Source organism: Panthera pardus, unplaced genomic scaffold, assembly GCF_024362965.1.
Source record: "Panthera pardus isolate Hobbes unplaced genomic scaffold, ASM2436296v1 HiC_scaffold_17, whole genome shotgun sequence".
Taxonomy (NCBI): domain Eukaryota; kingdom Metazoa; phylum Chordata; class Mammalia; order Carnivora; family Felidae; genus Panthera; species Panthera pardus.
In genome coordinates, this window is record NW_026526732.1 from 40522628 (window position 1) to 41099343 (window position 576716).

General features: G+C 35.1%; 1 protein-coding gene and 2 long non-coding RNA genes across 9 annotated transcripts; 1 reads left to right on the top strand and 2 right to left on the bottom strand.

The window, feature by feature from the left end:
* The first annotated feature begins 66028 nt into the window (after window positions 1-66028).
* On the top strand, window positions 66029-454824 carry TRDN (triadin). The gene is made up of 41 exons (XM_053904527.1): window positions 66029-66335; window positions 114911-115120; window positions 135953-136114; window positions 137179-137211; window positions 156932-156991; window positions 171598-171645; window positions 175282-175341; window positions 183459-183629; window positions 189475-189534; window positions 215406-215487; window positions 231947-231951; window positions 234275-234328; window positions 235584-235643; window positions 293697-293750; window positions 301058-301087; window positions 311460-311489; window positions 312204-312221; window positions 315377-315409; window positions 315530-315556; window positions 317541-317567; window positions 325841-325888; window positions 335844-335891; window positions 354411-354461; window positions 360539-360589; window positions 377884-377922; window positions 404900-404926; window positions 405419-405448; window positions 410784-410813; window positions 412423-412470; window positions 414251-414298; window positions 415639-415656; window positions 417665-417709; window positions 419745-419765; window positions 421485-421511; window positions 422280-422318; window positions 422691-422726; window positions 423495-423539; window positions 426413-426436; window positions 446876-446917; window positions 448982-449017; window positions 452426-454824. The coding sequence occupies exons 1-41, from the start codon at window positions 66314-66316 to the stop codon at window positions 452563-452565; spliced, it is 2139 nt and encodes a 712-aa protein (XP_053760502.1). The 5' UTR covers window positions 66029-66313; the 3' UTR covers window positions 452566-454824.
* LOC109248495 (uncharacterized) lies at window positions 185285-233702 on the bottom strand. Of its 5 annotated transcripts, XR_002072084.2 has the most exons (6): window positions 233488-233702; window positions 224132-224237; window positions 214400-214524; window positions 200340-200379; window positions 194682-196900; window positions 185285-186774 (listed from the first exon to the last, which is right to left on the bottom strand). It is a non-coding gene; the product is annotated as an uncharacterized LOC109248495 (long non-coding RNA). The 5 variants fall into 5 exon arrangements; XR_002072083.2 differs by lacking the exon at window positions 200340-200379; XR_002072086.2 differs by lacking the exons at window positions 200340-200379; window positions 224132-224237.
* Window positions 349599-417481, bottom strand: LOC109248496 (uncharacterized). 3 transcript variants are annotated; one of them, XR_008422902.1, is made up of 3 exons: window positions 417361-417481; window positions 375716-375787; window positions 349599-349723 (listed from the first exon to the last, which is right to left on the bottom strand). It is a non-coding gene; the product is annotated as an uncharacterized LOC109248496 (long non-coding RNA). The 3 variants fall into 3 exon arrangements; XR_008422901.1 differs by lacking the exon at window positions 349599-349723 and adding an exon at window positions 359300-359379; XR_002072087.2 differs by lacking the exons at window positions 349599-349723; window positions 417361-417481 and adding exons at window positions 359300-359379; window positions 400316-400447.
* Window positions 454825-576716: the final 121892 nt, after the last annotated feature.

Below are 576716 nucleotides of genomic sequence, written 5' to 3' on the forward strand. Positions count from 1 at the left end.
AAGGCAAGAAAGAAGGTTTTAAGTATGGAGTAGTCATTGATGTCCAATAGTTACTGAATGAAGTAAGAGGTAAACTTAAAATTAACCAATGGATTTTCCAAATCCAGACAACAGAGGAATTGAAAACAAAACCCCAGAAGGTGTATTATACAGATTGGAGAATTCAAAACAGGCACTCTTGCACATGAACCCACCTTTTTCCTGCCATATTATGATGTCTCAAGCATAAACATTATATTTGGAAGACTAAAATGTATACAGCAAAGTACTCTTTTATTTCTTTTTTTCTTACATTTATAGCTTGATAAAAAGTTTTTGCAAAGTCACAGAAAAAATAGAACTGTAATTTATGTGTCACAATTTATTTAGCTGATTTGACATATTATCAAATTTTATGTTTAATTACATTTCATGTTGTTACAAATACTCTTTCTCTAGCAGTATAGACTGCAGTATAGGGGAGGGGGATGGTGAAAACCAGAAAAAAAGGAGGCTTTAACCTGGGACAAAAAGTGTGTATCCGTGTGTGTGTGTGTGTGTGTGTGTGTGTGTGTGTGTATGTGTGTCTGTCTCATTAAACATTGCATTAAAGAATGTATTTTATTATTTTATTTTATTTTATTTTATTTTATTTTATTTTATTTTATTTTAATGTTTATTAATTTACTTTGAGAGAGCGAGTGAGTGAGCAAGCATGAACTGGGAGGGGCAGGAAGAAAGAAGGAAAGAGGGTCCTAAGCAGGCTCTGATGCTGGGGCTCTAACTCACTCATTGAACCATGAGATCATGACCTGATCCAAAATCAAGAGTCTGGCACTTAACTGACTGAGTCACCCAGGCACCTCAAATGTGATTGCTTCTAGAATTAAAAATTCTATTCTAGCACAATCATCTCAAATTGACCTGTTCATAAGAGTTGATTTTTCAGTATTGAAGAGTCAGTATTTGTCTTCAGATCTCTCTTGTGAGTGAATTGAAAATTAGTCATCTTGTGTTCCTGCATAAGGCAAAATAATTTGATTTATCTGGATTTATGGCTCTTCCTAACTGCATTTTTCTCAGGAATAAGTTTTTCTTTTCTTTAAGATTTTATTGCAGATTTTAAGCAACACTTATTCTTTCTCCATCTTTTTATATTTAATAACTTTAATCAATTTAGACATATCTCTATTGTTGAAATGGGGTATTTGTGAAACATCCTATTTACGTGTCCTTCAAAAACAATAGTCTGTAATCCCCCATTTTTCTGGCAATGCAAACCTTTCTATTCATTTTTTCCTTTTGTTTTGTGTCTGATTATGTTTAATGTAAACCTTCTATGACCTGTCTAAAGGCCCCTCAGGCTTAACACCATTGCCAGTGAGTTTTCTTACCCTTAATTGTGCTCCTGACTTTGGTTTAGTTTGTCCCTATCTCCTCTGAGCTTCAGGTTTATTTTTTCAAAGTATTCGTCTATGTGCCAGTCACTTTTCCTTCCCTCATTGAATAAGCATTCATAAAAATATCTCTTGTTATGCTTTGCCTTTTGCTCTTTCTATCTCTGGGATTTAACCTGGAAAGAGGAATGAGCTCTAATCCCTTCATTATCTTTGGAGTGGGGAGCATTGACCATTCCTTTTACCTCATCAGTTCATAATCCATCTAAAACACTTTACCCTCGATTCCATTTAAACTCTCTTTTTTTAGCAGATGTTGAAGAAGTACTGTTCATTTTCATTGATTTCTCTCTCTTTGCCCTGACAATGTTTCTTTCTATTTTCTCCACCATCAGTTGCACAGAATTATCTTTTTCTCCCTTCCTTTTGTTACAGTCCCTTTCTCCTACCATTGTTTTCAGGTCTCAGAAGCATATTTTTCCCTATCATTACCTTTGCATAGGTTTCCACTGAATCTAATCTGGGGGTCCTCAACTCTTCCTGCACTTTAGAATTACCCAGGAACTTAAAAGAACCTACCAATTTCTGGTACCAAAACCAGCCAAATAAATCTGAATTTATGGGGGTGAATTTAAAATCTTCTCAAGTGATTTTAATGTGCAACCAGGAATGAGAACCATTGATCTACTTATTTTTGGCCAGTTTGTGATCTCCTACCTTCCCATTTCAAATAAATGAACTCATTGAGGATATCTTTGCAGTGATTTTTATTTTACTGGTAGTAAAATCATACAGCACTTGCAAATAGTGCTGATAATCTCTCCCCAAATTGCCATGACACTTATGAATTAGATCATAATCCCTGTCACTTGATAAGAGCTACATAAGGCAGGGAAAGCAGAGGAGAAAACTAGGGGAAAAAAGAAATAAGTGGCAGGCAGAGTAGATGGAGAGACACAGAGAGAAATTAAGGAGAGAGGACGAAAGAGATAAAATCATGCAGGATTGCTTGTTACAAATGCAGATTGACCAGAGACTCTAGGGATGGAGGAGGCTAAAATCTTTGCTTGAATGATTTTCAAGATGATCCAGGACCTCTTGAAGTTTGAGAACACTAATACTGGTCAACAAAGGAATTGACAAATCCCACTGGAAGTTATCACTCTTTTAAAAACATTTTATACCCTCATAAACACTGAACATGAAAAAATCACTGAAGGGTGGTCTATTAAAGCAGAAATGCTGTGTGTGTGTGTGTGTGTGTGTGTGTGTGTGTGTGTGTAGATGTGTACGGGTGCAGGTGAATGGGTGTGTTTGTGGTTATGCATAGTACTATATTTTACACTATTCCCCAAATTTGTGAGATCATAGGATTACCTGGACAACTCATTTAAAAGTCAGATTTCTGAACCCCTTAATGAGCTCAAAATGAAGATTTGATTCAGTAGATCTGGAGTGGGCTCTATGAATATGAGTGTGCGTTCCCACAAATTTCATAGGTGATTATTATGATAAAGGAAATCTAGAAAACACTGGTCTTGGGCAATTTCAGTGGAATTGGGAAGATCTCTTAATGTTAAATAGCTTTAAACCTATTTTCTGATGTCAGAAATTCTTTAATAAAGACATACTCATTATAGATCTAAAGTATAGATATATGATATCAGATCCATTTCTAAATGATTTTGTTTAGAGCAAATGATAGAATAAGGACATGTGAACAATACAAAGACATCACTTACTTTTTTGGGACTTTAGCTTCTGGTGAGTGGATTAGCTGAAGTAGCCAGATTAACGTTCTGAGTGAAGTGAAGAAGTGATTCTCTGCTCTGAATAATTGGATGGGGAATTGCTGGCACTCCATCTCCACTTTCAAAGGGCTGTGTGAAGAAATCAGGAAAGCTGACTCCCTCCCATGTCTTCACCTTGTGTGTTTAATGCATTCTCTCTCCCTGGAGTTCCAACATTCTGCCAGCTGCCCCAGGCTCTTATCTCAACCCCCTACGTTGTCTAAGAAGCTCTCTCTAGACAGAGAGTTTACTTTCTTTGGGGCTTGATTGTCTAGCCCTGGGATGAATGCATCTTCTAATGGCTAGTGCTCCATACATGAAAAAGGAGAGAGAATCCTGTTTGGCCTGTGTGGGAAATGCAGTTTATTAATTGCTCAGATGATTGTATTTGGAAGCCAGTTCTCTTTCCATTTGTACACTTAGTTATGAATAACTTTGGATCTACTCTTTCTATGAATCTTTCTAATGGCTCCCTCCTGAGCATGTTTCAAATTTATGGGTTCTTTTACTCCTGCCAATCCAATGTTATTTATTTTCCATCTTCTAAGGGTTTTTTCCCAATTGCTTTATTGTTGGCCATGTCCCTTATTGGTTTTAAATATTTTCTATAATTTTTAGGGTTTAGGACAAGAGGGAGGTCAGAAAAATGAAACCAAAATTGAACAAATATTGTGTTCATCAAGAAAACAGAAAGAAAAGTGCAAATATCTGATTAATTTAAGCAGAAATGGAATCTACTGAGAGGCTATTAGGAAGTTTGCAGAATTGCCCTAAATCTTACAGAACCAGTTTCAGAAATATCCAATGCACCTGTGCTCTAGAATCAAAAGAAGCTGAGAAAATGAAAATCTGATATTTTGAGCATCAGTAGTAGGAGGGGAGCACTCAGAACTTTTCAAACTCTTGGTTTATGAATCACCCCTGGCTTCACTTTCTTTTCTGCAAATATGACCCAACTTTCCAGTGATACACTCATTAATAACCACTTTTAAAAAGTCTCATATTTAACCTTGCATTGTGTCAACTTGCCAATCTTCAACAGTGAATCATTCTACCATCTGGTTTTCAGATTTTATTCCCAGGTTGCTGGACTTTGCTGGATAAACTCTCAAAATTATATTGACTGAAAATTCATGCTAACCCAATTCTGAGTCATAAAGTCATCTGTGTGTTTTCCTTGACCTTCCTTTCTTCTTGTAGGAGCAGGAAACTGGAATGAGAAGACCTGCTTTTAACTCCAGGTTCTGTTACTTGCTAGTTTGTGATTTAGGGAGGGATTCTTCATTTTACTCTGTCCCAGTTTTGTCCATGACATGGAAATAATATTTAAATTATAGGATGCTTGTGATGATTAAAAGGGGGATGCAAAATTAGCTTCCCAACCACAATGTGCCCACATATGGTAGTTTTGTTATGCTTTGTATGACAAGGAATCCAAAATCTTTATTAAAATTATTTATTTGCTGATTTTTTTCAATGGATATTCATTTCCAAATTTCCAGCTTTTTTCTGGACAGTTTGAAATCTCCCCTGACACCTCACGCTAAAAAATATCTATAATAAGCCATCTCTTTTTCTTCCAAAACTTCTCTTTTTTCTGGCTTAGGACAATTCTGGTTAGTTAAGAAAGATGCTTCACTGTTGCCTCCCACCTTGTTTCATCCCCATTAGTCTTGTGTTATCACATTTTTAGATCTCTTCTCTTCTATTTCACTTTGATTAAGAGCATAATATTCTGTCCTTTCGGTTTGGTGCTACCAATCAAAAGCTAGAAACCTTATTTCATGTACTAAGTCACCACCTGAGATACGATAAAATCCCTGGGACAAGAAGAAATATCTAAGGAATCCAGGCTACTTACTTTATTTATTCACTCTTCATTCCAATAAATTCTTCAATTCAATCCACAAACCCATTAGATTATATTTACATAAAAATATTATATTTGTATCTGAAAATAGATTATATACCGTTTTATTTGTCTTTTCTTCATATGGTGGAATATCCATCTTCTATTGCTTCGTTCTAATAAACGTATCTAGAATTCCAGGATGATTATTATGGAAGTCCCCTCTGCTCTCCAGTGCAGATGTCTATGTGTACTTGCAGAAGACCCCTCTGCTTCTTGGGATCCTTGCTTCAGTGTGCTAAATTGTGTTAAATGTCTGATCCTTCCTACCTAAACTTCCCTAATTAAAATCAGAAAGGACGATTGTTATAAACCAACTACAGAAGTGAAATTTGCTTTTCTTGTGTTCACAATTGATGTAAAAAAATATGCTGCGATGTAATGTTTAGAGTTTTCTCTGGAGAGAATGCAGATGGAAGGTGCAACTGTTTCCCTCCACATCAATTTCTCCCATCGGTCCTTTGTTCTCCATTTTCCCAAAGAAATGTCTTGTTTTCTAGCAGTGTATTTTCCAACACAATCTAAATTATTTTTATACAGTCTATTCTTGAGTTTTAATTTTATTTTTAACACTTAGATGACTTTCAAACTAGTCTAACTTTCACTGGAAATAATTAGGTGTATTCTTGAATCTCTAAACCGTGAGTCTGGGATTTCCTGACTGTATGCTGAGGTGACTTTGTAGACATGAGAATTTGAGGTGTAATTAGTAATTTATACAACTAATGGTCTATTTGTCAGAGATTCAGATCCATGGGTTCTAAGTAAGGGAAACAAATAACTAGTGCAACTTAATGGGTTAGAAAGACTGGTTCAAAAAGCCAAGTAATTATAAATATTTTTATGAAACAGGACTGACATTGCTTTATCTTTGAATAGGGTCTGCTTAAGAGGAGTAGCTCACAGGATGCCAGGGTGACTCGATTGGATGGCTGACTTCAGCTCAGGTAGTGATCTGTGGTTTATCAGTTCAAGCCCCATGCCAGCTCTGTGCTGACACCTCAGAGCCTGGAGCCTGCTTCAGATTCTGTGTCTCCCTTTCTCTCTCTGTGCCCCTCCCCAGCTCGTGCTCTGTCTCTCAAAAATGAATAAACATTTAAAAAATTAAAAAAAAAAGAGTATCTCAGTAATATATTCACTAGTTTTGTGCCAGTGCATGATATGTTTAAGTAAAAATTAATGTGATCAATTTGAATAATATGAATATACAGATATATCTTTCTCTTAAAATTGCCACACCACTGGTTGGTGATTTTATGAGATTTTAAGACAAAGAGTAAATGTGTATCTGTCTATTTCCATTTTCTAAAATTTTTTTTTTCAATGTTTTTTATTTATTTTTGGGACAGAGAGAGACAGAGCATGAACGGGGGAGGGGCAGAGAGAGAGGGAGACACAGAATCGGAAACAGGCTCCAGGCTCCGAGCCATCAGCCCAGAGCCTGATGCGGGGCTCGAACTCACGGACCGCGAGATCGTGACCTGGCTGAAGTCGGACGCTTAACCGACTGTGCCACCCAGGCGCCCCTCTATTTCCATTTTCTACTTTGCTTTGCCTGGCTAGATGTAACAAATATGGTGTATTGATAAAGAGACTATAAAAATATTTTTGGAAAAATGTGGTACCATCTAATATTCTAATATTTTTAAGTATTTATTTATTTTTGAGAGAGACAGAGCATGAGCAGGGGAGGGGCAGAGAGAGAAGGAGACACAGAATCTGAAGCAGGCTCCAGGCTCTGAGCTGTCAGCACAGAACCTGACGTGGGGCTTGAACTCACAAGCCACGATATCATGACCTGAGCCAGAGTTGGATGCTTAACCAACTGAGCCACCCGGGCTCCCCTGATATTTTCTCTTGTAATTTCTGAAAATTGGTTTAATTTATATGTATTTTTCTATGGGAAGTTTCATACCTCTGATATAAGCCTTTAGTCAAGAATGGAGGTAACTAGTTAGGTCAGGTATATGGAATTATTGAAATCCATCTGGGTTGTGTTACAGACTTTGTATAACTTTAGGGTAACGTACTTCATTTTTCATATTACAAGTCACACAGCATGAATCTTTAAAGTAATTATTTGCTTTAAAAAAGTGTGTATGAGGGCAGAAGAAGTGGTAAAGCCTGGAAGGATGTGGGTTTTGATGATATATTGTACCTACAGTGAGCTCCCACTACTAGTCCCAGCCTTTTGGTACCTGGGGATGGGCCAGTCAGGCTCCAAATATGTATTGTTAATAGGTGTTGAAGATACAGAAGAAGAAAAAAAACAGACTGAGGACTTTTTCTCAAGCTGCTTAACTAAGTGAAGGGAGTAGATAGGGAACCTGAAAATAATCAATATGATTTCAGGTACCGAAAAGTGTTATGAAGTGGATAAATAATAGAGAATGATGCTTATCTAGGATGATCAGGAAAAGCCTTTTTGACAAGGTATACATCAGGAAAGAGGTGAATAATAAGAAAGGGGTAGCTTTGTAAAGATCTGGGGGAGAGAATTCCAAGTAGGAGGAATAGCAAATGCAAGAGCCTTGCTCCAGGAAACAGCCTGGTGTGTCCCAAAGCTGAGGGAAAAAGCCAGTGCCGGGACATGGATGAGGGAGAGGGTAGAAGAATCTGAGGCCAGGAATATGGCAAGGGGAAGACCACAGAGAACCTTTTAGGGCATGACACAGAGTTCAAATTCTTATTTAAGAGTAACTAGTAGCCACCACAGTTTTATTTATTTTATTTATTTTTTAATTTTCATCCAAATTAGTTAGCATTTTGTCCCTCCCCACCCTTCACTTCCCTCTGGTAACCATCAGTTTGTATATATAGGTCTGATTTCTGCTTTATGTTTGTTTCTTTATTCATTTGGTTTGGTTTTTAGATTCCACATATAAGTGAAATCATATGGTATTTATTTTTCCCAGTCTGACTTATTTCACTTGGCATAATACCCTCTAGGTCCATCCAAATTGTTGCAAATGGCAACCATGTTTATGGCTGTGTAATATTTCTGTGTGTGTGTGTGTGTGTGTGTGTGTGTGTGTGCACCATTCTATCTTCCTTATCCATTCATTTATTGATGGACACTTAGGTTGCCTCTGTATCTTGGATATTGTAAATAAAGCTATAATAAACATAGGGTGCATATATCTTTTCAAATTAGTGTTTTCATTTTCTTTGAGTAAATATTTGGTAGTGGAATTATTGGATCATATGGTATTTCTTTTTAATTGTTTGAGTAACCTCCACAATGTTTCCACAGTGGCTGTATCAATTTACATCCTCACCACCAGTGCACAAGTGTTCTTTTTCTCCACACCCTTGTCAACACTTATTTCTTGTCTTTCTGATTTTAGCCACTCTGACAGGTATAAGGTGATATCTCATTGTGATTTTGATTTGCATTTCCCTGATGATTAGTCATGTTAAGCATCTTTTCATGTTTCATAGCTTGCTTTCTTAACTTCGCTTTGTGGATATCACAGTGTCAAATACAAAACTAAAAAAAATAAGTTAAAAAAAGGACATTTTCATATCGTTATGACAAAGACAACCATTTGTGTTTGTCAACATGTTTTCCTTTTGAAAGCCTATTTTGCCTCTCCTCTTTCACAATAAATGAAGGATGAAGTTTGAGGACAGCACAGGTGCACACTTAGCATGTCCTATCTACATCTACATTTCTTTTTTTTTACACTATATATATATATATATATATATATATATATTTGTACAACCTTATACAGAAATACAATGTTTCAGCATTTCTAATTTTATTTATCATTAATTTATTTTTTTAATTTAATTTTTTATTTTTTTAAATTTACATCCAAATTAGTTAGCATATAGTGCAACAATGATTTCAAGAGTAGATTCCTTAGTGCCCCTTACACATTTAGCCCATCCCCCCTCCCCCAACCCCTCCAGCAACCCTCAGTTTGTTCTTCATATTTATGAGTCTCTTCTGTTTTGTCCCCCTCCCTGTTTTTATATTATTTTTGTTTCCCTTCCCTTATGTTCGTCTGTTTTGTCTCTTAAAGTCCTCATATGAGTGAAATCATATGACTTTTGTCTTTGTCTGATCGACTAATTTCACTTAGCATAATGCCCTCCAGTTCTATCCACGTAGTTGCAAATGGCAAGATTTCATTCTTTATGATTGCCAAGTAATACTCTAATATATATATATATATATATATATATATATATATATATATATCTCCCATATCTTCTTTATCCATTCATCCATTCATACATCGAGGGACATTTGGGCTCTTTCCAAACTTTGGCTATTGTTGATAGCGCTGCTATTAACATGGGGGGGTGCATGTGTCCCTTTGAAACAGCACTCTTGTATCCCATGGATAAATGCCTAGTAGTGTAATTGCTGGGTGGTAGGTTGGTTCCATTTTTAGTTTTTTGAGGAACCTCCATACTGTTTTCCAGAGTGGCTGAACCAGCTTTCATTGCCACCAGCAATGCAAAAGAGATCCTGTTTCTCTGCATCCTTGCCAACATCTGTTGTTGCCTGAGTTGTTACTGTTAGCCATTCTGACAGGTGTAAGGTGGTATCTCATTGTGGTTTTGATTTGTATTTCTCTGATGATGAGTGATGTTGAGCATTTTTTCATGTGTCAGTGATCATCTGGATGTCTTCTTTGGAGAAGTGTCTATTTCATGTCTTTTGCTGATTTCTTCACTGGATTATTTGTTTTTTGGGTGTTGAGTTTGATAAATTCTTTATAGATTTTGGATACTAACCAAATATCTTGCAAATATCTTCTCCCATTCTATTAGTTGCTTTTTAGTTTTGCTTGTTTCTTTCTCTGTGCAGAAGATTTTATTTTGATGAGGTCCCAGTAGATCATTTTTGCTTTTGTTTCCCTTGCCTCCAGAGATGTGTTGAGTAAGAAATTGCTGCGGGCAAGATCAAAGAGGTTTTTGCTTGCTTTCTCCTCGAGGATTTTGATGGCTTCCTGTCTTACATTGAGGTCTTTCATCCACTTTGAGTTTATTTCTGTGTATGGTGTAAGAAAGTGGTCCAGGTTCATTCTTCTGCATGTCGCTGTCCAGTTTTCCCAGCACCACTTGCTGAAGAGACTGTGTTTATTCCATTGGAAATTATTTCTTCCTTTGTGAAAGATTAGTTGGCCATACATTTGTGGGTCCATTTCTGGGTTCTCTATTCTGTTCCATTGATCTGAGTGTCTGTTCTTGTGCCAGTACCATACTGTCTTGATGATTACAGCTTTGTAATAAAGCTTGAAGTCTGGGATTGTGATACCTCCTGCTTTGGTTTTCTTTTTCAAGATTGCTTTGGCTATTTGGGGTCTTTTCTGGTTCCATACAAATTTTAGGATTATTTGTTCTAGTTCTGAGAGGAATGCTGGTATTACTTTGATAGAGATCGCGTTGAATATGTAGATTGCTTTGGGTAGTACCGACATTTTAACAATATTTGTTATTCCTATGCAGGAGCATGGAATCATTTTCCATTTTTTTGTGTCCTCTTCAATTACTTTCATAAGCTTTCTATAGTTTTCAGTGTATAGATTTTCCACCTCTTTGGTTATATTAATTCCTAGGTATTTTATGGTTTTTTGTGCAACTGTAAATGGGATAGATTCCTTGATTTCTCTGTCACTTCATTGTTGGTGTATAGGAATGCAACTGATTTCTGTGTGTTGATTTTATATCCTTCAACTTTGCTGAATTCATGAATCAGTTCTAGCAGTTTTTTGGTGGAATCTTTTGGGTTTTCCATCTAGAGTATCATGCCATCTGCAAAGGATGAAAGTTTGACCTCCTCTTGGCCAGTTTGGATGCCTTTTATTTCTTTGTGTTGTCTGATTGTAGAGGCTAAGACTTCCAATACTATGTTGAATAACAGTGGCAAGAGTGGACATCCCTGTCTTGTTCCTGACCTTACAGGGAAAACTCTCAGTTTTTCCCACTGAGGATGATATTAGTGTTGGGTCGTTCATATGTGGCTTTTATGATCTCGAGATATGCTCCTTCTATCCCTACTTTCCTGAGGGTTTTTATCAAAAAAGGATGCTGTATTTTGTCAAATGCTTTCTCTGCATCTATTGAGAGGATCATATGGTTCTTGTCCTTTTTTTTTTTTTTTTTTGATGTGATGAATCACGTTAATTGTTTTGCAGATATTGAACGAGCCCTGCATCCCAGGTATAAATCCCACTTGCTCATGGTGAATAATGTTTTTAATGTATTGTTGGATCTGGTTGGCTAATATCTTGTTGAGGATTTTTGCATCCATGTTCATCAGGGAAATTGGTCTATAGTTTTCCCTTTTAGTGGGGTCTCTGTCTGGTTTTAGAATCAAGGTAATGCTGGCTTCATAGGAAGAGTTTGGAAATTTTCCTTCCATTTCTATTTTTTGGAACAGTTTCAAGAGAATAGGTGTTAACTCTTCCTTAAATGTTTGGTAGAATTCACCTGGAAAGCCATCTGGCCCTGGACTCTTGTGTTTTGGCAGATTTTTGATTACTAATGTGATTTCCTTACTGGTTATGTGTCTGTTCAGTTTTTCTGTTTCTTCCTGTTTCAGTTTTGGTAGTGTATATGTTTCTAGGAATTTGTCCATTTCTTCCAGATTGCCCATTTTATTGGCATATAATTGCTCATAATATTCTCTTATTATTGTTTTTATTTCTGTTGTGTTGGTTGTGATCTCTCCTCTTTCATTCTTGATTTTATTTATTTGGGTCATTTCCTGTTTTCACTTTGATCAAACTGGCTAGTGGTTTATCAATATTGTTAATTCTTTCAAAGAACCAGCTTCTGGTTTTATTGATCTGTTCTACTGTTTTTTTGGTTTCAATAGCATTAATGTCTGCTCTAATCTTTATTATTTCCTGTCTTCTGCTGGTTTTGGGTTTTATTTGCTGTTCTTTTTCCAGATCCTTAAGGCGTAAGGTTAGGTTGTGTCTCTGAGATCTTTCTTCCTTCTTTAGGAAGGCCTGGATTACTATATACTTTCCTCTTATGACCGCCTATGCTGCGTCCCAGAGGTATTGGATTGTGGTGTTATCATTTTCATTGTCTTCCATGTAGTACTTTTTAATTTCCTCTTTAACTTCTTGGTTAGCCCATTCATTCTTTAGTAGGATGTTCTTCAGTCTCAAGTATTTGTTACCTTTCCAAATTTTTTCTTGTGGTTGATTTTGAGTTTCATAGCCTTGTGGTCTGAAAATATGCATGGTATGATCTTGATCTTTTTGTACTTACTTAGGTCTGATTTGTGTCCGACTATATGGTCTATTCTGGAGAATGTTCCATCTGCCCTGGTGAAGAATGTATATTCTGCTGCTTTAGGATGAAATGTTCTGAATATATCTGTTAAGTGCATCTGGGCCAATGTGTCATTCAAAGCCATTGTTTCCTTGTTGAGTTTTTGATTAGATGATCTGTCCATTGCTGTGAGTGGGTGTTGAAGTCTCCTACTATTATGGTATTACTATTGATGAGTTTCTTTATGTTTGTGATTAATTGATTAATATATTTGGGTGCTTACACATTTGGTACATAAATGTTTACAATTGTTAGGTCTTCTTGGTGGATAGACCCCTTGATTATGATATAATTCCCTTCTGCATCTCTTGATACAGTCTTTATTTTAACGTCTAGATTGTCTGATATAAGTATGGCTACTCTGGCTTTCTTTTGTTGACCATTAGCATGATAGATGGTTCTCCATCCCCTTATTTTCAATTTGAAGATGTCTTTAGGTCTAAAGTGGGTCTCTTGTAAACAACATATAGATGGATCTTGTTTTCTTATCCATTCTGTTACCCTATGTCTTTTGATTGGAGCATTGAGTCCATTGATGTTTAAAGTGAGTACTGAAAGATATGAATTTATTGCCATTATGATGCTTGTAGAGTTGGAGTTTCTGGTCATGTTCTCTGGTTCTTTCTAATCTTTTGTTGCTTTTGGTATATATATATATATATATGTATATATATACATATATATATATATATATATATATATGTATATATTTTTTTTTTCATCTTTTCTCTCCTCAGAAAGTCCTCCTTAATATTTCTTGCAGGGCTGGTTTAGTGGTCACAAACTCCTTTAATTTTTATTTGTCTGGGAAACTTTTTATCTCTCCTTCTATTTTGAATGACAGCCTTGCTGGATAAAGAATTCTTGGCTGCATACTTTTCTGATTCAGTACACTGAATATATTCTGCCACTCCTTTCTTTCCTGCCAAGTTTCTGTGGATAGGTCTGCTGCAAACCTGATCTGTGTTTCTTTGTAGGTTAGGAACTTTTTTTTTTTTCCCTTTCTGCTTTCATGATTCTCTCCTTGCCTGAATATTTTGTGAATTTGACTATGATATGCCTTGTTGATGGTCGGTTTTTGTTGAATCTAATGGGGGTCCTCTGTGCTTCCTGGATTTTGATGCCTGTGTCTTTCCCCAGGTTAGGAAAGTTTTCCACTATGATTTGCTCACATAACCCTTCTACCCCTATTTCTTTTCTTCCTCTGGGACCCTTATGATTCTGATGTTCCTTTTTAATGAGTCATTGATTTCTCTAATTCCTAAATCGTGCTCTTTTGCCTTAATCTCCCTCTTTTTTCCTGCTTCATTATTCTCTGTAAGTTTGTCCTCTATATCACTGATTCTCTGTTCTGCCTCATCCATCCTTGCCACTGCTGCATCCATCCGTGATTGCAGCTCAGTTATAGCATTTTTAATTTCATTCTGGCTATTTTTTACTTCTTTTATCTCTGAAGAAAGGGATTGTAACCTATTTTCGACTCCAGCTAGTATTCTTATTATCGTGATTCTATATTCTGGTTCATACATCTTGCTTGTGTCTGTGTTGGTTAAATCTCTGGCTGTCGTTTCTTCATGCTCTTTCTTTTGGGGTGAATTCCTTCGTTTTGTCATTTTGAAAGGAGAAAAGGAATTAATGAGGTAGAAAAATTGAAATAAAAAAATTAATATTAAAATTAAAAATTAAACACACACACACACAAATCAAATGGATGATCCTAGATCATAGGTGTGTTTTAGTCTGGGTGTTGAGAGTGGTTTGACAGATTACAGAAAAAAAAAAAGTGGGGGGGGGAAAGGAAATCGTTTGAGAATTTGAAAAAGTGAATACACTGAAGTAGACTAAAATGAGATGATGGTGATAAAATAGAATTTGAAAAAATATACGCAAAAGTAAATAATATAGTAGGAAAAAAATTAAAGAAAATATTTTAATAAAAATTAAAAATAAATATGAATTTTGTCATTTTTTGTATTTAAGAAAAAAGAAAAGAAATGAAAAAGAGAAAAAAGGTAAAAAAAGGAAAAAGGAAAAGAAAAAAGAAATTGTTTAAAAATTTGAAAAAGTGAATACACTGTAGTAGACTGAAGTATAATGATGGGAGTAAGATAGAATTTGAAAAAAATACATAAAAGCAAAAAATATAGTAATAAAAATTAAATAAAAATATTTTCAAAGAAATTGAAAGTAAAAATGAAGTTTTTCTCTTTCTGCATTCAAGAAAAGAAATAAAAAAAGAAAAAAGAGAAAAAAAGGAAATTGTTTGAAAACTTGAAAAGGTGAGTACACTGAAGTAGACTAAAATAAAATGATGGAAGTAAAGTAGAATTTGAAAAAAAATTACATAAAAGTAAAAATATAGCAATAAAAATTAAAGACAGATATTTTTAAATAAAAATTGAAAATAAAAATGAATTTTTCTCTTTCTGTGTTCAAGAAAAAGAAAAGAATTGTAAAAGAGAAAAAGGAAAAAAAAAAGAAAATTGAATAGATGAACCTGCTAACACATTGAAGACTGAAATCGCTTTGTTTTCCCCTAGATGTCAGTCTATGTAGCTCTTTATAGTCCGTAAATTAAGCCGGCGGTGAGACTTGTGTTCTTGAAGAGTGAAGTTGGCCCAGTTGGGCGGGGCTCGGTGTAATAGCTCCGCTCTCCACTAGATGGCGCTGCTAGCCTACTGGGGTGGATTGTTTCGGTGCTGGTAGGTGTGTATGCACATGCGCAGAGCAGTGAAAAATGGCGCCACCCAGGCACCCAGTCTGTTCTCCTGGATCAGCAATCGCGTACTGGTCTTCTGTCTTCAGCTCTCGTCCACTCCCTGTGTTTTCACTCTCCGTGACCAGGCCCCAGGCAATACCTCTCTCCCAAGTTTTGCCTCAGATGTGGCTGTTTTCCCCGGCCCTTACTTCTGAAGAACTGCGGCTTTGACCCGTTCCGCCCCTCTGCGGGAGGGTCTCACTGAGCAATGGCTGAATATCGGCTGCACCCAGGAATGCTTGCCAGACCCTGCTCCTGCCGGTGCCCCAAGACTGTGGCCAGGTGCCAGCCCATCTCAGAAAATGTTCGCGAGATAGTGTAGCCTCAGTGTTTCAGGGATCATGGAAAATCACAACATACATCTGGCACCAGGCTTCACTCTTAATGACCTTGCCCCAGCACCAGCGAATGTGGCTGCCTTCCGGGGTCTGCTGGGACCAGGTGGCTTCAATAGTCTCTACCAAATGTCCTTCCAGCAGTGGAACCGCTTTTCCTCGTGTGGCCTGAGAACCTGCCGGACCCCACTCTGTTCTTGGGGACTCGCCCTTCCCACCAGAGCACCGCCAGGTATCGAGCTGTGGAGTTGCAGCCTTTGCGCTCCCCTTGTTTACAGTCTTAATGGAATTTAAACCCTCTCCTTTCTCCTTTTTCCTTTCTCCCTTTTTAGTTTAGTCCCTGTGGCTGTTTCCAATTTTCCACTTTCTCTCCAGCTGCTTTTGGGGAGGGGTGCTTTTCCCATAGTCTCCACTCCCCCCCACCCCCGTCTCTGTCCTCTCTCCACTTGCAAAAGTGGCTCCCTGCCCACCGCTGGCTTCTCTCTCCCCAAGTTCACCTCTCCGCAGCTTGTACCTGCTGAGTTCTGTGGTTCAGGTTGTGCAGATTGTTGTGTTAATCCTCTAATCAGTTTTCTAGGTTGTAAGATGGTTTAGTGTTGGTCTAGCTGTATTTCATGAACTCAAGAAACACAAAAAGCTTCCATGCTGTTCTGCCATCTTGGCTCCTCTACATCTACATTTCTATAATCAGGAATGGAAATAGGATATTACATTCTTTTTCAAGTTAAAGCTAATTGTTGGCTTGAGGCTAAGAAAACTACAAGAGAAATCATAACAGCAATTATATTTTGCATGCTGACTTTTTACCTGGCATGGTTCTTCACACGTTGTGTATGTTAATTTAATCCCAAACAATCCTATGGTGTATTTTAAAAGGAGAAACTGAGGCACTGAGGTGGAGAAATATGCCCAAGGTGGCAGAGCTAATACATGATAGAGAAGGTATTCGGCTTCAGGCAGCCAACTTTAGAGGCTACACACTTTACCACTCTGTACTAATATTCCTTCTCATTTTGGTGCAGTTTCAGAAATAGTGGAAGAATGATTGCTATTTCTAGCACTCTCTCTAATGATAAGGATAGAAGCAACACAGGCTCTTAATCTCTGAGACAAGAGAAAATAACTCAAATGCTCATTGACTTCTGATAATGGATAATACAGATAACTATACATGCTGGCTTTCCTAGTGTCTCTAAAAATAAATTTATTCTAATTTTCCAGCATGAAAACTCAACAAATATTTTGAAAACATAAATCTGAATTCTGGGTGTAAGAGAAGGTGACACTCTCATACTTTTTGTATGTTATTACCTTGAAATCTCATAACAAATCTCATAATGTGAGTATTATTATCCTGATATTATGAATGGGATTCAAAAAATCATGAACTTGCCCGGGGTCATACAAACAATCAACTACACAGTTAAAATGACCACTTTTTTATACATCCAATCCCCATGTACTTTCCAAAATAATGTTCTATATTATTAGTGAATTATAAGAGCCCAAAGCACTTTGCCCAGTTTCAAATATTATACTTAAAGGACACTGTATTTAACTGATGTAAAGTGATACCTTCAGTAATGCTTTGAAGCCAACAGAACTTTGATATAAAAACATCTATGAGAAGAGCATTATTCCTTTGTTTTGTTTTCACATTTATATTAACCCTTGTGATAAGAAGTTTGAATGGTTCTTTCCAAAGAAAACCACAGTAGCATAAAATGATATAAAAGTACGAAATTGTCGTTCTGAAGAGGGAAAAGTCTTAGAAACAATACATGTTCTACCTTTCCTCATGATTCATTAATCAAAATATCTTTTTTCTTTATTGTTACCTTTTCATCCACTCTGATGTATCTGTTTTCTTTACACATGACTGATTTTTTCCTACATTCCATCCCATCATTTTGTTTCATGGAATTTTGTTTGAGTGGCTTAAGTTTTGGGCATGTGTGTTTTCACTGCAAAGATAGAACTCTGCAGGAATAATAAACTGATAAACGTAGTCTAATCCTACTGAAAATTAAATCTTTCAAAGACTTAGAAAATAACTTTAACTCAAAAGAATGAGTGCTCTATACTGAAAAGGTAGAAAAACTGTTCAGTGGTGAAATGGCAAGCTGAGCTAGAACTAGCCAGGAGTATAGCCACTTCAGATAGGAATCTGCAAGGTGAGCTGCGTATCTGGTCTAACCATTCTGAGCACCAGATCCTTAATTTCAGTCTGGCCAGTTGGCTTAACTCCAGCTGATCCTGACATCTACCTAAATCATTATTTTATAAAATAAAAAAAATAGCAATTAGAAATAGTCAAGGTAACACTATAGATTGAAAAATTATGCATAGTTTATATATAATTTGTATACAATATTAATTCTGTATATGATGTCTCTGTTTCAAGTTTAGAATGCTCTACCTGTCCCAGTTTGGGTCTAACATACAGGTATTTAAACTTTCTGGGCCACCACGCTGATATGTGCCTGGGAATTCCTAAAGCATTTTTAAGCATCCTGGGATGCGATTGGAAAATATTTTCTGGAGACAGATAAGCAATTTGATGTCTTGGACCCAGAGAATCACTTAGGAGGTGATTTACTCACACTACAGCCGAGTGAAGCTGCCTGGCTAAAATAGTATCGTGGTTTGAGCCACTATCATGGTTCTACCTACTTGAACATTGACTCTTCACAGTTTTCTCCTGATCTATGAGCTCTGATACTTTTTGAACCACGGACTAAATTTAGGATGACTTTTAGATATGAGGCCAAACTATCAAAATCCTACAAATTTTCCTGTCCTCTTAACCCAAATCTCTTGTGGATTACTGCTCACTACTCTTCCAGGTCTTCTTCCGATGACAAATTTGTGTCAGCCTTCTCTGCAGAGGCAGAGTTTTAATGCCTTCTCAAAGAGCTAACTTCAGTCATATTATTCTCTCAATTCTACTCCAACTTTGTAGCCTTAACCAGCCATTCAAAAGCCTTTTTTGTACCCTGGAGAAGAAAGGGATAACCCTCTGACAGGCTTTCTGCTTTGTAATACATGATTTATAAGTTTTAGTAGTTTTAGTCTTAATTTCTTAAAAAAAATTTTTTTAATGTTTTTATTTATTTTTGAGAAGAGAGACAGAGCATGAGTGGGGGAGGGGTAGAGAGAGAGGGAGACACAGAATCAGAAGCAGGCTCCAGGCTCTGAGCTGTCAGCACAGTGCCTGACACGGGGCTTGAACTCACAAGCCATGAGATCATGACCTGAGCTGAAGTCGGACGTTTAACCAACTGAGCCCCCAGGTGCCCCTAGTCTTAATTTCTAATTCGTCATCTGAAGGACATTATAAAACATAGGTCAACTTTTCCTGAAGATATTTTTATTTTTTATAAATTTATCTGGTAAATATTTTGAATTGTCAAATAATTGTCATATAATATGAATTATTTGGTAGAATTGTCATATAATAAACTGAACATATTAAAAGTCATCATACAATTTGGTAAGTTTTGAAAATATATGCACCCATAAATTCATTACTACAATCAGTAAAAGAACATTTTTGTCACTACCCCAAACTTTTTTCTACTCCCAATTTGCAGACAACCACTGATCTGATTTCTGCTACTGTAGCAAGTTTATGTTTACAAATATCTTATGTAAATTTAATCATGAAGTATATAACCTTTTTCTAGCTTTTTTTACTCAGCATGATTTTGAGTTCATCCACATTGTTGCATGGGTCAGTACTTAGTTCTTTTTATTTGTGAGTAGTATTCCATTGAATGGATACACCACAATTTGTTTATCTATTTACCTGTTGTTGATAGGCATTTGGGTCATTTCCAGTTTTGAACTACTTCAAGTAAAGGTTCTATGGATATGGATGCACAAGTCTTTGTATAGACTTACATGTATAGCAGGTTTATTTTTAACTTTTCAAGAAGCTGACAAATTACTTTCTAAAGTGCCCGGGACATTTTGCATTCTGACCAGAAGTGCATGACAGTTCCAGTTGCTTCATGTTCTTGCCAAAATTTGGTATGTCAATTCTTTCACTTTTGGCCCCTGTGTAGTGGTATTGCATTGTTGTTTCAATTAGAATTTCTGTGACTAATAATGTCAAAAATGTTTTTATACCCTTACTGCATATCTTCTGTTAATTCCATTCCTAAATGTTCAGCTATTAGTTAATTTGGTGATTTTTGTTATTATTGAATTATAAAAGCTCTTTATAGATTGTGCACACAAATAGTTTGTATAACATATGTATTATGAATATTTTCTTGCATTGTGCCTTACTGTTGTTTTCTAAATGGTAGCTTTTAAAGAGCTAAAGTTTTAAATTTTGATAAAATCCAGTGTACTATTTTTTTTTTCTTTCATGGCTCAAGCCTCTTTGGTTCTATTAGAGAAAACTCATCCTATCCCAAGGTCACAATGATTTTTTTCTTCTATTTTTTCTTTGAGTAATATTTTTAGTTCTAAATATTATTTGAAATTGGATTGATGTTCTTTTATTTTGTTCTGTATAGACATTCAATTGATGAAACATCATTTATTGAAAAGGCATTTCTTTTTCCCCATTGAATTATCTTGACACTTTTGCCATAATCTAAATTCCCACATCTGTGTAAGTCTATTTCCAAACTCTCTATTTTTTTCAATTGGTCAATATATCTTTCTTTTAGTCAATAGAAAATTGTCTTGACTATGGTGGCTTTATATTTAGTCTTAAAGTTTTATATTAAAGTCCTTCAAACTTTTTCTTCTTTGGACATATTTTTTATACTAGTCTTTCATGTGCTTTAGTTTTGTATTCCATGTTCTCCTTGTTAGAAGGTAATAAGCAGTAGAGTATCCATTATTCATAATTGCAGAGTTCAAATTAATTTTTTGAACTGTATATCTAAGATTTTCCTCTTTTCTAATGTGATCTGCATTTGGGGAAGGAACATTTTTTTTCTCTTCCTCACATACCCTTTAATTGAGCTTTTGTAATAAGAAGTTTTTATAGTCCTTGGATTTTTTTTTTTCAATAAAAATCATGCTAAAGTTCTTCTCCTGGTAAGGAATGGAAAGTACAATTGATGGGCAGAGATTTGTTAAGAGTTAGAACACCTTAGACATCACCTTGTGGTCTATGCTACCAGAATTCCTTAAGAAGCTTTGAAGAAAAACATGATTGGACAAAAGTATACGGCTAGAATTACTGGAAGCTAAGATCAAGAGCTAAATGTGCTGTCAAAGAAGATGGTAGTGAGAAAGAGGTTCTGAGAACAAAAAAGCAAGATTAGTAAGGAACCACTGAGAGGATGAGCAGAGAACCAAATACCTGGAATATTGATCATATAACTTTTCTGTTTGTTTACTTTGGGGTACTAAATGGAAGGAATAATGCATTTAAAGTAGTAAAATATTGGGGCACCTGGGTGGCTCAGTCACTTGTGTCCAACTCAGGTCATGATCTCATGGTTCTTGAGTTCAAGCCCCATGTCAGGCTCTGTGCTGACAGTGCAGACCCTGCTTGGGATTCTCTCTCTCCCCCTATCTGTGGCTTTCTCCTACTCATGTTCTCTCTCTCTCTCAAAATAAATAAACACTTTTTAAAAAATGTTAAAAAAAATACGGGCACCTGGGTGGCTCAGTCAGTTAAGTGTCTGACTTCAGCTCAGGTCATGATTTTGCAGTTCATGAGTTTGAGCCCCACCGTAGGCTCTGTGCTGTCAGCTCAGAGCCTGGAGTCTGCTTTGGATTCTGTGTCTCCCTTTCTCTGCCTCCCCATCCCCCCATGCTTTCTCACGCTCTCTCTCTCTCTCTCTCCAAAAATAAACATTAAAAAAACTTTAAAAAATATTAAAAAAATAAAGTAGCAAGATATTGGGGTGCTTGGGTGATTCAGTTGGTTAAGTGTCTAACTCTTGATTTCGGCTCAGGTCACGAGCAGGTTCACGAGTTTGAGCCCCAGGTAGTGCTCTATGCTGACAGTGTGGAGCCTGCTTGGGATTCTCTCTCTCCCTCTCTCTCTGCGCCTTCCCTGCTCATGTTCTCTCTCTCTCTCTCTCTCTCTCTCTCTCTCTCTCTCTCCCTCTCTCTCTCTCCCTCTCTCTCTCAAAATAAATAAATAAACTTTAAAAAAATAAAGTGGCAAGAAACATACTATAACTTATAATTATTAAGTGCTCATTCCACATGCCAGATATTGCTCTAAGCATTTGCATGAAGTAACCGATTCAATCCTCAGAACAACCCAATGAGTTTGATTTGTTAAGAAGTTAATTTTGGAAAACCAAAGTACAGACAGGCATCACATAACTCCATGTATCTCTGTAACTAGTAAGGGGGAAAGAGTGTTGAGGAGTGTGAGGCCTAGATTTGAACCCAAATATTTACAAAGTCTCATGCTATTACCTGCCTTGCTAGGTAATCTTTTCTGATTAGATAGAAACAGGCCTCATGCTGGGTTTTTCTTTAGATATACCAGTAGTTCTTTTATTGATTCATATTCCAGTAATTTTTTGTTGGTGGTCTATGTATTAAACAATTTTGTCTGATTCCAAAATCAGACTAATTTGTATAGAGTAATAAATCAGGCAAAATTTATGATTCTGAATAGCTTTAACCTATTGATTCAAGGTCAGATTTAGGCTGTCTCTTTTAAGTATCAAAAGCTTTGTGAAACCTCCATCTTTATGAATCTCACTCTTTATTTTCTTGTAATGTTTATTTATTGTTTTGAGAGAGCTAGCGAGCAGGGGAGGGGCACAGAGATTGGGTGAGTGAATCTCAAGCAGGCTCTGTGCTGTCAGCTTGGAACCGGATGTGACACTAGATATCACAAACCCTGAGGTCAGAATCTAAACCCAAATCAAGAGTCTGATGCTTAACCAACTGAGCCACCCAGGAGATGCTGAATCTGACTCTCTCTAATAGGTCTCATACATTTTATAAGCATATATATACCCTTGGCCCTTTGACAATAATGAACCCTGAGAATGCAAAATTCTATATTGGATTTGACTTGGGAAATATGTCTTTTGTTATACTATAGCTATATTCATTCTTACTTTCTCTAAATTGTTCCTAAACTGGAGACATCTTTAAAATTTTATTATTTTTGTAATATAAAATATACCTTTATGTCAGTTTTCTAAGAAAGCTTATTGAGGACTGAAGTGATCTTCCTTAATGGAAAATTCTGAAAAAGAAGTACCCTGGACCTCACTGACATTTGTGAATACATAGAGATTCAAGAAAAGCTCCTCAATAGCAGTGCAGTGCATGTCTGAGCTTTCACTAAGCATGTCTATAGCCACATTTTCTTGTTGTTTGGAACTGGCTTTGGGTCATGAATTTGGAATGCAAAGTGGTAGCATCTTCTCTAGGGTTTAGTTCTTTGAAAGTATTTGCACATCAACAAAGGAGAGTGTTAAAATAACTATGTGCTTTTTATCCTCCTCAAATTTTTACATATTTTCAGAAGATCCACTTCCACTCTGAGTTCTAAAAGGAGTATTGTCTTGTGGTTAGGAGCATGGACTTTGCAGGCAAACTTGAAACTGCGTCTGCTTTTACGTGGATAGTGGTCATATTCAGAATTTCTCTGCTTGTAAGCAAAATGATAAGAACCATGAATAATAATAGTCGTGATGATGTTTACTTATCACTTACCATATATATTATTTTCAACCTCACAACAGCATAGTTACCTGTGAAATAAAAAAATGAATAAATAAACTTGAAAAGAAAAAAAAAAAACTCAGAAACTTGGCTAGATTGCTAACGAGCTTGGAGCAGAGCCCGGATATTGGACTGAGGCTGTCCAATTCAGTATATTTGATATAGCATCTTTTTTGTTGACTTAATGTAGGGCTGGACATAATAGGCACCAGAAATGGATTTACCAAGAAGCTAATAAAGCTAACTTTAGGACCCCTCAGTTGCATGGATACCTTTCAAAGCTCTGTACCTAAACTTGTATTTAAACTTTTGTTTCCCTTTTCTTATAAATGGCCCTACAAATCTTATAAGTTTTAGGCTGGGTTGACCTCAGCTAGTCATCCCAAAAATGTTAGCTCTGATTATTGTTAGCATCCATTTACTATTGTTATTTATTAGAATATTCATGGGGTTTGTGCTGAAGTTGCAATTTCTCATCTACTCTTTTCTCTACTTCTTGTTTGCCAAAAACATGTACCTTCTCTCCATTCTTTGTTTACCTGGCATTCTCTGTAAGGCTTCTTACCTATAGGCTAACTTAAACAGAGATATGTATGTAGAAGGATTTTGAAGTGCAGATGTGAAGTGCAAAATACAGATGGGTTTTTATCCCTGCTATCATTCAACACATGCCTTTGAGAAGTGAGAAGATATTCTACAGAGATGTATCCTCTAGTTGCCTCTCCCATTTCACTCCTCACTGCCTATCATTTGTCACACTGAATAAAATATGAAGTGTTCTGTAAACTTAGCATGGCCTTGAAATCTATTTAAGAGTAATAATAAATACATTGAAAGTCTTTATTGTTATCATCATAACAATAACTATACCAGAAACTGATTACTGATATAGTCATAGGCCAAATGCATGACCTATATTATTTGATTATTATAAAACCTTCTGAGATTGCAATTTGATTCCCAATTTATAGATAATGAAACAAAGTCTTGGAGGGATTAAGTGACTTACCCAAGGTGACATAATAGGTGGTAGAGTCAAGATTGGAACTCAGATCTATAACCCCAAAGTCCTTGATCTAACCTCCACACTGAGTTCCTTCTGCCCAACATTACTCAGACCACTAGTATCTTGACTCTGCTACCTAAAGTATGGGTATAAATAGTAAATTGATGCAGGGGGGAAAACCTCGAAAAACTACTCTTTATGTCTGAAGTATTCAGACAAATCATGGAGTTAATTATATATTCTAAAATTATGCAAATGATCTTTTTAGTTGTGAATTAATCAATGTTAATCACTTGAAAAATAGCTTGTAAGTTCTTTTTTTTTTTCCTAGAGATATGTCAAAGTAGTTGAAATTCTCTTAGTAAGCTTCCTTTTTAAAAATTCCAATTTTTTTCCTGGCAGATGAAGACTACTTGAGTTATTTTGGTGTTGAGCAACAGTCACAGTAGGTGATTAAATTAGAGGCAGGTGTAAAACCCCTAAGAGTTAGCAGGACTCTGTTTTCTGATCACTGGGGTTATGGATCAGCAGTAAATTTCTGACACTTGAATGCTTTCCTTTTGTGTAAGAGGAAAAGGAATTAATGTGACTTCCTATTTAGAAAGAAGAGCTAATAAAGGAATAGAATGAACACTGGATGAGGAAGATATGGTTCATCTGCTTATTTGAATGCAAACACAACACATTCTCAGCTGTGGGTGTTTCAAGTTTGCACTAAGAAAAATGCCAGTACAGCAAAGGAAAAGGCAGCCAGCCCTCTTACCAGCAATCAGTAGGCCTAGTAGTAACTCCTCATTCATTTTCAAAAGACCCTACTCAAGTGACTTTCAGTAAAGTTTCTGAAGGTCCTCTGGTTAGAATGGAAGCTCATTCTAGCTTGCTACTGACTCTCACAATTTTGTAAAAACAACAGAGCTGCACGGATGTATAACATGAGAAATACTTCAAGTCCATCATGAAAAGGAGATCTGACTCCTGAACGTCTGGGCATGTCAGGTGGCTATTATTTATCTTTCAGATATGTTTAGAGATGTATTTTTAATCTGCATTTTGCACCACAGATGTATATTTTTTTTCTCTTCAGTAGTATATCAAAATACCTGAGAGATTTGAGTATCACAAACTATTGGTAACTTGTAAATTCCTAAAATTGATTGCTGTTAGACATCTGATGGTTTTGGCATGTCTATGATTTTTCCTCTTCACTTCCAAGAAGTGGATTAATTTTTTTCTGCATTAATTTTTTTCTTTTTGAAAAAAATGTTCTGAAATATAAATCTTTGTTTGATTTCATGGTTTTTTAAAATTTTTTTTTAACATTTATTTATTTTTGAGACAGAGAGAGGCAGAGCATGAATGGGGGAGGGTCAGAGAGAGGGAGACACAGAATCCGAAACAGGCTCCAGGCTCTGAGCTGTCAGCACAGAGCCTGACGCGGGGCTCGAACTCACGGACCGCGAGATCATGACCTGAGCCAAAGTCGGCCGCTTAACCGACTGAACCACCCAGGCGCCCCTGATTTCATGGTTTTTATGTTCTATGGTTCTTAAGCTCAACACCTTTATATGATTTGAAAGGCAAGATTAATTGTTAATCTCACATATGGTTGGGTTTCTCCACTGGTTACTACTAAACTGGATGTACCTAGGGTCTGATTCTTCCTGGATCAGAGTGAATCATGATGATGGACGTGTAAATTAAGTTTAATAAGAAAAAGCTAATAAACTTACAATATATTGGAATCCTCTTTTCCCAGAGTGGCTAAACGTGGGAAGACTTTAGCTGTCAGAACGTACCAGCTCTAGGAAGGACCCTGAAAGTACATTTGTTTTCAAGTAAAATCTTACATGAATCTTTTAAATAATTTAATGGTATATTAATACTCCAGGAGGTCTTTTACCTTGCAATCACAGGTGTGTCTAAAAAATCCAGTGCATTCAGGTCATAGTTATATACACAGTTATACATGATAAATAAAATTCAGGTTTTTCAAGGTAAAAGCTAATGAAAAGATTTAGATTTAGGAGAATTACATTTCAGTTAAAACAATACTATCAAAATGAACTGTAAAATGATATTAAAAATATCTAGCTGTGTTTTTATTTTAAAAAGGTGCACATTACACAAGCCACATATATTTATTTTTGAGACAGAGACAGAGCATGAGCAGGGGAGGGGCAGAGAGAGAAAGACACAGGACCCAAAGCAGGCTCCAGGCTCTGAGCTGTCAGCACAGAGCGTGACATGGGACTCGAACTCACAGACTGTGAGATCATGACCTGAGCTGATGTCGGATGCTTAACCGACTGAGCCACCAAGGCATCCCATACACAAGCCACATATAGATGCACAATAAATCCTTACTGATTGAGCCTTGATGACAAGAGGTTTATTTAGTAACCTAGGAAATAAAAATTCATCATTTTGAGGGCACACAGAAGACACATTTCAATGAATAGGGAAGTGAGTGCTTTATTTTCCCAAAGCTAGTTAGACTAATTGATTTTGTAATCCTAAACGTTTACCAATTATTTCAACTTTGTTTCAGATGACTAAAAACAAGTTATCCTAAAATGAAGAGGCAGGACATAGGATGTTTGAAATTTTCACTTCTCATTTATTAGAGTAATTTCATTTTCATTTATATATGTATACAGATTTACTTCTTGTTTTGTTGACACCTTATTATGAAGATAAATGAAATATAAGAAACTTGCAGTGAGAGTATTTATGGAGATTGTTATGGAGGTTGAGGTTTGTCAGTTTCACAACTAGTTCCATTGCCAAACCTTCTGACTCTTATTTCTATGCCTACACAAGACACCTAGATCTACTATCCAAAAAACAAAACTTAGCCTTGTCTTTTACTTCCACCGGGAATCTAATCACATCAAGGGGGGGGCACAAGGTGAAGTATATACTAACCTTGACCTTACTTTTATTTTCTTGGAAATGATACAAGATGACCAGCTCATTCTGATTTACCCAGAACTATCCCAGGTTTAAAACTGAAAATTCCATTCCGGAGGGCAAACCAGAATGTTGGTTACCCCAGATTCCCTCATTCTAGGGGTATTCCAAATTCTAATACTCCTGTTTAATAAACACTTTTGATACACACAGTGTAGTTCACATATTCTACCTTTTCCAGACACTCAAGAATTCAGGGGAATATATATTTTTTAATTTCTCTCTGAGTGAAAAATAAACACCATTTCCTTAGCAAGTTTTTTTGGACACATTTTTATCTGAGTCCATTAGAAAGCATGGTATTTACTTGAGTCTTCTATGACTCATGCTCCTCCCTAGTGGTTGGGCAAGGATTTTCCCCAAGTTGCTTTCTGGGAGAAAATGCCTTCTAGTAGTTTATGTAGGATGGACAGTCATGCCTACCCTATAGGAGGGTGATCCCCACTCTGGGTGGGTCAGTGAGAGGTCATTCTGTCAATAAAATTTACCAAGGATTCAGGGGGACTAGAGAATATGCATTTGTTGTTATATCAAACTCATCAGTGGACTTTAAAAGTGTTCTAGAGGGCAGGCAGAATTCTTAGTTTGGGTCTTTGGCCACCCTTTTGTCATGTTACTCAGAGCCTCAGTCCCTATATCTGAGTCTTACACTGAGAAGAAACAGTATTAGATGGATATCTTATCCATTTTCTCTGTCTCCTGCTAAGTGAATGTGATGCTGTGCCCATCCAGCTTCTTTTGAGTCCAGAAAACTTATAACTATGGCCTCTGCCACATTGTCTGACCTTAATTTTGGAACAAAGGAAGAAGATTGCCTCAGAGAAAAAGCATATTTCAAGATATAGGTCTTTAGTCCCAAGGGAAAGTTTAGCATAGTGACAGAGACTGCACAATGATTTTTTGACCTTTGCTTGTTCCTATGAGCACACAGCTAGGTCATACTTTCCAGTCTCCATTGCAATTCAATGTGTGACTGATTTCCAACCAACAGAATGTGAGTGGAAGTGATGCCACTTCCAGGACTAGTCCATGAAAACCTGCCAGTTAGTATTCTCTATGTTATTTCTCTTCTCTGGCTTGATGCAGATGATTACAGCCACCTTGAAATTGACATGTTGAAGATTAGAGAGCCACAGGATAGGCATGGGTCCCTAAACAATTGTTTGAAGGAAAGATGCCTTGAAACAGGAATACCCACAGTGAATTTGCTGAGTGAGAAATATAATTCTATTTCATCAATTTACTAAACTTTTGAGTTTCATCTATACAGCACCTAGTGTTACTTTAAATAATACACATAGCAATTAAAGAAAGATTCTAGAACCAGACTGCTAGAAGTCAAGTCTTGGCTAGTTCTATATGCTGTCTTTATGTTCTTGATCAAATATCTTAATCTTTTTGTGCCTTAGCTCTCTTATCGTTAAAGTGGAAATGATGACAGGTACCTACTTCATAGCATTGCTATGAGGATTAAATTGTTTATTACATATAAAGCACTTAGAACAGAGTCTGACATTTAAGAAGTACTATATAAGTGTTATTATTTCATGAGACTGAGTTTCAACAATAATTTTTATGTATGTTTCTCCAAAGCAACCTTTTAATTTTTTTTCTGACTGTCCTTAATTTTTCAACATGGCTACATTGGATCTTATTTGAGTCACTTGTGTCCATGTTTCAAGTCTTTAAAACTACGTATTATTGCCAGATTCTGCCACTCTCATAATTGTCATTGTTTCTCCGTTTCTCAAAACAACTTTACTGAGATATAATTCACATACCACACAATTCAACTATTTAAACTGTACTATTCACTGGCTTTGTATATCCACAAAGCTGTCTGTTGGTCACCACTATTAGTGTTTTTTATCCCTCTATTTCTGAGGGCTCCTATACCCATAATATTTTAGGAGCTTGTTACAACAATGACCCCAAATGCTAAATCTTCAAGTGCATTCACTGGATTCCCTGCTGAGATCTAGGACCTCTATGAGTTTTTGGCTCTGAGAATGGTTCTGGCAGCCAGTTGTTAGCTGTTCAGTCTCAAGGGACTACTGTTTTGTTAAGGGAAGTGGGTCAAGGTTTGTTGTTTTTGCCTCTTGCTTGTCATTTATATTTTGTTGATACTCTTTTTTTACTCCTATCCCCCAACATTACTGCAATATTATTGACATAACATATGGAAGTTTAAGGTATGCAATGTGATGATTTGATACACACATACATTGCAAAACTATTACCACAATAAGTTTAGGTAACACCTCCATGTTTATCACTATGCACCAAAAAAATGGTGCGTAGTGATAAACATTTAAAATCTATCTTAATTTTCAAATATATAATTCAGTATCATTAATTGAAGCCACAATGCTGCACATTAGATTCCTGGGACTCCTTCTTATAGGTGGGAATTTGTACACTTAGGCTAACATCTCCCATTTCTTCCTCCCCCAGCTTCTGATAACCACCATTCTATTCTCTGTGAGTTTGACTGTTTTAGATTCCACATGTAAGTGAGAACATATGGCATTTGTATTTCTTTCTGACTTATTTCACTGCACAAAATGCACTCAAAGTCATTGCATGGTGTTGCAAAAGGCAGAATTTCCTTCTTTTTTTTTTTGTGGCTGAAGGGCATTCCATTGTATGTATACACCACATTTTCTTTACCCATTCATCTACTGATGGATGCATAGGTTGTTTCTATGTTTTAGCTTTTGTGAATAATGCTGCAAGAATCATAGGATACAGATATCTTTTGGAAATACAGTTTATATTTCCTTTGGATATATACCCAGAAGTAGGATGGCTGGATCATATGGTAGTTCTATTTTTAATTTTTTGAGGAAACTTCATACTATTTTTCATAGTGTTTAAACTAATTTACATTCAGGATAAGACTCTTTATCAGTTAAAACTTTCTGCCATGACGTAATAACTTTTCCCTTTCAAGACAGTCTCCAATTTTTTAAGTAAGTTTGTGTTAATCAAGGATAGATTAATACCCAACTTTTGGCTTGAAATTTTCCAATTGATTTATTCATTCCAGTAAGTCATATAATAAACTTCCTTATTTCTCTGAACCACTTAATATCAAATAGTTCATTCCCTGCCAAGGCTGTAATTCTACTTTCAGAGTAGTTTCAATAACTTTTCTGACTACTAGGTAGTATTCCAAGGATTATGCATGCAATAAAAAGGAAGGTGAGCTCTTGATATAGCACCTGGGTTGTTCCTAATTCTTGTTAGTTCAAAAATTCTAGATGAGCCACCAAATGTAAGCCAAAAGTCCAAAGGGTCTTTCTTGCACTGAAGGACACAGCCTTGACTCAAGACCTATGGCTCAAGGCCTATGGCTTTTCCCTGAATTCAGCCCTTGCTGACCCTGAGGCTAAGTGCATTCTGCAAGAAACCATTTACTTGAAGATATGTGGTGGCTTACTTCAATCACTCACTTTCATTTTATTTCCTTAGCTTCCCAGGTGTCTCCATCCTTGAATTCAAATAGACTGAACTGTCCCTTTTTAACCTTGCTAGAAACTCTTTCTCAAGCACACTGTGGTTTTTATGGTTTCACTAAATATTTGCAAGAAGTAGTAACAGGTAGAGCATCTTGCAAAGTGTGTGGATTCCTTCCTCTAGTTGACTCTGAATTTCCTGGCAGGTGTCCTCTTCATGGTTTAGAGTTCCATAACCATCTAAAATCCCCATTCCTTATATGGAGTCCTCTTTGCTTTACACAATACTAGGATTTGTAGTGAAGGTTGTGCACTGCAATTGTCTACCCCTAGAGATGAACTTGCAGCCAGAAAGATTTTTCAAATGTCCACATTCCCCATCCATCTCCAGGAAATTCTAGTGAATAAACTTTTCTCAATCTCTTTATAAAATCAATAACCATCATAGAAAGGCCAGAGAGTTTGCAAATATTTTGAATAGATCTTATGTAGTGTAGATATCGAATAATAAAGAAACAATGAAATAGAGACCCACAATGTGGTGTGACTTAAAAATTTAATGGAATTTTTGATTTATGTCAAAATACATTGCGCGTCAAAAGACCAGTTTCTGGATTGTGTTACTTTTATCATGATGAAAAATACCACTAAATGTGTCACTGAAAATTAAGTAACGAAACGATTTGACATATGAAAGAAAATTTTAAAACAGTAGTTTTTCTTCCAGCTGTCACAACTCATTTAGATACCAATTGTCTTCAGTTGCAAATCTCTGAATCCAAATGTCAGCAAATGGCTGCCTATGGTGGGGAAGATGTCTCTAAGGTGAATATGAATATTAATTGCCAGAGCTGTATCAAGAAAGAGACCTATGATTGGCTTATTCTTTTATTAGATCAAAAATATGCACAAACATTGGAAAATCTGGCAGAAATAAAGACCCAAATCTGAAGCACCCTCAAGAACGTTTTAAGTGTGATACTCTCCTGAAAACATTTTTCCCTTGTCCACGTATTGCATCCCATATGCTCCATCACTTCTAGAGACACTGCCAATATATCTGGAAGAAGGAGGAAAAGATAGGAGAGGAATACGTACTTTTTCAGATTGCCCTGCCTGTCAGTATGTCATGGTCATCTTATCTTACACACAAGCTATTATATGTTTAGAAAATGTCACTTTTTTGGACATAGTTTTATAGAAGAAAACTACTGAAGTGTTTGAGAATGGTCCTGACAAATCTTAACAACATCTTTTGTAACTGTTATGGACTACAGAGATACCCAAAGGATAGATCTTTGAGACAGAGGTACTTGGCTTTCTTGTGATAAAAAATACTGCAGAATGATATGTTAAATAAAGATAGAGAGAATATTATATATTTAAAAATAAATATTACCTTATATGCTTTCTAAAAATAATAAGGAAAATATGATATTGTAGAAACAGGTTAAACTAGTTTTAGAAGATTTTATATTTTATGATATAAAGTAATTGAATACTTAGACAAAAAGTTTTTTCTTATTTTCAAGTATAGAAAAGCATTTTTGAGATAATCAGATTCATTTTTTTTATTGTAAAATGAATGATTAAAGCAAACTACAACAAGGTTGGATGTTCCTAGTATTTGTTTAAGTCTATGATCAGAAGATTACAATTCCCATTATTTCAGATTGGAATATTCCTTTTTCAGAAACAAACATTTCACAAATCCATGCTATATATAATATTCTTAAATACTAACATTTCCTCCAAACCTTCTCTGATTAACACTGGAAAGCAGTACATTTTATTAGTTGCTAATAGTTACCCTCCCCCCCCCCCCCGCAAAAACAAAAACAAAAAAAAACAAAAAAACCCCAAAAAACTGTCTCCATAGAGAGCTCTATTGTTCTGTTTCTTCCTCCTTTTTTCTGTGTAGCACCCACGGGGTTTACACCAGAACTACTCTCCAAAACTCTCTAATTTTTGTCCGATTCTTTCTTCCTTGAAACAAAGGGTAATTGGAGATTTGCATCTATTGAAAGGACTTTTGGGATACTGTTGTAGTGGGCTGAAAGATGACCCCCACAGTTACCAAATTCTAGTCCCTGGATTTTATATGGTAACATATGCTTCTGCAGATGTGATTAAATGAAGAATTTTGAGATGAGATAATCATGGATTATCTGGGTAGCACATCAGAATATTTACTGCGTCCATAAATACAGAAGCTTTTAAGTAAAGTACTAGTAAATAGAATTAATTGGTTTACAACAAAAATAATTATACATGAGCAAAATATTTTGCTGGAATTCACAAATTATTTTATTTCAAATGAGAAAAAAGTTAAGAAATCAACAACAATTTAAAAAAACATAAATAGATAACTCAGGGGAAAAAAGCAGTTAAAAAAGGAAAGAAATAATCACTATAATTACACTTCAAGGAAATACAGACTAAAACAACATCTCAGTTTTTCAAGAAGGTTTGCTACAATTTTTGTTTTTTAGTAGCAAAAACTCAGCAACAGCAAGTATGTCATGAGATAGACCCTCTCATACTCTACTTAGGGGAATATCATTTAGAGCAACATATTTAGAAAGTTATTTGGCAATAATTCTTAAGAGAAATAAAATATTTATACCCTTTGACCTAATAATTCTACTTCTGAGAATCTTTCCTAAGAGAATAATTTAAAATGCAGATGGTTTTTGCTCAAAGATATTCATCACAACATTTTTTGAATATTAGAACTTTGGAAATAACTTTATGTGTTTCAAAACAGGAAAATAAGTATGGTATGTTACACTTATCTGCAGACTGATTGATTAATTAGTTGTTGGGTTTGGTATATGAATTAAAACATGCATTTGTTAGAACAAAAAGAATAGCAGAGTTAATGATATGGACATTAGCAAAAGAGGAATTAATATATCAGAAAGGGAACACAAATATAGCGTAGGGCTTAACAATGAGCATAAATCACTAAATATACTTTGCAGGTTCAATAAAGGCCCCCAAATATATCTACGGCCTAATCCTTAGAACCTATGGCAAAAGGGATTTTGCAGATGTGATTAAATTAAGGATCTTGAGATGGAGAGATTATCTTGGATTATGCAGTTTGACCAATCTATTCACAAAGTCACTATAGCAGGGGTGAGAAAGTCCAAAAGAATGGGTGATGATAGAAACAATGATTAGAAAGATGTGCTTTGAAGATGGAGGAAGGGTCAGGCACAAATCAAGGAAAACAGACAGCCGCCAGAAGCTGAAAAAGACAAGGGAACAGATTCACCTCTCAGAACTTCCAGAAAGAACCATCCTTGCTGACATCCTGACTTTAGCCTGATCTTTTTACCTCTGTACCCCAGAAATGTAAGATAATCAATCTTTGTTGTTTTAACCCACCAAGTGTATAGTAATCTGTCATAGCAACAGTGCAAAACTAACACCACATAGATACAGGCATGTCAGTAACATCTTTAGTATGAAGATGTCTACTCATTAGAAATTTTTTTTTTGTACTTGAGTATGGTTGACACACATTAGTTTCAGATATATAGCTTAGTGATTCAACTTCTTACACTGTGAGGTGCTCACCACAGTGCAGCTACCATCTGTCACCATACAGCACTGTTACAATTGGCTGTATTCCCTATGCTGTGCCTGGTATTCCCGTGACTTCCTCATTCTACCACTGGAAGCCTGTATCTCCCACTCCCCTGCCTATCCTCCACCTCCTCCCCACTGACAACCATCAGTTTGTCCTCTGTATGTATAGGTCTGATTCTTTTGGTTTGCTTGTTTATTCATTCATTTTGTTTTATAGATTCCACATATAAGTGAAATCATATCACATAGGAATGCCATAGGATCATTAATGTGTGTAAAATTACATTGTGGAAGATTTCACTGGAGAAGAAAATCAATGTTCTGATTACAAAATATGTGTGATAATGACATGGAAGGTCAGGGAGCAGGCAGGAAAGGTGACAGATACTGTGTATAGAAGCCCCCCAGGGAATCTGAGAATGTAACAAGCTAAATCGGGTAGCATGAAGTGCTCCTTTGAGGCTGTCCAGATTAGGATTGAATAAATAGCTGCTTAAAGTGTATAAATATTTTCATTATTTTGGTGACCTCGTAGTAGCCATGGCAGTCCAAAAAGCCTAAATAGTAAAACACTTCATAAATTGGATTGTTTATAAGCCCATGAAAGATAGGTTTATAAAATGATTATATCAATCATTGTTTTATTTTATTAAATAATTATTTAACATCAAATGAAAAAGCAAGAGACAAAATCGTTATGTGCAAATGATCTCAACTAAATTACTGAAGTATAGATAAAAGGCTAATAATGGAAAGTGTGACAGTATTCTGAGTTATTAGATTTATCAGTGATCTGCTTCACTACTTAATTATACATTAATTTGTTTCCCAAATTATCTAAAATGCATATGTGTTTTATAGTTAGAAATTATGAATCAGTAAAACATTTAATTAATAATTTAGTTATATTTGTGCTACAGATTTCTACAAATGTGCTTGCTTTAAAATTAACATCCATATTGAGATAGAAGATTATTGTAGATTTATTTTATTAAGCAGCTTTTATGAAATCAACTTTATAGCCACAAACAATGGATATTTTAGTGGTCCTTGTCTAAAGAAAGTTGGGGCCTCAGCCATCTGAAAACAAAATATACATCAACATTTTAATAATTAAAATGTAGTAAATTACTATGTGCCACATGCCAGCATCTTCCTATTTCATATGGTAACTTGTTTAACCCTCAGGCCAATCCTATAATTGTTGTAACCTTCATGTAGCAGATGAGAAAATTGAGGGGCAGAGAGATTAAGTAATTTGTTAAAAGTGTATATAGCTAATTAATGGTAGAGCCAGCATTCAAAAACTGGCATCAGAACCCCAGAGTCATACTTTTGATGCAGGATTCTCACACAGAGAGTTGTGACACGGAAGCTTTTTCCGGGAAGCAACTTTATTTGTGCCAGCAAGGCGCGGTCTGGTTCCTACCCAAAGAACTGAGCCCCCAACGCCACGTGGCATAGTTTTTAAAATATGTTTCTATTTCTTTGTTTCCCATATATGGTAACACACAAACATGCAGTCTGGTTAATTAGTCTCATGTTATAAGTCGTGAGGGCTGTTGTCACTTATGCCTATAGCCAGGTTGCCTTGAATTTTTTTTTTCTTCTTTCCTCAGGGAGGGGAATACTTTACTTTAGTAAAGTACCTACCATACTTTAAATGTGCATATTTCTTAACTTTAAAATCATTGCAAGTACAATTTTAGAGTGAAAATTTAGGAGAATGAATTTTATTTTCTTCAATTATGAAATTTTGTGGTATATATTAATTTTTGGTGCTTTGTTTCCATATAAAACGCATAACAAACAAAAGGCCTTGTTTTTGTCAATAATAAATTACATAAATATATATTTTATATTATCGCAATATAAACATACACATTATACATTTCTTGTATCTGCTTTTCCCCACTGATCCTCATTTCACAGCAATGTCATAAAATATTCTGCATGCATACCTCTAAACTCCATCTGTTTTGTTGGAGAACTATATTTGCATAGGAGTGTGGCTCTGGGTAGAATGTACCCATGCTGGGCAAATCAGTTTCTCAGCCCAAGAAATAGGGAATTGGATTCAGTATATATGAGAATTTAAAGTCTAAGAACACATTGGGCCCTTTGGGGCTATCGTATCATACTTGGGAAAACAGATACCATCAATCTGCTGACAGAGAAAAAATCAGGTGAAAAGAACTGGCACGCAAAGGCTTTTGGGAAGCAAATGGGATACACATTTCATACTCTCAGCAACCCCCTCCCTCTTCTAAGCCGGCCTCTGCTTTGTGCTCCAGACTCTCAGGAAAGTGGCTTGGAATCCTTAGGAGAAATACTGCTCTTTCAAACTGTGTGGGGTTTCTGTTGCTTGCATCTAAATGATCCCAGAATGAAACCATTATATTTTGAAGAGGAAATGTTTATTTTCAAGAACTATGAAAAGAATCTTAAAATAATTCACTCTTGCCAGCAATCTCAAGAAATTCAGCATTTTGTTTTAAATTGCTTTAACAAAAAATTAAGTAATATACCTAAAGATAACTTGGGGGGTTGTCCATTGGTTAGTTCTCATTAAGGGAAGTCACAGGCATAAGTTTTGTTTTTAATGCATTTTGATATGTATAAAGCAGATAAAGAATGGTATTCACACCCAGTTTTTTTTGGGGGGGGTTGGATTTAGAAGTGCTAGACTGATACTATTTTTGAGTGTAATAGGTGGTTTAATGTCATAAGGGAAATTCAATCTGATACAAAAATAGAATATTTTTAGACTAAGTTTATTTTTAAAAGTAATTCTAATACATTTTTATTGCACTCTGTGTAAACCTCATTATACAGGTATAACATTTAGGAATTAAAAGGATTTATTTGCTTTATAATGCCCTCTAGGTTTTTTTTTTTTCATATCAGAAAATTACATTCATATAGAAAATTAGGGAAATATTAGAAATGAAATGAAAGTCATATATATCCCTTTCACATAAAGATAAACATTTTAAATTATTTAATGTATTTTCAATCAGCCTTTGTTTCTATATGAATCTGTAATCTCTTTAGTAAATATTGGTGGTATAGAGATAGTTTTAATCATGCTTTTTTCACTTAATATACTTATGAATGTTTCTTGTATTATTATTATTTTTCCAAACCACATATATTATTAAAAGTTCTTAAGATTCAACTCTACAAACACTTCTAGTCTGGGACTTTTATCTGTCTAAAGCTGCAAGAAACATCATTATACATGAAAAACCATCAACATATGATACTTTGCTTTTAATGGCTTCCACAGTGGTGTTTGTTGTTGTTGTTGTTGTTTGTTTTGTTTTTGTAAGATTTGTTTTGCCAAAAATTGGGAATGTGTGTATCAGAATCCTTTGTCTTATATCATCTAACCCTAGGAATAATTTATGTCTATTTTACACCACCGTTATGTTTAATATTTTCTTGAAAATCATGCCATATTGCACATTTGCAGGATTTGGCAATGGTTTCTACTTATTTTTATAATTTAAAATATGTTTATGCCCTTACCAATAAGTGTCAAATGCTGTCATGTGCTACAGTTTTGAGGTATGCTTCAAGATCATACCGAATAGATGCTCCAATGTTTGCGAAGTAAAAAGGTTAACCATGACCCTTTTGTTGGGGCACCTGGGTGGCTCAGTCAGTTGAGTGTCTGACTTCAGCACAGGTCATGATCTCATGGTTTGTGAGTTCGAACCACGCGTTGGGCTCTGTGCTGACAGCTCAGAGCCTGGAGCCTGCTTTGGATTCTGTGTCTCCCTTTCTCTCTGCCCCTCCCCTACTTATGCTCTGTCTCTCTCTGTCTCTCTTCTCAAAATAAATAGACATTAAAAAATTTTTAAAAATGAATCTTTCATTAATATGAGCTTACTTAAAAATAGGTTAAAGCATATGGCAAAGCACTATACATCTAATCCAGCCAGTTATATTTTATACATGAAACACTGAGGCTATATACAAAACAACATATTACACATGGAAAATTAAATTGATATTAGATTCCTAGTGCCTGAATATGCCTTATTGTTTCTTGGAAAAAATGATTCAATTAAATTTATTCTACTGTGTACTTACAAATTGAGTATCCTGAATTTAATTGTCATTTAGGTTAGCTTTAACAGCCTTATTAGATTGGTCAAAGGAAAGTTACATGAGCAAAACTGGATAGGGTCTGAGAAATTCCTTATGTATCTTTATATTTTAAATAATTTAAGTAGTATTTGATGATGATAGACAATGTATAGGACATTTAATGTTGTGAGTGGATTAATTAAGCAATATCACTGCTGAGTACTATGATCAGGAAAGTACTTTTTAATTTTTTTTGTTTGTTTACTTATTTTGAAAGAGAAAGCACAAGTCGGGGAGGGGCGGTGAGAGACAGAGAATATCAAGCAGGCTCTGAGCATGAATCCCTCTGTGGGACTCAAAATCACAAACCGTGAGCTCAAGATCTTAGCTGAAGTCAGACGCTTAACCAACTGAGTCTCCCAGACGCCCCGATTAGAAAAGCATTTGATGGCATTATTTGTTGAAAGGAATAAGGTATTCCCAAGTACTAAGGTGCATTTGCTTTTCAGCCTGGAACTCAAAGTGAAAGTGAATATTCTACCAAAAGAAGATTTTAAAATGATTTACCATAATATCAGGCATGCTAAATTATTGGCCACCCGGTGCTCAGTGTAGAGAAAGACTGAGCTCTAGCATCACAGATTCTTTCCTAATAAGAAATCAAGCAAGTACCTAGCAGTTATTGGGAGACTGGAAAGAAGTAAAGCTTCCTATGAACTTCAATTCATAAAGATACACCATTTAAAATAAATTGTGGAGGGGCACCCAGCTCATCTCATGGCTCGTGAGTTCAAGCCCCACGTCAGGCTCTGTGCTGACAGCTCAGAGACTGGAGTCTGCTTCAGAATCTGTGTCTTCCCCTCTCTCTGCCCCTTCCCTGCTCATGCTCTGCCTCTCCCTCTCTCAAAAAGAAATAAACATTAAAGAATTTTAACATAAGTTGTAGGCGACAGACTACAAGGTTAGCATCTGGGCTCAGAAAAGAATGATATCTAATTGCAAAACAGAAGGTGCCCAATATTGGCGATACACTGAAAATGACCACCAAACTAAGGAAAAGAAAAGAGACTGATTCCAAATGGAACCAGCGTAGAGAACTCTGATAGGCTCTAATTAAGAACTATCATCCAGTTATCAGTGAAGAAGAATAGACATTTATATCAGAATGCCATTAAAGAATATTTAGACTGATTTATAGATGCAGAGCTTTGTAAATATTTGTATACAGAATTATGTGTGTATATTACACACACACACACACACACACACACACACACATCTCCATAATTCCCTTCGTTAAAAAAAAAAAAAAAAGAAAAAAAGAAAAGTGAGAGGTGCCTGGGTGGCTCAGCAGTTAAGCATCTGACAGCATCTGACTTGATTTTGGCTCAGGTCATGATCTTACAGTTGGTTGGATGGATCCCCTTGTTGGGATCACTGTTTTTGGTCGTGTATCTCCCTTCTCTCAGGAGTAGCACTCCCCTTCATTTTCAGGGCTTTTCTCTATTTCATTGCATGCCATCAGTGCCCTGTTATCTTCTAGCATGGGAAATGACTGACCAAAGCTTTGGCAATAGGTACCTCTGTTGTGGGATGTCAACTCTTGATTGGAGAGACAGAAGCATTTTCAAAGAGTTGGGGCACCTTCTTTCTAACCAAATCAGTTCAAGATCTGACTTTCAATAGAATCAGCATAAAAATGTTAAGGATTTACTGTCAGAATTAATAGACTTTGTATCACTCTAATGCTAAGCATGTACTCAATGCTTGACCATTAATTAGATAGCCTTCAGGAAAATGAACTGTTCACAGAAAGAAATAGTAACAACACAGAAAAATGGAGAAATAATTAACAAGTCCCAAGTTTCAGGGCATTTAAAATGTTAAATGTTACCTGCCAATTGACATTTTAGTTCAAGAACACTGGAAAAACCATTATACAAACAGATGTTCTGAGGTGGTAACTTTGAAAAAAGATATTAGGTAAGAAGAGGAAGTTTTTCTCAGGCTCAAGTTACTTGTTAATATTAATGGAAAATTTCAAATAATCTTAGGACTACTCTTACAGTTTCAAGCACTCCCATTCTCTTATAAGGATAATTTTCCATGTATGTATTATGTTAGTTTATTTGTGGTGCTTTTAATATTTTGAAAAAAAAATTCTGCCTATTCATGTTCAGAAATTGTTATGTCCAATTCTCCACAAAAGGGTACCTAAAAGAGTACTTATAGAGTACTATTGTTTGGATTTTTGGTGGATATCAGAGGTATGTGGAACGAGGGGGATTCCTCTGTCTAGGCAGGAGTTTTACTCACACTGCTTCTCTGTCATGTGATCTAGAAATCCAAAAGTGTTTGACCTCTGAAATATCAAATTCAAAATTAGTCTTGCAGACTCCAGCCTTGTAACATGACAACTCACTCATTTGGTTAATTCCAGCCATACTTTTTCAACCTCATCATAACCTTCAACATCTGAATTTTCCTACATCAGCATTCATTAAGTAATAAATATCTATCAAATGCCTACTACTCTGTACTATACCTGCTTCCAGACACTAGGAATAAGTGCTAAACAAAACATGCAGACTATTTCCTCAAGGACATATTTTAGAGAGGGAAGCAAATAAAAAATAAATATGTATTATAATTTTGGGTAGAAATGAGAAATATAGAACTTCTAGCAGAATAATGGTATATAGAAAGTGATGGGGTATGTTTGGCTCTTTTAAATAGAGTGTAATAATTAGCTCTTGCCACCATATTGTTGCAAAACAAAATAACTTCAAAAATTCAGTGGCTTATAACACAAGTATCTGCCTGCTGGATGGAGTTAGGTGGTCTAGGTTGGGCCTGGCTAGACTTGGTTCCATGCTTCAGTTGGGGTCCAGTTTTTCAATCTCCTTAAATCGGCAGCTACCTATGCATGTACTTTTCACTGCAGAAGGTAGGAATGCAAGAGAAAGACTAATTGGACAATCACATTCTGAGCCTTTGTTTTTGCCAAGTCTGCTACTATCCTCTTGGCCAAAGTTGGCTGCACGGCCAGACCCAAAATCAAGGGGCAGAAAAATACTGTCTGCTCAGCATAAGGCCATGCCTTGTAGCTGTATGAAAGTGAAGACTGTGGCAAAGTGTAGCAAAGTGAAAAGTTGAAACCAAATATTCTCCACTTTATATGAATGGGAAAATTACTTTGAAAATCCATTTAAGGCCTGAATTAGGTGAATAAACAAGTAATGTGAATAACTGAGAGTAGAACATGCCAGGCAGTAGGAACAGCAAATATAAAAGTTTAGAAGTAAGGACAAGTTAAAGAGACAGCAGTTTGGTGTGGTAGAAGTGGAGTAAGTGATTGACATGGAAGAGTAGTAGGAGATAAAGTTAATGGGAACCCAATGTTAAAATCATTGCAAACCTTGAAGACCATGGAAATAAATTTGTTGTTTTTAAAGGAAATTCTTTTTTTTATCACTTTTTTAAAAAAGTTTATTTATTTATTTTGAGAGAGACAGGGAGAGCAAAAGTGGGGGAGAAGCAGAAAGGGAGGAGGGCAGAGGATCTGAAACCAGCTTTCTGCTGACGGAAGAGAGCTGGACATAGGGCTGGAACTCACAAACCATGAGATAATGACCTGAGCTGAAGTCAGCTGTTTAACTGACTGAGACACCCCAAATGAGGGTTTTATTCTATGTTCATTGGAATTCCTTCTGGGAAATTCTGAGCAGGAAATGGTTGTGATCGAATTTCTGTTACTAAAAGACCACATATAGCTGGGTAGAAATTGACTCTATGAGGGCAAAAATGGAAAGAGAAAAATTAGTAAGGGATTTTTGTAGAAATACGAGCGTGAACAGGTAATGACTCATATTAGGGTGTTAACAATAGGGATGATAGGAAGTAGAATTCTTGATACATATTTCTGGAAAGACCAATATTATATGACAATGGTTTGGGTATGAGATGTGAAAGAAAGAGAAGATTCAAAAACGACTGCTGAGTATTTAGTTTGAACAACGTGGTAATTGATGTGCCATTTATTAAGTGAGAAAAACCCAAGGAAGAATGGGTTTGGTGAAAGAATTGAGAATTTGCTTTACATAGCTTAAGTTTGAGGTGCTTTTTGGGCATCTAAAATTTTCAATGTAAGGACAGTAAGGACAAAAGAAATTGGTGTTAAAGACACAAATCTGGGCACTGTCAGAAAATAGGTGGTATTTAAAGCCTTAAGACTTGGTGAGATCACTTAGGGAATAAGAAAGAAGTTCAATGATTCAGCTCTGGGTGCTTCTAATATTTTCATTCAGAAAGAAGTGATGGAACAGGAAAGTGATACTAACAAGTGTCTGGTAAGGCAGAAGCAAATGCAAAGGTGTGTGGCATTCTGGAACCCAAGGGGAAAAAAGGAATTTCAAGAAGGAGAGAGTGATGAACATGTGTCAGATGTTGCTTGAGGGATCTAGGAAGACGAGGACTAAGAATTATTCACTGATACTGAGCAAGATGGAAATCATGAATCCTTTTCACAGGAGAAATTTCTATGGAATTGTGGGGATGAAACCTTATTTGAATGTATTAAAAAGAAGGAATCAGAAGTAAGCTAAATCAGAATATCCAGTTCCTTGGAATTCTGCCAGCCTGTTAACTCCCAGCTACTTTAACATTTACTTTATTCCTTACTTTATTTCCTGTCTATTCTAGATCATATGATCAGAGTTTTCAATCAATTGTAATTGCCTTGCTATCTTGCTATTTCACTTGAATACCCAACAAAACCCCAAATCTTGACCAATACAACCACCCCCTCTTTATTTTTATATTCAGGCAATTGAGCTCTGCTGAAGGAAATCACAAACTCACATAGACTGATGCCTTGAAAAATTCATATCATCAATACCATCTGTCATTTTCCCTATGTTCTCCTAGTTATTTGTCTCTCTTCTATTCTGCACATCTATAATTTACTTGGTCTACATATATTCTTTCCATTTATAATCTCCCATGAGAAAGAAGTGTCCCTTCTTATAATTTATCTATCCCATTCTTATGTAGCCTCCCACCTCCTCAGTCATCTTGATCCATCAATTATCTCTTTTCCTGTGTCTTCAAAATTACTCCCCTCACTGGCTCTGCTCCATCAGCATTTAAATATTCTCAATTACTTTCCATCATAAATACAATGTTTTCCCATCTCTCTTTCTGCTCCCATATTTCACTCACCTTGCAACAGTGGCCAAATTTCTTAAAAGGATTGTCTCCCCTTATTATGGTCATATTCCCTCCCCCTTTCCTATCATATTCCTATCATCTGGAATCCTCTCTCATCTCCCCACTACGTTAAAACTTTCTTGTGATCATCACCAGTAACTTTACTTAAATATCACGTCCTTTGGAAATCTAATTTTATTTTTTTCCCTAGCACATGACAATGTTTAATAGCCTTCTTGAAATATTCTTCTTAGTTGACTTCTGTGATGTCACACTTATTTGTTTTCTTCTTTTCTTTCTGGGTGCTCTAAGTAAACATCATAGCTGACTCTCTTCCCTTTTTTTATGTTACATATTGGCAACACATAGTTAACTCACAGGGTTCCAATGACGTTATATTCTTTTCTCCCTTTGTGTTCTATTCCTATATGACCTCATTCACTCCTGACACTAATTATCATCTATATTCTGATAATTCGCAAATGTATCTTCCCAAACATGTATATCCAACAATCTCCTGGATATCTCCACTGGTCTGTTCCTCTGACAATTTAAGCTCAACAAGAACATCATCTTCACTCTCCTCTAAGAAATCTGACTCTCCTCTAAGATCCTCTAAGTCAATGATTGGAGCCATCATGCATCTAAATGCCTAATAAAGAAAATTGGATAAAATTACTCCCTTTCTTCACTCTCTCACCTAATCAACCAAGTCCTATTGATTCTATAGAACCTTTACATTTTTGATTCATTCAATACCATCCATCCTGTGTGGATTTACCCAGTTCAAGAAAGCTATCACCTCTCTTCTGGATTTCTTCAACAGCTCTCTAAACTCAGTTCCCTCCTACAGCCTCAGCCTTCCCATTTATCTATCATGCAAATATAATGCTCTCATTAGCTGTTTTACACTTTTCAATGTCTTTGACTTTTTTTGTCTTGGTAGATTTCAAATCTCTTTGGAATTGCTACATACTATGTAGTTTTTGGAGCACTCTTCCCCATTCATCTTTTATTCTTACAGCATCTAACTATATCTTACTTATCTTAAGGTTTTAGCTAAGATGTCATTAGTTCCTGGGTATTTCTCATCTTTCAAATTCTGACTTACTCTCTTTATAGCACTTATCATATTGAACTATATAATGCATACATGACCAGTTTCTTTAGTATGTATGTAGACATAAAGTTATATTCACATTGATACATGTTTCTTGTTTTTGCCCAACACTTGTACCTTTCTGACCCATCCTCCTGTCAAAATTTCAGAAAACCCTTGAAATGAGTTAAAGCATCAGTCAGTACATATTTTTCTAAAGGCCACTGTGAGGCCAGGCAATCCTTGAGGCTCCAGGAATGGAGAAGTCAAGAAAATGGAATGCCCAGAGAATTATGAGATAGTCAATAAACATGCAAACATACACATAATTTCAGGTATAGGTAAATGCTCAAAGCGGTCAAACAAGAAAATCTGGCAGACTAACTAGAGTCCAGAGAGAGAAGAGAAAGAGGGTGTCATTTTACTTTAGAGAATAGTGAATTCATGCCTGAATGGTGAGGAGGAGGCAGCAATACAATGATTTGGAGAAAGAGAACTCCAAGCCAAAAGAACATACTGGTATCTTGGCATAAAAATAAGTTTGGCATATTTGAAGACAGAAATGAGGCTCTCATAAGAGCAGCATTAGTCAGAGGGATGAAAAAGAGCAGTTCAGAGAGTTATTCAGGGCTATGTCATGCAGGGCCTCATAGGCATGGAAGGAGTTTGGATTTTATTCTGGTTGCAGTGGGAAATCATTAAGGGTTTGAGCTGAACAGTGATATAGCTTTATCATTTGTTCATGAGTTTTTGTGAAGTGAAAGGACTCGCATGTTCTCACAAACTAACCTCTTCCATTTAATCAACAGGTAGATAAGGCTCTAGGTCTTTTAGAGCCTTCAGTGAAATGGCTAAAGGACAAACTTGCAAATTAAATTAAATTAAATTAAAGCTTGCAAATTTTTTATTGCTTCTCAAAAATGGGCTCTGTTGTATCATTATGTTAATAGATTTTCTCTTCTTTTTTATTTAAATGTTTTATTTATTTATTTTTTGAGAGGGAGGGAGGGAGAGAGGAGAGAGAGAGAGAGAGAGAGAGAGAGAGAGAGAAAACGAACAAGTGGGGGAGGGGCTGAGAGAAAGGGAGACACAGAATCTGAAGCAGGCTCCAGGCTCTGAGCTGTCAGAACAGAACTTAATGTGGGGCTTGAACCCCCAAACCAGGGGATCATGACCTGAGCCAAAGTTGGAAGCTTAACTGACTGAGCCACCCAGATGCCCCTCATTATGTTAATAGACTTTCTGCCTTCTGGGAGTGAACAAGGACTGATGGCACAAAGAAGCTCACTCTCTTTCTCCACTGTTCATCCGGTGCTGCTTCACATGCCATAATGTCTTTGAAGCTGGAACTGTGACTTGTTTACCATTGTATCCACAGACCTGGTACAGCACCTGGATAAGACTCAATTACTGTTTGTAATTGTTATTGATGTATGGAGGCAGAAGGGAGAATTTTTAATTCTCTCCTTGATGGTTGTTCCTCGTGGAGTCTTCATGTATGCTTCAGTGGCCATCACCCATTTCCCTGAAAGAATGGTCCATAGCTCACTGCAATCTCCTAACAGTGAATATACATTAGCATGTCTCCTTGGAAGATTTGAGCTTTCATTCCTTGAAGCACAACTAGGTGAGGACTCCCCGTTGCTTGCATTTACTTAGATCCCAATGCAGGGTTAAAAAAAAAAAAAAAAAAAAAAAAAAACTAATTAAAGTGAACTTGAAGATTGGATTGAAAAGGCATATGTTTTTTTCATTTGCATTTGGAAGTGTGAATGACAAGATCTAGAGTTCTAGGGTAGGATAGTGATTGACAGTAATGAGTAACAATTCAGAAAAGAGAAACATATTGCTAGAGTCACAAAACCTGTAATGCCCCAAACATTTTCCATCTTTGAAAAATTGGCCCTTTTTGTATTATCTTTTTTTGTCAGATGAGTTGTAGCTGCCACTCTCAGCTCAGTTTCTTTTGCATTTGTGCTCATGAAAAAACAAAACTGCAAAGCACAAAAGCTCTACATTTATATGTTCAGATGAAAAGCTGAAATCCCAAACACAGGAAGATATTGACAGCCCTGACAGATCCATCCCTGGCTTTAACAGTCAAAGATGGTTGCATGGAAACACTAACAGTCAAAAATAACTTCTTTTGTTACAAAAAATAATGAGGAGGAGATGAATTGAAAGGCTTTGGGACCCAACCGAGTATCACAAAGATTATTCTCAAGTTTTGGACCTGACATTTTGTCTACTAATTTTCATTCTAAAATTCTCAAAATGAGCCTCAGAGAACTTTGCTTCCCAGGTTGCTAATTTAAGTAGAGAATTGAAAACTGTGACTTTCCCACAATGGCTCTTTAAAACACTTAATTCTAATTTTTTCCTACTGTGATTGATACCCCGGAGTCTTACCTTAACTCCCTCCCCACCTTCCTAGATCAGTGCTGAGAGTTCCAGCTCTGCTTTTCGTGTACTTGCTGGGCTGTGCTTCCATCATCATCATGGGAGGACACTCCAGCAGCCGAATTCTCATTTGTCTCCAGTGATACTGTGTGTCATAGTTTCATAAAAACACGGTGGGATAGCTAAATACTTAAAGGCATTTTTTAAGATTCAGGAAATAGACTCAGAGTTATGGTTCTGTGAAACCATCAAACTGGCTATTTAGGAAAGACTTTTAAAAAGTGGTTGTTTAATGGAATTTTTCATGTTCTAGTGAGATATATTGGCAGCCTATAGCAAGCCTTATTCCTCAAAAAGTTTGACTTGTTTAAAAAAAATGGACATTGTCACTGTTTAAGAAGGATTGAAATTCAGCAGAACTCATTTCCCCATATCTATAAATAACTGTTTATTGAAATTTACCCTCTCACAAATTCTATTTCCTTCCTACCTACAAAGCTCTGCCTGAAAAGTGCCCATTTCTCATTAATATTCATTGGAATTATTTTGTTCCCTAATTTTTTTTTTCTGTTTCTTTCTCTATTTCCAAGCGTACTGTTGCACCTTGGGTGAACTAAGAGTCATTAATTTTTGAGCCACCTTTGAAATTTCAGCTGTCTTATGTACTTTCACCAGACTGATTCTCTGGCTTTTTTTTTTTTTTTTTTTTTTTTGGCTCAGACTGAGCTTACTTTAACAGAAGACAAGAGTCTAATTGATTATGTTTGGTTAATGAGTTAGTATTTCAGAAGGTAAATAAAACCTGAGGCCATGTAATCCCTACCCAGGCCCTCATCCTTACAAAAAATAACATCAAATTGTTCATGATTTTCTAAGCTCTTTTAACATGCAACATTGTACTGTGGTATAATTTTTCAATTAATCAATATAAATCTGTATTTTTTTCGATATATTTATCAAATATTAAGTTTACTGGGCCCAATCTCACAGGAACCCTACAATAGCATGAATTATGGGAAATGAGACAGAATCATTTGACTGGGAGAACTCTGGAAGGTTTTTCTTGGCTGCTTGGCATATCTCATACCATGGGGATCACACTTAATCAAGAAATGACAGGCTTCATGAAGATTTTATAAGATCCCAAATTATATTTATTTTCCTGATATTCTTCCTTCAGTTTTATCCTCCCTCCAAACATAATAATCACTTACAAACATATGATGTGATGGGCATAAGCTCAATGGAAAGAATCAGCGTGTCATCAAGGAACATAACTAGCTGTCACAACCTGACTGCATTTCTGACTATTGTAAATGGGCACGTGGAGCATAGTTCTGTCCTGAGGAGTAGGGCTTCTGGAGCTTGAACTAAGTTTGAACTTGGGCATTGCCATGGGCCAGCTGGATGACTTTGGGAAAATAACCACTTTCCTCTGTGCCAAAGGTTCCTTACTAGTAAAATAAGGGATAATTATAGCACCTATCTCATAGGCTTCCATGTGGATCAAAACAGTGAATACCCATAGAAGCACTTAGAACAGTGCCGGGTACATATAGATATTATCTTAATATTTGTTATTTGTTATTGATCACTTTGATATGTTGTTCATCATAATTTTTTGCATTAATTTTGATTCTTTAAAATATTGTTACAATATTATTTACTTCTGATTAGTGAGTTCTTTGGCCTTGCCTTACATTTTTTATCCAAGGTGAATGTCTCATTCATTTTATCCTGGTCCTGGCCTTGTCCATAAATTATTACCATTACTAGCTTTCTTGACGCCCCTGATCAAATTTGAAAAATTGTTACCTTTCTTTCTTCATTTGTTTGTTTGTTTGTTTGTTTGTTTCTTTCTTTCTTTCTTTCTTTCTTTCTTTCTTTCTTTCAAGAGAGCATGTGAGCAAGACAGGGGTAGAGGGAGAGGGGAAGAGAGAATCTTAAGTAGGTTCCATGCCCAGCTCAGAGCCCAATGCAGGGCTCCATCTCATGACCACAAGATCATGACCTGAGCAGAAATCAAAGTCAGATATCTAACTGAATGAACTACCCATGCACCCCTTTCTTTTGTTTTAACCATTGCAATTGTGAAGTCTATAATATATGTAGAAAACATATTCTAAAAATATATATGTTGGTGATTTAACACAAAGCAAATAAATGTTCACACCACCACAACTCAGATCAAAAAATAGAACATCACCAGCATCTCATACACCATCAGCAATAATTATCCTTTTCTTCTTTCAAAAGGTTGAGTTCTTTCCTAATGTTTGTGGCAATTGTTTCCTTGATTTATTTTTGATTATTGTCCATCTAAGCATGTGTTCTCAAATATTATAATTTCCATGTTCCTGCCTGTAAAATTTATACAAATAGAACGATGCCCATACATTATGTATTCTTTTATGTCTGGCTTTGTTGACTCAACATTAGGCTTGTGAGATTTATCCATGTTGTTTGTTGCACAGAGTTTGTAGTTTGTTAAATTTCATTCCTGGATAGTGACCCATTGTAGAAATATACTAAAATTTATCCATTCTACTATTCATGAGTGTTGGGTTTGTTTTCAAATTTTTGCTATTACTAACAATACTACTAGGACTACTCTTGAATAAATCTCTTTGGACACTTATGGTACACGTGCTTGTATTTTTTAAGTATGTCCTTGAGACTAGAATTAGTATTAGTGCTGGTTTTACCAAAAATAAAAGTGGTTTTAGTAGTTTTTACCTGTAAACTAACTTGTTAAATCTAATAGTTTATCTGGAGATTATTTTGTATTTTCTATGTACACAGTCATGTCAACTGTGATTGTATGGTTAATGTGATTAATGATGGTTGTATTTCTCTCCTTCAAATTTTCAAATCTTTCAACATTTTATTAACGCCTTACTGCAATAAGACCACCACCTCCAGTACTTTGTTGAATGAAAATGTCTGTGCTTTATTCCCAGTATCACAAGAGAAACTTCCAGCATTTCATGATAAGATGAGTGTTTACTCTAGATTTTGTGTAATGGTCATTTGTCAGATTAAAGAAGATCCTTGATATTATCAACACCCACACAAACATCAAAGAATGAAGGTATTATGCTAAGGGAAATAAGTCAGATTGAGAAAGACAAATACTATATGATCCCACTCATAAGTGGAACCTAAAAAACACAAACACACAAAAGAATTAAAAAAGGAAGAATCAGACCTATAAATACAGAGAACAAACTGATGGTTGCTAGAGGGTAGAAGAGTAGGATGTTGGGCAAGATGGGTGAAGGGGAGAGGAAGATACAGGCTTCCAGTTATGGAATAAATAAATCACAGGAATAAGAGGTGTAGCATAAAGAATGCAGTCAATGATTTTGTAGTAAGGATATAACAGGACAGATGGTAGCTACGCTTGTGGTGAACACAGCATAATGTATAAACTTGTCAAATAACTACATTGTACATCTGAAACTAAAGTGTGTTAAATGTACTCAAAGAGAAAATGTATTATTATATCAAATAATTTTTCTACATATATTGAGATGGTCACAGAGTTTTTGTCCCTTATTTGGTTAATGTGATGAATTATATTAATGATTTGCTAATGTAAAACCAAATTTATATTTCTGGATCAATCCAAATAGGACAGGATGTTCCATTCTTTTGTATTTCACTGGGATGGTTTGCTATTTTTGCTTTAGGGATTTTTGCATCTATATTTGTGAAGAAAATGGTAGCTTGTAATTTTTCCTTCATGAGATGTTCATATTTGATTTGGTATCAAGATTGTCATGAATATAAAAAACATGTGTTTGAGTGATAATTCTTCACTTATTCTCTGGAAGATTTTGTGTTAACACTGACATTCATTTATCCTTAAGCAGTTGATAGAATTCAGCAGAGAAGATACCTAAGCTTAGAGTTTTCTCTTTGAGAAAATTTAAATTCTGGATTCATTTATTTTCTAGACTATTCATATTTTCTATATTTTCTTTGATAGTGTTGATCATTTGTATTTTTCAAAAGATTTATCCATTCACAAAATTTTTCGAACTTATTGTGTAATAGGTGGAATTGTTCTCAAAAATATATGTTCAAATTCTAACCCCTAGTACCTATGAATATGACCTTATTTGGAAAGAGGGTCTTTGCAGATGAAATCAGGTGAGGGATTTTGAGATGAGGCCATCCTGGATTAACTCAGTGGGCTCTAAATTGAATGACAAATGCCCTTTTAAGGAAAGGAAAAAAAAAACCAGTCAGACCAAAGAGAACCAAAGAGGGGCCAGTCGCATGAAGATGAAGGCATAGGTTGAAGTCATGATACTATAAACCAGGGAACACCAAAGATTGCCAGCAGTTACCAGAAACTAGGAGAGATTTGTGGAACAAACTCTTGCTCAGAGCCTTCAGGAAAACCAACCCTGCTTGATTTGGAATTTTGGGCCACCAGACTGGAAACTAATACATTTCTGTTCTTTCGAATCACCTAGTTAGTGCTAATTTGTTATAGCAGCTCTGGGAAACTAATGTAGCCATGAACTCATTCTTAATATTCTCTTGTGTTTTTAATAATGTCTACAGGATATGCAATTACAGCATTATTTTCTTTCCTGATACTATTTCTCTTTCTTCTTCCCTGCCACCTTTTTTTCTTTTCCTTTTCCTTTTAGTATTTTATAGGTGTTATTAAGGGTGTATTAATTTTATTATCTTTTTAAAGAACAAACTTTTGGCTCTGCTGCTCTTCTCTACATTTGTTTTCTAGTTTTTTTGTTTGTTTTTGAAGTTTATTTATTTTTGAGAGAGAGAGCACAAGGGGGGAGAGGGGCAGACAGAGAGGGGGACAGAGGATCTAAAGCGGGCTTTGCACTGACAGCAGAGAGCTCAGTGTGGGGCTCAAACTCATGAACTGTGAGATCATGTCCTGCTCCGAAGTTGGATGCTTAACCGACTGAGTCACCCAGGCACCCCTCATTTTCTACTTTCTTAATTTTCTGAATGCTTTCTACTCTTTCTTTACTTCTATGTTTTCTGTTTCATCCCTTATTCTCTTTCTGACTTGCTTAAAATGGCTATCGAGCTCTCCTTCCTTTTATGTATGCATTTATAGCTGTAAATTTCCTTTTACGCATATTTTTCTTCAGTATCATCAGCTTGAGAAATTTTAATTTTTCCATTGAAATTTCTTCTTTGATCCATGTGTTATTTTTATTTCCTAAATTCTGAAAATATAAAGATTTTCTAGAGATAAACCACGAAAATAAAATATACTAGTGGGGTGCCTGGGTAGTTCAGTTGGTTGAGTGTCTGACTTTTGATTTTGGCTCAGGTCATGATTTCACAGTTCATGGGATCAAGCCCTGCATCAGGCTCCCTGTTCTAAGCACAGGATTCTCTACTACTCTCTCTGTCCCTCCTCTGTTCAGTTTCTCTCTCTCAAAATGAATAAACTTAAAAAATAAAATGAAGTATACTCGCATAAATATGCACTAATAAAATAAAACACATATATTTTTGTTCTCTTAAATATTTTGATTTACTTTATAGGTCATTATGTGAACAATTTAAAAATGTTATATATTTTATTTTGAAAAGAATGCTTATTCTGCAGTTTTAACTGTACTGTATTATACATGTCTTATTATGGTGGTTGTAGTGTTCAAATCTATCTTTCCAATATTCTTTTGTCCTCTTTTTTAATCAGCTGGTGAGAGGTGTGTGGATTTGTCTATTTTCCTCAAGACTTTGTGTACATTTTTGCTTATATAATTCAAATATATATTAGTAAGTAGATTCAGATTTGATGTTGTTATCTATTCCTAGTCCTTTAAAACTTTTTTTTTCACTATGTAGCGCCCTTCTTTATACAGCAATGCTTTTTACTTTAGCGTTAGTTTTGTCTGGTATTTAATATTGTCATTCCTGCATTATTTGGTTGATACTACAAAGAATATCTTTTTTTAATCTCTTTTTTATTTTTCAGTATTGTTATTTTTCCAATGAGTGTTTTATGAACAACACATAGTTGAGTTTGGTATCATTAACCCAGTCTGACTGTATCTTTTAAATGGATCATTAGTTCTTTTACATTTATTGTAATTACCAATATTTTTTAGCTTTACCATCGTAGTCATTTCTATTTGTCCTTCCTCCTTTGGGTTCTTTTTCTCTTTTTTGACTTCTTTTAGATTGAGTTTTTTTAAAATTCCCTTTCTTTTTCTATTAGCTTGAATAATATACATCGTTAAGATTCTTTTAGTGGTCTTTAGAAAAAACAAAAGCAATATTCTTCACTTACCAAAGCCTTATCCTAATTGTTATTTTCCCTCTGCTTCTGCATGACTCAAGGATTTTAGAATACTCTACACCATTAAAAAATGTAGTTAATTTTTTCTATATTTTAAAGACTTTAAAGCATCATTGTTAATGTTTTATATGACCAGTATCCACTCAAATATTCTCACATGCTTACCTTTTCTCTTGCTCCTTAATTTTTTTCTGAAGTTTTTTTTTCATTCTGGTTAAACAGTGACTTCTAGATTTTTTTAAAGAAAAAGTTTATTTATTTATTTTGAAAGAGAGAAAGAGAGAGAGAGAGAGAGAGAGAGAGAGAGAGAGAGAGAGAGAAGAACATGAGATTGAGAAGGGCAGAGAGAGAGGGAGAGAGAGAAAATCCCAAGCAGGCTCCATGCTCCATGTTGAGCTTGCTGCTGGGATACATCTCAGCACTGTGAGATCATGACCTGAGCCAAAATCAAGAGTCAGAAGCTTAACCCACTGAGCCACGCAGGCACTCCTAGATTTTTTTTTTTTTAATCACAGGTATTATGCCTCCATATTTTGTACTTCTAAAAATGTCCTTATTTTACATCCATTTTTGAAAGATATCTGTAGGTAGGAATAGAATTCTCAATTGTCTTATTTTCTCTAAACATTTTAAAGATGTCTTCTGGCTTAAATTTTCCTGTATAAAAGTCAGCTCTAAGTCTCAGCTGATGCTTCTTTTTTAGGTAACCTCTTTTGTTTTCTCCTGCTGTATTTAGATTGTTTTTTCTTTTGTCTTTGGTTTTCAGTGGCTTTACTGATGTGCCGGAGGGTGTGGTTTCTTTATATTAATTCTTCATGAAGTTCTTCATGCCTCTCGAAATATGGCTTGACATTCTTTAAATTTGGAAAGTTGTTAATGATCATATCTTAAAATATGACCTACCTTTAGAAGAATCTGACTGTATACCTAATAACATCTTTTCAACTATCTTTGTCTTGTACCCTATCATTTGCATTTTCCAGCCCTTTCTCAGGGCTTTAGTCTGGGTATATTTATTTAACTTACCTTTGGCTATGACTAATCCTCTATAAACCTATTAAATGAGTTCTTAATTTCAGTTGTTTTGTTTTTCAGTTCTAGGATTCCCATTTTTGGAAGTTTTTATTCTCCTTCCAAACTCTCACACTTGCCTTTTATTTCCTTGAACAAGTAGAATACTTATCTTAAAATTAGTATCTGATATCCCTAATATCAGAGGCTTTTGGAGTCTGTCTATTGCTGTTTCATGTTATCTTCTTTCTTTACTGCCTGAGTATTTTTAAGTATATCTTCTAGCTATATTTGTAAAAACCTGGTAGAAATAATCTGTGACCCGGGAAATTATGTATCCTCCAAAGAGGATCATCATCATCATTATCATCATTATCATCACCATCGTCATTTTGGCTAGGTATCACAGGGAAATAGTTTTTCAGAATTATCTTAATACAATTTCTGGATTTAATATTATATGAGACTAAGCTTCAGTCCCTGTGCGGAGTCTCATTTTGGATTCACCCTTTACTCCCAGGTACAGCCTTTCAGGGTCGAGCAAGTGTGTGTGTGTGTGTGTGTGTGTGGGGGGTGTGTGTGTGTGTGTGTGTGTGTGTGGGTGTGTGTGTGTGAGGGACTGTACTCCAAATGTATTCCAAATCTCTATTCTCCTCATGCATGAAGACTATCCAAAATCCAACTAAGTCTAAACTGCAGTTAACCCTTCTGAAATTGCAAATAACCTCAAAAACAGAGAACCTTAACCTCAGGTTAAGAGAATCTTAACCATAACCTGAGCCTATGTCCACACTGGATCACTGCTTACTAATCTTCATTGTTTTATTATTTCTAAAATATAGGCTTTTAAAAACATTTTGTCCAGCTTTTCTTGTTGTCTTTGGTGGGGGAATTGGTACTAATTACCTCATCTGACTTTACCACAAGTGGATTTACTTTTCATGTATAAACCCATTATACCAGATAAAGAAAAATTTCTATGTCATTTAATGCCACTGAAACTGAATCCAATTTCTTGAGGCATGTTTGTTCAACAGAAATATTCTAATTCAATTAGGAAATCCTTTTTACAAATATAAAACCATTCAAAATTACCTAGTCTTAAAGGGTTCAAGCAAATATTGGGAAAGAGGTAAAGTCATTTGAAATTTTTTTATCCACATTTTCAGTTCTAGTTCAATATTTATACTGTTACTATTATAACTATATCAAGGGCCTGGCACTATACTAAATACTAGAGATACAACATGACTATGTGAGCGGGATAGGAGGAGCCCCTGCTCTGATGATGCTTGGAGAGAAGTGGGGAAGGCACCTAGGATTAAGTGAGGTAATCTTTGAACTGTGCTTAGCACAGTTCCTGGCATATAACACATGTTTAAACACTGTTTCTGTTAAAACACACAATCATTTCCAAACTGCCCTGGGTTCCTAGGCCCCCATAGACCCACATCTCACACTGAGTGCATTTATGGGAGTAGGCATTGATGTGCAAATAGATTAGGCATTGAGAGCTCTTTATGTAGCCTTGTTTTTGATTGTAGAATTTTATTAATTTTACTGCTTGATTCAAAATGTAGGAAGATATTTTGATAAGTGTGTTGAGGGACACACATTTCTCTTCTGCCTCAGTCTCCACTATGGTTTTGTGGAACACTTACGTGGATGTATGACAGAAATAGAAATGAAGAAAACATTGATGTAGGTGCTAAAATTGCCAATAAATGAGGAGGCTTGCTGGCACATAAAAAGATGGCAATGAATAAAAGTATCATAAATGCATGCATTTTGGAAAACGGAGATTTATCCTGTTGGAAAGATAATGAGAAATAAGAAGGATGCCCCAAGATTTCTTCAGGCCCCGAGGTACAAGGGGAACTACTGTCCCTGCTTGACAGACTGTGTGAGGAATGGGGTCCTCAAGGTATGGCCAATCCTCAGGAAACCACAAAGGTGAAGAAAATACAGAATAAAGGTTGAGGATTTTGCTAAGGAGAAACTATAATTTCAAGATGGTGCTGTGGCATAATTCATGTGTACTTTTCAAGGGAAACAGAAACAACAAATTAGTCCTTGTTCTTTTCCAAACTGTGTATGATATCCTGGACCAGAGGTAACCACATTACTTCTTTTTCTTCATGTTTAAAGAGATTATTCTCTCATCACCATTATGTAAATGAGTATAGATTATTTAAGTATATTATTTAGCTCTAGGTTCAGGATTATAAATAAACAAACAAACAAATATATATATCAGATTAAGAGTAAGAGTATTGTTCATCATCCAGAGATAAACGAAATGACAAGTTTTTTCTTTATATCCTTTGGGGAAGAGGTAAGCATGTTTTTAATTATATGTGAGATAGGTAGGACAGGACATTGCCTATCTATCTATCTATGAATCATCTATTTATCTATCATCTATATCTATCATCCACCTATTATCTATCATCTATCTATATCTATCTATGTATCTATCTATTACTATCTATGTATCATCCATGTATCATCTATCTATCTATCTATCTATCTATCTATCTATCTATCTATGTCTGAGATGAAGTATATGTGATTTGTGTGTGTGGGTGTGTGTTTCTACTCATATACACAATCAAAAGGAGATTTTGGTCAGCTTAGTACTCCTTTTCATCATCTTCTGACAATAGCATCTTCCTGCATGGGCAATTGCTCCTCCTTTCCCCTTATCCTGGAGACTCCTGGTAAGGCTGCCAATCATTACATGGGTACTGAGCCACTCAGGCCATATGAGATTGGCTCGGGCCAAAGTGACCTATTCTCCTGGTCACAGAGATTGGCTGGGAGATGTGCATATGATGTAAGTAATAAGGGTTACCATTTAGGGTCTATCTCTACAATTTTTATAGACAAACATTGATTTAAAAAAACAGCTCTTTCTCTCTTCTGAGGTCATAATCTTGATTAATCTGAGTGAACGTGGGAATATCTATAACCGGGCTCATAACTTGCCCTTCCAGATGGAAAATATCCTCATAAAGTGGGAAACACTAAAGCAAATATATAGATTTAAATGGAGCTGAAAAATGGAGAAAGTACTGGTGATATTATTCACACCCCACATATTTAAAGGTGTGTATAACCATCCACCTTTTTTGGAGATTCAGAATAATAGAAGGGAATTGTAATTTATGATAAGTGGGATTTTTGTTTAGACAACAACAACCATCAAGGAACGATGTAAAGAACAGTGGGCTAAGGGTCAGAGTGGCTGGATTCCAGTTCAGCCTCTTCAATTAACAAGAATTGATGTAAATGTGAGCAAGTCAGTCAGCCTTTCTGGCTTCCCAGTTCTCTCCTAACATGACAAAATGAGTCTTTCACTACTTTAAGATCTTTAAAGCCATAATGCACGTGTCCTAGACACTTCTAAAGTAAGTACACTTTGAATTAAGTGTCCCGCCTACGAATACGTACTTAATAATCTTTTTCTTATAACATTTTATGCTTTTTCTTCTCCTTTCCTTTTCCTTTAAGCTCTCTGTTAAAAACAAAAAGTACGATGCTGCTAGATTAATCCATTACAGTGGAATGTAAATGTAATCAGTGACTAAATCAAACATGTCTCTGGTCCACAACATTTCCAAAGCAAAAACAAAATTATATATCCTTCTAATTTGAACCAGCTGAAGTAACTGCTGATTTTTACAGTTCCAATGAAATGGTGAATTGTCAGAATTGATTGTCTCTGCAGATTATAATGCTGAGCACTTAGATACAAAGAGGAACAACAGTCCCTAAACCAAATTTAGAGGTTCTTGAAATTTGGCATTGGAAACACCCTTAATGTGTCCTTTTAGTGATGTCACGACCCTTTCAATTTGTCCTTCTGACTCTTCCTAAGCTCATGGCAATTAAGTTCATCATCAAGAGCCAACTAGGATAAACTGTAGTGGCTGCATAGAATGTTGTGTTGAATTTTCCAGACTGTATCCAGGCTCTTGGAAGAGAAGGCTATGATAAATAAGAGGTTTCTGCAAAGGCACAATCTTCAAAAATGAGACTTTTGTGACTGTGATGGGTATGTGCCACCCAAACGCTAACCTAATCTTGTATTCCAAATGCTATTTGCCTTTTAATAGAAAAATTTCAAGTTCAATTTCTAAATGATAGGACTAAGCCTTTGATTTGTATACAACAGGCTTCCCCACTGGGTTGTACATTTTGGGATGAGGGCACTTTCTACATTATTCTTCATATGCAGCCAACCATCTATTCTGCTTATTGGCCATGCCAAGACAGCATGAATTTAAATCTCCAGTGTCTTTCACAACTCCAATTTGTTCCCAGCATGAAGTGCCACTTATATTGGTTTGAAATTCTATTCTAAACTTAGAACCCACGATTTCTGTGTGGGATGTAAAGTTGACAAAACACATACTTTTTCCCTAATGCAAATCCTACACGCATTGGCTTTCAGGTAGTCAGGCTGACACTGTTGGGGGCGTGTAAGACAGAAAATAACTCCTGTTAAATAAAAGGGTAAGGAGTGAGGAAAGAGGAACAGATCTATTTTGTTAAACGGAATTTTTAGAGACCTAGAGCAAATGGTTCTGTTTTGCTTTGAAGGAGATTAAGAAAAAAAAAAAGTATTTAAAATGAGAGCGGATACATGTTAGGAGGTCAAGGAAAGTGACAATCTGCCAGTTGTGACAACATTTAATAATATTCAAATTAATTATAATATTGAAAATGGAAAACTCTGACTTCAAATGAATAATGAATAGCAAAACCAGACACAGCTCTGAGGTGAAATGTGATTTTCATGAGGATGGGAACATTTAACATTTATACAGCAGTTCATATTCTCAAAGTCATATATCAGTGACAACTGTAAAATACATCTTTAATTTGAATTGATGAAATACTCTGCAGGGGTACATTCAGATGGTTGTACCCTCCCTTCCCCAAATAAAAGGAGACAGACAGAGAGAAGGTATTTGGATAAACAGATGCTTAAAACTGCTTATAAAAATGTAAGTCAAATGCCCTCATATCCAATCTCTTGAAATGCTTTAATTCTTGGTAGGTATGTCTTTGTTATTCATTCACATAAATATTCATAGCATGTTGCACTATTCACGTGTTTAGAAGTTAAGGGTAATCCACATTCTGAATGCAAAAAGATTGATTTATAAATATGACTGTAATCCTTAGACAGTACTTAAAATAAAAGCCATTTAGATCATGCATTTTCTCTAAAGCAGTCATCTCTGCACTGTTCTTCCCATATCCTTGCATTAGTTGCAGTTTAGCTAAAACTTTTCTTGAAGACCACTCTTGCCCAGAGATTTTAGCCCAACCACCTACTTTTCTGCTCCAATATTCGTTCAGTCTATTAACATGGCTATGGAGAACTCAAGAATAGTACTATGGAGAGATTTTATTCCTAGTAGCAAGGTTTTCATAGGGTGTCACTGCCAGCCCCATGTCACTTCCAGGTTTGACCCATACAGCCTTGCAAGCCTTTCCCCAATTTGTTGGCTGGAGTGGTAATGACCAGAACAATTTTGGAAGCCATGTAAAGGTGGTAGAGGTGCCATTTTCCTGGATTTCTAAATGGCCCATGAAGAATACCTGCTCATTACCTTGGAACACCTCCCTGAACTGTGAGCCTGATCAGAATGTAAGTTCTTATTTTGTTTAAGAGGTGTATTTCAGATGCCTGGGTGGCTCAGTCGGTTAAGCGTCCGACTTCGGCTCAGGTCATGATCTCGCGGTCCATGAGTTTGAGCCCCGTGTTGGGCTCTGTGCTGACAGCTCAGAGCCTGGAGTCGGCTTCAGATTCTGTGTCTCCCTCTCTCTCTGACCCTCCCCTGTTCATGCCCTGTCTCTCTCTGTCTCAAAAATAAATAAACGTTAAAAAAATAATAAAAAGAGGTGTATTTGGACTTCATTTCGCTTTTACTTCTTTTATGACTCTAATATATGTCTGGATTTGTTCCTATAAACTATGATCTAATTTAGAAATCTAAGCCCAGCAGGCTTCTAAGAAGAACTTTGCAATTCTCAAGAAGCTGACTTTCTTTTTGCCTCTTCAGCGTTTTGAAACCTTTAGAACTCTCCTGGAGATGTCATTTTAACCTCTAGCCCTTTGTTTCTCAGCAGATGACATTGACTCCTAGAGAAAATAATGCCATTGGCACAAATTCCTCTAAATCTTGCCTTTGACAACTCAAAAATTGTCCATATTTGTCCCAAACTTAATTCTTTTGATTAACTAAAAAGTTTGTTTTCTCTGTAAAAGTACTCTCCACATGAATTCTAATTTTACCCTTCCATCCGTTTAAAGCTTTCTCTATATTCCTTGTCTTTTCTCTCTCCTATGTCATTAATGTTTCTTCCCTTGTTCCTATATCCCTTCCCTTAAAGAATAAACATGATCAAGTCTTTTGAGCTTTAAAAAATATCTCCTGCTTTACCCTGTTTCCCCCTCTAATTGTGAATCATCTCACTCCTTTGCTTTTCATGTAAGCTTCCTTGAAGCATGATTTGGGTTCTCATTTCATTTTATGATCTCCCATTTGCCACACATTCTGTAATCTGGCTTCTATTTCTAAGGTTCCCTGAAATTATCTCAAGGAAACTGTGATGATCACTTTGTTGTGGAATCCAGTATTTCCAAATGGTAAATTCGATCATTTCATATTTTTGCCTAAAACACTTCAATGTCATTCTAAATTAGAGTTAAATCCAAATACTTTAGGATGGCTTGTAGGACACATAAGTATCTGGCTCTGATTTATTCTCTTATTTCTTCTGTAGCTTCCTTCCAAGTACCCTGTAACCAAATCTTACTAAAGTTTTTCTTTTTATTTTTGAGAGAGAGAGAGCGCACATGAGTGGGGGAGAGGCAGAGAGAGAGGGAGACACAGAATCCGAAGCAGGCCCCAGGCTCTGAGCTGTCAGCACAGAGCCCAACACAGGGCTCAAACTCACAAACTGAGAGATCATGACCTGAGATGAAGTCACTTAACCGACGAGCCACCCAGGTGCCCCCTTACTGAAGTATTTAAAATTAATTATGTTTAAACCCTTGTAGTTTTTTCTGAGCTGTTTTTCTGGGTTGTCCCTCTACTTGAGATGTATGTCCTCAATCTATTTATTTAAATAATTTCTTATACTTCAAGACCCAATGCCAGCATTTCCTTACTCTTAAAGCCTTTCCTATTGTATCAAAGCTCCTTCTCCACAGCAATGCATAGTGTTTATTCTACTAGAGAACGTTTTACATTGCTTTATAATGTTTGATGTATCTTTTTCATTCTCTTATAAGATTCTGAGCTCCTTGAGGACAAAATCCATCACTAGAACGGGGTTTAGTGCTGAGAGCAGAGTAAAGAGATAATTAATATATGTATTTATTGAGCAAAGGAATAACGAGTTTAAGCTATTTATAAGTAAGTTCAGAAAGTTAGTGACTCTAGTTGGTATGCAGTAATGATAAACCAGATATAACAGATTACATTGTGGGTAATGCAAAAACATCAAAATTTAAAACAAAACAAAAACAAAATAAAAACAATAAACAAAAAAAACCCAAGATGATGATGTTGTTAATTTTATCCAAATTAGCAAGCAGAAATGTTCATTTAAATTATTTTTAGAGAATTAGAAATTTGTATCTAAGAACTAGTCAGCAGATACTTTTATAAAAAAGTTATTTATGCTTTTATAAGCAAATAAAACGCATAAATGAAAAATCACTTTTGAATAGCGACTAAGACTACAGACTGAAGGTCATATGTAATAGAGTGCACAGCAGAAGGCAATAATCCGAATTGTGGATTCCACAGGACCACCTACTACGGGATATGGCAGATCCTTATAAAGAGGACACTGGTAGTAGACAGAAGCCAGCAATTCAGAGAATAGAATCCCCAAGAAGGAAGGGGCATCCATGGCCTTTGTTAATTGAAGACCGAATTGACGTAGGCAAATTTCTGAGAGAATGTTTGACAATGTCAAATGTGTGTGAGGGAAGAAGCCTGATATTGGAGACTCAGCTATTCATGAGTCAGAGTTAAAGAGAGGAAAGTTTTTAATTGCACTGGAATGCCTTCCGTCATTTGAAACGAGCTGGATCACACAGTTTCTAAATAATCAGATGGTAAGCCAAACCTATGGAAAGACTTTCAACCTTTGGTTAAAGAAACGAGCACAGGCCATTTAGAGAAAATAAAGAGGACAGAACGAGATTTTCCATGACACAAATAGAAAACAAAATAATTTAAAATGAAGTGAACAGCAGTGCTGAGATGAAGTTAATGAACTAATAGTTCAATTGAGACTTTTCTTGTGATTCTGAAGATTAAGTTTATCGTGTGAGAGCTTCAGCGGAATTTCTAGGTCATGTGATGAGATTTCAAGGTCAGATGAAAGCAAATACCCTCAAATGGCTCCTAAGTTCATATTCAGTGTTCCTAGTTTCTTCTATATTTCTTCCTTCTAAAGTTTAAAAGCCAATAGTTATTCTTTCCGTATTTAAGTTGTTTTTGCCAAGTTTTTCTTCACTTCCAAAGCTAAAAGTAGAGTTTCTTTTTTGTATATTCATCCTGGTAAGCTATTTGAACCGAGGCAGTCAAACAGTAGCTTGCATTTTGTTAGCTCAAATATAAAACTTTCTTACATTATGACACTCAGTCCCCTACCTCTCTCTCCCCTTTTTTTCAAAACCATTTGGTGGGTTATCTTTGTCTCTTATTAAAATGAACTTGAAAATTTAAGCTTACATAAAAGTGATACCTCTTATTTTGTCAGGATCCAAGTAAAAAGTACTTTTAACCCAATTAGGTATCCCACAGATTTACCTACACTCTGTTTAAGAGTACAATATTGCACAAAGTTCTTTATTATTTTATTTTTATTTGTCATGAATTCATGTATATGTTATTCACATATAAGCTGTTTGTATCCATAAATTAAGAAATAGATCTTGAGAAATAATCCTAAACTCTGCTTTCTAATATCTCCAACCCTTGAGAAATGGGTGACTGATAGTAAATAACTATTTACTCCTAATCTTCTCACTACTTTATAAAACACACACAAATACATTGGCACAGAACAAGATAACATAGTGCAGACTTAAAATGGTTTTTAAAAAACTTCACTTTGCTTTATTTTATGTTTTTTTGGTGGGAACCAAAAATCATCAAAACTTCCCTGGTTGCCTCCTGAATCTTTTTGCATCTGAAATTCAGTAAGAATATCTTATTCATAGCCAAATATAATGTATGTATTACTGATTGTTAGTTCATGATAAGAGCTGACAGAGCAGCCAGATTTTTTTAAAACATTGCTCTAAGGAAAAATATTTTTGTCTAATAATTTGAATATTTAGCACACCTAGTGGAAATCACAACAGGCAATGCCCAGTATAATCAAATTGGAGGGGCAGCTTGGACTAAACGGAACATTTAATAGAAGAACGAACTTTCATGGTTTACCATTGACTTGTAGAGACCAGGTCAGTGAATGATGTATCGCGAACAGTTACTCCTGTTTGCAAAACTAGGATAAGTCTACCTGTGTTGACCCAGGAAGCTATTAATGAGAGGAGAGAGCCCAACTTTCAGGTCATCTTAAAAGAGCCCAATGAACTGGTAAGGTCTCTTTTAAAATGAACACCTCTTTCAAATGAAGAAAGGCAAAAAAGATGATGAAAGTCAAATACATTGTAATGTTTTATTCTTTGGATAGGTATCCTGAAGAATGCGGTCTTTGCCTTTAGAAAAATGTCAGTTGCTTGGTTTTGGAAAGCTTCAGAGAGTTCCACTTGAAACTCAAAGATAGATCTTATTAATTTCAAATAACTTGAAAGTTGTAAAATTTTTAAAATGAGAAATATACTGGTTTCTTAATGTCTAATAAGATTCATCAGCTCATCCAACAGATAGATTTAAAAAACTTATTATCTTGCAAACATGTATATTTGCTAGAATATGTTTTATTCCTCTTTCTCCTAGTATGTATTGCACAAAATTAGTGATTGGGAATTTAAGAGTAACATCAATCACTAGGAATTTAGTATTCTTGCTCTATATTCTTATTTCAACTTCTTATTAAGTAGGAGTTTGTAATTGTGATTTATTCCTGCTTCAAGCTAGCTACTTTTATTTAGGCCCTGACTCATGTAAATTCTTAATGAATTGCACACAGGATTATTATTTTTTCAGTTAGGCACAATGGAAGACTGTGAAAGTGACTGACAAATGGAGATGGGAAGTGCTAAGTTTTCTTAAATTTGGAAGCACTGTGATGTTATTGAATGGAGATGCCTTTGGAGGTCAAGTGAGGACAAGTCTGCTTTTAGGCTACCTCCTCCCCATTTTAGAAAGCAGGCACCAACCCTGTGCTCCAGAAGGGGGCGAAAGAAGTTTGTGTCCTTCCACCTGCAGGTGACCTAATCTGCAAACCGTAGAGTCTGCAACAAAGACTCACCTCTGGGGGGAAAGGTACAAACTTGTAGTCAAAAGCCTCCAGGCCCCATCCTAGGTATAGAATCGTTTAGAAAATTGTGAGTGTGACCTGGAATTATTTACACTTTTGTGAATTAAGATTGCTTCCTTACTTATTCTGCAATTATATGAACACTTCCTGCGTGCAAAGAATTGAGGCAGCAGATACAAAAATGTTGACATGGGGGGTGGAGGATGTAATTTTCTATGGAAATAACTATTGTAGCTTTCTTCTGAGTCTCAAAAATTAAAACAGCATATTTGACTTTGTTTTATGATCTCTGAAGTCCCATACAAATCAAAGAGATTTTGACAACCATAGGCAGTAAGTTAAGGCTAAAAGTTGAAACTACAAACATTTATTAGGTTGAATATGAGAATAAAATAAAAGATAAGTATAGTCACCCCTTGATTATTCAAATTGGCTACAGTTTGTGATTATCAATGCCCTTTGATTCTCCTTCCCCTTTCTACCACCAACTATTGAATATTTCTCCGCTCATTAACACCTGTCTAGGAATGGGAAGGTGAAATGCTAATCAGCCCATTTGGTTAATTGTTAGCTGCTATGATCTTTTTTCTTCTATTTTCTTGGTAGGGAAAGGTTGAAATCTTTTACTAAAATGTTGGCTGTGGATTTCTAAACTTTATGTCACTTTTCCTTTTTTTTTTTTTTTTTTTTTTACTCCATAGATAAAAATTCAGATATTTTGTTTTCAGTATGAAATTAAAGAGAATATAAAAATCAAGTAATTCATCAGGTCTCACATGTTTGGAAAATCTTAATCCCCTACAAGGAAGCTTCAGGATTTAATAGCTGCAAGTTTAAGTGTGGCCCTATATAAATAACTGCACTTGCTAAGTGGATTTAGACCAATAGGGAATCACCTTGGGGAAAATGACAGAAGACTACCCTCCCCTTTGCTTCTGGTAGATGTTACAGGACCCTCCCCACACCAAATAAGGGAAGAGGAATGTTCTGAGCATGAAGGGCGCTAAGAATAAATCTGAGCTATCACAGATAAGATTACTTTCAACTCTTTATTTCATGTTTTCTGACATAGACCCCAAGATCTGTAATTATCTTAGGGAAACTGTGGGGGTTTAGACAGTACTTTCTAGTTTTGTTTTGTTTTGTTTGGCCTATCTTTCTTTGGGGCTGGAGAGCTGGTGTGTGTGTGTGTGTGTGTGTGTGTGTGTGTGTGTGTGTTCCACTAGAGTGCCAAAAAAAAAAAAAAAGTGCTGAAGAGTCCTAGGGAAATGAGGCTATTTTTGTTCGAAGCTGATACTTCTGCTTGAGCCACAAGTGCAGCTTGGAAAGGGCTCAGGTTGTTTCCAGGGGGAGAACTCTGCAGAGAAGAGACAAAGTTCAACAGGACAACAAAGGAGCAGCAGAAACAGCCAGGAAAAGGAAGAGCCCTCACATTTTCACACAGAACCCCCTATCAGAGTTCTCAAATCCTAAAGTATTCTGCAAAGTGCCACTTGACGGGAACTTTTCACCTGCCTTTTCCTTTCTCCAAACACCATGACGGAGATCACTGCTGAAGGTATTGCTACCATTTTCCAATATACCGACTAGGAAAACAAGGTGGAAGTTGATAGTGACATTGACCGTCCATTTGTCGACTTAAATGTTGCTTTTAGATACTTTCTTAATCAATGATTCTATACAGGATTGGAGAAGTGGGTTTCAGTGCTGAGATGCTGATAGATCTGTGTGTTGGGGGAGAGAAGGGGTTTCTCTGAAATTTTGCATGTGGAAACTGTTGTGTGCTATGCCAAAGGCCTCAGGTACCAATTGTAACCGGCCCCTCTATAAATAGCTATGGTCATGTAACATCATGGCTAATATCTAACCTTGCAAAACTTACAAGGCTCAAAAGGATAGAAGCCACGATGAACTTGAAATGTTGCATCTAATATTTAACCATGGAAGAATGATTTTGAGTACTTTTGCTTTATGATATTTTAAAATGCGGATCTTAAATTTGTTTTCCCTTTCTAATTTCAATGTATAAATATGCACACACACGTATATAAGATTTATATACAACTTAAGATGTAAGTGCCCCCACAAAATTTGTATACATTTTACTATTGGTAGATAGTCAGAGACAAGGTTTGGAAATACACAAAATATAGATAAATATGATTTTAAAATAAAGCAATTCAAATTCTGATTCTTTTCACACACTCATGTCTCTTTTGCATTTACACAAGGAACTCTATCTTTCTATAAAAGTAAATATTTTGTTTCAGTGCTTATTCTGAAAAGGTTTATGCCCTAACTAAAACGCAATTTTTAATTATTCGACCATGGTAGCAATCGTTTCACCTATATGCAAATATATAAATATATAAAAATATTTACATTTCTTAGAGTAAAAGGACCCTTTAAAACAACTAAAGCATTTTATATACAGACACAATCCAGTTCTAGTTGGGGTAAAAATCTAAGAGGTGGATCTAAAATTTGCTTCTGACAGCTGTAAGAAAATCAGACAGGTGGTGCTCTCATCAGCTTCCAAGTTGAATGCTGTTCTGGTTTGTTTTTAATTAGACAACTGAAAAATAGAACGTGTGGTTTTGGCTCTTCGCGTAGACGTTAGTATGGACACACAGTGATTTCAGAGTTGGAGATTTTCAGTCAATATTTATAAGAAGAAATGTCTTACTTGTATATTCCACTGAGAAGTTTAGCCTGGCACCCCAAATTAATAAAAACAATTACTGAGAGATTTCTGTTTATCAGGTATTTTTCTCAGGACTTTGTATTTACTTATTTAAACCTCATGCAATTCAATTAAGTCGGCATTATTATCTCCATTTTGCAGAAATAGAAACTAAAACTCAGATGTTCAGTGACTTGCTCAAGACTATGGCATTGCCAAGATTAGAAGCCAGCTCCCTTAGATCTAGTTTGTGTTTCTTCTTTTTTATAAAAGGATATCAGGTTTACTCTTTACCAATTTTAGTTCAGAATTTGCTAACTAAATATAAATAGCAATTTTTCCTATTCTTTAGATATTCTGTATCATGTGGCCTTTAGTTTGTCTTAAAGAGAACTATCTATAACAACTTCTTGCTTCACCCTGCACAAGCTATTAAGATACCTATGGGGCGCCTGGGTGGCTCAGTCGGTTAAGCATCCAACTTCAGCTCAGGTCATGATCTCGCGGTCTGTGAGTTTGAGCCCCATGTCAGGGTCTGTGCTGACAGCTCAGAGCATGGAACCTGCTTTGGATTCTGTGTCTCCCTCTCTCTCTGCCCCTCCCCCGCTCATGCTCTCTCTCTGTCTCTCTCAAAAATAAACATTAAAAAACGTAAGAGACTCTTAAAACTGAAAACAAACTGAGGGTTGATGTGGGGTGGGAGGGAGGGTAGGGTGGGTGATGGGTATTGAGGAGGGCACCTGTGGGGATGAATACTGGGTGTTGTATGGAAACCATTTTTGGCAATAAATTTCATATTAAAAAAAAATTAAAAAGATACCTGTGAATGTGTTTCCCTCCCTATATATGGGATGTGCACATCCAGCTGATTCAGGAGGTCACTTGACCAAAACATTTTTGGTTTGCCTGTGGATGATCTTTGTAGACCTTTGCACTTGATTCATAACTTTTTTTTTATGGGAGAATTCTTAATTATTGAATAGAACTTTGGTTTCTGTCTTCTCCATGTGGAGCATCTAAAGGATTTTCAAAAGACTGCCTGGAGTCTCCCATAAAAGTAATTGAATTAGTAATAAATTAAAGTGTAAAAACACCATCTAGTGATGGTCATTTTCCTCTCCTTACCCCCTGCAGTTCATAGGATCTATGTCATTTGAACACCATTGACGTACTTTTTTTTCATTTCTGGAATGATTTATTAATCATATTTCTCAAATAAAAATTAGACTGTCAACTCAAATAGCTGAATTTTTAAGTTTGACACTTCAGTCCTTCTCTGTGGTTATCCAGAGTTTCCTGCACACTTCTCTCCTACACGCTTTTCATTTTGTCCTCATGAGTCACACTTTTTTGGGCCCTGGCCACAATAGCCTTCTTTTAGTCTTTCATAGGAGGTGTGCTTTTGTGCAGAACTTTGGTACACATTCTTCCCTTAGTCTGGAATAGTCTTTCGACTCATCTGCTGTATTACTTTTGTCCCCACTTTTGGGCACATTTCTAAAATGTAAGTACTGTACCAGTAGTCGAGGGCATCTACTGATTACTCTTCCCATCCATTTATCACAAAGCAAGCAAACATCACATAGCACTTATGAAGGCTAGAGCTAGCGTAGCCCCTTGGAGAGCTCTAGTCCACTGGCTTGACCTCAATTTTTGGAAAACTGAGGCTCATACAGATTATACCACTCTTCTATGGTCATTGATAATTAGAGGAAGTCTGAAGATAAAATTCATGTCTCCTATGGCTTATATCAATGCTTATTCAACTATAATGCAGGTCATGTGGATAAACCTTAAGTTTTACTAAGAACCTTAGTAAGAACCTTCATTAACCTTTTATTAAGAACGTTATTAACTGAAGAGTGTTATGCTAAGTGAAATAAGTCATACAGAGAAAGAGAGATACCATATGTTTTCACTCTTATGTGGATCCTGAGAAACTTAACAGAAGACCATGGGGGAGGGGAAGGGAAAAAAAGTTAGAGAGGGAGGGAGCCAAACCATAAAAGACTCTTAAAAACTGAGAACAATCTGAGGGTTGATGGGGGGTGGGAGGGAGGGAGGGTGGGGTATGGGCATTGAGGAGGGCACCTGTTGGGATGAGCACTGGGTGTTATATGGAAACCAATCTGACAATACATTTCATATTAAAAAAAAGGAACCTTATTAAGAACCTTTATTAAGAACTTTTGTTAAGAACCTTAAGTTCTTTACATAGATTTTCACTGCATGGTCCAAGTTGGATTGCTTCATCTGACGGAACGAAGTAATGCTTTTGTGTTTCAGGTACAGAGCAATAGACGAAGTAGAACTAGACCAAAGTTGAAAGCCAAAGGATTTTAGGGAAACAGCATCTTTGATTCTGGCCATGATAAATTAATAAATATAATTATAATAATATTTCACATTTATTTAGAAGACCTTATATGTCAAGCAATGTATGAAGTTTGTTATGTGATCACTGAATCCTCAATTTAACTGAGATAGATATTTTTACTATTGCTATTTATAGAATAAGAACCTGAAGTTTAGAGAGGTTAGGAATTCACCTGAATTTATACAGCTGTATATAGTGTAGCTAGGATTCACATCCAGATCTCTAACCTGAGACATGCTGAATACTTCTCCTTGGTGTGTGAGACTGTTAGCCTAGTGTGGTTTCAGAGGCTGATGGGGGCCTACGCTAGGCCCTTATTCTACTATGGCCCATGCTAGGTTGATCAGGTATAATCAGGCCACAGACTGGATCAAACTCAAAGAGTGCCAGGGCTTAGGACTATAAATGGCCTCTACCTTCTTTCCAGAGGCCTAGTTATTCCTAGACAAGTGCCAGAGTTAGCGCCCCTATGAGTCTCATTGTGAATTTTCAACCACCAATTTCAGCATTTGACAGCATATAGCATTATGTAAAACTACCTTTTGAGTACTTTTAATAATGAAGTATAGTTAATTCCTCATAGCTTTTTTGAAAACATAGAAACCTTTTTAAAAGTTGATGAAATATGTAATGTTTTAAAATTGCCAGGTAACTAATATACAAATTATGCATTACTATAATATTTATATAACCGTGTTCTCTGGGTCCAAGGACCTTTAAAACATAGGAAAGTACAAATTTTTATGTAATAGACTCAAGTTGGTAGAGATCCTATTTATAATTAACTTATAATTTACTAGAATGCTTAGTTAAGGGAAATTCTGTAAAAAAGTTAGAAGTTATGTCAAAATCTCAACTTCAATTATATAATTTCAGGATTCAGGAGACGGTTTGTTGTACTAAGTAGGGGATTGTTTCCTCTCTTTTAGCTCAACCATGTTTTACTGCTTCTGTAACAAACCTGTGAGAGGATTTGATGTTCAAAATTTAGAGCGAAAATAGTAATTTATTTTGCACAATGCACTGCTTCAACAGATTCTATAGCACCTCAGTGGCAATTGTCATTCTCAAGAAAAGAGGTCAAGAATTCACAACCAGACTAATTAACTATGCACACCAGTTATGTCACCTAGAGCAATAGACGGTGAAATTACAAGTGCTTTTGTGTTTCAGGTACAGAGCAAGTAGGAGGAGATCCAGATTATATATTTGTGTTTATCTTGCCAAATCAAGAGTGGCTATTTTGGCCCAAGTAGAGATGACTTGGGTTGGGAGGTGGAGGAAGAGGATGAAGCACTAGGTTCAACACCTAATGACTTCCAAATTATGTTCTCCTGTTCAAAAAAAGTGATATACCACATATAGAATGTGTACACCACATATAGAATTTTTAGTTCTAGGAACACATTTAAATTTTTTTTTTTGATGTTTATTTTTGAAGGAGAGAGAGAGACAGAGCATGAGGGGGGAGGGGCAGAGAGAGGGAGACACAGAATCCGAAACAGGCTCCAGGCTCTGAGCTGTCAGCACAGAGCCCGATGAGGGGCTCGAACCCATAAACCACTAGATGATGACCTGAGCCGAAGTTGGAGGCCCAACCGACTGAGCCACCCAGGCGCCCCCAGGAACACATTTTAAAATTGACATTGACAAGAGAATATATTTGGAGGAGGATCATGATCATAACAGGCACAGTTACATGAAAAGACTTTTGCACAGGTTGTTTAAAGTGTAGATTGGCGGGGAAGAGACAATGCAAAAATCAATAGATAAAAAGTCTGGAAGCCACAGAAAGGCAAACTCTTGGGAAAATATAAGGCAAAACCTAACCAACCATTAAAATGAGAGCTAGAACTAACTCTTCAGATTGAAAACCAATAACAATAACAAAAACAAAAACAAAACCCAGAATAAAGAGAAACAAAAGAAAAGCAGTGAATGGAACACCGTCTCTAATTATCAAGTAATAGACGGATGAGGAGTATGCTAAAAACTACACCATAGCAGGCAGTCAGCAAAATCCAGGCTATGGGAACCTCTGCAGTACAAACAACAAAATTCCTTCGCATAAGTTACTACAAACAAAAAGAGATGTCAAGGAAACCTATAAAACCAAATGTGAAAATAAAGCAACCTATCATAATGTGTATAATTAATGGATCATGATTCAAACAACCTTAAAAAATTTCAATTAAATAATTGGAAACTCCCCACACTTTGAATATTTGATGGTAGTGATGATGACCTTGTCTTTAGGGATGACCATATTGTGGTATGTTTTAAAACTTCTTATATTATTTGGAGATACATACTCAAATATATATGAATGAGATGATGCAATGTTTGAAACTTCCTTTTAAATAATATTCCACAGAGGAATGTCAATGGGCTGTGTGTGGCATAAGATTGACCATGACTTGATTATATCGAGGCTGATGATGGGTTCATTATAACATCCTGTTTTGTGAATATTCAAGTTTTTCCTTAATAAAGAGCTAGGGGGAATAAAACAACAGAGCTGGTGTATTTAGTAAATACTTTTAGTAACAATTTACTTTTTGTTATATACATGGGTCAATGAATCCATTGACCACCAAATTTATTTGTAAGTGCAAATTACTGTCTAAATTAACAGTCTGCTGTCATTGAAATGGAAACCAAATATGCTTGTATTAGACAGAGGGGTCCAGACATGTGTATTACATTTGTAATAGCAGAAAAAGAAACAATGCTTTTTAAATATATCTGTTATGATGTGGGAATTTGGAGGTTCGTTTCATATCATTTCTCAAAATTATTAGTGACATTACTTAGACATCTTAATTAGTAACAGGTCATTTTCAAGATGGTCCATGTGAAAACCTGAGACGAAATTAAAAACCCAAGAGGTCAATATGAGGCAAAGAAAAATAGTTCCAGAAAATGCTGTAGTCAGGAACATGGTATTTACTGACAGGGTATTAAGGACCAAGTCTTGCATGAATATCTTTTAAAAATATCACAGAAACAGTGAAAGCCTAAAAGGCCTTTCACATAAACCTGATTAGTCTGATTCTAAAACTTCTCAATCTTCTTTCCTGCTCAAGTTGAATTTAGAAAAAGAGAAGAAAAGCAAATTGTGAAAACCAGTGGGTGACATAATTCAATGAAAGTCAGAGAGGACAAGGAGTGCAGAGCTGAGAGAGAACAGCATTAAAATAATTAAAGGCAGTGTGATAGAGTACAACGTGCATGGAGTTTATTTTATTTATTTATTTATTTTTTTTAGCGTTTATTTATTTTTGAGACAGAGAGACAAAGCATGAACGGGGGAGGGTCAGAGAGAGGGAGACACAGAATCTGAAACAGGCTCCAGGCTCTGAGCTGTCAGCACAGAGCCTGACGCGGGGCTCGAACTCACGGAGCGCGAGATCATGACCTGGGCGAAGCCGGCCGCTTAACCGACTGAGCCACCCAGGCGCCCCTGCATGGAGTTTAAGTCAGAAATCTGGGTTCCAGCAGTAGTCCCACTTCTTAGCCATACACTGGGGGAGGATGAGGAGCCTCATGGGAGGGGCCGAATAATAAGGCCAGAAGAATGTTTTCAGATACAGAAAATGTACCTTTTTAGTGTCAACCTTTGCTGGGTTCCATTAAGAAGCTTTTTGTTGTAGCTTTTGTTATTATTTCTAAGAGTGATTCTTTTTTTTCTATCACATTTTAAGCACACAGCACCCATTGAAGATGTTCTGTTTGGCAGTTTAAATGCTACTTAATTTTTTTCCTGTTTGTTTTTGGTCATCATTGTGACTCTGATTTATAAAACCATGCTACTTTTACAATGCAAAAATGAATTGAGCCTATTCAGCTATTATTCTAAAGGCTTAGGAATCCTTAGAGACTTAAAGCCTTCAATGCTGTTTGCATTAATTTTTAATCAGTTAACAATATTTAATATAAGGGAAATATAAAATGGTGCAACTAAGCAATTTTAAGGCGGTCTGTGCTGACCTTTGGTTGAATATATCAATTTGAAAAGAGAATGCATACATAGATTTTCCAGTTAAGCTTCTGGTTTTACAGTTATGGAGTTTAAATCATTACTCTTTTCTTCCTTCAAATAAAAAGAAATACTTTAGCAAAATGTTTAATATTTAAAAAAAATAAGTATTATTTAAAGCAACATATTTAAAATGAGAAATTTAGGGGAAAACCTTTATCTGGAAACCATGCATTAGCATAATACAATAATTCCAAGTTTATGGAGTTTAGATTCTGTTCAACTTAAAGTTCTAGGAAGATCTAGCAAAGTTAAGTTTTGCATCCCAAATTCCCACTTTCTCTGAATTACATGAGTGCCATGAATAATTTCTCATAGGAAGTGCTATTTGAGTGTCACATGAACATGTATTGCCCCAAGTAAGGATTAAGCAGAGATCGATGAACTTTCTGGTCCAAGAAAAGATAGTATTTTCCATCTTCAAAGGAAGTTAAAAAGAATATCCTTGGCAAATGTGTAATGAATAAAGTCCTGCTTCTCTCTGTACTAGTTATGCTCTCTAAACATCAAACATCTCCACATCTCTGTGCCTGAAGTCAAGCTGTCAAAAGCACATGGAATTTACGATTTTGAAAGATCCTTTGGTATGTAAATGAGCTGTTTCCTCATAAACCATTGAGTCCATCTCACTTATGATGTACTTCGTATTACATTTAAATATGTATGGTTCATATAGTTTCTAATTCGGTATCTGTGGCAAGGGCTGGGGTATGTGGTCTTCACTTAAAGCTACAATCTTTTAATCTAGAAGAACAAAGATAATTTATGTTCTGCAACCTGCTTTTTAGCAGGGCACGTGAGGCTAGAACTTGCTGTTAGAGACTGGTTTTATCATTGCTACTCATTTGCTCTTTCCTCCTCCTCTCCCCTACACAGGTTAATGAAATGCTGAGAAAGAAACAAAGGAAAGAGCTCTTAATATAATATACACATCATATATACAACTTAGGGCATTGGTGAGCTTATGGATGTAAGAGAATCATTTTCTACTTCTTTATACTTTGAAAACATTTTTAGCAAGATTTCCCTGGAAAATTTATTGTTGCTTGCTAAAATAAATCATCATGACTCAGAGAATTTTCTGTTTGTGGTAGACAGTTGATATGACATCAAAACAAAAATGGTAATTATAAAGTGACATTTCTTTGACCTCTAGTGCCAGAGCTATTATTTTTATCCATCGTTATTCTTATTTTACTTATGTATAATTGCCTGAGGGAAAAGAATGTGGTATAAAATCTAGAAGTTACCACAGTATGGTGAAATGCCAAGTTTGTGAATTTAAATATGCAGAAGCATTAGGCATTGCATTTAGAGAAAAGCAAACAAAGAAAATACATCCATTTGAAATATAACAAAATTATAGACTCTGTGGTATTAATTACCAACCTATAATTAGGTTTATAAGGCAGGAGGTCATGTCGGAGTTTCAGTTGTAGTCAATATTTTAGAACCTATTGTGTCCCAAGCTGAATACCAGACAATGGGGAAATGAAGAGATATAATACGAAGTCCCTGATTCTGATACAGTAGATTGAAAAACAAACAGAAAAGGGCAAAAGATAATCATTAGATTGAAGACTGAACAGATTTAAAAACATAAACTCCAGTTTGGATTTATGAATGATGAGTTATTTGATCTAGTTGACAAAATCATGTTATTGTTCATAAATCTTATGATCAGTGAGGACACACTGAAACTTGCTTTAAAAAGTAACTTTAGAATGATTGAGTGTCCTATTCTTCACTCTGGTAATTTGCAGTGCACATGCCATTATTGGACCAATAATGAAATCGCTGGCCAAAGTACAGAGATCATGAATAGGTTTGATCAATGAAGAGATGAAAGAAAAAGAGATAAGGGGTAGGTAAGAATTAGTGGTCTGTGGGATGAGGCCCTAGGACGGTCAAGGTACAGAGTTACCTGGCTAAGAAACTGGATAAAAATCCTGGTTTAAACACTCTAGTTTTGTTAAGGCCCCCTATTGCTGTATCATGGAAAAGGATGGATGTCTTACATTCATGACTTATTTTGAACCAGTAGTTTGATATAATCCCTAGTTTTTGGCCCTCTGATGTGAGTGTGCTCCCAGTATTTGTATGTCCATTGCTGTTTTTGATCCTCAAAAACCCTACTTGAGCTCAGTTTGTATTTTGGGAACACTATTTTCAATTCGTGAAAAAAAAAAATGAAATAACACTGTCATAAAAATGACCACTAAATGACTTTCTTCAGGTTAATGATGAGAAATCAGTTGTTACAAACTAATTTTGTGGTCACTGTTGTTCTAAGTGCTATGGGAACTGGTGTTATAGGCCAGTGGTCTTGTTATGGTGTCCTATAAAGGCACTGCATTGAGCATTGAGGGAAGGCAAGAGGGTTTTTGAGATACTAGGGAAAGGCCTTTATCAAAGAAAGGATGAAGAGACATGATCCTTAGTCCAAAGTTCAGAAGACATGACGAGGAAGTACCTAAGGTAGCAGAAATGGCTAGATTTAAGTAGTAACTCAGCAGAAACCTCTAAAGACTTTGCTTACAGTGACTGAAAGGGTTATATTAGAAATAATAGCTTTGGCAGGTCTCAGGAAGTTTTGCTTATCTCTTGAATCAAGTAGACCAGGTTTACTATTCAGTTTCTGCCCAGTCTTTGGATCTAAAAACCTTGCAGGTCCTGACTAGAATTGTCTTGTCATAACTGTAATACAGCCTGGGTCCCTGTCTTTGAGTGCCATAGGATCTCAATAACCAGGTTTGGAACATGGTGTCCTTATCTTTGTCCCTTTCCTCTGTCATTCATTTATGGATGGAAAGGGACAAACCTGCTGGCACACTCAAAGATATTTAATAAGTATGTGCACTTCAAGAAGTTGCTTTGGCCGGTAACTGTGTTAAGTCTGTGGATGAAATGTGAAATATATGTAAACCAGCCCTCAAGGGAAGATGAGATAATTGTAGAAATAACTATATGAGAGAAGGCTGTCAGTTGCCTAAAAGAAGTACAGATAAAATTATATATAAAAACTGTGAGATAGTTTCCTGGGTTTCTCATCACTCAAGTTTAAAGTAGACACCATTTACACATATGAAATAACTAGAGTATAAATTAATGTGTAACAAAGAAATCAAATGTTTTGAGATATGAGTGTCAGGAAAACCCGAGAAGCGGAGAATAAACGGACATGGTTGATCAGAGACTATTATTAAGTTAAAACTTGAAAGGTACTAAAGGAGGTGCCTGGATGGCTCAGTTGGTTAAATGTCTGACTCTTGATTTCAGCTGAGGTCATGATCTCATGGTTTGTGAGTGTGAGCCCCAGTTGGGCTCTGGGCTGACAGTGTGAAGCCTGCTTGGGATTCTCTCTCTCTCTCCCTCTCTCTCTGCCCCTCCCCCACTCACACTTTCTCTCTCAGAATAAATAAGAAATGTTTAAAAACAAATAACTTGAAGGATATTTCTAAATGAAAGAACAGGAGCATAAAGGAAAATCAAAGAATTAAGTTTTCACCAACATCCCTAGATCCTAAAAGTTTCAGGTTAATATATCTAGCAAACAATTATTTAATATATTTTTACTAATACCTTGGTTTCATGCTCTATGTGAGAGCATCAAAGCTGGAGGAGTCATCCTCTATTAGCATTTGAGGCAGGAGAATTAGTCAAAGATCTTTCCAAGACATTGCAGGATAGTTAGCATAGAGTAGCACCCGTCACTATCATTTTAACTCCACAAACAATTACAGACATCTTCCAATGGAGATGCTAACTACACCCCAGTGAGCAACCAACAAGAACCCAAGGCAAAGATGAGCATAAATTCTAATGGTTGTGAAGGAGGTGGGATTAAAGTACTCAACTATGAGAAACTGCTGACTTAGTTATCTTCCAGTTCTACATAGAAGATTCTTTTAGGCCAATATAAGAGATTTGGATTAGTGAGAAGATCTTTTTAATATTTTCCAGTCAGTTACCAACTAAGAGTTTGTATAACATCTATGGTATATACCATCTATTTCAATGACTAGAAAATTATTTGGGATAGAATGAAATCCTTACTGAAATATAATTATATTTGGCTGTCTTGATTTGCACTTATAATTCTGTAGTAGAAAGGGAAAAAAAAGATGATAATTTTAAAGAAGTGTGGGGCAAAGGGATTCACAAACCAAATGGAATGACCCAATTTCCTCTGGAGAAAAATTAGTGAAAGGTGATGGCTTATTTTCTGTGTCCTTGAGCTAATGAGTTAAGAAGTGACAGCATAATTTGAAGAGAGGCACAGGTGGAAACATCTCTGATAGGTAAACTGAAAGATAGTACTTTGCAAAATTGCCTCTCATACAGTATTACAGAAGCTAAATAATAAACTTGAGAGTGGATTATATGTCCTTACTTCATAGTCAACTGATATTGTGACATACTGAACTCTGCATGTCTGCTTAAAGTATTTCCAATGTTTCTTTAATTCCTTGCAACACTACCAAGATGACAAATATGTTTTCCAATATTGCAGGAACTCACTTAAAATTAAGCTGTTAGGTAACACTGACCTAGAAGCCAGAATGCACAAGAACTCTAAATGAAAAAAAATTCGATAACTGTGGCAATGTTTTAATAACAGTGTCCCACTTGGTTTTCAAGAGACCAGCCACCTCATCAGTTCAGTGTTAAAAAATATTATGAGTCATCACAGTTTTTAAAATACTAAAAAAGAAACTTTTTGTAAAATACAGGCACTGAAGCTGCATAAATCATATATATTTATATATCATTTACTAAACAATAAGGAAATGATATCCGCATAACCAATATCCAGGTCAGGAAACAATGTTTCCATTACCTCTGAAGAATATTCCCATCTGTTACCCACCCACTCACTCTAATTTTGGTTTTGCTTTCCAATCAAGATTTCTCTTTGTCCATCCCTTTCTCCACAGGGAACAACTATTCTGATTTTTTTGATAACAATTTTTTTACTTTGCTTTATAGTTTTATGACCTCCACATCCATAAACGATATAGTTTAGTTTGGCCAAGTTTGTTCTTTCTATAAATGGAACCACACAGCATGCATTATTCTGTGCATAATTCTTGCTGCATTAATTCAACAGTATGTTTGTAAGATTCATCTATTTTGTTGTATGTAGTTGTAGTTCATGTTATTCTTGCTGCACAGTATTCCACTGTATGATTGTCATAATTTATTTATCCACTTGAATGTTTTAAAGTTGAGAGGCTGTTATGAATGATACTGTTATGATCATTTTTTTTTTCTTTCTAGCTTTAATATTCTCTGGTTCTATCATCAATGTGTATTTATTTCATGGCACTATGCTCTGTGTTAAAAAGGTGAATTCAGCATAAAGAAGATACCTTGTTTACTCAGATTGGGTCGTATATATTATCATTTAAATCTAGTTGAAAAACATAGAGAAAGTGTGACCTCAGTGGCCATCTACTAGACATGCCTTAACTTGTTTTTCAGAAGAAATTGATGTATCCCTATAAGATATATAAAATAAAATGGGTATTTGGGAGAGCAGGGAGAGAATGAATAGAATAGTAAGAACTTCTCGAAGATAAAGAAGTAATCCTCAATGTATAATGACCCCTATTTGAGACTGTACAGGAAGCAACCCAAAAGTTGACATTTTTTTAAAAGTTTGTTTACTTATTTTGAGAGAGAGAGAGAGAAAGTGCAAGAGGGGAAGGGACAAAGAGAGAGGGAGAGAGAGAATCCTAAGCAGGCCTGCACTGTCAGCGCAGAGCCAGATGTGGGGCTCGAACTCATGAACCATCAGATCAAGACCTGAGCTGAGATCAAGAGTCATATGCTTAACCAACTGTGCCACCCAGGCACCCCTCAAATTTGACATTTAGACCCAGCATAATCTGGCATAAAAAAGAGATTGTTCAACAAATATTATTGAATGAAGGTGTATGGAGGTCAGGAGCTCAACATATGCATACAGAAACTCATTAACTTCTTCCCAGTTATTCCTCTGACCCTGCAGAATTTTGTCTTTTTCCTCTTTGCTCAGTCTCTAACTTTTAGATTCCTCATTTCTTGATTTCATATTTTCTTCCTTATTCCCACTGTTCCTGCTTTAATTTAAACTCCTATCATTTCAGATTTGGATCCCTGTATGTGACACATTGTATTTTTCACAAGCAGCAGTGGCAATATTTCCCACCCCACTTTCTCTTCTCATAATGTGATCTTGACTTTTTTTTCACTGAGAAGTGAGGTCTATTTTTCCTCCTCTTGAATCCAGAGAGACTCATCTGATCACCTCAACAGATAAAATACAATAAAAATGATACTGTATGGCTTTCAAAGATAGATCATAAAAATGCCAGTTGGTCTGTCTTGCTCTCTTGGGATATTTACTTTTGAAACATGCTATAAGAAGCTTAAGCACCCTGTTGGGAGAACCATAATGAGAGAAACAAATCCTTGGCTGATAAACCCAGCTAAGCTCCCTGTTAACCAGCACCAACTTTTCAGCCATATGAGTGAGCCATCTTGAAAATGGATCCTGTAGTCCCCAGGCGAGACCCCAGGTGATACTTGTGGAGCAAAGACAAATCATACCTGCTGAACTCTAACTAAATTGCATATCTCTGAGAAAAATGAGTGATTATATAAGTTTGAGGCCACTAAGTTTCGGAATGTTTTATTATGCACCAATACATAACTGCTACACTATTACCGTGACATAAGCATCCATCTAATCTCCTGACCCCTAACCCATCTTCCACATGACTACCAAATTAAATCTATAATTCTATACCACCCATTGTCTAGTGGTAACTTACAGCTGCTTCAGCCAGATTCAACATGATGTTAGTCAATTGAAAAATTGTTATATTTCTACAACTTTATCATTCATTTGTCCACACATTCATTACTTTAGCCAAAAATATTTAAGGAATGTTAGCTATTATAAAAGTATTCTAGTCCCTGGAGGTATGTTCATTGAAAAAAGAAAAGAAGAAGAAAAAGAGGAAGAAGAGGAAGAGGTAGGAGAAGAAGAAGGAAAAGAAAGAGAGGAAGAAGTAGGAGGAAGAGGAAGAGAAGAAGGAAGGGAAAGAAAGGAGGAGGAGAAGAAAGAAGGAGGAGAAGGAAAAGAAGAGACAGAGAGAGAGGAAAAAAATCCCTGCTGTCGAAAGACTCACTGAACCAAATTCTCAGTTACACCCCACGTGGAGATTCTGCAAATGTGAATGGGCATTTTTTTTTTGGCGGGGGTTGGTGGGGATTTAGTGTGCTTAAAATATATCTTGATTGTGGACCAAGGAATTTAAATTTGTAAGATCTCCACACAATAATTTACAGAACAGGCCTAAGCAACACCTTGCATAGAGTAGTGCTCACATAATGTGTATGGATTGATAAAGAATAGAGAGAAGGGCACATGGCTGGATCAGTTGGTTGAGCACTCAGCTCTTGATTTCAGCTCAGGTCATGATCTCATGGTTTGTGGGATAGAGCCCTGTGTCAGGCTCCGAGCTGACATCACAGAGCCTGCTTGGGATTCTCTCTCTGCCCTTCTATTTCCCTCCCCCACACTCTCTCTCTCTTTCAAAAAAAAAAAAAAAAAACTTTAAAAAAGAATAGAGGGAATATTAGTTATGGCATATAGAATAATGACCATCTAGGATATCCATGCCTCAATCCCCAGAATCTGTGAATATGTTATCTTACATGGCAAAAGGGAATTTGCAGGTGTGATTATATTAAGTACCTAGAGATGGAGAGATTATCCTGGGTTACCTGGATGGCTTAAACTAACCACATGAGTTTAAAAGTGGAGAATGTTCTTGGTTGTGGTTAGAGGCAGATGCGATGTCAAGATCTGACCAGCCACCAGTAGCTTTAAAGATGGGAGAAGAGGCCATAAGCCAAGGAGCACAGTAGTCTGCAGAACCTGGAAAGGGCAAGGAGACTGATTCTCCCCTGGTCCCCCAGGAAGGAACGTAGCCTTGCAGACACCTTGATTTTAGCCCCTTGAGACCTATGATGGACTTCTGAGTCCCAGAACTGCACGATATAAATTCATGTTATTTCAAGCCATCAAGTTTGTGGCCATTTGTTATGTTAGCAGTAGAAAACTAATATGCTGCTGCCTATCTGATTACTGTAAGTCAGTCTTATATGCTGAGACAAATTTTCAGAGGGCACATATAAAGTTGACATAGAAGAAAGGCAAATTTATTTTCCACAATGTATTTTTACATAAGTCACTTTTTAAGTAAATAAGTCTCCCCTTTATATAAGAAACCTGAGACTAAAAAGAAGCCTCATTTTCAAGGTCACAGAACTCATTATTGGGACAATTAACAATAATTAATAACTATTCTTTCTGCAGAAATGCATACTGAATTTCCTTCCAATAAACTTGTAAGTAACATTTCCCCCCCTAATAATAAGCAAAGTTAGACAGACACCTCATTTGATTTGTCTCTGTCATCAATGGATAATTGCAAATCTTTGGAAAGAGGATTGTAGTTCGTGCAATATTTATTCCTTCTTAATATCTCTACAGTTAATCTGCTTACATTCAATACTATGAATATTTCTGAAACACAAATTGTTATTTAATCAATAACACTTGTATATTTATCTAGTCACCTACACACAATATATAATACATGTTGTCCACACCGTCTTTGGATGATTGTAGAGTGAACTTCTTCAAAAGGCTCTCTTAGTTCTTAAATGAGGACATCTTGCCCTTCTTTGGAATGGGTATCCTTCACCTGCATAGGTTTGTACACACCAGGAAGGTATGTACATTTTCCGCTGGATAAGGGCCTATTAATAGAAAACTGACACTACAGCAGTTAAAAAAAATCAGGTCAGAGATTAATTTCATGAAACCCACAGTCATGTCAGCTAAACATGATCTGTTTGAGGTAGGCGAAAAATGTGTGATCACTTTGCTTGCTGTTCAAACTAAAATAAATATGTCTCCCTTTTATATTCGGATTCTGAGACATTCTGTCATTTAGAGTTTCTAAAGTATTCTTGCATAAAATTTCTGCAGATTTTCAACTACTAACACAATCTTTGTGCTTAAACATCTTCCCAATAAGGTCAATTAAAGAAAAAAAGTGATCAGAGTGTGGAATACAGGAAGATATGAGAAATTAGCTTAATTAAAATTGTTGAAGTAATAAAAGTTAGAAAAGAAAAACTTGGAATTAAGTAAACATGAAATTAGATTTATAGGAAAACAAACTTGCCTTAGTTTGACCTGAAAACAATAGTTTCCACTACAGGGCAGAATGCAGGTAGACAGACATACCTTTGTTGATAAATATGAAAGGAAAATTTTCAGAAGCAACAGAGCAAAATTGTAAGTGGTAAGAAACCATAAATACATAGTGTTTGTGTAGTATTTACATAATATAAATGCATACAAACATTTATATAGTATAAATGCACGTAAACATTTATATAGTATATATGCATACAAATATAGAGTATACATAAATTTCACTTGTGATGCATAGAATAAGATATGCATGTAAAGTTTTTATTTTAATAAATATTGAGTTCCTACAACATAGAGACACTGTCATGAAGCACTAAAATAAATTATTTGATCAACATATTACAAAAGATATAATATTGTGGTAGAAAGATTTTTAATAAATATAATTAAAATAATTTTAAAAACCTTTATTTTAAGTATAATAGCTTAAGGTTAGTAGCTAGTAATGGCATTTTTACTCTAGAACAATTTTGCAGGCGTGTCTTGTTTTTCTAAATTTATACTCTATATATCTTTGAATTAATATTAAAAGAATTAACCTGAAGTTATTAAAAAATATAACTAAGTATTGCCCCATAGTAATACTTATGTTCTATGAATGGTGGTGTGTTCGAAGTAGGAAGTGATATAAACATACTTAGACCCATGCCTTCCAAACTTTGATGTGCATATGAATCAGCTGGGAATTTTTCTAAAAAGCAGGTTCTTATTCAGTAGGTTTGGGATGGGGCCCGAGAGTCTGCCTTTCTAACAAGCTCTCAGGTGCTGAGAATGCTACTTGTCCATGGACCACACTTTAAGAATATACTATGGTATTTTAAGAAGTGCATAGAGAAAAATTCTGCTTTTGGTTTTAGTCTCTAATTTTTCAACTGAAATGAATAAATCATGGATATCCTGGTTTATCCAAGGACCAAAAAGGAGGAATAATTTATTATTTATTCTTTATTTGACTCTTTGAAGAGTGTGTATGAACCCTTTTAAGAAAAAGGTTCAAGGCCTCCAGGTGGCTCAGTCAGTTAAGTGACTCTTGATTCAGACTCTGATCATGATCTCATGGTTCATGAGTTGAAGCTCCATGTCAGGCTCTGTGCTGACAGTGTGGAGCCTGCTTGGAATTCTCTCTCTCCCTCTGTATATGTCCCTCCCTCACTCATGCTGTCTGCCTCTCTCCAAATAAATAAACTTAAAAAACAGAAGAAGAGAAAAGGTTCATGATGTTGGGTTAATTGTTTGCCATCCAACTTGTATATAGTGGCAAATACTCTAAATTCTGTAAACTAAAAAGAATTTTTTACCTGTTAATGATATTTCTGTGATTGTTTATAAAAACTTAGATTTTGAGGGTATCTGGGTGGTGAAGAATTTATTATTTATTTTTTATTTGACCCTCTGAAGAGTGTGTATGAACCCTTTTAAGAAAAACGTTCAAGGCCTCCAGGTGGCTCAGTAGGTTAAGCCTCCAACTCTTGATTTTGACTCAGGTCATGATCTCACCATTCATGAGATTGAGACCTGTGTCTGCCTCTGTGCTGATGGTATGGAGTCGGCTTGGATTCTCTCTCTCCCTCTCTGCCCCTCCCCTGTTCATGCTCTCTTTCCTTCTCTCTCAAAATAAGTAAATGAACATTAAAAACTACCTTAGGTGTTTAAAAGGATATAAATTGCATGATGTTTTATTACATGCTTGTCAACACTCAAAAATGATCAGTTATCATCAATTTATATTTATTGAACATCACTGGGTATCTGGTATTAGATTTGACACTTTCAAAATGGTTGGACACATATCTCTCTGTAATGGACTTAAAACTGTCTCAGCACTTGACTTAAAAGCATTTCAACTGAACTGAAAAAAATGAGGTTATTAAGCAGAATAACATCGTTGATTAATAATATTGATGTCATTAATTGATTAGTGCTGAAAGAGATTATGTTCTTCTCTCCTTAAGATGATAAATTTTGAATTTCTTACAGTAATTAGGAAACATAAAAGCTTGCAAATATATTTTTAAATACGTTTATCCAAGAAACTGCTAGCAAATCTCTAAGTTTATTTTAACTGGAACTAGATATGTCTGCTAATTTAAATATAGGTTGGGAGTTAACTCATGAAAATTCTGGGATCAACTGACCATTTCCAAATCATGAGTCTCTGTTTCCTAGTTCTATACTGGCCCTCCCACGTGAGCCTTTGATTTGGTCAGTGTATGAAATTTTCCAATACCTTTGTAAGTGAAGGATGATGCAGTTGCCTTTCACACTTATTTGTGGTCATTATTCACTAAATGTACCACTTTCCCTTGATATTCATTGCATCTAATTTTACCTTTGAGCTGTATTCAGTTATTGATTTTATTTTTATGATGAGAAAGAAATATCATGATGATAAAAGAAGTAGAATTGGAAGAAAATAGAGTTGGAACAGGTTTCAAGGTCATTTCAAGCAATTTCATGTTAAAATACAAGAGTTATTCATGTTATAAAATTATGTGCCTGGAAACTACTTCTAGTCTTTCTCCTGTCCCTAAGCAGAAATATAGTTTTACTGTAAAAAATGTCAAAAAAATGAATATCTTTCTTATGGTTAAATATTTCCATGCAAGGGTACTCAACATTTTCCTTAGAAACCTATTTGTGTCTAAAAATACTTATGTCAAGATGTCCTCACCTAAATCTCTATGTTAAGATTTAACCAATTTCCTCTTCTATTTTCAAGCTTGAAAATAGCAGGTCACATTTTCTTTATAGTGACCCTTTGTCTTCTAGAACATTGATCTTATGTTTTTCTCAGCTTTTGACTTAACAAGTTAAAAGAGCCAGGGATATAAAGAAAATGCTTTTCCATATGCTGTACACCATTTTTCAGCCTTTTAATCATATTACTTTCTAACCTGCTAATTGAAAATGGTAGTATATTTTAAGAATACATAGATGTGATATTTCAAACATTTATTAATACATAGAGCAAAGAAAGGCACTGACTGATCAAAATTCCACCAAACCAATGAGAAGGAACAGTGGCTTTGAATCTGTGCTTATGCTTATTGTGTAGTTCTTGCCTTTGTGTATTGAGAATGGTGGGAAAAACTACATAAGGTCAGACAGTCATGGTTTTAAACTCTGGGCCTCCCCTATACTCACAATGTAAACATATTACCTTACTGAAAAGCAGCTTCATTATCTACAATAGAAAGGGTATAATGACAGTTCATGGAGTGTGTATATGAAAGTGCCCAACACTACCTGAAACATACCAGGACAACATAAATATGAACCTATTCCCTGTCTCTTATATTGATCAAAACAAGATCTGAAGAATCATATGTCTGTGTGGGTGTATGTATGAATCATACATACCTATATAATCAATAGTATGTAAGGTTATTTTATTCTTTCTCTTATAGAAAAGATTATAATGTTCTAACTTACACAGAGTACAGTGGGGTCCTTGTTTCACTGCTTTCCACCTCCCTCCCCCACCCCCATCCTCATATCTTATGAATAAAGTGTAACTTTTTGTCTTACCCAGCCTGGTTCTCTTCTACCCAGCCTGATATTCTCAAATCACTGGTATCTGCATTTGTCAGATTTAGAATTTACAGTAAAACCGTATTATTAAAAGCATTGAGTTTTTACTTTTCAATTTTCTTTCACATACTAATATCATTTTAGCTCTTTACAAGAATTATGAAAGTCCTAAATAATTTAATTTTTTCTTCCAGCTCTAAGAACTTGTACAAATTACTAGGGCAAATAGGGTCTTTTCAGGGTTAGCTCAGCTTAGAAATCCCCCTTGTATTACTCTTCTGTTACTGTATAACAATATTACCTCAAAATAAGTAGCTTGAGATAGCGTGTATTATCTCACTGTTTCTGTGTGTCAGGAGTCTGGGCATGACTTCATTGGATTTTCCACTTCAGGGTCTCTCAAACGTGCAATAATAAAGATGTCAGTTGGGGCAAGGTCTCATTTCAGGGTTAAATGGGGAACAAATCTGCATTCAAGCTCCTGTGGTTGTTGGAAGAATCCAATTCCTTGTGGCGGTAGAACTGGCCTCAGTTTCTGAAGACCCTGTTGGAAGGAGGTTGCTGTCAATTCCTTAAGGTTGTCTCTGAGTCCTTGCTGTGGTGCTTCCCAACATGACCACCAGCAAGAGAGAGGGTCTTGGAGGCAAGTCAGATGTTACGATCTTATGTAAGGTAATTACATACACATCCTTTGGTTGTATCTTGTTGGTTAGAAGCTAGTCTCAGGGCATGGTCACACTCAAGCGGTGGAGGTTATAAAAGGGCATAAATACCAGGTGGTGGATATTACAGAGGCCATCTTAGAATCCGTCTGCCACAACCTTCGATAGTTCAGGATCTGATCTTCAGCTGAATAGGTCAGGAAACTGTCTACTAATCAGGTTTAGTCTAAAGGCTTACATCTTCCGAGGCTGGGTTAAAACATGAAATATCTGTTTATTTATTTATAAAGGGTTTTGTTCTTCCAGGGACCAAAATATTTGGACTCAATTCATTTCAGTCTCTTCCAGCATTTAAATACTTGAATAATTTAATCAAAGGAAATTTTAGCTAGAAATAGAGCAAAGGAATTTTCAGGGTCCCGAGGGGTGGTTCATTCTGGAAATGGGAGATAATCGTAGATCAGGGCTCATGCCACTAAAAATCAGCTTCTGTAGTGACCCAATTGTGAGGGTGGGACATTTCTGTATCCTTGGACAGGGCTGAATTAACCAGCAAAAATGTTCTCCTGCTCTACTTTTTCTGGATACCGTAGAAAATCTTTCATGCTTCATTTCATCACATTTTTATTTCAACACATTTTCAAGGTCAGACCTGATTTCCTACATGTATTCAGACTCCAGGGGTCCCACTTAGGTGCTCAGGGGCACTTAATACAGTTTTTCCTTTTGTCATGTGCTATGAAAAGCCTTAGGGACCAGAATCATTTAAACTTGTTCCCAGAAAGTCCCAGTACTTGGGTAAAAGGAAAAGAAGAACTTGGTGTCCTTGTGATGATTAAATTCTACACCCCTCAGATTTCAGCTCAATTGTCACAGTCTATGATTAAGGCCCCATTATAGGCTTTCATAGGGCATATACATCTCTTTTGTAACATTTATCACAATTGTAATTGTCCATTTGTATAATTATTTAATAGATATCTCTGCCACTAATTAGTCTTGGCGCAACAAAGGCAGAGACTATAAAGAAATTTGTTCACCTTTTGATCCCCAAAATTTAGCAAAGTGTTTTGCACATAGTAGGCATTCAATAAATCACTGGGAATGAATGCATATATGAGTGTATGGAAGGGGAGTTACCAGGAGTTCAGAGCTCCTCCTAGAGGCAACCTGGTTTCAAGCTGGGAGCTGTGTTAAGGGAAAAAATAATTCATAATGAGAATGGCACATGACTATGACTGAGCTGGGGGTTGCTCTTAGGTGTGCTGATTTTCAGCTCTTTGTTTTCTGCCAAACAATTGAATGCTGACATTTACGATTTGTTAAACTTGAGTATATTTTTGAACACCCGTAATAACTATGACATGTAAGGAACCATTCTGTTCGTTGACAAAATCAACTGGACAAATAAAAAGGCTGTTTGTAAAATCATTTGTACTTCTTGTTTACACTTTATTCTTCAGTTTGCATTGTTAATTAATTAATTTTGCAACTTTAACTTATGGAAGAAGTTACTTTCAGAATTTCTAGTATGAATTTTGTTCTAATCATTTGGAAAGTTTCTTATAATGCATCCAGGCATTGAACAATTGTGAGCTGAGTGACTCTTTTTTAACCTACATATAGTAGAAGGTATAGTGATAGGGACTAGTGGGGAGAATAGACAGGAATTTCAAGGTAGTATAATAAGAAACACAAATTTTAGAGATGCCGGGTAGCTCAGTTGGTTAAGCATCAGACTCTTGATTTTGGCTCAGATCATGAGCTCATGGTTCATGGGATCAAGCCCCATCAGTGCAGGTCCTGCTTGAGATTGTCTCTCTCTTCTCTCTCTTTCCCTCCACCCTACCCCAATCACACTCTCTGTCTCAAGATAAATAAGTAAACATTTAAAAAATAAATGTGAAATTTATACAAGAATAATTATGATTTGTATACATAATACCATGAGAGTATATCAGTAATATACCGGTCTATATCCTGCTGAGGGACCAAAATGGGAACATTCTCAGGAAAAGATTCTGTTTAAAGGAGATAAGTGAATTCTTAAAGAACCACTTACAAGTCAGCTGGGAGAGAACAAAAAGAAAAGTGATTGATTTCCTAATTTTGCCTCATCTGTGTCTTATCAACTTTTTAAAATCCTCTAAGTAATTAATAATTCAAAGTATTCATCAACCAGTTACTTTGAAATTGGCAGGATAGAGTTCTTTTTTAAATATACAAGTATGTTCTAGGGATAAAAGTAATATGAATAAGTATAAAGAAGAAAAAGACACAATACCATACCATCACTTTTATCATAACTATGTTATGATTTTCTTTGTTTCATATATTTGGCATAATAGTATAATACAATTTTACATGAGGTTATACCTTGAGAAATGCCTTATAATTTGATCCCTTTTGTAAAACCTTCTTGAACATCTTTTTCTTTCAGTAAAGATAAATTTTCATCAGCATTTGCCTTACTGTATTATATTTCACTGTATTATTTAGCCAATTGTTTTATGTTGTGTGTTTATATTGCTTCCAGTTTTTTTTCATTATTATAAACAATATGGAAATGGTTATATCTTTGCTCAGCATTATTGACTCTTTTGTAAAAAATTTTTAAAACGGTTTAAATATATTTTTTTCAAAAATTATGTTACATAAATAAAATACTTATAAATAATAACATAGCTTAGTATATAATAAATATAATATTTCAATTAATATGAAATAGATTCTTTAATAAATAATACCTGGACATGGTCATATCCAGAAGAATATCAATGGACTCTCTGTTTAAATTATATATAAGGTTAATTCCAGATGAATTAAAAACTTAAATATGAAAAATAAAACAAAAACGTCTTTATTGAAAACCTAGAAAACTATATGAAAAGGCTAGTGATGAAGAGCTTCCTAACTGAGGCTGAAATCCTAGAATCTATATTTTTGTTAAAGGGAGACATATATTTATATAAACATGTAAATATATGAGAATAAATAATACCATAAACTAAGTAAAGAAGAAAGCAAAAACAAAGAGAAAAAAATGTAAATTTCATAGAAGTCTATATTTGATCAAATGTATATGCATTTATGTAAAATTCATATTTATGTGTGAATGGATTATAAATTTAAATTAAAATATTTTCAGATGTGTAATAAAAATAATGTAAGTGATATTTGATTCTGTTTAAAATGATAAAGTTTATACTTACATTATTATTTTTGATTTTTTTAACATTTATTTTATTTTTGAGAGACAGAGCATGAGCAAGAGAGGGGCAGAAAGAGAGGGAGACACAGAATCCGAAGCAGGCTCCAGCCTCTGAGCCTTGAGCATAGAGCCTGATACGGGGCTCAAACCCATGAACTGTGAGATCATGACCTGAGCTGAAATTTGATGCTTAACCGACTGAGCCACCCAGGCGGCCTTTAAATTATTATTAAAAAAAAAAAACTTTTTTTAAGTTCATTTACTTTTGAGAGACAAAGAGAGACAGAGCACGAGCAGGAGAGAGGCAGAGAGAGGGGGAGACACAGAATCCAAAGCAGGGTCCAGGCTCTGAGCTGTCAGGACAGAGCCTGATGTAGGGCTCAAGCTCAGGACTCATATGATCATGATCTGAGCTGAAGTCCGTTGCTTAACCTACTGAGCCATCCAGGTGCACCTATACTTAAGTTTTTAAAACATTTCTTTTTCTACTCCACTAAATTATTTTTATCATTATAATTTCATTAAATGTCCTCCTTTTTAACTTGCTTGCATATCTTTAGCAAATTGTTTATTCATGGAAAACTTGTAGATAAATTCTAGTTTGGTCACATTGACTAATGATGATGGCTTTAAAAAGATCTATTTTCAATAGTGAACTTTGGCTGGACTTTGCCTTTGATAATAAGCCCATTCTACCTATGACATTATAAGTGATAATTGAAAGTTATACTCAGTGACATTAACCATCAAAAATAAAATAAGAGGCTTCAAGCATATTGTGGCATAAAAGTTGATTTAAACTATGGTTAAAATTTGCAAATACCCATTTCTTTTGAATGGAATCCTTTTGTTTTTCTTTATTATTAAATAGGTTTTTAAAAAAATAGTTTGGAATCATAGTAGTAGTGTTATATGTCTAATGCATTATGTCAATCATCACATGCCCTTTTCTAAAATGTCAGCTTATTCCTTTCCAACATGTTCAGAGGAGTTTTGTCCAGCCTTGCAAACTGTGTATATATATTAAACTCTTACAATATTCTCTCTATATATCTGGCTATTTTGCAAGAATCATGATGGCATCTTACTGCTCAAATTAATAACTTATTTTAGGGCACCTGTATGGTTCAGTTGGCTAAGTGTCCAGCTTCAGTTTAGGTCATGACCTCATGGTTTGTGGCCCACTTTGGGCTCTGCGCTGTCAGCACAGTGCCTGCTTCAGATCCTCTGTCTCCTCTCTCTTCCCCTCCCCAGTGCTCTCTCTCTTTTCTCTCTCTCAAAAATAAGTAAATATTAAAAAACACTTACTTTGTGAACAACTAAATCCTCCTGAATATAGTCAACAGTAATGCATAAATCATATCCTCTTGTACATGAGGTGAAATATGCATATGTGTGTGTACGTGTGTATGCACGCACATGTGTGAACATTTGGCATATGCATTAATAAGTATAAAATGCTAAAAACTAGGATGTGATCAGTTTGTTCAAGTACATATCAAGCTACTTTAGTGACTAAATGCATCATTTTCCCCAGTACCTGCTTCTTTCCCTTAGTATTCTGTCTTGGTGAATGACACCATCTACCTACTTTCCAGAGCTAGAACTTTAATAATCAAATCATTGACCTTCCCTACCCTCCAATCATGACATCATTAAATCTCTGCATCCCACAACTTAATCATCAAACATTCAAATCTTGCAGATACTATTTCCTGAATATTTCTGAATCCCGTACTTTTTTCTCCATTCCTCATGCCATCTCGAGTTCAGCTTCTTATCACAGAAACTTGGATTTCCGCACAATTTTCTAATTTCGTTTCTGGGTCTGCCTCAACAACTGTGCCCTGCTATTTAAATGAACTTTCCAAAATAAAAATATGATCGAGATCCTTCTGTGTAAAATTCAGCTGTGGCTTGCCATGGTATTTGTTATAAAGCCCAGCTTCCTCATTTTAGCAGTCACAGACATTGGAGATGTATTTTCTTCGTACATATCTCCTGCCTCTTCTATTTCCATTTTGCCACAAGTGTCTTTGTCTCCAGCAACATGCATAGACTTGCAATTTCTTAAATGCAGCCTTCTTTAATGTTCTAAGCTTTTACTCATGTGGTCCCACTATGTGGTTTAACGTGTCTTCCTCACACTGGCATCTGGGTGGCTAAGTCAGTTAAGCCACCAACTCTTGATTTTAGCTCAGGTCATCATCTGAAGGTTTGTGAGATCGAGCTCCAAGTAGGGCTCTGCACTGACAATGCGGAGCCTGCTTGGCATTCTTTTTCTCTCTCTCTGCCCCTCCCCAGTTCTCATGCCCTCCCCCGCCCCCTCAAAATAAATAAACTTAAAAAAAATAAAGTATCCTCCGTATGCTAAATTCTCACAGTGGCCTGCACATGACATCTTCACATAATTAGCAAACAATACTGTGGTTATGGTTCCCTTGGTATCAATACTTGCTAAACCACTCTACTGTCATGGAAAAGGCTTAATATGCCTTTTATTTTATTTTATTTTATTTTATTTTATTTTATTTTATTTTAATCATATTTTATTTTATTATTTTATTTTGGAGAGAGAGAGTGTGTGTGAGTGGGGGAGAGGGGCAAAGGGAGAGAGCAAGAGAATCTCAAGCAGGCTACATGCTCAGCGCAGAGCCCAGTGTGGGGCTTGATTCCATGGCCCTGAGATCATGACCCAAGCTGAAATCAAGAGTTGGTTGCCCAACAGACTGAGCCACCCAGGTGCCCCAATATACATTTATTGATGAATGAAAAGAGGCCAAACTATGACAAGTACTCAAGGAGCAACTTTATTTCAGCAATCTTCTGAGAACTCATCAATTTACTTCAGATAGATGTTTCTTCTTTTGGTAACAATATTAACTCTAGTCTCATTTTCTTTAACAAAATATAAGAGAATATCAGTGGGGGTGGGTGCATTATTGCAACTGATACAACTAAGAAAAGTAGTATTAGTGGCGTTTGAATTGATAACTTTTAGAAATGAGTGCTTTAAGGTTGAGATTTCTGCAAAGATCCAAATTTAAAAAAAAAAGTGTTGCAAAGTAGATATACATGGGAGCTGCCAGTTATTATCTCAGCAAAAGTTTCAAGGTCTGTGGAAGATAGATAGTGGCAGTAAGAAAAGTGTAAAGAATCTCAATTCTTTAAAAATTAGAGAGAGCAGATCTAGGTCCATATTTTTCATTCCTATAACATAGAAAATGACTGGAATGAGTAAGTGCTTAAACTTTTGATGACTAAATATATGAATGAAGAAGAATGTGAATGTTGGGGGGATAGATGAATGAATAAGTGGATAAGGAAATCGAGCTCATATTATATTTTAAGCAATGGGGTAAAATCAATCAAATATAGTATCCAAGTAAGATGGCTTGACAAATCATAACATATCTCTATATAGACAGAAAACAGGTATGAGGAAAAAAAAACTTTAGAAGGAAGATAAATAACTCTGAACATAATGTATTATACTAAAATTCTAGGAAGATAAGATGTGGATTGGTTGTGGTTGAAAAGACAAAAACAAGTGTTTACATTTTTCCTAATGGCATCTCAGATAAAACTAAATCAGGCTGTTCATTTCTAGATTCCAATTGCGTGTTTGTGATCTTAGTTTAGATTATGTTTACAATTCATGAAAAACCAAACTTGGACAGAAACACAAGCATACTTTTTTTTTTCTATAATGGCTTTGTAATTTCTTTTGTGCCAATTATATTTAAAAACTACCATACAGGGGGAAAAAAAGGAAAAATGAATAGCATTATGGTTGTGATTGGATTTCAATAGCCCTATGATTTATCCATTATGTTTTAGTAGTCTCTGGAGTAACAAAAATTTGAATTCTAAATATCTAAAATTTAAATAAGAACTGATGCCAGATTGAACAATAAATCCCAATGCCAAAATTTAATTTTGTATTGCTGCATAATTTTTATAAATCTAAATTGCATACTTATTTTAAATATGATCATTGTCCTTTGGCTAAAGAAATAGTATGAAGTCATTGTGGTGGGGGAATAGCATAGTGATTAAGTTTTGTCTTTGGTGCTGTTTTGAGCTTTTATCCTGGGCTGCAATTGCCAGTCTATAGGGGATATGGAAATAATGCGAGTCTTCAAAGATGCCCTTTCTAAAGTCTGCTTCTGAAGGGTAGGGAGGGAAAAATTTATGGTAAGTATCATGATTTTCAGAGTCCAGTTTCTCTATGTTATCAGCTTTGTTCATTCCCTTTCCTTCTCTCAGCAGTAGATTGAGCTAGGGTAACACTGGTGGCACTGGGGAAGGTAATAGGCTCACTTAAATTTGTATCTCCTATTATTCAAACTCATCTTCTAAAAAAAATTCTTTTTCATGTTTATTTTTGAGAGAGAGAGAAAGAGACCAAGCATGAGTTGGGGAGGGGCATAGAGAGAGGGAAACAGAGTCCAAAGCAGACTCCAGGCTCTGAGCTGTCAGCACAGAGCCCAACGTGAGGCTGTGACTCACGAACCGCAAGATCATGACCTGAGCAGAAGTCAGACGCTTAACCGACTAAGCCACCCAGGCACTCCATTATTCAAACTCATCTTGAAAACAGATTGAGATATCATTTCTCCTCCCTGGAATATAGACATCATAAGAGTATGGACTATATGGACTATTTTCCCAGCCCTCTGAGAATAGTGCTTAGCATATAGTTACCTTAGTGGATATGTGCCGCTTTTCCTGATGCTCTAGTTCAAGCTGACAGAGTTGACCAAACCTAAAAATCTGGATCTAGTCTTGGCACCACTATTTTCAAGTACTTATCACATAATCTTTTTGAGGATCGGTTTTCTCTTCTCTAAAGTGAGGATTAGCTGCCCAGCCTACTTCAGGAAGATCAGTTGATATGGTTTACATAATTTGGCATCACAAATTCTGAATACACAGATGTATGATACTGTTAGTCCATCAAAGAAACAAACAAATAAAAACTTTTGAACTGGTTAGTTGTTACCGGTCAGCTTACAGTTCCCCAGTCCAGATAGATTAAGACTGGAAATGTTATAGGTTGTACTCTGCAAAAATGTGCCTGATTGAAGAAGCAAGAAAGGCTACAAATCTAGGTGTTCTCTACTCACCAAGTCTTGATCTCTGGTATGCAGTTGTTATTGTTCAGAAGAAGGAATATCATCTACTAATAAGCACAAATGAGGCATTTGGAGTAACTGGGACTTTGACCAAGACCATCATTCTTTGATTCTCTGTTATAGTTAACTTTGTATTGAAGAAATGTAATCCTTGCCATGATAAAATCTGTTTTTCAATATATAGAAGGGGCTGCAACTTTATTCTTAAAACCTTGTGGCTACACATGTAGCAAGGATGAATAAAAGGTGTCAATGATGGCTAGGTTTCTTTACCCCATTTCAAGGTAAAGCATTATGTTGTCCATAAAGAGTTGATCAATTTTCGCCCTTAGATGTCAGAATTGTCAATGGCAACACATTTTGTGGTCTACAAATTCTGTCTCTGTTGTACATCCAGGAGATAAAAAAAATTTAGTGCTAAGATCTTTATTAAAAATCTATATGCAAATGTTTAATATTTATCATCACACATTTGACTCTGCTATATTTCAAATAGCCATCCTTGGCCAGCCTTCATACTAACACAAATAAACTGTCAAGTATGGTTGACTGAGAGTGGGCGAAAGGTGAGAAATCAGATGGGTGCAGCATACATTATTTTTTTTCATATTTGTAACTTTTAACTTGTGTTCAGTTATTTAATTGATAAATGCAATATAAATAATAAGTTGTTTTAGTCTTTTAAATATTTATAATGGGTTATAAAGAGCCACAACTGCATACAGTGCTATTCAGTTGATACACTTGTGCTAAACTAATGCAGAATCCTGCTCTTCAGAGCTCAAATTTAGGAAGAAAAAAGGGATATTAGTTAGTCCTGTACTTATGAATACCTCCCAAAGATACTTATAATTACCTGTGAATATGATGGCTGTTGCTCTCCTTCCTCAGCCCTCTTCCTTCATCACTTATAGCCAGAGCTGTTGGATGCTTCTTTACACAAAACTCTGAATTCATTTTCCATCCCTTTGTGGCTATACTTGAACAAGACATAGGACCTAGAAGAGCTGAAAATGGCTACTACCACTCTTGTCCTCCCAGACTTTGTTCCCAACCCTCTCTTCATTTTCCCATAGAAAAGTTTTTTTCCTTAGCCCTCACTCTAAGGATTCTTCACCCGGTTCACTCCATTGTCGACTCACTCTGCTCATTGTCTGTTTTTGTCTGATCCTAACTCCCTTCCCTTTGCACACCCAGCCCAGGTGTCATTCCCAGAAGAGCACACCACTGTTTTTGGCTCCTTTCTTCTAGAGAGCTAAAGACAGTGGCTGAGATCCAGTGGTGGTCCACTGTAGACCCTCTGGGGGCTTAGGGGAAAGAGGTGCACCATTTCTTCACATTTCCTTCATACTCTGTGATAATCTAGTGATAAAGGGGCACATGCAAAATGTGCCGTTGGAACACCTGCCTGGGACTGATAACGCAAAACACATGGGTGGGGGTGGGTTCATTCTCTAATGTAGCACCCAACTTTGGATCATCTGCTACATAAAAAACACCAGGAGGAATTTCAATATTCAGGTCAGCATGCCAATTCAGTAACATTTACCTTCAGCTGATCATTGCACCGGGCACCAGAAGTACACAACTGAATATAAGCATTCCAGTGGGAGATCCAAAAAATAAACAGGTAATTGCAATATAATATGTTAGGTCTAAGGTAAATGTGCAAAGAAGGTGGTTTGGAAGCCCCCAGGAGGGACAATTAACTCACCCCAGAGGTTTGCATCTAAGGATGCTTGAAGTAGCTGGGGATTGGACTGGCTGGAACTTGCTCCCATCCCTTAGGTAGATAATATGCAAACACATAAAAAAGCATGAGCATGTCTACAGTTTTATTTGTATAACAATTCAGCTGCATAATATTAAAAAGGTTTTGATGGGCATATTGAGACCATAACCAACCTTCATAACATTCTTTAATTAAAATGGGGAAATACATTTGTGTTCCAAATAACTATCTTATGAGAAAATCCTTTGAGACCTAATGCCTCTTTAGAATAAAGAATAGCACCAAACTGTGGAAGAGATTAACAAAAATGGCAATGCTGTGCTTTTTGTAATTGGCAGTTAATGCATTAAAAACACTGTGAGTTTTCCATGTGAATGAAAATGCATGATTTTACCCAGTAAGGGTTCTAAACATTTTTTTGGAGAAATACATTTCTGAATTTACGTCTCTTGGCTTTATTATAATGGTGGTTATGAGTGAGTTGAACATCAGTTGTATACTTTGCAATGTAAAGTCTCTTCAAAGAAATGAACCTCTAAGCCTCCGGGGCTTACATTCTCAGTTATATAACCTTAATTATCACACACATGAAAAAAAGTTTAATCTCAGTACTTCCGAAATTCATATACAGGCCTAAAGAATGAATAAATGAAGCTGAAGTAACTTCCTCCGCCCTAAGAGAGACATTTAAAAAGGCCATATTTATATGGAAAATTACTTATCACTATTATCAATAATAAATTGAACTAGGGAAGGTTAACAAGAAAGGGAAAGGAGTTAATAGTTACTGTGCCTAACACTGTGCTAAATACTTTGTTTCTCATGATAGCCCGATGAAGTGATTTTAATGATCTTGATTTTACAGCTGACTGATAAGTACAGTAGCTAGAAAGGAGCAAAGCCAGGATTGCAACCCAGCACTGTCCCATTTCAACCCTACTTTTACATCACCTTGTCATATACCTCCCCTATGCCTGATTAACATTTAATAAATGTTAGCTTAAATTATTATTTCCCAATTTTTAAACCATTAAATATCTATTTTTAAGTTTCTACTTTGTTAGTTACACCCCTAAACTCAAAGAACAACAATTGGCAAGCTTTTTCAGTAAAGGGCCAGACAGTACATAATTTGGATTTGGTGGGCCATATGATCGAGGTTGCAACTGCTCAACTCTGCCACTGTAATGGGAAAACATAGAAAACAAACAAAAGACAATCCATAAATGAATGGGTGTGGTTGTGTTTTAATCATATTGGGTCCTGAAAAGGGAGTAAGGAACAAGGTGAACAATCAGGTGAAGTCATTTCAGACTTAGGCTGCAGAACACTCACATTCACAGAGGAGTGTGCCCAGGAATCACAGACGTTTTGGGTTTGTCGAAGTGTATAATCGAAGGAGATGAGTGATGGGAGATAACAGGGCCTCAGAGGTGGAGACGGCAGGTACGCAGTCTGTTGGTTTTGTGTCACTTGCATGTAAGTACATCTAATGCACCTAGGTCTTTGTTATAGGTCACATTCCCTTAATGGCACTTACTGAGCACTATGGTTTTCCAAGAAGAATTTATATGCCTTCACTTTCAACTGGTTCTGGTCACTGTAGGAAAGGAGGGGTCATTCCATGATTTACATTTGCAGATACTGCCTGGCTTACAGCCAGATAAAGCAATACCCAGATACCTGAGAACTCGCCCAGTCAACCCTACCCCAGCTCCCAGTTTACTTCTCCATCCCCAACCTTTTGCTATTAACCTGTGTCATATTCTTAATGTCTTTTTAAGATAAACTGGCAAGGCTTTTTCTGATTCCTCATTCCTTTCAGAAGAACTAAAGCCATCTTTAAAAGCAGATAAAAAGAATACTTGAATGCTTTTTAATTTCTCATTTAGATTTGCAAATCTATTTATGGCAAAGTCCACTTAGCAGCTATTCAGTCTTTCATCAGGATCCATTGCAGGGCAAATTGATTTTGTCCCGTTCACTAATAGCTTGCTTGCTTTAGGTCACAGAATCTGAGGGGGATGGGACTATAGAAAGTGCCCCATGAAAAATAGTAAAATATTGTGTCAAAGAAAGTATTACTAGAATAATGAGTTTTAAAAAAGACTTTTATTCATAAGATCTATGAAAAGGACAAATGAACAATGGAATAAATTAATAAGTGATTTCATTAAAATGTTCTGCTTTACATAATTAAGACTTAGATTTTATAGATTATACTTGGTTTCAATTTCATTAGAAACCATTTGCAGAAGACGGGGAAATGTTGCTATATTGCTACAAATGCATTTCAGTCATATTATGGAAACTCTGGGTTCAAAAACTATTGTTATTTTATGAATCAAGAAATGTGATTCTCACAGACAGAGTAACTTAACACTGTTTCTATATTATACAGGCATATTCTGGGCTGAAACCATATTCTAGACTTATTTTTCTTATTTGTATTTGTGTTTTGTTTCCGTTATTAGGTCTTTTTGGGAGAGAATGAGATCTGATCATTTGGCTACTGAGAATTCTTCAGGATTGAGTGATAAATTGGAAGACTTGCTTTTTAAATATTAAGATATATCTAAACAATACTAAAAATATGTCCAAATCTATTTTTAAAATTTTTTTAATGTTTATTTATTTTTGAGAGAGGAAGAGAGAGCATGAGCAGGGAAGAGGTAGAGAGAGAGGGAGTCACAGAATCTGAAACAGGCTCCAGGCTCTAAGCTGTCAGCACAGAGCATGATGCTGGGCTCGAACCCATGAACCATGAGATCATGACCTGAGCTGAAAGCAGTCACTTAACCGACTGAGCCACCCAGATTTCCCTGTCCAAATCTATTTTTGACACTTCACATTATGGTTCTTAAGTTGCTTATTAACCCTACAAAGTTCCTAGTCTTATAAATGTGTGAGGGCAGTAGATTTTGTTAAGTACATTTTCTCAGGATCAGTCAACAAATACTATAGCTAAGATTTCATTCTGTTCAATTACATTCATGCATTAGACATTTCTTTTTTTTTCTTTTTTTTTTTAATTTTTTTTAACATTTATTTATTTTTGAGACAGAGACAGAGCATGAATGGGGGAGGGGCAGAGAGAGAGGGAGACACAGAATCAGAAGCAGGCTACAGGCTCTGAGCCATCAGCCCAGAGCCCGACGCGGGGCTCGAACCCACGGACCGCGAGATCGTGACCTGGGCTGAAGTTGGACATCTAACCGACTGAGCCACCCAGGCACCCCAACATTTCTTAATTCTAATTAATTAAGAATCAATAATTATTAATTATTAGAGCAAATGTTTCTTTTTCTAGGATAAATGAAGGAAGCGAGTTGTCTTTGGAGAAACATTTTTATTGTAAATATTTTGATTTAGCAATCATTAGTTTTTGTATGTATGTATTAGTGTTTTTACAGTTAAATCACATAAAGTCTGCAACCTATAATAAAACTTTTTCTGGAAGCATAACATCCATAAATGTTGATGCCTTTGGCAAAAAACAAAAATGTGGTCTTTATTTACACTATGGTTTATAGGTTAAGGCATAAAGGGCAGGTTTATTTAAATGTTAAATATCTGGCTAAAAGAATCTAATATTTCAATATAGTGAAAAAAGGAATAATTTGGACAAATAGTTATGTTAAATATCTGACCTAACTGCAGTTACTTTGGGTTTAGATAATCTATCATTTTGTTAAAATATGTTGATGGCATATGCCTAACTTGTAGTGTGTGTGTGTGTGAGTGCGCGCGCGTGTGTGTGTACGCACGCGCATGCGCACATATATATTTTAAAATACATTCATACGTGTATTTTTAAAATTTAACATTTCTATAACAGAAGGAAATAACGGATCATCACTACTGAGGCCATCATTTGAATAATTTCACCATTTCAGGTTACCTTTGGAATCTGAGAAAGAATTACAAATTTTCTTGACAATTTGATTAATTCAAGGCTTCATTTTACATGTCCTTAATGGTAATGCCTTAGAATAGACTTCACTTAATCTTTCACAAGATAATTTTGGTGATAACATGGTGAAGAGACCGTGTAGTACTTGTTCATAGGTCAAATTGTGCACCCCTCCCCATCATTCATAAAGTGAAGTCCTATTTCCCCAGTACCTCAGAAGGTGACCTCATTTGGAGGTAGAGTCTTCACAGAGGCAATCAAGCTAATATTGAGTCGACAGCATGGGCTCCAAGCCAATCTGATTGGTGTCCATACAGAAAGGGGAAAATTTTGAGATAGACGTCCATACAGCAATAATGCCATGGGAACAGGAAGCCAGCCATTTACAAGCCCAGGGGAAGGTTCCGGAAGATTCTTCCTTCAGGGTTCTCAAAAGAAACACTTTGATTCTAGACTTCTGGCTTCTGGAATTGTGAGGCAAAAATTTGTTGCCTCAGTCACCTAATTTGTGTGTGTGTGTGTGTGTGTGTTTGTTGTTGTTGTTATGGCAGCCCTAAAAAACTGATACAATGTTTAACTTCTTGGCAAATGACAAATCATCCTTTTACTACGTGAAGTTTTGACAAACCTCACTCATATGATCTCCTTCATTATTAACCAAATTTTCTTTTTTTAAAAAAAAGTTTATTTATTTTGAGAGAGAGAGAAAGAGAGAGGGAGAGCAGGGGAGGGGCAGAGAGAGAGGAGAGAGAGAATCCCAAGCAAGCTCTATGCTTGAGCGGAGCTCCATCTTATGAACCCTGAGATCATGACCCGAGTCAAAATGAAGAGTTGGAAGCTAAACTGACTGAGTCACTCAGGTGCCCCTAACCAAATGTTCTTTATGAGTCACTGTGGTCTCTGCACTGTTTTTGCCAGGAAATCATATATGTATATATGACATATATCCCCAGAAAGTCTGGTTTGTGTGGTGACATTTATTTTCTCTGGAGCAGAGATACTATAGAAGCCCAAGGCAATGTAATTATGATCGGTTTTGGGACTAGAATATCAGCCATTATAATTTTTTATCTAAAAACTGTCTTAGCAAAACTTTTTTATAATTTGATTCTTTTTACGATCTTTAATAGGAGCCTTTAATAGGAGGCACAGTTAACCAGAAGTAAGATGTGGAAAAGAATCAATGCTGTTTTTGAAGAACTTCCTCTAATGCTGAACCAAAGGGTTTAATATTTAAATTTGAATATTTAATGTGTCTCCCTTTTGTTATAAAATTAAAAAGGAAAATAATTTTAATGTAAAAAAATGATTCCCATACTGTTTTCCATTTCTTTTCTCCCCTTCCAAGATGGCAAGAGACATTGCATTTCAGACATCTTGTAAAGCATAACTCTAGAGCTATGTTGCTCAGGGGAAGACTGCTTAGTAGTTTCCAAAAAAGCATGCTATAGGGCAACCACAATTTTATAAAGCTTATTTTATGGAATCTGCTATGGCTTGGTGATACTAATGCAGTTGTAATGCTTGAATAAGCTTAGTCAAATAAAGCTCATAGAAATGCTCACTCCATAGAAATAGCTGCTCTGAGTGATCTAAATGTCAGAAGTACTCTTCTGTCAATAGTAAAATCCTGTTCAGATAAGCCATTTGAAATGAGGGGATAGGGGATTTCACTGTTCTACATAACACTGATGGTCCCAATACCTGCAATCAATCCTGGACTGACTGAGGAAAGTGGCTCCTTTTTCCCAGTCCCTAGCACTAATACCAAAGCTGAGTCCGCCTGACAGTAAATACCACCAAGTAGGTTCTTAGAAGACAGGGTCCTAATTTTCCATTTATTTCTTATTCCTTCACGTGTTGAGGAGATATAATTTTATGTCCAGAATAGTCAGTAAAATGACTGTTCTCCTGCCTAGTAAAACTGAAAATGAAATGTTGAAGAGTGTGAAGGAGTTAGAAAAAGTTCAATTATTAATCACTTTGTTTATATCTTTGCTTTTTAAAATTGTTTCGTCTCGGAACTATAATTGCCCAGGGACAAAGCCTTTTATTTGTTGCCAATGAGTGGCATCATCCAGCCATAAAATTTAAGATCAATATTAGATCTATTTGGACAAACACTTCAGAAGATTAAATATTAGGAACTAAGCTTGGAAACTTTGATAATGAGTAGACTTCAGAAAACTGGTTCTCTTCAACAACTCCCCTGTTTCAGTTTTCTTTCATATCAGAGAGGACTAAGATATTCGCTCCACTTTATAGAAGTGTGCAGCCTTCTCAGCTGTTTCTAAAACTCTATGGCTCCTTAAAAGAAAGATTTGTATAAAGTATTATTTGTGTTTACCTAATTGCTTGCATTTTTAAAATATGAGCATGGATACCTTAATGTTCTTTTCAGAAATGCATAAAGGAGCTTCAAGCTCATTTAGAAGTCCTTTGAAAGGCACGGAAAGCTGCTTTTTCCCCCATAGATTAAATGATTTTAAACAACACAGCAAATATTCTCTTGCTCTCAGTTTTTAGGCTGCATTTTCTTCATGCAATATGGGTATTTTCTTCATGGGATATGTGGACCCAATTCAGAAAGATGAAGGTTCTGGCTATACTGTTCTGATCTGTTCCAAACCTTTCAAATAGCTTAGTGATGATGTGGGTGCAAGTTAAACAAAATATAATAATATCCTGTTACAGAGGTGCCCAATTGTAAGTATATATCTTCCCTCACCAAAATTATTAAATATCTTATTTCTTTTTTTTTTTAATTTATTTATTTTATTTATTTATTTATTTATTTATTTATTTATTTTTTTTTTAATATATGAAATTTACTGTCAAATTGGTTTCCATACAACACCCATTAAATATCTTATTTCATGGAGAATTTTAACAGTTCTATGGAAAACAATTGTTTTCAGTCAAATTATGGCCATAGCATTATTTCTGGAGCAACTATAGAAAGTGTCAATTTATTTTACTCATAATTAAAGTTGCACAAAAGTAAGGATACTTCACTGTAATTTTTATTCCAGAAGTCTCTTGGGTGTTCAATAAAATTAGTGATTTTATACTCTATTATTAGTTATATTACCATTAAATTGGTTACATTAATGGTTATATGTTCTAAATAACCTTATTCATTTATGTGTATGTATGAAAAAGATGCAATTATTAAATTATCACTGCTTTTCCAAGAAATGGATGGGAATGTCCCTATAAATAGAAAATATAGGTTCAGTTTTATTTATATTTAAATATATCAAAAAACAAGTCAGGTTGATTCATGAAATAATTACCTGAAAACTCACCCAGAGAAGTAAACTTGAAAGAAATGTAGATCTTAATTCTTAAATTTCTTCACTTCCTGAATGTAGCTGATGGGAATGTGAGAAACCCATTATTTTATATGAGCATAGTTTTAAACAGAAGCTTTACATGAAGTCCTTATTATTATTACTGAATGAATTTACATGCAAAGAGTATGAATACGTTGTGTGCTTTTTTTTGGGGGGGGAGTGTCACACTTTCTTAATGAAAATAAAGTAGAAGCTATGTGACACTGTAATGGTAGGATTATGACTCCATGTTGGGTAAAAACAGCGGGAGATGATTAATTCTTAAGGAATAGTTGATTTCCATGAAAATGTCTTTAAGAAAAAGAAAGTAAAAAACACACATTAGAATCAACAAATCATGGAAAGCTAATGATTTCGAAGCATTGAGTTTAGTATTTTTTTTTTTCTAAATTGAACTAGCATGTCATTACTCAACCCTTTTCAATTTCAGTGAGTTTGTGATTCAGTGACAATGGGGCAATTTATTAGGAGGACTGCTGGGGCTAGGTAAAGCATTTCAATTATGCATATTTGGCCCAGGAAGAAAATGAGTCAACCCAAACATAAAATTCTAGAAAATTAATTTTTCAAAGGAACTTGAATACAGTATATGGATCTTATGTCTATCCTATTCAAATCATATTTGCTAGGAACCAGAGTCTAACTTCTGTTTGCCTGAAACCAAATCCTCAAAATTTGGGAAATTTTCTGTATATCCTATCCCCAAACTTCAAACTTATAAAATCAGACAGATCCTAAGATGGCTTAGCTCTTGCACGAGACTTCCTGCATTCATGAGGTGAAGATGGATTATTTTCCTAAAATAAAGCTGATTGAATCTGTCAAAATCATTGTTATAAAAAGGTGATCTCATGGGTCTTATTGATTAATTTCCATCCCTAAACTACCTCATAATATGTAGTAACCGCTGACATTTTGATTTGGGCTGCTTAGGCGTGTACTGGTAGTAAGGAACTATGGCCACAATTTCCATTATCTTAACATGAAATATATAGCTCTATTAAAATATTTATGCTTATTAAGCTTAAGATATATTAATATTCTTTTGAGCAATTTTAAAATAATCAAATAGAAATATGCATGCTATGGACTGAATTGCATCATTCCCAAATTGACATGTTGAAGCTCTGTCCTCCAAGATGATGTTATTTGGAGACAGGGCCTTTGGGAAGTAATTAGGTTTAGGTGGTCATGAGGTTGGAACCCTCATGGCAGGATTAGTTCCCTTGTAACAGGAGATGCTAGAGAGCTTGCTTGTTTGCCTTCTGCCATGAGGATACAGTGAGAAGGCAGCTATCTGCAAGCCAGGAGGAGAGTTCTTACCAGAATCCCACTCCACTGGCACCCTTATGTGGAATCTCTAGCCTCCAAAACTGTGAGAAAAAAACAATTCTGTTAAGACATATAGTCTGTGGTATTTTGTTATGGCAGCCCCAGCTGACTAAGATGGTGCATTATCATGCATTCGTAAGTTGACTATCAGCACTTAGGTTCATCTGTACATTTACTGTGCCTGATGTGGTTGTAGAAACCTGTCCTAGAGTTTGAAACTTTCAGAGATTTAAACCCTAATACCATTGCAGATGCTAGTTCTAATTGCCTCATTAGAAAAAAGTGTGTCTGCTTAATTATTAACATTATTTAATAAATGGATGTTTTTCTTCAAAGAAATGTACATCTTTTAGGGGCGCCTGGGTGGCTCAGTCGGTTAAGCGTCCAACTTTGGCTCTGGTCATGATCTCGCGGTCCGTGAGTTCCAGCCCCGTGTCAAGCTCTGTGTTGACAGCTCAGAGCCTGAGCCTGCTTCAGATTCTGTCTCCCTGTCTCTCTGACCCTCTCCCGGTCATGCTCTGTCTCTCTCTGTCTCAAAAATAAATAAACGTTAAAAAAAAATTTAAAAAAAAAGAAATGCACATCTTTTTCTGTACCCCACTAGTCTTCTCTGTTGGAGGTTGAATTATTGTGACCAGCTAAATTTCCCACTTATGAGATGCTCCTGAACAGATATTCTTTTACTTCTTTCAGTAATATGTCTCTTATCTGAACATTTTCATCTGTCATAAAAATAAATTTTGTTTTTCACTTAATTTATTTCTCTGGTTAGAAGTCACTATGTACTACGCATCTTTCTATATGCAGAAATACTGAGATTATTTGGCATGGTAGTTGTTTAAAGCCTATTCCTTTTAGCAAAACTTAAGAAGTTTTTCATATTTATTGTTTATTAGGGCTTCACTGTGTAAAAATGGCTGAAGTACTCCATACTTGATAAGATACATGATTACTCTCAATCAAGAGCCTTGCTGAACAACAAAAAAAGAACTATATGAAAGTCAGGATAATTTTATATCACTGCATTTATCAAAAACTTATATAATCACAGGTAAAACCAATAGCACTTATTTAAAAAGATCAAAGAAATATCATTAAGAAGTGGACAGTTGAGGTCATTCTTTAAGAGTGGACTTTTTTTTAGTAGAAAAAAAAGGAATTGATCAGAAATCCTTGCCCACTTTAGACTGGTAAACACCATGCATTTTACCTGTAATGTGTTAGGAGTTCAACACATTCTGTTTCACAAAATTAATTTTAGTTATGCACTCATCATGGCTCTTCGTCTCTAAATTCAGTTTACAATTTGTAGAAAAAGTAGTAACTGCTAAATTGACAATGAAAAGTTCAAAAGGTAGGGGAAGACTGAGCCTTACTGGAGCTACTACAGGAAAAGACTTCTATTTTAATTTGCAGTAAGGACTAGAGAACTGGAGAATGGGCTAGCGGGTCACCATGGGGGACCACAATTTAGGAAGGGAGATCCTGCCTTTCACACCCAGAACACAAGTGAGCTCTTCTTAGAAAGAGCACCTCAATATATGAATTTGACCTTGAAAGCACCAAAAGATCTCTTTATTTACGACCATGGCAATGAAGCCACTTGAGAATTAAGAGGGTTTTTTTTTTAATGAAAATAATTAAAAAAGAACCTGTATATTTAGATTGTTCTGACTGATCACTCCTCGTAACACAAACACTGAAGGAAAAGAATTAATTTACATCCCTAGCAAGAACCAGAACATCAATCAGAACTCATGATATCTAGTAATACAAACATAAACAAATTAGGTTATATATTCTCATATAACTGGAAAGTCCAGAGATATGTCTGACTCTAAACACAGCTGGCTTTCCTATGCAGTGGAATCTGAATCCTGCCTCTTTCCATCTTGCAACAGACTCTCCAACTGGTGAGCTAGAAGGCTACTGGTAGACCCTACCCACTTGCCAACCCCAGGAGAAATAGAGTGTCATTCAATAGTTCCACAAAATATGTGCAGGATTCTGACTGTCCATCCCTTTCCATTCATGGGCAAAAGGGTGTTTGTAACGGTCAGGCTTATTTTAAAGAACTGGTCCTATGGCTGGGGGTTAGGTAAGGGTTCACTTTCTAGTTTCACCACTAGAAAAAGAAATTCATCTCCTAGAAGAGTATAGGGAGTGGGTGGGTAGGAAGGATTGTTAGTTAATGTAAAAAGTAAATATATATTTGCCACGTCTGTAGGTAGATTAGATCGCCAAATCATCCTCTGAAATATTACAATGATCATATCCCAAAAATCTGAATTCTTTTAAAAATTACTCTAAGTTATTTATTATGTATTATCAACACTTTGTATCTATCTATCTATCTAATCTCAATCAGAGTATGTAGGATTATTTTGATAAAGACTGTTTCTGTGAATTGTCATCATTTATCTTGCCTCACAAAATCTATTTTTATTCCATTTATATATACTTGTAGAAAAACATAATTTAATTGTCACAGATGTCTCTGTTTATGATACATAGACATTCTGCAGACACCAGGATTGAGAAAAGATGGATTTTTCATTTTTCAACTTTATTTGCCAAGAAGTGTTTTTGGCAAAGTTTCTCCAAAATTCTTACTTACGTGTGTTTTCTGGAACACTTAAAAATATGGTTAAGGTCATTCTTACTTGTAATGGGGAATTACATTCTTAATATAAATTCAGAGTAATACATATAATTTGATAGTATATACTCCTTTGTCCTTTATTCTCTAATTTTTGAAGGGAAAATATAACATTGGAGTACGCCACAAACCACATCCCAGAGCATTCTGGAAGGGATTGTGTCATCAGTTTCCCATAGGAATAATAATGGGCAAGTGTACTTGGCAGTTTCATCTGATTAATAAAGTGTGATGAGGTTAAAAGTGACTTATTTTAAAAGGCTTATGATTTAGTCTTCAATACATAACCTGTGATGCTGGTCTTTGGAATCACTTCATAAGCAGCCCCTAGTTTTACTTTATGGGGCAGTCACATGGCCTTTCAGCCAGATCCCCACTTCTTTTGAAGCTGATTCTAGCTTTCTGACAATCAAAATAATTTGTATGAAATCAGAAGGAATGGAAACGAAAAGTAGGCATGAAAAGTACTGTTACATACCCTAGCTGCTCTGAGATGCCAACTTTCCAGGAGCAATGCCCATGTCAAATTTCTCAGTAATATTTACCTCTCATTTCTTCCACCATATCAATAACTAGCTCTTGTCATCTTCAAAGTACTTCTCAAACATTAAATAATCTCAGATTACACACTCTGTTCTTCGCATTTATCTTGACCAGCTGTCAGAGAAGGCAATTTATTTCCCCTCAATTTTATTCCTCTTGGCTCTGGGTGGCTTCTGCAGTAAATTTGAATGCAAAATGAAAGGTACAATTTAGTGTGTTTCCATAACAAAGGAAACACATAATTTTCCGTAAGCAGTATAACCTTCAGATTTCTTTCAAATTGCTTATAGTTTGCCTTCTGAGCTGGATACTCGGAATGTATTTTCATCATCTTTGAGTCTTGATTAATTTTTAAGTGGAAATTTTGAGAATGTGAAGGCAAAAACAAATAGAAAAAATGTAAAAAGTCATTTAGTGTTAGCTTTATCATTTTCATCCATTTAAAATGTTGTATTTTAATGGTTTGGCAGGATTATAAGGTGAAATAAAATTTGAGATTCATTATAATATCAGTTATTTTAAATATTAAAAGTCACATTTGAACACTGAACTTGCATTGCTTTCTGAATTTATAGTTTCTCATTTTTCTGATAAAAAAAGAAAAAATGTATAGAAATTTTTGTCCCTTTAAAAACTTTTTGTCTTTTAAAAATATGATCATGATTCGACTAATTTGTATTAAATCCTGGTAAATTTGTTCTTTCAGCTTCAAGATACCAGGCAGGTGTGTATGATATTGTCTACAGAAATACTCTCTAATCCACAGTTCACTGAAGTGAATCTGAAGTGCAAAAGCAATTCTTCCGGTTTGCTCTGTATAGTGGTAGTAGGACGTCTTCCAAAGGTTAAAAAACTGGAGATTAGCAACATATCAACTTTCAGGTGGCCTCTCCTAAGCACTTGTAATTCACTTACTCTCCTGCAAATCATTATTCCAAAGGTTTGACTCACTTGTAGCCCCACTTGGATCTTAAACTGCATTTCGAAGCACTCCTATCATTCATCCATTTTCAGAACTGCCATTAGAAGTGATGGGAATTTGGCACAAAAATCAATGAAAGGATATGATATGAGTTCGTTCTAATTTTTCCTTCTTTGAGATCCATCTCAAGTACAGTCTGTGAAATCTGTTTTTTAAAGATATGTTTCCATCTTGCTATTATTTCAACTAAATTGAGTTCATGACCTTGGGATATGTATTCACGCAGTTTTTCAGGAAAGAAAGGAGATTCATTGTCACTGTTGTTAATTGCTACTTAAAATCATTTCAAAATCTTAATTAAATCATTTACCGCTGATCTCCTCAACAGCTTTTTAATCTCTTAAAAATAAGGGGTTAGATTTACTATTGTCACCTAAAAATTATTGTATTAGTTATGTTCGGTTATTATTAATACCTACTAATATATACACTTGGAGGTATTTGATTTTCTTTTCCCTAGTCAGTGATAGAATGTTATGGCACTTATTTTTTATCAAGAGAAGGATACTGCCATTTATTGGTAAAGAAAAATTTTACACTTTATTAACTAGAGTAATTTTAATGCACTATTTTCATTTCTTCCCCAATAACTAAAAATTGTCATATGAACTGGATTCAAACTCTAAGCACCCCATGTACATAGCTGTTAGAAGTTTCAAAATTTGTCTTTCTGGTTAATGAGTTCCATTAGGCTGCAAACATTTGTATTGTAACAAAACAACTTTAAAATCTTTTTTTTTTTTTTTTTAACGTTTATTTATTTTTGAGACAGAGAGAGATAGAGCATGAACAGGGGAGGGGCAGAGAGAGAGGGAGACACAGAATCGGAAGCAGGCTCCAGGCTCTGAGCCATCAGCCCAGAGCCCGACGCGGGGCTCGAACTCACGGACTCACAGACCGTGAGATCGTGACCTGAGCCGAAGTCGGACGCTTAACCGACTGAGCCACCCAGGCGCCCCAAAACAACTTTATTTCTTATATATAATTCTCTCTTAATTTGTTAATGGGGCAAAACACTCTCTGTTAATATGAATGAATTACAGTTTGTGTCCCACTTCTGTATCACAAGAAGTAAATTAGCTGATTCAAGAAAGTTGTGGAAGGAGTCATGGGGCTCCTGGCTGACTCAGTAGAGTGTGCAAGTCTTGTTCTCGGTGCTGTGAGTTGAAGCCTCACATTGGGTGGAAATGTTACTTAAAAATAAAACCTTTAAGGGGTAGCTTGGTGGCTCAGTAAGTTAAGCATCCAACTCTTGATTCTGGCTCAAGTCATGATCTCAAGGTGTGTTAGAATCTGCACTAACAGTGTGGAGCCTGCTTGGTATTCTCTCTCCCTCCCTCTCTGCCCTTCCCTCGCTTGTGCTCTCTCTCTCAAAATAAATAAATACTTTTTAAAAACCTTAAAAAAAAGGAAAGAATGTCATTGAAGCAATTATAGCATTCCATTTTGGTTTGGTCTAGCCTAACGTATATGCTTATTAAAGAAAACAAATGCCTGCATTTATTGAAAACTTAGTTTTTCAGCCTCAACTGTAGTTTCTAAGGTTGCTCTTGCCCTTCTGGTTTCTCCTTACCATGATGGTAATGGTTGTACCAGCAGTGGAGGTGGCAGTAGAAGTAACAGCGATGGTGATGTTGATAATAATGAAGATATAGTTTAGTAGTTATTGTACTGCCATTTATTGAATAATTCGATGTAGCAGGAAATTTGCCAAGCAATTTATATGAGTTATTTTTCCACCATCATAAACCTGTAAATCGGGCCTTACTAACCTCATTCCTTAGATATAGATATTTCTAACTCAGAGGTAAGGCAGCACAGTAGGGACATTCTAGCCAGGAAGTTAATCCTAATCTCTATTGTCTATGAAACCTGTGGCAGAGCTGTTTTTCTTTACCATTTCCATGAAAAATCTGGACCTAACTGAAAGGAAGGATTGTGAAAGGTAGAGAAAGAGGTTGGAAGATTGAAGGAAGCACTTTAATTCTACTTGGAGACCTAGGAGTACTAAGAATTCCCTTCAGTTTTAAAATTTGAAAACTTTCCAGCTATTATTTAGCACATTCTAGAAGTAACACCAGTTACATGAAATTTATTTTGTGAAAAGTGGCAAGGAAGTATCCAAATTTGGAGTTTGCTTTTTTAGTTTGAGAATGCAATTTTGAGGTAAAAACTAAAATTGGTAATAGTTAATTGTATATATTAGGAGATGATTAATAACATTTCCTTTTTTATATTTAATTGTTAAATTATGATAGATATTATGGCCCATATTTAAAATATATGAAATACGGTGATGAGCTGTGATTTTGGCAAAAACATTGGAATTGTTAGAGATTTTTTTTTCTCTTTTGTATTCAATTATTTACTACATATCTGTATGATTTGGAATTGAAAATGCTATTTGAGAGTCATTTGAATTTTCTGGTTGATTTTGAATTGTTATTAAATGTAATATGATATAGTTGCTTCAGATTTCAAGATACCCCTAGAGTTAACTTTCTATGAGTCCAGGTTGTCAATGTAAACAGATACGCTTACTCTCCATTGAGGGGGGCTTTCTAGCCATACAAAGGCAGCAACTTTGCAGGAGTAAAATGAAACAGTTACAAAATTTTCCAGTGTTTACTCTGTACATTAAAATACCACAGGGGCACCTGAGTGGCTCAGTGGGTCAAGCATCCAACTCTTGATTTTTGGCTTCAGGTGATGATCTTGCGGTTCCTGAAATCCAGCCCTGAGTCAGGCTCTGCTCTGACAGCATGGAACCTGCTTGGGATTCTCTCTCTCCCCCTCTCCAACCCCTCTCCTATTTACACTATCTCTCTTAAAAATAATAAATAAACATTTAAAAATATTGTACCACAAAAAGAAAGAGGTGGACAGTTGAGGGTAACAAACTGCAACCTAAGATCAGATAAAGTATTATTATCATATGTATGTGTTTGTATATATGCATACATGTATACCCTCTTGCAAGGAGTATAAATGTATAAATATGTATAGATACATACACATGCACACATATGGATATCTGTATGTGCACATATACATATATATAATATGTATAAATACATATACATGCGTACACAAAGATATCTGTATATACATGTATACTTGTATAAAAATATATGCATACATATGACTGTGTACATGTAATGTGTATACAGTTCTTTAAAACACTCAATGGAGGTTTATGGATAAGTGAGCAAAAAATTTCAAAAGATAAAAATATAAAGGGAAAATAAACATACAAAAAGCTTATTGCTAGTAATCGAAGAACTACAAATGAAGCAGAACTTTCCTCCTACGTGATTGAAAATAGTTTTAACACTGGTAATACCCAGTATTGTCAAAGATAAGAAAACAGAGACTGCTGGCATGTACATTTTCAAAAATATATTAATTTTCTGGGGTGCCTGGGTAGCTTAGTCGGTTAAGCATTTGACTCTTGGTTTCAGTTCAGGTCATGATCCCATGGCTTCATGGGTTTGAGCCACTCATCGGGCTCTGTGCTGTCAGTGTGGAGCCTGCTTGGGATTCTCTCTCTTTCCCTCTGCCTCTACACCTCCCTGACTCATGCTGTCTCTCTCAAAATTAATAAATAAACTTCAAAAACAAACATACAAATTTTCAAATACATATGTATATTCTCAAAAGATATAAAAGTGAGAATACTGTTTGTACCAGAAATTCTAAGTTTAGGAAATTTTCTGAACATAAAAATTATGAATGTGTGCTAAGAAAACTTTTGCCATGTCCCAAGGTAGAAAACTTTTTGACTTAATTATGCATATCCACAAAATGACATGCCATGCAGCCACTTAAGTGATATTTTATGGAATACATACGGCAGGAGAACATGCCTATTATATATTGCCTAGTGGAAAACAGAATGTGATGATGACTTTTCAAATCAAATACAGCATATTTATATATTTACATGTGTGTATAGAAAAGTAGGTGTAAACAGCGCGATATGTTAACAGTTGCCTCTGAGTGGTGAGATCACAAATAATTATTTATCTATTTATTTTCCTATTTTTAAAATATTTTTTGAATTTTCTCCCATAAACATGTAGATTTTGAAAGCAGAAATAAAAAAGTTAATGCATATAACAAGATTTTCTCTTAAATCTTCTGTGACCCTTCACAAATAAAAATGAATGGCCTCAATAGAACAGCCAGTTATACAATTAAGCCAGGATATCCAAAAAGGATTTTATCCATTTGTGCTACTTTATCATTGACTTTGCTCCCCCCCGCTACCACCCAGAGGAGATATTTTTGCTTACATTCAGAACTGACATATGAACTTGAATAAAGGAAAAAGGTATTAAAAAACAACTTGACAAACAAACGGATTGCCTTTGATGGTAGTGGATATAGGAGGTGGTAAGGGAGAAATAAACATGATTAAAGGTGATGACAAAGTTTGTGGCTCCGATGGTATTATTTGCAGCGCTTAGGAAGTGGAAGAGTGCTAATCACAAGGGCATGTGGATTTCAGAGTGGAGGGTAAATACTGGGGTAGTGGGCAGGAGATGTGTCCCTGCCACTAAAGAGGTATGCTTTGCTATATAGAAAATGGTACAGACAACTTAAATATACTTCTATAATCTGTGGGGGTTTTTGGTTATTAACATTTGACATGAAGTTCTAAATTGTAATTCTCCTTTCTGAATGTTTGATTAGGAAATGCGTCTACTACCACCACAGTGATAGACAGCAAAAATGGATCTGTGCCCAAATCCCCTGGGAAAGTTCTGAAGAGGACAGTCACAGAAGACATAGTGACAACATTCAGCTCCCCAGCAGCCTGGCTTCTGGTCATTGCTCTGATAATCACATGGTCAGCTGTTGCTGTCGTTATGTTTGACCTAGTGGATTACAAAAACTTTTCAGGTAAGAGTCATGAAATGTGGGTTTCAGATGAATAGAAACTATGTTCTCCCCCACTGTCTTTGTTTCTCTTCATCATGTCGTAGTGTGAGAAATAAAGCATCTCTCAAATGTGCTTGAATGCCAACTACTTCTAGTTTCTTTGTCACCATTTCCTTTGATCCTTCTTTGTCTATTGTTCAGTGATTTCGAATGAAATATATTTCCATATTTGTAATGCTGACCGAAAGCCAAACATTACAGTTCTATGAAGATAACTGATTAAAAAGTTTGGTGGAGATTTGGTTTGGGAAATGAGACTTTATCAATTTAAAACCGTACCAAACCAAGGAAAAAACTTTTGGACAAGTGGAAAATTGTGTGAAGCATTTTTAAGTCCCTCTACCATCTGGCTCCAAGCTTTCTTCCCAGACATTTTCTTTGCTCCTCCCATCAAAACATCCTATTTTGAGTTCCTGAAAATAAAGAGTGTTAAAAGGATTTTCTCATAATTACTTGTAATGAGATACTACATCTTGAGTGCCCATGTGTTCTTACGGATTTGGAGTAAAACAGGAATAACACATGTGAGGAAAGACAGATTTTCATTATGGTCTATTCAGTCTTTGAGAATACATTCTGTCTCTTTGTTCAAGGTATTTTGACACTTAAAAATTATATTTGTCTATTTCCACATCTGACATGCTCTATTGACTGTGAGTTCCTTGAGGGAGGGACTCAGTCGGGTATACAATAAATTTTAAATAAATAGATGAATGAATTTATGCATATCACTTTTGACCACAAGCAAAAACATTTCATTAAGCTCTTAATGTGCTCTTTCATATTTGCACCATTCACCCCCCAACCCCCACTTTCCATTTTCTTTCTCCAGCGGGAATAGAAATCAGTAGGAACCAGAAATTATAAATACTGTAAATTGCATTCTGTATAGTCAGGGATTCCCCTACTTCTTACTATGGCATTTTACTCATTCAGCAATTATTTATCAAGAACCTACTATATGTGCCAGGCAATGGCTATGTTAAAAGAAATGTAAGTATAAATATTGCAAAGTCATAAAACTATCATTTGGGTTTATTTACATGGCAGTGTGCTTGAAATGATTTTTCCTGCAGTACCATTGATAGCTGCCCTAAAATGAGCATTATCTAATAGGTAGAGATAAGTCCTATGATGTCAATCAAAGAAAAACACTATTAATTCAGAACTGTGAACCTTTGCTTTAAATAAGCTATAATTTTGGTATATTGTATAATGTAGGCTCTTAAAAGAATATACAATTGAAATGCCTATAATATAAAATTATGACCTAGAATTTTAAGTGAAAATCTTGGTTATACCACTCTAGGTAATTTCATTTCCCTTGAGCCTCTATCAACTGTGATATTTCATCTATTCTTTCCTTTTCTAGAATATCATTCACTTACATTTTAGAAACAAATATGGTCATAAAATATAGTTCCAATAGATATATCTTAAGAATTACATGTAAATCTCATATTTGTTAAGTTAATAATTTAATAAATACACTACAGAAATAACTGTTGCAAGGAATTTGTTTTAAATTATTTTATAAAATGAGCAGCTACCTATAATTAGACTTTCAGATTAGATTACTTAAGTGTAAGACACACAATCTATGGTAGAGTTTCCTTGGATTACTCTAATTAGGTGTTATGGATAATGCCTATGTTACTGGCATTTCATCTCACAGGGAAAAAAAAATAGCCTCTGTATTACTGCTACTTCATTTCTTCTTTCAAGGAGTGTTTATTAGGCACATCTTCTATGTGAGGCCTCCTCTCCCCCATTTCCTGTATTTATTAGTGACCTAACCATCTATCCATTCCCCACAAAAAGAAGTCTGAAGTCATCTTTTAAATCTGCTGGATACCCGATCAATCACTATGCTGGATGCTGACTACTAACTCTCCTGTCTCATGAACTCCCTCCCTTCTCTTGGTTACTACTGTCTCCATTATCGCATTTCCGACCTTGATTCTCTGTTGAGGAGACAAACGCAATTTCTCCTTGTCTTCCTCACCCAGTATCTTCCCTTTGACATTGCACCAAAGGTATCTTCATAAAACATAACTTTGGCGAAGTATTTCCTATTGCCCAAGTATAAACTCTTTGCCGTGAAATTCAAGTCCTTGGCCTACCTCTTTATTTTCATCTTGTAATTCAGGTCATGCAATCTATTTTCCAGCCATAGTTACTATTGTTCTTCCCTGCATTCTTTTCCTAGGACACATATATTCTCACTCTTCCCTGCTTCCGTTCATTCCATTCTCCTGCCTCCCAACCCCCAGTAGTGCAGAAATTGTAGTAAAGTGGTTAAAGATGTGAATTCTGGTGCTGGATTTCCCTAGGTCTTATAACTTCCTAGCTGTGTAATATTGGAAAAATCATTCAGCCTCTCTTTGCCTCAGTTTCCTCATCTATAAAGTGGGGTCTATAATAGTACCTGTGTAATTAAGTTGTTAAGAGAATTATATAAGTGAATATGTTTGAAGTGCTTAAAACAAAACCTGCTTTATCACAAGCACTGTATTGATTAATTTAACTAGTTGGTACCCATTCCTCCATTTTCTTGAAGGATGAATTCATGCTTAAGAGCTACTCCCTTTTTTGGTGAAACACTCTCAGATTTCCTAAGAAAAAATCACTGTACTGTGCTTTCATTCCCTTACTACCTTATGGGCAACTGTATTAACAGCAGTTAGCACACTGTATTATAAATATATTTTTGCTTGTCTATCTAACTCAGAAACATAAACGTATCCAATGAAGGGACTGTCATATTCATCCCTGTATGTGAGTGCCTGTCATATAGTAGATTTTCTGGTATCCATTTCCTAAAGGATACATAGTGTTGACATTTTGATTTTGAAACAATTTCTTACATTATGAAGAAAAAAAATACATCATCCTTTTTTTATTTCATCCAGTTTTTGAGCAACTCTAAAAATTAGTGAATACATTTAATAAAATCAGAATGAAAAAATAATAAAATATGTTTATAAGATGCAATGTTACTTGTCATATTTTATAATGGTCATCTATGCTATATAATAAATTACCTCAAAAATAAGTGGTTTAGAGATGCCTGGGTGGCTCATTTGGTTAAGCATCTGAGTTGGTTAATATCTGACTCTTGATTTCGTCTCAGGTGATGATCTCCTGGTTTGTGAGTTCAAGCCCTGAGTTGGGCTCTGGGCTGACAGTGTGCAGCCTGCTTGGGATTCTCTCTCTCTCTCTCTCTCTCTCTCTCTCTCTCTCTCTCTCTCTCACTGCACCTCCTCTGCTCTCTCTCTCTCTTTCTCAAAAATAAATAAATAAACTTAAAAACAATAAGTGGTTCAAAACAATAATAAACATTTATTATCTCAATCAGTTTCTGCAGGCCAGGAGTTTGGGAATGGCTTAGCTGGGTGGTTGTTGGCTTAGGGTATATTTTGAGTTTGCAATAAAGACATTGACTGGGGCTGCAGACATCTAAAGATTTTCTTGGATAGTGGAACCACTGGCAAGTTGTCGCACTCATTTTGCTGTCAGGTTAATGCTGATGTGTCTTCACGTCGTGGCAACTGACTTCCCTCAGATCCAAGAGAGAGCATGGCAGAATCCACAAAGCCTCTTATGACCTAGACTTGAAAATCACATACCATCATTTCTGCAAAGTCCTTTTGGTTTCACACGTCAGCCCTATGTATTGTCCTAAGAGACTAACTACAAAATGGCATGAATACCAGCAGGCAATGATCGTTGGGGGCCAATTTGAAGGCTGGTTACCCCATATTCCACTCTCAGAAAATTATATTGCCAGGCTATACATCTTTAGACAAATGCTTAGATATAAGGAAATGCCATCCAATACTCTAGCTGACAAAATGTTATTCTAATTACCACAGGTGCAAAGAGAAAGATGATGTATTGGGGTGACTGTCATCACAAGACCACATCTAGGAAGATAAATAGTCTCTAATGAATTTGAAATGAAAAATAAATAATCACAGAGTTAAGATTCTAAAGAAAAAATATATACATTCTTCAAATAAAAAGTTCAAATACTTTTTGCTAATTAAAATTTGAATGTGCATTTTCTGAAACCAAAATAATATAAGTTCAAAGTCTGTATAATTATAGCATAAAACTTGTAACTCATAGTGACCATTAGTTGCATGAGATATATGCACTCATATTAAAATTTTTATTTCTTTTCTCCATTTAGTGAATTCTAGCCTGTCTTTTTAATGTAGATTATTCACAGAAAAAAATTGTTTTCTTTAATAAGAGTGTCAAATGTAAATGGTATTCCTATGTTGCAATGCTATTTTTAATTGATACATTTCAAACATTTACTAAGGATTAATATTACGATGATGAGTCTTTTGTAATAGATAATGTTTTTGAAATTTGTATCATTAATGTTTAAAAAACAAGGCTGGTGATAAAAGAAAGCATATTGGAAATAACTGAAGGGCAGACAGGATAACTGTCTCTGGGCTCTGAATTACTCTCTGGCATTTTAGAAAAGTAAGTAAATGCTTTTAAGGCATTAAAAATTGTTCTTAGAGAAATGAAAATCTATTTTCATAAGCAAATACTATACTGGATTGAGAAGAATGATTCTCCTTTAGGCCAATCTTCGAAATTCCTTATTTTCTGAATTTGGTTTGATTTACCCAAATAACGTACTGGTGAGGGATATGTGGAACTGACTTTTATGTGCCTCTTTCGGAAGACTTGAGTTCACTCTACAACTCTGTGACCTATAAGCTAACATGACTAGGAACTTATGTTTCCTTGTCTGTCAGATGGAAATAGCACTTTTCTTTCTGGTCTGCAAAATGTGTGACTTTGCTTGCTCTTATCAAATGAGATAAATTTTAGGACATCAAAAAAGCAAACAAAAAACCAGATACTAGAAAGGATATTTCACCTACCTTTCATTTCTTCCTAAATATAAAGTCCTAATACTATCCAAAAATAATATGATGTATCTGTCACAGGTTTTGATCAGAGTAGAATCACTATGAGTGACACAGAACAGAAGATTTAGTGTAAAGCTCATGCATTCATGGGAGCTGATCAGCAGTCTAGGTAAGGCTATTGCAATGTATCGGGCACTAGGTCATGAGTCAGTAGAGTGGAAGTTGGTATAGCAAAGGAAAAATATCTTGTTTAATGTAAGTTTTATGAGACACAAGAGCCTTCATAAAGAAAGGAAGACCTTAAGAAGTAGTTAAGCCTGAGCATTTTTATGCTAGGTTTGATGAAAAGTGGAAAGTGGTGGAAAAATGTGACAGAATAAAAAGAGTAGGAGCTAAGTGTCGTAAATTGAGGGAAACAGCAAGGGCTGTTCATTCACATCGCTCTGAGCATCTTGGAAATAAGGATATTCCCTTCCTCTGGGTTTAGGGAGGACACCTTTGTCATGAGAGTTTTATGGCCTGCTTCAGAGGAATATCAGCAAGTCCTTTTTGCACAATGTCATTTCTCAAATTCTTTCAGCTGAAAATATTTAATATGCCAAGGTGCCATATTTGGGGTAGCATGTCCTGAACCCTGTCATTGGAAAGGGCAGATGGAAATAGCATAGGGGAGACTGAGGACAAACTGGAACTGACAAGGACAAACTAGAGCCCTCATTTGACTTTGACCACCTCAAATTACGATGATGTGGGTGAGCTGCAAGATAAATTGGTGCCTTCCACTACGGAACTGCACAAGCGCCTGGCCAAGATTTGGAGATGCTGGAGGAGGCGGTCCAGGGGGAACTGAGAGCATGCTGCCGGCTGCTGCCACATGTCAAGGTCAGCCAGCATATCAGTGATAATGTGCTTGAGCTGCAACAGCACCTGCCCTACACCAACCTTCAGAAAATAAGCAATGGTTATTACTTCTTTTTTGCCTTCTAAAGCTCATGCAAATTTCTCTTGTGCCCAACTGTTACCTGGACCTTACACGTAAGGGAATGCTGGGAAATGTCATTCCAATTTAGTGATTTAAGAGCATACAAAGCCACCACATAGGATGACTGTATAATTTATCATCCAAAACAGGACACTTGTGAGAGTGAAATGGAGAGCTGTTAATATTTGTCTCAGGGCAACAGACACAAACCAAGATGTCTGATCAGCCAGATACTATTCATCTTGCCTCTACTTTTCTTCCGGAAGATGAAAGTCTTCAGAAAAACAAAGATGGGGGTCTGGGAAGGGTTGGTTAGTGCAGGGCAACATTGCTTTCTTATTAATTGAGTCTAGAGGGTCACAAAGGCTGCTGGATGCCTTGCCCCCAAGCTTCTGCAGACACAGCCAGCAAGTTCTTCCAGAAAACAGAGGAGTGCCCTGATGACTTAGTAACTCTTTCAGGATCAAAATTTGTGGGCTTTGATTGAAATTCCTTACAAACTTGTTTGCGTTATTTATAAAGGGAACACTTTTCTCTCTAAACAATAAATGCAAAAACTAGGATTTCTAAAGAGATTATTGCAAACTTAGGCACTCTTGGATAATAATGATTTCCCTCTAGGTCAGAAGGTACAGGAATAAATTGTAGTAACTTGTGGCTTTTCTTGCCTAAGAACAAGGGTTATAATTTATTAGCATCCTCCTCCATAAGAGGGAAAAATCATTCTATGGCTATACCCAGAGGTCTCAAAGAAGCACATTTGGTAATTTTTGCATGCATTCCACATACTTATTTCAAAACAATTTTGTAAAAATTAGATAAAATAATCCATGTAAAACATACGTGCTTGGCACATACAAGGCACTCATTAAGCATAACTTGAATTTGAATCTTATTACTGGGAAGTAAGATCAGTAATCTGAGAAGAAAGCCAGCAAGGACATGATGGTAGGAAGCATCAATTTCTTATGAAAGTCTTGCAGACATCTCCTGATGTGCCTTTTAAATAGATTTTCTAATGAGGTGTGCCATTTATCTACTGCTCTTGGAAATTAATTTCCCTGTTTTTTTTTTCCTGGCACTTAGCCCAGTTAAGCAGGTGCACTGTTTGTCAGGCTGTGAGTTTAGAGGAGTAAAATGATTCAGGGAAGACCCATAGCCAATCAGAATGTATAAATTTAACATTTAATAGTTATGTATATATGTATATTTATGTGTGTGTGTATAGAGATGTCTGTGTGACTGTCTGTATATGAATATGTTCTCACATTTTAGGAGACTTGAAAAACTGAGACAATTAAATGCAACATTTTAGACTTATCAGTTCTCATGTGCACTGACTTTTCAAGTATAGTTGGCATTTTGTGAGCTTCTGATTCTGATTCAAGTCTTATTTTGATTATCACTTTTCTGTTCAATGTCCCAGGCCCGTTTGGTCTTCTTGGTCACTACATCTAAATGGACACATCTCATTACCCACATCCAGTCTGCTTATAAATACCTCAAGGAAGCATAAATTTCCATAGTCCAATGTTTTCCAGATCCTAATCAAAGTGTGTCGATTTTTCATGAAATGAGGGAAAAGATAAAGCAAAATTTATTTGTTTTAAAGAAGGGTCCTTAATTTCATTGTTCCTACATTTTTGGACTTAAAATTCTCTTTCGAAATGATGATAATGACAGACATTATTTCTGTCACTGTTTTTAAATGGCATTCTTCTATAAAATAAAAGGTTGGCAATTTAATGTTGGGTTCCAGGTTTTCGCTGGTGGTGTATTTCAAGGTAAAAAAAAAAATCTAAAAGTTTGATACCAGTGTTCTATACCACTCATTTGAACCTTACCAAATGAGGCTTTATGTTAGATTTATTATAAATTTACCCATATAGATGGATAAATTATGAATCATATCTGTTAATATTCACCTTTTTGATGAATTCACTATTATGCATCTTTCAGTGCTCTGATTAAATTCACTTTCTTAGAAAAACCTTTCCTGAACTTTCAATGTAAATCAAGTGACTTTATCATAATTCCTCATTATATTATTTACTCTTCACTCATAGTGTATATTTGCAATTTACATATTATATATTTAATTGGGTGTGATTATTTACTTAAAATCTCTCTTCTCCATTGAGCTGTTAGGTTTGTAAAGAAATGGCTTTATTTCATTTAATTTTTCAAGTGCTTAGAAGTGCACAAAGTATGAATGCAATAAATATTTGAATGAATGTTGAGGTGAAAGAATGAATGAATAAATAAGTAAATAAATAACGGAAAAGGTAGTAGCATTTTTTATACTCTGAATGCTGAGTAATGAGCATAGTATTTCTTCATGAAATATTAGTTTATGATGATTCTGATAATATTAGTATTAACAATTAAAATATTTTGTAAACCTCTATTTCCTTGATTGGACTTTAAGCATCTAAAAGGTAAGGATTGTCTTATTCATCTTAATAATACTGTTGCCCTGTCTACTGACTGACACATATTGTTCAATAAAATTTGTGTGATCTAAACAGAAGTTATTTGCTAAGCATATCTGCCAAGCAAACAAAGAAACTTAAAAACAGAAAAAAATAAACAAAGGAACAAAACAATAATAACAAAAGAACACATGGACTTCAAGACCAGAACCACAGTAGCTGAATGCAGGCTCTGGGGGCTAGAATTTTGGATTAGAATCCTGACTCTACCAATCAGTAGCTGTGCAATCTTGGGAAATTTACTTCTCTGTGCCTCAGTTTCATTCTCCATAGGTAATAATAGTACCGATTCATATGGTTCTGTGAACACTGAATAAGTTAATACATACAAAACACTTGGAATTTTGAATGGCACACATAGTTAGATAAATTGTAGTTAGTATCATTTTAATTTATTCTTCATGACCTTAAGCATATTTCAATGTTTCAAAAAGATGAATAGGCGTATTTCAAAAAGACGAATTGACTACTTGATTTCCAATTTTTAAATATCATGTGAATATACATAGATTCCAGCAATTACACTAAAGAAATCCGATGATTTAAGCACTCTATTTTATTTTAACATTGAGTAAATGTTCTAGTCATTCTGAAATGGTTTGTTACTCTTATATGACATAGTAAGCGCATAATTCATGGCACTACATACTACATTTTAATGTGGTAAAAAGAACTTCAAAATTATTTACTCAGCTAACACTGAGCAATAGAATAGCTAAAGAGACTACATAATACAGTTGAGAGTTTCCAAAACTAAACCTTGACTGACCAAACACATGTTTATGAGGTAATTATTCCAGATATGCTAATTGCTGTATTAATCCCAAATCTAATAACTCTTTTCTCCACTGGTCTGTTAAGTTTGTAATATAATGATCCAAGTAAGTCATCCAACTGGAGTACTGTGACATTTCAACTATTCTTATGCTACCAGCAAATTAATGCCACTGAATGTTAGCTTGGAAACAAATCTTTGGAAATCTGTAAATCTGCAGAAAACTTGCTTTTCCATTATTTATTAATATTGTAGCATTAGAACTGTGTTGATATTTAAGATATGATTTTTTAAATGAAGAAAGCAAATTGGGATTTCAATTAATATAATAATATCCACACCATGCTCATTAATAAAAGTATAATAAGATTCTTTTATTTTATTTAGATACTTGACATGGGCAAATGAAGCCAGATGTTGCTTGCAATTTTGTTTCAGAATATAAAATGTCCTTTATTTGACATGGGTCTATCTCTAGTAGGCTGGAAATATTCCAGGCTTCAACATTTGCAACACAATTTTGCCAGCAAAAAATTGGTTGATTGGGGTCATATTGGAAAAGAGAGGTGAAATGTACATCTATTTGCATTCACTAATTTTCCTTATTGCATCAAAAAGTTACAGGTGAAGAATAGCAGAAAATAACTTGGAAAAATTTCTATGAAACTATTAAATATTGAAATAGCCATGTAATTTCAACTAAAGTTGCTTGTCTTTAATTTCATTAGGGTTGCATACAAGTGCAGGTTTCTAAAATACTGAAGTCAGTTAATAGTAAAGATGAGTATGGGAAATTTTGAATTGAGAAAATGTTAAAAAGCAGAAGGAAAATGCCCATGCCTCAGATGTTGAATGGCAAGGATTGGAGCTACACTATGACTATTCAAATGTAGATTAGAAAAGTGACAGTCATTTCCTTGTGCAGTCAATAAAACAATTAGCTCACCAAAAGTGCTTTTAAATCAGGATCCTAGTTTTTCTTTGGTTTAAAAGCATCTAACTATCCAACATCTGCAAGTATTTTATTTTTTCAAAATTGTGAATCACATGAGGTTTATCTTTTAGAATCTTATGTACTTCAAAAGCTTTGTGTCTGCCCTTTATTATTTTATTTTATTTTTTACATGATTCCCACTAAACAAGAGAAGTCCTGATCATTGTAATCTATGGGTAGTATCCAGAGATCCTAGGGAGAGGAGAGAGGAAGAAAGGGAAACTATTATGAGACAGAGAGGAAGAGAAAAGAAGAATGGAGAGAGAAAATGACAATGGTTTGGGAAAATATATTTATCTGGGATCTTGAAAGATAAACTGAGGTACATTCAAAATTTTAAGAATGAGAAAAAATCAGTTTGAATGAGGCAGCACCACACAAAAAGTGGTTATAAGAGCTGCACATACAGGAGTTAGGGGAAAGACTTTTCTAGAGAGGAGATGGAAGCAAAACAAGGAAATTATTTGATTGGCTACAGCTAAGCATTTGCCTTATTTGGGAAAGGCTAGTTGGCTGTTATTGGTTGTTCGTTTTTGTTTCTTAACTTTGGGGCATTTATAGGCTTAGGTTTTGGTTTGCTTATATTGGCTGCTAAAACATTAGAACCACTTCAGTCTAATGGTCTCCTTGTTTAATTAATTCAATAGGGAAGTACAAGGTATTGCTGCAAAAAGTTTTGGCTTTTAAAAAGGGCTCATTACTTTTAAGGGAATGTGTGTGCTTGGGTGTGTAGGAGAGGGAAGAGCTTCATGAAGATGTGTTTTCAATGTTGGTACATCTAAGTGTTGCTAGATGCAAATGCCATCTCCTTCCTGTATCTTCAAAACTTCCCCCTCTATTCCCTCCTTTTCCATGGGTGTTTATGGGTTTTCTAACTTGGGAAAACAAATTTCCCTCACTTTCAATATGCCTATTTAGATACAACCCTTTTTGTTTCTGTCTCTTTAGCCAAACCCCTCTATTAAGAAATGTTCTGACACTATTCTAACACTGTGCTGAAATGTCTTAAATACATACTTGACTTCTTAATGAATACATTAGTTTATTAAAATAAACAAACTGATCTTAAGCATGAACAAATTGCACACTAAACATCTTCATCTTAGTTAAACTTTCAGCCTTAGAACTGTTGGCAGCCATTTTCTTGTTAAAACCTTATCTTACGACATTTGTAACTGTCTTCTTCATCATCATTGGCTTCTTGTCCCCGTTGGACAATATCACCTTGTTCCATTGCTTTGGTTTTAATGACTTTGCATTACCCAAAAAGTGATAAGCAAACTGTCATCATGTTTAGCCTACTGATCTTTAATATGTGGTTCTCAAGCTAATAATAGGATCAATCTTCTAAAATGACTAAATAGTAAGATTTAGAGGAAAAAAAGCAGTGACACAATTCTAAATAATCGAAGCATGTAAGATGAGTTTTAAGACAATGACTTAAAGGACTCCACCATGGGAGTCAGTAAAACTATTTTTATTTTGAAGGAAAAATTAATCTCATAAGCATTTTCATTTTCCCCGTTCTTAACCTCATTCTCTCTCCAATTTTTCTAATGCATAAGGATATTCAGTTGGAACAGCAAACCCAAGATTCCTAACTGAGCTAGTTTATATATCTTTCCAGGCTTGCCTCTTAGATTCTAAATCCAGTTCATTTTCCAAATTTTTAAGTCAGAAACATGGTACTCCTTGTGAGCTTTCCCCTTTCCCCACCATCCATAAACACTCAATTATCAAAAATAACTCATGTAATTTTTAAAAATCTCTTGGTTCTGTTCTCTACTCTGTGCCTTATCTCAAGAACCCCTGTCTTAGTTTCCCCAAGATCATTGCACTAGCCATGTATTTTCGTTTTGCCTATAATCTTGTCTTTTTTCCCCTTTTCATTCTGAGGCCAGAATGAAAATTGCAAATCTCTTAAATTATTCTTCCCTATTTAAAATTTTAGATGTCTTTCTTTAAAATATAAGTATGCATGTTGTTCTGATACCTTGGCGCTCACCTTGTTGGCATGGGACAACAGCTGCTCCTATAACAACTCCAGCTCCTGACAGATCCTTCTTCAGCTTCGTCCACTCCTCGCCTAGGTGCATATTTAGCATGATGAGGGCAACCGCTTCTTCTCTTTGGAGAGGGAGTTTTGGAGGTCATAGGACTGATGCAATTTCCACTTTGTTCTCATGAATTTTATCCCATCCTTTGTAGGCTGCGAATTTCCTTACTCCCTCTACTTTATGTCCATATTTTCATCCCAAGTGACTCTTCTGACTTCAGATCCCAACTCCATCTGCATAAGTAGAGACCTCTCCTAGCGAGGTTAGTATTAGAAGTACCAAGGGAATTTCATGATTCCAATTTTTCATTTCATCATTTTTGGGAAGTGTTCATCGATGATAAGGATAACAAGTTCAAAGGAATTTCAACCTCTGTATATTGTCTCTACATTAAAAATCTAGTTTGAAGAAAATTACTCAGAGAAACTTAGTTCTGAAGTTGCATCATTTATGTAATTCAAGGAAGGTGATTATACAACTTTTTAAACATCCTAATTTTAAAATCTATATTATTGAGTCTGGCATTATCAAGGTTATCACCCATTTGTGAAAACACACGTTTAACTAGAGCAAAATGAACTTTCATCATGTTCTTTTTAAAAAAACCTTTTTTAATGTTTATTTATTTTTTGAGAGAGAGAGTGCACAAGCAGGGAAGGGACAGAGAGGGAGACACATAATCTGAAGCAGGCTCCAGGCTCTGAGCTGTGGACACAGAAACTGATGCGAGACTCGAACCCACGAACTGTAAGATCATGACCTGTGCTGCAGTTGGGCGCTCAACCGACTGGGCCACCCAGGATCCCCTTCATATTCTTTTCTTTATAGACACATCTGAGAGATGCTCTATAGAAATATCTTGTACTTGATAACTTAATTATCCAGTCCTAATGGGCTGTCCTAATATTTGTATTTCTTGCTAAATCACAAAGTGTTAATTAAATAAATACAAAAATTATTGTAATCTCCATATTCGATTTCAAAGAAATTTTGCGATATAGCTTGAATTCCACATTTTTGTCCATACAAGGATCCTTGAAATGATATTATATACTATAACTAAAGCTATCCAATGCAGAGTTTATTCTATTGCAGCTGAATTTAATTTTCATTGGCCTCCACATCTCCATTTTATTATTATTTTTGCCTTTGCTTCTCCCAAACCTCTATTATTTAGCCGGGTTCACTCCAATTAGCCCTTTAGGGGAAATCCACTACTATATGTGTGGATTTAAAAAGAAGATATTAAGAAATGAGCCTCTCTCAAAATATTTCTTGTTTGAAAAAAGCTATTTTAAAAAAACTATTTTAGGACTACAAATTATCACTATTCCGTTTACAATAAATTTGCTTCTCGGATACCAAAATAACAAGTGTTGTTTCTGGAACTGAAGCAATCTTACAAAAATATAGCTGTCCTCCAGGAATTTTTCAAGAGAAAATAATGGGAAGATTTGGAATTCCAGTTAGTGTGCCTTTTGCAAACTTCCATTGGCAGGATATAAATACACCTCAGAGATTCACTATGGAGGAATAAAGGCACTGTGTCAAACACTTCTTGAATTCTTGACTTCCTTGGATGTCCTTCCTTTCTTATTTTCCTCATATTGGCTTTACTTTCAATTGGAAATGAAATACAGAATAAGAAAACAATAAACTTATGGGATAAAAAAAGGCATATAAATAAGTATAGGAGATTGAAATCCCCTCCATTGAGATGATAAAAATTAAAGGTGGGAATCCTGACATCATTGAGTTCAACCACGTTTGTTCAAGGTAAATGGTCCAACCCATGAGAAATTGTGTGAAAGTTACTTCAGACTGATCCTAAAATGCTTTAAAGTATGATATCTTGAGTAAACATCGCTTTGATGAAGACACCGACCTTAATAGTGGATATAAAAGCATATATTGTTTGTTACTTCTTAAGTATCTGTACTTAGTGTTGTCCATGCTGGAAACTCCAGGGCCTGAAGACTCAGAGGGCTCTTAAGTTCACTGTGAGTACTTTTCAAATGTGCTCTGGTTAAAAATAAACTAAATTAAATCAGTATTTCAACCTTATATCCTTAGGAAATTGTTGACTAGTATAAATGATGCCAAACCTCAAATCCAAAATGTTTTATAAGAATTTGCATTCTCTCTTGGGGCGCCTGGGTGGCTCAGTCGGTTAAGCGGCCGACTTCGGCCCAGGTCATGATCTCGCGGTCCGTGAGTTCAAGCCCCGCGTCGGGCTCTGTGCTGACAGCTCAGAGCCTGGAGCCTGTTTCGGATTCTGTGTCTCCTTCTCTCTGACCCTCCCCCATTCATGCTTTGTCTCTCTCTGTCTCAAAAATAAATAAACGCTAAAAAAAAAAAAAAAAAAAAAAAGAATTTGCATTCTCTCAGTTTTCATTTCTGTGTATAAGAAACTTATGAACACAGTGGTGACAACCATCGCTTTTTGCTCACACTGACACAGCAGGAATATATTTATTTTTTTATCTTTTTGCTTGTTTTTCCTACTTATTTTTCCCTTCTTCCTATCCTTGGGGGTGGCATGGGAATGGGAAAATACATTTGAAGCTCTGTTTGGCACTGCTTAAGTTCTAGGGAATTCTGTTTACCTTGAACAAAGGCTAAGTAATTTCACCGTACTTTAAGCAAGAATTGTCATGTAACTCAGAGCATATTAAATGATCCATAATTTGCTAATATTTTTCTTCATCAAATTTTCACCAACAGAAACAAAAGTATCCTAGGACTTATCTGCAACAAGAATGGAAAAACCAGTCACTTAAAATTATAAATTTTTTAGGTCTGAATAATTACCACTATATATTTCCAGACAGAATTCCTCACATGTCAAAATTAGAAACACCTGTGTAGCAAACCCATAAATGACAGCACTATGTCGATTATATTACACATAAGATAAGATACTGTATACAGTAAGTCCTACATGATTGTCTTGAAAGAAGTCTCTCTATTTCCTAGTCAATTTCATTTGGGTGCTAGTACGTGCAAGGTACACTCATCAACATACATACAATTTGATTTTTTCCTAATTGGGGTAGCATTTGTGACACTTTTAAAAGACCTTACCTCAGTTTGGATCCAAATATTTAGATGTGAATATTTTCTTGGAGGTAAGGGGCAATCACTAGTTCTTTCACAAGTCCTGATAAAAGCAGTGTTTGGTTTTCAAAGACCATGCCAAGGTTGCCTGTGAGGATGTAGTGACTAAATGATCACAAAACAAAATTTATAACAGCCTGCATTCATGGAGCACCACCATATGTTTGAGTTAAATGGCTCTGAAAATTGAATTAATAATTACCTAACATTCACTATATCCTTTACTCTGCTTTAGGCACTCGATACTAAGGAGTTTATGTACAATGAGTTTGAGCAAAGTTCAGTAAGCACCATCTGGTGTGGGCAGAGACTCAAGGCAAAAGGGTCAGAAGATGCCTGGGATTTCATTTCAATCACCATCCTGTGGAATGGTTCAGACAGATGCAGATGGGCAAAACTATCCCGCCTCTGAGTTGTTCTTGCTTTTGATAAGATATGCATGAGGGCAGCCTTAGCGTTGGTGGAGGGGGAGGGTAATTCATCTGGGAATGAATTCCATGCAGTCAGAATTTAGGACCCAGACATCCAAGGGGATACTGGAAATGACTGTGGTGCAGCATTTGGAGACCTAGATGGAAGCTGAGATCACACACAGAGCTTCCTGGTAAGGGGAAGAGAAGCTGCTGCCCTAGCTAGCAAACTGGAAAGAACCTCTGGTTCATTCAAGATAAAAGGCAATCTTGCTTTTTTTCTCCGCATTGGCATCTATTAATTCACAGGCACCGTACTGTGTGCTTCGAATGTATTATCCCATGTGATAATTGTAACAACCTTGTGAGGCAAGTATTATTACTCTTATTGTCATTTTATAGTTCAGCATGCTGAAGCACAGAAAAAAAATTGTGTCCCCAATATAGAATACTGTTTGCCAGAACCAGGTATACTATAGAAAACAGGCATGAAGGGGTGACTTTAGAAATGTGACTTTGGAAAAGCATAGGCTTCGATGAATTTTGTAGACATAGCAAAAGTTAATCTTCTCACCATCATATAGCTATCTAGGGGGCGAGCATCAGGACTAGCATGGGGTCAGTGAAACACTCACCTTGGCTGTAAAGTGGAAGGGCTCCAAAAAAAACCTCAGTAACTAAGATGCATGATATTTTAATGTAATACTTAAAATTTTTAAATTAATGCAAAAATCTATGATGAACAAAATATCAAAAATTTACATAAGGACAGGATTATTCTGACTGATTTTCTCTTCTGTCTCTGACTTTAATATGGCCTGGTATGGCAACAGGTGGGAGGCCTGAACTTGAATGCTGTCAGTCTGAGCTCAGAACACAAGCTTGTAATCGTTATTGGCTAATGTTTGTCAGGATTTGGAAGACAAAGAAGAGTAAAATATAACTTAAAGAATGTAAGACTGATGATCAAGGATAATGGCAAAATTATGGAGCTGGTTCTTCAGGAGGAAAACAGAAAATGAGTAATTTAATTTCCCATGTAGGTTCCCACTTAGAAACTTAAGTAGCTGGATAGTTTGGCTTCAAAGACAGAGGACCAACAAAAATCTTATTTAACTTTAAACTTTTCTTTGCCTCTCTTGCCTCTCTTGGTACTGTTTTATCAGTGCCAAGAATCCAATTACTGATCATAAGGAGCCTAAAGCAGTTTCCCTGCACCTGGTGGTATATTTTTTAAAAAAAAATATAAGATACAATTAAGAGTGACTTGAACACTGAGAAACATTTCTTATCTCACATAACAGAAGCTCTGGAAGTAGGGCGATTATTCCAAGATTGGATAATTCAATGCCTCACCAATGTCATATGGACACAAGTTTTTTCATTTTTAACCTTTGCCTTCCTCAGTGAATCAGCTACTGTCTTCATGGTTATAAGGTGGTTACAGCAGCCCTGGGCTTTATGTTCCCATGCACCAAAGTCCTTGTTTCTCCTTTTAACAGCAAGAAAACCTCCTCCCAGAATATCTCATCTAATATCTGACTCCAGAACCAATGGTGAATTCATATTTTTGTTTGTTTATAACAGTATAGCATAGGTAAGAGTCATACTCTGGAGGGTGCAAAATCAGCCTCCATCACAATAACTATGTAACCTTAGGCATCTCATTTACATTCTCTGTACCTCAGTTTTCTTATTTAAAATATATAATATAGCTACATCATTGGGTTATTGAAAAAAATGTGGGTTAATATACATTTAGTTCTTAGAGTGGTATCTTGTGGGTAAAATACACTCTATTTAAACTGTTAGCTACTATTATTTTTATGATGACCCTCAATGTAATATATTTAATTTAACTCATGGAAACATGAGAGGTAAGAAAATGTAATAAAAAAATCAATAAAAGTTTCAGTTGCATTGTATAATATTATTCCCATGATATAATTTGGATGTGATGTCTGAAAAAGGGAATAAGAATCACCTTGAGGACTACTATCTTATTTAAGATATACCTATAATCTGTATCTGTATGCATATCTATATCTATGTTTTTAAAGTTGTTGTTCACATATCTAAAATCAGAGGCTGATCTTAAGTCAGCAACATTGACTTCATGAAAACATCATGATTTGACTATTTTAGAAGCAGGCAATATACATGTCTGCAGAGTATATATAGTGCATTTAGGCATAAGGATAATTAAACTGATATCTATTTTGTTGGATTTTATTGTTAAGTTCCTCAGTGAACATTTAGAAAGAAGGGAAATGGGGAAATGGTCTCAATCTATTCAGATAATAAAAATCCCATTTGCAGTATTCTTCCATTAGATATAAAATATACTAGTGCTAAAATATACATTTAATGGTGCCATTACAATCCAGTTCCTTACATATAATTCTTTAAAATTTTTCAATTGCAATTATAAAATTCCATTTCATTTCCTTTCTCTAAGGTTTAATCTTACCATTCAGACTACCATATCTTGCTCACACGAAACTCTCCAGAATGCAGTAAAATAAGGTCCAAAGAGTAAAGTTACACTGTCACTGAATCATGGAGATAAGTTTTTCTGAAACCAACATTTTGTAACTTGGCCTCCTTGAATGAGCTGTGAATCCCCTGAAATAGAACATATAAAAGTTTCCCAGAATTCCCTTCTATTGTATAACTTTCCCCCTTTCTAGTATATGTACTGCCTGAGCGAGCACATTTTCCCCTTTCTGTGGGATCTTCCCCATCAGCATAAAATGGAATATTCTTCCCATTTTAAACAATGTTAACAACAGAAAACCCACTATGATACTAGTTCTCTTTAAACATTGCCCAAACTCTTGTCATTTACTTTGAATAAAATGTACTTACCACCTTTACATTATTCCCATTTGGTCGCGAATGCATTCCACTAAACCAGCCCTTTGAAGGTCACCAATGACATCCTCCTCATTAAATCTAAAGGTCTATTCTCATTAAATTTCAAGGTCTATTCTCAGTCTTCATTTTACATGACCTATCAGCAACTTTTGCCTGTTGATCACTGTATCCTCCACAAGACAATTTCCTCACTTGACATCTAGGACGTTATGCTCTCTTTTTTCTGCTTCTTTCTTTCTCTCTCTGGATGTATGTGTTAATATCTCTGTCTCTGTCTTTCTCATCTCTCCTTGTCATAATCAATTGCTGTTGTTTTTCTGACTGATCTCTCTGTCTTCTAAATGTGGGAATGCTCCTGGGTCCACTCCCTTGGTGATTTCGTTCAGTATCATGATTTTGAATACCTCTGCTGAACTCCCAAATTTCTATCTTCAGCTAGGACTTCTCTTTTGTAGGTCATATTGAGTTGTAAAAATGTCTACATCTGCACATAGATATTTAATAGGCAACTAGAGTGTGATGAATCTAAAACTCAGGTACTTGTATACCACCCCTACAAAGCCCTGTTTCTCTCCAGACCTCCTCATTCCAACAAATGACATTTCCATCCTTCCAGTTTTTCATGCCACAAACCTTGAAGTTATCCTGTACCTGTATCTTTCTTTCATACCTAAGAGCCAAACTGTAAGCCTGTATTATTACTTCTATCTTTTAAATACATTCAGCTGACCACATTTCATGACCACACAATCATCCTGATAGAAATCACCATAATCATCGTTCTCCTTGATTATTCCATTTGGCTCCTTACTGATCTCCCTGTTTCCAGCCTGGCATTCTTTGAATCCTCAACACAGCGAGTGAAGTTACACAAGTCAAATCATATCATTCCTTTGTTCAAACCTTCCAGCGACTTCTCTCTATCAGAATAAAAGCTTAATTTTAGAATACTTAACCTTTAGATAATATAGTATGTTGGTATAATTGTAGTCTTCTAAGATATCAAATGGAGAAGAATCTCTGAGAAGCTAAAATAGTTTTTAAAATTAAGGAAAACAGAGGGAGATGGGTGGGGGACGGGCTAGATGGGTGATGGGTATTAAAAATCATCACTTGTGATGAATGCTAGGTGTTGTATGTAAGTGATGAATCACTGAATTCTACTCCTGAAGCCAATATTGCACTGTATGTTGGCTAAATAAAATTTAAATTAAAAAAATTAAAAATAAATAAAAATAAATAAAATTAAAGAAAACAAATCTAAAATTTAATTATAGATTGACGGAAAGTCAGTTGCAACTTATACCATATTTCTAGATAGATCTCCTCTTCAGTCGGATAATAGAGGTTACTCTTACCCCCTCAGAGTAGTTTTCATAAAATTAAAATGAGAAGAACAACATTCTAGAAATATCTGTTATGTCTATTTGCTTGCATTTTTAGTTTTTGATCTCCCATTTCACAAATAGTTTATATCTCCTAGGACATAAAAAATGGAAGATTTATAGACTTCAGGTTTTCCTAACTCTATCTACTAAAATTACTAGAAATTTAAATGTTTTTTATTTTTAGGTACCAGGATGCCTAATAAGGATAAACAAATTGGATCTAGCTGGAACCTGATATAAATACTACCTTGACAATTCCAGACTTTTTCTGATATATCACAAATTATAATAAATGGACCTATCACTCTTACTTGAGTCACAGCTACTTAAGTCAACTTGGAACTTATTGTTTGCTAAAAATTTACAGAGCCATCTTCTCCATGATGCTTTCCAGTATAATATGGGCCAACAGTGATTTCTTCTGTGCCTGAACATCCATAACTTACAGTGGATATAGCAATTTGAATAACATAGATACACATTATTTCAATCCATTTCTAATTTTGCCCTGTGTTAAACTCCTATTTAGATTATAAGCTTTTCAAGGACAATTTCTTTCTTGGTAACTAAATAGTGTTTGGTACCATAGATATTCAAAAACTTTTTTTTAACTGAATACCTATGCATACTATGACAAAATGTACTTTCTATTTCTGAGCCCCCCAAAAAGTTGTAGCTAAGAGATATTTACATTTATAAAATTGACATATTTTGTGTCAAAAGCACAAATCGGTAAAAACAGCTTTCCTTAGCTTCTTTGGGGATGATTGTAAAATTTTTCTCTTATTTTTAATTACTTTTAGCAAGCTCTATTTCCAAGATTGGCTCAGATCCTCTAAAACTTATACATGATGCTGTGGAAGAAACCACCGACTGGGTCTATGGCTTCTTTTCCTTGTTGTCTGACATCATCTCGTCTGAGGGTGATGAAGAAGATGATGATGGGGATGAGGACACTGATAAAGGTACAAAGCATAGAGACACATCTAACTTCTTGGACCAATTTTAGTTATGTATTACAATGGTTTTCTTAAGTTTAAACACAAATGAGCACTTGGGTCAGGCTAACCCAAAATGAATACACTTCTGAGTTCTAATACCTTATCAACAGGCTGCCAAACTCAGTAAATTGGTCTCTATTTGGCTTTCATCTTACGGCTTATCTGCCTTTATGACAAAGATGTCAACATTAAATGCTACCATGAGGGTAGCATTATAGTAGAGAGGGTCTTATTATGCAATACTACAAACTCACAATAGGAACTCACATTTATATGCTTCCTTGGGAAAAAAATTGTAGCTATTTCTCAAGTTTATCCTTAGGAAGATTGAAATAACAACAGTAAAACTTGATAGACATATGTTTTATACATGTAAGTCATATTCATAGTCAAATAGCAGAAAGCAATTCTCCTAAAATCATAATAAAAAGTAAATTGATTGAACCAAATGGAGGTGTAATGGAGGGAAATGTTCTAAATGTCACAATTATGCAGCTAACCTATGTACTTTCTCATATATATATTAATAAACAAAAGAAAATAAACTCCACCCATACATAAACTGCTATTGAATGGATGTGAAAAGAACAAAGCATAATGATCTTGTCTTCTACATGACATTTTTTAGGGTCAGTCTCAGTCATCAGACTACCTTGACTACCAGGAAAGCTCTTATTATTTTAGACCTCTCTATGACTTTGTCTGAATTTGTATTTGTTTGGTCCCAGTGAGAGGTTGAGATGAACAATAGAGAATAGAAATGAACATGATATATGAACTATAATGTATAACTTGGATTGCTGCCACACTTTTATTGAACTCATAAAAGTGAAACTATCTCACATAAATGTACATAAACAAAGTTTATACTTAAAAACTGGAATTTGGGAGGCAAAGTAATATAAAGACTACTAATGTCAAAACTAATGGATGGCTTTTTTAATGAACAAAAGAAAATGGGAAAATGGAGAAACAATATTATGCTAAGCTAAAGGTTTTTCTAATTCACTGTTTTTGTCTTGGTCTAGGAGAAATAGAGGAGCCTCCCTTGAAACAAAAAGGTTGGTTGTTTTTACCTTTAATAATGCATTTTTCCCCTTTTATGGTAATGCTCATTTTTTAGCATGACTCAAAATATATTTTACATGATTTGGAACCTTAATTTACTTTCAATGTACAGTTTTTGTTTGATGATTAGATCAAATTTTATAGGTAGGTAGAGAAATACTCCATTCTCTCCAATAAAGCTGACCCTATTATTTTTCAGCTGATTACTTGGTGCCTTCTTCAGGATATGTGTGAATTCATCTACATATAGATCTGTGTGAGTTGGAATTACAGGAATGAGGAGTGAATTCAGTAGACACAGAAATGGCCCAGAAAATGATGATGCCCATTTTCTTTATTCTCACTATGGCCAGATTTTAAATTTTTATTCATTTTCTTCTTATTTTACTGTCACTATTAATATTCTTCATTTTTAGGTAATAAGTAGGGGACAGGGTATATGAGATAGTGTGCAAAATAATAATCTTGGAGGCAAAGACATATCAGTCAGTATGTGCCATGCATCATCCCAAAGGAATAGAGTCACCTGGGTATACTTGGATTTGGTATGGAGGGATTCTTTGCAGAAATAGATTTTGCCAGGCTTTTCAATAACTGTCCATGATTGTCATGAATCCAAGAGATGGAAGCAGTATGGCTAGGACAAAGAGGTATGGCTATGGGGCAAAAACCTCAGAGGGGCAAGTATTTTTATAGGAAGAAGGGAGAATTATTTCTAGAAGGGACAAAAGGAGAAAGGATACCTTCCTGAGGTATATTTGGAATGAGAAACAGCCAACACATAGCCAGACTTGATACAATTGTGATGTTTTAGTCATCGCTGCACATATTCAGCAGAGGCTTTAGGGAGTGTTTACTCCAGGGGAGAACTTGCTGGCTTCTGTTGCTATCTGCCTAGACCTCCTATAGATACAAACAGTGGGATCCAAATTTAGAGCTTTAGCCTTGCCTGAGGAGATGATGTTTATCTCACTCTCTGGGGTAAAATCCATTTAGTTTATGTTAATTTGGAAAATTTGAATTTGTAACTTATCCAACAAAAGAGAGCTGAGCTAGTGATACTCAAATGTGAGAAAGCCAGAAATGAAAGTGTTTGTGAAGTTATCAAGAGGAGAAAGGTTTCATGATCACAAATCCAGGATGAGAATGTAAGAACTCAAGCCATAGTTCAACCATCAAATCCAGGTTTAGAGATTCTAGATTAGTTTTAAACTTCTTGAGGTTAGAAACAGCTTTTTTTTTTTTTTTTTTTTTTTAATAGCTGGTCTCCAATGGATAGTGCCTAGAACACAGTAAAAGTTTAAGCTAATGAGTTACTAGCCATTGTCTGGAAACAAAAGGTTATGTATATTGTGTATTCCAATCAGAAAAGGAAGGGAGAAAAACAAGTATTTTCTTACTTATAAATTGAATTCTACAAGAAAATCATAAGATCATATTCTTCATAAATCAATATCTAGAATTTAATAGTCTGTTCTTTCCTTTTGATTTGAATTTCCCTATGGGATTATTTTTAAATTGTTTCATGTAATGATTAGCATAAATTGCAAATCTGCATAAAGCTGTTTAATTATTATTCTTTAAATTATTGCCGTATTTTATAAAATCAACAGCAAGACTATTAAATAGCTGTTAAGGATACTTTTTTTAAAAAAAACATGTCAACAATGCTCATTAGTTAAAACAGTCTAAGTGATATATGTGTTTAAAACCATGTACACCGGGGCGCCTGGGTGGCTCAGTCGGTTGAGCGCCGACTTCAGCTCAGGTCACGATCTCGCGGTCCGTGAGTACGAGCCCGGCATCGGGCCCCTGTGCTGACAGCTCAGAGCCCGGAGCCTGTTTCAGACTCTGTGTCTCCCTCTCTTTCTGACCCTCCCCCATTCATGCTCTGTCTCTCTCTGTCTCAAAAATGAATAAAAACGTTAAAAAAAAAAAATTAAAAAACAAAACAAAAAAAAACCATGTACACTAATGTCTTGAAAGATTACCAAAAGAAGAGTAGACTTAAAATCATCTGAATGTATATATATTAAATAGATATATATATTTAATTTTTAACATTTATTTATTTTTGAGAGACAGAGACAGAACACAAGCAAGGGAGGGGCAGAGAGAGAGAGGGAGACACAGAATCTGAAGCAGGCTCAGGCTTCAAGCGGTCAGCACAGAGCCCACAAACCATGAGATCGTGACCTGAGCCAAAGTCAGACACTTAAACAACTAAGCCACCCAGGTGCTTATTATTATTTTCTTAATAATATAATTCACAGGGTTGCATGAATGGACATTTGAGGAAACAGATACACTACCTTGGGTATAAAAGCTATGTAATAATGAACATTAGTTAAAGTAGACTGAAGCAAATATATTTCATTACAATTACTATTTTTTATTTATAGTCTTTTCCTTTGTAGAGTCATAGAGGCGATGAGAGTTTTAAGGCAATACATAATATTTTACAAACATTTCTAAAAACAAAACATTTCCAATACATATTCTGTTTTTATTTTTATTTATTTACTTTTTATGTATTCTGTTTTTAAAAGCAAATTTCAAATATTATTATTAGAGAAGAGATGCTATAAACTTATCTCTATTTTATGATGGATTATTTTATACATTTGCATATTTAAAAATTGTGGTTTAAGAAGTATGTTTTTGGTAATCTAGAATGACAGTCTCTTAAAACATTTGATTTTCATCCATAAGTAAATGATTGTTGGTCTCCTCGTGAATGCTCTTTCCCATTCAGATATATTCAATACTATTTAGCCATTTTATGTTACCTAAGTTATCAGGCCATGGGATTGTTTATTTAACTGTCCTGTGTCTGTATGAAGCATTTTATTTAAATGCACTTAAAATGTTAGTTTCATTTGTCCAGTTGCTATTTTCATCAAACTAAAAACTCAGCCATCCTGTTATTTATGGGTGGAGTTCACAGGTCGAATTTGATGTAGAATAATGGTTGAGTCAAACAATCTCAGAGTTGAGGGTTGATTATTAAATAAATTATTAATATGGATGACATTTTTGAATCTGCAATTCTGTGGTTTATGTTGTTATAAATAAATATAGCTTCAGGGCATTAGATGTAGTACCTGGTGTCTTTATATTCCTTATGCATATTTACTTTTCAGCTTGTCAAAATTTTAAAATAGTAAATTCTATTACCAAACACTATATGATGAGTCCAAGGCACTGAATCATTATAAAATTTTATATTTTATTATATAATTATTTGAAACTTATAACTATGAGAAACAAATACCGTTGTAAATCATAATTCCTGAAACAGTTTTTGGCTGTGTGTGGTAGGTGTGCTTTGTTTATCTGGATCTCCTGTTATGTAACTTCTTCCCAGTACAGTATACGTTATGGGTGTTGACTCCTTACTTTCCCAGGGTACACAAGTGCAGATAGCTATAAAGGAATGAAATTACATCTGTATGCTTTCTTAAAAGTAATTTGCCTGAAAACACACCTAAGTTCATAATAGTATTCTACTTTACAGCATAAAGAAATAGATTTCGCCCATCCTAAAATTGCTAGAATGCTGACCAGCAAGACCAAGAGGAAAGGTCTTGACCTCTTGGTCTTTCTGGTCCATCCTCATACGTCTGCTAAAGGAGAAGCATGATGTTGATACACAAGTGCTCTTTTTCATGACGGGATGTTCTAACACCAGAGATATGATGGTGTGGAGGAGATTGGAGATTAGAGCAACGATAAGTTTCACTTAATGACTTTACCTTTTATTTAGCTGAATAATGTAAAAGATTGGATTGCTCTTGAGGGAGATTCAAGAGCAAAGCAAAAAGAGTATAGGTAGGAAATACTAAAAGCTATCAAGGGCTTTTAAAAATTTAAAAATAAATAATCCTTTTCAGTTATTCTCAATATATGATCTTGCGAACTGTCATTGGCTTGAAAGAGCACTTTGAAACAACCAAAGCAGTGTAGTTTAGTGACATTGATTCTTTTAAATATAGCTGGGATATTTTCTGAGACAACCAAACTTTTAAGATGCACTGAATTAACAACATTTTATGTAATTATATTATAAAATATCTAATCTAATTATAGCCAAATCTCATTTCATCTAATGTAAAATGCTTAGTATTTTATATCTCCTACTGACAAAAACTTAAGTCATATACTAGGTGAGGAAACAATTTACTCTATGTATATACACATATATGAACATGTGTGTATATATGTATAATACATTATGCAACATTTATTCATTATATGCTATTTATGTTACATGTATTTTCTACCTCCTATTAATAAAAAGTATAAAACTATATGCTAGCTACTGGTTTTAAATATATGTAATGCTTAATACATTATACAACTTTATGGCAGTTAACAAAATTATGAGTCATTTCTTTTATATTTGAAACATATTTATTAAGTCCCAAAAGTAAAACCTTAGAATTTGATATCCCTTCACATATATATTGCTGAAGTTTCAAACTCTTTATCATGCTCTTAGCTTCATAAACAATTGAAAATTTTATGTATATATTACATGACATTAGTCCAAATAAAATAAGGTAAAATAGAATATTGGTTTGTCTGATTTTTATAACTTATTAGTAATGTAAATTTATTAGGGGTGGCTCAGTCTGTTGAGAGTCTGACTTGATTTCAGCTCAGTTCATGATTCCTGGGTCATGGGATCAAGCCCCCTGTTGGGCTTCATGCTGAGCGTGGAGCCTGCTTAAGATTCTCTCCCTCTCTCTCTCTCTTTCTCTCTCTCTTTCCTCTGTCCCTCTCCCCACTTGTGTACATGTGCTCTCTCTCTCTAAAAATGAATAAATAAAAATGTTTAAAAAGTTTAAATAAAATAAATTTATTATGTTAACTCCACCTCATTTTAGCCTTTTCATCTACTTTTAATAACATATCTTCCAGTTGTGTTGCAAAATTTATTCTTTCTTAATAATTTCCTCAAGATGCAAACTAAAATTATTCTTTTTTTTTAATTTTTTTTAACGTGTATTTATTTTTGAGACAAAGAGAGACAGAGCATGAATGGGGGAGGGTCAGAGAGAGGGAGACACAGAATCCGAAACAGGCTCCAGGCTCTGAGCTGTCAGCACAGAGCCCGACGCGGGGCTCGAACTCACGGACCGTGAGATCATGACATGAGCCGAAGTCGGCCGCTTAACCAACTGAGCCACCCAGGTGCCCCCAAACTAAAATTATTCTTGAACTGCAAAACAAAATTATATTTTTTGAGATAGGTAAATTTGATTTGAGTAAGAGGTTTGAAAATAAAAGCTGGTTTGTCTATTAGCTAACATGGAAAACATTATAAATAACAATGGCAAACATAAATAAAGTGAGCAGTACCCAGGGTTTAGATGAATATACTAAAGCAAGACATAATTTTATCCAAAATCGTTACAATTTACAATATTTTGGGTTTTTTTATCCTTTCTGGAAAATTGTTTGGTTGCACAAAGTACTCCTATTTGAGAATAGTAGAAATATCTAGCAGTCATTTGGAGAGCCTAATAAAATCATTTTACTTCCAGGGAATTCAGAAAGTAAATGACTTTCAGAATAGAGTAGCAAATCTTTTGCAAATCATGTGTTTTTCAGACCTTTGTTTCCAATATAACTGAAGAAAGCATTAATCAATTACTCAGCTGAGAGATCATTGAAAATAAATTTCTTATTAATTCCCTATGTCATTTTAACATTACTTGGAAGAACACTTAAAAAAGTAAACATTACTGTAATAAAATTGTCATCTCTGTGTATGTGTGTGTGCATGTATGTGTAGCTCTTATATACATGTTCATGCATAAGGCATATGTATGCATGTATGCATACATTTTCATAAGGCTTCTCAACATTTGTATCGTTAAAAGTAAACAAGAGGGTTAGATTTGTTGTTGAATCTTATCTGATCCCATCTGTATATCATATCCACAAACCCATAAACTTATTGAAGTTTTATGCATCTCATAAAGAGATAGATGTCTTTCTAATATAATTTTGCTTTTCAGGTTTAATTATATTTTATAAAAATTCTTAGAGTAACCTTTAGATTCTTATAACCATAGGATATGAAATAAATTCAAGATTTCAATTTATAAACTTTTTTCTAGAGAAAAAAGTATATAAATTACACTATACCATAGTTTAATCAAGAAAAAAATTCCCAGTGATAAAAATATATTGTTCTTGAATGAAATTTTGTGAAAGAAATGTAGTGAAAATATGAATTTAAAAAGAATAAAGATATACAATTTCCAAATGTTAAAAAAGAGCTTGTTGTGATATTTTAAATCCATAATGAAGAGTCTCAAAACATTGTAGTATTTAGAGTCCATTCACCTGATTTTTTCAGAGACATGAAGAAATTTTATTTTCAAAAGTCAAAATTTATAATAACCTGTAAATTATTTGCAACTTTTTAACTATGATAAAAAATTTAGAAGTTATCTTCAAAATATGGAAGGAGATGCAGTTTTCCAAGGTTTGCCAAGGTAATGTCAAAGGGAAAAAAATTAATGTCACTGTAATGAAAACGAACATTTTCTTTTCTGGATAACCTGAGGATTCGCAGTGAGAATATTCAGAGCATGAGGGTTCATTTCCACCATAGTCTACAATGTTGACTCATGTAGAGGTAATCACTAGTTCAGGACACTGACATGTTTTATCCCTTCAGTAAATTTATTTTTCAGTAAATCTTTTTCAAGTGTTTTTTTATGGTTCAAGCAATATGCTAGGTGGAGGAGAACATGTAAGTCTTTGGGTACAACATTCCCAAATGTTGATGATGAAAATTTGTGAAATAAGATAATAAATAAATGACTGTAATGGAGCTTTTATATGATATGGCTAATAAAGTTAATTATTCCCTACCAAAATCAGGATCAATGTAACATTGTATTCTACAGCCAAGTAATTGTATATGAGTAAAAAGATCACCTTATTTAGTATAATGTACTGAAAAATTTAATGAATAGATGATCAATTGAGATAGTAAATGAGATCAAATAATTGGGGCATTGCATATTTGATAATGATGATGTGATCATATGCAAACTGAACTTAAAGTGGATGAAAATATGAATAACTAATTATACAGCAAATGGATAAACTCTGTTTTGGGCAAAAATAGAAATATAATAAAAATACATAAATAGTTTTAATTCTCTTAATTATTCATAAATTCTCCAAGCCAAAGTTAATAGCATAGCAGGCTTACTAACACAAACAGATAGAGAGGGAGAGCTTAAGAGATAGAGGAAGAAAGTGAGAGAGAGAGTGAAAATCTAGTATTCTTAAAGGAAAGTTAAGAATATAGATCCATTCATCATAGGTGTAGGTATTTTTCTGTTTCTTTTTCAAAAATAAATTACCAGTTTGTCAGAAACCTAGCATGATTTTTCTCTCACATTTCTGTATTGGTCTTAATGTGAAGCTGACTTTTCAGATTGGGTAAACATTGACAGAGAGTATAATTCTTTAAGGGATATATAGCTTTTTAATTTTTTGTACTCACATTTCTCAGTGCAACATAATGAATATACTTATCTCCCTTTTACAGTTTTTTCTTAGTTAAACCTCAGTCTGTAGTAACTCTGTACATAAGAATAATCATTATAACAGTTATGTCCTTTGGAATATGTAATTTTAGAAGACAACAATAGTCTCCTAACAAGAAATCACATTTTATAATGTCATTTCCTGATGTCTAGATTTAAAGTTAATAAAAAATAGTTTTAGTCATTTGGATCTATGCACATTCAGTTTTTTGGGAAGGAAGAACTGTTTTTCAATATTAGGGGCATTGGTGGCCTTATGTGTTAAATCATTGTTTGCCTTAGAGGACAGAACTAGAGACCCCACTACATTACATTGAATTTCCTTGTTGCCTAATTACTTGCTCTTTGAAATAAGGACCTGTCCTTATATTTGAACTGGACTCAAATATGAAAGCTGATTCTGTAAGATTGTACCTGACGCGTGTCAACAGCGGAGGGAGAGGCTCTTCTCTACTTAGAGCACAACAAATTACATCCTCCTTATAGTCATGTTTTTAAATTTCCCTAAAACTCCTCGGGTTGAAAAGAACCCAGTAAATTTAAACTCAGTTCTCTTATTGTGTATTTTTCTCACTTGATTGAAACCCACAATAGCTCTTTGCAGTCAGGGTGAATGAGGAAGAACCAGGAAATGTGTGCATCATAAATATTCAAGACTTTAGGATTAGGCCATTGAGAAGGTTGTATCACGTCATCGGGAGTAAGATAGATGGACAAGTTTCTGTGCCAAAGATTTCATTGCATTCATCTTTGCTGGCAGCTTCAGTGGCTTACACCAGGCTGAACATTAAGTGTCTGAAAAATATGGTGAGTGAAAAAAGGAGAGGAAATGGAAAGGCGACTAAACTTGTTAAAATTCATAGGCTCAGAATATTGGTTACTAGGTAGGCCCTAGTAACCTTGTTAAATAGATACATTTATCTTTGGACGTCTTCACACAGTAAGTCTGGATCAAAACTCACTTCCATAACTGCAGAGCTGCATATTACCCTGGGGCTACACAAGGAACTCACTGCTTTATCTTCTGCCCGTTTTTCTTATTATTGATCAGACCTACAATGACAGGGTGACAAAGCACAGAGAGAACAGACAGCAGGCTTGGAGGTGGACTCAGACTAAAAAAGTCTGAGAAGGTTGAGGTAAAGGAAGATCTGGTGAGTGATCCAGAGATTCACTTCTCAATGGGGTTGCAGCTATAGTGAACTCTGGATCTAACGGGTCAGTCAACTTTTGTATCTTGTGCAACTAGAAAGAGCTCATTTCCATCGAGGCAAGCAAACTAGAACCAGGATGATTAGTAAGTAAATAACAGTAGGGAGACACTACCACAAATAATAGTATGTGGAACCAGAGCCTGTAGGGACATGCCAAAGAAAGCACTGAGATTATTCCTGCTCCAACAAGAAATACTAAAATGGTCGGGTCTGAGTTATCTCAGAAACCCTTCTTTCCCACGATGCTGACACCAAATCTGATCTCAGTGTTGCTTTGATCTTACCTATAAATCAGATAGGATAAGTATCGAAGAAGTGTATGAATGGGAAGCTGTTAGGTGTCATTCATTTATTCTAGACTCTATTCTCTCCAGATATGTAGGTTTCCTGTCTTAAAACCATAAGAAATGAGGTGTTGGTTGAATACAGATGGCTTAAAGTGCTACATATTCCAGATTATGTGTTTTTAGAATGGTTTATTGAAAAATAAAATGAATTCAGAATAAAGCAAAACAGAAAACATCCCAGTGGTTCTCAACTCTGTGTATCAGATTCAAATGACAAGAGACTAAAATTCATTTCAAACTGACTTAATGGAAAGAATACTTTAATGGTTTGAGTGACTGAAAGATACAAGAGCAAAACTGGCTTTAGGGATGGTTAGATATAGGTTTTTTAATAATGTGATTAGTAAATCCTCTCTCTTTGCTCCTGACCCTGCTTTCCTTCATCTGCTTAATTCTCAGACAGGCTTTCCTCTCCTTAGTGGCAATTACAATGACCAGAAGCATGAGGCCAAAAGTATCTTACTTTAGCAACTCAGGAAAGGAGCCTATGCTTTTCCCCAAGTATTTCAGCAAAAACAATGTCGTTGACTCTCATTGATCTCTATTGAGTAGCATGCCTTTCTTAGAATCAATCAGTTTGCCAGGGACCTGCACTTTGTCAAGACCTAGAGAATAGACTCACCATTGGGAGTAAAGAGTGGGGTTAGCATCAACCGGACTATTTATACTGAGATTAAAAAAGGATTGGTTCCTGAAACTAGAGGAGGGATGCTGTTAACAATAATGAATTCTAGCAGGAAAGCCACAGATGTCTTTTTAATTTGGAATCCCAGATCCCTTCCCACTTCAGATTTACCCAGCCAGAATCTCCAGGGGTCAAGCCTTAAGCAGCTGTATTTTCAACCCCCCTCCCCAAATGTGTTTCTAACTCACAACATGGGTGAGAATAATTGCAACCCAAATGATTAATTCTAAAAATGAGTGATTTTATGCATTGTGACACCAGGAAGGGAGAGAGTTGAAGATAAGTGGATAATAACATGTTTTGTTTATACATAGTGACTGTTCTTCTATATAAATTTCCATTAAAAATACCAACATGAATGATAAAATGCAAACTAAGTTAATATCACTGTCACATTAACCTAAACTATTGGAATCACTATTGACAATTGATGCTCATCAGCTGAACACATCAACATTTTAAACATGATTGAGATAGATTTGAAGGAATATGATGAGGAGATATTTGCATTGGTTCCCCTTCTGCTGTTCACCTACTATGGTTAAGCCACTTAATCCCTGTGGCTCTCAGCTCTCACATCTATAAAACAAAGATGCTGGATTTTACTGATATTACATTCTTTCTAGCTATAATATTTTATGATTTTATTATTAAATTGTGATGTCACATGTTAATAGTTTCACCAAGAGTTTCATCTGATCATGGGACAGTGGCATTAGCATCATCTGGGAGTAATTTAGAAATGCAGAACCAGGCTTCATCTAGACCAAATGAAATGAATCAAAATCTGCATTTTTAAGAAGATCCCCAGGCGACTCATATGCACATTAAAATTTGAGAAACTTTGGTCTAGACAACAATTCCTACTACTGGCTGTGCTTCTGAAACCACCTGAGAGCTTATTTAAATTGGAGATCCCTAAAAGGTTCCTCACCATGAGAGACTAATTGATTAAGTTTTGGGCTGTAGCTCAGGAATACATTTTAATATCTCTCCAGATGATTCTGGTGTACAGCCACATTGATCTTGTCTAGTTTATCATCAAATATGAAACACAGTCAAAACATCATCTAAATCCATAAAGTCCACCAGCAATTATCTTACAAAAGGTATTGTTTGTAGTCATTTACACCTCTGTCTGGCTTATGAACACATGGGAAATAGTATCTCATTTTATAGATGGAAAAATACAATTCAAAGAGGAAAAATGGATTAACCTAAGATTATTGAGCTAATGGCAAAAATGAGATTGGACAGATACTGTCATACTTATTTTGAAGTTTTTTGTAGGGGTCAAGATTATGCAGTATTGAGACTAATATTTTTCTTGAAAAAGTTGAGCTTATTTTACAAAACTTTACCAAGTAATCAAATCTAACAAAATTAAGGTCCCAAACATTTTTATGTTTATGGGATTCGACATCCCTGAAGGAAACTATTCTCAATATTGTCTAACACTATATCTGAGTGTATACCAACTTAATCATAAATATTAGGTAGCTTTGAGGGAAAGAATATATTCCTTTTTATACTCTTCATTAATGGTCAGTAGTGTGATTTCCTCAAACTTGTTTATCAATACAATAGAAATATTATCAGAAAAATCATAGAAAATATAAATACCTACACATGATTTAGAATGCTTATCTAAATTACTCAGTATTCAATATAATATTTTCCCTTAATAATCCTTAATTAGCCACTAAATAGATAACTAGTCTTGCTTGGTTATTTATCATAATGAAACTTTTGTGTCCTAATCACAATTGGTAAAATCATACAAAAGAGATTCTATGTTTAAATGAATAAATAATTTGAATTTTCAATATTAAAATAAGACAAATTGTAAGAAGACATTTTATATTGTCTAGCGCTTGTGAGATATATAGAGAAAACATAATGATAAAAAGCATTCATTGAAACCCACCAGCCTCATAATAATTTAATGAACTTGATTGCCATCTAAAAGAATCAGTACAGTTGCCTTGGTGACAGAGATTATGTTTTTAACTTCTTGAGTCTGTCATTTTAAAATCTTGAATTGATAATATTTTTAATTTGTTAACAATGTGTTATATTAATAGATATAAATTGTATGCTTTAAATTGACCATGTGAATCTTTTTTTTTTTTTAATGTAATTTACTGTCAAGTTGGCTAACATACAGTGTATAAAGGGTGCTCTTGGTTTTGGGGGTAGATTCCCATGATTCATTGCTTACATACAACACCCAGTGCTCATCCCAAGTGTCTTCCTTCCTCAATGCATATCACTCATTGAATCTTAAACAAAATTATAAACTACTCAAAAATAAGCTCTTCTATAATTACAACTAAACTATCATAAGCAAAATGCACGTAATATACAAAATAACTCAGGAAGACTTCATTACAAAATAAGGTTATCCTTAGGACTCATTTAACACAATCTATTTTCACTAATTTGGTCCCATTGATTGCTACTGCTAGTGACTCTCCCATTTTAAGTACCATGGCCTCTCCTCCCAAATTATATTTGGGAGATGAGCTCAGAGTCTTGGGAAAATCTGTTGGTTATGATTACCACTGGCCCTGTGGGAGACATAGAGGTTAGATGATTACATATTGATATAATTAAACTGTCTAAAGATAAAGAAGGAGAATCAAGCCAATGAAATGAATCTTCACTTCTAATTTAGAGAAGTTTTAAAGACTTTGTCTATTGAATAATTATGTGTTCCCATGGGCCATGCAGCACACACTGTGAGAACCAGAAATTTCCCTGTTACACCTAAAAGTTCCATTTGGACTACCAAAAGGATCATTGAAATCTATATTTATCTTCTCAGATGTCCAGTATAAATATGTGTAACAAGTGTCAAAATTTCATTATTTCTGTGTATAAAATATATGTATATAAGCAAGTGCCATCAAATAAAAGAGAATGCAGATTATCATTGAAATACCATAAGTGTCAATAGGGAATGCTGGAGAACTGCAATAACATCTAACATGTAGAACAAAAGGGATAGAAATTATGGACCCTTCCTTTAAGTTATGTTGAATTGCATGTCCTATTTTTAAATCCTGTCCCCAATTATTTCAAATGAAAGAGACATGATATTTGTCAACATTTTATTACAGGTATAATATATTCAATTCATAGTTGACTGACTTTTTATATAAATATCTGTGAATAAGTTTTGAAATAAAGCAAAGCACGAAAAAACTATTTTAGTATTAAAAACTAGTATTACTACTAGTATTAATTATTACTAGTATTTAAAAAATTTTTAAATACTCAGTATCCTTACTTTGACTTTTTGAAAAGATGTGTATTTATTTATTTTTGAGTGTGAGAGGACATACATAAGCAGGGAAGGGGAAGAGAGAGAGGGAGACATAGAATCCAAAGCAGACTCCAGGCTCTGAGTTGTCAGCACAGAGCCTGACGTGGGGCTTGAACTCATGAACCGTGAGATCATGACCTGAACCGAAATCAGATGCTCAACTAACTGAGCCACCCAGGCTCCCCTATTATATATTTATCAAGTCGTTGGTATGTGACAGCCACTATTGTTACACATTGAAAATTTAACGTGGAACAATATAAATATAATTCTTGCCCTCATCAATTTAGAATTTAATGAGAGAAACAAATAATTATGATAAAAATAGCCAATATTTACAGTATGCTTACTTGATAACCAGATGTTGTTGTAAATTCTTTACATTTTAGATTATTTTTTAATGTTTATTAATTCATTTTTGAGAAAGACAATGTGAGTGGGAGAGGAGCAGCGAGAGAGGGAGCCAGAGAATCTGAGGCAGGCTCCTCACTGTTAGCATAGTGCAAGAACCCACCATGGGTATTGAACCCACGAAGCTTGAGATCATGCCCTGAGCTTAAGTCAGATGCTTAACCAAGTGATCCACCCAGGTGCCCCACATTTTGACTTATTTTAATTCTTCTGTAAATCTGTGTGGAAGGTACTATTAATAACCTCATTTTACAGATGAAGAAATAAGGTTTGCACAGCTGGTAAGAAAAGGAATCAGATTCCAACTGGGCAGATTGACTCTAGCATCGATTATCTTAACCACTAAGCTGTATTTTTTTTTTTTATTTTTTTTTTCAACGTGTTTTATTTATTTTTGGGACAGAGAGAGACAGAGCATGAACGGGGGAGGGGCAGAGAGAGAGGGAGACACAGAATCAGAAACAGGCTCCAGGCTCTGAGCCATCAGCCCAGAGCCTGACGCGGGGCTCGAACTCACGGACCGCGAGATCGTGACCTGGCTGAAGTCGGACGCTTAACCGACTGCGCCACCCAGGCGCCCCTAAGCTGTATTTTAATACATGTCAGATATATTTTTGTATAGATCTGTGAATAACTTATCTGTGTCTAATTTTTCTAAAAAATGCATATTTTAATTATATTAGAATACCATAGATTTATACCAGCTTTCATATGACAATTATTAAAATAATCATTTAATGATTATTGCAACCCAGAAATAATGAAAAATCTCAATATTACTAATTTTTACTTTCCCAACACTTCACAAGTCTGGTGCTGAGACTAACACCTCCTCAGAGACGTTGGACTCTGACCTAATTGGTTGTTTGGCTTTGAACTTCAGAGAAACAGCCTGACTGAGGAGGGTATATTTCCTTATTATCTTCATTGAATTATAAAGCATAAAAGCCAGGGTTTAAATCTTCTGAGTTCCTTAAATGAAGGAAATTTGTAAATGCATTTAGAGCCTAGCTTGATAAAGTTTTCCGATGACTTCAAATGTTTTTAGTTTTAGAGTGGGAGATGAATAAAAATAAGGATTTAAAGGGAGACCTTATTATTTTTCTCCCTGTCTTATATTTATTCATACTTCCCTGTAGATGTGGAGGAAAACTATAGAGGAAAATCAGGAGTAGTGAAAAAAGTTGGACTATGCTCCCCACATTCTGTGGTGATAACTTGCCCTTTTCATAAATCTTTTAGTACAATTGTACCGTTACCAACACTGTAAACATCAGTGGAGTACTGCTCCACTCTTCTAAGGTACGGTTACTGATGACTCCTTTTTCCCTCCTGACACATTGAGATAATTATTGCTCTTCTTCCATATTATTTTTCCCTTCTCCAATTCTCAAAATTCAAATACAGATTTGTATCCTTAAGGGCCTGTGGACAGTCTCACACCTGGATTGAGACACTTTGACTTCTGTGCCTTCTCAGCCACAAAACAATCTTTAAGGTTTACTGGTTACCAGAACGGCTTATGATTCCAACTGGCATCTGGTGCTGTGACTTATTATAATGTCTTAATAGACATTGGGCATTAATCTAATTGGAAAACACATATATTTGGAGGTAAATAACAACTGCTTTGATCTTCTTCTTTGGCCCTTGTACCCAGGATTTGTGCAGGTCTAAGTGAACTGTATCTAAACAGTGTCATGATGTTAAATGCAATTTTATGCGATTATACATTATTGTCATATTACACAAAATGGAGTTATTCACCAGTCCATGGAAATTAGCAAATAACTGGAAGCCAGTTGTAATATAATACAGGGAATTTTATTTTTCTTGGAAATTTGTTGAAAACCATAGGGCGATAAAGTTCTACCTTTAGTGACTTGAATCTTTAAAATTTAATTTTATGTTCTTATATAAATGGTTCTTAGCTGGAAAGAGCAGTTGAGAATAACAAATCAAACATCATTTGCTTGTGAGAAAAAGATCCTTCTGAAGTCTAAATTGGAAGGACATTGTTACTCAATTGGACAAGAGCCTGGATGGTTATTATTTCCTGGCTCAAGTGTAAGGAGATAGAACTGACACATGTGCAGAGGCTTCATTGGTTTCTCCAGGCATCTGATAGCCACAGGCATTGACACTTGCCATAGAATGCAGTCACCAAAGAAAATTCAGTGTTGCAGTAAAACATGCAGAGAGAGATGTAATTTATCCTTAAGTCTCAACCATAAGAAATAAATTTCTTTTGTCTTCTATAAGCAGAGAAATGTAGGCCTATGTATGCCTTTATAAGGTTAGCTGTGTGAGTCTTCACTTGCCTCTACAGAAATACTAAGGGTCTTCGAGTGAGTTAAAAATTTAGTTGATGACAGTCCTGCACACTAGAAAATGCCTGTGTAAGTCATCATATTTCATTGTGACCTGTAAAGATCTTATTGTGTATGTGTGTGTATTTTAATCCATGATCCCTGCCTCCACGTATGAGAAATCTAAGTAGAGCTGTCCAGAGCCATGAGACTGTCCTCATAAAAGACTGAAGTATGGAGTCAGGAAAATAAAAAAAAATAGGGCTTTATCCTTGAGATTGGTCTGAGTTATAGAACTGGGTTGTGTCTGCTCCATTTACTGTTGAGTAAAAAACAAGTACTCAGAAATATATTGCCATTTTTTCAGTCTAATTCTCTTTTAGTTTCATTTTATTTATATTTTCGCTTAAGGAAAATGTGTAGTGAAATATATCCAACATGCCAGCATTTACCTTCCTTCTTGGAGTTAAATCTCTCCGTGTATTTGGAAATCAGTGGATTTCCCCCTGCCTTTTCATGAATGGTGCTCTTGATCCCAACCTTGTTGAGATTTGTCTTCTCTCACTTTATTTTTTTCCCTCTAGAATGGACTTCTGCTCATTTCAATGCTGATCACAATCTACAGTTCATTCCCTTTTGATGGGATGCTGCTGTGTACAAAGGAGCTAGAGCTAAGGGGTGACGAGCTGGCTCCTGCTACTGCTTCTTATTTCTGTTCTCTTATGTGCAAACATCCACCTGCCTTGCAGGAAACCCAGCCATGGATGAACATGGGTTGTCTAGTCCCACAAAACACCACCCTGTCTGGCGTATTTCCCCAAATGAAATTAGGGTAGGAGGCTCTGACAGGTTTGCCCAAGCAGCATGCACAGGCACACACACATGCACACACACACGCACACGCACTTACCTCTAAAGGAAGAATATTATTCTAAATGACAACTTTAAGACCTTCTTCTCTCACAATGAAGGTAGCATTTCAAGTAAGCTTTTAATTTAGAAGATTTCATCCCATTTCTGTATTCAAATCAATCCCAACTAGGAGTAAGAAATTATCTCTTAAAGGTGACTCCCTTAGCATGTCCAGACTACTCTAAATCTTTGGCGTTTTACTTGCTTTACTGGCCTGATTTATACAAGGCACCGATCTTTGCGGCCTCTGTTGATCTGAATAGGAAGGAGGAAGCAAGATAGTACTGGCAAGGGAGAATTTCAAGTTTTCTTTTTCATTTGTAAAAGATTGAACTCTGTGGATGACCTAAGGTTTTTCAAAGGTCGTTTGCCCACTCCTAGGACTAAACCAGCACTGGCTGATAGTAATACAGTGTGAGCCACATACGCAGTTTAAAATTTTCAAGTAGCCACATATTTAAAATGTAAAAAGAATAATATGAAATTAATTTTAATGACATGTCTTATTTAACCTAATCAGGGTCTCAGTGAGGGCTCAACCAGAAAAGCAGAACCAGTAGGAGATTATGCAGATATATTTATATATTAAGAAATTTATCACAAGGAATTGGCATATGTGATTGTGGGGACTGGCTAAGCATAGGACAGCAGTCAGGAAAGGAAAAATCACAGGCAAAATTGAACCCACAGGCAGGGACCAAAGCTGTCATCCCTAGACAGAATTTCTTTCTCCTCCTTGGGAAACTTCATGATCCAGAATCATCTTCTTATTTAAAGTCTATGGATTAGGGATTTTAATTACATCTGTAAAATACCTTCACAGCAAATCCTAGATTAGTGTTCATTTGAATGACTTGGAATAGTAGTCTGCCCAAGTTGCCACACAAATAAAATGATCACACTAAATATGCCCCAAATCATATCATCCCAATATGTTATTAATATAAAATCATTAATGAGATATTGTACATCTTTTTTTATACTAAATCTTCATAATCCAGTATGTACTTACACTTACATCACATCTCAATGTTAGACTAATCTCATACCCTGTCTTTAACATCCACATGAGTCCTGTGGCTATTGCCAGGCAGTGCAGGTCCAAAGTAACAGTGATTAAGTAGGTTATCTCATATGTTTAGACAGTTCTAAAAATGTAAATTCTTTGTGTGTGTTAAATAAGGTTTATGGTAGTTTTATTGCCTATAGCCGATAAGACGCAACTTTATTTTGCTTTTGCAAACTGAACACAGATGAAAATTTTCTACACATATACCTCTATATGATAATTTAGTATAGTGCAACACTATTCTTCTTTCATAATTAGAGAAATACTAAGAAACCAAAAGCACAAGGTAATCAAAATAAATACTGTCCTGAGTCATCTGAACACATTCTTTAGGGCTCCTTTTGCCCTACAGAATGCATTTGGCAATGTCTAAAGACATTTTTTATAGACATTTTTCAATGTCTAAAGACATTTTCATTTTTCATGACAGGGGATGGAACTACCACATACATTTAGCAGGAGAAGCCAGGGTTGCTGCTAAATATCATAGATTGCACAGAATAACCTATTCCACCCCCAAATAATGATTCACCCACCTTAAAAAGGACTGATGATAACTGGCCAACAGATATCTGAACACACACACACACACACGCGCACACACACACACACACACACACACACACACACACACTTGGAGTAAGATTTGGAGACCTATGGAGAACAGATTTTTTTAAAAAATGGTGAGACAGACAAGCAAATGTAAGTTTCCTGTGGTCTTTGAAGATCTTTCTTTGAAACTTGGAGAAATTTTACCAGGGATGAGATAAAGTATCTTAACTCTTTTGTATCTCCATTGCCATATCAAAGCCAGGGATGGGATAAGGGTAAAGGGGTGGCCCCGAATATAGTGTGATGATGGATTCATGGAATAAACAAAGAGAGGACATTTTCACAGTGATAATTACCTCCTTAACAGGTGAAAATCACTAATTGTTTTTCCCGAAGATACTTAGGATTTTCCTATGGTTGGTCTTGATTTTAGACTTCTGGAAAAATTACAAAAATGAAAATTCACATTTACAAACAGAGAATTTAAAATGTGTACAGTAATTAGCACCATCTCAGATCATCTGTGAAATAAAGTTGTGATAAATAAATAAGTAAATCTCATTAGCATTTTTCAAAGAGAAACCATGGTATTAAGACTAAGTCACTTTTCAGAGGTAGTAATCATATTTGTAAACTCTAATATCTAATTTAGTTCCATCCAAATTAACTGCAAATTCAGAATTAACTTTATCTTCTAAGCCTTGGCAATGTATGTATACTGAAGCTAGCAGCAAATTAAATATATTTGTTAAAATCTGATATTTAGAAAAAAATGTAACGACCGACTTATTCCATGAAATGTGTCATATCTGCATGCAGTAATTATGGGTTAAATGCAATGCCAAATTCTGATTATAAACATAACTTAGACTCAATACTTCTGAGATATATTTCCTATTAGGTAGTTACAGTTCATTTCACAAATTCTTAATTTAATATGTAAAAATGAAATCTTCCTCAATCTAAATGGCATTCTTACTAAGGATTCTTAATTGTATTGAGAGTAATTGAAATAAAACATAATTATAGTTTGTGATCAATTTTAGCACTGAAAACAGTGACAACATATCCTCATTGATGCAAGCTTTTAAGCTTTTTCAAATAGCACTAATTTTGAGGTAAATTCATTTTTTCCCTTATTTCAATAAGTGAGTGATTTATGTAGCAACATTTTACAGTGACTTTTTCCATTTAGATGCCTATACCTTAGACTTCATGGTGGAATTTTAAAGTTTAGATCACAGTTATAGTTTATATATTGTATATTTTCAAAAATAGTCTTTAAAATATAAATTCTATGTTTTTCTAGAAATACACAAAGACAAGACTGAAAAGCAGGAGAAACCTGAAAGGAAAATAGTACCTAAAGGTAAATGTTTAATATTGTGTTTCTTCTTCTTTTTTTGTTTAGGATACATATTTTGTGTATTCAAACAGGAGGAACAAAAATTTTCATGTTGAGTGTTCTCTTGTTGTAACATTTTTGGTAGTGTTTAGATGAACACCTTTATTTCTCAGTTAACTTCAGGTATAAATATATATGTAATATTTAATAATTGGAATCAAACATGTGACAATCTTTAAATGACTTACAACCAGTTTTTACTTACTGAGATAGTACTGTGAATATAATTTTTGACTTACTAGCAAACATTTTTTCTTCTGTGAATAAGTTACTGTAATTAGTCAGAGTTCAAATTTTTTTTAACCTTGAATTTTTTATGCCACTTAGAACCTTTAAAATCTTTGGCACAGAAATGCAGTCATTTTATTGGCTCACTGCTGACTGCTACGGCCCCACAACTTTCTTACCAGCCTCAAGGGGTGCATGGACAGTGACAACATGTTGATTAATATCCCTTTCAACTTAAATGAATCCAGTAACTGCAATCTTGCATTAGAGGCATATTAATAATGGCGAACATTGTCTTGCTCATTTTATCAAGCATCACTTTTCCAGGAGTGGCCTTGTAGCCATAAAACTTTAAAGAAACTTCTAGGAAGCTTTCAAAGGGATATATTTCTAAATATGCCCAGGTTTCCCCAATGATCAATCTCGTGTGTTTTTTAGGTGAGTTAGGGCAAAAATTAAAACCTTATAATTACTGTATTTGTGTGATAAGGGAAGAAAATGAAATAATTTTTCTGGGATAGAAATTGAATCTTGTCTAGTATTTATTATGTCAAAGCTGTCTAAGGTAAAACTATCTGCAGTAAATGGCAAAGTTGCAAATAGTGAAGTTTCATGTAATAGAAGTTCTACTTAACCTTAAAGGATACCAATATGTCAATCTATGTTAAAATGCCGGTTTTAGTATACTTCCTGTACTTCCTTTTTGTGAAGAGCTTAAATCATTCAGCAGATATTATGTCTTCAATCCTAATGTTTGAATTCATTCCAGACTGGTCAGCCAATCCTTATACAATCAGGGACATGGAAGCTTACTCAATTGAAACCTATTTATATTTGTACTTAGGAAACTAATGTCTTCTTACCGTTCCCTTTCCTTTTTTGGTTCTTCATTCCTTTGGTCAGGGAAATTGGACACAGCTCTTGGGCATGGATTAACTAAGCTAGCCATGACTGAACTGGCTATGTGTTTCAATCTGCTGGAGGTTAAACAGAAACTCAACTGGTTCCACATGATGGGAATCTCTGCTGTTTTATCTTGCAGACTGTACTATTAATTTAATAGCTGTGCTGCTGGAGTGGATGTGGTGATACAGATGGCACCATTTGCATGTTGGACCTGGCTCTATTAGAATCCTGCTGTTAAAGACTTTGAGCAGTGGGCTGTAGAGTGGGCTTATTAAACTAGTGAGTCTTGCATAATTAAAACAGTGAATTTGGCAGAAGTTTAAAATAAATTTCTCAAAGACTGGGTTAGAGATTAGTACCTGAATATATTCCCCAAATAGACCAAATATATTTTGGAAAGTGAATATTTCTCAAGAAAGAGAAAATGGAGCTTCAACTGTTTGAGACTTCCAAGGGTTTTAGAGGTAGTTTCTTTTTTCCACATTTTTTTCCTGCATGAATATGAACAAAAGATTCTGTTTCACTGCTTGGTTTCCTCATCCAGGTAGAATAATGCCTGTTTTTTTTATTTCCAGGTAGTTCAGTGAAAATAAGTGTGTTTTTATAACTTCACAGATGTAGATAAATATGTTTTCTGCATGCCACATTTCGTATCAGTTATGGTTATATGTGATGGAGAGTTAGGAATTTCAATTCTTATGAAAATATTTGAAGTCTTATAAGAAAAGATACAATATGTTCAAGGTAATAGTAGCCTGTGATGGTTATAGACAAGCCAGGAAATGTCTGAGTCTAAAAAGCTGGCAACAAATAAATAAATACATAAATAAGAAGCTGGTGAAAGCTGGTGAGGCTAGGGGAAATAAAAGTGTTAGTGGTGATAGAAGCTAAATCACATCTTTTTGTCTCTCTCTTTGTTTTTTCCTTTAAGGGATTCATATGGTATTTGAAAAGGTTTAAGGAGTGTGAAGTCTTTTGGAAAGCCCTGGAAATCTACATGTAGATGATTTACTCATCAAATAGAATACAGAAAACCATAGAATATTTAATCCTAGATAATATACATTTCCAAAATACTTCTATATAAATATGCTAATTCATTTTTAAATTGTTAACGGATCAGTTTCAATTCCCACTTCTTTTCATAGAAAATTATTAATTTTATAGCCTTCCACATTATCTAAATGATTTTAATTCATGGGGCTACAGTAACTTTTATTCCTAGTTTGTCCCTGTGTTTATTTTGTCGGATGTTTTTCTTAGGGAAAATGCAACAGTTTCAAGGAACTGAGAAGCAAGCCCTTTAATTCTTAATCTGGCAATAAGTACTCATTTTGATTTTAATGTATAAACTCTGACATGTTAGTGAATGTCTACATTTAAATTAATCTTGGTTTTTTCTATATACAAGAAGTTGCAATTTATTTTATAAATATGATCACAGTAATGTCTATACTTGTGACCTTATATTGAATTAATATAGTAATAGCGGAACAATACATTTGCTTAGAAGAAACTTTAAATCCTAATTTAACTTTCCTGGATTACTAAAATGCCATTCACCAAGTTGTTGCTGATATAAATGTACCTGGTGAGCAAGCAGAATACCATCATGCCAGAGTTGTTGTGGGCACTGAATATTTTGCTGTGGCAGAAGTTAGCTTGAAGAACATTGATTCCATTCCAGGGTGATAGTTTCTAATGAAAGATTTTATAGGTCAAAAGGGTCTTATGGTACATTCATATTTGTTTATTTTTGTTGTTAAAATTTTTTAACGTTTATTTATTTTTGAGAGACAGAGAGAAACAGAACGCAAATGGAGGAGGGGCAGCAAGAGAGGGAGGGAGACACAGGGTCCGAAGCAGGTTCCAGACTCTGAGCTGTCAGCACAGAGCCCGAATCAGAGCTCCAACCTACAAAGCGTGAGATCGTGACCTGAGCTGAAGTCGAACACTCAACTGACAGCCACCCAAGTGCCCCCAGAATACATTCATATTTAAAGCCAAATATTTTGGAATATATTTTCGTCTAACCTATATGAACTAATTTCCAGATAGAGGTGAGTAAGGCAGTCTAGGAACCATAGTCTATGAGTATTTCAAATGACTGGATGACCATTATGGAATGCAGAGCCACATGTCAAATGATAAGAAATAGTGATCAGTCACATCTAGCAGTCCACAGTTTGGGTATCCTTTGAGGGTATAAATAACTATGTGCACATATGTCTTAAAAGAAAGTATATACATTCACTACAGGGAATTACAGAAACTAGTGCTATTTGTTCTAAATAAAAGGTCCTGGTCATGATTGTTAAAGACCATTTCCCTGGCTCATGATAAACACTCACAAATGTGTTTTCAATAAATAAGCTAGGAGCACAGTATATGATTTTGACAAAGAAGGATGCCATCATTATTTTCTTCTACTTTTAGAAATGTGTTGAATTAACCAATCTGAGTCAGAATCCAAATCTAGAGGCATCTGGGTAGCTCAGTCAGTTAAGCGTCCAACTCCTAATGGACGCTTGATCTCATGGCTCATGTCTCAGGTCTTGATCTCATGGCTCATGAGTTTGAGCCCCACATCAGGCTCTAGGATGACAGCACAGAGCCTGCTTGGGATTCTCTCTCTCCCTCTCTCTCAAAATAAATAAATAAACATTTAAAAAATTAAAAAAAATAATCCAAATCTAGTAACTACTGCCTATGTAACCTTGCTAATTAATGTATGTAACCAGGTTAATTAATTTTTCATTGCCTCTATTTTATCATATATAAAATGAGTATAATATAGTTGTAAAGATTAAATGATTAGGAAATGTATATATGAAATTATTCAAATAATTCTTGGCAAATTTTAAACAGTAACTATCAGTCAATTCACTATTCTTCTTGATCACTACCGATTAGGTCAGTGACAATCTCTTGCAGGTTTCTTATGTACATTACTTCTCATCCTATATCTGGGACCACCTGATATCCATCTGATTATAGACTGAAGGATCTTAATATCTGTCATCTCACAATTCTGTAACACAACATTCAACCACCTTTATTGCCATTTCACCCCTGTATTTGTGATTCCCTTTTTAAAAATCTCATATAAGCATTTATCTACTATGAAACAAATACTATACTTAACCTATGGTTTCTAATGTTTCACTATGGAACAATATAACATGATAGATATAATCCCATTTAAAACTGAGAATACTGTGGTTTATCTGAACCCAATGATTTTCTCAATGATTCATGTTTATTAATTTATAGACCCAAGTTGTCACCTCAGATTTTTCTAATTTAAGAAGATGTGGCTTTCCCAGTATACCCTCCATTGCATTTTCCTTCTTTTTTTGTTCCACTATGTCTAAATGTCTGTAGTAGAATTTCTCACAGCTGAAGGATCTTGACTTTTTCTCTGAATCCCCATGTTTAGGACCTTGTAATCTGCTGATCAACTTGACTGAAATGCTTGTACTTCCAAATATCTACCAGTTATGACTCATTTCTGTTCCCTCCCCATCTGTCTGTGCATCATATAACCTGGAGTTGTCCTGCTTGATGGCTTACCTGCAAAGCAGGCACCATATACTTAATAAACAATATCCACCTCTAAATTTCCCCACCATTATTTCTACACTTAGCAAAATGAGAAATGAGACCTGACAGTCCTTATTTCCTTGTAGAAATGCCAAATGGCACATCATGAGTGTATTAGTTTCCTGTGGCTGCTGTAACAGATTATCAAAAGTGTCTGTCTTAAAAACAATAGAAATTTATTATCTTCTAGAGGCCAAAAATCTAAAATTAGTTTCACTGGGACCAAATCAAGTTGTCAGCAGGGCCAAACTAGCTCAGGGGGGCTCTAGAGGAGAATCTGTTCCTTGCCTCTTCCAGCTTCTAGGCCTGCTGTACTTCTCTGGTTTGCAGATTCATCAATCTCTGCCTCTGTGATCACAGTGCCTTCTCCTCTGTCTTCAAATCTTCCTCTGCCTCCCTATTATAGGGATACATGGGGTTACATGCAAGGCTCACCTAGATAATTCATGATAATTTCCCTATTTGAAGATCTTTGACTTAATTACATTGCTAAATCCCTTTTAGCCGTATATGGTAACATTCACAGATTCCAGGGATTAAGACATGGCTATATTTTAGGGGGCTATTATTTAAATCACCCCACTCAGCTACTCTTTAACAAGAGTACAAACAGGTCAGATTTCAGAGAAGACTGATAGCTAAATACAAAATATATGTGTTTAAAGATAGGAATCACAGAATGGCAGAGTTTACCAAATTTATGGTAGCAACATTGTCATTAGAGTTTTTATAAATCTTTAGCTATCAGCATACTGAAAGTAAGTTGTATAATTATTATTGTTAGAGAATTTGGATTTGGGGGAAATATTCATGTTTCATTATTTAGGATACCAGAACTAGTTAGAATAATTCTATTATTTTGGTTTATTTTAGGAAGCCAGATGTTTTTTCGTTCGCTTGTTTTTAATTTTTTCCTGATGAGGCTATGTGAAGAGTTTAGTCACTTTAGCAGTAGGATAAAGTTTATGTGTGGCCAAGACAGTGCCATAATTTCCTTAGATTGTATAAGTTCCTTATTAAAAATTCATACTCAGTTGCATGTACTTTAAATCAGAAATCTGAGAATGACCTGAATACCCTAAGTATTTTTATATTGAATAATCTCTTCACATTTCATTTAAAACATTGATTAATTTAAGAGCCCAAGTGGTTAATTAATTTTGATACTCAAAATGACTGAAGAAGTAAAATATGAAAAGCCCCTGGATTCTCCTCCACAACTCTCATCTGACTTAACACAGGTAACTAACACACTTCTTTCACTTAGTGTGTTTGAAGTTAGTATTAAGTTCCTTTGCACAAAATGTCTTCATGCCTCTGTGTTATTGGTCACCATAATAGGTATCACTATCCACTCAGGCTATTCAAGCTGCAGAACTAGGGGTTATTGTTGCCAGTGGTGGCGTGGACTTGATGGATTTTAGAATCATCTGAATAATTTTTAAAATATATATCCATTGCATACTCCATTTTGGGATCATTAATGTTTGGAAGGTAAGACAAGGGTTTGAGTCAAGCTCTTCTAAAGACTTGAATGACTCACCAAGGTTAGAATCACTGTCAATTAAACTCATGGCCTAGAGTTCAAGTACAGTCCACAGAGCTTTCCACTGACCAGGCTGTATTTTAAAACAATGTATAACTGGCTGTCTTGGGGTGAGGCCTGCATCTATGGTTTACCAAAGTCTTTACCATTCTCTGTCATCACTCCTGGAGTAGACATGGTCTGTCTCATTGCAGAAGGCATTTGAGTTATAGTCCTTCCATAGACATCTTGGTCTTTTTCAATATGAAGAGCAGTCCTGCTCAGCCCCTTGTCCTACTCCTTCTTTATTATAATGTATCCTACTCTCACTTCTTCTCTCCCACTGTTATCTCCTCCACAATCATTTCTCAGTTAGATTAGGACAGTGAATTTCACTGAATTACCCCTCACATTCATGTTAATCATGCTACTAACAGGCTTAAATCCATCCTTTGCCATTACAGTCTCTTAGAGATAAAAGCCACATTTTCTACCGTGGCATAGAAGACTCTTTTCATAAAATCAGTGATGACCCTACAAATGTCCAGTTTTGTGTACTTTCCCACATACTTTCCCGGTTCGCAACCTCCTCCTCAACACTTTAAACTCTCAACTCTGCCCCTGTTGCCCTCCCATGACACCCAGACCCACCAACATCATCTTTGCGGTAGGCAGCCTGCACTGTTGGGCACTCCCTAAGCAGGCCCTCTGCCATCTCTCAGCTCTGTGCTTCTGTGTGCACTGTTCTCTCTGGCCTGCCGTCCCATCTTGTGCAGTGACTTGACAAGTCTTCCATTCATTTCTTTGATTCTCGGAAGGACTGTCAGTTCCTTTAATAGGCCTTCTCTGCTGTCCCTCACTCTGGGACCATTTTGGCATTTTCTCCATGCTACTTTTATACCCCTGACTTCACACTATGAAACATTTTGACACCAATTTTTTATTTGGGTTACATTGATCTAACTCATTGAGATCAAGAACTATGTTCGTCTTCATATATGTTCTAAGTCATTTTTGACATTTACTCTTATGATTCAAGCTCAATGGTCTGTTAGATTTCTACCAGCTCTGAATTTGTGTGCTTATATCATATTAAAAATGACTTGAACATTTAGCAAAGTGACCAACACAAGAAACAAACTCAACAAACATGGAAATAATGAATGAGTTAATTAATGAAGTATTCATTTTATCTATTTTGTTGATCTCTACTTGACTCCTATTTTTTCCTTGAACATTTTTTATGTTTAATTTCAAATATATATCATTATTCAGCTTTAATTGGGCTATTGTCAATTTTATTTGGTCAGAAGCAATTGAAGAATTTGATAGTAAGTTCCATATTAAAACAAAGACAGTCTATAACATGTAATTAGGAAACACAATAAAATTTATAATATAATAAAATAGATTAAATTATACAGATTAGGGGCACCTTGGTGGCTCAGTTGGTTAAGCGTCCAAATTTGGCTTGGGTCATGATCTCACTGTTTATGAGTTCAAGTCCCGCATCGGGCTCTGTGCTGACAGCTGGGAGCCTGGAGCCTGCTTCGGATTCTGTGTCTCCCTCTCTCTGTTCCTCCCCCACTTGCACTCTGCCTCTCTCTCTCTCAAAAATAAATAAAGATTAAAAAAAATTGTTTTTAAATTATACAGATTGGGGCACCTGGGTGGCTCAGTCGGTTGAGCATCCGACTTCAGCTCAGGTCATGATCTCATGGTTTGTGAGTTTGAGCCCTGCGTCGGGCTTTGTGCTGACAGCTTGGAGCCTGGAGCCTGCTTTGGATTCTGTGTCTACCTCTCTCTCTCTGCCCCTTCCCTGCTCAAACTCTGTCTCTCTCTCTCTCAAAAATGAATAAGTGTAAAAAAAAATAAAAAAAGTTATACAGATTAATTTTGACAATTTGAAAAATGCAAAAAAAAGAAAGAAAGAAAGAAAGAAAGACAACCACAAACCACTTATCCGAAGATAAACACTAATATATTTTTTATTTTCCTCACATTTTTTTCTTTCATTTAGTTGTGTTTTTTTATTGCATATTGCCTTGGGATTTTTGGGGGATGGAAAATTTTATTGTTATTTTCAGATAACATTTAGGCTTTTATTTAACTATTAAACATGTCAATTTACTCAGAGAATAAACCATAAGAGACTGGAATCCAGTTGGTAAACCTACAACCAGATCAGAGAACTTTATCCAAGATGGCTCCCAGACAAAAGAAGGTTTTTAGGCATTCAGAACAATAGGTATTTGCTACATCAACCCGAGTTGTTTAGTGTTTGGGTAAAGAACTGACCTCAGGAATGGGGAAGAAGTTCACATGGCAGAAGTGTGTGCCGATGAATGGTCAACATCAAGGTGGGCCAACCAGTGGAAACAGGTATATCCTGGCAGGCAGATACTATAAATGGAAAAACTGACCATAGCCATTAGGCAATAATGCACATTAATTTATTCACAGCACTTACTTTGTGCCAAACACCATACTGAGCACTAAAAATTTAGCGATGAATAAGGCCTAGTCCAATGAGAGATCTAAAACACACTTATACCACCATTTAGTGAGTATTCTACAAAGAGACATCCTGGAGGAGATAACCGCCTTTCTCGATTGCTGAGTAAGTCTGAATGCAGTTTTTTGGTAAAGCCTTAGAGGAGTGGATGACTTAGGATTTAGATGTGCACTCTGGAACCTAAAATGGAATATATAAGAGCTAGGCCAAGGGCCATTCAAGGAACCAGGTGAGAACTTACTTAAAAGACACCAGAGAACCCCAATGATTAGTATTAGTATTAGTTTCCTAGGGCTCCGTTAACAAAGTATCAAAAACTGGGTGGCTTAAAATAACAGAAATTTATACTCTCACAGTTACACATGTTAATTAAATTTATTTGTTAATGATCAGTTGAAAAATATAGTACCTATATATTGTCTCTAAAGTCACATGACTTTTCAGAAGGATTGATTATCTCAGAGAGCTGCAAAGAAGCTATTCCATGCTTCTCCTAGCTCCTGGTGATTGGCTGGCAATCTTTGGCTTTTAGATGGACCACTCCAATCTCTCCAATCTCTGCCTTCATCTTCAAGTGGTGTTCTCCCTACATCTCTGCTTTTTCCTTCTGTGCATATCTGTCTCTGTGTCCAAATTTTCCCTTTTCATAAGGACACCCATAATATTGAATTAAAGACCACCGTAATGACTTCATTTTAACTTCATTACCTCTATAAAGACTCTATTTCCAACTCTAAGGTCACATTCTCAGGTACCGGATTAGGACTCCAATACATCTTTTGAGACTATGCAAACCAATGCGGTCAGTATCACATGCGGTCAGAAGAACATTTTTTTGAAAGGGTAATTTAGAATAATAATCCTGATTGACTGGTTTAGGGTTGTTTCTGGGAAATAATTATAGGACTGGAACCAGAGGCTGGCAAAGGATTTTGCTGAAGATGAGGCTCAAAAGCCAAAGAGGACAGGACATTAAAATGTATCTAAATATCCTGGAGCCCTTTATAAAAATGCTCTCAAAGACCACAAACTAATTTAGTCAGCCTATATTGTATAAACTTTTATTTTTGCCTTCTCTCAGTCATACTTAATTGACTCTTTAAAGTACAAAATATATTTTCTTTTTTCTCTCTGACAGCTGTGAAAGATAAACCTGGAAATGAGATTTCTACAAATATCTATGCATCACCTCCTCCATAGTGATTGCTCACTTTTGAGGAAGTGATTACAGTTCTGGAGCCCCAGGTGAAGGGGAAATTACCCATACAATTAAATCAGAATTCACAGTAAAACCAATATTTTGGAATTTAAATATATACTTTGTGATTTAGAGCATTTATCAGATGATATTTGTAATTTGGGGCAATTTGCCTAATCTGCACTTTAATGCATAAATAAATGTAATTTTATTATGAAAAAGAAGCATGTACATTATTGCAGGACTGGTTGTAGGTAACAAGCTCGGAGAGTCCAACCAGCACACTTTGGGTCATAAGAACAAGTTTCTAGTCTGCACAGGACCTGCATGGACAAGGTAGCATAGTTGGGGGAAGAGTACTAGTTTGGCAATTTGATCACACTGTATTCTTATTCTTCTCTGCCATAGCCTCTTTTGAGGCAGTGTTTTCTTATCCAGGGACAAAGAAGTTCAGGCTAACTGCTCCTATCAGCTCTAAAATTGTGTGCTTATTTTAAATAAAAAATGATAAATTTGTCCTTTAGGAAAAATGAGTAATATAATCTTTGACAAGTTTCTCTACTCAGGAGTGCTTTTCTATTGAGTCCATCATTACAACTTAGAATGTGTAGATCATCTTGCCTTAACACAGAATGGAAATTCTACAGATTAGTTACAAAATAAATAGATAAATACATACATACAGAGACATACATACTAACCAAGAGTATATCTGACACTATTTAGTGTTGACTAAAGCCTAGGCACATCAGTACTGAAAAAAATTTTGCACCAAACTTTTGATTTTTTCCAACTGAGAACAGAGAGATCAGCAAAAGGACTCGGGCAGCCTGGCACTGAATCCTTACAGATTTGGCCCCTGGGGAGGGTTTGCCTGATAAGAACCTCAGAGTCAGGTGCACTGTGAGCTCTGGTACATTCAGAAAAGGACACAGGGCTTGTCCGGCAGGTTGCCAGGGCCACACTCTGTAAAAGCACAGAGCACAGCTTGCAGAATGCTGGAGAGGGACCACATGGGGTGGGCGAGAGGCTGCTGCAGAGTTAAGTTGAGCTGAATGTTCTGGTCAGGGAAAGGTCAGAGTCTGGGCAAGTGCAGGAACAGCAGGGCCATGCCAGCTCTGATGCCAAACATCAGGGCCATTCCAACTGGTGGATTCCATTTGTTTTTAATTATCAGTATACCGAAGAGACTTTTGTTTCTTGTAAATAAGGATGACAAGCAAATTAAGCTCCAGCAGGTGCAACAAGCTTATTTTGTCCTGAGCTAAAACTGTCCTAGCTAAGATGTAACTTGCCAAACAGAGCTGGTGAAAGGAAGATACTTTTTTCTTCCATTTGAAAACTGTCAGTTTGTAGTGTCTAAGCAAAGAGGTACACAAGTAAACACAGTTTTTGTAGAAAATTATTTTTTTAATCTTAGAGTGATTATTAAGTCAGTTACTGATGGTTGCATTGTTTTGATAAAAGAAACTTTAAACTTGGTATTTGAGCTCAGTCTTGCCAAAGTTTGAAGTTTTCATCCAAGAAGCTTTACTGGCTGTCTGCCATTTTGAACAGCTCCCCAGAGCACAGGGGTCCAGCTGTTTCACTGAGCAATGTTATGGTACCATTTCTGAGGGGGATAATGAAATTTCAGCATACAGGACTGTGTCTGTAAATCAAAACTTAGACTGTGAGGAACCAGATTTTCCCCCAGGGTAACAGGAACGAGGCATTACTATGCTAATTTGAGTCTGAATTCAGCCCCCTTGCTCTTTTGATTTTGTATTAATTCTTCCATTTATGCCTGTGCACACATCAGCCAGAAAATCCTTTAGTGGAATGGACAACCAGCTGTCCAAGGTGGGTGAGGTCTGGTCCTTCACAGGAGCAGAGACACAGATTAGGTGTTCTCTTGAGAATCTTGCCAATCAGGTTCCAAAAGCACAGCTTATCTCATGCAAACTTGGTTCCCTCTAGAGAACTTTTAAAAGAGGCTTTGTTTTTGCCAAGATTCTCTTTTAGTTTTTAGCTTAATTAATAGTGGTCCAAAAGAACCAATATAAGCTATTTGTGGTCATGTGTGAATGCTGATGTCCTCTCTTTCTTTTGTGAGATATTTATATTGAACTTAGTAACTCAGAAACACCTAAAAGGACTATTAAATGTAAGGAAAAATAATGTCTAGATGTTCTAAGGTGTATTTTTTCCCGTTTCTCACTGGGGTTTAATTATTTAAGAAATTTTGATAAATTAGAAAATTTTTAAATGGCCAAACACAAGCAGTGCTTATAATATCTATACCATATCATTAATAAATAGAATTGTACTAGAAGATGAAAGCAGTTTTTCTTATAATGTTTTAGAATTTGGCTTACTCCAAAAAAGTCTATTAAAACTCCACTATGGGGCAGACAAGTGATCAGCCAAGGGTACAAAAATAAAATAACATGCTATAGTCTTTAAAGAGATTTCACTTACTAGGAAGTCAGATATATGGACGATGGCAATATTTTTTAAAGTTTGTTTGTTTATTTATTTATTTATTTATTTATTTATTTATTTATTTATTTTGAGAGAGAGGGAGAGAGCGTGAGTGGGGAAGAAGGAGAGAAAGAGAGGGGGAAAGAGAGAGAGAGAGAGAGAGAGAGAGAGAATCCCAAGCAGGCTCCACGCTGTCAGCTCAGAGCCCAATGTGGGGCTTGATCTCATGAACAGTGAGATCATGACTTGAGCGGAAATCAAGAGTCAGAAGCTCAACCAACTGAACCACTCAGTTGTCCTGACATTGGCAGTATTATTATTTGATTGCTAAAATGGAATTATGCACATGGTTCAGTTGGTGTATAAAATAAGTAGAGATCAAAGAACACTTTACAAGGAGGAACAACTGTGTCAGGACTGAAAAGGTGCATTGACAAGAGGAAGTGTGAGAGTGGGGATTCGAGTACAAGGCACAGGCAGGTAGAGGGGAGGGCATGCTTGCAGCTGCACTTGTTTTGATATGAGTGGAATGTAAAGTTCAAGGGGAAATTCAAGTAGATAGGATGAGATTGACATGTAAATGTCAAATCATTAGAGCAATAACATTTTTATATTTCATATAGCACCTACTATGTAATAGATACCATGTTAAGCCATGAGGGAGATACTAATATTTGTAACAGGTCAAAAGTATAATCAGAATTTCCTGTTAGAAAGGTTACTCTGAGGGGCGCCTGGGTGGCTCAGTTGGTTAAGCATCCGACTTCAGCTCAGGTCACGATCTTGCGGTCGGCGAGTTCGAGCCCCGCTTCGGGCTCTGGGCTGATGGCTCAGAGCCTGGAGCTTGCTTCCGATTCTGTGTCTCCCTCTCTCTCTGCCCCTCCCCCGTTCATGCTGTGTCTCTCTCTGTCTCAAAAATAAATAAACTTTAAAAAAAATTAAAAAAAAAAAAAAAAAGAAAGGTTACTCTGAGAGAAAAAGATCTAAATCTAAAGGTTCAAGAGAATAGTTAATGTTATTATAATAATATTTGTAATACTGATATACCAAGAAGGGCATTCTGCTCCAAATTTTGAAATGGTCTCTCTCCTCCCAACTCCCTTACTAGGTTAATTTCTTCTCATCTTCACATTCTTAAATGTCACTTCTACTAAGGGATACTCCTGTAATACACAGGCTACTGTAGGTCTCTGAATGCCACCCTACATTTTTTCTGCATTTATACCAACTGCAATTAACTACCTTTGCAGTTATTTGTTTAGCCTCCATTATTCATCCACTTGTTGACATCACAATGACAGGGATAGAGTCTATCTTGCCAGTCTTTAGCACATAGCATGTGCTTCTATATTTTTGTGTAAATAAAGGACAAGTAGAGAATGCAATATTGGATAAAAAAAAAAGTTGGGCAAGAGGTATATTGAAAGGTAGATTGAAAGAGTTTGGCAAATGAACAGAAGTGGAAAATAAAAGATGAATCCTAGATGACTCCCACGTTTCTAGACTGACAATTGGATGTGCCATTAATGAGTTACGACTAAATTATGGGGAAAATTTTTGACTTAAATTTGAGCTCTCCTGTATTAATTAATTGGATCTCAGCTCAGAGTAAATTAAATGTAGTTTTCTGTAAGGGGATTGGGTGTCATTCTAATCTCATACCAGAATATTTTCAAAAATTTTGGGTGGGGAACGTTTCTGTAGAAGAGTAACATATGCAATTTAGTTTGATTATACTTTGCATCAGATTCAGAAAATTATCTCTCTGCATTTCTGTCCTTATATTTTAGTGTTTCTCTCGTATTGAGCTAGGATCCTCTGGCATATAGCATAAGTTTTTAAAGTTTTCTACTTAAATTGAAGTTAAAGATTTGAAAAAGCTGAGGTGTATTCTTACTTTTGCAATCACACCTGGTTTTTGTACAAGTTTGTGCTTGGGTATGAAATAAAAATAGAAATAAAAAATTTATAATTATCTTAATATTTAAACATCTAACTATGTAAAACTTCGTTCCAGTTAAAAAAGATTTTCAAAAGCAGCAGACAAGTTTTTGACATCAAAAATTGCCATGCAAACATCTTGTTATTTATTCTCTTTATTTAAGTGAAAAATATTGTCTATTTCTTTCCAGTTACACACAAAGAAAAACCAAAAGAAAAAGAAAAAGCTGAAAAGAAAGGTATGGAATTGTTCTTACTGCTGTCCTTACACACTGGTTCCTCCCTCTTTGACCTCTTCTTCTTTATGTAAGATTTTATTTTTAAAATTATATTTTGATATTGTCCTTAGAATTGAATCTATAAAGAGTAATTCATAGGCTGAAGTAAATAAAATATTTGAGACTCCAACTTGGCTACCAATTTACTTTCTAGAAATGTATTCATTTTTCCCCTGGCAGTTGTGAGACTGCTTTAGCTAACAGTGAAGATATTATTTCACAAAATATTTTTTCAATTTGGTAGGCGAGATAGTATACTCATTATTTTAACTTGCATTCTTTAATTACTTATAAGACTGGAATTTAAAAAAATTAATTTTTATGTATTTGTTTAGAATCTGCAATATAGACTCATTGTTCAGTAGGTAAAGATACATTATGAAAAGCTTCCTCCCGCCTGGTTCCCAGCCCTCCAGTAGCATTCTATCCTACCCACACGTACACACAGAAAACCCCTTTTATGGGTTTTATGTGCATCTTTCAGAACTTCAATATGCATTTATAAGAGAATATAGCTTACTGTTTCTCCACTTTTTACACAAAATATAATGTGTCCTATATTCTGGCTTTTATAATTTAATAATATATCTTAAAGACCTTTCTGTATCAGTAAATAGGTATTTTCCTCATTTTTTTTTAATGTTTATTTATTTTTGAGAGGGGAGAGACAAGCAGAGAGAGAGGGAGACACAAAATCAGAAGCAGGCTCCAGGCTCTGAGCTGTCAGCACAGAGCCTGATACAGGGCTTGAACCCACAAAACTGAGAGATCATGACCTAAGCTGAAGTCGGATGCTTAACTGACTGAGCCACCCAGGCACCCTGGTATTTTCCTCATTTTAAAATAAAAGCTTCATGGTATTGAAATGGAGGTACTTTCTTGGGGTGCTTGGATGGTTGAGTCAGTTAAGTGTCCGATTTCATGTCAGGTCATGATCTCACGGTTCGTGGATTCGAGCCCCATGTCATGCTCTGTGCTGACAGCTCAGAGCTTGGATCCTGCTTCCGATTCTGTGTCTCTGTCTCTCTCTGCCCCTCCCATGCTCGCTCTGTCTGTCTGTCTCTCTCTCAAAAATAAACATTAAAAAACATAATTTAAAAAATGAGTAAATGGAGATATTTTCTTCCACTATATCTTTTAGCTACTTATTATTTGTAGATTTCAGGATTTAAGAATGATTTTAATAATATATTTTTCTTATGTAAATATTCACACTTATTACTCATTTCTCCTGATGATATGTGTGCATGTCATTTGGGTATATTTTCCTGGTCTGTCACTTTTTCAAATATTTTCCTCAGGTTTCATAGTTAATTTCAGGATTTCTGTGTGAGTGGATATGTGTGAATGCATATATGTGTATATACGTGTGTGTGTGTGTGTGTGTGTGTGTGTGTGTGTGTTTATATTCTTGACTTTTTATATGGCTAAATATGTTTTATTTTATTTTGGTGTTTCTGTTTTTGGATCTTCATTCAAAAATTAATTCAACAGTTGCTAATATTTCCTCAAGTTTTTAAATTTAGTTTCATATTTCACATGTAACCTTAAATCATCAAAAAATCCATTTCAATGTATGATGTGAAATAAATCTCTAATTTCATTTTTTTGTTGCTCTTGTGTTAGAGTGGATCATGTCTAGGATCTTTGTGCTAGATTTCAGCTGATTCATATGTCCACAATATTCATAGACTGCTGTGCTATTTCCTGTGCAACATTCCAGTCAGATAGAATGTTTTATAATATTTTAGGAATCAGATCCATGGGAACATGTTTCAATCTTCTTTATTCTATACTCATATTTAAAATTTTGAATTAAATAGTTATTAGTTTATTAGTGTTTACTTAGTGATGATATACACGAATTGCAATACAGCCACCTTCTTTGTTCTAGAAACAGGTGTCTATTTCCCTTCTGCTGTTAAGTTATGCGGAATTATTGGCATTAGGTTCTATATACTCTGACTAAATGAAATAATCTGATATTTCATATGAGTTTTTTCAACTTTCACAGTAGCTAAATATTTGTATTACAAAATAATCAAGAATTTGTCACTCTTGAATTAGAAACATTACAGGAAATTTTCATATTGGAAAGGAGAATAAAATACTTTATTGTAAGTGTCCTTTACTTCATTATATACCAATTAAAGGAGTTTGCTTTTTATGAAGTAAGTCATTACACTGCAGCCCCATGTCCTTCTGTGAATTGGGCCTTTCTTGGCTTGGCATCATGCTCCTTCAGCTAACACTGTCCAGGCTCTTCCCCACAATCCCAAATCGTAGTGGGAATGGCTGTGGAGCAGGCTGAGAGGCAGAAAGGCTGAAACCCTGGAAGGGGAGTCATCTGCTCTCTCTCGGTGAACTTGCAACGGCAGGGGTCACTTGGTCTTCAACTGAGCATCGTGCGTGAAGCTTTCTGTGAGATTTGTCTTATCTCTCCAAGATTCTGGAGAAACTGTTTATCAACTGTGTTTTAAAACAATAGTTTGTAAAATACATATTGAAGCACATTTTGTCTTTTATACTACAAGTAAAGCTGATGGACATTAATGTTCTTATTATATAGTTGGAGAAATGGAAATAATTGGGACTCTCATTTTTAATGTGAATAATTTGGTTCTTTAACCCACCTGTTTAATTAAATCTCTTATTTTTTTCATTTAATTTTCTATAATTTCTTTAATTCCCATTATTCTCCAATAAATAATACATAAATGCTGTAAATTGTGTGGTGATTTGGGAAAATACCAAATTACACAGATTAATGAATTATGACTAACCTGCACAAACTCCTGTATGTCTCAGAGCACCTTTACTTCATAGAAGCTAGGAAAATAAATTTATATTGATTTACTAATTTGTTACATAAACAGTGAGAAGGTATAATGTTTCAAGTATGTCAAATACTATTCGTTTAAGAAGCTGCACTCGATCAGTAATCATTTATGATTATATAATTTATGATTTTTTTTTGGTCGTTCTCTACCAAAGATGCCATTTCTTAGGGCTTACTTGGGTAAAAAAACAAAAACAAAAACAAAAACAACTTTTTGGCTGTCAAAATGTCATTGGAGTGGAGGACATTTGGTTAGCAGGGACCAGAGATGCTAAGCATTTTTCAACGCATAAGACAGTCCCTTATAGTAAGAAATGATTTTTTCCCCAAATGTCAATTATGTCCTTGTTGAGAAACACTGCTTTTAATCCAAGCTCTAATTCTGATTGAAATATTTATTTTAATTAATCATAAAGAAAGTGTTTCATCACAATAATATAATATCTTTTGACAAATTATTATAAAACTGCTCTCTGTTTATCTTTCTTGAAAACTTAATCTACTTAGAATAATAACTTTAAAAAGGAGAGTGAGGTTAGCTTTCAAAATGCTTTCTAAATCTTTATGCCAAGTCTTTTAAATTGGATTTTATATAGTTGTTATTATATTGGTAATTTTTTATTTCTAAATCAGGCTCATTAATATCATCAATCTTCAAAATCGTACATAATTTGGTGGCTATAAAGCTGAGATAAAGAGAAAGCTTGGTCTTGAAATCTATTTAAGGTGTGTACTAATATAAATTTTTTCTGTTTAAGCAACTCACAAGGAAAAAATTGAGAAAAAAGAAAAACCAGAAACAAAGACAGTGGCAAAAGGTAACTTTTCCTTTTATAGTTTATATAATCATTCTTTTTACTTTAAAAGATTACACTTTGTGGGGTACCTGGGTGGCTCAGTCAGTAAAGAGTCCAACTCTTGGTTTTGGCTTAGGTCATGATCTCACAGTTCATGAGTTTAGGCCCCATGTCCAGCTCTGTACTGACAGCGCAGAGCCTGCTTGGGATTCTCTCTCTCTCTTTCCCTCTCTAACCACCCCTCTCCTGCTTGTGTTCTCTCTCTCTCAAAATAAGTAAATAAACTTTAAAAGATTATATTTTGGGTGTCAGGTAGCTGGCTGATTATATGCATTCAACATTTCCTGTACATAAAAATTAATTTGGCCTTACATTTAAATTGAATAATAAAGAATAATAAAAAAGAATAATAAAACTAAATACTTAAAATAATAGAGCATCTGGAAATGTTAGAAAATGATGAAGAGTATTCCCATATGTGGTAGGAAGAATTTGGAACCCCAAGAACTTTACCACTTGCGGTCATCCTCATGGATATGTTACATTACATGGCAAGAGACTTTTGGAAGTAGTTTTCTCTAAAATAGGGAGATTATCCTGGATTATCCAGGTAGGCTAAATGTAATCTCACAAATCTTTAAAGCATAGACATGTGACAGAAGAGAAAGAGTGATTTGAAGTGTGAGAAGGACTTGCCACCCATTGCTAGCTTGAAACTTGAGGGGAGCACGTGGACAGTGGGAGAAGAATTTTGCCAACATGTTGAATTCCAGTAAATAATGCAACCCTGCTGGCAATTTGATTTTAGCCTTGTGCACCCTAAGCAGAAAACCTACTTGAGCCACATTGTGCCAAGACTTTTGAACTTTGGAAATTGGGAGATATTAAATGGATATTATGTTAAGCAGCTAAGTTTGTGGTTATTTGTTACTATAGCAATGGGAAGCTGGCACAATATATTTGGCTTATAGCTTTTGACCAGTAGTACACTTTGGATTCATTTTAGAAATTTCAAATTCAGGATTTGTTTTTTTCAAGAATAAAGGTAATGCATATATCTTGATTGATATTTTAAGCCATCGAAGCCATCGAAGTATCTTAATAATATACTCCCCCCCAAATCAATTAGAATATCAATGTAATGTTATGTATTTTGGAGGATTACATAAATATTAAATTATAAATATATTATGCTAAATTTATTTGCCAATTGTTTGATGTTAAACAAATATGGATTCTAAGTGATAGTTCAATCTTATCTCCTAAATTTAAATTCCTTTTTCTTGTTTTAAAATGCACGCATTTTGTGAACAATAATTTTTAGAAATCTCAATTCAGTATTTTCAAGGGACTAATCATTTAAATAAACATTGGAATCTACTTTCAAAATTCAAGGTGTTTATCTACACAATGCAAAATATTTAAATATTTGAGGCAGATATATTTTTTACTAAATATTTTTCATGAGATAACCAAATATCAGTGTATTAAAGATAGATGGATTATAAACCAAGACTTTGTTTCCTAGAAGGTAGCATGAATTTAGTCTCGGGATGAAATTTATAACTAAATTTGTATTATTTTATTCTATTTGGTTCTCTTCTGTTTGACAGATTTGAATGAAAATAAATTCAAATGTATATGAAATCTTGAAGCTGGTAGGGATGTTAGATATCGTCTCACTTAATTACCTAACTTAACAGATGAAGAAACTGACCTCCAGGGAGGAAAAAACAATTTGGCCAATTCGCATAACTAGTATGTAATTGAACTAAGGCAAAATCCCAGGTGAACTGAGTGTAAATCTAGTATTCTTTCCAAAGTTAATAAAGGTCTTCAAGCATCAATTATTCCTTCAACAAATATCTATTTAATCCTGTACTAATTATTTATTGGTGTGAAAAAATTACCACAAATTTAGAAACTTAAGTCAACACACATTTATTATCTCAGCTTTTGTGTCTCAAAAATCTGGGCATGGCTTAGCTCAGTTCTCTGCTTCACAGTCTCTCACAAGACTGTAATTAATTTGTTAGACAAAGCTGCAGTCCCATCTGAAGGCTCAACTGGGGAAGGATAATTTTCAAATTCATTTACATGATTGTTGACAAGATTCAGCCCTTCATGGCCTGTTGAGTCAGGGCCCCAAATCTTTCTTTGTTGGCTGGAAACCATTCTCAATTCCTTTTCACACGAGTGCCACTAATATGACAGCTGGCTTTGTCAAATTTAGCTGGCTTTAGCAAATTTAGCAAATTTAGCTGGGGGCCATCCTGAGTCACCCTGGGCTGCCACATATCACAAATATTTTGCTTACATACTTATATTCTTATGGGGGAGATAGATGTAATCAACCTATATATGTATAAATTGTGGGTGTGCATACACACACACACATAAATATAATTTCCCTTTTTATTTTATGTATGTATTTATACATTATGTTAGGAATATAGTAAATACATAGGAAATGCTCTTTGTATAATTTGGGAGAAAACAGAGTAAGATTAAAAAGGCATACATTATAGCATGTGATAATTAAGTGAGAAACAAAGATAACCTATTCTATTTGAAAGGTATGACCAGAGTTAAAATAAAACTCTCCGTCAGAAGACTTTGATTTCCAAAGGCACTGCCATGGAACATAGCATGTTTCTTGCTCTGTTTCAAGTCCAGCCTGTCAAAGAGCTGCAATTTGCTGAATCATGTCAGGACATCCTCTTGGGGAAAAATAGGCCTTTCCATCTACCCTGGTACATGTGTAGAACCTCATATCTATTGTGAAAAGTAGCCTATTCCTATAGTTCATTAAAAATAACAAAGACTGGGAAGAAGTAGAATAAAATGATGGCAAGAGAAGTGAGTGGGGTAAGCCAAGTTCAGGGCAGGCTGTCGCACTGGCCTATAAATAGCCATCTTTAGACATATGTGTATTTGGTGAAGTAGGGGAGGTTACTATTTTGATCACTCTCTGAAGACTTTCCATTGTTTTCACTGGTTTGTGTATATTTATGTCTCCCCTCATATGTCTTACAGTATGTTTTTTGTATCATCCTCATGGATTAATATGAATAACATTATGCAATTGATTATAGTGGGGAAATGGGTTAGGCATTTTGGTTCTACTACTTCTATTCTTGCCTCATTGGTTGCACCATGTTTGACAAATGGCTTCTTCATTCCTACATTTCTCATCTGTAAAGGGAGTATAATATAGTAATTCCTGTTATACATCAAAATCTAAGTTCTAGGAAAACTCCAAAGAGCTCTAGGAATGCAGGGTATGAGGATTTAATATTAGAAATGCCTATGTACTTATTTTGCAGTTTCCAAATTCTTTTGCTCATGTGTTTTACTTATCTCCACAGCTTCCTTAAAGGAAGAAATAGCTACAGTGTTATTTTTTTTTAAATGGGAGAAACTTGAGGAACAGAGAAGTTAAGCAGTTAGCAGTTCCTTAATGAATGAGAGTTGAAATTTTGTTATTTAACTCCAAAAATGAATAGTATGTCAATATGTTTACTGGATAATGTGGTTTTCCTACTTTGGCATAAGACATTTTGATTCGAGTACAGTCACTAATGGGTAATGCTAATTCCAAAATGAATCAAATATGCTAATGTCTTTCATTTGATTAGACCATTTAATTTTTTATTTGACAAAAATCATGAATTAAATTTCTTCCTACATAGAACTGGGTGATGTGAAGGGCTCCTGGGTGGCTCAGTCAGTTAAGTGTCTGACTCTTGATTTCGACTCAGGTCATAATTTCACGGTTTGTGATATTGAGCCCTGCTGTTGGGTTCTGTGCTGAGGGAGCTAAGCCTGCCTGGGATTCTCTCCCTCTCCATCTGCTCCTCCCCTGCTGCTCTCTCCTCTCTCTCTCTCTCTCTCAAAATAAATAAATAAACATTAACAAAAAAAGACTGGGTGATTTGAATATACCATGACAATACTTTTTTGTTTTTCCATTCCTTAGTGAGCTCCTAAGTGCTCCTAAGAGCTCTTAAGTTCTTTTTGAGAAATAAAAAGCAAACAACAGGGTTTCATGGTATTTTCCCCATTATATTCTCATCATTTTTGAGTTTGTACCCATTTTAATGCCAGGCAAATTTACTTGTTTCCAATATGAAGATCACTGACAAATATCTAAAATAAGTAAGGATAATAACAAAATTTTATACTTAAAATCATTTGATGAAAATAAGTTTGTTTTAGAGGTGGTCATGACTTGAAGAAAATTATCTTTGCTCATTTATAAATTATAATGACATTAAAGGTAGATCTGAATTTCATATATTGCTAATTCCATAGTATGATGTTAAGATTAAATCAGGTGCTACCTACAAGTGGGTAGGTGTCATTTAACACAAGGAAAATAACAGTTTCACACACAAAAAGTATAAACAAAAAAACCACTTGGCAAATTTTTCAAGTTTTGTCAAGTTCATTTTAAACACATATTTACATATACAATGTTTATCACTATATGTACACTTGATCTGAATATAGTAAAATGCGTACTGTTTTCTTGATCAAAATTACTAATTCAGTAAACGTTTGTGTTTTCTCTGAAAAAAGCACTGTGCTAGACATTACAATGCTACAAAAATGAATAATATAGTCCTTATCCTCAAGTTGCTCTGTCTGGTAGGGAAGAGAGATGTGTGAATAATCATTTGTAATACAAGGTATATAGTAGGGAAAAACAAGTGTGTTTTAGCAAAAGTTGAGGCAAGTCAAAACTCAGGAGAAGGAATGATTAATTCCAATGGCATTGCCCTTTGTTGCCTATGCATTGTGTGCAAAGGAATGTGTATATGTGGAAAACAAAGAAAACATAAAGAATGAAGCCTGGCAGCATTACTCATCTAGAAAATACAATGAGATATTCAAGAAAAAGAAAGTAGTCTAGTGGAGGAAGAAACTTTTGGAAGGGTGCTATGAGAGGAGAGATAGGACAGGGTCAGACCTTGTGGGATTTTCTTTTAAACATTTATTCATTTTTGAAAGACAGAGCATAAGCAGGAGTGGGGCAGAGAGAGAGGGAGACATAGAATCCGAGGCAGGCTCCAACGTCGGAGCTGTCAGCACAGAGCCCGATGCGGGGCTGGGAACCATGAACCGCAGGATCATGACCCAAGCCAAAACCAGATGCTTACTTGAATGAACCACCCAGATGCCCCCAGATCTAGCAGGGTTTTAAATGTTATACTAAGCTTTTTTTCCAGATAGGAATATTATCCTGTTAATCCTTGGAGCGCCAGCAGCTCACTCTGAGCCCACGCCATGGTAAGCTCTCTGGAAGGGTTCCTTAGGTGAGCAAAGGTAAATTGTATGAGCCTGTGGTGGTGTTGGCATCACAGGGGAACTTTCTTTGCAGCTAGAAACTAACAAATATTTGGTGTGAGGTTCTGGAATTATGCTGATTTATAGTATTTGCAGAGAGCTGATGGTTTCAGACACGGAAATCTATTAATCTGCTGTAGGAAAGAGCAGTAACCAGCAGAAGAGATTTAAAAATGGTTTAAAAGAAGTAGAAGAAAATCCTCAACTGAGTATAGTTACAGAAGCCACAAAGACATTGGAAATTTGTGGAGTAATAGGGTCATTTTTGTGTAAGAGTTTTATGACCAAGTAACTTTGGAAAACAATGCACATAATAATCCCCCTCTTTGAAGATTCTCAATATACTTTAGCTTTGAGAAATTTCGTAGTTAAAAAAAACTCTTTTGGGGCTCCTGGGTATCTCAGTTGGTTAAGCATCTGACTCTTGATTTCAGCTCAGGTCATGATCTCCTAATTCCTGGGCTCTGGACCCACGTTGGGCTATACACTGATATGAGGAGCCTGCTTAGGATTCTCTCTCTCCCTCTCTCTCTCTGCCCCTCCCCTGTGTGCTCTTTCTTTCTCAAAATAAATAAATAAAAACTTTAAAAAATGGTTTAGCTTAGTGTTTCCATATTTATTGGATCATAGGGATATCCCTGTACTTCTAACACAGTAGCATCATCTTCCTGCAAAGTTTGTGAGGAACAGTGCTTTGGGAAGTTTGGCCCGTTCAATTAAATGCAGTACCACAGATGATTTTGGTTTTGCAAGCATCAGGCATTATCATTTTCATTCTTCTTCTCATGGGACCTCACAATATTATCTTGCATTAGTCTCAAATTATTGCTTAGGGTACTAAAACCAGGAAGCTTGATTATAATATTTTCATCAAATTTTTCAACATGAGTGACAATAAAGTCTATTACATTGACAAATGACACGAGAGAGTCCACATTGCAGTAGTCTTACTATGGGGTCCAGTGATTACGTGTGGCCCCTTGAATAAGTAATGTCCAATATGTAGCATCTTTATAAACAATTTCCCACTAGTGTGTGCTATATTATTGTTGTCTTTTATAAAGTAATTGAAAGATTCACAAACTGATCAGTTCATATTCCCAGTTCCTTCCCCCCAAATGCATAGAATATCAAATTAAGTATATGTGTGTATAGAATATATATGAATATATGTTATAATTCACATAATAGTTTCTAAGTTATAGCCCTTTCTGTTCACTAGGATATATTTAAGGGTTTTGAAAGTCATTAAAATTAGCATTTCTGATTTAAGATAAGCAGGAGCTAGTATCTCAATTTCTGCTCTTTTTCCATCTCTTTAAAGTCAAGTCATTATACACTGAATGCCCCTGAGTTATCCTTTAATGGATTTTATTGTTTCGTTTCTATTAGTCACTACCACTACAGCAATTTCACATTTGTACTCTTAATAGTTATTTTAAAAAAATATGTTCAGTTTCTTGAATGGCTTTTTTAAAGTTTGTTTATTTATTTTGAGAGAGAGAGAGAGAGAAAGAGAGCATGCATGTGTGAGCACACAAGTGGGGGAGGGGCAAATAGCAAGAGAGAGAGAGAGAGAGAGAGAGAGAGAGAGAGAGAGAGAGAGAATCCAGACAAGCTCTACAATGTTGGTGCAGAGCCCAAGGTGGGGCTGGAACTCACAAACCATGAGATCATGACCTGAGCGGAAGTCAGAAGTTTGAGTCACCCAAGTGCCCTTCTTGAATGACTTCTAAGATATTTGAGTTATGGATTGGAGTGGCTGGGTGGCTCAGTTGGTTGAGCGTCCGACTTCAGCTCAAGTCATGATCTCACACTCCATAGAGTTCAAGCCCTGCGTTGGGCTCTGTGCTAACAGCTCAGAGCCTGGATCCTGCTTCAGATTCTGTGTTTCCCTCTCTCTCTACTCCTTCCCAACTTGTGTTCTCTCTCACGTGCTCTCAAAAACAGATAAACATTCATTAAAAAAATTTTTTAAACATATTTCAGTTGTGGAACAAAATGATTATATCCTTGTTCATATATATATGTATATATATGTATATATATATATATAGTATATGTATGTATATGTATATATGTATATATACTATATATATACTATATATAGTATATATATGTATATATAGTATACTATAGTATAGTGTGTATATATATATATATGTATATATATATATATACATATATATATATATACACACTATATATACTATATACTTGGCTCTTTGGTATGGGCATTGCCTTTTGCTGAACATGCCTGTCTGCACAAATTCTGTGTATTTCAAATGCCTCTTTGTTGATATGCTAAGCTCATGGCTACCTAAAAGATAATGTTTTCATGTACAAATTAAGAATGTGCCCAGCTTGCAAGTGAGCTACATTTCTTTTTTAAGTACTCTAACATGTCACTTCATAGACGATATAAAACTTAGATATAGTCACAAGTACATATGTGAGGAATGCTATTTTTTCTTTTTTTTAACGTTTTATTTTATTTTATCTTATTTATTTTTGAGAGAGCACAAGAAGGGAAGGGGCAAGGAAAGAGGGACAGAGGATCTGAAACGGACTTTTTGCTGACAACAGCCAGCCTGATGTGGGACTTGAACTCATGAACCTCAAGATCATGACCTGAGCCAAAGTCAGATGCTCAACCGACTGAGCAAACCAGGGACACTATTTTTCTATTGTTTTTCCTGTCTCTCTCTTTCTAAATTGTTCTTAACAATCAATAAAAGATGATTGGTAAACAAACAAAAATAATCCAATTTGTCTTTAACTTTGTACAGAAGAGAGGAAAACAAAGACCGAAGAGAAGATTAAAAAGGAAGTGAAAGGTGGGAAACAAGAGAAAGTGAAGCAAACAGCTGCAAAAGTCAAAGAAGTACAGAGACCATCACCTAAGCCCAAGGAGAAGGAGGGAAAAGAGAATGCAGCTGTGTCCAAGCATGAACAGAAAGGTAAACATTCAGAGGAGGTGGCCAAAGGTTCTAAGAGAATTTTGGGCAAGAAGCAGATACAATGAAATTAAAAACTCAAAAAGACTAAGATCAGACTTCAAATAGGAGTAAAAAGATGTCTATCAGTTAATATTACCTGAAAGGCGACGCAATAATTGGGAATTAAAATGTATTTATAGGAAGACTAAAATATGTTCCATATCTAAAGATGCAATGTGAGGTATTTGTAAAGGAGGATTTGAGTTAGTATCTCAAGTTATTCAAAGCGTGAGGAAATTTTTTAAATTCTTGAGACACGAGGTTTCTATTAAGAGGTGGAAAAACAATTTTGTGTGTCCTACTCTTTGGAGACAGCAGTCCAAGAAAAATGACAATTTTACAGGAGTTTTTTTAACAATATATGTCAGATCTTGGAGAATAAGTATAAAATCTCTCCATACATTCCTGTTGCCTCTGCAAGAGCATATAATTTGGAATATACATTGAATTATTAAATTCAGTTAATTTAATAGGCAGAAAGTTATGGGAAAGAGAACTCTCAAGCTTCTTTGCCAGCTTCCACTGACTAAATTTAGGACTGTAGAAATCTCTGTATCTGACACTGTGCTGCTCTTCATAAGAGTGATGTCAAACTTACAGCCCTACTTCACGGAAATAGAGCATTTAAATGGAGATGGAATATAAGCCTGAAATTTTTTGTGGACACATGCTATGAAAATAAAAGGGTGGAGTTTTAAGAGGGCAGCTGAGGGCTCGTCCCTCATCTCTGCCCTTTGTTGAATCTCTTCTACCCGAGTCCATTCCTGGCGCTATGCTGCTATAGAGTCCTAAGACTGCCCATACAGAATGTGGGATTACTCAGTTGGGACTATTCCTATAAATGTTTTTTAGGGGTGTTGCAAAATAATACTTTCCTTTACCCTGGTAGTTTTGAATGATTGTATTTGAGTACTAAAATTAAGGAATGTTTTCTATGAGATTTTCATTTAAAAATTTGAAAACTTTATTACTGAGTAAGCTAGTTGGACACTGAAACTGAAAAATTTTCACCATTATAAAACATAAGATGAAATTTGCAATCCACACTTTTCTTTTTGATTCCACATATAAGTGAGATCATGTGGTATTTGTCTTTGTAATCTGCCCTTGAATTTTGTCTTTGAATCCCTTTTTTCCTTGAATTCACAATATAAATTTATCTGGCAAAAGATACATGTTTTTTGAAAATATATTTTAAAAAAGAAAGAATAAAAAACCTCTGTCTCTTTGTTTTTGTGTGTGTGATCTGCAAATTTTGAAATAAATGAAAATTACCTAAATTTAAAATTTTTGTAGATCACTAACAAAAAGAGTGGGATTAAAACTTTGGATCCCTAAGATCTTTCTTCAATTAAAAAAAATGATTATATTGTCTTGAAAAAATTTTAAAAAATTGGTTATTACCTCTCTTAAAACTTTATATTTTTTCTGAAATCTTTGGGGCAGAAAAAAATTATAGTAAGTAACGATAAAATATTTTGAATGCAACATTTTGCTGTATAGAAAATAAGAAAATTAATCTTCTGACTCACTGATCTATTTTAAAGTGATCATCAAGGTCCTAAAATACTTTACATTTTAGATTGCCCCTTAAAAATGAAAATAATCACATGAAATCAGCTGAAACATACCAAGTATATTTTTATTTTTGTCCATAAACACAGTATGTAAAAATTCATGCCAGTTATATATAGGAGTATTAAAATATTTACCTAGCAACTTGGAACATGAATAAACTTTTTGATGTCCATTTTTAGTATCCTTGGTTTTTCTTGGGGGGGTGGCATATTTTATTGACGCTCTAGACACATCACTAGGCATTTTAAAATAAGGTTTATTTTCCAGGTCACATATATTGTATTTTATTCTTATCAGTAATCAGAATTACTAAAGATAACATTCTAATACCATTTTCATTTTCAATCTACTGTTTTTATTTCCACGTAAAGAGCTATTTATCTATTAAAAGGACATTCGAATATCACTTAGAGTCAGAAACAAAAGCACAAATGTGATTTTATCAGCTAAGTAAATGCATTTGCTAAAGTAAGACTCCCCATTAAGACAGCTAGCATCAATTAAATAATTGTATCATTAAGTAAATAATCAAAACTATACTTCTGATAGCTGGCCAGACACATAAATACATTATTTGTTTTAATTAAGCAAAGATTTAAGAACATTTATTCATAAAAAACTTATCACATTATGGTTTCAACTGAACACGATACACAAAGATGCAGTGTTTTTTAAATAATCTATTTGTGAGGTGGCTTTCATTTTGAGACTCTTGTATTGATGATTTAGTGGGGATCCCTTCTGTGGGGAAGGGATTATTTATTTGCTTAGTGTAAGTTAGTCTTAATGAATTTGAGTTCTTTTCAAATAGATTTCTAAATAGTTTGTTGTTTTTTTGTTTTTTTTTTGTTTTGTTTTGTTTTGTTTTTGTAAATCAAAGGCCTACAAGTCTTTCACTGGAAACAGATTTTTACATGGAGCAGACACATTTATTGGCAGTTTTTAAATTATATAGTAAACATGCAAATACATTCACATGAAGTTACTTTTAGTTTTATATATTTCCACTTAAAGCACTGGGAATAAGATGCATAGGTATGTACCAGCCTACCATACACTTCTACACACCCTTATGTACCACATAATCTAGTTTCTATGGACCAATCTTAATCTGTTTAAAAAGGGTAAGAAGGGCTGGCATGATCAGTCTTTGCTTTTCTGTCTGTGGCAGAAGTGTGGAGAGGGAAAAAAAAATCAAACTACCTGACTGCTATTCTCATTCTTCCTTTTCATTCTCCTTTTCATCCTTCTCCTTCATTTTCTTCTTTTTAACAACTATCTACATATTTGTGGTAGCCAGAGAGAGTATAGCTAATGGGAATCAACCATAGAGTACCAGACCACACATGCCCCATGCTCATAAGAGATTTTTTAAAATTTCCTTTCTGTTGACATTCTGCACCCAGAATGCATTTTCTCTCTGCTGCCACTCCACAGGCAACATGACAAGGTAGCAGCTGAATAACATCCATCACTGCTCCTTGAGGGGAGAAATGGCCAGCATGTGTGATTCTTAGAAGGTGTTCATCTGGGAGAAAAAAATATTAAGAAATGGTCACCACATATGAAATTCCATGAATTATTATCACAAAACTGTGAAAGTTATAATAATAGAACTGTTCATATTTTCTTTAGGAAAATTTTCCTAGTCTAATATTTCAGTTGCATTTAAGGAAGCATTTCTATAAAATGAAGCTTCCATATTAGGAAGGCTTAGTTTTGCTTTATCCTTAGACAGGTGAAACAGACACCCTGGAGACTGCCCAACATATACGTGCCTAGAATTCTGGCACATTGTTAAGGTCAACACTCAGGACAGACAGAAATGGGCATCCTAATTTAAAATATTTGAAAATTCTTGATTTAAAATATTGTAAAAATACCCTCTCATCTTCCTACTTGTGCCATTAGACTCCAACATCACAACATCACTCAAGTTAAATAGAAACCTGTTAAGTATTATAGCTCAAACAATTTTCTAGATTAAAAAAATAGACATGTTTTGAATTAGTAAAGGATTTTCTTTCTTAAATTGGAAACACATAGGATGATTGGTGCATTAATTAAATGAAAGACTCTTAGAGCCAGAAAATACTGGTATAATACATGTAAGCATTTTACTTTGGTAATAATTTAACATATAGGTTAAATAGTTTCGTGTCACTGTCAGCATTCAGTTAAAACAAAAAACAAACTCTGAAGCATGAAGATTTTAGTTAATTCAATATACTATTTCACATGTTATGTGTGTAAATATGCCATCACCACTTGCGGCAGAGAGCATTATTTCATTTTGGGGGATTGTCCAAGCCCTTCAAATTTTAAGTAGTCCCTGAATTCTAAACTTTTCACATGAATATACTCTCTGTTGCTGTTGCTGAAGACTATAGTGCCAGTAGGATTCAATGTAAATGAAAAATAAAAAATGGGGAGATTTTATATCAATGATTCTGGAAAATGATCTAATTAAATCTTCTGAGGAGTTTGTTAAAAATGCATATTCTAGGGTTTAGACCCATGGAATTATAACACATTCCCCATATTTTTGATCTTTAAATTGCCCTTTGAGAACAACTTCTGATTATAGGAAGGAGAAATCTAAAAAGAATATAGTCACTTAAGGTACTGAAACAAAAGAGAAAGCTTGAAAATTTCAGGAAGTCCACCCTTCCCCACCTCAAATTTGCCATTTAAGGGAAGTGGTTTTTTTTTTCGTTTTGCTATATCTGAGAGCCCAATTGCCCATTCTAGAATTTGCTCAGGAAAATAGTTATGTCCAGAAAAGAGAAAATACTTTCTACATTAATCTTAATTCTCTCCTGTACCATAGGATTCCCATGTCCTGTTATTAATATATACAGGAACAAACAGATTCCTGGACTTGACCTGGGAACTAGCCTCCTTCCAACATCTACCTTACCTATGGGAAATGTGCTGTAATTCAAGAGTCAACATACAGGCAAATTTTTGAAACTTTATGAGTTTTGGCTTACTCATAATTAGGTACTAATGAAAAGGATTATATTTTACATTTACTGCAATAACCACATTTCTTTTTTCAAAGACCCGGCAGAGTTTCATAATAAAATGGATTAGTCTAAAAATACTGTTAATACTTTTAAAGGAATAAGGTTTACAAAAATCATTATATGCGTATTTATTATAAAGTAACAAGTTTTATTATTTCACATGTTTAATGTACATAATTTCAAGGACTTAAGGGTGTGTCATGTTGTGTAAATTGAATAAATTCTCTTGGTCCTGAAGCTGCCTTTGGATTTGTTAGATCAATAAAATGCCTGTTTAGAAACATTAAAATGTAAATCAATCATCTTGAACAAGGTTAATTTCATAATATGTAGTTTTAAAGAAGATATGGTAAAACTTCTGGAATAATTCACCAACTAAAATTTGGGTTGGAATGACCTCAGCAGAATCTAAAGTTATGTGGGAATTTAAAGTTCATTGTAATGTCTTTAATTTAGAGGGAACAGAAAAAAAAAATTCCTGAAATCATTTTTGATTGTTTGCCCCAAATGCTCAAATTCTCTGTTTTTGTTTTGTTTTTGTTTTTAGACCATAGACCATAGACTAGTCAGGATCATAAGATATCTTCAGTGAAGATTACTGATTAATTAGCTTAACAATGGTATCATTTAATGCTGAAAGTCTGTTCTTCTGCATGTACTCTTATAATTAGGAGTATTTCCATGCAGAACCTCTAATACAATGCAAAGGAGTTAGTCTTCCTGCTTGCCTTTTCTGGAAAACATTCTACAGCTCCATTTAGACAATTAGCAGAAGGGCTGAGAATGAATAATTGGTAAAATGTTCCAAGTTGGAAATAATTTCCTCTTGTAAAACTTCTGTTTCATTAATGGAAGTATATACATGAACAATGAGAAAAATTGCTTTAATATGATTTTTGTAATGAATTTGATGAAAAATGTTTTGACTTAAAAAAGACAACTATATGATATTACCCTGAACTATTCTGTTTCAATTTTTTAAAGCTATTTTTTTTGTATGGAATAAATGGACCTTATATTTATTATGTCTTTTTTCCCTGTGTGTTCATATGAGTGCAAATTATTCCTTCACAGAAGACATTGTAGTAACTAAAATAGAATTGTGCTATTTTGTTTGTTTTGTTAAACCATTTCTTCCTAGAAAGAAGAAAGGTGTTGATGACATTCTTCCGTTGTTCTTTTTCTTTCTACTCTGTCAGATCAGTATGCATTCTGTCGATATATGATTGACATGTTTGTCCGTGGGGATTTAAAACCAGGTATTCCAAACAATTTTTGCACTTGTCTGTTTTAATAGTCTTTGTTTCTAAGATTGCTGGCTTTTTTATGCACTAAACTGAATTTCCATTTTAAAAAATTGCATAATGCATGTGTAGTTCTAGAATAAAACCAATGAAAAGCAGAAGTAATAACTGGCATTAGGGCCTTTAATTTTACTTTCTATTACTGCATGGCCTATTGTAAATGAAGTCAGTTAGAAGCTAAAAAAATTCTAATATCTTTATATACAAAAAAGTGCTAATATCTTTAATAATATCTTGGAGTGAAGAGGTGAAACATTTTATTTCTGGTAAACTTAGAAGACTTATGACGATAAAAGTATCCTTTTTTTTAATATTGAAAAAAATTTATATTAAATCTGTCACAATTCAGATATTTAATTTACTTCAACATTTTGTATTTTCTCACATATGGAAGGGTTAGCTACTCTGGAGAACTACTATTGATGGAGCTAGTCAACCTTAGAGCTAATAGTCAACACAATGGGAAGTCTTTTTATTGAAAGGAGTTTATCTATTATCTCTCCTATCTTTAATTGTTGCCCAGAGTGTAACAAGGGATTCTTTACTAATATCTTAATTAAGAATGAATAACTTGTTTGCTTGTACTAGGCCTTTTGCAGATTTAAAGACTGATAGTACTATGTTATGTTTGGGGAAACAATTCTAAGAAGATGGTATTGTCAAGGATAGAACTAATTTACAATAGAACAATTGAAGCTAATTGTTTAAAGCAAACTATATTTTGGTTCTAAGCTATTTTATATGGAAATCTCTCTAAAATGTATAATTACATTCATATGTATATCGGCAAATGGGCATATCATATTTAAAACAAATATATAATACATCTAGGTCCTAGAAAATTAGAAGATCATGAGAACTTTGAGTTTCAGGAAAATTTAGTTAATTCTAATAACTTATGCAAGCTAATTTCCTCCCTTCTTTTCTTCATTTTCTTAATCTTCTTTCTCTTTTTTGTTTACTTCCTTACTGAGTTAGAAACTGAAATAAGGGGGAAAACACTGAAAAATATGGTGATTCACTTGGATGATGACTCACTTTGTAAAAATGATTAATGCTAACATATGTATATAGCGTCATAGTAACCTTAGAAAGAAACATCAGGAAAGTGGTTTAGTATAGTTAAAAAAGAGGGCTTAGGACATAAATACAGATGTGATTCTTGACCCCATCCTTTTCTAGCCTTGGACCTTGAGAAAATCATTAAACTCCACTTGATCTTCAGTGTCTTTACATTTAAAATTGGGGTCACAGTCAGCAATAGCACTACTAGAAATTTATCCAAAGGATACAGGAGAGCTGATTCTTGGGGCACATGTACCCAATGTTTATAGCAGTGCTTTCAAAAACAGCCAAATTATGGAAAAACCTAAATGTTCATCAACTGATGAATGGATAAAGAAGATGTGGTTTATATATGCAATGGAATACTACTTGGCAATGAGAAAGAAGGAAATCCTGCCATTTGCAGCAACATGGATGGAACTGGAGAGTATTATGCTAAGTGCAATAAGTCAGTCAGAGAAAGACAGATATCATATGTTTTCACTCATATGTGGAACTTGAGAAACTTAACAGAAGACAATGGATGAAGGGAAGGGGAAAAATAGTTACAAACAGAGAGGGAGGGAGGCAAACCATAAGAGACTCTGAAATACAAAGAACAAACTGAGGGTTGATGGGGGGATGTGGAGAGGGGAGAGTGGGTGATGGGCATTGAGGAGGGCATTTGTTGGGATGAGCACTGGGTGTTATATGTAGGTGAATCACTGGAATCTACCCGCAAAACCAAGAGCACATGAATACACTGTATGTTAGCCACCTTGACAATAAATTATATTTTAAAAAATAATATATAAAAATAAAAGTCAAAATAAAATAAAATAAAATAAAATAAAAATAAAATAAAATTGGGGTCACAGTAAAAACCTTGCAAAATTAGAGGCACCTGGGTGGCTCAGTTGGTTAAGCATCGGACTTTGGTTCAGGTCATGATCTCATGGTTTGTGAGTTCAAGCCCCACATTGGGCTCTGTGCTGACAGCTCAGGACCTGGAACCTGTTTCCAGTTTTGTGTCTCCCCCTCTATCTGCTCCTCCCCTGCTCACAGTCTGTCTGTCTCTCTCTCTCAAAAATAAATAAACATTAAAAACATTTTTAAAAGTCTTGCAAATTTGCTGACAAAGCATCTAAGGAGAGGCACAAATACTATTATAACTTTATTTCTTAAATCATTCAATTTAGCACAGCCTGTCTGAAAGAAACTTAACATTGACAATGCTCAGTCTATACACACCATTAAGTCCATTTTAGGTAAGAGATTTGTTGCCCATTTTATTTATCTGTGGTGGTTTAAGAGAGTTACATTCTATGCATATTTTGGTTTGTAAAGATCAACTATTTACTTATATGCAACATGAATCAATATTGTTAATGAGCATGTGTTTTTAAATTTTATTATTTGAGGAAAATAATGTGTTCTTTGTGTCACCCAAGTTATTGATAGAACTAATTGATCATAAAATACAATTACTAAGAAAATCACAGGACAGAGAGAACTGTCCTGTCAATGTCCTGTCACTGTCAAAGTCAATGAGGGATGCTAAGCGTTTAACAGTCACAAAGCTAATCAGATCTTTTCCAAAATTTAACAGCAAATCAAGATCAGAAGGAACAGTGAAACCATGTCTACATGAGTTGAGAATTCCTCTATTAACCATACAGGGGGAGGTCTTTTAAAGTCATATGTGAACATTTTCTAAATAGCCATGAGTTCAGATCTGTAGCACTATCTAGTATCCTAACCCATGAAAATAATTCCCAAGTGCTATACAATTAGATTTTTATTAAAGCTTATGTATTTATTTTGAGAAAGAGTGGGGGGGTGTTGCAGAAAGAAGGAGAGAGAATCCCCAGCAGGCCCCATGATGTCAGTGCAGAGCCCAATGCAGGGATCAAACTCACAAACTGTGATATCATGACCTGAGCAGATATCAAGAGTCAGACATTCAACAGACTGAGCCTGATGCCCAGATTAGATTTCTTAATATCACTTATTACCTTTCTAACTGCTTTCCTAGTTTATTTCATCTACCTACATTCATGATTTTGAAGATTTATTTCTATAATGTATAAGAAATTAAAGAATATGTAGATGAGTATTTCTGGAGAATTAGTGTTTTTCAGCATTTCAAGGGGTGAGACAGAAGAATCTGGAGAAGGGAAACCTGTATGGTATGGCTATTGTTTCATGTAACAAGTCATGTAAAAGTTCGTAAGTGTACAGAAGGAAAATTTCTGATATTTCCTTTGTTGGTGAGACAATACATATGATGGAGTTAGAAAGCACTAAATATGGTGTGTGTTTTGAAAAATGAGGAATGAGAAATAAGATTTAATCTGGGCATATTAATTTAGAGAAAAGGCAAGTGATAAGACTTTGACTCTGACTGACAATTAGAGAATAAAACAATTCCTGCCAAGCTTATTGCTCTGCATGTATCCAGTATTTATAAAACATTTGTGCTTCCATCTGTTTCTGTTTGGGATTAGTAGAACACCTGTTATTGTTTAGCTAGAGTTCATTATTAATTATTGGTAATGAGTTTTTTTAAACATAATTTGATTTTTTCCTTTTGGGATAAAATATTTCCCTTGTGCAATGTTGCCACACCCTCAAAAGTAGCCCAAATCACAGTTGAGATTTGAAAAAACCTCATTAATGAAATGTACTGACACAATGACATATGTCCCAAGTTTTTCTTTTCTATCCCATTAAATAAAATACTTCTGACAAAGATACCATTAGCATTTTTTTAGCTAAGATATACCTGAAAAAGAACTGAATTGCTCTTTCTGAATCTCTGTAGTGAATATACACTATCTTATGGTCAGTAAAAATCCTTACCTCAATTATAGGGACTATCTTAAGAAGCCAGCATAAACTATAACCGCATATACAACAGTCATTTGTTGTATATAACAATTAAAATTCTCGGGTACTGACTCACTCTATCTTCAATTGAAAATTAAGAAATTCTATTTAAACCTAGAAAATGAGTATATGCTACTAAGGTTGGTCCTGTGGGCAATCGGAGTAGACGTATATGTATAATGCATAATTTTAGGGATATTATGGATACCGAAGTGCCCCCTTCTCTAGAAATATTTTTTTTCTGCTGCTCTTAAATGATCTAACAACCCTGACATTAGATCTCTTGATTGTGTACTTGGTCAGTTCATAGAACATGTTTTGGGTAATCCCTAAACTGTCTTAAGGAAGAGAGGTGAGAAAAGGAAAGGGAGAGGAAGGGAGGGAGGGAAATGGATCCTGTTCTAAGGAGGCTGTCTTGAAGCTGATGATTCACACTTTTTAGGGTTAAAATAGTCTAGCTGTCATTTTCTTTTAAGACAACTATGAAAACTGGTCAAGGCAGACATTAATAGCTACATTGAGATTCACTTTATGGTGGTGGTGGTGGTGGTGGTGGTGTGTGTGTGTGTGTGTGAGTTTTGGTTTTGCTTTTAGAAATTGATAGTAGTGATGATCAAGGTAAATGACTTTAGTTTTGCTTATCTTTATCATCCTTCCAGTAATTCCAATCTCCTTTTCAATACTTTGCTGCTAAGCACATTTTTCTTAAGTGATAGCCATACTGATAATTTCATTCATTTAGGTAGACTCTAAAAGAACCATTATGGGGCACCTGGTGACTTAGTTGGTTAAGTTCCTGACTTTTGATTTCAGCTCAGGTCATGACCTCATGGTTTGTGAGTTTAAGACCCCCATCAGACTCTGTGCTGAAAACCCAGAGCCCTGTTTAGGATTCTCTCTCTCTGCCCCTCCCACTGCCTATGTGAGCACATACACATGTGTGCTCTCTCAAAAATAAATAAACTAAAAACAAAAATTGTGAGCAAATAAAATTGAAAAAAATAAATAAAAAATAAAATAACCATCATGATCTTACTACGCATTTTCACATTTCCTCTTCATCAACTTCCATCTGGGCCAAATAGATTGCATGTACTCCTGGGTGAAGTCAACTGAGTTAAGCAAGAGACAAATTTCAATAAGGAAAAAAAATCACATGGCTTACAGACCTCTTTATATTTATTGTAGATAAGGAAATCAATTTAAATGTCCAGTACAAGAACTAGGCCTTGTATGCTTTTGCTTCATCATTTTAACACTTTTTTTCCAGCTTTTCATCTCTGTATGAAAAAAATCATAATCAAAAAGCCATTATGATTAAAGTTCAATACAAGTTAATGTTTATCCCTTAGAAGTTATCCCACCATTAAAATCCAACTACTACCTGACTTACTTGAACCAAGAATTTATGTTAAGGTAATTTATTCCCCTTTCTGTGCCATTTACTCTCTTAAAATTGAAGGTAGTCACCTATCAAAATCTTCTCTGAGTATAATAAGGTATTCTTTGGCAGTCTGTATTCCAATTCTATAGGTTTTTAGGTCCACAGCTAGAAATAGAGCCTCAAGGAATGAGAGTACTCTCATTTTATTAAGATCCTTTTCTTGAACTTCAGTTGTGCCTAACTGCATTTTTGGTTTGATCCTGCTGAGAAGAAGTCAAATGTAATTGCATTATAGTCACTGTTATTTAATGGTTTAATCTAATGTATTTCAGAGCTCAATTGGCTATAATGTAGAAGACTAGGTAAGATTCAGCCTTACTTTACTTTCCTCCAAAAAATACTGCTCCATGAAAACATACTCACTTTAATTCCAAACATCTCATTATTTTCACAAAATAAAAGTTCTGGGAGTTTTGGTGTTAATGCAATAAACATCTGTTGAATCCCCTCTGCAAGCTGCTGGTCCAGAAAAGAGATAAGACATGGCATATATAACTTTATAACTAAGGATAAATTGATAAGTATGCAATAGAGGTTTAGAAAATGTAAATGCTAATCTCAGTATACTAGGAACAATAGTTATCTTTACTTACCATTTGGACCTCTTTGTGTTTTTTAATATTTTAAATCATTTAAAAAATGGTTTACAGAAGTAAGAGTAAAGGGGTGAAAATTGTGATAAGAACTTAAACATAGCAAAACCAAAAGTTTATTTCATCAATTTTCTGATTTTGAAGATGTATATACTCCAGATTGGAAACATGTTCAGAAAGGAACTAACTGCCCATCAATATCATGAATAAACCTGCAATATATACATCTAATTGATACTAATTCTAGATTTCAAACACATCTTTAATAGGTTCTAGCATAGTATCACTTCTGGTTCATTTAGAATTTGCGTTATCAAAATGCAACAGTCAACTTTTTCAAATCTTTGAGGCACGTAATTTCGTTAAAAAACAATGTCATCTCCATTCCATAACTACAAGACATTTTTATTTTTAGATTCTTAAACATTATTTAGAATGATGAATCCAATGAGTTTTTTTTTTTATTTATACATAATTGATTTCATTCTGATACTGGCCTTAACCTTTCTTTAACATTTGTGTACTTAAAAACTATAAATTTTGGCACACAGACTTTATAAAAAATGAAAAAGTATTATAATATACCCTTAAAACAAAATGAGATAGGTTCTTGCCACAAAATATTGCATGGTGAAGTCCTTCTGGTTGAAGGACTAACTGCATGAGAATATCCTATTTCATTTTTGTCCTTGGAAATGAATTGTTCCCTCATGGATTCTTGAGTTTGAGAAAATTCATTGTCATCTGAAAATCCATGGTCTGAGATTTCATTTGAACAATTAATTTCAATTTCACCCTAATCATTTAAGTTTAGCATACTTAGCTCTCTTTTTTACATTTGTCTTCTGATTCATCTAATAACCTAAACATCTTCCTTTGTCCATTTTCTTCTTTTTGCAGTTATGGACGAAACATAGAACTTCTAAATTCTAAACTGTGCTCAATGAAACTAGAAGTAGATCATAAGAATGTTTCCAGACTTCTTTTATGCGTTCTTGAATGACGATGCAACATTTTAGTCAAAAAATAAGAAAACTGAATGATGATGAGAATGGAGGTTTATTTTGCAATTGCATCATCCTTCCAGGCAACTCCATCATTATTCTATTTTCTTATCATTTTACTCATTTTTAGCATTGTTGGGAATAATTGATGAGTCATAATGAAGTAATTCCTGAATTCATGAAATAGAAATGTTCAAGAGAGAGGAAAAATAAGATCATAGAGATTCCATCATGTATCCTGGATTTTTTTAAATTGCCCAACGGTGCCATGTAGCAAATTACAAGTTATAATGAGTTTTATTCTGTTTAGAAAATAAGTATTTTTTTTCCTTTGTTCCTTGGACAACCTGTAAGGAAAAGTAAGGCAAGATAAATCAGTCTCTACAAGTAGTTACAATTGCTCAAAACAAAACAAAGCAAAACAAAACAAAATAAAGTCTCAAAAACTCAGATTGACTTCCATAGACTCTGCTAGCACACTGAGAATCAATGGACAGAACATAAATTGAAGGTCACACAAGCCAGGATTTAAATACTTTGCTTAATAACTTTTTCTGAGTCTCAGTTTTTAAATCAAATATATTTCTTAAGGTTGTTAGATGGTGAAATAAGATAGTGTATGCACATATCCTCTCCCCACACTTTTTCACTTTCTCTTTTACCATGTAAATTTACTGCAAAAATGATAATGCTTCTAGTGTGAAGATCAGAGAAGATCTTATGGAAGAAGTAAAAGTTGAAAGGGGTCTTGAGACATTGGTGGACTGTGTCTATATAAGTTTAAGGATAAAGACATAAGACTGAATAGCTAACATTTAAGTCACATAGTCACACTAATTTGAAATGTTCTTTTATAACTACCTGCTGTTGAGTATTCTCTGCTAGATTCTTAAAATAATCTTATTTAATCCATATAAAACCTTGGGAGGAATGTATTATCATCCTTGTTTTATAGAACAGAGAATGGAGGTAGAGAATTTAAATGTTTTGTCTGGCTCAAACACAGTGCAGACAGGGGATTCAAACACAAGCCTGACTAATTCTAAAGCCCAAAGCTCCCTGCTTGTTTAGGCATAGGTGGGGAAATGCAAGTGGTTCACAGTGGTTGACATTCAGGAAGCCTAGAAAGAAAAACAAAATTGGAAACATTTGTGTAAGAAGGTTTTGAGGGGATGGCCTTCTTGCACAGTTAGGATATGTCCAAGGAGGTTCACAGAGGTAGAACCATGGGTTTTATCATCACAAATACCAAAAGAGAGGAAAATAAAAGATTATTCAGAGGTTGTTGGCTTGAAAAAACAATAATAATAGTGCTCTAAATAGGGAGTAAAGGAAAAGACTGGTCAAAACTCATGAGAGTGAGAAGAGCTAGTGATGTAGGAGATTTCAAATCCATTACCTATTCTTAAGGCCGCAGATGATGGTGTTCAGTTACAAAAGGGGAATATATGAAGATTCCAATCGAAACATCATTTAAGCACCTGCTAAATACCAAGGTTCATACCAACTATTTTCACACACTTTACTCATTTAATTTTCACAGCAAACTCTGAAGTAAATGTAAGCAGTTAGATAATCAAGTGTGGAGTTTTGGTGAGAGGTCAATGGTGGAAATGAGGTTACCAAGAGAGTGAGTGAAATAAGTGATCATACAAATATTGAATACATGAATACTGCATGCACTGTAGTCTCAGAATGAACACAGTAGGGGATATAAGAATACTAAAAGATGATCCCTAACTTTAACAAGTAGAATTATTTGAAACAGAAAATGGTAAAAGGTTAAAATTGGGAGTGAGATTGCATAATACTGACACCACATGTTACATGTTTCAGAGAGACATCTGTGATTCTTGATGTCAGGGAAGACAAAAGACACCTAGAATTTGAAAGATGGGGAGTATTTGACTAAGTGCTAAGGAATACACAGGCCTTGGCTCGTGTATGAATGAAAGAGAAAATGAACATGGACATGACATGGCAGAGCATGTGAAATTGATGTGTTTGTATGACAATGAGGATATTGGACTGACAAAAAGATAAATTAAGATTAGAAAACATCGGGAAATAAGGAGTGATAAGTTTGTGGTGACATTATACTCGGTCAATCAGCAAAGCTGTATGTAACTTGGCATGGAAGAGAGTCTGAAAAATTTGAAGTACAACAATGACATGAAATCAGCATTACAGAGAGTGTGATCAAGCAGCATCTGCTAAAGGGATTAGAAATAGGGTAAAGTTTATGAAATATTGCTAGCACTGATGAATCTAAAACATGGTTTTGAAGGAAGAAAGGACAAATTTACTAAGTCATCGTTCATATAGGTGGTGATGGGAACTGTGTACAAGTGACTTAAGAAATTAATGTTGTAACTCAAAATGTTATAAACTATTTCGACGATTTAAGTTCACACATGAGGTGGAAACTTAAATGAGGTTTAGATGTAAATGAGAAGAGTGAGTATATGTGATTATTTACTAAAAACATAGTGCAGTGAGAAAAGTGCTAGAACTGACATGTTCATAACCTAAAATGGAGTAATAATTTGCTTTCCTTCTTTGGCTGCTTTCTGTTGTTTTCCATGGTTTTATTTGGATTCTTTGGAGGTAGCCACCAATGCATGGACATTTCAGGCAGAGAAAGCAGGTGGGTAGGCAAGTAGACTCTAGCGCCGGACTGCATGGCTTTAATTCTAGGCCCTGCCACATGCTTGAAATATGACTTAGTCACATTAATCAATCTCTTTAGGCCTTCATTTCCTCCTCTGTCAAATGAGGCTGATAAGACTGTCACAGAATACATTAGCAGATGGTCAAAGCACACTTAAGGGTCCATGGCTCTCTGAGTGTCAGCGTTTCTTTCGTAACTGGGCACATATCTATGAGTTGTTACAAGCAGAACCACATCAACAAATACACAACACCAATTTTATCCATCGTAGCCATCTGATGTCTTCTAGCCTTGGATCTACTACCTATGTAATGTGGCCAATAATACATAATTGACAGTATTATATTGGGGATTGTAGGAAAAATCTTACATTAAATGCTTATAATGAGTTTGGTTTAAGCATATCTTAGATGAGTTTTCGGAACTATGCTAGATTCTACAGATACAGCACTGAATAAATAGGCATGGTGTTTATTTCTCCTATAAGGAGAATAATAGGCATTATTTTTTAGGGTTAACATTTAGACCAATCCAAGAACACCCATTAACATTTAATAAGCACTATTTACACATATAGTGGTGGTGGGGGTGACGATTGTGCCCAATAACAAAATTGTGATTTTCTACCCACCACTCCTGATTCCTTTCTGATTTAATTATTGTTTATCATTAGCATTCTCTCCCTAACAAGTCTTTCTTTTCTGCCTTGTATACAACTTTAAGAAACATTTGCTTTTAAATCCCTACTGTCTCATACTTTGCCAGATCCACGATATGTTTATTGAATTGAATTCATGGTGCATAATATTTTTCTCAATGAAAAAAATTATTGATGATCATCCCAGGACAGCCCTCTTTATTCATTCCTGGAAGTAATCTTGTTATTTAAAAAGATGACAGGTTTCTAAGCATTGCAAATAGGCCCTATGTAAAGATTCTTAAAGGAGTTATTGGTAGTATCTCTAGAGACAGAGGCTCAGAATTAACAAAGACTGGTTTGCTGCATGCATCTGTAAACTGCAGGCAGCATAAAGAATCAGAAAAAAGTGGTAGAAAGAAAGAGGAGAAATCCTACACTTAATTACTGGCATGCATGGTTCCTGGACATAGCATACCCTGTGAGAGTTGCCTCTGATTATCTGAAGTCCGTGGAAGCTGTTCAAGATAAATATATTAGATTTCCATATTTGTCACAATCAATCCACAGAACATTCTAGTCACTATAAATAGCTGGTATGTAGAAATAGATCTGAGAACCTTTGCGTGGCTGTGATTCCTCTAAGGCTGCTGTACTCTCTCTAGCAGGTAAAGGGACCATAGATTTTGGGAGAGGGCTAGTAAATAGAAAGACCGCTGTCCTTGTAATACCAAGTTGTATGACTTCACTTCTCTGTGTCCAATTAAAGGAAACAAAATGAAGGCCTGTTTTATTTTCCTTACATTCTCATTCTTCACATTTGTCTCCTAACCCTTTTGAAAGAAGTGGTGGATTTTAGAGGAGTATCTTTGCTGTGAGGGAACTTTGAATAAAGCATCGTTTTGGTCTAGCCTTGTCACTCTTAATGGCATGGACTTGCTGTCAGACAAAAATAAATTCCTCCTCAGGTAACCTACTGAGACTATTCAAAGCATGTTCTAAAATAGTCTGAAAAAGGAACAAATAATACAGAGTAATTTGAATTGCTGCATGAAAAGCAAGGAAAATTAAGGCTTAATCAAAGAATTATCAAACTAATTAGGTGTTATTTATTAATGTGTCATGTCTTATAATAATCTTATCTGTCAATTCATATGAAAGAGTGCAGATTAAAAAAGCATTCTAGTAATTATGTGAATATATTCCCCTTGTCCTGCTCTAAGGTTCATTTGGGTGGCCCCGTAGATAAAGAATGGAGAATCTGTGGCTTTCAAATAAATATATATATAGTTCTTATCACTTTTCTAAAGCAGGCCTTAATTTGAATATGAGAATAACAAATATGCCCCATACTTATTTTGGTACAACTAATTGTGAACCAAGCAGTTTGATATAACTGCTTTCGGAGAGACCTAGATGATGAACAAATAGTCCTCACCCCTAGCTTTTTTTCCTGTACAGGATGTTTGTGCAAGATGGAGACAATAATGAATTTTGCAATATTAACATTACTGCTACCAAATTCAACATTTTGATGTCTAATAGTTGCTCAGCATTTTTTGATCCGGTATATATTTTGGTTCTCTAAAAATATTTTCTAAAATACTCTGTTAAGAATACTAATGGTCATAACATGAGTTTCAAAGCAGAAGGAGAAAACAATCTAGTCAGATTATTACAGGTAGAACAATGAACAGTATAAAGCAGCTGGGGAAGAAAAATGGGAGAAGGTAGTAATTAAGTACTAAATCATGTTTGCAGATTATACTCACTATTAATGTCTAAAGAGGAGAGGCCCACAGAGGTTAGGATAGGCTTTATAAAGCTATAGTATATTTCCAATGCTTACCTTCAACATCATTGTGATTGTTCTTATTAATTGCTTACAATGAGCTTGTTACTTATTTTTTTTAGGTAGTCAAGTTTTTCACTCGAAGGGGGATAAAATAGTCATATAATTATATGTACTTTTCATTAACAACACCAAGTGAGAAATCAACACAGGGTAAAAACTGAACAAAGCAATATCTCACCATATGGATGTCATCTACATCACTGTGCATCCCATTATACTTTAGCGTCTCTCCTTTGTCATTCACACTTAATTATTTATATTACATCTCTTAAATCCCCACTATTCTATTTTATTCCATATTTCTGCTTCGTGGTTGACATGAAGCTTTCCTGAAAGAAAAACTGCCACCTACAAATTACTTTCTATTGTATCCATCCACAGTGTTTAGGTAATAAGCGTGTGTTTAGTGGATGAGACTTGTTTGTAATAATTAGAATCTCTTATAGAAAGGGCAAATAGATATAGAGAAAGAACCAATACTGTCATATTGAAACATCCTGTAAAAAACAACCTGATGAATTAATATTCTCTTATAAAATAGTTGCATAAGATGTAAACCGTTTCCACTTTCTATTATTCATGATGGGATTATATTAATGATGATTTTTCTCCCAGAGGAATATTATTTTTTTGTATAATTATAAGTAGCCTCCTGGCAGACACTGGATAAGCAGTGAGTATTGTTTCAAATGACAAAATGGTGTCAATTATACACAATTTAAAACAGGAAGAGAAGTTGGATGATTTCCAAATGTGTCATTCAAGTGAGAATGTATTTGTGAATTTAATTGTGTTGGTAAGCCTATTAAACAGTAATTATTAACATGTTACCATTTATCCTTTATCTATCAAGTGCAAGTATTAAAATATTTAAGTTTATGTTATATGCCTGTAGTTGAAAAGGTGTGGAGTTTTATCATCTTTATTAAAGCACCCAGTAGAGAATTCTCAGCTAAAACAAAACATCAAATCCTTTGTCTCCTCGTGAGATAAATCCTAAAACCTGAAGTTCCCTTTTTCATTGGCTCTATGATTCTTCCTTCAGCTTTCCATATCTCTTTGAATTGCTTGTGAACATGGGATATATGCATGTGTCAGAGACAATTAACAAACAAACCAAAAAAAAAAAAAAAAAGGAAAGAAATTTTCTCACAGGTGGAGACAAAGGATAGGATAGTTGCAACATCCCTTTGCCAAGTACTGTGTGGTATGGAAATCGCTAAACAGGGTGGTTGAAAAGTGCCAAATTGATTTTATTTTATATGAATGAGATCCCTGTATAAAAGAGAAGCAACACCGTTTTTTCAAATCCCATGCAATAGCTTAAAAAAGTCTGTCTCTGCTTTTGAGGATAAGGAGAAAAAGTCCCAAAGCACCTTGATTTATATGGCTTACCTAGGGTGAAGGAAAACTCAGTCATACACACATTATTCAGCAGCTACCTCCCTTTTAAAGATGTTTGAGGGCGATCAGAGATGATGATCATGATGGCTTTGATGAAGACAATGGAAAGATATATCACTTACTAAATCCTAATGGTATGCCAGGCCAGGTGCTATGCTAAACTCTGGACGTGGATCATCTCACTGAGTTCTTACCAAAACCTAGGAGCTGGGTTATAATTTTCCCACCTCATAGATTAGGGAATTGAACGAAGAGGAAGTTTCGGAATTTGCTCAGATGGCTGGATATTATCTCCAGCATTGTAGGGAGAATTATAAATATATTTTAAAAAGGGGGTCACTGCCTCCTAGGTTTTCTTTTCTTTTTTCCTTCACTTTATTTTCTAAGCGGTATAATTTAAGAAAAACTCACCATCCCTGTATATAATGCAAATTTGACATGCACTCCTAAATCTTGTCATTACAACTGCCAAAGAAAGAAGGCAGTCTGTTGGTAACTTTCAGTTGTGTTTGTTGGTTGGTCAGTGAAAGTAATATGGTATAGAAACCCCAGGCAAAGGGGACTGTGACTTCATACTCAAGAGCACAATGTTTTTCACTGAAATTACTGAAGGAGTCTTGGATATGGTTTGCTTTTGAATTTCCTGGGATTCTATTAAGTTGGCCAAAAGCCTGATAAAATATCACACAGTTCCATGATTAGATTTTTAAGTGTATTTTATTTTTAATGGTTAAAGTGACAGCAAATTGAGATAGAAGAGAACCTAGGGTAAATTTATCTCGAAGGTTGTTGGTGGGTCCTGAAGTTACTGAGAATGAAAACAACAGATTCTAGCAGTTTAGGAATTGATTTAGCAATCAACTCTGCCAGCTGCTCTCTGTCAATAACCTCTTTGGTAGAATCCTAAAGTCAAACAGCTAGAAAAGACATGAGACAGAAGGAGACATTATTTATTCGTCATGTTTAGATAGTTTACAAAAATGTCAAGCTTCCTAGCTCTTAAGAAGTGAATTTGTTATGCTACTTGTAAGTTATTTTAATATGTTCTGTAAATGTAATGATTTTGTCTTAGGGGCCATATTTTCTCTTATTTCCTCATCTTTCTGATTACATACTTTCCCAATGATCAACAATTTGGTGTGACTTGATTTTCCATCTTTGAGGAAGTCTTTAAAGTGTCTCTGAAAAGTAATACTGAATATAAAGCCTGAACTATTACATTTTGACTTGAGAGTTATGACACATTAAATGTACTCATATTTAGGTGTATGCCATGTTATAATTACCTGGTTGATAAACAACAAACTTATCAGGACTGGTTCTTTTGTATTAACAGCAATGATCAATTAAATGAAGTGAATTATAGACTATTATTAGTCAGTATGTCAATGTGTGAGGGAGGAAGGGCTTGCCTAGGGATATAAAAGAAACCTGAGATTTTAACTCAAAATTTTATTGAGGTTTAGTGATTTTCCTCAAAAACTATACATTTATTTTTATTTTATTTGTTTTTTTTTGTTTGTTTTTCTTTTTTTTGAGATAGAAAGACAGAGAGAGAGAAAGAGGAGGGGTAGGGGGAAAAGAGGGAGAGACAGAGAGAATCACAAGCAGGCTCCATGGCCCAGAATGGAGTCCAATACAGGATTTGATCTCAGGACCCTGAGATCATGACCTAAGCAATATCAAGACTCAGATGCTTAACTGACTGAGCCACCTAGGTACCCCCAAAACTATGCATTTTTAATTCTACTCAATTATGTGTTTAAAATTTACAAATAAGTATAATATTTTAAATATTTGCCATGCAGAAAAAGTTGATTTCTTTTTATAAATTGACTAAAGTTAGATCTCTTTATTTTTTTTCAGTTTTATTGAGATAATTGACACAATATTATATTAGTTTTAGGTGTACAACATGATGATTTTCTATGTGTGTATATTGTGAAATGGTCACCATAATAAGTTATAATTTTTATAATGCACATAGTTATAATTTTAATGATGAAAACATTTAATATCTCATCTCTCATCAATTTATAAACAATACTATAGTCACCATGCTGTACATTATAGCCCCAGGATTTATTTATCTTATAGTTAATTGGAAGTTTGTACCTTTAGGCTATCTTCACTCATTTCACCCACCCTTCATCCCACTCCACCTCTGGCAACCACCAATTTGTTCTCTGTGGGAATATGAGTTCTATTATTTTAGATTCCACATGTGAGATCTTATGGTATTCACCTTTCTCTGTCTGGCTTCTTGCACTTAGCATAGTATCTTTAAGATTGATTCATATTGCCACAAATGGCAGAATTTCCTTCTTTTTATGGATGAATAATATTCCATTTTCTCTTGATAAATAGATACAGTTAGATAGAGTCCAATTCCAGCATATACATATATCACATTTTTTTAAATCCATTCATCTGCTGATGGACAGCTGGGTTGTTTTCATAAGTAGGCCATTATAAATAATGCTGCAGAAAGTTGATTTCTAGTAAGATGAGCTATTTTTATCCTACAGCTTCTCCAACCACTCAACACCTTAGGAAGTAGTCATCCCCATTTGGTAAAGAATGTCATATATTTTTGACATTGGAAAATGGCATCTAAGAGACCTAATTTTAATTCATTATAACTTTGAATACTAACAACCGATGGTCAAAAACATGCATTATTTGTATTTTAAATTGTCTTCAAGTGGAACAAGAGGTAAAATGTCCATTAATAACATCACTTTATTATAATACAGAGAACTTCATTTAAGATCTGCTTTTTAATTATTATAAGATTATATCATTGAGTATAGAATTCTAAAACACAATATAACAACGCAATAATTGCAATTAATTAAAATTGTTCAGCACTATTCCAAATGTTGTTATATATTTTGTTCATTCCTTTTCTCTTTATGCTATTTATAAAATAGACGCAAAATACAAAGACAACATGCTACTGTGCAAAGAAAACAGCACCTGCCATCTTCATATACGGGTCCTGCTTATAAGCACTTAGGTGAATTTAGCAAGTTGTTTAATTTCTTTGGGTTTCAATGTTTGGCACTAAAACACTATTCAAGTTACATTTAGTTGCAGAATTATTTAGGCTGAAAAATACCTGAGTGGATAATTTACATAGTCTTCTTTCCACTTGAGGGGACCTATAGATATTCAGAATATATTACAAGGGTTACATCTTGATTGAATTATTTAATGATGCTAACCTTTCTTCATTTTGGACTTTAGCTCACTCTTTCCCACTAGCCATGAGTAAACACATTAATTTTTCACTTTCATAGCAAGACTGTTGTTCCATTCATAAATAGGTAAAGATACTCAAAGAAAGAAAGTAAATGCTTTGGTCTGGAACCGTTAATGATTAAAAATGAATAAATGAATGAATGAATGAATGAATGAGTGAATGAATAAACAAGTAAATAAAATTTCACTTTTTTGTTGGAAGTATTCTATACTCTATAAAGAACTTAAAAAATAGCTATAATTTGGTCTGTTCTAGAAAATGTGACAGAGTAGCATCTAACATGCACTGATTCACTCATTCAGTTAGTCATTCATTTTCTCCTTTAATGATTCCTTTCCTTTCACAAGTATATAGTGCTGTTGCAGATTCTGTCCTCAAGTTGCTCATAGTCTACTGAAGATTTAAAAACGTGGGGGGGTGTAAAGCCCAAACTTGTATATAAACATCAGTGCATTGATGCTCAGAAGATAAAGTGCATCCTGGGTGCTCTGGGAGCATGTGAGGAGAGTGTGTGGAAGAGAATCAAGGGAGGAGATAAAATGGCCACGTTTTGAGGAATAACTGGAATAAGCCATGTTCTAGGCCATGTCATCACTCAGAATTTGCAATCCCAGAAATATTTGATTAGGGGCATGTGGTGGCTCAGTTGGTTGAGTGTCTGACTTGGGCTCAGGTCATGATCTCACGGCTTGTGAGTTTGAGCCCCACATCAGGCTCTGTGCTGACAGCTCAGAGCCTGGAGCCTGCTTCAGATTCTGTGTCTCCCTCTCTCTCTCTGCCTTTCCCTACTTGTCCTCTGTCTCTGTCTCTCTCTCTCAAAAAAATAAATAAACATTAAAAAATTTAAAAAAAATTTGATTAGATGTCAAGTGGGAGATTTGCACTGTATGTGTGTGAGTGCATTCTAAGTTTTTATTTTTATTTCTTTTAATTGTGACTGCAGTTCATCTAATTTGCCTCATTTATCTCTTTTCCTCCTGGCTTTGGCTTTTGCATTAAAAGAAAAACATATGATTCATTTTACCTATCTGTCTCTTTCTTCCATCTTTACTGTCTGTCCCTTGGTTTACCTTGTGTGCAAATATGATTTGCTGTGGGTTTGGAAGACATATGGTTCAGAGAGCTAGAAGAAACTAAGAAAAGTAAAGAAACAGGAATTGTGAAAAACTTAAAAGTCTCCCAGTGAAAGTCTATCTAGAATTGTGGAAATGAGGTCAGGTAACAAAAAGATTGATCTTTAAGTAGGGAGTCTTTTTGATGGGCCACTTGGGGTCAATTCAGCATCTAATTAAGGTGAAACAAAACATGAACACCAAAGAAAACTGTAAAACTCTTCATAGAATGAACTAAATACTTACAGATCTTTCAAGGGTTAGGAATCATTGATAATAATAGATAACTGGCATTTATCTCGATCTTCCAAATAGACGTTAAATAAATAGAAAAATAAAATAGAGTGGAAAAGGTCTTAATCTTATATTGGACTTGCTCTCAGTGTATGATTTTGTTAGGCCATTTATCCTTCCAGGGGCTTTTTTTTTCCATTTGAAAACTCAGGGTGTTGGAATAGCTGATTTCAAAGGTCTCTCCTATACCCCAAAACTCTAGGATCATGATTCTGTGCCTCTATTTTCATTAGATCCCAAACATCAGGTATTTTGTCATAATTGAGGTATAAGGCTAAATAGAACAATGATATAATCTCAAATCAATCTTGTTTCCTTTCTTTTCGTTGACTGTTCCATGGAAAATTATTTCTACTTCATAAATTGGAGATGAAGAGGAAAAAACACTAATATTACCTTTATCATTTTTAATCAAAAGAATGTATGAAATATGCATTTGGCTGCTATTCCATGCTTTCCATCAAAGTGAATATGCAAATATATAACACATGGAAATATTAGGGAAGCTTTTTATCAGGATGCAAAGAAACCTTTCCAGTAGAAACATTTTGGCCTGGAGGAGTTTCTTTGATCTAAGAAGTTAAAGAATTTGGTGTTTTAAAACACTTATAATAGGGTTGTGTAACCAATTTATACTAAATAATCCATTTGCCTAAAACTTTTCTAAAATCATAGCAAAAAACTTGTAAATTAATTACCAATATAATATATTATTGGAATAATCTAATATAAAGTAACTATGGCTTCTACTTCAGTGTCCTCTATATAAGACCTCTGGCAAAATTAAAAACTACATAATCCAAGTGACAACAATGACTAAGCAGTTAGTTCATAAACAGCACCTGGCTGGGTAAATGGAAAATTCCTTGCCCTTATCTGAGTGTTCTCAGTTGTTCCCAGAAGCTCAAGTCAAATGATTTCTTTCCCTCACTTCTTACATTAAATTCATTTAATAGTCCTATTGGGTTTATGTCAAAATGTACTCTGAATCCATCCACTTACCTCCAATTCCTATGTTTTTCATTTATCGTATATTTAAAAATGCCACCCATTATTCTGAATAGCATTTCTTATTACTTTTTCTTGATACATTTTTAATAAGATACTTATTTCCATTTTACTTGTTTAGTTACTGTTTTTTGTCTCCACCCACTGGAATCTCAGCTCCACGAAATAGGTGATTTTGTCTGTATTGTTCACTACTATAACTCCATATCCTACGGAAGTGCCTGGTACTCAGTAGGCATTCAATAAATACTTGTTGCATTAATGATTGAATCTCTACCTCAAACCACCTAGTCCAAGCCCATGTCACTTTCTTACTTTCTATCATTTCAATAGTCTCCACCTGATATCTTGCTGTCCCTCATATCCTTTTCTCTACAAACATTGTTTTGGTTCACACACCAGCCAGTGATCTTCAAAAAACCTACATGCTGTACTAAAACCCTACAAAATCTTACCTTTGTCCTTAGGATAAATCCATACTCACCGGAATAGGCTAGAATGGTCTGCTATGAGCTTGTCTCTGTTTTCCATCACCGATGACCGTTAAACAAGCCAGTCTGGTCACTAGCTTAGGCTTTTTGTACTGCTATTCTCTGTCAAGAATCCTTTTATCAGACATCTTCCTAAGGTTTGCTCCTTTGTATTCAAGTCAGAGCTCAGATGTGTTCTCCTTGGAGAAAGGGCCACTTCCTATGTTATGCATTCGTGCAGTTGTGTAACAAAGGCCTCCAACTCTGATTCCCCCACCCCAAGACAGCATGCCCTGGACTGGAGCTGAAACTGGCCAGGAGAGAGCTGTCTCTTAATTTTGCACTAAGCAGGTTTTCCTGACCAAATCTTACCACCGTGGCCTGCATATACTCAGAAGACACATTTTTCGAATTTGCACAAAGCTTCATAGGCTAGTGGAATCGTGCTTAACGGTGGCCCTCCTCTTCCCTTTCTGTCCATTTTAGCATAGTCTCTTCCCTCTAAAATTTATCTGCCTCATCACTCTATTTTAATGTCCCTACATTTCTGAGATCTGAAATTATATGTCTTGCCTGTCTTAAATTATTAAATTATTGCCTGTCTCCCTCCATCTCTAACATAAACTCTGTAACAACAGCGTATTTCTCTATCTTCACTGTGGTCCCTCAGTGATTTCATTTGCCCATGAACACTCACAACAACCAGCTGGAGCAGAGATTATGGTTCCCATTTTATCTTGAAACCATTGAGACCTAAGTTAAGTGATAATTGTCTGTTTACTGAGTGCCCCATCCACTCGACTGAGTACAAGGGATGCAAAGTAGCTGTGTAGAATTTAGCAATTCATGAGTGGGAGGTATAAAGGTGTATTGGAGTAAACACCTCCTTGATTCACCCATTTCATATGAACTCCAGAACTTCTTCAAGTAGTTCTTTTATTGGTGAGGTCCTCATTTCTTGGGCAAATTCACAAATCTGGGATTATTATATGAGTGGTCTAAAATTTTTGATCTCTATTTTAACAGATGGGGTGGGAAAGGGAGGGATGGTTGACACCCCAAATCCTTCTGGTCCCCTGTCCAAACTACATGGCAAGAGAAAGACACTCAGTAAGGAAACTTGAAGACCAAGATGTCCCCATTTTAAAATAAAAGACACTAGCAAAATCACGTCTCAGCCTAAAATATAAAACCATATTTTTGTTTAATGTTACTATTTGTTCAATTCCAAATTTTAAAAATGTTATTCTGCACATATAAAAATAGTGCAGCATACACAATTAATGTTATCGCTTTCACAAACTTGACCACGATTTTCTTACTAAATTCAGATCTCCCCACTTCACCATTAGTCATAGATTCACAAATGATTTTTATGAAATTGAAAGAACAAATTGGGATAGGAATTTGTAATTATTTTATACATTGTATTTTTTAAATGTAAATGAACTTGAACTCAACGGTCATTTACTGGAATGACACCTTCTCCATCCCAGAATCTATTACCATTTGCTGTTGGCAGTACAGAGGCCTTTCAAAGATCTTCTGGATGCACTTAGTACCTTCAGGAGAATGCAGTAGAGGCCTGGAGAATTAACTATCTGTCAGGCATTAGAGGAAAACATCTCCTCAACATTTGTTTCAAGATTTAGGGGATAGCCTTTAGTTGTATAGAAATGTTGTAGAAATAGGGAATCTCCTTTGATAAAGAAACCAGACAAATTAAATGTTAGTATAGTGAACTGTTTTTTACTTCATGTGATCTGAATTCAGCTCATAGCCTCCTACTTGACTTGAGATTCTGAGTAATTCCATTCATCATTCCTAGCAGTGTAAAGAAAACATTGGTAACTTAGATCATTAGAAGGAGTACACACTGTCTACTATCCCCAGTGGAATTTGACTAAACCAGAAACAATCAAATTGACTTGTGTGAGAAAAAACTCAGAACAATAAAATATTGGCAGCTTACAAACATGCCATTCAGGTATTATGGAAATAAGCCAGCCCAAATCACTCAAGGAACAAAAATAAAGCCAATTCACTATGTTTGAATGTCAAAGGGATTTTCAGGTAATAGCTTGCAAAATGAAGGGCACCTTTCGAGTTCCAACATAAATTTCAACAACCTAAATTGTTCCTTCAGAGAGTAACAATCCTCCGGAATTCTGAAGGAATATATTCCTAATAAAATTGTAAAAACTTCTTTCTTGTAAATGAGTTCTGTTATTTATGTCATGTTTAATTTTATCTGTTGTTATGTCTTTGTTTACTTGTCTCCAAGTCTGTTTCAAGTTCTCTTGTGTAATTAGATGGGACATAAATTGTAAATTAATTATTGGAAAAATTGGTATTTTGAGTATTTACTATGTGTTAGATGCTTTAACACTTAATCCTCATAACATTCCTAAAAACTAGCCTCATTCTATAAAGGCCCTAAACTGAGGCTTGGATACTTCATGAGATTTTCAAGTTTACCCAGTTTGTAAATGATGAAGCTGAAACTCTCACATATATATATAAACGCTCACCATTTGCCTCTAAGCATATAGTCTTTACACTAAGCAACAGTTTTTACTATAAAATTCTACTATTAATTTGACATTATATTGGCAGCATTTATTATATGATATTAAATTTATTCATATTTTTTAAAGTTTATGTATTTATTTTGAGAGAGGGAGCAGGAGTGGGGGAGGGGAAGGAAGAGAGAGAGAGAGAAAGAGAGAGAGAGAGAGACTGAGAGAATCTTAAGCAGGCTTCACACTGTCAGCACAGAGTCCAATGCAGGGAACCATCTCACCAGCTGTGAGATCATGACCTGAGCTGAAATTAAGAGTAGATAGCTTAACTGAGTGAGCCACCCAGGCACTCCTGTATTTGTTCATCTTTAAAATTGGGGGGCTCTTGGGTGGCTCAGTCAGTTAAGCGTCTGACTCTTCACTTTGGCTCAGGTCATGATCTCATGGCTGGTGAGATGGAGGCCCCCCCACCCAGTCGGGCTCCACTGATAAGGTGGATCCTGCTTGGGATTCTCCATTTCCTCTCTCTCTGGTCCTCCTCCACCCTTTCTCCTGCACCCCCCACCCCGACACACACACTCTCACTTTCTCTTTCTCAAAATAAATAAACATTAAAAAAAAAAACTAATAAAATAAAATGGTCTCAGATTTCAACAGTATTCTCTGACATTATTTGAACATGAAAGAAGACTTTTCTTTATGTCAGTACTAAAGTCATGCGTCATGCTCTACTATGACGTATCTGATTTGTTTTAGTGCTCCCTAGCACAACAAAAACTTGTTCTGAGCTGATAATTCCCCTGTCAGGGTGACTTATAACTGTCACTCTGAAGGTAGGAAGACATCTGGCTTTTTCTTTCTCTGTTTTTTTTTGTTTGTTTGTTTTGTTTTTTGTGTTGTTGTTGTTGTTGTTGTTTGTGTGGTCCTACTTCCCCACTGTGTCCACTGCCTCACAATCTAGCAGTTAGACATTTTAGGGAGCGTGATATAGTTGATTACAGTTGTAGAGAATTTCTGACATAAACTGGATATTGCACTTTCTGCTGCAGAAGGCACCAGTTTGTTTGTTTTAGGAGTCCTACGTATGTTGGCATCCAGTAACTGTTTTTTCACCAGATTCTCTCTGTGTAGAATCTCTTCTCTTAATTTCTTTACCTGGCAAACTAATTTTAGGTCTTCCAATGCAGTTTACAGTTAATCTACTCCAGGGATCTTTCTACAACACCCCCTCTGTATATATTATTTACCATCATCACACTGTATTATAGTAATCTATTATAGTGATCTAAGTCTGTTTTAGTCAGTATATTGGGAACTTCTTTAAGGCAGGGCTGGGGTTTAATGTTTTTGGTATTACTATTATTATTTTTTAATGTTTATTTATTTTTGAGAGAGAGAGAGAGAGAGAGAGCACAAGCAGAGGAGGGGCAGAGAGAGAGGGTGAAACACAAAATCTGAAGCAGGCTCCAGACTCTGAGTTGTCAGCCCAGAGCCCGACATGGGGCTCAAACTCACAAGCCATGAGACCATGACAGGAGCCAAAGTTGGATGCCTAACCACTTATTATTGATGCATAATAAGTGCTCACTGAAATGTTTTTAAAATAAAATAATGACTTTATAGTTCTTCCAGGAAAATCTAAAAAGATTTTAGGGTATAAAATATGAATAATTCCTTTCGAAAGAATTTCATATATTTTTGAAATAAATTTCTAAAAAGCTTATCAAGACTATAAAAGATTGAGATTTTACATCACCACTGTTCATGAAAGTATGACCTGGAAAGAAGTGACTTAGATTGAATAGGCACCATTCTATGAAGATATTTCTGAAAGCCTTAGTATTTAGAAACAATTGATTTATATTCATGGCCACTTGTACTTTAAGTTTTAATCATTTAATTGACTTCTTCCTAAATCTAGATTCTTCCTAGATTTAAAAGCTACAAAATATCAGCCTACTTTAGAAATATTTTCTTCAAGAACAGCTCTCTAGAAAGATTTGAGAATGGATATTTACAAGTATACATCCTTTTGACTTATGAAGTAAGTAGAGACTGAGTCTCCCACCTGCAGTCATGGACTCCCTTATAGAAGACGACCCTTTTCTGGCAGTGGGAAAGGGGCTTTGAGCACCTCAAATCTGGAGCCTACATGGAAATTCAGCTCACTTCTTAGGAGCTGAATGGCCTGAAAACCTGTTCACTTTAGTTTTCAAACCATAAAGTGAGAATACACCTACTCCTAAGGATCTTGTGAAAATTAAATGACTTAATGTATCAAAACTGATTGGGATTGTTCTAGGCATAGAGTAAGCAGTATGTAAATGTTAGGTAGGGAAAAATAATGGAGATCAAACTTTCTGTAGAGTGCCCAGCCTCATCTTCTCTTTGTACACTGAAAGAGGAACTTTCATGTTGCCATCTGTTTCTATCAGATCTTTGCTCTCATTAGGAAAAAAAATTAATAATAATACGGATCGATACTTTTCTAGGTATATGACTGGCGTGTCATGAAACAATGTGCTTTTATGCATGCTTGAATATGCTCAAGAATCAACCTAGATGGTCTAACCACTATAAGGGAATCCTATAATGAATGGAGACTAACCGCTATTTGGCAAGAGGGTCCAGGATTCCTCCCTTCTCACCACCACAGAAGGTGGTGTGTGTGCCTCTCCAGTTGCTCTGCTTGCTAATCCACAATTCACCAGACCAAACTAATTTTGACAAATTCTAAAAAAAAAGGAAAACTTCCAGTAAGCAGGCAGGTCTGCTGACATTTGATAATATCTAGTTGTCAGTGAGATTTCAGAAGGTGCCTATGCCCACACCAATTCCTGGATTTAAAAGAAACACACAGCAGAAATTTGTGGAATGAAAATTAATGATAAAACATTTTGCAGGCATTTCATACGGGATCATATGTTAGTTAATGTTTACAGTTCATGGCCTGGATGGTTTTGGTTAATTAAAGAAATCACTTGGGATAAGGAAGCACTCAGAAACGATTGTGGGTTTTTATACAGTTCATAATAAGCCCAGAGACTTGAGGGAGCCTTTCAAGGCTCTATAAAACTGAATATATTTTCCCTTTGGCCCATTATTTACTCAACTGCAGGTCATTTACTTCAGCAGGAGAAAATGTACCTGTTCAATATCAAAAGGCCCATGAATTTTAACCTTCTTTTATTGCCCTATTATATCATTTGAGAATTTTAAGTTAAATGAAAAAAATGGTGATTTTTCTCTATATTAGGACTCCTCTCAGCTTCTGTGATTTTAGTTTCCATAATTTAAAGTGCATATTGAAAATAAATTGCTTTATTTGATTGCATGTAGATTTTCCATTAATGAAGTCCAGTAGATATATTTAACATTGTATATACATCTATGAAAAGTAATATATTCAGAAATAGCTCTGAAGATAACGGAACCTGTGTATGTATCCACTTAAAGATCTCACCTAATAACAATTTTCTTATTGCATAATAATATGAATTTATACTTCAGATTATGAATTATGCATGTTGGGGAAGGATCTAGCTATTTTAGTTGAGGATATTAAATTTGTTAATACTTTTTTTTCAATACCCACTCCTGCATTGTGTGCACAGGACAAAGCCCAGCCGTACCACCTCCATTACCAACAGAACGAGCTTCCAGACCCACTCCGGCATCACCTACTCCTGAAGGCAAGTATTTTGTGTTTCCAAAGTTCTCCTCTATTATAGATAAAGTAGAATGCAGAGAAACAAAAAACAATAGTAACAGCAGAAACAAAAAATCCATATTTTCTTAAATAGTGTTGGTACATCTAAGCTACAGTTTCCTTTCCCTGAAATTACAACTTGCTGTCTTTTGGAAAACCAAAATTTTTCCTCTTAAGATTTTATACTGGTGATCATCAGCTTCCAGAAGAATGACCAGCTTCATGCTCTGGAAATCAAGCTAGAAAGTACAGAGACAAATAGTCAAGGATATGTCATGCAACTCATGCAGTTTTACCACAACTTGACCAATTTAGTGTCTTTATGACTCTAGGACAGAGTTTCTGGGTTTAAATCTGAGTTTCACCTCTTACTAGTTTTGTACATTTTCATTTACTTAAACTCACTCTTCATGAGTTTTATCACCCATGAGATGAGTTGAAAATAGTACTGAGCTCATAGAATTAGTGTGAGGATACAATGGTGTGTATGTGTGTGTGTGCCAGTTTATAAGCACTTTATAAAATTAATGACTAAGACTGCTGCTATTAATTAGTTCTTCAAAATATGGTGTTTGGGGATTGGCAAAATTAGGGGAGGCAAGTGTCATCACAATCAATTTTTCAAAAGCATTTGTCTTCATTTATTCATTCAACTATCATTTATTAAATTCCAACCATGGGATCACATCAGGTATTGCCCAAAGTACTGGAGATTCAAAGATTAATAGAAAATAGTTCCTGTCCTACCAAGACTCAGTTTACAGGTGTAAAATTAAAAGTAATTAAAGAGGAGCCAGATATAAAACACAAAGAATTAAAGCCAAGTGCACCACTACTTTTTTGCAAAGGTACAGATGGAGGTCTCCTTCAGACCATCATAGCACCCCTTCCACTCCTAGCTCTGTCAAACACTGAAAAGGACCTTCTGTGTGTGTGTGTGTGTGTGTGTGTGTGTGTGTGTGTGTGTGTATGGACACAGACTGCTTACCCAGGTTCCACACCCATCTGTCCAGCAGCTACCTGTCAACTTTGCTCACCCCATGAGTTCAGCATCCCCAGAGAAAGAACTGTCTCGCAGAAAAAAGTCAGAGTCCTAGGACCTGAAGTGTAAGAGAGGAAAAAATTTCAGGTGGACACACCCTGTCATCCCCACAGACCCTTAGACCTAGGGCAGGATGTAGCCAGAGGAGGGCCCATAGAGCCCTGTAAAGCACAGAACCTACGGGAGGCACCTTGGTTGCTGGGTTCTAAGAGTTGTGGTGATTACCACCATAAGATAAGAACCAAAATAGAAATCAGTGCTGAGTACCGTGGAAGCTTAAAGAAGGGAGAGCATAGCTCTGCTTGGAAGAGGTGAGGAGAATTCCAGGAAAGGCTTCTCTGCAGAAGTGACTGTGGAGCTTAAATCCCAAGAATATGGAAGAATACGCAAGGAAGGCAAGAACATTACCAACAAAAGAATTGGCATATGCAAAAACATGGAGATGAGAAAGAAAGAGGTTTTGTTCAGATACTCCTAAGTACTTCATCCTGGAGAGAAAGAAGGCAGCATGAAGAGGGTCTGGGACAGATGAAAGGGCATGCAAAGGACAGATCACGAAGTGCCTTATAGGCTAAGCTTGGGATTTATATTTATCTTTAAATTTTTGTTATAAAGCATTGAATAGTAAAATAAATCAGCAATATACGCAGCCTGCAGATACATTTATCAACATTTTCTATTCTTACTTATCCAAACTTTCTTTTGTTTCCTTTTTTTCTTCCTTTTTTTTACTGCTTATATTTTTATTACTTTTGCAGATCTCTGATATCATGCTATTTCATCCAGCTAAGGAATTTTTATTTCCTTTTAAAATTTTTGACATGTTTACATGGTTCAAATTTTAAAAATTACAAAAATGATGTAAGCTAGTGGAAAGTTACCTTTCTGGCCCTATGCACTAACTACACAGTTCTCCTTGTAGGCAACCAATGTTAGCTCCTTCCAGAGATATTCTGTGCATATACAAGCAAAATATTTTCACCTCAGCTAAGTAATTTTTTTTTCTATAGACGATAAGGAATTTCCCATAGATGAGATAGATATGTTCATTTTAAAAGGACAATTTGACTGCCATCTTGCTGGTCTAGACAGGTGGTATGAGAGTGACTGCAGACACTTGAGAAGAGAATAGTCCAACTAAGTTGTAATGCAAGCACTTAACAGTGATGTAACGGTTGGAGAGAGCAGGTAGATCGGAAAAGTACCTGGAAAGGGAATCAATCGGTTAAAGTATCTGATTACTATACATGCAGAGATGCAACAAGTAATTAAAATGACTCCGGCTTTCTGAATTAGATATCGAGGTGGACAGAGGTGCAGTTAACTAAGATGGGAAACCACTGAAATAAAACAGGCCTGGTGAGGAGAAGCAGGATGGTCATGGGTTTAGGACAGACTGGTACACGACAGTTTCACATGGGCTTCCAGGTAGAATTACTGAGCAGACCATGCTAAATTGGCACATGGAACTCCAGAAAATATTATATGGCTGTTATCTGGAATTATATACTCATGTAAGCTGTCCTTTCCTCTATGCCTTACTTATCTTCTATCCCCCAAACCCCATCCCCAGATGAAGCTCCATAATGAGAAGGAAATGTCTGAGAAGTTCAGTTCATTTCATGTATCCAAACCCCTCTTTCAAAGGGGACCAGGTCTTATTGAACATTTCTTGTTACCTAGAGGGATTGTGGGAATTCTGTGTCTCTGAAAATAGTGATTTACAGCCTGTGATCTAGAATCACACAGATCTGTATCCAAATTCTGATTTTGCCATTTTCTACCTGGAGGAACAAATGCAATAACTAAACTTTTAGCCTGTTTATTAGTAAAATACTGATACTCATATTACCTGTCACAGAGAGGTCTTGTAAAGACAGAATAGAGCTACAAATATTTCAATTATTATTACTGTGTTTGATATTCATAAACTTAGGAATTCTCCTTCAACTGCATTTTATTGATTTAAGACAACTTTTCACAAAGAATAGTTTGCAGATAGTCAGCACCAAAATCAACTGTGAAGCTTCTTAAAAATTCATATTCCCACCATATCTTAGACCTAACATATCAGATTCTCTGGCAATTCAGAGAGGAAAGAAATCTCTATTTTTATCAAGCTCCTCAGTTGAATCTTATACACACTAAATTTTGAGAACCTTTGGTTTACGTCCATGTGTAAAAAAACCTTACAGATGCAACAAACTGTTTTACACCAAACACCTAAACTTGGTAGCCTGTTTCAAATAGTCTTTTCTATTTTGTTTTAATTAAATGAAATTAATTAATTTAATTTAATCTGAATGCCTTGGTGAGAGATGCATTATCCAATTGACTACAGACCAAACGATCCTTTTGGCTATACATTTATATTTCACACAGCTAATAGCCAGGGAAGGATTTGGGTAGCTGTGCAGGTGATGTTTTCCTTTGGTTGTGTTCTGATATCAGCATGTTCTATGCACCTTCTGTCCAGATCCTGACCAAGTCACACCTGCAGTTATGCTCTCTGCAACTCATATTTATTTAGAATATTATGTTTTCTGTACTTACATGAATTTTACATTTGATATTTCAAAACCTTGTAAAGTACACATTATTAAGGATTAACAAATGTAGGTTTGAAATTTATTTATTTATGCTAAGTTAGTAAATAGCAGATCTGGGTTTCCAGCCCAGAATTTCTAGTTCTATGCCCAAGGATCTTTCTCATATACTGCTATGAAGACATCAGCATTTGAGGCTCCTACCTTCATGTCTTCTGAGGCCTCAACAAGTTTTGGAAGATGAAGATATAAAGTGTTGTGCTTTAGATTTCATGAAGTTCTGTGATAGAAACATCATGTTCTGATCTTAGTATAGAGAAACCTAGCAATGCTTCTTAAAATTTAGTGTGCGCACAAATCTCCTAGGGCTCTTGTGAAACTGTGGATTCAAATTTGGTAAGTCTAGTGTGGGGCCTGAGATTCTGCATTTTTACCAAGCTCCCAATGTTTGCTGATGCTTCTGGTCTAGGACTCCATCTCAGTAGCAAATCCCTAGGTGATTTAGAGGGAAGTGGAAAGCAATTAAATATTTCTAAAAATGCTTTTAATTTAGTGCTAGTCACCTAAATGACCTGTAATTGGCCAAATGTCCTTCAGAATGACTAAAATGTCACCCATGGAGAAATTTTGACTGCTACTTGTCTGGGAAAGAACAATAGTTTTCAAGTCAAGTACCTAAGCATTCTAGAAAGGCTTGCAAGAGAGCAAGAGAAATGCCAGTGGGAATGGGGGGAAAGGTTACATTATACTTGCAAATTATAATAACCTAGTGTACAGTATGTAAAATATTTTGATTTGGCCAGCTACACAAATGGAATGAACTAGTAGCTTTAAGCTTTAAATAAAATCCTGTATCATCTGTTAATCAGTGGTATATCAATACCCATCTAAAAAAAAAAAGAATTTTTTTGGTCATTAGAGATCACAATTTAATGTAAAGTACATGTAAAATCTTACTCCAAGACTCCAAATCAACAATGCTTCCTGAATTTTTAGAGAACAGTCCAGGACTAGTCCCAGGTTTGAAACCTTTGTCTCCCATCCAAAACTGCCGCACACACATTTTATTGGGTCCACACAAGTTTTCTACGTACTGATTTTTAAGTGTGGTCATCTTGAATATGGGGAGTTTCCCATTGTTTCCATCAACTGCCACACCTCTGTTTCACCCTTTCACTCATTTGGCTCTTGATGTCATTTCTGTGTGTGACCATTATGTGAAGACAATTCCTCTCGATATTATAATTTCTTAAATTCCTGATCAGCACTGGATGTCTTGGTTTGCAAGAGCTGCCAGACAAAACACAACAGATCAGGTAGCTTACGCAACGGAAACTTCTCATAGTTCTTTAGGATGGAAGTCTCAGATCAGAGTGCCATGATGGTCAGGTTTCTGGAAAAAGCCCATGTCCTGGCTTGTAGACATCTACTCCTTGCTATCTTCACATGGTGAAGAGAGAGCTCAAGTGGCTCTTCCTGTCCTTGGGACACAGTTCTATGGGATCACGGCTCCTCTCTTACGACCTCATTTAAGCTTAATTACCTCCTAAAGGCCCCATCTCCATCCAGTACAGTCATATGGGGGTTAGGGCTTCATGTGTGTATTTGGAGGAGACACAATTCAGTCCTTAGCACTTGGTAACCTCTGAGCCTCATTATTAGTAAATTAGCCGCTTAAATGTTTACCTTATACAATTAGAATTGTTTAAATATTTCTTTTTGCGTAGTTGATGATTTGCCTTTGCATTTCTATTATATGTGGTTTCTCACCAGTATAAATTCCCAACTTGTATCATCTTTTGCATATGCTTGATATTGATAGGAGTTAAATATTTTTAAAAATGTCTTAATTGGACTCAAATGTAACTGAGTTATACTGAAAATAATAAAACCAAAACTGAGTAAACTCATCACTAGCAATTATTGTATATCATTTACCTAGCTAGTAAGCAGATTATTTAGAAAAAAATGCTCAGAACTCGAGAGAGAGAGAGAGAGACAGAGACAGAGAGAGGTCAGAGTCACATTTTGTTTGGCATTTGGACTATAAGAGCTTGTGTTACTGGAGATAATTTGACAAAAAACTGACAAGTGACTCTGTCACTGCCCCAATGTTCACAGGACAAGGGATAGCCTATAAATAATAGTGTCACCTTAAGTTTCATTGGATTCTAATTCTGTTGTTGTTGTTGTTGTTGGGATATGGACATAAATCAAGGAACTCCAATTCCCCAATTTGAGACAGATTTTGATAGATTATTCAAGTGTTTGGCTCCAGTTTATCTCCTACAAGAGGTTCATAAAACACCAAGTAGAAAATGTTTTGCCTATCAGTCTGTCACTTGGAAAAGGATGTGTCATTTGTAAAGTGGGACACTTAGGCTTCTATTGTTCTATTAAAGAGCTATTTAATTTGACATTTTATCCTGGAACCCAATATGGTGTTTAAGTGAATAACATAATGATGCAGGATTACAGGGCTTTTGCTAGTATCTCCTTTTACTCCCAGAGAAGGAGTCTTTATGCTGAGAACACTGGCCCTGAACAGGTTCCCAAGGAGTCCATGCTATCAGGCGATGCTGAGATCATGGGCTTTGTCAAGGCTTGCAGATGTGCCTGCAACTTCATTAACATAATTGATTAGGAACTAGGACATATTTAGTATTAATCAAGCTGTTTTTAGTGAGGTTGATTATGCACAGTCCTTGATGCACTATTTTAGTCTGAAACTTCCTTAGGACCAAGTTGCAAGAAAATGGCATTACGTAAAAAGGAAACTGCATGTGACACTAACGTATGCTATTTGATTTGAGGAATACAGATAGAACAGGTAAAATGTGGGAGCTTAAACATATTTTGCATTTTTTTTGTTTTAAGAAAGTAGAGCTTATCTATACACTGGATTATTAAATTTGTTCACAGGACATTGGCAACAGTTTAGAATTTTAACAGATTTTAAAAAATCATGGACCTTGCTGTGAATGAAACTGCTCTCATGTCTGTGAGGCCCTTAAAAGCTTCTGTTGTGTTTTCATGGCACTGAAAACAAGGAAAATCAGTTTCTCACAGCACACACTTCCTTCTTGGAAATCTTGGTGTGCTTCTCAAGCTATTTGTCTCATGCCTTGAAAATGTATCTTGCCGTCCTTTAACTTCGCTCCTCTCCCCACATCACATGTTTGCACATCATAATGAAGTTTTTATTGCTTTAAATATTTGGATGTGAGGACTGATTGTATATTAAATCAGTTGTTTCCTTTGACTCCTCCTATATTTTTTAGGATATGTCTGGCCATGGAAAGTTGGCTACAATAGCATTAAACAAATCTCATATAACAATCACATCATGTAATCATTTCTGACATTGTCAATTGGCATTTAATTATGGATATAACTTAAAAGGGACTAACTTAAATATAATATTAATTCTCACATTCTTTCTAAAACAGTATTACATTTTGTGACAGAATTCCCATATCCACTGGGAGCTCTCCTGGGGCTCAAAAGACTGCAGGTTCAAAGAGCCACTAAAGCTACCACTTACCTCATTAAGAGAGCTTATCTACTGAGTTCCTCCCCCAAAGAAATGGCAACTGTTATATTAACATTAGGTTATTCTTATGTTTAGCCACTTTATCATCAAATGTTCATCAGAACTGTATTTCTCAGGAGGAATTAGCCCCTGACTCCTCTCAGACAGAATCCTCAGTGATTAAACAAATAGCTTCAGGCAACATTTTCCCAACCTCACCCCATCACCAAAAAAAAAAAAAAAAAAAAAAAAGTTGCTTCATAAAATCGTAGTAGAAGCACAGTTACCAGATATGATCCCATTATTTTTTAATCAACAATGCGAAAAGATTTTTTTCTTTCCCCCTACTCAACATGGACATCTCCCACAACATCATGTTTTTTGTTGTCATTGTTCTCTAAAGAATAGAAGATTTCTACTCACATGTAATTATTCAACATTTAGTGTAAAATTGTCACAACTTGTCTATTGTGGCAAATATGTGGAAAGAAGTTATGTGATCCTTTATTAACTATATATCTTATGCTTAAGTTACTTTTAATATTCCATTATAAACATATAATTTACATAAATAAAGGCAAATATAATAAGGTAAATAAATACTGTATACCCTATCATCTTCTTGAATAAATACACAATTGGTACTTAGTACGGCAATTGTAAATAATATAATAAATGCCATCATCCATATGTGGGCAAAAGAACTCTAGAGAGAAGGCCAAGGACTCAGCTTCTAATCCCAGCTTTGACACTAATCAGTTATATGACCTTTGACAAATCAACTGACTTTAGGATCTCCATTTCTTCACCTGTAACGTGTGGGGACAGAACTTAAATGGTCTCTTTCTTTAAAATGTTTGTTTGATGTTTATTTTTGAGAGAGAGAGAGAGAGAGAGAGAGAGAGAGAGAGAGAGAGACAGAGTGTGAGCAGGGGAGGGGCAGAGAGAGAGAGAGAGGGAGACACAGGCTCCAGGGTCTGAGCTGTCAGCACAGAGCATGATATGGGGCTTGAACCCATGAATCATGAGATCATGACCTGAGCTGAAATCACATACTTAACTGACTGAGTCACCCAGGTGCCCCTAAATGGTCTCTTTAAGTCCCTTTTTACTTCCACCCAAGGATTTTAAGCTTATTGTTTTCAGGCTGATGGGTTGGTAATTAACTGCCTTAAGAGCAGAGGGAGGACTTAATGGCTTTGTACAGAGGTTAAATAGCTACCAGAGATGTTTACAGTATGCTTGTGGTCTGGATAGAGATATCTACTTGGGACAACCAGGCATGCCCCTATGCAATGAATAGTACCACGATGCATTATTTACTGATGTACAGAAGTAAGTTGTACAGACCATAAAAGCTGTAAAAGTTAGGATGAAGATGAGATATGAGTGAGGCAAGGCTATACAATGAAATCACAAGACTTGCATTGGGCCATAAAGAGTGGTTTGGTAGGATTTGTGTAGAGGAGAATGAAGCATTATAGGAAACTTATTATAAAATTATTTCTTACCATAAGATGAATCCGAGGACAATGTTCTACAGGAGCTAGTAATGTTTTATTTACAATTATATTAAACCAAGAACTTTATCACCTTAGCTCTTCAGTGAGATATATCCTAAGAAGCAAAGAGCATAAAATAATAAAATAGAAATTTGGCCCCAGTTCTTATTCCATTAACTCTATGACACAATGAATTTTATTGAACTTTAGGCCAATATAATATTTTTCTTTGTTTTGTGGTGAAATAAACTTATCTCTTTCAGCAATTTTTGGTGGAATTGACCTTTAGGTATTAATTTTGATAAAATATATAAACCAAACTACTTTCACTAGTTATTTAACTTAGAAACTTAACACAACTAAATGAAATAATGTGTATAACAACTTAGCACATTTTTTAGCACAGTTAGGTACTCAACCATTAATTGCTCTTATTGTTATTATTTTTATCAGGAAATTTCTCTTATATGTATAATAAATCATTAAATATTATGGTAGTTTTAATTGGTATCTCTAGAAGATAATAATGTGTTAGTGGCATTAGTCAGTATATGTGAAACTCTATATAATTTCTTAGTATAGAATTTGGTTCATATCCTGAAGGGTTTTATACACACAGCTAAAGATTTTATGCCACCTCACAGACTACATGATCCTGCTAAAGCAATTGAGCAAAGGAGTATGATCAGATTCACATTTTAGATTTATTGCGTCAGCCATAGAAAGAATGGATAGCTGAGCGGTGGAGATGGGGGTCTGGAGATGAGACAATTATAGGAGGCTACTGCTCATGAGGAAAAATTATGCTACTTTTCTTTTGAACAATTCCATTTAACCCTCAAAACAACTCCAAGCAGTACATATGATTTCACATCATTTTAGAATTTAGAGCTGATCAGAGAAATCTAGTAAATTGCCTAGGAGAACACAGCTATAACAGTGATATACAATTGACCTTCAAATAATGTGGAGACCTAAGGCACTGCTCGCCTCCTCCTAGCAGTCACAAATCCATGTATAACTTTTGACTACTAGAAAACTTAAGTATTAATAACCTACTGTTGACTGGAATCCTTATTGATACATAAATAGCTGATAATACATATTTTATATGTATTATATACTGTATTCTTAAAGGAAACTAGAAAAAAGGTTATTAAGAAAATCATAAGAGAAAATATATTTATACTACTGCATTTATACTACTGTATATTTATACTCTATTTATTAAAAAAATCCATTTGTAAGTGAACCAGTGTGATTCAAATGTTGTTCAAGGGTCAACTGTAATTGGAATTAGAAGCCAGGTGTCTCATATCCAGGTTTAGACTGCATTATTTTAAGACTAGCAATTAAGTGTTAGGGTTGAGCATGATTGCTAAAGTCTGTGTGACCTGAGTAAATGAATGGCATTAAGAAGAAGAACAGGTTTGGAGAGATGATAATGAGCTCAGTTTGGGGCTTGTTGAGTATGTAAGGGTCCCTGGCATATCAAGATGCAGAGGTATGGTGAGACATCCCAGGGCTAGCAAAAACAGGAAGGCTCTATCAGTCCTAAGCCTGAAGAGGTAGAGGAATGGAGTGGTTTACAAAGCCAAAAGCCCTGTAACTCTAAGAGAGATGCTCAGTCAGAGCTATGTCCTGCATTAAGACAACACATCATCAAAATTCTGTAAAATGATGTGTGTAATATCCTCGATAAGCCTGGGAGGGAATTGGATGATAACTCTTTTTTGTTTATTTTTAATTTTGAGAGAGAGAGCGCGCGCGCGCACACACACACACACACACACACACACACACACACACACACGAGTGGGGGAGGGGCAGAGGGAGACAGAGACAGAGAGGGACTATCTTAAGCAAGTGGAAGAATGTCAAGAAAAAGGGAAAGAAGAAGGGAAAGAAATGGGAGTTTTTCGTGGATTATGAAATATAAATACATTTTAATAGGAATTAAATATATTTCATAAGAAACTTGTGTCTCTAGAATTTTTCTCTCTTGTCATTTGGTTCTGACTTCCCACCACTGATTATTGGAAAGACTTTTTTTCTGAGACATTTACTTTTTCCTATTGACCTATGTGTAAGGGAAGTTTTTTCTACCCCTACACATCTAACAGTATAGTTAGGGTTGATCTGATTTGACCCTCCAGCAGGAGTGTTTATGGTGGGGATCAAGGGGTGGCATCCACAAAGCAGGAAAGAGTAAAGGAGCCATTTGTTGATTAGAATCTGTTATTTGTTCTCTCATAACTTTTATCATCGTATCAAGAAAGTAGTTTTTACCCAGTATTTTGATCTATAAAGGAACAGAGAGGAAGTTAAGGATGACGTGGGCTGTGAATATGTGTGAACATGATCTATTAGTAGCTTTCTTATTATGGCATTCTGATTAAAACCTCTCATGCCAGCAAATTTTTCTCATAAAACATTTTATAAAAAATAACTGGATCCCTCCAAAGCTCTACTTTGTAAGTACCAGTATTTCTTTATAAAACATTTATTTGTTATTTGTGTCAGCTTAACCTAAATGTTTCCTCCTCTTAGACGAATTTGTTACAATTCCAAAAGATACTTTTCTTCTTCTCTAGAACAAAATGCATCTTTAAAGCCAGGTCAGTTTTAGCCAAATGGAGTAGAGTCTTGGCAACTGGTAACATAATAAAGGATTTATTGTTTTAATGTTTTTGTTTGATGTAATGTTTTGATGTTTAATGTTATGTTTAATGTTTTAAACATTAAACATGTAAAAATTTTTGATCTACTAGAATAGACCTTATATGTGGAAAGAGAAAACAAAAAGTTTTGTTACTACTTTGGTATAGTTCATGAGAGAGGATGGAATTTATGTAGCCCATGAGTTAAAATAAACCCAAATTCAACATATTAAAATGATTACAACTTTAAAGTTGTACTCTTTGAAAGGATACTTGTTTCCTTTTTAATATTGATGTCCATTAGACATATTATTAAAAATGGAAAGGTTTCCATTGAAAATCAGACTTACACACATGTCCAATAACTCTTAGTAATTTTAAAGTCAAATTGTTTTTGAAAATAACTATTCAGTCTTTTTAATTTATTTAGTAAATCAAGTCCTAACTTCTCAAGGATCTGTTATAAAAATAGCAGTATCTTTGAAATGGTGCTATAAGGGGATATATATTTCAATTTTGAAGGATAACCAGCTTTTTCTCTAAATACTGATGAATTTGTCACAAAAAGAAAAGTTTAATTTTCTGATGTTTCTAGGCATTCTTTAAAAAAATAATGTTTATTTATTTTTGAAGGAGAGAGAGACAGAGCATGAGCAGGGAAGGGGCAGAGAGAGGGGGAGACACAGAATCAGAAGCAGGGTCCAGGCTCTGAGAGGTGAGCACAGAGCCCACAGGAGACTTGAACTCACAAACCAAGAGGTCATAACCTAAGCTTAAGTGGGATGTTTAATGGACTGAGACACCCTGGGGGAGGCCCTCTAGGCATTCTTAACATTCCATATGTAATGAAATACTTTTGCAATCCATTTCCAGATACAGATAAATATATATAAAAAAAATTAAGATGAAAATATGGCAAAAGTAATCTCTTGTAAATAATATGATACTGAAAATGAAAAGGTGTTAGAAAACAATCTTATCTTTATGTTTTTCTTACCTTTACTGAAAGACACATTGGAAACATTTACAATAAAAGATCTTAAAGAAGCAATAATTTTGCATAAAAATAAACTTTAAAGGGGTTAAAATAGCTCTTCCAAAGTCCTTAAATGTGGGGAGCACTAAAAAAATCAAAACAAAACAAAACACAAAACAAAAGAACAAAAAAAATGGAATTGTACTATAGAAAGCTATCCAGAGATGTGTATGAAGAGGGAGAGCTTCTCACTTAGTGAAAGTCAATAAGCTTTGAGCATTTACTTTCTGAAATGTAAAAGCATTGAGGGAAAAAGAAAAACCAGAGTCTGTCTCTCATCTCTCTCTCTCTCTCTCTCTCTCTCTCTCTCTCTCTCTCTCTCTCACACACACACACACACACACACACACACACACACTCACACAGACACTCTGAGGTTGTCTTTGCTCTTGGACTTCTAGGTAGAAAAGTGAAAAAAAAAAAAACAGATGTGGCAACCTTCATCTATATAAATATAACCCATTCAAAAGTAATGAAATCACTTATCTAAAAAGCTTTTATCATTTTTGAAAGGTTTGAGGGAAATCTATCTTATCCATTTTAAATATCAAGTTTAATTAACATAAGAAACTTTTTTGCAATTTGAAAGCTATCAAAGAATCTTTCTCTTTGCATTCGTTTTTGCATACTAAATTCAGAAGTAGAAAAAAATTTGTCATTATGTCAGAGAACGTCAACCATAAGGGAGCTGAAAGATAAGTTTGACAACACAAAGCAAAAGCTAGAACTTCTTTTCTGTCTAAGGGTCTGTTCACGTGCAAGTTTTTAATAGAATAAGTCCACCTCAAGCTTTATTTTCCATTTGCAGCGAGAGCAGGATGTGTTTATCCTTTAGTTTGGACTCCTTGTTATGTCAATTATAGGATTTGGGAAACTGGGCAAGTGTCTTTTTCCTGAGCAGATTTCCACACAGGTTACAGGAGGTATACAGTTTTTACCTGAGGACCAAGTTAATGCTGACATCTGTAAGGTCAAGTGCTTTATGACCTTAATGAGTGACGTTCCATCCAAACTTAAACACGTATGTTTGCCTTGCTCAGACCATACAAAATAATTATGGAGATCCCTTCTCCACAATCCTTTTGAGACTTAATGAACTGTATTATGGTATCTTGAAAAAGTTTGGACTTACATTGATCAGATCTAGAGTCCTTTGGGACATTTCCTTTGTGAATGGTACTATATCGCTAGGAATTCTCAGCAGCGCCTGGGTGGCTCCACCAGTTAAGCATCCAACTCTTGATTACAGCTCAGGTCATGATCTCACAGTTCTCTGGGCTGACAGTGTGGAACCTGTTTGGGATTCTCTCTTTCCCTCTCTGTGCCCCTTCCCTGCTCCAGCTCTCTCTCTCAAAATAAACTTAAAAAAAAAAAAAAAAAAAGGAGTTTGTAAGAGGTGCCTGCAGGACAGGAGCAGTCACTCTGCACCTCAGTTCCCTCAGCTGGCCGTGGCAATAACACTGGCCACCCTCTGTCCAAACCAGGCTCTACGGGCTATTTCCAACTCTGTGCTTACTTCCCCCAGAAGTAGCTTTTGCAAGTTTCACATGGCCTTCTTGGTTTTGGGCCCCTGCGATGGTTCCCTTAGATTCTACCTTGAATATCCTTCAAAGTCTTTATTATAATTGTAAACTTCCCCACTTATTCCCATACCTAGTGTTCCCGGAGGGAATCTTTTAACACTATAGACCCTGGCAAGGGGTCTGACATAAGGGAAAATAAACGTCTGTTGATTGAGAAAATTGTAATTTTAAAAGTCTCCGGGCAGTCACTGAAAGGTGCGATGGAATTGCTGATTGTGAATTGTTTGTTGTTAATAGCTGATAATGAGAGGAGCTGGCTTCCAAGAATAATTCAGCTATCACTAACAGAAAAGCTAAGGCAAAGACATCGGATTCAGGTTCGGACAGGCCAGTTTAGTTATGCCAGATAATTCAAGTGAAGTCCTTAATTTAGAGAGCTTTGCTGCCATAGCAACCTAATTACAATGTAAAGTGAGGTACTCCTACCAAGATTCTGTAATGTTACATTCCTTCAAGAGTCCCAAATATAATTCAGAGGAAGAAAACAAGGAAAAAAGAAAAATATACATATATTTGTGTTTTATTATTTTACTTTCTTATTCTTCGATACAAGATCGCAGTCCAATGGGTCACTTAACACCACTCAGTGACAGCCAAAGTTCCTCTTAAAATGTAACTCAGCATCATATAATTTCTCTGCTCGAAACCTCTCAGTGGCTTCTTATCTTACAGTAAAATGGGACAGTCATACCATGAACAACAAATTCTATGTTCAAGGTCTTGGCAGATATTTTTCCTTCGTCTCAAAAGTTCTCCCTGATAGCCCAAAGCTCTCTTGCTGTTTTTCAAGACACTTTTCAAATCTTACCCATTCTAAAAGATTTACACTTCTTCCTTAAAAAAAAAAAAATGCAATGCTTCCTTCCACCCTCTTATTCTTTAATCTTCCAAAACAAGCTCTCTTTTCCTGACCCTTATTACCACCTGACATTATATATTCATGTAAATGTATTCATATATATAAATATACATATATATATGAATATATATATAACACACATATTTATTTAAAGCCTTAAAAACTGACTTTTTCCCACATTTAACATTTTTGAAGCCACAGCAAGGCCAGAGACCATACAGTAGCTATTTACAAAGCTAAAACTTTTTTAAGTTGCCTACTCCCAGCAAAATTAAGAAATAATGCAAGAAGCATGCTTCATTTGGAGAATAAAGGGATACATGGGTGAAGAGGGCCCTAAATATGCTCTACTCATTCCCCTGCCTTTTATGGTTGACAATGGAAGAGTTACTCATAGTTACATAAGGCAGCGGCTACTAATTATAGCGAAACCAAGACTGGAATCCACTTCATTCCAGCACAGCACCGCTTCATAACATGTTAAACCTACTGATGTACTTTTTTTCCTGAAGTTTCTTAATATACAGTATTCCAGACACAGCCTCTCTTCATACAGAAAAATAAGAATTCATGTGCATTTTCTTAAATAGATCAATAAATATCGTATCTAGAAAAATTACTGAAGATTCTATGTGGTCAGATTTTTATTGTTTCTAAAATAGCGTAATAGCTACCCGCTGCCAACATTTTATGAACATTCCCTCTGGTCTAGGCACTTCAGCTCAGCGTCTCCATTCTTCACAACAAACCAGCAAAGTAGATTTTATTAGTCCCATTTTTCAAATGAGGACAATGAAATTCAGTGTGTCACAGCACATTGCCCAATTTCCCATAACCAGAAAGGGTCAGAGACAGAATTTAGACCAAGGTCATCCACGCTAGCACCCATGCTTTCTCTCTTGCCTCATGCTTCTGTATGATAACAATGGAGAACTGTAATAATCACTGCTGTCATTGAACTTATCTGCTTGTGTGAAGCTTCCCATGCTCATGGAATGAGTGGGGTTCCAGGCCAACCTTTGCCACTCTAAAGAAATAAAGTGAAAGGGGCAAGATGTGTTGGAATGCATTGTTATAGAACAAACACACCCTTGTTTACATGACTCGGACCAAGAATACATCCATCCTGGCCATAGAAGGTTAGAAGAGAAGCAGCCATCTGGAGTGTAAAATTTGGATACTCCCTACAGTAGAAAAGAAAAGAGGGGACGAACAAAACATAAGTTGAAAATCCAACATTTGCATTTGTTTTCCCATTTTGCTGTGAACAGGCATCTTAGAAAGCTTTAGGATTATAATTAACTATTGTTCATTCTCTGGGTTTGAGATGGCATAAAAACATTTAAAAGCAAGAGAAAAGCCCATTGTAAGGGCTTAGAAAGTAAAAAGTAAGTCATTTAATTTTTCTTTCATCTAATGTTAATTTATGCAGAAGCTAATAACATATTTGTGGCTCAGAGCTGCTCCTTGTGGAGAGGATTTCTCTCTCAACCTGCGTTCCTGTGATCCCTGCCATATAGAGCCATCATTTCAGGGCGTATGACACTTTTGCCAGAGAGAGGCAATACACTGATAAGTTCACATTCTACAGACACGTTTAATTGCTACCCCCTCTGAAAACCAATGGTATTAAATGTTCTAACTCTTCTCTAGCTGCCACAAACAAAATAGCCAACAACTTGGAAGAGAGGGTGAGGATGAAATTAAATATTTGGGTGCATAGTCAGGCGGAAAGGGAAGAGTGTTGTTGAATGTTGAGGGAGATAAAAGTCAGGGGAAGGAGTATTTTCATAAAAGAAATTGGCAGGATATTCTGAGCAGGGTATAATTAAATTGTTGTGTCTTTTATAATTCCATTAATTCCACTGCTGCCAAATCACCTATAGAATAGAGACAATAGTGCTTGAAGAAATGCAGAATCTTCAATTTGATGTTTTAAGTGAATTCACCATGAATAAAGTAAGCCCCATAATGACAGCTTAAAGGTCTAATTCATAAAAATGTTATTAAAGTACATTATTTATACCTGCTTTTTTGTGGACTTCTGCTTTTATTCATGACTCTCTCAGTGTATGGCCATAATCACAGGCAGAGTGTAAATGGAAGTATTAATTCAATCTGAACTAAGGCAAGAATACTGTATCACCACAATAAAATTCCAGTTATATTAATTTAAAGGGCAGAATTTATTGCACAAGAGTATTCTCTTTAAAAGAAATGAAAAGAGTGTCTTCCATCTTATGACCTCAAATATCTACTTTAATTCTGAAGTTCAATGTAAGATTGACTAATTGGCAAGAACTTTTAAATGAAATATTTATTCATCTATATTATGAAACGGAGAGATTTGGATACTGAGTTGTGATCTTATTGTGACTACAGTCTTGCTATTTGATATGGGCTAAGAAATATTTACAAGTAATCTGTATTTTAATTAATCCATATTCTGGCACAAATGTTTAGCAAATGCCAATTCAATTGTCTGGCATATGCATTTATTTAGATAACATGGAAAATACCCTGCTATGTAAAATTTCTCCCAGACAAGCTGAAAGTAATAATACTTAAGTCAAAAGTATCTTTATTCAGAATTTTAAACATGATTTGCATATTTAATATGTATAAACCTTTAGGAAAAGGCAAAGTGGAATTCAAGTGGTTTATTTCTAACTCTGGAACTATCAGAATTGGACTTGTTGACTCTCTACTTCTGACTGGATGGGCTGTAATGGCACACTGCAGACACATTTAGACAGAGTGTGAATATCTTTCTCCCTATGACACCAGCTTATCTCTAGGAGTCATGAAAAGGGGTTCTTTATAAATTATACTTCTAACACTGAAAGTGTTGTCTTTGATCTTGTAGGTAAAAAATCTCTATACCTAAGGGAATGAATTAATTCCTATATTTAATGAGAGGCAGTCATTAGTAGACAATTTCAACATTCATACTAGAACTATGCATTGGATTTCTTCAGCACAGTAACAATCTCATAATATTTCTGGATGATAAAAATCTTTGAATGCTTGGCATCTATATGTGTGAGGAGAGACAAAGGACAGAAACAAAGGTGTTTCAAATATAGGTAAATAGCACCACTAATTGAGGATAAGAATTAGTCATCTTCCAACATTAACTGAACTTAGAGCTGCCTCAAACCTAAAAACACTGAATATTCCATTTCAACAACTTCTACATGACTTTGTTATGAAATGAGTACACTCACCAGAACAATGTCCAGAGATGACCAGTTGTTAACAAGGCTGTGGCTAGGCATTTGAGGTTCCCTCTGCCCCTCAGATTAAGATTTCTCAGATCTCTGAAAAATAACTCTTCCACGAGGAAGTCCAGAGCCACCACATGCTGCTCTGTGTGGGACCCAGACTTACTGCAAACCTCTGGGTGCAGAGTGTGAGCACCCTCGTTGATACAACCACTCAGAAAGGGCAGTGGAACTTATGTCCCCAACACACTGCCAGACAGATGTCACCAGGCTCCAAATGCCTGTTGACAAGAAGCAGATTTGACAAACGGTTAAATCAAAATAGATCACATTAATGGCCTCCTGTACTACTTCTAATGAAACTAAACATCTGAAAGGAAAACAAAAAAAAGTATTTCTTTTAGTTTACCTGCAGTATCTTTCCCAGATATGATGTTTTAATTTCATATATTACCATCTTACTTTAGGCACCAAACAATTGCTTGGTTCAGAAAGCTCAAAGGATCTTGTTCATTATTTATAAACAATATTAACAACCTGCAATTTTATGCATTTACTGTGAGCCAGGCACTATGCGGAGTGCTTTGTAAACATGATCTAACTGAGAGAAGTACTATTATTTTACAAATGAGGAAAATAAGGTTTAGTGAGATTAAATCACTTGCTCAAAGTCACAAAGCTATCTGGAGGCAGAAGTGATTTCACAGTAATCCTTCATTCAAATCTTAGTTTTTCCTTTGTATTACATTTTCCTGAAAGAAATATTTTCAATTTTCTTCTCCAGAAAAAGAAGAGGAAAAGAAGAAAGCTGAGAAGAAAGTGACTTCTGAAACAAAAAAGAAAGGTGAACAATTTAAAAACTAACACAGAAACCAATTAATATCCTTTTACAATACTACTCATAAAGCTCTTGTTTTCTAGGAAAGATATTCCCTTAATAATTTTATTGTTATTGTTGTTAGCAGTCTTGAAATTTATAAATATTCTAAATAAGGTTGAATTGATAAATTTTTAAAAAGAAAATTTATGTCTAAACACTTTTCTAAATTGTTACTGATGGAATTTTTTTCTTACTGAGGAGTGGTACTCAGTTCTCTCTCTGCAAATACAAATATGAAGTTCTTATTCAATTCATTCAGTTTAATAAAAAGTGTCTATCAAAAGGGCAACTATTGAATGTATAAGGAAAAAAAAAACCTAGTTGATTGATATACCGTATTTTGTTATTTAAAAAAAATTGTTTTAATGTTTATTTATCCTTAGAGAGAGAGCAAGCATGAACATGAGCAGGGGAGAGGCAGAGAGAAAGGGGGACACAGAATCTGAAGCAGGCTCCAGGCTCTGAGCTCTGAGCTGTCAGAACAGAGCCTGATGGGGACTGGAACTCTTGAACTGCGAGATCATGACCTGAGCCTAGGCTTAACTGACTGAGCCACCCAGGCACCCTTATTACTTTTAGATGGTTGTTTTCAAATAGTGCATCTGAAGTTTCAAGTGAGCTCCAGAGATTTCTGCTTCTGACATGCTTCCAGTGGCTTGATAGCCCAGAGAACTTTCAATATATTCATTTTAATGTCCTTTAGAAAAACTATTGAGGGGCGCCTGGGTGGCTCAGTCGGTTGAGCATTCTACTTCGGCTCGGGTCATGATCTCACAGTCGGTGAGTTCGAGCCCCGCATCGGGCTTTGTGCTGACAGCTCAGAGCCTGGAGCCTGCTTCAGATTCTGTGTCTCCCTCTCTCTCTGACCCTCCCCGTTCATGCTCTGCCGCTCTCTGTCTCAAAAATAAAAAATAAACATTAAAAAAAACTATTGAATAATAGCAAAATTGATAATGGCATATAATATTTCCATTGTCATGAGAATTTTGTTTTTGAGCTTAGCACAAATTTGCTCCCTTCCTGAGGAGGAAACACAACAGAGGTCCATTTGTGTTAGGAAGGTGCTGGTTTGCTCATATTTGACACTACTGTGGCACGGATTTAGGATTACTCTATAGAAGATGAGTTGGATGCCATAAAGGCAGTCACGTGTGCCCCAAAATACATAAGAATTAAACAGACGCCTAAAATGAGTAAAATTTTCTCATTTTACTACCAGAAAAAGAAGCTGTCAAAAAGAAAACCGACAAGGAAACTGCCGTTGATGTGAAAAAAAAAGGTATTGTACTTTGTTTCCTTAGTCAAGTTATGTTCACAATGTTTGTTCATGAAAGAAGTTTGGGGCGATGTAAACAAACTGGATATAGGTACTTAAATCTGTGCATGTTCAGGCTGTCAAAGCAAACATTGCACTGGACGAAATTAAACATGCAAGGAAGGCTTTATTCAAGGCTGTTGCAAAAGAGGATAGAGGCCACAACTCATTCTGAACTCAATTATACTGAAACAAAGAGGAGGAGGGTTTTTAAGAGCTGCAATGGGGTGGAGGGTTTAGGCCATGTGTGTGCTAATGGGCCTGACTCAGAGCAAAAGTAGACTGGTTTCTTAATTTCATGACTGGAGTGCAGTTTTACAGCTTGGAGCAAGGCACTCCAAGGAGTTAGATTCTTACTATCCCACAGAAATGGGGAGACTGGGGTACTATTGTTCTTGATGATTACATTTCAAAGGGATGGCTTCCTGCTCCCTGAGAAAGGTATTCTTGAGTTAGAAAACCAGGAAAGAGCGTTTTAAAAAGATTTCTATTTGAAAGGAGCAGAGAAAGAATTTACAATTACAAGTCTTCTGAAGTAATTGCTCTAAGTAAAAGGAGGGTAAGAGCCTAAGGTCAGAAAGAAGCCTGTCTAAAGTTTAGGGAGGCTGAATTCAGAGAACTTTAAGGCCATCCTGGTGAAGACATAATGAAATTGAGAAGAGCTACATAGTATAATAACACCGCTTTGCAAAGCTAAGAAGCTCGGAGAGAGTAATGCAGACCATTAAGAAAGAGCGTTGTTCAACAGCTTAGATTTTTGCTTTATACTTAGTCGTGCTTTAATTCTTGCTCAAACATGAATACCAGCTTCTATTCAGGTTAAGCTTAAGTCTAGGTGAAAAAGATAGTTGTCTCACATTATGAGATATTATGGTTTGGTGTTAAGTGTTCTCACCCCCAAATATTTCCTCCACTAGTGTCAGTGATGCTTGAAATTCCACTATTAGAGATATTCCATTCCTTTGAGTTATGAAGGAATTGTCCTCTATTAAGATGCAAATCTCCTAGGCCTGTGTGTATGGGCTAACAAACTAATTCTTCTCAGTTATTAACACTTAAAGTGAATGAGATTTCCAGACCCTTTCTGTGTAATAATAAGCTGGAAACAACGCCCTAGAAAATGGGGTGGTAGGTAAGCTTAAATGAAGGAGAGGTTGAAGAGAGAGCTTCAAGGCAGGCTATTGTGTGGAGAGAGAAGGACTGGATAGCATCAGTGAAAACGGTTTTCTTCTAGGAAGTAGATAGCTTATCTAGAGGGGAAAAGGTGATGGTGAAGGATCCTGAAAAAGAAGGCTACCGAATGCCAAACTAGATACTAGTTAGTAACAATTAGGGGTTGCAGGAAGTCCCCAACATCATGCTGTAAGCAGGGTAAAAAAAAAGTGTAAAGTATTAACAGTTGCATGATTGTATGACTCATGAAATGCTCAAGAAGAGACCTCCAGGTGTTCTGTGGGTCTGAGAACTGATAGCCAAATATTTTACTTTGCATTCAAATTTCCGTTATTAAGGGCATATTATTGTAGAATCTGTTGTATTGTTGAACATTCATTGAGTTTGACTTAAAACTTTCCTTATGCCCCTGGTGAAATACGTACCTTATCATAAAAGAAGGAAAAATGCAATTTTGGCTATTTGATGGCTGCTTGGGTCCATATATCTGTGACATGATTGGGTGCTAAAGGGAAACAAGGTTCTCCTTTCTGGACCATCAGTTTTACCAGGTATTTGAAGAAGAAGTTTTGAATTGAATTGTAATCTCCAAAATATTTGTCATATGTTTGCAAATGCAAAATCAGAAAATACTTTTGGCAAAACTCAGTGATGTGCATGGTTGTCGTTTTAGTTTGGTTTTAGTTTTTTAGGAGAAAGGCAACATGCCTTATGGACAGTGAGTGATGGGAAAATTTGATATTTCTCTGCTACTGGGAGACCTGTGTTATTAGCCCAGCAGTCATGTCAGAGTGAGGTTATGTACCACTGGCAACAGAACTGATTATGCCAATATCACTCCCCACAAGGTCAGGCTCATCCATTCACTGCCTACAAGGCCAGTGCTCATGTGCTCATCCACTGAAACAGAACTAACTGGGTGGTTGCTCAGCATACCTGGGGAAGGCTGCTCAGCTAGCGTTGAAAAGCAAGTTTGTCCTTCTTGGAACCAGTTTCCCGTGTGTTTGTTTGTTCGTATGTTCACTGTTGATGACACAAAATACTGTTGGATCTTAAAAATTAGTTCAACTTCCTAATGAAAATATGTGCAAATTGTTTGTTTATAAGCTCTTAACCCTCCAATACACTCAAAATTGTGTGTGTGTGTGTGTGTGTGTGTGTGTGTGTGTGTATGTGAGAGAGAGAGAGAGAGAGAGAGAGAGAGAGAGAGAGAGGTAGAGAGAGAGAAAGAGAAAGAGAGAGAGACAGAGACACAGAGATTTAATTAATGTTAGTTTATAACTCTTGTTTCTTTTTAGAGTTTAATAATTCTCCAATTGTATTTTCATGTGAGAGGCAATATGGTTTAAAAGCAGCCAGTTTGAAATGTGACAATAGTAATTTCTAGAGATAACGAAAGAAATTGAAAATAATCTGAAATCTTGAAGAGCTGGGGCACATATGTCATTTCTTCCTAAAATAGTCAGAGGAATATAGCAGAGTGTCCGATGTCACTACTCTAGCCCCAAAGAGTAGAAAATTTACAAAGCATAAGATATGCCTAGATACTTATGGGATTTACCACGATATTTTATTATATTTATATTGACTTTTGTATTATTTACATTTATATAACATATAAAGTTACTTACATATTATATTGTTATTTTATTTTATTACATGTATATTTTATAATTATGTAGATGCAAATGAACCTGAGACATAAATTCTATGATAAATGAGCCTCTACTGCCTGAAACTAGTAAATCACACTTTGCAAATGATCTATGCTATGGAAAATGACGGTGGGATTTTACATGATATAAAATTGCCAGTTCACAAGTTAATAATGGTTGAAACAGGGTAATTGGTGCATCCAGGTTCATGATAATAATCTCTTATTTTGTATATGTTTCAAATTGTCCTGGTACAAACAAATATGTGCCACTTATAAAACACTGTATGAAATGGCAAAAAATAGTCACCAGGATATTTTTACAATGTTATGAGGTAAGTTTCAGTCTGAACACCATGGAAAACGCAATCAAGAAAGGAAATAAAAACCTTTAGAAAATATCTCCCTGTGTTTATATGACACTTCAGTGTTAGACATACAAACCACTCAAGGTAGACAAGCAGAAGGACTTCCATCCAGGAAAGTGGACACAGCACAGTTGTTGGAAGCACCGGAAGAACACTGAAATCAAGGAGCTGTTACTAGATTACTGAGCATCAAGGCCTGTGAGTTGGTCAGGAAGTGGCTTCACTCATCAAAGCTGCCTCTTAACACCCACAGACTAGATCCTGGAAATGTTGAGGCCAGCCTAAGCAACCGGCTCACATCAAAGTGACCTGTGCCAAAATTTTCTGCTTCTCAGTCTCCTATAGGTGCATCTAACTGGTAGAATTAAATATACTGCAAGTGAGTCTGGAAGATGCAGGTTTTTGGCATTCCATGTTTTCCATCTGGAAGGAGGATTAAATGGAAGTTAAAAGAGGCCATCTAAGGTATCTATAATAAAGATACAGAAATGTTTCATAAGATAAAACTCACATAATAAAAGAAGGTTTTTGAAGGCCTGAATTACACAAAGATGGGTCAATCAAGCAACATGATAAAAATGTGGCAGTTTAAATGCTCATAAGACATAGTCAAATATAGTTTGTGTTATTCTTTACCTAAACTGTAGATAAAAGACATTCTTCATCACTTTATTTCACAAAATGGTATTTTTGAAGAAATAATGTTCTTAGTGCTTGATGAAGTTATAATGGTTAAAAAATTAACAAGTTGCTTTCCTTATAATGAAACAATTATAACCTGGAGAAAAAACATAAACCAGGATAGAATAAGATCAAAACTATGATTCATTTCTTTCAGATTGGCATTTCTGGAGTTATAAGTTATCATAAATTTTTTGGACTTAGATTCATTACCACCCTATAATGTTTACAAGCCTATTAATTATGAAGATAATTTTGACTTGATAACTGATAGATAATGGTGTAAAATGATGTTTCATTATCACACTTTGCAACATGACTTTTTTCCCAAGAATTATCTGAATAGGAGTATAAACTATAAGAAAGATCCTGAAAAAACATACTAGTTTCTCTGGAATAGCTGCTAGAAAAGGACAAATTCACTCATCCATGTATTCTTGCATGCATTCTTATAAAAAATATTCACTTAATGTCTACCATATACCAGCCATTGTGCCAGGTGCTGAGTACACAGAGGTAGACAACTGAACATAAACCCTAACAGAGTTTACATTTTGATAAAGGAGGCACACAGTGAACATGATGTCCATAAGTCCACCTTGGGATAAGGGCCATAGGAGAAACAAATTTGAGGCAGTTAGGAGAAAGCAATGAGTGGGGATAGGGAGCTATTTAAATAGATAAGCTTGTTAGAGCAGGCTTTTCTAAGAGACAGCATGTAACCTGTCAGGGGGCTCGATCCCATGAACCATGAGATCATGACCTGAACCAAAATCAGGAGTTGGATGCTTAACCAATGAGCCACCCAGGCACCCCTTTAAGAGACAGTATTTAAACTGGAATCTGATATATTGTCAGGATCCAGCCATTGATGTGTGCATCTTTATGTGATGTGTGAATGTGGTATGTATGTGTGTGTGTGTGTGTGTGTGTGTGTGTGATAGATGTATATGTGCAATATGTATGAGAGGAAGTACAAGGGGTCAGAATATATAGGGACATATGTAAGTGTTTATTAAAAGTATAATAGGAAACACGAAGGATATTAGCAGTGTAGAAAAACATTTTCATTTATACTTTACACAAGTATATACTCATTTTGAAAATGGGTTAGAGGGAGAAAAAGAAGAGGTAAGCCAATTAAAAGACGGGATCATTTACTGAGATGAGGAAGCTTATCTGGGGAACAACTGTGATAGAAACAATCTAGTTTCCTCTTGAGTATGTTAAGTTTCAAGTGTATGTGACATATTATTCACATTTTATATCAGGAACTATTTTAGCTGTTTTTTGATACTAACTCATTCAATCCTTATAATAAGTGAATAAATAAACTGTTCTAATCCTCATTATAAATTGAGTAACCTAAGACACAGAAAGGTTAAGTAACTTGCCCAGGGTCACACAGTTAGTAAATGTCAGGGCCAGGATATTAATCCATCTACTCTACTCTAAAAAGGCAGTTAAATACATAGGTCTGGATTTCAGAGGGGATTCTGAAGTAAAGCGACATATACAGAAATCCATATAGATCGTATTTGTTTCTCTGGGAATAGATGAGATTACCCAGAGAGATTGTGTCAAAAGAAATAGAGAATAGAATACAGAATGAAGACCTGTGGAATTCCAACATGTAGAGACTAGATAATGGAAAATAAAGCAAAAGAGGCTGAAAGAACTGCTAGAGAGATTAAAGGAAAAGGAAAAGAGTTTGGTATTAGAGACATTTCAGAAATGGATGTTTCAAGAATCATGAAGTTATCAGCCTTGTGAATGTTACTTAAAAGCTGTGATACAAGGGCAGGAAAGACAAAAGCACTTCCTATAGAGTGAAGGAATAAAACCAGATTGCAGTGGAGGCACAAAAATGAAGAGGAAAGCAGTGATTTTTTTTTTTAATTGTGTCTGCATAAAGGAGGAAAGAGTCTTTTTTGTATTGTTTAGTTTTGTTTTGGGAGGTGAATTTGGAAGCTGTGGACATCAACACAATTTGAGAGACTGATGCTCAAAAGGACAAGGTATGAGTGGAAATCTAAGAATTAATCGAGAATTCATTGTTTGATGAGCACATGGGTGAAAAAATAATCTGCTTTTTTTGAGATAATACCACGATGCTCCAGTAGTCAAAACCTGGTGTTTTCAAGTTATGAAGAAGAATCTATCTAGATTGTCGTATAAAAAGAAGCATGCATTTGAAGATATACATGAAGATTAGGCAGCTCTGGTGATAAAACTAAAACTGCAATAATAAATACATTCTGAGTTGAAAGCCTTGGTTTTAGAGATAGACATATCAAAATGTCCTTGATGTTCACTGAATAGGAAAGGGTAAGTTTGTGAAATGTACTTTAATGTTTTTTAAAGAATTATTCATTCATAAAAAACAACTCATAAGGCTTGTGCTGTGTTAAAGTATGCAACCATATATATTTCCATAGAATATTTTCAATGATTGTTTGAGGCGAATACAATTAAATTCTGCACAAACTAAAATCTTTGACTATTTTATTTCTCTACATAAGATCTACTTTTGTCATTGAGAAATTGTAAATGATACTTTATAGAAGCTTATAGCTTGGAATATGTCATTAAGTTTTATGCCTACCAGACATAGAATAGCATCTATTTTACTTCATGAATCTTTTGTAATGGATTGTTCGAGCTACTAGAGCTCAAAATAATTTACATGGCAGATTGCAGACCACTAAAATAAATTTATGTGTAATTAAAAGTAACTTCCTATATATATATACAGATAAAGATAATACATAGCATCTTTCCAATGTTTTCACTTTTAAGTTTTAGTTTAAAAGAGCAAACTTCTATTTTCCATACTTGTATTTTGAGATGATTAATTATAGGTGTTTATGCTCACCCCATCTCTTCCTCTACTTGAAAAACACTTGGTTTTAGAAAGTTATGTTGTATTTGAATTTTGTATTTTATGCATATGTATTTGGGTAGAATTTAACAAACACATCAGCTAAACATTATTTGTTACTCTTTGAAACCTAGATTAATTTTTCCCAGAATTCTATAAATCTTGCAGTAATCTACCAGCTAATATCAAGTTAAAAAAATAGGTACTTCACACATTTTTGAGTGATATTCAGACAGTTATATTAATGCATGCCCTAAATGAAATTATTAAAGAATTTGTTCAGGCAGGTAAATAATGAGTTATCTGGCACAAATAGACTTGATCAAATTAGTAATTCCCAGCCTTGACGTAGGGGTGCTCTGTAATTACAAGGCAACCGTATATTCCTTTAAAATTAGCTTTTTGTTCCCAAATAGATCAGGCCGCAAGTCCAAGTTCAGGTGATGGCAGCTTGACTATATTAAAAACATTTACAATGCTTGAATTGCCTTGAAGGCAAAAGAATATATTTTCAAAGTGTTTTGTAATCACAGAAATGTAAGACAATAGTTGCTTATTCTCTACAGGGCAAGGGATTTTGTGATGGAATAATACAAGAACGTCTGCTGACTTTTTACTTAATAATGATATCTTTGATTACCTCTTATATCACATCTCAATTAGCAGGATAGAAGCTAAACTGCTTCAGAAAAGGTGAGAGAGAATTAATATCATGCCATGCTGTGGGATCTCTGGGATAATGCTCCACGTTCTAGCTTTTGGTTTCAACAGTACAAAAGTGTGTCTGGGTCGAATGCAAACAAGAAGTAAATGCATTTTGATATTTATTTTATTGTATTTTATTGTATTTTATTTTATTTTATTTTATTTTATTTTATTTTATTTTGAGAGAGAGAATGAGTGCAAGTCGGGGAGAGGGGAAGAGGGAGAGAGAGAGGGAATCTTAAGCAGGCTCCATGCTCAGTGCGGAACCTGACTCAGGATTCAATCCCATGACTGGGTGATCATGAGCTGAATCAAAATCAAGAGTCAGATGTTCAACTGACTGAGCCACTCAGGCACTCCAAGGCATTTTGGTTTAAAAAAGAATTTAGAGACAGTAGTGAACGTGGTGGAGAAGTAGAGGAACCTGAAGTTCCTTCATCCCTCAAACTCAGCAGTATTGAGTCCAGAAGACTTGTAATTCCAGGAAACCAGACTACAGAGTGACAGAAACATCTCCAGGGGCCCACCAGGACAACTTGGCAGACGATAGGTGTATGATAGTGAAATGGGACAGATAAAACGGGTGGCGTAGGCATGGAGGGGAGGGATCCCCTTCTGTGGAGAGACAAAATGAAGAGAATGAGAGGCTATGGAAGTGTAGGATTGTACTTGGACATGGGAAAAACCACAGACCAGGGAATGGAAAAAGTGGAGAAAGAACCAATTTCTAACATGATCCAGGTTTGTGGGTCTTTCTCCAGACTGGGGCTGGCCACCCTGTATGCATGCCCAGGGAGGAGGGGAACCAGCCCCGGGCTTGGTAGTGAGCTCAGAGGTGCAGTCTGAGAGACTAGTCCCCTCCCTCCCCTGAGTACTGTGGGAAGAAAGTGTATAGCCTCTTCAAGGACAAAAGACCCTGCAGGTGCCCGACAGCCAGAGGCGCTTTGTTGGTTGCTGGGCAGAGTGGCATTACCCCAGAACCAAGGCCAGTGGAGTGGGATTCTTTAAGACATCAGGGTTTGAATCACAGCCAAGCACCTGGAGGTGAGGGAGACAGTGGAGTGGGACAAACCGGCTTCACAGGCCCATGCGGCACTGTGAAGAAGGCCTGAATGGAGTGATCTGGAACACCCAGTCTGGGGAGGAGAGACTGGAGTGTTGCCATTTTTCTCCCCATCACCTACAAGGAGGGGCTTCAGGGAACAAGACAGGGGGCCCACAGTGGAGGCAGGACCACCTATACCAAACCATGCCCCTCTGTGCCTGGTAACTGCACATCTAACAGAGCAAGATTCACACTGACTGAGCCAGACAGTCCCTCCTCCAGACTAGCACAGCCACAGGTTCCAAGGCACCGTCAGATATTGGTCCAGTGGTTTTGCATTTTCTGATTTGATTCTTGGTCAATTCTTATTTTATATCCATATATATATATATATTTTTCTTCCTTTTCTTCTTATTTCTTCCCTTCTCTATTCTGGTTGTTGGTTTATTTAAGCAGACATTTTTAATCTAATTCTTTTCACACCTCTTCTGTATCTCCTTCTTCTTTATTTTCCTCTCTGTCTCTCTGTCTCTCTCTCTCTCTGTGTCACTGTCTTTCTCTCTGGAATAAGCTGTATAGCTTCTCCGATTCTCTGCCTTGTAAATTTTTTTTCTTTCTTCTTTTCTTTTTCCCCAGCCCTGTCTTTTTGTATGGGATAAGGCATCTTCCACTACCACCCTCCCCTTTTAAATTTTTTTTTTCCAGGGTTACTTCAATGAAAAAATCAAAGCACACCTGGTGGAAGGTCCAAACCACCACTACAAGTAGGGAGATAAAGCAACCAGAGTCACAATAACATAAAGCATGCAACACATTCCAAAAACACCTCCTGAAGGGCCAGGCCCTGGACGGTGTATGACTTTTAATATAGTAGTTTTTGCAGGTGCAGGGCACATAAGCTATTTACACACACAAAGGACAGAAAACTATCCAAAATGATGAAATAGAAGAATTCTCCTCAAAAGAAATTCCAGGAAGAAATGACAGAAAATTCTTCAAACAGATATAAAAAATATATCTGAACGAGAATTTAGAAAAATAGTCATAAGATTAATAGCTGGGCTTGAAAAACAGCATAGAAGACAGAAGAGAATCTATTACTGCAGAGATCAAGAAACTAAGAAATAGTCATGATTAATTAAGAAATGTTGTAAATGAGGTGCAAAATAAACTAGATGCAGTGACAGCAAGGTTGGAGGAAGCAAAGGGGAGACTAAGTGAAATATAAGATAAAATTATGGAAAAAGATGAAGCCGAGAAAAAGAGATAAGAAAATACTAGACCATGAAGAAAAAATTAGAGAACTAAGTGATTCAATAAAACATAATAATATCCATGTCACAGGAGTTCCAGAGGAAGAAAAGAGAGAGAAAGGGGCATAAGGTTTGCTTGAACAAATTATAGCTGAGAACTTCCCTAATCTGGGAAAGGAAGCAGACATCCAAATTCAGGAAGCATAGAGAACTCCCTTCAGATTCAACAAGAATAGGTCTTCACTGCTGGCTATCATAGAGAAACGGCAAGATACAAAGACAGAGAATTCTGAAAGCAGCTAGGGACAAATTGGCTTTAATCTACAAGGGTAGACATGTAAGGGTAGTAGCAGACCTGTTCACTTAAACTTGGCAGGCCAGAGAGAGGGGCAGGAAATATTCAGTGTGCTGAACAGGAAAAATATGCAGCCAAGAATCCTTTATCCAGCAAGGCCGTCATTCAGAATTGAAAGAGAGATAAAGGCTTTCCCAGACAAACAAAAACTGAAGGAGTTCATGACCACTAAACCGGCCGGGCAAGAGATCCTAAGGGGGACTCTGTGGGTGGAATGCTGCAAAGATGACAAATGACCAGACACATCACCACAAGCATGAAACCTACAGATAACACAATGACACTAAATCCATATCTTTCAATAATAACTCTGGATGTAAATGGACTAAATGCCTCAATCAAGGACATAAGGTATCAGAATGGATAAAACAAGAACAAAAACAAAAACAAAACAAAACAAAACAAAAACAAACAAAACCAAGATCCATCTATATCTGTGAGGACACCTTTGGACTGAAAATGAGAGGATGGAGAACCCTCTGTCATGCTACTGGAAGTTACAAGAAAGCTGGAGTAGCCATACTTATATCAGACAAACTAGATTTTAAACTAGACTGTAACAAGAGATGAAGAAGGGCATTATATCATAATTACAGGGTCTATCCATCAAGAAGAGTTAACAATTATAAATGTTTATGCTCCCAACTTGATACACCCAAATATATAAATCAATCACACACAAGCAATCTTATTGATAAGAATGTGGTAATTTCAGGGGACTTTAGTATTCCACTCAGAGCAGTGAACAGATTAAGCAGAAATCAATAAAGAAACAATGGCCTTGGGCACCTAGGTGGCTCAGTTGGTTAAGTGTCCGACTTTGGCTTAGGTCATGATCTCACAGTTCGTGAGTTTGGCCTCACATCAGACTTTATGCTGATGGCTCAGAGCCTGGAGCCTGCTTCAGATTCTGTGTCTCCTCTCTCTGCCCCTTTCCTACTTGTGCTGTGTGTCTCTCTCTCTCTCTCTCTAAAAAAATAAATACACATTAAAATAATTTTTAAAAAAAGAAATAAACAATGGCCTTGAATTGATATACTGAACTAGATGGACTTGACAGATATATTCAGAACTTTTCATTCAAAAGCAGCAGAATACACATTCTTCTCAAGTGCACATGGAACATTCTCCAAGATAGATCACATACTGGATCACAAAACAGCTCTCAGTAAATATAAATATAAAATAATTGAGATAATACCATGCATATGTTCAGATCACAACACTATGAAACTTGAAATCAACCACAAGAAAAAATTTGGAAAGCCTCCAAATGCCTGGAGGTTAAAGGACATCCTACTAAAGAATGAATGGGTCAACCAGGCAATTAAAGAAGAAATTAAAAAATATATGGAAGCAAGTGAAAATTAAATAATAATCCAAACCCTTGGTATGTAGCAAAGACAGTCCTAAAAGGAATTTACATTGATATCCAGGCCTATTTCAAGAAACAGGAAAAATCCCAAATACAAATCTAACCACACACCTACAGAAACTAGAAGCAGAACAGCAAAGAAACCCCAAAGCCAGCAGAAGAAGAGAAATAATAAAGATTAGAGCAGAAATAAACAATATAGAATAAAAAAAAAACAGTAGAACAGATCAATGAATCTAAGAGCTGTTTTTTTGAAAAAAATAAGCAAAAAGAAAAGAGAGACCCAAATAGATAAAATCACAATTGAAAGAAGAGAGATCACAACGAACACCACAGAAATAAAACAATGGTTAGAGAATATTATGAAAAATTATATGCCAACAAACTAGACAATCTGGAAGAAATAGACGAATTCCTAGACCCCCATGCACTACCAAAACTCAAATGGGAAGAAATAGAAAATTTGAACAGACCCATAACCAGTGAAGAAATTGAATCAGTTATCAAAAATCTCCTAACTAAGAAGAGTCCTGGGCAAGATGGCTTCCTAGGGGAATTCTACCAGATATTTAAAGCAGAATTAATACCTATCCCTCTAAAGCTATTCCAAAAATTAGAAAATGGAAGGAAAGCATCTGGACTCATTCTACGAAGCCAGAAATACTTTGATTCCCAAACCAGAGACCCCAATGAAAAGGAGAATTACAGGCCAATATTCCTGTTGAAAATAGATGCAAAAAATCTCAACAAGATATAAGGAAATCAAATTCAACAATGTATTAAAAGAATTATTCACCATGTCCAAGTGGGATTCATTATTGCACTGCATGGCTGGTTCAATATTCACAAATCAATCAATGTGATATGTCACATTAATAGAAGAAAGGATAAGAACCATATGATCCTGTTAATAGAAAAAAACATTTGACAGAAAAAAAAAACATTTGACAGAAAAAAACATTTGACAAAATACAGCATCCTTTATTAATAAAACTCTCAAGAAAGCTGGGATAGAAAGAACATACCTTAACATCATAAGAGCCATATATGAAAAGCCCACAGCTAATATCATCCTCAATGAAAAACTGAGAACTTTCTCCCTGAGATCAGGAAGGTGACAGAAATGTCTACTCTCACCACTGTTGTTTAACATAGCATTGGAAGTCCTAGCCTCAGCAATCAGACAACACAATGAAATAAAAGGCATACAAATTGGCAAAAAAAAAAAAAAAAAAAAAGAGGTCAAACGTTCACTCTTCGCAGATGACGTGATACTCTGCATGGAAAACCTGAAAGACTCCACAAGAAACCTTCTAGAACTGATTCGGCAAAATTGCAGCAAAATCAATGAATCTGTGAGATTCAAAATCAATGAAACTGTGAGATCATGACCTAAGCCAAAGTCGGACACTTAACCAACTGAGCCACCTAGGTGCCCCAAGGCCATTGTTTTTTAATTGATTTCTGCCTAGATAATCTGTTTACTGCTATGAGTCGGCAAAATCAATGTACAGAAATTGGTTGCATTTCTCTACACCAATAATGAAGCAATAGAAAGAGAAATCAAGAAACTGACCCCATTTAAAATTGCACCAAGAACCATAAACTACCTAGGAATAAACCTAACCAAGATGTAAAAGATCTGTTTGCTGAAAACTATAGAAATCTTATGAAAGAAATGGAAGACACAAAGAAATGGAAAAACATTCTATGTTCCTGGATTGGAAGAAAAATATTGTTAAAATGTCAATACTGCCCAAAGCAGTCTACATATTCAATGCAATGCCAATCAAAATTGCACCAGCATTCTTCTCAGAGCTAGAACAATCATAAAATTTGTATGGAACTACAAAAAATCACAAATAACCAAAGTAATGTTGAAAAAGAAAACCAAAGCAGGAGGCATCAACAATCCCAGACTTTAGCCTCTACTACAAACCTGTAATCAAGACAGTATATTGTATGACACAAAAACAGACACATAGACCAATGGAATAGAATAGAGAACCCAGAATTGGACCCACAAATGTATGGCCAACTAATCTTTGACACAGTAGGAAATAGTATCCAGTGGAAAAAAGACAGTCTCTTCAACAAATGGTGCTGGGAGAACTGGACAGCAACATGCAGAAGAATGAAACTGGACTGCTTTCTTGCACCATACAGAAAAATAAACTCAAAATGGATGAAAGATCTATGTGAGACAGGAAACCATCAAAACCCAAGAGGAGAAAACAGGCAACAACCTCTTTGACCTTAGCCGCAGCAACTTTTTACTTGACACATCTCTGAAGGCAAGGGAAATAAAAGCAAAAATGAACTATTGGGACCTTATCAATATAAAAAGCTTCTGCACTGCAAAGGAAACAATAAACAAAACTAAAAAGCAACTGACAGAATGGAGGAAGATATTTGCAAATGACGTATTGGATAAAGAATTAGTATCCAAAATCTATAAAGAATTTATCAATCTCACTCCAGAAAAACAAACAATCCAGTGAAGAAATGGGCAGAAGAAGTGAATAGACACTTTTCCAAAGAAGATATCCAGATGGCGATTAATAGGCACATGAAAAGATGCTCAACATCACTTATCATGAGGTAAATACAACTCAAAACCACATTGAGATACCATCACATCGGTCAGAGTGGCTAAAATTAACAACTCAGGAAACAACAGATGTTGGTGGGGATGTGGAGAAATGGGAGCCCTCTTGCACTGCTGGTGGGAATGCAATCTGGTGCAGCCACTCTGGAAAACAGTGTGGAGATTCCTCAAAAAATTAAAAATAGAATTACCTTACAACCCAGCAATAGCACTATTAGGAATTTATCCAAAGGATACAGGAGTGCTAATTCATAGGGGCACATGTACCCCAATGTGTATAGCAGCGCTTTCAACAATAGCTAAATTATGGGAAGATCCCGATGTCCATCATCTGATGAATGGATAAAGATGTGGTTTATATATATACAGTGGAATACTACCTGGCAATGAGAAAGAATGAAATCCTGACATTTGTAGCAACGTGTATAGAATTGGAGAGTATTATGCTAAGTGAAATAAGTCAGTCAGAGAAAAACAGGTATCCTATGTTTTCACTCATATGTGGAATTTGAGAAACAACAGAAGACCATGGGGGAAGAGAAGGGGAAATAATCGTTTCAGAGAGGGAGGCAAACCATAGTAGAGTCTTAAATATAGAGAACAAACTGAGAGTTGAAGGGGCATGTGGGGGAGAGGGGGAAATGGATGATGGACATTGAGGAGGGCACTTATTGGATGAGCACTGGGCATTGTATATAAACAATTAATCAAACAAAGCCAAGAGCACATTGTATACACTATATGTTAGCTAACTTGACAATAAATTGTATTTAAAAAATGATAATAATTAAAAATAATAAAAAATGAAAAAGAATTTAAAATACATCTTAAAACTCAGAATGGAAAAGGTTTATATTAAAACTTATTTAAGCCTGGAAAAAAGGGACTGGTATACAAGTGACTAATTTCAATCTTCTTAACACCTACTATGGAGAATCAGAACTACCCTCCCAGTGAAGACAGAAATAAAATAAGCCCTAAATTTGAGTATGAGGGAGTTGTGTTACATTTTGTGAAATACTTTCAAGAGGGAGGATTAAAATACATTTGAGAAAGAACCAGTAAATAGACTATGAATATTTCTTCTTTGTTTGCATGGACATATTGACATTTTAAGTATTTCCTGTACCCATCTTAGATACATTCTTTTTAACTGCAGTTTATATTCAGAATGAATTGTTTTCTGAAAAAAATATAAGAAATAAAATAATTTAATTTAACATTAAAATAAGTGGTCTCTTGCAAACATCATAGATTAAATTTTAATGAGAAGATTATGCAGAGTGGTACAGGAAGTGAGATATCAATTAGAAACAAGTTTTTTTTAATTAGAAAATTTGGGGGTATTTGGACCAATTTTGGGGGGAATTACACAGCCTGAGTTTTCCTTGTGATCTGAGATAAACATTTAAGCATATAGATGTAGATTCCCACTAATTTTTTTAATTATATGTCCTAACTCTCTATAAGATTTTTCTCTCTGTGAAAGCAAAGCTTAAAAAACATTAAAATGATATTTTCTTCAATTTCAGCTTCTCCTGGGTTACCAAAGCAAAATTTCAAAATAGCTTAGTAGATTGTGTCAATATGTATTCTTTTCATCAAGAGCATTTTTAAACTAGTAACAGTTAAATGTATTCACTATTTTCTCATTTAATCCTTACAACAACTTTTGAGGTAGGGAATATAACGCCTGTTTTATAGAACCCAGAATTGGAACAGTTAAGTAACTTGGCCATGGTCACCAGTGACTAACAGCAGTAGAGACTTCTCCAAAGAAATCCCACTGTCTTTTGCAACCCTTAATTTTTTTTTTGTTTTTACCAACAGTAGAAAATGATGATTGTAGATTGCTTTAATGTCTTTTTCCTTTCTTTTTTTTTTCCTTTTTTCCTTACATAATTTGAGACTATACTGCAGACAATGTAAGCATTAAGAAAAGAAATAAAAAGGATATGAGTCTAATTCTTTTTCTTACAGAAATTATTCTTTTCTTCCTTCATTCACTCAACAAACATTTACTAAAGGCATAATATTGGCAAGGAAATCTGCTAAATATTGGAGATAGATCAGTATAACTGACATGGCACTTGTTCTTAAAGACATTAGAAAAGAGGAAAATAAATAGACATTTATAATATACTGTGAGTACTGCCCCAACAGGGCAGATACAAGATATCACACTAAGATCAAGGCATGAGAAACTGTCTCTTTCCTGGTAGGCTGCCCATTAGACATTTAGAACAGGAATGCCACAGACATATGTCAGAAGGCATTTGACCTAGATGCATTTAACATATTTTTAAACAGGATGGAGATTGGAATACATAAAATTTTAACAGTGGTTTATCACTGAGGGTATTTGCTCTCACAAGTGGCAGACCATTTAAAATAAGGAATTTATTGGTGTATCCAACTACAGTTCTAGAGTAAACTCTCTTCAGGTTCAGCTTGGCACAAGTGTAGAATGATATCCAAATGAAGTATATCTCTGCATTTTTTTTAGATTCTGATTCCTTAGTATTGGCTCAAGTAATTGCAAAATTGGCCATTTGAAGTGTGGCCTGCCCTACATCCTCTCTTGTTAATGTCCCATGGGAAAAAGAACAGGTTGGCTTCCCAAGAGCTCAAACAGAAAACCTGAATTGAGTTAAACTGGTCCTTATGGGCCCATTTCTGAACTAATCTTTATAGTGAGAACAGAGTAATAATCTGTCTTAGGTTAGGCCATAGTTCCTATCTCTTGAGCAGAACAATTAAATATTTGGACAAGATATTTGGACTGAAATTGCCAGGAAGGGGGGCTGATTCCCTGATTCCCTTAAAGCTAAATTAGGGTAAACACACACACACACACACACACACACACACACACACACACACAAGCAAATGGAGTATTCACTACATGGGGAAAAACAAAACAAAGAGCGCCTGGGTGGCTAGGTTGGTAAGGCGTCCGACTTCAGCTCAGGTCATGATCTTACGGTTCATGGTTCAAGCCCCATGATGGTCTCTGTGCTGACAGCTTGGAGCCTGGAACTTGCTTCGGATTCTGTGTCTCACTCTCTCTCTACCCCTCCCCTGCTCATGCTCTGTCTCTCTCTTTCTCTCTCTCAAAAATGAATAAACATTTAAAAATTTTTTTTAGAAAAAGAAAAACAACTCAACATAGGGTGTATAGTGTGGCAAACAAGAGCAAATAAAGTTGTGGATTTCATTAATTAAAATATTACATCTAGAGAAAAGAGTGAAATCCTGCTGTACTTTGTGATATTGGAATCTTACTTGGAGAAGAATCTTTGATTTTAGAAACGATCTTTTGAAACAAATCAGATTATATTCAGAGAGAGTACTTTGTGGATATGAAATGGAAATAAGAAACCAGGGAGAAATCAAAGCCATATTAAAAACTGATGTACTCTCTTATTGGGGTGTAGGCTTACTCTTTATCACCTCTAGAATTCGGACTCAATGGTCGAATATAGGAGAAGACAATGTGGGATATTCAAGATTATAGAAAGAATCTCTTGTGTGGTGCCTGGCTGGCTCAGTTGGAAGAACATGTGACTCTTGGTCTTGGGGCCCTGAATTTGAGCCCCCCCCCCAACTGGGTGTAGAGATAACTAAAAAAAACCTAAAACTAAAAAAAAAAGAATCTTTTCAGCCAGTGAAGTCTACCATTTCAAGTTCAAGCAGAAGAGAAATAGGTATCTCCCTGGTATTTGTGAAGGTAAATCCTATAAGAATAATGATTATATTAAATTTAAGGAAACTGATCAGACTCAATTTTTCTACAATTAAACATCAGGCTAAATGAAACTGATGTCTAGATTATTTAACCTTTTAAATGAAGGTTTGTATTATTATGATTTAAAGTTTGGCCATCTGTCAAACTCTCCTAATTGGTTAGTTATGAAAAAATAACTACTGTCTGTCTACTACAGCATACAGAATTATTCCAAATGTAATCAGAGAGTATGTTATTATGTCTGCCTAAACCTAGGACACTGAAAAAGGGAAATAAAATATATTATATATATGAAATGATGGTTAATTGTCCTCAGGGCAAAAATATCTCGAGAGCCCAGTGGAAAAATTACAATGACAATAAACTTAAGGTAGGACAGATAATATAATAATTACATATGCTTCAAAAGACAGGGAATAAAGCTCTCAGACAACAAAAGTATTCAGGCCTGAAAATAAGAATTCTGGTTATGTTTTAGGAAATTTTCCTCTTTAAATGAAGGGGGCATGGGAGTATATATAACACTTCTCTAACTAAAAGCAGTCTTTTGTTTTCCATAAAATAATTTCAGTTTCAGGAAAAAGTGTAGTAATAAATTAGTCACCGCCCATATCTTGTTAGCTATATTGATCTTAGGATATAAGGTCAAAAAGATGAACAAATGAAAAAGCAAATGCTAAAGCACATCAAGAGCAGAAGCAGATAAAAATTGCTGTTTTCCTGAAAGACACTATGCTGCTGTAGAGATGGACACATACTTAAGTTATACAATCAGAGAACAAAGGGTAAAGCAAAGCAAAACAAAACAAGGCACTGAACATGTAAAACAAATCTACCAAGAGAATATGATGAAATACTTGGGCCCTCTATTCCGTAAAATCCTGTATAAGCACCAAAGGTTTTAGGAATTTATATTACTTCCTACTGTGGCATTCAGTGGGCATTTATTGAGTAAATGCTAAGTGCTTTGAAATGGTGGGGCCCTGCCAATTCTATTTCCTTTTAGGAGTGGAATTCTACTACCAGTTCACTCTCCTCTTTCTGAGACTACTGTTTCCAAACATTTCCCCTTTTTTCTGTCTACCTATTTACCATTCTTCTCTATCAGTTGAATACCTTGCTTCCTAGTTGCCTAAGAAAAGAACAATTGGAAGAGAGCTCTCATGAGCTCTGACCATTGAATCTACTAAAACACTCCATCTGTTTCTTTGTATCCTTAGCCTTTTTGGCTGAATGCAATACAGTACTTAACATGTTCATACTTATAGGAACGGCTTTTGCACTTGTGCATAATACGCTATCCTCATCTGCTAGCTTGGGAATGTTGCTCCAGCAATTCTCTCCTCTGCAAATTTTTTTGACTTCTGCTGGTCACTTCCAGCAGCATACAGTATGCTACCCCTTCCCTTGTATATTATAAAAAAAATGTCCTCCTGCTGATGATCTATACCCCTTAGTGAAGCCCACTTCTCAGATCCCCTTTAGAACAGAACTCTTCATGAGCTATTTACACTCTCCTTCCAGTATCTCATGTACCTACTGTCCTCAGGCTTTTTCTCCCCACACAATTCCTGTTGGAGTCACTACTGACCTCCACATATCAAATGTAAATGTGAGTCCTCAGTTTTCAAGAGCATCTGACAGTTGATCTCTCTTTACTCATTCTTGTACCATAGTTTTTCCTTCCTTTTAACCTTTTGTTTGGTTCCTCCTTTTCTTTCTGGTATCTAAAAGTGGAAGCACCCCAGGGCTCAATTCTAAGTGTCTTTCTCTATGCTTACTACCTAGGCGACCTCATACAGTTCCATGGTTTTAATACCACCTTTGTGATAATGAGTCTCAAATGTTTGTCTCTGGCTCTGATGTCTGTCTAAACTCCACACCTACCTATTTATTTGCCTATTTCACATTTCCATTTAAATACCTATTGAACAGGGGCGCCTGGGTGGCCCAGTTGCTTAAGCGTCCAACTTTGGCTCAGGTAATGATCTCATGGTTCATGGGTTTGAGCCCCACATCAGACTCTGTGCTGACAGCTCAGAGCCTGGAGTCTGCTTAGGATTCTGTCTCCCTCTTTCTCTGCCCCTCTGCCACTCACGCTCTGTCTGTCTCTCTCTCTCTCTCTCTCAAAAATAAACATTAATTTTTTAAAAAATAAATAAGTACCTATTGGATACCCCAGATTAATATAGTTTACAAAAAAACCCCACAAACTCAATCTGCACATACACACACACACACACATACAGGAATATGCTTCTTAAACTTAGCTTTTTCTTTTTATCAGTAAGTTATCACATCATTCTTTTTTTTTTTTTTTTTTTTTTTTTTTTTTGCTTAGACCCAAATCTCCAGAGTCATATTTGATTCATTTATTTCTCCTCCTCAATCTATTGTTAAATCTTGTCACTTTCACTTTTGAAATATGTTTAGTAGTTATCTTTTCTCACTATCTTTAAGAACCATGCCAGTTTGGGCACCATCATCTCTGGCCTCTATATGTAAGGTTACACTACAACAACTACCTTGACAACAAAAAGCCAAAAAGTTCCAGCAACACTGACAAAGTTTATTTCCTGTTTATGCTACATGTTGAGAAAGGGGCTCTACTCATCATAGCTACTCAAATATCTGGGCTATAGAGACTTTAACCTCTACCTGCATCTACCTTAACCTCTACCTGCATCCACCTTTATGGAGGTTTCCATCTCATTCAGAGTAAAATCTAAGTTCTCCACCATGCTGTAAAAGGTCGTCCATGAACCACTAGCTGAAGATAACTCCAGGGCAGCATTTCTCATGTAGCAAGTTCATTAACTGAGATTCTAACCACATGCCCTTGCCATTTTGAATAATTTGTTATTTGAACAAATTTCTTCCATTTCCAATAGAACTCATAGTTTCAGCACTTGGGTTTCACAAATATGTGAAAATTTTAATTTGCTGTTCCGACTGAATTTTAGTCTTACTCAAATTTTATCACAATGGCAGCTATAATCAATGTGTGAGGTCTTGAGCTAGCAAGTGGTTTTAATAAAACCACAGGCAGAAAGCTAATTAATGTATGAGTTATTCTTCCTTGTGTGTAGAGAGCTTGTAAAAATATAACACACATCAAAAGCAGGATTTCAACTTTGTTATAAAATGGTTGCAGGAAAGAATTTAGCCTTCATAAGAAGGATTGGATGTGTGAAAGTCAGCACAAAGGAAGTAGATCGGAATAATCAATTAGGAATGGGAAGGGGAGGTCAGTCAGGAAGGAGTTAAACAATGCAGCTTGAGAGACAGTTTTCATTCAGTTTGATGTATCAGTGATACTAGACTAAAGTATCCTTGGGTGCTACTGAATTCAGTTAGAGTTAGAATATACACATAAGATAAATTAAAAACTCTTACATTCTTGCCTCATGAAAAACTGTATTGCCAAACACTGGCAGTAGACAGTTAAAATCTTTCCCTCTGGTACTTCTCTGCTCTTCTCATCCTGCTCCTTTAACTCCAACCACATTGCTCTAGTTAGAGTTCAAATCTTCATCACTGATCCATCTGCCACATGACCCAAGTTGGCTAGAGTCTTGTCCGCATGCTTTTTAAAAAAGACAAAAAAAGAAGATGGTCTCTTCTTCTTAGGTGGTTAGATTAAGTAATGAGAGCCCAGGAAATGCTATTGGTCACGTTTATACCCTTGTTGTAACAGCCAGTCTTGAAAATAATGCTGACAAGTAGAGGCAGAGGAAAGGATGAGGATAGAATTTTAATGGCATTTCAAGCCTAGAATGCAAGTATCCCTGGAAACCACCATTCCCTTGACCTCCTGCAATTAGGTTACATCACTTAATTAATTGTCTGTTTTTTCAAGTTAGTTTATGCTGGGATTCTATCATTTCCAACCTAAATGCTCATTACCAAATGAAACCTCCATACAGGTTTAGAATAGTTGTAGCAATTTAAAAAGTATTGAATCATGGGGGTAGATAACAAATCATATCAAGCATTTTGACAGATTTCACCTTGCTGCACAAATTCTTATGAGAAAAATAATTCTTCTCTGATATTTATTCATAGATGCTTGTTATATGGTATCTTGTTTTAGAGAAAGTGAATGAGTGAATATATATATATATATATATATATATATATATATATATATATTTAATCAGACTTAGAAATAAAACTGTATGTGTCAATTCAGCACTTGGTTTCCAGAAAACATTATGGTACAATAATTTAAAAATTTTATGACTAAGAGAAGGGTGACTCTCATTTACTTTATTTTATAAATAAAGGAGAAAACAAAACCCAAATGATTCTGTTAATTTTAGTCTGAGTTTAAACTTGCCTTTCTTTTTGACTTTTACTTTGGAAAGATGGCATTTTATAGCTGGAGTATAAAATTAACTACATCTTTATCTCCCCAAACTATTAATAAACACAGTGAGTCAGCCCAAGACAAATTGGAGATAACACAATATCCCATAACACTGCCACATCTACTAGCTTCTCTGGTTATTGTAGTTAGAAAGAACCCACTCTCCTTTCTGTTACATGGTAATTCATAATTAATTCCTGTTACACGTTTTTGCTATTTTTTCCTAACAGCCCCATGAAAATACATATTCTGTCTATTATAATTTACAGTATCTATTAGAAAGCCAGAAGGTTTTAAAACCTATGATAATTGTCATTATTGAGATAAACAGAGAGGATAATTAGAGGAGTTTGTAAATTTAGAACTTATCTTTAGGTGGTAAGTCCTGAAGATATCAAATGCTTCTTTTGTTACCACTGTCTTATTACATAACTTTGCACAATTTTGTTCAACTATTTTATCTTAAAAGACTCCTTGTATAAATTGTGAGCAATAATGATTTGCCATTTGAATCATCATGTGAAGATCATGAACACTTCATCAATTATTTTAAAAATATTTGGAGTACTGACTACTTTGTGGGAAACATTAGGTCTTTGATTCATTGTGATGATTTCAATTCAAACTAGTTATTAAAAAAAAGATTTATTACATTTCCTTTGCTTGGGAGTCCAAGGGGAGGAATAAAGGTTATTACCATTACTTTCTCTCTTGATCTCTCTTTTCCCACCTCTCATCAACTTACTTCTTACCTACAGTCTCATGTAATCTCTCTATACCCTGTAGCAAGATTACTTTTGTTGGTCCTTAGAGAGGCTACGTAGATTAGGTGGGAAGAGGTAGGAGAAAAGTCCAGGTAAAGCACAGAGAGAAAACAGCATGGGAAAGAGGGGGAAATGAAATTTGAAGCCAGGTCCTGATGAAAAGGTCATGATTACCTTTGAGGGCACACCTAGGTAATTTACACTTCATTTGGATGATAGTCGGGAGCAATTAAAGGTGTAAATGCAAGAGATTGACATGATCAATCAAGAGATTGTTAAACATCAAGAGATGTTTAAAAGTATTAACCTACCAATATTTTGTCAGGGAAGAAAGAACAAGAGAAATACAAAATAGAAAGCTATTTTAATAAATATTATAAAGTTCAAATCTATTAAAATAGTGCTGGTGAGAGGTAAGGAGGACCTGATCCAACATGGTATATTTGGAAGAGATAACCACTGAAAACTTTATAGAGGAAATTGACACAGTTTATAAAGGTTGAAGTTCAGAACAAGGGAAGGAAAACATTCGTATATATTTACATGGGTTTTAGCAGATAAAGTTCCCCAAAGAATTTTGAATTCTCTGCTGGTACCTCATTTTTTAACTAGAAGAATGTTGTTCATAAATAAATGCAAAAGAATCAGAAGAAAATGGATTTCTTCCTGTCATGATGACTTTTAACAACAAATTTGTTTTCATTTAAGATGGCTGGTTAAGTTGATGCTAAATAATGTGTTGGGGAACCCAAAGAATATTTCCCTTCCCTATTTTTTTTTACCAAAAAGTAAAATTTTGTTTCATTAATTTTTAATGTGTTTGCTTCATTAGTTAGGTTGTCTCTAGGTTAAAAAAGGCCAAAAAGTATGAGAGGCTGTTCTGCTTTGTTCAACACTGAATATCTAGCATCTAGAATAATGTCAGTATAAAGCAGACGCTGAATATGTTTAGTGAATAAATAAAGGAAGCATCTTCCATCAAAGGAGAAATATTTTCAGTTTTATTCCCTTTAAAGAGGATTTGCCTCCTGTCAGTGAAGTTTCCAAACTCACTTTGTCTTTCTTTATTCACTTCTGCTCACTGTGGTCATGTGGAGAAAAACTAAATATTGTATTCCCAGTCTCCTCTGCTGTATGTGGAGTCTTAATTAGCTTTTCAAACACATTGCAGATAAAACCTATTAATCCTCTGACCTTCACTGAATTCAAAAGTTTTTTGTGTTAATTGTTTTGAGATAATAATAGACAGTTTTGCTGTTAAAAAAAAAAAATCGTGGCATCTCTTCCAGGAAAACAGTAGAACCAGGAAGCCGATTTGAAAGGATGCTTGTGTCTGTGCTGCCATGCTTGGCTATTATTACAAATACAGAAGAGGGTCACTTCTAAATTTCATGGAGACTATTTGTTTTCTTATAACTATGATATCATCTTTTAAAAAACAGTTTCTCTCCAAAAGCAACAAAGGTAGAAATTAGATCACTTGAGATAGTTGCGGTTTTATATATTAAAGCTGTAACGGAAAGAACTAATGTTAATTGTCCTCTTATTATATTCCCAGCACTTTGCTTGCTTTATCTCCTTAAAATTCCAGGATTCCCCCTTGAATGAGATTTGGTTATTCCTGTCAACATTTATTTCTGCTTACAATGTTTCCATCACTCAGGTACTGAGGATAAACTGATGAAATCACCACCCACATTTCACAGATGAGCAAACAGGATCACATATTCATTTGTTTTCAAGAATAGAAGTTCCTATGGCTTATATGAGGATGAATCATTATTTGAGCTCTGTTCTCTTTGATTCCAGACCCAGGGTCAAATCTTTAGTGATCATCAGCAGCTGGGAGGCAGGGGGAGCTTCAGATCACCAAGGTCAAGGTGACACATATCAGTTTGCATCTGTTGTACTAGTATAATTATTAATCACACTCCCTTTCAATTTTACAAATGTCCAGTAGAGACAATTGCATCCTAGCTTTTGAAATTATTGTTTCCCAGAGATGTAGACATGATGTGGCACATCAGACTCTATCACCCCCTCAGAGATTATGATTCCGGTGGCTTGGTGTGAGGCCTACAGATCTGCATTTTGAAATGGTCCTATGCTGCCAGATTTTTAGTTGGCTTGGGCTGCCATAACAGAATACCATAGAATGGATGGCTTTAACAACAGAAATTTATTTCTCACAGTTTCAAGATCAAAGTGCCCAGCAAGGTAGTTTTCATTCTGAAGCTTCTCCTCTTGGCTTTAGGTAGCCACAGTCTCACTCAAGGTGCTTACACATCCTTTTCTTGGTGTGTGCCCATGGAGAGTAAAGCTCTCTGGTGTCTCTTCTTATAAGAATACTAATCCTGTCGGACCAGGGCCCCACTTTCATGACCTCATCTAATGCTCACAGACCCTATCTCTGCTTTAGCTTTTCCCTTATACACTGAGAAGTTGGGATAACATCAGAGGCTATCTATTGAGATTGGGAACCAGACTGGAGGAAGAAGTACCTTGTCAAACTACCTGAGATTCCAGTAGACTCTTCCATGGGAGTTGAACATGTGTGAAGAGGTGATGATCACTGCCCTCAGAGAGCCAGTGTTGGTGATGGAGGAATGCTGTCTTCATCACTTATGCTGGGGCAGGGGAAAAAAAGGTTGAAAACTTGGGTAAATGATCTTTACTTTCTCTTTCTGAATTTAAACACTTTTTAAAAAACTTTATGATTGGATTTAGCAACTTCTTGATGAAATAAATTGTCTGTCAGCTGCTTAGTTTAACTACCCACATACAAACACACGCACACACAATCTGTGAAACAACAGCTGAGGACGTATTTGATGATGTGAGCACAAACTGGTTTTTTCAGTCTCTTTCCTACTGAGTTGTTGGAGGACAATAGTGTGAACATCCACCCTTCCTTGCCAGCTGGCTTGTATTCCTACACCAGGGAAATAATGGTCACACTTACCCTACCCATTATGACAAGCTGCCTCTGGTCAAAATTATTACAGCATGTCCTTATTAGTGTCTGAATCCTGCTTCCATTTGCACATTACACCTACCCAGTCCTGGATGAGTAATTTTACTTGTGAGAGCCAAATAAGCAAAATGTAGAATTAGCCTTGGACAAAAATAGCTGCTGTTACAAACGTGATTTAAGGGATGAAATGGTTCGGATCATCATCTCTGGTGTCTTTGCTTAACAAAGGCAGCTAAGAGGGGTTATCGGTCTCGGAGGTGAAATATCGCTATTGCTCCGTCTGAAGGAAAGTGTTCCTTTGGTTACTTCTTCTTTGTCCACAGGGCAAATGCTGTAATATGAGAAACCAGAGAGGTGGTCTGTGCAATAGCAGTTTGCCTTTGAGGGTATTAGGGCAGTATTTTTCTTTTTGCCCCCTTGCCAGCTGTCTTATAGCATAGGTTGAATGCAAGTGCTTTGCCTTTGACACTGTGCATTTAAAATGCCAGCCCCTGCAATTTACAGTACAAAAGGGCAAAGATACATAGGGGAATGAGAAAAAAACTCTCTAATCTCTTCTCATTGGTTGACCTTTTTGGTTCTGCTTTATATAGACATTAAAGGAGCCTCTATGGCCATATTTCCAATTGTAAAACAATACAAAAATAACTCCTCATCCAGTGTTATTTATATACATTCCTCCTAGCCTTCATGCATTAGAATATAAAGAATATTTGCATCCGTGAGCCTGAACATCAAAAGCCATTGTTATCTCCATTAGCTGAAAGTAAAATCAAATTGCATTCTGTGATTTTCATGATAAGGGACAGGAAAAATTAATATCTGAAGAAATATGTAGAAATAAAATGATAGTTTTGTATATAGGATTTTAGGCCAACAATACTTGAATCTAAAAGGTGTGCTTAACATGCTTACTTCAAATTAATTTAGAAAATGTTAAATTTTAATAGATCGTAATATAATAATCTGAAGAAATGGGTATAAAAGGAAATGTAAAACTGAGAATGATGTTAGTACTATGCAAATATGCATTCTTGACAAATGGTTTATGGATTCGCTACTTCTCCCTAGATATTCATTCATTCATTCATTCATTTGTTTTCTTATCACTTATTGAGTCTTACAATGAGAGGCACTCTTCTTGGTGCTAATAAGGAATAATGGTAAAAACACCAAATCCTTGCCCTTAAAGAACTTCACCATCTAGTAAAGGAACAGACAATAAAAGGAATGTCATGTAATATCTGGGAGTGGTAAGTGCTATGAGGAATTATGAGGGTAAGGGAATAGAAACTAAGGAAGCTGCTGTTTTCCACAGGTTGGTCTGGAAAGGCCTCTCTGAGGAGTTGCTATCAGAGCAGAGCTTTGAATGAAGTGAGGGAGTGAACTGTGCATACATCAGTGGAAAGAGTTCCATGTAAAGGAAAGAGAAAATGTGAATGCCCGAAAAGGTCATGGGGCAGTGAAAGAAGCCATGTGGCTGAAACAGCAAGAGCCAGGTGGGAGTGGTAGGATGTGAGCTCACTCAGAGTTGTGGAGGTTTTATCCCAAGTCAGATGTGGACCTTTCAAAGGGTCTGAGTACAGATGAGTTTAACAAATTATGAAAGTGAAAAAAAAATAGAAGGAAGGATAACAGATATTCCTCATGACCTATGTTGGTTAGAAAGCTGTTTAGACTGCCTCTTGCTCTGTCCCCTTACCTCTAGTGACATTGCAGTCACTGAATTTTGCATATAAAAGTCTTCTCTTCAGAAAAGGAAAAGGCTAGTGCCATCTGATGGCCATACTTGTGAACATCATTCTCTATCTGGGAGTATTTGCAAAAATGAAAGCATTTAGGCCTAAGGGTAATAAAGCTTTCAGGGTTACTCATTGCCTAGGTAAATTTATCTATTAAGTACGTATAAAATAAGAATTAATTTTAAAACTTTGTTAAAATACTGGCTGAAGCTATTCTGTGCTTTGAACAATCTTTTAGTTTAGTCCAACAAATAGTTATTTTTGTCTGTATATGTAATTCTATTCATATAGAGGCTATTCAATACAGTTCTGCTCAGTTAAAATGAATCTACTGTCTCTTCATCAGTGAGGTACCATCTACCTTTCTTAATTGTCACAATAATCCCCTTGAATCCAGAGAGAGACCACACCATACTCTGCTTATTGTGGTAGTTATTGTTGTAGTCTAATTATTTGGCTAGCCCACTGACTTCTTTTACATAGTGTTCACCTAATAAATATAAGTGAATCAATAGGAAAGAAATAACTCTGCTTTAATGTTACATAACACTATCTCAAGGGCTGCCTGACTTTGAGTTTTGGCTTAGTTGCCTACAAGCTGCAGATGCACATGAGTTTCTTCATGTGGGGGGGCACTAACAGTTCTCTGCTCATGGGGGTGCTGTGAAGATTGAGTGAGAAAATGTAGGTAGGACGCCTAACACAGTACCTGGCATGTCATAAGCAGTCTATACATGATCACTATTTTTATCATTATTGTGGGTTGTTTATACTGCTGTGTACGTTGGAGGTCAAATTATGTCTCATGGAAAAGTTACATATGAAAAAAAACGAGTAGCTCGTAAGGATGGTTTGGTCTGATTATTCGATAGGCATTTGATTGTATATCTCCTTTGTAGTAAACGCTGCTCTGGCATATCCCACAAACATGTGCACTACTGAGGAGATTGAAAACTCCATGAGGGTAGGCTTCTGGATGCTTAATTATTGTGTCTACAGAGTCTAGAGAGGCGTCTGGCACAGAGTAGACAATTAATACTTGATGAATGAATGAATTAATGAAACAGTATTGAAATTATCTGGATTTACCTCTTAGTCATGTAACTATGTTTTAAAAAAATTGATTTAAATTAAAGTTTCTGAGGGTGTCTGGGTGGCTCAGTCAGTTGAGCCTCTGACTTCAGCTCAGGTCATGATTTCACAGTTCATGAGTTCGAGTCCCGTATTGGGCTCCGCGCTGGCAGCAGGGAGCCTGGAGCTTGCTTCGAGTTCTCTTCTCTCTCTCTCTCTGTCCCTCCCCTGCTCATGCTCAGTCTCTCTCTCTCTCAAAAACAAATCAACATTAAAAAAAATTAAAAGTTTCTGTATGTAGATACATGCAAAATGGAATGATATTCTAAAGTGCATTATCATCATTGTATTTTTACCTCGGAGAATTATGTCAGAAGTAATACTATCCTAGGCTAGTCCTTTCTAAGCAATAATGAAAAGATTCTTCCTATTAATAATAGTGAGAAGGATCCCTATTTGGGCACAACTATTACATAACTCACTAAATTTGTATATGTTGGCTTTTTCCTTATTATGTACTGTATATTATTTTAATTTTTTTAATCTTTATTTATTTTTGAGAAAGAGAGAGAGAGATGGTGTGTGAGCAGGGGAGGAGCAGAGAGAGAGGGAGACACAGAATCTGAAGCAGGCTCCAGGCCCTGAGCTGTCACCCCCACGCAGGGCTCCAACTCATGAACCCATGAAACGTGAGATCATGACCTGAGCTGAAGTCGGACTCTGAACCGACTGAGCCATCCAGGCATCCCTATGTACTGTATACTATTTTAAATGATTATGTACTGTATATTTATTTTCAGTTAGTAACCTTATTTCCTGCTCAACCAACTAACTCTAACTCACATATATTAAGTCTCTAACTCACAAATTTTTCCACGTATTCCTATAGACCTTATAAAGCGATTTTTTATAAACTTATTTTGTGTTTTAGTCAGGTTTCAGTGTTCTCTAGAATTTTTAAAAACTCTGTTTAAAAAGGATCTTGTAACCTTAATGCTAAACTTGATCCATATTTCAAAAAGTATTAACACCAGATTATTTTTTGGGATTTAGAGAAGTGCTAATCACACAGACTTAGCATAGGTTCACCAAAATCAAGACATGGGAAATTACCCTTAATTCTTTATCAGGTAGTGAAGTGGAAGATCAGAAAAATCATGTACGTAGTGCATGTGTTGTGAAACTTGTGGAAAGGTACCTTCTGTTCTGTGAGTAAAAGACAGAAAATGGACTGAATACAAGGACTAGCAATCCCAAGGACTTCTACATACCCGTGCTTAACAGTGTTGAGTTAACTCATTCAACCTGGCAGAGGGTCTAATGGTGTATAGAGGGCCTCACCATTTCCTGACAGTCTGGATTAGTCATCCTTGAAAAAAAGATGAACTTGGGGTACTACTGAATATTTCTTTATTTGTAGGAAGTCCATTCATGATTCATCAATGGTTTGTGACACATTTGCTATCATAATAAGCCAGCACATCTTCAAAGTCAATAAGATTTATAACAATTTTATGTGGAAAAACACATTTAAGAATACTTGCTGGGACCTATATCCACTTGCCAGCTGGCTATATCAAACATCACTCTGTTGTTGAGTGCGTTCCTTACAATGCCCTACTTATTCTTACAGAATTTACTTTTTTTTCAGGCTGTGAAGTCATCAATTTACTCTCACCAGAAAGAACTAATGCTTCTCCCTGAGTGCTTTAGCTACTCCTAAGCAATTCTGAGCCAGAGAACTATACTGTTAAAAAAAAAATCTCATTTTTAAATAATCATTATTGTCTGGTACTTCACCAAGTTACTATTTCAGATACACTTCCAATTAGAGTGGTGCCCATAATTCAATGGTTTGATGGTAGAAAGTATGGGCATCTACAGGTTTCTGCACCTGAAGCATTTTTGAGAATCTCTTTAGGAGCAAATACAGGATAATGTGTCCAAGCTTCAACTCAGCAAGCTATTCCCTCCTTCAGCCAACAGTTTTACTCCCAACACCCACTAGTTAGGAGCCTGGGATGCTTATGTGGTTGCCATTACTTCCCCCATTTCCCTCAGCACTGAGAATTTGTCGAGCACTATGTGATAAAACCATTTATGTTTACATAGAATTGCATTGCACAGGTTCTAAGCTTTCTAAAGGATTTTTAAAAAATTTTTTTTAATGTTTATTTATTTTTGAGACAGAGAGAGACAGAGCATGAACGGGGGAGGGTCAGAGAGAGAGGGAGACACAGAATCGGAAGCAGGCTCCAGGCTCTGAGCACAGGCTCTGAGCCTTAGCACAGAGCCTGACGTGGGGCTCAAACTCTCAGACTGTGAGATCATGACCTGAGCTGAAGTCGGACGGACGCTTAACTGACTGAGCCACCCGGGTGCCCCAAGGCTTTATTTTTTAAATCAAGTTTAGCCATTAAAAACTCCTTATTATCTTTTGATTCCTTATATTGCTTTTTTTCAAAATCCTGTTTTCTATGTAATGTGATTTTTCATTCCCAACCCCCACCTCTCCATAAAGTAAATATATATAGTGCAATGCTTAAAAAAAGGGAATTATTGACTATTTTAGATAATTTTTTGCATTCCAACCTACTGGAAGCTGTCAAATTTTAAATCAGGTAATTACCAATGCCCCAATTATTTTATCTATTTATTTCTTCTTATGAGTTTCTTAAATTATGTGAATTCTTTTCTTATTTTTCTGATTTAATTTGAAAACTATGTTATTTAACTTAAACTTCTAACATTTTTGTTACAAAATATCCATTCATGAAAATTGTTAAAATCTACATATTAGAGTTTTGTAAGTTTCTGGCTGAACCCTTCTAACAACTGTGCATAACCTTTGCTAAAGACATATAATCGTTAACGATCAGGTGTCTTGTTTAGAGACTATTGAGACCAAAAAGGATGTTTGCAGCTTTACCAGGAAACTATACCAAAATGACTCGAAGATTCTGAAACCTTAAAAAAAAGTGGCAATTCTTAAACTAGATAGTTTAAGTGCCTGTTGGCACTATTCAATTAAAGTTCGTATGTTGACAGATATGTTCCATATCTGTACCATTGAAAATGGTAGCTACTAGTTACATATGCCTTACGACTCTTGCAATATGACAAGTGCTATTGAGAAGCGGAATTTCTAGTTTCATTTATTTTTATATTTGAAAAGCCAGATGTGGCTAGTGGTGCCATATTGATGAGCACAGCCTACTCTTTGTATTCACCATGCCCTTCCTTTGCCTCCCACCCAACTTCCTTGTCTATGTGACAGAAATAGAATATAAATTGTAGTTTATGTTAACACAGAAGTCATTCAAGGTTCCTGTACTTCCTAAGAATTGTGTAAGTTTCCATAGTGTGAAGCTAATTTGGCTCTTTGGGAGAAAACTATAGCACAGAGTTAACATTTGCTCATTTCCATGGTGTAAATAATCCCACCATGGCTAATATGAAGCTATCAATGTGAAATCTATCAGCTAGAGAAACATCTGAAAATAGCCAGGCTCTCATAAGCTGGTATGAACTTGATCTAATGTACCTATGCCCCGTGACAATCCAAAGCCCTTCTTCATTTTCTTCAAAGTTCCAGAGCTTCATGTGCTTGAGATCACCTCTGGCTATAAGCCCTTCTCATACTTTGTTCATTTAGTAGGCTAGCTTGTTAATCCTCCTCATGCTATCCAGCATTTTTCTTTCATTTCAACAAAATACATTTACACACACTATTTATATGAAGAGTCAAATTTTAAAAAGGAGTTTATGGATGGTAGGGTGTGTGTATGTGTGATGGAACGGAGATCACTGCATAACATTACTAACAAATACAGATTAAATGTTAACTGTCTGCTATTTAATGTCCTTTGGATAGTATTCAGTGCTCTTTCTCAGGTAGCCTCCAGACACATGTCACCTCTTTGACTCTCATCCTCCTTTCTTCTCCCCTCAGTTGTCCTCACCTCCTCACTTTTGATAACCCCTAAGAATTCCAAAAATTTTTACTAAGTCATTAAAAGTAATTCGATTCTCCCTAGTCTCTACTCCCAGATGTTCCTCTTAATATCCCAACTCGTTAATTTGCATGAAGGGCCCTTTATTTACTAGGGTCAACCTATGTTATAAAGCATTTATTCATAAATTCAACAATATTCATTGAACATCACCTATATGACAGACACTGTCCTGGTTGTAAATATCAAATTTGACCCTCTGTTACATTAGTATTGAGTGAAATAATTCTCCAAATGCCTAGCACTGTGCTGAAATATGTTAGCAGCCAATAGATGCCATTTTATTACATTGTTAAAGCAAAATTTAGAAATAAGAGAAAGAAATAAAGGATGTGAACTTTAGAAAGATTAAGCCTTTTCATTTCTTTATTTCATCTATTCCTCTTACTGACACATCTTATTCCACCCCAAAACTACCTTTTATACTATGATATTTATGAACCTCAGCTATGTATAAACAATGATGTAACCTACTCTCACTTTAGCAAAATTTTGCATAAATACTGTAGTTTTAATTAATACAACCATATCCTTCCATTGACCTGTATTTAATTGTCACTGTTATCAATTCCCTAGCTGTGTATTGTGGGCACACAGTAAATATGTATAACATGTTTTTAGTTTCAATGAATGAGAAACTACAGTAAGTGACAAATACAGTTAAGTATTGCAGCTATGCTTAATAATACGTTTTGGCTTATTTTCTTTCCTTGATCATTCTTTTAGTTTTCTGTGTAAAATTATTTGGTAATTTTTACAAGTGCATAAGCAATATTTGTATTGCCCTGACACTAGGTGCTGTGACAGAGGAAGGAATGCATTAGCACTGTGTGTTCCTGCATACACTAGGGTAGAGACATGTCTTATCAAGTCTCTCTTTCACACCTGCCTTCTGCTCTTGGTCTCCACAGCTCCTGTTCTAGTGCAAGCTACTGTTACCTCGAGTCTGAAACACCACGTTATTATTCTTAGCTGGTCCTCCACAATCTGTAATTCACACTAACCACGTATTCTGCACTCCATGGTTTCAGAGACTGCATATGTGATTATTTCACTATCTACCTAAACCTGTTGAAGCTTTGTCTAAATACTGTCTTTAGGATGAAGTCCAAATGTAAGGGTTTCAGTGCCTTTCATGATCCGTGTCTAGCTTCATCTCTTGATCACCACTTTCCCACCCAAAATTCTATGCAATCTGTTAAGTCATCGCATTTTCTCATACTGTAGGTTCTTTCAGAGTCTTCTTTCTTTGTTTGAGCCCTTTCTTTGTTCTTCACCTCTCCGAGGTCTGTTCTTTTCTGAATACTTGTATTCATATAAAAGTATCTAGTTCTTATTTTCACAAATTCTCACCCCTTCCTGCACCTCTGGGTAAGTAGATGTAAACATCAGTTTCCATAATAAAGTATCCATCCCCTATAATGGAATGTAGCACACGTACTGGGTATTTAATTGTCTCTCACTAGATCTGAGCTCTATTTTTTTTTTGTTTTGGTTTAAATCACTTTTCTGTCTTAACTGACAGAGCTAGGCACAATACAAAGTGAATTTTATGCCTCTGTTCAAGATTAAGGTGAATTAAATAATGTCCATACCCAGAAGAATTTGTTTCTCTGCTGGCATTCAAAAGTGACTGTGAAGAAAGCATACATTTGCAAGTGCCTATTATGTTCAAAGTATTGTGCTTGGTACGTTACATATGTCACCTCATTTAATCCCTACTGCAATTTGAGGCTTTGAAAACCTAAGCATGCTCAAGGGTATAAAATAGTAAGTGGCAAAGCTGGGATTCAAAGCTTGACCTTTTTGAGTACAATATTTATGTTCTTTTCACCAATCCACGTTGCTTTTGAGGGTCTATGAAAGCTGAATTGCTGGCTACTATCCATCTTGTTGACTGAATTGAAGAATATTTATTAGAGATCCTTGTAAATATTCAACACAGGTACAGTTGACTATACGTACTCATATGTATCTATTGACTGAATAACTAAGTGACTAGATAGTATTATTATTGTAATTAGGGTCAGAGAAAAGCACAGAATATATATTCTTAGGAGTAACATCACTTAATGGAAATTCCTCATTAATGGGTATTATAGCAATTAAGAGTTCTATCATCAAATATGTTTAGTAGAGGCTCCTGGGTGGCTCAGTCAGTTAAAATGTCTGCCTCTTGATCTCAGCTCAGGTCTTGATCTCAGGGTAGTGAGTTCAAGCCCCACGTTGGACTTAGCACTGGGCAAGGAGCCTACTTAAAAAAAAGTTAAGGAAACAATGAGTCAAGTTAGATTGGGTTCACTACTAAAGAGTTTCTGTCTGGAATATGTTGAGTCATGGTATAATCCTAGAAAGATAACATTTTGTATACAGTGTTTCTCAGAGTTCTTCGAACCTTGAAATCTTTTTGTGGAAAAGAGCATCTGTTGATCTAATATGGCACAGATCCTACTTTAAAGTATTGTAAATCACTTGTAAAATCATTTTACTCATGAGAGAATATTACTCTTAAAAATGCATTCTGCCATGGGGCCCCTTGGGTGGCTCAGTCGGTTGAGCTTCCAACTTCAGCTCAGGTCATGATCTCCTGGTTCACGGGTTCGAGCCCCACATAGGGCTCTGTGCAGACAGCTCAGAGCCTGGAGCCTGCTTCTGATTCTGTGTCTCCCTCTCTCTCTACACCTCTGCCGCTCATGATCAGTGTCTCTATCTCTCCCAAAAATAAATAAACATTTAAAAAATACATTCTGACATGTAAATTCAAACAAGGATTGTGGATGGCTACTTCTGAGATTGTAAAATATAGAAGTTAATTTACATGTATGGGTTGCAAAATAACTTATTAATATTGTTAGTCCTCTAAGACACAGATATCAGAGTTTTCCACTTTATACTAGAGGATATAAAATATGGCTGCTTATTCAAGTGCTTAATAAGTTATGCATATGGAGATGCTTCAATTATATTCAGAGACTTTGGTGATTGAATATTGTATGTATGATGTTGTGATGAACAAGATGAATAGCACTGAGCAAATGGTATTAAATGTTACCTACAAGGTCCTGTTCTAAGCATTTTTGATGTATTACCTTATGCATTAACAACGTGAAACCAAGTATCATTGTTAAATCTATTATTTCTTTTCTTATTGAGATATAATGTGTAATGACATATAACATTATATTAGTTTCAGGTGCACAATATAATGATTTGATATTTGTAGATATTGTGAAATGATCACCACAATAAGTCTACCGTCTGTTACCACACAAAGTGACGAAAAATAGTTTTTTTTCTTGTCATGAGAATTTTAGGTTTTACTCTCTTTGACTCTTTCAAGTATGTCATGTGATATTATTGCAATATATAATTACCATGCCATACATTACATCCCCATGAATTATTTTATAGTTTGAAGTTTGTACTTCTTGACCCCCTCACCCACTGTCAACTTTCTTCCCCTTTGACAACCACAGTTCTATTCTCTGTAACTATAATTTTGCTTTTGTTTGCTTCTTCATTTGTTTTGTGTTTTAGATTCGAATATAGTAAAATCATATTTTTGTCTTTTTCTACATGACTTATTTCACTTAGCAAAATATCCTCAAAGATCCATTCATGATGCCATAAATGGCAAGATTCAAGTCTTCTTTATGGTAAGTGCTATTCCACTGTACATATACATGTACATGTATATGCAAATTGTACATGTACATGTATATGTATATGTACAATGCAATAGTAATGCAATGAACACAGGGACACGTATGTCTTTTAAAATTAGTGTTATGTTTTGTTTTGTTTTCTTCAGGGACTCAGAAATGGAATTGCTGGATCATATGGTAGCTCTATTTTTAATTTTTTAAGAACCTCTGTACTGTTTTTCATAGTGCTGCACCAATTTACATCCCCACTAACACTGTACGAGAGTAGACTTTTCTCTATATCCTTGCCAATGCTTGTTGTTTCTACTCTTTTTGATAATAGCCATTCAGACAGGTATGAGGTAATATCTCATTGTGGTTTGATTTGTATTTCTCTCAGGATTAGTGATACTGAACATCTTCTCATGTGCCTTCTGGTCATCTGAATGTCTTCTTTGGAAAAATGTCTTTTCAGATCATCTGCCCATATTTTAAGTAGAATTTTTTTTTTTTTTTTTTTTTTTTTTTTTGCTATTGAGTTGTATGTGTCCTTCATATATTTTGGATATTAACTGCTTATTGGATAAGTGAATTGTAAAATTTTCTCCCACTTAAGAGGTTGCTTTTTCATTTTGTTGATAGATTCTTTTGCTATGGCAGAAGTTTTTACTTTGATGTCGTCCCACTGAATTTATTAGTTGTAACAGTTTTGAAGTGGAGCCTGTAGAGTTTTCTACATATAAAATCATGTTGTCCACAGATAGTAACAGATTTATTTCTTCTTTTTCAATTTGGGTGCCTCTTATTTCTTTTTGTTGCCTAACTGTTCTGGTTAGGACTTCCAATACTGAGCAGAATACAAGTAGTGAGGGTGGGCATCTTTCTCTTGTTCCTGATTTTAGAGTAATAGCTTTCAGCTTTTCACCAGTGAATATTATATTAGTTGTGAACTTGACATATATGGCATTTATTTAGTTGAAATACATTACCTCTATACTCACTTTGTTGATTTTTTAAAACCATAAATGTATGTTGAACTCTATCAAATACTTTTTCTGAATCTATTGAGACGACCATATGATTTTTATCCCTCTTTTTAACGTGGTGTATCATGTTGATTGATTTGCAAATGTTGAACAATACTTGCATCCCTGAAATAAATTCCACTTGATCATGATTTTTGATTCTTTTAATATATTGTTGAATTAGGTTTGCAAATATGTTGTTGAGGATTTTTACATCTATCTTCACCAGAGACATTGATATTTATTTATTTATTTGTTTATTTATTATTTATATATATATTTTTTCCCTTTGGAGTCCTTGTCTGGTCTTGGTATCAGGGCAGTGCTCCTCACAGAAGGAGTTTGGAAACATTCTCTCCTCTTCAATTTTTTGGAAGAGTTTGAAAAGGTAGGTATTAAATATTTGAGTGTTTGGTAGAATTTACCAGTGAAGCTCTCTGGTCCTGAGCTCTTATTTGCTGGGAGTGTTTTGATTATTGATTCAATCTCATTACTAGTAATCTGTCTATTCTTATTTTCCATTCCTTCATGATTCAATCTTTGATTATTATATTTCTAGGAATTTACTCACTTATTCTAGGTTATCCAACTTGGTGCTGTATAATTGTTCATAATACTCTCTTACGATCCTTTGCATTACTGTGGTATCAGTTGTAGCTTGCCCTCTTCCATTTCTGGTTCTATTCATTTGAGCCCTCTCTTCTTTTCTTGGTGAATCTAGCTAAAGGTTTGTCAATTTTGTTTATCTCTTCAAGGGCATACTCTTTATTTCATTAACCTTTTCTATTGTCTTTTTAGTCACTATTTTATTTATTTCTGCTGTGATTTTTGTTATTTCCTTCCTTTTACTAACTTTGGGTTTTATTTGTTCTTTTTTCTAGTTCCTTTAGGTGAAAACTTAAATTGTTTATTGGAGAATTTTGTTTGTTTCTTGAGGTAGGCTTATATTACTATAAATTTGCCTTTTAGGACTGCTTTCTTGCACCCCATAGATTTTTCTATGTTGTGTTTCTGTTTATACTTGTCTCAAGGGATATTTAATTTCTCTGCTTTTTTTTCCTTTGACCCATTAGTTGTTCTGTAGCATGTTGTTTAATCTTCACATTTTTGTTATTTTTCCAGTTTTCTTCTTGTAATTGATTTCTGGTTTGTTTTTGTTTTTGTTTTGTTTTGTTTAGAGAGAAAGAGAGCACAAACTGGGGAGATGGGCAGAGGGAGGGAGGGAGGGAGAGAGAGAGAGAGAGAGAGAGAGAGAGAGGGAGAGAGAGAGAGAGAGAGAGAGAGAGAATCTTAAGCAGGCTCCACACTCAGTGCAGGGCTCAATCCCATGACCCAAAGATCATGACCTGAGCTGAAATCGAGAGTTGGATGCCTAAACAACTGAACTCCCAGATGCCCGTGATTTCTGGTTTCATACTGTTGTGGTTGGAGAATATGCTTGATAGGATTTCAATGTTCATGAATTTATTAAGACTTGTTTTGTGGGGCACCTGGGTGGCTCAGTTGGTTAACTGTTTGATTTTGACTCAGGTAATGATCTCATGGCTCGTGGGTTTGAGCCCTGCATCAGGCTCTGTGCTGACATCTCAGAGCCTGGACACTGCTTCAGATTATGTATCTCCATCTTTTTCTCTTGTTCTCTCTCTCAAAAATAAATAAACATTAGAAAATTAAAAAGAAAAGACTTGTTTTGTGGTATAACGTGATCTATTCTGAAGAATATTCCATGTGCACTTGAGAAGAATGTGTACTCTACTGCTTTGGGATGGAATGTTCTCTATATACCTATTAAGTCCATCTGTTCTAATGTGTCATTTATGACTGATATTTCCTTATTAATTTTCTATCTTGATGTAAGTAGGGTAGTAAAGTCTCCTACTATTACTGCAGTGCTGTCTGTTTCTCCTTTTAGGTCTGTTAATACTTGCTTTATATATTTAGGTGCTCTATGTTGGGTTCATAAATATTTACAAATGTTATATCTTCTTGGATTGACCCCTTTATCATTATATAAAGTCCTTCTTTATCTTTTATTACAGTCTTTGTTTTAAAGTCTATTTTGTCTCATATACATACTCCAGCTTTCTTTTGGTTTCCATTTACATAGAATTTTTTTCCATCCCTTCACTTTTAGTCTGTGTGTGCCCTTAGGTATGAAGTAATTCTCTTGCAGGCTACATATAAACGAGTCTTTTAAAAAAATATACATTCAGCTATTGTATGTCTTTCAAGTGGAGAATTCAGTCTACTTACATTTAAAGTAGTTATTGATAGACCTGTACTTATTCTCATTTTGTTAATTGTTTCTGGTTGTTTCATAGTTCCTTTCTGTTCCTTTCTTTTCTTATGGTTTGATGACTTTGTTAATGTTCATTATGATCAGATTTCTTTCTCATCTTTTGTGTATAGACTATATGTTTTCACTTTGAGGCTACCATGAGGCTCACACATAACATATATACAATAGTTTGTAAGGCAACAGCAGTTTAAAGTTTTTTTTTAATGTATTAAAAAATTGTTTTACGTTTATTTGTTATTGAGAGACAGAGAGAGACAGAGCATAAGCATGGGAGGAGCAAAGAAAGGGGGAGACACAGAATCCAGAGCAGGCTCCAGGCTCTGAGCTGTCAGCACAGAACCCGTCCCAAGGCTCAAACTCACAAACTGCGAGATGGAGAACTGAACCGAAGTCGGACGCTTGATCAACTAAGCTACCCAGGTGCCCCAACAGCAGTTTAAAATTGAGTGCATTCTAAAACTCAACATTTTTTATCCCCTCACCATATTTGTTGTTGTTGTCACATTCTACACCTTTTCATTTTGTGTATATCTTAACTAATTGCTGTTGTTATAGTTATTTTTACTACTGTTGTCTTTTAATCTTCAGCCAGCTGTGTAAGTGACTAATCCACTACCTTTACTATGCATTTACCTTTATCAGTGAGATTTATATTTTGTATGTTTTCTTGTTACTAGTTAGTTCCCTTTCTTCAAGCTTAATTAAGTCCCTTGAACATTTTTTTGTAAAGCAGTTTTAATGGGGGTAAAATCTTTAGGGAGAAGCTCTGGATTTGAGAGATCCCTCCCAATTGTGTGTTCCTGCAATCGTTGGCATTTCTGGTGAAACTGCATCTCTGCATCTCTTACCTGTCTTATCCTTTGTGACCGTTTTATTCTTTGTTGTAGAAGAGCTGCCCAGACTTTTCTGGCTTTTCTCAGAGGAAATTGTTCCATATGGGATTGTTCCAAATCCATAAATAGATTTGTACTGTAGATTTGTTGTGTCTGTGGGACAAGATGAGTTCAGGATCTTCCCACCATCTTGGACTGCCCTTACCGGCTCACTCTTTACTGGTGAATTTAAAACATAAAAGTGGGACTTTAAAGCACAAGAAAAGAATAAACAAGTGGTCAATTATTGAAATCAATTTAGACCTCTAAAATAAAGGAAACTCAGGGCACAGGAGGAGTGGCAATGTGTTTATTTCAGATATTCATCTTTTGAATTCAATGCCTTTTGAAGTGGATACGTAAATTATTTCACCTGATCTGTGTCATAACCCTATTAGATAGGCAGCTAGGCCTGGACTAAATCACAGATATTCCGATCCCTGGTCCAGCATCTTTCCAACATAGCAAGTGTTATCACCTCTTTTAAAAAATAATGTCACTTTGGGGCACCTGGGGGGCTCAGTTGGTTGGGCGTCTAACTTCAGCTCAGGTCATGATCTCACAGTCCATGAGTTTGAGCCCCACATCGGGCTCTGTGCTGACAGCTCAGAGCCTGGAGCCTGCTTCAGATTCTGTGTCTCCCTCTCTCTCTGCCCCTCCCCTGCTCATGCTCTGTCTCTCTCTGTCTCAAAAATAAATACAAACATTTAAAAACATTTAAAAAAATAATGTCACTTTTTCTTACAATTTTAAACTATAAATTTTAACATAAAGTTTGAAACTTTATATTATATATTATTATATATTTTATTTTATTTTATATGCATACATAATGAGAAAATATAATTTCTAAAGAGCTTGCAATGAATCATTTTGTAAGCCATATATAAACATGGGCAAATATTTTAACACAAATGATTGTTTTTTTAAAAACCAACATTAAAGACAACAACAATATTAACAGCTAATTTCTAGAGCAAATTTATAGAAAATCCCACATTGTTTGACTTAAACAAGAAGGAAATGCTTTATTTCATATAACAAGAAGTCCAAAATAGAAGTGTTCCAAGGCTTCCCTTATTTAATTACTTATCTCATTAAGCATAAAAATAGTATTAATAAAATAATATTAATTATAAATAAAAATGATGATATTGATACAAGAGAAACACATTTACCCTCAGGAACTTTAAATATTTAAAATATCAACCTCTATTTAAATATTCAAATAATGGCAACAAGTATATTAGCCCAAACTAGAAAATAATATCTAGTTCTGCTCTGTATTTAGTTAAGTAAGGATTTATAATTCATTTACTTTTAGTAAATTTGATTGTCTTTATATGAATTTGACCTTTGAGTTGTTTCTAAAATTTTTATGTTTTTAAATTTTATTTTTTTAAGTTTATTTATTTTTGAGAGACAAAGCAAGAGCGTGAGTGAGGGAGAGGCAGAGAGAAGGAGAAACAGAATCCCAAGTAGGCTCTGTGCCATCAGAACAGAGCCCGATGAAGGGATCAAACTCAGGAACTGTCAGATGATGACCTGAGCGAAGATCAAGTCAGACGCTTAACCAACTGAGCCACCCAGGCATCTCTGTTTCTAATTTTTTTTTTAATATTCAAAGTCTGTAATACATTTTAATAACTTTGGAATTGAATTGTTTACAGAAAAAAATTTTAATCTAGATTTTGCTGGATGTTCGAATATTGCCAGAATAATCAAATTAATTTGGTCTAAGAAAATTAATCATGTGATTTACATTCAATGTTATAAGCTGCTTTCCCAGTTAAAAGAAACTTGCCAGGGTCAAGCAAGAAAAAAAAAAACAACAACAATCTTTCGGTCTCTCTTGAGATCTAATATTGAAGAAATATCTGAAAACAGAGCATAAGTTTCTCTTGTTCATTGATAAGGACAATGGTGTTTTTGAATTCAATAAATGGCAAATATCAAAGAAATACATGAAGACCATAGCTTGCTATTCACACAAATTGGGACCTACAGTTGGGGCCACACAGCTGGTTTTTAAATAAAGATCTTAAAGAAACATGCAATTTAGCTGTGAAACAAATCTGAAGACAGCAATGTTATAGCAATACTTGGTGCCCAGGAAGAGACAAGCGATATGCACAGGGAGAATCAGAAAAAACTGTTTATCTTGCACTGGTCCCAGCCCAGCAGAGTCACCTCCAAAGGCTGAGCCCCCAGCCCTGGCGCTGGCCTACTTTTTTGCCTGGCCAGCTTCTGGGTACTTGGAAACTTTGTATCAGCTGCACAGGTGGGCAGGATTGCAGGGGCTCAAGAAAAAAAAAGGTGGGTGGCCCTTACTGGTTGTGCTACGTGGACAGTCTGCCGATCAAGAGGCAAACAGGGTTATAGAAGCCAAAAGCATGCAAGGGGAGTATCCAGCCTCGGACATCCAGCTGGTTCTTTTTATCTGCTTTTTTTAGCTTTCCTTCTCAGTAATACATACATTTGATGTTCGTATTGATGTTCGTAAAACTTAAACTGTGGTGCGTCCAATCTCATTCAAGCAGTAATAGGCATTTTTTTTTCTAAAAATAAAATTACATAGTGTTTTGGGATGGTAGTTAACCCCTATATCTGTGATTACTCCTAAAGTTAAAAGTCTGTGTATTACTTTACATGCAAAATATGAAATGAAAAAGACACAACCCCCAAAATAATGTGCGTATGTTTCATCAACGTGAAAATTTTATGCTAAAATTTTTAATTTTAGAGTTATAAAACTTTATAACTCATCTTTGGTGTGCAAATTTAATACTTAAATATTCTACATATGCATATGTAATATAAATGACAGTAATTTGAAAAAATACAAAATGGTCCATAGAAAAGTATTTGATACTAATGATCGAAAACAATAAATATGCCTCAATTCCGCATCAAAGAAATTGGAGCCTGGGGTCAAAATCTATTAATACTACTATAAATATTACTACTACTACTACCATTATAATACTACATGTTCTACTGCCCTGGGTGAACACATTTATGTTGTTTTACTTCAACACACAAAAAAATGGACAGTGGTACCTCATTGTTAATCCTAAGGTACATTTTTTTTCAGTGACCCTTGGGAGAAACATACCAAGTTTTAGTTACTGAGAAAAACCTCAGATATACTTCTATAAAATAACTAGTACTTTTCAGTTTCCTTTTCTAGTTTCTTTATCTCAATGAAAATTGAGAAGACCTTTTCTTAAAAAAAAAGCAAAATTTGGAATTGTAAGGTTAGTAATCTAATGAGTTTTGGGAAATACTTTAAAAAATTAAATTGTGTAATAATGCATATAATTTAAATAAAGAAGACTAAAAATGAAAGATCTATTTTTATAATCCAAATGAGGAGTTTCTAAATTTTCTAAACTTATAGATAACAGTACATTTTCAAATTTATTGATATGTTTGAAGTGTAATATGCATCATACTTAGAGAGAAGTATAGTGTTCTTTCACTACAGAAATAAGTTTTAAATTAATGGCATACAATTTTTCATTTGTAACTAAATAATCAAGGTAAATCACAGAAAAAATATTTTAATTAACTAAAATATGTTAATAATATCAAAACTGATTTATTTTAAGATGTACAATAAGTAGACTTTCACACTTTTATCATTTCAAGTGGACAAGAAGTGATTTATAGATGTATCAATTTATAGATTTTGGCTAACAATTAAGATGGCAATAATTATTCTAGTCCACATTTAGACATTATTCTTTTCCTTGATGAATTTACATTATTACGTGTTCCATAAAGGGGATCAAACTTCTGTATAAATAATATATAATTTATATTTGTACATCTTAATGAATGAGATACCAGAGATATATATCTTCAAATACTGATTTACATAAGAAACTAAATATAGACATTAGGCAGTCACAGCAGACAGGCTAATCTTCAAAAATCGTTTACTCAATCAAAGAAAACACTATATTTAATAGTATGAAAGGGCTTTTACGACACATGCCAAATTATATATGGACTTAAGAAACTCCTGGGCATTGTATTCAAGGCTCTGAAAAATCATATTTTCTGCTACATAAGCATAAAAAAAGTTGAATATTGTGAACGAATCCTTCACCGGGAAGATGAAAACATTTGTTCAGCGTTTTTGCTGGGATGCATTTTTTGCATACTCAGAGAGAAAGAAAATGATGACATTTCTCTTTTAAATTAAATTGGAGAGCTTCAGAAAAGTTGATATGTCCCTTAAAATGGGGACTGGGGAGAGGCAGTTTCATGCATCGGTGCTGTCTTACACCTGGAAAAGTCTAGGGTTAGAAATTGTCCATTGAGTGATTCAGAGCAGCAAAGTAAAGATGATATTGATGGGAGCAGGTTGAGGAAAACAAAGGGTTTTGTAGCAGCAGTTAAAAGAGACCTCCCACAACCATGGAGCAACAGTCAGTTTGCTTCAGGGGAGGGATATCAAAGAATCTAAAATAGTGCCGCAGGAGAGAAGGAATCAATCATTTGGGGACATCTGACACGGACAAGTGGCACCAAACTCAAGTTACACTTGAGCCAGGAAAGTAAGTTTGTGTTCTTTATCCTTGCTTCCTCCTCTTTGTTCCTATCCTGGAAGGGAGGAGGGGTGGGTAGAAGGCAGAGTGAGGGAAAAGGACAGGAATCCCACAACACCCTTCCCACTTTTAGGCTTCCAAGCCCAAAGCAGGCCCAGCCTGAGCTATGGCACAATTTTAAATTGGGATGAAAGTTGGGAGCTTTGATATTACACCAGATTTGGATGTTTTAAGTGCTTGGAAAAGGAGACATTGTTTCATTATCTGGGCATAACCAAGAAAGCTGTAGGGTCTTTCCCTAATTTTGTCTAAGGGATGGAGAAAAGTAAGTCTAGAGAATGAGTTTGCAGTGATAGTTATTGAAAGAGCAAAGTTTCTTTCTACCTACACCCATCTGAATACAGCATGTTTTAGTAACTCCTAACCTACAAAACAGAGCTGGCCCTTGTTTGTGTTCATCTACTTTTCTGTTTATCTTCACATGCAAATACTCTTACCCATCTAATCTCAAATACTATCATTTCCTGGGAACTTCCCTGATCCTCAAAGCACTTCTCTCTCTCCTTTGAGCCTGCATAGCCTTTCACCAGGACTTTGCTTAAGGCATTTAATCCTTCTATGCTTGCCTTTGTTCACATATGTTTCTATCTCTCCCCTAATCTGCACATGCCATGAGGATAGAATGTGTGTATGTATCATTGTTCTTCCCTCATGCAACTCCCTCGATATGGATATGCACAAAACATTCTCTCTCTTTCTTGGTGATAAACTAAAACAATAAAACTTTCAAATAAAAAATGTGTGCTATCTTAAAGGATTAAAGAAGAGAGAGAAGCGTGGCAAAATATTAAATGTTTGGCAAAATGAATCTTAAGGAAGGTAAAAGTAGGACTGTTTCCTTTTGTAATTGTTTCATTCAAAATTCTTTTAAAACTTGAAAATTATAGCAACATAAGAAACACTAGTGTAATAAGAAATGTTTCACAAAGACCTCACCACCAGAAATCTGATAGGAAGTGGCAATATCATATCATATCAGGGTTCAGAACATCAGCCCTAGAGACACAGGATTCAAATCCCATCCCAAACAATTTGGAATTGTGTGCCACCGGCAAATAATTTGATGGCTCTTTTCCTCTGTTCTTTCATCTTTAAAATGTATTAACAAGGTGATCCACATGGGGCATACAGGAAGATTCTGAACTCCCCTCTACCACACACACATATGCTGGATCTACAGTTACATATGGAACAGTTCCCTCTGAAAAATACCTGAAAACTGACATAACAGCTCCTTCACCACAGCCTATGAAAGGGCCACATCAAGATCCTAAGAGAGGCACCACCCCACTTTTGAAGCAGCAGCCCACAGAGGGATCTTACAAACCTGGATCTTCTCCTTGAAGAGTGAGGGGTTTGTGCCCACATGAGCCACCCAAACCCTTGATATCTGCATCAGAGAGAAAAAACCCCAAAATATCTAGCTTTTAAAACCAATAGGACTTGCATGCAGGAGACCAAAAGGCTGTAGAGAACTGAGATAATACTCTTAAAAGGCTTGCATGCAGCCACATTTAGTACAAAAGCAGCACTTTGAAAACCGTTTGACTACATATAAAGGAGATTCACATTCGAAAGGAAGCAAACATCCAGATCCAGGAAACCTAGAGAGTTCCAAATAACATGAACACAAAGAGATCCACACCAAGACACTATAATTAAAATGTCAATAGTTAAAGAGAGTGTATTAAAGCAGCCAGACAAAAACAACTCGCTATGTACAAGAGAATTTCCATAAGAGTCTATCAGCAAATTATCAGCAGAAACTTTGCAGACCAGAGAAGTGGCACAATATATTCAAAGGAAACATATGCTGAAAGGAAAACAAATTCTAATAAAGAATATTCTACCAGCACAGTTGTCATTCAAATCTGAAGGAGAGATAAGAGTTTTCCAGATCAGCAAAAACTAAAGGAGTTCAACATCACAAAACTGGCCTTACAAGAAATGTTCAAGGGAATTCTTTAAGCTGGAAACAAAGGGCACTAATTACTAACAAGAAAACATATGGAATTATAAATCTTACTAGTAAAGGTAAGTATATAGTAAAGGTAGTAGATTGCTTGTAAAGAAAGTGTAAACGTTAAAAGACAAAAATAGTACAAGTAAGAAACACAACATAAAAGCATAAAATGTGAAAACAAAAATATAAAATGTGAAAAAAAAGAAAAAAAACAAAACATAAAATGTAAGGGGAATAAAAAGTTAGTTTTGGAACAAGTTCAAATTCAAAACACACAAACGAAAAGATGTTAAACATCACCAATCATTAGGGAAACAAAAATCAAAACCACAATGAGATGTAACCTCACACTTTCTAGAATAGCTATTATCAAAAAGACACGAGTTAACAAGTATTTTTATTTTATTTCTTTATCTTTCTATTTTAGAGAGAGAAAGAGAGAGAGAACATGAGTGGGGAGAGCAGCAGAGGGAGAGAGAGAGAGAGAGAGAGAGAGAGAGAGAGAGAGAGAATTTTGAGCAGAGCTCGATCCCATGGCCCTGGATCATGACCTGAACTGAAATCAAGGGTTGGTCGCTCAACCGACTGAGCCCCCCAGGTGCCCTAAGAATTAGCAAGTATTAACTAGGATGTGGAGAAAAAGGAATCCTTATCTACTGTTTAAAACAAGAGTATGCTTGCAAAAGATTAACTCTATGATTAATGAATTTTTTATTGAGATATAATTGACATACATTATGTTTCAGGTATACAACATAATGATTTGGTATTTATATACAGTGCAAAATGATCATCACAGTAAGTCTAGTTACCAGCCATCACCATACCAAATTACAGGGTTTTTTTTTCCTTGTGATGGGTACTTTTGGGATTTACTTTCCTTGCAACCTTCAAGTGTGTAATGCAATATTATTGACTATAATCACCCTGCTGTTCATTACATCCCCATAACTTATTTTGTAGTTCAATGTTTATACCTCTTGAGCCCCTTCACCTGTTGCCCCATCCTTTAATTGCCCTTCGCATCTAGCAACCACCATTCCATTCTCAGTATCTATGAATTTTTTTCATTTATTTTGTTTTATTGATTCCACATATAAATGATATCATGCCGTATTTGTCTTTCTCTGTCTGACTTCTTTAACCTAGTATAATTTCCTCCAGGTCCATCCATGTTGACACAATAAAAGCAAAAACCCCAGGCCTGCTCGCTCTCTCCCTCCCTCTCTCTCTCTCATTCTCTCCTCTCCCCTGTGACCTCACTGTGTGGCCCCAGATATGGTGTGTGATTTCCAGAACTTTTGTTTTCAAAGTTCCCTGATGGTTCTTGCTAAAGGCAACTTGCAATCATAATAAGAACCACAAAGGTCAGTCTAGCCACACATTGGTTGTTGATTGGCTGAGACCAGCCCCCAAAATAAGGCTTTCTTTTATCTGCATCCAGATTCATATTCACAAATGTTGCCAGGGACTATCTATCTAGATAACAAAACAAATTCTCTCTCTCTTTTTTCTTAATTCTAAGGTTTATTTCCTCCTTTTTCCAACATCCTCTTTCTTTGACCTTTTTGAAACCTTGTTGATACCTTACTGGCCAATATTGTTCTCAATGGAAAGGCAACTTGAGGCTTTGTGTTTAACCCTTGGAAAAAACTGTAAATTTCATTCTTGTAATTTTAATTCACAACTCCATATTCCATATGACTTTAGAATTTCTTATCTCTTCAGGGGCCATATTTTCCTCCCAATGACCACTCAGGATTTTCACTTGAAGTTCCAAAATTGTCTCAAATTCAACATGCATTGTAAACTTTAATTAAATTATGTTAAAAACAATTCTGTGTATCAGGCCCCAAACTTGTCATACTTGAGTAAACAGCCTTCATTTTCCTCTTCTGTACGTGTCAAACAAATATAAAAATACTTAATATCTTCTTTTAAATGTCTAACTAACGGTTTTCTTTCTGTTTCCACAATCACTTGCACAGTCTAGACATCGTCATCTTAAAAATAGAGTATTCAGTTTACCTGGCTTCTACCAGGTTATACCCTTTCTCCTAACAATCATCTCTTTAAAACATTGCTGTGCAATTCCCTTTATCAAAAATGCAATGGCTCTTAATGTTCTAAGAAAAAAAGCACATTTTGATTACTGAGATTTCAAGTGAATTATTTTGACCATAATTTAGTTTCAAACAATTTAAAAATTTTTATTTTCACTTCTCACTAACACCAACAATATTCTTCTGCCCCAGCCAGATTGATCAATAATCTCACTTTGCACCTTTCCTTCCCTCACCCCGCCTGTGGCTCTACATTCTCCTTCAAGACTTATCTATCTTCTGCCTCCTTAAAAATTGCCAATACTAAGACTCAGAATACTATACTATTTACTTAGCATTTTTCATATAGTGCTCCTAATGGGTGAAACTAGTTCTTATATTTAGATGCTATGGTGCCTTGTTCATAGTAAACACACAAACAACAAATATTGAATAAAGAATGAGTGATGGACCTCAGTGATTATTTGGAGAAATTTTTTCACATTTAATATCATTGGGTGTAGTTCATTCCCTAAACTCTGTTCAACCCAGGAACAAAATTTAGCAGAAAGTGTTTGCTTAAAAATATACCTCTGAATTCTTCCTCAGATTGCTTTATTTAGGACACTTTATTAAGGACTCCTTCTTTTGGGAAATCTTTCTAACTTATCAGGGTAATAAATCTACATTTTCTAAACCTTGCTATTTTTACAAGAAACTTAGATTTTCTTTGAATAACATCTTCAGATTTTGACATCTACAGTGCTGTACAGAAAAAAAAGACTCAATGAGTCTGAGCAATTTTATGAAGATAATTGCTATCCATTTGGTTTACAATTTTCAGGTATATAACAATGATTTTTCAAACACCTTGTCTCCTTATCATTATTCATTTATTCATGCAAAAACATTTACTGAATGCCTTCTCAGTGCCAAGGACTCTGTTAGAGTTTGATGACACAAATAAGAATAAAGCAGTCTTCACTCTCCGTTTTTCCTTCACTATGCTTATTATTTTATTTTTTTGTACAGTTACATTTGCACTTACAATTGTTTGTTTACATAACATTTCCAAATTGGGTAATTAGACAAAAAGGGTGTGTGTTTCTTGTTTTCTAGAAAAGTGAAAAACAGAATGGTAATATTCACAGACACTGTTTACTAATGTTAGAACAATAGGGACTGGTACTATTTTAGGGGCTGAATTAGATGGTTCTGGTATATGGTATCATTTAATGAGGAAACCACTCCCCCATTCTATGTGTATGTTATGAGCTAGAGGATTTACCAGTACCTCACTTAATTTTTAAGATTGAAATTTTAACTGGAAAATGTGGCTGAACAGTTAGAAATTGTTTTCATTGTGTTTGTGTGTGTGTGTGTGTGTGTGTGTGTGTATTGAAGTACCTTATATTCTCAAATAAACTGACTTCTTAAAAAATATTTTGTAATATTTTTCATGAAGAATCTAAAGTAATCCTTACTAAACAAATAAATAATTTCTATCGGGAGGGACGCCTGGGTGGCTCAGTCGGTTAAGCGTCGGACTTCAGCTTATGATCTCGTGGTTTGTGGGTTGGAGCCCTGCGTCCGGCTCTGTGCTGACAGCTCAGAGCCTGGAGCCTGCTTGGATTCTGTGTCTCGCTCTTTCTCTGCCCCTCCCCTGCTCATGCTCTGTCTCTCTCTGCCTCAAAAATACATAAACATTTTTATAAAAATTTAAATAATGTCTATCGGGAAAGCAATAATTTTCTAAAACTATAACATTTATTTCAATGAAAACATTAAATATCTACTTGAGTCCTAAGTGTGTTAGGAAGGGTAGGCTTCTCCTAAGAGAATCAATCCAGTTTGGTGGTCAGAATGCTTGCTTTTAAAATTTTACCAAAGGGAATAATTATTTTATGATAAGGGAGGACTACCAATGTAAACCTCAATAATAAAAAGAAATAAATAATAAAAAAATTGCTATCAAAACATAATATCATGTTATAAGCATAATTAAATGCCTATATAAAACATAATATGGGAAAAATTTTCAAATACTCTTATCTGTGTTCACAGTTATTGAAATTAGAAAGGTGGTGTAGAAGGTAGAAACGGACCAGGAGTGATCAGCTGGGGCTATCTTTGCTTTTGGCAGATCTATTTAGGACTCCTCTAAGACAGGTATCTCTCTATTTGGCATTTCCAAGAATGTAACTTCATATATATTTGTGTATATATATATATATGATTCTACATATATAGAATATATTCTATTATATATACAAATATATATGTATATATATTTGTATATATAATAGAACAGAAGGCTAAATGATCTGTGTCTCATTAATAACTTTTATTTTCATTCTAAAAATTTTCCTTCTTTTAGTCATTTAAATAAATTAATACCTTGGGCTTCAACTTGAAATTCTGAATTGTTAATGCTTAAGAATTCTTTCATCTTTACCACATTCTATCCAGACAGCCAGATGATGCCATGAGAGGGGAATGTACATTACTCCAATGGTAAATACTCTGACTGAATTTCAAGATTTTTTCCTGTACTTAATTCTGTCCAAATAATATAAGGAAAAGCTGATTCCATGTGTAGAAACTATAGGTAGAAGCTGACTTAAATTTAATTAAAACATCAAAGCTCTTTCTTTTCAAGTTAAGAAATACTTAGAATGGTTTTGATGGAAAAGATATGTTTTCTTAAAGATTAAGAAAAAATCAAGGGAATATTTTATCAGACATTGAATAATCTTTTTTTTTTTCTGAATTAAACTCTATAATGCTAAGGTATTAAGTTAAAGGCCACTTTGAGTCTAAAACAAAATACATTGCTTGATGAAATAAAAATTTCCTGGGGGAAAAAGAAAAGCTAAATTATGCTACCTATTGTAAATGATGCTGCCAGTTTATTTAGATTTTTAACCTCTAGCAGTAACAGATTATTTTGATAAATTATTCATGTTTCTGCATTGTGCACCTTTTGCAATTTGCATATCTGGCAGCAAATAGGCCCTCCTTTCAGGCTTCTGTCCCCTTGGTCAGACAGGATGGCCGAAGGCTGCTTCATGATTAATCTCATCTCAATAGGGTAATTGTCATACTCAGATGAAGCAATGCCTCTGAAATATGCTTCCCTAGAGCTATGAAGTACAAGAGGCTCATTTTAAGAGCTTTTAAACATAGAGTAACTTTTAGTTTAAATGTTAACCTTTCTCTATTTCAGGAATATCTACATCTAAAAATATTATATTTATAAGAATAGAAAACAAAATTTAGGGCTTAATTTAGCAGTTCATTAGATTGAAGGATGATTTCTCATCAGTGTCTAGAATCTTTTTCAAAAGAGGATGCAAACTTTTTGAGGAATCAAAGAGGGCTCATATTGCTGGCTCAAAGTCTGGCTGCTGAACCAGTAAATATTTCTTTCTTTCCTGGTTTATAGAAAACTTATTCAACTTTTCTGTTTAGTTTTCTCACCTAATAGCAATCTAAATATCCTGCAGTACTAAAATTAGCAAGACATGGCCTTGAAAATATGTTTCTGTATCTTTTTTTGAAAATTAATGAAAGAAAATTGATTCATAATTTAAGGCTTAAAGAAATGTTTGGTTCATGTCATGCCTTTAAACAGAATTCCTAAGTTTCCAACCCATGCAAATTGTTGTTGATTTGTTTCAAATAGTGAAATTCTAAAAAATTCCAAATTGCTGCCAGGATTGTAGCAGGACTCACTCAGTGGGTTCCTACCTGAAAAACTGAGCCCCCAGCACAGCGGTGTGTGGCCTTTGTACAATTTTTGCTCCTTTGTCGCCCATATATGGTAACACACAGCCTGAATGGGCCATCTATGTTACAGAGTCTTGAGGACTGTTACCCACGGGCACATAACCAGGTTCCCTTCCCTTGCCTTAAGGTTTTCACCACATTACTTACGGAGGAGCGCTACCACAGGATCATATTATTATATAGTGAAAATTAAGTTCTGAAATTTAGAATTAAAACATTTTCTGCATATAGCATGATAAATGATCAAAGAGCAAAAAAGGTTGAAATAGTTTTTATCATCTTAAAACTGAAACAGATTCCTGTTTTGTTTTGGTTTTATTTTGAGAGAGAGAGAATGAGAGAGAGAGAAGAGAGAGAGAGAGAGAGAGAGAGAGAGCACACAGGGCCAGAGAGAGAGAGAGAGAGAGAGAGAGAGAGAGAGAGAATCCCAAGCAGGCTCTGCATGGGGCTTGATCCCAGGAACAGTGAGATCATGACCTGAGCTGAAATCAAAAGCCAGATGGACACTTAAGCGACTGAGCCACCCAGGCACCCCCAGATTCCTAAGTTAAATGTCTCATTTAAAACTAGTCAATTAGATTTTTTATGCAATCAATTCTTTACATATTTATGAAGGACAGTTTTTCCCAGTATTTTGCTAGATGCTAGAGTTATGAAGTTGGTTAAATAACTAGTCAATAATCAGAGGGAGTCTATAGATTAGTAGGAAGCTACAGTTTTGTAAGTAAATAATTAAAATATTATCACACACTGAAATAGAGATCTGTACTGCAGAATCCAGTGGGCTGGTTATTTAGAAATGACCAAGATGAAGACTAAATCATCAGAAGCCATTAACTACTCTACCACCTGTTGCTACTTATTCTCCTGCCTTTGCCAGATTACTCCTCCCTCTTTCCTCCCACTCCTTTTGTATTTTGCTGTTATTTGTTGAAGTGAAGGTATTTAAATGTTATATAGGGATTACTGATTGTTATTTTTGAAAAAGAAAGTGATCACTCCCAAGTTACTTAAAAGAATAAAAACATTATAAAGTTAATGATTTATTTTGGAGGGGGACTGGGGGATTGCTTAGAAAATATTTAAAATGTAAGTATGATCACTACAATACTATTATTCTTCGTCTATGTCCATTAGTCAAAGACCAGTACTAAACTCAGTATAGCAGTCCATTTGCCGTTAAAGTTATGCAAAGGGACATCTGGCTGGCTCAGCTGGTAGAGCATGTAGCTCTTGATCTCAGGGTTGTGAGTTCGAGATCATTACATTGAGTGTAGAGATTATTTAAAAATAAAGTTATGTGAAACCTACATTTCAAAACTCAATGAATTTATACTTCATATTAAAAGAAATCAATATAGGGGTGCCTGGGTGGCTCCGTTGGTTAAGAGTCTGACTTTGACTCAGGTTGTGATCTCGCGTTTCACTTGTTTCAACCCCGTGTCTGGCTCTGTGCTGACAACTCAGAGCCTGGAACCTGCTTCAGATTCTTTGTCTCCCTCTCTCTCTACCCCTCCCCGCCTTGTGCTCTGTCTCTCTCTCCCTCTCTCTCTCAAAAAAAAGTAAACATTTAAAAAAGAAAGAAAACAATAAGTCAGTATAAACAGAGTCCTATAGACGAAGAGTTCGATGAAGAGTTCATGATATTAAAGTAATATTTAAACTTGTGTGTGAAAATTGATTCCTTAACAAAATATTTGCAGAATCATAATATTTTTTTCAATTTTGTAAATTGGACTGTTCCATGTGTCTTATCTGATTCATGACAATTTGTTTATATAAACACATGTTTCAGGAACCTAAAAATACTAACTCACTAACTTCTCTGATGATTTTCTGCTAAAACATTCCAAGTAAATTATACTGGCACATTAATCTGGGTCTATCCTGTCTCCTTATCAATTTCAGAATTATTATAAGTTTTCATTAATTTTCCTATCATCTGATGTTTTAATTTAAATCATCGTATTTTATTTAAAACACATAACTATAAAAATTATCAAATAAAAGCTATAGAATGATGAAATCATTTGCTATAATAAAATTTTCATTTGGGACCCATGTAGAGGAGATAGTGAGTGATACAGAGAAAATAAGACTGGCCATCACTTGATAATTATTAAATGGGTGCTAAGAACATGGAGCTCATTATACTTTCTTCTTTAGTTTTATATATATTTGAAGTTTTTCCAAATAAAAAGTTCCTTTTGCAGATGGCAGTGATAAAATCCAGAAATATTATTTATAATAAAGATTTTATGGATTTGATGTGTTTTCAGTCTTATGCGATTTTTGGTGTGGGTTTAATGCTGTGCATTTATTGTCTCAGAGTTGACTGCTTCCTTAAAGACTTGTGGTTTTGAAACTGAAATGCTGTACACAAGCAGATATCAAATCCGATCACCTGTGCATATGTCCTCAATAGATTTGAGGCTGATGTCGGGTAGATGCAAGTTGGCAGACTTGTTGGAAAGCATTTAGTTTTAAACTTTTAATTTCTACTAGGATGTAGTTAATATAATAGTTGCAAATCAATATAAACTGATGTAAAAGCTTGAGATCAGAGAAAGAGTAAATGGAATTAGGAGTGATAAATAATATTTTACTGCCACAGACTTGAGAATCAGCTCCATTAAAGTTATTCCTTTGTGGGTGGACATTGTCTGTAGAATGACCCCTTTAAAATAACACCTTTTATCTGTGAACAGTATCATTTTTTAATTTTTTTAAATTGTATTTTAGAAAGAGAGAGTGTGTGTGTGAGGGGTGGGAAGAAGTAGGGAGGATTTTGGGGGAATCGGACTGAATCTCAAGCAGGCTCCACCTTTAGCTTGATCTCATGCCCCTGGGATCATGACCTGAGCCAAAATCAAGAGTTAGATGTTCAACCTACTGAGCCACCTAAGCATCCCTGGGAACAGAATCTTTAATGCATCACTGTGCATTAGCAGAGTGGTAGATTTTTAGGGAGTGGGGAAGAGGGAACAGAAAGAAGAGCCCATAGGATATGAGCCCTTAAAACATGCTCACTCAATGTGCACACAGTCAGATACCTGGTAAGGTTAGTGAAGATGTGACTCTTGAGAGTCTGTCACCTGTCAGGATACTCAAAGGGAAAATGCTGAATGGTCAGGGGCATGATCTGATCCCTGCCCACTGAGGGAGAAAGCAGATGACAGAGTAACGAATGATCAACAGGAGAAGTAATAGAACCCTAAGAAAAGTTCCCCATAATTCACAGTTGGGTGTATGGAGTATTCCAATAGAATCTTAGGTGTGGAGGGATCTTTTAGGAGCAGTGATCTGAGAGAACATAAAGGAAAAAGAGAAGATAGGAAAATCAGCTGTTAAAATTCTAAGGTACTATACTGACCACAATTTTTAAATCTTCTTTTTAAAAATTAGGAACTACCTTACAATTCTCTGCTATGTTAAGATCTTTAAAGAAGGAAACACCATAGCAGGCTAGGGTACTTCTGATGATCTTTTGGACCTATTCTTTCATCCTTTCATCTATTTTTTCATTTACCAATATTTATTAAGTGGCTACTAAAAGCTAGTCACTTAGGTTAGAGGAAGGTTAGGTAAAGTTAGAGGAATACTTAAAAATTTAATATCTGTATATAAATCTTGGCTAAGTATTGAGGTGATTTATCCTAGGTGTGACAAAAATAGCACTAGCATGAAGCTGGCATGGATTTTTCCTTAAGAAAAAAAAAATGACAATTAATAATAATGAGATTATAGGTAAAATCAAATCAATTTAATTTGGCAAAAGATATTTTCTCAGAATGATAAATAGGGTAATAATAAAAATTATATGTGAGTCAAATAAGATTTCTTTTATAAAATGCAGAATAAAAATTGGCATTTTCATAATCCTGAAAGTTATGATATAAATGAATAATTAACCCACCAACAAGAGGTGAAGCATAAGTTAGAAATTAAACCTCTTTTGTTTGCCCAGAAAAACATGGAAACTTTGATTCTTTGCAAGTTATTCTGACACAATCTTATAACTCTAACAGTGTAATATTAAATAAGCTGTAATCAACAGTTGATGATTCAATGAAAGATGGAATATATATGTATATATATGTATATATATATATATATGTATTAGCTACCACATCTACACATTGCTTAATGTATACACATAATAGGTCCTAAATAAACACATGATGAATGAATGAATAAAGGTCAACATCTATAACAAATGACCAAATCTTCATTCCCATATTATTAAAAGATAATTTAATTATCAAAAACTTACAGAAGATAATTATGAAATCATTATTGACTAAAATGGGAAATAAGCATTTCTATTTATAATCTTTATTTCCCCTTTACTTTTCATGCTAATTAAATAATTAAGTAGTTATTACATGTGTTTTTGTATCCTGTTTCTTTAAAGAGAAAATTCTGAAAAAATCAGAAACCTAAGACAAGAAAGAAGAAAGATTCAGAATGAAGTTTTCTTATTCCGTCACAATGCATACTGTCACCCGGGACCTCATGAATAGTGGAGTCGTGACGGGCATGCCAGCGGTACAGGGAATGGCATCTTGAGTCAGACTGGTAGTGCATATTGGGAGTTCTGGACTTTATCCACATATTAGTCACTCAGTGAACTTCTATGAAACACTTTATGTCTACCTGTTCCGCCCATTTCAAAGCACTGATAATACAGGAATAGTTTACAAAGAATTCTGAGATTTTCAGATTCAGGTGGCAAACAAATGCAAAGTGTGCCATGACCAGACAACAATAAGGCAGTTTTGGGAAACTTTTTTTTTTTTTTGGTCTCAATAAGCTTAATTCTTAATGATCCCTCTAACAATTGTATTCATTTCATAACAAAAATTCCGAGTGCCAAGGGCAATGTTTTTTATGTCTGTTTTTGATTTTCTACTCTCCCCCTTTTGGGGGGTTAAATATCTTTCGGAAATAGATCGCCATGGTAATTTATTTATCTTTTTCTTTATAAGAGCCAGGGAAAGCTCCTGAAACCAAACAAGGGACTACAAAAGTTGCAGCACAAGGTAAGCAATAAAACACTTCAAACATTCTATTTCTTTCTTTTTATAAAGTACATAGCACTTTAAACAAAGCAAAAGCTGTTTATTGCAGAATAGCACCATCTGCTGGGTTATTACAGAAAATATTGTTGCATTAAAATACACATTTCAAGTATTTTATTTTTAGTACTTGGAGGAACCATAAAGGACCCAAGAGTTAGTATGTTGACTCCAAGTTTCAGTCATGGAGCTTTTAGTTATGTTTCTAAAAATAAGCCATATATTGATAGATGATAGAAAGATTGGTAGAGATTTACAAATAAATATAATTATTCCAATGTTTCCTTTGTGTAACTTGTGTCAAATTAGAAAACTTAGTCAGAATGTTATTAAGTTAATATTATTTCATCTATATCAAGATTGCAGAAATTGGGTTCTGGATATGACTGCAAAGTAATCTCCCTAGTTTTTAGGAGCCATGTGAGAAAATCAGTTCCATCACTTACAAATATTTTGGAGTCATCAGAAGTGGTTTCCTTTAAGAGATCTTTAAAAACATACTGATTCTTTAAAGCATCAGTTTGGGAAAGATACTTCTTTTAAACAATTTTTCTATAAAGTTATTTTTTAACCATCATCCAAAATCACATCCTTTGAGAAAGCTATTCTAAATCTTGTAACTCCAAGTCAACAGACTGGAATATGAATTATGTGACCATTATTCTTAAACCATGAGGAGTAATCTGATATAAGGGAAGGACACAAGTATTCTGCCTTTTGTCATCTACGAAAACTTTGCAGAATTTAGGGGGGAAAAAGGGTAAAATGTTTAATAGAGAATATTTTTTTACTTTTTAAGTTTTTATTTTAATTTGTTAGTTGACATCCAGTGTTATATTAGTTTCTGGTGTACAATACAGTGATTCAACAGTTCCATACATCACCCAGAGCTCATCATGACAAGTGTACTCCTTAATCCCCATCACCTTGTTAACCCATCCCACCACTCCACTCCAATAGAGAAAATCTTTACTTTCTTGCCCACTACATTATACAATATCAAGCAATAAAGGATATGCATTTAGGTGGTATTACATTTGTTTCTGGGAAGAAGGCCTTTGTAGCAGACTCCTCAGCATATGACATATAACATGGTTGCATTTAATCCTGGACCCAACTATGTGCAGAATCATCCTGGTAAATAGTGGTTACATGGGTTGACTGCATTCCATTCCACTGACCCAATGATGTTATTTATAAGTAATGTATACTAAGAGGGCTGGGAGCTATAATACTAATTTTTAATTTTCATTTGATCATCATTTGATCATTTTTTTGTTTAAGAAAACAGAATCTTCTTTAGGAGAATTTTAATAGAGAGTATAACAAATATTACGGGAGGCAGAAAAGCAGGACAAATATTATCACTTTTGGTTTTTATTCATGAAAATGCAACTCGGAGTCAGGTCCTCAAGTATCATGGTTAATATATAGATGTTATCATTAAAAACAAAACAACAACAGCAACAAAACAAAAAAAAAAGCAAAACCAACCAAACAAACAAAAAAACACTTGCCCTGGGACACTTCTGCTTTGATTGAAGCTTCTGAGGACTTCGTGGTGTGGAACTGCCACTTGAGGCAAGAGTTTAATGCTGCTTTAGTCTCATATTAGAGGAATTCAAGGGGAGGAAATTGCAGAGATATCTGGAAACTTGCTTCAAATTTGAGCTTCAGACCTTGGGCTCTTCATTTTTGCATTCCAACTATGCTGGACAAGGAAGCCTCAGAAATTATTCTTTTGGAATAAAAGACTTACTGTTGAGTCTTTAATACCGTGGAGTTTCAAAGTCTCGTTAGAGCCGTTCTTTTAAGAAATTAGATAAGTGTGTTGATTAAACATAGTGCACAAAGCACTGTTCACTAGAATGGCAATGACACATCAAAAGAGGGACACTTCAAGCAGGAATAAATGTCACTTGTGTTGTGCACATCTTCCATAGATCTTTCTTAGGTTTTATAATACCATAGTCATATTATTAATCATGCATAGAAATAATTAATAGTTGCATATACTTTATTAGAAGACAGAGCTTAAGCACAATTGGCAGTATTGCTGTAGCAGAGGCTGATATTTTTGAAGTAAACAATATCTTTTTTTTAATGTTTATTTATTTTTGAGAGACAGAGAGCGAAAACGAGAGAGTGAGTGGGGAAGGACAGAGAGAGGGGGAGATACAGAATCTGAAGCAGGCTCCAGGCTCCGAGCTGTCAGCACAGGGCCTGATGCAGGGCTCAGACCCACAAACCGTGAGATCATGACCTGAGCCAAAGTCGGACGCTTAACTGACTGAGCCACCCAGGCGCCCTGATATTTTTGAAGTATAAAGTGACAAAATTGATAATGATGCTTATATTGTGGTAAAAGACTAGAATATCTCTCTTCATTTATTTACTTTTTAAACTTTTTTAACAAAGGGAATATTTAATATCTAGTTTTATATAAGCTGTGCGTAAATATGTAAATATTTTGCTCTATTATTAATATTTATCACACATTTTTTGGAAGTATATTTAAAGAATTTAAGAAAGTTTTGAGACACTGAGAAGAATATGAAAAAAATGACTCTATACTACAGATTATAAGTTGGAGATACAAGAAATTGAAATAATAACATAAATAGAATATCATGTAATGCTGAATTGACTTGTAGAGATAATAAATGTCATATTAGTTAAGACAAAGTGATTTTTAGTAAGTTGGGTTGAGGGATTCTTAATGGATGAGGAGAGGATGACTTCATGTGGGCTTGGAGCATGACTAAAGAATAAACTGGCAGTAGAAAAGCATTGCTAGTGTAGATGGCTTTAAATAAAGAGTTAGTGATAATTGTGAAAGGTTATTGTCATTATCAAGTTATGAGACAACCTCAACTATGATGGTGTCAGTGACCTCGGAAAGCTGCAACTAAGTTGGATATTTAAAAAAACGCTAATTGATAGAAGATACACAATGAAACAAGAGAAGATTAAAACAGTACTGAGCTTTTAAGGCTGGGTGAATAGGATGATTTAATTGTCAAAAATAAGTCCCAGGGAGGGCACCTGGGTGGCTCAGTTGGTTAGGAGTCTGACTTCTGCTCAAGTCATGATCTCACAGTTGGTGTGTCCAAGCCCCAGGTTGGGCTCTGTGCTGACATCTTAGGGCATGGAGCCTGCTTGAAATTTTGTGTCTCCTTGTCTCTGGGCCCCTCACCCACTCGTGTTCTCTCTCTCTCTCTCTCTCTCTCTCTCTTTCTCTCTCTCAAAAATGAATGATCATTAAAAAAATTTTAAAAATAAATCCCGGGGAAAGGAACTAACTTAAGGGAGAAGATGAGGATTCATTTTTCGGTGGATTTATGCTGAGCAGATGGAGGGTCATCCACGCAGTGAATTTTCTGTATAGCCCGTAAGAACTAGGTGGGAGATCAATCTGATTCATAGACATTACATAATAAATTGTGTTGAAAAAATGGAATTAGACTAAAATGGAAAAGTGAGAAGAAAAATAAGGAATTTTTTTAAAATTAGGCAGATGCAATGGTTGGGCAGACACCTGCTGACAATGAAATGCTCAAGGAAGGACAGAAGTTACAACAGAAATCACCTTAAAAGATGAGTCTATATGCATCATACATTCATCTGTGTTAGCGTATTTCCAGTGGCTTTTTTTTCCCCTTTGGATTTCTAAAGCAAACATTAAAAGTCTTTGATATATTATAGATAGAAAATAGAAAGAGAACAAGACAACTAAAATGTTAACCATTGCAGTCTCATTGGAATATGAAAACAAAGAGTCCAATAATGAAGAATCATGTCTACTCAGCAGATTCAGGGTCATCGAGCCACATAATCCAGTGAAATAGAATTAGGCGAGTTGAATGAGAGTCTGCAGTGGGACACATGGAACAAAAGTTAGAAAACCGTTCTGGAAGCAGCTGGATCCCTAAAGCCTGGTTTGGATTAACTTCTGGAATGGAATCCAGCTTGACAGACCACATGGCTTTCCAGATGGCTGTGAATAAAAGCCACTCATTTTAAGGAACACAGGGCAAGAAGCAAAGCCAGTGTCAACTATGAAGGAATAGGCCAAACTTTTTCATTCAACTCTTGTTACTGTAGAGTTTGAAACCAAAACTATTGAAGAATATGAAAGTAGGAAAGAGGAACACTTATACACATACCCACATGCCTGCACTTGCATATGAATGCGTTGTTCTTCTTAGATTATTTTAGAAATAAAAAAAAACTGCAAAAGATTTTGCCTATTTTTGGAGGGCTTTTCTTCTCTGTAGAATTCAGAAGAGATAACGGGTTTTCAAAATGCATTCATGTTCTCAGTCCTTTTTCTGGCATTGGTTGTCCTCAACGAGTGTGTTTATTGCTAAACTGGTGAAGTTTAGGGCCACTCTCTTGCCAGGGCATCTCCCAGGACTCTCTGGGCAGCATTTTTTTCTTTAAAGTTTATTTATTTTGAGAGAAAGAGAGAGAGTGCGCTAGGGAGGGGCAGAAAAAGAGGGAGAGAGAATATTCCAAGCTGGCTGCATGCCATCAGCATGAAGCCTGACCTGTGGCTTGAATCCACAAACTGTGAGATCATGACCTGAGCCAAAACCAAGAGTCAGACACTTAACCAACTGAGCCGCCCAGGTGCCCCTGCTTTTATGGTTTTAATTTATTTTTTATTCATATATATATATATATATATATATATATATATATTTTTTTTTTTTTTTTTTTGAGAGAGAGAGAGAGAGCATGAGCTGAGGAGGGACAGAAAGACAGAGAGAGACAGAGACTCCCAAGGAGGCTCCACCCCATCAGCATGGAGCACGATGCGGGGCTTGATTTCATGAATCACAAGATCCTAACCTGAGCTGAAATCAAGAGTTAAGCATTTAATCAACTGAGCCACCCAGCTGCCCCTGGACAGCAATTTTTAAAATTTTTTTAAAAATTTATTTATTTATTTTGAGAGAGAGAGAGAGAAAGTAGGGGAGGGACAGAGAGAGGGAGAAAGAGAATCGCATGCAGGCTCTGCACTGTCAGTGCAGAGTCCAATGTGGGGCCCAAACCCATGAACTGTGAGATTGTGACCTGAGCTGAAACCAAGAATCAGACACTTGACTGACTGACCCACCGAGGCAATTTTTTGGACAGCAATTTTCTGGACAGCAATTTTTTGATTTGTGAATTTGTGTTATTTTGCTTTTGTTGAAAGAGCTCTCTACCTAAATCCTTTGATCCCACTTACTAGAGACTCAAATATTGGGAAATAGTGTCAAGATAATTATATAGGAGAAAAACAAAATAAAATATGTCTCTCACAGTAAATTAAAGGACAAATCCATTTCACTGTTTTTCTTTACTATACAAATTCCAGGCAAAATACAAAAATTAGTGAATTCCAGAATCAAAATGTTTACTTATTGGATGATTTTGAAAATTATAAAGCTTCTTGGAGGAGATTCATACTTGTAAAGCACTAACAACAAATAAACCTACTGAGTCAAACCTATAGGGTTTGCTTAAATTATGCCTCATGGCTTTGAAATCTATCAGGTGTTGCTCATATCTTCTAATTCTTTTTAGTTGTCTTCATTACTATCCTCATTATGTCATTGAAATAGACAGATGCTTTAACTTAAAAAATATTATAAATGTAGATCCTTTATACATTTTGTATCTTACAGTTAAAATCCTCTTAAATGGAACAAATGTTATAAGGTAGAATTATTTAGGTTGTAAAATAATTTTTTACTACAAAAGTAACAATGCTTAATGACATTTAGAAAACAGAAAACAAAATAACCTATAATAAATTAAATTAATGAATTTAAAGATATTCCCTTTCAGTCTTTTGTTCCTGACTTTTAGACCTAACTCTGTTAGTTGTTTTCTTTTTTTTTTTAAATATTTTTTAACATTTATTCATTTTTGAAAGGCAGAGAGAGAGAGACAGAGCGTGAATGGGGGAGGGGCAGAGAGAGAGGGAGACACAGAAACAGAAGCAGGCTCCAGGCTCTGAGCTGTCAGCACAGAGCTCAATGCGGGGCTTGAACTCATGAACTGTGAGATCATGACCTGAGCTGAAGTCGGCCATTTAACCAACTGAGCCACCCAGGCGCCCCTGTTTGTTGTTTTCTGTATGAGCCTGTGCAAAGCATTTATTGTCTGTAACGTAGGTTTCTTCCTCTGGGCTGCTTTCCTCAAAAGGCTACTGTGAAACCCCAGTGAGAAGACGCTTTAGTAATCGTAGCCCAGACTAAACACCCAAAGTAGTCTTACATGTTGGTTCTAAGTGGTCCCCCAAATTCTTTTTTTTTTTAGTTTTTTTGTTTATTTTGAGAGAGAGTGGAGGGGGCAAAAAGAGGGAGAGCGAAAATCTCAAGCAGGCTCTGCACTGTCAGCATGGAGCCCACTTGGGGCTCAATCTCACCGAACGATGAATTGAAACCACTGAGCCGCCCAGGTGCACCAGTCCCCCAAATTCTAATTCACTCAGGCAGGATTACTTTAAGGAGATGTGCACAATCTCTGATTCAACTTGTGTGACCTAAGGCTTCTTTGAGTGGGTTTGGCTCCTGAATGAACTTTACACAAAACCAGGAGTCATCCTATTTGGAGCAATCCCCAGCTAACCCTACGTGGTTTTGGTAGCAAACACATGTTACAACCTAGATCCAGATTTAGATTCATGATCCAGGATTAGATGAAATCCACCACAGAGGAAGTCAGAATTCAAAGATGATTAAAATGTGCTATGCCTTTTCTCTGTGTAAAGGTGGCATACATTTGCTGAAAGGAGGGTGGGACTTGCTGAAATGGTACCTTTTAAACACAACTACTGTAAATGTGTATAATAAACTGGTATACAATTTCTTAGTAGTTAGGCAGAGATAATTTATTAAATATTACTTTCATTTTGGGCATAGATCTATTCATATTCTTCTAGAAGTGTTTGTGGTTTTCTCAGATACAACAATTTCAAACCTAAGATGAACTTATACTAAACATATACTGTACTTATTAATTTGACTTCTTGTCTATGTTATGACATACTTTTTAATTCTTTTTTTGGTTTTATGCTTATATCTGAGTTATTAAAAAACACTCATATGAAATAATATTTTCAGGTTATTCTCTTATTGCAGATTTCGATGGATTAATTTGTGCATAGGTATCCACTCAATTTATAAATACATGGAATGCTTTCTCATATTCCCAGGAGTATTCTGAAGAATGATCATTTAATATGTCTTAACATGATTTTATTTATCTTATTTCAGCAACAGCTAAAAAAGATGAAAAGAAGGAAGGTATGTTTAATGCAAAAATTCCACTATGCCTTTTATGTAAACAATTTACCAAAATTCAGAGTTGAGTTTTGACTACCATCCTGTCTGTATTTCCTTTGGATAACTGGATCTATATTATGTATACATTTCTCATGAATGTATTTTTGTACTTTACCTCATGTAAATGGGTGAACTACTTTTCAAAAAAATTGTTTTCATTTAAAAAAAATTTATTTATTTAAAATTTTTTTTCAAAGTTCATTTATTTTTGAGACAGAGAGAGACAGAGCATGAGTGAGGGAAGAGCAGAGAGGGAGACACAGAACCCAAAGCAGGCTCCAGGCTCTGAGCTGTCAGCACAAAGCCTGAAGCGGGGCTCAAAACCACATATCATGGGATCGTTACCTGAGCTGAAGTCAGACACTCAACTGACTGAGCCACCCAGGTGTCCCATGTTTATTTATTTATTTTGAGAGAGACAGAGACAGCATGAGTGTCAGAGTAGTAGAGAGAATCCCAAGCAGGCTCCTCATTGTCAGCACAGAGTTCAATGTGGGGCTTGAACTCACAAACCGTGAGATCGTGACCTGAGCCGAAATCAAGAGTTGGTCACTTAACTGACTGAATCACCCAGGTTGCCCCTCAAAAATAAATTTTAAATCTCATCTCTCTCAAGATAAAGGAGATAAAACATAACCTCTCAAAATCTCAGAACTTTTACTCTATTAACTACTAATCTCTGACACTGACCAGCAACTGATGCTACTTTGGTCTATTAAGTTGCAAATAAGTTATAGTCCGTCCCCTGCACACCACCTCCTTTTGTCAGAATGTCCTGAGATGGAGTAAAATATTCTTGCTGTCAAAGAAAACTTGCACCCAATAGAATTTAACAGGTAAGGAAGATTTTATTTAAGACTCTTGCAATAGGACTCAAGTCCATTGTAATAGGAGAAGTTGAACTCTCAACACCACTGAAACAAAAAGCCTAAGAATTTTAAAGCTCTGAGATGAGCTAGTGGAAAGGTACTGGAGGACACAGGGTTGTTGGGGCATGGGGTGCGAGTCATTGTGATTAGGCCATCTGTGTTACTAGTTGTTGCTTATTGAAGTTAGGCTCCTACCTTCCCATAGAGATCGGGAGATAGGGGCACTGTGTTCTTTGATGATTACATTTCAAAAGGATGCCTCATCAGTCCTGAGAAAGATACTTCTCGGTATAGACAATTTATACTTCAAAGGAACAGGGAAAGAATGTACAATTGCAAGTTTTCTAGGGGCGCCTGGGTGACTCAGTCAAAGTGTCGACTTTGGCTCAGGTCACGATCTCATAGTTTGTGGGTTGGAGCCCCGCATCAGGCTCTGTGTTGACAGCTCAGAGCCTGGAGCTGCTTCAATTTCTGTGTCTCCCTCTCTCTCTGCTTCTCCCTTCCTCATGCTCTGTCTCTCTCTTTCTCTCAAAAATAAATAAACATTAAAAAAATTTAAAAAATTACAATTGCAAGTTTTCTAAAGCAAATGTACTAATAAAAGGGAAATCGAGGGTCTGTAACCTGTCTAAAATTTAGTCAAGCTAAGAGAAATACTAAGGTCATCTCAGTCACAATGGTTTTATTTAGAGAGGTGTTTCTTATGCACCCTGACAATACTTAGACAGGATCTAAATATCACCACTGTTTATTAATCCAGGCTTATTTTCTTAGTAAAAATAGTATGAAGATACAAGCAATCAATGCTAACTTTGAAAATGACAGTTGTATCCAATTAATGTTATGTAATTTGAGAAAAATGCAAAGCAAGTGTTATATTTAATATTTAGTATCATCAGAATTTTGCATAATCATAGTTTGGGAGTCACATTCTGCTTCTATTAAACAAGAATCTAAGAGTTCATGGATATGAGACAGAAAAAATATTTTAGTTGGTCATTATTTGTTCAGAGAGAGAAAAACCATGGTATCATAATAAAGCCTAAAAAGACACATTAGTATGTTTGTCTTCAAGAGATAGAAATCAGTATTAATTACGCATGTACACATAGCAAATCTTTCAGTATATTCTGGAAATTATATCACTTACATGATCAACACTGTGATGAGGATACAGATATGTTACAAGAAAAAAAGAGGTAGTAAGTTTTTGATAAGACAGTAACTACTCAAAATGTTAACTACTTTGATAAGACACTACTCAAAAATGTTAATCTTTCCCCCACCATTCTTTCTTGGGAATAAAGAACAATTTACCATTTAAGTTAAGAAAAAGAATAATATGAACAGCTATTTTTCCGTTTGTTAGCATTCAAACCAAAGTATTAAAAGACTTTTGGGTATATACAACAGTAGTCAAATTACTAACTGAACAACTTTAGGCTATATATGGTTCTTTTTTCTCATTGCTATGGCTCCTGGATTTTTTTGTTCTATTTTTCCTGAATTTGCTGCCTCATTTTCTTTTTCTTTTTTTGAGAAATTGTTTGTAATCAGTATGCAATATTTGGAAGAGCTTGGAGAGCTTGGGTAGAGCTTTGCCATGGAGATTCAAGTGATCCAGTGTCCACCACCAGCTATAAAATGTATAAATTACATACCCCTATTATTATTATTATCATTATTATTATTATTATTATTATTATTATTATTATTATTCTTGGTGTTGTTTTCAAAGAGTTTCATAGATTATCTTTTATCTCTTATTTGGAAAAGTTTTGTAATTGTGAATATTATGATGTTTAAGAGAAAAGACAGCTATCTAGAATAATTTTCATTGTTTCCAGTGTATAAATGGAGAACAGACTCAATGTCCAGCTATTCTAGCCAGCCGTTTGATTTTGTTTCATGAGCTTCTATTTCCCTTTCTCCTTTTAAGCAAGGCTGAGAGGTATATGGACATATGTTTCTTGACTCTAGTTTCTTATTTTCTATAATCTCAATAAGATTATTGCAATCTTTTCCCTAGAGGCAGGAAGCACACGTTTATCCAAATGAGACATAGTTAGTACAAATAACCAGATACAATTTGGATTTTCAACATTTTCCTTATACAAAATTTATTTCTACTCACATGCAAACTTTTGGGGTATAATTCATAGATATTAATGGTTGACAGCTTTCCTAGAGAAGAAGAGAATGAGGAGGGCTTTAAGAATTAATTAGAATGTTCTGTGAAGTTCTTTTGTTAGTGAATTATAAAATGCGGAAACAAAAGTGCATACCAATGATCTATGCACCGGGGGGCAAAGGGTTTCTTGCATAGTGAACTCTGAAGATTTGTTTTTAATCTTAAGATCTTATCCCCCTATGTCCCATCAAGTCTCTTTTAGAAACCTCAAGAAGAGAGACCCTTGGCTGCACTGAGCTTTGCCCATCACTTTTACTGTTCTTTGGACTTCGGGCATCAGAGCAACCATATCTTAGCTTAAGTGGAGTGACATTTTTGAATATTCAACTAGGGTCCTTTTGCAAGCCCTTTTCTACTGAAATTCCCCTTGTATGCCACTCTTTCTCCCCTTACAGACATTTTACTTGTTATCTGTTAACACATGTTCTTTCTTATTTTCCATTCGTTCTCAAAGTCAAGTTCCATTAAATTGCATTTTTCACTATAAAATGTGCTTATTCTCTATTTCTTCTTATGTCATTGCCCCACTCTCCTTGTAGACGAGGAGACTCAAATTCTGGGGTAAGCTTCAATCACTGTTACTCCTTTGCCCCTGGCATTTTGTCTTCTAGAATTTTTAATTTGGTTGAACTCTCTTTGGTTTAATCTTGTCTAAAATAATTAGAATGGCTGATCTTCATTCACAGCTTCCAGCCCTCTAGCTTTCACCTCACATTGCCGCTTGTGATCTCACATTAGTTTTTCTAACTTCTCATGTGGACCAGGGTAATCATCTCTGAAGTCACAGGTCCTCAAAATGTGGTCAAGGACTCTTGGGGGTCCCGGAGACCCTCTCAGTGGTTCCTCAAGGTCAAAACTATTTTTGTAAAAACATGAAGTCATCGTGTGCCTTGTTCATTCTCATCCTCCCATGAGTATGCACTGGCATTTTCCAGAGGCTACATAATTTGCGATTCTGCAACAGATTGAATACTTAAGCAGATATGCAAATCCAACCATCTTCTCATTAAGCTAGACATTAATAAGATTCACAAAAATGTAGAACAAAGTCACTCATCTCACCATTTCTTTTGTATTGGAAAATATATTTGTCATAAAAATATTTATGTTAACATGTAACATGTTTATTCTTTTTTTAAATTTTTTTAACGTTTAATTATTATTATTAGACAGAGACAGAGCATGAGCATGGGAGGGGCAGAAAGAGGGGGATACACAGAAACCGAAGCAAGCTCTAGGCTCTGAGCTGTCAGCACAGAACCCGATGTGGGGCTTGAACTCACAAACCATGAGATCATGACCTGAGCCGAAGTCGGATGCTTAACCAACTGAGCCACCCAGGCGCCCCTATTCTTTTTTAATAAACGCATAAGCAAATATATTTTTTAAATTTTTCTCAATTTTAATAATTTTAGGTTTATTTATTTATTTTTAGAGGAAGAGAGAGAGACAGAGACAGAGAGAGTCCCAAGTAGGCACCAGACTGTCAATGAAGAGCCTAAAGCAGGGCTTGAACCCACAAACGAGGAGATCATGACCTGAGCCTAAATCCAGAGCCAGATACTTAACCCACTGAGCCATTCAGGTGCCCTTCAACCTTAATTTTTAAAATTATAAGTATCAATGGATAGAAACTGCATAAATAAAAGCTGTTTGGGATCTTTTAAAATTGTGAAGAAGTTAAAGGATTTCTGAGATGAAAAGTTTGAGAATCTCTAACCTAAGTAATAATCCTGCCTATAACATTTTCTCTAATACTTTTCTCCAAAATATTCAGTTGGCTTCACACAATTTTTCCTGTTTTTACCTACTTAAAATATTCAGTAGTTTCACCTCAACCACAAAATATAGTCTACAGGTCTTAACCTATAATCCAAGTCCTTATGGTCTGTTTTCTGACCTCCTGTCATGCACACAGCTAGGCAAAGTCAAAGCCAAGGCCTAAACAATTCCACCAGTAAAGATACAATGAGCCCTCTTGAGATAGAGACAATTCATTACTTTCATGGTCAGCAAAAGCAACAGTATCTGAAGGTGTCAGCACGTCATGGTTCTTGTCGTACACAACAAAAAATGATGACACCCCCCAAAAGAGGCCAGAGAATGCAACACAAGTTAAGAACATTTCAGTGGTGAGGAGCCAATTCTAGACCACATACACTCACATGGTTTTATGGTCTGCAATTCTATTCTCAAGGGTTCTAGGCGGGAGAACTCAGGAGGCAATAAGAAGCTGCCTATGACAGCCTCCCATCCTATTATGTTCCGGAAAGATCATGAGGCATTCCACAGAGACTCACATTAGCTATGGTTTAAAACTTGGCCTGTATGGCTTATATGGATATGTGCACGACCATCATGGCACCATGGTGGAATCTTTTCCCTATACTTCTATCCACTTTCTTTCTTTATGTATTACATACTTCTATACCAAGTCATTCTCAACTTTTAACATAGAACTTGCTGTCTTGCCTTTGTTCCTGCTGTCATCATAGTAGACTTTATCCTTTCCTTTTCCTTCAATGTTTTATTCAATGATTTTAGGGCTCAGGAAAAATTCTACTTCCTCTAAGACATCTGTCTGACCCTCTCAATTAAATAGTTTCTTTTTTCATTTATAATCTTCCATCAGAATTTATTTATACCTCCCTACCATTGCTTATTTCTTGCCACCTGGTACTTCATATTACTAGTTTCCAAATTCCATCTACTCTAATTGACTTTAAAACTTCTGAGTAAAGGCACCATATCTAAGTCAGTTTTATCTTATATTGGGACTAACACATTTCCTCAGTTATCACATTGCTTAATAAATATTTATTCTGTGAATGAATCAATAATGTCTAGGACTCTTAAGATCAATATGAGAGCCACAAGAAATATGAGTAGGTATTCATCCCAGGGAAGGAAGAATTTTTTTTAATTATTATTGGAAGTTATATTCCAGGGAGATTTTTAGGTCTGAGAAATCATAGCCAAAAACTGACAATTTCATCGTAGGTGTATTTTGATCACTAACTGCTACTTGGGTTGCACTAACACATCTAGGTAGATCCCATTCATTTAAACTTAGCTTCACTTATGAATTCTTAGGGGCTGGAAAGCCTTTGAGTTCTCCAACACAGTTTATCTTCTGAAGGACATAGTTTCATTGAGAACGGGCTGGATTACATTTCTCATTTATTATAGCTAGAACAAGAGCGAGGAGAGCTGAATGCATGTGAGAATTATAGGATCTAGGGCTTCAGAATTGAGATCTGAAGGTAGATTATATTGAAAAACAAAGCAAAATATAAAATATCTGTTATTGTAAACGAGTAAAGGTGTCAACGGGGCAAGTTATACAAAGAAAATGGAATACTTCATCATATGCATTATTAGACTATGTAGAATTAATTTTTCCCTTCAATGAAATTGATATACCATTTTTCTCTGGCATCATCTACGAATATAGTAGACCATACCAGATACAGTAGTCCCCCTTTCTCCGTGGCTTCATTTTGGCAGTTTCAATCCCCTGAGGTCAACCACCACCTAGAAGCAAATGAACCTCCTTCTGACACATGGCTAGAAGTTCAATAGTAGTCTAACGTCAATCATAATGCCTATGTCATTCACCTCACTTTACCTCATCACACAGGCATTTTATCATTTCACATTGTCACAAGAAGAGTGACTACAGTACAGTAAGACATTTTAAGAGAGACCATATTCACATGACTTTTATTACAGTATACTGTTATAATTTGTCTATTTTATTATTATTATTGCTAATCTCTTGCTGTGCCTAATTTATAAATTAAACTTTATCATATGTATGCATGTAGAGGAAAAAAAAAAGGATACACAGGATTTGGTACTATCTGCAGTTTGAGGCATCCACTGGGAGTCTGGAATGTACCCCGCCACCCCGCCCCAGATGAGGGACACTACTGTGCATCGCTAGCAATGAGTGAATGATGAATTAAACAGATTGCTAACACATCACTTCTTTTAAATCACAGCTGCTGTGAGTCTTGATGTTCTTAATAAAAGACTGTTGTTCAGATTATTGGGCATATGGTCTTTAGGAAAGTATATTCACTTAGTAAGCCTTTATCATATTTTTAAGCTGTTTCAGCAGAATGCTGAGAGGGTATAATGAAGCCTAATAGCCTGAGTATTAATGGCTAGTACTAATAGCTTTTCAGGGTCAGTATGTGATCTTTAAGTTCCAAGCATTATGTTTTTGGTTGCTCAGGTATTTTACTTGTAGAAGTCTCCTGCTGTGTTGACTCCTAACCCCCAAACATGATTCTAAAATGGTACTTTAAGTTAATTTCACTATAGCTCCCAGTTTTTAGAACAAATGTAGTGAACTTTTGAAAGATTTATCTGGTTAGATCGTGGCTTATAATTTTGTTACATTTCTTCTTCATGAAACACTTTACTTTATCTGAATAAATTCTATGCTGATCTGATCCTGGACTTCAAATGATTTGTTTACTTTCATTTCAGTACAATTGATATATAATACATTATATTACCAATTCCTATTATGAGGGTGAAAGAATGCAGATTAAAACAGCAGACATTTCACAGCTAAATATTGTATTTAGCTTTCCACACCTCCCCCATGCCAGCATCTAGTCAAAGAATAGGGGTGGGGTGGAAATAGTCTTCTCATCTGCCACATTTCATCCTCTGTCCCACCGATCTTCCCAAACTTGATTTTCAATTGTATTCTTTTTTCAAAAGTTTTAAAAAGTTTTTATTTTATTTTTGAGAGAGAGAAAGAGAGTACTTGGGAGGAGGGGCAGAGAGAGAGGGAGACAGAGAATCGAAGCAGGCTCCAGGCTCTGAGTTGTCAGCCCAGAGCCTGATGTGGGGCTTGGGGCTTGAACTCACAAACCAAGAGATCATGATCTGAGCCAAAGTTGGACACTTAACTGACTGAGCCACCCAGGTGCCCCATTCAATTGTATTCCTGAATAATCATGTGCCCGCCACAGTCTTCCTGTGTTTTCTATATTGGCTGTATTCTAGGCTCAAAAGATTACTCTGTGAGAGTCGCGTGACTTTTTGGGCAGGCAGAAATCCTACTCCAGTATATTGGAGCCAAATTAATTGAGAATTTACAATGATCATTGAACTTTTCACTTCATAACTTCAGCTGTTGTGCTATACAAATCCATATTTGTATTACTAATAAATTGTTAGACATATGAGTAAGATGATATTTATCATATTCATATATGAAATTATTTTATTTAATATTTTTCTATATATTTGTGTTACTTGCTTATCTGATTAGGATAATTACTCATGAAGGAAATGAATGAGAAATTTTTTGCAAAGCACTTTTATTTTATTTTATTTACTTATTTTTTTAATGTTTATTTATTTTTGAGAGAGAGAGAGAATGTGTGTGAGGAGCAGGGAAGGACAGAGAGAGGGAGACACAGAATCTGAAGCAGGCAGCTGTCAGCACAGAGCCCAACTCAGGGCTCGAACCCACGAACCATGAGATCATGAAGAGCCAAAGTTGGACACCCAATGGACTGAACCACCCAGGCGTCCTGTAAAGCACATTTTAAATAACAAATTTAGCCTACTCAATTATAGTTCCAGATGAGAAACTAAATATCAAGAAACCATTTTTTGAGGGGGTGGGAAGGATGTTAAGAAAAATCTAGTCTAATATTCTTTATACTGTGCCATGCTGGACATACTAATGCTTAATAGATGCTTACTTATAAGTAAATTTTTTATTCCAAGGACTTATTATTTTTCATAATAAAGTTTGTTTGTACATGAAACATACTCCTATTACAGAAAAATGAGAAACTCACAGGTTGCAAAAATATCATTTTAATGACTGTATTTTTCTATTATGTGGATATCCTATGAATTCTTTAAGAGTTCCACTACTGTTCAGAGGGTACTGTTTAATATTCCCATTATTTAGAAATATAAAACAATTTCATGGAAAAGTCTCTTTCTATGTATATTTTTATGATAATTTTCCATTTTTCTCTTTGGATTTCTAGTAGTGGACTTACTGTATCAAAACCATGCTCATTTTTATGACTTTCTAGGTTATTTCTCCAGTTGCCTTCCTAAAATGTGTTTCTAGCTTATACTTCTATGAAAGTGAGTTTTTACTTTTACAACACTATTACTGTCATTGGTTGTCATTTTTTCTTAAAACAACTCAGTTGACCATGTAACTGCTTTTTGTGGATAAACTCCTATTCATTGTCATCTTTAAACATTTTAGCTCCATTACTTCATTGTGGAAGTAAAATCGTGGACCCAACTACATTCCTATATGACCCACAAATCCATTAGCTTACATATTATTAGTGAATGTCTACTGTTCTCAGTTCTAAAGCATATAATTATCAGCCCGAAAACAGTTTATCTACCTTTTCCAATGATCAATTTATAGTTCCTTATTATAATTCTAATTTCAGTAATATCCAGAAAATTTCAAAGTTAATTTACAGAAGAGGTAAAGAAAAAAAAAACATGGAAAAAAATAAATATTTCTAAGCAGAAACTTAAGATGCCTCTATACTAAAGTAAAATGGGATCAACATCTCTCGTTTTATTTTCAAGTGATAGGAACAGAAAGTTGCATGGTCTAAATACTAAAAAATAGTAAAATTTTTCATAATTAAACTGAACACACAAAAGACAAATAAAACAGATGCCTGTTGACTATTGAATACACATTAATTATTACTTTATGGCAGCTACGAAGAATGATGATGTGTGCATCAGTAACCTAAGTGACAACCTCAACCTGTTTTGTTTCACAGAAATAATTGAATATTTGTATTGTAAATATATTGATTGCTCAGAGAGTGTAAAGCAGGTCATCTGGGTGGCTCCAGATTGAACAATTGAAACTTCAGACTAAATTCATGGGCTTTAGCCCATCTTTATGGGAACAGACCATATATTTTCTCAGTTTGACTTTCTATGAAAGAGTTACCAGCTTTGATAGGCACAATGTAATCTCTGTGCAAATCATATATGGATATTTTTTATCTCTTTTCTTTTTTGTAATCTTTATATTTCAGAAAATTTCTTATGTACTACCTCACTCTAATACTCATCTACTCAAAAACAGAGTAATTTCTCTTTAAGCCTCATATTCTAGAAATATATCATGCAATCAGTGCATTTTATTGAAGATTACTTCAGAGTGTTTGGCATTTTACTGTAAACTAATAAATTGTTAATTTATCATATCTGCTTTATCAATAATTTATCTTTGTGTTTTCAGATTCTAAGAAAACAAAAACAACTATAGAAGGTATTGGAAATATTTTCTTTCTCTGTCTTATATTTGATGAATCCCCAAATTGCATTTATCCTTCAAGGACTATTGTAGAAGAAAAAAACTACATATAGGATAAGGAGAGAAGGGGAGAGAGAGAAAAAGATTGAGAATGAGAGAAAGTCAAATCTTTTCTGACAATATTGCTATTAGAAATATTTAACAAAATAAAAAATAAATATTGCCTATGTTTACCTTTCACAATAATTGTTTTCAAAGAAATGTTTTCTTGACAAGAAATTGTATAATGTTCAGTATCAAGCATTTATTTTACCAGAAAGCATAAATTCACTTAATCTTGAATACACCAGCATCAATTAGGAACTGAATCATTACTTTAAGTCTTGAATAGAATCATAACTCATCTGGCAAGTATACTTGTTTCTTTTGTATTTGTTCATATGGGTTTACGTGTTCACCTGTGTTTAAGAAGTCTGCAAGGTATAAATCACTGGAAATGATTAAACAGTGCAATTCTAAGTCAATTTATTGTCACACAATGTTTTGCACTCAAATTATGGAAACACCTACAGTAATTGCCAGTAATTTAGAGCAACACTGAAATTTAAGGAAAATGATAGGGAAAGGGGCTGGAAAAATTATAGTCTAGTCCATATGTTCGGAGAGCAGTTTTATCTTTAAAAGTTTTAAGAACAATTGTTTTGTTTTGTTTTTTATTTCTTCCAACAGAACAACCCAAGGGAAAAAGTAAGGAAATACATGCAAAGTATATTTGTGTATATGTTTTTTCTCTTTACTATCATTATTGGCCTGCTGATAGACTTGCAGTTTTGAATCTCTTTTTTTTGTTTTATGCATGTGAACTCTGTTGGTTGTTTTTCTGTCAGTATGAAAAAGTACACAACCTGAGGGTCAGAGGGACTGAAAACCATGGCAATCATTCTCAAAGTCCATTTCCAAATTCATACAATCATCTAATAATATTATCCACAGCCGCATAACTAAAAATACAACTTCATTCCATTAACCAAAACTGTGAGTGTAAATATAATTCCTGTAATCTGGTAAGTTCTCAGTCCTTAAAAAAGACCAAATAGAATTTATTTTTCAGGCTGGTTTCATAACCTCTTTCTCATTATCTTTCTTCTTGCAATCCATAAATATTTTGGTATGTTCATATTATATATATGACATTTTGTTCTTAACATGATTTACCCTTATAAGCACCTGAGCTCCGTGTAATAGCAATGCTTGAAATCCATCCCTTAGGCAGCATCTACTGCTGCTTTAACACTATGTTAAAGCTGTTTGCTAACAGTAAAGCCAGATACCTTGAGGTTGTATCTTTTGCAAATATACGCTATCCTCTGAAGAAATTCGGATATATTGAACAAATGGAAACAAAAAGCCCCAACTTAACCCTACTCGATCAGCTATTAAAAATCATCACATCCCCAGAATGTAGAGCTTTTAAGGATCCCAGTGATATTAAAAAACATCTGTTTTAAAATATATACCATTTTTGAAAATTTTATGTATGTTTTGGTACTGTAAAAGGTTAGGATGCTGAGGCATTCTGTGTCATAAAAACGCTCTAAATGTACTGTGGGATGAATCATGAAATTATAGTGCAACTCAGCCAGGGGGAGCAATCTATCTATAGAGAAGTATGTGTTCCTTCAGTTTCAGATTTATGTGAGTGCACTGCTGCTGATGAGCACGAGCACACGGAAACAGAAACACTGTATAAACCATTGCACCAGCAGAAAAATGAAGGACAACCAGAGATTTGAAAAATGATATTAAATTATATACACACACACACACACACACATATATACACACATATATAACCCTAAGGCCCTCGCTTTATTGCAGTCTATATAATTTAAAAGATCCTGCAGACACACTGTGTCTCCTTGACAATCTCGGGAGCATTGGTAGATTTAATTTAAGAAAAAAATGCCTTCCCAGGCATTCATTTACATCCCAACCGCTTCCTTCTTTGAGAAATTCAGTGGATTGTGACTTGGGCAGTAATAAGAAAAAGAAAACGAATTTTCCTCTAAACAACTATTAATTATTTCTAAATTAACTTATTTGTTCTGGTTTATCATCTAGACTTGGCTTTTATTGTTGTTAATGTTGTATCTTTTAATTTGTTTGATTTCATTTTTTTGTCTTTAAGATTGTTTTATTCAATTACACATCTCTAACCCTATATTCTTATTTTGCTTTTACTTTTCTAGTTGTCACAATTAAGAAGTTTTTTCTTTAGTTAAAAAAAAATCATGATAGGGAAACAGTGAAGAGTACATGGAGCCTTCCTATACATAGTTTTGAAAATTCTCATGATCTATAATTTTTTCAAAATAAAAAGTAAAAAAAAATCAATCATAGATATGATTTGGCAGTTTTATAAATTTATATTTATTAAAAATAATTCAATAATTACATCCTGAATTATCCTATATAAGTGCTCTCAACAGCATTTTTCCTCATGTTGTTCCAAATTAGCACAGGTATTTTTTGCTTGTATGATGGCTTTCTGATGTTGATTGGAAGGCCCCCTTGTTTTACTTTGAAATTTCACATATCGCCAGGATTGAATTTTGATGCATACCCAGATTACTCCCACTATGTTTTTGATGGTCATCACTTTGCAAATTTATTAGAAATGTTACATGATTGGTGCTCCGGTCCCACAGTAAATTAAGCAACATATTTAATTACTCCATGTTTTTCAAACAACTTTTGGGAATGTTCTTACTGTCTTTAATTTTAGCTAAATCACCTAAGTGTCTGCTTTTTGACTTGTAACACTTGGTCAAGTCATTTGTTTTATTTGTTTTACTGCCTGGATGCAACCTTGTGAGTGGGTAAATTGCTCTTTATACTTAACATGACTACACTCTTGATAAACAAATTATACACTTGAGAAGCTCATGAGATGACCAGAGAGATTTGATGGCACTCTATGTTTCTGAAATACAGTTCTTAGAATTCTTTCAACGTAAACATCTTCCAGTCTCCAAAATGTATTCATTGAATGAAACTTAAGAAATCTTCACATACCTTCTCTTTAAAAAATCCAATAATAATATACCTATGTTAAAACATGCCTTGAAAATCTTCTTTTAAATTAATTTGACAACCTTGTCAAGGGGAAAAAAAGGATTGCAGATAATAACACTCTATATAAAATTAGTACTTGCACTTTATATAAAATTAGTGCTTATTATAATAGAAATGCCATCTTACTCTTGAGGCCAGAATAACACTTTGCCTCACACAATATTGACAAGAGTGGATTCTTAAAAAGAAACACTATCTAAAAAGGACCCTATATGGAGCATTTGTCCTAAAAACAAGGGGAGTGTGTTTTGCTTTCCACTGAAAATTCAGTCTATTTTGGTGTTCTCAGCAGAGTCTTTGACTTAACTAAACAAATACCTTTTCAATATAAGAAGATTTCACCTTCGAAGAGGAAGTCCATATGGAATCTGTCCATCTTTATCTGAAAATTATTTTAAAACAGCTGCAATAATTATCCTTTGTGCTTTTTTTATCCCAAATTTATTTGATGTTGATCTAATACAGTAGGAAATTAATTATTTTCCATCCTTTATGGACCCTATTTAATTTTCTTTGCTTTATTAATCATGAAGAATTGCTCTTATATAGAATATTTTTATGCTGTTCTGTGCAGGAACTCAGTGAGGGAAAGAGAGGAAAGATTTAAATATACAGTCTTAGTCTTTTCATAGCAATTATCAGTTGTTGAGCCCAGCATTAGCACATACATGTTTCTTTGTGTTAAAGCAATTAAATTATGACATATAAAATTGGAATAATAATAATGATGGTAATAATAATAACAATGATAATATTGTTCCTTTCAGAACAGGAAAAGAAAGAAAAACATGTGGAACCAGGTAACTGTTTTTAAATTCCTCTATCTTACTTTCATATTGTTACTTAATTTGCAACTGAATACTGAATTGCCATAGAATGGCTTGGAATTTTGACTTTTTTGTTTCTTGTCTTTGACACAGCAAAGTCATCAAAGAAGGAACATTCAGGTGAGTTAGTCTGATGTTGCTGGGTTCTTTCTACCATATATGCAATGTTTATTAATGTTGCAGCCTTATGACAAGAAAGGGTAGGAAATCCTTCCATCCCATAGTCTTTGCAAGTTCTTGACACAGAGTTAGCACCAATGAAGTTTTTGAAAATTAAAGCCAAATAATTTGTTACACTCTTGCTACCCAATATATGTCTGTGAGCCAGCAACACCAGGTTGTTAGAAATGCAATATCTCTAGCTCCTTCCTAGACTGACTGAATCAGCATCTGTAGCTTCCTAAGTTCCCCAGTGAATTTTTCAGAGCAGTGTTTAGTGTAAAAAACAATAACCAAAAAAAAGCCCCCCCAAAAAACCCAATACAAAACAAGAGAAAAACCACTTTCTATAAGTGCATCCAATATTGCTTTACCTGTAAAATACGGAATATTCAATTCCAGCAATTACTCTCTCCCTATTCAAAATGTTACTTAATGACATTTCTTGAGTACTCAGGGGACCTGCAATAAAAGTAGAGGCAGATTTTGCCCTCAATATATTTACATTCTAATGGGGGAAAATTGAATTGAGAATCAGACAATCAATAAAACACATATACAAACAATTCTAAAAATGCAGTAAGTATGAATACCAATGGTTTTCTTAAAAGTTTCTAGCATTTAGCCTGCCAATTAGTTATTTCAAAGGAAAATAAATGCAAGTTTCTAAACTTATTTTATTGACTTAATTTTAAAATACTACCTTTTGTTTTTGCCTTCAAATTTCTACTCAAGGAACTTCATTGAGTTTTCGTGTGTGTGTGTGTGTGTGCGCGCGTGTGGCCATAGATTCATATAATGTCCATTATTTTCTCCTCCCATTTTATTGTATTTGAATGGAAATTGCATGTATTCAGTGCTATATAAATACCCATACAAATATAGCTCAACTATTTACTACCCTCTAACACAGACCACAGAAAACCCAGGTTCAAAGCTATACTTCTTATTCTTCTAAGTTTGTAAAACTTCCTCAGACAACCCAAATCCATTTAGTTCTTCCTCCAACTAGTTTCCATAGCATCATCCTCTTTCCTTTATAATAGCACTTAATATATGGTCAGAAATTAGAGTGCTTATTTTAATGCCAGGCACACAGTAGGCACTTGATAATGGTTTATTGCATGAAATGAGCAACACCAAATAGAATTACACATTAAAAAATTAAATGGGAATGAGGTTTAAATAATTTCCAAGATGAAATGATCACATACTTCACCATTTCACATTAATGTCGATATTACTTATCCTTTGGGAAGGAATTGTTTTGTTTACCTTACAGAGAACAGAGTATTAACATTTCCCCAAGTAGGCCATAACACATATTCTTATTTAGGCACATATGCAGAAAACTAAAATAAAGTATATATCATGTAAATATATAAAATATAAACCTGGAGAAACAGAGAATGACTATGGGTGTAATGAGTTTCAAGAGTTTTAATAGCTAACCATTATTGTCTAACATTAAACTTGACAAAATACAGTAACTTAAATTGCTTGAAATCATTATCTGTTCATTTCAGGGTATGATTACAGTGTAGCAGCTTTGCAGTAATTAGCTGTATTTTAAAAATTGAAACCATTGGATAATTTATCAATCCACTATGTTCTTTTCATATCACTTGAAGTAAAATGCATTGACTTGTATATAAAAACAATCAGATTCTTAGCTAATTTAAAATGCAAAACAAAATGAATAAGTTGTGAGTGAACATTCTGTGTTGGGAGAAGATATATAAGTATAAAAAATATCTATGTTCATGGCATCTATTTATAATATATAAAAGAAAATGGAACAGTGTTGAATTTTTTCCTTCTCAGACCTGTATTTCCTTAGTTTCCAAGGTTATAGTCTTTTAAAAAATTTAAATAACCTTAAAACTATGTTAGAGACAGTGGCCTTGTAATTAATTTAGATTTTATTATTTCTTGTCTTTAACAGCTCCAAGTGAAAAGCAAATAAAAGCAAGTATGTTGAATAAAACTTAAAATAACAGAAAGAGCATATTTCACCAGCTTACTAATTTAAGTTTTCTGCTTATAGACAATGCTAATGCTAATTTTTGAAGCTGGCTTACCAAATGTTTCTTGATTTTAATATTTGTTGTGCTGAAATAATATACATAATTATTCAAACTTCCCTTTTCTGTGAATTTATTCTTCTTAAAATTTATTTTCATTTGTAAATGTTAATTTCTCCAGATCAGAACTCCTTTTTGAGTGGTTCATAATTTTTGTTTCTTATTTTGCAGAATAAGTGATCTCTTCAGTTTCTTAAACACATCAGACTTAATTTTCCTAACAATTAATCACTTGATCAAACCAACAGGCAACATAATTTGTCTACCAGTGAAAGACATTGTGTCTTGAATGAAATGAAGCCTCCAACAACTTTAACTATTGCTCTTATAAAATCATAATTTCCTTTTAGGGTTTATATCTTCAGATTATGAATATTAACAGATAACTATAATATACCATGACATTTGCATCAATAGTAGCTTTCACTCCATGCTTAGGGACAAATGCTGGTGTCTTTGATGGTTTTTCTCAATTGTATGAAGTACTTAACAGATTGTCATTAATGAAAGTTATTTTAGGCATAAGGACATATATTTGATTTCAGAAAAAATATACTTTAACTTCTCTAAGATTGATATACAAGACTTACTGTCAAACTTAAGTTCTTTGCATGATATAAATATAATTATATTTTTCATTTGGTTTGGAGCTGCATAGGTATGGTATTAATATATAAAACAAATGCATGTTTTATTTGAGATAAAGTATTTCATTGGTGGATATATCAGAGAAAAATTAGAAACATAATGAAGAGTAACTTGGTGGGCATGTCTTTTAAAAAATTACAGTTGGAAGTGTTTATATAGACATTACAGACTTTGATTGAGAGGTGTAACATGAACCTAAAATTCTATTTATATTTTCATGAAAATTTTTAGTTGAATGTAAAGCTGATTGGAACTCTGTATTATGGAATCTTCAGCATGCTAATACTTAGTCTGTAGAAATGCATAATCAAGAAAATATGTAAAACAAAACTGATAATTTTGCAGCACTGGTAGAGAATGTTAGATTGAAGACTATGCTAAAAATGAACATTTTCTTCCCAGAAAAATGTGACATATAGATAAAAATGTTGATTTGCAATAAAACAGCCCTGTTAAGTTCTGCTATCTATGAGGCACACTATCCAATCAAGTTTTGAAGAGATCAGCATCTTTTGCAGGAAATTAGCAAATTAAGTTGCTAAATCATCTTAGACCCAATATAAAAGTTTCAAAAGAATTAATACTCAACTCTTCATACAGTTGAAAAATTTAGACTTGACATGGGCATTATCGCTCAATACAAAAATTAATTACAGATAATTCATAAATTGCTTAAATTCTCTACTAACAGTGTGACCATCCATTTATTCAACTAAGAGTTGCTTTTCGGTCTTGAAACCATACAACAGAATTTTTACACATCTGCTATGCACAGTAGGCCATTACTTTATTGTAGGCAATAACTTTATTGCCTAAGGTAAAGATTGCTCTTCATTACAAATACTCTTGAAAATTCCTCATATAATATGGTGCACATAGGTTTTTGTATATAACCTAAACATTTGGGATATGATTTATGGTATCCTAAGTTATGAGAGCAAATGAGAGTGAGATGTATAGTTTAATTAACATAAATTAAATATTTATGTGATAAAATTGCTTGGTGTTGAATTAAAAAGGAGAGGTGAGATTGACAGGGTTAGTGCAAGTCCATCGAAAAATAAAAGGTAGTTGGTCATTAACACTTCATTCCAGGAAATAACTAGAATGTTGGTTGAATTTGTGGTGTGGAACTATTTGTTCTAGGTGCCGGAGGAAATCAAAATCACTGTAGGAAAAATACTGGAGGACACAGACAAACTCGGGAGCTCTCTTAGTTCATGGTGGAGGTCGTCATTGTACCATGAACTTGAAGGAAACAAAATATTTCAAATTCTAGAAGGTAGTACTATGGAGGGGCACTTAATACCTCTCTATATAAAGTTATGTGTCAGGGGTTATGTGGGTAGAAGAAGACTGTCTTGGACTTAGCAGGCATGCCAAACCTAGATTTACAATTTCTGCAAGTCAACACAAATTCTTTTATTATAGGACATACAAAAATGCTTCAACACACCCAATTCCCTTCTATACAGTCCATTGTAGCTGCTTTCCCACATGCTGGATAGCAACATAGGAGTTGACAATATGATTAACCATTTCCAAACAGGAAAAGATCCAAATAAGTAGATTTTTAAGCCCTGGGTCATTTCAGGTCTTTAATGTTCTCCTTGGTGAATCTTCAAGAGGGAATGCAGTACACAATGCTTAGCAACTATATTTGACCACATCACATCCTTTTTTTCCCTCCAAGAACACTTCAGTGACCAGTGTGCCTCAAGACCTTGGAAACACATCTGTATATTACTTCCTTCTTCGTATCAAGGACCACAGGGCTCTGATCATGTATTCTGTGTGCATGTTCTTCCAGCCTCTGGTCAATCTGAATTTTGAGCAAAAAAGGCTCCAAAGTCCAGTCATTTTTAATTGTTTTTAAAATAATTTTAATTGAAATGTCAATAGTCATGCATTTTTCTTCCTTTGATCTTAGTACTGCATTTGACTTGTGTATGCTCAGCCACCAAGCCTGTGTTTATTACCTTAACTACACTTCAATACCTAAATGTGTGAGTCTGATGATTATCGCTTGATCTACTAATACATGCCAAGATTCTTCAGGAGAAACCAATACACAGAATTTAAAAGTAAAGTTCCTTTGGGGCACCTGACTGGCTCAGTCAGTGGAGCATGTGAATTTTGACTTTGGGGGTGTGAGTTTGAGCTCCACATTGGGTGTAGAAATTGCTTTTAAAAAAAGGGGGAAAAAAGTCCCTTTTGAATCCATTAAGGGTATACTATTAGAAGAGTACTTGGGGACAATTTACATTAGTTAGAAAAGTGGCATGGCTTTTGGGAATCAGTTACATACTCTGTAATGGAAGTTACTGGGGGAAAATATCTATGGACCTGAACAATAGCTCTGATGTCAATAAGGTGTGTCTAGAACACAGACTGCATGACATGTATGGCCCTGTATGTCAATTGGTGAAGACAGTCTTCATATTCATATTCATATGAATAATTATTATTAGCACTTCCTTTCACTTGCTCAATTTTGATAATAAATTATAATATCACAACTCAAATTACAGACAAGGCTGACTGAATAAATTCAAAATAGGACTAATACAATACTAACAAAATACAAGCTACACACTTGGAAACGATATTTGTAGCACACATAAGTAACAAGAAGTGAGTAGCAAAAATTAAATAACTCTAAAAATGAATACAAGACATTTATAGAACAGTGGACAGAAAAAAAATGGGTAAAAAGATATAAGTAAGCATCAAAAAAAGCCCACAAATGTTTTATAAGCATATCAAAAGATGTTTAGTCTCTTAGTATAATGGAATTTTAATTAGAAGCACAATGGGATACTATTGGACATGTGCCAGATTGACCAAAAAAGAGGAAAATTATTATTCTGGGAATGGTAATCATATGAAGCAATGGAAACTCACCATACACTGTTGGTATGAATGTAAAATCTGGGAGAACATTGTGGCATTTATCTGGAAAAATTAAACATAAGAAAATGCTATGAACTAATGATTTCACTTCTAAGAAAATTCTTCAACATGTGCACCAGGAGACATGTGTGGGAATGTTTAAAGCAGGATTATTTATAACAGCACAAAAATCAGACATGACCTAATGTCCATTGGCAGAAGGATGAATATATAATTGTTAGAATGTACATATAGTGGAATACTGTACAGCAGTTAAAATTAATCAGCCACAGCTACTCATGTCAACATGGCTTCCATAAAAAGTTAAACAACGATTCTGAAGCAGTGCCAAAAATGAAAACTAGTTAAGCGTACTCCATAGGCAGGATCTAGGGCAGAGGTTTAAGAATACACAGAAGCAAAGCAAAGAAGTGATTTAATTGGCTGTAACTTAAATGTTTGCCTTGTTTGGGAAGGTTTAGTTATTTGGATGTCATGATAGTTGCTCTTGAGTTTTAGTTTCTCAGATTCCAGAAAAATCTAGAAGACTCTGGCTTTGGTTTGTTTCTATAAGCCACCAAAATCGCTAGAGCTACCCCAGTCTAAGAGCCTCTGTATGTGACTATTTTAACACTGCATCTCAACATGATGTTTTGAAAGAAGCAAATTACAAGAATTAAACAATATAAATCAATATTTATAAAGTTATCTCACTAAACAATATAGTTCAATCTATGAAAAATGGTCTTGTCTTTGTTTAGAGATAAGTACATGTAATAAACAACTGTGGTAAAAAATAAGAAAATGATTAATATAAAATTTAGGACAATAATAATTCTGAGATGAAAGAAAAAGCATGAGGTAGTGGAATGAGTAAGAGGTTTCAAAAGCTTTGGTGATATTTTATTTCTTAAGCTTGCTGGATGTTACAAAGGTATGCATTTTTTATTACCATTCATTAAAGTGTGCACATATGTTACATGCTTTTGTGTCTTTCATTTATATAATATTTTTCATAATTAGTCAGGTTTTAAAAAAACAGAGTGAGAAAACAGAATTGGTGACACTGTCCCAACTCCCTGGAGGCTGTGATGGACCACAGAGAGAGGAGGCAGCTGAGGTGGGAGGTGTATAGAAGTGAAGGATGTGGTTGTCTGCAGTTATAAAGAGTGACATATTATGTTTCTGAACTGATGTGAAAGTGTCACTGAGGTGGAAAACTGATGAGGTAGCAGATAGAAGCAATATTTGCAAGAAAAAGACCTTGACTTGGCAGAAGGAGAAGGGAGGCAGGATGGACTGGTATTAAATTGGGGTGGGGACCCGCCATCCTTTGGGATTGAAAAGAAAACAAATGGTGCAGGTATGTGCTGGTGAGGTGGTGAAAACAGGAGGTAGTGTAGTCTGCTTTTATTTTCTCCCTGAATTTCTCAACAGCAGCTTGCCTCTACACTGCAGGATATTGGAAGTTTGAGGAGGGGAGAGAAGGCATGAACCAGTTGTCTAGAATGGGAAAACAATTTCTGTAGGTCTGTGCTAGTATTGCTGATCAGTGCTGAACACTCCCCTTAACTACTGAAATGTGACAACTCAAGTGAGACCTGAAGCAGGAGGAGGGCCTTCCTCAAGTTTGGATGGCTGCTCAGGTGGCAGACATAAAGTAGTTTTGTGTTTTGAGGGTGTCATGGGCTGAATTGTGTCACTGCAAAAGATATCCTAAAGTTCTAAGTCGGTACCTATGAGTGTGATTGAATCAAGTTAGGATGAGGTCATATGGATTAGAGTGGGCCCTGAATCCAATGACTGGTGTCTTTAGAAGGAGAGGAAGATTTGGAGATGCTCAAATTCATACAGAGGGAGGAAAATCATATGAACAGAAAAGGAGGAATTGGGGTGAGGCAGCTATAAATCAGTAAATGCCAAGGACCACCAGAAGCTAGCAAGAGGCAAGGAAGGATTCTTTCTATGAGAGTTCCAAGATAGCTTCAGAGTATGGCCCTGACAGCACCTTAATTTTGGACTTCTTGCCTCCAGAACTTTGAAAGAATAAATTTCTGATGTTTTTAGCCACCGAACAGTTTAAAAGCAGCCTGAGAAACTACTGACAACTGTAAAAGCAGATCACTAAGTGAATGATTTAACCATGGCTCATTTAAATATTGATAAGACTAATGAGCAGGAGCAGTGAAAAAGGGGTAAGGTCAAAAGAACAAAAGTATTGATGGAGTCAGATACTATTTGGAAAAGGTTCTTTTTAAAAAATTTTTTAATGTTTATTTTTGAGAGAGAGCGACAGAGTGTGAACAGGGGAGAGGCAGAGAGAGAAGGAGACACAGAATCTGAAGCAGGCTCCAGGCTCTGAGCTGTTAGCACAGAGCCTGATTCAGGGCTTGAACTTATGAACTGCCAGATCATGACCTGAGCTGAATTCGGATGCTTCACTGACTGAGCCACCCAGGTGTCCTTATTTGGAAAAGATTCTTGAGTAAGTGAGCTGTAAAATGAAGAATGGTGCCAGAGAATAGGATTTGGGGGATCAAAGTTTTGGAAGCAAAGTCCAAGAGTATGTTGGTAGATGGCAGGAATCTTGTTTTAAGTGAAGAGGTCAAGGAAATGAGAGATCAAGCATACATATGAACTGTGTGTATGACTCCCAATCCTAGTTAAATATTAGAGTACCTTGGAAAGCTTCCAAATATATGAATACCCAGGGCTCCTTTCAGATTCATTAACTCAGAATCTCAAAGCTTTCAAAACTCTATAGCTCACCATAGACCTACTACATCTGACACCCATGGACTTGTAACAGCCCCCAACTTATTCTAATGCTCAACCGTGATTGAGAGGGGTTCTTAATGAAATCTCACAATAGTAGAGGAAGACAACTCTGTGCAAAAATACTCAATGAGGGATGGTGCTAGAGTATAAGGTTAATAATGACAATAAGAGGAGGGATCAAGCCAGGTACAAACTGATAGTGTACACTTCAAAGGAAATGAGATTTACAGAAAGCCAAGAGATAACAACCATTGAGAAATAATAGACACTTTGGTATGTAAGGGTTGGGAAAACAAACATTCTCCAGTTTAGAAGACTACTTGCAGAGTTGCAGAGGCCTTAGGGAGCTAGGGGGCGGTTAAAAGAAGACAGCAAAGCTCATGCTCTGAATAGAGGCTGAGGATACTGGTGCATATACTGTAGTGGAGAGTTGGAAGGACTTTGGTAAGGATCTGTTTTTAGGAGAAATGTGAACTCTGTTTTCTGCCGGAAGCCTAGGTTCATGGTGGTAACTGAGGTAAACACAAATGGGGATCACAGAAGGATTCAGCTTGATGGTCTCTTAGGGGATATTTAGTAATCAGTTTCCAAACTATGGTCTGGACCAAAGGCATAAGCATCACCTGAGAAAAGATTAGAAATGTAAATTCTCAGGACATGCCCTAGACTCATTGAATCACAAACCATCCAGGCTATGTCTGCGTTTTAACAGCCCACGGCGTGACTCAGATGCATGCTGAAGTTTGAGAACCACTAGTGTAAAGTCTTTATCTGGAAGGTGTACAACAGCCAGGGGTCTACATAGTCCTGGAGCTCAGGGTCTTAAGAAAGCCTGGAAGAGGTTATTTACATGACTTCTTGCATAGGCTCAAATTGTAAAGCTCATGATATCTAATATGGTAGAATTAAGGCCTGAACATGAGGTGAAGGCCTCTTCTGACATCTGATCTTTCTCACAGCCCAAGATCTATGGCATAAGGACGGAGGGAGAAGGGGCATGAAGAGTCCTGTTGTGTGGTTGTTCCTAGAGCTCAGCTGCTGAGTGCATATGAGTGAGGGGGATACGTACACATACTAATGAAAATAAAAGTAAACATAAAAATACAGGTGGCCAAGGAGAACAACATCAAAAAATAAAAAGTCAGTAAAATGAGTAAATAAAGATTTGTAAATATTCACCAGTTCATTGTTATTTTTGTTATTTTCCTATAGACTGAAGAAAGTTCTTTCAATTAGCTATGATTCGAGATCCAAAATTTTGTACTAGGACCAGCATTTCAGATTATGTCTTCCAGACAGCTCTTTTATATACCACACCAGATAAACTACATGAGAAATCACAAGAGGCCACTTTGGCCTTTAAAAAATTTTCTCTCTCTCCAAGCAATATTCAAATGGAATTTTCCATAATATTACAGCTAATCTTTTATAATATAGAGCTAATTGATGGAGATCAAATACTGCTTGCCATCCCCATAATTAAAGGCTAAGCGAAAAAGTCCTCTTCCACACAACTCATACATCATTTTACATTTGAATATAAACTAATTAGTATTCCAGTGTATTTTGTGAAATAAGCCACCTTGTTTTATGGCCACTACTTACATAGGCATTAAAATTTAATACCGCAGAGCAGTATGTGGGAGAGATAAGAGAGTTCATTACTTTAAAAATATGTAAGTACTTTATAGAGTGGCTCTTCTTTGCTGCTTGCTTTGCTCTCAGGCGCCACACATATTTTATCTTTTGGGCACTTTTAGTCTTGTCTGACTTACAATACCATAAGATATCGACCTGGCATCTCTGATATCCATTTCTCATTCTTTAATATCTGAATTTGCAGAAACTGAACGAGCCAAAGAAGAGGCTGGTGCTGCCTCAACTAAAAAAGGTAAATGCAGCTTGAAGAAAAAGATGTCATGGCTATAGCTTATTTCTGCTAAGGTTCCTAACTTAATGTATTGTTTGGTGCTTATAAAAGAGGTCTAATTTATTGATTTTGCTATTTCATTGACACAGAAACAAACCCACTTTGCATAAGATTTATGGTATCCATGTTAACAAGGCTTTTGTGTTCAGTGTTCTAGTGCCAATGGTTTCACTTCTTTAAGGTCAGAAACTAAAATGAGTAATTATAGTCCACTTGAAAGTTAGTTTTCAAAAAATTGAAGAAATGCTGCTATTCAAGCTGAATAGGATCCCAATCATCTGGAGAGTATTCAGGTTCAATATACTGCCTTAGGAAGACAGGGCTTGAACAAATGAAATATGGACTAGTAGAGCTTATGTGAACAATGTTCACTTTGTGCTTGCATAATATTAAATTAGAAAATATTAAATTGAAATGCTCACTTGGGGATATTTTGCTCAAAAAATATTGGGAAGGTAGGAATTTAAGTTTTCAAAGTTATTTCTCTTGTCATATCTAATCAGAGGCCTACATATATGAATTTTGATGCCTTTTAGGAGACATTTAAATAACATGTTTAAAACAGTAATATACATTAAAAGTAATCATCATGATGAAAAGTTTTACATATTCCCTATTCAAAATAATCTGGAACAATTCTACAATTTGTGATTCTTCTTTACAAATAGAAATGAAGTCAGCAATATATCCAATGTTTTCAGAAGTATCTCAAGAGACAATTTAACAACCTTATACTTAACATACACTCACATACACACGCACACACACAAACCTACACACATACCATTTCACACATACTTCCCTAAAACAACATCACCTTTTACTCCTAAAAAACTCTCTATTGCATATGCTTTATAAAGAGAATATATATCAGCACTCTAGGAAGACATAAAATGTAAATAACACATATCCACATTCTCAATACCAAGTAATTTATATATGTATAATATTATATATGTGAATATAAATATATATTATATATATGAATATAAATGAACACATGGATATAAATTAATATAATATAAATTTATATATTAGTTAATAAATCATAATATAAATTACTATATTTAATTAATATATACATTAATGTATAAATTAGTATACATATGTATGTCTAAGACAAAAATTAGATAAAGAATACTTTAAGAAAAGATATAAATTTTTGTAAAGTAATAATTAGAAGCTAGAGTTACTGAAATTAATGGATGCCTTCTCTTAAATACAGGTCTATTTATTATTCTAAATTTACCACACATAGGAATAAAATGTTTCCTAATTATATCTTTTTCTAATAACCTAAGCTATTTTTGATAAGTGATTGAAGTAAATTTAGCTCGGTATCAATGTGTCCTAAGCGATAGAGTCATATATCATCGAAGTCACTTTAATGTATCTCATTCTTTTGTGGTGTCTTATTTTCAGATCAGTTTTCCTTGTTGGCATTAAGTGGAATGTGGGTAATACTTGCTTGTTTCAGAAAGGATGATGCCATGGTATCATGAAAAGGCTGAAGGTCTATAGATTCAGGAAAAGTCATTAATATAGGGAAGGGTACAAGTGTACATGGGTCCAGGAAGTGAATATGACACCAGCATATGGATATGTGTTAAAAGCAAGAACAAAAGCAAGGCAAAGTTGTAGTTCAGAATTGGTAGCCAAGAGTGAGGCTAATGGGGTGTCCAAGTAGCGATATTTGGGTTTCATTTGGAATTAGATTTCAAATACAGAGCCTTAGGAAATTCCTCATTATGAAAGGCAACCTGGAGACAGAGTTAAGAAGAGAAAATTTGAGGCACCTGGGTGGCTCAGTCGGTTAAGTGCCCGACTTCGGCTCAGGTCATCATTTCACAGGTGATGGGTTCGAGCCCCATGTCGGGCTCTCTGCTGACAGCTGAGAGCCTAGACCCCGGTTCGGATTCTGTGTCTCCCTCTCTCTCTTCCCTTCCTCCTCTCATGCTCTCTCTCTGTCTCTGAAAAATAAATAAAAATGTTAAAAAAAATAAAAAAATAAACTAAAAAAAACAAGGAAAGATTCAACTACTTGGAGGTTGAGCCCTGCACAGACTCTCAATTACTTGGAGCCTGGATATTTAAGATAGAAATACAAACACACATAGTTTGAGTCCAATCAGGTCAAATTGGAGTGAACAAAGGTACTTAACTGGGACTAAACCATCACTTTGTTAACTCACTGGGAACTTCAACCAAAAATGGTCCCTGAGTTTATAGTATGGCAAACATTTCGGTTGGGGTTAAGTACACCTGATTGCTAGACTTAGAGTGAAATGAAAAAAAGAACTAATCTTTTTATGAAAATAAACTATTGGCACCAATTACTTTGCTTCTAGTAAATCTTAGGTCTCATGCCTCAGTTCTTAACTTAAGTATGTTTCTGCACATTGGGTTTGCCTGCAACCACAGCACGGCAGAAGCAAGTGATCCTTCCAAAGCTGTCATAAATAAATGGAAATTCAGGTAGTGCTTTTCCAATTTAACAACTTACAAAAAATAGAAGTCAACATATACTTCATTCATTTGTCAACTAGTTTTTCTGTCCCCTACACCCTCACTGACAATCAGCCACACAAAACAATAGATACTGTTTCATCATAGATTTAGCCCCTAATCTCCACAACAACATATTTTACAAGATGTTCAACTTGTAGTCTTTTCAAAAATAAGTAGAATAAGAAAATTATGTAGGGGTTATTTTTGTTTTCAAAACTTTGGAAATTGTTTTTCTGCATTGAGGTTTGAACTAGGAACTGTATATGCAATGTTAGGTGGAAATTACTAATTTTGCAAGTGTTTTAAAATTTTCACAGTTAAAAAAAGTTTATTTTAAATTAATTGCAATGTGCCAATTTATATATCTAGTATAAATTGTTTGACCTTAAGCCAGATTTTAAGTCATATTTTCTTTGAGGATATATATATATATATATATATATGGTCATCAATATATCATCTTACTAACTTAAATTTGTTTTGCAGTATTCAAATCATTTTTACTTTCATTTGACATATATTTATGGTTTACACACTGTATACAGAATTAAGGGAAAATGTAGATGTTAATCTTGTTATTGAACAACTTAAAATACTGAAAAATAGGAATTTAAGTTGTTTAAACCTCATTTTTTGCCATCACATAAAAGTTTTCTATGTAATTATAGTTTATGGTTTAAAGCCAACAGGGTAAGAAATAAATACAGATAGATTTCCAGAGGAGTTTAAAAATTATTTGTACCTGGGGTAAAGCAAAGATTTACTACCTAAGATGACTTTAGAGTTAAGTCTTAAATAACAGATAGAATTTTGTTACGTAATCATTAGTTCGAAGGGTAACCTGGGTACAGGTAAAACAACAAGGCAGTGGTGGGAAATTTCAGGATGTATATGAGGAATGGCAAGAGAGTTACGGATATGGCATGAATTAATACAGCCTGGGCTAATAATGCTGTAAAGAGGCCTGATTTTAAAATTGGACTCTATTCCATGAGCAACATGGAGTTAATGAAAATTTTAAGTTTAGGAATAACATTCAGACATTTGCTTTAGGAGGAGGTAGGGTAGGTAGGATGCAATAATGTAGGTGACATGTATTAAGACCTGGTATTAATTATGAGATTGCAAAGGAGGGATATTAATAGAATTTGACAACTTACTAGCTTTGGGAGGGAAAAAAGAAATGATTTAATGACAATAAGTTTTCAGACTGGGTGCTAGAAGAATATTATTGATAGTCTTATAAAAATTAAGAAGGAAGATGAGAAGTAGTTTGGGGAGGGAAGGCAAGATTTATTTTAGACATATTAAAGTGCTGGCAGCACATGCAAGTGACTTCCCATAGGTGGTTCCGAATATAAAACTAGAATTTCAGACAATTGCAAGACTGTAGATATAGAGGTGGGTGTCTTCTGCATGGGATTACTGGTGGAAACCGTTAAGAGTCCATGAGCTTGTCAGGAAGAGACAGCCTAGAGTGAGAACAGGGCTGGTGTGGAGTGTGAGGGAAAATTGACATTTGGAGGAAGGAGGGCAAGGAAAGTCAAAGAAAAAAAAAGGACAGAAAAAAGTGACTAGAAAGATGAGGTTAAAGAAAAATAGATGTAATTATGTATAATGTCATAGTCACCACAGGAGAATAAACCATTTTAGTGACAAGGTGGAGGTCACCAAGTCACTGCCAAGCAGATAATTATTGATTTTTAAAATAGAATTTTTGGGGCACCTGGGTGGTTCAGTCAGTTGAGCATCTGACTCTTGATTTCGGCTCAGATCATGATCCCAAGGCTGTGGGATTGAGCCCTGTGTTGGACTCCATCCTGAGAGTGGAGCCTGCCTAAGGTTCTCTATCTCTCTCTGTCTGTCTCCCCTTCCCTCTACCCCTCTCACCCACTCATGTGTGCTCTCTCTCTTGAAATAGAAAATAATAATAAAATAGAATAAAATAAAATAAACACATTTTCAGGGGAATGGCACACTTGAAAGCTAAAGAAGGACAAATTGAGGGAAGAGGTAATGAAACATACAGGCAATCATGCTGAAGGAAATGGATTGGAATAAAAGGAGAAATAGGTTAGTAGCTTGGTGTTCTTAATTTAGAGCCATCTCCCCTTTAATCTCAGAGGTAAAGTGTTTATTGTTCTTGTCAAGACGAGCTTCTCCAGTTGTGTCCCCTTTAATCAGTCACCCATGCATTTTTGTGGTATCATAATCTTTCCCATTATTGATTTTGTTTTGGAAATAGTATTCTCAATTTCAAAACTCCTTTCTTGGTTACTATTTCCCTCTCTGCCATTTTGTCTCCACATTTTATCCAGTCTTCTGGACACTGGAATGCTAGCACCCCTTCCGAGCTCCCGCAAGGATGAGGCTTCTGTCTCTACTGTGGCACTGATGTTCTGGATAATGCTGATGATTTTATCATTGCTAAACCAAAGGAGCCATTCGGTACTCACATAATAGGCTTCTCAGTTTTATTTACCATTTTATCTCTTCTCTAAGCTTCTCTTTTGTTGGCTTATCATGAGAACATAGCCTCCTGGTTCTCCCCCATATCCTCTGACCTTTATTTGTGACTTGTGTTTCTTTTTTCTTTGCTGACCCTTCAATTATTGATGTTCCCAGATTCCATTATTAATCCTCTGAACTTTTCATTTTATATTGTCTCTTTGTGAGATATGTCCACTTTCAAGGTTGAAATTCTGCCCTATATCCTGAAGATTCCCAGTTGTATGTTGCCACTTCAAGACTTCTCTGTGAAAAGGTTTTTTCCCTCAAATTTCAAGCTTATATGTTCAAATGTCCAACAAACACCTTCATATATAACCTGTTTTAAACTAAATTCCTCGTATCTCCTTCCCAACTTGCTTTTCACTATCATTGGTGAAAATACAATCTCTCTTCACTTCACTGGAAAACGGGGGGTGATTTTTTATCTTTCTTTACTTCATCTGATTAATCTCCAAGTGCTGCTGATTTTACCTCCTTAATATTTCTTGAACGTATTTCCTCCTATTCATAACTGTGACTTTCATCTTAATTTAAGCCTTCACTATCTTTTGCTTGAACCACTGTAATGAACTCACTACTGCCCTTAGGCTCTTTATTTTTATTTCACTAATATTCATTTTACCAGAATTTCCCCATAGTCATAGTAAGTTATTAAAGTTATAAAACTGAACAAGTCATTCAATTTAAAACTGTCTTTTTCCAAGTTGACCATGAAATAAAGTCCAACCTTGTTAAAATGACATAAATCCCTCAAGATCTGACCCTTATATTCCTTCTCAACTTCATTTTCAGGTATTCCCTGCTTTGAATGCTACAACAAATACCATATTGCTCATAATTCCAAATTCAGGAATATGATGTAAAATTCAGGAAAGATGGTAGAAGGAAAGGATGGTCTTGTGAATACATTAATTAGTTAGCATCATTTGAGAATTGATGAGAAGCCTCTCTTTCCTGTCTCTCCACTATAACATATATCCAAGGACCTTTGTACCCAAGGTGTAAGACTTTTTATTCCACAATTAATGATTTGTTCCGTTGTTTCAGTCAGTGACATCTCTATGCACTACCTTTAAAATCTGATCAACCCTTGGGCAGATAACATTGCATTCTTGTATCCTTGAAAATAATAGTTTATCATGCTAAGGCTGTAGGTCTACATCCCTGAAGTAATGTATAAATGTCATGTGGGGGACTTTTCAAACTATAAATACTTTCCCACCACTCCTCACTTTTTTACCAGGATTCTAATATATCCCATCTCCAAGTAAGCTTCATTGCTTATGTACAAGCCCTTACTGCTAATGGGAACACATCAGAGCCTTAAGACTGATTAAGGTCAAGAAAGGAGAGATTAAATTGTACTGGAGAAGTGGATCCCTGAAGGAAATTGAAGGGGAGAATAATGAAGTAAAAGCCTGCAGCTACAGGAAAGTAACTTCTCCATCTCATAGTTTAGCTAGGACTATTCCTAATTCAGGCATTACTTTATAAGAGTGTTAGTTGCTTTGTTTCCTTTATATTAGTTGGGATCTCTGAAGAAGTGCAATATAAATCTACTTTTCACCCTAAAGTAAATCCTTCCAAATGTAGAGCAAAGAGAATTTCTCTCAGGACCAAAGGAGATTTCAGGTACCCTGTAGCACAGAAAAAGAAATTGATTAAGGTCTTCTTTTGATTCCAGGAAGTTAGAAAATCCACTTACTTAGATGAGCTATTTATTTCTAAAGTTTACTCTCCATAGGATTAGGCTTGATGAATTTTACATCAGAAGTAGAAGTGAAAGGATCATCATTTCATGCAAAATGTGTTATTTTCTGTACAGATAATCAATATTTTCAGTGACCTTTTCTGAGTAACAAAAAACTACTATAAAGGGGACTATCCTCCTTTATTGAATATGAATGTAGAACCCATCATTGGAAAGAAACTTGTTCTTTTTGTGTAAATCACAAATTGTTTACTTAGAGATATTTACTTTTCAAAGGATTAAAATAAAATAAGCTGACAACTACATATTTGCTATACAATATTTATAATGAGTCTTCTGAACAAAATAATTATGAATAAGACTATATACCCATGGGCTTTATTATAATTACAAATTATCAGTGTTTCATTTCCACTAATGTACCACACATTTTACTAGCTCCTTTATGTAAATAAAGTAAATTCTGACTCTAGTTTGGAATTCAAGGCCTTCTATAATCGGCCCTATCTTCTATTTTTAGATTATTCCATATCTACTTTGGGGAAACCTCTGCTTCAGATTAATTTGTTCACTTTCCTCTATGCATACCTAAGGATTTTTTGCTCCTCTGTCTTTCTTCACATCTTATTGGCTACACCTAAAATCAGTCCTATTCCTAGAAAACCACTAATACCAAAGCTTACCGATTTTCCCTCTCAATGCAAAACATTTCGTATTAAGACATATTGTTTGTCAATTAGCACATTTAATTGCTAAGCAAAAATATATTAATCACTTGTTATATTAGGAACAATGCTAGATACTGTAATAAATGCAAGCAATACGTTTCTAAATATCCCATGTATCAAAGAAAAAAAATGACAGTAAATTTTGGATATATGTTGATCTAATGTATGACAAAAGCATTACATTGAAACTTGGGATGCAGTTAAACAGTGTTAGGGTAAAACTTACACACTTTAACGATATTCATTAGAAAAGTAAAAAATCTGAAAATCGAATATCCAGAAAGCCAATAATTTTTTAATACAGAAAATTAAACCCAAAGAAATCTGAAGGAAAAGAAATTAAAAAATGTAATAATAAAGGCTAATGAAGTAGTAAATTAAGTTGTACAATAGGGAAAGCAAAGCAGTCAAAGTTAGAGTCTCCATAAAACCTAACAAAGCTGATAGACTGTTATGAAAACTTATTTAGGAAAAAAAGAGAAAGCACCAAACATCAATATCAGAAAATTAAAAATAGGCATCATTACAGATCCTACAGAAAATTAAAAATAAGAACGTTTTCCAATAAATGGACTCATATTTTGAATCCATAATCCATATTTGAATCCATAATTCAAATCCATAAATACAGATTCATATTTTGAATCCATAATTAATAATTCTTCCCCAAAGAAATTTCTAGTCAGATAGCTTCACTGGTGAATTCTTTCAAGAATTTAAGGAAAAATTAACACTAATCTTACACTAAACCTTCCAGGAATCTAAAAAGAGAAAAAATTCACTTATTTTATGGAGCTAGAATAACCTTGGTGCTAAAACTTAACAAGAAATAAAAAAGAAACATGCATGCTACCTTCTTTGTGAACATAGAAGGATAGGCCTAAACAAAATATTAGCAGATCAAGTCTGAAAATATGCATGAAGGATAAAATGTCTTAAGGTTGGTTTTGTTTTGGGAATACAATCTTTAAAAAAAAATGAATGTAATTAACCAGGTTAATAGAATAAAGGGAAATTACATTCATCATAGTAAATGCATTTGATATAATTCGTCCCTAGAGTAGAAAGAAACTTCCTTAATCTGATAAGATACCTACAAACCATTGGCAAATATCACACTCAATGGAGAAAAATGGAAAGATTTCCAACTGAGAATTAGAACAACACAAGGATGTCTGTTATTACCACTTCTATTACATATTGTATAGATATTTTAGCCAGTGAAATAAGGTGAGAAAACGAAATAATATGTACAAGAATAGAAAAGTAATGAATAAAACTCATTACTTACTAATGAAATTATTATCTACTTGAAACAATCAAAAAGGTCTACAACTAAACTATTATGACTAATGAGTAAATTTAGCAAGTTTCTGTAAAAAAAAGTTATGTTACCCCCCCCCCCCCGGTTCATGACATTTTTGTTGAAAAGATCATGGCCAGTTACACTGTAGACATTTTTGATTGCTTTGATTATTTCTTCAGAATATTATTCAATATATATTTTTATATACTGTATTTGATTAAACTGAAAGCTAAATCTTTGGCTTAACTGGATTCCAGTTGACTAGTTGGATGCTTTGGCAAGAACACTTCAGAGTACATGACACTGCATATCATTAAGAAGTCAGAATGTCCGGATGTCCCATTATGAATGAATGGTTCTAAGTTTCATCAGTGGTTGTGTTGGTGACAACCACATTGCTTCATTTCAAAGTTGCATTTTTCTCCGTGCAGCTCTGTGGGGCGATACTTGGGTGTGATGGCAATATTCAGTCCCCTCACTCATCTTCATCAAACAGCTGCTAGTATCCTCTGAAGATCCTTACTTGAATCAATTATTTCAGTGGGGTATACTGATTTTGAGTGAATAATTTCTAGTGTTTTGATGTATAAATAGGTAGACAGTGAGTAGTCCATTGAAAGCAATAAATCTTAAAGAAAGCATAGTTCAGGATAAACAGCATCTTATTTCTCTTTTGGTTACCTGTGATTTTGGATGACTTTATTTAACATTTAAATGAATCTCAAGCATGACTACACTGTCCTTTCAGTTGATTAAGTTAAGCTTGAATTTAAAACAGCATCTAGTTGACATTTTCAAGACTCTGAATGACTCCAGCAATAACCTGGATTGTAAATCGATTAATCATAGTCTTGACAAGTAGAATTCCTTGTAGAGCTTGTTTATCAAAGTAGAGTATAAAAGGAGAAAGTAGAAAGGGGTATGGAAAAACTAGTCAGAAGCCAAGAAATTATTTCTTTTTTCTCTAATTCTTTAACATTCAATTTGAAATCGGTTTCAACTGGTTTATAGAGAAATGAGAAAAGTTGAAAAACTCTAAAATAGCTTGTTTAGAAGAAAGAGCTGGCAACGAATGAGTTACAAAATGCATTTTTGAGCAGAAGCAGCATTTCCATCTGGAACTTTTATTTAAACCTTATCTCTGCCTTGCAGCTGTACCTGGAAAGAAGGAAGAGAAAACAACCAAGACAGTGGAGCAAGGTAAAAAAAAATGAAGGAGGTTGACATTATCTTCTTTAGAAAGACAACAACATGAGGAGGAAAGCACTGGATTCAGACAGGAGGAAGACAATAACCGTTCTATCTATTGCTCTCTATCACTGTCCTTGCATGCTTTTCTGTTTCAGGGAGGATGTGAGGCAGCAATCTGGGTTTTTGTTCTTTTGTGTAACTAAACTTTGAGTATAAGTTCAGAGCAGGAAAACTCCAGACTTCTTAATTATATCAGGGAAAATGCTGAAGATGATTGGGAACAAGGAAATGATCTGGGGTAACTGGTAGACATTTTTCTGTTTGCTTTGTGCTTTTACCACCACCTTACTGATCATAGTTTAAAGAATAAAGATGGCACAATTCAACTGATGCAAAAACAACATCTAATGCTTAAAAAATAGTATGTAACACTTAAAGGGGAAAAAACACCAAAAGTAAATTATTTGAGCTTATATTGTGACTTCAGCAAGTGATTCTCCCAAGAGGTCTGAAATTTTAATATTAAAAATCATAATGTTATAAGTAATGCATTTTATTTTTATTTATGCAGCTATATAGTACATATATCACTCCAAAATTTGCTTGATAGAAATGCAAGAGTAGAGTGAAAATATTTAAAGTGATGTTGGGCCTTCTGTTAGAGCTTAGCGTGCTAATAATTTTATTTATGATTCCCCCACTGTTTGTTTTTTCATCTATCATATTTACTAGTTATTGTAATAAAACAGAACTAGTAATACTTTTGTCAAGAGTGAAATCAACATAATTTTTCCTCTGAAATTTGCGAGTAATTAAGTTCCTATTATCAAAAATTTAGCATTTTTGATATGAACAGATCAAGAAAATCCTTTAATTTCTCACATTTCAGAGAAGTTAAAGTTACGAATTCAACTAAGTTAAATGATTGGTCAAATATTTATTTCCTTGGGCTTTTCAAAACAAAATCAGATTACAATTATATTGAAAAGTTTTCAAATCAATTTTGGCTTCTGGGGACTTCCTGAAATTTTAGAATTCAACAGAATGTTTCTATCAACTTCATTTGATGTGGATATTTCCATCTCTGCCAAAGAAAGCAGAGGAATGGTACGACATCCAGTTTTAACTCGTTCACTTAGGCAAGGAAGGCCCTGAGCCTAAATTTCTTCTGGGGGAAAGAAAAAAGAACAAAAACGGAATGACTTCTATCTGACCTGTCTATTCAACAAGATGTAGAGCTCAAACAAGAAAACATGGGAAAAGATATGGAAAATGATAAATTCCTAGATAATTGCACAGTCCTTACATGAGCATATTTCCTTATCAAATCAACTTTACGACAGGTGAGATAAACTATCAAACCGTGTCAATTTAACTGTTTCATAGTTTTTTTTCTTCTAGTATAAAGGTGTTCATTGCTCATCTTTGGCATTTGTAGCTTTGCTTTTAGAGCCAAAGCATATTAAGAGAAGACTGACAACAGTGTAAAATGCCCAACACTAGTACTTGTACCTAAAAAATAAGTGATTTAAACACAGATTGTTTATTTTTCTTACCTGCATGTTGGTGTCAGTTTCATTAATTCTATAATGTTTCCTCAGGTAGGTAGGAGACTAGAATTGGTTCTTAGAAATGTGAACTTACTTCTTCAGATAATTTTACAATTCATTTTTTTATGAAAGATACCTTTTATCATATAAAATCTTAGGCTTTTAGCTTGTATAAAAAATGAGGTTCTTTCAATGGCTCTTTTTATATTGACTTAGTAAATCATTTCAATTTCAATATCGTAAAGCAATAGCTTCATATAGTTCAACTATAAATACCATAAGAAATAGAATATTTGGGTAAATTGCGTATTTTTGAGATGATATGTCTATGACTAATCATTGATATGAAAAATATATTTTGTGATTTAAAAAATCAAAAGTTTATGTAAAATTAAGTCGATGATATTCTACAGATTTCATCAGAGTATTCTAAAATTTATTCATAAGATGAGGCTTTAAATCTATTTTGTACTTCTGCAGTTTTTAGTTATCTGTAGAAGTATAAATAATCTAAAACTAGTATATAAGGCATTGAAGTATGATTAAATAGTTTTTAAAGTCATTTTTATTCATTTAAGCTTGTACTTACAAACTTGCACTTGGGAAAAATATTATTTACAAACTCTTACTAGATTTAAAATACACTTGGTGATCTATATAAAATTGTGTATATTGAACCTCTGTACTTGGTCTGAATTATAATTGTACTCAGGACACATTGATTAAACTAAACTTCACATTATGGGAAATTCATAGAGTGAAAGGTGGCATGAATTTTATTTTAACATAATGTAGTAAACTAGACATCATATCACGTAAGAAGTAGAAATTTAGTTAATCTAACTTCTGCAAAAGTCCAAAAATGTAACTCTATTTTATCTCTAACTCATGATGAACCATGTGTTTTTTTAGTTATTCTTTTTGTGAAGATCTTAAAATGGCTGGACTGGAATTTTGAGTATAAGGAAACACTTTATAAATAATTTCTCTACTTTAAAGGTGTACCTTTAAAGATGTACACACACACACACACACACACACACACACACACAACCACCACCATTAATTATTCCTCCTTGTTTAGAAATCAGTTACCTAGAAGTATCAAGAGATACAAATGTTTAATACAATAAATGTTGCTATCCTTGTAGTGAGAGCTAAGGAATGCCAAAGATAAAACCTTACAACATTTGCTAGGTGCTGTGTGATACCATATGAGAATTCATCTTTAGATATTCTATATTACATCTAGAGAAAGTACATCATGTTTCATTAAGCTTAACTTATTCATTTGTTGATATTTAACTTCTTATAATTAGTGAACATTTTGCTCCTTGGTATTCATTTTCTAAATTGAATTTTCTAAATTGACCTGCTTCCTATATCCCACTTACATTTCTCTTTTCAATCTTGCTTTCATTCAGAAGAAAATTTTTAGTAATATTTGTTTGTTACTAGACAGATAAGCAAAACAGTCACTCTAAGGAAGCATCCACTGGCTTGCTACTTCCTGGGGCAGGGAAGGACATCAATCAAGACAATTAATTTAAAAAATACAATTAACTTTGAAGATCTGAACTCTAGATTGGAGTCACAGCATCTCTCTATTTTTAATTGTCTTCCTTCAAAGTGACTTAAATCCAACAGTGAGAAGGTAAAGGAAATAGTAATAAATTCAATCACTTGCAAATCATTTTTCCTTTTCTTTCATTCATTCACACATATGCATGACTTCACTTAAAGTCTTCTTTAAGAGTCCGTTCTAGAAGTCTGTAACAGTGCTGGAATACAGTATGTGTTCAATGATATCTGTGGGTTGAATGAAAACCGAGGGATTTTTGAAGAAAGGACTATTAGGTGATCCAGATTTGAATGAACATGGCCTCTAAATATTGTGCAATTAAAAGAATATTTTAGTTCATCAAAATATGATTTCAATTAGTGAAGTTTGTCATATTTCAGAAACCAGGACATAAGTGATTAAATTCTTCAGTTTTAAAGTGGAACTAGTAGAGAAAAAATAATAATTAAATATGTGCTATTCATTAACGACATCATGTTGTTATGATCTTTGCTGATGGTGTTGTTACATAAACAAAATTGCCTGCAGTGAACAGTTATCATATGGATAAACATATTGAAAAATTAAATTGTAGTAATTGCAACTATTGTGAATTTCTTTAAAAACTTACAATGAAAGAGAAAGTTAAACAGTTGCCCAATTAATACAATAAATGATTCTAAATATAGAAACATTAGGCCTATCATTTCCTTTCTTATTTTTACAACTATGGAGCTGAATTAGATGATCTCTTACTGCTTCCAAGTGTAAAATTTTCTATTCAACAAAGTTTTTAAGTGGTGTTTCCTTACAACAGAATATAGAGTCTATTTCTTCTTTAAGGGAAGGCTAGTCTAGAAGGACTTACAGTTCTAAGACTTAGAGATTCAAATGCTAAGGGAAACCACACTATAAACTTGAATACCTATAGATACTTCAGTATCCTAAAAATAAACTGAAAGTTTCACTACAGACATATTAAGTACAGTTTTCCATTCTCTTAACAATTAAAAATCACTTCAAAATCATTAAATAGAAACATGACAGGAAAATATTCACAAAAAAAGATTAAATAGAATTTACATGCCTATTTACCACAAGAATAAATCTTAACACAATTAGTAATCATTTTATTCAGGATAAAACTGGAACATGTGGTTCATAAATGTATCCAATGCAGTTCCTTTCCTATAATAAAAAAATTCTGCCTTGCCTTAAATTAAGAAATGTTTCTGAATTCACAAACATGCTAATTTATGTTCACCTGTAGAATTTCTGTCTTTCTTTGCCTTTGATTCTATTTTGTAAACAATGGTGCCCTACATAATTGTATTAGTGTTTTAAGTTGTCATAACAGCAGGTGAAACCCAAATGCTAATACATGCTTTGTGTTTTTGTCATTGTCTTCACTCATCTTTTCAGATTCTTCTGTTCTTTGTATATGCACTGGTCTACCTAGAATATGTGATGTGTACTTGTAGATTTATCCCATATTTTCAAGTGAATGTTAACAATAAGAGTAATGATTTCCTGACAGAAAATTATTTATTTAAATAAGTAATGTTTATATTTTGTGGTGTGTTAACATTATTTTTAAAAGATTAGTATTATGTTTAAGATCAATGGAGTAAAATTGAAAGTTTAGTTAATACAAGTTGTATTTAACTATTTGCTTAATGTGTGATTATAAAATACCCCATTTGCACATGTGGACTAAGTCATGCTGTTGACCCTCAATAAATGTTAAATGATAACAATACTATTGATTCCTGTGAATTCCAAACTTTTTGACAACAGTTTGTGCTTTGATTGTTTAATATTTATTGAGCGCCCACAACAGACTAGGCGCTGGGGAATGGGTGTGAGGAACATGAGGTGGGCTACAGAGAGAAGATGGTTTACATGTGGAGCTTATACAGCATGTGAAAATGAGTATACTCTGCATATTTGTGTATTTTATATATTTTTGAGAGAATCTTTAGCAATTCTCCACTGTCCCTCTTGCTCACATAGCACATATCACTTTTTTTTTTACGTTTATTTATTTTTCAGAGAGAGAGAGAGCATGCCTAGGGGAGGGGCAGAGAGAGGGAGAAACAGGCTCTGTGCTGTCAGCACAGAGCTCTACGTAGGGCTTGACCCCACCGACTGTGAGGTCATGACTGGAGCCAAAACCAAGAATCGGACGCTTAACTGACTGAGCCACCCAGGCACCCCCACATTTCACTTCTTACTCTTATTTTATTTAATACTTTTAGAATGTTCTTACAATTATTTTATCTTATGTATAGGAAATTCCTTTTAATAAGCAGACAAATCTAAATCTTACTCATCACAGCAGAACAACATCTATTCAGAAGAAATTTGTATTGTTACATTGATCTCCTGCAGGGTGCCACATTCTGCCATGAAACATTTGGTTCATGTGATTCACACATGTATTAGTAGGAATGCCATTCAGTGCCAAAGAGAATTCCAGCCCAATAAAGGAAAAATGTGTGTCAATGCTGTTGACAAGATTTGGAGGTGATGCTATGAGACACATTGTGCTGTACCTTTTTCTCTCAAAGTTAAAGCTTCTTTGTTATTAATGATCCATTTTCTCTAAAAAGCTAATGTGTGACTTGATCACTCTTACTTTATGCAGGATATACTAGAGGCAAGTACAGGTCACACAGGGAAATCATGGTAATGCCCAATTTCTGTTTCCATGCAGGTATTCTGCCTTTCCATTATCATGAAAATGAATTATTCATCTGCCTATCTAGCTTCTGTGACCAATTTTTTTTAGAGATTCTGAGCATTTTATGAAGAGGCACACTAACACTTCAAGATTGCCCTAGGAACCTCCCCTTACACTTCATACTGGGGTCACCAATCTTAACACCACGTAACCTTATTAACTGCAGGTCAGAGATACTGGTATATAGTTGAACTTAATTACTGGAAATTATCAGAACAGACAACATACCCTAAAGCAATGTGTCGTTCCTACTATGCCTGCATTTTACTCTTACCATGATTTATCAAAGTAGTTTCTTTTTTTTTTTTTTATTTTTTTTTTTTTAACGTTTATTTATTTTTGAGACAGAGAGAGACAGAGCATGAACGGGGGAGGGTCAGAGAGAGAGGGAGACACAGAATCCGAAACAGGCTCCAGGAGGCTCTGAGCTGTCAGCACACAGACCGACGTGGGGCTCGAACTCACGGACGGCGAGATCATGACCCGAGCCGAAGTCGGCCGCCCAACTGACTGAGCCACCCAGGCGCCCCTCAAAGTAGTTTCTTAATGGAAATATTACCAATCTTTTAGTTTCTTAAAAGTAACATTTTTACATCAAATGTGTGCTCTTGCTTCACTCATAAGTCTCAAACCTTCTCTTGATTTACCTTGAAACGAAGCTTCATGTAAAAATAATAGAATGCAATTTTGAACCATTTCTTAAAGCCCAGTCAAATCTAATTGTAAATATGAAGAAAGTTGTCATATGATCTGTGAATTTAATGGTAATGAACTTCAGATGTCTTTTATCAATACTTAATATAATTTTATAATTTTAAAACAGTGAAAATATGCATTCTTATTATCTACGTCTTAATATTAGGTTGTTAGTTCCTTAAGTCATCCTTAAATCTGTAATATGCCATTTTTATTCTCCTCATAGTGAAATTCTCTTACAGATCTTATTTTTCCTAATATATAATTTCAATAACTATCACCCAGATTTGGCACGTAAAAATATTTTTTAATTATTTAACATAGATATTTGGAATTTAATATTTTGTTCACCAGTGAGAAAAATCAACTTTGTTTGTCTCTTTGATACCCTAGGCTACATTGTATAAAGGAATGTGGAAATGCATCATAATATTTACCATACAACACATCATGAAAATGCCTCCTTACAAGCTCAAGTATATCAAGCTGCTAATTATGTCTTATTTTTCTATTAATATTTCCTTCCACTCTTGTTATTATCCTGAAGCCATATATGGGTTGGATCTTTTTTTTTTTTCCTTAGAAATCTTTAGTAGAAAGTAGATTATAAACTATGTAGCAAAGTTTACTGGTTAGAACAAGGGTTGTTTTCCGTGACTTTTTGTTCTTTTTACTGACTTTTCCTTCATTTATAAATCAATTTTCTATTAAAGACCTATTTACGAAAAAAAATTGGCATACACTACCTTGAATAAAATTGTGTAAAAACCAATTGTTATGCTACATCCTGTTAAGCTCCATTCTCTAAAAATCAAATTGCAAAAATCATATGAAATAGCCCCACATAAAAATGCATTGTTACTTTCTCCTTGTTGTAAATGAAATTATACATTTTAGGTGAAATAACTTCAAGAATGAACATGAAAATTTTATCAACAGTCTATATAAAATTTACCTGTGCCTTATTGGTTATTACCACCCCAATTTTTCATAGAATGATGATGTAGTATAAACTCATTAAAAGGTAATTCTTTTTAAAAATGAAAATTTAATTCAGATCTTCTTTGGAATTCTAAAATGGCAAAATATGTTAAGAAATTTTTTCATTATTATAGCTTGCAAAGTGTGAGGTTTTTTTTACTTGATTCTTATACCAGGAAAAAAAAAAAGATACTAATCAGATTACCCATACAAAACATCTATATTGTCCTTAAAATCTTGATAATAAATAAATAAATAAATAAATAAATAAATAAATAAAAGTCATTGTGAATAGTTCTTAACTTGGAGTTAGCACTTGTATTGTGGTCCTTGGGGAAAAAAAACTGAAGAAAGCCAATGGTGGTTAAAAATGTCAGCCTCCTTGAACAGTGCAGCACAGAGGTATCTCAAAATAACATGTATAGCTTAGTCTACCTTTCCTATAATTTATCCAGTGACATTAGGTTAGTTACCTGCCTTATCTAGCCTTTTTTCTAAGCCAAGATTATTTCACTAAGCAATCTCTAGAGGAACTTCCAGTCATAATATTGTCTATTTCTCATCTGTAAAAAATATCTCTTATGCTTGAGATATTTCCTCTTTGCTCCAAATGCTGAAGCATAGACTTATTTTTCTGATTGCAAGTACAATCTGTACAAAAGTATATGCAAGGAAGTCAGATTCAGATTCTAAAATGATAATGTTTAAAAATGTTATATAGGGGCGCCTGGGTGGCTCAGTCGGTAGGGCGTCCAACTTCCGCTCAGGTCATGATCTCACAGTCGGTGAGTTCAAGCCCCCGTTGGGCTCTGTGCTGACAGCCCAGAGCCTGGAGCCTGCCTCGGATTCTGTGTCTCCCTCTCTCTCTGCTCCTCCCCTGCTCATACTTGTCTCTCTCTGTATCAAAAATAAATAAAAACATTAAAAAAATAAAATAAAAATGTTATATAAATCTATTAAAAAGAATTATCTTATTTTAAGTATTTATTCTGTTTACATTTCAAAATATACACCTAAATAATACTTAAAAATCAAAAAATACATCTCTGGAGCAAAGCATGCTATTGGATATTTAATTTATGGACATGAAGATTCTCTAAATGTGATTTAACCAAAGGTATCAGTAACAATGGCACACAAGATGTAGAAATTATGCCTTTGAAACACACACACACAAAAGAAACTATAAAAAATGAAACAGAAGATATTGTCTCTGGAGATAGGAGAATGTGAAGAACATAACTGTGGGTGGTTTCAGTTTTGGACTATTTCCAAACAAAATTGCAATGACTTTCTATGTATTGTTAGTCAGTTTAGTATGTATAATATTCTTTTATGAACAAAACTTGATTAATTACATTGACATGATACCAGAAAGAATGTTTGCATTTAGCATCTTTAAAGACTCTTCATCATTGGAAGGCTATAAATTTAAATTCATTAGTAGAATACTGTAGATCCCTTCGTCACCAATTCTCAGTGTGACTTTCAAGCTTTTTCTCACTGCTTTTTCCTGACTTTGTATATCCAGAGATCCAGCCACATGAACTTTCACCCTCCATGGTTTGCTTATGTTGGAGATAGCTTTCCAATTCTTTGATGACAAACCCTTTATCCAGTTTCAGAATCCACTGCAAATGGCAGTGCTTCTGTGATATCTTTTCTCATTCCATCAGCTAGAGTTTGTTAATCCATATGCTATGGGCCCAGTGCCCTGTGTATGTGTCTGTATCATCCATATTGATGCATTCTGGCATTAAATGAACTCAGTGCAATCATTTGTGCTTTCCCAGCTCCCAACATAAAAGAGGCACTGAATAAATGTCTACTAAATAGATTGAGTTAATCTTTATAAAATACAAAAAATGTATCCTCCTTTTAAGTGAAGTCCCAAGTGAAGGAATCTAAATAGACAAAGGTCCTTGTTTGGGTAGGGGGATCGCTTTGTCACATTGATAAGCACTGTATGAAATAGAATTTCTAGTTTGTTGAAATGGCATTAGCTTTTGTTTTACCTCAATTAAATCCCCTTTGGGAGTCTTGAACCTCAATTTTCTTTTCCATGTGTATATATATCTCTAAGTTTAAAGTAATGTTAGATTAGAGATTTCTTAAAAAATATATAGCATGGAAATCTAAAGTATAAGCAAATAAAATAAAACAGCAAATAAAAAAAATTTATACCATGACCAAGCGGGATTTATTCCAGTATGCAAAGCTAGTTCAACATTTGAAAAACCAATTAATATAATTCATCACATCAACAAGCTAAAGAAGAAACACATGATCCTATCAATAGGTACAGAAAATCACTTGACAAAATCTAGCACCCATTCATGATTAAAAAAAAAACACAACTCTCAGCAAGCTAGAAATACAACAGAACTTACTTAACTTGATAAAGAATATCTACAGAAAACCCACAGCTAACATCAGGGTTAACTATGAGCAGCTAAAGGCTTTCCCACCAAGATGAGAAAAATGGCAAGGATATCACGTCTAACCACATCTATTCAACATTGTACTAAAAATACTAGTTAATTAAATAAGACAAGAAAAGGAATAAAACTCTACCACCTGGGAAGGAGGAAATAAAACTGTCTTTGTTAACATATGATGTGATTATCTGTATAAAAAAATTCCAAGGAATCAAGAAAAGCTTCCTGGAACTAATCAGTAATTATAGCAAGGTTTCAGGATACAAGGTTAATATACAAAAGTAGATTGCTCTTTTATATGCCAGCAATGAAAAATTGGAGTGAACAAAATTAATAATGCAACACCATTTACCTTAGCAACAACAAAGGAAACATTTAGATATAGATCTAATAGGATACTTGTAAGATTTACATGAGGAGAACTACAAAACTCAAATGAAAAAATAAAAGAATGAAATAATTGAGAGTTATTTCATGTTAATGGGTAGGCAAACTCAAAATTGATAAGATGTCAGTTCTTCCCAAACTGATCTATAGACTCAATACAATCATATAAAAATCACAGTGGATATTGACAAACTGATATTTATGGCTATCAACAAACTGATTTTACAGTTTATATAGAGAAAGAAAAGACCCAAAGTAGCTAAGACAATAGAATTAAAAAGTTGGAGAAATGACACTACCACTTCAACTGTAGCTATAATGCTATAATAAACAACACAGAAATATTGCTATTATTGCTGAAATAATAGACAAATAGATCAGTGGAACAGAAGAGAGAGCCCAAGCAATAGACCCACAAAAATACAGTCAACTGATCTTTGACAAAAAAAAGCAAAAGCAGTTCAATGGAGAGAGTATAGCCTTCTCAACAAGTGGTGCTAGAACAATCAGACATCCACAAGCAGAAGAAGAAGGAGAAGGAGAAGGAGAAGGAGAAGGAGAAGGAGATGGAGAAGGGGAAGAAGGAGAAGGAGGGGAAGGAGAAGGGGAAGGGGAGGGGAGGGGGGAGGAGAAAAGGAAGCAGAACAAGTAGCTAGACACAGATTCTACAACCTTCTCAAAAAATCATCTCAAAGTGCATCATAGACCTAAATGTAAAACTATGAAACTCCTAGAAGATAACATAAGAAAATCTAGGTGGTTTTGGGTTTTGGCAATGACTTCTTAGGTACAACATTAAAGGCAATATCCATGAATGAAAAATTCATAAGTTGGACTTCATCAAAATTAAAAACTTCTGTTCTTCAGAAGATTCTGTCAAGAAAAAAAGAAAATTTGAAGACAAGACACAGAAGGGGAGGAAATATTTGTAAACCACACATCTGATAAAGGACTATTATCTAAAATACACTGAGAACCCTTAAAACTCAACAATAGGAAAATAAACAACTCTTTTTAAAAATTGGCAAACGATCTGAACAGCTACTTTACCAAAGAAGATATACAGATAACAAAAAGCATATGAAAAGATGTTTGATGTCACACATTAGGAAATTAGAAATTAAAACAATGAGATGCCACTACATACTTATTGGAATGGCTGAAATTCAAAACACTAAAAACATCAAATGTTGAGGAGTATGTGAAGCAACAGGAACTCTTATTCATTGTTAGAGGGAATACAGAATAGTACACCCACTTTGGATATCAGTTTGGTGGTTTCTTATAAAACTAAATGTAATCTTACTATATGATCCAGCAATCATGCTTTTTATTGTATGCCCAAATGACTTAAGAACTTATGTTCATGCAGAACATACAAATATTTATACCAGCTTTATTCATAGTTGGTAAAATTTGAAACCAACAGATATATTGTTCCATGGTGTATAGAAAATTAACCTCTGATACATCCATACAATATTTTTTACAGTGCTAAAAATGCATGAGCTATCAAGTCACAGACGTAGAAGAACCTAAATTCTACTTCTAGGTGAAAAAAGCCAATCTTAAAAGTCTTCTTATTGTATAACTCCAACTACATGATATTCTAGAAAAGGTAAAATTACGGAGATAGTAGAAAGTTCATTGGTTGTCAGAGGTTTCAGAAGAGAGAGGGATGAGTCAGTGGAGCATAGTGATTTTTAGGACAGTGAAACTATTCTTTATCATACTATAATGGTAGATTTATGTCACTATAACTTGTCAAAATCAATAGAATGACCAAAACGAATAGTGAATATTAATGTTAATTGTGGACTTTGGTTGATAATGATGTATCATTATTGGTTTATTGAATTATAACAAGTGTATCATGCTAATGAGAGATATTGATAATAGGGGAGGCTGTGTGTGTGAAGGGTGGGGGTATGTCCGAGCCCTGTGTACTTCTCATTCAATTTTGCTGCAAACATTAATCTGCTCTAAAAATCATTGAAGTTCATCAATTTTTAAAAAGCATATAAATCTCAATAAATTAGTCCATTAGATGAATTTCAAAGTATTATATTTTGAGATTCTATACCATGAATAATGGGAGGATTCATACAAAACCCTGCTTACTTTTTATTATATTAATAATTAAAAAAAAATTTTTTAACGTTTATTTATTTTTGAGACAGAGAGAGACGGAGCATGAACAGGGGAGGGGCAGAGAGAGAGGGGGACACAGAATCCGAGGCAGGCTCCAGGCTCTGAGCCATCAGCCCCGAGCCCGACGCGGGGCTCGAACTCACGGACCGCGAGATCACGACCTGAGCTGAAGTTGGACCCTCAACCGACTGAGCCACCCAGGCGCCCCTATTATATTAATAATTTTTAAGTTAACATTTTTCTTATATTCAATTATATATCTTCAAAATTTCTGTGTGTCATCTCATAAAATAAATTTCATGTTTGAATGCTTAAACTATAATGAGACTAATTTCTAAGAACTCACATAAATGTGTTTATAGAAGAGGAGTTCTAATTATGAAAAGAAGTTCAAAAGAAAATACAGACTATGGATAGTGAATATTATTGTAGTTAAAATAGAATATATTATATTTAAAAATGAATAGATCATTAGAGATTATTTTAAACATTGAAATAAGTGTATAAACTTACATGTTTCAGATTATTAACATTGGAAATTCACCATCTAAAATTTCTTGATAACAAAAAGCAAAGTGTTAGGTTTAAACTTCCAGGAAAAAAAATGCTAGGTAAATATTAGGTTGAAATATACACTTTTTTTGCCCAGGAAAACTGTCAAATATCAACAATTTCATTTGACTTTGATACCTTAGCCAGGTTGGGATTGCAAAATTGGGCAATAACTAACCACAGAAGGTGGTTATAATGATTATTGGGCTTAAATGTAAATGTTAAAGGGTAATTTTCCTAATAAAATGTAGTCAGCACAAAATTTGGAAAATTTATTAATTTATTCAATAAATAGTTACTGAATTCTTAGTGTGTGCCAGATGGCTTCTGATGGGTAGTTATGGAGAACATTGATATGACGTTATGATGCAAACATGCTCACTGATCATTCTGAGGAGGCATCTGAGATGCTATGTACTTTATAATCCACTATTCTCTCAGTGCATAGTATTTAGCTCTAACTTTGTAGTTTGATAGTCTGGGTTCAAGTTTCCCACTACTGCTTAGTAGCTGTGATCTTGGGCAAGTTTTTACCTCTCTTAGCTTCGGTTGTCAATCTATGAAATGTAGATAGTACCTAACTCACTGAAATGAGTGAGAAATTAAAGAGATTTGTTTCAGTCAGCTTGAGGTTCCTATAACAAAAACGCCACAGACTGAGCGGCATACACAGAAATTTATTTATCACAGTTCTGGAGGCTGGGGAGTTCAAGATCATATTCCAGTCAATTGGGTTCCTGGTGAGAGTCCTCTTCCTGGTTTGCAGATAGATGCCCTCATTCCTGATTTGGTAGAGAGAGAGGGAGAGAAGGAGAGACAGAGACACAGATCAGCTCTCTTTTGCCTCTTTTACAGGGGCACTATCTCATTCATAAAAGGCTCTGATCTCATGACCTAATCACTTTTCAAAACCCCACCTGCAAATACCATTATTTTGGGTTTTAGGTTTCAACATATGAATTTTGGAGGGACACAAACATTCAGTTCATAACAAAATCATATGTAAAATGCTTAACAATATAAAATAACATTGTATCATTGTACGTGAGTGCAGGAATGACCAAGACTTAGCTTTGCCTGACCCCAAGCGAATTACAGTCCTATAATGATATTTTTTCTTGAAACAAATGTGAGAACTTTGACATCTTGGCCAAACATTATTAGATGAGAAAAATTTTATGGCTAATAAAGTTTTCTTTGAAAAACAAAATCTTTTGTAGTAGATTTAGGGCTCAGTAGCTAATTCTGTGCCTAGGAGGTCCTAGTTTATCTTGGGTCCCAAATATTTAAAGAAGTGATATTTATTTTTTTTTTAATCACTGAATATTGCTAATATTTCTGCAAGAGCTGGGCAGAGATGAACCAAAATGACTAAAATGCACCCCACTGAAGTAATTCCCAAAATTCTGATCAGTATTCAGATTAGTAGCGTGTAATGAGGGCCGGAATATAAAGGTATGTGCAGAGTCTACTTTTTGCAGCCAAACTACACAGCGTAAAATCATCATAATTATAAAGTTCAATCAGAATTTAAAGGAAAGAGGTATTTAGATGATTTTAGGAGAGTCCCTCAACTAGGATAATTTGAAAACTTAAACTATGGTAGGGAAGAGCTGGCCAAAAGCGAGAATACTGAATCCACTGGACAAGACTTTCTCCCCCATGGGGACTGCAAGATGTGTATTAAACAAGTTCTACATCTGTTAGTTGTTTTGAATGTTATGCTGTGCTCCGTGTCAGTCTTAATATACTAACACAGCCCAGTTTGCCTAGATCTCTACAGTGCTTGAGTAATGCAAGAAAGCTCTTTGTGTATTTATTGTATTATATGGTTGGTTCTTTCTGAGCTCACTAACCTTCCAACTCTGTACTGATTATATAGCTAAACTTTCAAAGAACAGTTTAATTTGCCTTATTTACATCATTTCAGGAATACCTCACCATAGTCTCCAAGTGCTGACAACATTGTCCAGATGTCATTCAAACAAATTTTATATTATGCTTTTTAATTAGGCTGTCCAATTAGAGGTAAATGATAATGTTGGTTACAAAATTATATTCTTTTTTAAAAAAATGTGAAGGCTAAGAAATAAATAATAACAAATAGATTAAAAAAGATACCAACATATAAATATAATTGAATTGGAAATATTTTTAATTAAGGATACTTAAACAGATATTTAGAGAAAAACATTCTAAAATATTACAATTATGTTTGTCAAGTTCTTTAGCCCACAGAATAGGGAATGATTCAATATATCATTAGCACCAAGAGAAAGTTCAAGACAGCCTCTGATCATGTCATACTTAATTACAAAGTTAATGGACAGTGTTCCCAGTAAAATTAAACTCTGACAACATCTTTTAAGGAGCACTAAAACTTATTATCAAATAAATATCAATACACTACATTTTTCCCCATGGGAATTATAATCATAGTATTTTAAACCATTTAGAGAACTTGAGAATGCTTTTCTCTGTATTGATTCATAAAATTTATATTTTGGAGTTTGTAAAATGTATTAAATTCTATAAAACGCCTTTTCTAAAATATCTCTGATTGTCAAAAATTATGTCCAAATGAACATAAAACAAAGATGCATGTAGATCATTCACATATTAACTATTTTAAAAATTCATGCAATTAATCACAATTAAATCACTTTAGGAACAATATTGTATCACTTTAGGAAGGAATAGAAACGTTATGAAACAACTTTAATACTTTTGATGCTATATGATGTATATTAATAGTCATATCCAGGAAATTATCAGGTATCATTAAACTTATAAATGGAGTTCTCTAAGGGTGCCTGGGTGGCTCAGTCAGTTAAGTGTCTGACTTCAGCTCAGGTCATGAACTCGCAGTTTGTGAGTTCGAGCCCCACGTCGGGCTCTGTGCTAACAGTCAGGGCCTGGAGCCTGCTTTGGATTCTGTGTCTCCCTCTCTCTCTGCCCTCCCATGCTCGCACTGTGTATGTGTCTCTGTCTCTCAAAAGTAAATAAACATTAGGGGCGCCTGGGTGGCTCAGTCGGTTGAGCGTCCGACTTCAGCTCAGGTCACGATCTCGCGGTCCGTGAGTTCGAGCCCCGCGTCGGGCTCTGGGCTGATGGCTCAGAGCCTGGAGCCTGCTTCCGATTCTGTGTCTCCCTCTCTCTCTGCCCCTCCCCCGTTCATGCTCTGTCTCTCTGTCTCAAAAATAAATAAATGTTAAAAAAAAATTTAAAAAAAAAAAGTAAATAAACATTAAAAAATTTTTAAACACATTGCTTGGGGTTCAAAATATTTGTTTGTGCTAGGGAAAACCTCTAGTGCTGATTTCCTTTGCTACAATATTATCCATTATTTCAGTCTTCTGTTTTGCCTGTTTTGTAGACATTTAAAAAAAAATTCTAGAAAGAAACACTGTTGTTATAAATACATTTTATCTTCCACAAGACCATGTTAGAAGAAAAAGCAAATGGTATATTATTTTTGTGTATTTTGATCAGATATATTTAGGCCCTTAAATCAAAAAAAAATTCCTGAACTTACTGAAATCGAATATGTTTCTCTTAAAACAATTTTTACCCAGTAAGTTTTTGAAACTTGACTTGCACTGCTATTTTGAACACAGTTTGTGTGAGTTTTAAACATCTTGCAATAGCTAAGCAAAATTTATAAAATTAAGTTTATTACCACCAATATGTGAATAATATTTCAATATTGGCAATTTATATAAGATCAGATTTGAAACATACAAGTAAAAAATTATAACCCATTGGTCTCTTTTTCAATTTGCCTGTATTATTAAGAAAATAATTTTTAACTTTCTGGTTTATTTTGCCTTTGTATACTTAGTTTATTCACTAAGTAGGGTCAGTATGTATAAATAAAGTAAATAAGATTTGTTGGGGCATTCAAAATTCATTTTACTGATTGTATTATTTGTTTCCATTTATAAATGAGACTGCAGGTTGCTTTGCTTCTGCAACAGTTGCAAATTATCTGTGGTTCACCTGTATTTCCAAGTATTTGCTAGACATTTGCTTTTTTGGGTGTCTTGTAGCTACATGAAACAAAATATATTCAAAACAAACATGATATCTTTCTCCAAAGTCTTCTATTTCTTACATTTTACATTTCAATTGATAGCAGATTATCCTTCCGTAAACATGTACAACTCCAGAAGCTATCCTCAGCATTTTTTCATCTGTTTTATATCCTACATCCAGTTTTATTGCTAAATTGACATTTCCTAACCAGTGAGACTCTACTCAATTTAGGAGCCTTATACTCAAATGGCATCTTCTCATGAAAGCCATCTCAATTATAAAGTAGAGTTAATTAATCATTTCTCTGTTGTTTATGGAGTTTCACTGTTTATGGAGCTTTGCTGGAGAACTTATCACACGCTGCAATATTTTGCTATTTATTAGCTGGTGGTTTCAAGTGCTGTTTCTGTGTACAGACCACTCCAAAACTTAGGGAGTATAAAACTATAGCTAGTTTTACTGTGCTCATGATATAGAGGGTCAGAATTTTAGGAGCGATCAAGTAGCCAGTTTTTACTTGGGTATCTCATGTGCCTGTAATCAAACATAGTCTTAGAGCTATTGACTGGGCTGTGTATATGTAGCTTTTCCAACATGGTGGTGTTAGTTGGATTACTGACATGGCAACTCGCTTCCTCAGGGCTACTGTCCCTAGAGAAGCAGATGGAAAGTGCATGATCTTTCATGATCAACCCAGGAAATCACATAGCATAATTTCCATTACATTCTGTTGGTTACAGGTGACTCAGCAAATGGACAGATGACCAGCTCACGCCACCCCATTCTTTCTGCTGTCCTTCTAAAATGTGTCTTTCTCTCCATTTCATCTATATCTCTCTAAACCTTTTCCATTTTCAAGGTCTCCCTCAGTATCACCTGCCTTCCAAAGCCTTTCCTGATCTTATCATTCAGCTATAAGAGCCAGTACCTTTGTGGTTGAGTACAGAAAAATATCAGTTATATCTCAGGTCTCCTGTCATGAGCCACATGACCTTGGAAAAGTTATTTAATCCTTCCATGTGAAAAACAGAAATAGTAACAGGATCTACCTACCATACAGGGTTGTTATGAACATTGAATGACCAAACAGTAGAGAGCATTCCCTATGATATATAGTATAGACAATGTTAGCTACCATTGTTATATCTTCTTTCCTCAAAGCCTATAGCATTTTATTTGTATCTTTTATGTGTCTATCATAATCTTCCAATTGTGATAATAATTTGTGGGCTTATTTTGTATCTTTTGCATATTTTGCATGTGTTTTAGAGGCCACTTGTGCCAGTTGATATGTGTGTCTTGAATATCAACTCAGAGCCCCTCTGAGTCTTTAAGCCTCAGTAAAAAAAAAAAAAAAAAAACATGAAAAACTTGCAGTTTTTTTTCCTCTCTGTGATTCCTTATAAACTTTTCTCCCTATGATTCCTCTTGCAGAAATTAAAAAAGAAAAATCCAGGAAGACTTCCTCAGTTTTGAAGGATAAAGGTAATAGAGTCAATTTGATGTAACACTAGTATTTGATATAATACTAGAAATTTATTAGCAAAACTATCTGAAAGAGTCCATAGTACCTTAGAGTCATCTCCTTTGCAGATATGTGAGCCCAAACTTCACAGGTCACATTCACATATTTGAAAACTATGTCCCTCAAAAACTTTCTTCTAGTTCATTGTCACTTGACAAGTGCTCTGATTACAATTTCTAAAAGAAAGAAAAAAGAAAGAGGATTTTTCCTTAAAGAATGAGAAGAGGGGGAAAAAGTTAGAAGGAAAGTAAAAGTTATGGAAAGAACTTGCCCTATGTGCTTTGATTCTCTCTTTTCTATGCATTCATAAAATATATATTTAGTGCAGAATCTATGCAAACACTTGCTAATCACTGGAAAACAAAGACGGCAAAGCCGGTAATAGGGAGGAAGACTCTGGAATTAGAGTTCTGAATTGTTCTTTTCCAAGACTCTTAGTCAAGTTCTGTATGCTTGAGTCTTGTCTGGCTCTATGTTACTATGAAAGAGCATGACATTCTTATTTACATTTTGCAATTTCAATCTCTGGAATGGACTGACTTTCCTTTATGTCCATCTAAAGCCCAGGTCTCTTTCCAAGCATAAAACATCAAGCCTTCTCTATCTATTTCAACTTCCACTGAATTCTCTCTTCTGAATTCGTATACTTACATGTTTATAATCTAATATACACATATATATGTGTGTGTGTGTTTTATTAATTATTTGAAATACCACCTATTTAAGCATCAAGAGTTAATGTTATTCACATTAATTTATGTGGATAGATAAGTACCACATTTAATAATTACTTTTTGTGCATCTAGTATGCGATAATCAGAACATGTACTCACCAGACATAGGGAGTACAAGAAAGTCATGGTCTTTGCTTTCATGGAATTCATAGTATTAATTACATAATTAATTAAAGCAATAAGAATTATAGAGGAGATATACAGGGTGCTATAAGAGACTGCCACGGGGGATTCTAGTCAAGTGTGGGGCATCTGAGGAGGCTTTCCTGAAGTTATATTAAATTCAAGTAGGAGGATGAGGAATTAGCCAGGCAAATGTGTAAGAATCGTTTGAGCGAAGCAGGGCATCTGCTCTTTGATATCTACTTTATACATTTTGCTTTAGCAAGTTGTGCTTTAGATCTTAATCATTTATAAACAAGGAAGCTGAGGCAGAGATAATGCAAGATACTCAGTATAACATCGTAGGTAAGAGGTGAAGACAAGAATCAAAGTTCAGTCTTTCAGACACTAAAGTCCATCTCTTCATTTTAACACAGATAACTGCTCCTTAAATAAGGTTCTTATATTTTTATTCTTCAAAGCAATTTTTCTTTGAGTGTAGAGTCATTACCTAAGTTTGAAAAATCTATTTGACTCAGAAACATTGGCTCTGCAGTATGTAAATATAGTCTTAGTCCTTTAGCTATTGGGGGGAGGGGCTCCCCTTAATTCCCACAGAAGAGTTTAGTCTATTTTTTCTCCAGTGATTATCTGTACTTTGAGAGAGATTCCTCATTCTCCTTTCTCATTTTATCTGACAATTAATGAGATTATTTTCCTTGATTGTGTGAGAACTGAAGTGTCATTGAAACACACTACCAGGAAAATCCAAACATATATATGGAGATATATAGGGATATCTATATCTAGATGATGAATCGATAGATAGATACATACACACACATATATAAATATATATGTATATGATTTGCAAACCATAATTTGCACAAAGTAAACCTTCCCTCCTTCCAATGTAGTGTGAGATACATTTATTTGGGTTCACAATTATGCCACAGGAATATTTGGGCCTTATATTATTTGTTCACAAGAAAAGCAGTTCAAAAGAAAGACTGGAGCTTACCTCTAAAACTACCTTTGAGGCACTGATGATTACCAAAGATTTAAACTACTACTTAAAAGACTTCACTTGTGCCAAAGCTTAAGCTAGTTGGAAATGGCAGTTGTAAAAATCTGTCCCGGAAAATATTATCTGGGGGGTTTAAATCCACACTGACCACTTCACTAAGCAGACTCCTGTAATTTCTATTTTTGTTGTTATTGTTATTAATGTACAATTTCAGGCAATTTCCTAGTGAATACTTTGTCTTTAACGTTAAATCCTGTATTTTGCAAGATGTCTCCACAGTCACTAGAAAATTATGTATATAAAGGTTCACTGCATATGATTAGTGATTTAGAACTATTTCAAATGCACCTGTCTTATTATTCAATTGTGTTAATGCCATCAAATGTCTTTGTTATGTATAAGTTAGATACTATTTTAGAAGAATTTTATTACCACCTTTCCTTTGTTTTCTGAGTATAATTTATCATTACAAAAAAATTCAAAGAATAAAGTGCAGCATTACTTGTAATATTTCAGGGACATTAAACACTTCTGCCATATTACTGTATTTGAAGAGGCTCTTTGAAGCCTGCTGCTGAACTGTGGCAGAATCAGAATGCAGCAATTCCACTTGCTAAAAAATCCACTTATTGCGTTGGAGTCACTGTATTTTGTGAGTTATTTCTATTAAGCTGCTACAAGTTTGCCTACATTTGCCAGTCTCATCAATTCCACTTGCATGTACACATTAGAATACATACTGAAATAGTGCTACAACTCATAAACCTCGGGTTATCACCCAGAAATCCTTTGAGGCCCCATTTATTGGGAATGTGATGGCCATGAGCAAATTAAGGATTTAGGGAAACATGATTAGACTGTGCCTTTATTTAAGAAGATAGAGGTGTAGGGAAGAAAAAAGAGCAGGAGAAAGACACATCTTGCTGGCTTTTGCTGCTGGTTCAGCTACTGACTTCCCTTGGTTAGTGGACTCACCTAAGTCCTCTCAACACACCTGCAAGAGCAGAAGCCTGTGTGGCCTTGAACATCAAGAAACCAGACAATCCTGTTAGACATGCCTATTATTGGTTATATTCTCTATCTTACTGTCACTTGTAACAGCTAGTCTGATTTATATGATGATGGAAGAATCACCCATGGTCTGAGGCACTGCAGACTGAACCCAAACAAGGCAACAAAGAGATTAATTAATTTCTTTTCTACTGAGACCACAATAGTAGCACTCTTAGGTTACTCTGGTATTGGAGTAATATGATGGATGTTAGAGGTATTTTCTAATTTTGTGACCCAGGCCTGTGTATGTTTGGATCTAATGCCAGAGAATTCTCAGTGGAGCTTGTCTTTCCTTATATTCTGATGCTTGGGACCATGCACATGATGATCCCCCAATTTCTATTTGTCATAAACATGCTTTCTCTTGGCCATTCCCACCTGTACAAACAAAAGATAGAGCTAAGGATGAGGTAAGTTGTCTGAGGACCTTGATCCCCAATGATTTAGAGTTCATTGTGGACACTCACCCTAGTTTATTACTGCCTTTATCTGGGGCAGTGTAGAGGAATTAAAAACCTGAAACCATTTTCCTATTCTTCTGTGAATTTTTTTTTTCCATCACAACCTCCTTGCCCAGATGACTTTGAGAATTCTAAATTATATCCAAGCATCTTTAAATATGTTCCAGATCTTTTTTTTTAATTTTTTAATGTTTATTTAGTTATGAGAAAGAGAGAGAGAGAGACAGAGAGATAGAAACAGAGTGTGAGCAGGGGAGGGGCAGAGGTAAGAAGACACAGAATCTGAAGCAGGCTCGAGGCTCTGAGCTGTCGTCACAGAGCCCGATGTGGGGCTCGAAGTCATGAACCACGAGATCGTGACCTGAGCCAAAGTCTGATGCTTAACTGACTGATCCAACCAGCACCTCTAGATCTTGATAATCAAGATTCATAAGCTTTTCTGTAGGCTCTTGGACAAACACAAAGAAACTACCATATTTGTAAAATCACACCAAAAAAAGTGCTCTCCAATGCTTTGCTCCTGACAAACAATACAGATGACTTAAAAAAAAATGCCTTAATAGCTGACCCAAGCCAACAATATCCTTATCCTTCCTAATATACAAGTACAGAATTACTATATAACATTCTTCACAGTTTGGGTAAGATTTGATATCCCACTCCTTTCCTACTTCAGCCTGCGGACTTCCTAAATCAGGTGAAAACCCCTTGAAATCAAAATGGACACTGAGAGGAAATGACCTTCAAGAAAATCAGTGCAAGAAATGATCCAGCCTGGGAGCAGAAGGCATCTTCCCATTATTGAACTTGGAAATAAAAATCACTTTTGGGGAGCCTGGGTGGTTCAGTCAGTCAGTTAAGTGTGGGACTCTTGATTTCGGCTCAGGTCATGATCTCATGGTTCTGAGATCGAGCCCCAGGTTGGGCTCTGTGCTGTCAGTGAGGGATGTTTTGGGATTCTCCCTCTCTCCCTCTATCTGCCTCTCCCCCACCCCCTGCTCACACACAAGTGTGCTCTTTCTCTCAAAAATGGACATTTTTTTTTTAAATCAATTTTAGTGGCCTAGAAGGCTCAGTCAGTTGAGTGTCCGACTTTGGTGAACTTTCACCACATTTAAAGTGAGGAGTTTATGACTTTCAAATACATTATAAATTTGCATTCCACCTCTTCTTTCTTTCTCCACCAATATCAAAGCAGTCTTGTGGGTTCTCTCCCTCATTCTTGTGTTTTATAACTACTTTCATCTCACGTAAACATATACACCTCCCCACTTAAATCAATATGCTGCATCTTGAACTTGAAATTCCAGGTGCTGCACTCTCCCACCCCACTAGGAATCTGTCCCCACCAACATTTCTCATTTCACAATACATTATTATTTTTTTCTGGTTTAGCCAGGAAATGCAAAAGCAGTAAATTACCCCCATTAGCTTGAAAAAAGTTAATGAAGCTTCTCAGTCTGTTTATTCAATCCATGGCTCTTGATTTCATCTTCAGATGCTGAAATACAGAAAAAAAAAATAGGCCCTACTTATACTTAGCACATTAAATGGCAACACGGAATTTTCCTTGCCACCAAAGCCATTTAAAAATATTCTGCAAACATATGGATATTTAAGGATATGGAAAGGAAAATATGGATATTTTCTACCAAGAAAATCTTGCTTTGAGGGACACAGCCTTTTCAACAGAACTCCTAAGTCCATTCTTGACACTATCCAAAGTCACCTGGACTCAATTCTAAGCAATTGCTTGAGTGAGATATTCATTTACGAGTCCCACCATCATATTCTGCACTCGCCCCCTGACACACACACCATAAGGTGGGAATAGAACAAAGGGCTGGAAGGATAGATTACTCCCCTTCCCTTCCTTTCTCACTGCATCGAAAGTAATTTTTGTCCGTAAAATGTTTACTGAGATATGTTGCAGACAAGGCAGAAAACTGGTTTATCTTTTACATAGGCTACTGAGGAAGTATGATCCTATTCAAGACATCACCCACATATATGTCTGGAACACATGATATGATTAGAATCACTTTATATTTGAACCTGGTAGAATAAACAAAGTTTTTTTTTTTTTTTTTAAACTAAGGGCCACATTTTTACGACGGTGGGAGTTTGTAGATAAAATTGGCTTTTGTGTTTTATTTCTGTCTTATTCTTGAAATGTGTTTGACTGGAGTCTGATGACTGAAGCACCACATTTACATGACAGATGCAGGGTTTTCCATTTGTTTATTTAAAAAAAAATAATCACATAGCCTGAAAGAAATAAACTAACTTAGTGCTGATTATAACAGTTTGGGAGACTTCTAGAAGCCATATGTTTTTTAAAAAATTACAGCTAAAATAAGTTCCTATCCATCCAAAGCCCATTCTCTTAAATGAACAAATAGATTGTAACTCATTTGACAATTTACGTTTATTTTAAATGAAAATGATCAGGGAGGATGGATTGTTGTACTCTATACTGTTGTTTCCTTGTCTCTGTATGATTAAAATCATTTTTGTAAGAAAACATTATATAAGTTCCACCCAAGTTCACCTTACTTATAGCTCACTGACTCCATTATATATGTGTTCTCAAATCCTTTTATCTTGGCTTCAAATAAAGGCTCAATGTTTTGTTTTGTTTTTTTCTTTTTTTTTTCCAGAGCCTATTAAGGGGAAAGAAGTGAAGCTTCCAGTTTCCCTAAAGGAAAAAGGTAATATTGTATAATGAAATGTGAAAACACATTGATCTGCCTATTGCATATTCAGTTATTTGCAACAAAGCAATATATCATTTATTTTTCAGGCTTTTAAAACTATAACTTTCATACACCCTTGTATATGTGTGAGCAAAGGAAAGAGGACTATTTTCTCTCTCAAATTTCTAAATTTTACTATGAAATAACAAAGACAAGAGTAACTATGTCAGAAATACTGTGAAAGCTTTTTAAAATGCATATGTTATTCTGACTCCACCAGTCTGTAGTGGAAAATCTGCATTTAGTAAATATCCCAAGGTGAATCTTAAAAAGAATAGCTATAGAAACCAAAGACTTAAGATAAAAACACTTAAAATTTCTCAGTGTTGGCTTGCCATTCTGTTAAGTTTGGATACAACCAAACTCTAAACAAATTTTATAGCTAGGAGGAACTTAGAGATAAACTATAGTCCAAAACCTTCATCTTATAGATAAATAAAAATGGAGTAGCCAAGAAACTTTTCAAAATTATTGTGATTTGCAATACAGTCAGCATTAGAAATCTGATCTAAAGCAAACACCTCCAGCCTTCCCATTATACTACAATCAAAGTAATGTGGATTTTGATATGCACGAAGTTATGTCTCCTAAAACATAAGTAAATATGGTTAGTCCAATATAATATATTTAGTTTCTAATTAATCCCAGTACCTTCTATGGGCACGGTATCATATTCAGAATTTTCTAATATTTCTTATTGTCAAGATGAACATAAGTAAACCAGTGAGATCATGAAATTATACTGACCATACTGAATGTTAAAAATAGGTTAGAAATATACCTGAGGAGAAGATCTGCATGAACTATTGACCAATTAATGTACAGGGACTTAGTGACAAAAATCCAAACTTACTGGCAATATTTTATTTAAAAGAAAAAAAAAAACTTTTGGTAAACTTGTAACACATGTGTTGGAGTTGGGAGAGTTGTGGGTGAGCTGGGGGAGGGGAAAGCAGCAAGGACATAGAGAAATGAAGGGCACATGGAGAGTCTTCATTAGTGAGTGTAGCAATGTATAGAAAAACACCCTTAAGTCATATTTTTCTAACTTTGCAATTAATTTTAAATTAAACGAAATTGCTACTTAATGAAACATAAGAGTACAACATGATTTTTGTTTCTCAGCCCATAGGCATACTTGATTTTTTTTAAAGCAACATGGATTTGAAATCTGTTAAGGCCTTTATATTTCACTTTAGAAATGTATTATCATATCTAAAACTTTATCTTCACTTATGATAGTAGTTATTTCAGTGCTATATACAACTTTATGTTATTCTGGTATAATATGTAAATCAGAATATTTTACCTTGCAAGAGAATTCTCACATGTAATGTTAAATGCCCAATAAATAGCAAAATGTTGCCACATTGTATTATAAATTGATTGCGAAGACTAATGGCATTCCTGTAGATTTACCTGAACACTAAATTATTTTAAAGAAACTAGATTTCTTTGGCATGATCTGATTGGTGGTTGGAGTGGACACTTACATAACAATCTAAGTTGAAATGATTTGATGACATTAAGTAATTTAAGCATTCAAGGATGCTATTATTCCTTTGCCAATCTAAAACAGAAATATTTAAAAAAAAAAGAGGAAAAGACAGGCATATTTCAAATTTCCACATTTTTATTAAGGCTGTTCATTTCAAAAATTTTTCCCTGGAAGAAATGCATGTGGAATGAATATAATATATGTATATATATATATATATATATATATATATATATATATATATCTCCACACACAAAATAATTCAGATTTCCACCAAAATCACTTGATGTGCGTTTCAGTCTTTGATCACTGGACATACTTACTTAAGAGTTTCCTTTTTTTTATTCCTATCATTCCAGAATCCTTTTTCATCATCCCATGCCATATGGTCATTCTAACACTAGCCAGTTCATGGTCATAGATAATGGTGGTGGAAAATAAAGCATTTTGGAAAACATAGATTTTTTTAACATTCTGCCCTTATTTCATCAATTTTTATGTTATTGTACTATTTTCTCCCTAATTTTTAATGATGAGTATGTATAGACAAGGAAGGGGGTGCATAAAAATTCAACTAAATGCAATCACCAGAACTTTATTTTATTTTATTTTATCAAAATATAATTGACACACAATACCTAGTTAGTTTCAGGTGTACATCCTAGTGATTCAATACTTTGATACATTATGAAATGATCCCTGAGAAGTCTAGTTACTTTTTGTCACAATGCAAAGTTATTACAAAATTATCGACTATATCCCCTGTGCTTTACACCACATTCCCATGATTTATTTATTTTGTAACTAGAAGTTTGTACCTTTTAATCCTTTTCACCTATTTTGCCCTGTTCCCAACCTTTCCCCACCTCTGGTAATCAGGAAATTTGTTTCCTGTATCTATGAAACTATTTCTGTCTTGTTTGTTTGTTTTCTTTTTAAAAAAATTCCACATATAAGTGAAATTATATGGTATTTTTCTTTCTCTGTCTGACTTGTTTTACTTAGCATAATAACTTCTTGGCCCATATATGTTGTTGCATATGGTAAGATTTCAATCTTTTTTATGACTCAGTATTCCATTCTGTATGTATGGCTAGAGTAGGATTTAAGACAAAAAGAGAGCAAATCCAAACAGAAAAGATAAGCTTCAAACTGGGAAAATGTATTACAATGCATATAATTAACAAAGGATGAATAAGCACATTATATTTTTTAAACCTACAGATTAATAAAAATAGAACAAACATACCAGAAATGTCAAATTTGTCTATGTTTATTCACTTTAAAAATTGCTAATTGAGCAAACAACCAAAAAATAAATTTATAATCACTGAAATGTGTGGGTAATATTGGTAATTTTTAATCAGGAATGACTAATATAATTTATTTCCATGATAGTAAAAGTCAAATAAATGAGAGAGAAAGAATAGCTGGAATCTATCTCAAATATATGCAATTTTAAAAAATAGGATATTTATATAAACCCCATTCTAGTATTAGGATGATTCATATAAAATAATTTTGAGTAATTGTGGAAGGTTTTTATAGTCAGAATTCAACATCATGGACGTGTAGAAGATACTAATACAATTCCAAATTACTTCAGCATACTGGAAGCCAGGTTCCAACAGAAATGAATGTAAGGAATTCAATTTGGGAAAAAAATCAAATTGTATATACTTAAGAGAAAAACTGTACAAAATCAGCATACAGGAATTTTGCCTTAAAGAAACCCTCAAATGAATATGAATAAAGAATTCAGCTTTTACAATATGAATTATACTGTTAATAGTGACTATAATAACTCATATCACCATTGCTCTTTACTCTTTATTTCAAATGATTTTGATCCTCATGGCCTTGTATGGTGTGTAGTTGACAAAATATCGTTCCTATTTTAAAAGTGTAACTTAACAAGATAAAAGGTGACTTATGAGCAAAATGATTTTGTCTTGGTTATTTTAGTAGAAAATATGTACTAAAGTGCTGTGGAATATGTGAACACGTAAAATATATTTTTTTCTATTTGCTCATTCTCCCTTCTGCGTTTTTAATTTTCTGACTTTTCTCCAGCCCTTTCATTATCTCCTTTTAAGCTTTCTTCATGAAGTTCAAAGTGATTGTCCTTATTTCAGAATATCATATTTGATTCCAAATATTCTTCATTGCACAGAAGACTCTTTTCTTTTCTTTTCTTTTTTTTTAATAGTAAGGTAGGTCCTTGAAGGGGCGCCTTGATGCTTCCTTTACAGAAGCTTTGTAGTTACAAAGAATGACCACCATGAAATGAGAGTTCCTTTCTGAATCTATTTTTGGAAGAATGTTATTTTGTTCAAGCACAGCCCAGTGGGAGAACTGGTACATAGCAGTTGTGTTAGATCTGGATTAGCCCTTTAGGAAAAAGTACTCCAGATGAAATACATAGTCTGAAGACATCTGCCTTTAAGGATTTCCACTTCCCATTAATCCTTTCTATAGAGATTCTGATTTTGTGTCCACCTGATTGGTTGTATATATTTGATCTCAACAAAACAAAATAAACAGTAAGTACAATCTTGGCTTATATCAGGCAAAGTCAGAAAGTTTTAGCTTGTCCATCCATCCATTTCTTTCACTTCAACTGCCATTTAACATTACATGATTTAACATGAAATCATAAAAATAGTGGAAAGCACCAATTTTCTTTTTTGTATACTTATTTTTTACCTTAGGGAGTAATAATCTTCAATTTCATGTTCGCATGGCAAAACACAGTTTTTTTTTTAATTTTAAAAAAATTTTTAATGTTTATTTTTATTTTTGAGAGAGACAGAATGCGAGTGGGTTAGGGGCAGAGAGATAGGGAGACACAGAATCCGAAGCAGTCTCCAGGCTCCGAGCTGTCAGCACAGAGCCCACTGCGGGGCTTGAACTCACGAGCTGTGAGATCATGACCTGAGCCGAAGTCGGACGCTCAACTGACTGAGCCACCCAGGAGCCCCCAAAATACAGTTATAAGTTACCTCTGCCTCATTAAATTTGTAAGGTAGCTTCATGTGACATTGAAGAGAAATTTCAATCATTTAATTTGATATGAAAAAGTAAAAGCTTTCACGATAATTAAAATTGTTTAAACATCAAATCATAGACAAAAATAAAGTGGTCAGCTACTTAATTCTAAATTTTTGCCAAACTCACGACTTTGCTGTCATATCTCTAATGATTCTTTCCTTGAAGAAATTTATAGATCATATTAAACAAACTCGAATATGTGGATTGTATAGAATAATATATTTAAAATAATAAATAAGGTTATATTATTTAAATTATAGTATTTATAAAGCTTTATGTAAGAAATCCATATTTTATCATTTATATTAATGAAAGTAAAATTTTTTCAACAAATAGCAAAGTAACCGGTGAAAACAAATAAAGATCTTTGCAGTAAATCTGAAAATGACTTTATTCTGCCACAGCTTTTATTGAATCATAGAAATCACTATGAAACCAAGAATATCTTGATTCATTTTCCAAGTCAGCATTTGTGATATTCACTTTTATTACAATTTTTAAACTGGTGTTTAATATGTGCAAGTCCCTAAAGGTGGTTTCATATTTGTTGTTGTTAGCAAGGCTTCAGTAGTTGTTGCAAATTAATATTGAAACAAAAAGTAAATTTAAAGAAATGACTCCAGGATAACGTCTCACATAAGACTTCAAACATTTAATTTTTGCTGACAAATTTTTTCATCACTTATAGTGGAATAGAAAGTAAAGAAAATACTTCCTAAAACTTGCTTTCATCTGCACTTTTCTTTTGTGTTTTTTCTCAACTAATGACTCTTCAAAATATTGCTCAAAAACATTTCTTGAGTCCTTGCTCTGGTTGACAAACTGACTGGTTGTTCGCTTTATAGGTGGTTTTGATGGGCACTGTGCTCAGTACTGCAAACCCTAAGTGATGCAAGTCTCCAATTGCAGAATTAACTCAGAGGCAGACATACAAATACAAAATAAAATCCAGATGGGGGGAATCCTTTCACAATGTATACATATATCAAATCGCCATGATGTACACTTTAAATGTCTACCAATTTTATGTGTCAATTATACTGTAATAAAGCTGAAATAAAAATAAAATAAAATGGAGTAAAATAAAATAAAATCCACTGGAGAGGAGTGAAATAAGAAATAGGAATTACAGCCAATGCTATAAAACTATAGAGAAAAAGCAACTTTAAAGCAAAGAATACACATTTCATATTTAAACAGAGATACATTGCAATGTAAAATGTAAAAAGATGGAATGTGCCTTTATGTATAGTTCTTCCCTTCAGGACACTTGCCATTTCGCTTAAGAGTCAAAGAAAAACTTTTGTAAATGATGATGTATAGTGCATAATGATATGCCACTAAGGACAGAACAGCCAACTTAATTTGTAAAAACTCTCTATGGCATAAAAATGTCTTAAGATGTAGCCTTTAGCTATTTTAAGTAAGTTACGAGCACTAGTCTTATGAGATGCCAGTTTTCTCATTAATGAAATTCTGCCACTATATTCCACAAATTCTGTGAATATTTTTAATGTTTATTTATTTTTTGAGAGAGAGGAGGGGGAGGGAGAGAGACGGAGGGAGACACAGAATCCGAAGCAGGCTCCAGGCTCTAAGCTGTTCGCACAGAGCCCAGTGTGGGGCTCGAACTCATGAACTGCAAGATCATGCTGTGAGCTGAAGTCGGAAGCTTAACCAACTGAGCCACCCAGGTGCCCTTGAATTTTTAGTTACATAAGTGAATTTTATCTGTGTGTGTGTTTCCCCATTTTTGGGTAATCAAAAAAAAATTGATTAGAATGATTTTAACATATAAGGAATTTGTTTAGGGCAACAAGGTGTTTCATTTTCCAGCCTCTAGACTAGAGGAAGGAAAGGTAGGGAAGTGTGTGAATATGTTTTGAATGAACTAGCCTACATCATTAGCCGCAACAGGCCATATGTGACTATGAATATTTCTCTTTAAAATATATGAATGTCATGATAAAATGAGAGTCTCCTGTGAGTACTACCAAGATTCTTCTGTAATATTTTTTCACTTGAGAATACATCTTGAATTTTTTCATATTATATACAGAAAAGACAATGACAAGCCAAAAATTGGGTTTCAGCTTTCATAGAAGTCTAACAGAAGGTGTTGAATATAAAGGGGTAAATCACACAAATAAATGAACACCTATAAAACTGAGAGAAATGCTTTGATAGAAGGAACATGGTGCTATAAGTATAGAAAAATATGACTTAACTATGCCTGGGTGGCTCAGTTAAGCGTCTCACTTCAGCTCAGGTCACGATCTCACAGCTCCTGAGTTTGAGCCCCACATCAAACTCTGTGCTGACAGCTCGGAGCCTGGAGCCTGCTTCAGATTCTGTGTCTCCCCCTCTCTCTGCTTCTCGTCTACTCTGTCTCTGTCTCTGTATCTCTCTCTCTCTCTCTCTCTCAAAAATGAAATAAACATTAAAAAAAAATCTGACTCAGGTTGGGGAATCAAGGAATACTTCCAAACCAAGCAAAATTCTATCTGAGATGTGAAGGATAAGTAGGAATTTTAACCAGTGAAAAAACTGAGAATAGGAGAGGCTAAGGAGTGAAGAGATATTTCAGCACATTCAAATTTCTTGTGAAAAAGGGCAGTGTTGCAGATGTGTAGAAAACATTAACAAGAGAAGTACAAAAACAAAACAAAGATAAGACATAAGCAGAACTTTGAAGGCCAGGAGTAGGCAAACTATATTTCATGGACCAAATCTAGAATGCTTGTATATTTTTAAATGGTTGAAAAAAATCAAAGGAAGAATAAAATTTGGGGGCACCTTAAACATATAAGAAATTCAAATCTCAGTATCTATAAATAGCATTTTATTAGAACACAAACACACTCATTTATGTTTTGTCTGTAGCAGTGTTTGTGCCATAAATAGCAGAGTTGAATATCTACATCAGAGATCAAATGGCCTGTAAAACTAAAATATTTACTCTCTGGCATTTTACAGGAAAAGTTTACCAACTCCTGCTATAAGCCATATTAAGGTTTTTGGTATTTAGTCTAAGGGCAATGGATATACACAAAAGTATTTTTTACATGTTTGACCACAGAAGGGGAGAGAGTTGCTTTCTGTGATGGCCTCTATGGCAGTGGGTTGGAGAAAAGCAGATAGGATTCAAGAAGACAATTAAGATATAACTGATGGTATTAAGGTGAGAGATCATGGTACCTTGACCAGGACGGTTGCAGGTGAAATGGAGAGAAGAGGACATTTTTGGAAAATATTATACTTAATGAGATTTCTATCTTATACAGCTAAATGGTTGGTGACACCACTGAGATGGGACACCAGAAAAGGAGAAGCTTAGGATCAATCATAAGTGTGGCTAACAGCATGTTGAGTTTTAGCTGTTTATAGGACGGCCAAAAGAAATGTAGAGCTGGAAGCTGACTATCTAAGTGTGAGGTGCAGAAAAGGAATTTAGGTTGAAGATACACTTGTGAGATATGTTTGTCAGTGTATGGGTTTTGAAGGTGTGGTCACACATGGATGAGTGATGGAAAGAATCAAGGTGAGATGAGTAAAGTTCTGAGGAAAGTTAGTAAAGAATACATTTAAAACTGCTACTTGAAGAACCCAGGACATTCTTTTTAGCATGAGTACAACTAGGTATCTTGAGGGCCAATACTAGTAATCTATCTGTCCTGCTTTTCATTTGCTAAAAGTTGGTATTTTGTGCATTTCAGTTTCAGTTTATAAGTCTTATCCCGAAGTTCCCAATGTTGGCTCTATAAACATTATTTAAATACTGAGACCTAGAGACCTGCAAGGAAAAGTTTGACAATCTGTTGAAGAAGTAGATATTATACAGTCTTCTTTTATGAAAAGAATCAAAACCAGTTGGTCTCAGAGAGTTGTCTCTAAGAGCACTTTTTAGAATATGTTAATTCAACATGCGTCAGTTGGAACATAATCAGCGTTGCTATACTGCTACATTATCTGGGACCAAAAATATTCTGATGTTCAATGATTGACATTAAACTTCCAAAAAGTTCCAGTTTTAATGTTATTTATTGTTCTAATTCTCTAAACTGACGTTACAGGGATTTACTTTGTCTTTTGCAACTGATCATTCTAATAAGTGAATGCAACTAACATACATTTTGATTCACCATTCTGGAATTAAAGTTTTCCTAATAATACTGCAATTCACAAATGTCATCTTTGCTTATGACATTGCCATCTTCTAAGAAATATTAGAATTTTCTGTATTATTGTTTTTAAAATCTAATAGTTGATCTAGAATACTTGATTTAATAATCAACATTAGCATTTTAATATTAGTGTAGTTTTTTCTAGGTTTTCCCATGCCTGGTTTCTGATTTAATTATTGACATGATTTATTTCTGCTTTGAGTTATTTTAGGAAGAAAATATTATACTATCATGTTAACAAGTGAAGAAATTGATGCACAAAGATTAAAGGATTGTCTAAGGTTTCTATGCTGGATTAGCTACTTAGTATCAGACTTAAATGCACCTAAAAATAATCTTATTTTCCTTTGTTCTTCAATATTGGAATATACTAAAAAGACTTATCCTTACACGGTCTCAAGGTTGTTTTTTTCCCCATAACAAATTTTTGCATTTGGTAGGAATGAAGGAAAGTTATAGATAATTGTTGATTAAAAGAAGACCAGTCGGGGGGCGCCTGAGTGGCTCAGTTCGTTAAGTGCCAACTTCAGCTCAGGTCATGATCTCTCAGCTCATGGGTTCAAGACCTGCATTGGTCTCTGTGCTGACAGCATGGAGCCTGGAATCTGCTTCAGATTCTGTGCCTCCCTCTTTCTCTTCCCCTCCCTCACTCACACTCTGTCTCTCTCTCTCTCTCAAAAATAAATAAACATTAAAAAAATTTTTTGAGAGCAGTCAGATTCAAAAAATAAAGTGTTGATAGGTGCCTTTACAAATCCATGATGACTCACTTTCTGAAGAATTGTTTAAGTGAAAATTGAACTAGTAATTGTAGCTCTGTCACTCTAAGCAGAAACTTACAGACTAACATTTTTTCCTGTTGTGCCGATCATGCTAAAATGCCAAGTTGACAGAATGGAAAGGGGTTACGTGTTGGCAAGAAAAGCAGTTAAGGTTTCAGGAATTTTCTGTATTATAATCACTGGCTTTACAAATTAATGTATCCAAGTGTTGTGAATTTTTATTTTCTCCCTCCAAAAAAATTAATGCTCAATGATAAATACAACTATATGCATGTGAAATATATAAACAATTATGGATGTAAAGCCCCAAGATTCCTTCTTTGGTATTCTTTCCGGTTAAGGTCTCATTAGAAGGGGCAAAGTAGCATAAGAAAATGAGTCACTGTCCCTTTGCACATCTACTTTTGTTGTCACTCATGCTACCTTATGAGAATGTTCTAATATGCCTCTCTCCTTGAGGATAATGTTTTTTAATGTTACCACAAGTCTTTTTATTTTTCCTGTTCACTTTAAAAATGTTAAATGTATTGTTTTTCATATAAGGTCATGCATTATTTTTACATATTTGAATAAGATATAGGATGATCCATACTTAAACATGTGACCTTTTATTAACTTCATTGATTATTCTTGCTTCAAGTTAAAGAAAGTGAATGTTGGTGCCCAGAGAAACAGGGAAGAATCTAGTTAAAGAGGGACCCTCCCTTTGATAAGGAGAAACAAAAGAATGTCTGCTTCCTTACCTGAGCAAATGATTGTTGCACAACTTTCTGAACCCATTGAACGGTCTAAAGTCAACTGGCTCATTACCTAAAATACATTCAACCAACTATCCTGCCATCTTCAAGTAACATTACAGGACATTGTTCTGACTGTTCTTTGTGCAGCTGATAAGTGCAGCCTCTTCCAATTATTTCTTACTTATTTCAATGTGTACTCTTCACGATGGGAACTGCAAGAAGGAAAGAATAATGAGGCACACATAGGGAGGCCTAAAAGAAAGAGAAGATAAAGGCAGAGTGGCACTATCAGAAGCGTGGTACATGGGCTTAGCATATGTGAAAGACCAAGGATCGCAAAAACGAAATGATGACAGAATGAGGCAGGAAAAATGTATGTGTTTATTCTTTGCTGCGAAGAGAGAATGCCCTTGGGCTCATTTTGCATCTTTAGTGTCCACTCAGCAAACTTTCCTTGTGAGCATCAAACTCCTTGGGAATCTTGCCAAGGAAGGATTGCAGCATCAGGTCCTAGACACAAAGCTTTGAGTCACACATTAAGTGCTTGCATTACAAACTAGAACCATTTTAGAACTATGCCTACAGAAGCTTATAAAGCAAATTTTTTTTTGACCTAATGGGAATGAGAGGCAAGAGAGAGAGACAGACACAGAGGCAGAGAGAATGTGTGGGTGTGTGTGTGTGTGTGTGTGTGTGCGCGCGTGTGCATCTGGGGGGGGCGGTTTGTGTGTGTGCATACATGTTATGGAAAGAACACTGCTCATTAGCTTGAGACTCTAGCTTAGACTGGCTATAAACTAGTTAATTCACTTACTCTGGATAATTATTCCTGATTGGGGCAAATTAAATATAAAATCTGAAGATAATGTGTATCAGTGTTGAATGTGGGTGAGTCAGTTCTAATGGGCTTTTAGTAAGGCTTAGGTTAATGGAAGAGAGATTCCATTTCATGTTTTGGCCTGAGCCACCTAAAAGCGAAGCTTATAGATTTGATTTTCCTGACATCTTGAAACCACATTTTTCTTTGTTTTGTATCAATAACAAAGTTGGTATAGTCTGGGGATATTTTAGATGCTGTGTTTCCAAAGATGAGCAAGACAAAAGTCTGTCCAAGAAAATCTTACAATATTTGAAAAAGAGGGCTGGAAAAGAGGAAATATAAAGTGGCCTCCAATGCTGCCTTAGACAAGGGATATCAGAGTTTTTTATCCAATCTATGGGTATCTGCTATTTAGATATTAGTATATGAGTGCTCGTAAAATGTTTATTCAATTATTTAATCTAATCTTAGCCACAAATACATCAGCTAATACAATTTTCCATTTCATAAGGTGAAAAAATTAAAATTTAGAATTTCAGATGCCCCATATTAAATCATTGATTAATAAAAAGGAAATAAATTTCAAACCAAGGGATTTTTTTGTTTAGTCGGTTTGTGTGTCTGTTTTTCTCCAACTGCAGTACAAAATGATCTCTGTAAGTCCTTACTTTTATGAGGTTGCCTAATTACTTGAGAATACCATCACCTTGCCCCTTTATTATGAATGGAGGATTCCTCACTTTATAAACAAATATGATACAACTTTAGAAACTCAAGCAGGAAAAATAGAAGCATAGAGGATGTGTAATATTTCAAAACCATATGGACATGGTTAAAAAAGAAGAAGGAAAATATTAAATAGTCCATAGAATATTGAAGTAAAGAAATGTAGGCACAGATAAGATGAAAAGTCATGGAGGAGATGATGCCAGGTGTTGGTTCTCTACGTGACATCACCTAAACTTGGGACAGTTTCTTCTTTTGGAAGTCTGTAAACTGAAGAAGTTCCAAGTCAAACCTAAAGGTAGTCAGATTTTTTCTTTCTCACAAGTGTATTTACCTGGGCTACAAAATAATGTGTCCACAGCAGATGAAATCAAATGCTACCTACCAAAACAGATGAAGTGTGTGCAAAACAAGTCCTCTCGGGACATAAAAAACATGAGTTCAGTCTGAATTTTCCCTAATCCCAAATTTTGAAGCCAAGCTACTTGGAATGACAGTAGTTCTCTGTCCCCTCCCATAAAGCAACAAAGAAACAACAAAATGTGAAAGTGCATGGGTGTGTGTGTGTGTGTGTGTGTGTGTTTTGCATATAATTTATTTTTTTAATGTTTATTTATTTATTTTTGAGAGAGAGAAAGCATGAACAGAGGAGGAGCAGAGACAGAGGGAGTCACGGCAGAAGCCAACAGGGGCTCCATCCCACAAACCATGAGATCATGACCTGAGCCAAAATCAAGAGTCAAATGTTTAACTGACTGAGCCACCCAGGTGCCCTGGTTTTAAGTAATGTAATGAGAGCCATAGTACAGTCCTGTAAATGTGCATGTGTGCACACTAGTGGCAGATTTTCATTAGAAATTGCAAATGATTACTCAAATGATATAAAAAACATGGGTTTAAAAGAAATTTATGAACACTAGCTTTTATTAAATACACAAAATTTTAATTGTCTTATTTAAAAATAGATATTTAAAATATATTTTATTTAGCAGTATGGTAGAAAAATATAAGAAACATAGTTTAAAATATCATGAGAATAATGTGCGCTACTTGCATTGTATCTGACTCTGTTCTAAATGCCTCACATGTAGTGTTCAGTTTAATTTTTACAGCATCCTTTTTTTAAATGTTTATTTATTTTTGAGAGGCAGAGAGAGAGCGGACGAGTAGGGGAGAGACAGAGAAAGGGGGTGTGGGGGGGACAGAGGGCTCTGTGCTGACGGCCTCAAGCCCAATGTGGGCTCAAAATCATGAACCATGAGATCACGACCTGAGCCGAAGTCAGATGCTCAAATGACTGAGCCACTAGGTGCCCCTACAGCATCCTTTTTTATTAATGTAAACATTGAAGCACTGAAAGTGACTTGCTCAGGTCACATAGACACCTGGGGTGGATCTGGGACACACCACTGGCAGTATGAGTTGTGTCCTTAGCCACCAGGTTTCCAGACTCCCTCAGACCAAAACTCACAAACAACTGACTGCTGAAGTTCTTCTGTATATTTTACAAAAATGGACTTGGTGACCTGCTTTTAAATGTAAAACCTTCCCATGCCATTAAATATGGAATACAACCACGGGAGTGTATCAGACAGCTATCAATTTTTTATCAATGCTCAATCTATTTAGTTTGACCAGCCTAATTTAGGAAGCTAATTTATACAACATGATTCAATGAGTGGTTGAAAAAAATAGAAACTTTAGTGGCTAAATTGTTTATGTCAACTAAATAATAAAAACTGTTAGTAATTTTTTTTGTCTACATAAAATACCCTAGGTAAATAGCAACCTACCTGTAAGATACGGAATGTGGCTTACTGTAATGTTTTTATGTATGAAATGTTTAAAAGCTTTTGTTCTTTCTGTAGCAACAGTAATTATAGCTGTTTTCATTATAAGTGCTTAAGGCTTTGAAGGTGGTCATAAAAAACAGTATTCAAAGACCAGTTTTGTCATTTATTAGGGAAAATGAACTTAGACAAATTATGGAGCCTTAGTATTGTTATCTGTAAAGTGGGTGTAATAGTAGTATGTATCTCGTAGAAGAGGCATGTGAGGATTATATAAGATAATTTCTTCATTTTTGCAACAAATATTTTGATCCTTATTCTGCACAAAACACTGATCTATGTGCTATGATTCAGCAGAGGAAATAATAACTCATCTCAGGACTCACGACGTTTATACTCTACTGGGGTTAGAGATCAAATAAACACAAATATTTCATATTACATAAATAAAATATAAATAATGCATATAATACACTTATTTAGTGAGTGCCATGAGGAAAATATCATTGGTTGACAAATCTGATTATGGTTATTATTTATTATACGTATCAGGCCACTATGTACTAAAAAGCAAATGTGAAAATGGTAACAAAATAAAGTGAAAAAAGAAAAATCACTGATAGTCACCTTCTCCTTACAAAATATCTAAAATAGAGGCATTCTTAAAATAATGTCGATTCTTGGAATTTATATATTGTATAGATATCTTTCTTTTAATTTCATGAAAACAAAACAGAGACTCCTAAACAGGGTTGGTCTCCATGGCTGCCCTTCTCTGACTCAAGCACAAGCATGATGAAGTTTGGTTGGCCCGCTTTACTTGAGAACATAGTGTTGATGACATTGAAAAATCGTTAATGAAGCTCCCTTCCCCAGGCCCATCAGCAATTTACATTTCATAAATGAAATCAACAGCCTGGAAAAGTCAGTGCTGCATATGAAATGACAGGCTGTCTGTCTCAACAACTCAGCGTGGGGATTTCTTGATTCCATGTTTCTGCAACGCTTGCATGTGGAGCCCAAAATGAAGGGCTCAAGTGACAAATGTTTATGCAAATCAGGTATTTTATTATTATATGATAATAATCAGTGGTAAAAAAAAAATTTCAAACCGTAAAAATTGGATGAAAATAACAATTCCTATTCTGGCCTCCAGGTCCCAATCTCCAGCATTAACCGTTGTCCTTAGCTTCTTGAAGTTTCTCAATGAAGCCCTTGGACTAAACTTAAATATAAATACATATATTCCTTATTATATATATATATATATATATATACACACATATATATAGATGGATGTACATATATATAGATATATATACATATACATAGATATACATATATATACATTTGTCATTTTTATATGACTAGGAACAGGCATCCATTTGTGACTCAAAAATTAAAGACTTAACCTTCAGTAGTAATGCCATTTTCAAAATGAAGGCCCTGAGCTCTGAATTAGCAAGTAGCCTAATAAAGGAGATGCTCACCTTAGAAAATCCTTTGACAATAATCTCACATATCAACTCCTGCTTTGCATCTTCAAGGGTAAAGGCCCAATTCTGTAAGAAAAAAATGAAAATCACTATGCAATTTAAGTTTATGAGTACAATTTAAAATAATAAAGTGCTTTCCATACATCACTTATAATTCTCATTAATTTTACAACATTATTTTCTCCATTTTAGGAATGGCAAATTTGAGATTTAAGGTTTTAAGTAATGCCCAAGGTCACAAAACCTGAGCAAGTGAACTTGTCTTAAAGCCATATTGTATGATTCAAATCCTCCTTTTTACACTTCCCATGAACTCATAACTTGTGAGGTCATGTTGTAAGTGTTTTTACGCAATACCAAAAGTCAGTATTTCTATATAGTGTGAGGGTCCACGGGCACACGCATGTTGGATAGTGCATGTTCATAAGAGAGCGTGTACAAGATAGAAGTTGATTCTGGTTGTATTGCACTCATAAAAATCATAACGTACTGATAAAAATATTCTCAACAACTTTTATGTTTCTCAGAAGATCTCTCGACAAACATTAAGACTAAGATAATCCCATGTCAAGATTACAATAACAATGTAATTGAGGGGGAGAGAGCCACATGTAGTAAGAAGTAAGGCCCTTTCAAATAGATTGCTCTACCTGATGAGTAACATGTTTATGAAACCCATCCTGGGACACTGAAATTTTATTTCTAGCTCTGGAAGCGTGAGATAAATGAATTTCTTCTAGGACTTTAGATACAAGAGAGGGAGCATTCGGTCCTTCTGTAGTCACCGTTTTGTTCATTTATCCACTCATTCCACAGTATTTATTGATCATATGCCACATGTCAGATATGTAAATAAATGTTGATATTTGAATAGTGCACAAGACATAGTTACTGCTCTTGTGGAAATTAAAATCTAAGATGGGGACATAGACAATAAATAAAAATTAAATTAAAATTGTATAAAAATTGTTATATAACATTAAAGCACATGGAAAGCAACAGAATAGCATGTGCGCTACCCAGTTTAGTGAATGTGTGAAATAAAAAGAGAGGAATATGTGGTAAGGAGTGTTGAAGTGCGGTAAGAGCAGTGATATCACTTTTTACAGGATATGCATTCAAGTATTATAAGAAGTAGGGTGTGAATGGTTATGTAATTCTCTACTATATAAAATTCTGCTGTTAAACAAATGAGGTATTTTTTTTTTTTGTGGGTTTTGTTTGTTTGTTTGTTTGTTTTGTAACTCCAGAAAATGAGACTCTATTAGGCTACCTCTCAAATAAAGCCAGAGAGCACTATCTCAGATAACACAGTCTGTTCTCAAAACGTATCCCAACGATGAGGTCAGTTTTTCTGCTGTTTGAAGGAAGGAAAAATCATAACGTAGCAGGGCCCTTCCATTAATCAAAATAAGACTTTTTGCCAGGAAAGAAGTATACAGCCTAAGCAAAATTGTTTAAACAAGAGGAAGAACTGGAAAACATTAAAATATAGTCAACCATTACCTTGATTGGCAATGTATCATGAACATCATTTGGATATTTCTAAAACTGTGTTTATCCTATAATGATATTAAGTTGGAATGCAGTTTCTAGACAAAAGACATTTCCTAAGACAATAAGAAATTAAAGTACTTCATTCTAATAAAGTTTTATATTAATACACTATAAATCAACTTAATTTACTTTATAAAATTAATAATAAATACTAATAAAAACAGGAATTATACCTGTTTGAAATTATTAAGTTAACCACCAGGTGGCGCTCCATGAATTGAGCGTATGTAGTCAAAATTAATAAATGGCTTGAACTGGTTAAATTAGGAAAAATTGCAACACTTTTTCCTAGTAATTATTATTAATTTTTTATTTATATTACTTAGAGGACTTATGAATCCTAAGAAATGGGCTGTTAGTAAAGACAAATTACTTAGTATGTTCTATATAAAACTTAGCAAACTAGATTTCAAAATCAAGTCCTTTTGTTTAAGTCACTTTATCACTTACTAAGAACACATGTTTCATTGCATATTGATAAAAGTGTGTAACTATAATTAAAATTGATAAAAATCTATTAAAATTGATTTGTATGGGTTTTTTCAAATGCTTATTTTATCCACCTGCGTGTTTGTGTGTGTGTGTGTGTGTATGTTTTACTCCAGAACCTGAAATTAAAAAAGAGGAAAAGATACCCAAAGCAGGTAAGTGCACTTTCTAAGATTTACATATAAATAGATGTTCTGTTTTGTTATGAACAAAACTAGTGTTATAATCAGGGATGCGTAAGGCCTTGAAATGCTCAAAACATTGAGAAAATATTGATGCACCCATCCCATATATATTAAGTGTAATAAGCAATAAACTTGAAGATATTCTTAAGTTAAAATAGATTCTGTGTTTTCTGGATAAGGTCACCAAAGCGCTGGAACTGTTAGCATATGCTTCTCCTTATTCATCTAGTGCGCAATTGAGCACTGTTTACAAAGTGCCAAGGGAACAATTTATGTTTCAGAGGCTTCAACCAGACCAAATGCCTGAAACTGATTCATATATTCATTGAAACTTATGAAATCACATATATTCAACCATTTTTACCTCAAAACAGTAGTTTTATATGGGTCAGCCTAATAGATTCAGCCATTTTCTTTCCCATTGATTAAATATGCAAATATTCTTTGGAAGGGGAGTCCATTGCCTTCTTGACCATTCATTTGAAAATTGGAATACTTTGAAAATAGAATTGCTGAAAACAGGTTCTGTGAGGGAGGAAGACAAGAGCTGGACACTCTTAAGAGAGATGTTAAAAGCTAGAAGGAACATCATTAAATGCAGTGCAGAAAAGGAAAACCAAAAATTCCAATTAGTAATTACAATCTTTCTAGAGCTAATCCTATTCCAAATATTTCATATCTATGTAAAGATACTTACTTATATGTCTATATCTGCATACGCAAAAGAAGTTTATATCTATATCTCTCCATACAGTGAAAGTACTATGTACACACAGACATACATATCATTGGTCTTAAAGTATTTGTATATACTCATTTTGACAAAGTTTAACCTATATGTAACTAATTCTTGTTTCCCCCTTCTGTGTATATGTTAAATATTAACTTGAAGTATTATCACTTCTTTTCAAAGTACTGTTAACATAGCAAAAGTAATTCATTGTTTTTTTAGTGCCTAAACATAGCCACTTTGATTGACTTTATGAAATCTGAAAGTCTGCATTCTCTAGAAGATAAGTGGGAAAAAAATGACCAATTTTACACAGTGAGAAAAATGCATAATAGAGATATGATACATTATTAACATCGAAACTTATAACTGAGCTTTAGATATATCTGCAGAAAAGGGAAAACTGCTTATAAAAATTGCTCTACTGTTGTTAGCTCTTTTACTGGTGTCAGTGAAAGATTGCTGATCAAATAAAGGTGCATGACGTCACTCCTTCCTGTGAGCATAACACTGTATTTGAAGCTTTATTTTACTGTTGGTTTGTAATGGGAAAAGTAATATGCACTATAAATTTCGTATTATTAGTTTACATTAAATATTTATATCTATTTTGATGTTATATTTATTTTTAACTCCCTAAAAGGAAAGAGAAATCAGCATTAATAGCATATTTTATATAATCAATCAGCAATTTATTGAAAATATATATTATGCTAAATGTCACTGCCTTATGTTCAGGATTGTGCTTGGTGATGCAAAACTTACAAACAAGTGATAAGGCCTTGTTTCTCTACTAAGAGACTATAATTAAGGACATAGACACAAACTATCAAACGTTGGCTAGAAGACAACTCTATTAGTGATGACTGCTCTAGGAGTCTGGAGGGAGGAGTCACCCCTGTGGTCTTGTCAATCAGTGAAAACCTCAAGGAGATGATGGGTTTAAGCTAGGATTTGAGGAATATGCAAGAGCAGCTGAGACAGGGAGGTGATTATACAGCCCAGTGGAAGCAGTGCCAATTTTATAATAGAAAGACATGAATTTGACTCTTTTTGCCACTTGCTGGGAATATGACTTTACTTAAATTACTTAACATTTCTGAGTTTCAACTTCTTTATCTATTGAACAAAGATCATCATAATAGGCCAGCAGGGGTGTCAAAAAGAAATAGAATTGATGCTTGCCATTTGGTTTGGCTTCAGTAAATGGTAGCTCGATCAAGGCGCTAACTCAGGGGCAGGCTGAGCATGATGTAAGCAGGATGCAGTGAGGAGAGGACCAAGGACAAGAGGAGATGCCAGGTGCTGAATGAGGAACAGAAGAAGGCAAGACTGCAGCTGTGGTATGTAGTCAAAGGAGGGTGTTTCTGGAAATAAAGAGAGGGAGATTAGGAGGCCAAAGTGAAAAGTTTGGATTCTTAGAATGTGAATTGGAAGAAAGTCTTATAATGGCATGTGAGATGAAATCCTATGGAAAGGATTCTCAATCAGAGATTTGACTCGAGTGTCTTTTAGCACTCTAAGTATTACACAGTAAAAATGGGAGAAATTGACACAGAGAAGAAGCAATGAGGAAGTGAACTTTGTTTATTCCCCACATTTATAGACATGACTAGTGTTCAGTGTGGAATTATTAGGAATTAAGTTTTTAAAAGCCACAGAACCTCGCAACCCATTGAAAATATGGATAATATCTCAGTACATATTCTTTCAGTTACATGAAATCATATGCTTTAAAAACACAGTCATACTCTCTATACTGTGCTATTGCTGCTTTTGTAACTGTCAAGATGTTTCACAGGAGAAGAAAAGGCATTGATGACATAAGCTATACCAAACTCCAAGGTCTCATGCAAGAAAGGATGGTAAAGGTGATCAAATGTAGACGTTCGTAAAGGAAGCATAGGTGGGTGGATGCTAGTGGACCCGCACACAGAGATACCCAAGAGAGCCTTGGAAATTGGGAGCATACACTTGGTATCCTCAGACTAGGTTCTGTAAACATAAGTTCAGAAATTTAGAATTCAAGGGGCGTCTGGGTGGCTCAGGTCATGATCTTGCTGTTCGTGAATTCAAGCCCCGCATCAGGCTCTGTGTCCTGGAGCCTGCTTCAGATTCTGTGTCTCCCTCTCTCTGCCCCTTTCCCGCTCATGCTCTGTCTGTCTCTGTCTCTCAAAAATGAATAAACATTAAAAAAATTAAAAAAAAAAGAAGTTTAGAATTCAAAGGCAAAGGAGGAAAGGAGTTGTTCAAAAAAAAGTAATGTAGAGAGAAAAGAGGAGGGAATTAAGGATAGCTTCTTGGAAAAGTAAAAGAACTGGTCATGAGAAGGCAAGTAGGTTACCTGGTAGATCAGGAAATACAACGTATCAGCATTCCAAAGCAGGGACACTTTCAAGAAAACATGGAAAAGTCAGCAATGCAAACGTCTCAGAAAGGTCATGAGACATGATGACTGAGAAAAAGCCACTATATTTGACAAAAACCTGTCATTATGTGACCTTTTGGAGAGCATTTTCAGTAGAGTGGTTAGTAGAAAGTTCATAGGAATTAAGTAAAGGATTGATCAGTAAATGGAGACAGCATAAACTTCTTCTTCCAGGAGTTTGTTGATAAAGGGAGGCAAAGTATTTTATTTTTACAGGTAGAATCAGTGAAATATGTTTGTTGTGCTCATATTGGTGATAATCAGGTAGATCATTCCAGAGAGAGGAGGAGCAAGAAATCCAGAGGGAGATACTCATGAGGAGATAACTGTCCTAGAGATGAGAAAAATTGAGATAGGCACTACAGGTGGAGGGAATTGGCTTAATTATGAGCAAGAACAAAATGCCCCTGAGCTTTGAGGGAATAAAGAAAGGATAGAGGGGCGCCTGGGTGGCTCAGTCGGTTAAGCCGCCGACTTCGGCTCAGGTCATGATCTCACAGTCCGTGAGTTCGAGCCCCGCGTCGGGCTCTGTGCTGACAGCTCAGACCCTGGAGCCTGTTTCAGATTCTGTGTCTCCCTCTCTCTGACCCTCCCCCGTTCATGCTCTGTCTCTCTCTGTCTCAAAAAAAAATAAAAAATGTTAAAAAAAAAATTAAAAAAAAAAAAAAAAAGAAAGGATAGATTAACTTGAAGTTGAGAATACACGAGGACACTCCTGCGGAATCATCTTTTCTCCTAAAATCTCTGTGTGGAAGTGACCACTAACATGTTTGTTGCCAAAACCAGGGGATGGTTTTCTTTCTTCATATTACACTGACCCCTACACAATATTTGACCATGTTCATCATCTCTCATATTAAAAAAAAATCTTTCTTTGGCAAAAACTAAGCCACTTAACCCACACTGTTAAAAACAACAACAAAAAATGACTGCATTTTAAAATACTGGGGCAACATTATAATTATTTGTTTTTGACATAGCATATTATTAGCCACTAAATTCCTTTTTTATTTGCCAATGAAAATGATGGCAAATGGGACATGCATTTCATTAGGTAATTAGAAAATAGCTAAGTGTTCTTTTCGGGAAGCCATGACTGGGAATTAAAAGTAGTTATATAATTAAAAACAAACAAAAAAAGACATAAATCACAGGGAATAATTTATTTTTCTTATGTATCAAGAAAATTAATGTTCATAAATAAAATCTTCACAGTTGTGTCACTGTGTTTCTAAGTGTCTAACAAAATTTTCACTTGGTTATTTTGCCTACACCTCACTTTGTGTATAACTGAACTCAACATCTCCTCCATTGCCTTGTTGTTGCTGTTGCCATTGTTCCTTGTCTCAACAAATGGAACACACGAATCACCATTCAGTTACATTGACTTAAACTTGAGTCATTTGCAGCTTCTCCTTCTCTTTCAGAACCCAGTGTCCAGTTAGGCATCAAGTTATGTATCTCCCAACTTTGTGATCCCCTTTATTCTCTCTCCTGGCAAGACCATACTTTTAGCTCTTCTCATCTCTTGCATGAATAGGTAAACAAACTCATGACTTAATCCTCTTGCTTCCATCTCCTCTTCACAGATCCAGCACATGCTTGTGCTAGTTACTTTTTCTAAATGAATATCTGCAGAGAATAGAGCTAGATTCATTGCCACTGCATTATACAGCCCTCAGCATATTTCTTCATGTGCTCTCCTTTCGTCTAAGCCACCACCACCACTGCTCCCCCTGCACTCACACAGACATTTAAAAAAGATTGCCACGCCTGTGGAATTTTGTTTCTTCAGTGTCTTTGAATAGTTTTCTTTCACTTCAGGTCCATGTTAAAAGCACCTTACCTATAAACCTTGTTTCCAATCTTGACAGCTTACTTTCCCACCCACCACTGTTCTCTTTCTACAAACATACGCCATGAGTTCTCCAGCCTTGGTCGGTTGACACACTTTTTCCTCTAGCATGTCATGTGGTATCCACATTTATTGAGTGGGTTTCTACTAATTTTCTATCTAAACTCCTGTATTAACTGCCGCAAGCTGTTTAGTCTTCTCTAATCTCTGAGACAGGAAAACATTCAAAAGTTACCATAGCCACCGCGTGTTGACAATATTATCCTCTTGGAAAGAAAGGCATTGGTTAGTGATTTTTAAAATATATGTTTGATATGTGTCTTGGCTTTGTGATATAGGACGTGTAGAAGCAGTTTTTTAAATGTAAAAAACTAATGGGGGAAGGATGGTATAGAAGGAGGAGTTCCAAGAAAATAGATATGGAGTATTTTACAACAAATCTCTTAAGGGCTGAATCTCTCTTAATTTACCTATAAAATAGAGTCACCACCAACAGAACATTCCATGACAATCTAACAGACTTATCATGAGAATCATGTGATATAATATATATGAAAGTACTTTCAATGCTATGAAAACAGAAAAATATAAAAGTTTATCACATCTACTCTTGCTATTTCAACGGTGGTTCTCAAAACAACAGCAGCATCACCTGGTTCCTTGTTAGAAATATAGCATCTTGTAACTGCTGAATAAGAATTTGGATTTTAACAAATTTCCCAGGTCACTAGTATGTACATTAAAATTTGAGATGTACTATTACAGATTTCATAGACATCTATTATTGCTCTTATCTCCAGGGAAGAATAACATTAAACTTCTCTTTTACCAAAAACTTTGCTAATTTAGAATGGACTTGGGGAATCTGGGTGGCTCAGTCGGTTAAGTGTCCGACTTTGGCTCAGGTCGCATTCATGAGTTCAAGCCCCACATCTGGCTCTGTGTTGACAGCTCAGAGCCTGGGGCCTGCTTCAGATTCTGTGTCTCCCTCTTTCTCTACCGCTCTCCCACTCATGCTCTGTCTCTCTCTCTTTCAAAAATAAATAAACATTAAAAAAATTAAGAATGGACTTATATTTTTGTGGGGGTTTTTTTAATTTTTTAAACGTTTATTCATCTTTGAGAGACCAGAGACAGACCATGAGTGCGGAAGGGGCAGAGAGACGGAGCCAAAGAATCTGAAGCAGGCTCCAGGCTCCAGGCTCCAAGCTGTCAGCACAGAGCCCGATGCCGGGCTTGAACTTACAAACTGCAAGATCACGACCTGAGCCGAAGTCGGACGCTCAACCGACTGAGCCACCCAGGCGTCCCTGGACTTATATTTTTAAATGGTTTTTTTCTCACTAGCAGTGGGGTCCTCACACTTACTGAGCACTGGTTGACATCGTCTACCCACTGTTTCACTTGATGGGTGATTTCTGGACTTAAGTAGTTCATGAAATGATTAAGGAAACACCTATTCCTTTCTTATGACATAGCATAGGCAAACAAGCACTGAACATACCTGTGCATTCCTTTGACCTTAAAAGGAATAAACAAACACATATTTTGTTAGCAGAACATGTATGTCAAGAGTAAGCTGTCTGTGTATTTTACCACCTGGCTAAGATATTGACACAATAGGTAAATGTTTTGGCCAAAGGAAAACAGTATGCACTCAATACCTATCAGTCATCAAAGTATCTTTGGCTCATATCACTCAAAGAACTTGCTTCTAATTGGTGACTCTATTCAATTTATGTCTGTCATCATAAAACTAAACTGATGTAATGACTATCTAAAAATTACTATAGTGATCCTACACAAGTATATATATATATATATGTATATATATATATATATATATATATACATACACTATATATATAAACTATATATATATAATAACTATCTAAAATAACTATCTAAAAAGTGCAGTAACTATCAAAAAATTACTAGTGGTCTTACAAATATATATATATATATAAATAAATATATATATATATGTATATATATATTTATAAATATGCATATATATATATGCATATAGTTTATTAATTAGATCCTTGGACAAGAGAAAATGTATTCTCTCTGTCTTCCTTCTCCCTCTCTTTCTTCCCCCAACCACTCCACACACCACCTGAATAGTATATACATCTTTAGGTAACCAGAAAGCATTGGATATGCAGGACTCCCATAAATTGTAGAAATAGTTAAATCTTAATGTCATTAACTAAACTGAGTTGTGGTAGGATCAAAGGCTCATTCTAGTTCAATATTTATTGAATTTCAACCATATATTTAAAAGTGTGTTAGGTTTTGAGGACATAAAGATAAATACCTTAAATTCTCAAGAAATATTTTGTATCAAGGCAGAGATCATTAAGTAAAGAGCTAATCATAACAAAAATAAATAAAAGAAAATCAAACAAACAAACAAACAAAAAAATGTGTGGAGTGTGCTTTCTGAGCACAGTGGAAAGTTACATTTCTCCAGCCTATTGGTTCAGAGAAATATTCCCAAAGGAGAGGATACATGAATAGTTTCACAAGATGGGTGAAGATAAGCCTGGTGAAGAAAGCCTGAGTGAGGCATTCTAGACAGAGATATTTGCACAAGCCTCAGCCAGATGGAAAAGTCAGGAGAACTGAAACCACAAGGATTTCACCTTCATTTCAGTACAAAGTATAAGTGGAGAACAGGAATGGATAAGGCTTAAGAGGAACAGCAACAGAAAATCATGCTACCTGAGTAAGGGTTGTGTCCTTTTTCCTAAAGGAAATCAGGAAGAATTACAAGTTTTAAGCAAAATGAGGTACAGCTTAACATAGAATTTCAAATTACTGATTCTGAGTAATCACAGAGATTGAAGATAAAGAGGATGCCAGTAGTTTCAGGAAACCAGTTTTCTAGGTGATGAGATCTTGCACTGACACCTGTAGAGTTATTAAAAAGATCTAGAGAGAGCATTAGTAGGAAGGAAAAGAGGAGAGCTATTATAGAAGTATTTAGGAAGTATAACTGCCATTATTTGGGGGTGGGGGTGAGAAAAATTCAAGCTAACTCCCAGGTTTCAGTCTTGGAATAGTATGTGGACAGTAATGTCATTTGCTGTGGTTGGAATTTCCAAAAGAAGTGGCAGATTTTTAAAAAGGAAGCCATACATATTAAGTAAATTTTTGACATATTAATTATTCAAAATTTGTATTGAGCAGTTACTATATGCTAGGCAATATGGTGAACACAATATAAACACAGTCAAGTTGTTGTGCTGTGTTGTATTGGTAAACACAGTTAAGTTCCTTTCCTCCTCGAGTTTGTAATCTAATTGTAGTAGCCGTCAGGGAGACAAATGTTGAATTAGAGGTAGCTGTGGGATATGCACTTATGTATGATTGTCAGGTATCTGGGGGAAAAATATGGTAGTAGAGGTGGAAATTCCTGGCAAAGATATGCTGGTTTAAACAATGAGAGTTATTGACATCTACCAAGGGAAGTGAGAGAGAAAGACCCAGAACTAAAGCAGCAAAGAACACTAAAGAAGAACACCAAGAAGAATACTAAAATGTAAGAGTGGTTAGAGAAGAAGACCCTGAAGGAGTTAAAAAATTGAAAAAGAAGGAGAGAATTCTTTTAGAAGCTAGAGATATTGTCTCAGAAATCAGGGAGGAAAGAATTTCAAGGAGGAGGAAGCTGTCAAAGTGTCAAATGTGGAAAAAACTCATGGTAAGATAAAGACTGAAAAATATTCATTGGAATGTATAATATGGAGACACTAATGATCTTACAAGTAGTTTTAGTGGAGCTAAATAAGAGGAAAACCAAATTACTATAGTTTGAGGCATTTAGTTGGAGGCCAGGAATTAGGGCCAGAAAATCTACATCGTATACTTTGTCTAAATTGTAGGTTATTATTTTAAAACCTTGTCTGAAAAAGGGAAAAGCGTGACTTAGGAAAACAGCATGGCATAGTAAAGAGAGAGGAAGATGTGACATCAGAGAAACTGTAGTTTTAAATAGTTCCTAATCTATCAGAGATATAACAGCAACCGTCTTTACAACTTCACAGGGTTACAGAATCAATGAAAGGCAATAATGCATGGGAAAATGCTAAAAACTAAGGCATACACTAATTCCATTTTTGAAGACCTGAGAGATAAGGGATTTCTGTATATAATGCCTAAAAGTATTTCATTTTGTTTAATTACCTGTCACCAAGATCAAATCACTTCCTTTCCCATATAGATCTTCTCATTTTTAACTTGTTTACTTGTGTGATATTTCTCCAGTGGCTTTTGTGGTACCACTTTTTTTTTAAATTTTTTTGTTTCTTTTTTTTTTTTTTAATTTAGATAAAGAGAGCAAGCAGGAGAGGGCAGAGAGAGAGAGAGAGAGAGAATTCCAAACAGGCTCTACACGCTCTGTGTGGAGCGCAATGCGGGGTTCACCCGTGAATTGTAAGATCATGCCCTGAGCTGAAATGAAGAGTCAGGCGCTTAACCAACTGAGCCACCCAGGCACCCCTGTGTGGTATCACTTCTAACCTTAAAACTTTGAACTAAGTCCCTCTTCCTTAAAAACTGTGTAATTGTATACAGTTCAGCTAAGAGTATACATTAATAACATTACTGTTATGGAGTTTTTCTTTGTAACTCTAAAGGGTAGAAGGATGTCTTGCAGTATAAGTTATTTCTTGCATTTGTATTTGGCAAAGTGTTTTGCATAGAAGACTAGTTATAATTTTTGGTACATGAAAGAATTTTGAGGTTAAGCAAGTCTGGGAAAAGCTCTTGGAGTTTATCATACACATGGACACATTAAGGAAGTGTGATAGTAAAGAAACCAGCTGAACCTTTTTTTACCCAATGTTTTTCACATTTATTCAACCATGGTAGCTTTTCTGTAATATAATAGCAGTGTTCAGCTGAATGCACTGTGAGGAATGATGTCTTTTACTTAAAAGATTCGGGGAAGCAATAGAGCAAAGATAATAGAATTTTTTTTTAAAAATGAGTGACAACATATATTAAAAAAAGAAAAGAAAAACCAAATGAGAAAGACTGGAGAAAATGTTCAGTTTGCGTCACAATTAGAACAATGAAGATATGCTAACATGTATAATTTACTTATACCCAGGCATTGCTATCTCAAAATTTCATGTTATTTTTCCCATAAATAAGGAGACAGAAAATTTTGTTGTAATGTAATTTGGGGGATAAAAATTATATTAAAATTAGGCTGATATGGAAAATTGAGTAATTGCTAGAAAGTGGCAGTCGTGATAAATACTTCATAAGTATCCCTACAGAGACTCATGTAAATCTCTGAGGCAGCAAGTCAACCACCATTTCTATCATAGGCTAATGTTTATTGAGTAGTCAACAGGTATGTGTCATTATAATATGCTGAGAGGGTTTATTACTGAAAAGAAACAATAGATCAAGAAAACTATAATGATTTTTACTCTGTTAGTTGAAGGACATTTATTAAATGCCTTGTAATTCAAATCTTGGAAAATGAAAAATAACTAATATTGGTGTAGCAATTAATCAATTAATCAAGAGGATTTATTTACATACATGCATAACATAATTTCATCTCATAATGATCTGTGTTTCAGGTTCCATTATTTAGCCCACATTATAGGCAAGGAAGCTGATACAAAGATCAATTGTTTCCCATGTTACAAAATTCATGGAATAACATGGCTTCTTTCAACACATCAATGACCTCATCCACACACTCAATTTGATTTCTAAGTCAGTGAACAAAAGACTCACAGTGTCTCAAGGTGTCCTCTTTGACTTTAAGGTAACCTAAAATGTAGCGTGCTTCCTTTTGCCAATATATCCTTGGTATAGTTTACTGCCAAATTTGGAACCTCAAGTATTTTAGTCCCAATAATATAGACATGAGAGATCAAGGCAAGAGAGGAAGGTGGGTGGAGAACAACAAAACAAAACAAAACACCTCAAATGGTGGTACTCTTATTTTGAATTGTAAACTTAAAGTAATCCTTAGATAACAATTCTGGATGATATTAATAACAAAGCAGGGCAGTGTACCATATGTTGTTTAGGGCAGGGATTTTGCTGGTTTATTTCATGTATTTCCTGTGCCTAAAACAGTTCCTGGCACGTAATAAGAGCTCAGTAAATGGTTCTGAATGAACAAATGAGTAAGAGTTTAATTATATGGTCAAATGGATCTGAAAGCCTGTTTCCTAATTTGTTAAATGGAAAAATTGACCTTACAAGGTTTACTATAAATGTTAACATATTTTTTTAAATGTTTAGCATGGTTCTTGGCACAAAATAAACATTTAACATGTTATATATAAATTAGATTAATAAGTACAGGAAACAACTGCTTTCCAGAATTAAATTTGCTACAGCCTTTAAAGATCTGAGACACATTCATTGGCCATTTGGCTTCCCAAAATGAAAACAATTTTTGTTTTGCGGTAAAACAATATAACCTTTTTCATGCTTAGCTTTTGATTAACCACTTCCGTACTTAAATCTTATTTTTTTTTAATTTTTAATGGTGACTTGAGTATTAGAGTCTATTTTTATTGTTTTTAGTTCTATCTTCTAAAGATTGGAAGATCTATTTTTTAGCCAATTCAATCAAGCAAGCATAGTTCCATTAGTAGCTTCTGAATCAGTCTATGACAGGTATAATTTTTCTTAGCTGACTTGAAGGAGAGACACAGGGTCTGTGGATCCTGGAGAAGTTGCCTCTATTATGGAAAATAAAGAATACAATAGTTTCTTTTAACATTTCTAAATGCTACTTATGCATTAGTATAGCCAACATTAGTGTAAACAAAGAGTTATTAGCCACTATTAGATATGTCATCTTCTTCAGAGATTTCTTCAACACTATATATTTTAGAATCTTCCAAAAGTCATAATTTTTAGTTTTCAGGCTTTCCTCAGAATGATTTTCTTCCTTCTGTAGTTTATGGGAATCAAGAAATGCTCTTTTTTTGCCCTTCATAATAAAATTTTCATTGAAAATCCTCTTTTTTCATTTCAATCCAATCAGAAAACCAATTGAGGAAGGTGGTAATGAGACTTGGATTTAGATGTTTCAGGGTGGCAAAAGCAATTTACTACAGAAGGCTTTATAACTTGTCATAGAAGAAGTTGATGGTCTGGCTCTTCTAAATTAAAATAAAACTCAGAAGCTTTTTAGATACTTGCCTGTTAAGAAGTTAACTCTTTTAGAAAGATTTCTGTTTCCAGGCTAATTTGTGAGTTATTCTGACAAAATATTGCAAAATTTACAAGATCCAGTTCGCTCATGTTAATGTCCTGTTTAGTTTATATCTTCTTTGCTATTCTAAAATATGCTGGTTTCATAATTATTTGAACCTATTCTCAATCCCTTCTTTTGTTTCTCCTATGCCTATACAGCTTTTATACTATTTGTAAGGTAAAATATATTATCCAGTTTTCAAAACTATGTTCTTAGGTCAAATATTCTTTGTGGTTTTTCAGTTTAATGGATCAACACAACATCCATGCATGGGAATATTTCTCAAGCCTGTGATGAAGTGTTTCACACTTGTAAGATGTTTAAAAGAGGGTTGATATTTAATAATTGAATCATATTCCAGGAAAAAATGTTTCAGATGCCTCATGTAGACAAACATGAGGTATCTTTTCTTTTCATATGCTATTCAAATTTAACTCTCAATAACACAGAACATCTTGAGAAAGAAATATGGTACTATTTATTTGACTGTAGAAGAAAAAAAAGGAAAGAAAGAAAAGAAAGAAAAGAAAAAAGAAAAGAAAATAAAAGAGAAAAGAAAAGAAAAAAGGAGGAAAGGAAAGGAAAGGAAAGGAAAGGAAAGGAAAGGAAAGGAAAGGAAAAAAGAGAAGAGAAAGAAAAGAAAAATAATATTAATTACCAGCTCTTTTATTCTCACCTTTCTAGTTTCAGAACATAATATTCTCAAGCTCAGGAACTGAGATTGATGTGACCAATAATAAACATAGCAGAAATAATGGTTTCTTTGGACCCATGCCTTACAACTTTAGACAAGCCCATCAAAATTTAGACATTTTACTGAGTTTTCCTTCTCATAAACCTTCCATCCCCATCCCTTGCTCTAATCAATGCCTTGACTTTTAAGATAAGGATCCAGCATGGTAAATGCTCATTTCTTATTATCTCATTTCTTTCCTAAGACCCACTTAAAGTATCAGAATGTGATGCAGTAGAGTTTAGGGTAATATAGTTTAGTAAATCTTAATAATTAAAATATGCTTGGGCCAGATGGTGCCAATCAATTGAAAATGATCAGGAATGTCTATTATATTCCAGGCCAAAACTACTCAAGAGTAAACATAATATAATTTTACTACATCTAAACATAATATGATTTTGTCCTTTTCATCGGTGAAATAGCCATAACCAACATTAATGAGAAATTCTGTACACAAACTTTCACGTTTTATTTTTACATATCCTGAAGCAAGATGATCACAACACAAATTTGAAAAACCTCCTATGTAGAGAAAAAAATAGAAAATTTCTTCTGATGTTATGTTTCAATGAAGGCCCATAGAATTAAAAGAGCTCTCTCTTTTCTGCAAGTCCTTTTAAAATATTTTAGCAGCATCTTCAGTGAGTCATTAGGGGAGTATGTTTAGTTGCATGCATTACTCAATAGAGTAACTCTCCATTTATATAGAGTTGTCACTTGTTCATTAAAGACAATGATTGTTGACACTGTGAGACAATGCACAAGTACTAAGAACACAAAGATGATAGTTTCATTGCTGTCCCTGACTAGTGAATTTCACAATTTATTTGTGGAAGACAAATGAGTAAATAATTACAAAGTACTGCAAATAATTACAGTGTACAGAGATGATGGTTTTCAAACGATGCTGAGAGTACAGATTAGGGGCATCTAACTCATCCTGGAAAGAGATCAGGAAAGGCATCCAGAGGGAGACAACAGCTGAGCTGAGACTTGACAAATGAGCATGGTATGGTGAAAAGATGCAAGAAGAGGGCAAAAACATCAGGTGATATGAGAGGGTATGAAAATGATATATTTGAGGCTCTAATAGAAACTGAGAAGGAAATGAACAAGCGGAAGTACACTCAAGATATATTTAGAAAAGGGAATCAACAGGACTCTGTTAACAGCTGAATAGGGAGGGCAAAGCATGGAGAAGAATTTTGGATGATTTTCAGCCTCCTGGTTGGAATTGTAGATGGAATGTAGAATCATTTACCATTATAAGGAATTGTGTTTGGAAGAGAAAAAGCTTTTACTTTCGGAAGTTCAGTATGTGGGTCAATAACGGAGTAAGACCATTTATCCCTTATCTTCTTTTGTCTCTGAAGTTTTTAAAGTATATGTGTGATACCCGGAATTGATATCCTTTTCTATGCCCTTAACGAGAGGTACACCAAATCTAATTTCTATGACTGTCACCAGAATTACACCCATCCATAAAAATCTGTTTTTTCAATTAATAGGTAAGCCTTAGAGGCTAAGTATTCTTAGAAGACTGAAGTGCTGAGCAGGCACTAAATGCTGAGACATTGCTTGCTGAATGAATGACTGAATAGTTGAATAATCATGGTGTGTTCTCAGTGTTATATTAAGTTTCCTATCAATAAAAAAAAAGGACTTCTAAGTAATGATCTGATTAACTTCTTCTATCTTTCTATTAGTTCTCTGAAAATTTCCCCTAATCTATTACAATCTAATCATGGTGCAAACAAAACATTTGCTGTTAACAGTTTAATCAACATCATGAAGGAGAAGGACCCAAAGTTACCATTCATGTGAGGCAAAATACACATAACTGAGAGGGTTTGTGAGAACACAGTGGTCAAGGGTAGATGCTTGAATAACAAAAAAGTTTCCATAGAAATTTATTGTAATACAGCCTAAATAAATTTAGCTTAATTGGAATCTAGAAGATTTAGCATGATGCAAACAAAACCAATGAAGATGAAAAAGTCATTTCTGTATATGAATTTCACTAGGTTCATGTATCTAAGAGGCCATGTGACCACAAATCTTAATACAGTAGACCTTAAAGGACTTTCTAAATACTATCTAATTATATTGCCAAATACTTCTGCTTTTAAAATTAAAAGATACCATAAATGATATTTTTACTTCTTAGCACCAGACTGCATTTTTATTGATCCTAACATAAAATAAAAATTCTTCTCAAAATTTAGTTCGAATTGTCAGTGGCAATTCTTGCTTACCAAGTAGCTTTTAGAAGATTAAAGGGCAATTTTCAAAGCACTATTTGTAATTTCTTTTTCTGATGTACAGTGCTACATAAATAATGCTAACCGTCACATAATTTTACATTAAATCTCTAAAAGTATATTTGTAAACATCAGATAAAAGATAATATGGTATTATTTCAATTAAGTAACTTTATACAGTACATTTGATGAACAAGATTGCCTGTATATGTAAACGGCTCTGTAGGTAAAAGAAAAAAAAAGAATATTTACTCAAATCGATATCCAAGCCAGAAAGCAATTCCTTTCAGAGTTTTATAATATATTTTACATGTTTAACATTTATGTATCTTACATTTTAATTTTGATTATTAAAAGATAAAAGAACCTCATAAAACATGTAGGTGAGTAATAATGGCTTCTAGTAGTATGTAATAAGATTTCTGAACTGATTCAAGCATCCCATAAAAGTCCTTATGATATTTTCTTGCTTCCTCCAAATGGCTTGTTTTTTCAATATGCATGATACAAAGTTTAGATTTCCAAGTCAGTTTAAAAGGTACAGTGCTGGGGTGCCTGGGTGGCTCAGTCGGCTCAGGTCATGATCTCACAGCTCGAGGCTTGTGAGTTTAAGCCCCACATCGGGCTCTGTGGTGACAGCTCAGAGCCTGGAGACTGCTTTGGATTCTGTGTCTCCTTTCTCTGCCCTCCCCTGCTAATGCTCTGTCTGTGTCTCAAAAAAATAAAAATAAACATAAAAGGTAAATTGCCTGTTTGATAGTTCTTTCTGGTTTAGATGTAAATCTACAACAGAGCCAATTTCTGCTCTGTAGTAAATAGCTGTGTAAACAGATATATTATATCTGGAACAGACACTAATTTTAGAAACAAGGTTTGTTCTGTTCTTCTGCCCTTAGACTTAAACATGTTTCCATCAGCAGAAAATCTATCAGGAATTGAGCAAACAGATTTATTAAAGAGCAACAAGCCAAAAAGAAATTAATGCTGCAACTTTTCACGTTGATTATCTAAATGGTGCCTCCTTTGTAAATGATTTACTATTTAGATTTAAATTAAAATTTAACAAGGGAGGCTGGGTGGTTCAGTCAGTTAAGCATCCAACTCTTGATTTCAGCTCAGGTCATGATGTCTTAGTCTGTGAGTTCAAGCTCTACATCTGGCTCTGCACTGACAGTGCAGAGCCTGCTTGGGATTCTCTCTCCCTCTCTCTCTGCCCCTCCCTTGCTCTCTTTCTCTCTCTCTCTCTCTCTCAAAGATAAATAAACTTAAAAAAAGTTTAAATTAATATTTAACATAAATATATCACTTTACCTGGACGAGATCTTAGAAACCATCAATCTAATTTCTACCATTTCTTTTCTTTTGTAAAAGATGAGGAAAGCAAGTTAAATGGCCATGTCAAGGTTCCACAGCAAATGAGTTTCAAGAACCAAACCCAATCCTTAAGGTCTCTTATCTATTGCTTGTCCCAAAACACTGCACATTAATATTTTTTTATTATGCTAGGTCAAGATTTTATTATCTTTGCCAGATGTTACTTTAACAATTTCCTTAGTATATATAAATGTAGACATGCTATTTATTATTTTATGTAATTTTAAACTGCATTGATTCTATATTCATGTGTCTAATATTGCAGAATATTTTTGACTCATTGTTTTCCTCTTCCTTCCTTTTTTGTTCATTGAACATGACCAGTTTTTTAAGTCAATGCATAGTAAAATCAGAAATGGAAAATATTACATTGATAATTTCATTTGTTTTAATAAAATTTAAGAAACTTAGAAAATACAAAAAAATACGAAAGCTATATTAAAAATATTTTTTAAAATCCTAAAATCCCTGTAAATAAAATAAACAAATATATGTATTTATATACCTATTATATTGCTTCCTACTGTTTGAAACATAGCCTGTGATATGGAGCCAGTTACTATCTCTATGAGAACAACAGAATTACAATGATTTGGTTTCCTTTGTAAAAAAATAAAAAATTCTTCTGTTATATGAATTTCATTTCATATCACGTCCTTTATAGAACTCAATCACAAATATCTGAGTAGAATATTACTGTCATCTATATTGAAAAGTTGACACACTAGAATCAACATAAGCATGTTCTGTTTTTAACTTTATCCATTTATGTCTCAGTAGATTGAAACCTTTCTCTTTGACTCTAATTAAGCCTTATTTGCTGAAATGACATATACAATTAGCTGGAACTCAAAATTGCAAAAAAAACAGTCATAGATTTTGTTAAATGAATACTATTAACAAATGTAGTCATGGTTCTCAAACAGAGGTTCTCAAATTTCAACATGTATCTGATATGCCTGGAGCGCTGGGCTCACCCCTAGAGTTTATGATTCTGGAGGTCAGGGATGGGGTTGAACATGTACATTTATAATAAGTTTCCAGGTTATGTCATTGTTTGAGAACCACTACTTTATAGAATTCTCCTCCAACAAGTAATCTACAGTGTTCTTACACTTATTGCAGTCTAAATGTGGATCTAAAGGAATATGTAGGCTTAAACGACATACAAATGCACTTTATTCATTCATATATCTGCAGCTGTGTTTTCTTGTAAAGTCTCATCAAATTTTAAACTGGTACAATATTGTCTTGTAACTGAATGTATGAGATCATGAAACTGAGAATGAAAAAAGCTAAAGAACATGTAGGAGTAATATTAGCAAAATTGTGGTATAGAAATTTCTAGTGTCCATTCCCTCCCCAAAACATCAATTTGAACAACAATAGGTATGCAAAAATACTCTCACAAGAACTAAGGATTCCAGGTGAGGAAATATAGCACCTGCATGAATAACAGAAATTAAAAAAAAAGACAATTGAGGAAGGTAAGAATAGATTCACATTACCCCCACCCCCTCTGCCAAACCTGGGCAGCTTAGCACAAAAGAGACACCCTCTCTGTAGGAGAAGGAGAGTGAAGAGAGCACCCAACTTCACTGCAGACCCCAGTTGGCCTTTGCCAGCACCAGGCTGACTCTCAAGGGCCAAAATGGCTCCCATGGTACTAGGCTCCCAGCCCACCCTGGCATTGACAAGTTCCCACAGCCTGAGGGCAGCAAGCATGGTACAAGATTCCCAGTAAGTTCTCATGAACTTGCTGCTGCCCCATCCCACCACCAGCCAACTCCCACAGACCCCATGATCCCAGCCTGCCCCAGCACCAACCTGACACTTGTAGCCCCAAGGTCTAAGCAAGTTTCCATCGACCAAGATTCCCGGGCTGATCCCAGGCCACATAATCACCAGTAGACCCAAGCCCCAACTGGGCTTCTATGAACCCAACCCCTTGCCCTGCCCCAGGACCAGGTCATCTTTTGTGGCCTTCTAAGATCCCAGGTTTTAGACTGGTTCCCACAACCTAGGCTCCTGTCCTGCCCCAGGACCAGGCCAGCCCACATGGCCCCAGCCTCTAGGCTGGCTTCTGTGAAAACAGACTCCCAAACTGTCCCAGCACTGGGCCAGTCCCCAAGACCCAGATGCCAGGCCCTTCCCTGTGGCCCTTGGCATATCAACCCCTGCAGATCCAGGCACTAGGCTATTCCCCATGGACCCAAACACAAGGTCTGCCCACCTACTGATCCAGGCACCAGATCTGCCTGCCCAAGGTCACCATGAGGTGGCACACCCTGAATCTCTAGATGAGCTGACTGGTGTGAAGCTTTGCTGCCAAAGCCAGTCTGTAAAGACTGGAAGGAGCATTTACTTGCTCAAATATGCACATATCAACATAGAGACACAAGGATCACAAATAATCAGGGAAACATGACACCACTAAAGGAAACTAATAAAGCTTCCATAACTGACCCTAAGATTATGGAGATCTATGAATTAACTGACAAAGAATTCAGAATAATCCTCTTAAAGAAATTCAGTGAACTACAAGAAATTAGAGACAACTAAATAAAATTGGGAAAACAATACATGAATAAAATGAGAAGTTTGAGAAAGAAATAGAAACCATGAAAAACAACAAAACAGAGATCTCAGAGTAGAAGAATACGCTGACTAAACTGGAGCATCCAATACAGAGCTTCAATAACAGACTGGACCAAACAGAAGAAGGAATTAGTGAATGAAAAAAACAGGTCACTTACAATCATCCAGTCAGATGAGGAAAAAGAAAGGAGAATGAAAAACAGTGAAGAAAGTCCTGTGAATTACGGAATAGTATTAAAAGAAACAACCTAAGCATTATTGGAGTCTCAGAAGGAGATGATAGCAAGAAGGGACAAAAGTTTATTTAAAGAAATAATGGATGGAGTGCCTAGGCGGCTCAGTCAGTTAAGCACCCAACTCTTTGTTTCGGCTTAGGTCATGATCTCATGGTTTGTGAATTCAAGCCCCACATCAGGCTCTGTGCTGACAGTGCAGAGCCTGCTTGAGATTCTTTCTCTCTCTCTCTCTGCCCCTCCCCCTTTCACTCTGTCTGTCTCTCTCTCAAAAATAAATAAGTAAACTTAAAAAAAATTATAAAAAAAGAAATAATGGTTGAAAACATCCCAAATCTGGGGAGAGATTTGGACATTCAGGTTCCTGAAGCTAATAGGTCACCCCACTTATACCATAGTTGCTAAGACAGCCAATTTCAAATGTTATCATCATACACAAAAAAAGTAATAAATATGTGAGGTGATGGATGTATTAGCTAAACTTTATTATGATAATTGTTTCACACTACATATGTGTACGAAACCATCAAATTGTACACCTTAAACTTACATATGTAATGTGTCAGTTATATCTCAAAAAAGCTGGAAAAAATATTTAGATTTTAGTGGTGAGATTTCATTGTCAAGACTTCTTAGCCTACTCTGTCTGTGCTTTGTATCCACTGATTATTAACAAGTCATTAAAACATTGTCTCATAGGTACTCTATCTTGGCAAGTCTTGATTTTATCCCTCTAGGACGATAGTTCCCACACCTAAGTGGTCACTAAATTCACCTGAGAAAGCCTGCTCCAGGAACCCCAGTTTGGGAACTACTGCTCTAGGACCTAGATTGACAAGGATATCTCAGAGGAAAAATGTATAGAAACATAACACACATATAGCCTGGATGGTTTGTGAAGCCAGGTGTGTTTATTTTGGAAAACAGGTATTTGAGATGATTTACAAGATTTATCCAGTTTTAAAGTTCGCTCATTATAGGGTGTAAAACTTATAAGGTCCTTCTGCTCTTATATCTAAACTCTTATCTTGTATTGAAATTTAATGGTCTTATTTAATGATACTCTCTATTACATCATCTAAGTAAAAAATTTCCAAGATTTTCACACGTATTATGTGTCTAAAATAGTGTTACATCTAACCATTTTACAAAATTCAAATGTTATGATATTCATCTGAATTGTCCTGACTAAATTAAAGTATAATAAATCCATATTGAGGGAACTAATTTGCTCATTAGATCCAGTTATAAGGCAATTTCTGTGGCATTCATCAAATTATGATTTTTTGAGTAAATTCATGAAAGTTCAGTTTCCTACTTCTGCTTGTGATTTTTACTTTTCTTACTTTTAAATTTAAAGTCTAGGGACACCTGGGTGGCTGAGTTTGTTAAGTGTATGAGTCTTGATTTTGGCTGAGGTCATGATCTCAGGATACGATTCATGAGATCAAGCCCTGCCTCGGGCTCCACACTGACAGTGTGGAGGCTGCTTGGGATTCACTCCCTCCCTTTCTCTGCTCCTCCCTCACTTGTGAGTGTGTGTGTGTGTGTGTGTGTGTGCACGTGTGCATGTGTGCTCTCTCTCTCTCTCAAAATAAATAAACTTAAAAAAATAAAATAAAATTTAAAGTTTAAGTGACCCCATAATAAGTAGGCTTTAGGACACTCTTGACTGGTTTGGGAGTGTATCTATCATATTGTAGAGGTGGTTGGAGAGTTTAAGATAAATACAGTGCATGGATAAATCTACTTCATTAATGAATTAAGATAGTAATTAGACATATATATTTAAGATATATTAAAGCTATTTGTGGACATGTGAATCAGAAAGATCATTAAATGAGGGGTGCCTGGGTGGCTCAATCGGTTATGCACCTGACTTCAGCTCAGGTCATGATCTCACGGTTGGTAAGTTTGAGCCCCATGTCAGGCTCTGTGCTGACAACTCAGAGCGAGTCTGCTTCAGATTCTGAGTCTCCCTCTCTCTCTCTGCTCCTCTCCTACTCATGTTTTGTCTCTGTCTCTCAAAAATAAACATTAAAAAATTTTTAAAAAGAAAGATCATTAAATGAAATTATTCCATTATTGATCAATGTTAAACAATTAATAAATTTTGAGAGAATTTGTTACGAAGCAGATTACTTAAAAGCCTTTATTGATATCACTCATGTAAACAATTCCTGGGCCAGAATTGTTATTACACTAACCTATATAGATCTATGTTCAATGCAGACCTTTGGCTATTGATACATACATAAAACCTGAAATTTAATATTTCTTTGAGAGTCAAAAATCTGTACAAGTAATTTATTGGTATATTAGGTAATAATTTTACTGCATCAGAAATAATTTATTAACATATAAAATAATAATTAGATATATCAGAAAATACAATAACCAGTCACATAACACAGGGATGTGTATTAGTCTCTTTCCTTTGTTTTTGTTATTTGTGTTTTTCTTCATTTGGTTATTTGTGGGGTTTTTCCCTGTATCTTAAAGAATTGATACCAGTTGAGCAAGGCATGTTTGTTCCTCATTGTAGAAAACATAGAAAACATATGTGACTACTGAAGATGACACAGTTCTAGGGTCATGAACTAGAGTTGGATATCAGGAGCAACTGAGACTGCTACCTAGTTGTTGCAGGAATGACTTAAGATTTATTATTCAAATCCCATTCAATATTTAACAAGCTTACAGTAAATAGCTTTTACTGCAATTGCCTCAATCATTTAAAAGTAACAAGTTAATCTTGAAGAGAATGTCAAATGAGGTGTGACTTAAAGTTAGCAATTCTATTCATTAGGACTTTATGAGCTGAACATTTGGTTATATTCATTTACTTTTTTTCAAGTTCAAGGTATCATTGCTAGGGATAACTTTGTTCCTTTAGCTAACTTACCCATTTGGGGTAGAATAATGGTCCTTCCTTAGATCAGCCTCTAACCTGGCAGCAGCAATGGTCTCACAGCCTTATAGTGAGGCATGTACCCCAGCAGGCTTCTGGTGAGAAGCTTCCAGTCCCAAGTTGCACTCAACTGCTGGTATAGAATAGTAGGTATTCATTTAATTTAGTCAACATACATTTATTGATAAATTCCAATATATCAGGAACCATGCTAAGCTTTGGAAGCACTACAATCCTTGTGTATATGGAAGTTATAGGATATTAGAGGAGATAATAAAGTAAACAGACATTGATATAGTATATATATATATATATATATATAGAGAGAGAGAGAGAGAGAGAGAGAGAGAGAGAAGAGAGAGAGAGAGAGAGAGAGAGAGAGAGAGAGAATACTATTGGAATATGAAAGGTACACCCAACCCAACTCAGTCTGAGGGATTAAGGGAAAGCTATCTAGAGCAGCTTATTTTTTTTTTTTTTGGATAATATCCGAACAATAGATGAGATTTAGCCAAACTAAAAAGGAGGAAGGATGTTCTAGATAGAGAGATCAACATATAAGAAAGCCCAGAGACAAAAGACACCTTAATTTGGTGTTTAGAAATACATTCCTTCAGGATGCCTTGAATAGAGAGTGCAAAATGGTGAAGAGAGAGAAAAGGGTAATGAGATATGTAGCAATTAGATTCATCACTAATCCCACTGACCAAGCAGAGGCAGTTGGAGTTCACAAAGATGGTACATGCTTTAGGCTGAGATGTGATATGTCAAATGACCACACATACATTCTAGAAAATCGAGTGAGGGGAGAAAGCCTATGTTTTCATAACCAGTTTGGATGTTCTTGGTAATTATGAAGAGAAGCAGTAGTGGACTAGACTAAAGTACTGGCATAGTGTACTTGTTGCCTAGGGCTGTGGTAACAAGCACCACAAACTGGGTGGCTTGAAATAACAAAAAATTATTCTAGAGAGAGAAGCCCAAAATCAAGCACAGGCAGAGCCATGCGCTCTTTGAAGGTTTGGAGGAGAATCTGTTCCATACCTTTCCCTTAGCTTCTGGAATTGCCAGCAAAACTTGGTGTTCCTTGGCTTGCAAAAACATCATTCAAATCTTTTCCTCTGTCACCACAGAGGTATTCTCCTTGTGTGTCTTCACATTATCTTCTCTCTCTATGTAAGTCAATTTCTGTATCTCTACTCCTCTTGTAAGGGCACCAGTCAGATTAGGATCCACCTACCTAATGACCTTATCTTAATTATACCCGCAAAAACCCTATTTCCAAATAATGTCACATTCACAAGATACTGCGCCTTAGGACTTCAACTTAACTTTTTAAAAAATTTTTTAAATATTTTTTGTTTTTGAGAGAGACAGCACAAGTGGGGGAGGGGGAGAGAGAGAAGGGGAGACACAGCCTGCCAAAGCAGGCTCCAGGCTTTGAGCTCTCAGCACAAAGCCTGATGTGGGGCTTGAACTCAGAAATGGTAAGATCATGACCTAGGCTGAAGTAGGACACTCAACTCACTGAGCCACCCAGGTGCCCCATTGAGGGAACACAATGAAATCCATAAGGCATGATGGAAAGAGAACAGCAGAATAATTAGATGTTATGAGCTACAATTGAAATTGACTTGGAAATAAATATATATGGGAGAGGACATGTAAAAACCAACTCTAAAATCCAGATTTCATAATTAAATGCTTTGTGGAAATAAATAGTTGCTCAGTGTTTATCACAACCTGATTGTAGGAATAAGTAGAACTTTTAAGTAAAGATTTCTTAATTTGGCATGGCTCCAAGTGCATAATTGAACAACCTTATATTTGCATACAATTTGTGTGTGCTTGCGTTTTTGTGTTTTTAATTGTATTCATGCATGTTTCCTAGAATTATGTCAATAGGTTTATTAGATTCTCAAAAAGGAACATGACCATTCAATACTCCAAATGTCACTATGTATAGTCTTGGTAACTTTGCTTTTATCCTTAAATTTAGGCAGAGTACATAGCTGTATACCTGAGCCACACTGGTTGGGCTTGAGCCAAAGCAACATTTCTCTTATTGAACTCTGCTTAGTATGGTGTAATTGGTTCATGGTGAGAGCAGAGGGTGGAACTCTCTGAAAATTATTACATATTTAGGGTAGGTTTTTTTTTTTTAATGTTTACTACATTAGACTAGAGTTTTTTTCCCCCCTGAGAACACATGAAATAAATTTATCTCAGGTAACAATACCAAGAATAGTTATACCAGGAATTCTTTTTAGAAACTATTTGTTGATACTTTAAAACATTGTAAATTTTATCATTGATTACATTTTTTATCTTTGCCTGAGTACTAGAAAGCTGAGAAGTGGATTGTCATGCCAAAAGCAAGACAATAGGTAGTAACTTGAACACAAATTTTGTGTGCTAACATAATTCCTGAATTCATATATTTTCTTACCTTCAGTTTTCTTGACTCACTTCTCCATTTATTTACCTTCTCCTATTCTCATTGTTTCATTTATTTACCAAATGAACAAATAATAAGGGAGTGCCTACCATGTAACTATATATTAGCTATTGCACCAGTTCCCTGGATCCAATGATGGATAAACATGATCTCTGTTTTCAAATACCTCAGTCTAGAAGGGAAGAATTTATTCAAGTTAATATTTACAGTAGATTGTGAATAACATGATCAAAGATCTAAAAGATAATATTAGTGCATAAAAGGGGAACACAGTCCAACAACCTCAGATAAGGTTTTCTGAAGAAAAGATAGCTGAGCTGAGCCCTGTGTAGAAGTTAGCCAAATAAAAATTGAAAGAAACAAAACTCTGATGGAAAAAAATTTAAAAAATCAAACTCTCTGCATAAATGGTGAGATATTGCATGCTTGGGAAGTAGAAGACTAATTTTGTTAAGATGGCAGTTGCTTCCAACTCGATCTATAAAATAGTGAAATTTCAATCAAAATCCTAGCAAGTTATTTTGTGAATGTTGACAAACTGGCTCTAAAATTTATATGGAATGGAAAAAAGACTCAAAATAGCCAACACAATACTGAAGTACAATATCAAACTTGGAAGACTGACACTATCCAACTTTAATGCTTACTATAGAGAACTATGGTATTGTTTCCATTGTTTCTTGCCCTGGTCTCAGGTATGTTACTCATGTGCTTATGCTGGCTCGCGCTCATCTGAAGATTTAAGAGGGCCTTCCACAAATCCCTAGAACTTGCTTTATCTCTTTTTCTCTCTCTTTCTTACTCTCTCTGCAGTGCTCTACTTTATGTGATTCTGACCTGTGATCTCTAGCTGTCTTGGTCTTTCCAGACTCCCAGCTCCATCTCCTCAATTCAGCTCCATTCTGCATTAAGACCTTATAATTCACTTAAGTCATTAAGCTGAGACAATCATAGGACACACCTCATTTGTTTCCCACCACTTAAAAATCAGTCCTTTGTTGTCTATGTTCAATATCTCTAAAGCCAGTGTTTTGTGTATTTTGTCTGTTTTCTGTAATTTTAAGTGGACGAATCAGAAATCAAGTGAACAGGAATTTAAAAAGGAAAAAGTGATCAATATAGTTAATTATATCCATTGGTACTGGCAAGAAGGGGGGGATTGATTTATTTATCAGAGACCTGATAAACAAAATGGTGGGAATAAAAGCTAGATTTTAGTGAATTTATGATTAAATGGGAGTCAGGAAGTGTAAAAAGCATAACAAAGGTGACATTCCTAGGAAGCTGAGTTAAACAATGATGGAAAGGTACTGGATGAAATTTGTAAGGGAAGGTGTTTTACGGTAGGTGTTATTTACTGTCAAAATCTTTGTTGAGATAAAAAATAAAGAAAATTGAAACTGACTATGGATAAGGCAGAGGTTGACAAACAATGGTCTATAGATTGATTACCAGTCTTTTCTGTAAATAAAGTTTTATTGGAATACAGCCATGCCTATTCATTCAATTATTTATGTCTATTTCTGTGTTACAAGAGCAGAACTGTAGAGTTGTGCCGAGATCATATGGCCCAAAGCCAAAAATATATACTACCTGATCTTTCATAGAAAACTTGTCAATCCTTACACTAGGGATCCAATATGCAATAAAAGCCTGTAATGTATTTTTAGTCATTTGGAGTTCCAAATTCAGTAGCAGTCATTTTTAATGTATTATACTAGGACAGATAACATTAATAGTATTAATGGAAATGAAAACAATAAGTCTAATTTTTTTTATTTTCAACAATAAAGGGTTAAATAAAAGTAATTTCTCAAAATAAAATTATGTGCTCTATCTTAATATTAGACTAAAAAGTTAACATTGATAACAAAATTTGTGAGCAAATTATTTTTTAATGGTGCAATGAAATTAAAGTTTCATTACTTAAAAATAATTTTTTCAATTAGGGATTTTGTGTGGATAGTAAATTACATATCCTGTAGAATTTTAAAAAAGAACAATAGTTGGAGTATGTAGTTTTATTTAGATTTTCAAATATGTAATATTCTATCACATTTGAGGTCAATTCAATAACAATTGAATGACTCATTCTCTAATAATTTTTAAACTTTTTCTAGGCAAAGAAGTCAAGCCCAAGCCTCCACGTATGTCATGTGCATGCCAAAAAATAAATAAATGAAACAAATCTTAAACATATGCTTTTACTCATCCTCTGACTTCATAGTTGAGTATTTTGCTTAAAATCAAAGGCTTAACTACTTTGTGTAGACAATGTGCTTAATATCCTTGTATTTCTAATATCCTTTGTATTTTTAATATCTTCTGTGTTTCTGAGAATATGCTATGCTAAACTTTTCTCTCATCCTTTGTTCACTGAAGATACAAAGCAATACCTCTTGTTAACTTCTCATAAAAATCTTAGTTCACATTTTCATTCTGTCTTAAAATAATTCATGCTGTGATTGATAATAAGGAACCTTTATTTGTCTGTTTGTATCAATTTGCTGCATTCATAAAAAGAAGAAAACTAATATGGCAGATTAAAAAACAATGAATAAAATGTAAAAGAAATATGTCTAAGTACAGGAAATAAATATCTTTGTATAATCATCATTATTAATCTTCTATATTTTTAGAGCCACAAGTAAAAAAAGAAGAGAAACCAGGTATGTATATTTTATATATAGACTCATACTTGCATTCCATATTTATAAAGAATATCAGGGGCGCCTGGGTGGCGCAGTCGGTTAAGCTTCTGACTTCAGCCAGGTCACCATCTCGTGGTCCATGAGTTCGAGCCCTGCATCAGGCTCTGGGCTGATGGCTCGGAGCCTGGAGCCTGTTTCCGATTCTGTGTCTCCCTCTCTCTCTCTGCCCCTCCCCCGTTCATGCTCTGTCTCTCTCTGTCCCAAAAATAAATAAAAAACGTTGAAAAAAAAAATTTAAAAAAAAAAAAAGAATATCATATTACTCCTTTGCTAATGTGTCCTAGTGCAAATATTATACAAAAATGTTATCTTTCATTAACTCTTTAAAATAAGACAAACATAAAGCATATTTATCTATTCCACTTCTTCCTAGAAAAGATTGTACTTACAATGGAGAAAGTGCTGAGAAATTGATATGGTTTAATTAATTAATTAATAATTTTATTTATTATTATTTATTATATATAAATAATTATATAAATTTTATAATTTATATAATTATTTATATATATTTATAAATTATATAAATTATATAATTAATTAATTAATTAAATTTATTCTCAAGTTAGCTAACATACAATGTAGTCTTGGCTTCAGGAGTAGATTCTCATTATTCATACAACACCCAGTGCTCATCCCAACAAGTACCCTCCTCAATGCCCATCGCCCATTTTCCTCACCCTCCCAACCCCTTACCCTCATCAAACTTCAGTTTGTTCTGTATTTAAGAGTCCCTTATGATTTGCCTCCCTCTCTGTTTTTATCTTATTTTTGCTTTGTTTCCCCTATGGTCATCTGTTAAGTTTCTCAAATTCCACATATGAGTGAAATCATATGATATCTGTCTTTCTCTGACTGACTTATTTTGCTTACCATGATACCCTCCAGTTCCATCCACATTGTTGCAAATGGCAAGATTTCATTCTTTTTTATTGCCAAGTAGTATTCCATACAATATCCATTATATATATATATATATATATATATATATATATATATATATAATCTATCTATCTATATATATAGAGAGAGAGAGACAGAGAGACAGAGAGACAGAGAGAGCTCATCTTCTTTATCCATTTATCAGTTGATAGACATTTGAGTTCTTTCCATAATTTGGCTGTTGTTGATAGTGCTGCTATAAACATTGGGGTTTAAATCAGCACTTATGTATCCTTTGGGTAAATTCTTATTAGTGCAATTGCTGGGTCATAGGGTAATCCTATTTTTAATTTTTTGAGGAACCTCCACACTGTAGAGTGGCTGCACTAGTTTGCATTCCCACCAACAGAAGAAACAATTGACTAATTGAGTCAATTTTTGCTATTTATTCTATTTTTGCTGTTTATTCTAGGACACAGACATCCTGCCAGAAAAACAGCTCCCCTCACTCTTCTAAGTCCGATGAACATTTCTGAGGGCTACAGTAAGCAGCAGACTTTTTATAAAGAATACACAACAATCTGATTCTCAAAACAATTAAAACTTTTGTTCATGTTTGCCGACTATTAGTGTTATAAGACTGCTGTAATAAAATACCACAAACTAAGTATCTTAGTACAGCAGAAATTTATTTTCCCACAGTTCTGGAAGGTACAGGTCTGAAAGGTGTAATCAGGGCCATGCTTCTCTTGAACCCAGAAGGACCTTTTCTTGCTTCTCCTGGCTTCTGGTGTTTGTGAGCAATGCTTGGTGTTCCTTGGCTTGAAGTTGCATTATTCTAATCTGAGCCTGTGTCATCCCATGGGCATCTTCTTCCTTTGTGTCTTTATCTCTGTCTTTTCTCCTCTTCTTGTAAGGACACCAGACATATTAGATTAAGGAGCCACCATACTCCCATAGAACTACATCTTCACTAATTCCACCTGTAAAGACCCTATTTCCAAGTAAGGTCACATTATGAGGTACTGGGGGTTGGGACTTCAGCCTATCTTTTGGGGGGAGCACAATTCAACCCATAAAGGCCAATCTTCTTACCCCCCCAAAATGCATGTCCTTCAGATGTAGCAAAATACATTCACCTCATTCCAACATCCGTAAAAGTCACAACCATTTTAGCAACAACTAAGTCCAAAATTCATCAATTCAAAGTCCCACATCTCATTATCTTAAGCATTTATGGGTGAAACCCAGGGTATGATTCTTCTCGCAGAAAATTTCTCTCCATCTGTGAAAACAGAAGACAAATTATCTGCCTCCAAAATAAAATAGTGGAACAGGCTAAGATAGAAATTCCCATTTCAAAAGGGAAAAAACTAAAAGGAAAAGAAGGGGTTATGCGTCCCAAATAAATCCAAATCATAGCAGGAAAAATTCCATTAGATGTCAGGATCTGATATCTTCTTTGACTGAGTACTGTGTCCTCTAGGCCTGCTTGGGTGCTAGCTCTGCCGTTCTATAGAGCCCCCCAGCTGGCAGCCCTGCCCTCTCTACCCAAGGAGTTCCCATCAGCCCAGGTCTTTGAATCCATGGCTCTTCTCTTAGAGTTTTTTTTCTCTGTGTGCCCATTCCTGTCCAGGCCAGCATTGTTTTTACTTGTATAGAATTCTCACAAACATGACCAGTTCTGCATTCAATTCATGAGGGTCCATGTCACTGGACAAAGAGTGTCCTCTGCAGATCTTCCCTCATAACTACATCTCTGTTCCTACCTTCTGCTTAGGTGGGTAGATTGGACCTGCAGGTTTGTCTGGCCACTCTCTTCGCTCTGTATCCAAGGCACACTATCTCGATAGGTTGAGAATTTTCCAAATCATCAAGTGCTGGTTCTTTTTGATTAACAATTCACTCCTCAATTTATCTTCTCTCTCACATTTTATTATGTGCAGCAAGGAGAAATAGGGCTGCACCTTCCACACTTTAATTGGAAATTTCTTCAGCTAAACCATGTTCTTCACTTATAAATTCTACCTCTGTTACTTAAACCCTAGTTTGGCTGCTCACTGCTTGAAAGCCAATACAGATGTTCTTTGGAAAGAAAAGGTTGCTTCATTCAACCTTGAACTGATGTCCAAAGACCATCTCCCAGGTTCCCTGTTAAGGAGTGGGGATTTTTAAAGGGGAGATTCAGGGTAGGAGATTACATACATATTAGTGAAAGGGGTGGGGAACTTATGATTATTCATGAGGAATGCTGGAGCATGTGAACCAGGCAAACATTTATGTAACATCCATCTTATGTTCACTCTGGGGTGGGGACTTAACACCAGAACAAGACAAAATTCAGCCCCTGATGTCAGGAGGTTACCTTAGGACAAGAAGAAGGGGCTATGGACATGCTCTGAGAGCTGCTTTAACCTGGATGGGGTCTTAGGCTTGTTTTCTCAGGTAAGGAATTCAGAGCCTTGTTTGTTCATAGGTGAGAATCATGTAAGTTGACCTTGAGTCCAGACCTCTGTGGAGACAGCTAGTGTATTTGTTAGTGGAGTCTGAAAAGGCACAATAGCTAACTAGAAGGAAACCGTTCTCTGAAAAACAAACTTTAAACCTTCTCCTAGTTTCAACTTCATTAACCCCAGGGGGCACAGTTTCACTTACTCTATTTGAGGAACACAATTCAGCCAAGCTGTCTGCCATTTTATATCAAAGATCACCCCTGAAGTATATCCAATAGCATGTTCCTCATTTCCTTCTGGGACCTTACCAGGAGCACATTTAATGTTCCTATTTCTAGCAACATTTTTTTGATATATGTATTTGATGATGATATACATATTTTCTAAATTATCAGAAGCTTTCTTCCTAGCTCTTACCAATTCTAAGTCCTCAGCAGAATAGACTCTAATGTTGGTATTTCTGCCAATATCCTTTTCGAGGCAATCTAGGCTTTTTTTTTTTTTAATCAAGTGTCTCAAAAATCTTCCAGCCTCTTCTCATCAGCCAATTCCAAAACCACTTTCATATTTATATGTATTTGTTACAGCAGCACCTGATCTCCTGGTACCAAAATCCATTAGTTTACCTGGGTAACTGGAATAAAGTATCACAAACTGGATGGCTTAAAACAACAAAAATTTACTCTCTCACAGATCTAGAGGCTTGAAGTCCAAAGTCGAGATGTCAGCAGAGCCATGCTCCCTTTGAAACATGTAGAGGAGAATCTTTCCTTGTCTCTTCTAGCTTTTGATGTTGTGAGCAGTCCTGGTTCCTTGGCTTATAGATCCATCACTCTAAGCTCTGCCTCCACCATTACATAGCCTTCTTCTCCCTGTGTCTCCTTTGGTGTCTCTTATCCTCTCCTTATAAGGACACCTGTCAGATTGGATGAAGGACCCACCTTATTCCAGTATGACCTCATCTTAACTTAACCAATCATATCTGCAACAATTCTATTTCCAAATAAGGTCACATTCTGATATATGGCAGATTAGGACTTCAACATATCTTTTTGTGGGGTACAATTCAAACCATAACTCTGCTTGTCTAAATTTCTAAATCACGTAAGAACTTAATTAGATATATTTCAAAGATACTCTTCCTATTCCGCCATCAAATCATTTACCTTATACTGACATTGAAACTATACTCCACAATAATCATCTTGAGAAAACAGATTTTTCGAATTGAAATCAATCAGCAGTAGCAGCAACTTAATGACAGATAAGTACATGGCATGATATTAACTACTGTGTGTTTAATAGTCCAGCTCTGGGGTGCCTGGGTTACTCAGTTTGCTAAGCATCTGACCTTTTTTTTTAATGTTTATTTGTTTTTGAGAGACAGACAGAGAGAGAACACAAAATGACAGAGAGAGAACACGAGTGGGGGGAGGAGCAGAGAGAGAAGGAGACACAGAATCCAAAGCAGGCTCCAGGCTTTGAGCTGTCAGCACAGAGCCCGACGTGGGGCTCAAACCCACGAGCGGTGAGATCATGACCTGACCAAAGTTGGACGCTAAACTGACTGAGCCACCCAAGCGCCCCAAGCACCTGACTCTTGATTTCAGCTCAGGTCATGATCCCTTGGTCGGTGGGGTCAAGCCCTATGTCAGGCTCTGCACTGACTGTGTGAATTCTGCTTGGGATTCTCTCTCTCTCCCTCTCTTTCTGCCCCTCTCCTGTTCATACACACTCACTCTCTGTCTCTCTCTCTCTCTCTCTTTCTCTCAAAATTAATAAATAAACTTAAAAAAAAAAGTCCAGCACTAACAAACTAGCAGGAAACTGAAATCATTTTTAGTAAAATTCTGCCTTTTTAATAATGGTAAACAGAATAAAATAATTTCTAAAAATGAATTTGTGCTCTAGTTTATTTTTTCAGATTTTAAAATTTCTGCCTTTTTGTTTCCCTTTAGAGTCACAAGTAAAAAAGGAAACAAAACCAGGTAAAAAATATTTGTATTCTTAAATAGATACAAAGCTGATATTGCCTTCATCTTAGAACTAAAAGAGGCTTACCACCCACCAATGGAGATTTACAGGGTGTCCCGGAGCCTTATTGTTTTTCTTACTCTGTTGCTCTGTATGGTTTTATATCACTGGATTAGCTGAGAAGGGGGATATTCTGTAGGCAAAAACACCTAGAATATGGCTTTAAATGGACCACAGCAGATACTCTAGGTTTCAGGAGACATTTCTGGGAGTCCTTCAACCCTAGTATTATCATATTTAATTTGTAGGTTTATTTCCAACGACATAGCAATGACAAAATCACAGACTACTGGGATTTGAAGAGAAAAATGACAAGAATTTATTAAACACCTGTTAGGAGCTAAGGAACAGCTTAGGACTTTTATTTTCATTATAATGCTGTGAAACACATGGAACATGACAATTATTATTCATATTTAATGTGTGTGGAAACAGCTCAATAGACTCCACTCAGAAAATAATTTATTTTTCCAAGGTTTTCCAGCTAATAAATGTTGGAGCTAGGATTCTGCCCATGTCGGATTAACTCAAAACTTTGGGTGCTTCCACTAAGAAATTGTCCCAGACTAATGATTATTTTATGAAGAGGTAACATTGACCTAAAACCAGAGTGACCTTTCCAAGTTTACATTGCTATTTAGTGTTTAAGTCCTAGCTCTGGTACCAACTAACCACTGACCTGAGGCAAGTTTAAAAAAAAAAAACCCTCAGGCTCCATGGAAGCTATTTCTTCACTATAAAAAAATTGCATAGCAAGCTTCCTCAATGTCAACAAATTCAAGAATCCAAGTTTAAATGTACATACAACACTATATTACCCTTTTAATTCTCACCAAAACTTACCTAGCAACTGATCAGAAGCTTGATCCTAATTGCTCTTATAAATAATATATTGTTAATGTATCAAGGCTTATGAATGCCTAAGTACTGTCTTATGATTTATTTTTCTGACTGTATTTTTTTTTGCTGCAATTCAATGTTAGCAGATGGAAACATTTTGCATTTTCCTTTGTTTTTAAACCGGAAACCATTGGAAACTTCTAGTTAGGCCTAATGCCATTTCACTTTTATTTATTATTGGAAAATAACACAATTTTGCAGGTAATTTAATTGATTCTGTTTTTTTATATATAAATGTTTCCTTTAGAACTTCATCTGAAAAAAACTCAAATACATAGGACATGTATTAATTTTATCTATAATGCTTACATAGAATTTTGACAAGAAAATTTTAAATATTTCCAGTAAAATGCATTTGCTATCTATGCTTTAGTATTTATGCTTTGTTACAACTTATCCTTTGTAAAATACAAGTACTTAAATGTAAATAAGAATTCTTGTTATATTGTTTTCATGCAACCAAAACCACTAAATTTTTCACTTAAACTAAAATGACATGAAAACTTAGAAACAGTTTTTTTTCTGTATGGACATATTTCCGACATGTGTCTATTATTTTCTGCTAAACAAATCACTGGCCTATGGAACAGAGAAAAAAATCACCGTATGTTAATTTATAAAGCTTCTAAACATCTGAAAAGATTTTATTTTTATTATTTTCAGAACAAGACAGAGCAAAACCGGAAAAGACTGTTTCTCATGGTAAACCAGGTATTTTGCAGGTGGTGTCTATAGTATAAAATTGTCTCTCCATGTTCTGGTTTCAGCAAATCTAAAGTTTTGAGGGATGATTCAAGTCGTAAGTCACCCAACTTCTAGAACATCTCCAATTTTAGTCATCTCCACCATATTTTTTGAACTGAGGACTTGACCTGTAACAGTAACTACACAGTCTATCCCTTCTCATCAGATACTTAGCTGAGTAAGATCATCACCTCCAGCACTGAGGTGAATGGGCTCCATGGTTTACTTCTGTTCTGCATGGGACAAGACGTCCTTGGGAAACTTACAATTCAGAACGGCTCATTCAAACATGACATCTTACATTTCAAAACCCCCAAGAAAAGGAAATCAACATTTCTCCCTGTTTCCTCTCCTCCTTCCTTCCTCCGTCTTTGCCTCACTTTCTTTTTTTTCAACCCTGGCCTTACATTTTGGAGAAAGTAGAGGTAAGCCAGTGTGTTCTGCTCAGAAAGAGAGACACAGAATTTACCAAAACAAATGTGTTGTTTTTTATTTAAGACTAAAAACTTTTAAGTTTTCATTTACACTAATTAAATATGACTTTAATTTTGAGGCAGTCCCAAGCCTCAGTTATTGTCCTTCATTCCAGGCTGAATTGTTTACCCGAAGTTGTAAATGTGGTTAGGCCAAAATCTTTAATAAGGTAAAAACATACTTTCTGTAAGCATATCTTAGGAAACATTTTCTTTATACTTCTAAAATTTTTACTTTAGGAAAACTGTTTACAATGGGTTTGAGTCCATTTGCTTTCATTTGCTCAGGCTTTAAAATACATGACACACCAACAAAAGAAGCTATAGGAGTAGACAAAGCAGAGCTGTAGTGTGAGGAACCAAGAATAACTGTCTATATTGACATAAGCAGAACCTTAGAACCTTCTCATTTAATGAATAATAAAATCTTGCTATTTTCTTGACTGTCCCAAATGTCAGTCATTTTGAGCTGAAATACAGAGAGTGAGTTTAGTCTCCAAGTATACAGCAAGCACACTGTCCTCCAGCCACACCTTTCTTTTATTTTAGTGATAATATCCGTATTCTAAATTCTGCTTCCCAGGGAAACATTCTAATTGATTAATTCCCACTGCTGAATTATTTAAAAGTTCCATTTTACATAAGATCATTTTAATAATCTCTCTATACCGATCCAAGTCTCTTTGATTATGTCTATAAAAACATAGAGAACAGAAGACATCCCATAAATGTACCACTTTGCCCTTCCCCAGCTTTGTACGATAAAACACACACACACACAAATAAAAAACAAAAAAAACCCTTGGGTCCCTAGGCTAATCCTGGGTTCCCAGGGAGGTATTTTGCACTAGAAAAATTAAAAAATGCTTCTTCCTGTTCCAGTTCAATTATTAAAAATGTATATGTGCTTTTTATTAAAAAAAAAAAAACAGAACAAAACAAAACAAAACAACCCCTGCATAGATAAATACAGTGAAATACAGTGAAGGCAAGGAATAGGGTGTATATTGGCAGGTTAGGGGACGATTCCAATTAGGAAAACTTTTATGGTAGGATAGCTGCAAAGGATGTCTGCAGCTGGGCACTTTTTCTTTGTGCTCCATCCAATTTGAATAGAAGATATAGCTTGCTGTGTTTTTGGAAAAACAGCTAACTTTTTCTCAGTATTGGTGTTATTTCAAAGAGAATACAAAATATCAAAGTTGACTTATGTCACTGTTTTATAGTAATGTATTTAAATTTCCTACTTGTGTTAAAATTTTTTCCTATCACAGAAGAAAAAGTTGTCAAGCAGGTAAAAGCTACTACAATAGAAAAACCAGGTAAGATATTTCATATTTTTCTTCTGTGTATCAGCTTTATGTTACATGGGTACACACACACACACACACACACACACACATTTTCACTGAAGTTTATAGTTTCAGTGCTATAAATTTTAAGATTTTGAATTCTTATAAATCACTAAAATATATACTCAATAAATTAACAGTGGAAAACTAAAGAGATATAATTTAATTTTTAAGTGTGCTTGATCTAAGCTTGCATATAACTCATAAAGTAATCCAAGTAATACATTGATTATCATATACTATTAGGTGTTTAATCTTATTTCATTTTAACTTATTTTTAAGTTTATTTATTTATTTTGAAAGAGACAGAGACAGCACACAAGCAGGGGAGGGGCAGAGAGAGGGAAAAAGAGAGGATCCCAAGCAGGCTCCACACTGGCAGTACAGAGCCTGACGCCGGGCTCAAATTTATGAAATTGTGAAATCATGACCTGAGTTGAAACCAAGAGTTGGATGCTTAAGTGACTGAACCACCCAGACACGCCAGAGCATATAATATTAAAATAGTTCATCTCTCAGTATTTCGTGTGAGGAGAAAAAAAGGAACATACACACTTCTCCCATTCTGAAGTTCTTTCCTAGAGGGATGAATAAAATGGAGTCTTCATCTCACCTGACATCCTAAACCATTGAATCTTTTCCATTGAATTCCAACATCGAAATTCTACCCACCTGGACAACTGGCAGTTAATAGAGTCCCATTTCTTACTAAAAAAATCATTTCAAAGGAAAATGTCTGTGAAGTAATTTTTTCATTTTAACTGAGAGAATCATGATAATCAGGATTTAAATACAGTTTCTCAGTGGAAAATATAATAGAATTCAGGAAAGAACTAATTATTTATATAATTATATACTATTAACACATGAGGAAAAAAAAGAAACCTTATGAGGCCATTTACACATGACCTCATATGTCCTTTGTACTCTATTATAGCCATTGTCAAAGCTCATAATTTCAGCTAATGCTCCTTTAATGTGCACCCTAAGGTGTTAATGTGCCCCCATGAGTATTTCATTTAGTTATATGGGTATTTAGAGATTATCAAGAAGCTAGCCCAATGTACTTGTGTGCCAAATATAGAGATTGCTTTAAATTTTGCATACATTCTGTGTGTCATAATTTTTCAGAAAGCAGTGTAATTGGTATATTTGCTGACAGTGAAAGGATAGTGCTCAGAGAGAATGGAATAGTTTAATATAAGAAGAGGATCTAAAACTAAGAAGAAATAAACACAGATGCTAAAGAGTTATTTTTTCAAAGGTTTGCACTCATCAATATGCCATTTACTTTTCTCCACTCTTTACAGTCAAACTCAAACCAACAAGTAAGAGATGAAAAGAATAAAATCTGAAAACTAATGCTTGGCTATTTTAATTTTAACACTTTGCTTGTTTTTTCTTTAATTGTTAATTTTGGTGATGCCTAAGTCTACATTACCTGTATAGATGACAAAATAAGGTTTTGCAATAGCTTTGATTTAACATCTTTGCCTTTCACTAGTAATTAATACTTTGCTATAATTATCCAGAAGAAATCTCTGGAAGTTGTATCACCATTACTAATACTAATACTAAAAGAGCGATTCCTCATAGGCTATAAAATACCACTAAGAAGTTAGAGTAAACAGGTAATCCTTCAAACACACACAGTGAATAACAAAGGAAAATAAAATGATACACAATTATCAGTGTTATGAACCACATGTTGATTTTGATTTGTTTGTTTTAAGTAGCATTAATTATATTGTAGGTAGACTTTGCTATTTCAAAATCCATGAGATTGTAATCATATTACCATTTTTTTATTAAAATCATGAACTCTTCTTAGGAGTGTGAACTTAAAAGATCATTCATTTTACTGCTCAGGAATGATACAGAGATTACAGTGACAGAGAGTTTAATAGGTGACTATTAGGCTCAGAAGGGCAATAGGCTCCTTGTCACATAGATAGTAAATAAGTCCAAAATTGTCTCCAAGTTTTGATCTTGGTCCTTGAATGTCATGTATATGAAACAACTTCAATGAAAGCATGATTGGCTGTTGCTCAAATATGCTCCGGATCCTATATCAAAAAAGGATTGACCCCATCCAAAGATGAATTTGGTGAGATCAATTAGGAGACCATATAGGTGGTTTCAGGAGATAATATGCAAATATGTGTAGCCTAATAGAACGTATTCACCTCCTGGAACCTGTTGCATATATTTTGAATATGCATTTTTATATGATTATTATTAATGCAATCTATTATACTTTTGTAGTTGCCTTTATTATGACAGTTTAAGAAGTTTAATATCAGCTTTTCAATTTTATTTTATTTTGCATGCTTATTTAATATTAACATTTATGCAAATTAAGTTCACGAAAGTGTATTCTTAAATGCTATCAATCTCTAATTTACAAATATCCAGTTTAGTCTTAGGACAACATAGGTTCCGCATCTTCCCACATACTTCACTGCTGGTGCATGACGTTGGGGAAACATAGTAGTACTTTTAGAATCCAAATTCAGGAGTGAGTGAAGAAAAAGACAGATAAACATCAGTAACAGCTCAGGAGGACTAACCCAGGGTGATTAGAAAGAACTAACACTTGGCAATGATCCAAATATCCTCAACTCCATTCAATGTATCCTACCCATAATGGCTTCATTTGAAATTCCACTTTTGATGAAGGAGAGAGATCTATTTTTCTTTATTTCAAATATTTTTCATGGGACTAAGAGAGATACCAATTACACATTTGATTCCATTTGTCACGTCCTCGAATTAACAGATTCATCTGTGAGAGTTCTAACTGGACCTGGAAAGAGAAAGAGGTCCAGGAAAACAAAAATACAAAATGTGGTACTTTCTGGCATAGGGTGGGTCTAGGTTCAATTTTCAACAATAAAATAATGTCCAGCACAAATTACTTCTGATCTGGCAAGAAAGGAACTAGAAGGAGTCAGAGAGGTACAAAGGGGAGCTTGTAAAATGCCAAAGAGAAATGTCATCTGCTTTAAAGTATCCCTAAGGAATGACTCTACCTTTAGCAGAGAAAGAAAAATCCTCTTTTTATTCTCCTTTTGTCGTAGTCTAGCCTCTTCTTTCTATACCATGTGGCCTCAAGAGGGCTAGTACCTTTGTATCTTACAGGTTGCCCTGAGAATGAACCTGATTGTGTTTATAATGCGTTTCTATGGCAATATGCTTTCTGAGTTCCAGCGTGCAAATGACTTTGAGGGCATGCTTCCCATATAAACTGAGGATCACTTGTAAACACATAAGTAAGAAATGCTTGCTACACAAACAATCCACAGATTGCCAATTAATTTTAATTTCTCTTTCTAGAAAAAGCTGAACATCAAGAAAAAGAATCTCCATCTATAAAAACAGGTGTTTTTACATTCTGTCTTAATTGCCTCTTTGTATTAAATTTAAAAATTAAAACAAAGCCTACAACTGTTTTTCATTTTGTCCTGGTAATTTTTAGTCTGGTTTTGCAGCAAAATCTAGTTTATCTGATATAGATAAGCTGACAATTATACATTTTGCTGAGTATTATAACCAGTATGTATAGGATTGCCAAACATACTGTTATAATACAACAGTATATTTGGTTTCACGGTTTTTTTTTTAATTCTAGTTATGTAACATATAGTGTAATATTGGTTTCAGGATTAGAATTTGGTGATTCATCACTTACATATAACATCCAATGCTCATCCCAAGAAATGCCCTCCTTAATACCCATCACTCATCTAGTCCACTCCCTGTCCACCTCCTCTCCAGTAGCCCTCAGCTTGTTCTCTATAGTTAAGAGTCTCTTATGGTTATAATACAGCACTATTAGCAAAATAGTATTTGATTTCATGATTCACAAGCACCTTTCACTGTTGTCAATATCAATGTCATGTGTCATACTGATTAAGTCAATTCACTGCTGATAGTATTGTAAAATAACTTGCCAAATTGCACAAATTACATTTCACTGAAAACTAATCATGAATTTCAGCTTGATATATGTTCTTAAATATAAAATATATAATTGCTAGCTTAATATTTAAAAAAATACTACTCAAATTTTAAAACTATAATGGTTGGCATGGTTCAAACACGAAGGCATACATTATAGGAGACTAATTGTGAAAATATACCTCCTTCTCCTCTCTTTTTCCCTATTCTACCAGTTCCTATTCCAAAATATCCAATAGGTAATTACTGTTATTTCTTATTGTCTCCTTCTAGCAACATACATACATAGCATATACACATAATATACATATACATACATGCTTATATAAAATAAACATATATATCCCCACTTTTATTTTTTACACAAATTATGACATACTCTATAAGTTACCATGTCCCAGGTTTTTCTATTTAAGAATGTATTTTGAAAATTTGAATTTGAAATGTAAAAATTATCAAATTTTGAAATTTTAAATTTGAAATGAATTTTACATTTCAAATTTGAAAATTTGAATGTATTTTGAAAATAATAGTATTCTATTAGATAGTTGTATAGTTAACTAATCTCTGATTGGTATGTTTAGGTTGTCTAACAAGATTTCTATACTGATACAAAATAATATATATATATATATATATATATATATATATATATATATATATATCTACCAGTCTAGTTTTGTTACTTTATCTTTGGAGTAAAATTTCTTAAAGTATTTTAGTGAAATGGTATATACAATGTAATTTTTATAGATAATTCTAATTGTTCTCTGATATAAGTTGTATCGATTTATATTCCCACAGTTAATGAATTAGAATTAGTTGACCCAGTTTTGAGTGATTTGAATTGTTCACAGTCATGACCACATGCTGTAAACTTTTTTATAAATAAATCGATCTTTAGGTGTATGACTGCATAATTAATGTTTTTAGTTAACAGTTTCAGAAGACAAGGAATACTGGAGAAAGAGGTCATGTATTTGGATGGTATAGTTTTGTGGTTTTCATCTACCACTCATTTATTCCCCCTGAGATTTTATAAAATCAGTTTCTTCATTTAAAATGCTGTACTGGGGGACTTAGACAGTTAATATGAATTAAAGTTAACATGTATTCTGCAAAGATGATGGTGGAATATGCATTTTATGCTATTTAGAAATAGTAAGGCATTCAAATTTTTGTGAGCATTCAAATTGCATCAAATCAAACATGAGGTTTTATAGGGATAAAGAGAGACCAAGAGGATTCTATATTTGAAAGCTGTACAATCTCTTCTACAGAGAATTCATTAGGAATATAACTTTAAAATTCCTCAAAAGGCATTTTCTATTGCTTATTTAATATAAGGTTAGCCTATTCCTGTTTTAACTCAGACAGAAATAAGAATATAAATGACTGATATTTTACCTATGGGTGGAAATTGACCACTGGTTTTCTTTTTTTCTTTACTTTTTAGACAAAACCAAACCAACTACAAGTAAGTGTAGAATGTTAAAATTAAAAATTTGCTATTTAATTATTTTAATTTTATAACCCTTGGAGTTTATATGCAGCAGAGAAAGGATGGTATGTTTATTAAGGAGATAGTCATTATGCGATCACCTATGTAAATGATTCTGATTGACAAAGAATAATGTGTATGTTGTATTCATTTATCCTTGAACATGTCTTTATTGGGCACCTATTAGCACACTATACCAGGATATGTGAGAGAAGGCCTACAATGTTTTCTGTTGTCATGCCTGTGTAATTAATACATTTACCATAATAATGCCTGTGTGGAAAATAGTGGTTGGGTCTTTCTTTTATGTACTTCCTTTTGTTTGTGAGGATGTATTGAGTAAACACAGTATGGAGATCCCTCTAATAGTTGCTTCTGAGTTCGGAAAATTTAGAACACATAATACCTGTCTCCAATTATTTAATTTTAAGCACATGAGCCTTTTATTATCTTACTTTTTGAAAGCCTGAGGGTGAATTGTTTTTAGTTTCAGTTTTTAGTTTTATTTTTGACATTCCAAGAAATAATACGAATATAACAGTTAATACAGTTTTGAAAATTTATGTTTTGTGTAATTTCATAAAAATGAAATTATTATGTATTAAATTATGACCCAGACTTTAACCTGGAGTAAAAATCTGTGCATTTCAATCTAGCAGCTATATCTAAAGTTTTGAAATGCCAAGGAATAGCTTGGTTCCTTAAAAGTATCATGACAGATTCCTTACAAATGCAGCAACAATTTTCTTATAAATGAATTTTATGTTAAAATATTAAATGTTGCCTTTGAGTTGGAGAATATCTTTAGCACATCTAGTTTTTATTATTTCTATGGATATAAAGAGTATTGCAAAATTTAACAGTTGAAAGTCAAAACTAGAATGCTAATATATCACCATAATCCCTTGTAAATACTGTTTTGTTTATGACTCATTATTCATCTTTCATCTTCATTATTATAAAATATGTTAATCAATTTTTCTTGAATTTTTAATATAGCTTCCAGAAAAGTTATGGAAGACAAAATCAAATGTACCAGGTTTATAGAAAATGTAATCACTTTAAATGAATTGTGAGGAAAAATGCATTTTAAAAACCTGCCATGCTATATTTTAAAATATTATTGGTCTATGAAATAGCTGAAAGAACAAAAAGAAAGGCTGGTTCTATATTATCATAAAGACAAGTAGCATTTTATTTCTTGTCTCACTATTCTGACAATAGTCACCATGAGCTGAATTTATTTCTGAGATGTTTTTCAGTTTCATCCCACGACCCCACCTATTACATTTAGTATAACTTCTTATATGTGTAGTGGCTTTATAAATATTCAATGAATAAATGCATGCACATATGTATGAAGATCAAGTTAAAAGTTTGTGAAATAGAGCTGTATAATTTGTAATTAAGAAAACTAAGCAAAGGACTTCAAACTGATTCATTCTACTATATAGAATTAGACTGTTTTAGATTCGTCTGTAGAGTAGTTCTAATTTCAAAATAGATTTCTAGTTACAGTTTTCAGAGATATTAGTTACCAGTGTGTTTCTTTGCCATTTTAAGTATATGTGTTTATTGTCATTACCGGTGGAACTTAATAGGATATACCTGGAGGTAAAGCTCAGTTGTATGCTACTGAAATACAAAATTATTCTTTCCTTTTCTTTTTCTATATATTCTTCTTTTTTTCTAAAGAAGAAACATCAGAAATCATAGAATCAGGTAAATATTTACTTTCCCAAAGGAGGGAACATAGATCAGTTGAAACAGATCTGTATGTAAATTTATCTTTATCTAGCTGTGTAACATTTAGGAAAATCCCTTACCCAGTTCAGCTTCCTGGTTTCCTCACCTATAAAACAGGCAAAATGACTTCCCAAAAGGCTTACAACAGTTAAGTATTAAATAAGAAACATATGCAACATTCCCACTACATAATTACTTGTCACTCATTACATATTGATTTTCTTCTCACTCTTGTCTGATAAATATAGTTGAAGAAAATCATCAATCAACCAAAAGTGTTTTGAAAAGCCTGTGTCCACTTTTGGTTTGGAGATAATTTGTGACTCTCATTGTTTTTAATCCATTGTTTTATTTATTGAGCACCCATAGCACCAGTCAAATACTCATTTCCTTAAGAAAACAGTTGAAAATTCAGATGTTTTTTCCTGTTGTTACTAGTTAACATTTAATAAATGAATGGCTTGCTTTAACTCTACTTCAAAGTGCATTAAAAAAAAGACAAAGAGTAAAAGGGAAGGGGCTCTGCCATACAGGTGACTGAATACAAGCTAAATAACTAAGCATAACAAAAATACCTATGTTCTCACACATGGGAGGTACCCTCTTCCTTCACATCGTGCAAAAGCAGAGCCCTAACCCCCTACACTTATGGGATTAAGTCCTATCTCCAACTGTTTACTTCAAGATTAAGAAACTCATGGTTTTTAAACTGATAATTTCTTGTTATTATATTTTCCCTCCTAGGGAAGAAGAAAATTGAAAAACCTGAAAAAGAAAGTAAAGGTAAAGATGACATTTAAAGACATATGCACCAAATTAACAATAAAAGCACAGAAATAAAAAAACACAGAATTATATAAATAATGCCACTTAAAAGCAATTCATGAAAATGTGGGCAGCGATTTTAAAGCATATATCAGAATTACAATTCACTATAGGATTTTCCATGCAAAAGGTGTAGATATCACTTATTATTACATATGCAAAAAGAGAGAAATTTAGGTTCTGCTATTTCTAAATTAATACCATAGAATTCTTTTCATATAATACCTGAAGTGTGAATATTAACTACACAAAATTTAATTCCAAACCTTAGGAAGACCTATGAATAAATGTGATATATGATTCAAAATTACCTTCACTTTTTTTCTACAGAAAAAACAGAAATGAAACATCTTAAAGAAGAAAAAGGTAATTTTTTAAAAGATTGAAAAGTGAAATGCAAAGCCCTGAAGCAAAAATACTTGAGTTGAGGATTATTTATATCACTTTAAAGTAAAACTTTTATTTGTGTACATGATGAGAGCTAAGGTCATTTAAAAAAGAAATGTGGAAAATAATCAGTGGATATGTGGTAACGGCCATGGCAAAGGAACAGTGGGTGGCAGGCCAGTCCCAACAAATGTGTTGCACCATCGGTGAGCAACAAGTCTAGAAGCTGCATCACAAAGTTGCTATTTTTCTTAACATTGGGTGTATTTATTTGTAAACAATAAAAGATAATATGATAATCACTGATTTTCAATGCAGGTATCTGAAAAAACTTGCAAAGACCTTAATTACCAGAGAAATATTCTATTGGATTAAGAAGAAAGCATTCTTAGACATATCGAAAAGATTGTTAATTATGAAAGAAGACAGATGTTTTCTTTTGTTTTTTAGTTTATCCTCAATTTCAGTTACTCAGGATGACCAATTGTTCACAGATTCTAGTTAGTTTAAATACTGTAATCAGTGCAATCATGTTATATCCCTGTTTATGCAAACAAAACAATCTCTACTGGTGACGTTTATTTTTGTTAGATGTTAGAAGAGAAAAAATTTTTAAATCATCCTGAGAAAATATTTACAACATTTAAATATTCCCATTTTCCCAAAGCTTGGTTGAAGTGAGCCAAAATTTTTATGAAAATTCCCTTTAAAAATTCATAGTTTAATTTACATTTTCCTTATCAACAGTCTCAACAAGAAAAGAAAGTCTTCAATCACACAATGTGACAAAAGGTAATCTTGAATCAACTTTGCAAATATCCAATTGCTAAGTTAGTATGGAGGTGCCTAAATTATGTTTGCACTAAAACTAAATTTTTTAAAGCAAAGAAGTCTAGCAGCTATACACTTCTGCTAGTAGCAGAAGTGGAGAGGTGGGAAATCTAGCAGGGAGTTTACATTTCAGTGTAAAACTAGCCAACGTAAAGAAATCAAAAATGTTAACAACATAAACATTCAATAGAATATTCTAGTACATACCAGAAGATAAATTTCTCTATTACAAAAGACTTTCGAAACATGCATAAGGTCAAAAATGATATAGTGGTAAAAATAGATAGATAAGAATTATTTTATGTATTACATAAATACAGCCAAAATTATAAATACCTTTTTATTACCTAAACTTGGCCCTTTAAATTAATTCAAGAAGTGGATGGTGGAGGGAAAATGCCAGCATGCACATGGAAGGGAGATGTCTTTTACCTAAAATAAGAACGGCATGTTTTGGTGATTTGATCATCAAAAAACTACAAATGGATGTTATAACTGAATTATGCAATCTGAGTGATATAATTTTTAAAAATCTAATTAGCTCGGGGTACCTGGGTGGCTCAGTTGGTTGAGTGTCCAACATCGGCTCAGGTCATGATCTTGCGGCTGGGGAGTTCAAGCCCCACGTCAGGCTCTGTGCTGACAGCTCAGAGCCTGGAGCCTGCATCAGATTCTGTGTCTCCCTCTCTCTCTGCTCCTCCCCTACTCGTGTTCTGTCTTTCTGTCTCTCTCTCTCAAAAATAAACATTAAAAAAAAAGAATTTAAAAAAATAAAAAATAAAATTAAAAAATCTAATTAACTCAAAAGGTAATGGTATCTAAATATTTTAAATTTTAAGGTGCTAAGTAAACATGCCATAACTGAACAATTATTTTCATTCATAGCAAATATATACATCTCCAGTGTGTGGAGAGAGGAAATGAGTCTTGTTTTTTACTGGTTCCTTCTTTCTGCTTAGTGTATTATGTACGCCTGAAATGACGTACTGAAAGGACATAGCTACATATAAAATTTAGACATATAGTCATTAGTAATTTAGACTTATAATTATCAGTCATACTAGATGGTAAAATTTAGATTAAGAACAAACCAAATCTGTAGAAGCATAAAGGGCCATAAATTTTATATCTCAACTTCCTTAACTTTTAAAATATTGCCTAGCATTTTTTAGGATAATTAGCTAGAAGAATGAGAAGATATGTTATTTTAAAAACCCACTGGTACATCCTTTCCTAACTAATCCTATTAGTTCATTTAATCCTTAGAACAGGCCCAATTATGCCCAATTTAAAGATAAGGTAAATGTGATGAAGGAACACCTAACATCTCAGAGTGTTTACCTGGTAGAGACAGGATTTGGCTCAAAGTAAATATGACGCCAAAGACTTTACGGTTAAATCCATTCGATCCCACTTCCCTACCCTATCGCACTGTGGCACATACAGGAGAATGTATGGGCACAATCAGGGCAGCCCAAAGAAAAAATGTACCCCTAAAGGAAAAAATGTTTCCAAGAGAGTGGTAACTCCCTTCTTACCCCACTGTGTGAGTCCATCATTTCCAAGATCTTTATATTATGAAAACACAGTAGGGACAAATTATTATATATGAAAGCACAAGACTAACCTGGAGCTAGTTGAGAGTACAGGCATATTCTTATTCATTCCTTCATCCAACAGATAATTCATTGTATTTCAGTAAATGTTTACTGTACTCCTTTTTAAGTTCCTGTCTTTTAGTCAGTGATAGTATTTTTAAAGGAAAAATAATAACACATGAGCCTTACTGAAGTATTTTTTCTAAATTATTTTGTGTTTTGAATACATGAGGTATGCAGCTGTAATATAACTAAAACCATAAGTATCTCAAAGGAAAAAAAATTTTCTAAAAACCTTTCTATTGGCATTAACCACTTTCTGTAAATTTATAATCCCTAGGTTTATACTAAAAACTCTGCAAGTCTCAAAGTAAATCATATAACGCAGATTCCTTTAAAAATTTATGTTTTCAAGTCTGGCCCTTTAAATTAGACTAATGTTGGGATGGTAGCTATACTTGTGATGAACACAGCATGATTATAAACTTGTCAAATCAGCAAGTTATACACCTGAAACTTGTAAGATTATGTGTCAACCATACTAAGAAAAAAAAATAGACTAACATTAGTACAATGTAGATGTTACCAATCTTTTTTTTTTCTTTCCAAGAAGTTAGAATATCTGTTACAGTATTTGGTATTTGGGACAATCATCTCACTTTATATTTTTGTCCTACATACATACACTTTAATGTAAAAAGATACTACTTTGAAGAATTATAGTCTCTCATTGAAACTAGACAAATGGTTATGAAAAATTAAACTGATTTTGCATGTTGCTTTTTAAGGTTTAGTTATTCATCATTATTACCTTTGAAAGGAAAATAATTCTTAATGATACATTTTATGGAATTTGGAAACTTTAAACAAATATTTACATTAATTACATCATACAAAGTAATTTTACTCAACTTAGTTATAATTAAAGTTGAACCAAAACACTTAATTTAACAAGAATCCTGCTGATTTTAGTAAGTGTTTAAAATGTAAACACGTTGTAACATCTATAATAATTAAGCGCTTTTATTATATTTCACATGAAAACAATTAATACACTCAAAGACCCATGTTCTCAGGCAATAGTTATATTCTTACATTACATTAAGCAATAAGAAAGTCAAAAGATGTGAGATAATTTCACGTAGTCCATCAATGTATAATTTCTTTGCATTTTATCTGAGTTAAACAAAACTTTTTTTCTTTATTTTATTTTATTTTATTTTATTTTATTTTTAGCAGAAAAACCTGCAAGAGTATCAAGTAAGTACTGCTTGTATTGATGATAAATTCTCTTTGGCATGCAGTATAAATTTCCAGCTGAAACTCATAAAATATTTATACTTTTAATGTGTTCAGAGACTGAGTCATTTCATACTAAACCCTCTGATAGAAATTTAACTTTTAAACTTAGTTATGCTGAAACTTAAAAAACTATGTTATTTGAAATAACTTGTAACAGAAATAACTGATCGTGTTCTCAAGCCTGAAGATTAAAGCGACTTGCATTCAAATACATTAATTTTTTCAGTGATTGAAGCAAAATGAAATAAAATAATCCTGATTCTGCCTTCAACTTTCAATCACTAAAGATCTGCTGTAGACTACATATGATTGAGCAATAATGTTTTATTTGCTGGTATTTTCTAATGGTTGTTAACTTAAATATAATTATATATCTGAGAAGAATAACATAGCTAAGAATGGATCTAAGCTCATATATCATAAACAGACAAAGTTCTCAGAAAACACTCTCTAAAATATCAATTTCTAGGTACCCAAAGGCATTCTAAATATATACAATACAACTTTAAATTTTCCTGTAAGTTCCTAAAAATTCTGAGAGATAGGAATTTTCCCTCCCATGTTTTCTGATTTTTAAAAAAGTCATTTTAAATCGATGCTGTCTAGTGCAATTTCATGTGAACAACACATGTAATTTTAAATTTTCTGGTAAGTACATTAAAAGGATAAAAAGAAACATGTTAAAATAATTTTAATGTTTATTTATATAGGTATTATTTCATTATGTATCAATATAGAACACATTGATAGTTTACACTGTTTTTTGAAATCTTGTGGTGTGTGTCTGTGTTTTACACTTAGCACATTTCAGTTCGTACTAGTCACATTTCAGTACCCCAAAGCCCCATGTGGTTAGTGGCAACTACATTGGACAGAGCAGATCTTAATATTTCTTGAGCATTTCTGCTGTACACACTACATCGTGAGTATTGAGGACAGTATAAGACAATCATCAAATGTGGTACCTGCCACATCTCTCATTTGAACCTCTTTGACAGCAAATAATAGAACTCCGCATGGACTTAATTCAGGGATTTAAAAAAAGAAGAATAACAAGGGTGCAGAATTGTGTCACTGATGCAAGGGCAAAGCTTCCAGCTGATACTCAAGAAAGCCCTCTGAAACCATTCCACTCCACACTCTTTCCTTATACCCAAAAGTAGTCAGGGCAGACTTCATGAAGAAAGTGATTACAAAATTTATAATTTGAAGAATGGTTAGGTTTGAATAACTGGAAAAAGACTGAAGTAAATGTAAAGGAAGAACTCACTTCCCCTGTGTTTCTTCTGCACTCTTACAGAAGTACCACGCTCCAGGCACTTCCTACACTAGATATATGGGGTTTTTTTTGTTTTGTTTTGTTTTGTTTTGTTTTGTTTCCACACCAAGAAATTCTCTGTGATGCCAGCTTGGTGTCATACAATTTCAGTCACTTCTGACGCTAACTGGGTTTAGCACAGTCCCCATAGGTTAACGGCTTAGTCTCACAAGACTCCTCCCCATTTCTGTTGCCAATTGTTAAGTAGTAGGTCCCCAGGTTATTCATAGTTTCCATCCAACATGGCTACAAATCAATGGTTCTCATGACTTCCTCCCTTGAATTCAATTATTTGCTAGAACATCTAACAGAACTCAGAGAAACAATTACATTTACTAGTTTATTATATAATGAAGGATATGATAAAGGATACAGATGAACAGCCAGATGAAGAAATACATAGGGCAAAGTCTGAAAGGGTCCCAAGCACAGAAACTTCTGCCCCTGTGGAGTTGGGGTAAGCCACTTTCCTTGTATGTAGATGGGTTTACTTGAACCGTATACTTGAATCCCATACTTGAGAGAATTTTTAATGGAGGCTTTATACATACATAGGCATGATTGATTGTAAACTCCATCTCCAGTCCCCTTCCCCTTCCTGGAGGATGGGGAGTGGGGCTGAAAGTTTCAGGTTTCTAATCGTGGCTTGGTATTTTTGGTGACCAGCCCCCATCCAGGAGCCCACCAAGCATTTGCCTCATTGGCAAATCTATCACCTAGTAGATTCTAAGGGATTTAGAAACTCTATGCCAGGAACCAGGGGCAGAAACCAATATATATATATATATATTATATATATTTATATATATAATATATATATATATATCAAAGTCAGCAACCAAGAAAACTTGGTATAAGGGCAATTAAAAGACAAGTTAGCTGAAGTTAAGGGCTAGTGTCAGAAAGCAGTGGAGGTAAGGACATGTAGGTTAAAATATGAGGTAGAGATCCTGCAGGCCAAAGGACTTTGGACCTACTGCCACAGAAAACTGTGGTTTACTTTATATAAGGGCGTAAAAAGGAGAGAATTGTTGGGAAGAAATAAGTGTAAATAAGTAAATGAGAAATAAGAATAGTAACTGAAAACAGTGTGATGAAAAAATGTCTACTTTTTCTTATGGATCATATAAATGTCCAATGACATCATGAGATGATACATTTTAATAAATTGGCTGCTATGCATATGAATATTATATTCTCTATAGAACATATTTTTATCAGGCTTTTTTGGAGGCAATCATCAAAAACTTCAGGTATTTATCTAATAAAACATACTGAAGATAATTTAAACTGAAGATTCATTGTTCTTTTTCTCAACCCATTTTCAGCATTATGTCCATGTGTATTTATTTTTGGTCAGACTTCTTATTTATCTTTCAGTCTTTTCTTTGTCTTTCATAACAGAGGTTCACAAATAGCTTTTGCTTTGAGCCCAGACTTGCACGCACATTCTCTAACTCCACGCTGGTGCCTGCATGTCTTGTCTTCTGGGTGGCTTTTCTGCTTTGGTACTGGAAGCACAGAGACTGCCCTTCATTCCTGGGTCTTTTGGTTGGGAAGGAAGGGTGCTAATGTGTGGAAAAGGATTAGTGTAATACAGAAGGGGGTATTTCTTCCTGAATTCTGGTTCACTCTGCTTGAGATGCTTGAGATCATCCCAGTGGAGTGGATTCTCAAATATCTGGGGTTTTATTATAGGCATAAAGAAGATGCTGATAAGAATCAGCAATACACAAATATCTCTCTATGACATCAGTGAAAGTAACATTGCAAAATCAAAATTTCCATGATTCATAGGCAATTATGGTTTAAATTGATGCTTGCTTTTGTGGGTTTATTTTTTGTAAGGATGTAGCTTTCTGATTCTAAATATCCATTTGATTTTCATTCTGTATATTTTCTATAGATATGGCAATTATATAATGAATTATTTACTTTCCATAGAATTCAGAAGAAGACATCAAGGAATGTTAAGTTGTATTCTATTTAAGATATATTACCCTAAAAATTAAAAGCAAAATAAATACATTTTTGAATTTTAAATGGCCCAACCATTTGATATTATTTTAAGTCTTTTGAGAAAATTGTTTTCTGAAAAATATAAATAACTGTACATCCAAAAACATTACTCCCCAGGAAGTTTCCCAAAGGCAAAATATGAAATAAAACAGAGGACTGAAAACATACATTATCATAAGGCAAATAGTGCCAAGGGAAGACTAGCACCTAGTGGAATTGCAAGGCTCTTGATGTAGCTGAGACATTGACAGTATATTTATAACAATGGGTGTGGGGATATCAAAGACAAAGATTTTATAGAAGCCCATAGTTATTTTGTTTTTATTATCTGGTAGACAACATTTGAGTAAAGAGAGGTTGGCTTCCCCTTAAAATTAGTATTTTAAAAGAAGTGATGCAGTAAGAACATTTCTTGAGATGCTTCTATGTGGAAATTTAACTTTAGCATCTTTTCCTATAACACTTTTCTTTGAACATGAGCATTTTCCCATCAGCAACTCAACAAAATTATCTGCATAGACCGGTTTGGGATCATCATAAAGCCTCTGAGATCTAATTTTGATATCAAAGATAATGAATTTAATTTTTAAGGACATACTAATAAAAATATTTTATAGAAGTTAGTTTCTTTTTAAGGACACTTCAAACAAGACTGGCCAGGATTTCCATGTTTTAGGCAACTTCCTTTATAGCTTACATTTGTGATTTGCTTTATAAAGCTTTCTAACTTTGAAAATACTCATTCATTTTTTCGTTTTGCATTTTTTCTTTTTACGTAAATATGATATATTAATGAGTAATTTGCATCAATATTACAGTTTGGTGAATATTTTAGATATCAGAATTAAGCCATTTTGGACATTTATCTAAAATTTAAGCACAAGGTGCTTAAAAATTAAACAAGGATGTAAAAGCTTATAGCCTTTCTTGATTTACACATTTGATATAACTTATGTTAAAGACTTCTTTTAAAAGAATCTAATTAAACATAACTAAAGTATAACATTTATCATAATAAAAGTGTAGCCTATTTTGTATTGATTATACGTCCCTGCATTGAAAATTTTCAAGAATTTCAAAAATCCAGAATTTACTAATAGGTATGTAATTCCCATTTGAAAGAATATTTCACGTTTTGAGAAAAATTATTAATAAGTCTGTGAATTATAAAATTAAAATCTAGTGACATAAAGAACTAATTTTCATAAATTCTTAAACACAAGAAAAATATGCTTTGCTTTATGACGACATTATATATAGTTGCCTTTTATAAATAATGAAATTAATGAATAAAATGATTGAATTCAACCTAAAAGTCTTCTAATGGTTAATTCATGTCTAAATCAATTAATTTATGTCATCGAAGACTAATTAAGTTGATTTTTTTTCCTAATTTTATCACTTGTTGGTCTCTCATATATATGAAACTATAGGACGTATTCTGAGATTTTCTCTTAATGGTATGTTCTCAGATTCATAAGTGTTTTTGTATAGTTATAGTTAAGTTTATTCATTTTTATTACTGTATAGTATATTACTTTGTAAATATACACAGTATAATCTATTCTACTATCATTAAATATTTGCTTTACTCCTAATTTATTTAAGATTTTTCTGTTTATTTATTTTTTTTAATTTTTTTTAACGTTTTTTATTTAGTTTTGATACCGAGAGAGACAGAGCATGAACGGGGGAGGGGCAGAGAGAGAGGGAGACACAGAATCTGAAGCAGGCTCCAGGCTCTGAGCTGTCAGCACAGAGCCCGACGCGGGGCTCGAACTCACGGACCGTGAGATCGTGATATGAGCCGAAGTCGGACGCCCAACCTACTGAGCCACTCAGGCGCCCCTCTGTGTTTATTTTTAGATATCTTAATGTGGATGTTTATTTTATTAGTCTCTACCTTTCTCCTTTACTAATATAAGCATATAAGGCAGTGAGTTTAAATGCTATTTCAGCAACATCCCACAAGCTTTTATATGCAATATTTTCATTATCGTTCTGTTGCAAGAATACCTTAATTCCATCAACATAAATTCTTTACCTAGCATTTTACATGGAAATTTTAAAACTTGTTTTTCAATTTCCAAACCTGTGGGGATTGTAAAGATCATCCTCTTTTAACCAATGCCTAATTTAATTATATAGTGGTTAGAGAAAATGGTCTCCTCTTTAAAATACATTGAGCTTTATCTTACAAACAAATATATTTGTTTTAGTAGGTATTCCATATTTCATCCAGAATAATGTGCATTTTCTAATGGTTGGAAGCATGATCCTATATTGATTGACTCAAGATTCATTGTTTTTCAATTACCCTTTATCTTCATTAATTTTTTGAATAATAGAAGTATCAATAATTGGATAAACTATATTAAAATCTTCCTCCAAGATGGAAAATTTTCAGTTTATCCCTGTAGTTTTATCAATTTTTATGTTAGGAGCTGTTTTATACATTTTATCCAAGCTTTATGTATCTTTCTGGTGAATTGAACATTTATCTTTACATAGTAACTTCTATATTCCATATAATGACCTTTTTTAAGTAAAGTGTATCTGATATTATTACAATTACTCCAGCTTTCTTTTGGTTAGTATTTTATCAGAATTTTTTATTACAAACTTTTATTTTATGTCTTTTCATGACATTTTGTTTTAGACATCTCTTTAGTAAATAACATAAAGTTAAAATTTACTCTTTCTTTATCCAGTACAATGCCCTTCACTTTTAATCTGATGAATTTCAACTACTCACATTAGTTGTGATTATTAATATTTTAGGTCTAGTTCTTACCATCTTGCTTGTTTTATATTTCTCATGTTCTCTAAACACTTCTTCATATTTTATCTTGTCCGTTACAAAATTGAGTGTTTTTTTTCCCTTTAAATATATTTTTATTTTCTGTTTTCTAATGTCTACCTATCTGGAAAGACAACACTCTATTTCTCTTACTTCAGCCGTGACCCTTGAAATTTTACTATGCACATTTAAAGAATAAAATTACTATAAAACACCCTTCCCCAGGGCGCCTGAGTGGCTCAGTCGGTTAAGCGTCTGACTTCGGCTCAGGTTATGATCTCACAGTCTGTGAGTTCGAGCCCCTGCGTAGGGCTCTGTGCTGACAGCTCAGAGGCTGGAGCCTGCTTCCGATTTTGTGTCTCCTTCTCTCTCTGGCCCGCCCCCACTCACACTCTGTCTCTTTCTCTCTCTCTCACAAATAAATAAACGTTAAAAAAAAAAAAAAAAAAAAAAAACAACACCCTCTTCCAAACAAGAGAAGGATGCTACATTTAAATTTCATCACATCTAAACCTGATTTACATGCTAATTTTGTTCAATAGTTGAATTATAACCTTTAAAAGAATCTGAATGTCAAATTGTATTAGTATTATTTTTCAACGTGTGTCTATCTTCACCTACAGATTTCTCAGTTACATTGCTACCATCTCTCTCACATCTCTGACTTTTCCTTCAACATCATACTTCTTTAGCATCTCCTTCTCTAGAAGCGTCTTGAGCAAAGACCTATTGGTGGAAAGTGTTCTCAGGTTTTATTTATGTGACAATGTCTTTAAATCATCCTTATTGTCGAAAGCCTTTTGCTAAGCACAAGATCTAGGTCACCAGTTAGGCACTCTGATTACTTTGAGTACATCGTGTCACTATATTGCTTTCTCTTCCTCCACTAAGGTAGAGGAATTCTGTTACCAGTTGAATTGTCATTCCTTCCATATGATCTATCCTTTCTCTCTGTCTTCTTATATATTTTTTCTTTGCCCTTGATCCACTGCAGACTCACTATAGTTAATGGAGTGAGAGCTTCTTTTTATTGTGAAATTTTTCCAGGGCACATGGAGTCATTTTTCTTTCCTTTACCACTTTGGAGAATTCATAGCCATTATTTCTTCAAATATTACTATTTTTTCCTTGTGCTCATTATTAATGTGTTAGGTATGCACATTTTTCTTCTTTCAACATCTCTTTCTAATTTTTCATCTCCTCATTTCTCTATGATGTATTTAGTGTAATTTGATCAGTCTTAACATACATTCACTAATTATTTCTTCAGTTCTATATGTTATTTTACCCATCCAGTGAGAATTTTATATAATTTATATTTTATTATAATAGTTACTTTTCAAATCTTACTGGTTATTTTAATAATCTATTGTTTGTCCTTATTTTTGAATTCATATTTTAATTCTTAGAAGATTTATATATATATTAAAGTTCAAGTTTGAAAAATTGAATATCTGAAGTACCTTGTGATATAAATGTGTTGTTTGTTGTTTCTTCAGGCTCTCCCTTATGAAGGCTTTTTTCTTTCTGTGATTGGAACTTTGATTATGAGCTCATAGTTTTATTTTATTTCCCTCACTTTTATCTAAAATTATCTTTCTTTCTCTCCATTGTCCCTATCTTGCTCAACTTTTATTCCACCCCTAGTAGTGTCTTACCATTTGTGGGATTCTGTCCTGCAAGTGAACCCTGGCTCATAAGTTCCCCAGGGGTCACAGGGTACCAGATGGTACCAGCACTCACACTTCGTGGTGAACCCTTTATGCTTACCTGCTCTGGGACTGGGCAAAGCCCTTCCCAGGTTCAGCTGATGATCTCAAGTTGTCATTACTCACTTTTCAGAAAATGCCTATTGGCTGTTTGGGGGTTTCCTGTTTGGGGTGTCTCTCAGACTCCCTATTGCCTTCCTCTCCTTCCTTCTCCGTAGATGCTAATACCTGGTAGGTTTCTGACTGTTTCAGTCCACATTTCTAGGGCTCATTTCAGTTTGTTTTAAATATTGTCCATGGGTTTCACTCTCTGTTTTTACAAGGGGATTTGAAGGAGATTTAAATACTGTGTTGTTGCTATCTTCTCCAAATCACCTGGGGAACTTATATTTTTGTCCCACCATCTCTGGCTTAACAAAGGCTCACAGCCTATGCACCCCTACTTTGCTCCTTGCACACTTAGTTTTTGAGTTCTTGTTTTACTATAAGCACTTGTCCACAGGGTGACCTCACCGTTCGTGAATCAGCAGGTGTTCTTTTTCTCCTCTTGCAACAGAAGGGAAGATTCTGGAAGTTTCCTTTGTCTCCTCTGAGCCCAGCACTTCAACAAAAAGTATGATTTTGTAGCGAATATTGTCTATCGTGTTCTCAGAATTAGAGTCCAAGAGTTGTTTTTTTAATGTTATCCCCAAACCTTGTTTTAACAAGATTCATGCCTTACTTGCTTAAATTAAAAAGTGAAACTCTGATGTTCTAGTTCTGGGCAATTGTATAAAATTTATTATTAAAACTTTATACAATCCTTAATCATAGAAATATAAATTTTATCTTCTTTAAAAAATCCATTCTTAGTTAATACAAATATTCACAAGCCTTTGAAAAAGAAAAATATGCTTTCTTATAGTGTTTAGGTTAAAGTTTATATTAGGACATATGTTTTTTTCCTAAATAGCATCATTTTATACGATGACTCACTTGTTTGTTTTGTTTTGTTTTGGGACACTTGTTGGGATGGAATATTATTGGAGATCACTTGCTGGAATGGAATGCTAATGAATATTAACATCAATGTAGTTGTTGTTAAAAACAAATTATCACCAAATTCATGATAGAAATACAGATGTTATCATTGGGTAGTGGCTGATAACAGGGAAACTGTTTTAAAATTTGTGTAAACTTGGGAAATCTACATAACATCTCTGTGCTTAGTAGTCTTATTTTTAAAATGTGTATAATAATAGGGGTGCCTGGGTGGCTCAGTTGGTTAAGCGTCCAACTTCAGCTCAGGTCATGATTTCATGGTTTGTGAGTTCAAGCCCCGCATTGGGCTCTGTTCTGACAGTTCAGACCCTGGAGGCTGCTTCAGATTCTGTGTGTCTCTCTCTCTGCCTCTCCCCTGCTCATGCTCTGTCTCTCTCAAAAATAAATAAATACTAAAAAAACTTATAATAAAATGTGGATAATAATAATAATATTACCTCATAGAAATTCTGGTGCATAAATAATAATTGGTGTCTATTAAGTATTTATTAATTGGCATCCATGGGAATGAGGATGACATTGATGGTAATAATTATGGCATGATAATGTGTTACTTTTCCTGGGTAGGAACAGGTTTCGCTTATTAAGCTTTTGTGTCAAAATGGATACCATAATAAGAAAAAAATCATAATGGGAAAAAACATCTCACTCGTTTTTGAGTGGATTTAAAACAATGCCACTTTTTAGAGCAAGGGTGATTATACTTATGGAAATTTTGTTTCAGGAGAAAAAGAATGGAGCAGTAACTTGGTTGAAGCCTTCTAAATAGGGACAGCTGCCCTGCTTACTCTCTCTGATAACTCGTTCTGCTAGACCTCAGAGCAAGTCTGTGTATAAGGCACATTTGGTGAAATGTTTGTCACTGTTGATTATTAGTCTTTGGGTACTAGCAATGTGGCCTCATTCATTTATTGGTGATGTTAAGTTGTTCTGACATGGCCCTCAAGACAGCTGTGTCCTATCCTCAGAGTGACAGGACAGACACTCAGAAAGGATTGCATACGTTTATTGAACACCCTTGGCTTCACTGTGTGCAACATTCCAAATGTGAACTGTCTCTGCATACTTTATTACCCCCGGAGGTCAATCTCGAGAATTCTGTGGATATTGCTCAGTGTAGTAGTTAGTTTTCTTTAAAACTCATGATCATTTAAAATAATAGCTGCATAAAGGAGGCTTTCACACCAAAAAACTAAAATAAACTGGCTATCAACTGCTGCTTTGAACTACAGCAGATTCTTATGAGTTCTTGAAAAAAATGTTAACTCTTAGAATGTAATATTGCACCAAATCACTTACACATGATTCATCAAATCAGTTGAGAAAATAATTTTAAGCCTTTGATATTTCTACAGAGTCAAAGTGATGCAGTGAATTAGATAAAATAGGAGGAGTGAAAATGAAAACAAAAATTCGTGCAAAGTTACATATGTGTCGATGCTTTAGGATCCCAGATGTTTACCTACAAGTATTTCTTGAAACGTTACACAAATCAAAATAGATTGCTGGTAGAAATAAACATGCAGTAACTGCTGGTACACATGTTTGCATTATTTAGGTCATTTTTATTTATTTATCATGTTTGCTAAGAGTACACAGAACAGGCTGGGCACTACACAGGAAAATTTATCTTTAAAAACAAGAAAAATGAAATTCATGATCTATGCCATACATGTGGATTCCTTAAAATTTTTCTTTTCTCCAAATTACAGTCTCTTTTAACCTTTCCCATTATTTTACCACCCTTACATTCTCATGCTCAGATGACGAAGCATTGCTTTTCACCTGAGATTTATCATTCCATGTTTTCTCCTTGACTCCACCCCTCTTGCCTCTCCTTGATGCCGACTCCCACCATCCTGCATGTTCAGTTCTCGCTCTAAGAAGCCCTCCTCCCTTCACCTGCGAATATCCTCAGACTCTTCTGGCATATAAAAATTTCCCTTGCTCTTTCTGTTTCCTGAAGTTGTGCTTTTGCTCTGCTTTCATTTACAGTTACACCTCTTCAATAAGTTTCCCACCAATTCTTGACCAAATTCCTCAGACTTTTATTTCATGCAAGCTGAGTATTAACCTCTGACACTGTCCTCAAATAACTCACTTAAATCTCAACCCAGACCTCCTAATTGCAGAGCTTAATTACCTTCTCTCACCCCTCTCCCATTCTCAACCTCTCTGATGCACTCAATGTTGTTGGGCTCTCGTCCTTCTTGATGTTTTCCTCTCTTGGTTCTCATAATATCAGACTCCGTTTTCTTCAGTCTGATATTTTCTCAGCATTATCTTTCTGCTATTTCCACACACACACACACACACACCCCGCCCTGAGGATTGGTTCTTCCATTGTCAACTTTCTTTTCTCTCTTCACACTCTTTGCCAGCAGGGCCCTTCCACCTTGCTATCTATCTCTTTGTGGGTAAGACCCCAAGGTGTTCTGAAGTCTAACCTGCCTTATCAACTCTGGTCCCACATTTTCAAATCTCAGCATCACTCTTTGTCTGCACAGGCTCACGACTGACCTTCCTATCTTATTCCCCCTTCTTTCCTTTATCCCTCAACCCCAGCAAATCCCAAAGGGAATTGCCACATGATTTCTATTCTTTAGTCACGTAGACATAAACCTTCAAATTCTACTTTGCGTAATCACCGTTCTTTTTGTCAGGCTCTAATTCAGTTGTCAAGTCATGTTAGCTTTGCTCTTTCTCCTCTGAATCATTGCAGTGACTTTTCAGTAGGTCCCTTTCTGATTTCTGTCATTCTTCCATTTCACATCTACTAATAAATTAAGTTCTCCAAAACTTCAAATTGATTAAGCTATTTAGATAATAAGTGTTCAATATTTCTTCATGGAAAATTTAGAATACATTCTACACATCTTAGCTTGAGGATCTAAAGCCTCTATAGTTCAGTCTTAAACTACATTTTATGTCTTTTTTCTATAATCACTGTGTATACCTATAAGAGATACCAAACCAATTCATGTCCATGTTCCTAATTTTCCTCCATCTTTTGATACTGTCATTCTTTTTTCCTGTATTTTTCTTCCCATTTCTGGCTATATGATCCTTCATGGTCGATCTCCCATGGGATAGCTTCCAAAAAATTTATTTGACGTCCGTAGGAAGAAGTGATTGTACCACCACTGAAAACATCTCACGCTTGTTTTGATGATTGTTATATACTACCTTGCAACCCATAGTATCTTATATTTGTTTGGATACTTGTCCATTTTCTCTACTTGACTGCAAATTACTTCTAGGTAGCATCGTCCTTTTCTTCTGAAAGTGGAGATAGAATGTTTAATTGAAAGATTGAGGGACTAGAAGCTCAAGAAATTCAGCTTTATACCTTCATTTAATACTTTAAAAATGTGTTGCTTAACACATTTTAAATCTGCTGAGTCTCAGTGTTATCTTGTAAAATGAAGCTATTCCACCTATTTTTTAGTGTGTTATGAGACATAAGTAAAAATGTAAAGTACCTTGTAGGGCACTTGCACAGAAAAAGAGCTCATTGTAGTCATTGTTGTTGCTGAAAGAGTAGCTATTTCTTAAACGAATAAATTACAAGAAAACTTTAAGGTGGCATTCACTTTGTAAAACTAAACTAATCTTTTAAGAAATATGTTTAGGGGCACCTGGGTGGCTCAGTCTGTTAAGCATCTGACTGCAGCTCAGTTCATGAGTTCATGGTGGATTCCGTTGGGCTCTGTGCTGACAGCTCGGAGCCTGGAGCCTGCTTCAGATTCTGTGTCTCCCTCTCTCTCTGCCCCTCCCCCTCTCATGATCTGTCTCTCTCTCAAAAATAAACATTAACATTTTTAAAAAATAATAAAAATAAAAATGTATTTATATTTTGACATTTTTATTTTATTTTTTGCTTATTCAATGGTTTCTTTTTTCTACGCTATTTTCAATTACAGCTTAACTTTTGTAAAAAGTTTTTTTGCTGCTGCATACATTGCTCTTTCTACTTTAAATTCCTTTAGAAAATGTTTCTTACTTTGGTCTTTTTTAAAGTTTTTAAGTTTAATTCCAGTAGAGTTAACATACAGTGTAATATTACTTTCAGGTGCACAATATAGTGATTCAACAATGCTATACATTACTCAGTGATCATCAAGATAAGTGTACTCTTATCCCCATCACCTATTTCACCCATCCCCCCCCACCTCCCATCTGGTAATCATCTGTTCTTTATAGTTAAGAGTCTGTCCTCAGTTTGTCTCTCTCACCTTTCTTTTCCCTTTGCTCATTTGTTTCTTAAACTCCACATATAAGGGAAAGCTTATGGTATTTGTCTTTCTTTGACTCATTTCTTTCACTTAGCATTATACTCTCTAGCTTCATCCATGTTGTTGCAAAAGGCAAGATTACATTCCTTTTTCATGGCTGAATAACATTCCATTGCACATCTATATATACCATCTCCTCTTTATCCACTCATCTATTGATGGACACGGGCTACCTCCATAATTTGGTTCTTGTACATAAGGCTCCATCTTTTGAAATGATCAAATGGTTTTTATCCTTTCTCTATTGATGGCATGTATCATGTTGATTGATATGCAAATATTGAGCCACCCTTACATCCTAGGAATAAATATCATTTGATCATGGTGAATAATTTTTTAAATGTATTGTTGGATTCATTTGCCAGCATTTTGTTGAGGATTTTTGCATCTATGTTCATCAGAGATATTGGCCTATAGTTCTCTTTTTTTTGTGGTGTCTTTATCTGACTTTGGTAATACTGAGTAATACCAGAGTGTTACTGGCCTCATAAAATGAATTTGGAAGTTTCCTTTTTTCTTTTTTTTTTTTTTCAATAATTCAAGAAGACTAGGTATTAACTCTTCTTATAATGTTTGGCAGAATTCGCCTATGAAACTGTCTGGTCCTGAACTTTTGGTTATTTGGAGATTTTTGATTACTGATTCAATTTCAGACATTTTTATGTTACAAACACATAGGAGACATCATAAAATACACATGATGAATTTATACACTTTATACGAAGAAGAAACTGAGATTCCAACAACCTTTAGAAACCACTGTAAATATGTTTCTAATTTATTAACATACATATGTGCGATAGTGTTGTTAAATTTATTACAGTTATCCAAACTTAGAAGGGACGGTTTTAATATAGAAAAAAAAGAAGTAAGAGAGAAAAAGAGAAGGTAAGAAAGCCAGCAAGCAAACAAGAAAGAAACTGATATCTAAGGCTAAATCTAAAAATTTTACATTCATTGTATATTTCAACTCAGTTTAAAATTTTTCTTTTAATGCAATATTAGCAGTTAATTGGCAAATGGTTGCTATTATATGCTATTATATATATTTCCATAAAATATATATGGTAGGTGAAAGTGCATACCAGATATTTCTTCTGTAATAATTTTTAATTTGAAGAATTCAGTTTTGCTTTGTCTGTGTTCTGCTTATATCTTGCATTATTTTACTGGTCCCCATGTTAGAGAAATAAAATGTTTTGTTTTTTTTTCTCAAAAGGTGACATTTACTCTCTTGTTTTCTCAGATACTTTGATCTATATACAGCCATATGTAATATATGGCTAATAAACTTATTTTTGAATAATTACCTTTCCTTTTGACAGGTTTATGTTTAATTATTTCCTTTTGTTAATGTTGGTTATTTTGTAGAGATAGAATTCTTCATCTGGAGTAGCATTTCTCAGTGTTATAGTCTATGGATCCCTAGGGTCTCCAAAACCCTTTCAGGTGACCTGAAACACTTTACATAATAATATTCAACCACTATTTACCTTTATTGCTCTCGTTTTTTCATGAGCATACAGTGGAATTCTCCAAAGGCTAAATGACATGTGAGAAAGTCATCGCTCTTTCAGCCAAAGAGCTGTTTGCTTGAGAATCCTTATGTTTAAAAACAATATCTGTTGTAATTGCTGTTACATTAATTATCAATAGATGTAATCCACATAAACAAAAGTTTTTTGAAGTCCTTAATTTTTTAAGATTGTTAAAAATTTCTGTAACTAAAAATCTGAGAACACCCTTATAGAGAATAAGAAATGGAACCAAGATAAGATTGTTTGTTGAGAATGATAAATCTGTCATTTTTACTATAAAATTTGTTAATTCATATATTAAATCCATGTATTTATAAATACATGTAATTGTACATCATAATAACTGTTGGTACTGCAGCTAAACTCCACATTTCTTTGTTCTTGGAATTTCTGTCAGCCAAATATTAATTACTGTCCATATTGATGCTATATATATATATATATATCCATATGTATTAATGTTATATACACTCACACACACAAACACACACACACACACACACACACACACACACACACATACACACACACACACACACACACATGAGTCTCCTTACTGTCAACATACTGGCTTTTTAAGTTGTATCTGTTTTCAGCCTCATAGAACCAAGGCTACCTTTGACTCCATGCAGACAAAGACTTATCTCCTGAACTTTCCTAAAGTCCCATCCTGCTCTCATTCTGTTTTTGATTAATGGCTGGAGACCAGTCTTAGAGCTCAGCAAAAACTATGAAGCAAAGGACAAAGAGAATTTCTGATTTTTTTTTTCAGGGCATTACACTTGATGACAAAATAACACACACACACACACACACACACACACACACACACACACAGGTGCCTGGGTGGCTCAGTCGGTTGAACGTCCGACTTCGGCTACCGTCATGATCTCACCTTCGTGAGTTCAGGCCCCACATCGGGGTCTGGGCTGACCGCTCAGAGCCTGGAGCGTGCTTCCGATTCTGTGTCTCCCTCTCTCTGCTCGTCCCCCACACATGCTCTGTCTCTCTCTGCCTCTCAAAAATAAAAAAAAAACTAATAAAAAAAATTTTTTAAATAACACATGCACACATATATAAATATGTACATATTTATATATAAATATGTATGTACATATATGTGTACATATTTATATATTTATATATTTTATAAAATTTATAAAATTATATATATATGTATATACACGCACACACGTAAATTTAAGTGTTGGAACAGACACTTACATGATATGAAGCAGATTATGGAATTGAGACAAGGAAGAAGTTCCTTTACTTCATGATAAAAACCAAGCACTACTTGAAAATACAAAATTTAGGCCTATCATGATCATTTTATTGTTTTCTTAGATAGCTAAGAACCTCTGTGTCTGTAGCTGTAATTTCATAAGTATAAAAGAGTTATACAAAAGCCAGACTTTGACACCAGCATGTTTAAAAGATTGAAATGGTAGCCACACAGACAAGACCTCTCGTGTGTTCATGACTGTTATCGTGGAGAAGTCTGATTTAGATAAGAGGACAGAGTCATTAATACTTGTGATTCCTTTGGAATCTAAGTTTCTGTATAAATAAAAGATGAAATCTACTGTTTGAAAGTCAGGATAACATTTTCATTCTTAATTGATTAGAATAATGTTACCTAAAATACAGTGTTTAGGTAAACAGAAAAGATATATTTTCATCTTCATTGTTATTATCATTTTCAAATACAGATAAGTAACTCTTCTATTGATCCCACCAGAAAGAAAATGGGTTGTTAGAAGAGGGACACTCTTTCCTTTCCGCTCTGCACAAGTTCATGGTTTATGCAGCTGGCAATATAATGCATAGGTTCTGAAATCAGAGAGAACTGAGTTTGGGAGGCCAGCCTCTAGAGGTGGAATGGCACAGTGATTAATAACACAATCTCTAAAGCCAAAATGCCTGAGTCTGAATCCCAGGTTTCCCCACTAATTAGCCCTGGGATCTTGAGTCTCTAGCCTTCAATTTTCCTACCTACAAAATGGGAATAGGAATAGTACCCACTTCCAAGGTGGTGAAATATGTTCTCATTTATAAAGTGTTTAGAACAGTGGCTGGAACATAACAGGAATAACATTTATACTATGTGTGAAATAAATATAAATCCTCATTCAAGTGGTTCTGGTCCAAGTAGACTGGGGTCCATGGTTCAGTCCTGTCACTTAATTCATTCTGTGACCTCGGACAACACTTAACCCTTCTCTGCTCCATCTATATAAGAGATTTAAAATAAGAACACCTACTAAAGAAAACTAAATTTCCTATGATGCCCCCAGCTAATGAGTACCTCCTAGGATTTCCTTGTTGCTGGGAGTGGCACCACTATTTTCTTCCAAACTCAAAAAGTGCATTAAGGTATCCCTTATTATATAATCTCTTTCATTCACATGTACTCAATCCTATTTAATTGTACCTATGAAGCCTTATTTATACTCAACTCTGTCAGTGACTTCCAATTGCAGAAATCATTGTTTTTATGTTGACTATTAAAATACATTTCCAATTTCTTTCTCTGAATCCATTCTCTCATATTCTAGTCTTGTTATTTTTACAAAGTACATTAGAACATGATTTCCTTCTTGAATGACCTTCACTGGCTAGGACATTGAGTAGAGAATGCTCAGCCTGACATCTATCTTTCCACATGATAAATAACATTTTCTAACCTTTGCAGATGCACTTCTCCTGCCCTCCTCAAAATTCCATCTGCTCCTTGAATCTCTTCTGTTCTTTGCTATATCTAGTCTTTCTTCATATGATTGCCTTCACTTGAAACTTGCCATCTCCCTCGGCCATATTTCCCTCTATATTAAGGACCCATTCTATTTTATTTATTTTTGAGAGAGAGACAGACAGCAACAGAGCACCAGGTGGGGAGGGGCAGACAGAATCTGAAACAGGCTCCAGGCTCAGTGCTGACAGTGCAGGACTCGTGAGATCATGACTTGGGCTGAAGTTGGACGTTCAGCTTGGGCTGAAGTTGGCTGAAGTTGGGCTACTGAGCCACCCAGGCACCCTCAAAGGACCGATTTTAAATTAGACTTCCTTTTTTAATGAAAAGATACTGTTTACTAAGGGACATATGCAGAAAATAAAATTCATTGTGTTCTAAAATTATACAAAGTATACAAATCACTTTTTAAAAATCGATGTTCTAATAGCTATGATGTTCCAGTGATGAGTTGTGGATAATTCTTCCTTCCCTTCCTTTTCACAAATAAGATGCAGGTACACTCAGATTATCACAGAATCCCAAGGCCTCTAAATCATCTGATTCTGCTTTCCAGTCATTGTCCTTAGGCTTAGGAACGTTTGTCATCCCTGTTTGGCTTGGAGATTGCACTGTTCAGCTTAGAGAACTCTAAGGCAACAAATATCAAAGTATTCACTTTTAGCATCTTGAATTGTTTATTCTTCCGACTAGAGTGGGATATCTGCACTGACGTGACCCTAAAAACTGACAAAAGTAAAACATCACATTCCTTATTCTTGTGCAAACTTAGCAAGAAATTGAAACATCTGTCCTATTTGATTCCAAAATTGGGTGTGGCTATTATATATCGCTATTTCTTTATTTCTTCTACATCTGATCTTAAGTGTATTTCTTCAGATAAACCTTCCAAGGAAAAAAATAAAAATAAAAAATAAATTAAACTTCCTTCATAAAATGTTTTCTTAAAAGTCCATTGGTACATGTTGATACATCTTTTATGGTAATTATTATACCTTTTTAGAGTCAAGTATTTGTTTTATCCAAACCACCACTCACCTAATCAATGCACAAGTTATACAAGTAAATGGATTGTAAGTGTGTTATTTCTTTTTTGTATTCTGAGCAGTGACAATTGCGGTACATTCATTATTCCTAGTTCAGTAAATTTCTGTTGCTGTTAAGTTGCTTACACAGAGACTGCATCTCTATAGCAACTGCCCTAGGCTTGCGGTTTACCTTCTGGTGCCTCTGTTCTCCCGGTTAGCTTGAGCAATTGACATATGACTCACTTCTTGCCAGCTTTTATCACGTAGCTAGTTTATGCTGGGTCAGAATACAGAATTTGGAAAAGAGAAGCAGCTCAGGTTTTTATTCTACCCATATTTATTTCTCCAGGGATAACAAATGAATCCAGAGCATAAACATCTTAGGCTTATGTGTGCTATAATCCTCAAAAATAAAATCTGTATTACTTGTGTACAAGAACCTTGCATTAGTTTACTTTTATAAACATCCTCCATAAAAATTAGCAGATTCTTGCTACACAATGAAAGTGTAACTATCATTTGGTTCTTTTAAGAACTCTGACATCATTTTAAAAATATAGTTAAGTTACTTCAAAATATCATGTACCCATTTATGCCTTTTCTTTATTCATGGCAGCTAACAGAGCAATTTCAGACCATGGTCATTTAATCCAGCATTTAACCGAGTTAAGCTTGTATTTAAATATTTCTAAACTAATCAGGGTGAAATTTTAGTAACTCACTGCTCCAGCCCAAATGGATGCTCCAGTCCACAGTTAAGTGACACTGCCAACATCAGGAGCAAGGGACGCTCAACACAAGGAAGCCACGGATGCCCTGAACTAGGTCCTTGGATGAAGTGAAGCCAGTTTGCAACCAATTTACCTGAGACCCAGATGTAGAGAGTAAATTATGGCCAGAGCTGGAGAGGTTCTTTCCTGGTTCAAACTCTGCTCCAGCCTGACAAGGAAAAAAACAAACAAACAGCTGTTTTGGGGTCTCAGTCTTGGCCTCCGAGTCCTGATGAGAATTTTTTCACCAAAGTTGCTAATTAAAAAATTAAAATTTGTAAGTAGTTTAAAAATATTTGCTGCAAAAAAGTGGTCGTAATTTTCTTTTTTCCCATTTTGTTCTTTTACATAATAACATCTCTTTCTAAAGGTCACATTTCTTTCTTATTAGAGAAAATTTGCATACTGACCTATTTTACCCCTTTTCTATTTATTAGTGAGCAGCTGGTATGCAAAATCTGAATAAATAATAGAAAACCGACCCTCTTTCAGATCATTAAGAATGCTAAAAAACTGATGTGAACATTTAAAGATCATTTAATTATATTTTCTTAGAATTATCTCTGACTTAAAAATCTTCCACATTATTCCACATGTGCCTGTACACCAAATAGCAAGTAATTTACATAATGTAAGCTAAGAGTCATTGTGTATTTGAGCTTTGGTTCAACTTAAAGTGTCTTTTAATTGCCTCTACAATTATCCATCAAAAGACTAAAATCTAATCAGTCCACTAATAAAATATGCTGGCGGATATTTTTCTCAGGATCTAGCTTATGTATTTATCTCCAATGTCCTAAATTCCAGAAGTGTTGGTAGTTTGGGGAAGGAGTGTTAGGAGTCAGAGAGGAGAGCCACATTTGGGAGCGTCACTGCAGGTCCTTCTTATCATAGCCAGCTTTTGTCAGCCCTAACCACAGCCTGATACGGTATCCATTGCCCCCCACCCTCTCCCCAAGTCAGAGAAGTTGCCTTGTCTGTCAGGAAGTTCTTGTTCATAGAGACACTAAATGCTGAGTTCGCAGAGTAATAGATCTTATGATTCAAAAACCTTAAATACAAAATTTCTTCTTTGGGAAAGCTGGAAAATAGACCATGGATTGATGTGTCCTTTCTTTACTCTCTAGGAGAAGATCTGGAAGATGTACCGGCTTCAAAGAAAGCTGAAGGTGAACTTGTTGTCTTCAGTCTATTTAGGAGTTTTCTCTTAAGGCTATGATGTTTTGTCTGTTTTATTTAACTATTCTTGATTTAGTCTTTAGCTTTTCCTAAGTAATATTTAGATGGCAGACCCATTTTATAGACAAACCGCTTTTTTACATTATTTGGAAAAAATATGCATATCTTCACATGTTGAAGGCACTAGTTAGACACTGGTTTATTTAAAAGTAAATATTAGATGCATTTATTGTCCAATTGCTTACAGGAACAATATTTCAAAACCATCATTTCACTATTTTTGAATTGAATGGGGGTGTTATTTGATAGAAAGAGAACCACATAAATGTTTAAAGGTGAAGTTGACATATTTTTATTAAAAAATTTTAAAACAATTTGCCTATACTAACACCAATGGCTCGAGGAAGGAAGGGAGGAAGGAAGGAAAGAAGGAAAGAAGGAGGGAAGGGAGGGAGGAAGAAATGGAAGGAAGAAGGAAGGAAGGAAAGATGGAAAAAGGAAGAAAGAAAAGCTCAAACTTCAGAAAAATATATCACAACTAGATACATAATCTTGAGCAAGTCTTTTCAGGACTAAATTTCTTTATTTGTATTGTAAGAGTTTCAACTGATTTTATTTTATTTTTTTTACTGAAGGGTTTCCAGAGTCCCTAGAGTGGCATGTTATATAATAGATATTTTCTATTATACTTCCAAACTTGCCTATAAACAATAGAGCTTGTGTAAGAGTTGTTCTTGCCATGAAAATATATGTACTATAGCAGTGCCCAGAATTAATTACCAGTATAGAAAATAGTGTTTTGAGGAAAGACACAAAGAAATGGACACCTGAGTCTTAGGAAATGATTTACACTTGTCCTAAGATATGTTTTCGAATACTTAATTTTTAGATTTTTTTGAAAACTTGAATTATTAAGAACAATAACTCTTAACATGTTTTTGACTTCTGGACAATTGCTTCTCAAATCATTTTATACATAAATAATCTGACAATCTTTTTAAAATGGGATAAATGTGGGTTGGGGCCTAAGAACTACCTTTATATATTAATCTCCAAGTAACAGTGAAACTCTTGGAATATGGATCACACTTTGAGAAGAAAGGTCTTTGAACATATTTAGAATTTGATGAAATCTAAAACCTAACTTTTGATGAAAGACACATGCATTCACATCTTTGTTACCTTTCAGGGTTTTACAAGAAACCCCCCAAAGCCCAAATGTGAACACCAGTTAATGTGAACACTAGATAAAGGGGTTCAACTAGATAGCTTCAATTTATCCATCACTAGATAAATACATGGCACGTATCACTACAGTAGAGAAATCCATGAGCCAGATGAGAAAAGGGACTAATACAGGACACCAGTCTGCTGACATTCTTTCATGGCAAAGATGATTATTAAAAACTTAAGTCCCTCAAACATTTAGAATTACTTTGGGGAGGCTGGCTGGCTCAGTCAGTTAGGCATATGACTTTGGCTCAGGTCATGATCTCATGGTTTGTGAGCCTGAGTCCTGTGTCGGGCTCTGTGCTGGCAGCTCAGAGCCTGGAGTTTGCTTCGGATTCTGTGTCTCCCTCTCTCTGCACTCTGTCTCTCTGTCTCTCTTTCTCAAAAATAAATAAACCTTAAATTTTTTTTTTAATTTAGAATTACTTTGAAATATTCATTATTTAGCCCACTCACTCTTACATGTTATAACTTTAAACATTAAAGACCTCTTCTAAGAAAAAGAATATGTGCATCTGCTAGCACTCACCCACCAACATCCAACACATCAGGACCAGTGTTCCTGTTTGAACAAGTACATATTGAACACCACATTCTTTTCTTCCACTGGCTCCTCTTCTGCTACTGGCTCTTAGCTATCAATTTTAGGGTGAGAGATTGAATAGAATCTGAATAAGAACCTAGAATATATTATAAAGAGGGAATTAGCTCCTGTTTCTTTCATATTGTGCAACCGTTTAGACATTTTTAGTCTAATAGCTACATATTTGTCTAATAGCTGTGAATGTACAAATTATTTACTTTCATATTTTTGTATACACCAGAAGCTGAAGATGTGTATTCCACAAAGAAGCAAAAAAGTAAGTTTATAATTACTTTAAAACTATGAAGTCATTCTATATTAAAGGTAGAAGTATAAGCCGGCACTTTAGACCCTTAAGAAGACCAGTATGAGAAGAAAAAGATTTTTAGCACAGACATGATGAATAACATTAAAGTAGGTCATTTATATTTCAAAAATAAGCCCACCACTTTTTGTGTCAGGCAAGAGGCACGTATTTGGAAGAATTACAAAGTAATGACTGAAGTGGCATTTATCGCAGACCATTCTACACAGCTCTGATCCTGTGCACTCTCACTAAACTTGTGCTTCAATATGTGTTACTGTCTGCTTTATAATCAGACAGCTGAAGTGATATGCTGAACTTTCTTATATCAAAGAGAAAAAAAATGTAGAAATAAGACTCAGCAATTCAATTGCTTAGAAACTCGCTTCTTTTAAGATTGAAAGTTCTTTTTGGTTTTTCTAGATATGTGGCAGGCTCTTAATAGTCTTTGGATCGTTGATTGTAGAATGCAATCAACATTCATGTGCAGTTACAAAATTCAATGTCCAAGATTCTCATCCTTCTGATATTTCCAAATTAGATATTTTTCTTCAAATGGTAAAGCGATACATTTTGGATTCGCATTTGCATTACAGTCATTGCTGGACAGACTAAAAGAAGCAATGTTTGAAATAGGTATGACTGAAGTTCGTTTCACTTAATGCTTTTAAAGAATAGACATTTATCTGAAGAAATGAAATCAATAATGTTCTCTGGATTCTAACTGCTTCTTAAAGGTATTTCTGCAGGAAGTTACTAAAATGCCCACCGCAACAGCAAATGACTCCTACTCCGTATTAATACTTGATTCACTGAGCAAATATTAAGTGCCTACTACATTCCAAGCTCTGCTTCAGATGTTGAGGCAATTGCAGCAAATAAGACAGGGAGTCATTATAGCCCTTCATATAATCAGGTTTTGAGAAAAACAGTACTTTTCACTATTATTTCAAAAATCTATAAAGTCAATCTGGGCATGTTTCTGGTTTAAACAGGAGTTTCCCAATTATTAACCTACTGGTAAAAATTTGTGGCTATGTCACATAAACAGTTGAAGTCTTTATTTTATAAATAAATATTAAAATATAATTCAAAAGAATAGGTGGATTGTATCAAGGTCAATTTCCTGTTTGGAATATTGTACTATAGTTTTGTAAAGATGTCACCATAGTGGGGAAACTGGGTGAAGGGTATATGGGAATAGCTCTGTATTATTTCTGACAACTGCAAACAACTCTATAATAATCTCAAAATAAAAAGTTTAATTAAAAACAAATGAGGGGCACCTGGGTGGCTCAGTTGGTTAAGCTTCCAGCTTCAGTTCAGGTCATGATCTCACAGTCTGTGAGTTCAAGCCCCACATCAGGCTCTGTGCTGACAGCTCAGAGCCTGGAGCCTGCTTTGGATTCTGTGTGGGTCTCTCTCTCTGCCCTTCTGCTATTCACACTCTGTCTCTCCCTGTCTCAAAAATAAATAAAAACATTTAAAAATATTAAAAAAATTAAAATAAACAAATGAATCAATTCAATATTTTTAACAAAAAACTCATCAAATATTTTAAGTTTGATTGGGGCATTTTCTGTAGAAAAACAATACTTCCTATTTCCATCTTACTATAAAATAGTTCTACAGTCTGATATTCCTGAGCCTTTTACATAAGCCTTAACATTTGCAGATGTAATGATATTTTCATTAACAGCCTATCAGCATCAATTAAGTAGATGCTCGGAAATGTGCCCATGTCTAGTACAGTTCAGCTGGAAGGTAACCTGTCCCTGCTGGACTCTTCTACTTTTAGCACTGATGCTGCCATTCATCTTAATGCAGTCCAGCTATTTTTTTTAATGTTTATTTATTTTTGAGAGAGAGCAGGGGAGGTGCAGAGAGAGGGGCGGGGCAGAGGATCTGAAGCAGGATCGGCATTGACAGCAGAGAGCCCAACCGAACAAACAGTGAGATCATGACCGGAGCCGAAATCAGTCACTCAACAGACTGAGCCACCCAGTTGTCCCAGTGCAGTCTAGCTTTATTGCCATCCTTGGCAGTGGCCCGTCAAAGCCCCAAGCACTTACAACCTTGGGAGTGGGGGCAGATTGTGTTACTGCCTGTCTTTAAAGCTACAACAGAAAAGAAAATAATTCTGGATAAGATGAAGGGGAAAAGAAAGAACAAAGTCAAGATTTCTCCAAACTACTTTCATCATTGAAAACCAGTGATTCAAGTCAGCTGACACCCAGGGAGATGAAATCAGAATAATTCCTTATTGCTTCCTTTAGCTGCTTAATACCCCTGCTTTGCTTCATTCTATTTCATAAGCCCAGATATGAATTTGGCCAGCTTCACCATATTCCACATAGCAGTCACTTCAACAGTCATTCTCTTTCTTGGCCATTGGCAAAAACTCTGTGGTTCATTAACAGAAGGCAAATAGATAAAATAGAAAACACTGAAGAGTCAGTAGGTGCCCATGATTGTTCGGAGAAGTTAGAATCACCATCTCTTAACAAAGCTGCTACCTGGGAGCATTGGGAGCTCATGCCCTTACCCACCACGCTGTACTGCCTTGCTTGGCTTTAACACATTTTCTGTGTTGCTCTCTGCTCTGACAACAGAGCGGCTACCTGGACGCATTGTTGTAAAAAGTATTCCCCGGGTGCCTGGGTGGCTCAGTCGGTGAAGCATCCGGGCTCAGGTCATGATCTCGCGGTTGGTGAGTTCCAGCCCTGCTTAGGGCTCTGTGCTGACAGTTCAGAGCCTGGACCTTGTGTGTCTCCCTCTCTCTCTCTCCTCCTACCCCACTCATGCGCTGTCTCTCTCTCTCTAAAATAAACATAAATGTTAAACAAAATTTAAAAAACAGTAACTATGCCATCTCAGGAGAGTAAGGGCGAGTGGAAAGCCTCAAGACTCTAAGACCACAAGGCTCTCTGTGGTTTTATAAAAACATTAAAAGAAATAAGAAAAGTCAGTTATTTTTCATATAGATAAGCTCATGTTTTAAAATCTGTAACTATATAACATTTTTTCAGAGTACAGTGCACATCAATAGATTCCTATAATGTAAGTACTTTGACTTTCTATGCCAGATAATTTTTATTATCATTTGTTAAGGGATTATTATGTGTCAGGAAAGATTTCAAGTGCTTCACCTATATTTACTGATTTAATTTCCACAACATTTCTATGAGGTTTTTGCTATCGTCTTGATTTTACATGTGAGGAATCTAAGACACAATGAGGTTTATTAACTTGATAGTTACTGTCAAGGCTATCTAGCTGAAGAACCCACGTCCACATACATTGTATTATCTGGCTGTGATTTACCTTTGTTCCTGCTCATGTTCTGCTTGTTTTAACAAATTATCATGCTCTCTTCCATAGGCCCCATTAGTTTCTTCCAATGTGTCTACTTGGATGGATACAATGGCTATGGATTTCAGTTTCCTGTCACTCCTGCGCATCATCCCGGAGAGAGCTCTGGCCAACGAAGTTCTCCAGGACAAAAGCAACAAGGACAATAGATACACATGCATGGCCCTTACAAGTGCTTTGAGACTTCGACGATAGGACCTATTGTTTGTCTGCAGTGGCGTAGGCAGTTAAAATCATGAATCTGGGGAGTTTCTCTGAAAATGTTTTACTCTCCTGCCTGGCCTAGAGAGAAAGGGTGGGCAAAAGGATTGAATGATAAGCAAACATGTTGAAAGATATGGCGCTCAAGAATCTGTTATTTGTGTTTGTTGCTAAGTGTGGATGCTTATATTTTCCTATTTCTATTCACTGAAGAGTTGCTTACAAATTAAAGTTTCCTTAATAACGATATTTTAAATATAACTGACACAATTACAAAATGGAATTCCTGATTTCAGTTAGATATATTCTTACATGAAAACACAGACTATGCTTTCAGTTTAAGGAGTACAGGAGCCTATACAAAAGCTACTCTTTATGATGTGGATCTCTAAACGCAATTTGCCCACTAAGTTGATGTTTAATAGTTTAGTTTTACTTATGTCTCTTTCTATTTTCGTTGTGGCAATGCTCTAAGAATGGGTAATAGTTGCACCAAAGAGTGCTGTAAGTTCCTTGTGATGCTCTTTTACACAGAATTCAAAATATCTCTGAACTTTGGACATGATAAAATGAGGTAGAAATGTCTGATAAACCTTCTCTCTCAGATTTGTCTTAAATTATAATTAGGACATTCACTCCAGTGGAAATATACCATCCAATTAGGCGGGTCTGGTGAATCATTTGTTTGACATAAAGGCAAATGAGATGTAGTATTTTCAGATTTCTCCAGACTATGTCCTAATGAAAATGTCACCTGGATGAAATTTTAGTTCAATCACTAAATTTGGGTGACAAATGCAAAGGCATTTCCTTTCACTTAAATAGGATCATTCTGTACAGTTAAATGGGTTTTCTCAAAAAATATATATATATGTATATAAATGAATGTCATCAAAATTGAAGAACTATATCTTAACCATAAGTGCTTCATGAGATGTCTTACTTGTTTTTTAGTTAAGTGGTTATCAGCACCAATAGAACAAATGACAATTTTTAACTTACTTGATGATCACTGGGAATGACTATTATGGCTTTGTCATCTTTTTGTCTTCTGGTGATATGAACACTTATGTTCTTTACCACATTTTTCTATCAACTTTAAAAGTCATGCCACTGTGACCTTAATTGTGTTTACAGTTGCAACTCAACTTACGACAAATGAACTCAGGAAATAAATTAAGTTATCCTTTCTGGCATTATAATTACCCTCTGCTGAGGTAGCCAGAGCCAATACTAGCCAAGTGACTTATTTTCAACAACTATCAAGTTCTTTAAGTCTAATTTAGAACTCTGATTTACTAAAATATTAGGCTAGGGCATCAGTAACACGTTCAGTATTAATAATGGATTTTCAGTGACTTTGGTGAAAAGAGTTGGTCTCAGGCACCTGCTGGTAGATCTAACTCACACCACAAAAGCCAACATTATAATGAACCAAGATTAATGACACTCTTTTGGGGGGACCTAGAGTGTATAACTTCAGGACTGACCAGATGGTATCATCTTGCAAAGCTTCTTCATGTAGCAATGGAAACTTGTGGAGGGGACAGTTGGTAAAGTTTATTGCTCAACTGCTCCTACCGCTTCTTCAATTTAATGAAGAAGGGAATAGAGAGCAAATATGACAGTTGTTTAGATTTCATAGAATGATTTATCCATTCTTTCATTCAATGACTATGTATTAAGTACTTACTCTTTCTAGGACACTATGTTAGGCACTGGACTATGTAAGAAAAATACCAGAAATAAATTCTGTTCCCAGTGCTATCTTGACACAATGTGTGCCCTTGGAAAATTTACTAAATATACTGTGCTTGTTTTCCTATGTGTTAAATAGGGATTTCAAGACAAACAACCTGATACCTCACAGATGTACTGTGGACACTGACAACATATCTTAATATGAATATGATGTCAAAATAAATTTCTGAAATAATACTTTGGATGTAGCACTAATTTTTCCTCCGAATGCTTTTCTACATTGCATCATTGCATCTTTCATTGTCATAAAAACTAGTTAATAAAAAGTAAAATATGCCAATTTATTGTAATTGGAGTTTAAACAAACCAGTTAAGATGTAAACAATGTTAATAATAATTAAAGTTTATCTGCTTAAAGTTACAATGATGATAGCACTTCAAAAATACTAACTAAACTCTCATCTGTTTGTATGGTTCCATCAAATAAAGTGTTTCTAGTCCTTCAAGTTTGTGCTTTACATTTTAAAAGGAAAAGATAAATGGTTGGATTAAAAGTTTTTGTCTTTAATAGGGAACTCACAATTCATGTCATTTGGTCATAAATATGTAAGCATTTAATAATTGTTTTAGTTCTCCATTTTGTCCAAATGGTATGAGATACACACTCTCTCCCACACTTCACTTCTCTTAATAGATGAAGATCTGTAGAAAATTGATAATTATGGGGTACCTGGGTAGTTCATTAGGTTAAGTATCTGACTCTTGATTTCAGCTCAGGTCATGATCTTACAGTTTGTGAGCTTGAGCCCCGCATCAGGCTGTGCACTGACTGTGTGGAGCCTACCTGAGATTCTCTCTCTCTCTCTGCCCCTTCTCCTGCTCATGCTATATCTCTCTCTCAAAATAAATAAATAAACATTAAAAAACTAAAAGAAAATTGATAACTATGTAAGGTTTTTATTTATGTTTAGTTTTCATAAAATATGATAAATAATCATTCAAAAGGGACAAGTCTTTTTCAGAATAATTCCAATGAAAAGCACCTATATATTGATTCATTCTGGTATATCCCTGTAAAAACTCCTCATAGAAATTTTTGGAAATTAAAACTGTGTTTCCTTGAGTTATTATACTGGAAAAAGGCAAAGAGAATAATGAATGTTATTACTGATAGAAAACTCAGGGACCATCTAGTTCAATTGGCACATAGAGAAAAATAAACCTAATCCCTAGAGAAATGCATAAATTTGCTCAAAGTCACTGACTGCTTCAAAGCTTGGCCTAGAACATTGGTCTGCCGGTTCCTAAATGCTTTTAACTACATCCTCAATGTGTCATTACAAAACTTGGCTGATTTATCCAGCATCTCAAAATCCATTTTTTGAATTATAATCAGTGTCAGATATGTAACCCCATGTGGAAAGACTTGCTTTTTCCAACATGAGAGCTGTAAAGGACCTCAAGAGTGATTCACATTCACCTGCCTTAGAGATATATAAAAGGAATTTCAGAGAGGTTAGGTGACATTCCAGGATCACATTGCTAGTTAGTAGCAAAACTAAACCAAAAACTCAAGGGTTCTATTTTCTAATCCACTGTGTATTCTCTACTCTGTGTGAATCCATATAATGTCTCCATCATTATAAGCTTACCTCTGTAATTTGCAAATTCATTACAGCATGGAAACTCAGCACAGCCTTCCAGAAAGCTGATGACAGAAAGCTTTCCAGACACCTGACGACATTTCTCTACTTCTTTCAGGCTTTTACTACTGCTACCCTGTGCCTTGTCCCCTTGTTAATCATGTATGCCCATAAAACATTTAGACGTTCTTGTAGATGTTTTCTCTTGCATATAAAACTAAATAGCTTTATTTTCCCATATCTGCAAAAACAGTCGCTGAAAGGCCCCAAATATGTACCCCAAATAAAAAGAAAACAAAGAACAACTGTCTTTATATTAATCACAACTCATCCAAAGATGTGAGTTAAAATAAAAATATATGCTTATCAAAACACACTTAGACTCTAAAGGAAAGCTCAGAATAAATAACGAAGTGAATTAGTGTTTATTAATATTAAGTCATACAATTTCCAGTAAGAAGTGCATGTTAGCAAACAGTAATAGCAAAGAAGGAAATCCTTGGTTTCTTACACAGCCACATTCAGTTCCTGGCCATGTGCACTTTGCAAGATTACCCATTCCTATATCCACGCTCCATGGTAGACTTTTATCAAGAACTGTTTGTATCAAGTCATTAGTGCTATTTTACTTGTTTTCCTTCTACATCCACATCTCTCTTTAAAAACTTAACAGGGGTATACTTGATGCCTCTGAGCAGAGTTGCCAGGCCAGATGTGTTTCCAGAATAAGTGTGCTGGGGTAGAGCCCAATGGACTAGTGGCCTTCCGACCAGAGATGAGATTCTAACTCTAGGAGTACCTCTGGTCACTTATCTTCCCTGTTCCTCATTTTTTTTAGCTCCAAATAAAATAAAAGTTCATGTGGCACAGGACATTCATCCTTGGTGAGGAAAGTATGGGGAAGCACTGTGTAAAGGAATATTATTGTTAACACCTTTCAAATTCCCTTCCAGTTTTGTTACTAAATGGTTCAGCTATGCCCGACACTGAAGACTGAGTGTTGCTAAATGGCATAAGCCAAAGCAGGAAATGAAAGTCAGACCTGCATAAGCCAAACACAAAAACGAGAATATTGCCATTGGCAAAAATAATTTTGCTTTAGAAAAATCCACAACCTTGTGTCATTTTTATGGAATTGCTATAAATCAATGGCAAAATGACTGAATGAGAACACACAAAGCTTGTAACATGTCTGTTAAAAAGTGGTACTCGGAATGGAAATCTGAGATGGAACACCAAGTGACTCATGAACCCCCAATAGAGACACAGCCGTGGAATTGGAATTCAGTAGAAGGTATGAAGGTGTTTTAGCAATGTAAGTTAGTGAAGGCAGTGCCCAAATAAATGCCAAGTGTTTTATCTCAAAACAGTGTATGTCCTTGCTTGGGGAAGAAGCATCTCTCTTTCTCTGTGACATTCAGAACTCAATGACAAATCGTTTGTACATTTGTATATATTTGATGCCATTAGGGACAGTATTGGGATGATCTAAATGGAAGGTGCATTCTCTACAAAGAAGAGAATATTTTATAGAAAAGAAAAGACAACTCTGAATTCGAGAAATTTTGAGGAACAAATGTAGCAAATAAATAATTCAACTATTTTTATGTTTGAAACATGCATGCGTGAAAAAATATCTTTAAAATTGAGAATATATTAACCTTGTCCAAAGTCAAATGGTATTAAAGGTGTACATGGAAAGTGTCGTCTCATCCCATCCTTGTTGCCTCAGTTCCACATCCACTCCTTTACTTCTAGAAATGAATCACATTTATAGATTTTTATATGTCCATCCTATGCAAATTCAAATGAAAACAAACGTGTATTCTCATTTTGTTACTTCTCTTACGCAAACATTGCATATCATAAACATCATCCTGCACCTTCCTTTCTTCACTTAACAATGTATCCTACATTATTTCTTTATTCTAGTACATACACAGCTTCCCTATTGATAAACATATATAGACAGCAGATATGAGAGCATTTATTTCATGCACACTTCTCAAGTGGAGAGCTAGGTGCATTTATGAAGCCATCACCTAGGTCAACATATAGAACATAAATAGCCCTCCAGAAGTCTCATTCATGTCATACCCAGTCAGTACCCCTTGGATAACTACTACTCTAACTTCGACTACCAAGTAATTGTTCTGTTTTGACCTCTTATGAATGAGATCGTAAATTACATATTTTTGTGTCTAATATATATTCTGTGTAATTAAGACTACACAGGCCAGACTGATTCATTTTGTTGCATGTAGAAGTAGTTTATTCTTTTCATTGTTTTATAGTATTCAAGTTTGTGTATACTGAATCATTTATTTATATATTCTATTGTGGGTGGATATTTGCAATATCTCCAGTTCTCTTTCTTTATAAAGCACTACTATAGAAATTCTTGTTAGTTTTTCATACTGTATATATGTGTGCATGGGAAGGTGAAGGCCTTATATCTCAGAGGTGAATTATTGGCTGATAGAGTATGCAAATGTTCGTCTTTAGTGGATAATTCTTAACAATTTTCTACCTGTTTGTAACAATTTGCACTCCAACAACAGAGGACAGGATTCCCAAATTCTTACTAATGCTTGCTATTGACAGGTTTGTTAATTTTAACTTCTAGTGGGTATGTAGTCATATATCATTATTCTTATTCCTCATGATGTGACTTGTCAAAGCCCCCATAAGGTACAAAGCAGAAGTGAAGATAGACCTGTCCTCATTGTACTTCCCTCTTTCTCTAGGATATTGACCTCTTGATACATAGCTGCTGCACCTGCTTTTTGATTTCTTTACATAAGGCTAAATTCATTAAAGAGGGATTTCTGACTCAAAAATATATGCATTTATAATTGAAACGGAGAAATTGTTTCCAGATAAACTGTCTCTTGTTTATCACTCCTTCTGAAGGCTCAGTGTTGCTGAGAGCAACACTAAAATTCAGGATGAGACTATCTCTTTACGAAAATGAATGTTCACTGTTGGATTTTGAGATCTGCCAATGTTAGGCTCTTCCACAGTCTGATTCTTGCATGCACTGTTTGCGACTACCCAAACAGTGCAACAGTTTTTGTTGATCTCACTTATTTTGACTACACTTAAATACAGTTTTGAGTTTCCATGTCTTTTAATTTGTTTTTTTTTCCAAGTTTTGCTGAAGATGCATGATTTTTGGATTTTTTTTTATTTGTTCATTTGTTTGGTTCTTTGTTGACCTATATAGTTTCCAGGAAGTAGCCAAAATTGGATGCCATATTCCTCTTAGAACCAGAATAGCATTAATTTCAAAAGATTTTTAAATTAAATATTTTTAAAACAAGAAAATAAACTGAATTAAATTGAAAGTTCTAAATGGCAGTACTCCATTGTTAATATCAATTTGCTAAGGTTTTGGATGACTGAAATACACAGACTTTTATAATTAGTAGTAACTTGTTTCTTTTCAAATAAAGGTTCAGCGTGGATGAGGAAGCTAAACATACTTTTTTGAACAATGGGGAAGAAATTTTCATTTGTAACTGTTACTTACAGAAATGTGATAATATTAGGTAAAGATTTTCTAATTGTCATTCTGAATAACAAAAATCTGATATCTACATTTCAGATCTCTGGAGATAATACTAAATTTTAATTTCATTTTGAGATTTAAGCAATATGAGAAATATTTTAAAGAAATCAAAAGATCATGATTCACATCATTAACACTCACTCTCAGCTTTTCAATTGTACCTTTGATGTGAAATAGTCTTTAGTTCTCCTTAGTTCAAAAGAATATTTGCCTGAAATATATGATAAATCCCATTCATATTCCATTTTATTTAATTCTGTTAGAGCTTATAATCCCTGCCTAGTAAGAAAGAAATTTATCATATGCATATCTAAAATGACTTAGCTAGACTGCTTAGCCATGTAAAAGCTGTTCGAAAGGAAAAGGCTTAAAATAACTTTAATCCATGTTGTTGATATCCATCCTACTGAAATTTGCTATTATAAGTCCAATTTAAAAATGTATTTTTTACTTTTAACTACAAACTCTTAGCTAGTTGAGTGGGAATTGGTAAATGTCATTCATCTCATGGCTTATTTTCTATCACATTTTACTATAACACAATATTAAAACAAAAAAATAAATAAAGCATATTTAGTGTGATGATTATTTAGAGCACATTTTGAGAAATGATAAAAATTGTGCTTCAACATTTTATATGACATGGCATAAAATAGCATATTTTACGTGAAATGGAATGTTTCCTACAGAATATGAGACCACAACACAATTACATTTTCTGTAGTTTAATTTCTGTGGTACTACCTTGAGTCAAGAGGTGGGCAACCCATTTGAAATGGAGAGAAAAATTTTGAAACACACTGAAAGATTTTTTTTCTTTGGTTACCGGGCCAATTCCTAGATGTATAAAGATATCTTTAAAGTATCTAAATCAAGCTAATAATCAAAAGTATAATGCTTTAGTTTACATTTAATGAGGACATAATTTCTTTATATAGATATACCTAGGAGATACTCTGTTTCCAGACCACTGCAATAAAGTGAATATTGCAATAAAGTGTATCAGATGAATTTTTGGTTTCCTAAAGCATAGAAAAGTTATGTTTATACTATACTGTAGTCTACAAAGTATACAGTAGTAATACAAAAAACAATGTATATACATTAATTTAAAAATACTTTCTTGTTTAAAAAAATGCTAACGATCATCTGAGCTTTCAGGGAGTTGTAATCTTTTTTGATGGTGGAGGGTCTTGTCTCAAAGTTGATGGCTACTAACCGATCAGGGTGGATGTTGCTGACGATTGAGGTCACTGTGGCAATTTCTTAAAATAAGATAGCAATGACGTTTGCTGCATTGATTTTCTTCCTTTACAAATTTCTCTACAGCATGAAATGCTGTTTGATAGCATTTTATCCATGGTAGAACTCCTTTCAAAATCGGCATCAATCCTTTCAAACCCTCATGATGTTTTATCAGCTAAGTTGATGTGGTATTCTAAATCCTTTGTTGTCATTTCAACAATCTTCACAGAATCACTTCACTTAAGATTCCATTTTAAGAAAAATTTTTTTGCTCATTCATAAGAAACACCTCCTTATCTGTTCAAGTTTCATCATGAGATTGCAAGATTTCAGTTACATCTTCAGGGTCCACTTCTAATTTTATTTCTTTTGCTATTTCCACCACATCTGCAGGTTACTTCCTCCACTGAAGTCTTAAACCTCTTTAAGTCATCCATGAGGGTTTAAATAAAGTTTTTCCAAACTTCTGTTGATGTTATTTTTACCTTTTTCCATGACACATGAATGTTCTTAGTGACATCTATAACTATGAATACTTTCCAAAGGTTTTCAATTTATTTTGTCCAGATCCATCACAGGAATTACTATCTATGGGAGCTATAGCCTTCCAAAATGTACATCTTAAGTAAGACTTGAAAGTTAAAATGGCTCCTTGATACATGGATTGCAGAATAGATTATGTGTTAGTGGGCATGAAAATAACATGAATATCATTGTACATCTATATCAGACCTATTGGGTGACCAGAAAATTTGTCTGTTTTTCTGAAAAATAGTTCCCAAGAGCAGGCTTCAAAAATTTAGTAAATCATGTAAACAGATGTAATGTTATCCAGGCTTTACAAAGCACAGGCAGAGTAGATTTAGCATAATTACAAAGGGCCCTAGGATTTCAGAATGGTAAATAAACATTAGTTTAAACTTAAAATCACCAACTGCATTAACATCTAACAAAAGAGTAAACCTGTCCTTTGAAGATTGGAAATCAAGCATTGACTTCTCTCTAGCTATGAAATTCCTACAGAGCATCTGGGTGACTCAGTTGGTTAAGTATCTGACTCTTGATTTCAGCTCAGGTCATGATCTCTTGGTTGTGGGATTGAGCTCCACGTTGGAGCTCCATGCTTAGCATGGAGCCTGCCTAGGATTTTCTCTCTCTCTCTCTCTCTCTCTCTCTCTCTCTCTATCTCTCTGCCCCTCCCTTGCTCATACTTGCTCTCTATGAAAGAAAAATACTTGCTCATACTTTCTCTCTATCGAAAGATAAATAAACATTTATCTGTTTTTGTGCCAGTACCATACTATCTTGATGATTACAGTTTTGTAATACAGCTTGAAGTCTGAAATTGTGATGCTCCCAGTTTTGGTTTTCTTTTTCAACATTACTTTGGCTATTCAGGATCTATTCTGGCTCCATACAAATTTTAGGATTGTTTGTTCTAGTTCAGTGAAGAATGTTGGTGTTATTTTGATAGGGATTAACTGAATGCATAGATTGCTTTGGGTAGTACAGACATTTTAACAGTATTTGTTTTTCCAATCCATGAGAATGGAATGTTTTTCCATTTCTATGTATCTTCTTCAATTTCTTTTATAAGTTTTCTATCGTTTTCAGGGTACAGATCTTTTACCCCTATAGTTAAGTTTATTCCTATGTATCTTATGGGTTTTAGTGCAATTTTAAATGGAATTAATTCCCTGATTTCTCTTTCTGCTGCTTCATTTATGGTATATAGAAATGCAACTGATTTCTGTACATTGATTTTATATTCTGCGATATTGATGAATTCTTGTATTATCGCTTCTAGGCCTTTTGGCTAAGATCAAGTGTGATGAATTCTTGTATCAGTTCCAGCAGTTTTTGGTGGAGTCTTTCAGGTGTTCCATGTAGAGTATCATGTCAACTGTGAAGAGTGAACAGAATAGAGAAACAAGAAATGGACCCACAAATGTATGGCCAACTAATCCACAACAAAGCAAGAAGGAGTATCCAATGGGGAGTCAGGGCCCAAATGGCAGAATAGCTTGGAAGTATTTTTTGCATCTCTCATCCCTGAAATGCAGCCAGATCAACACTAAACCATCCTGCACACCTAGAAAACTGGTTTGAGGATTAACACAAAAATATGCACAACCACAGAACTCAGCAGATACATGGGGCAGAGAGGTGAACTGAGGAAGAGAGAAGTTGCAGAGGGGAGGGAACTGTTTTTGCATGCGGGGAGAGGATGGAGATGGGGGAAGAGTATGGGAAAAGCATCCTGCAACAAAAACATCTGGAGAGAAAGTGGAAAAGTGGAAACAGCCACAGGGACTGAACTAAAAAGGAAGAAAGGAGAAAGGAGAGGGTTTAAATTCCATTAAGACTCTATAAACATGGGGAGTGCAGAGTTTGAAACCCGCAGCTCGATACCTGGTGGTGCTCTGGTGGGAAGGGTGAATCCCCAGCAGCAAAGAGCAAGGTCTGAGGGGTCCTGAGGGCCACACAGGGAACAGTGGTTTCCCTGCTGGGAGGACATTTGATAGAGGCTGTGTGGCCTCCCCACAGGCAAAGGTCCCAGGGGACCCTAGAGAACAACCACATTCACTGGTGTTGGAACAAGGACATTAAGTGTGAAGCCTGGAGCCAGATGCGTGTTGTGATTTGCCATAATCCCTGAAACCCTGCTGCTACACGATCACACAAACTTTTTCTGGGGCAGACTGGCATCTCGCCACAGTCTCTGGGCATTGGGAGCAGCACAGTCTCTTGAACATTCCTGGGGGTGGGCCAACACACAGTCATTGCTCAGCAAGACCCTCCCCCAGAGGGTCTGAGCAGGTCAAAGCCACAGTCCCTCCTAAGTGAGGGGTTGGGAAACACAGCCTTATCTGAAATAAAACTCAAAACTCAAATAAAACCTGACAGCCTGACATTTTGGTCACAGACAGTGTAGAAGCGAGGAGTGGACAGAAGCTGGAGATAAAGTAGGGGTGCTTGATTGTCAATCAGGGAGAGCACAGAGTGGAGAAGATATTTGCAAATGACACATCAGATAAAGGGTTAGTATCTGAAATCTATATAGAACTTATCAAACTCAACACCCAAAAAACAAATAATACAGTGAAGAAATGGGCAAAAGACATGAATAGACATTTTTCCAAAGAAGATATCCAGATGGCTAACAAACACATGGAAAAATGCTCAACATCACTGATGATCAGGCAAATACAAATCAAAACCACAATGGAATACCACCTCACACATGTCAGAATGGCTAACATTAACAACTCAGGCAACAACAGATGTTGGCGAGGATACAGAGAAAGAGGATCTCTTGCACTGCTGGTGGGAGTGCAAACTGGTGCAGCCACTTTGGGGAACAGTATGGAGTTTTCTCAAAAAATTAAAAATAGAACTACCCTACAACCCAGCAGTTGCACTACTAGGTATTTATCCAATGGGTACAGGTGTGCTGTTTCAAAGGGGTACATGTACCCCAAGGTTTATAGCCGCACTATTGACAATAACCAAAGTATGGATAGAGCCCAAATGTCCATCGATGGATGAATGGATAAAGAAGACGTCGTATATATATACAATGGAGCATTACTTGGCAATCAAAAAGAATGAAATCTTCCCATTTGCAACTACGTGAATGGAACTGGAGGGTATTATGCTAAGCCAAATTAGTCAGTGAAAGACAAATATCATATGACTTCACTCATATGAGGAATTTAAGATACAAAACAGATGAACAAAAGGGAAGGGAGCAAAAATAATATAAAAACAGGGAGGGGGACAAAACATAAGAGACTCTTAAATATAGAGAACCAACAGGGTTGCTGGAGGTGTTGTGGAAGGGGGGGATGGGCTACCTGGGTAAGGGGCATTAAGGAATCTACTCCTGAAATCATTGTTGCACTCTATGGTAACTAAATTGGATGTAAATTTTAAAAATAATTAATTAATTATTTTTAAAAAACAAAGAAAGAGTATCCAATGGAAAAAAATAGTCTCTTCAGCAAATGGTGCTGGGAAAACTGGACAGTGATATGCAGAAGAATGAAACTGGACCACTTTCTTATACTGTACACAAAAATAAGTTCAAAAAGGATGAAAGACCTAAATGTGAAATAGGGAACCATCAAAATTCTAGAGGAGAAAACAGACAGCAACCTCTTTGAACTCAGCCACTGCAACTTCTTACTAGACATGTCTCTGGAAACAAGGGAAACAAAAGCAAAAATGAACTATTGGGACCTCATCAAGGTAAAGTTTCTGCACTGCAAAAGAAACAATCAACAAAACTAAAAGGCAGTATACAGAATGGAGAAGATATGTGTAAATGCCACATCAGATAAAGGGCTGGTATATAAAATCTATAAAGAACGTATCAAACTCAACACCCAAAAAACAAATAATCCAGTGAAAAAATGGGCAGAAAACATGAATGGACACTTTTCCAAAGAAGATATCCAGATGGCTAACAGACACATGGAAAAATGCTCAACGTCACTCAGCATCAGAGAAATACATATCAAAACCACAATGAGATACCACCTCACACCTGTCACAATGGCTAAAATTAACAACTCAGGAAACAACAAATATTGGTGAAGATATGGAGAAAGGGAAATCTTCTTCCACTGTTGAAGGGAATGCAAACTGGTGCAGCCACTCTAAAGAACAGGATGGAGGTTCCTCAAAAAATTAAAAATAGAACTACCTTATGACCCAGAAATTGCACTACAAGGTATTTATCCAAAGGATACAAAACTGCTTATATGAAGGAGCATATGCACCCCAATGTTCAGCAGTGCTATCAACAATAGCCAAATTATGGAAAGGGCCCAAATGTCCATCGACTGATGAATGACTACAGAAGATGTGGTATATATATATATATATATATATATATATATATATATAATGGAATATTACTCAGTAATCAAAAAGAATATCTTGCCATTTACAACCACGTGGCTGGAATTAGAGTGTATTATGCTAAACAAAGTAAGTCAGTCAGAGAAAGATAAGTTTCATGTAATTGCACTCATATGTGGAATTTAAGAAACAAAACAGATGAGCACAGGGTAAGGGAAGGAAAAATAAGTTAAAAACAGAGAGGGAGGCCAATCATAGAGAATTTTTTTAAATGCTTATTTGTTTTTGAGAGAGATAGACAGAGCATGAGCAGGGGAGGAGAAGAGAGATAGAGGCACAGAATCCAAAGCAGGCTCCAGGCTCTGAGCTGTCAGCACAGAGCCCAAAACAGGGCTAGAACCCATAAGCTGTGAGATCATGACCTGAGCCAAATTTGGATGCTTAACCAACTGAGCCACCCAGGTTCCCCAAGAGAATTTTTTAATGTTTATTTATTTATTTTGAGAAAGAGAGAGAGAGAGCACAAATGGCGGGGGGTGGGGGGACGGGGTGCAAAGAGAGAGGGAGAGAGAGAACCCCAAGCAGGCTCTGTGCTGTCAGTGCCGAGTCCGACTTGGCATTCAATTCCACAAACTGATATCATGACCTGAGCCAAAATCAAGAGATGCTTAACCAACTCAGCCACGCAGGTGCCCTAAATAAGAGACCTAAATACAGTAAGCAAACTGAGGGTTGCTGGAGGGGAAGTGGGTAGGGGAATAAGCTAAATGGGTGATGGGCATTAAGGAGCACACTTGTTTGGATGAGTGCTGGGTGTTGTATATAAGTGATAAATCACTGGGTTCGACCCTTGTGACCAATAGTACACTGTCTGTTAACTAACTTGAATTTAAATAAATAAATTATGTACTCTAGAAAAAAATAAATAAAATGTTTGTTGCAGCAAAAAGAAACAACACACACACACAAAAAGATGATACAATATGTCTCAGATTATCAATTTCTTATTGTATGAGATTTCGTAGTTTGCATCTTCCTAGGAATTTGTCCATTGTATCTAAGTTGTTGAATTTATGGGCATAAAGTTGTAATATTTATTTATTGTCCTTTTAATGACTGTAGAATTGTTAGTGATGACCCATTTTTCATTCCTAATATTGACAAATTTTATTCTCTTTCCTTCTTTAGTCTCACTGGATGTTTATCAATTTTTTGAGCTTTTCAAAAAACAGCTTTTGATTTTATTGATTTTTTCTTGTTTCTCTGTATTTAAGTTTATTGATTTCTGTGGTAACCCTTATAATTTCCTTCCTTTTGCTTCCTTTGTGTTTAACTTGCTGTGATTTTGTTTCTTGTTTAACTTGAAAGTGTAAGTCATTGATTTAAGACCTTTCCTTTTTCTACTATAAGGCTTTAATGCTATAAATCTCCCACTAAGCACTGCCTTGGATGTATTTCACAAATTTTGAAGTGTGTTTTCCATTTTTATTCAATCCAAAATATTTTCTGTTTTTCCTTTTTCCTTCTGTTTTCCTTAAATCTATGGATTGCTTAAAAGTTTAATTGCCTTTTTTTTAGTTTATTTATTTTTTTATTAAAATTTTTTTTAATGATTACTTATTTTTAAGAGAGAGAGTGCTAACCAGGGAGGGGCAGAGAGACAGGGAGACAGAGAATCTGAAGCAGGCTCCAGGCTCTGAGCTGTCAGCACAGAGCCCAAAACAGGGCTCAAACCTACCAGCCATGAAATCATGACCTGAGCGAAGTTGGACGCTTAACCAACTAACCCACCCAGGTGCCCCTATTTATTTATTTTTTGAGAGAGAGAGTGAGCACACACGCACAAGTCAGGGAGGGTCATAGAGAGAGGGAGAGAGAATCCCAAGCAGGCTCCATGCTGTCACCACAAAGCAGAGCTCAGGCTTACAAAGCATGAGATCCTGACTTGAACCAAAATCAAGAGATGGACGCTCAACTGACTGAGTCACTCAGGTGGCCCTAAAAGTTTAATATCTAAATATTTGGGGTTTTTTATACATGTTTCTATTTTATTTATTTCTATATCAATTCTGTAATGGTCAGAGAACATAATTTCTATTATTTCAATTCTTTTAAATTTGTTGAGATTATTTATATGGTCCAGAATATGGTGAATTTTGGTGAATATTCTATGTGCAGCTGAAAAGTACATATATTCATCTATTTTTAGGTAATGTGTTTTTATAAATTTTATTTAAGACAATTTTGCTGCTTGTTGTTGATTTTATGTTTCTTTCTGATGTATTGTCTGTCTGTCCTAATTATAAGCTGAAGAAAGTTTTAAAATTTTTCAGCTGTAATAATGGATTGGTCCATTTCTCCTTTCAGTTCTAACATCTTTGCTTCATATTTTGAAACTCTGTTGTTAGATGTATTCACATTTAAGATAGGTATGTCTTCCTAATTGAATTGACCCATTTAACATTATGTAATGTTTCTATCACTGATAATTCTCCTTATGCTAAAATCTATTTTGTCTGATATTCATATAAATATATAATTCTTTTGATTGGCATTTGTGCACTATATATTTTTTTATTTCTTTTTTTTGTTTTAACCTATCGATCTCCTTATATTTAAAGTGGACTTCTCATAGAAAGCATATGATTTTATCTTTGTTATCAAGGCTTTACTTTTTGTCAAGACACTTTGTATTTTAATTGGTGGGTTTATATCATTTAAATGTAATATAATTATTAATATGATTGGATTGAACCCTACATTTTACTTATTATTTACTCTTTGTTCCAGCTAGTTTTTTTTTTACCTTCCTTCTCTTTTCTTCTTGTTCTCATAGTAATTGTGTATTTCTTATGATATCCATTTCACTATGACTTAAATTTATATTTCTTTTATAAATTATTTTAGTATCTCTCAACTGGGTTATAGTAAAGATTTTTGATTAATCATAACCTATCTTTAAAAGGTATTTCCCATTTCATGCATAGTGTAAGAACTTAGAATATACTAAAATTCCTGTCTCATATTTTATGCTATTGCTATTTATTTTTCCTTTAAACACACTATGAACCAACAATCTTTTTCACTTCTCTTACATGAAAGAGGTAATTATTTTTCAGAACAATTAAAAGAAAAAACATACCTGGTATATTTAGCTTGTTTGTTTTTAAAAGTCTTTATTATTTTTTAATTGTTAAAAAAATTTTGTGGGATATAAAATGCTGGGCTGAAAGTTTGCATACTTATTGTTCTGTTTTTCAAACTTAATGAAAAGAAATCTTTTTTTAAATTAATTTCAAATGTTTATTTATTTTTGAGAGACAGAGAGAAACAGAGTATGGTTGGAGAGGGGCAGAGAGACAGGGAGATACAGAATCTGAAGCAGACTACAGGCTCTGAGCTGTCAGCACAGAGCCTGACATGGGGCTTGAACCCATGAACTGTGAGATCATGACCTGAGCTGAAGTTGGATGCTTAACTGACTGAACCACCCAGGTGTCCCAAAAGAAATGGTTTTTTTTTTCCTCTTCTGTGTGTAAGGTGACGTTTTTCCTCTGGATGCCTTTAAGAATTACTCATTATCTTTGATTCAGCATTTGAATATGGTATGTCTAGGCATGTTTATTGGTATTTATATTACTTGGTCTTTTCTGAACTTCTTGAGTTGTGGTTTATTTTGCAGTCTTTCATTATTTTTTTATATTTTCAGCCACTATCTCTTTAAATATTTCCTCTTCCCTATTTTCTCTTTTCTCCTTCTGAAGATTGTATGTGGGCTTGACTATTTGATATTGCCTCCTGTCCTTATATGTTCTGTTCTGAGTTTCCTTTTTCCACCTCCTTTTCTTTATGCATTTCAACTTGCATAATTTCTATTGCCTTATCTTCATGTTTATTAGTTTTTTTCTTCACTTATGTGCATCTGCTGATGAGCCCTTCAAAGATATTCTTCTTTTCTATCACTTATTATATATGAGACATTCACTCAAAAAAAATTCAAGCATTATCATTTGACTCTTCTTTATAATTTCCTTGTCTCTGTTGACATTTTCTCTGTTCTCTGCTGTTTTTTCATGTTGTCTACATTTTTCATTATAGTTTTATCATATAAATCAGATTTATTGTAAATTCCCTGTAGGGTATTTCCAACATTCGGCTCATCTGTAAGTCTGATTCTGTAAATTACTTTGTCCCTCAACAGTGATTTTTCCCAATTAATTTTTTGTATGTCTTCCAATTTTAATTGATTGTGAACATAGTATATAAAGTGTTAAAAATTTAGATAATAGTAGTTTTGCTTGGAAATGGGCATGCCTCCTGTTCTGATACTGTTAGGGTGGGGAATTGAGTCATCCTAGTCAACAGTGGAGTTGGATTTGGGTTTTGTTGTTGCTGTGGTTACCTTCAGCACATCATCAGCTTCAAATTCCTTTGGTGCAATATTTGCTTAATGAAGGGTATCTTGATGTTCATGTATACCTTATTCAGGCTTCATTTTCAGGTTAACCACAACTCTCTTGTGGGTTCAAGAAAAGCTATTATTATGTAGACTTTCTGGCATTTTCTTATTATTAGAATGGGAGCAACATTCTCCCTTGCTTTGTACATTCTAAGCATAGGACAAAAATCCACATGTTTCCTTCCATGATTGCTAGTCCAGCATGTTTTAAATATTAGAAGAAAGTAAGTCAATTTCTCTGGAGGCAGATTATGAAGTCTTTAACTTGATAATTGAGTATGACGGGAATCACTTACCCATTATTGCATACTGTCAGGACCATTAAAGTTTAAATGGTCCAGAAGTTATTTTGCAAGTCACATAATTACATTTACAACAAATATCTGTTAAAAATTTTAAAAAATCAATGTTAGATACTTTTATTTTTTAACTTTATATTTGCTGACCCTTAATTTTCTAAAAAAAAAATAAGCTAGTCAAGCAATTCAATGAAGTCATGTAGATGTTAATTATCACATTTCACAAGAAGAGAAATAGTTCATTCCCATTGTAACTCTTCCTAAATAAGCATAACCCTTTCTCTGGTCTGTGAAAATATTCACGTGACCCTATATAAAAAGAAAGATTCAGGAAAATGAATTTAAACCTTTTTTTAAAAATCTCTGCTCTCAAATTCAAACAGCATGTTTAACCTCTATTTTCATTGCCCACTGGGGCTTTCCCTTTCAAAAAAAAATATTTTGCAAATAACTGTCTTCTTCTTACTCCTGTTTATTTGGCAATGTCTCTAACCTAGGAAGAAATTTTGCTTTCTCCAAACTTTGAAACCATAAAACTTAGTCCTTTATATACCCCTTTAGCTTTGGTCATACATTATCTGCCCTGTGTTATTTTTCCTTTTTTTTTCAATAACAATCCTATACCTGAATTTATATAGTTCACCAAATGATTTTTGAAAAAGATGTCTTAATAATCTTACATTTGAAGGTTTCTTGAGCAATTCAATGCTTTGATAAAGTCATGCTCTGCTTTTAAGAAACATTATGAGCATTATGTTCCTATGCATTTTAGGTCCCTTGTCAAGGTCAGTGCTACATCTCAACCCATCTTTAAAAAGAATCAAGTCTTCTGGTTGAATTCATATATGTGGAAATAATACAGTGCATACATGCATACTTTTTTGGATACCTTTTTTTTCATTTGACATAATTTTTAATGCCTATTTATTGAGAAAGAGAGAGAGAGAGAGAGAGGGAGAAAGTGTGTGCACACAAGCGGGTAAGGGACAGAAAGAGAGGGAAAGAGAGAATTCCAAGCAGGTTCCATGCTGTCAGCACAGAGCCCAGTGTGGGGCTTGATCTCATGAATCATGAGATCATGACCTGAGCCAAAATCAAGAATCAGACACTTAACCAAATGAGCCATCCAGGCACTCCCTCATTTGACATAATTTTTATCATCATAGTCTAGAACCATGCACAGATCATTGATAAGCTTCTGGTATAGTGATAAGTAGAATGAGCCTGAGGATCAGATTACCTGGGCTCAAGTCAAATAGTATTTGATCACTAACAAGTTATTTAAACTCATTGTGACTCAATTTCATCATGTATAAAATGGAAATGGCAATAAAACTACCTATATCATAGAGTCGCTATAGGATTTAAATGACCGTCTAATAAACACATAGTAAATGCCTAGAATAAAGAAAGTGCTCAGTACATATTGATTTGTGTTGTTATATTTAGTCTGTAGATCCAGCCACAAGATTAAAGTGTCGTGTGACTTGTATATATGACCTTTATGTCCAGTCTTGACTGAACAAATAATTTTGGCAATCTCCTTGATTAACAACTTCTAATTTCAAAAGCACTATCTTCCATATTTTAGAAAATATTCCATTTGGACTCTGGTAGAACATGCACTAACTTGTTGTAAATATGCCACTGTTTAACTGATCTTATGACTTTTGGTCTTACAAAAAAATCGAAAACCTTCTTATTGTGAATTTCTCTAATTCCTTTTCCAGAAATAATTATCTTAATTTAACTTTTACTTTTATCTCTCTTATTTTAATTAAAGGGAAAAATATTTCATATACGTATATATATGTGTGTATATATGTACATGTATATGTATATATATATGGCATTTTTTATCTGTCATCCTGATTTCTAATCTATGTTCAGCTATTCTAAAAGAAACTGCTCTCCAATATACATTTTAGGTATTTTCTCAAAAAAACTGCTTTTTTCCCCTAAATCAGTTTTTTGAGATATGAAAGAACACACCCATTTTAAGAGCACAACTCAAATGTACATACCAGTATAACCTCCACCATAATCAAGATAAAGAACATCAACATCATCTAGTGTCTTTCAAGCCCCTTTGGTATGAAATCTTTGCCTATTTTTGGTTCCTAGAAACACTGCTCTGCTTTCTACCATTATAGTTGAATTTTGCCTTTTCTAGATATTCATATACATGTAATCATACAGTGCATACGTATATACTCTTTTGGTTATTTTTTTTCATTTGACAAATTTTTTTATCATAGTTCCAAAACTATACAGAGTCACACAGGGACACTGGAGAATTCACAGCGACATCACATATTTTAGATTTTTAAAGAAACATAGTGACATCTGCCAAAAGCTGTGTGGGCTACTAGCTTGAAGTGACACACAATTTCAACATTAAATAGAGTTATATTCCTTTTGATGAACCACATCTCTGTGAAGCTGAAATTTTTTAGCTGTGATTTAAAAAAAAATCAGTACTACATGAAAATCAATGTGAACAAGGAAATTAGGGTGGTAATACCCAATTTGATTCTATGTTGAGAAGTTATGCAGTGCCCAACAGGTGCACAAATCCAATTATTAATAAATGTGATTTTTTATAGAATTAAATAAATATGTTATTTTTCTTTCAACTAATGTATATTACTTTCCAAGCAGCCACTAAGTGCACATTAGCACCGAAATACTTATGAATCATTTTGACCTAAATACATAATCAAATCTTTATTTATTTATTTTTTACCTAAGGGCCGTGAAAAAATGACAGACACTACAAGATCTGTGACACCAGAAAGTTTGGTTAGGTTTGGTTCTTGAGATTCTTCAATAATATTTCATCAGCAGTCCGTTCACTTTAGTATAATATTTCATTATTTATACTGTAATTTTTTATCCATTCACCTTTGAAATACAATGCATTGTTTAAGGATTTTGACCATATTGAATAAAGATCAGTTCAGAACACTCATGTGTAAGTCCTTGTGTGATCTTGTTTTCATTTCTTTTGAGTGAACACTTGGATGTGGAATTTCTGGGTCATATGTAATGTGTAGTTTATCTTTATAAAAAAACAGCCAAGTTTCCATCTCTTATTATTTTTCCTGTCTGAAGAACTTTAAGTGCTTGTCTGCTGGCAACAAATTCAGGTTTTATTTGTGTTAAAAAAAATCTTTGCTCTGTCTTAATTTATAAAGGATTTAGTTACTGAATATAGAACTGTAGTTTGGCATTTTTTGCTTTATGTATTTTAAATATAGCATTCTTTTGTTTTTTGGCTTGTGTTATTTCTGATGGAAAATCTTCAGACTTTATTTTTGTTTTTCATACACTACGTTTATTTTCTGTCCACTTTTAAGATTTTCTTGCTATCATTTGTTTTGACAATTTGATTTCATATACCTTTGTATGGTCTTCTTCTTTTTTATCATGCTTCAGTTTTACTGAGGACATTTATCTGTAGATTTATATTTTTGATCAATTTTGAAAATTTTAGTCATGACTTCTTCAAATATTTTACTGTTCTTCATGCTTCTAGGACTCCAATTACACATATGTTAGACCACTTGATGGTGTCCCACACATTACTATGACTCTGCTCATAACTTTTAGGGTTTTTTTCCTCACTATGCTTCCATTCAGAATTTTTCTGTTGCTGCGCATACAAGTTCGCTGATCTTTTCTTCTATAGTATGCAATCTGCTGATAAGCACACTCAGTGAATTTTTTCACTTCAGATATTTTATAATTCTTCTCTGTTTCTTTTTGTTATTTTTTATCTTTCACATTTTCTCCTAATTATGTTCATAGCTTTAAAAAATCCTTTAGCATATCCATAATAGCTATTAGAAAGTCCTATTATCCTAATTCCATAATATCTGTTCTAATATGGGGAATATTTTTCTATTTCCTTTTCTTTTTAGTAACATTTAATTAATGTTGGATATTTTTTACATCTTTGAATGCTGGAATTTTTGTCTTCCTTTAAAGAGTGTTCAAGTTGCTTCTGTAAATCAATCAAGTTATTGATGGATTAGTTTTTTTTCCTTAAGGGCTTATTCTTACCCTTCATTATGCAGTAGTCTTTTACCCTCTGTAGTCTCCACTAAATGCTCTCGGTGTTTAGTGAGGAGTCTCTACTCTGGCTGATTAGAATACACTGAGAATGTTCAGGGAATTTCTCAGGTTACAATGTTCCCGTTGTTTTATATCTTGCTTCATGGAATTCCACTCTAAGTAAGCATAGATGGGTAATCAGCAACTGACTCCACACCTATTTATTGAAATTCTCTTTCTTTGTAATTCCTCCTCTCTAATACTCTACCGTGCAAAGTCCTGTCACTTCAGTCCACCTGAATCTGCTGTCTCCACCTTAATGCTGCAAGTCTGCCATGTTCTTCCTGAGTTCCTCCTACATGAATCATTTGTTTGAAAAGTCTATCTAGGCCAAATTACATGGTGATTATTGTTCTCATATCTTTTGCTTCCTTTCTGTCATGAATTGATGTTCTGCTCAGCTCGTTCTCCAGTTTCTGAAGATAGTTATGCCATATGTTTTGATCAGTTTTCTAGTTGTTTATGGTTTAAGAGCACATATAATACCACCATGCTGAAGTGGAAATCCCAAAAACTCATTCACATTTTTTACACAATGTCTGTCAGTAACACATGTCTCTTTAGGCCTAACTTTCTCTTGTCCTAGACCTATGAACCATATAAGGAGAGAAATAACTGGTTAATAGGGTCACAGAAAAAAAGTGGTATGAGGTTTGGGTATAAGACATGAGGGCCAAGGAAATAGCCAAGGTACCCTGATTTTCAGGCTGAGCCTATGCAAGTCATTAATGTCTGAGTGAAATAAGGGGTAAAAATGGATTTTCTTCATATAACACCACAAAGGTTTAGTGTAGGTTTGGAGTGGGACTAGAGGCAAAATCAAAGTAAACATATTAAAATATGTTTCATAGAAAAAAAAAGAAATTTAGAGTTAAAGTCACTTGGGAGTAACTATCTTTACTCTGAGATGAAATTACTGTTCATTAAAAGAATATTCATTTAATGGGAATAGCCTAATTAACAAAAGCATATAGAAATTAGAATACTGAAGAAAATTATAATGGGTTTTATTATAATTTAATGTGTAATAGAAATTAAAAGTAATTGGTTTGAATATGATATTTTATGAAAAACTTTCTAAGTGATGCTATCTTTTCAATGCATTCAATGTAACCCTGGGATAATAAATTAAGGAAAAAAACAGTTTATGGTTGCATACTAGACAGAAAGTGCAGAGGAATAAAATGATTTGACCAACTATCCAGAGTACTTATTGAATTAGAATCCAAACATGACAATAGGCCAGCATCTCCAGGATGAAAAAGGCTGTGAGTTTAAACACACAGACCCTGGGGCGCCTGGGTGGCTCAGTCGGTTGAGCGTCCGACTTCGGCTCAGGTCATGATCTCACGGTCTGTGAGTTCGAGCCCCGCGTCGGGCTCTGTGCTGACAGCTCAGAGCCTAGAGCCTGTTTCGGATTCTGTGTCTCCCTCTTTCTCTGACCCTCCCCCTCTTATGCTCCGTCTCTCTCTCTGTCAAAAATTAATAACCATTAAAAATAAATTTAAAAAAATAAACACACAGACCCTTCTGGAGTATGTTTAGTGAAGAAAACAGCTATCATCACACTGGTTTATGGTGCACACCAGCCTGGACTTCCTGAGAAAAAACATAGATGGCTAGTTCTTATAGCCAGTAAGAGAGTAACTAAAGGTACCTCCACCTTGACCTTCCAGGTCCTATCACTATGTATTTGTTTTGGTTTCAACTATCTACAGATTAATATTGAACAAAGTCCTTCTTTATAAGATTTCTCTTTCAGAAGTTACAGAACACATTTTTATTCTAAAGGCATTCCTAATTTATAGTTAATAGTTATCTATTAACTATAAAATGCACAGTTTGGTATATATATACACACATATATATCTGTATCTAAATCTAGAATAAGTCTACAGTCAATTCTAAATTTTCAACCACTTTTGGGAAAAGTGGGCAGTTTACTTCAAAGTAGCTTCTGTATGGGTATGTGTCAGTGTGTGTCAGTGTGTGTGTATGTGTGTGTGTGTGTGTGTGTGTGTGTGTGTGTGTGAGTGTGTGTGTGTGTGTGTGTGTGTATCACATCTTGTTTGGTCAATGTCTTCACGCTTTCTATCCCCTGTCAGCATCTGATCTAACCTAATGTATCATTTATTTACTCTGCAGGCATAATTGTTTAATCTACCCTTACTCCTTTCTTTTCTTCCAGTGGGACATACCCATTTGCACTTGCAGGCCTCAGATGGCCCATGCCCCAATCACTGGCTTTTTCTTCCACTTACAAATATATATATATCTCAATTACTTCAGAAAAGCTGGTAATAGAAAACACTTGGCTTTGAAGTCATGCACTTTTCAAAGTTTAAATCCTAGTTGTGAATCTTATTAGCCTTTTGACTTTGGGAAATTTACTTAATCTCTCTGAAAACCAGTTTCCTTATGTAACACAAGTATATTAGAAATATTGATTTCCTATTGAGTTATGGGGAAGATTAAATGAGAAAACACATGTATGGTACATATTAGGTGTTCAGTAAAGGCTAGTTTCCTTCATCTCTACCCTTCATTTCTTCTTGTTCGTCTTAATTTCCTCCTGTGGTGTATATCCCTGACAGTTGTTTCTCTTTCTTTTCTTTCTTCTTTTTTTTTATTAATACAAGTGTCTGATTTAAATTTTGATTGCTAAAGCATCCATTTCAAAGAGGCATCTGCTTCAAATAGCTATCTCAAATAAACACAGTGCAAGCCACACTAAAGAGTCAGGTAATCTCCCTGCACTGGGACTCCTTTGTTTTAGGAATTTTGCTTGATTTCCATAACTGATCATTTGAACCACTTGTCCTTTTTTCTTCCCATGCTTGAAAATCCTGCTCTTATGTTTTAAATTTCACCAATAGAGTGAGCCCTGGAAACCCTAGCCCACCCTGCCTCCCTACCCTAAAAACCTCTTTATGTGACACAGGGTGTAGTTTACTGATGGTTGATGTTGAAGAACATCTTGTAATCCTGAGAACCACAAGGGCCAGTCCAACCACAGCACTGGTTATTGATAGGCTGAGACGGGCACAAAACACCTGCCCACCCTGCCTTGTTTTTCAGTGTCTAAGTCCATCGGCTGCTATTTGATTACCTGATATTCTCTAGTCATATGATTTTTATGATCACCCTTGACTTCAGCTGGTCACAAGACTCCCAACATTTAGCATCACCTTTTAGGTTCTCTTGGGAACTGGTCAACGCTTGTGCCTGCCCAGTCCTCTGCTCTCCTAGCCTCATCTTCATGCTTCCACACCCACCTCCCTTCCCTGTCTCTATCCTCCACAATTATTCTTTTGGCTCCAGTGGACTTGAAAGATGAAAATGCTAAGGACATTTACTCTAGGAGATTATTTGTATTTTTTCTGCAAAGCTAAGGAATTAAAAACGTTCCCAAAAATCAAGGAAAAAATTAATTACTTTAATGAAGGTGACTTACCTATGTTCAGAAATAATATTCAAGATGTGGTCCCTATTCAGTTTCCTATGGAAGTGGCCTTGTCTCAAGGAAGCAGTTCATAGAATCCAGCAACTCTTTCCAATACAGTGCTTGAAAAGTTTAAACTGTGGCAGCAGACAGTACCTCCTGATGTGAACCACTAGAGACAGGAGAGGGAGAAACAAAAGCACATCCTTATTGGGCCTTATAGATTGTTTTCCAAAGATTAAGTAGTCCAAATTGTCCTCCTATAAGCTTTCTTACTTGGATTTTAACCTTTACAACAGTGTATGGTAATCAGCTTTAGGTTTGGGTTATAGTCAAGACTCCCAGTCTGTGCAAGAATTCCCTGAGAGAATCAATCCATTCCATGCACCCACTCTCTCAGTCTTAAACGCTCTGTATTGTACCTTAACTTTCTTTTTCTTTCAAATCCTGGAGACGCTACATTCTCTGTTTGTTCTGCCCTTTGTAAGAAGCAGGTGTCATCATGAAGCATTTTCCTACTGATGTTTTTTAAAGGAAAGGTAATTTAATCAGCATGTGTAATTTTCTACTCTCTTGCAATTCATTGCCTCTGATGCCATCTCCTAAAAACACCTTTTTCTCTCCATTTAGTTCAATTTCTACAGAACTGTGGGGAAACTCTATTATGCTAATGATGAGGCAGATAAGTGGTTTACTTAAATTAAATTAGCAAACACAGACAATTACTCTGCAACCATTCTGAACTTAACAAGAAAATTCATTATCAACACAGAGGAGATAAAGCCCCCCCTTTTTTTATCCTTCTTTGGAGAAAACTTCATGCATGCCCAAAAGGTCCCATCCAAAGGATTAATGGTTGACCGGTTGAAGTCAATTTCCCTAAATTGAAAGCTGGCATAATAAGAGAGTTTGTGATTCAGCCTGTCTCTCAATTACAGGGCTATAAAGTTATAACCCTGGCTGGTAGCTTTAACTATGAGAATTGTGTTCCAAAATAGTTACCCTATTGCATTTATCTGTAAAAGCTAAGCATTGCTTCTCTTTTTAAAGATACCATTACACATTTCCTATACTATTTTTGAGTTGCCTGGGGAATAAAATTCATATATTATACATTATAATGTTGGTCTTCCAATAAGAATCCTAGGCAACAATCTCATATCAATTCATTTTATAAACATTTGATGAACATAAATTATATGCCAGACCTGAAGCACAATTGCTAAGGGCTAAAAATACCCCAATGAGTAAGCTGCAGTTCCTGCCCTCAAGCATATGAAGTCCAGGAGGAGAGACAGATCTGTAAACAAATGTAAAATAATGATACAAGCCTACAAGACGGTCATATAAATTGTGATAGAAACCTGGAGGAGGATGTTTTAAATTCTATTCCATGTGGTATAAAAGGAAGGATTGGGAACATTTAAAAAGAGACCTCATGGTAGTAAAGTGGAAGGCAAGGCAGTAGAAGGCAGTCTGGAGAAAAGGAAAAATATCAGCAAAAGCCCAGGGTTGTGAAAATATGCAATTTGATGACATCAACAAATTTTTAATGTTTATTTTTGAGAGAGAGAAGAAGAGACAGAGTGCAAGCAGGAGAGGGGCAGAAAAGAGAGACACAGAATACAAAGCAGGCTCCAGGCTCTGAGATATCAACACAGAACCTGACATGGGGCTCAAACTCATGAACCCTGAAGTCATGACCTGACCCGAAGTTGGAGATTAACTGACTGAGTCACCGAGATGCTCCATGACCTTTTTTTTTTTTTTAATTTTATTACTGCCCCTGCATTCACAAGCAGGGGAGGGGCAGAGAGAGAGGGAGAGAAAGAATCTCAGGTACACTCCACACTGTCAATGAGGAGCCCAATATAGAGTTTGAACCCATGAACCATGGGATCATGAGCCAAAGTCAGACCCTTCAACAACTGAGCCACCCAGGTGCCCCAATTTGATGACATTTTTAAGGAAGATCAAGAAACAGTCTGTGGAAGTATAGGATGAGTGGTGAGGAAATGAGGAGCCTGAGACAGATATACATGGTAGCAATGTGACTAAATGTGAAATTCATAATAGAGAAAATATTGATTGCCATGTAAATAAAAAAAAGACTACATAGTATTATTCAAAGTGCTTGACCAAGAAATCAGTCATATCTATTGCCTGATTATCCAAACCGAAGACATAAATGTATGAAATGAAAGCTCATATCACCCTGAAAAAGACAATTTAGTTGCTTTTGATTCCAGATGATGTTTCCTTCCATAATTCCTGATTGTTGCAAACAACTATGTCTTCATTTATGTCTTTTAAATAATATCTGATGGGGGCACCTGGGTGACTCAGTCACTTAAGTGTCTTACTCTTGATTTCAGTTCAGGTCATGATATCTCACGGTTGGTGAGTTTAAGCCCCACATTAAGCTCTGTGCTGATAGCAAGGAGCCTGCTTGGGATTCATTCTCTCTCTGCCCCTCCCCTGTTCTCTCTCTCTGTCTCAAAAATAAATAGATAAACTTAAAAAAAATAATATCTCATGGAATTGTCCCAGGAGATACAAACATTCTCTTATCCCACCAACCAGAGCTGGATCGACTTGGAAGAATAAAAGGAACCCCACTAAGGTGTAATTTATGTAAATGCTAGCTTCTCAAACATATTTATAGACTGTACCAATATAGCAATGCTGTTATTTTACACCGTTGGGCTATTAACTGTTTTTTAGCTGAATAACTCAAAACCTTGATTTTTCCATTTTCTGGCTTAACAGTTCCAACTAAAAGAACTCTGGTTACAAGGTATTGATTCTCAAGCCAGGAATCTATCTGTGTCCACATGTTCTTCCTTATCACTTTCCTTTCCTCCTGGACCACAACATCCCACACCAGGTTTTGACAACTCTATCTTTCCAGTTCCCATCCACTTCTCTCCACCCTTACTTCTATTTCCTTAGCTCAAATTATGTACATCCATTACCTGGCAACTCTAGAAGTGTTCTAAGTGAGATCTCTGTCTGCAGACCTGTGCCTTCAGTCCATTTCCCACACTGTCATCAAAATTAAGTCTTTCACTTGAAAGTCTGATTATGTCATTCTACTGCTGTTCCATTCCCAATGGTGGCTTCCCACTGCCATTAGAATATAGTCTAAACTGATCATAGAATGCACCACCCCTCCCTGTGCATATTCAGCTTTTCTCTTCAGATTCATCTGCTGCAGCTCCCTATAGCCACTGCCTCTTACTCTGTGTTTTTGCAAGGCTGGAACACTGATACCAGCATACCTGTACCTCTCAAACAATAATATCTTTATCAGATCTTCCCTTGCATAACTCCTACTTATCCTTTAGGAATCAGTTCTACAGTTAAATGCTCAAAGAAGCCTTCCCTTTTCTCCCAAAATGCATAAATTGACTCCTCAATATAGTTAGTTTTACAGCAGCCTATGCATCTTAACTCCTTGGCTATACTGCTCTTACTGCACTGTGAATTTTTGAGGATTGGAACTACATCTTTCTTATACAATATATCCCTAGTGCCCACCACACTGATTGATGTAAAACCCCCAAATATATGTGTGTCTGTTCATGAAATAACTGTTAATTAATTTTAAATAGTGGATTTTGGCATAGGACTTACCCTTTATACACAGACACAACCCAAAATTATTCTTTATGGCTCTCATCTCTCATTCATGCCAGGATTTACAGCATACTTTGATTTTTGGAGGAAAAGTTGGAGAAACATTTTTGGATATCTTGGAAACCAGTGAAATGCCAAACAACACAATTATTTTATCTTGCAAATGTATAAGACTTAGACAAAGTCATCACAAACCTTGCATCCTGAATTACCCCTGTAGCTCCCTCTTGCCTTCTGAGCAGTTAGCCCTTATCTCTTCCCAGTTGTAAAAAATGCAGTTTCTACTCTTTGGAGGTTAGGTTCATCTCTCTTTCTAGCCTGACTTAAGTTTGAAGCTCCACCCTTTGCCTGATCATTTTTCTCTTGGGTCTCAGAAGCCACCAATTCCAATGATTCCTATTCTAGGCCTCTGTGCTGGCCTTTGAAGTTCAGTATCTTATGAAAAAATAAAAATAAAAATAAGAAACCTGTCCTCACTATAACTTTGTTTTATAGTTAAATAAATTTTGAGTATTAGATAACCACACCATCCCAAACTCTAATTTTAATCCACAGTTGGGATGTAGAGACAGAGAATTCTCCTATAGTCCCAATCGATGTCTCTCAATTTTTGTCAAATAGAAGGAAGACAATGCCACCATGATATCAGAGATCTGTTGCATTCTACCTGTAACCTTTTCATTTAGAAAGGCTGCATTAATTCTTCTAGGTTATTAGGCCACCCTTTGGGGTTAGGCCTGTAGCAATTTACTCATTGGTAGCTCAGAGAACTGAAGTTCAGGCTGTGGCTCCAGGAAATGCCTAATCTCTTGCTACTCAAAGTGTGGTCTACAAACCAGCAGCATTGCCACAACCCAGAAAATGCATTAAAAATGCAGAATCTCAGATCCATTCCAGACCTGGTAAAATAGAACCTGCATTTTAACTAAGATCCCCAGATGTTTCACAAGCATATTAAAGTCTGAGAAGCAGAAAACTAAGGATTTTCCCTGAGTGACTGGGTCTTCCAAGCTGCTTTGTTAGAAGGAATACATCACCAGTTTCTCTATCTGTCCTGTCTCTGATCACTTCATCCCAATGCAATGACTCCATAACAATACAAAAAAAATCTTAAGCCACAAACATTTAGATGTCTATGTAATACTTCAGAAGGTTGGAAAGCTTGCAGAGATTGAAGAGAAGGAGATCTAGTAAAATAAAAGAAAAGAGAAGAACCAGATCTGAAGTACTGAATTAATGTTCATTGAACTTTGCAAAAGGAAATTCTGTTCATGTCTTCAATCACCCACAAATGTATTTTCAATCCTTGAGTAATGAGATATGAGAAGAGAGCATATGACCAGAAGAGTCTTTGGTTAATTTTTCATACAAAGAATATAATTTTAAAATTGGGAAAAATCAAAACCCAAATGATATTTGTTTAGAAAGATGATTTTCTTTATAAATGGCCTTTGGGTTGTATTTTATTTTGCTAAGGCTGCCATAACAAAATATCTCAGACTGGGAGGCTTAAATGACAGAAATGTATTTTCTTACAGTTCTCTAGGATAAAAGTCTAAGATCAAGGTATCAGCAGGTTTGGTTTCTCCTGAAGCCTCTCTCCTTGGCTTGCAGATTGTCTCCACACTGTCTTCACATGCATGGCCTTTCCTCTGTGTATACACATCACTGGTGCATCTGTCTCTTCTTAGAAGGATACCAGTCATATTGGATTAAGTCCCCACTCTTATGTCCTCATTTGATCTTATCAGGTCAAGGGTCCTGGCCCCAAATATATTCACAATCTAAGGTACTGGAGCTTAAGGCTTCAAAATGAATTTTGAAAAAAACACAATTCAACCCATTAACAGTGGTATAAAATGAAATGAGAGAGCATTGGTAATAAAATCCTCTTTTCAGAAATTCTTGAAGATGAGATAACTTAAGTATAAGATCCATTCAAAATAAGATCAATACGTAAACTCTCCATATATGTAGAATGTTAGGCTTTCTGCAGTGGAGATGGAAAGAAAACCAGAATGCCTTGGGCATTTCCTTGTACCTAAAAGAACATTCTAACCCTTCTTGAATTATTAGATAAGATTAGATAGTATTAGGTGAGTTTTCTCACTTGAATTTTATTTTTTCCGTATTTAGTATAGTTAGTATTATATCTTAACAGAAAATATGCATAGATATCCCTATGATTTATATATCCACAAATCAATTATTTTTTCTTTGAGTTGGATTTTAAAAAGTGATTAAAAATAAATTTTATTTAGAATCTATGTATAGCCTTTTGCATTGACTCAGCAATATACATGCTATTACACAAGCATGGACTCTGGCCTAAGATACTGATGGATCTCAGCTTCCTGAGCTATTTGGGAATAAGTGTGAAATCAAGGCCAGGTAAGGATGGAATACTAAGTGCCATGTCCATGTCAAAAGACTGCACAGTGGTTTTAAGCACCAGCATCTAAGACAATCCAGTCTGCTGGGAGGGGTGTGGCTATAGAAATCCTGGTGACCAGAAGTAACTGGCATCAGGAAGTCAGTAGCAATACTGAGACTTGTCCTCCTTAAGGCTTTGGAAAATCAAGGGACATGAGCCAGGTTTGAGATCACCAGGGCAACTAAAGAGACAGCAACATGGGTGGAACTGGAAGATATTATGCTGAGTGAAATAAGTCAGTCAGTGAAAGACAGATATCATATGTTTTCACTCATATGTAGATCTTGAGAAACTTAACAGAAGACTATAGGGAAGGGAAGGGGGGGAAATAGTTACAAATAGAGAGGTAGGGAGGCAAATCATAAGAGACTCTTAAATACAGAAAACATTCTGAGGGTTGATGGAGAGCGCTGGGGGAGAGGGGAAAATGGGTGATGGGCATTCAGGAGGGCGCTTATAGGGATGAGCACTGGGTGTTGTATTTAAGCAATGAACTGCAGGAATCTACCCCAAAAACCAAGAGCACACTTTACAAATGTATGTTAGCCAATTTATGTTGACAATAAATTACGTTAAAGGGAGAAGGAGAGAGATTCAAACTTTAGAAATAAATTCAGACCTAAGGGTTTAGAATAAGAGACTAGGTTGGAGCAGTAGACGTTGAAAAACAAAAGATGGGCTCATTAGGTCATCGTTGAGAAAGGCCTTGGGATGTCCATGAGTTATCTTTAGGACTAGCTGGCAGATTCCTAAATTAGATGGGTTTTGACAAAGGAATGGAAGCAGGGTTGGGAAAATGAAAACTAAAGGAGAAACCAAGATTGTTTTGTTCACGTGAGTATTCCTAGCAATGGTAGTCTTAGCACAGTGCCTTGTCCATAAGACGTGTTTATTTATAAACATATGTTGTTTAAATTAATTTAAAAATATATAATTAAATAATTAAATTAATAAAACATATTTTAAAAATACTGAGATATGAATTCTTTCCCTGAAAAACTGTCATCCATTTCACTGATATCAGAAATGAGATCCAGGTCCCTTAAAGAGGGACTGCTGAGTGCCAGAAGTGGAATCAGGTTTGGGCTGGTTCTCCTGAAGGTTCTCCCATATAACAGAAGGTAAGGTGGAATGTGCTAGTAGAAAATAACCAGTAGAGGATGGGTGTTGCATAGGCCTGGAACAATGACAGTAATCCAGATCTAATCAATTATGATTTTAAGATGCTGATGTAGGTTAGATTGTGTTTCCCCTCACAAAAGACACATTGAACTCCTAAACCTGAGTACCTTAGAATGTGACCTTATTTGGAGACAGCGACTTTATAGAGGTAATTAGGTTAAAATGAAATCTGTAGGGTGATCCCTGATCCAATATGACTAGTCCTCTTATAATCAGGAAATTTGGGGCACAGAGACTCACATATTGGAAGATAGTCATGTGAACATGAGGAAGGTCATCTATAAGCCAGGTGAAAGAGGCCTGGAGATTTTTTTCCCCTAACATCCTTCATGAGGAGCCATACCCTGCCAACCTTGATTTCAGACTTCCAGTCTCCAAAACTGTGAGACAATAAATTTCTCTTGTTTAAACCACTAAGTATGTGGTATTTTGTTATGACAGCCTCAGGGAACTAATATAGATGCCTTGCCTAAGAAAGACTAAACCATCTGCCTCAATTTGTTTTTGAATGATGCAGACCCTGGAAAAACTAACTAACTCACATTAAAAGTTTATCATATTTTAGGATATCATGTAGCATGTTTGTATTTTGCATCTTACGTGTCAATTCTTATTCTGAGACACTCTTTTTATTCCTTTACATGATTGTGATGATGATCAATGATCCTTCACTGAGTATTCTGTGTATTCATGTTACTTTTGGTATAATGTAAAACTCAGCCTCTTCCATTTTTCTCATTTATCTTCATCTTGTTTTTGTTCTTTATGGCAGTTATCAGCATGGAACTTATGTTTATTGTTTCTTTTCTTTTTACTTGAATGTAAGCTTCATGAGAAAACAAGATACTTGTTTTTTTTTTTTCTTATTTAGTATCTAGATCAGGGTCTAGCACATAGTAGGCACTCAATAAATATGTGTTACATGAATAAACATATTTATGATTGTACCATTAATCTTTGAATTTATTGATCCATTAATTATTCAGTTAGACTCACACAAAAGCATATCTACATACTGCTGTCTTCTTTTACTATTGCTAGAGATATGATGAGACAGATTACAAAGACAAAAATGATTACAATTCTCTTGGAAAGAAAGTAAGACTAATAGTAACAATGAAAACAAATCAAAGTAATAAAGAGGATTTTAAAATGGCTTTTCAGTGGGGAGGCTATAAATTTTATAAGCATTTTTATTCTCTCTGCTATCCCTTCCCCATCTCTCAAACAAATATTATTTTGTGTTGTCAGTACTCAGTGTCTACATTGTGATATCCATGAAAATATGATTTATGATTGAATGTTGTGTTTTACTATAACTATATGATATTAGTTACTTTTATTTCCCACTTAGTTCTATTTGTATCTGTTGCTGATTATTCCTACACCGTCCAGTAGCCTCTTAGTTCAATTTTCAACAATGTCAAGCACATCAGGCCATTTTTAAGTTGCCATGTTCTCTTGTATATATCCTGGCTGGAGATCTCCACTCTTCTCTCTGCTGACCAGGTGGCAGCATAGAATGTTCTTCATTTTATTCTTTCAATTCTCTTTACCTTTCCTCTAGGTTGGGTTCCCAGGTTCCTAGATTTCTTATCTTTTTCTTTTTTCATTTATTCTCCAATTTTGCTAGATCATATACCCCAATGATTTTGTCAGATTGTAAAATGGCATAACAGCAAAAGGCCTGATGATGATAGCCTTCAACATATGTGTCATTTGCGTCACACCAGTCCTAGTAGACTGGCCACCTTCATGTCTGGGTCATAGATTAGCACCCTGGGCTTTCCCTTTTTGTGGGTCTGAAATTCCATTTTTTTTTCACTCTGCTTTGTTGGATCTTCTGTTTTCATATTTTGTAGCCCACTTTCTCTTAGTTTATTGCCTTATTTATAATGTCAAAGGATTTTTTGATAAATTATAGGCAAAGGGTACAATACAAGAGAGATATGGATCTTGAAACTTGCATATCTGAAAATATTTGTGGGGAAGTGACTGCAGTCAGTCTCTTTAAGTATTTCCCCTGAGGCTATCAATTTTTCCAGAGACTATTCTTCCATCTCTTATTTGGGAAGTAAAGTTCTGTCTGCCAGGCTTCTGGGAGTTGAAAAGAGAGAAGACAGCCAAGATGCAACATTGAGTATGTGTAAGGGCACTTAGTGACTCTATTTTCAGTAGAAAATCTGTGACTTTAACTATTCTGTGGATGCCCAGGACAAAGATTTTATGTTCTCTTCCATTTAGAAAATAACAATACATTATTTTGTGAGCATTGGAGGAAATCAATCACCCCAAGGCATGGAATCTAGGAGAGATTTAGAGCTGTACTCAAACAGCCTTCACCCAAATCTTCCTTACATCAGTGTCCCTCCTTCTCCAATTTCTGGAGATGTTGGGACTGGCATTTTCCAAGCCCTTTGAAAAAAATAAATGTTATATTGACTTTGAGCTTTCCCCAGTGCTTACTTAGGATTTGTCTTCTCAGTTTTGTTCATTCCTTTTTCCTCCTTCATCTGCTTTCTAGCTTCCAAAATTCTGTTGTTTCTCTTCTTTATTTGTGGCTTAATATTCAAATAAAAAAAATTTTTAAGGATTTGCTATATTTTAATGGGGATGTAGGACTTAAATGTATATGATAAATGTGTTCTTAACATACAAGTATAGCATCACTCTTATTGTAACATGATTTCTAAGGGTGGCTGGGAGGTCAGTCAGTTAAGTGTGTCTGACTTCAGCTCAGGTCAAGATCTCGCAGTCTGAGTTCGAGTCTCCCATCAGCCTCTTGTTGACAGTTTGGAACTTGGAGTCTGCTTCCAATTCTGTTTCTCCCTCTCTCTCTGCCCCTCCCCCACTCATACTCTATCTCTTAAAAATAAATAAACATTAAAAATTTAAAAAAATTAAATATGATTTATATATTATTAAAACTTGAATTAATAACACTGACATGTTTTGCTTCTTTGGTAAAGATTATTGTTCTTATGGCTACCATTACATACTGGCAGACATCTAAAAGACAAATTGAATACACATGACACAAATTGAATCCTACATGACCTGTGTGGTTGTGATGTTGGCAAAATAACTGGATGACTAATTGAACACTTAACTTTTCATCTGGGTAGTTTGTTCTAAGTTAAATGCATACCCTGTTCTGAGAGTCCTTTGACCTTCATGAGAAAAGGATGATATTATCAGCTACTAATATTTCTATCTTCCCATCCCCCAGGAACCTGATGTTTTCATCTCTTTACTACTAAACTTTTAATCCTTTATTTGCAGAAATAAATGATTGATACAAGATAAAGGTGCTATTTTAGCCATTTAGATTTGCATTTGAAATAATCTTACTCTGCAAGCTTTTAAAAATTCCATTAATATTGAGGTCAGGCAGTGGTCTTATATGCAAAGTTTCCTCTCTGCCCCAGATTAGTCTTGATTACTGAATATCTCTCTGCAAATATTATAAAACATTTAAGCCATGGGATCAATCTACTTTGGATGATAATGCTGCTTTTCTGAAGAAATGTAGGTAGTTTTGAGGAGTTCCAATGCAAAACCCCCAAGAAAGCTTAAGATAGAAGCCTGAAGTCAGGGACAAAGCTTTTACTTTAATCAAGAAGAGACAAGTTTGATACATGAAGAGACTCTATTTTTCACTCATCTAAAAAAAAATCTTTGGAAACTTACTTGCTTATAGATAAGTAAGCTTATCTTTAAATGGTCCAGGGCACGTGGCACTTGTGCCTAAGTATAAAATAACTTAAGGCTATTTGAAACCATTAGCCCTGTCTGCTACTTTCACTGGGCATCCCAAAGATGTTGAAATGCTAATACTCTAACAACCAAGTATTGCCCTTGTTCCATCACCCACTTATAACCTGTTTCAATTGTCATTTAGCCTTTCTAAGTTAATATGTAAAATCGAACCTTAGATTTATTGATTTAGTCCAGACTTCACCTTCTATTTATAATAATTTGCTCTATAATCTAATCACAGTTATTTGTCTTGCTTGTCTTACTTCAATTATTAACTCTTAGAACTTACTAAATATGTTATTTAGCATCTTCCAACAAGCTGTATTTATATACTTAGTTCATATACTAGAAAATATAGTAAAAATAAATGAACTTGTAGATTAAGTTTCAAAATTCAAGGCAGATATTCATGTTGCTTCTTATTGGTTAATTATGGAATTCCAACCGAAATCATTCTGAATAAGTCATGCTGTTCATTCCTCTTCCTTTGATTAAGTTTCAGAAAAATAGTTTTCTATTAACATTGACCTCTGCCCCACTTGTCATCTGTTTTGCAATTTCTTTAACTCCAAATATATCAAAGGGATTTGAGGCATAAAAGGAGGCACAGGGAGCTTTTCATCTCTCAGGGAAAAAAAAAGCCATGACTTCAGTACTGCAATAATGTTCACACATCACAAAAACATTGTACACCCAATGAAAACTCTTTTCTCTAAGAAATTTAAAGCATTGAAGAAGTGATGAAATGTGACTATCCCATTTTCACTCTTTCTTTTTCTGCAGATTTATAGTTTTAGTACTCTTTTATGTGAAAGAAAATTATTATGAGTTTTAAAGATGTTAGAAACATCACTTCACAAACAGCACTTTTATAATATAACAGCAACTGTTTAAGTAGATTCTCGATACATCTTCCAAAAAAGGAAATCAAAACACATAAACAAGGAGAACAAATAAAACCAACCTTAATATTTACACTGGAGTAACAAGGAGACAGAAAATGGCACAAAGTCAAATTTTGTGGAAGTTTAGAAGTAAATGTCAGAAGAGAGTAGAGCCAATTTCTTAGCCACATCAGACCACATCAGAGTAGAGAGTCAGGATAATATTACAGAGAAAACAAGAAAGAGGAGGTAGCCACAGAAGTGCCAGAACAGAGATCAATCACCCAGAAGGAGAAAGTTCTACCCTAATGGCTTAGGTATTGAGGACATATCTGATACTTGGTAGACCAGAGGACCAGCTACTGGAGAATTGAAAAGACATGATGAAAGTATGTGGAACTAGACACGACACTGAACAAGAAGACACTGCTTATGGGGGAAAGAAATGTGAGTTAGAAAGAAAAGCCATCCCTTAGTAGCTTGACCAGGAATGGGGTGAAATTTAAGAGACAAAACCAGAATCACAATATCAGAAACACACCAAACCTTTGCTCTGCAAACAAACAAACCCTGTCAAGTAAAGAAATTGCACTGCTATATACAGACCAAATGTGTACTAATAAACTAGGGCATCTGGTAAGACAATCAAACACTTCTGTGTACATTGTCTATTATAGCTAGTCCAGGATAATAGAAGACATTCTAAGTTGACCAGAAAATGACATATAATGTCCACTCAGCTACTAAAAGAAGAAAACAAACCAAAAATCAAGACATTTCAGCTGCAAAAATTGCTTTCCCTAAAATAATCATAAAGTACATAAAACTATAATACCATACTTTAATTCAAATTAAATATCCTTAAGCAAGCATTGAAAAAAAAGAAAACAAGTTTAAATAAAAATTCAAATGTCAGAATAAAAATGTCTTATTTTCTTTTATTTTTTAAAGTTTATGTGTTTATTTTGAGACAGACCAAGAGAGCAGGAGGGGCATTGAGAGAGAGAGAGAGAGAGAGAGAGAGAGAGAGAGAGAGAGAGAATCCCAAGCAGGCTACAGGCTATCAGCACAAAGCCCAATGTGGGGCTCAAACTCCTGAACTGTGGGATCATGACCTGAGCCAAAATCAAGGGTCAGACACTTACTCTACTGAGCCACCCAGGCACACCTCAGAAAAAAAAAATTCAATGAAATATAATAAATAACACTAGAGTGAACTCATAAAGGAAATTGAAAGATAAGGACAAATTATTTTAGAAATGAAGACTAAATTATAAGATGCCCAAGGAAAATGATAAGATAAAAAAATCTATTAAAGTTACTTTATTTAAATAAAGGAAAAACCCAAGGGGGAGAAAAAAGAGAATGTAGGAGGCAATATTATTAGGGAGAAAGTGATATGCAGAGAAGCAGGAAAAAAAAGATCTAATGTACCTGCAGACTTTTGAAAATTTAAAATAAAACAATGGAGGGGCTTCTGGGTGGCTCAGCTGGTTAAGCAGCTGACTTCGACTCAGGCCATGATCTCATGTTTTGTGAGTTCCAGCCCCGGTCCAGCTCTGAGCTGACAGCTCAGAGCCTGGAGTCTGCTTCAGATTCTTTGACACCCTCTCTCTCTCTGCCCCTCCCCAACTCACACTTGCTCTCTCTCTCTCAAAAAATAAATAAACATTAAAAAATTAAAAAATAAAATAAAACACTGGAACACAACTATCTTAGTATTATAGACTAAGAAAATTTTCTGGAAATAAAAGATAACCAGAATCTACTTATTGAAAGACTTGCTGTATGCCTTAGTAATTAAGAATAATCAACTCTAAGACTTATCCTAGTAAAACTGACTTAAAAAGTAGGGGCATCTGGGTGGCTCAGTTAGTTACACATCCAACTTTTGATTTCGGCTCAGGTCATGATCTCACAGTACATGAGTTCAAGTCCCGTGTCAGGCTCTGCCATCTCAGTGCAGAGCCTGCCTGGAATTCTGTCTCCCTCTCTCTCTCTGCCCCTCCCCTGCTCTCACTCTCTCTCTCTCTCACTCTCTCAAAATAAATAAATAAACTAAAAAAAAGAAAGAAAGAAAATAATTCTCTGGGACTTTAAACAAAAAGATAGACTCGCTTATAAGTAAAGAAATTAGGTTTATTGGCATCAAACTTAACAACATGGTGAGAAAATAATGTACTATCATCTAAAAGAAACTCCAGGAAAACAGCATGAGGCAAAACTGTTTTATCTAGACAAACTGTATTTGAAGAATAAAGACTATAGAAAAATACTTAACTCAGGGAATACAGTACTCATGAGTGCTTTCTAAATAGGCTGTATGTGCACAAGAACTGACTGCAAACAATTAAGCAAAAAAATTATTATAAGGCTTCAATATTTTTAAAAGTAGAACTATAGTTAAAAAATAGAACATGGATGGATGAATAGTATGTAATGTTATATGTTCTGATAGTAAAAATAATATAACTTAACAGGAGAAAAATAGAAAAGAAAAAATAGAGTAACCACTTTGATCATTGCACACAGGTGGGTGTCTAACAATATAAAGCTAACAAATCAAATAGTAAAGGAAAAAGAAAATAAGTGCATCGTAGCCATAATTAAAATAATGACAATTAGGGGCACCTGGGTTGCTCAGTCAGTTAAGCATCTGACTTTGGCTCAGGTCATGATCTCACGGTTCATGAGTTCGAGCCCCTAATCTGGAGCCTGCTTCAGATTCTGTGTCTCCCTCTCTTTCGGCCCCTTCACCACTCACACTCTGTCTCTCTCTCTCTCTGGTAAATAAATACACATTAAAAAAAATTAAAATAATGACAATTATTAGTATAAACATTATAAATGTTCCTAATTTATCAAAAAAAATACATTTAAAAATCAAATAATAAAAGACCATATAGAGGGAAAAAAACACTAAATACAATGTAATGCATTAAATATAACAGAAGATAACATGAGAATTAAAACCAGCCACTACTATATCAATAAATATATATAAGCGTAACTCACTATTCAAAGAACGATACACAGATTGGCTCACCAAGTAAACGTTGAACTCAATTCTGTATACGTGAGGCAGGCCTAAAACGATGATTCAGAAAGTTTAAAAATAGAGATGAGCAAGGGCATGCCAGTTAAATCACAAAAAAGAGTAATTATCCTTTAAAATATCCCCAATAGAACAAAAGTAGAATTCAGGACTAAAATTAAACAAGGCCGAGAAAGACACTTGATAATTTTCAGCAAAGTTATGTTGGTGATGCATACATATGTGTAAAGTAACGTTAACAGCCAACTTCATAAAGCAGAAACTCAGGAAGCACAAGATCTAGATAGGTATGCATGTAGAATGAGAGATGTTAACACATGACTCTCAGTTGAAGACAGGGCATTTAGGAAAAAGGTAATAATAACGAAAGGTGGAAAACATAAACATAGTAATTAAGGTAGATCTTATGAATATATACCAAACTCTTACACTGAAAATGAAGAATGCCCTTTGTTTTCAGGTGCACCTGGAACATTCACAAAATTGGCTACTATATTAAATTGACAAAGAAAACCTCTATAAGTTTCATGAAGCAGAAATAGTAACAGCATTTACTAATTACAGTACAATAAAATGAGAAATTAACACTCAAAATATTTGGAAAGGCTCCTCCTAAATCACTTAACAAAACTTCTTTTAAAAAGTTTAACTATGGGGCGGCTGGGTGGCTCGGTCAGTTAAGCGTCCGACTTCAGCTCAGGTCATGATCTCACGGTCCGTGAGTTCGAGCCCCGCGTCCGGCTCTGTGCTGACAGCAGGCCTGGAGCCTGCTTCAGATTCTGTGTCTCCCTCTCTCTCTGACCCTCCCCCGTCCATGCTCTGTCTCTCTCTGTCTCAAAAATAAATAAACATTAAACAAAATTTAAAAAGTTTAACTGAAGAGAAAATATAATATAAACTAGAGAATTTCAGCCTCCAAATGATAATAAAAACACTGTTTGCGGGATATAGCAAAGCAATGATCAAAAGAATGTTCTTGGGTGCCTGGATGGCTCAGTTGGTTAAGCATCAGACAGGCTCAGGTCATGATCTCAAGGTTTGTGGATTTGAGCCCCGTATCGGGCTCTGTGCTGACAGCTCAGAGCCTGGAGCCTGCTTCAGATTCTGTGTCTCCCTCTCTCTCTGCCCCTCCCCTGCTCGTGTTCTGTCTATCTCTCTCAAAAATAAACATTGAAAAAAAAAAGATTTAAAATAATCATTTAAATTGGAACTTAAAACTCTGGAAAAAGAACAATAAAATAAAGGAAAGCAGAACAAAAGAAATAAAGTTTCTGCTTTTAGCAGAAATCAAACAAAATGGAGCTAATAAGTAAATCAATATGCTACTTAACAAATTATTAGAGACAAAACAATAATGACCTACGCGGGGGGAAGGACATATCATGAGCATAAAAACAAGAAATGATGAGTGAATAATTATTCACACAGATGAAAGTTTAAATATATGTAGATTATATAGAAGAGTTATATGTAAAAAAAATATGAATACCTGTGTAAAATGAAAAGTTTCCTATGAAAACAAAAGTACCATAACTGAACATAGTAATCATAACAACTCAACCAGAAAAATTTCCAAAAAAGAAAGAAAGAAACATATCAAAAATACCCCAGGTGAAAGCACAAATATCATATAGTTTCACAGAGTAATTCAAGCATACCTTTAAAGATCAGGAAATCTCAGTGCTGCATAAATTGGTTAAATTATTTCAGATCATAGGAAAAAATAGGAATTAACAAATTTAAAAATCATTCAAGTATAACATTGAAGGAAGATTTATTAAAGGCAGCATCATTGACACCGAGGAATTAATGAATGGTTAAATAATGGGGAAAATATTCTATAATTCACCATATTAATGGATCAAAAAGAAAAACAATATTATTTTTATAAATGCTAAAAAGGATTTTGAAAAATTTAACATCCATTTCTGATTAAAAAACCATGAACCACACTGCTTAAAATAGGACTCAAGAAATATTTAACATGGCTGTATAGATGAGTATAATACTACAGTTAGCATTCAGCTAGGTGGAGAAACACTAAAGTAATTCTCACTAACAAGGCAGGGATGCTTATCATTACCACTACTATAATTATTTGCAGATTATATAACTGGAAAATTAGAATCTATTTTTAAATCAATACAAACAATAAAATAATTTAAAAATAGCGAAAAAATAATATTAACACAAACAAGTCAATAGTCTTCATAAAGACAATAAATCCCATTTACAAAATTAAGGATAAAAGTTAAATATTTAGGAATCACTGTGAAAACCCTCAGTTAAGTAAACTGTTAATATCCTGAAAGACACAAACATAGACCCAAATAGAAAGACATCTCTTGTTTTGGAACAGATATATTAAAAGGACTTATTAAGATTCATTCTTTCCAAGTTAATACATAAATTTAACATGGTCCCAATTAAAAAAATTATTTTTTCCCTTGGAGCTAGGCAGTTAATTATAAATTTCAGGTGTAAACAAACATACTAGAATACTCAGTAAAGCCCTAGAAGGGGGAGGAGGAAGAGTAATTAAAAGAAACAAGTCCCCAGGCGCCTGGGTGGCTCAGTAGGTTAAGCGTCCGACTTCAGCTCAGGTCATGATCTTGCAGTCCGTGAGTTCGAGCCCCGCGTCGGGCTCTGGGCTGATGGCTCAGAGCCTGGAGCCTGCTTCCGATTCTGTGTCTCCCTTTCTCTCTGCCCCTCCCCCATTCATGTTCTGTCTCAAAAATAAATAAACGTTAAAAAAAAAAAAGAAACAAGTCCTACCGAATGCTAAATCATACTATAAAGTTCTAATAATAAATCACTGTGTGATCCTAGCACATGAAAATACGGATCAGTGAAATGGAATAAAAAATCCAGAAGTACATAAAACAAGTACATACAGATAGCATATGATAATGATGACATTTTAAAAATACCAAGTAAAGGATGAATATTGTTAATAATACTGGGGTAACTAGGTAACCATTTAGAAATGATAAAGCAGCACACCTGGGTGGCTCCCGTCGGTTAAGGGTCGAGCTCTTGATGTGGGCTCAAGTCATGATCTCATGGTCATGGGATGGAACCCTTTGGTGGGCTCTGGGCTGAGCATGAAGACTGCTTGGGATTCTCTCTCTGCCTCTCTCTGTCCCTCCCCTGCTCGCCGCTATCTCCCTCTCTCTCAAAATAAATAAAAATGAACTTAGAAAAAAGAAATGATGAAACTACTTCCATATTTCATACACACATAAAAATAAACTTTAGAAGTATTAGTGATCTAAATGTCAAAAGTAAAAATCATGCAAGTACTAGAAAAATACGAGGGAGTTATTTTCTAACTTGGTATTATTAATACAGTCTTTCAAAGAATACTCAAAACCCAGATGCAATAAAAAGATAAATAATTCAGACTACATAAAAGTTAAAATTATATTTTGCATAGAAAATTACCATAACTTAGTAAAAAGAGATTCAAATTTGGTGCATATATTGCCAACACAAATCACTGAAAAAGGGCCCATCTCCCTAGTATATTTTTATTATTATTTTTTGGAGTTTATAATCTCTTTATATATGATCAAGCCTGTTATACATAGCTGTTTTAAAGTAATCTGTAAAACATGGCAAAGAATTTGATTTAAATTCTGTTGGGAATAATTATAATCAGTTACACAGTCACTATGCTTTCAAGTCTAAAGGCTTATAAGTTTATACTCAAAACCTTAAAATGTCCACATAGCCAGTCAGTATATGCCTAATCACAGAAACAAAATTCTAGTGGCTTAGTGTCCATGTGCCCTGGAGATACGCAGATATTCTGCAGAACTAAATTGGTCGACTTTAAACTGCACTAACTGGGGCACCTGGGTGGCTCAGTCGGTTGAGCGTAGGAGACTTTGGCTCAGGTCATGATTTCACAGTTTGTGAGTTCGAGCCCCACGTCAGGCTCTGTGCTGACAGCTCAGAGCCTGGAGCCTGCTTCAGATTCTGTGTCTCCCTCTCTCTCTGCCCCTCCCCCACTCATGCTCTGTCTCTGTTTCAGAAATACACATTAAAAAAAAAAATTAAAAAAAGTAAAAAAATAAACTGCACTAACTGCATTTTATTCTTAAACATCTAAAGTCACTGGTTGCAAATTCTATCCTGTTTTTTTCTTTAATGTTATACCTCTTCCATACTTAAAACAAATTAGTAGTTTCATAACACAAAATTTAAGTTCAAAGATGCCATTACCAATATGTATTTACTTAAAACTCTCTAAAATGGGGGTTTTCTGTTTAGAGATTTTAAATTTGCTTTATTTTTTGATTCTTTGATCTTAAGGAATCAAATATGATGGTTCTTAATATGTAAACATAACCCTTAATTTTAGTCTATAAGTTTAAATTTATCAGATATTAATATGTTTTTTAAAAGTAAAAATTTATTTCCAAAATATAAAAGACTGATAGAAAAATGGGCAGAAAACGTGAGCAAAAATTCAAAATAAATACATACAAATGACATTTAAACATATGAAACCTTGCTCAAGTTCTCTCATAATAATATAAAACAAATGTCCACAGGCTCCATAGTGACATCATGTGTTACTTTCCTGATATTGGTTATTTGCGACCTGTTTTTCTTCCTGATAAACCTCTCAAGAGGTTTATCAATTTTATTGATCTTTTTAAGCAATCAGCTTTTGGTTTTATTGATTTTTTTCTAGTGAGTTTTTCTTTTCAATTTCATTGACTTCTGCTCATTTTAAAATTTCCGTCATTCTGCTTACTATGTTTTTACTCTACTTTTCTTTTTCTAGTATATTCGGATTGAAGTTTAGATTATGACTTGAGGCTTTTAAAAACCCTAACATTTAGGGTTCCTGGGTGTCTCAGTTAAGCATTCACCTTTGGCTCAGGTCATGATCTCATGGTTAGGGAGTTCAAGCCCCACATTAGGCTCTGTGCTGACAGCTCAGAGCCTGGATCCTGCTTTGGATTCTGTGTCTCTCTCTCTCTCTCTCTCTCTCTGCCCCTCCCTTGCTCTTGCTCTGTCTGTCTCTCTCTCTCAAAAATAAATAAACATTAAAAAGTATCTATACAGGGGCGCCTGGGTGGCTCAGTTGGTTGGGCGGCCGACTGTGGCTCAGGTCATGATCTCACGGTCTGTGAGTTCCAGCCCCACATTAGGCTCTGTGCTGACAACTCAGAGCCTGGAGCCTGCTTCCGATTCTGTGCCTCCCTCTCTCTCTGCCCCTTCCCTGTTTGGTCTCTGTCTCTCTCTGTCTCAAAAATACTAAACATTAAATTTTTAAAAAAAAAATTATCTATACATATCTATATATCTACAGATACATAGATGCATAAACATTTAATGTTATATATTTTTCTTCAGTCACTGTTTTAAGTATATCGCTTTTTTTGATACGTTGTCTTTTTTATTTTCGTTCAGTTACAAATTTTCTAATTTTCTTCCAGACTTCTTGGACATAAGGATTATTTAAAAGTATGTTGCTTAACCTTTAAATATTTGGACATTTTTCCAGATATCTTTTAAATTTCTATTTTAATTCTATGATGGTCTGAGAACATACTTTGAATGTTTTCAGGTCTTTTCAATTTGTTGAGATTTGTATCATGGCACAGAATATGGTCTATCTTGGTGAATGTTCCATGACATCTGGAGAATATGTAGCCTGATCTTTTGGGATGGAATGTTAGATATATGTCAATTACATCAAGAAGGTTGACAGCATTGTCCAGAAAATGTATACCTTTATTGATGCTCTATCAATTACAGGGAGTGGAGAGTTGTATTTTTCAACTACAATTATGGATGTGTATTTCTCCTTTTAGTTTGATCATGTTTTGCTTCATCTATTTAGGACCTTTGTTGTGAGATGCATTTACATTTAGGATTGCTATATCTTCTTGGTGAATTTCTTTTTTATCATCTTGTAATAGTTCTCTTACCCCTGACATTTTCTTGTTCTGCAGTCTATTTTGTCTGCTATTAATATGGTCACTCCATGTTTATTTTGGTTAGTTTTTGTATGACATAACTTTTCTCAACTTTTTATTTTAATCTATCTATATTATTACATTTTAAATGAATTTCTTATATGAAGCATATGATTGTGTTTTTTAATCATATGTGAAAATCTCCACATTTAAATCCATGTGCTTAGACAATTTTTATTTAAAGTAGTTTATAAATATGATTGTAATTAAATCTGTCATTTTATTATCTTTCTATCTCTTCTCTTTAGAGCTTCTGATTCTCCTTTCCTTCTCTTTTTGGATAATTTAGATATTTAGGGGATCATCTTTTAATTTGTCTATTGTCATTTGGGCTATATTGTTTTGTATTATTTTATCAGTGGTTTATGTAGAGGGTATAATCTAAAACTTTTCTTTTCACATTCTACCTAGAATAAATATTTACCACTTTGAGAATTTATAGGAGCCTTACAGACATATAAATCCGTTTACCTTCCTTCATTTTTGTTATATTTGTTATATGTATTACATCTATATACTTATAAATAATCCTAGGCAATACTGTAAGGTTTGCTTTCAACAATCATTAATATTTTAAAAAATTTAAGAGAGAAAAATTCCTCATTACATTTACCCAGATATTTACCATTCCTGTAACTTTTTTAAAATATTTTTTTAAATTTATTTTTGAGAGAGAGAGAGAGAGAGCGCACTAGTGGGGCAGGGGCAGAAAAAAGGGGACAGAGAATCGGAAGGGGGCTCTGTACTGACAGCAGAGAGCCGGACATGGGGCTCAAACTCACAAACTGTGAGATCATGACCTGAGCTGAACTTGCAGGCTCAGCCAACTGAGCCATCCAGGTGCCCCCTGTTACTTTTCTTTATTTCCAAAGTTCCAATTTCCCTCTGGGAATATTTCCCATCATCGTGAAAACTTCCTTTAGTATTTCTCTTAATGAATATATACTGATGACAGACTTTCTTAGTTTTCCTTAATTCTAAGTTTATTTCTCCTTTATTTCTGAAGGATACTTTCACTGGATATAGGATACAGATTGAAAATTATTTTCCCAGCACTGTAAGTATATTTTTGGTATATTTTGATTTTCATGGCTTCTGATGAAAAATACACATCAGTTCTATATGCTGTTCCCTGATACACAATGTGCCGTTTCTTGCAGCTGCTTTTAAGATTTTTTTTTCATTTTAGTTTTGGAAAGTTTAATTACTATGTATATGGATATGGTTTTCTTTGAGGTTGTCCTATTTTACATTCACTAAGCTTCTTGAATCTATAACTGTATTTTTCATCAAATTTAGGGTACCTCTAGCTATTTCTTCTTCAAATATATTTTTTGCATCCACTTCTTTATCTTGTCCTTCAGAGACAAGATAAGAAAGACAAACTTTCATTAGTTTTTTGTTGTTTTTTTTAAATTTCTGGTCTTCAAATTTGGTAAATTCTATTGATCTATCTTCAAGGTCACTGACTTTTTCCTCATTTATCTCTATTCTGCTATTAAACCTAGCTAGTAAACTTTTTACTTCATATTTTTTCAGCTCTAAAATCCCCATTGGGTTCTTTTTTATAGTTTTCTACATCCTGGAGCATAGTAATACTAGCTGCTTTAAAGTGCCTATCTAATCATTTCAACATCTGCCTATTTCGAGGTTAGTGTATTTTGTCTTTTCCCTTGAGAATTGATCATGTTTTTATACTTTTGTGTGTGTTGAGAAACTTCAGATTTCATCCTAGACATTTTGAATAATATACTAATGGGACTTTGGGTCCCACTGAAACGTCTATACAACACTGATCATTTGTTTTTTATAGCAGGCAACCAAGACGGTGAGGTATAGACCCTAAATTTTGTTGTACCTTCTAAGGGCAGTGGTGCCAGTATCAAATCGGTTTTCAACACCTTTACTGTGCTATTTCAATCTACCTTTCATGGTTGCGTTGCAATTCAATTCCTACTGGACAGTAATTTACATTTTAGTTCATTTCCGAATTTTGTATTGTGATTCATTGGGTGTGTTCCCTACATGCACAGACTGGAAGTGAGCCCAGGACTTGTATCAGTTCCTACACAATTTCACTTACACTTTCTGGCTCCTAGGGAGAGGCTGCTTAACGGTTTCACTGGCCAGAAGTATAGGTTCTTCTCAGCCCTCCCACTTTGTAAGGTAATTGCCACCTTTGGAGTGAAGCAATGAGTGAAAGAGAAAATCATTAATGTGGGTTCCTTCATGTTCTGCACAACTGGGATCACTTTTCCTAGTTTCTCTCTGCAGAGGGAAGGGTTTTCTGCAGAGCTTTGCCCACATCTTTACCACAGCAACCCAGCACTGTTTTCCACAAGTGAGGTTGACCTCAGGGCAAGACTGCAAAAGAAAACAGAAAAAAAACAAGAATTCTCCCCTATGTTCTCTAGTTCACAGCAGCCTGTTATATAACCTTTGGCCAGAAAGAAAATCTCTCTTGGAGTTTGCTGTGTGCACCTGCTACACAAACAAGGGGATTAAAACAAGGAGAAAAAATATAAAAACAGTAAACTCTTTGCTGCCAAATTGGTGATTCTTCAAGTTTTGCCTTCCTGCTCCAAACTGCCTGCCATTACTCACTTTTCCAAATTCTCAGAATTTTTTCTTTTAGAATTTTAAATTGCGACCAGTGAGACAGATAGACTGCAGTAGGCTTCTTCCTTCTTGGTTGGAGTCAGAAATCCATCTTTTGTTTTTAAAAACAGTCACTGAAGATCAGTTTTAAGATGTAAGGGTCATTGGAGACCCGCATTTTGACTTCAAATCCTTAAATTCGTTTCCCCCTAAATTACATATTCTAAACCCTATTCTATTCAAGTCACATAAAAAGCCAAATCTTAATTTACATGAAAATAAAATCACTAGAAAGCACATAGTTTAATCCAGTGGTGGGTGAGTATCTATTTTGAAGACTGATTTAGCACATTATTTTCATACAACAGCATAAAATAACTGAAACATACCATTTTCCCCCTGATTTTGTTTCTTTGCTCATTAAAAAACACTTCTGGTATAATTAATCTTCCCTAGTATAACTCTTACACTTCACAGTATACCATGTTTTTAAGGATGTACTTATTTTCAAGAATTAATTAAGGTTTGAAGGAGGATACAAAGTATCTTCAAGTATCTTATAAAAAGGTTAGATGCTACATTTGTTATTTCTCACATATTTATACTCTATACTAAAAGGAAATCAATATATTGATTTTTTTCTTCACCAGATTGATATTTTTTTTAATTCATGTCCAAGATGACAAAGCTATAGCCTTTCCTGGTTGAATTGTTGAGAAATAAAAAATTCTTCTAGAGGATATTGCCTGTCTGGAACATAGAATTTTACAGTATATTGAAGGTAATAGCTGGGTTTAACACATTCCATAGATGCTGAGAACTTCTTAAATATAGCTGAATAATTTAATTAGATAAGAAAATAGATGTAAAACATTTCATAATTTCTGAAGTGACATGGCAACTTTAGTTATTATTTTTATCTGCTGGATTTATAATTAAGCATCTGCTTTCACTCGCAGGCCTTCCATTCAATCACATGTCATTTCTATGTTTGCTTATTATCTGAATTTCCTCCCTCCAGATTTGATCCCTTTAATTGCTCTACATTTTCCCACCGTGAAAAACACAAATATAATTATGTCAATACCCTGCTTTAAGCATTTTAATCACCCTCCATTATTAACAAACCAAATTTGAAGGTCAGTAATATGTAAATGATGTTTCATCATTTGCAATCACACATATGTTTCTTGTTCTCCAGACACTGAAAATACTTGCAGTTCTTAGTACAACATGTGCTCTTTCAAACCTCTTGAGTTATCACATCCTGTTTCTTCTTCCATCTGATTATTCTGGTGAGACATTATTTATCTTTGAAGATGCATCTGTCATGTCTCCCTTGGTGGCCCCAGAAAAAGCTAGAAAATTCCACTTTCTTTCCTTTTACTAATTATAATTTTTTTTTCAACTTATAACACATGCTATTCTAATTGGTTGCTTTTCTCAAGACTTATTTAAAACAAGCTATACATTCAAATCATGGTAATTGAATGATGTGAGAAGGAAGGAAGGAAGGAAGGAAGGAAGGAAGGAAGGAAGGAAGAAAAGAGGGAGGGGAGAGGGAGGAAGGAAGAAAGGAAAGAAGGAAGAAGGGAGTAAGGGAAGGGAAGTGAAGGAAGGGAGGGAGGGAGGGAGGGAGGGAGGGAGGGAGGGAGGAAAGAAGGAGAGGAGAGGGAAAGAGGACAACTAATAAGCAACAAGAGTACCTGGAACCAGTCAGGCTGTATGATTAAAATACCAGACAGTCTGACCCTTGATTTCATTTTATTATACAGCAATAAATTAGTAAACCCTGCTGTATTAAAAAAAAAAATCTGTTGAGTCTAAATTTGACATCCTGAAGAGGCCTAAAATAAAACCATTTTCACCAACAGTTACTGTCATTGTCATGCAATTGTATTTTCATAATAAAATCAAGGGTGCCCTCTTAGCCTTGCTGCAATCATCTCAGAGCTGTGACATCTGTCTCAGCTGTGAGATTTCAGGGCTTTAAAGGTTACATGTTTCACAATTACCTTGTATTTGCTTTTTTGGTAAATGTTTTAAGTCGCTTTTAGGCTTAAAACATTTTTGAGGCTGGCCAATAAAAGGCCTTACCCAATATGATTTCTACATCCCTTGACTTGAAATGTGAAAAGGAGATTTTCTAATATATGTTCCAGTTATAAAGATGATGTTGAGGTTTTTATGTTAGCCTATCCAATACCTTTAGAAGGATGATTCCTATGAGAAATTTCTCTGGAAATTGTATAAGTGATAGTTGGACTTCTCTGAAACAACAGGATAGTTTTTTCTTTTGGTCACCATGCATTGCATAGCTGGTAGTACTTCTCTCTTCACTTTCCCTGCTAAAAAAATACTTGTAATTAAATTTGATAACTATCCTTAACAGAAACATAGACTTCCTGGCTTGTGTCTTGTACATAACATTCCAGTTTGCATAATTCGGTCCCAACTTTGCTTTGTCTTTCTTGCCACTTTTCAAGTTATTTTTGTCTGTTCAGAAATTCAGATAAGAGATTATTTCCAACTGGGTCAGTAGAACATAAGGCATGTGGAGTCCACTTTTTTCATCACTCCTGCTCTGCATGTTCAATGGTGAATTAGAGTACAATTATTGCATGGAAAGAAGACAATTAGAGAGAATGATGTGTTCAAAATTTATCAGTGTGAAGCCCAGGATCTTTTGTGGCATTCTTAGTACCTAGCATTCTGTTTTCTGGGTTATTTCTTTACCGTATTCATAAGCCCAAGATAAATTCATCAGAATTTTTAAGAGTTCATCTTGATGGGCAATTGTTTCATTCTAGTTAATTTAATTTGTGGAACAGAACTTTTTAATGAGTATATTCTTCTTGTGCATTTTTTTCTAAGATTCACCATTGTGTCAATATTAATGTGGAATAGGTAAAAAGAATGCAGTGACCTCAATCCCTTGAGTCCTTCATGGTTTCTCTGCCATGAAATAGAAGGTTTTTTCTTCTTTGGTCCCCAAGAATTGTCTCATGGTTTATGTGGCCTTCCGGGTGGTCTTAATCAAGTCTTAAGGACTCTTAGTCTCCGGGCCACTGGAAATTCAGCTTATTTCTAATACATTTCATGTCCTCTTAAATCAAATAGCATGTATTTGTTATATTGTTACTGTATATTATTTTACCTCACAGTTAATTCTAGGTTTTTGTATTATTCTGATTTATTTGAATGAAAACACAGCTGAGTCATTCATTCCAAAAGTAAAAAAAAAAAAAAAATTACACAAAATAGCTAGCTGTATGTTGCTCTGGATTCACATTAACTTTAGGAAATTGGACATATGGTAAAGTTAGGACATAAATCTGATTCAAATTTCCTTTTTATTTTATTTACTTATTTATTTATTTATTGAAGATCATTTATTTTGAGGGAGAGAGAGCATGAGCAGGGGAGAGGCAGAGAGAGAGGGAAAGAGAGAGAATCCCAAGCAGGCTCCATTCTATCAGCAGAGAGCCCAACGCAGGGCTCAAACTCACAAACAGGAGATCATGACCTAAGCTGAAAACAAGAGTCAGACGCTCAACTGACTGAGCCACCCAGGCACCCTTCAAATTTCCTTTTAAAAAATAACTTCTAACATTTTTTAAATAATGGGATTAAATACATGTGAACAAGTTGGCTACCATTTGAGGGGATCAATATGCTAACCAATAGATAGCAGTTTGGCAATAGTTAGGGTATAAGTTCAGGAGCCATGTTAAACCACTTGCCACCTGTGTAAGTTCATTCTCAGTTTCCCCAGCTGAATGTGCGAATGACAATAAAAATCATCTTATGGGGTCATTATTGGGAATAGATTTAAAGACGTATGTAAATCTTTAGTGTAGTACTGGCACAGAGTAAATAATTAGTAAAGCTCAGGTTCATTTTCATCACTGCAGCCAAGGTTAATTCATTAAAAACGTAGTTCCTCGTGTTACTGAGGACACTACTACTTTACAGTCCACTTGAGCCACCATCCCCTAAAACCGGGCAGGAATCACAGCCGTTTGTTCAGTATATTGTTGTCTATTGTCTAGTGGGTCAATTAAACCATCTCAGGCAGACATGTGATATCATACCACATATATAAAATGATAGAAAATTAGATGGTTTTAGTTCTTATTGCATATTTTGAGTGCTTCTTGAGTGACATATTTAATCTGGGGACTAAAAACATAGGCATTAATATTGCTAAAGTTTGAAACAAATATTTGCTATTACTCATCTTTAAAGCTTCTGGGTCACTTTTATTTTATTTTTTTTATTTTATTTTTATTTATTTTATTTTATTTTATTTTATTTTATTTTATTTTATTTTATTTTAGAGAAAGTGAGGGGAAAAAAAAAACATGAGCAAGGGACAGGCAGAGGGAGACAGAAAGAATCCCAAACAGGTTGTCCACTCAGGGCGGAGCTCCATGCAGAAACTCAGCCAACTGAGCCACCCAGGTGTCCCTGGGTCATTTTCAGACAGAAGTATCCTAAGGCAGCAGAGTAAACTGCTAAAAAGCAATTATTACTTGCTGGTACATATCTGCCTGACTCAGGAGTTTCTTATACTAAGAAATGATTTTATTGCTGGGATAATAAGACTACAACTATTACCTATAACCCAGGATTTCATATTTTCATGCATCCAAGCTGCTTCATTCTCCTCTCCCATATGTAATATAGAATGCACACAAATTACTGTGTGCATATATATATATATATACTGTGTGTGTGTTTGCGTGTGTGTGTGTTTGCGTGTGTGTGTGTGTTTGCATGTGTGTGTGTGTGTGTGTGTGTGTGTGTGTGTGGTTTGCAAGGCACAGCCTTAAATTTTATTGTGATTGAACAAAGATGAGCTGGACCATAGATTTCTAGGTTCCAGTCATTACAACTGAAGTCATGAAGCTCGTGTCCTATACATAAGACTCGGAGAACAGATGGGGATTTGGAATCTCAGTAACAATCTCCTTCAAAAGTGTTTCTCCTTGGGTTTCTCCTTGAGACAATTAACTGACTAGGAACAGGCTCTGCTAGGAGCCATCTGGTGTTGACTTTTTTTTTTCATTCTGCCTCTTGAGTGTTTACCAGGGCCACAAAGCAAAGGAAGCACTGATTTCTCCTAGACTATCATCACATCAACAATGGAGCCAGTCTGATTTTCTGTATTCACCAGTATTACACAGAGACATCTCAGAAAACATTTTACAGTTAAAGGGCAGGGTCATCAGTATCTCAGTGTTCCTATAATTCGACAATTGTATTACTTTTTTCTTTAAATGTAGTCACTGATTTTACTGTTATTTTTTGTTTGTTTCATTTTTTTTTTTACCAGAGATCTGTTCATTCCATGCTGACTTGTTTATTATCTATACCTTAACAAAGCATTAGTGAGTGCACATGGGGCCATATGGCTGTGGTGCACTGAAGCTTCCCCACATAGGAGTAAAGCTCTTTCTCCTACTTTACACCACACAAGTCTCTTGTCATCCTGTTAGGTTGCACCCACCTGACATTGGAGCACCAGTTCATACTCTGGTGCAAGAGGGCTAAGATATGGGAACATGGATGTGTTTGCGCAGACGTGAGCAAGTTATTTGTCCTCTTCATAGTTCAGAAGTAGTCAATGTCTTCAAAGTATTCTGGAACATATAAGAGGGAAATGTAGTGGGAAAGAAAGCAGAAAGCAGAGAATAAATGAGAAAGAGATAAATAGAGGAAGGCTTTTGAAATCATGTAGCCACTAAGACATTTCCAGGCAGGAAAAAAAAGGATGTTATTTGCGTATCATTAGTGTTCATGTAATAACTGTCCCCCAAACTGGCTGATTTTCCTGAATAATTGAAGCTGAACAAATTGCCGGTATTAGTTTATTGTCTGCTATAGCCTCCAAAATACAATTTCCATAAGAGTAAGAACTTTTCAGCCGGGTTTTTTGCTGCATCCTTAATACCACAAGGAGTTTCTGGCAGACACTATTTCCTCAGTATCTGGCATATCCATCCACTGAATGCAATTGGCCATGCAGAACACCAGCTGGGAGAGAAGTCCTGATGGGTGGAGTGCTATCAACCTATCAACTGCATTTACCAGAGCACTCATACCTTTCCTTTTTTCCTGCCTTCATAGCAGATCTATGTAATCTCAGTATAAATAGAATCATAGATTGCATTTCATAATTTATACACATGATTCCACATATTTTGAAGAATTCATATATTTCTAAAAGCTATAATTGTTATTTATCATTATCATTATTATTATTATTACTGATAACAGAGCAGGATATGAGATCTAAGGGTACAGAACTTGGATTTGTAGTACTATTTTACAGACTAAATTTAGTAAAACGAAGTAGTTCAAATTCCACATCAAGATTGTCAGCCTTACAACTCCTGAGGGAAAGGAAAACTAATTGTAAACTATATTAGAACCATCAATGAAGCCAACTTTTTAATAATCAAGGAAAATTCCAGGGCCTTTTACATAGGAAACAATTAGTAAATCTTTTATTAAGGAGAGAATAGCTCCCAGTTTTAGTCACGGCACCTGACTGACTCATTTTCAGACATTGTACCTGAATTTCTTTGAGATAGGAAGGCCAGGTCTCGTAATCTTCAATGTATGATTGAGCTTTAATCATGCTACAATGCTGATCTCTGGTCATCAGTGTCCTTCTCCATACAGAATCCAATGATCATTAGCAAATTCTAATTTATTTGCTATAATAATGAGTAGGAACCGCCCCCCCCCCCAGTTTTATCATTAAACTCTATTTCCACAAGCCATAAAATATGCAGGTACTTTGATGCAATTCTATAAAGTCTTAAATGGGATGGAAAAAGTGTATTATAGAATAAACCCTGGCTTTCAGCTTGTAAATGTAAATACTGATCTAGAATCCAACATCCCATTCACATGTGTTAGACCTAGAAGAGAACTAGAAATATATTAGCATTCCATATAGATACCCATTGTAAACTTACTGACAATTAGAATTTATATAGACATAGACTGCCCAGTGTTCTCACATACTTCATCTCATTGGATCATGTGAGGTAAGGAAGCTACTATCATTGTTTAGAGGACCACACTGAGGCTTAGAGCATGATGCTTCCTTTTCAAGGTCACAAGTCTGCTAAATCAGGAGAACTAGGTTTGAACCCAAATCTTCCAATACTGGATTCCCTGCTTACTGAAACACCAAGGTGCTTTCCCGCTAAAGAGAAGTCCACTATTTGTTGTCATTTATCTGACCTAGTCCTATCACAGGAGAGACAATCCAATCTGATGATTTTGTCTGCAGAGCAGTCTAATGTCACCACTGCCAAAAAACACTGCATGTTAAAAGCCTTTGATCTTTTCTGGGCTCCCCAGTCTAAACCCCTCCTTTCTACAACAAGCTTAGTCTTTTCCCAAAGGAGAGGATTACAACTCTTTCCTTTTCTAAACACTGCTGTTGTTTTCTCTTCTACTCCTACTAAAATTGATCAAAGACCAAGCATTCTCTTCAAATAAATGCATTTAACAATCTTGGCGTATCCGCCGGTCCCCATGACACTGCCAAGCAGTGAGATTTATGGTGACATTCAGCAGGTTCTGTTTGCCTAAGGGTCCACTTGGAATTGCAACTGAGCTGCAAATATTTTAGCAGGGAAGGACCAAGCAGTGAAAGCTCTAGAAATGACCAATGCATTATATATGACTCCCAGGCTTCTAGAAAATCTATTGAGGAAGCTTATTCTTAAGGATGTCCAAACAGGCTAAGCCCCTAGAGATAAAACCAAGAATTAATCCACACAAGAGTTCTCAACTATAACATCAGAGAACATAACTGTGTAAGTATTTCTTTTTTGTCAGAGCACAAAATAGATATGACCAAGGCTTACACTGTTTCTTTCCTCAGGGAGCTTAGACTGTTTCTAGTTATAATGTGGCTGTTAAGTACCACAGGGTGATTGTGTGTCATGTATAGGAGGTACTCGTCATCATCGTGGAGGCTGGGTTTAAATCCCAAATCTGTTTCTTATCAGTTATGTGGCAATGGGCAAGTAAAGTCATCATTATAAATGTCAGTTTCCTTGAGAGTAAGTTTTCACTGTGCTTTAATGAGAATTACATGAAGTAATGTAAATGAATCACTCAACACAGGGACTGTGTATATTCTATTCATACACGTATATGTATGTGTATATATGTGATGTATATGTGTATTTCCTGCTAGTTATATTTCTTTGGTTAAACGCTGACAGCCACACACTGATGTAGGCCTATGCATATGTCTAGGGTTGTGAGCTCCAAAAATAAGACCCTACCCTCTTATTACGGACTGACCTTGGCACTCTGTGCAAGTAGGAAATGGTTTTGATATATGTATGCCCACATGAAGCCACCACCACATCTAACAAGATTCAGACCATTTCTATGCCTTCCAGAAGTTTCCTCATGTCCCTTTTGTTCTGGTTTTAAAGATAATTTCTAGTTTATTTTCTTGAAATAAAGATCCCTGTTTTATCTGCTTTCTGTTTATTAGGTTTGAATGAAGGCAATTCTTTGTAGACTATTTATTGCTAAAACTGTGGGGCAAGAAAGAATCATGTCAGCTTGGTTGGAATTGTTTTGGCTCAGACCTCCTTAACAGAATTCTTATTTGCAGGTATATCTCATCTCCAGGGTACCAGAAAGTCTACTAGATTCACAATAGAGGTCTGCATGAATTAGCATAAACTTCTCTTTCAATGACAGTGATCAACATCTGCTTGGGGCAATTTACCATTCTAGGTATCCTTCCTCCTGTGTAAATAAAAGCCCACATTTTGCAAAATGGTATCTCTGTGTTGCTATTTTTCAGCTCTCTCTGACTGGCTAAATGGGCTCAGATATTCTTTTTAGCCTACCTATGGCCCAGACCGTGACCTTGTAAGTCAATCATCATTGATCTGGCCAGCTAGGACTTGCTACTTGATTTTGGAAAACTCTCTCTGTTGCTTAAGATTTGCAGAAATATAGTCAGACACATGCAGATTTCATTGTCGTCAATTCGATCCGAATTTGATTTTTTTAAAGCAACTATCCTTCAAAGGTTACAGTTAGGGTTACAATAAAGGTAGAGTTTTTAAACTTTCTGTTTCATTTTCTTTTTGCTTTCAGTTGGCATTAAAGATTGTAATAGTTTAAAATAGTTTACTCAGCCATTACTTTGCTGCCAAGCTATATCCAGAATTCAGTCTGAAATTTGATTCCTTTCAAGAATAATACTTCTCTCTTAACCCCCGTAACTTTTCATACATTCAGAATTTAGTATACAACAGAGATATTTATTTAAATATCTCTCTTTCTCAATAGACTGTGAGTATTGCAAGGTACAGAATGGTTTTTTTTTTATTAACTTTGTATTCAGGGATGTGCATACAATGCTTGACATTATTCTTAGATTTTTCTTAAATTCCATTTTGATAAACTAATTTAATCAATGAATAAGTAATTGAACAAAAACCTCTCTTGTGGACATGATGGAGATGTACATGTTGAAAGATAGCTTAATTATGTGAAAGCACACCTGTGTTGAAGTAGCATTGATCAGCACAGTGATGTCAACTTGGACGAGAGGAATCTAGTGTGCATTACAGTCACCATATTATGATTCTGTTTTCTCAACATTTCTTAACTTTGAACTTGATAAATTAAGGATGGTTTGCCCCTAAAGCAAAGGCTGATTACAGCAACAAGCTGGAATATAACCATACATGGTACCAAAAAATATTTTAAAACAGTTACTTTAAAAAGAGAGGATAATAAAACTATCTAATCTATTAAGTCAATTACATGTATATATATGAGCATAAAAACATGGAAAGATGTACAAGGCAATGTGTGTTTCATCACTGCATTCTGAGAAAAAATAACTTTTTCACATTTTACTATATTTGTATTTCCCACAATTTTTCTACTATAGAAATATCATTTATATAATCAGAAATATATTTTGAAAAAAAAGCATAAACAAGATGCTTAACAAGATGGAATAATGAGTTTAAACTAGTAATATTAATTGTAATAAAATAAAAGTAAATTCTTACATTTATTCCTAAATCACATTATAGGATCGTCTTACAACAAGGCATATATATAAGCGTAATGTGAGCCAACTGTGTCTATACAGTGTACTAAAAGAGTGCCTAGAGTTGTAGGCAAATTTTCAGAAGCATGACATTCAGATAATGAAAAATACTAGATTCTGTGATCTTCAATGTTTATGCTGCCTAGAAAGGAATTGTTGGTTTTAGTTCTCTGTACATTATATTCTGAAAGGATATTAACAAGCTAGAATTCACACACAGATAACAGGAAAACTGAAAAGTCTAGAAGCGAAGTCAAATAGGAAAGATATGGGAAGAGGAAGAAATGTGACAAGAATGACCTCATGGGGGCATGATGGTTGTCACCAAATAGCTAAAGGTCATCATGCTGAAGAGGATCAAGAAATACTAAGTAGACTAACTAATCATGTGATCTCTGCCTTTTGCCTTGACCCAGTACACCTGAGCTGTATGTCACACTTCCACCAGTAACTGAGACTTCTGCTGGTAGAAATTATTATCTGAATGATTAATTTAGAATTGCTACTTGGAGCAATTGGGGTAGGAGCTAAGCATTTATAGTTTGAAAAACACAACTAGATTACACACTGACACATTGTTCTCAGGGATTGTAGTGGTGCTGTGATTTCTACTTCACTCACTAAGATTATCTGTTTTAAGAGCTTATTCTATGACAACCATTCTGCCGAGTACTTCACATAAATTATCTTATTTCATCATAAGAAGTATGAGTATTTTTTTGCTCACTTTGCAAATGGTGACACTGAAGCTTAGAACAAGATTAAATATCTTACAGGTAATAAATTCTAGAATTTGAATGAAAACTTAGAACTATCTCAATGTAAACGTTATACTTGCAAACATTATGCTACAGGCAGGATAACAGGGTACAATTTGGCTGGATATTATGTATTTTCTAACTATGAAACAGGCATAAATTAGATACAGCCCTTTTAAAGTAATCACAGGAAGCATTTAAGAAAACTGCTATACCATAGAACTCTGAGTGAAAAGTAGATTTATTCTGTTTCAGTTAGAATGCGTTTACTGAAAGTAACTGAACACCTGTCTAAAAATGTATTTAAAATAAAGGCATCTAAGCCTGTCACATAAGAATAGACTCCAGGATTGGTATATCAATCTGGTATATTAGCAATATTCTAAAAGGTCCAGTATTAGGCGTTCTTTGTCTATAAACATTTATTTATCTTTACAGGAAATATGGGGGTTCTAGATGACAGAACACACTGCTCGTTCACAGAGCATCTTTCACGAGCTTCCCATGTCCTGGTTTCTTTTCTTTTCTTTTTTTTAATGTTTATTTTGAGAGATAGCACGAGCGGGGGTGGTGCAGAGAGAGACAGACAGACAGACAGACAGAATCCCAACCAGGTTCTGTGCTATCAGCGCAGAGCCTGATGCAGAACTAGATCTCACTTCATGAGATCAGGACCTGAGCTAAAATCAAGAGTCAGGTGCTTAACCAACTGAACCACCCAGGTGCCACAGTCCCAGTTTCTCATAAGGCAACACGATGAGACCTGCAGCCACCTATGCATTCAGTGAGGGTTGTACCTCATGAGAGAAACACACCTTCTCTGGGAAAGGAAAAGGAGTGTCCTGAGGTTTTATTATCTTAAATTTTTTCTAATGTTTATTTATTTTTGAGAGAGACACACAGTGTGAACGGGGAAGGGGCAGAGAGAGAGGGAGGCACAGAATCCCAAGCAGGCTGCAGGCTCTGAGCTGTCAGCACAGAGCCCGGCGTGGGTCTCAAACCCATGAACCGTGAGATCATGACCTGAGCTGAAGTAGGATGCTCAACCGACTGAGCCACCTAGGCGCCCCTGAGGTTTTATTATCTTAAAATGTGAACTAATGAGTCCGAAGGAGAAGAGTCTCTAAATCTCTCTGGAGCAATTCAGTCTAGTTTCTTTGCTCTTCAATCCTAAGGCCCAACCTGTGCAGAAAGATGAAATAGTCACAGAGCAACTCAGTTTACTACCTCCAACACCCTCTCTGCATGCTGCTCTGTCATCCTCAGAGTATCAGGGAGGTCTCGCCCTCTGGGTTACCATAATTCTAAGTTTCACATTTTCACATGTCCTTTTCCAAGCTCAAGGAAACACTAAGTCGAACAAATTGCATTCTCCTTTCTTGGCTATTTCTCTCATTAGGAAAGAAAACCTTTCCCCAAAGAATCCCAGTGGAGTCTCCTTCATAACTTCTGACTTAACTGGATCATATATTCATTCTTAGAACAATCAATGTCAAAAGAGAACACCTATTGCCGTATTTGATTTTAGATCAAGTGTGGGGGAAAATGGCATTCAGAAAGATTTAAGCTCTGATTGCAATGCCTATTGTATGGGAAGATCTGCTGCAACATTTAAGACAGCTTCATTTAAGATAGCTTCATTCACTTAGCATACATTCATTCATAAGGCACCCACTATGTGCCAGGCATGGCGAGGAAGAAAAAAAAACAAAAATAAATGAGACAGTACTCAACCTCAACGGGCTTACAATCTGGTGACAGTGACAGATATTTATAAATCTTAGAGTTTATGTGGCTACATAACACAAAATAAATATTAAGTATATCTTTTACCTAAAGAATTTTTTATCAAATTGATTTCAAATGTGAATATTTAACAATTGATTTATTGTCCTTTATTCCTATACGGATGGCATTTTAATTCAACTATCTCCTATGTAATTTTAAACATAAAAACTACACCATATAAATATTATATATTTAATATTTCTATTATATATTAAATATATTAAAATTAAACAATTATATAATTCAACATAATCATTGGGAATTATGTGAAGAGAGAGAACAAATTTGGTTTCTTATTACACCAACTTTTCAGTTTGGTAACAATCACAATTGTAAATTCAAGTAAAGAAGACAAAAATAATCAAGGTAGCACCTTACATTTTTAATTATCTCAGAATATAAGTTAGAGGGGAAGACTATGGAATCCACATCTATGGAAATATTGTGGAGTAGGAATGAAACCACTAGTCAATAAATAAATAATTGTACTTCGAGTATACTCAGGACTTTTCTTCCAGAAATTAGGGGAGGGTTAAATGACTTCACAAAGTCCCTTAGTATTAGATCTGATGTTTTACTATAAATAAATGATGGATTTCTTTTGCTTCCTAGGTAAGACTAATCATCAATTGATAAGTTATGCTACTTTTTTGAGTACAGAAGAAAAAACATAATGCAAATCAGTTACTAATTTTTGAGGTTACAAAATACAGTTGAACCTTATAGCGGCTTGGATTTTACGTATTTAAGCTTTCCTGTCCTCAGGCAAACACATGTTTTGAACTTTAATATTTCATCACTTTTTTTCTCGTACTGCATTTCTCTTTAAAATCATTTTTATGTTGATTTTATTAGCGAGTTTTCCAAAACAGGAATTGCAGGATTTAGAAACAGCATCAGGATAAGCCACAAAAGTATGTGGTATTTGAAAAGTTGGTGTCACTTAGCAGTTGAAACAAATAGAATATCATTTTCCAAAGTTTTGGGGTTTGGAAAAAAATGGTTCACCTTCAACTCCTTGCCATAAATGTTTGGGCACAACACATCTGAAGTTTCAGTTGGAGACTCAGTACCTCCTTGCTTCATTTCTCTTTTTACACATGACAACCACATAACTTTTAGTAACACTTTAGAGTTGACTGATTTTATTAGTTTTAATAGATTTTTTTTTGGTGGAGTCTTTGGGGTTTTCCATATACAAAATCATGCTGTCTACAAATAGTATACAGTTTTACTTCCTCCTATCCAATGTGGATGGCTTTTCTTTTTATTTTCAGCCCAATTGCTCTCTCTAGGACTTCCAATATTATGTTGAATAATAGAGGTGGGAAAGGGCGTGTCTGTTTTTTTCCTCATCCTAAAAAAGAAAAGCTCAACTTTTCACCACTGGTTATGATGTTATCTGTGGGCTTGTCACATATGGAAATAGAGGAACGTATTCTGTACATCTCCTATTTCTTCATTTTACTTGATTCTGTTTGCTTCTAGGCATTGCAAAAGACCTCTCTCTCCCAGTCTTGCAAGTGTGGACTTGTGTAGAAGATGAAACTTATTGTTTAACTTTCCCCTATCTTTTTGCTGTTTCTCTCACCTTTGTGATGGTCTAAGCAACCTTATTTATCCTTCATAAGTCTTAGTTGTTGAGGGAGTGCCAAACCCTGTGATTGTTCCATAGAGAGGAATCTCAGTCAGCCCCTGGTTTGAGGCAGATGGGAAGCTAGACCCTCAGGCTGCAGCTTTTAAAGTATGCAAATAGATATAATCCTGTGGGACCACAATAGTAAACCCTGCTGCCCCTGGGATTCCTTTGACAACAGTTGCAAAAACTGAGGCTCCGGATGAGCACATGATCTTTTTTCTGGGAGGTATCAACAAGCTAGAGCAAGGGAGAGAACAAAGAAGGCTTCTCCCAGCCTACTTCCCTGAAAGCACCTCCCTGAAAGCGGTAATTCTAAAGTGTGCCCCTCAGGCTAAATAAAGCTCTCAGACAAGTAAATAGGCTGTTTCCCAGGATGGGAATGTGTTTTGGTCCATTGTCTCTACAGTGCCCAGGGGGTGGTAGTCTATTCAGAATTTTTTTCTCCAGATTTTCAGATCTGTGGGATCCAGAAATGTAATTCTCCTTGGCTACCAGAGCCAGGCACTCAACAGACATCCCCTTTGTGGGCTGTGCACATTTTCTGTCTTTGGTGGGGATCAGGGATGGTGCAGGGACAAGGTGTTTGGCCATCTGGCTCAGGCAGGTCCACCTAGGGGATGAGGGAGGCGCTTGCCATCAATGCTAGCAGGTTAGAGGGATAGTGGCAAAATGGCACTTCCAGCGCCACCATTCCCCTTGAGGAGTCCTAACAGACCCCTGCCCTTCCCGAAGATGTTTTAAGATTAGCACATGAATCTCTTTGCATAATGTCTAGGCACTTTTCAAAATGCTGCTTTGGTGCTGAGTTCTGGGGGCAAGTGAGTCTGTGCAAGTCCTTTAAGAGTGGAATTTCCTACAGCTCTATGATTCTCCTGGATGGAAGTCCCATTGCTTTTCAAAGTCAGATATTTTGGGGGCTTGACTTTCTGGTTCGGATCATAAGGGTTGATATACCTGACGTGGGGTACAAAACCCTCACTGCTCTAAGAGAAACTCCATACTTTTGCTGTGGTGAGGCATGAGGCTTTTAGCAGGACTATGTCTTGCCTGTCCTATCTGTCTCAATGTTGCCCTCTTATCCTTTGTTATGAAGGAGCTGGTCAGCTAGTTTTCAGGTCTTTTTCAGAGGGAATTACTTCATATGCAACTGTAGATCTAATGTGCTGTGAGGAGGTGAGTTCAGGATCTTCCTACACTGTCATATTGAACTGCCTCCTTTTGCAAGTGATTTTGTGTGTTAACTTGGTTAACATGTTAATTCTAACATATATTTTAAATTTAGAATTTGAACACAATATTTTGTACCAACACTCTTGGCTAATGTGCTTGTGAAAAATTAGATCAGCATCACTTTACTTGGTTATAAATTGGGAAGGAATCTAAAACAGTCATTTAAGTGTTATTACATGAATGTACTATGCAATTTTATCATTATTCCTCCTATTAGCAGACAATTAACACTCTATGTAATTGCACTGTTCAATCAGGATGGCAGTGGAATGGAATGGCAATGGAATGGAAGTGTGAATGCGGAGAACTGCATTTTCTGTTAAAGACTCACACATTAGATCTGCAATTACTACTCTTTGATGATAATCTAGTGTCACAATGGACTACTTACTCAAAAGTCAGAGGAGACTGCTTTCTGGTTAACATTTCAACTGAGTTTAACAAGTAAGATATTGAATCCTTGCATGGATTAGGAATTAGCACACTAAAAATAAGACAAATACAACACCTGACCTCAAGAGTCATGCAATATAATACCATCTATCAAATTATACAAATATGATGTTTATTACAAGGACTAAGTAGTAACAAGAGTGGAACTGGAGCTTATAGAAACAATGTTTGATCTCTCTAGAAAGTCATGGAAGGTTTCCATATGGAACTGACATTGAAGCCGGGCTAAATAAGTAGGAGTGGGAAGGAGTGCCAAGAAAAAAGAATTGAAAATACCCAAAGAAAAAATGGAACATTTAATAGGAGACCTGAAATAACCAGGGGAAATGATGTATGTATTGCCATGCATTTAACTTCAGTCCTCAGTGCGTTCACTTTTTTCTTGTATGTATTCATGTTCTAGGTGCCGATCTTTATGGTCCAATAGCAATGGTATACTGATGATAGTAGGAATTATATCTTCAGAACAAAGTTTTAAACTTTTAACTCAAGCCTCATAGTCAACTTCCTACTCAACATCTTTACTGTGATGTCTAATCGCACCTTGAATATAAGCAGAAAGTAACCAAACTCCTATTCCCTCAGCACTGCTCATCACAATAAAATGTCACCCCCATTCACCCAACTGTTTGGCAGGGGTAGGTTTTAGAGGCATCATTGGCTCTTCACTTTCTTTCATATTGCATATCCAGTCAATTCTGTGATTCTACCCTCAAAATATATTTTAACTCTGACAACATTTTGCTACCATCACCATTGCTACCTTTCTCCAGCCACCAACAGATCTCTTATCAAGGACAGTAGCAGTGCTCTACTGGTTTTCTTGACCCTACTCTTGCCTTACTACCATCTATTCTCTATAGCATTCAGAAAAATCCTTTTAACTGGAAGTCTTATCATAGTAGTCCTCTGTTAAAACTCTTCAACAATTCTCCATTTTATCCTCTGAACAAAAGCTAAGAATTCTCTTCTCTGAGACATCCACATAGCCTACTCCTTCATTTCCGTCTCTGCCCAGTGGTTATCCTTTCTGAGACACCTACTCTCAACTCACAATCCAAAATAGCATATTGTCACCCCCTATACTATTTATACAATTATCCTAATTTTCTTTCTTTCTTTTTTTTTCATATCACTTCTTCGGTCCCTGAAGATAGGGAATTTGGTCTTTTTTGTTGACCATTATTTCTCTGGTATCTAAAATAGTGCCTGATACATGATAGGTACTCAGTAAATAGTTTTGTTATGAATATACAGTAGAATGTTATATCTTGAGATGTCAATGAACAAATAAAATCATCTAGTAGTAGTTTCAACTGGTCCATAATTATACTTCAGGAGAGGGGGGAAAAAAGTATCAAAGGTTCCATTGCCAATAGCTTATTAATTAGCTGATTCATCAATATTTTTATTCCTCAACAAATATTCATAGAGATTTACTATGTGTTTCACACAAATAGGTACTGTGTGTGATTTCAAGTGTTCTAATGAAGAAAATACACAATCTTTACACTCATGGAATATTAGTCTAATAGGAAGAGGAATGAGTAAACAAATGATTGCAATATTATCCAAGGAGTACTATAACAGGAATAAGTCCTAGAAACCTTCAGGAATGATCACCTAAAGAAAGCTGGGGAAGTCAGGGAGGACTTCAAAAATAAGAGGCCTGCATGCTGCTGTTCTCCTCAAGAGATGTGGCTAAAATTCTGTCATTAACCCTCTTTGATTAGGAACGTTGACACTTCAAGAACATCTCTCTTTTTTAAGTTTATTCATCTATCTTGAAAGAGAGAGTGGTGGTGTGAGGGAGAGAGGGAGAGGGAAGTGGAGGAGCAGAGAGAGAGGGAATAAGAGAGAATCCTAAGTAGGCTCTACATTCAGCATGGAGCGTGATGCAGGTCTCAAACCCATAAACTGTGAGATTATGACCTGAGCCGAAATCAAGAGTTGGAGGCTTAATCAACTGAGCCACCCAGGCACCCCTCAAAGACATCTCTTAAATGTGAGTGAGGACTGGCTGACCCTTCCTCTGATTAGGAAATGATTCCAGCCAGAGAAATGAGAAGATTTGTGAAAAAGAACAGAGATTCCAAAGATGGGAATGAAAATTAAGGAAGAAAGGAACACAAAAGATTTGCAACTACAATGTTCACAGTTGGCACATACCACATAGGACTTATTAAGAGAATTCCCAAGTTATGCAGGCATACTTATTTCAGTTATTATTTAAATAATGTGTATTTTTAATTACACTACCATTAAAAATCTGTCATTGCAAAACAAGCTTTAGTCATAAAATATATGTAGATGAATCCCTTAGGTGGAAGAAGGTGTAATGCCTTCTTTTTCAAACATTCAGCAGAATCGAATGCATCTCTCTTTTTCAAGTCAACATATTCTAAGATCCTTAGCAATATCACTACCTCATGTGGTTGCATAAAAAATGATGGAAACTTGATTTTTTTGGCTTTTTCATTTCTGTGTAGTCTTTTAAAAACTAACTTCTTCTGACAGCTCTGCTGAGAGGCATAGAATCCTAAATAAATGAAGGAGCCTGGGAAGCTTAACAGACATAGAGAGCTTTGACATTTTGCAAAAAGGTTGGAAATGTAGCTGCAAAATCCTTGTGTGCAACAAAATAGGCTTATTCTAGCTAGTTCTGGTAAGAGAACAAGGATATACCTTCACTCTAGGTATCCAATGAGCCCTGTATAGGACTAAGAGTTATGATATTAGTTTCCACCTTTATTGCTCTGTGCCTGTGAGCTTCAGCCTCTGCTAGAAAATTAAATTGTGAATGCTGACCAACTGCTTCAGATTTTGTAAGAAATGACAACTGACTATGAAGACTTCTATAATAATGCAATGTTATTTCAGCATCTAGTCTGCGGTATTATACTTATTAACTCTATAATGTTGAAATTTACTTTCCTGTTGAAAAAGAAAGAAAAAGATTACCTATTTATTTTCTGGACTGTTTCTCTTGATTCTTTTCTGGATGTAAAATATGTCTGCCTACTGTTTATTCTATTACCATCTAATTTCACAGCGACCTAATTTGTAGGAAATTTAAAGTCTCTGCTTGTCTTCATTTTTCTTTAGACTTTTGTGTATATCATTATTCGTCACCCCACATATCAGAGTATAAACTTGAAGGAAAGTATAAATGAAGAAGGAAAACCTAACAGGACAAGGTCCTTTTGAAAAATAGTTGTTTGAAGGATAAAGGTGAAAGTTTTCTTTAGATGATTTAAAAAATCTACACAGCTAACAGAATAATTATTAGCACAAAATCCTTCCAAAGCACTTCTACAAACGTGTATTCACTTTTCCACATACAAAAGACAACTGGGAGAGCGCCTGGGTAGCTCAGTCGGTTAAGAGTCCGACTCTGGATTTCCACTCAGGTCATGATCTAAACTTCAAAAACAAAAAACAAAAGACACCTGGAACTTGTTCAAACTTATGACCTTGCATTTGACACAAGAACACAGGGCTCTAATCTCTCAGAAAAAAATGGTTTTATCTTCCTAACCATTGGCTTATTGAAGCAACAAAGTATTTAAGAAAGTCAACCTGGTAATGACGGGTTATCTTGGTTTGGCAGTATCTCATTTAAAAATTTATATTCCTAACATGTGTTTAGGCAAGTTCTATAGCTTTGAGCATATATTAATACATAACCAGAAAAGTCCCATTTTAATAGAAAATAAAAATCCTTGTTCAGTTGACATTTGGGCTCATGATGCCTATATACTAATGAACCATCTGATTTTAATGATTTATTTTTATTCAAGGATATCACTTAAGCTTGATGGTTCAGGGTGTTCTGTCATTGATACATTTCCCATGGTTTGTTGCAGATGACTTGTTACTTTTTCTAAGACTTTACCCATTCAGTGAAGGTTTGGCCTTGAAACTGAGCTAACGTAATTGATAAAATTTGATATCACATCCTAAGGCTGTATTAATGCACCTTTTTCCTTATGACATGCTTCTGATTAGAAATTAAAACAAAACAAAACAAAACAAAAAACAAACATTGTGTGTCAGTTAGAGAGCATATATTTGCTTTAAGCCTAGGATGATAAGATAAACTAGAAACTTGGAGAGTAATAGGAGGCATTATTCATATTTATGCTGGGACAAAAAGCATTTCTTCCACTTATAAATACTTTGTTATGACCCATTAATCAATGAAGAAATGAGTGGGGGCTGAGTCTTGCTGAGTTGTTAACTCAGGCTCAACCTCCAACTGTACCAGTCACTCAATGTAAGTGTATCACCTTGAGCATCACTGTTACCAACAACAGTAATTAACATTACCGCTGTGTAATATGTAATGCTTACCTATTATGTCATCATTTATTGAGGAATTAAATGTCTAGAGCATAGCGCTAAGTATGATATATATATTACCTCCTTTTATCCCAAACTCTGAGAGGAAGATATTATCATGCCTGTTTTATAGATGGAAAAACTGAGGCCCAGAGAAATTATAAACTTCAGCAGAGTCCAAGAGTTAATATCCAGAACTGGTTTAAATACAAGCCGTGGTTCATTTAAAGTATCTGTTAGTCTTCCTCAGCTTCCCCATTTATAAAATAAATTAAAATGGGTGGGATTAAACAATCTCTCAGTACTTCAATATAATTTCCTTTCTATTTAGCACCTGCTAACACATCATCGACCTATAATTTTATAGAATACAGAAAAGAAATCTCAACCCCATCTTTTGCTATAGCAAAACTGGACTTAAATTTTCCAGCAAAGTTTGATTTTTGGATATAATCAGAATGATAATAGGCTTCATTCAGTGAAGTGACAGCTTAGATGGTGCTATCTACGAAAAGAGCAAACAATTTAATTTAAAATGCAGAGGGATAAACATTGTTTTAATGCATGGACATAGTACCTTTAGGGCTCTCTTGAGGATTATTTTGAGTTTACCTTGTTTTTAGAATGACAAAATTCTCAGTCATTTTAAATTATTTTAGAGGCATATTTCAGAGAGAATAAAACAAGATTATATACTGTTATTATTCAGCTGGCATTATTATCCTTGCCTGCCTATATTATAATGGGGTTAATGAGGTATTTTTTTCCACTTTCTATTGTCATTCTATTCAGCTTCACATCTAGAAACTTCTTATTCGAGAGTTTACATTACTTTACCTGGTTTTATATAATTTTATTTCTTTAACAAACATGTACTTATTGACCCCTCTATGCTCTAGATGTTGGGGAACAGCAATAAATAAAACAAAAAAAAAACTGCCTTCATAGAACTTGTATTCTAATTAACAAATACTCACTTCTTAGTTATAATTAGATATACAGTTTTATCAACCAGAAGTTTACATTCTCCATAAAATCTTTCTTGGAAAACCTGAATCATATTTATCTTTTTCCTTCTAAACATTTACACACTGTTTGAATTAGAACATTTAAATATGCCGGTCTATTTTCTTAGATACATGTCTTAAGTTCCCAGCCAAATAAACTCGATGAGGCTGAGACTACATATTAAAACTTTATACCCCCTTTAGCAATGAACATCTTCGTACCTGCTTCTGTAAGTTCTCATGTATTTCTCTGAAGTCAATATCTTAAAGTTGAATGTTGAATTGAAAGATAGGTGCATTTCAATTGTAATACTACCCATTCACCCTGAATAAAGCTACACAAATTCCTACCAATTTATTTTCTCTCACCATAACCATCAACAGATATTAACAAGTTGTTATTTTTCCTAATATTATGATAAAATAATATCATTGTCATTTGCATTTCCCTGATTAGTTTTCATGTTCTACCAGGCATTTGCACTTCTACAAACTTCTATTTTTATCCTCTCCTTTTTCTGTTGGAGTGCCTGTGGTTTACTTGCTGATTTAAGGAAGTCTTTATTTGGGGCCCCTGAGTGGCTCAGTTGATTAAGCATCTGACTCTTGATTTTGGCTCAGGTCATGATCTCATGGTTTGTGAGATCGAGCCCCCCCATTGTGCTCTGCACTGACAGCACAGAGCCTGCTTGGAATTCTCTCTCTCCCTTTCTCTGCTCCTCCCCTGCTCATGCTCTCTCTCTCTCTCTCTCTCTCAAAATAAATCCACAAACTTAAAAAAAAAGAAATCTTTATTCATTTTGGACACTAATTATTTGAATTTAATGTTGTAAATATTACTCATAGTTTGTTACTTGCATATTTATGGACCTGTATAAATAATCATTTATGGTATCAGTAGAATGATGCTTTCAGTAGACCTGTTACCCATTCCTTCTTTAAAACACATTTCAGGGGTGCCTGGGTTGGCTAAGCATCTGACTCTTGATTTCAGCTCAGGTCATGATCTCACGGTTCAGGAGAATGAGTCCCATATCGGGCTCTGTGCTGACAGTGTGGGTCTGCTTGGGATTTCTCTCTCTCTCTCTCTCTCTCTCTCTCTCTCTCTCTCTCTCTCTGTGCCCCTGCTCATGTACAGGTACTCTCTCTCTCTCCCTCTCTCTCTCTATCTTAAAAATAAATAAACATTAAAAAATAAAGCACTGTTCATATTCAAAGCATTACAGGAAAAAAACAGCTTACTTTATACATCTGTTCAGACCAAGGGGCTTTCATAATGTGTTTTTCAGGAGTATTGATCCCTATTTGGAATAACCTGAAATCTATTCTTTAGGGTAAATATCTCACTTACAGATGAGATATAAGAAGAATTTGTCTCCAGCCTAAAGAAAATTTAATTATAGATACAAATCCTAATGATTGTCCTCCAAAGTAAGCAACATCTTGTCCCACCTCCACTTAGGCCCAAGTGTCAATATAACATTTCAGTAATTCTTTTATGAAATATATTATCAAAGAATTATTACACTTTAAGAACCTCCAAAATTACTGGGTTGACAATGCATTTTCCAAATCAAATTGCTATACTTTCCTCCCCTTCCAAAGCTCTCCTACCCAAGTGATCATGATAGTATCTATTTCATGGGTAGTTCTGTGTCCTTATGAGTTAACCCCTTATTAATCCAACCCCATACCCACAGTACAATTAAAAGACACTTCAGTTTGTATCCACACAGCTTGGGGCAGTACTTCTCTATCAAAGCCTACCCTGTCTCAGATCCATCTAGGATATGACAGGAGTTCACCAAGCCACTACAGCTTACATTCAGTTTCCCAAAATTGATCCCAACTCAGGTTTTCTTTCTTTTCCCCCTTCCTTTCTTTTTTTTCTTTTCTTTTTTTTTCTTTACTTTTCTTTTTTTTCTTTTCTTTTCTTTCCCTTTCCCTTTTCTTTTCTTGTCTTCTCTTTTTTCTTTTCTTCTCTTTTTTCTTTTTTCTTTTCTTTTCTTTCTTTCTTTCTTTCTTTCTTTCTTTCTTTCTTTCCTCCTTTCTTTTATCTTCTCACAAACAATTCACCTGTAATTCATGACTTCTTATGTAGCCCCTACCAAGCAATCAAAACACAAGTTCTACAGTATTCCACAAATAAGAGCCATGTTTAGCCACCACAGCTTTAGAATAGAAAATACAGCAAAGCCAAATGTATCACACAATATTCCTCCTACAAGCCTATCTAAATCTCTTCTGTTTCTGTATTAAAAACCCATTTTTAAATGTTTTATGTCTAGGTGGTCAATTATAAGTCTACTCATGAACTTACAATTTGTATTGGTCATTTTATGGACTTTTAAAGACAATATTGGAAACTCATGTGGGCGAAATAACTTTTAGTACATACTTTATGTGAAAATTTGCATTTTGTTTTGACAATGTTGCTTATTTCATACTGGGAATGTTTCAATTGACAATAATAATTGTTTTCTCTTGATGCTCTAATTGTCAAAATGTGTCCACTAAAAGCCCTTTTTTCAAGCTGACCAAATTGCCCATTTTAACTCTAACCCAGATATTACTGTCTCCCTGTTTCTGAAAACAAAATGTTATAGTATGATCTTTATTTTTCACGTGCCAAGACATGGGACCAATTATTCTCCAAGTGGCTGTCAACAGAGAGTGCCAGAAATCCAAATCTAGGCACTAATAAAGCATAAATCCTGATGTTAGGCAAGTGACCTTAAGAAGAGAGAATACTTAAATCACTTTATTAATGAAGTGAGAAATCCTTTCTTATTGTAAAGGTCATGAGTTCATGTTGATGTTTCCATTTGATATTTACTTTTAAAAATTCTCTTTTTACTTGATCTATTATGACATTTTCAAAATAATCTTTCCTGTTTAAAATATTTAATGGCTGAACATGTATCATTACATTAAATTATGTTCTTAAATTCTAATATTGAACTCTAATTTTCACAGTGCAATTTTCAGTTCTATTTTTCTCCCTCTCTAAGATTTCTGAAAATGATTCAAAATTATACAAATCTTGATGATCTTTGTCATCTGTATCACTTGAGAACATAACCAACAGTCTGAGATCACACACACACACACACACACACACACACACACACAGCCTTTATTTCTTCAATAGAAACAACTCTAAGAAATGTTAAGGCATGGAATATATAACAGTACTAAAAAGATTCCCCCTGCACCAAGTGTTAACAAAAATACAAACGAAAAGCAAAGAAATGTAAACTAGATTCATCTCTTAAGACTTTGTTTGAAATCCCAATGTAGTTTTGTTTAATTCATTCCCACTGTTTCAATTCATTTTTTTCATAATATTCCTTTGTTTTGAATCACTTGTTAGTACCATTTTTTTTTGGCTGCAGACTTTGTTTAACTATGAACCCCTTTAATATAAACATATAATCATTTCTGTGTTATTGCTTAAGAGACTTTCAAACTATTCAAGAGTATTACAAAATGTACTTAAATTAATAGAGAGAATTATAAATATATTTGTGTATATGTATCTGGACATACTATATATTATAATTTGGTAACTCCTACCAAGTAAGTTACACAGGATAAATTATGTAGATCCATATATTTCCACAATATTGACTGTACTCCATAAAAACCAACTCATAAGAGATAAAAGAATAGATTCTTTCGGCTCTCAGCTCAGCGACACTTGATGATGCTGTGGTGGGAGTAATGTGAGAAGAGACTGCCTAAAGCATAATAATCAACACTTGCAGTGACAAAAAAACCCTATATTTTAACTTAAATTCTATTATGGTATTATAGTTTTTAACTCTTCTTTAAAACATACAGGGAAATGATTTTCCAAATCTTTAAATCTTTCAAAAGGTATTCTTAAACACTTTGCACATGCTGTCCCTCTTCATGGCACTCTCCACAAGGCTAGGTGCTACTTCTTATCTTTTATCACAGAGGTTTTCCTGTGTTCTTATCTAAGCATAGGTCTTAATCACCTCACTATTGTATTTATTTGCTTCTTTGTTTGTAGCGTATCTGTTGTCCCACTGCACTATGTGTTTTCAAGCCCATGAGGGAAAGGCCACCTCTCTGTTACACTCTCTACCTCAGTACTGTGGTAGATATATAGTAGTTACTCAAGAAATATTTGTGAATGAATGAATGCATAGGTGACCCTGGGTCTTCATCTGATTAGTCCCATTCTCAGAAACTTTTAGTGCCACTCTTATGACTTCAAATGTTGGGCCACACTCACATCAGATTTTTTTTTTGCTGATTTCTATGAACCTAAAACACTGTCTCTTTTCTTCTCCCAAATTGGTTGTATTAATAGTGAAATTTCAGGGAACTTCCAAGTTCCTACTGCAGTGTAAGTAGATTCTTATATGTAAATTTATGGGTACTCAGATGCTTACAGTTTAACAAGTCCCTGTAAAAGAAGGATTTATTCATTTTTATTTGGGGTGGTATTTTGGCTCCTGTATTATTTACTATTGTTGTTGGATTGGCATATGTGTGGATCTCAGGATTTAGCTCTTTGTGAAATTCAACTCATTTTAAGGTAAAAATTATTTGATGTTTACTATGTGCCAGATGAGGGAAAGATTTTGAGCTACATTGAAGTAGTATCATGAACCCTGCTTTCAAAGAGTTGTTTAACTTGCTTTACACAAACTTTGGAGGAAATAACTACATTTACTTGATGCAGTTTTGTATTTCTCAAAGTCTGATTTGGAAGCAGTTTATATTCTATAGAATATTTGACTTTACCATACAGATAAGACATATGTTTTCATTTGAAGAAAGAACTTTCTTTAACAGTCTCCAAGGTCATACAAGACTGGTTCCTGATTCATCTTGATGTTCTCAGGCAGAATAAAGTGATTTCCTATTTAGTTCTTGATGTGCCTGTTGGGATATATTAAAATGTAGTGATACACCATTTATTTTTTGAGTATACTATTGGAAAATTTTATTTATGAGGCCCTTGGGTTTAACAGGACTTTCAGAATTTACTGTGACAGGCCAAGTGCTCTCTGAGTTTCTGAAAGAATAAAGTCCAATTTAGGCTGCTGATCAGGACAAACTTCCTCAGTCAGAATTCCATTAGACATGGATGACAACCTTCTTATAGAAGGTAATGGAGGATGTTCTCTGGAAGTTCACCTCTGGAAGCTCAATGAGTAAGAGAAGACCAACTGCTAGAAAGTGTAAACAGCAATTTCTGAAGGAAAAACACAGGCCAATAAAGTCAAAGAGCTATGTGAAAATACTGTTCATATCACAAATATACTTTAATAAAAGTTCAGCAGTCAGGCAAAAAATGCAAGGTGCTTTTTTATAGTCACTTAGATTTTCACAAATTACACTTCCACGTATAATGAGAAGGCTCAAAGTTATTAAAAATTTATGAGACATATTGAGCATTATTCTTCCATCAATAATATGTCATAGTCTTTGCTAGTGAGTTTACATCAAAAGGATATCTGTATGATCATAAAGCAGATTTTTTTGAGAAATTAAAATTTTTAAAGCTCAAAGTGGCTTTTTAAGGACCATTATTTGAGTAGCATTGCTTGACTAGAGTCTTGCCCTTTATTTATTTTTTTTATGTTTATTTATTTTTGAGAAAGAGACAGAGCATGAGCAGGGGAGAGGCAGAGAGAGAGGGAGACACAGAATCTGAAGCAGGCTCCAGACTCTGAGCTGTCAGCACACAGCCCGATGCGGGGGTCAAACCCACGAACCGTGAGATCATGACCTGAGCTGAAGTCAGATGCTTAATTGACTGAGCCACCCAGGCGCCCCTACAGTCTTGCCCTTTAAATAGATGATTATATCAAGAGTAGAGTGCTTGGAGAATGCTGTTTACATGCTTATCACTAAACAAATGCTAGCTAAACTGAGCTAAAATCAAGTTCACTATGTTAATATCCAGTCTGAGTGGTGCAATCTCCAAGCTACAAAACTTTCAAAAGCACTGTTCAATAGCCAAATGTAATTAAAGGTCAATTCAATTTTTACTAAATCTCATTAAGATCATTAGAGGAATACAAATGTACAGAATTACTGTTCCTGTTATCTATTGTATGATAAATCACATCAATATCAGTAGCATAAAAACTGGTCATTTTATTATGCTCACAAATTTGTGGGTCAGGAATTCAGATGGGTGGCTTGTGTCTGCTCTATAGTGACCTGATCCTCACCTGGCTTTGGGCTAGAAGCTTCCTCATTGTTTTATTTGATTCCCCGCGTTGGAAATACTCTAAGTCCAGGCCTAACTGAGGGTGCTGACGGGTGCCAGCTTGCTACTTCTGGGTATACTTTGGTTTCTCATAACAGCAGGGTTCTTAAAAGACGATTTCAGACAAATAATTTTTAAGGAAGTTTACCATCTAAAAGCCCTCACTGAAAAGGATTCACCTCATTAAGAGAAATGACTCCAGGGGAAAGTTTTGTGTGCATCAGCAATGGTGTACAAATAAGTCAATACAAAGGGTGGTATATGTAATTTAACCATTAACATCAACATGTGATGATAATTATCACAAAATTTTGTGCTAAATAAAAATATGACAAACCTTCTTTATAAAAATGTCATGCAAGATAAAAGGGCCTCTGTGTGTGGATACAAAATTTAACAAAATATAGTTCTCAAGTAACTTTTACTAGACAGGAGTACTTTAAAAAGTTTCTCCATAAAGAAAACTGTCAGTAGGAAAGTTTTACCACATATATTACTATGGAGAGTGTTTAAGCTAAAGTCTACCTCCTTTCCGTTTCAATTTGGGTAGGTTTTTTTTCTATCCATATTAATTTGACACTGTTAATGATGTATGTTTTTTTTCCAATTAACTGCATATTGACATTTCCAAACTACTTACAATCAAAGCATTTTAAATGTGAGTTTTCTCTTTATTCGTGAGATCAAATGTATATTGTATAAGAAAAAGGGAAGTATTATATGTCCAAATTGGTTAAAAAAAAAAAAAGAAAGGAAAGAAAATAAAAAAAAGTAAGTATAAATCATGAGCTTCACTGACTGTAAAGGAATTTTTTAAAATTATGTTAACTACAACTTCAAAATGAATTTAAAAGTGCAAGGCTGCACATCAAAAGTTAAAAAAACAACTGGATGCTGGCCAGTTTCGTGTGTACCACGGTTCAGCTTTGAGTCAGCTGAGTGGCCAGACAAGTTCAGATCCTAAAATTGAATTATGGTGATCCTTGGTTGCTAATGCCCACAAGAATTGGCAGAAAGAAAAGAAAATCCTCAATGGAGAAAAATAATATAGGGTCAAATAATTTACACAAATTATCATGAAAAGTGCAGCCTAATTAAATACTAAGTTTAATAAATCTTTACTAAAAGATAAAAGTTCAGCATAAAATAAAAGACACAAAAGGAAATAAGACAATATGAAAGAGAATAAACAATGGCTAACAGAAATAAAAATGATTGAAAGGAAAGCCATACAGTGGAATTAAAGAACCAAATTAAAACACATACAACATGACCATCACCATCATCAATAACAATTTAGCTAGCTGTGATTTTTTTGGGAATCTATTCATATAATAAAATATGCATTGACAGACATAAAAAGGATATGTTTATCTCAATAATACAGAAAAAGATATGCAGTCAAATATGAATAAAATTCAAGGCCATTCATCTTTAAATAAATCATTGTAAATGAGAAATAGTACTTGCAAAATAATAGTAATAATGATAATAATTAATAATAATAATAATAATAATACCTGGTGAAATAAGTGAGAATTCACTTTAAATAAGAACAACAGCAAAAAAGACTGCATTCATTGTTTTTAATGTCACATTAAACTAGAGGAACTGGCTAATGCAATAAATTAAGTGAAATAAATAACATATAAGGATTTGAAATTGAAGAACATTTTCAAAGGTAGCAAGCTCTTGGCTTAGGGAAACATAAATAAATTTTAGATTCTAGAACATGAACTTGAAGTGACTAAAATAAATTGGGTGATATCTTAAACTGGTAACTTTTCTATATCCTTGAGGATTATTCCACTAAAGTTATATTTTTCAAAATATTTACTTCACATTATTGTACATAAGTGGTCATTTGTCTGTATTTCAGATGTATCTTAGCTAAAACTAGTGAATACCCTAACTTACATGGTTTTTGAAGCCCATACATTTGGTATTGTTTGACCTTTAAACTTTTATATATCTTAGTATAGAGGATGAAGAAAGGTTGCATGTTGTTGCTAGACAGTATGTACATTTAAACCAAATTTGTATTTGCAATACAAATGGCACTATGCCCAATAAATGAAAAAAATGTTAATACATTACTAAATTTTTTATTTCTTTTTTTTGATCAGCTTATACAAGTGCTTGAAAATCTCAATTTATGTTCATGACAGTGGGAGCTTTTTTAATGGCTACATGGTTTCCAATAAACTGTTGGAAGACATCAAAAAAACCCTTCCAGTTCTGGGAATTTATCAAAGGAAAACAAAAACACTAACTCAAAAAGATATATGCACCCCCATGTTAATTGCAATATATTTACAATAGCCAAAATATGGAGACAAACTAAGTGTCCATTGATGGATGAGTGGATAAAGGAAATATGGTATATATAGACACAATGAGATATTATTTGGCCATAAAAAAGGAAGAGAAATATTCACTGTAAAATTTCAAAATTAAACTACTTTTGAAGAATTAGTATTATACCAAGAGGTAAGTTAAAAACTACTGTTAACAAAGAGATGAACTTTATACAGTTGGAGGTTTAAAACTGTACTGTTCTGTACCTGATGGGTCAAAGATCACAATGAAAATCAAAATACTTAGAATTGAATTTTGTAAAAAAAAAAATACTACATATTAAGATGTGTAGGAAAGTCAACCAAATAGAATAGAACATTGTAGAATTTAAAGCTGACCCCACCGTTGTCCCATACATTGGTAAAGCTGTGCACAGGACAAGGCTAACAGGCTTGAGGAGGCAAACAGGGGCTGAATCCAGTCACTCTCTGCCAGCCACAACTTGGCCTTACTCGTGACTAGAGGAGAGATGTCTTTTTTATTTTTTGCAAAGGCACTATTTAGGCTGATCAATAGTCACCAAATTGCAAGAAAGTTAAAAGGATAACTGTTCAGACTAGAACTTAGAAATAAGAAATCTAGAATTAAAAATGCATATTTCATTGAGCTGATTTAGAAGAAATGGATACAAATGAGCAAAAAATCTACACTTGTGACAAATGAATCTTAATTTTACACAAATGATAACACATCAATTATTGTATCTAGTAGCTAAAGCTTATATAAAACTGTACTGTAAGTAAATTATAATTTGATCTTAGTAAGTGTTATTTTGGTCAAGTAACTGTATCTAACTTAATCTCGATCTCCTCATCTACAAATGGAGACCTCTTAATTATATGATCCTCAAGGACAATTCTAATTTTAAAATTCTGTGACTCACTTTTCTTTTGAAAAGAAAAGGTACTTGAAGGCAAACTTCTCTACCTAAACTCAAGAATATTCCTTTTCAGATATTTAAAAAACCAGTGTGACATGTCATATGAGAAATGTCCAATCTTTCATATGTCCAATGTCACATAAGAAAATTATTTCTTGTGGCCAACTAGTATGTGTTTACTCAGAAGACCTAATTGCTTGCCTTTGCAATGTCAAACACTAATTGATTTTAGTTAAATATCTCATAAATATCACTGGAAAGCAATGCACATATTGTAAAAGAAATATTAATCTCTTGAACACATAAAGTAGAAAAGTTTTGAAAATATTTTTAAATATTTTTAATGTTTTATTTATTTTTGAGAGAGAGACAGAGTGCGAGCAGGGTAGGGAGAGAGAAGGAGACACAGAATCTGAAGCAGGATCCAGACTCCAAGCTGTCAGCACAGAGCGCAATGCGGAGGTTGAAGCCATGAACTGCAAGATTGTGATCTGAGCCAAAGTCAGACCCTTAACCGACTGAGCCACCCAAGTGCCCTAATTTTTAACACTTTTTTAAGTTCATTTATTTATTTTTGAGAAAGCACAAGCAAGGGAAGAAAAGAGAGAGTATCCCAAGTAGGCTCCATGCTGTCAGTGCAGAGCCCAATGCAGAGCTAGAACTCACAAAGCCTGAGATCATGACCAAAATCAAGATTCGGATATTTAACTGACTGAGCCACTCAGGCGCCTCTAAAATACTTTAAATGCATAATATTATAACACAATATTTCCCAATGTGGTATGCATACCACAGTTTACAATACTTATTCTATAACTTTTTATGTATTTTAAGATTATATATATATATATATATATATAAGATTTTTAAGATTATATATATATATATATATATATATATAGTACCTATATATATAGTACCATATATATATAGGTACTATATATATATATACTATAATATATTATATATATATATAGTGTGTGTGTATATATATATATATATATATACATATATATATAATATCAGCACTAACACACTGGTATTTTATAGAAATCACTTAGGCCTTAACTCTTAAGATGATTCTGTGTAGGGGCGCCTGGGTGGCTCAGTCGGTTGAGCGTCCGACTTCAGCTCAGGTCACGATCTCGCGGTCCGCGAGTTCGAGCCCCGCGTCAGGCTCTGGGCTGATGGCTAGGAGCCTGGAGCCTGCTTCCGATTCTGTGTCTCCCTCTCTCTCTGCCCCTCCCCCGTTCATGCTGTGTCTCTCTCTGTCTCAAAAATAAATAAACGTTAAAAAAAAATTTAAAAAAAAAAAAAGATGATTCTGTGTAAAAAAAAATTGAATTAGCTTAAAATAAAATTAGAGACTTCTGATCCAGAGAAGATGGCATAGATTTGTTTCTCCCTGCTATTCCCCACTAAGTACAACTCTAGCTCCTGGAAATAACATAAGAAGCAGCCAAATGAGGGCCCTGAGAGATGAAAGAAGATGGTCTAATTAGGGATGCTAGAACTGGAGGAAAAAAAGGGTAGCATCTCTTGACTTCCAACATAGCGACCAAAAGCATTTCAGGCACGCAAATTTTCCTCCAGATTAAACTGGAATTTCTCCACTACCAACAAATGGCACCAGCAAGGGGGAATCAATCGGGAGCTTTGCTGACAATAAGCACCCAGAAAAAGTAGTTTCCTTCCCTACTGATGATGGGACTGCTTTCATCTACCTAGCTGAGAATCACCCGTGAGGCCAAGAACCAGGACAATCACAAGTTGAGTGAGAATGATGCCAATGCCCAGATAAGTCAGATGTTGGAATTATCTGACAAAGTTTTGGTCATCACAAAAATAATCTCAACAAGGAGGGCCTGGGTGGCTCAGTTGGTTGAGCATCCGACTTCGGCTCAGGTCATGATTTTGCGGTTCATGAGTTCCAGCCCCACCTTGCGCTCTGTGCTGACAGCTCAGAGCCTGAAGCCTGATTCGGATTCTGTGTCTCCCTCTCTCTCTGCCCCTCCCCCGCTCATGCTCTGTCTCTCTCTGTCTCTCAAAAATAAATAAACATTAAAAATTTTTTTGAATAACTTCAACACACATTCTCTTGAAACAAATAAAAACAGAAAATCTCAGCAAAGAAATAAAAGCTATAAGAAATAATCAATAACTATGATAAGAAACTTCTTAATGAGTTTATCATTAAAATGTAGATGATAGAAGAAGATAGGATCTGAACCTGAGGAGAGATGAATATAATTTACCAATCTGAATAACAGAGAGAAAAATAAATTGAAAAAGTAAAGTGAACAGAACCTGGAGAGCCTGTGGCATAATAACTAATGATCCAATATTAGTTTCACTAAAGTCTCAAAAAGAGAGAAAAAAGAGAGTGGGGTAAAAAAATATTCAAAGAGGGGTGCCTGAGCGGCTCAGTTGGTTTAAGCTCTTACTCTTGATTTCAGATCAGGTCATGATTTCTCAGTTCGTGGGCTTGAGCCCCATGTCTGGCTCTCTGCTGACAGCACGGAGCCTGCTTAGAATTCTCTCTTCCCCCCTCTCTCTCTGCCCCTCCCTCACTTGCGATCTCTCTCTCTCAAAATAAATACATAAAACTTAAAAAAAAGAATATTCAAATAAACAAAGGCTGAAATCTCCCCAGGTTCAGGAAAAAATTTGTCAGAAGACACAACTTAAAAGGTCAAGGAGCTGAGTAAATCCAAATAGGACAAATCTAAGCAAAGCTATACTAAGACACATCATAATTAAACTTCTAAAAACTGAAGGCAAAGAAATGATCACAAAAGAAGAAAGAACTGATACATTTCATATAGGGGAACCCTAATTTGAGTGACTGCACATGCCTTATCTAAAGTCATAGAGGCAAGAAGCAAGTACCACCACATTTTTCAAGTGCTAAAAGATGAGTATTGTCAACCATTAATTCTATATTCAGCCATAGTATTCTTCAGAGAAGAAGGTAAAATACACTCTCAGATAAAGGAAAATTAAAGACTTCATCACTAGCAGACCTACCTTAAAAGAATGACTAGGGGAGATTCTTCAAACAGAAAGGAAATGATAGAAGAAAACTTGGAGCATCAAGAGGGAAGAAAGAAGAATAGAAAGAGCAGAAATATAAAAATATATAATAAACTACCCCCTTGAAATTTCTAAATCATATTCAATGTTTAAAAAATTGTAAAGCTTTCTAATACCAAAGACAGTAATATTTCAGAGTGATTAAGGTAACGGGACAAAAATGGAAATAAGATTTCCAGACTTTACTCAAAATTAGAAATGTTGTACCCAGGAGACTATGACAAATCACACATATTATAACGTTCAGAGCAACCACTAAGAAAACTCTACAAAATGATAAAATAAAAAACACTGTAATTAAGTCATAATGAAATCTTGAAAATATTCAAGTTACTCACAGGAAGTCAGATGTCTTTTAACAGGTGAATGGTTAAATAAACTGTAATATATCCAAACCATGGAATGCTATTCAACAATAAGGAAGAATGAATTACTGTACATGCATCAACCTGGTTGAACCTCCAGATAATTAGAATGAGTAAAGAAAAGCCAACTTTAAAAGGCACTATTATATAATTACATTTATATAACATTTTTAAAATAACAAAATTATAAGGATGGATAACATATTAGCTGTTTCCAAGATTTAGAGGCCAGGTGAGGGTAAGGGTGGTTATAAAAAGGAAGTGCAAAGGATCTTTGTAATGATGGAAATGCTCTCTCTCTTGACTGTGATGGTGGATATACAAATTTATATGTGTGGCTAAATTGCATAGAACTAAATACATCTACACATACACAAGTAAGACCAAGGAAATCTGAGTAAAATTGATGGCGTGCTTCAATGTTAATATCTTGGTTGTGATATTATACTACAGTTTTGTAACATGTTCCCATTGGGGGAAACTGGGTAAAGGGTATAGAGGATCACTGTATTATTTCTTACAAAGGCATGTGAATTTTAAACAATTTCAAAATAAAAAGTTTACTTAATAAAATCCAATTCGAAAATGAAGGAAGTTGCAGAACAGGTGGTATTTCACTGTGGGGAGTATCCTGAAGGCAGCATGTGATAAAATCCAGGCCCCTGGCATGGACAATGGTCAAGGATGTGAAATCTGGAACCTTCCAAATGTAGAATCCTCCAGATGTGGGCTTACATGCCAAGCATCTGTTTTCTAGGCCCAGCCTGTGTCACCTCCCAAGTGGACGAAGTGGGAATGGGAAACTCCACCCCACCCAAGTAATATCAAGTACATTGATGTAATAGTAACAGAGGAGGAGTTAGTGATCCTAGGCTGGCAGAACACCAGAGATGCTCTACATGTAGAGAAGCTCAATATAGGGAATTTTCCTTCCCTGACCCCCCAGAAAAGGATATGGGATGTCAATCTTTATTCCAGCAGTACATATGAGGGGATGATCCCACAAAGGATCATTACAGTCTTCAGTCATGATTTTATATGAGAAGAAGAAACCTTTGAAACATGACCATCATCACGTTGAGAGGGACTTGAACCAGAGGAGAATTAATCATAGTTCATGGATTGGAGCAGGAACCTGAGATTCTCATAACTTCTAAAATGCTGATCTGGTCACTATTAATTTCAGCCATACTAAATGGAAATGTTAACGAAAAGCAGTGTAGTAGCTCCATCTGGAAGGAAACATTAAATTAGAAAATTATTTTTGCTTTGTGTTCTAATATAGCAGTTATACTTGTAGCTATCTGTGGGTTATGCTTTCCAAAGCCTGAATATGATATAGAAATATTTTCAAAAAATTGTCTAAAATAGTTTTTAGTCTGTAAAAACATGAGAATCAGCCTCATTACACTAAATTCCACATTGAAAAATCTGTTAATTTGCAAAGAGGGTGCTTAGCAACAAAAAACCACCTATGAGTCATAGCTTTTGTTTGGTGAGTAGAAAATATTCATACTATGACTTTTGGTGATTAGTACAAAAATTATGGATCATTTCAATAGGTGTCTAATGGTGCCTTCTGGTAGGATTGCAATTAGATATTTTAGCTAATTATTTAAAAGAATATACTTCAGCTTATAAAGCAAATCAGGTAGAGCAACTGCTCATTAATGGAAAATTAGCACCTTGAAAAAAATGATGGCCATTAATTACACAGTACTAAATTCATGGCATTATTTTCCTTAGTAAAATTAAATAGAAATAGCTAAGTATGTTGAAGAGAATTTTCACCTGATGAAAATATCACTTTACAAAGTTATTCTCTACCTCACTCACTTTTACTTTTCAAAGTGAATAAGTATGGCTGTTAGCTCATTCTACCAAACAAACAAAAAAGTTTTGGTTAAGAATCTAAAAAACAGATTTTATTTATTTTTTTAAGTTTATTTGTTTATTTTGGAGGGAAAGAAAGAGAGCACAAGTGGGAGAGGGGCAGAGAGAAAGAGAGAGAGAGAATCCCAAGCAGGTTCTGTATTGTCCCCACAAAGCATGATGTGGGCTCGATCCCACAAACCATGAGATCATGACCTGAGCCGAAATCAAGAGTTGGTCACTTAACCAAATGAGTCACCCAGCCACCCCAAGAAAATATAGTTTAATAAATTCTTTCCATTGTCTTATGGTTGTGAGAGAAGACCTTTTATATTAATTTTAGATTATTCTGTGTGATAGAAAAAACTGCTTGCAAGTACAAAAAAAGCAAATAAATTACTTGATACTCCTTTAAGTTCTACAGTGTAAAGTGTGAAGTAGTATATAGCGTGTAATTTAGAATTAGACAAATTTAGAGTAGAAAGTTTGCTCTGCTTTTGATTATTTGTGTGACTTTGGGCAATTTACTCAAATTCTCTGGGACTTGTTTCCTCACCCAAGTTAGGGGATATGTGACCTATATGGTACAATTATCGCACAGATTAAATAGTATGTCAATAAAGTATTAAAAGTGTTTGGCACAATGTCTACCTTATTGTGCTAAATAAAATGATGGAAACAACAGTGGTGAAGGTTCGTTGTAGTTACATCCAAAAACTCCAATTGCTTGGATGCACAGCTTCAATTTTTTTTAAGTTTATTTATTTATTTATTTTGAGAGAGACAGAGAGAGAGTGAGTGAGGGAGGAGCAGAGAAAGAGGGAGAGAGAGAATCCCAAGCAGGCTCCACACAGTCAGCTTGGAGCCTGACACAGGGCTGGAACTCACAAATTCTAAGATCACGATCCAAGCTGAAACCAAAAAAGTAGGATGCTTAACCAACTGAGCCACCCAGGTGCCTCCACAGCTTCAATTATTAATTGAATTTAGCTAAGTAATCCATAAATAGCAGTCAAGGGCAACAGACATTTTAAAGAAAATGTTAATCTTTGAAAGGTGTAAAGGATGAAGAAGTTCAAAATATTGTAAATGTATTACATCACAGCACAATGTTCGCTGAAGGACAGTATAACATATTCTATGCTTTCATAGGGAAACATTTCTTAGTTAACATATTTTATGTATTTTAATTGTCTCTAGCTATATATTATTATATATGGCTTATCACATTAATAATTTTATGGAAATCACTAAGGTTTTAATTTTCAGGGTGAGACTATGTAAAGAAACTGAGAAAACCTAAGATCAAATCTGAGAAAAATATTAAGTAAAGTACAGTAGAGATTGTATTTACTGAATATAAGAAATGTTGTCTATCACCTTCACTTTAATATTTATCTTCTTTTTTTATACAAAATGTAAAGAATATTATGACAAGGTTCTTGGCAGCCTGGTCCTTTACCAAGGAATCACCCCTTTTGTGAGGAGCATGAGGAATTTGAGAGTCAAGGGGTTGGAGAAGATGAGTCCAAACTCTTAGAGAAGAAAGGACAGGACCTGTCCTCTACCTCTGCTGTGTAAATACAGGAGTTGTGCCTTTTTATATCTATGATGGCCCTCTCTCAGAACTGTACTTTAAGGCTGAAGAATTACAGTATATCAATAGCAGACCATTCTTTAGAGCCAGCCCTAAGCAAAATTGTGAAATAGATTGAGTTATCTTTGCCACTTTCCCCTCCTTCCTAATAATTCCACTCTCTACCTGAGGCGTATTTCTTTCTAGTCCCAGTAGAACAGGCTCTCTTTACTGTCACTAATTGAGAAAGTAAGATAATTCCCCTTAAAATGTCAAGTGTTCAATAGTAGCCTCTCCCAAGAGTATTAAAAAGATTCTTGCTGACCAAAAGAGTCTTCAAATCCCAAAGAAAAACATTTCTAGAAGTGCAAGTTAGCATTATCACAAGTGCTTATGTATATATTTTTGGGCAAAAAAAACCAAAACCAAAAACAAAAAAAAAAAAACACTTTCTTAGTACCACTGAAATCCTAAAATAAAGATACTATATACTGATAAAGCCAAGAAGCCAAGTCTAATACTATCTTTTTTTCATATATTTAGCCTACTTTCCATCCTAAGCAGACAAAACATACACACAAACAGTCACACACACGCAGGCTCATATCTAGAAAAGAGATGCCCTATAAATAAGATGTCACTTGCTCTACAAGACCAAGAGATATCTCTGTACTACTTCGAAATAATGTAGGAAATTTGTTTTCCTGGGACTGGTAGTCAAAAGAAGAAAACATCTCAAGAGGTATCTGGGGGAAATAGAGTGATAGCCCAAAATTTGGACATAAGAGTTATCATCTTTATCTCTAATCTGAATTTAAATTTTCCATCAAAGCATCTCCTCTGAGTCCTTTACTTTTTGCTCATAACACCACATAACCTTACTTATTCTCAGAAGAAAAAAAACAAAAACTGTTTGATTTAGTGCCTCCTAATCAAAGAAGTCATTCATAATTATTACAGACAACCTCAACTTACTATTCTGAAGAATATCTTCAGATATTCTTCAAGAGATTCCTGGGAGCTGGGGACTTGAACTATCAGTAGGGGCATTTGAAAAAAATGTACTATAGGAACAAGGAAAAACTGGATATAGATCAAGCTACACAAAAACAAAATGCCCAGAGTTTAATCACTTCAGTTTCAAATTTGATTAATGTAATCTACCCAACATTTCTGCCAGAATTAAAAGAAAATCATATGTAAATCATCCAGAGACCCTATTTTTTCACACACAGTCATCAGCAATCAATAAAATATATTAGGAAACCAATTTAAGAAAAGCAGAGGAGAAGACTGGACACAGAACATGGATCATAAGGGGTAAGTACTTAGAGTCACCAGACACAAACTTGAAAATGAACCTGATTAATATATTCAAGTAACTAGGGAATAAAATGGAAATGTCATCAGAAACCTGGAATCTATAAAAAAAGATGCAATAAATTCTAAAACAACAAAAATATAATAACAGAAATGAAGGATTCAGCAGATGGATTTAACAGCTTGCTAGGCATGGAACACAAACTGAAAATATAGGTCAACAGACAATATCCAAACTGAAGCATGAAGAGGAAACAAAGAAAATATGTGGAAAAGACCCTGTAAAAGGTACATACAGTATTTCATGAAAATGTCTAAAATACATATTAATGGGTTGTAGAAAGAGAGAGAATGGGGCAGATAATGGGACAGTATTTTTGTTAAGAAGAGAGCCTATACTTAAAAGAATCTAGTAAAACTGCTTCAAGCTAAAGGCAAAAAAAGAAATCTTCAAAGTAGCCTCAGAATTATTGAATTATTTTCAATAGAAATAATAAGAATAGAAGTTGACCTCTTAACACAAATAATGGGAGCCAGAAAACAATAGATAATATCTTTAGAGTATTGAGAAAAACTAACTACAAACCTAGAATTCTACCAACACACACACACACACACACACACACACACACACACTCACTACACACACTCATTCATTCATACACAGTTGAGGAAACTTAGCATCTGTTTGGAGGTAGATGTTGATGAAGAATTGTGGGTGTCTCTAACCGGTTTCCCACTTCAATTTTGAAGTGGATGTTGAGAGCATTTCTTTCAGTAGAAAGGACACAAAGAGGAGAAAGAGTAAGAGCTCAGTTTCTGACACTAAGGCATATAAATAGATATATATGTTTGAGGAAAGAGATCTAAGATAGATCTTGGAATTATCCACATGCATGTGGCAACTGAAGTTATGAAAGTTGATGGAAAATGTGTAGACAATAATAGGATCAGGGTGCCTAGGTGGATCAGTCAATGGGTGTCTGACTGTTGATCTCAGCTCAGGTCTCAATCTCAGAGTCATGAGTTCAAGCCCCATGTTGGGTTCCACACTGGGCATGGAGAATACTTTAAAAAAAAAAGATAACAGGGTCTAGAAATACTTAAATTGGAGGATAAATTTAAAACAGTCTAAAAGTAGTAGGTAGAGAGGAGGTCACTGGTAGGCACAGTAGATCAATTTGAGAAGCAAGGTAGGACTGTGTGAGTCAAGGTTCTCCAGAAAAACAGAACTAATAGAATGTGTGTGTATATATATATATATCCATATCCATATCTCTATATCTATCTGCAACTGTCTAAAGAGATTTATTTTAAGGAATTGGTTCACACAACTATGGAGGCAAGCACATCCAAAATCTGCAGAGTAGGCAGGCAAGCTAGAGACTTAGGGAAGAGTTGGAGTTTGAATCTGAAGGCAGTCTGCTGGCAGAGTTCCTGTTGTTTTTGGCTTTTTTTTTTCCTTAATAGTAGGTCAATTTTGTTTTTGTTTTTGTTTTTTAAAGTAAGGTCATCAACTGATTGGATGAGGTACATCTATGCTATGGAGGATAATCGGCTTTACTCAAAGTCTACTATTCAAATGTTAGTGTGGTCTAAAAAAAACACTTTTACAGAATATCTAGAACAAAGTTTGATCAAATATCTGTGTTCCATGGCTTAGCCAAATCGACAAATAAAATTAATCAACACAGGGACCAAAGGCAGAATGTCTTGGTTTGAGAAGCATTAGAGAAGTGGAAGAGGAAGTTTGAACTATTCTTTCAGAAAGCTTGACTGTGAAAGGAAGGGAAAGCAAGAAGGAACAATAGGATTATAAGGTAATTGTGTATAAAAGTAGTATGTCGCTTACAATAGGAGAGACTTGGCATATGTACACTTTGGAGAGAATATTCAGTAAAGAGAAAGATTGATGATACAGGAATAAGGGTGTGTGTTTGGCAGCCAGACCCCTCAGGCAGGAATGAGACCTTGAGACTGGTATAAGTGTGAGTCCACTTTTGAACAGAAAATCAGCACACTTTTTCATAGCTCAGATACACAGTTTTAATGTTTTAAGCGTAAAATAGATTTAAGCAGTGATCTGTGTTGGTTTTATAATATGCTAGCTTTGTTAGTTATGTGAGAAGTTCAGTGATGATCTGATACAAAGAAAAAGAGGAAAACACAGCATTTTATGATTATCGTAATACAGGTAGGGAGAGTGTTCAATCAGAATTACAATGGGAAGGTCAGGAAAAGATTCTTGCAGGACACATTTTAGATTGTGCTTAAAAACATATAGAATTTATCTCAGCAAGGAGAGAAGAATGGAAGATATGGGAAGGATTTTATATATATATTATATATATATATATATGTGTGTGTGTGTGTGTGTGTGTGTGTGTATGTGTGTGTGTATATATATGTGTGTGTGTATATATGTACGTACATATATATATACATATATATTCATGTACATATATATATATATATATATATATATATATATATACATATATATTCATCAGGATAATGATAACTTTTGAGTCCAGGAAGGAGTTTTCTTTAGCTATATTACAACGAAAACTAGTACCATCAGAATAGCAATGTTATTTTAAATTGTTTTCAAATGTAAAGACAATAAGCTCATGTATTTGCTATGTATTTCTTTAAAAATAAAGCTCAATATTTACATCAGCATAAATTTAAGCACTATATTTGTAACACTACATTTAAAAACTTTTAGATTAAATTTTGTTCAATAACTACTTTTGAGCCTTAATTATTTTTCGTTTTTTTAACCTTTTAATTTATTCTTGAGAGAGAGAGACAGACAGAGCATGAGCGATGGAGGGGCAGAGTGAGATAGGGACACAGAATCTGAAGCAGGCTCCAGACTCTGAGCTATCAGCACAGAGTCCGACATGGGGCTCGAACTCATAATCCATGAGATCACGACCTGAGTAAAAGTAGGACCCCAACTGACTGAGCCACCCAGGCACTGCTACTTTTGAGTCTTTATAATGGATCTAGGAAAGATGGTAGTCAAAATATATTTTATATAATGCCAAAAAAACCCACACAAAACAGACATAGTTATAGACCTCAAGGAACTTAAATACTATTGAAAACACACATGATATGTGATTATAGTAGGTCAAAATGTATATTGGTAACTTTTACAAAAGTTATTAAAAATTTTTAAATTTTATCATTTTCCTTAAGAATCTGTCACCTATGAGGAGAGAATTATATAATTAATTTTAACAGCTGGTAGAGGAAGATAAGAGCAGGAAAGAGGTACTAACAGAGCTCTATGGCACTCAAGGCAAGGAGAAATTACTTTTCAGGGTGGAAAGGGGGTGGTTTATGAGGGAAAGTGCCATTTGAGATGAACCCCAAGGACTGAGTAGAATATCAAAGTATGGATGCTGTGGCAAATCAAGAAGGAATCCATAATTCCACTTAGTACAAGATAAGTGCAGGCAGGAAGTCACAGAAACATGGACTAAAAAGCTAAGATAGAATTGCTCAGTGTCTGAAATTTAGAATCTGTGTGAAGGAATAGTTAAAACTAAAACTGGAAAAATTATTTGAATCTATATTGTCAATAACATAAATACCAAGAAGAGAAACTCTTCCTTAATTTGGCAAACAATGAGTTACCCTCAAATAATTTTTATGCAGGGAAAGGTGAATTTGGGTAAGAAAAGATGGGAGCTTATCACTGGTCAGGGGAATCTTGTAGTAGTTCACACAGGAAAGACTTTGGTCCTAATTTAGTGTGTTGGAAAGGGAAATGGAAATTTAATTTCATAAGCCACTCATAATTTCTTTTTTTTTTTCTGGAGGACTAACATAAAACATTTTATCTGGCTAAGAAAGGGAAAGTGTTTTCTGGGGGCACTTGGCTGGCTTAGTCAGTAGAGCACGTCACTCTTGATCTCAGGGTTGTGAACTGAAGCTTCACATTGGGTGTAACACCTACTTAAAAAAAAAAAAGGTATGTTCTAATATAACTTCATGAACTACTCTGCAGTTAATATTGTCCAGGCAGTGGTACTTAGCAGGTCCTTACTGGCTGGTTGGGTCATCACTTCAACCTTGAGGTCATTCACTCAATTCATAAATAAGTATTATGCACCTATTACGTACGCTATACTCTTCTAGGTTCTGGAATACTGCAATAAACAAAACAGAATCACAGCTTTTTTAGAGGTTATCTTTTAGCAGACAGACTGATAAATGAGAAACAAATATAAATAGACTATGAATAAAAGTAAAAGCTTTGGATTTTATTCTGAGGTAGATAAGAAGTCTTTGAATGCCTCTAACTTTGTTTTAATAGGATCGTTGTAGCCAATGTGTAGAATTTTCATGTTTTAGTAGAAAAGAAGAGATGAACTGGTGCAGGTGAGTTATTCTGCGTGAGGGGTAATGGTAGTGCAGACTGGAGACAGAGCACTGGAACTGAGGAGAAATCCCAGATATTTCCTAAAGCAGAGTTGCCAAGGAGTGTTGATGGTCGGGAATGAGAATGAAGGTTGACACTTTAAGCCAGATAACTCTTTGTTGTGGGCAACTATCCCAAGCATTGTGGATGCCAGCAGCATACATTCCTTAGTTGGAACATCCAAAAATGTCTCCAGACTTTGCCAAATGTCCTCTTGGGGACAAAATGACCTCCATTTGAGAACAACTGTGTTAAAATAAAGAAGGAATAGATTCAAAAGGGAATTATCAAAACTTTGTTTTAAGGTACACTAATTTGGGATAATTCTTATATATCCTAAAGGAGATATCAAGCTGGAATTTGGAGGCACAAATATTTAATTTAAGAGAAAAGTCAGGGCTGAAGATGCAAATGTGAGAGCCATCAGCATACAAATGAGATCAACTTCCTGAGAAGGAAGGAGAGTCATTGCTGCTACAGAAAAGAAAATGCCCAAGAGGCAAACCTGGAATGTGCCATGTGTTGCTGTGGGGAACATGATTCAGACCCAGGTAAAATAATTGAAAGTAAGCAAGAATGGAGTTCCAGAAGACAAGACAAGGCTGTGTTTAAAAACAGAGAGAAAAACGGCTTCATATGTTGCTGAAAAATCTAGAAAGATAAAGACTGGAATTGGGATTTATTGGTGACCTTAATAAGAGCAGTTTTGTACAGAGGTGAAGACTTAAAAACTGGAGTCAGTTCAAGAGATAATGGAGGTAAAGAAGTGGCACCCACTAAAACAAAGACTACTTTAAAAGAAATGTATAGATTTGCTATAGAGGAGAACAAAGAACTGGGCAGTCCCTGGAAAAAAATGTGAGGTCAGGGGAGGTGTTTTGCTTTTTTGTTTGTTTGTTTGTTTGTTTGTTTGTTTGAACAATGGGGAAAACTGTCGCATATATGTTTGCTATGTTAATGATCCAGGAACAAGGAAAAGATGATGAAGCAAGAACCGAGAATGGCTGAAGTCATTGAGTAGGGCGATGGATGCCAGGATCTCTAACACAAGCATGGATGGTCTAATCCAAGGACACCAGGGAATGAGTAAGTGCCAGATTTTCAAGCCACTGGAGCAGAAGTGAGGTCCTACAGGCCACTACAAAGGAATGACTTCAGTCTTACCACTCGAATTTGGTTCCGAAATAATAAACAATAAACATTGTTTAAACAGCCAAAGATATTTTTCAGGCCCCATTGTGAGTGAAGCATGGGCCACTGTAGATGTATCTTTTACACTGACTAAGGGATAAATTTGGACATGTTGGCTGGCTGGATGGATACAATTATTCCCTGGGAAATACCATTCACTTAACAAAAGTTCAGCTACCACTTTCACTCAAAAATCATTCTCTACTTGCATATGTTAATTTGTAAATACATTTACAAGGCAAAATAAAGTCCCCTTTTGTAAAACTCTACATCTCTTAATTCCAAACCTGTCCTATTTTATGTACTCAAAATTTTTCCTTATGGCCTAGTTCAAGTGCCATACTCCCAAGTGATAAAAAATTGAATTGTCATGATCCTGAGAAAAATAAGAAGTAGAAATTTATTTTGCTCTATTTTGCAGCCAGATTTTTTTGCTTGCACTTAAAATTTTATTTTTAAAAAATACACCAGATAGCAATGTAATAATGACTTTGAATATATGTCTTATGAAGTGACTTAAAAAATAATTTCGCATGTTTTGTGATAACACAAACTGGGGAACTGGAGAAGTAACTTGCTTTTCTAGGTTTTAACTGCTTCTACAGACAGAAGGAGAGATCAGCCTTGATGATAATAATACATTTAGAATGAAGTAGTTACCAAATGCATATTGTTACTTTTGTTACATGGTTCAGCTTCATTTGGCTGTATTTCTCCCTTAAGAATAGTTTATTGAAATGATGTCCTACAGCTAGGAACAATTCAGTTTATAAAATCTTATAATACACTTACTTGTAATCACAAAGTAGAAATTTTTTATACTTTTGAACCTTTAGAATATATGCAATGTATTACCTATCTGTTTCAATCCTACTCCTGAATACATTTGGTGTAATCTTTACTAACGGTCCTCAATGTAATACTAATTGGATCAAATTCCCGTAAGCACGTTTTTGTCTCCTAATGTGCAACAAAATAAAATGGTTTTCATTGTAGACAAAATAGAAGCTTAAAAAATGACATAAGGGGGGCGCCTGGGTGGCGCAGTCGGTTAAGCGTCCGACTTCAGCCAGGTCACGATCTCGCGGTCCGTGAGTTCGAGCCCCGCGTCAGGCTCTGGGCTGATGGCTCGGAGCCTGGAGCCTGTTTCCGATTCTGTGTCTCCCTCTCTCTCTGCCCCTCCCCCGTTCATGCTCTGTCTCTCTCTGTCCCAAAAACAAATAAAAAACGTTGAAAAAAAAAAATGACATAAGGAAAATAACATTGAAAATGTATAAAATGCTGGAGTGACCTTTCTGCAGGGTTGCTTCTTGTGGCTTTTTTTTTCTTTGCTAATGTGGTTTTATCTTATCATCTTATCATTTTAACCATTTGACCTTCATTACCTTAAAGGAGGACATTGGTTTTCTATTTTATGTCTCCATTTTATCACCCTTTAAAAATAAATCATAAGCTATCTATAATTGTCTGCTTATAAATAATGCTTATAAATATTCTTAGAGAAAGCATAATATTAAATCCAGAATTTAGCTCATCCACCAGGCACAATAAGAATTTCCCTTCCTTGGGCACCTGGGTCACTCAGTCAGTTAAGCATCCGACTTTGGCTCAGGTCATGATTTCCCCATTGGGGAGTTTGAGCCCTGCATCGGGTTCTGTGCTAACAGCTCAGAGCCTGGAGCCTGTTTCAGATTCTGTGTCTCCCCCTTTCTTTGCCCCTCCCCTGCTTGCACTCTTTCTCTCACTGTGAAAAAATAAACATTAAAAAAATTTATTTAAAAAATTAAAAGATTTTCCCTTCCTGTTAACATTTGTGGCATAAAGAACTTAGAAACATTTTGGGTTTCAATTCCTTTAAAAATATTTATTGGTTATGGGGACTATCTCCTTTTCCATACTTTCTGTATGGGAGGCAAAGAAGGGACTCTGTATACAACATCCTTTTTTTTTTTTCTTTTGAGAGAGAAAGAGAGAAAGAGACAGAGTACAAGCAAGAGAGAGGGGCAGAAGGAGAGAAAGAAAATCTTATCTGCGTGGAGACTAGTGCGGGCTCAGTCCTATGACTCTGGTATCATGACCTGAGCCAAATCTAGAGTTGACACTCAACTGACTGAGCCACCCAGGCACCCCTTCATTTCCCTTTGGCAAATACCTTTCCCTGCTCCCTAGTCTCCCTGCCAAGGCCCATGAAATGTACTTTTGCATTTCTCTTCCCTTAACCCAAACACATAAGCCTTCAGCATATGAATATGTGCATATGTGTATAGATACACATATACATACACACATATATAAATACACATACATATACATATACATATATATTATTCACATATATGTCTTCTATGTACATATACTAAAATATATAACCTTTCTATATAACATTTTGATCAAGTCCATTCACCACTATAAATATAGAAATGTGTAAAACTATATGGTACTCACATCCATGAGGCCATCCTTAAAAAAAAAGAAACCATCTGACAATGAACAGGCCCTGTACTAAGCAATTTGTATTTGTTATTTTGGTTAGTCCTCACAACTGTACTTATGAATAATGCCTTTTATAAATGATGAAATTAAGGTTCAGAAATATTAAATAATTTGTCAAAGATCAGGCTGCACTGTTGGTGAGTGAAAATCTTAACCCAGGTCTACCCAGCTGAGAGAGTTCACAGTGTTTCCATTTATTAATCCATTTGACAAATATGTATTGATAATGTATTATGTGCCATACACTGTGCTAGGTACTGAAGTACATGCATGAATGAGACAGACATAATCCGGGTCCTCATGTACTTACAGTCTAAAGGGGTCAAACGTATTTTTTTAAATAATAGTACAATCACTTAAGACAAAATCTGCAAAGTAAATGCACAAGGACAATTTTTTTCCTGCAAACATATTTATTTGTTCTGCGTAGTATTTGTCTGCAGAGTGTCTTTATTATTTGAGTTAATTAGTAATACTTATAAATCAGAAGATTTCATACTCAGGCAGACATACACATGCTGGAAGCCGAGCTATCCCAGCCTGAGTGGCAGGACCCGGGCTGTGGACGTATTGGTGACTGCAGGGCGGCCTGCCGACAGTGAAGCTTCTTGTACTCCAGCTTTTAGGTAATTTGGCCTTATTAAATTTGGTATCGCCTGTTGGGGAATTGCCCTCGGCAGGCCCCCTGAGAAAAGAACCATTAGAGAAGAAAATAAGGTTCCGCAAGAAATTGTGCAGCCTGGCCTTATGTTTAGCCCTTGCCATTCCCTAAGGAGACTCCTCTACTTACAGGAAGGATAGCCTCATACATTTGCCAGCAAAGAGGGCCTGTAAAGGAGAGACATATGGATTTGAAAGTCCCACTCTGGCAACTAAGGAGTGTATCTCTGGGCCCAGGTGACTTCAATCCCTAGACCCACCTGGCCCCTGGAGGCATTCCAGGTGATGACTGAACCTAGTCGGTTAAGGTACAGAATGGTTCATTGGTTCCTAGGTGCGTTGTCTCTCTGAGAATGTGTGAGGCATGGGGGTTTCTAAGGCTTTTTCGGCCCCTTCCTGGCACCTCAGACCTAGGCAAACACATTGTTCTTCTGGCCTCACGTGGTTAGGAGGTCATGTCCCTGTAACTGTTCCACTTGAGGTGTTGAGAAACAGAGGGCCTTTCACGAGAACAGCAAAGCAAATGCTTTGTAGATTATGGATCTACAAACGCAGGTACATAATGGAATAATGTAAGGAATTAATCAATAATCAAAGGGTATGCGGGAACTTTACGAGAAAATAGCCATGTTATTTCTTAAAGGTTGATTACACATAAGAACATTTTCAAAATTAGGTAATGTTAGAAAAACATAGATGACGTACATTACAAGGAAATCACTAGCATATATAATGCCACGTTTACTACAATAAATTGGCCAGTTCAACACACTGCTGTGTCTGTGTCCTTTTTTATTTTAGTTTTAGTTTCTTATTTTAGTTTTGTTTTATTTTCACCGACGCCTTTCTTCCTTCGGGAACCCCTGGACCTGCTGGAGCTGGACTCGGGCATACACATACACACACATAAATCTGGATTTCTGGCTGATCTGAAAAACTCAGATGTGACTCACTGGGCTGGAATTGCCTGCAAGGCAATGATTGGCTAAAGCTGAGGAGATATGTGTTTTTTAGATGGCAAGAGGCTCTCTAATACACCACACGCTCTATGGCTTCTTCTTATCACTTCATTCATTAACAAAACCTGCCGGCCATTGTAGGCATTTGAGCTTATAATCCTTGATTTGATTAGAATTTTGGTGAGTGTTCAGATAAGGAAAGAATGCCCAAATGAAATTACATATCCAAGTGAGGTAGGCAGAATTCTAAGATGACCTCCAAAAAGTTACGCCCTTGGAAACCCCTTCTCTTGAGTGTAAAGCCTGTGAAAGAATCGGATGTTAGGCTATATGGCAAAGGTAAAGAGATTTTGCAGATATAATTTAAGCCCTGAGTCAGTTGACCTTAAGTAAAAGGGAGTTTTTTCTGGGTGGGCCTGTACTAATCTGGTCAGCATTTTCAGAGAGGGACCAGGTTTCAGAGACTCCAAGCAACAGGGAAACTCTCCTGCTCACCTTGAACAAACTGTCATCCTGTGGGGTGAGCAATGCTGCAGGAAACAGCAGGCTACTTAAAGGAGCTGAGGGTCTCAGTCCTATGGCCACCAGGAACTGAATTTGGCCAGCAACCAGTGAGCTTGGAAGTGCATTTGACCTTAGATGAAATCGTATTCCAGGTTTAAACCTTCATTGCAACCTTGTGAGATCCTAAGCAGAGGACTCAGCTAAACGGTGCCCAGACTCTTGCCCCATGGAAACTGTGTCATAAGCTGCTCAATTTATGGCAATTTGCTGCACAGCAATAGAAAACTCATAGATATTTTCTAAGTACACAGGTTAAGAGAGCATTGAGAATGAGAGGAAGCAGTTTATGCAAAGGCTCTATGATAGAGATATGGGGGGGAGGGCTTGTAGTAAAGGTGTGTGTACATGTGGAGGAGAGTGGACGGGAGCTGCTGGTGTGCAGAACATGCAGGGACTCATGGCCAACATTTTATGTCTAATCCCAACATTTTAAGAAAACTTCTTTGGAAGGGTTTTAATTTACAGTATGATACACTCACTTTTGTACTTTAAAAGAATAAGTTAAATATAGGAAACCAAGTAAAAAATTATTGAAGCAGACTATGTAGCTAGGATTAAGAAAGAGGATATAGAAAGGTGAATGGATCTGAGAATTATTTAGGAGGCAAAACCATTATGACTTGGTGATTAGATGCAAGAGTGTTACAGAGTGGGGTCTAAGAGCTAAAATCTAGGTACCTCTGTTCCTAACTTAAATCCAAGTCAGTTTCTGTTTCTGAATGACTTGTCCCTTTGTCAGTTTAATTTACCTGAAAGCCTGTTCACTGTTAAAATTCCACCATTTTCTGTATGGAGTAACCATTGCTTAGTTAAGGTTTTGAAGACAAAGGAAGAATATGGAGTAACAGTGACATTTAGCTTAGGTTCTTAATACCTAAACTTTAAAGATTTTCCTTTCTTGGAGGCTTTAGGATGGTGGAACAGTAAGGGGACCTGGGCTGGTCTCATCCCTTGAACACAGCTGGATCAACATCAAACCATTTTGAACATCTAGGAAATTGATCAGAGTATTAACAGAACAATCTGCATAATTTGAGGAAGAGAACACAGCAGCTTGTCTTAACAAACAGACCAAACACACTTAGGATCTAGCTTCCTTTATTTGATTTTTTTCAATTTTTCAATTTTTATTTCATTCTATTATTGTTGTTGTTGTTTTTCCTTCTTCCAAAATGACAAGAGGGAGGAATTCACCTCAAAAGAAAGAACAGGAAGGAATGATGGCCAGGGATTTACAATGCAGATATAAGTAAGATGTCTGAACTAGAATTTAAAACAATGCTTACAAGGATACTAACTGGTCTTGAAAACAGCATAGAAGACACCAGAGAATCCCTTTCTGTAGAGATAAAAGAACTAAAATCTAGTCGGGCCAAAATTAAAAATGCTATAACCAAGATACAAACCCAAATGGAGGTCATAAAAATAAGAATGAACAAGGCAGAGGAGCAAATTAGTAATACAGAAGATAAAATTATAGAAAATAATGAAGCTGAAAAGAAGAGAGAAACAAAGGTCAGGGATCACGAAGGCAGAATCAGGGAACTCAGCAATTCATTAAAATGTAATAACATTCATATCAAAGGAGTCCCAGAAGATGAAGAGAGAGAAAAAGGGGCAGAAGGTATATGTGAGCAAATTATAGCTGAAAACTTCCCTAATCAGGGGGAAGGACACAGATATCAAAATCCAAGAAGCACAGAGAACTCCCATTAAATTCAACAAAAGCTGGTCATCACCAAGACATATCATAGTCAGTTTAACAAAATATACAGACAAGGAAAGAATTATGAAAGCCGCAAGGGGAAAAAAGTCCTTAACCTATAAACAAAGACAGATCAGGTTTGCAGCAGATCTGTCTACAGAAAGTTGGCAAGCCAGAAAGGAATGGTAAAATATATTCAATGTGCTGAATGGAAAAAATATGCAGCCAAGAGTACTCTATCCAGCAAGGCTGTCATTCAAAATAAAAGGAGAGATAAAGAGTTTCCCAAACAAAAGCTAAAGGAGTTTATGATCACTGAAACAGCCCTACAAGAACATTCTACTAAAGAATGAATGGGTTAACCAGGATTAAAGAAGAAATTTAAAAAAAAAAAACACATGGAAGCAAATAAAAATGAAAACATGACAGTCCAAAACCTTTGGGATGCAGGAAGGTCAGTCCTAAGAGGAAGTATATTGTAATTCAGGCCTTTCTCAAGAAGCAACAAAGGTTCCAAATGCACAGCCTAACTTCACACCTGAAGGAGCTAGAAAAGGAACAGCAAATAAAGCCTAAAGCCAGCAGAATAAGGGAAATAATAAATATTAGAGCACACACACAAAAAAAAGATATAGAAACAAACAAAGAAAAACCAGTAGAACAGATCAATGAAACTAAGAGCTGGTTTTTTGAAATAATTAACAAAACTGATAAACCCTAGCTAGACTTCTCAAAAAGAAAAGAGAAAGGAGACAGATAAAATTATGAATGAAAGGGGAGAAATCAACCAACACCACAGAAATATAAACAATTATAAGAGAATCCTATGAAAAGTTATATGACAACAAACTGGGCAATCTGGAAGAAATGCACAAATTCCTAGAAACTTCAAACTACCAAAACTGAAACAGAATGAAATAAAAAAAATCAAAAAACAAAAAAACAAAAAACAATGACCAGCAAAGAAATTGAATCAGTTATCAAAAATCTCCCAACATACAAGAGTCCTGGGCCAGGTGACTTCCCAGAGGAATTCTATCAGAAATTTAAGGAAGAATTAATACCTATTTTTCTCAAACTGTACCAAAAAAAATAGCAGTGGAAAGAAAAGTTCTACACTCATTCTACAAAGCCAGCATTACCTTGATTCCAAAACCAGACAAAGATCACACTAAAAAGGAGAATTACAGGCCAATATCCCTGATTAACATGGATGCAAAAATTCTCAACAAGATATTAGCAAATCAAATTCAACCATAGATTAAAAGAATTATTCACCACCATCAAGTGGAATGTTTTCCTGGGCTATAGGGCTGGTTCAATATTTACAAGTTGATCAACATGACACACCACAATTGAAAAGAAAAAGGGTAAGGACTATCTGATTGTGTCAATAGATGCAGAAAAAGCATTTGATAAAATACAGCATCCATTCTTGATAAAACCTTTCAACAAAGTAGGGATAGATGGAACATACCTCAACATCATAAAGGCTGTATACAAAAGACCCACAGCTAATATCATCCTCAGTGGGGGATAACTGAGTCTATCCCTTAAGGTCAGGAACAAGACAAGATGTCCACTCTCACCATTACTATTTAACATAGTATTGGAAATCTTACCTTCAGCAGACAACAGAAAGAAATAAAAGGCATCCAAATCAACAAGGAAGAAGTCAAACTTTCGCTCTTTGCAGACAACATAATACTCCATGTAGAAATCCTGAAACGTTCCACCAAAAAATTGCTAGAACTAATATATGAATTTAGCAAAGTCGCGGTATATAAAACTAACCTTACAGAAATATGTTGCATTTCTATACACCAATAACAAAGTAGCAGAAAAAGAAATCAAGAAATCATTTCATTTGCAATTGTACCAAAACCAATAAGATACCCAGGAATACATCTAATTAATGAGGTAAAAGATCTATACTCTGAAAACTATAGAATACTTATGAAAGAAACTGAAGAAGACCCAAAGAAATGGAAAAGCATTCCATGCTCAAGGATTGGAAAAACAAACATTGTCAAAATGTCTATACTATCCAAAGCAATCTACACATTTAATGCAATCCCTATCAAAATACCACCAACATTTTTCACGGAACTAGAACAAAGAATCCTAAAATTTGTATGAAAAGACTCTGAATAGTCATAGCAATTCTGAAAAAAGAAAAGCAAAACTGGAGGCATCATGATTCTGGATCTGAAGATATATTACAAAGCTGTAGGCTTCAAGACAGTATGGTTTTGGCACAAAAATAGACACTTGGATCAACGGAACAGAATAGAAAACTCAGAAATGGACCCGCAACCATATGGTCAGCTCATGTTTGACAAAGCAGGAAAGAATATCTAATGGAAAGAAGCCTCTTCAACAAATGGTGTTAGGAAAACTGGATGGCAACATGCAGAAGAATGAAACTGGACCACTTTCTTACACCATACACAAAAATAAATTCAAAATTGATGAAAGAATGGGGCACCTGGGTGGCTCAGTCAATCAAGACATCTGACTCTTGATTTTGGCTCAGAATTATCTCATGGGTCTCATGTGGGTTTGAGCCCCAAGTCAGGCTCTGTGCTGACAGTACAGACAGTGCTTGGGATTCTCTCTCACCCTCTCTGTGCTCCTCTCTCACTCTTACTTGCTCTCTCTCTTTCATAAACTTAAAAAAAATGACAAGACAGGAAACCATCAAAATTCAGGAGGAGAACACAGGCAGAAACCTCTTTGACCTCAGCCAGAGCAACTTCTTACTAGACACATCGCCAAGGGCAAGGGAAACAAAAGCAAACATGAACTATTGGTACTTCATCGAGATAAAAACTTCTGCACAGCAAAGAACAATCAACAAAACTAAAAGGCAGCCTACAGAATGGGGGAAGATATTTGCAAATGACATATCTGATAAAGAGTTAGTATACAAAATCTGTAAAGAACTTATCAAACTCAACACCCAAAAAAACAAATAACCCAGTTAAGAAATGGGTAGAAGACAGCAATAGACACTTTTCCAAAGAAAACATCCACATGGCTAACAGACACATGAAAAGATACTCAACATCACTCATCATCAGGAAAATACAAATCAAAACCACAATGGGATACCACCCCACACCTGCCAGAATGGCTAAAATTAACAACACAAGAAACAACAGGTGCTGATGAAGATGCAGAGAAAGGAGAACCCTCTTGCACTATTGGTGGGAGTGCAAACTGGTACAACCACTCTGGAGAACAGAGTACGGAAATTCCTCAAGAAACTAAAAATAGAAATACTCTATGATCCAGCAATTGCACTGCTAGGTATTTACCCAAAGGATGCAAAAATACAGATTGGAAAGAATACCTGCACTCCAGTGTTTATAGCAGCACTATCAACAACAGCCAAACTATGGATACAGCCAACAGATGAATAGATAAAGAAGACTATATATATATATATATATATATATATATATATATATACATGTGAATATTATATATATGAATATTATTCAGCCATAAAAAAGAATGAAATACTGCCATTTTCAATGACTTGGATAGAGCTAGAATATATTATGCTAAGCAAAATAAGTCAATCAGAGAAGGAAAAATACGATATGATTTCACTTATATGTGAAATTTAAGAGACAAAACAAATGAACATATGGGAAGGCGGGGGGAAGAGAAGAGAGGGAAACAAACCATACTAGACTATTAATGGTAGAGAACAAACTATGGGCTGATGGAGGGAGGTGGGTGGAAGATGGGCTAAATGGGTGACGGGTATTAAGGAGGACACTTGTTGTGATGAGCACTGGGTGTTGTATATAAGTGATGAATCATTGAATTCTACGACTGAAACCAATATTACACAGTAACTAAAATTTAAATTAAAAAAAAAAAAAAGGAAGAGCACCTGGGTGGCTCAGTTAGTTAAGCACCTGACTCTTGATTTCAGCTCAGGTCATAATTTCATACTTCGTGAGATTAAGCCTCACATGTGCTGTAAGCACAGAACCTGCTTGGGAGTCTCTCTCTTTCTCGCTCTCTCTCTGCCCCTCTCCCTCTCACACTTTCTCTCTCTCTCCCCTTCTCTCAAAATAAGTAAATAAACATTATTTAAAAAAATAAGTAAAATTTTAAAAAGGAAAAAATAATTTAAAAAAGGAAAAAAAAGTAAAAGAAAATAAAATAATATTCTCCCTCTTTCTTGGAAACAAAGAGTGGGTCACTGATAGGATTTATCCTTCCAACTGACCCCTTTTTCCAAGCACATATAAACTTCGTTATGTGTTATGGACATTTTCATTTACTCCTTCATATACTGGCCCCTCTCTTTATCTATTTAATTTATCTGCCATGATGAAAAAAGGAAAATGTCATTACCACAACAACAAAAGATAAGAGCAATACCCAGAATCTGGTTGTGTCAGTGGTGGATATTATCCTTCCCCACATCTCAGAAAGTTAGCATTGCTGGTTCATGAAACAATGGGATGAAGTAATGAGGTGTTCTGCATTGAGATTTGATTTGGAGGTTGGAATCAAACATTCAAAAGCCTCAAAGGATAAACTCAATGACACTTTTAAGAAGAAGTTTATTCAAGAGAATATATGTGTAACAGGAAAAGAATTTGAAATTTCAGAGAGTGAAATTGCAAGCCCCAGGAATCATGGACTTGGCATGGCAGCAACTAAGATGGGAAATGTGGAGGCATACATCATAACCTGAGTGCTCAGTCCCTCAGAAAGTCGCAGGTACCCAAATTTGGCATGTGAACGTAGTAAGACTGCCAGTTTGAAGAAACCAATCAGAGAGAAGACAAATGGAGCCTTCCCAAATGCGTGGAAGAACTAAACATACCCAAACTTGCCAAGAACCTGACAACCTCCTCTCATATCCTTTCCTCTTCAGTTTGTTCCTCTTCAGCTAAGTACCAATGTATAAACCTACTCTTTTATCTCAGCCCCAAATAGAACAATTCTTGCCCAGTAACTCCTGTCTTAACTAGAAAGAAAAATAGCATCCTCTTATGTCTTCCATCTATACTCCCTCTCTGGAAGATTTCATCTAAGCTCCATAGCATGAAAAATTTATGTCCCACCATTTCCGAATCTTTATTTTCATACCTTGGTTTCTCTTGTGAGCTCACTTCTACCTATCTGCTTATTTCTGCTTACATGTCTAATAACTATCATAAACTCAACATGTCAAAAGAAAACTACTGATTCCATATCACTGCCAAAGTCATTTTCTTCCATTCTTTCCATCTTAATTGACGGCAATGCCATCTCCGTGGGTCCCAACCTAGACCTCAACTGTGATGATTTTCACCTCATTCTCAATTGAACAGTAAAAGTTCTATTGATTATTCATCTGAAATATATTCCAAACACTACCTACCATTCCACCGTCTCTACTGCTACTTGCTAATGTAAGATAAGATTATCCCACCTAGACCTCATTAGTGGCCTCTAGGAGGTCTCTAATTCTATGCTAATGCCTTATAGTCCATTCTCCTTATGTTTTTAAACATAATCTTAATACCCTTCAATGGTATCTGATTGCAAAAGACCAAAATCCAAATCCTGTCATTTCCTGATTTTATCATTTACTATTCTCCCCCCACCCCCTCACTAATTCCTCTCCAGAAATACTGGACTTCTTTCTGATCTCTTAATAGACCTGAATCTTCTCCTGGATCATGACCTTAGCACTCACTATTCCATGTGCCTAGAACTCTCTCCCCACTCCTCTCTTTTCCCAGATTGTTACGTTTTTCCCTCCGAGGATTAGCTCAGTTGTCACCTCTTCAGAAAGCTCTTCCCTAACCATCCTCACTGAAGTGACCCTTCCTTCCACCAAGTCATTCTCTTTGCTATTGCCACCCTTATTCTATTTTCTCTACAGCACTTAGAAGTTATCACACTTACTTGTTTACATGATTATAGACTATTTTCACATTAAAATGTAAACCTCATAAAAACAGAAATGTTGTTTATTCCCTGAACCTAGAACATTGCCCAGGGTGGATAAATCTTTGTTGAATGGCATAGACAGAGTCTGACCTCAAAATCATTCATCAAAGCTTCATGTGATTTGACATATACATCCTGAGAAAAACTTTGAGGAACTTTATTGCTTCTGGATTATGATGAGATGTTACTTAGTCCCCTGGATTATTTAACCAGATAATAACATCTACCTCAAATTTAATAGGACATCAGAGTAATGGTAAAAGTCAATATGAATTAATAAGGAAAACTGTTTCAAATATAATTCCCTGAAGAGTTATTATCTCTTAGAGTTCCAAGAAAAAAAATTCTTACCCTACTTCAAAAATAAGACCTAAAGTTACTATATTTATTTATAAATTGGCTCAAAATTAAGTACTGAATTATAATTTTTATCTTGTGATCCAGGATAATGAGTAATAATTTTTATATGAGAATATTTGATGAAGCATAGTAAATATACATTTAAGTGTTTATTTTTCCTAAAAGGATATTATTAAGTTATACATCCCCAAAATAACTAAGCTTCTATTTATTTCATAAAATGGTGCTAATTGCTTTTGGATTGAGATTCAGTTTCCCTATGTCCCTAAACTGATTAATAAAAGAGAAAGAAAAATCAACTTTTTGATGTACCTTACCTAGATAAACTCCAAATAATGTATTAGCTAGATGCATATCGATCTGAATTGTCATAAAGCTGAGATCCAGTCTCTGGTTTAAAAGCCTTTACTTGGGCACCTGGGTGGCTCAGTCTGTTAAGCAACTGGATTTTGGTTCAGGTCGTGATCTCACAGTTCAAGGGATGGAGCCTTATGTCCAGCTCTGTGCTGACAGTTTGGAGGCTGCTTGGGATTTCCTCTCTCCCTCTCTCTCTCTCTCTTTTTCCCCATCCGCCCATCCCCCACTTGCACACATACATACTCTCTCTCTCTCTCTCAAAATAAATAAATAAACTTAAAAAAAAAAAAAAGCTTCTGCTTGCTTTACACCTTCCATAGCAGGAAGGGCAACACCTTCCTTACTTGCCAGCCCCATCCACTACCTGCCCCACTTACCCCATGACCTGGTCACAGTTTGCCTTTTCAGTCTTGCTTCTACACTGTCCCCACAAAATCTCATTTTATAGCCATTGCTGGTGGGTCATTTTCACTAAAATATTTCACACACAGGCCTCCTGTTCAGACATTGACCATGGTTTTCCCTAGAGCTAGAATGTCTTTCTCCACTAGTTAACCTGAAAAATGGTTTTCTCAGGCCTGAAGAACAAGCACAAACATTACCTCAGCTTTTGGTAATTCTGTTTTTACTCCCAACTATCTAATCTTATTCAGAAAAAAAAATTGTTTCCTCATCAGGAAACATTTTATGTTATAACTCTACCACTTTTCTGCATAGCACTGGTGCTTAACACATACTTGTGCTTATATGTTTATCTCACGTACTGGGCCTTACGACCCTCAAGACACAAACTATTTCTTACTCATATTCCTATCATGGCAACTAGATGAAGCCCACCAAATATTAGATGTCCATGACATATTTGCTAAGTTGAATGGGAATAAAAGTTTGTCATAGAGGAAATGGAGCCCATAGGTTTTATTTATCTAGGTAACCTACAGAGCAATCAATCTTGCAACAATTTGTAAGAATCGTAAAGGAGTCTAAAGAAGTCCAGACTTCAGTAGTCTTGTCATTTGACAGAAGTGAGAGCAAGAGTTGATATGCAAGTTACCTAGATTGGTTTCATTGTACATATTTACTATTGTAAATTTCCCCATAATTTGGATAAAATAATTTTTAAAGGGTATTCACTTAATAAATATTTGTTGAGTACAGATTTACAAGAGCTGAGGCATACACAGCCTTGCTCTCTTTAATTTCTCATGGACTAAATAATTTAAATCACAGCAATAAATTATTTTAAGTAACCTGACAGATATCAGCAAAGAATCAATTTTATTATAATGCCTTATGCAAAATTTTTTAGAATTATCATTTCAAATAAAAATGATTTCAATCAAAATTTAAAGTGGCATTCTAGATGCCAGAAAAAAAAAACTTTCTTAGACTGGGAGGTGGAAACAAAAATTTCCTATATTACAAGGTCAAGGATCATGAACCCTAAAGATTCATATACAGAGGGATAAATCAACATATCTCCCTATGGCATTCCTGACAAATAGCTATCTGAACAATATAAATGAAAATTATGTTCTCATTAAATAATGCCCTGGATAAATCTTAACAAATTTTTAACAAAGTCTGGCTTGAAACTCTTTCAAAGCCTTCTAATATCTCCAGGGATGATACATGTTGTTTTCATACCTCAAACTTCTATGGAGAATCAATTATTTACCTAAGTCTAAATCTTACCTTTGAATTAAATTATCTTTTAAAAAAAATTTTTTTTTAAATCTTTATTTATTTTTGAGAGAGTGAGAGAGAGACAGAGTGAGAACAGGGGAGGAACAGAGAGAGAAGGAGACACAGAATCTGAAGCAGGCTCCAGGCTCTGAGCTATTAGCACAGAGCCCGATGCAGGGCTCGAACCCACGAACCATGAGATCATGACCTGAGCCGAAGTCAGACACTTAACTGACTGAGCCACCCTGACACCCCTGAATTAAATTTTCTATGCACTTTTCCATGGGTGAGATAGAGTTTGGGGCAAATGAAAGACCTAATTTTTCTTTTAATTTGTTAAATTCCTTATTTTAATATATAACAAATACAACATAACACAATAAAATTTGAATTTTGAGTAAGGACCATCTATCTGCTCACCTCATTTCTTCCCAGTTTAATAATATAGTAGTTTGACAGACCCAATATTCAAATACTGAGTAGCTCATCAAAAAAAAGTTAACTTGTTATAAACTGAAATAAGCATATTTAAAAAAAAAAAGATCTTAGGATATTAAATGTTATCACCTCCTCAAAATATTGACCTCTCCAAAGAAGACATCACAGAGCCATTGCTTTTAATCATTTGTTTTAGGTAATTAATTCTAGCTTGTTAGTAGAAGGTGAAGTACTATTTCTTCACTTATAAAGACTAGTTTAAAAAGTACTCTTTAAATACTACTATAGCATGCATTTGAAATAATGGCCCTCATTTTGAGTAGAGGAAGCTGCCTCTTGCATTTTATGTCATTACTAATTCATAGTAATGAATGAGAACCCAGATCATTTTGAGTAAAGTCACAAGACCATGTGGCCATAAGAGAATACACTGCTGTCTGCTGCTCTTGCTATTTCAATGTACTTAGTGTCACAACCAATACTCATCATGATATGCTTCCACACCACAAACTGGCCAATATGCGTTCTTATTGGTCAGGAAGCCCCTTTCCCTCTGCCTCACTAATTATTAAATAATTTAGATATTACCTCTGAATAACATCCTATTAAAATAAGACTTATATTTGTCCCATTTATCACAAGCTGTGCAAGGCTATACATACCTATATGTGTGTAGGTACATTTATGTACACACACACAGAAATGTATATATTTCTTTTATCATCCTTATAGGTTAATTTTTTTTCTCATTTTAAGATAGCATGAACCTGAGAAAAGATAGTAACTTTCTCCATATCATTTTCTAAATAAGTGATGCCAGCTACATTAGTTTGATTTAAAATTCAAACAAAATATGACCCGGGTATTAAACAAAATTATCTCTCCAATTGCTCGCAGTATGTGACAAAAAATCATATTTTGCAGTATATAAAATTAAAGGTATATTTTGTCATAGTGCTAAGCCTGTGTTCATTGACACAAGCTGTTGGAAATGCCAGGAAACAATCACGGCAACTAGATGAGGTGGGAACGAACCCTCAGGCTGTCGCAGGGAGTATTTCGCCCCTGTCATTTGAAAGCCATGGAAAATTCCGACCAATCCTTGAGGATGTCCACACAATGCAGAAATGTAGCTGGACCCACCTAGCACTGCTGCCAACATGTAACCCCGAGACTTTCCCCAGTGAGGTATCACTTGACTTCAGCATCATTGCTCGCTGTTGCCAGCATTGATATCCCACTGCACTGACAAAAGCCACCACTAGCAACCCTGATGCTAAATGGCAACTATAAGGCCTTGCTTCCAGACTGCAGCTAAGTCCCTCAGTTCATAAGATCACAATCAGGACCAAGCGTACGATGTCTCTCTTCCCCGTTTATAGTAGCCATTGCCCAGAGTCCATACCTCTCAGATTAGTCAATCATTTCCTCCATTCTCATTGCCGCAATGCTGGCAACATATTTTCTCCTAGCCCAATTTCTCATTCTAACATTGTTTCCTAAACCTTTCACAGGGACCACTGATATTCCCTAAATTATCTGTTATATAAACTACTTTAACCAAAACCTAGGTATTCCCAGAAAACGTAATTTCCTTTTTATCCTTCTCAGGCCAGGTATTTTTGTTTGGTTTTTGTTTGTTTCCCTCCCACACCCTCAATGCCTAAGTGTGGGGCTAAGAAGTGGCATTAGGGTCCTCAAGGTTTTTATCAGGAAACATCCAAATGCAAAGTTCCAGAACGTTATGACTTAATTCACCCAGCTTCACCACTCTCCCCGATTCCAAATTCCAGGTCCTTCTTAAAGACTTCAGCACCTGTGCACAATCTCCATCTTTACCTTGGTTGCTATAATCATCCAAATGAGTATATCAGCCTCACGGATGAACCAGCCAAAAGTCTTGAGTCTGTGTTCCCTGGGCTTCCGAAGGATTTCCTCTACTCTACCTAAGCCACGTACTCCTTCAATCACAACCTGAACTCTGTCGTCTCAAGAAACTCAAATTACTCCCTGGGGCACCTCGGTGACTCAGTCAGTTAAGCATCTGGCTCTTGGTTTCAGCTTATGTCATGATCTCGCAGTTCGTGAACTTGAGCCCCACCTCCAGCTCTGTGCTGACACAGAGCCTACTTGGGATTCTCTCTCTCCCTCTCTCTGGCCCTCCCCTGCTCTGTCTCTCTCTGTCTCAAAATAAATCAATGAACTTAAAAAAATTAAGAAAGTCAAATTACTCCCAAAGTACCCATTTCAGATATTCCACGCTGACCCAACTCCTGTTCTTCCAGTCACTTGCTAAGCACGCCCTGTACCCCCTGAAGAAGTTGTCCATAGAACTCTGAGTTTGCCAACTCACCACTTGGTAGTGACCCTACCATTTTTACCACATCTAGCAGCCTTTCTGTCTTACCATCTTTGCCTACACATCTTCAGTTTGGAATCATCAGTTTGGAAGCTACTCACTCACACTGTTACAGATGCTGCGAATCCCGCTGTCCTGCCCTTTGATCATCACACCCAGATGAGAAAACCACACCTCCAGACGAATCTAACTATAAATCTAACTATAAAACATCTCTAAAAAAAGCTTTCTGCAAATGTTTCTTTAGTTCTTCACTTTCACTGCACTCTTCAGTTTAGTCTGGCTTCTGGCCCTAGCGCTTGGGGAAAAAAAAATGCTCTTGTAAAGGAAACTAATGCCACCAAATGGCTAAATCACAGGAAAACCTATTTGACTTTCCTAGGATTCAACAAGCCAAGCACCAACTTCTTTTGGCTTTGAAAAAAAAAAAAAAGATTTCTTTTCTTCTTTAACAAGACATTCTCCTAGTTTTCCTCTTATTTCTCTGACAGCCCCTTCTAGTGACACTCGTGCATGCCTTCTCTGCCTCCAGACTTTTAAATGTTGGAATTTTGTAGGCTCAGATCTAGGCTATGCACATATTTGAATTTACCCTCATTCTTTAAGTGTTTATATCCCTTCCTATTTTTTTTTAAAATCATCAATATAAAGCACATTTATATCTTGACTTCTCTTCTAAGCCTTAGACCTATAGTCAAATGCCTAAATGATATACCACTTGGATATTTCACAATTAACTTGTTTATTTAATTAACAATTTCCCTCGATCTGCCTGTCACAGTGGCATAATGAAAAGGCAGTTAGTTTCTGTATAATTGACAGAATTTTATGTCACAAATTCAAAAGTTAAAAACTCCATTTAACAAAATAACCTTAATATTTGTTTTATTTTCCTGAATCACCATCAGGCCCCCTGTAGAGTTCTTCGAAGTATATTACACTTGGTTCTTCTGAAAAATACTGTTTTTCATTATTTTTCAAATGTAATTGATCTCCTTTCAAATGCATATTGTCAGCATTCCCTTTCAAAGAGACTTTGGAAGTTAGTTTACTTGAGAGCACAAAGTTCTTTCTTGCCTATGAATTACAAAGTAATTCTTGAAAGCCTGGGGTGGTAGTGGTTGCCCTACACATAAATGAGAACCTGTGATCTTGATGTGTTAATGACTGAGGGGTGGTAGCTTCCCTATGTCTACCTGGTGGCTGTGTGCCTAATTTTTTGTGTATCTGTAGATCGTGAGTAAACAATGCCAGCCATATTTTCAAATTCTGGGTCTGTGGTCCTTTTTTTTTTTTCTGAGAATTAGGAATATATTGATGGCCATGTCAGTGAGCCAATGAATATTTCCTGCATGCCTACTATCGGTGTAAGCCCCAAATATGACACCGGAGCTGGGTCACTATATGAACTACAGGAAAAGTAAGTCTGAGGATCCAATTCAAACTATGCTTTGATAAATAACCTGCTAGAGTTCCTCTTGTGTGTGTTTCATTGAAAAGAAAAACTGTGCCCCTAGCACCGATCCATCTCCAACCCGGTGGAGGCCTGGCAGAGTGGCTTCTCTCTGCAATCCTCTCCGTAATGAAGGCCTTCTAGCAGGAAACTGCATCCTGTCTGTCTGCCTCTCACTTTGGAAAACATGTTTATCAACTCAGAGATGAATCATTGCAGCATTTATGCTAAATGGACAATTCAGGGCCACATAGTGATTTTCCACTGCTTCAGCAGACTTTCTCTTCTATTTACATCTGACTCTCAGCCCACTCCTATTGAATAGAGAGCCTGGCCTCCTTCCAGACTTCCCAAATCTGATTCTGGAGTTCCCTGAGGATAGGTCTGATTGGTGTATACTACCTTGAGGGGCTGCTTCAGCTGGCGAGAGGCGTGCTGCTCTGCTCTAATTTGTGTGTTATGGAGATGTCAGCCACTCTGAGTCATCAGCAAACATAAGTTGGAGTACAAAGTGTCCTGAAATGATGTAGAGCAAAACAGAGTCAGTCTTCAGCTTCGTTCTCCCCTGACTGCTGACAATGCACAAGACACTTAGGATAGAGAGTTTCACATTGACTTTTATAATTCCTTAAACGTAATATCTGTCCTTTGTAAAGCAGTGTTTCGTGGTGATTAAACACCTAGGTTTATGAATGAGACAGAACTGGGTTCAGATCCTGACACTTACCAGCTAAGTGTCCTTGGGCACATTAATTGATGTCACTAAATGAGTTTCCTTCTGAGAATTTTGTCTAAGTATCCACACTATAGAGTGGTTTTAAGGATTAAGGTTTTAAGGATTTAAATGGAATACAGTATATAAAAGGCAGAACATAGAACCAGGTACAAGAGGAGAGTTCAAAAACTAGTAATACTATTAAGGGCATTCTATTCATTGTCTGTTTCCATAATAATCCAATGTTCTTCCAGCTGCTACTAACATCATTTATTTCTTTTTATTTAGTCATTCCTTTGGCTTAACTCACCACAGCACAACTCTTTAAATCTTACCTTACCTTTCACCTCAGAACAATCCATTCATCTAAAGGAATAAAGACAGAAAACTATTCACGTCTAAGAAGAGACAGGAAATGAAAAATACTGATATTACTTTAAAACTCAAACACTAACTTTTTGACATTAACTGGACCCAGGGCCTACCAAAAACCTGGGTGTGGTGTTTGCTTTATTTGTTTGTCTTTTGCTCTTGTTGTGATTTCTAAAATATGAATGGGCTTCAGAATAGGCCATTGAGCACTAAACCATAGAATATTTATTAATATGCCAACATTCATGGGATGTTACATTAGAAATAATATAAATATAGGGCAAAACTCAAAGAAAGCCCCCATTCATACAATAGCTGAAACAAAATCTATTTCTACCTGTAGATGGGATTTACACTTGGGTTTTCAGCCACATTGGCAATCACTTGATATTTGAATAAGGCAATGGCCCACTTTGATGCCACTGTGGATCTCTCTCTTAGCCAATCCCATACTGCTAAAGACTTTGCTGAGGTAGCTACTTGATGCTCTCTTGGCCTTTTCAGTTTCTTAGATTAACTGACGTTCCTACCTCTGGTCTTCAATCAGTTTCTGGGTTTACAGTCTCATATATCCCCAAGTTTGAACAGTTGTATTAGTTTGCTAAAGCTACCATAACAAAATACCACAGACTGGATGACTTAAGCAACAGAAATTAATGACCTCACAGTCCTGGAGGCTGGATGTCCAAGATAAAGGTGTTGGTACATTTAGTTGCCCCTAAGGCCTCTCTTCTTGGTTTGCAAACAGGCTCCTTCTTGCTATGTCTTCACATGGCCTCTTCTTTGGCATTCTTTCCTCTTCTTTTAAGGACACCAGTCCTAAAAAGGCCCATACTTACAACCTTATTTATTAACCTTAATTACCTATTTAAAGACATATTTAAAGACCCCCTTAATTACCTATCCAAATACAGTTATATTAGTGGTTAGGGCTTCAACATAAGAAATTTGGAAGAATACATTCCAGTCCTTAACACCCTTGCAGATTATTCATTTGATAAAGATCAACCTCCTTGACCTTGTCTAGTGGTACCTGACATAGCTGGACATTATTCTATAGGTAGCTTCCAAGAAGCATGGAAGCATGACATTCGCCCCAAGGGTAGATCTGGAACTAATGCAATCAAATTACACAGGGCCTGGAAAAGGCTGAGACACGTCAGTTAATTAGGAGACCAATATTTATTTAGTGAGTTGGATTTAAAAATTGTTTTCTTCTTTATACTGAAATATTTCAAACATATAGGAAAATGTAAAGAATAATAAAATGAAACTTAGGCACTCATCCAACTTAATCAAAACTTAAGAGAAAATATTTTTTTAATTTTTTTAACGTTTATTTATTTTTGAGACAGAGAGAGACAGAGCATGAATGGGGGAGGGCCAGAGAGAGAGGGAGACACAGAATCTGAAACAGGCTCCAGGTTCTGAGCTGTCAGCACAGAGCCCGACACGGGGCTCGAACTCAGGGACCGCGAGATCATGACCTGAGCCGAAGTCGGCCGCTTAACCAACTGAGCCACCCAGGCGCCCCAACTTAAGAGAAAATTTAAGACAATTATTTTAAAAGAAATATAATTATTTTCAAAGAATGTATTTGAAGTCCCTGTGATTTTTACTTTATCATACTTCCTTCTTTTCTTCTTACAGGCAATCATTGTTTTGAATTTGGTGATTTTTACCATCAGGTATGATATTCTTATACTTTTGCTTCATTGAATAGACCGTTGTTTTTGCCATTATTAAATTTCATATAAATGGCATCAGAAGATACATGTAGCTGGAGCTATTTTGTTGTATGTCCTTCCAGGGTAGAATATATCACAATGTAACTATTTATTCTTCTCCGGATGGACATTTACATTGTTTCCAATTTGCTGGTTGTTACAAATAACACTTGAAGAATTTTTGAATCCAGCCTCCTTTCCCAGCGTGTTCAAAAGATCCTCTAGAAACTGGAGGAGAGGAAAAAGTGTTCCCAGGTTTCCAGGTTCCCAGGTTTCTTCTTTTTCTCTTCAATCTTTTGCTCAATTTTCTATGGTATTGACTGCCTTTTCTTATTGATTTTCAGGGGTTTATATATTCTAGATTCAAATCCTTTGTTGGATATATTCATTGCAAATAGGTTTTGCTGGCCTCTAGCTCATCAGAAATAAATTTGTTTATGGTTTATAATTAAGTTTATCTTTTTTATGGAGAGAATTTTAATTTTAATATAATCAAATATATGTTTTCCTTTAAAAGTTTGGGGGGAGGGAGTTGAGAAATCCTTCCCTACCCTAGCTTCAAGATATTCATCTATATTTTTCTTCTAAAATTGTAATGTTTTATTTTCACATTTAAAATCTTAATCCATTGAATAAATAAAGGTGTGTGAATCTATTAAGAATACTCAATAATTAAATTGGTAGGCATGCACACTTATAATTCTAATAGTTGAAAATTTAAGGATGGTGATATCCTTGCTGCTGTTTGTTATATCTCATTGATTCTTGTTCATAGTAAATTTGTTCCTCGTGGATTTTAAATTTTGTACTATGAACTTATTTTCAAGATTCCTTTGTATGTGGAAGTCCTGTGAAACAGGTTTAGTGTCTTCCTCCAGAGTGGTTCTGCTTTTGGTTTTCTGGACCACTCATGTAGTATAAATTGGAACCCTAATTCCATATGGTTACCAATTTTCAGTGGAGACACTTATTTTCCACCTGGGCCCAGAGTAATGCTTGTAAGTTTCCTCATGGGGATAAATTTACCTGCTAAAGTAACTATGTTACTCCTTTAAGGAGGGTACATCACTTTGCAGGGTTTAGCTAACTGTAGGATCTCATTTCTGATTTACTACCTCTTTCTTGGACCCAAAACCTCATTCTACTTTTATAACCAGAGCAAAATAGAGTAGAAACCTCTTCCACCTATTTCTAATGTCACCCTCCCTTATTCCACAAACCCACCACCCAATGTGATTCTAGAGCTTCAATACTTTTACTTTATGATCTTGGATATCTCCCTTATTTTCTTGCTTGCTCAGCTATGCATTTAAAAGGACTAAAAAAACATTGTGATCATTCTAGTTATCTTGTTGCTATTAAGTGTTGCTGTAAGTTGATGTTCTGCTTTTCTATTTATAAATGTTGTATATCACATAGATTCACTTAGTGATTCACTTTAATTGGGCAAAGCAGGATTTATATCCTAAAATAAATAAATAAATAAATAAATAAATGTTCTATAGTTTCTATTTTCTGCATTTTTATACATTTTTTTTCCTATTCAGAAGTCACTTGGGAGGTATAGCAAAGGGTTTAAAATTCAGGTTAATTTCCCATAAACAGTACGATATCATGAATTATTTATTTTCAGAATTTCAGCTGACTGCCTAGCTGCCAAATTTCTGCTGTCATGCAAATTGTAAAATAAATACAGTAAGTAAAGCCCAATATTGCATAACAAGAAATGTTTCTCAACTCTACCACTTGAAACTGAGAGCAGGGGCAATTCAAATTTTTCCAATTTATGTCAATAATGTTTTGGTGTCCCACACAGAACATCTCAAGGCACTTTCCCAGCTGATCTGTTCCCAATAGCACTTACCTAGCTATACCCAGAATCAAAGGATTCAGTCTATGTAACTTTTCATATCTCATTCTAGAGAGACCATCCAGGAAAAAAAGTAAAAATCAACCAAAAGTTATTTTATGTATCTCATCTATCTTTGCTGCTTTTTTTCTTCAAACCCCCAATTCTTGTTTGCCCTTGGGAGACTAGTAAATGCCATATGAATAATATAATTAACCAAGTAAAGATCTGCTTCAATTGTTAGTATTCCCAGAAATCTGTTAAACACCTTTTTTTTTTTTTTTACTATGTCATCTCAAGGATTGGATGAGTAGAGACAATATAACAGATTTTCCAAAATTAAAAAAAGATAAAAGTAAGCATTTAAGTGCTTGTCATTTATGCCTTTCTTTTAACTCCACAAACCTGTCCTGTGAAGGAAGAGAGCAAGAGACCCTTCCAGTGTCTCCAGTCCCCACTCAGTGGAGTTCGTAATGTATCTTAAGCAAATGCACTTGTTCATGAAGGTAAGTCATCAGAAAGTAGGTTTTTCACATTTTTCTTCTCTTATAAAATGCTTTTGATTAAAAATAAGTCTGTAAAAAGCTCCAACACATACCTGTCACATTTTTTCTCAGTTGTCAGGAACATTAGAAATCATTTCTGATGGTCATCCAAGTAGCTTCAGATAATATATGTTTCCAGCATAAATCTCTTTTCTGAGAACGTCCATTCTTATTTTCAACTCATATTTTTATTTTAGTTTTGCCTTGACATAAAAATAGTGACATTTTCCCTCCAGAACATTCACACCATCAGTCACTACACAGAACTGAAAGCACTTCAATACATGTAGATACATTGTTGTTTTAGGAGATCTTCTGTGTCTTAAATCTGTTTATTGACACATTTTGCTAATGTGCTAATAGTGAAAACTACATTGTGCTAAATAAATATGAAATTGTTTTATTACTATAAAATGACAAAAATCAATTTCAATAGCAATTAAACAATTTAATTGTTTGGATTATATAATACGTGCTATATATAATATGCCTGATATGCTGCATTTTATAACACATGTTATGATACAAAATTTCCATTAATTAGAACTCTTCAAAAAACAGAATATCCTGATCTGATATCTTTAAGTAGCAGAAAATTGTAGTAGAAATAACTTCAGCATTAGATAAGCAGGTTTTAGAATCCTGCTCCTTCTACTTACTACTCTGAACTTGTCTTCACAAAATCTTTACTTCCATCAAAGTGAAGCATGAGTTAAAAATACCTTCTTTCCACAAAAACAAAACAAAACAAAACAAAACAAAACTACTTGGCACATGTGTTCTCTCTTTTTCCATGTTTATTAAGAACATTTAAAAAATAGAATAAGCTATGTATTAAGTAATAATTAAGGTAAAGTAATATAATTCTCTCTCTTCAGTCTAATTTCATTTTCTGTACTGGTTATAATATTGAAAATAAAAATAAGCTATTGGGACTAAATCAAAATAAAAAGCTTCTGCACAGTGAAGGAAACAACAAAACTAAAAGGCAACCCTTGGAATAGGAGAAGATATTTGCAAATGACATATCTGATAAAGGGTTAGTATTCAAAATATATAAAGAACTTATAAAACTCAACACCCAAAAAATGAGTATTTCAATTAAAAATTAGCAGAAGTCATGAATAGACATTTTTTTTTCCAAAGAAGACTTGCAGATGGCCAACAGACACATGAAAAGATGTTCAACATCACTTATCATCAGGGAATACAAATCAAAACTGCAATGCGATATCACCTCACACCTGTCAGAATGGCTAACATTAACAACTCAGGCAACAACAAGATAAGGAGAAAGGGGATCCCTCTTGCAGTGCTGGTGGGAATGCAAACTGGTGCAGCCATTCTGGAAAACTGTGTGGAGGTTCCTCAAAATTTAAAAATAGAAATACCCTATGATCCAGCAATTGTACTTCTAGGAATTTACTCCACCCCCCCCCCAAAAAAATACTAATTCAAAGGAATACATACATTCCCATATTTATAGCAGTATTATCTACAATAGTCAAATTATGGAAACAACCCAGTATCGATCTATTGATGAATAGATAAAGATAAATAGATATATACAATAGAATATTACACAGCCATAAGAAAGAGTGAAATCTTGCCATTTGCAACAACATAGATGGAGTTACAGAGTATTATAGGAAATGAAATAAGTCAGTCAGAGAAAGACAAATATACCATATGATTTTACTGATATATGGAATTTAAGAAACAAAACCAAAGAGCAAAGGGGAAAGAGAGAGAGAGAGAGAGAGAGAGAGAGAGAGAGAGAGGCAAACCAAAAACTACAGAGAACAAAGTGATAGTTACCAGAAGGGAGATGGATCGGGGATGGGTTAAATAGGTGATGGGGATTAAGGAGTACACTTGTGATCAGCACCAGGGGATATAGATGTATGGAAGTGTTGAATCACTGTATTATACGCCTGAAACTAATATCACACTGCATGCTAATGAACTGGAATTTAAATACAAACTTAAAAAATGATATTGATAGTGAACATAATAACCAATATTATTTAACATTCATCAGTATTTTAAGACTTTGTCAGAATTTTCAATGTTGCTTATAATACTCATCTCAACCAGGAAAGCCTTGGTCCTCTCTGGCTTCTAGTGTCATGACACTGTTGCTATTTCCCAAGTCCCCGTTTGCCCTCAGTAAGTTGCATTCTCCATTGATGGGGCATGAGTTGTTTAGTGGTAAGAACACATAAGGATAGTTGGTCTATGAGGCAGAAGACATTGGTCAAAAGCACTGTAGCAGTTTCCTCTTTCTTCAGATGGGCTTCTGAGGCTTGGAAAAGGATTAACACACATGAAAATATAAAAGATAAAAGAAAATATCTGGAGCAAAAGAGACCTCCTCTTATAGATGTTCTCCTTTATACTAAGATCAGTTTACAATGACAAAAGGGTCAATCCTTCAAGAAGACATACCAGTTATAAGTCTTTAAGTACATAAGAGTAGAGTCCCAAAATACATGAAGTAAAAAACTGACAGAATTGAAGGAAGAAATAAACAATTCAACAATAATAGTTGGAGTCTCCAATATTGAATTTTCAAAATAGATACAACCTCTAAGATCAATAAGGGAAGAGAATACATGAACACTACAAGCCCACTATCTTCAGAACATTTCATATTTTATGTTTTGTTTACGTAAATGTAAAAACAGAGAGCTTCCATTATAGAATAATTAACACTAATAGTTAACATTTGCTAGGTACCAGGTGCTATCCTAAGTGTTTTGCATGTTTCTTATTTTTTTAATAGTCACAACAATCTTAAGAAGTACAAGGATTTATCTCACAGCTGGGAAATGATAAGCAAGGATGTTATAGTATGCATTATGTCCCCCCACTCCCAAATTCTTGTATTGAAATCCTAATCCCCAGTACCTAAGAATGGGACTACATTTGGACATAGTGCCTTTAAAGTGGTAACTAAATGAAAAATGAGACTCTTAGAGTGGGTTCTAATCCAGTCCCACTCCTGTCTTATTAGAAGAAGCTCTTTGAACATGGAGAAATGTCAGGGGAGTTCCTGCACAAGAGGATAGACCATGAGAGGACACAGCAAGAAGGCAGCCAGCCATCTGCAAGTCAAAGAGAAAGGCTTCAAAACAAACAAAATACACCAACATCTTGATCTTGGACTTCTGCCTCCAGAATGGCAAGAAAATAAATTGGTTGTTCAAGCTACCCAAGCTCTGCTTTTTCGTAAGGCAGCCTTAGAAAACTAATACAAAGGACTTAAACTCAAGAGTCTGATCTGAGAGACCACAGTTCTAAATACTACTCTAGAATGACATGGCTTACATGATTATTTTTCTTTGTTCTCAATTTCTAAATATGTATGTGTTATTCTAATCCATCTATATTACTAATTCTTACTTTGAACCTTTTTATCCAAACAACTGTAGAGAGTTATTTAAGAATAAAAGTTACCTTAGGTTCTGAGTAAACTTAGCAACCTCAGGTTTTGTGATGGTTCAAAAATGTTGAATCCTATAAGAGACCACCCCTGATTCTGGACCACCCATTCTGAAAGGCATAAAATGATTTTGTTAAAAATTGTTTTAAAGGCAACCTGGAGGTTTCTGAACACTAAAGAATTTAGAGATAGAAAGAATCCCACTTGAATATTTTGGTTACTATAACATTTCCTCCTATAATCCTGCAATGATTTTATCTTTGTTATATGATTATTTGAAGAGAAGAAATCAGGGGCACCTGGGTGGCTCAGTCAATGAAGCCACCAGCTCTTGATTTTGGCTCCAGTCATGATCTCACCATCATGGGATCAAGCCCCATGTCAGGCTCTGTGCTGAGCATGGACTCTGCTTAGGATTCTCTCTCTCTCTCCCTCCCTCTCTCTCTCTCTCTCTCTCTCTCTCTGCCCCATGCCCCCATCTCAAAATAAATAAATAAACTTTAAAAAAAAAATAAAGAGAAGAAATCCAAGGGAAATTACTGCCAGTTGAATACTTCCTGTGTATCCATGACCTCAGAAAATCCTGACTAACATTATGAAAGAGTGCATAGAGTGCAAATAAAATCTGAGAGCTTTTTGCCTAGGCTAATACATAAATTATCTGCAAGGGAAAAATAAGTGATAAGGCAATTGTTATTCCAAGAAAACTTACTGTCCATCCCAACAGATGTGGACTACCTCGCTTAATGTGCACCAACAATGTCTATGACATTTATTATTAAATCAGTAGGTATTTAGCTTGCTACACCCATAATATCTTTTTTTTTTTAATTTGCAATATTGGAACACATTACATTGAGGTACATGTCAAAAATGTTAGTAATAAAAAACACATCACAAAGGGAACTCCCAAACCATGAGATCATGACCTGAGCCAAAAATCAGAGGCTTAACCGATTGAGCCACCCAGGAGTCCCAAATTTCAAAGTTCTTAAAATGGCAATTAATTTAAAAGACTTTTGCACTATTGATATATAAATACTCTGGCAATACCTTCCTCTACAGAACAAGTAGAAATGCTATATTTAAAAAAAACTATTTAAATGCTGCTAAACTGTCAATAAAATAAGGGAAATCCTCAGAGGATAAATATAAGGCAGGTGTGAGAATCCAAAGAAGGATACCAAAGACTGATGATAGCCATTGACTTGGGATTTTTTACAAATACTGTTTCACCAGAAGTTTTGGTTTGAATAGTTACTGAAGGTATAGGAGATAAAGGAGGAGGCCCTTACAAGCCTGGAGCATTGGAAACACAGAACAATGAATGAATTCAGGACTGCCTAAGACTGTTAGACACTTGATGGGGGGAAAACAATATTTGATTTCCATCATTCACTACATAGAAACATCAATTCCACTGAGGTTGTCAAAGGCAGAGGTAAAATATTATGAAAAAAAAGAGAAAAAAATCATTTCCTACAAGAAAATCCATAGCTTTAACAATGTTTATTAAAAATAAGAAAGACTAATAGTTCAAAACCCAAATTAGAAATTTATATTAAAAAGACAAGATTCACAAAATTTAACATTAGGAGGCAAATTAAAAAAAGAATATAGTGAAATTAATGAAATAGGAAGCAAAGCTGTAATAGAGTTTCAACTAAGCTACATAAATTTATAAAGCTATATAAAGAAGGTCTAAGACAATACTAATAAAGACACATGTGAATAATCTGAGGAGTAGGAAAAGGAGATGAATACAAACAAGGCATATATATGTTAAAAGGTAGAGATTATTATAAAATTTCTGTAAATCAATTTGAAAACCTCATTGAAAATGGTCACATTCCTAGAAAAAGAAAACAGTAACTGAAACTAACTTAACTACAAACTGGAAATTTCAATTGTCCTAAAATCATTGAGGATATAGGATTAAGAGTTTAAATATTTACATAAGGAAAATGCCAGTCCCAGATCATCTTAACTGAGTTCTGCCAGACATTCAAAGAAGAGATAACCCAATTTTACATGAACTAGCTGCAAAACTATGTTTTCTAGCGATATATACATAAGTAGTAAACTAGAAAGTAAAATTAAAAGTCAACATAATTTGAGATAGTTACCTTTAAACAGGAATCAGAGGGCATTATGTAGAGACATAAAGGAGGATTTAAACTATTGGTAATGTTCTGTATTTTAGGCTGAGTGGTGGATACATGGTGCTCCTTCTGTTTTCTATATGTATACTGTACTACAAACTTTTTAAATATTAGCAATGTCAAAATGCTTTAAGACAGTAAAAAATTCTTAAGCTTTTTAAATTTGATTTTCAATAAATAATACATTCACAAAGTTCAACAATAAAAAAATGTGGAAAGGTGAAAAATGAAAATTTCCTTCTCACCCTTACCTTAATCCATCCAATTTCCAACTCCCCCAACAAACAACAAATGTTATTAATCCTTTATATTTTTCTGCATTTCCTTAATATACAAGCAAATATGAATTTTTTATTTCCCACCCCAGTTTTTTACATTAAGCATAATATATTCTCTACAATACTCTGTCCCTTGCTGCTTTTCTCAGCAACATATTTAGAGAGCTATTTCAGCACACACAAAAAATGTTTCCTCATTTTTTAAGATTTGTATGGTATTCTCATTTATTTAAACAGATTATATCAGATCTACATAGTATCCTTTCCATGGATATATCATATATTTTTGTTTTTTCTTCCAAATTTTTGGTTCTTGGAAACCATTATCCTATAAATATCTTTGGAAATATTTATTCTTGGAAACACATTTGAATATATCTTATGAAATATTTCTCATGTGTGCAAGTATGCCTGAAGGATAAATTCCC

Coding starts and splice junctions, on each gene's coding strand:
- TRDN (XM_053904527.1), top strand. CDS start 66,314: ATGACGGAGATCACTGCTGAAG. Junction 315,410..315,529: donor AGAAAAACATGTGGAACCAG/GTAACTGTTTTT, acceptor TCTTTGACACAG/CAAAGTCATCAAAGAAGGAA. Junction 335,892..354,410: donor AACCAAGACAGTGGAGCAAG/GTAAAAAAAAAT, acceptor TTCCTCTTGCAG/AAATTAAAAAAGAAAAATCC.